Source organism: Bufo gargarizans, chromosome 9 (genome assembly GCF_014858855.1).
Source record: "Bufo gargarizans isolate SCDJY-AF-19 chromosome 9, ASM1485885v1, whole genome shotgun sequence".
Lineage (NCBI taxonomy): Eukaryota > Metazoa > Chordata > Amphibia > Anura > Bufonidae > Bufo > Bufo gargarizans.
The window spans coordinates 120,052,108-120,628,823 of NC_058088.1; the positions used below are offsets into that span (position 1 = coordinate 120,052,108).

Sequence of the window (576,716 nt, forward strand, 5' to 3'; positions counted from 1 at the left end):
TGCTGCATAAAGTGCGGGCCGTCTGTTCGCGCTTCCGGCGTTCACATCCTGCCGCTGCTCGCCTGTCTGCGCTACAGCGTAACTTCGGCCTTCCCGCTCACCGCCTCATATGCGACGTGCCCACCAGGTGGAACTCCACCTTGCACATGCTGGACAGACTGTGCGAGCAGCAGCAGGCCATAGTGGAGTTTCAGCTGCAGCACGCACGGGTCAGTCGCACTGCGGAACAGCACCACTTCACCACCAATGACTGGGCCTCTATGCGAGACCTGTGTGCCCTGTTGCGCTGTTTCGAGTACTCCACCAACATGGCCAGTGGCGATGACGCCGTTATCAGCGTTACAATACCACTTCTATGTCTCCTTGAGAAAACACTTAGGGCGATGATGGAAGAGGAGGTGGCCCAGGAGGAGGAGGAGGAGGAGGAAGAGGGGTCATTTTTAGCACTTTCAGGCCAGTCTCTTCGAAGTGACTCAAAGGGAGGTTTTTTGCAACAGCAGAGGCCAGGTACAAATGTGGCCAGCCAGGGCCCACTACTGGAGGACGAGGAGGACGAGGATGAGGAGGAGGTGGAGGAGGATGAGGATGAAGCATGCTCACAGCGGGGTGGCACCCAACGCAGCTCGGGCCCATCACTGGTGCGTGGCTGGGGGGAAAGGCAGGACGATGACGATACGCCTCCCACAGAGGACAGCTTGTCCTTACCCCTGGGCAGCCTGGCACACATGAGCGACTACATGCTGCAGTGCCTGCGCAATGACAGCAGAGTTGCCCACATTTTAACCTGTGCGGACTACTGGGTTGCCACCCTGCTGGATCCACGCTACAAAGACAATGTGCCCACCTTACTTCCTGCACTGGAGCGTGATAGGAAGATGCGCGAGTACAAGCGCACGTTGGTAGACGCGCTACTGAGAGCATTCCCAAATGTCACAGGGGAACAAGTGGAAGCCCAAGGCCAAGGCAGAGGAGGAGCAAGAGGTCGCCAAGGCAGCTGTGTCACGGCCAGCTCCTCTGAGGGCAGGGTTAGCATGGCAGAGATGTGGAAAACTTTTGTCAACACGCCACAGCTAACTGCACTACCACCTGATACGCAACGTGTTAGCAGGAGGCAACATTTCACTAACATGGTGGAACAGTACTTGTGCACACCCCTCCACGTACTGACTGATGGTTCGGCCCCATTCAACTTCTGGGTCTCTAAATTGTCCACGTGGCCAGAGCTAGCCTTTTATGCCTTGGAGGTGCTGGCCTGCCCGGCGGCCAGCGTTTTGTCTGAACGTGTATTCAGCACGGCAGGGGGCGTCATTACAGACAAACGCAGCCGTCTGTCTACAGCCAATGTGGACAAGCTGACGTTCATAAAAATGAACCAGGCATGGATCCCACAGGACCTGTCCGTCCCTTGTCCAGATTAGACATTAACTACCTCCCCTTAACCATATATTATTGTACTCCAGGGCACTTCCTCATTCAATCCTATTTTTATTTTCATTTTACCATTATATTGCGAGGCTACCCAACGTTGAATGAACCTCTCCTCTGTCTGGGTGTCGGGGCCTAAATATATGCCAATGGACTGTTCCAAAGTTGGGTGACGTGAAGCCTGATTCTCTGCTATGACATGCAGACTGATTCTCTGCTGACATGAAGCCAGATCCTCTGTTACGGGACCTCTCTCCTCTGCCTGGGTGCTGGGCCTAAATTTATGACAATGGACTGTTGCAGTGGTGGCTGACGTGAAGCCTGATTCTCTGCTATGACATGAAGACTGATTCTCTGCTGACATGAAGCCAGATTGTCTGTTACGGGACCTCTCTCCTCTGCCTGGGTGCTGGGCCTAAATTTATGAAAATGGACTCTTACAGTGGTGGGTGACGTGAAGCCTGATTCTCTGCTATGATATGAAGATTGATTCTCTGCTGACATGAAGCCAGATTGTCTGTTACGGGACCTCTCCTCTGCCTGGGTGCTGGGCCTAAATATCTGACAATGGACTGTTGCAGTGGTGGCTGACGTGAAGCCTGATTTTCTGCTATGACATGCAGACTGATTCTCTGCTGACATGAAGCCAGATTGTCTGTTACGGGACCTCTCTCCTCTGCCTGGGTGCTGGGCCTAAATATCTGACAATGGACTGTTGCATTGGTGGCTGACGTGAAGCCTGATTATCTGCTATGACATGCAGACTAATTCTCTGCTGACATGAAGCCAGATTGTCTGTTACGGGACCTCTCTCCTCTGCCTGGGTGCTGGGCCTAAATATATGCCAATGGACTGTTGCAGTGGTGGCTGACGTGAAGCCTGATTCTCTGCTATGACATGAAGACTGATTCTCTACTGACATGAAGCCAGATTGTCTGTTACGAGACCTCTCTCCTCTGCCTGGGTGCTGGGCCTAAATTTATGAAAATGGACTCTTACAGTGGTGGGTGACGTGAAGCCTGATTCTCTGCTATGATATAAAGACTGATTCTCTGCTGACATGAAGCCAGATTGTCTGTTACGGGACCTCTCTCCTCTGCCTGGGTGCTGGGCCTAAATTTATGAAAATGGACTCTTACAGTGGTGGGTGACGTGAAGCCTGATTCTCTGCTTTGATATGAAGACTGATTCTCTGCTGACATGAAGCCAGATTGTCTGTTACGGGACCTCTCTCCTCTGTCTGGGTGCTGGGCCTAAATATCTGACAATGGACTGTTGCAGTGGTGGCTGACGTGAAGCCTGATTTTCTGCTATGACATGCAGACTGATTCTCTGCTGACATGAAGCCAGATTGTCTGTTACGGGACCTCTCTCCTCTGCCTGGGTGCTGGGCCTAAATATCTGACAATGGACTGTTGCATTGGTGGCTGACGTGAAGCCTGATTATCTGCTATGACATGCAGACTAATTCTCTGCTGACATGAAGCCAGATTGTCTGTTACGGGACCTCTCTCCTCTGCCTGGGTGCTGGGCCTAAATTTATGAAAATTGACTCTTACAGTGGTGGGTGACGTGAAGCCTGATTCTCTGCTATGATATGAAGACTGATTCTCTGCTGACATGAAGCCAGATTGTCTGTTACGGGACCTCTCTCCTCTGCCTGGGTGCTGGGCCTAAATATATGCCAATGGACTGTTGCAGTGGTGGCTGACGTGAAGCCTGATTCTCTGCTATGACATGAAGACTGATTCTCTGCTGACATGAAGCCAGATTGTCTGTTACGGGACCTCTCTCCTCTGCCTGGGTGCTGGGCCTAAATTTATGAAAATGGACTCTTACAGTGGTGGGTGACGTGAAGCCTGATTCTCTGCTTTGATATGAAGACTGATTCTCTGCTGACATGAAGCCAGATTGTCTGTTACAGGACCTCTCTCCTCTGCCTGGGTGCTGGGCCTAAATTTATGACAATGGACTGTTGCAGTGGTGGCTGACGTGAAGCCTGATTTTCTGCTATGACATGCAGACTGATTCTCTGCTGACATGAAGCCAGATCCTCTGTTACGGGACCTTTCTCCTCTGCCTGGGTGCTGGGCCTAAATATCTGACAATGGACTGTTGCATTGGTGGCTGACGTGAAGCCTGATTCTCTGCTATGACATGCAGACTAATTCTCTGCTGACATGAAGCCAGATTCTCTGTTACGGGACCTCTCTCCTCTGCCTGGGTGCTGGGCCTAAATATATGCCAATGGACTGTTGCACTGGTGGCTGACGTGAAGCCTGATTCTCTGCTATGACATGAAGACTGATTCTCTGCTGACTTGAAGCCAGATTGTCTGTTACGGGACCTCTCTCCTCTGCCTGGGTGCTGGGCCTAAATTTATGAAAAATGGACTCTTACAGTGGTGGGTGACGTGAAGCCTGATTCTCTGCTATGATATGAAGACTGATTCTCTGCTGACATGAAGCCAGATTGTCTGTTACGGGACCTCTCTCCTCTGCCTGGGTGCTGGGCCTAAATATCTGACAATGGACTGTTGCAGTGGTGGCTGACGTGAAGCCTGATTTTCTGCTATGACATGCAGACTGATTCTCTGCTGACATGAAGCCAGATCCTCTGTTACGGGACCTCTCTCCTCTGCCTGGGTGCTGGGCCTAAATATCTGACAATGGACTGTTGCATTGGTGGCTGACGTGAAGCCTGATTCTCTGCTATGACATGCAGACTAATTCTCTGCTGACATGAAGCCAGATTGTCTGTTACGGGACCTCTCTCCTCTGCCTGGGTGCTGGGCCTAAATTTATGACAATGGACTGTTGCAGTGGTGGCTGACGTGAAGCCTGATTCTCTGCTATGACATGCAGACTGATTCTCTGCTGACATGAAGACAGATTCTCTGTTACGGGACCTCTCTCCTCTGCCTGGGTGCCGGGGCCTAAATATCTGAGAATAGACTGTTCCAGTGGTGGGTGACGTGTAGCCAGATTCTCTGCTATGGGACCTCTCTCCAATTGATTTTGGTTAATTTTTATTTATTTAATTTTTATTTTTATTCATTTCCCTATCCACATTTGTTTGCAGGGGATTTACCTACATGTTGCTGCCTTTTGCAGCCCTCTAGCCCTTTCCTGGGCTGTTTTACAGCCTTTTTAGTACCGAAAAGTTCGGGTCCCCATTGACTTCAATGGGGTTCGGGTTCGGGACGAAGTTCGGATCGGGTTCGGATCCCGAACCTGAACATTTCCGGGAAGTTCGGCCGAACTTCTCGAACCCGAACATCCAGGTGTTCGCTCAACTCTAATCGTGACGCCAGTGCCTGTAACGGTGGCACACCGGTTTGCGGGAGGATTAATGGAGTACACAGTTGGTAAACCAAACGTTGCTTTACTTTAGAAAACAGTCCAACTTTATACAAGCAGTGGCAGTGATGTATAATGCAGTCCTTTATAGTACATATGCACAGCAGGTTTACTTGATAGCACAGCAGGTTTTAATCTTGCAAGATACTTGGAGGGCATACAGTTAATGCTTTGCAGTACAAAGCTGCTCTATCCCCACAGCTATTTTAGCTGGCTGGATCCCAAGGCCCGGATGCCTAATTGCTGGCTTAAATCCTTGGTGTATAAATTCCTTCCTCCAGTATTGGCACTTGCTTTAGATTACAGTACCTTTGTTTATTAGCTGGCTTCTCTGCTGGATTGGAAAGGTGGCTGCAGGTTTCTCCCAAGAGGTTCTCTCCTACTACTGGGGTATCTCAACTGAGCTAGCTTAGCGTCAGGAGCTTCAGGCTGACTAGGTTGCACTTCTAGTCCCCTGGCATTCACTAACGGTAAAGGCTAAATCCCATGACTCGGAGGGACCTTGTGACGTCAAGGAGTCACGTGACATACAGAAATCATGTGACCGCAAAGCGAACGCCTCCTCCTCATTCAGAGTGATGGCGTCTGAAATGAGAGGAGAGCAGAACCAGTGCCTGCCTCTACCACAGGTATTTACACTGGATGCGCTTGACTGATGGTGTCGGAGGGAATCCGTTCTCATCACATATATTCACAGACTTGTATTTCAACTTAGGGAAACACAAAACAGCAGTGATTATAGTGCTGGCGGCGGGAGGAGGGAAGAACTTTGCGGATATGTTTACTGACTGGTATTTACCCTCGTGTTAGGTGGAAGTGAACACGGCGGGAAAGAGGGTGAACATGGCGGGAAAGAGGGTGAACATGGCGGGAAAGAGGGTGAACATGGCGGGAAAGAGGATGAACATGGCGGGAAAATGTGGCGTAGGGTGAACATGCTCTGTGTGGGGGGGCGAACATGTTCTGTGTGGGGGGGGCGAACATGTTCTGTGTGGGGGGGGCGAACATGTTCTGTGTGGGGGGGGCGAACATGTTCTGTGTGTGGGGGGGGCGAACATGTTCTGTGTGTGGGGGGGGCGAACATGCTCTGTGTGTGGGGGGGGGCAAACATGCTCTGTGGGGGGGGCGAACATGCTCTGTGGGGGGGAGGGGGGGGAACATGTTCTGTGTGGGGGGGGGCCAACATGTTCTGTGTGGGGGGGGGCGAACATGTTCTGTGTGGGGGGGGCGAACATGCTCTGTGTGTGGGGGGGCGAACATGCTCTGTGTGTGGGGGGGCGAACATGCTCTGTGGGGGGGGGCGAACATGCTCGGTGGGGGGGCGCGAACATGCTCTGTGGGTGGGGGGGGCGAACATGCTCTGTGTGTGGGGGGGCGAACATGCTCGGTGGGGGGGGCGAACATGCTCTGGGGGGGCGAACATGCTCTGTTGGTGGGGGGGCGAACATGCTCTGTGGGTGGGGGGGGCGAACATGCTCTGTGTGGGGGGGGCGAACATGCTCTGTGTGGGGGGGGCGAACATGTGAAGTGTGTGGGGGGGGCGAACATGCTCTGTGTGGGGGGGGGGGCGAACATGCTCTGTGTGGGGGGGGCAAACATGCTCTGTGTGGGGGGGGGCGAACATGCTCTGTGTGGGGGGGGCGAACATGCTCTGTGGGGGGGTCGAACATGCTCTGTGTGTGGGGGGGCGAACATGCTCTGTGTGGGGGGGGGCGAACATGCTCGGGGGGGGGGCGAACATGCTCTGTGTGGGGGGGGGCGAACATGCTCGGTGGGGGGGAGCGAACATGCTCTGTGTGGGGGGGGGGCGAACATGCTCTGGGGGGGCGAACATGCTCTGGGGGGGCGAACATGCTCTGGGGGGGGCGAACATGCTCTGTGGGGGGGGCGAACATGCTCTGTGTGGGGTGGGGGGGGGCGAACATGCTCTGTGTGGGGGGGAACATGCTCTGTGTGGGGGGGGCGAACATGCTCTGTGTGGGGGGGGGCGAACATGCTGTGTGTGGGGGGGGGCGAACATGCTCTGTGTGAGGGGGGGCGAACATGCTCTGTGTGGGGGGGGCGAACATGCTCTGTGTGGGGGGGGCGAACATGCTCTGTGTGGGGGGGGCGAACATGCTCTGTGTGGGGGGGCGCGAACATGCTCTGTGTGGGGGGGTGAACATGCTCTGTGTGGGGGGCGAACATGCTCTGTTGGTGGGGGGGCGAACATGCTCTGTGTGGGGGGGGCGAACATGCTCTGTGTGGGGGGGGGGCGAACATGCTCTGTGTGTGGGGGGGGCGAACGTGGGGGGGGGCGAACATGTGAAGTGTGTGGGGGGCAAAAAATGAAATGGTGCCACCCCTTCCCACTTGCTGAAAGGGGGGGGTGGGGGCGGGAGTCTTGTGGCTGCCCCGGTGTCCCATACAGTAGAACGGCTCCTTGTGGCCGCCCCCATACAGTAGAACGGCTCCTTGTGGCCGCCCACATACAGTAGAACGGCTCCTTGTGGCCCCAAATGTAATTTTTTTAAATTCTAAATGGGTATTTATTGCAATGAACTTCTTTAAGGGGTTTTCCCATCTTAGATAATGGGGGCATATCGCTAGGCTATGCCCACATTATCTAATAGGTGCGGGTTCCACCGCTGGGACCTGCACCTATATCGAGAACGGCGCCTTCCATTCATTGAGAATAGCTGAGAGCTGGCTTGGCTATTTTCATCGGCCCCATACAAATGAAATGGAGCATTGGCCGTTCATGCGTTCTATTCACATCTGCGCTGAGCAGTGCTTGGTGGTGGACAGACCCCTGGAAATCCACAGCGCTCCCCTCTTTGTTCTCCAGAGGTGGGACCCGCACCTATCAGACAATGGGGGCATATCCTAGCGATATGCTCCCATTGTCTGTGATGGGAAAACCCCTTTAATGTCGTTATCGTGTGATTTTTGATATTGCCCAACCCTAGACCACCATGGTGACTTCTCTCTGCAGAGTTTGTCAAACAGACATCTTAGTTTCCTACTTTTCCATCATCCTCCCACCTTCTCAACACCCCGTCCTGCCACCTCTAATATTTTCTGCTGTGCCCCCCAATACTATACTGCAGAAACAGTTCCCCTGAAAATACTGGTACCACACAGAGTGCGCAAGTACAAAAAATGCCCCCTTAACTTTAAGATCAGACCCCCCCCCCCATATATCAGACCTCAGATGAGACCCCTTTAGGCCTGCATGTCAGAAAACCCTCCATGTATTAGACCTCAGACCAGACCTCTCAGCCCCAATCTCAAGACCCCCTTATATCAGACAACCCCCATTAGACTTCCATATCAACCTCATTACACCTCTGGGCCCCCATTAGACCTACAGACCCCCATATCAGATTTCAGACTAGACTGCCAGACCTCAGACCACACTCTGATTAGCCCCCCCCCCCCCCAAACCAGACCTCAAGAGACCCATATCAGACCACTGTAAGACTTCTAGGACCCCCCCCCCCCCATATTGGACCTCCAGAGGATAGATCATCAGTTTAAACAAAGTACAGAACCCCTTTAAATACTGACCAACGATTCTGCCCTTTTGATCAGTGCTCGTTTGCATTGGCCTTTTACACAGGTGGATGCAAACGATCACAGTCTACTGAGCGATCCTGCCCCCTGCATACTTCTCTATACTGTTGGCAGCGTGCCGTCCTGGTTACATGGTACAACCCACTGCCGACACTATAGAGAACTCTGCAGGGTCCAGATGTTACAGTGCACGGTCAGTGCCTACAGTACATGCACAGCCAGCAACTGTTCGTCAATTGATTGAAGGGCTTCTGACACAGCCCGATTAGCGGTGACCAGCATTCATATAAACACTTGTTGCCCAATAATCCCTCCTTTTAATTCAGCCCTGAGGGTACATTGACACCACAGATTATCTGACTGATTTTATAACCAATTATTGTTCAAATGGCCGTTATCACACATCTTATGTTACACAGGAATTATTTGTCTAATTGGACAGAAATTGGTGACATAATCTGATGGTGTCAGTGCACTTTTCTGACCACTCCTTATCTACTTGTCCATGGTCCACAATGACGGTCTTCAGTCTGAGACCGGGCAGAATGCAGTTTCTGGTAATGGACTCTGGTGACGAGGGGTGACTTGATGGCCTTGGATCTTTTACTCAAAACCACTTGTTTTATCTTTAACGGGCAACAGCCATGCTCTGAAGCAGATGTCACCGCGACGGGAGGGACGGAGGAGGAGCCTGTCTGCGCAGAGGGTTACCAAATGTTATTACATGTTAGATATATTTTGTGTAATTAAATTATTTATAAAAAAAAAATGGTGTATTTTTATTGATTAAAAAAGTAAATTTATTTTTAAAAAAAATAGCACATAGGGACTTTTAGATTTAGTTTACAATAACCAGAGGTCGCAATAACACCTGTACAAGCCTCGCTTGTTCAGGCCATTTTACTACCTGGAAAAAGTCTAAGACGTACCAATACACCTTAGACTTTTCCCTGCTTTTCATCAGCATGGGGCGCTATGAACGGCACAGACAGCGCAGCGATACTGCCTGCAGTAACCAATAGCAAAGCTCAAGACAGAAAAAAGCTTTGCTATTGGTTAGTATGGGCAGGCGCAGGAGCGATACAGGTCCCTGCATCAGGGTAAGCCGGCGGACGCTGGAAGGAGGAGGGGCCGGCTCCCGGGGGATGTTTGAATATGAAGTGCCGGGCGCGCTGCACAAGGACCCTGGCGGCTGTGGAGCTAAAGACTGGGCCCGGACATGAAGGACACAGAACAAGGTGACAGCAGTGTGTAATGTAACGATGTGTGTGATGTATGTAGTGCAGTGTGTGATCATCACATACACATCACATCACACGCTGTACTACATGCATCACACGCTGTACTACATGCATCACACGCTGTACTACATGCATCACACGCTGTACTACATGCATCACACGCTGTACTACATGCATCGCACGCTGTACTACATGCATCGCACGCTGTACTACATGCATCGCACGCTGTACTACATGCATCGCACGCTGTACTACATGCATCGCACGCTGTACTACATGCATCACACGCTGTACTACATGCATCGCACACTGTACTACATGCATCACACGCTGTACTACATGCATCACACGCTGTACTACATGCATCACACGCTGTACTACATGCATCGCACGCTGTACTACATGCATCGCACGCTGTACTACATGCATCGCACGCTGTACTACATGCATCGCACGCTGTACTACATGCATCGCACGCTGTACTACATGCATCACACGCTGTACTACATGCATCGCACACTGTACTACATGCATCACACGCTGTACTACATGCATCGCACACTGTACTACATGCATCACACGCTGGTATGTAGTAAATGCAGACGGGCTATTATAGCTGAGTGGTAAAGTACAGGGAAGATCCGCCATATTGGACTGGACTTTATAACTTTGCTATAATAGCTTGATGTTATTTAGACCAGTAATGATCCGTGTAGGGATGAGCGAATTTCATGTTATGAAATTATTTTGCGCTTCGTTTGGTGGTAAAAGCAGAATTGCCTTATGGATTCTGTTACCACGGACCATAACGCAATTCTATGACTAAATGTCTCTAGAGGCATTCCGTTATTCATTCTGTCAGAATAGAAGTCTAAGGGCTGCATAACGGATCCGTTCCGTTATGCAGGGGAGTCCGCTCCTGCATAACTGAGACAGGACGGATCCGTTATGCAGCCCATAGACTTCTATTCTTACAGAATGAATAACGGAATGCCTCTAAAACAATTGCGTCACAGAATTGCGTTATGGTCCGTGGTAACAGAATCCATAAGGCAATTCTGCTTTTACCACCAAACAAATTTCAAAATATGAAATTCGCTCAGCTCTAGTCCCCTGCATAAATCCCCAGCTCTTAGGCCCCGTTCACATCACCACTATTTATTTCTATTGTTCTGCTCATCTAATGGAGCAGAACAACGAAAATAATGGAAGCGCTAGATCGGGCATGTAAGGGGTTTTGTCGTATGATCAGGACTCTGCAGGATGGGAAAGTGGAGTATAGTTTTTTCCATCTTGCAAAGTCCAACAAAAAACATGTAGGTGTGCAGCATCTGTAGTCAATGGGGACGGAGCGGCGGTCCGCGGGCACGGCGAAATAGCCGCAGGACGGATCCGACATGGTGAACAGCCTGTCGGATCCGTCCTGCCGCAAGTGTGAAACTAGCCTAAGAAAAATCAATTTTTAGGATACACATTCTGCCTAATTCGTTTGCATTGGACGCCTAGAAATAGTAAATTTAAAAGGTGTTTTCCCGTTTATACAAGTGTGCGGCGTACTATGGAGTCACTCTACCATAGGCTTCTTTGGGAGAGCAATCTATCCCATAGAAGTCTATTGGAGAGCGGCTGCAGTACACAGCATCGTAGATGGCGTCTAGTCTAAGGATACTACAAGGTTGACCACATTTCAACGGTATGTCCTGCAGAAGCTCGGTTTGGTTTTTAAATATTTGTTAGAAGAAACAAACGCTGAGTTCATAAAGTGTATCATAGATGGATGGATGTGCTGCTAAGGCTACTTTCACACTAGCGTTTTTCTTTTCCGGCGCTGAGTTCCGTCCTAGGGGCTCAAATCCGGAAAAGAACTGATCAGTTTTATCCCCATACATTCTGAATAGAGAGCAATCCGTTCAGGACGTCTTCAGTTCAGTCTGTTTGACTGATCAGGCTTTTCAGAAAACCGTAGCATGTTTTTTTTTTTCCTCCGGCCAAAAATCCTGAACACTTTAACTGAACGCCGGATCAGGCCTTTTTCCCATTGAATTGCATTAACACCGGATCCGTGTGTTCAGTCAAACCGGATCCGGCTTTTGCATGTTAAACCGAAAAAAAAAAAAAAAAGAGGTAAGTCCATAAATGGCGGATCCGTTTAAAATCCTGATCAGGATTCAAATGTAATCCGTTTTCACACGTTTTGCCGGATCCGGCAGGCAGTTCCGGTGTCGGAATTGAACGCCGGATTTAAACAGCGCTAGTGTGAAAATAGCCTAATGTGTCAGAGGAATCCCGGCCTAACCTCCCATAAAACAATGAAACGGGAAAAGGTCCTTCTGGAGTCCAGGATATAGTCACTTCTATGTAATCTGGCTGTATCCCATCACTCAGAGGGACCTCTCCTACATGTCACCTTCTCAGTATATAATAGATGGAGATGGTTCTTCTGGAGTCTGGGAAATAGTCATTTCTATATGAGCTGGCTAAATCCCATCACTCAGAGGGACCTCTCCTACATGTCACGTTCTCAGTATGTAATAGATAGAAAAGGTCCTTCTGGAGTCCAGGAAATAGTCATTTCTATATCAGCTGGCTAAATCCCATCACTCAGAGGGACCTCTCCTACATGTCACCTTCTCAGTATGTAATAGATGGAGATGGTCCTTCTGGAGTCTGGGAAATAGTCATTTCTATATGAGCCGGCTAAATCCCATGACTCAGAGGGACCTCTCCTACATGACACCTTCTCAGTATGTAATAGATAGAGAAGGTCCTCCTGGAGTCTGGGAAATAGTCATTTCTATATGAGCCGGCTAAATCCCATGACTCAGAGGGACCTCTCCTACATGACACCTTCTCAGTATGTAATAGATAGAGAAGGTCCTCCTGGAGTCTGGGAAATAGTCATTTCTATATCAGCTGGCTAAATCCCATGACTCAGAGGGACCTCTCCTACATGTCACCTTCTCAGTATGTAATAGATAGAAAAGGTCCTTCTGGAGTCCAGGAAATAGTCATTTCTATATCAGCTGGCTAAATCCCATCACTCAGAGGGACCTCTCCTACATGACTCCTTCTCAGTATATAATAGATGGAGATGGTCCTTCTGGAGTCTGGGAAATAGTCATTTCTATATGAGCCAGCTCAATCCCATGACTCAGAGGGACCTCTCCTACATGTCACCTTCTCAGTATGTAATAGATGGAGATGGTCCTTCTGGAGTCTGGGAAATAGTCATTTCTATATGAGCCAGCTCAATCCCATCACTCAGAGGGACCTCTCCTACATGACACTTCTCAGTATATAATAGATGGAGATGGTCCTTCTGGAGTCTGGGAAATAGTCATTTCTATATAAGCCAGCTGAATCCCATCACTCAGAGGGACCTCTCCTACATGACACCTTCTCAGTATGTAATAGATAGAGAAGGTCTTCCTGGAGTCTGGGAAATAGTCATTTCTATAGGAGCTGGCTTAATCCCATGACTCAGAGGGACCTCTCCTACATGTCACCTTCTCAGTATGTAATAGATAGAAAAGGTCCTTCTGGAGTCTGGGAAATAGTCATTTCTATAGGAGCTGGCTTAATCCCATGACTCAGAGGGACCTCTCCTACATGTCACGTTCTCAGTATGTAATAGATAGAAAAGGTCCTTCTGGAGTCCAGGAAATAGTCATTTCTATATCAGCTGGCTAAATCCCATCACTCAGAGGGACCTCTCCTACATGTCACCTTCTCAGTATGTAATAGATGGAGATGGTCCTTCTGGAGTCTGGGAAATAGTCATTTCTATATGAGCCGGCTAAATCCCATGACTCAGAGGGACCTCTCCTACATGACACCTTCTCAGTATGTAATAGATAGAGAAGGTCCTCCTGGAGTCTGGGAAATAGTCATTTCTATATGAGCCGGCTAAATCCCATGACTCAGAGGGACCTCTCCTACATGACACCTTCTCAGTATGTAATAGATAGAGAAGGTCCTCCTGGAGTCTGGGAAATAGTCATTTCTATATCAGCTGGCTAAATCCCATGACTCAGAGGGACCTCTCCTACATGTCACCTTCTCAGTATGTAATAGATAGAAAAGGTACTTCTGGAGTCCAGGAAATAGTCATTTCTATATCAGCTGGCTAAATCCCATCACTCAGAGGGACCTCTCCTACATGACTCCTTCTCAGTATATAATAGATGGAGATGGTCCTTCTGGAGTCTGGGAAATAGTCATTTCTATATGAGCCAGCTCAATCCCATGACTCAGAGGGACCTCTCCTACATGTCACCTTCTCAGTATGTAATAGATGGAGATGGTCCTTCTGGAGTCTGGGAAATAGTCATTTCTATATGAGCCAGCTCAATCCCATCACTCAGAGGGACCTCTCCTACATGACACTTCTCAGTATATAATAGATGGAGATGGTCCTTCTGGAGTCTGGGAAATAGTCATTTCTATATAAGCCAGCTGAATCCCATCACTCAGAGGGACCTCTCCTACATGACACCTTCTCAGTATGTAATAGATAGAGAAGGTCTTCCTGGAGTCTGGGAAATAGTCATTTCTATAGGAGCTGGCTTAATCCCATGACTCAGAGGGACCTCTCCTACATGTCACCTTCTCAGTATGTAATAGATAGAAAAGGTCCTTCTGGAGTCTGGGAAATAGTCATTTCTACAGGAGCTGGCTAAATCCCATGACTCAGAGGGACCTCTCCTACATGACACCTTCTCAGTATGTAATAGATAGAAAAGGTCCTCCTGGAGTCTGGGAAATAGGAAATAACTATAAAGACTTTATTATCCACCGTTCACCTGTGTTACTTTAGTCAATGCTACAAAGTGAAAAAAAATTAAAAATAACAATAATGTCACCGAAGCTTTACCAGAATGGTTCTTGTGGAGAGAATGGGATTTAGCTAATTCACTGTGAAGCTAAATACTATGATAGATCAGGTCCAGGACAATAGGAGAATAAATGGTCCCTGAAGATTATAGGAAATAGACGGCTGCTATAGAGCTGGCCATTAGTGAGGACCAGGTCCTTCTGAGTCATGGGAAATAGCCAATTCACTGTGACATGGCTAAATACTGTATCTATGCAGGACCTCACCACCAGGGGGCAAAAAGGTCCTTACCAGTTATGGGAAATAGACAGCTGCTGCAGAGCCGGCTAAATCCCAAGACTGGGGAGGACCTCACCACTAGGGGGCCAAAAGGTCCTTACCAGTCATGGGAAATAGACAGCTGCTGCAGAGCCGGCTAAATCCCATGACTGGGGAGGACCTCACCACTAGGGGGCCAAAAGGTCTTTACCAGTCATAGGAAATAGACAGCTGCTGCAGAGCCGGCTAAATCCCATGACTGGGGAGGACCAGGTCCCTCCCAGTCATGGGATTTAGTCACAACCATTCACTAACCCTCCCCTGTCTGGGCCATCCTATATAAATCTAGGGCTCTCTAGCTCCCTCTAGTGTCTGGGAGGCTAAACTGCACCCTGACAGGCCTGACACCCAGTTAACACAGGGAAATGCAACACATGACACTAAATGCAATAAACACATTAACCCTTGTGTAGTGCCCACCTTTACCCAGTGGGACACTACATATCCCCCAGAGTAGATACCCCATGTCAGAAGAGCCACGCCAGAGCCATTGACGGTAGGCAACACTATTTTAAATGTCATAGGATACAGCTGTATCCTTCTTAATAGGTTTTTAACCTCTAATACACTGAGCACTTGTATAATCCACATGAGAGAAGACCTTTGGCCCCTTATTGTTTGATGTTAAGGGTAATAGATATCTGTATAGGAAATACTACCTGTATTGTATAACACTGATTGTCTGTATAATCACTAGAAATATGGGTTTTATATTTGACATGCATAAGGCTTTATCACTAGTATTTATTTGGCACTGAGTATCATGTGATGTTACTGCTGGAAATCATGTGACTTTATTGCTAACATGTGAGTTCACTAATTACACTGTGTTTGCACTGAGTTGTGGGTATTTATACCCAGTATTTTGCACTGTTGTGTAGCTTGACAAAGGCCTCATTGAGTAGGCCGAAACGTTGTTGGGAATAAAGCTTTGGGGTCTTCACCCTGCCACCGAAATCTGGAAGTGCTGCCTAGCTCTTTGGAAAGTACATATCGTGGAGGAGAAGCCGACCTCTGTGAGGAATTGCACCCAGTGCACACGGTCTGACTGTGCTGCTGCGGTATTTGCTGTTTTATACAGGGAGTACAGAATTATTAGGCAAATGAGTATTTTGACCACATCATCCTCTTTATGCATGTTGTCTTACTCCAAGCTGTATAGGCTCGAAAGCCTACTACCAATTAAGCATATTAGGTGATGTGCATCTCTGTAATGAGAAGGGGTGTGGTCTAATGACATCAACACCCTATATCAGGTGTGCATAATTATTAGGCAACTTCCTTTCCTTTGGCAAAATGGGACAAAAGAAGGACTTGACAGGCTCAGAAAAGTCAAAAATAGTGAGATATCTTGCAGAGGGATGCAGCACTCTTAAAATTGCAAAGCTTCTGAAGCGTGATCATCGAACAATCAAGCGTTTCATTCAAAATAGTCAACAGGGTCGCAAGAAGCGTGTGGAAAAACCAAGGCGCGAAATAACTGCCCATGAACTGAGAAAAGTCAAGCGTGCAGCTGCCAAGATGCCACTTGCCACCAGTTTGGCCATATTTCAGAGCTGCAACATCACTGGAGTGCCCAAAAGCACAAGGTGTGCAATACTCAGAGACATGGCCAAGGTAAGAAAGGCTGAAAGACGACCACCACTGAACAAGACACACAAGCTGAAACGTCAAGACTGGGCCAAGAAATATCTCAAGACTGATTTTTCAAAGGATTTATGGACTGATGAAATGAGAGTGAGTCTTGATGGGCCAGATGGATGGGCCCGTGGCTGGATTGGTAAAGGGCAGAGAGCTCCAGTCCGACTCAGACGCCAGCAAGGTGGAGGTGGAGTACTGGTTTGGGCTGGTATCATCAAAGATGAGCTTGTGGGGCCTTTTCGGGTTGAGGATGGAGTCAAGCTCAACTCCCAGTCCTACTGCCAGTTTCTGGAAGACACCTTCTTCAAGCAGTGGTACAGGAAGAAGTCTGCATCCTTCAAGAAAAACATGATTTTCATGCAGGACAATGCTCCATCACACGCGTCCAAGTACTCCACAGCGTGGCTGGCAAGAAAGGGTATAAAAGAAGAAAATCTAATGACATGGCCTCCTTGTTCACCTGATCTGAACCCCATTGAGAACCTGTGGTCCATCATCAAATGTGAGATTTACAAGGAGGGAAAACAGTACACCTCTCTGAACAGTGTCTGGGAGGCTGTGGTTGCTGCTGCACGCAATGTTGATGGTGAACAGATCAAAACACTGACAGAATCCATGGATGGCAGGCTTTTGAGTGTCCTTGCAAAGAAAGGTGGCTATATTGGTCACTGATTTGTTTTTGTTTTGTTTTTGAATGTCAGAAATGTATATTTGTGAATGTTGAGATGTTATATTGGTTTCACTAGTAAAAATAAATAATTGAAATGGGTATATATTTGTTTTTTGTTAAGTTGCCTAATAATTATGCACAGTAATAGTCACCTGCACACACAGATATCCCCCTAAAATAGCTAAAACTAAAAACAAACTAAAAACTACTTCCAAAAATATTCAGCTTTGACATTAATGAGTTTTTTGGGTTCATTGAGAACATGGTTGTTGTTCAATAATAAAATTAATCCTCAAAAATACAACTTGCCTAATAATTCTGCACTCCCTGTATATATATATATATATATATATATATATATATATACACACACTCACCTAAAGAATTATTAGGAACACTGGTTCTATTTCTCATTAATGCGATTATCTAGTCAACCAATCACATGGCAGTTGCTTCAATGCATGTAGGGTTGTGGTCCTGGTCAAGACAATCTCCTGAACTCCAAACTGAATGTCAGAATGGGAAAGAAAGGTGATTTAAGCAATTTTGAGTGTGGCATGGTTGTTGGTGCCAGACGGGCCGGTCTGAGTATTTCGCAATCTGCTCAGTTACTGGGATTTTCACGCACAACCATTTCTAGGGTTTACAAAGAATGGTGTAAAAAGGGAAAAACATCCAGTATGCAGCAAAGCATTTGTGAAGCCACAACACGCACAACCTTGAGGCGGATGGGCTACAACAGCAGAAGACCCCACTACAAATAGGAAAAAGAGGCTACAATTTGCACAAGCCCACCAAAATTGGACTGTTAAAGACTGGAAAAATGGTTTCTTGAACATGACAATGAGTTCACTGTACTAAAATGGCCCCCACAGTCACCAAATCTCAACCCAATAGAGCATCTTTGGGATGTGGTGGAACGGGAGCTTCATGCCCTGGATGTACATCCCTCAAATCTCCATCAACTGCAAAATGTTATCCTATCAATATGGGCCAACATTTCTAAAGAATGCTATCAGCACCTTGTTGAATTAATGCCACGTAGAATTAAGGCAGTTCTGAAGGCAAAAGGGGGTCCAACACCGTATTAGTATGGTATTCCTAATAATTCTTTAGGTGAGTGTATATATATATATATATATATATATACAGTACAGACCAAAAGTTTGGACACACCTTCTCATTCAAAGAGTTTTCTGTATTTTCATGACTATGAAAATTGTAGATTCACACTGAAGGCATCAAAACTATGAATTAACACATGTGGAATTATATACATAACAAAAAAGTGTGAAACAACTGAAAATATGTCATATTCTAGGTTCTTCAAAGTAGCCACCTTTTGCTTTGATTACTGCTTTGCACACTCTTGGCATTCTCTTGATGAGGTTCAAGAGGTAGTCATCTGAAATGGTCTTCCAACAGTCTTGAAGGAGTTCCCAGAGATGCTTAGCACTTGTTGGCCCTTTTGCCTTCACTCTGCGGTCCAGCTCACCCCAAACCATCTCGATTGGGTTCAGGTCCGGTGACTGTGGAGGCCAGGTCATCTGGCGCAGCACCCCATCACTCTCCTTCATGGTCAAATAGCCCTTACACAGCCTGGAGGTGTGTTTTGGGTCATTGTCCTGTTGAAAAATAAATGATGGTCCAACTAAACGCAAACCAGACGGAATAGCATGCCGCTGCAAGATTCTGTGGTAGCCATGCTGGTTCAGTATGCCTTCAATTTTGAATAAATCCCCAACAGTGTCACCAGCAAAGCACCCCCACACCATCAAATCTCCTCCTCCATGCTTCACGGTGGGAACCAGGCATGTAGAGTCCATCCGTTCACCTTTTATGCGTCGCACAAAGACACGGTGGTTGGAACCAAAGATCTAAAATTTTGACTCATCAGACCAAAGCACAGATTTCCACTCGTCTAATGTCCATTCCTTGTGTTCTTTAGCCCAAACAAGTCTCTTCTGCTTGTTGCCTGTCCTTAGCAGTGGTTTCCTAGCATATATTCTACCATGGAGGCCTGATTCACACAGTCTCCTCTTAACAGTTGTTCTAGAGATGTGTCTGCTGCTAGAACTCTGTGTGGCATTGACCTGGTCTCTAATCTGAGCTGCTGTTAACCTGCAATTTCTGAGGCTGGTGACTCGGATGAACTTATCCTCTGCAGCAGAGGTGACTCTTGGTCTTACTTTCCTGGGACAGTCTGCATGTGAGCCAGTTTCTTTGTAGCGCTTGATGGTTTTTGTGACTGGACTTGGGGACACTTTCAAAGTTTTCCATTTTTTCGGACAGGCTGACCTTCATTTCTTAAAGTAATGATGGCCACTTGTTTTTCTTTATTTAGCTTCTTTTTTCTTGCCATAATACAAATTCTAACAGTCTATTTAGTAGGACTATCAGCTGTGTATCCACCTGACTTCTCCACAACGCAACTGATGGTCCCAACCTCATTTATAAGGCAAGAAAGTCCACTTATTAAACCTGACAGGGCACACCTGTGAAGTGAAAACCATTTCAGGTGACTACCTCTTGAAGCTCATCAAGAGAATGCCAAGAGTGTGCAAAGCAGTAATCAAAGCAAAAGGTGGCTACTTTGAAGAACCTAGAATATGACAAATTTTCAGTTGTTTCACACTTTTTTGTTATGTATATAATTCCACATGTGTTAATTCATAGTTTTGATGCCTTCAGTGTGAATCTACAATTTTCATAGTCATGAAAATAAAGAGAACTCTTTGAATGAGAAGGTGTGTCCAAACTTTTGGTCTGTACTGTATATATATATATATATATATATATATATACTTTTTGTATCTATGCTGTCTGGTTATGTCTCCTAGGGGAGAGAAAATATTAAAGGGGAACCGTCCCTGAAAAGGAAAAGTGCCATTTGTAAAAAGGCGCTCTCTGGTTCGTCCAAAAAGCCTCTATGCCAGAGATGCTGCAACAAAGTAGTCTCGGAAGAAACCCCTTCCCTGGTTGAGAGCTTAATGACCATAATTATAGTGGAAGTCGGTGCAGCTGTAGAGGCTAAACTATCCGCCCTCCCATCCAGACCCTCCACTTCAGATGTCTCAGTGGTGGAACAGGTTTCTGACATAGATGAAGGTGAAATTTCTTCTGACTCAGATTCCAATATTTCTGAGGATGCCTCGGGAAGACCTTTATGTTCTATTGAGGTGACAGAGTCTCCATTAAGAACCATAAAAGCCACGATCAATTTGGAAGAACCTAAAGAGTCATTATCAGTTCAAGACAAGATGTTCACGGGTCTTGCGGACAGGAAAAGACGCGTATTCCCGGTCCATAATAATATAAAGACCCTGAAATGAATCCAAAATGAATGGGAAGAACCTGAAAAAAGACAGGCCGCTTCCAGAATGTTCAAAAGGAAATACCCATTTGCAGAGGAAGACTCAACTACCTGGGACAAAACCCTTAAAGTCGACGCCCGTGTGGCTAGAATCTCCAAAAAGTCAGCATTACCCTTTGAAGATCTAGGGTTGCTAAAAGACCCCATGGATAAGAAGTATGAGTCGCTCCTTAAAAAAACTTGGGAATCCTCCACTGCCATTTTAAGACCGGGAATATCGGCGACCTTTACAGCCAGGACCTTGTCCTTGTGGTTGGGACAGTTGGAAGAACACATTGAGGCCAGTACTCCCAGGAAAGATATTATGGCTTCCATTCCGATGTTAAAGCAAGCCTCTAAGATGCCTCGGCTGATATGGTAAAGTTGTCGGTGAAAACAGCCACCCCGATCCAACGCATCTCGCGGAGCGATCTGGCTTTCGTCCTAGTCTGGCGATACAGCATCTAAAAATAGGTTATGTTTCTTGCCTTGTGAGGGCGATCGAGTATTTGGCACTGCCCTTGACGATATTCTTGAAAAAGCGTCAGACAGGAAAAAAGGTTTCCCGACGGAAGCTAAATTCTATCATCAAAGGCGCTCCTTTCGTCCCCAGAGACGTAATAGACCTGACCAGAAGAAAAAAGAATCAGGTGATTTATGGCAGACCACTAAAGGAAAAGGAAAGGGTTTCATCTTTAACCCCGACAAGTCTTCCTGCCCCTCTTCCCAATGACGCCAGGGGAGCGGTAAGGGGGAGACTGACACACTTTCACTCAGCCTGGGAAAATATTCAGGCTTCTCCATGGGTACTCACTGTAATAAAAGAAGGGTATCGTCCTCTCATCTCCCTCCAGACAGATACATGGAAAACTCCAGACTAGAAGGAGAAGATCAGAAGGCAATCAACCAGCAGATTTCTCTCCTCCTCAAGAAAGAAGCCATAGTTCCTGGACTGATAGAAGAACAGGGGACTGGTTTTTATTCTCCAATCTTCCTCCCAGGTAACCAAATGGAACCTTCAAGGCAATAATAAATCAGAGAATGTTAAACAAATATATTGTTTATAAAAAATTCAAGATGGAAACGATAAAATCATTCATCAATCTGCTGTCAAAGGACTGTTTTATGATAATGTTAGACCTTACAGATGCTTATTATCATGTCCCTATTCAGAAAGACAACCAGAAATTTGTGAGGATGGCAGTGTGGTTCCAGGGGACCCTCCATTTCCAGTTTCAGGTTCTGCCGTTTGTCCTCAGCCCCAAGGGTCTTTACAAAAATCATGGCAGAAGTGGCAAAGTTTTTTTCATCTGGCAGAAATCCTGTTCATCCCTTATTTGGACAACTTTCTGATTGCAGCTCCTTCACAAGTTCTGCTTCAGTATACTGCTCACCCAAAGACAACGAAATTTGACATTTTTGACAAAAGGCACTCCAGAATTTGGACACAAACTGCACACCCCTGTCAGAAACAATATTTTCCGGGATACCATGCAATCAAACAATTTCTTTCACAAAAATAGACGCCAGGGTTTTGGCATTCGGGAGTTTAGACAGGGGAATGAAATGGACCATCTTGCTAAACCTATCAACCACTACCCAAACTACAGTCTTACCCTCCGCCGGCGGTAGGTCAGTTATAAAGTCCATTGAGATATGGGACCAGGGTCTACTGGGAATGGGTAGGGGTCGTAGGTTACCAGCAGGGCGAGTCCTAGGTGTCTTGGACCTGGCACAAACCTCACAGGCTGACACGTAGAACTGGACATCCCTAGTTAGAGTGGGCCACCAATAAGACCTAGAAACCAGATCCTTAGTGCCCTCAACACCCAGATGTCCACAAAAGGCAGAATCGTGACCCAACAGCTGGAGACGAAATTGTACAGGAACAAACAACTTATCTGTTGGGGTGGATACCGGTGCCAGATGTGACCTAATGCGAGCCGAGATATCCTGGGTTAGAGCTGCTATGAAGATTTTTGCTGGTAGGATGGATTCAGGTGGTACCTCAGTAGGTTGAAAAGCATGTAAGCTCTGAGATAATGCGTCCGCCTTCACATTTTTACTTCCCGGTCTGAACGTAATGGAAAAATCTAAACGAGTAAAAAATAGAGCCCATCTGGCTTGACGGGGATTCAACCTCTTAGCAGACTCGAGAAACATAAGGTTTTTATGGTCAGTGACAACAGTTACACAATGCCTTGCCCCTCCAGAAAATGCCTCCACTCCTCAAATGCCCATTTAATGGCCAGCAGCTCCTTATTCCCTATGTCGTAGTTTCTCTCAGTGGGAGAGAATTTCCTGGAGAAGAAGGCACATGGTCTCAGGTTAGTGAGGCTAGCAGGACCTTGTGAAAGGACTGCTCCTGCGCCGTCCTCGGACGCATCCACCTCCACAATAAAAGGTCTCTCCTGATCAGGCTGGATCAGAATGGGAGCGCTACTGAATGCCTTTTTAAAATTTTCAAATGAAGAAATGGCCTCAGTAGACCAATTCTCCAAATCGGCCCCTTTCTTAGTAAGGTCGGTCAACGGTTTAGCAATTACAGAAAAATTCATAATAAATTTATGATAGTAATTGGCGAAACCTAAGAACCATTGTAAGGCCTTTAAGGATGAAGGTCTTACCCATTCCTTAATTGCTAGTACCTTACCAGAATCCATCTTGAAGGCGTGAGGAGTCAGAACATGCCCTAGAAACAGAATCTCCTGTACACCAAAGACACATTTCTCTTGCTTAGCGGATAGCTGATTCGCCCTCAACACCTCTAATACTTGTTTAACATGAGACACATGGGATTCAAAGTCAGGAGAGAATATCAAAATGTCATCAAGATAGACAATAACAAATTTACCTAAGAACTCCCTAAAAATGTCATTCATGAAGTTTTGGAACACAGCTGGGGCATTGCTGAGTCCAAAAGGCATCACCTGATATTCAAAGTGTCCTGCTGGAGTATTGAACGCCATCTTCCATTCGTCTCCCTCTTTGATTCGGATTAGATTGTATGCCCCTTTCAGGTCAATCTTGGAAAACCAAGTTGCCCCCAGAACCTGGTTAAATAAATCCGGAATCAATGGGAGGGAGTATCTATTCTGGACAGTGATTTTATTTAATCTCCGGTAATCGATACATGGCCTAAGACCACCATCTTTTTTCTTAACGAAGAAAAACCCCGCCCCCATAGGAGAGACAGATGGTCTAATATGCCCTTTACCAAGGCTCTCCTTAATATAATCTTCCATGGCCTTGCATTCGGGCTTAGAAAGATTATAAATTCGCTCCTTAGGAAACTTGGCCCCCTCTACTAGTACAACCATAAGGTCTATGGGGGGGTAGAACCTCCGGGGTTGGTGATGAGAATAAATAAGAATATTCCCTAATAACAGTGGGTAAAGTATCAGACTTTACTGAGACCCCAGCCTGTACCACAGACAAGCACGAGTCACACTTAGGCCCCCATCTCACCAACTCCCCCTTGGATCAATCTATAGTGGGGTTATGTAGTCGAATCCAAGGCAACCCTAGTACCACCTCAACCGGTAGGTTCTCCAGGACAAAAAGGGAACATCTCTCTGAGTGGCACACACCCACGGTTAGAGAAATCTCTGAGGTACATGAGCTCACCGTACCACCAATAAGAGGAATAGCATCAATAGCCATGACATGGATAGGAGTTGGTAAGGCAAACATTGGAATACCCAATCTTACAGCGTACTCAGAGTCATTAAAGCTGGCCGCTGAGCCAGAATTAATAAAGGCCTTACCCGGCCATTTATCTACCCCCTAGAAATCGTAATGGGTACCAAAATCTTACATTTAGAAAAATCAGGGTGTACCTGGTCTTTAGGTTGCCTTGCCTTAGGAGACTTGACAGAAAGGACCTTCTTAGGACACTGGTTGATCCAATGGTCAGGATCCCCACAGTAAAAGCATTCTCCACGTCTGCGGCGAAGATTCCCTCGGGTCATGCCAACCTGCATGGGTTCCTCAGTGGAGACCTCAGCATTGTCTCTGGGATAGGCCTCTGGCTGGACCACCATCTGGGAAGAGAACTGTCGTTCCTGTCGTCTCTCTCTAACTAAGGGTCATCATCTCCTCTAAGGTCTCTGGAAGTTGATAACTGACCAAAAGATCCTTTAAATTATCAGACAGATCTGACCTGAACTGACTCTTCAGGGCTGGTTCGTTCCATCCTGAGGGGACACACCACCTCCTGAATTGGGTGCAATAATCCTCTGCAGGTAGATTGCCCTGAACCAGTGCCTTTAGAGCCGTCTCGGCTACTAGAGCTCTGTCTGGTTCATCATAGAGGGTACCCAGGGCCTGAAAGAACCCCTCCACAGAAGTTAAACAACTGGCGCCAGCAGGTAAAGAGTAGTGATGAGCGGCAGGGGTCATATTCGAATTCTCGATATTTCGCGAATATTTTTTAGAATATTCGTTTAATATTCGAAAATTCGAAAATTTGCGATTTTTTTTTCTTGAAAAAAAATCGGCAAGGTAATTATTGTGTAATATGCGAATTTTCGTAATTCGAATTTTCGGATTCACATTTTTTAGTGCGAATTTTTCAACTTACAACTATTAGTAAATGAAGATTATAGCACTATATTAGCTAAATTGCTCTATATTCGATTTTTTGAATATTCGCTATATTGCTATAACAGTTTTTTTGAATATTCGTAATATATAGCAATATAGCGAATATTCGAAAAAAACGAATATAGAGCAATTTAGCTAATATAGTGCTATAATCTTTTTTTATAGTCGTAATTTTTTCCAATCTGAACTTCAGATGAGAAAAAAATTACAACTATTAGACAAAGAAGATTATAGCACTATATTAGCTAAATTGCTCTATATTTGTTTTTTTCGAATATTCACTATATTGCTATAACTTCGTTTTTTCGAATATTTGTAATATTCTAAAACAAGAATATATAGCAATATAGCGAATATTCGAAAAAAACGAATATAGAGCAATTTAGCTAATACAGTGCTATAATCTTCTTTGTCTAAAAGTTAAAAAATTCGCAATAAAATTCGAATCCGAAAATTCGCATATTACACAATCATTACCTTGCCGATTTTTTCAAGAAAAAAAAATCGTGCATTTTCGAATATGAACCCTGCCGCTCATCACTACTCCTAAAGTCAAGTATATTGCAGCCTTCTTATTGGCCCACAAGCTAGAAGCAGGAAGGGATCATGTGTACAGATTTAAAAAAAAAATAATAATCGGAAAAAAATCGAAAAAAATCGAATATTCGAAATTGCGAATATATATAATTATATTCGAAATATTCGCAATAAAAATTCGAAATTCGAATATTCGTGATCAACACTAGTAAAGAGAACGCCCAGTCCTGGGGATCACCCTGTAGTCGGGAAATGATAATGCCCACGCGTTGACTCTCGGGGCCAGAGGACACGGGCCGCAAACGGAAGTAAAGTCTACAACTCTCCTTAAAAGAGAGAAACTTCTTCTAGTCTCCAGAAAAGGGTTCTGGGAGATTAATCTGGAGCTCAAAATGCGGACTGGAGGCCTGAGGGGTGGAAGAACCTTGCCCTAACTCAAAAGAACTGAGTTTTTCCCCTAGCTCCTGCACCATCTGCGTCAAATTAGAGACATGGTCAGTCAGGGTCACCAGAGGATTCATTATACAGTGGTTATTGGGCCTGTTAATCTGTAACGGTCACGTACACACACACACAGGGGGGAGGATAGTGACCACTGCGCTCCACCCTCACCCCTGGCCCTGCCTACTTGCCTCACGAGTCCTGATGACAGGGGACAACTGGACGGCAGTCCCTAACAACTGCAATGCCAAAACAAGGTTTGGGAATGCCAGATTAAGTGAGTGGGAGAATATATACTTTAAAGTCTCCTGTGGGCACAGATGTTCAAGTAACATCCTCACCAGTGTCTTGATCTCCTCGAGCATAACTTCTCCATCAACTGCTGGGTCAGAGAATTTTAAACACTGGAGCTGTAAGTTAGACAAGTCAGCGGCTTCTTTCTTAATGTCATATAGAAATCCAAACTTATCTGTAAATGTTTGCAAAAAATGTAACCTTATTTCAATTTCACCAAGGACAGTTTCAAGCAGAGGCTTGAAGAATATTTATTCAAATACTTGCCTTGCATCTAAAAACGATGTTCCACTTGCCTGCTGGCATGCTGGCTCTTGACAGTTTTTGTCACTATATTGGTGAGTTTTCTTTCTAACCCTGTGTGTCGGCTATTCAGTAGGTATATCCAGCTTTTCGCAAATACCTGATGCCTTACATTCAGCTTGTTTGAAACCTGACACCTTGTATTCTTTAAAAGCTGTGGTAATAGATTTTACAAGTGGAATAACGCTTGAAACATTAATGTTTTTTGTTTGTACAGCCAGGCTAATTTGGTTGACCTGGAGGAGAATGTCATACAATACACATAAAGAGACAATGTGCATATGGAATCCAATAAAAATCTTTGCTTCACTGTATGTGTCACTGGAATATTGGGTACCATGTAAAAAAAAAACTTCTAAAGCATCAACAAGTTGGAGAAACTGTAACAAAATAGCTTTCACTGATTCAAGGCGAGCACACCATCGTGTCTGAGACAGAGCTTAAAATGTCAGATATGACAAATGCTCTGAAGCCACTTCCCACCTCTTAGTTGCTCCGGAAAAGAACAGATAAATGCGATTCAACAGATGATACAAATGTTTTGCTCGGCTTGAGCTCTCTGCAGTGTGCACTATTACGAGACAGATTCCAGTAATGTGGAGAACATGGTACAAAGAAGGCATGAGGATTTTTTTCTAAAACAATTGCCTGAACTCCTTTGTATTGTCTCTTAATATTAGCACCATTTTCATAGCACTGACCTCGAATGTCCATGTTGTTCTGTCAGTCTTTCCAAAACAACACTTGCAAGACCTTTTCGAGTTGTATTTGTGGCAGCCAGAAATTCCAGAAAGCTTTCCTTGACTTCCACTGTTTTGCTAACATCATCAATGTCCACATATCACAGCACAAGTGACAACTGCTCTTGTTTGGAAATGTCTGGTGTGCAGTCTACAATGCTGCTAAAATATTTAGCTTGTCTCACCTTTTTTATAATTATTTCAATTACAGAAATTTGTTTTGCATATCCTTGCTCATATCATGTGCATTGGTTCCTTCTTTGGCACGTTGCAAGTGTTCCTTCAGAACCAGATCAAATTCAAAGATCAGCTCCAGTAATTGAAGAAAAATACCATTATGTTCTTTGAACACAGTATCTGATGATCCTCTGAATGTCAGATTGTTTTTTGCCATCCAGCAAATCACTTTCAGTGAACGCAACAATACTTTGCACCATCTTTGTTCTTCCAAATGGAGTTGTCTACGCAAATCTTTGTCAATGGTAGTTTCTTTTTTCATGCTAGATTCCAGATCTTTCCATTTTGCTAAATTAGACAGGTGGCCGCTAGATATTTCGTGGGAATGCAAGGATCCCTTACCACTGACATGCTCCCAGTCTCTAAATCCATATGGGCTTGAGAAATTTGATTTAGCTTCATTGTCAAATAGCCTGCAACAAAAGCAATATATGGAATCTCCAAGCACTGAGTGAATGAGTCAATCTCGTGGAACCTTTTTCCCACTACACCGCAATCTGTAATAATGACCAGATGAGAATCTTCTTTTTATACCATCTGGAAAATCTGTAAGTGGAAAATCTTCCAGCTTCACTTGCTTAGGGCCCCTTTTGATAGTTTGGCATCTCAGTAGATCAGTGATTACATCCGGCCATTCTGCTGGATCATCACTAAGCTCTGGAAGAGGTCCAGAATTACAGGACATGGTTTGCTGATCTGAAGTCAGTTCACTGACTTCTTCAATGCTCAAACATGCTTCTTGATAGGTAGTGGCCGTAGTGACACTTGGTTGAAAATCTGATGTAGTGCAAATGGAGGACTCTTCATTTTCCTTAGGTGTACTTTTCCTGAAGAAGCGGTCAATGGAAGCTAGCTTCTTGATTTTGTCTTCCAGTATCTGCTTCTCTTTTTTTATTTTTTTTTGGCTTCCAGACTTGTGCTTCTTGGTGGGAGGTGCTTGTTGACCTGCCAATTCTTAGTCTTGATCCCTATTCATCTTGGCCTAAAAAAATGAATAAAATGAAGGCCATTCTCTTCTGTAGCTGTGTCCATGCAATATCTATTGCAGTCATTCTGTTTCTCCCAAACTTGTGTCTTCGGCTTGTTTCTTCAAGCTTCTTAATGATGTATTCATCCTTTTATCAATTTGTTCAAAATTGGTCAATTTTTCACTTCACATATGAAAAAGTAAGCATATTTGTGATGGGATGTGACCCAATAAATATCAATATGAATGCTGATAGCACTATGCTGCTGCCTGCCCCTATGTCCCCAATGCCCAATAAATATCAATATGATATTTTAATTTGGGGCACAGCAGGGCAGGCTGCAGCAGACTACTATGGCAAAGGCAGAAGTGGACATGCTGAGCCTTAGGTCTCTTTCACACAAACGTGACGGATTGGCTCCGGATGCGTTCAGGGTACTTTCAGTAAAACTCGCACCATTTTGCAAGCATTAGTTAGTATTGTCTGCGATTGCGTTCAGTTGTTCAGTTTTTTCTGCGCAGGTGCAATGTGTTTTCATAAGTTTTTCACGCACGTGATAAAGAACTGAAGGTTTACAAACAACATCTCTTAGCAACCATCAGTGAAAAACGCATTGCATCCGCAGTTGCTTCCAGATGCGATACGTTTTTCACTGAAGCCCCATTCACTTCTATGGGGCCAGGGCTGCGCGAAAAACCCTGAATATAGAGCATGCTGCGATTTTCACACAATGCAGAAGTGATGCGTGAAAAACAACGCTCATGTACACAGCCCCATTGAAATGAATGGGTCCGGATTCAGTGCGGGTGCAATGCGTTCATCTCACGCATTGCACCTGCTCGGAAAACTCGCTTGTGTTAAAAGGGACTTATAGTTCTTTGCCCGCCTTACACTCCTTCCCTGTACTGTCCTCTGGTAATCAGCAATAACAGACTGGACATGCTGAGACTTGTAGACAGGTCTCTGAGAGAACTACAAGTCTCAGCCAGCAGTGAGTCTGTCATTGCTAATATCTGACTGAACCAATGTCTCTCTCTTCCCTCTCACAGCATGTAGTTTCACAGACCCACTGAGAGAGCTGCAGCTGCATCCACCACTTCTACACTTCTCCCTGAATTCAATTTTTTGGGACAGAAGAGACTTCTGACTATTTACAGATTATCTGGGATTTTCAATGTGCCCCATGCCAGTTTTTGGCATTAAAAAAGTCGCAAGATCCTGTTTTTGTGCTATCCTCCCTACTTGGCAGTGGCGGGGACCAAGACATTATCATAAATTAGGTCCTTACTTGCCGGTGTAGGGGGGAAAACAAAGACCAACGTAAATTATCGTCTTTGTAAATTACCCCCTCTGACTTTAGCCTGCAGACTTCTGCTGGTTACTACATCCCACCTCTCCCCGACTCCAGCCTTCTCTCTAGTCCATCTTGCTGTTGTATTTTGGCAGGCAGATACCGGGTCCTAATAATATAATTCCGCTGCACTGCTACACCACTCTAAGGACCCTTGCAGACAAGCGTTCCTCCCGCAGCGAGTCCGCATTGCAGCACATGGCCTGACCTCCCATCACTGACGGGTTCACATAGCATTATATTGATTAATGATGTAACCCTTACAGTCCTGGAATGTATTAGATGACACTAACAGCATTATGCCAGTGTTATCCAATACATTCCAGAACTCTAAGGGTTAGATCATAAATAAATATAATGCTAAGTGACCCCCGACAGCGCTGGGAGGTCAGGCCGGGTGCTGCGATGTGGACTCTCTGCAGGAGGAACGCTAGTCGCTAGTCTGCAAGGGGCCTAAGGGCTGTTTCATACGAGCGGATGCCGTGCGGGTAATCCACTGCGTGAAAGAGTGCCAAGCCCTGTCCCGGATAGCAGAGACATGGAGCATTAACATGATTGATAATGCTCTGTGCCTCTCTGTGATCATTTTACTACAAAATCACGGTGACAACTGTATCTCACTGTGATTTTGTAGTAAAAAGGTCACAGAGAGGCACGGAGCATTATCAATAATGTTACTGCTCCGTGTCTCTGCTGTCCAGAGCGGGGCTTGGCTCTCTTTCACACAGTGGATTACCCGCACGTCATCTGATCGTGTGAAAGAGCCCTTAGGCTCATCCGTTGCGGTCCCCAATGCACGGGCAACGTCCGTGCCGGGAAGGATCCGGACCCATTCAACTTGAATGGGTCCGTTAACCGTCCGCCCCCCGCAAAAAAATAGAATAAGTTATATTTTATTGGGGTGCAGAGGCACGGCCAGAAACACCACAGAAGCACTCCATAGTGCTTCCATGGGGTTCCGATCCATGCGTTCGTTCCGCATCTCTGTGATTGCGGACCCATTCAAGTGAATGGGTCCGCATCTGTGATGCGGAGTGCACATGGGCCGGTACCCGTGTATTGCGTTGCGGACCTGCTTTATGCGGGCCACAATACATACATGGGCACACAACGGCCGTGTCCATGAGGCCTAAAACATAAACGCCTATAAAAAATTAATAATCAATAATACACTTTATTGGCAAAAATTCATAAGAGGAAAATTTTTGCCAATAAACTGTATAATTGATTTCATGCGTTTTATTATTTTCTTATAGGAGTTTATATTGTGTTTTACAGGCATGTGTGCTTATTGAGCTGAGCAAGAGCAACACATGGTAATTGTCCTCTATTCAATTATTGGCTTGAGCCTTTTTATTTTGGTGTTTTGGTGTGTACATAAGATAGCCCCAGGCCCCCATATAACAAACATGTTACTGGTCTGTAGTTCACCTGAATTCTAATAAAAGTCAAGCTTCAGCCAGGTTTCCTCTGGGCTCGGCTATGCTGTCCTGAATCTTCTGCAGCTGCTCCTGCTGATCAGCAGCTCCATGGCTCCGCCCCTGTGTCATCCAAGACAAGTCCCGCTGAGGCTGACAGTCTGTGCGCTGTGCCAAACTGTACTCACGCTGCACGGCGCATACGTGCACAGACGCTCTGCCTGGAGATCCTGTGAGAGAGCAGCAAGCAGCAGCACTGCGCAGCATGAACAGTATGTAAAAATGTTAAAGGGGCCGCGCTGTGGAAACAAGTGGGCCCCCTAACTTACAGTGGGCCCGGCACTTGCCCGGGTATGCCGGGTTCTGACGCCGACCCTGCTACTAGGTACGAACCATGCAAAGTGCCCAAAGTTTTGCTTCAGGCCCTTTTTCTTTTTTGTTATTTTGAAAATGTAATAGATGAAAATTTAAAAAAAAAATGTTTTTGCTTAAAATAAGGGAATTATCTTTAACTTTATGCCTTTTGGAGATCATGTCATCTTCAACTTGTTTAACTGTACACAGTAACAGTAATTTTGACCAGGGGTTCCCAAACTTTTGCATGACACTATATGTTGAAATCAAATAAAATGACAACACCAATATAGCAAAAGAATAATAATAATTATAATGCAGTAACATAAAATAGATATAATAAAACCCCAGGAGACTGTATGATGACCCGGTCTGAAGTACACAGGGTGGATGACCTAGCTGCCAGGCACATCACAGTTCTGGAAAACAGCCTGGCTGCAATGTGCCATGGGGCCAGGTCCACCCACCCAAGCTTGAACATCACAGGATACCCAAAATTTCCATCTGTGAATTCAGACCTCTAGGTCATACTAAAGACCCCACAAGTTTGTTCTTTGTAGCTTTGAAGAAAATCAAGAAAACCTGGGGAGGAGAAGATTGTGATGCGCAAAAGTCACGTTGACAATCTAGATTCATTTTTCAGCACTTTGAACACTTTGATAACTAGAGGTTTGGATTCAGAGATGGAAATTTTTGGTTTCCTGTGATGTTCAAGTTTGGGTGGGTGGATCTGCTCCCACAGCACATTGCTGCCAGGCTGATTTCCAGCTCTGGGACGTGTTCTGTAGCTAGGTTTATCCACAGTCTCGGAATGGCCCACCGGAGAGGCGGGGGATTCCTCGGTGGGTCCCAGTCTCCTGTGCCCGGAGATAAGATGGAGCAGATAATTATTGTAGCCACTAGGTGGCAGTATCGCACAGCGATGCAGCCTTCTACTGGTGTAAATTGTACAGGAGGCCCTGCAGTATCTTCTAAACTTCCCGGCTGCTGGCAGTTAAGGACGAGAGAACATGTCTGGCTATCCCCCTTTCCTCCCTGCTGTCAGAAAACTGGCTGCTGGAGAGGACTCCTCTGCGGTGCTGGGCTGATTTCTCAGGTTTGTGACAGCAGTGAGCTGTAGGAGACTGTAAGGGGGAAATAGGGGATTTGTTTATAGCAGACACAGAGCTATGAATATGTGCTGCTCTCTGCAGAGTTCAGAGTAGCATTGAGGGGACTCTGCACTAGGTCCCCCAATGCCTCTGCTTTAGGTGCACCCTCATAAGTGCCCCAGCTCCAGATGCCCCCCAGATGTGTCCCTGCACAATTTGCCACTAGTAGCACTGATTGGACTCAGACACACCCGATACTCGTAACACCCAGCAGTACATTTACTGCATACTGCTGGCAATTTATTTGTAAACAGTTGGCAAGTTTGTACTATAGATATAATAACTTCTACATGCATACCTCCTCAAAACTACTCACTACATACATAACTTAAAGAGGACCTGTCACCACTTCAGACATGTCTGTTTTATTACCAACTTGCATTCCCCATGTAATAACAATTCTGGAGCATCTATTCTTTTTACTCTATATTGTGCCATTTCTTTATTATTTCTATTAGAAGTTATGAATGAATTGCCAGCAGCTTGCTGTTAAGATACAGGTGGGTTTTACCAGTTGGGGGTGTGTCCCTGCACAATTTCTAGTAGCACTGATTGGACAGCACACTCGATACTCTTAACACCCCGCAGTACCTTTACTGCATACTGCTGGCAATTTATTTGTAAACTTCTAGTTGGAATAATCCAGGAATGGCCAAACATAGAGTCATAAGAATAGATGTTACAGAATTGTTATTTTATGGGGAATACCAGTAGTTAATACAAGAGACATAAAAAGTATCCATACACCTCGCACTTTCCCACATCTTTTCACGTTACATCCACAAACTTAAAGGAGTTTTCTTACTTCTGCAAATGGCATTGATCATGTAGATAAAGTTAATACAAGGCACTTACTAATATATAGTGATTGTCCATATTGTAAACATTACTGGCTTGATTCATTTTTCCATCGCATTATACACTGCTTGTTTCCAGGAGTTACGACCACCCTGCAATCCATCAGTGGTGGTCGTGCTTGTACACTATAGCAAAAGGCGCCGGCCTCTCTGGTGGCTGGCACTGTGAGAGAGCATATGGAACAGCACTTTTTCCTGTAGTGTGCAAGCACGACCACCACTGCTTGATTGCAGGGTGGTCTTAACCCCTTGAAACGAGCAGTGTATAATGAGCGGGAAAAATGAATGAAGCCAGCAAAGGAGGCAATATGGACAATCACAATACTTTAGTAAGTGCCTTGTATTAACTTTGTCCATATGATAAATGTCATTTTCTGAAGTGAGAAAACCTCTTTAAATGTATTTTATTGGGATTTTACGTAATAGAACTACACAAAGTTGTATTTGTGAAGTGAGTCACAGAAAATATTAGTAGGGATATTTTACTGTCTCTATTAAAAATACTATCACTGATATTAATGAGCAGTATTAAAATGAAAATAATACATCTTTATTACCAATCCGATAAAAATTATATGAATCTCTTTAAACAAATAGGATAATTCAAAACTGAAGTTGGTGAGTGTACAGCGTGGATATGGTGTGTGTATATGTATACCACGCAGTGCCGTGTATGAGCTTGGTATTCGCTTATACCACGATATACTGAACTTTTCCCACTTCAGATGTGATGTCACTATATCAGCTGGGGCTGTAGTGTTGTTAAGCCCCAGTAGAGAACACCACAATTAACAACTCACACTAGAGTCCCTATTACTTGTATCACTATGATCAGTTACATCTGCAACTGATGAATTAAGGACCCTATCTGCCGCTAAGTGAAAGTCTGGCTGACAGCCGCTAAACCTACTCGATGCGTTTCTAAAACCCTATTGCGGACTGTTCATCAGAAGCTTGATTGAAATAATAACAGCATTGTAGCCAAACAATCAGAGAGCGCTTGCACGTGGAGCGTGCGACGGTACTGCCGCTGGTATGGCCGTACGCGCCCACGCCTCTCTGCGGTTTGAATCGGGACGGAGGTCAAAAGGGAGGCTCAGCCGAGATGGCCAATCAGCACAAAGGGGTGTGGCTCACCTCAGTGAGCCATCCCGGGAGTTGTGCCGCCTTGTAGTGTGCAGTAGTGCATCCCAGAACGAGATATGAAGATAGAAGGAAGGATTATTAGGCGACCTTAATTACATAAACATTGGACAGTGATGGGGGAATAAGGTAAAACTCAACAGGTGAGACCTGACTGAAAAGAGAGGTAGATCAAGTGCATCAAGTGCATGAATATACATTCACAGATATGATGACCTGTACATTATTTACTTCCCAAGACCGGAAAGTATACAGATATATAGAGGGGATACTAATCTGTAGGGGTGTCGATTTAGTTACAGATCACATAATGGGAGGATGTACATAACTGTAAGTTTCAAAGTGGCATATAATAATTGATGGAGTAGTCTCAATAGGGCTAAATAAAGCATACATACAGTCATGTGAAAAAATTAGGACACCCTTTGAAAGCATGTGGTTTTTTGTAACATTTTTAATAAAAGGTTATTTCATCTCCGTTTCAACAATACAGAGAGATTAAAGTAATCCAACTAAACAAAGAAAACTGAAGAAAAGTCTTTTCAAGATCTTCTGTAAATGTCATTCTACAAAAATGCCTATTCTAACTGAGGAAAAAGATAGGACACCCTTGCCCCTAATAGCGAGTGTTACCTCCTTTGGCTGAAATAACTGCAGTGAGACGGTTCTTGTAGCCATCTACCAGTCTTCGACATCGGTCTGAGGAAATTTTACCCCACTCCTCAATGCAGAACTTTTTCAGCTGTGAGATGTTTGAGGGGTTTCTTGCACGTACAGCCCTTTTCAAGTCACCCCACAGCATCTCAATGGGATTCAAATCTGGACTTTGACTTGGCCATTCCAGGACTCTCCATTTCTTCTTTTTCAGCCAATCTTTGGTTGATTTACTAGTATGTTTTGGGTCATTGTCATGTTGCATGGTCCAGTTCCGCTTCAGCTTTAATTTTCTAACTGATGGTCTCACATGTTCTTCAAGCACCTTCTGATACACAGTAGAATTCATCGTGGATTCTATGATGGTGAGCTGACCAGGTCCTGCTGCAGCAAAGCAGCCCCAAACCATGACACTTCCACCTCCATGCTTCACAGTTGGTATGAGGTTCTTTTCTTGGAATGCTGTGTTTGGTTTACGCCAAACATGTCCTCTGCTGTTGTGTCCAAATAATTCAATTTTGGACTCATCTGTCCAAAGAACATTATTCCAGAAGTCCTGGTCTTTGTCAACTTTATCTCTGGCAAATGTCAGTCTGGCCTTGATGTTTCTCTTGGAAAGCAAAGGTTTCCTCCTTGCACACCTCCCATGCAAGTTAAACTTGTACAGTCTCTTTCTGATTGTAGAGGCATGTACTTCTACATCAACAGTAGCCAGAGCCTGCTGTAGTTCTCGAGATGACACTTTAGGGTTTTTGGAGACCTCTTTTAGCATCTTGCGGTCTGCTCTTGGGGTGAACTTGCTGGGGCGACCAGTCCTGGGCATGTTGGCAGTTGTTTTGAAAGCCCTCCACTTGTAGACTATCTTCCGGACAGTGGAATGGCTGATTTCAAAATCTTTTGAGATCTTTTTAAATCCCTTCCCAGACTCATAGGCTGCTACAATCTTTTTTCTGAAGTCCTCTGACAGCTCTTTTGCTCTCACCATGGTGCTCACTCTCACTTCAACAGTCAGGAGCACACCAAACTAAATGTCTGAGGTTTAAATAGGGCAAGCCTCATTCAACATGCAGAGTAACGATCTACTAATTATGTGCACCTGGTGTGATATACCTGTGTGAGATCTGAGCCAATTTAAGAGGGAATACATGTGAGGGTGTCCTATCTTTTTCCTCAGTTAGAATAGGCATTTTTGTAGAATGACATTTACAGAAGATCTTGAAAAGACTTTTCTTCAGTTTTCTTTGTTTAGTTGGATTACTTTAATCTCTCTGTATTGTTGAAACGGAGATGAAATAACCTTTTATTAAAAATGTTACAAAAAACCACATGCTTTCAAAGGGTGTCCTAATTTTTTCACATGACTGTAACTACTGTGTTCGTTCAGCCCATTCGGCTTTTCTGTCCGTAGCTGAAATATCCATTCAAGTTCCTTCCTTAATAATTTGTTCTACATCACCCCCCCCCCCCCTCGGTGATTGCCTGATTTGCTCAATCCCTTGATCCCACATGTGTATCATGACATGTCTTGCCAGGATGGTATCTCTTTTATTGCAAATATCGCCAACATTCTCACTAATACGGCGCCTGAATTTGCGGATTGGCTTCCCCGCATACTGCAGACCGCAGGAGCAGGTAGCCAGATTACTCCGGTGGTTCTGCAATTGATCAATGTTCTTAAATCATACTGTATGGAAGTGACCGTGCTAGTAAAAATTTTGCCCACTTTTATATATTTACATGCAATACACCCACTGCACCTGTAATTACCTTTGGTACTGCATATTAACCAGGACCGTGCCTGTGAGGGTTGCGTGAAACTATGTACTAGACGTTCTTTCAAATTACAATCACGCCGATACGTGATAGATGGTGTCGATCCTATCAGATCCCCTATATCAGGGTCGGTTTTGAGAATACCCCAGTGGCGGCTGAGTAGGTCCTTCATTAATAGATGTCACGCCTCATAGGTCCCAATGATTCTCTCCCTGGTCTCTGTGTTTAGGGACAAGAAGATCTTTTCTTTCCACACAGCGAGCGTGATAATAAGCATCATTAAGGACCTTCTCTGGTTAACTCCTGTTTTTAAACCTGCGTTTGGGTATCTTTGGTGTACTGTAAAAGCACCAAAGATACCAAAGGCACTAATCCCCTTAAAGGTAGACCCATAGTGTCAGGAATTGGCAGCCTTACACAAAATATAAGCACATATGTGCACAGAATTTTGCGTCCATTTGTGATGTCACTGCCATCATATGTCCGGGACACTATGGATGTCTTATATAACCTGAATGATATAATAATTGAGGAGGATCCATTTTTAGCAAGTCTGGATGTGGAGGCTTTGTATACCTCCATCCCACACACTAAAGGGTTGGAGATCATAGGAAGATACCTGAGTGAACGAGGTAACCACCTCATCTGTCATAATGAATTTGTAGTATGCCTAATGGATTTCATTCTGCAACATATCTTTGTGTTCAATGGCAGAATCTTCTGCCAGCTCAGGGAGGTGGCAATGGGCAGTCATTGTGCCCCTAACTTTTCTAACCTCTACCTGGACTGGTGTGAGAAAGAGGTGGTTTTCAGTGATGCCTGTGAGGAGTGGTCGTCCTGTATTCAGCTTTTGCTCAAATTAATTGACGATGTGCTCATCCTGTGGAAGGGAAGTATACAACAATTTAATTTCTTCACAGCACACCTCAATGTCAATGACTGGGGACTATTTTGTACATCGACAATTGACCACAACTGTATGACCTTTCTTGACCTGAAAATCAGGAGAGGAGTGGACAATCGCATATCCACCACCATCTTTAGAAAACCCACGGCATCAAACAATCTTCTGCAGTGGGGAAGTTGGCATCCCTGGGCGTTAAGCAGAGGGATCCACAAGGGTCAATACCTGAGAGCGAGGCGTAACTGCTCAAACAACACTGAGTTTAAACAGGAGGTGGACGACCTCAAACGCAGGTTTAAAACCAGGGATGCTTATCATCAGGGCCACCCGGGCCCGGTTGTTCCTGGGGGGCCCAAGGCAGCTGCCTCTTGAGCCCTGCTGGCCACTGGTGACGTGGGGGGCGGTGGCAGTGCACAGGGAGATGAGCACTTCCATTGTGGAAGCGCTCATCTCCATAGTCATCTGTATCGCCATCCTAAGGACAGCGATACAGATAGATGTGCTCCGGCAGGGGAGGGGAGGGAGAGGCGTCTCCCTTCCCCGTTTCTCTGATAGGCTGCAGGCACTAGACCTGCAGCCTATCAGAGGCCAGTGCAGGCGCGATTACGTCATTGCGCCTCCTGAGCAGCGTGGAACACAGGCCGGAAGAGGCCTGCATTGCATTGCTGCCAGCCTGATGGAGGTAAGTATAAGTGTTTATTTTTTTTATATTGTACTACTACTGGCACATAATTGGGGGCATCTATGGGGAGCTCCTGTTACTGGCACATAATTGGGGGCATCTATGGGGGCACCTATTACTGGCACATGATTGGTGGGCATCTATGGGGGCACCTGTTACAGGCACATGATTGGGGGGCATCTATGGGGGCACTTGTTACTGGCACATGATTGGGGGCATCTATGGGGCACTTGTTACTGGCACATGATTGGGGGGCATCTATTGAGGCACTTGTTATTGGCACATGATTGGGGGGGCATCTATGGGGGCACCTGTTACTGACACATGATTAGGGAGCATCTATGGGGCACTTGTTACTGGCACATGATTGGGGGCATCTATGGATGTACTTGTTATTGGCACATGATTGGGGGGGCATCTATGGGGGTACTTGTTTCTGGTAAATGTTTGGGGGGCATCTATGGGAGCACTTGTTACTGGCACATGATTGGGGGGCATCTATGGGGCACTTGTTACTGGCACATGATTGGCGGCATCTATGGGGGCACTTGTTACTGGCACATTTTTGGGGGGCATCTATGGGGGCACTTCTTAATGGCACATTATTGGTGGCACTTATTTCTGGCACATTATTAGGTGTCTCTATGGTGCACTTCTTACTGGCATATTATTGAGGGCACCATGGGGGCATCTACTGAGGCCACAAAGAAGGGGTATTTTATATGGGGAAGGGGGAGAGGAACACAATGGGGGCTTCTACTGAGGCCACAAAGAAGGGGTATTTTATATGGGGGGCTCTGTATAGGGGCATGTTATACTGGGGCACATTATGGTGGGTACTATGGGGAAGGGGAGAGAGGAGTACTATGGGCTCATCTATGGGGGGCACTAAGAAGGTTTTTTTTATACTTGCAAATTATGTGGGAGACCGAGAGCATCTACTGGGGCACTATATATGAGGCATTTTATACTGGTACATTATGGTGGGCACTAGGAAGAAGGGGGAGCAATATGGGGGCATTTACTGGGGACACTATATAGGGGTATAATATACTGGCACATTATGGGGGCACTATGGTGACTGACATTAGCTCAACTGGGGGCATTAAAAGGGGGTATTTTTTGCACTAGCACATTATAAGGAGAATTATTACTACTGGGGGCATTATAATGTGATTTATTACTAGTGTTGATCACGGATATTCGAATTGCGAATTTTAATCGCGAATATCGGCACTTCGAGAATTCGCGAATATTTGGAATATCGCAAAATATATTCGTAATTGCGAATATTCGATTTTTGGGAAAATACCAGTTCATGCGAATTTTTATGCGAAAATTTAAATGCAAATTTTATGCGAATTTTCCATGTGTGCTCTAGCAGAGAATTATTCCTATTCGTGGGACTTTTGGGAGCACTATTACTGTGGGGGCACCCTGGCACAGTATCCGCTTACAAGAAAAAAATGAACAGAACTGGTGGGTAACTTCAATTAAGACTTAACTTTTAATACATCATTAAAATACCCAAAAAGGAAGCAGAAGTCACAAATCACTCAGGGGTGAATACAATAATGCTATATTAGTGCCAAGAGAACTAGGAGGGAGCGGAGGGGGGGGGGGGGAATGGGTCTATTCCTCCTGGGAAACCCGCCTCTAGTAGTGCTCCACCAGGGGATCAACAAGCTGACCCTAAACAGGGCAATCCCACTGCGTGTCTACTTCCTCCTAGTATATCCCTAGGTGTCCCTACGCCGCGCCATTTGACTGCCCAGCTTCGTCGAGGAAGGGAGCAAGCGAAGGGAACTAGCACAATAAAGGATACACTGAGAAAAGCTACATAAAGCAATTAAGCAGGTATATATAGTCCTGCCCAAGCATAAACAAATAGATATGTACACAATAGCAAGTAGTATATAGCTATATCCCAGTTCCACTCTGCCCGACGCGATTCATTGGCATGAGGCCAACAAATCAAGGGGCTTAAATTAATAAAAATACAGCAATGAAATAAAAAATAAACAATAGATAAAGTGCAAAAAGCAAGTGAAACTTAGCTTAGCAACAACGGCAGAGGCTCCATCTGGTCAATCTAATGGAGTACTTTGTCCTCATGGCACAGCCCTCTACTTTCTCTGAAGCTGATAGTCATCCAGCCGGACTTGTGGCGGCAGCGTATGGCGTCGGGCAGAGTGGTACTGGGATATGGCTATATACTGCTTGCTATCGTGTTTATATCTATATGTTGTGCTTGGGCAGGACTATATATACCTGCCTAATTGCTTTATGTAGCATTTCTCAGTGTATCTTTTATTGTGCCAGGTGTTAGTTCTCTCACTTGCTCCCTTCCTCGACGAAGCTGGGCAGTCAAATGGCGCCGGCGTAGGGACACCTAGGGATATACTAGGAGATAGTAGACACGCAGTGGGATCGCCCTGTTTAGGGTAAGCTTGTTGCTCCCCAGGTGGAGCACTACTAGAGGACCTCTTAGTTCTCTTGGCACTAATATAGCATTATTGTATTTATTTACCACTGAGTGATTTGTGACAAGTGTGTTGCACCCTGGCGGGTGACCTTCTGCTTTTTTTTTTGGTATTTTAATGATGTATTAAAAGTTAAGTCTTAATTGAGGTTACCCACCAGTTCTGTTCAGTTTTTTCTTGTATTTATAATTGGGTACCCATTTGTAGGTTATTGTTAGTGACCATGATTATTTAAATATGTACAGTATCAGTTTACCACAATTATTTTTGGGGGACGTTATGTTTACAATATTAGTGTCAGGGGCACTATTTGCTGGGCGCAGTTATTTTAGGGCACTGTGTGCCAATAATTATTGAAGGGCACTATCTGCATGGTACTACTAGTATCAGGGGGTTTATCTGTTTCTGCAGTATAGTATTGGGGAGCACAGCGGCACAGTATTGGAGGTTGTAGGATGATTTGTCTAGAAGATGAAAAGATGATGGAAAAGTAAACTAAGATTTTGTTATTCAAACTGCAGAGACGAGAAATGGCTGAAAAATGGTGGTCTGGTCTGAAAGGAGAAGACGAGGAAAGAGTACATCTACATCAAAGAGACCTCACTGGATGTAAGAGGTATGGCGAGCTGTATTACCCTTTATGTAGGGGTGGATGGAGGGATTAGTAGTACAGTACTATCTGCACATTGTAAAAAAAAAAAAAAAGGTAATCTGCTAAATACTATACACTCACCTAAAGAATTATTAGGAACACCTGTTCTATTTCTCATTAATGCGATTATCTAGTCAACCAATCACATGGCAGTTGCTTCAATGCATTTAGGGTTGTGGAACTGGTCAAGACAATCTCCTGAACTCCAAACTGAATGTCAGAATGGGAAAGAAAGGTGATTTAAGCAATTTTGAGCGTGGCATGGTTGTTGGTGCCAGACGGGCCGGTCTGATTATTTCACAATCTGCTCAGTTACTGGTATTTTCACGCACAACCATTTCTAGGGTTTACAAAGAATGGTGTGAAAAGGGAAAAACATCCAGTATGCGGCAGGCCTGTGGGCGAAAATGCCTTGTTGATGCTAGAGGTCAGAGGAGAATGGGCCGACTGATTCAAGCTGATAGAAGAGCAACGTTGACTGAAATAACCACTCGTTACAACCGAGGTATGCAGCAAAGCATTTGTGAAGCCACAACACGCACAACCTTGAGGCGGATGGGCTACAACAGCAGAAGACCCCACTGGGTACCACTCATCTCCACTACAAATAGGAAAAAGAGGCTACAATTTGCATGAGCTCACCAAAATTGGACTGTTGAAGACTGGAAAAATGTTGCCTGGTCTGATGAGTCTCGATTTCTGTTGAGACATTCAAATGGTAGAGTTCCGAATTTGGCATAAACAAAATGAGAACATGTATCCATCATGCCTTGTTACCACTGTGCAGGCTGATGATGGTGGTGTAATGGTGTGGGGGATGTTTTCTGGGCACACTTTAGTCCCCTTAGTGCCATCGTTTAAATGCCACGGGCTACCTGAGCATTGTTTCTGACCATGTCCATCCTTTCATGACCACCATGTACCCCTCCTCTGATGGCTACTTCCAGCAGGATAATGCACCATGTCACAAAGCTCGAATCATTTCAAATTGGTTTCTTGAACATGACAATGAGTTCACTGTACTAAAATGGCCTCCACAGTCACCAGATCTCAACCCAATAGAGCATCTTTGGGATGTGGTGGAACGGGAGCTTCGTGCCCTGGATGTGCATCCCTCAAATCTCCATCAACTGCAAGATGCTATCCTATCAATATGGGCCAACATTTCTAAAGAATGCTATCAGCACCTTGTTGAATCAATGCCATGTAGAATTAAGGAAGTTGTGAAGGCAAAAGGGGGTCCAACACCGTATTAGTATGGTGTTCCTAATAATTCTTTAGGTGAGTATATATTTGTGTCAGAAGTTGTGCTTTTTTAATTTTTAGACTAATGATACAGTCATTTTATTTGATACTTTTGTGCTGATTCTTTTTTTTCCTCTATATTAATGGACACTATAGTCACCAGAACCACAACAGCTAAACGTAGTAGTTCTGGTGTCTATAGCATGTCTGTCCAAGCTTCTTAATGTAAACAATGCCTTTTCAGAAAAACCTCTGGTGGCCACTCATCATTATTAAAGTTTACTATTCTACGAGGTGTGTGTTTTTATTTTTTTATGTGTGTGTGTTGTGTGTGGAGGGCGTGATTGCATGCTAGGGTGTGGGAAGGCGGGATCCAGGGGACCCAAGTAAATTCTTGCCCAGGGTCCAATCAATATTAAAGACTGCCCTGCTTATCATCATGCTTGTTATGTGGAAAGAAAAGATCTTCTTGTTCCTAAACACAGAGACCAGGGAGATGAGAAAATAAGAATCATTGGGACCTATGATACGGGCCATCTATTAATGAAGGACCTACTCAGCCGCCACTGGGGTATTCTCAAAACTGACACTGATATAGGGGATCTGTGTGGCAGGCGCAGCACTATGAAGTGCCTTTTGCGCTGTGGAATTAGAAGAATTTTTATATCTATCAAATTTTTTGTCTAACCAGACTGTCTATTACTCTGTAATTCCTCTAGCGCCATTCAATGGAAGCAGTAGGTTTAAAGAGCACACCAAATGATTTAAATAACTTTATTATTAACTTCAACTTTTCTTCATATATAACAATGCTGCCTCCGCAGCAGATAGTCCATGTACAAAATAAAGTATCATAAAATAGCGGCATGCATAAGATGGTGGTTCAACTGTTCAATCTTGTAGTTCAACTTAAAATGGTGGATATATTTCTCTCTTGAGTATCTGTACTCTCACTTTAAGTTATTTAAGTACTTTATGATCTCTCTGAGAGGTATATCTGAGGTCTAACTAATAGTTCACTTGCTCTACTTGGTTTGCAGTTTGCTCTATACAATTGCTTATGATCTGGTATGAGCAGTTCGCATCTGTATGCAATTTGTTTGATTTGTATGATTGTATGGCTCATTAGTTCGTTTGTATGCAATTTGCATGGTGGAACTGTAAGTAAACACATATATAACTAGTTCAGTATACAGCTTTAATCACTATATTAACAATAGGAAGATTATATAACTGTTTTAAATACCTATTTTGGCCTCTCTGCTTCCATAAAACACAGCTCTTAGTGGAGTGAATGTTTATTCAGCTTCTCTACTCTGGTGTAAGGGGGGGGTCTGTGGATGGCACTGTTATGGGGTGGGGGGGTCTGCGGATGGCACTGTTATGGGGTGGGGGGGGTCTGTGGATGGCACTGTTAAGGGGGGGTCTGTGGATGGCACTGTTATGGGGTGGGGGGGTCTGTGGATGGCACTGTTATGGGGTGGGGGGGTCTGTGGATGGCACTGTTAAGGGGGGGTCTGTGGATGGCACTGTTATGGGGTGGGGGGGTGTCTGTTGGTGGCACTGTTAAGGGGGGGTCTGTGGATGGCACTGTTATGGGGTGGGGGGTCTGTGGATGGCACTGTTATGGGGTGGGGGGGTCTGTGGATGGCACTGTTAAGGGGGGTCAATGGATGGCACTGTTATGGGGTGGGGGGTCTGTGGATGGCACTGTTATGGGGTGGGGGGTCTGTGGATGGCACTCTTATGGGGTGGGGGGGTCTGTGGATGGCACTCTTATCGGGTGGGGGCTCTGTGGATGGCACTGTTAAGGGGGGTCTGTGGATGGCACTGTTATGGGGTGGGGGGGTCTGTGGATGGCACTGTTATGGGGTGGGGGGTCTGTGGATGGCACTGTTAAGGGGGGGTCTGTGGATGGCACTGTTATGGGGTGGGGGGTCTGTGGATGGCACTGTTAAGGGGGGTCTGTGGATGGCACTGTTATGGGGTGGGGGGGTCTGTGGATGGCACTGTTATGGGGTAGGGGGGTCTGTGGATGGCACTGTTAAGGGGGGGTCTGTGGATGGCACTGTTATGGGGTGGGGGGGTCTGTGGATGGCACTGTTAAGGGGGGTCAATGGATGGCACTGTTATGGGGTGGGGGGTCTGTGGATGGCACTGTTATGGGGTGGGGGGTCTGTGGATGGCACTCTTATGGGGTGGGGGGGTCTGTGGATGGCACTCTTATCGGGTGGGGGCTCTGTGGATGGCACTGTTAAGGGGGGTCTGTGGATGGCACTGTTATGGGGTGGGGGGGTCTGTGGATGGCACTGTTATGGGGTGGGGGGTCTGTGGATGGCACTGTTAAGGGGGGGTCTGTGGATGGCACTGTTATGGGGTGGGGGGTCTGTGGATGGCACTGTTAAGGGGGGTCTGTGGATGGCACTGTTATGGGGTGGGGGGGTCTGTGGATGGCACTGTTATGGGGTAGGGGGGTCTGTGGATGGCACTGTTAAGGGGGGGTCTGTGGATGGCACTGTTATGGGGTGGGGGGGTGTCTGTTGGTGGCACTGTTAAGGGGGGGTCTGTGGATGGCACTGTTATGGGGTGGGGGGTCTGTGGATGGCACTGTTATGGGGTGGGGGGGTCTGTGGATGGCACTGTTAAGGGGGGGTCAATGGATGGCACTGTTATGGGGTGGGGGGTCTGTGGATGGCACTCTTATGGGGTGGGGGGTCTGTGGATGGCACTCTTATGGGGTGGGGGCTCTGTGGATGGCACTGTTATGGGGTGGGGGGTCTGTGGATGGCACTGTTATGGGGTGGGGGGGTCTGTGGATGGCACTGTTAAGGGGGGGTCTGTGGATGGCACTGTTATGGGGTGGGGGGGTCTGTGGATGGCACTGTTAAGGGAGGTCTGTGGATGGCACTGTTATGGGGTGGGGGGTCTGTGGGTGGCACTGTTATGGGTTGGGGGGTCTGCGGATGGCACTGTTAAGGGGGGTATGTGGATGGCACTGTTAAGGGGGGTCTGTGGATGGCACTGTTATGGGGTGGGGGGTGTCTGTGGATGGCACTGTTATGGGGTGGGGGGGTCTGTGGATGGCACTGTTATAGAGTGGGGGGTCTGTGGATGGCACTGTTATAGGATGGGGGGTCTGTGGATGGCACTGTTATGGGGTGGGGGGGATGTCTGTGGGTGGAACTGTTATGGGGTGGGGGGTCTGTGGATGGCACTGTTAAGGGGGGGTCTGTGGATGGCACTGTTATGGGGTGGGGGGGTCTGTGGATGGCACTGTTAAGGGGGGTCTGTGGATGGCACTGTTATGGGGTGGGGGGGTCTGTGGATGGCACTGTTATGGGGTAGGGGGGTCTGTGGATGGCACTGTTAAGGGGGGGTCTGTGGATGGCACTGTTATGGGTTGGGGGGGTGTCTGTTGGTGGCACTGTTAAGGGGGGGTCTGTGGATGGCACTGTTATGGGGTGGGGGGTCTGTGGATGGCACTGTTAAGGGGGGGGGTCAATGGATGGCACTGTTATGGGGTGCGGGGTTTGTGGATGGCACTGTTATGGGGTGGGGGGTCTGTGGATGGCACTCTTATGGGGTGGGGGGGTCTGTGGATGGCACTCTTATGGGGTGGGGGCTCTGTGGATGGCACTGTTATGGGGTGGGGGGTCTGTGGATGGCACTGTTATGGGGTGGGGGGGGTCTGTGGATGGCACTGTTAAGGGGGGGTCTGTGGATGGCACTGTTATGGGGTGGGGGGGTCTGTGGATGGCACTGTTAAGGGGGGTCTGTGGATGGCACTGTTATGGGGTTGGGGGTCTGTGGGTGGCACTGTTATGGGTTGGGGGGTCTGCGGATGGCACTGTTAAGGGGGGGTCTGTGGATGGCACTGTTAAGGGGGGTCTGTGGATGGCACTGTTATGGGGTGGGGGGGTGTCTGTGGATGGCACTGTTATGGGGTGGGGGGGTCTGTGGATGGCACTGTTATAGGGTGGGGGTCTGTGGATTGCACTGTTATAGGGTGGGGGGTCTGTGGATGGCACTGTTATAGGATGGGGGGTCTGTGGATGGCACTGTTATGGGGTGGGGGGGTGTCTGTGGATGGAACTGTTATGGGGTGGGGGGGTCTGTGGATGGCACTGTTATGGGGTGGGGGTCTGTGGATGGCATTGTTAAGGGGTGGGTCTGTGGATGGCACTGTTAAGGGGGGTCTGTGGATGGCACTGTTATGGGGTGGAGGGTCTGTGGATGGCACTGTTAAGGGGGGTCTGTGGATGGCACTGTTATGGGGTGGGGGGTCTGTGGATGGAACTGTTATGGGGTGGGGGGTCTGTGGATGGCACTGTTAAGGGGGGTCTGTGGATGGCACTGTTATGGGGTGGGGGGTCTGTGGATGGCACTGTTAAGGGGGGGTCTGTGGATGGAACTGTTATGGGGTGGGGGTCTGTGGATGGCACTCTTATGGGGTGGGGGCTCTGTGGTTGGCACTGTTATGGGGTGGGGGGGTCTGTGGATGGCACTGTTATGGGGTGGGGGGGTCTGTGGATGGCACTGTTAAGGGGGGTCTGTGGATGGCACTGTTATAGGATGGGGGATCTGTGGATGCCATCCCCAGATCCCCATAACAGTGCCATCCCCAGATCCCCCATTAACAGTGCCATCCCCATCTGGGGGGTTTGTTTGCTGGGCTGGACTTTTATAGCCCCCCCAAATTTTACTTGCATCCCTGTTCTCTAAAGGGGCGGTCCTAGGGGTGGGAAGGGCGTGGCCAGGGGAGGGGGGTGAGTTCCACCACCTTTTCTCTGAGAAAAAAAGCCCTGCTCACGCTAATCACTAAGCTAGCTGCATGCACCTTACTAAACTAACTATCGCTAATAACCACACATTACACAGATAGTTACAAATAAAACATAGTATTTATTAATACCAACAATACACTACGCACGCAATACACTAACAATACAGTACTATAAATACAGCACTAAACTACACTACACGGTTCCCAAATTCCACCCACAAAGCTATCTAATACAGTACATTCACACGTGTATTAGCAGCCCACCCCACCTGACTAATTCTATCCCTAAGAGAACGACGAAGGGTTAACGGTGGCACTGCGGGGGTGAATGCAGGCCACAGACATTACAGGAGCAGGGATGCTCCTGTAGGGTTAGGGTATGGGACAGCACTGCAAGGGTTAATATGGATGCCTGCAGAGATGGTATAGGGACAATGGGAGTAGGGTTACGCTAGTGTTATAGATGGGGGTTGTGTAGGGGTTATGGGAGGAGGTATAGGGAATCGTTGGTGGGATAGGGGATATGGGAAATTAGGGGTTAATATAATCGTTGGTGGGATAGGGGATATGGGCAAGTAGGGGTTAATAGGGAATCGTTGGTGGGATAGGGGATATGGGATACTCCAGGGGTATGCCCAACATGCTCGTCTTCCAGGGGGATCCTCTTCAGGGGGTGGTGGCTCGGCTTCTCTAGGGAGTTACGCTCATCCCAGGAGAGATCCTCGCTTGCTAATTTTCCTGGTAATGGCTCTCCCTCATCCATGAGGCTGCATGCACTCCACTTCTGTCCCCTCTCCCAAGAGTCCCTCTCTTTCTCCTCAAATCCCAAGAGCCCTCCCCCCTTAGTCCCAAAATGCTGGAAGTAGGGGGGTGGAGTTTAGCCATGGAGTAGAGGTGTGGGAACAGGTTCATGATGTCTCTGGTTAGAAAGCCCCCTGACAAACAGTGCCAGAGAGTCTGAAATCTCTTTGTCCTGAGGTGACCAGCAAACGAGACCATCCTACTGTTTAGGGCCTGAACAAAAGAGGACTAGATATTGATCAGCTGTTATCCTACAGGCTATCAGCACAAGTGTTATAAGAGTTGATAGGGAATTGAATCTAGGGAATATTCAATACACTTCCCTCTACACATATATATATATATATATATATATATATATATATCCACAGATGCTTGGGACACATCTATAAACATATACACATACTTACATACAAAACCGGGGGCATGAATGGGCAGCAATAAGCCCACATACATACTGTCATGCTGACATAAATGTATATACATAGACATGCATGCAAATACATACACACATCTATATATACACACACACTCGCATATACCTGGGGCATCACATACAGGGGACATACATATGTCCCCACTTGTCATACAGGGCCAATATATACACGGCCATACAGGAAATATATATCCCTATTGGCCATATAAAGGGGCCCATATATATACATATATACACATATCAAAGAAGGGGCAGATACATATATATATATCCATATACATATGCCCACCTGACTTCCCTCTACAGATTCCTTTTTTCTGATTCCCTTTGCCAAACGTTATATTCGAGCTACTATATTTATGACTGTATTCCATTTTGAACATCTGGCTAGTCTTTCAAGTATGTCATCTTGACACTTAGCAGCAGTGTTCAAAGTTTGTACAACTATTACTTATGGATCACCCATAGACAATTCTGTGTAACCTTAACTCGGCGTGATTTCCTTTTCCCAAAGGAACTCTGGGCCTGTGAACCAGTTTGAATTTTTAAATTCAGTTACATTCAGGCCTCTTGAAGCATGATCTGCTAGGTTATGCTTTGTGCAAATGTGATGCAAATGTTCCCGAATTTTCTCAACTCTGTTGGTGACAAAGATATGGAATCTTCGCGCTTCGTTGTTTATGTATCCTAGGACAACTTGTAAGTCTGTCCAAAAATATTCTTCATCTATTTTTAATTCCAATTCTTTTTCAGAAACTTGCTTACTGATGCTGAAACAACAGCTGCTGTCAGATCAAGTCTTGGTATTGTCTGAATACTGGTAGGTGCAACTCTGGCCTTCCCCATAACCAGGGCACAGTGTATCTTTTCTTCTTCTATCACTCTGATGTTGGAGCACTGACCATAACCATAACTAATGGCATCTGAAAAGTGATGAAGTTCTATTTTCTTGTACTTTCCGAAATCATGAGGTACAAAACATCTGGGTATCCGAACCTCTCTCAAGTTTTGCAGGTCTCTTATCCAACTCTCCCACCGTGGCCTCAAATTTTCAGGTATGGGCTCGTCCCATCCCAACTTCTGTCTGCATAAGTCTTGTAGTATTTCTTTTTCTCTGAGGATTACTGGGGCCAAGAATCCCAATGGATCATATATAGAGGCCACTGCTGAAAGAATGGTACGTCTAGTTGAAACTTTCTCTTCAATAGATACTTCAAAGAAGAACTTGTCATTCTCTACATTCCATCCCAATCCAAGTACGTTTTGAACTGGAAAATGATCATAATTGAGATCTACATTCTTCATTATTGATGCACGTTCAGAGTCACTGATGGATTCCAGTACCTTTCTGTTGTTTGAGATGAATTTATGAAGGAGCAGGTTTCCTCTTGTGCATAATTTTCGGCTTTTCTTTCACTAGTTTGAGTGCAGATTCTGTGGACTCTAGACCTATAAGACCATCATCTACATAAAAGTTTTTCTTCAGAAAATTTTCTGCGATGGGCAATCCTTTTCATTCTGATTGGCCAGGTACTTCATACCATAATTGGCGCAACCTGGAGATGATGCTGCTCCAAACAAGTGTACTTTCATTCTGTTTTCTGATGGCTCTGTTTCTTTTATCTCCGTCCTCCCACCATAACAACCTCAGGAAGTCTCTATCTTCATTCTTCACATGAAACTGGTGGAACATCTTTTCAACATCACACATGACTGCTACGGGATTTTTTCTAAATCTACAGAGTACTCTAGGCAGAGTGTTTGTAAGATCTGGTGTTTAGTAGATGATTGTTCAATTCAGTGGTTTCTTTGAGTGGCAGACACCTTGATGTGGGACGTACCACACTTCTCCTTCAGGCTGATTATTAACTTTTTCTGCATGTCCTTCTTCAAGAATGCCTTCCATGAATTTCAAATAATAATTCTTCAGTGTGGGATCTCTTACCATCCTTTTCTTCAAACATTTCAATCTCACTAGGGCAATGTAACGGATCACCTGGCACCCCAACTGAGTACCTCCGTTGCTGGATGCTCCTAGCGTTTCCTGAGGTCTCCAAGTACTCTGGCAGACACCACCATCACCGAACCGAAGAAGCAGATAAATCCTCTTCAAACATATGAATGTTGTAGACAGTGGAATAGGAAACCATACGAATAGGTTTACGCTCCTAGCAGTCAAACTGGAACAGCATACCATAAATCCTCCCCCAAGAATGAGACGACACTTCACTTTGAGGGTTAAAACAGGAACTGACTGTACTTCAAGCAACCAATCGTTCACGCCCCTAGGGGACCAGAAGGGAGACTGCGACACAGGACAGATACAACACATTCCCACAATGCATCATGGTTTCCTCCTCTCTGCCCTGGAGACAACCGAGGAGCAATCCAATTATCTCTCAGGACAAAGGGAAATCGCCAATACACATGTAGGGACAACAGGACAGACATTACCATTTAAACACACAATGGGACAATGGCACAATGGGACAATAGAAACACACCCAGCATATTCCTCCCCTCTGTCTATCCACTCAACTATCCCCCAAGCTGACAAGTTACACTTATTATACATTGTTACAACTTTGTGAGTTTACATTGTCCATACATATAACTTACATCAATTTAACCAGTATAACTTGGGGACAAACCTATCCAAAATTCACTTGAATAGTTTCAGGGGTTTAAAAGTTAGTATGGGCCATAATCCTGGGGCAAGGGGCTGGTAAACAGGCCTCTCCAAAACCCAGTGGCGAGGTTGGTTTCGCCACACATCTCCCCCTCCAAGGGAAGACTAACCAGATACCTGACCTCACGGTCAGTACCTGAGTTAGTCTGCAGTCCAACCACAACCCAATACTGGACCTGTTGAATCTTGGGGCCTGGCTCTGTTCTGTATGTCCCCAGCTGTTGAGTGGGCATCTGCTACTCCTTGCTTCCTTGTGGTTCTCCAGCTCGGAGCTGTAGGTACTTGGTGGGCAGAGGCCGACTGCGCTCTGCCCAGATGCCAGCTCTTCCGCTGGGGATGCCTGTGGGAAGTCAGTCTCTGGACAAGAGGATAGGGGAGGGCAGAGGCCGACTGCGCTCTGCCCTGATGCCAGCTCTTCTGCTGGGGTGAGGGGGGTACAAGCAAGTCCTGTAACAAGGGGGTCGGTGGGGCGGTGGGGCAGAGGCTAGCGGCTCTCTGCCCTGATGCCAGCTCTTCTGCTGGGGTGAGGGGGGTACAAGCCAGTCCTGTAACAATAGGGTCGGCGGAGCAGAGGCTAGCGGCTCTCTGCCCTGATGCCAGCTCTTCCGCTGGGAAGGGATCAGTGGGTATTGCAGGCTCATCCCCTGCCCCCAGAACTCGGTTGGGAAGTAGCTGGGAAGGGGAGGGCTCGCTTACCTCCTCCTCCTGGTATCCCTGCGGAGATGGCTGGAGATCTGGACCAACCGTCCAGCATCCCTGTAGGACTGGCACCAAACCCGCGGTCTTATCTGCGCCCGTGTAGAGGGATTTGTGTTCCCCTTTTCCTGGTATCTCTGGCTGCTGTTGGAAGGTGAGGCCGGTTGCCTCTCCTCCCCAGCACTCTGGTTGCTGTAGGGCAGAGGGACCACGTAGGGCCGGTAGAGAGACCTCGGTCCCATCTCCACCTGCCATCTGTGGGTCCTCCCAGGACCAGTCTGTGAGGTCCCTCAACATTTGCGAGTAAGGACCACCTGGGTCCACACCTGGCAACTCCGGCTGCTGCTGAGGGTCTGGGCCAGCTGCCCAGCATCCCGGTGGAGAGCCCTCGGTTCTGTCTCCACCTGCCTGTTGTGGTTCCTCACAGGACCAGTCTATGAGGTCCCCTACCTCTGTAGCTGGTACTGAAGCAGGGGATACTTCAGTCGGGTCTTCCCAGCTGTAGAGTTGTAGGTCTGGGACTCCCACCCAGCTCTCTGGCAGTGTATATTGGGACCGAATTGAGCTGAAGAGGTATTGGTAGTCCTGCTCCAGCTCCCACTCCTTTATCACTAGAGATGTCAGGTCTTGTCTCACCTCTCTCGCTGTAGTCCAATCATGCATAGCCTCCCTGTAGTCATAGATATACCAGAACCGGGACTCTCCAGCATCTCCGAACTCCGGTTCTGCGAAGGCCTCAAACAACAGGCCAGGGCCATCATAATCCTCACCCTCGGGTCTGTCGTGCTCAGCCATCCAGGGGGAGTGCCGAATCACATACCACCAGAGTGCCTGGTAGGCGTTGTCTAGCCAAAGCTCCTTCCATACCAGGATCTCCAGTTCTGTCACCCACTCATTCAGGGTCTTCTCTCCCAAAAGGGGCATTCGCAGGGCCCCTTGCATCCGCAACTGCTGCTCCTCACTGCGGAGACACTCGCCCCGCCGACGCTGTACATTTTCCAGGGCCTTGTGCCAGACGCCTTTCCGGACTGCATCCCTCCAGTCCGGTTCATCCTCCTCCTCGTAGTGGAACGCTGTTCGAAGACTAGCCGATTTCATCTTGCTGTAGCCAGGGGCGCTGTATGGATACTAGCGTTGCCCTCAATTTTGTAAATCCATGAACGGTGTCTCCGAGCTGCTTCTCCTCTCATTAGGACGCAATCCCACTGCTTGCCACCAATGTAACGGATCACCTGGCACCCCGACTGAGTACCTCCGTTGCTGGATGCTCCTAGTGTTTCCTGAGGTCTCCAAGCACTCTGGCAGACACCACCATCACCGAACCGAAGAAGCAGATAAATCCTCTTCAAACATATGAATGCTGTAGACAGTGGAATAGGAAACCATACGAATAGGTTTACGCTCCTAGCAGTCAAACTGGAACAGCATACCATAAATCCTCCCCCAAGAATGAGACGACACTTCACTTTGAGGGTTAAAACAGGAACTGGCTGTACTTCAAGTACAGCCTCTTTTATTCATAAACCACAAACATAGTACTGCCCACAGGGTTTTGAAATGCAACCAATCAATATATTACAACACACAGAATTTCAGTACAGCAACCAATCGTTCACGCCCCTAGGGGACCAGAAGGGAGACTGCGACACAGGACAGATACAACACATCCCCACAATGCATCATGGTTTCCTCCTCTCTGCCCTGGAGACAACCGAGGAGCAATTCAATTATCTCTCAGGACAAAGGGAAATCGACAATACACATGTGGGGACAACAGGACAGACATCACCATTTAAACACACAATGGGACAATGGCACAATGAGACAATAGAAACACACCCAGCATATTCCTCCCCTCTGTCTATCCACTCAACTATCTCCCAAGCTGACAAGTTATACTTATTATACATTGTTACAACTTTGTGAGTTTACATTGTCCATACATATAACTTACATCAATTTAACCAGTATAACTTGGGGACAAACCTATCCAAAATTCACTTGAATAGTTTCAGGGGTTTAAAAGTTAGTATGGACCATAATCCTGGGGCAAGAGGCTGGTAAACAGGCCTCTCCAAAACCCAGTGGTGAGGTTGGTTTCGCCACAGGCAAGATTTCTGTTATTTGGCAGACAAGGTCGCTCTCTAAAGGCTAAGGGCATTTCAAGATGACCTTGTTGATTCTGCTGAATACTTTCTTCTAGAGTGTATACAAATTTTATGTCTTTTTGGGATACAGTCTTTTCTTTAGAACTTATGTCTGCAAAGTCAGATTCAAGGATCTTGATTACTTTTGCTGGGCTTACAGTTGGTTACTTTTGGACAGATATTTAATGACACAATCCTGTCACCTGTCACACCTGTGACAGGTCTTAGAAGGTCTGAAAGATTAACTGCACATTAGTGATCTGGCAGCCTCTTTTGGTTTCAATTTGTCTGTGTGTTGCTGGTTGTCCACACCTCCTGTTCAGGTGTGGATCATGTGACCCTTACCTATCCCTATTTATGCAACAAAGGATCAGCAACAAGGTGGATGGCAAAGGGAAGGTACCCACACCAAGTATCACACTGTTGACAATAAAAATGTGAGGAAGTGAGCGCCAATCTTAAAAATAACAGGTTAAATATGAATGCAGGTATACTATAGAATAATATCACCCACAGACACAGGGGGATAGCATGTGGGGTTAATTAGTACATTAGAGAGTGAGATAGAGTAAGGTGCATTAAATAAATAGATAAAATGCTGGATAGAACAGAAAATTGAATCAATAAATGAATGAAATATGATAATTTTTGAAATAAGATTAATCTTAATGACTCATTCACTTCACTGGGGGGGTCACCACCAGAATAAACTCCAGACACCTGGGGCAAGTCATCCCCCGGCCGGGATCGCTTGTAGAATGGTTGAGATTGTGTCACCGCCAGACATCTGAGAAGCTCTGACAGAAGTTCTTCAGAACCTCCTGCTTGAGGTTCTTTTGTTTTGCTTTCATTTTGTCATCTCGTTTCCCTCTCTCAGCTGTCATCTAGTTGCACTGATTGCATCCCTTTAAATCCCCTCCCATACTGCATCACTTTGCGGTTTATACAACTTCCTGGAGTGTGTGCATGCTGGATGCTACAACTGATGCTTCTACAGATAAGTCTGTTCATTTATTTGTGTTTTCCTGTTTGCTTGATCCTAGGTGACCCTGACTTCCTCCGTATTAAGTGTAGGGAGCCGGCGGTCGTGTCCCCTCACTATTATAGTGTCACGGCGGGCGTGCACTCAGACTCACAGATAACCCACCAACCAGGCTCTGGGCGAGAGACAGGGGAAGGGTCACTTCCTAGCTAAACCCTGACCTCTTTCCCTGCACTGCTCAGCCCACATGCAGACCTTAAAGGTAGGTATGATGTGTCCCCGTGCCTGGGCTGACAAAACCCTAAATTCCCTGAGATGGTGAAGAGGGGAAATAGGAGCAGCCTGCTCGCACAGAACCTGGATGGGAGAGATGACACAAAACAACCAAACTTGAAATCACACTTATCTTTCTGAGCTGGAACAGACAACCTTCCTTCCTAGCTTTCAAGGCCACAATGATTTGTATAATCCGCTCAGAGCACTGGGATGGTGTGCTATTTAAACTAATGACCCCACCCAGTGCACCTGATGAGAGGCGGATCCAGCACGGCTCCAAAACAAACACTAAACTCGTGCTGCTATCCTGGCCGACCTCCGCACATCGTCAGAGTGGGGCATGACATATAGGGTGTTCAGGTGTCATACAGTCGAGGAACGAGGGTATGCAATTATCTACCATAGAGATTGTTGCATAGGCTGAGCAGTAATGGAGAGAGCTAGGGCTGTTACAGGGCTTACCCTTATGTTCCTTAGTTTTGGATCAAGTCAGTCGGATCTTCATTTGTGTCTTCTAGTTTTCTGTACCACCTTCCGTGACAGGTTGGTGTCAAAGCACTGGATGTGCAGCTCAGATGTAATTCAGCACACAGATCCAAGAATACTTCATCAATCTTCTTTATTAATATATATATATTATGGCTCAACGCATTTCAGGGGTCACAGGAACAGAATGCAGGACAAACATAATACATGAGTTTAAATACATGTGGAGGCGCTAAATTGGCGCCAAATGAATGGTGGGCGGGATTCCCGAAAGTGACATCATCAATTGATTGGAGTAAAACCTATCATAGGGTGGTGACTTATTATAATAAGAGGGTAAAAGGTATATATTGTGTATAGGCCAATATATATAGGCCAAATGCTCTTATAATTAAATATAAAACATAAATATAAAACATTAAATTACAACGTGACAGGAAGTGGCATCCTCGGCCCCTGGAACACAAGGTGCGTACCACCAGATCTACATCCGGAAGAACGTCGCTGGAAGAGGCTAAGTCCGGCAGGTAGTATGCAGTGCAAGCTCACACGCCGCATTGGGTTTTGCATCACCAGAAGTGATGTCGCCTGGGGAGAAGCTTGCTTCTGTGGAACGCATATGACAGGGCACTATGCATTCCACTAGGAAAACTTACAGTAGATGAATAATTTGAAACATGCATAAAAAAAATGAGGTAAGGGAAATCTGTTGCTGTCAACTCTCAAGATGAGATCCAAAGAGCTGTCACCATCAGTGAAGCAAGCCATCATTAGGCTGAAAAAACAAAACATACCCATCAGAGAGAGCAAAAATATTAGGTGTGGCCAAAACAACTGTTTGGAACATTCTTAAAAAGAAGGAACGCACCGGTGAGCTCAGCAACACCAAAAGACCTGGAAGACCATGAAAAACAACTGTGGTGGATAACCGAAGAATTGTTTCCCTGGTGAAGAAAACACCATTCACAACAGTTGGCCAGATCAAGAACACTCTCCAGGAGGTAGGTGTATGTGCGTCAAATTCAACAATCAAGAGAAGACTTGACCAGAGTGAATACAGAGGGTTCACCACAAGATGTAAACCATTGGTGAGCCTCAAAAACAGGAAGGCCAGATTAGAGTTTGCCAAACGACATCTAAAAAAGCCTTCGCAGTTCTGGAACAACATCTTATGGACAGATGAAACCAAGATCAACTTGTACCAGAGTGATGGGAAGAGAAGAGTATGCAGAAGGAAAGGAACTGCTCATGATCCTAAGCATACCACCTCATCAGTGAAGCATGGTAGTGGGAGTGTCATGGCGTGGGCATGTATGGCTGCCAATGGAACTGGGTCTCTTGTATTTATTGATGATATGACTGCTGACAAAAGCAGCAGGATGAATTCTGTTTCGGGCAATATTATCTGCCCATATTCAGCCAAATGCTTCAGAACTCATTGGATGGCACTTCACAGTGCAGATGGACAATGACCCAAAGCATACTGCAAAAGCAGGGAAAGGGAAAGAAGTGGAATGTTATGCAATGGCCAAGTCAATCACCTGACCTGAATCCGATTATGCATGCATTTCACTTGCTGAAGACAAAACTGAAGGGAAAATGCCCCAAGGACAAGCAGGAACTTAAGACAGTTGCAGTAGAGGCCTGGCAGAGCATCACCAGGGATGAAACCCAGCGTCTGGTGATGTCTATGCGTTCCAGACTTCGGGCTGTAATTGACTGCAAAGGATTTTCAACCAAGTATTAAAAAGTGAAAGTTTGATTTATGATAATTATTATGTCCCATTACTTTTGGTCCTTTAACAAGTGGGAGTGAAAATGTGCAAACTGTTATAATTCCTACACCGTGACCTGATTTGGATGTAAATACCCTCAAATTAAAGCGGACAGTCTGCAGTTAAAGCACGTCTTGTTCATTTCATTTCACATCCACTGTGGTGGTGTATAGAGCCAAAAATGTTAGAATTGTGTCAATGTCCCAATATTTATGAATCTGACTGTATATACTGTTTACACTCTATTATAATGGGCTGATATCCAGGATTTCAGTATAGTATTCAGAATATCCAGTATTTCAGTATTTTCCGAATTCACCAGATCTGCATTAGTGATGAGTGGCAGGGGCAATATTCGAATTCACAATATATCATGAATATTTAGGCAAATATTCGCCAAATATTCGTGATTTCGTGATATTCTTTTCGATTGCGCAATTATGCACGAACACACACGCACTATTAGCTACATAAGTGATGAAAATGGTTGGCAGCAACTTTCGAGATAGTGAGGAAGAACTCCTGATCACGGTAAGTAATTGTACATTACAGCACTGTTTTAGATAAAAATTCCATGCATGTCATAACAATAGCCTTATATGCAGATAGAGTTTTTCAAAGTATTTGAGATTGCTCAAATCACCACTATTTGAATATTTTAGCGCAATACATACAAACCTTTAATCATAGAAGTTTCCTACAGAAGTCATACACAGGTAGTCTGGAAAAATGTGAACAGCAACATACACACGGGTTGTCAAAACCACAGTGGGCACTGATCAACCAGGGAGATCTCCTCTTAAACACCTGTTAGCCAATCACAGAGTGCCATGTGTCTATTCCTCATAGGCCATATGATTATCCTAATCTCTGACACTTGTGCGGCCATGGCTGGTCATTGATCACTTAACCTATGCCTGCCCTCTAATCTACTAGAGTTTATGTACAGGTATATTCCCTGTCAGCGGCTGGCGTAGCGAATAAGATGCATGTATGTTTGGCCGCATAACCCTTTGTGAACCTCCTCTCAAGCAGGCACGTGGACGCTCAAGTGGCCCAGCATGGATACGCGATCGCGTCGGCACGGACGCCGGAACCGTGTCTGCCCGCAAAGGAGTCGGAATCAAAGATTCCACAGGCGAATGCGTGACCTGTCCTGCTACTCTAATGGGGTCCCCCGCAGGCCGAGCCCAACGACAATTTCTGGGGGCCCCAGTGGACTTCAAAACAGGAAAGTGTCTTACACTGTATAAAGATAAAAAGAAATATATATCAATTAATCAATCAATGTCCATAAATATAAATAAATATATGGGTTAAAAATATATGTGTAAAAAATAACATAATGAATCATAATGAATCATGCAAAAACAGCCGCTGAGCGCGAGCTAGAACTGTGATGGAAGAAAAGGGATAAAGGGTTATTGGTCAGTATGACAGGAGGTCAGGGGGACGCTTCAGAACATCCAGGGTCAATTTAAAAAAATAAATAAAAAAAAAGGGCAGTATCTCTGCTTCTTAAAAAATGTGGACTGCCATTTTCTTTTCTGGCTGGTCCTTATATACTAGGAGGTGTGTTTTCATTGGTTCCACAAGTCACATGCCCTCCCCTGCCCATTCACATAAATAAATAAAAAAAAGGTTTCATTCACAGAATGCAGCATAGTCAGCCAATTACAGAAATGTTCCCATGGTCATGAAAGCCAATGAGATGAAAGTTCCCAGGTAATTAAAGTTAATTGGTGATGACAGGTTGTCAAAACAAAGTTTCATATTGGTTAACAAGGCAATTGATGCTGTATTCCGTGAATGAAACCAATTTTTTTTATTTTATGTGAATGGGCACGGGAGGGCATGTGACTTGTGGAACCAATGAAAACACACCTCCCCGTATATAAGAACCAGCCAGAAAAGAAAATGTCAGTCCTCATTTTTTATGAAGCAGAGATACTGCCCTTTTTTTTGCTTATTTTTTTTAATTGACCCTGGATGTTCTGAAACGTCCCCCCCCGACCTCCTGTCATACTGACCATTAACCCTTTCACCCCCTTTCTTCCATCAGAGTTCTAGCTCGCATCCGGTGGCTGTGCTGGTCAGCGCTTCTGTTTTTGCATGATTCATTATGTTGATAATCTAGTACATAGATACAATTATTAACATACAATTCTGTGCAGTTAATAATCTAATATAATGCACATCTCTCTCTCTATATATATATATATATGTGGGAATTGCTCAAGCTTGGCCATTCTTATAATCACACAGATAGCTGTTCTTTTGGTGGACAAATATGTATAATGTGCACATATAAATTTTGCAGAAGAAAAGTCTAGCTTCGAAACAGTAGTGGCAACTTTATTGTTTCAGTGCATTAAAAACCAAAAAGACAGTCCATGTCTATGCATTTTGGATCTAGTAGTCCTTATTCATGGCCAGCTGGAAAGAAACAGGTGGCCATAATCAACCGTAGCCACACCTCCATACAAAATTTTACTAAAATACATAGGGCACATAAAAAGCCATAGAGGGAACATGCAATAATAAAACACAAAGAAAATGAAAAGGATCAATAGTGTAATTTTAAGTCATGTTTGTGATTTAAACTATTAGGGATGCAGGAGCTCATACGGAAAATCCAAAAGGACTCCCTGTTTAAAAGCATCTTCCTATAATCTCCACCCCTGACCGGAGGATTAACTCTTTCAAGACCTTGTACTTGCATGCCCCTGATGTTACCTCCGTGAACAGCCACATAATGACTTAATATTACACTATCCGAACCAGCTTGAAGTCAAGGGGGCAGCGGCCTCCTTGTTTCAAGTCAAGGTAACCACGCCCCCTAAGGCCCCTTGCAGACGAGCTTGTCCGGATTAGGTCCGGATGCATTGCGGCAAACCTGCACGAGTAGGTACGCAATTGCAGCCAGTTTTGACTGCGGTTGCATTCCAATGCGTTTTGCACGCGCGTGATAAAAAACTGAATGTGGTACCCAGAACCGAACTTCTTCACTGAAGTTCGGTGTTGTGTAGATGTAATTATTTCATAATAACATGGTTATAAGGGAAAATAATTGCATTCTTTAATACAGAATGCTTAGCACAAGGTCAATTGAGGGTTAAAAAATAAATAAATAAATTAACTCCCCTCCTCCAATTGATCGCGCAGCTGCCGATCTCTTGTTCTTTCTTCAGGACCTGTCAAAGGACCTGTGGTGAAGTCACTGAGCTCATCACATGGTCCAATCACATGGTCCATCACCGGTCCTTTAGCCGGCAGCTCATGATTAAAGAAGTAAGAAGAGATCAGCAACTATGTGATCAAGAGGAGGATGTGAGTTCATTTTTTAACCCTCAATTGACATTCTGTATTAAAGAATGCTATTATTTTCCCTTATAGCCATGTTATAAGGGAAAAAAATACAGTGAATAGACTGTCATCTTAGCCACCATGCGTGACAATCACACCGCATCCACACTTCTATGGGGCCTGCGTTGCGTGGAAAACACACAATATAGAGCATTCTGCGATTTTCAAACAACGCGCAAGTGATGCGTGAAAATCACCGCTCATGTGCACAGCCCCATAGAAATGAATGGGTTTGGATTCAGTGCGGGTGCAATTCGTTCACCTCATGCATTGCACCTGCGCAGAAAAATCGCCCATGTGAAAGGGGCCTAAATGTCCCCCCTTGCCTGAGCGTTACAGCCTGCAGTGTGGCCGCATTCGGGCAACAAGATGAAGCATATGATTATTAACAGGCTGCGGGCTACTATGAGGTACTGCTGGTGGGGGTAGATCCATTTTTGAGGTGACAGGTTCCCTTTAAATTAAAGGAATTAATGGGAGTGAAAGTAAAGTTTATCAAATAACATCATCATTGAATCTGTGAGGTTCCTGTGCTGCTGGTCCAGATCCTTTCTGATTACATAGTATACAGTACTGTAAACAAAAGAAGTTCCAGCACTTGTGATAAAATCCAGTTGCACTTTATTAATTCTTAAAGGGAACCTGTCACCAGTTTTATGGTGTCCTAACTAAGGGCAACATAAATAAGTGACTGATTCTCTTAGCAGAATGCTGGGTCACTTTCTTTAATTGACCCAGTCAAGCTGCCAACATCTTGTATTGAAAAGCTCTAGCTGATAATGATGAGTCATGAATATTTATGAGCTCCTGACTCTCCCTGCCTACTGGCTGCAGATTGTCAGTTTTTTGCCATATGAGTCAGCAGCAGGTGGGCAGGGGAGTGGCTATAGCTCTGAATTAAATAAACACTGGACTCAATGACATCAAGCTGGACTCAAATCAGCTCATTAGCATGTGGCATCTTTGTGTGTATATTATGAGGTAACCATCTGTCACACCAGTAAGTGAATACATCTAAGGTACTTTTTAGTAGTTATTGTTTGTATATAATGAATTAGTTAAATTATAATCAAATATCCACATGACAGGTTCCCTTTAAATTAATAAAGTGCAACTGTATTTTATTACAAGTGCTGGAACTTCTTTTGTTTACAAGTTTTGGGAGCAAATTGCTTGGCTTGTTCCATCCATTGGGACTGGAGGTGAGCTGGATTCCTCTTTATGCATATACAGTACTGTATATGTGTATAGTAGGGGTTCTCCATGTATATTGTATGGGTGCTATATGTGTATAGTAGGGGTGCTGCATGTACAGTCGTGGCCAAAAGTTTTGAGAATTACATAAATATTGGAAATTGGAAAAGTTGCTGCTTAAGTTTTTATAATAGCAATTTGCATATACTCCAGAATGTTATGAAGAGTGATCAGATGAATTGCATAGTCCTTCTTTGCCATGAAAATTAACTTAATCCCCCAAAAAACTTTCCACTGCATTTCATTGCTGTCATTAAAGGACCTGCTGAGATGATTTCAGTAATCGTCTTGTTAACTCAGGTGAGAATGTTGATGAGCACAAGGCTGGAGATCATTATGTCAGGCTGATTGGGTTAAATTGGCAAACTTGACATGTTAAAAGGAGGGTGATGCTTGAAATCATTGTTCTTCCATTGTTAACCATGGTGACCTGCAAAGAAACGTGTGCAGCCATCATTGCGTTGCATAAAAATGGCTTCACAGGCAATGATATTGTGGCTACTAAGATTGCACCTCAATCAACAATTTATAGGATCATCAAGAACTTCAAGGAAAGAGGTTCAATTCTTGTTAAGAAGGCTTCAGGGTGTCCAAGAAAGTTCAGCAAGCGCCAAGATCGTCTCCTAAAGAGGATTCAGCTGCGGGATCGGAGTGCCACCAGTTCAGAGCTTGCTCCGGAATGGCAGCAGGCAGGTGTGAGCGTATCTGCACGCACAGTGAGGCGAAGACTTTTGGAAGATGGCCTGGTGTAAAGAAGGGCAGCAAAGAAGCCACTTCTCTCCAAGAAAAACATCAGGGACAGATTGATCTTCTGCAGAAAATATGGTGAATGGACTGCTGAGGACTGGGTCAAAGTCATATTCTCCGATGAAGCCTCTTTCCGATTGTTTGGGGCATCAGGAAAAAGGCTTGCCCGGAGAAGAAAAGGTGAGCGCTACCATCAGTCCTGTGTCATGCCAACAGTAAAGCATCCTGCGACCATTCATATGTGGGGTTGCTTCTCATCCAAGGGAGTGGGCTCACAATTTTGCCCAAAAACACAGCCATGAATAAAGAATGGTACCAAAACACTCTCCAACAGCAACTTCTTCCAACAACAGTTTGGTGAAGAACAATGCATTTTCCAGCACGATGGAGCACTGTGCCATAAGGCAAAAGTGATAACTAAGTGGCTCGGGGACCAAAACGTTGACTATTTGGGTCCATGGCCTGGAAACTCCCCAGATCTTAATCCCAAGGAGAACTTGTGATCAATCCTCAAGAGGCGGGTGGACAAACAAAAACCCACTAATTCTGACAATCTCCAAGAAGTGATTATGAAAGAATGGGTTGCTATCAGTCAGGAATTGGCCCAGAAGTTGATTGAGAGCATGCCCAGTCGAATTGCAGAGGTCCTGAAAAAGAAGGGCCAACACTGCAAATACTGACTCTTTGCATAAATGTCATGTAATTGTCGATAAAAGCCTTTGAAACGTATGAAGTGCGTGTAATTATATTTCACATCACAGAAACAACTGAAACAAAGATCTAAAAGCAGTTTAGCAGCAAACTTTGTGAAAACTAATATTTGTGTCATTCTCAAAACTTTTGGCCACGACTGTACAGTATATAGTATGGACGCTATACAATATGTGTACTGTAAGGGTGCTTTATATGTATTTATGGGTGTCATATGTGTATAGTAGGGTTGCTGAGTGTACATTGTATGGGTGCTATATGTGCATATTGAATAGATACAATATGTTTAATGGGGGGGGGGGGTCAGTGTACAGTACTAGAGCCAGTGTGCCAGCAAGGGTGTGCCCCCGTTACAGTCTGCATTATGTAGAATCTGCTTCTCTATCGTCCCCATTATGCGGATTGGTGCATTCTATCTGATGATTTACGGTGATATTTTGCTAACATTAACCCTTCCCCCGCTGTCCATGTATTCCTCCTTTGTCATCACATTTGTCAGGCAGTGAACTTTTGTCTCTGTAAATCCCTCAGCTGTCAGATTTCCATCTTCAGGGCTTTTTAAAGACGTCCAGTCGGAGAGGGCGAGCAGTCTGTGCGATGACCCCTGTGGCGGTACCTCTGGCTCCTCATGGTGGATTGACCAGTACTGATAATATAAAATATCACCAGCATCAAAATGTCCAATCACAGCGCTCAGCTCATAGCCTGAGAGGTTTTTTTTTCTCTCAGGCTATGAGCTGAGCGCTGCGATTGGCCAGCGCTCCAGCCTGTGAGAAGGAGACGCCAGCAGGCTCCACCCAGTTGAGCCGAACATATGAAGATACCGGAGCCTATACCGGGAGAACGGAGTGGCGCCCAGGGATAATAGTAAGTGCAGGGAGATCCCTGGGTGCCGCTCTTTATGTCTGTATGCTTAGTTTAGATTTTTTATTGTAGTGAAAGGTCCTCTTTAATTAATGCAGATCAAACAGTGCATAAATAATACTGACATATTTTGATTAAATACCACTGCCATAAAAAAACAAAATCGTGCAAAAAATATCCAAATTCAGTACCGAGCACACTGAACAAACCAACTGTATTGTGTAAAGCAGGGACAAATACTACCGTATACTACGGTTACTACTGCAGTTCCATGCTCCATCTACTGTTTACAAACATAAATTGCACCCTGAATTTTCTCACTACTCTATGTACGCGCTTTGTTACAGGTAGTGAAACAGGATATCGCTCTGCGCTCACGCGATTCCAGTCCGGTAAGGTTTTAGACCAGATCTCATGCTCTCTAGGACGTACCGTTCCAGAGATAATCCCAAAAAATTACCTGCATTAGCCAATACAAGCCTGCAAGTCTTTATCTTCAAATCCCAACTGCCATACACACGGTCACATGTCCCTTATCAGCCAATAGAAACTCGCAGGCCCTTAGTCTCCACATACACACGATTTTACTACAGGTTTCCATAACAACCCAGCCATTTTTCTTCACTGCTGTAGGTCAGCTTTAGGCTAGGGCTACACGACGACATGTGTTGTTTGACAATATGTCTCATGACACATAGGGCACAAGTACACTGACATTAATGTTGCACGAAAGTTTTTATAATGATGGTCTATGGTGTTGCACTGCAATAGTGACATGCTGCGACTGTGAGGCGTCAGTCACAGTAAAATCCATCTTGCATGTCGCAGTGCGACACCATAGCCTATTGTTATAAAAATTGTTGTGCAACATTGGTGCGACAAAATGTTGAGCATATATTACATATATATACTCTACACATGTAGAGGCACTTATATTATTTTTACATTTAGTACTAGACTACTGATTGCCTGCTCTTGACATGTGCATTTTTTGTTTTAATATTAAAATTTAACTTTTATTATTCACTTTTTAAATAAATATTTATTGCTTATTCCTGTCTAACCTACTGCTTTAAAACTATCTACCGAGACTCCTTGTGTGCTGTGCTTGCTAACTTTCTATAGCTATTATTCTGGTAGTGGCGCGCTTGCTCCAGTTTCTGCCTATAATTTTCTCAGTATCTACTTGATGTCACACATAAATAGGGTCTACTGTAGCTTAAAACCTTATACGCTGCCCCCCGACATGTTTCGCCATCTACATGGGGTCCTCAGGGGATCGGGCAGTCTACAATGAGACTAGAGTGGCGAGGTCTATTTAATACCTCCTATTTTGTGACGCGATCAAGTGCTAGCTAATTGCTTTGTTCCTTGTTGGATTACTTTTAGTTACCGATCGCTTGATTCGTTTATTTCTCCGTTAGATCCTCCTTTTTGCATGACGTACCTATTCTCGCGATCTAGTCTCACGTCCCGCGCATGTCACTGCACTTTGAGATTTTTCCAAGTTCCAATTGATAGTTTACCCAAATAGTAACTATCGACTAATCTTACATTTCAGTATTAGCTGAAATGCTTACAATCCCCTTTCAAGATTATTATTTTTTCAGATGACTTTATCTTTTCTTCTCTAATGCCCAGAGACTCATTCTCGCGATAGATGCCTTATTCTCGCACATGTTTTAGCACTTTGCCTGAGAGGTTGCCGGTCTGCTGTTCTGCGAATGTTCTGGCACTTAGATCAATTTTCGGCTAGTGTTGGTCTTTGCTTTTATTCTTTTCTCCCTCTCTATTGCGCATGTTCAGGTACTTAGTTTCTATATCATGCTTTTCTGGCTGATATTTTACTATGCACAGACGTCTTTGCTTATATTTTAGAACCTTTGCAATACTTATATTCTGTTTGGTTTAATGAAAATATTAATATATAGTATATTATTTCTTTTCTTTTCTCTGATGTATTATTGTTATTTTTTATTTTTTATTATTACTTATCTTTTTACTGCTTACTTTTGTTTTTGTCCTATTCAGGATTGGTGGCTTTAATGTATAATCATTATTGTTTTGTTTTTTATTATTGGTTATCTTTTGACTAGTTGCCTTTATTTTTGTCCTGTTCAAGATTAGTAACTATTTTTTATTTTTATATATATATATATATATATATATTATATTTCATAGTATTAATTTCATATTGTATTTATTTCTTTATTTTTCTTTTAGGTTCAACTAGATCTGCTGGAAGGTAAATACTTTTCTTACTTTTTATTACTCTATAACTCGCCACTTGTCTATTGTTTTTTTAAGAAGGTCAGATATTGGATTTTGTCTATTTGTTGATAGAGTAAATTTTTCTATATCTTGGCCACTTTTATAGGAAGGATGCATAAGTGAAACCTTCATTCAGTCCCAAGGATGAGAGACTTTTTAGTCTATATATCCAGCGGGTTTCTTCCTGCTGTAATTTTCTATCTAGATCTCCCTGTCTTGGGCCAGATTTTAGTTTTGTTATCCCCCATATTTTCAAGCTATCACTTTTACCACTATGCTCTGCTTGTATGTGTCTGGATAGTGTTGTGTCAGCTTTAAGATTGATATCACTAAAGTGTTTAGATACTCTTCTTCAAAGTTCCTGTATAGTTTTCCCCACATATAATTTGGGGCAGCCGCATTGGATCGCATACACTACCCCTGTTATTTTACAGTCTGACATCACATCTAAGAGATACCAAAGATGTGCTGTCAAAGTTGCAAAATATACATGTTGAAAAAGGAACGCTATTAGCAAGTCTGGACGTAGAGGCGCTATATACTAGCATACAACATAAAAAAGGTCTAGAGGCAACAAAATACTATCTAGACACAAGAGGGACCCAATACAAGGATCATAATGAGTTTGTATTGTCACTATTACAATTTCTACTCACGCACAATTATTTTATTTTTGACTGTGATTATTATTTGCATATCACTGGTGGTGGGAGGACAGAATAATATTCACGGAAGCACACAGTCAATTCACTAAGTACATCACATATTGGTATCGCTATATTGACGATGTCATAATATTGTGGGAAGGCACAATGAAAGAATTTTTTACGAATTTGTTAAAATTCTTAATATAAACACAATAGGACTAAAATTCACATGCAAAATTTACAAAAGTAAACTAAATTTCCTTGATGTAGCCCTCAGTCTATCAGAAGACAGGACTATATTGACAGAAATGTATAGAAAGCCAACGTCAAGCAATGGCCTCCTCCACTGGTCAAGTTACCACCCAATACCTCTGAAAAGAGGAATTCCATTAGGCCAGTATCTTAGAGCAAGAAGAAATTTCTCAACTGAGGAGGCCTTTGAACGTGAGAGCCAAACACTATATAAAAAATTCTTGAAACGCGGGTACCCAAAAAAAGTGCTACACAAAGCACATCAGAAGGCGAAGGTGAGAGAAAGGAATGACCTATTGCAGGATCGAGAAAAATCAAGTAAAGAAAAAACAGTGCGGTGCATATGGCACATATGATATTAAACATCATGAAGTCAGTAAAATCCTAAAAAAATATTGGAACATCTTGAGACTAGATGAAGACATAAAAAATATTATTACTGAATACCCCACAATAACATATAGAAGAGGACCTAACTTAAGAGAACAGCTTGTACACAGCCATTTTCAGTGGAACCATCAACAAGAAGAAAAGACAACGTGGCTAACCACAAAAGGGTCTTACCCATGTGGAAATTGCCAATTCTGCAGCAAAATGCTAGTATGTAAGGAATTTGAAAACCCAGTTGATAACAAAAAATACAAAATTGCCCACTATATAAACTGTAAAACAACAGTGGTAGTGTATGTGATCCAATGCGGCTGCCCCAAATTATATGTGGGGAAAACTATACAGGAACTTCGAAGAAGAGTATCTAAACACTTCAGTGATATCAATCTTAAAGCTGACACAACACTATCCAGACACATACAAGCAGAGCATAATGGTAAAAGTGATAGCTTGAAAATATGGGGGATAACAAAAATAAAATCTGGCCCAAGACAGGGAGATCTAGATAGAAAATTACAGCAGGAAAAAACCCGCTGGATATATAGACTAAAAAGTCTCTCACCCCTGGGACTGAATGAAGGTTTCACTTATGCATCCTTCCTATAAAAGTGGTCAAGATATAGAAAAATATACTCTATCAACAAATAGACAACAACCAATATCTGACCTTCTTAAAAAAAACAATAGACAAGTGGCGAGTTATAGAGTAATAAAAAGTAAGAAAAGTATTTACCTTCCAGCAGATCCAGTTGAACCTAAAAGAAAAATAAAGAAATAAATACAATATGAAATTAATACTATGAAATATAATAATATATATATATATATATATATATATATATATATAAAAATAAAAAATAGTTACTAATCTTGAACAGGACAAAAATAAAGGCAACTAGTCAAAAGATAACCAATAATAAAAAACAAAACAATAATGATTATACATTAAAGCCACCAATCCTGAATAGGACAAAAACAAAAGTAAGCAGTAAAAAGATAAGTAATAATAAAAAATAAAAAATAACAATCATACATCAGAGAAAAGAAAAGAAATAATATACTATATATTAATATTTTCATTAAACCAAACAGAATATAAGTATTGCAAAGGTTCTAAAATATAAGCAAAGACGTCTGTGCATAGTAAAATATCAGCCAGAAAAGCATGATATAGAAACTAAGTACCTGAACATGCGCAATAGAGAGGGAGAAAAGAATAAAAGCAAAGACCAACACTAGCCGAAAATTGATCTAAGTGCCAGAACATTCGCAGAACAGCAGACCGGCAACCTCTCAGGCAAAGTGCTAAAACATGTGCGAGAATAAGGCATCTATCGCGAGAATGAGTCTCTGGGCATTAGAGAAGAAAAGATAAAGTCATCTGAAAAAATAATAATCTTGAAAGGGGATTGTAAGCATTTCAGCTAATACTGAAATGTAAGATTAGTCGATAGTTACTATTTGGGTAAACTATCAATTGGAACTTGGAAAAATCTCAAAGTGCAGTGACATGCGCGGGACGTGAGACTAGATCGCGAGAATAGGTACGTCATGCAAAAAGGAGGATCTAACGGAGAAATAAACGAATCAAGCGATCGGTAACTAAAAGTAATCCAACAAGGAACAAAGCAATTAGCTAGCACTTGATCGCGTCACAAAATAGGAGGTATTAAATAGACCTCGCCACTCTAGTCTCATTGTAGACTGCCCTGAGGACCCCATGTAGATGGCGAAACATGTCGGGGGGCAGCGTATAAGGTTTTAAGCTACAGTAGACCCTATTTATGTGTGACATCAAGTAGATACTGAGAAAATTATAGGCAGAAACTGGAGCAAGCGCGCCACTACCAGAATAATAGCTATAGAAAGTTAGCAAGCACAGCACACAAGGAGTCTCGGTAGATAGTTTTAAAGCAGTAGGTTAGACAGGAATAAGCAATAAATATTTATTTAAAAAGTGAATAATAAAAGTTAAATTTTAATATTAAAACAAAAAATGCACATGTCAAGAGCAGGCAATCAGTAGTCTAGTACTAAATGTAAAAATAACAAAATGTTTAGCGACACATGTAGTCGTGTAGCCCTAGCGTTAAAGGGGCAGGAAGCTGTGGAAGTCTATGTTAAGGGGCAGGGGCCACTATTAAAGGGGCAGCTGCTGTGGGGGTCACTGTTAAAGGTGCAGGCATTGTGGAGGTCACTGTTAAAGGGGCGTTCACTGTGGATGTTACTGCTAAAGGGCCAGTCTGCTGTGTAGGTCACTGTTAAAGGGGCAGACTGCTGTAGAGGTTACTGTTAAAGGGGCAGGCACTGTGGAGTTCACTGTTAAGGGGACAGGGGACACTATTAAAGGGGCAGCTGCTGTGAAGTTCACTGTTAAGTCAGAAGGGTACTGTGAGGTCACTGTTAAGGGAGCGGGTTACTGTGGAGGTCACTGTTAAGGGAATGGGGGAATGCGGTACTGTGGAGGTCACTGTTAAGAAAACGGGGTACTGTGGCAGTCAATGTTAAAGAGACGGGTGCTGTGGAGGTCTCTGTTAAGGGGGCAGGTAACAGTGGCGGTCACTAGAGATGTCGCGAACATAAAATTTTCCATTGGCGAACGCGAATTTCTGCAAATGTTCGCGATCGGGTGAACCGCCAATGACTTCAATAGGCAGGCAAATTTTAAAACCCACAGGGACTCTTTCTCACCACAGTAATGATGGAAAAGTTGTTTCAAGGGGACTAACACCTGGACTGTGTCATGCCGGAGGGGGATCCATGGCAAAACTCCCATTGAAAATGACGTAGTTGACACAGAGTTGGATTTTAATCCATAAAGGGCATAAATCATCTAACAATCCTAAAATATATTGAACAACGTGGTTTAAAACATCAAGTGTGTGTATACGATCAGGTATGATGTTATATCGATCAGGTAGTGTAAGGGTTACGCCCGCTTCACAGACATTGACAGACAAAACTCCCCTTTTAATGCACCGCAAATAACCGCAAACAGTCCATTTGCCCAACCGCAAACTCCCCATTTGCACAAGGTTGGATACCAAGCTAGCCATGTCCCGTTGATGTCATTGAAGGTTTCTTCCTCCACCCAGCAACGTACAACACCAAGGGTCCCCGAAAGGTGAATTGAATAGATTTTTCGAACGGGGAGATAGTTAAAAAAACGCTGGCTCCCTCCCCTTTGTTTGAATCCACGGTCACTGCGTCTGCGCCGTGCAATTTACTGTCACACCCGATATGAGTGGTATTTTCTGTAGTTCTCTTCTCATCAGTTTAATCCCTGTTGCGTCCCATATCAGGGATTGCCTTTTGAGAAAAAAAATTTAGGCCGGGTACCTTCGACTGCCTGCACAGTGACAAACCAAACTCTGATACACCAAACTGAATTGATTTTAGGAACCGGGAGATGGAAAAAGCAGCTTGGTCTGTCCTCTTACTCCCAAGTTGGGGCACTACGCGTGCACCGAGCAATGTGCTGTGACACCCTATATAAGTGGTGCCTTAACTAGTACTATTCCTATCAGTTTAATCCCTGTTACGTCCCCGGATAGGGGTCGTTTAATCCCTGTCGAATTGATTAACCATTGTCGAATTAACGAAACATTACGACATCCTGCAATAATTTAGTTCTGAGCTCTGTACTTGCTCTGTATTGGAATTGATGGGGATTTTTTAAATTGTCTGCATTATTTCTAATAAACTATTAAGAGACTTTATTATGATTTTTTTTATTTTATGTATTAAAAACCCATACAACTTAAAAAAAATATATAATTCATGTTTTTTCTATGAAAAATTATCCAGCCGATCGCTTTTGGTCTGATCATAATGATGCAACGGCCTTATCATCTGGGGTGTGGCAAGTGATGATCGCTTCATTGTGATACACAAGCCCCTTCACCACAACAAGGTAACGATCACGAAGGGGAATTGACACTTGTATGTGAAATTAGGCATGTACACATGCCTGAAAAATTATGTTATTGTTGCACCTGCTTTTGTAGCAGCGGCCGGAAAAATTGATGTTTTGAGGACAGAAAGGTGACTAAAACATTGCGGCTTGAACCCTAGTTGGTTGAGGAGAATTCACGAAAGTCATCCGGTATGCAGACATAAATACAGCAGCGTGGGGATCATTTTGAGGCCAAGGCATGTCATCAGGCCTTTTGTTAGTTAAACGTATCCCCCACTGTCAGTCCCTTTGGGATCCATGCCTCATTCATCTTAATGAAGGTGAGGTAATCAACACTTTTTTTACTGAGGCAACTTCTTTTGTCAGTGACAATGCCTCCTGCTGACAGGACACTTGAAGCGGGGCAGGCCAGAAGTTCTATCGCAAACTGGGATAGCTCAGGTCACAGGTCAAGCCTGCACACCCAGTAGTCAAGGGGTTCATCGCTCCTCAGAGTGTCGATATCTGCAGTTAAGGCAACCTGTCCGTTGAGTCGTTCTCTGAGGGTGGACCCCGAAGGGCTGTGGCGATGCGTAGGACTTAAAAAGCTCTGCATGTCCTCCATCAGCAACACATCTGTAAAGCGTCCTGTCCTTGCCGCCGTGGTCATGGTAGGAGGAGGATTACTTTCACCTCTTCCCCAGTTAGATTCCCGTTGTGCTGTGACGTCCCCCTTATAAGCTGTGTAAAGCATATTTTTTAGTTTGGTTTTGAACTGCTGCATTCTTTCTGACTGTCGGTAATTTGGTAACATTTCCGCGTCTTTCTGCTTATACCGGGGGTCTAGTAGCGTGGCCACCCAGTACAGGTCGTTCTCCTTCAGCCTTTTTATACAAGGGTCCCTCAACAGACATGACAGCATGAAAGACCCCATTTGCACAAGGTTGGATGCCGAGCTACTTATTTCCCGTTCCTCGTCCTCACTGATGTCATCAAAGGTCTGTTCTTCCCCCCAGCCACGTACAACAACACGGGTCCCAGATAGGTGACAACGAGCACCCTGGGATGCCTGCTGTGGTTGGTCTTCGTCCTCCTCAAAGCCACATTCCTCCTCTGACTCCTCTTCCTCATACTCCTCTTGCAGCGTTGCCGCAGGTCCGGCAAGCGATGATGACAAGGCTGTTTCTGGTGGTGATGGTGACCACAATTCTTCCTCTTCACGCTCATCTACAGCCTGATCCAGCACTCTTCGCAGGGCACGCTCCAGGAAGAAAACAAATGGGATGAGGTCGCTGATGGTGCCTTCGGTGCGATTGACTAGGTTTGTCACCTTCTCAAAAGGATGAATGAGCCTACAGGCATTGCGCATGAGCGTCCAGTAACGTGGCAAAAAAATTCCCAGCTCCGCAGAGGCTGTCCTAGCACCCCAGTCATACAAATACTCGTTGACGGCTTTTTCTTGTTGGAGCAGGTGGTCGAACATTAGGAGTGTTGAATTCCAACGTGTCGGGCTGTCGCAAATCAAGCGCCTCACTGGCATGTTGTTTCGGCGCTGAATGTCTGAAAAGTGCGCCATGGCCTGAAATGGCCACACACCTTCCTATCCTGCTTGAGGACGTCCTGTAAGCCTGGGTACTTAGACACAAAGCATTGTACGATGAGATTCAACACATGTGCCACGCACGGCACATGTGACAACTTGCCCAAATTCAATGCCGCCAACAAATTGCTTCCATTGTCACACACCACTTTGCCGATCTCCAGTTGGTGCGGGGTCAGCCACTGATCCACCTGTGCGTTCAGGGCGGACAGGAGTGCTGGTCCGGTGTGGCTCTCTGCTTTCAGGCAAGTCAACCCCAAGACAGCGTGACACTGTCGTATCCGGGATGTGGAATAGCCCCTGGGGAGCTGGGGGGATTCAGTTGATGTGCAGCCAGACGCCACAGCAGAAGAGGACTCAGCCGAGGAGGTTATCGAAGAGGATGGAGTAAGAGGAGTAGAGGAGGTGGCAGTAGGCCTGCCTGCAAGTCGTGGTGGTGTCACCAACTCCGCTGCAGAGCCACGCATTCCATGCTTGGCAGCCGTCAATGCGCAGTGTAGGTGATATACCTGCCCTGACAGTGCTTTGCAGACCAGGTATCAGTGGTCAGATAGACCCTTGCCCCAACACTGTATGCCAGAGATGCCATGACTTCCTTTTCAATCACTGAGTAGAGGTTTAGGATTGCCTTTTTTGAAGAAAAAAAATTGTCCGGGTACCTTCCACTGTGGTGTCCCAATAGCGACAAATTTTTTGAAGGCCTCAGACTCCACCAGCTGGTATGGTAAAAGCTGGCGGGCTAAGAGTTCCGTCAAGCCAGCTGTCAGACGCCGGGCAAGGGGGTGACTCTGTGACATTGGCTTCTTACGCTCAACCATTTCCTTTACAGACACCTGACTGTGGGCAGATGAGATGGAACTGCTGAAGGTGAGAGGCAGAGTGGCGGGTGGTTGAAAGCGGGCAAGGAGGACAGCAGTGGTTGACGTGGCTGAAGATGCTGGACCAGGAGGAGGATGGTGGCTTTGAGTTTGTGTGCTGCTTGTACTCATGTGTTGATCCCATTGGCGTTTGTGATGTGAGATCATGTGCCTTTGCAAAGCAGTTGTACCGAGGTGGGTGTTGGACTTTCCACGACTCAGTTTCTTTTGGCAAAGGTTGCAAATGGCATTGCTGTTATCAGAGGCAGACACACAAAAAAAATGCCACACTTCTGAGCTTTGCAATGACGGCATTCTGGTGGTGGCAACAGCATGCGTTGATTGGCGTGCTGTCTGGCTGACCCCGGGTGCAGATACATGCTGTCTGACTGTGCCACTAGCTCCTTGCAACGACCTCCCCCTGCTTCCAACTCGTCTTCTCCTTCTCTCTGTCTCTGCTTCTGAACTTTCCTCCTCTTCTTCTTCTCTTCGAGCAGGCACCCACGTGGCATCCACAGACACATCGTCATCATCAACCACTTCACTTATATCTGACACCTCAGAAAAGGAAGCAGCAGCGGGTACAACATCATCATCATCATCACACTGTACGTCCATGTGTGTAATGCTGCCTGACTGAGACATATCCCTGTTATCTACATACTTTGGCAATAATGCACCGCTGAACTGCAAATATGCCCTTATTTTTCCACTTATACACTCCACAAAAAGTTTTAGAACATAAATTGCACAGCTGAACGGCAAATATATTTATCTTTTTTCCACTTATACACTCCACAAAAGGCTTTAGAACATATAACTGGACCGCTAAACGGCAAATCGGCCCTTATTTTTTTACACTTATACATTACACAAAAGGCTTTAAAACATATAACTGCACTGCTGAACGTCAAATATATTTTTCTTTTTTCCAGTTATACACTCCACAAAAGGCTTTAGAACATATAACTGCACCGCTGAAAGGCAAATATATTTTTCTTTTTTCCAGTTATACACTCCACAAAAGGCTTTAGAACATATAACTGCACCGCTGAAAGGCAAATATATTTTTCTTTTTTCCTCTTATGCACTCCACAAAAGGCTTTAGAACATATCACTGTACCGCTAAACGGCACAAATATTTAAATTTTTTCCACTTATACTCTTCACAAAAGGGCTTTAGAACATATAACTGCAATGATCGGCAAATAGGCCCTTATTTTTTTCCACTTGTACACTCCACGAAAAGCTTTAGAACATTTAACTGCACAACTAAACGGCAAAAAATATTTTTCTTTTTTCCACTTATACTCTTCACAAAAGGGCTTTAGAACATATAACTACTGCTGAACAGCAAATATATTTTTATTTTTTCTACTTATACACTCCTCAAAAGGGCTTTAGAACATATAATTGTACTGATGAACAGCAAATTTATTTTTCTCTTTTCTACTCATACACTTCACAATAGGCTTTAGAACATATAACTGCACCACTGAATGGCAAATATAATTTTCTTTTTTCCTTTTATACACTCCACAAAACGCTTTAGAACATATAACTGCACCGCTGAACGGCAACAATATATATTTTTTCCACTTAGGCTACTTTCACACTTGCGTTCAGAGCGGATCCGTCTGAGACGGATCCGCTCATATAATGCAGACGGTGGCTCCGTTCAGTACGGATCCGTCTGCATTATATTGTTAAAAAATTTCTAAGTGTGAAAGTAGCCTCAGACGGATCCGTCCAGACTTTCAATGTAAAGTCAATGGAGTATGGATCCGTTTGAAGATTGAGCCATAGTGTGTCATCTTCAAACGGATCCATCCCCATTGACTTACATTGTAAGTCTGGACGGATCCGCACGCCTCCGCACGGCCAGGCGGACATCCGAACGCTGCAAGCAGCGTTCAGGTGTCCGCCTGCTGAGCGGAGCGGAGGCTGAACGCTGCCAGACTGATGCATTCTGAGCGGATCCGCGTCCACTCAGAATGCATTAGGGCTGGACGGATGCGTTCGGGGCCGCTTGTGAGCCCCTTCAAACGGAGCTCACAAGCGGACACCCGAACGCTAGTGTGAAAGTAGCCTTATACACTTCAAAAAAGGACTTTAGAACATATAACTGCACCGATGAACAGCAAATATATTTTTCTTTTTTCTATTTTTATACTCCACAATAGGCTTTAGAACATATAACTGCACTGCTTAATGGCAAATATATTTTTATTTTTTCTATTTTTATACTCCACAATAGGCTTTAGAACATATAACTGCACTGCTTAATGGCAAATATATTTATATTTTTTCCTTTTATACACTCCACAAAATGCTTTAGAACATATAACTACACCGCTGAATGGCAAATATGATTTTCTTTTTCCATTTATACATTCCACAAAAGGCTTTAGAACATATAACAGCACTGCTGAACGGCAAATATATTTATCTTTTTTCTACTTATACACTCCACAAAAGGGCTTTAGAACATATAATTGCACAGATGAACAGAAAATATATTTTTCTTTTTTCTACTCATACACTCCACAAAAGAGCTTTAGAACATATACACTAATACACGACAAAAAGGGCAGTAATTTTCGCATTTCACCACACAACGGCTGATAAGCTCTTTTTTCCCACTAATACGAGCCAAAAAATGCTTTAGAACTTATGGTTACTTTCACACTCGCGTTTGGTGCGGATCCGTCATGGATCTGCACAGACGGATCCGTTCAGATCATACAAACGTCTGCATCCGTTTAGAATGCATCTGTTTGTATTATGTTTAACATAGCCAAGACGGATCCATCTTGAACACCATTGAAAGTCAATAGAGGATGGATCTGCCCCATTTACTTACATTGTGTGTCAGAACGGATCCTTTTGGCTCAGTTTCATCAGACGGACACCAAAACACTGCAAGCAGCTTTTTGGGGTCCGCCTCCAAAGCTGAATGGAGATGGAACCGAAGCAAACTGATGCATTCTAAGCGGATCATTTTCTATTCAGAATGCATTAGGACATAACTGATCCATTTTGGACTGCTCGTGAGAGCCCTGAACGGATCTCACAAACGGAAAACTAAAACGTCAGTGTGAAAGTAGCAATATAACTGCACCACACAAGGGCAAAAAAGACATATAAATATTTCCTAAACTCTGTTAATGCCTGTATCAAACAACACTTGCATCCCAATAACAAGAACAGTTTGCTGGAAATACAAACAGGGCTGGCTGCTGATTGGCTGCATGCATGGCATTATGGGTGATCCCGTGTTCCCAGAGTTCTTTGCTCCATGTCATCACATGTGCAGCAGCCATTTTAGGAAAAAATGAGATTCGTTACCACAAAGCGTGAGGAAATTCGGATTCGGAGCAAATCGAATTTTTCCTGAAATTCGGTTCAAATTCCACTACGTCAACTTCGATTTGCTCATCTCTAGAGATGACTGTTTTTTTTTTTTTTTTGGGGGTATATACGCCTTTTTGATCGCTTAGTATTACACTTTTTGTGAGGCAAAAAATGGCACAGTTTTTATTTATTTTTATGGCGTTTACCTGGCGGGGTAGATCATGTGATATTTTTATAGAGCCGGTCGATATGGACGTGGCCATACTTAATATGTCTGCTTTTCTTGTATTCTCCTTCTTTTTTTTTTACTTTTTTTATAACTTAATTTTGTAAAAAGGACACTTTTTTAACTTGAAACTTTAAATTTCTTTATTGCTTAATTTTTTTGTCCCACTATGGGACTTTAACTTTTGGAGGTCTGATCCCCTCTACAATGCATTACAATAGATCTGTATTGTAACGCATTGGCTGTAAGTGTATTACACAGTGTGGGCTGGGTCTCACAGGCTTACATGGAAGGCAGCACGATGCCTATGGAGGGCATCAGGCTGCCTTCCCAACCTTTGGGTACCCGTGGGGCCAGCACATGTCGCGTAATGTGCCGGCAGTGGTGTTTTTACAGATGCCAGCACATACAGCAGGGTCACAGCTAACGGAAACAGCTGGACCCCTGCTGCCGATTGGGTGAGCGCAGCTCCTGTTCCTGCCCGACTAGCCCATCGTAGCTGTACGGCGCTGGGATTTAAGGCACCGTCCGCAGCCCCGTAAAGCTACTGCGCTGGTATCCTATGGGTTAATGCCCAAAAGGGTCATCCTAAGGTTTATCAAAGTCATTCTTACTAAATACAACTGTGCAAATTATAATATACAGTCCCTCCTGTAACAAAACCCAGACAGATCAGTAAACCACATAAGAAAATAAAATTTACATCTGTCAATCAATCTCATGGTGAGCCCACGATGATGTCAATTACTCCATTCACCATCTGTAAAAAGAAAAAAAGAAGAAAAAGTATACGCAATAATATAGCATGTGCAATATATGGGCAACGGCCATGGGTCCCTTAAAGCAATTGTTTGTCGTGACGACAGTTGCAGTGAAGCAACAAAGGCACAGGGCCCCTTTTAGTGATATGGTAGTTGGTACCCAGGTGTAGGAATGCCAGAGTGGTGTAGGGTAGCCTATAATGTCCCTTAATGTTGGTGCACATGTCACAGTGCTCCTACCTGGATACGCTGGAACCCAGGTGTTGTCGTCCGAAGCAGAAAAAGGGGTAGTAGTAGTAGAGGATGAAGAAATAAATGGAGTCCAGACCTTGTGATGAAGTTGAACACAGTTTTACTTGAATAAACGTTCATCAGAAACAGTCTTCAAACTTTTTCTTGGTCCCAGCAGGTGTTAGCATGAAAAATACTGTGGCAGGCAAACCCCTCTCTTCTACACCTGTTGCTCTATGGCTCTGCTGTACTGACAGGATAGCTGTATAACTTAGCTTTCTCTTTATGCTATTCTTAACGTGTAGTCTGGTCTGTCTCTAGCTTTGTTCAGGGAAAACTTTCTCCTCCTGGCTTCTGAGGCTCCACACTTTTGCCTCCATGTCTAGCTGAGCTGAAGCTGCTCCAGCTGGTCTAGACAGGGCTCGTCCAACAGGAATGTGCTCCTGCTGCCTAGGAGGGGGTAAGCTGAACTCGACCTCTCCCTTAGAAGGGGTAGGCTAGACTGACTATAACTACACTCCTCCCTCCCTGCAGCAAGTGTGACACGCCCACCACACCACAGAGGGGGGTGTTAGAATGGAAAGGAAGGTTCCATTCTATGTAAGATGGCTCTGCTGTGTTTGCTGCCACCTGCTGGTGAACCAGGCATATTACAATTGAACATAACAGTTACATAGAAAGAGATATGCACATTATACAGGACCTGGAAATGAAAGAAATGCATAGAATGACATTAGGTTAACCATAGAAGACAGTAGAGGAGTGCAGAAGTGGTAATGCACCTCTGGGGCTTTACACATGGACAAAACATTTTTTTGTTTTATAAATTAATAGGGATTCCTTACCACGGACTATAACGCAATTCTATGACGGAATGCATAGCTGAATGCCTTTAGAGACATTCCGTTATTCATTCCGTTATAATAGAAGTCTATGGGCTGCAAAACAGATCCGTCCCATTTCCGTTATGCAGGGGAAAAATTTGCTTTGATCCAAATTTATTTGCGGCGAATCGTGTTAAAAACACCTATTTCCAGGCTGCAGAGAGCCTTTATATGGGTGTAGAACACTGTGCTTTGCAGAGACACGTCTGCTGTGGTAGTGAAACAATACTGTGAGTCAGTATGACAAGCACATGACAGGTGTCGCTCTTAGAATCACTGCACACTTATTTGGGCAGTCACGGGGCCATAACTGACCAAATAACTCATGTATCAACTCAGCCTTAAAGGTAGATGTTAGTGTCAAGATGAAGCGCACTCCTTTTACACCGTCATCAGCTGATTCCACATAGATGTCTACAGAACCTGGTCTATTAAAGGCTTATACAAGTAAAGCCCCTCAACAGAGTGGGGAGGGTGGCAGTAGTAAGTTTGTGTTGATGTCACTGGTTAATTTGCCCTTCCTCTGATTCGTCATAACAATAAGCCCTCAAAAAAGGATCCTGTCTGCTGAGCATTTGCCTTCACGCGGTCAGCATTTGGTCAGTAATCCATCAGTATTGCTAATGCCCCCCAAAACACAGGAGTGGATCTAAAACAAAGATGACATGTGAACCAAATATTTACATGACTTCTGTGTTTTCTACTCACTCCTGCTTTTGGCTACCAATTCATAAACCAATTCTGATGGGACCCTACAGGCCTTAAAGCTGCTACACAGACAGGATCCGTTGTGCGTCTCATTTTACCTTCCTTCTGACAGATAAGAAGAAGTGTCAAATAAATGATGATGTCAGCAAGGCCGAAAGCCAAAGTAGTGGACAAGTCATGAAGTGGGGAAGGGTGGGAACAGCATGAGAAGTCCACAGAGTGGACCTATGACATAGTGGTGAGGTGGAAGCAGCATGAGGAGACTACAGAGAGGCCCAATGACAGGGTCTGGAGGTGGAAGCAGTATGTGGAGGCCACCGAGTGGCACAATGACCGAGTCTAGAGGTGGCAGCAGCATGAGTAGGCCACAGAGTGGCACAACGACCGAGTCTGGAGGTAGCAGCAGCATGAGTAGGCCACAGAGTGGCACAATGACAGAGTCTGGAGGTGGCAGCAGCATCAGGAGGATGCCACAGAGTCTGGAGGTGGCGGCAGTATGAGGAGGCCACCGAGTGGCACAATGACTGAGTCTGGAGGTGGCAGCAGCATGAGTAGGGTACAGAGTGGCACAATGACCGAGTCTGGAGGTGGCAGCAGCATGAGTAGGCTACAGAGTAGCACAATGACAGAGTCTGGAGGTGGCAGCAGCATCAGGAGAAGGCCATAGAGTGGCACAATGACCGAGTCTGGAGGTGGAAGCCGCATGAGTAGGCCACAGAGTGGCACGACAGAGTTTGGAGGTGTCGGCAGCAGTAGCATTAGGAGAAGGCCACTGAGTGGCACAATGACAGAGTCTGGAGGTGGCGGCAGTATGAGGAGGCCACCAAGTGGCACAATGACCGAGTCTTAAGGTGGTAGCAGCATGAGTAGGCCACAGAGTGGCACAATGACCGAGTCTGGAGGTGGCAGCAGTATGAGGAGGCCACCGAGTGGCACAATGACCGAGTCTGGAGGTGGCAGCAGCATGAGTAGGGTACAGAGTGGCACAATGACCGAGTCTGGAGGTGGCAGCAGCATGAGTAGGCTACAGAGTGGCACAATGACAGAGTCAGGCGGTGGCAGCAGCAGCAGCATCAGGAGAAGGCCATAGAGTGGCACAATGACTGAGTCTGGAGGTGGCAGCAGCATGAGTAGGCCACAGAGTGGCAAAATGATCAAGTCTGGAGGTGGCAGCAGCATGAGTAGGCCACAGAGTGGCACAATGACTGAGTCTGGAGTTGGCAGCAGCAGCATAAGGAGAAGGCCACAGAGTGGCACAATGACCGAGTCTGGAGGTGGCAGCAGCATGAGTAGGCCACAGAGTGGCACAATGACCGAGTCTGGAGATGGCAGCAGCATGAGTAGGCCACAGAGTGGCACAATGACCGAGTCTGGAGTTGGTAGCAGTATGGGGAGGCCACCAAGTATCACAATGGCCAAGTCTGGAGGTGGCAGCAGCATCAGGCCACAGAGTGGCACAATGACCAAGTCTGGAGGTGGCGGCAGTATGAGGAGGCCACCGAGAGGCACAATGACTGAGTCTGGAGTTGGCAGCAGTATGAGGAGGCCACTGAGTGGCACAATGACAGAGTCTGGTGGTGGCAGCAGCATGAGTAGGCCACAGAGTGGCACAATGACCGAGTCTGGAGGTGGCAGCAGCATGAGTAGGCCACAGAGTGACACAATGACAGAGTCTGGAGGTGGCAGCATCAGGAGAAGGCCACAGAGTGGCACAATGACCGAGTATGGAGGTGGCAGCAGCATGAGTAGGCCACAGAGTGGCACAATGACCGAGTCTGGAGTTGCCAGCAGTATGAGGAGGCCACCAAGTATCACAATGACAGAGTCTGGAGGTGGCAGCAGCATGAGTAGGCCACAGAGTGGCACAACGACCGAGTCTATAGGTGGCAGAAGCATGAGTAGGCCACCGAGTGGCACAATTACAGAGTTTGTAGGTGGCGGCAGCAGTAGCATTGGGAGAAGGCCACCGAGTGGCACAATGACAGAGTCTGAAGGTGGCGGCAGTATGAGGAGGCCACCGAGTGGCGCAATGACCAAGTCTGGAGGTGGCAGCAGCATGAGTAAGCCACAGAGTGGCACAACGACCGAGTCTGGAGGTGGCAGCAGCATCAGGAGGAGGCCAGAGAGTGGCACAATGACCGAGTCTGGAGGTGGCAGCAGCATGAGGAAGCCACAGAATGGTACAATGATGAGTGTCGATCGACCAAGATACTTCTGGGGAAACCTGCCTGGCATGAACAGGCCTATAGTAGCTACAGACAATGACAAGACAAAGCGTCCTAGATAGCTTTGAGCCTAGAAGAGTCGAGAAGTTCATCAAGATACGTCACTAAAGATTTTACTGCATATAACCGCAGCACTGGCCACAGAATAAATTTTGTTTTTCAACCAAATACTTCAATAAAGATTTTACTGCATATAACCGCAGTGCTGACCACTGAATTAATTTAGTTTTTCGACCGACATACTTCAATAACAATTTTAACACATATTACTACAGCGCTGAACGCTGAAGAATTGTATTTTTCCACCGAAATACATCACAAAAGATTTTACCGCATATTACTACAGCGCTGAACGCTGAATAAGATTTGTTTTTCTACCGAAATACGTCACTAAAGATTTTACCGCATAGAACTGCAGCGCTGAACACTGATTAAAATTTGTTTTTCCCACCGAAATACATCAGTAAAGATTTTACCGCATATAAGCACAGCGCTAAACGCTGAATAAGATTTGTTTTCCACCAAAATACGTCACAAAAGATTTTACCACATATAACTGCAGCGCTGAAGACAATTAGTTTTTCCACTGAAAAAGGTTCCAAAAGGTTTTACCACATATAACAGTGACCGAAATAAGTCAATTACGATTTTACCACATATAACGGCGCATGGAGATGAAGAGGGTGTTCGGATTCCCCCCGCACTATACGGACGTCTCAGAAATGAACTGCTGCTCCCGACAGAAGCACAAATACTGAAGGGTCACGCAGAACGAATTAATGATGTAAAAAGAGAAGATCTACTAAGATCTAAAACTAGAGTTGGTACAAAACAGGATGGTAGAATTCCTTGTGTAACAACCTACTCCACTTGGAGTACCTCCATTAAAAAAATCATATACAAACACTGGCAGATCCTACAAAGGAGTATTCCCAGCATTTTCCATTCCAAACCCCTGATGTCTTACAAACGCCCACCAATAATTCGTGATCAACTAGTGAGATCCGATATTGGGTCCGCAAAAATGGATGCACAACGCACCATCACGGGATCCCCCAACCTGGGCACCTACCCGTGTTTGGGATGTGCGCAGTGTGGCAATGTCACAAAAGGTAACTCCTTTACCCATCCCTCGTCAGGTAAAAGGTACTACATCAAGGGCCACTTTTCATGCATGACAAACTATGTCATTTATTTGATTAAATGCCCTTGTGGCCTGGGATATGTGGGCGAGACCACACAAAAAATAAAAGACAGAATCAGTCAACATAAATCCAATATCCGTACTAACAAAAAGGATGCCCCTTTAGTACACCATTTCCAGGAACACAAGCATACGCCCAGTCAACTACGTTTCCAGGTTATAGATTGGGTCCCGACTCCCAGGAGAGGGGGGAATCGTGATGAAATGCTGCACTTGAGGGAGATGCAATGGATCCGCCGTCTGGGGACATTGGGCTCTGGAGGTTTAAATAAGGATTATAAATATGCGTAAACCAGTTTATCTTCGTGAATGATTAACCCATGTGCCTTTTTCTTTTTCTTTTTAATAGGATCATCACTTACTACAAATCCCCTTGGGGCCCATATAGAACGTCTACTTTAGACCTCCTTAGTCCTTACTTATACATCACTCATTCTGGGTATGGTATGCCTGTAGTTATAGATTGAAATGAAAATGTACATGTTCGATACACAGAGACCTGTGGCACCACAGAAAATCGTGCACCTTAATGATTGTTTTAGGATTACCACATACACCTATGTGAAGTCATAATCCATTAGTGGATCCAGCCCCTTTTATCCTAAATCATATTAGGGAACCTTATGGCAGCGCTTGAAATATGCTATGCCCTCTCCCATTCTAGTGCCAGTAACTAAAATGGCGCGGCGCACACAGGACAACATTGCGCATGCGCCAGGCACCTCCGAACCTGAAGCCTTTTCACTCCTCCCCCCCTGGGGCCGATCTCACTACCTTGGACCCGCCCCTCATGTGCCGGCAATTGCCGGATATCCGCCGGGACCTCTGAATAAAACACACCACGGCGTGCACTGCAGCTACCGCACGCCGTGGAAACATGAGGACCGGTCAATCAGGTATGTAACTCTGCCTCAGAGTACGCCAGCCCCACTCTCACTTACCCTGCGCTGCAGATAGATGACACACATAACTGGTGTTCTTACGGCCTTCGCTTGTGCCACATGTCTCTGCTGTCCCACATTGCATTGCACCTTATTGGATCATGTATGCCCGCCCCTCTCTCCCCTACTGAAGTGCTCATAGGAATATAATGTGTAAGGACACCACCTGCTATCCGACACTGTCATCATGTGTTTAATTATGAATCTAATTAGCCACTATTACTGCCTCCCATGGAACCTTTCTTTGTATATATTCTACCCTAATCATGTACTACCTAAATTGTGCCTCAACCAGGTTGCCGTCGAATCATGTATCACGTGCTGTTGTCCAATCATGTCTTATCTGTTATGAATTATGAACTGTGATTTCTCATGAATTTTGTTATGAATTATGAACTGTGATTTCTCATGAATTTTGCTTGAATCATGCTTGTTTTTGACTCTGATGCACATACGTGCAGGGAATTAACCCCCTCCCCCGCAGCTCCTCTTTATGAATTGATGTATGCGGGCAATTCCCATACAGTTGTTTTATCATGCTAGTAACCTAGTACTTAAATATGAACTATAGTCCTTTGAAGGATATGAATTATGAACGATTCATTGAGAAAATAGTTATATCATGAATGAAATTCCCATCTACTAAAGAGTAATGACACAATATGGTTCAAGTGAATTGAGATGTATGTGTATGTATATATGTATACGTGTGTGTACGTTTATGTATACGTATATATATGTGTATATTAATTCTGAATTATGAAGATATGAATTTTGCTTCCTTTTGTTTTTAATATTGTCTTGTGTTTATTTCTTGCATTTATAGCTTGACAAAGGGCACCAAATGGGCCCGAAACGTTGCAAACAGCAATAAATGTCATGAAATAACTTGAGAATATACCACTTGTAAAATAAAGATTGAATTGCAAACTACATTGGTGTGCTGTCTCTGAAAAACTCATTTAAAGCCAGAAGCTACTGGGAAGGTCATGGAGCGTCCGGTCATCCGACATCTATTCGATCCACTGAAGGATGATTTTGTAAGTGTGTAGAGGCCCCCCACGCTGCAGATTTATTATGGAGATATCATGGAGATTTTACCGCATATAACCTCTGACCACTGAATAAATTTAGTATTTCGACCGTCAGTTTTTCGGCACTGACTAACTGCTACTGCCACTACTTCTGTGAACCCCTGCACCAGTACTTCCCGAGTAGGTAGGCTGCAGTGAAGCAGGTGCTCTACCCTGGGCACGTTTGGCTACTGACCTCCCACTGCTGCCACCCAGCCATGCTTTCAACACATATAACCGCCGACATGAACTGAGAATATATTTATCTTTTTGTACTCAAATAGGCCACTAAACACTTTTAAGACATATAACCGCCGTTGATGTGAACTGCAAATGCAGTTTTCTTTTTGTACTGAAATAGGCCACTAAATGCTTTCAACACATATAACTGCTGCCGACGTGAACTGTGAATGCATTTTTCTGTTTGTACTGAAATAGGCCACTAAACGCTTTCAACACATATGACTGCCGCTGACGTGAACTGAGGATGTATTTTTCTGTTTGTACTGAAATAGGCCACTAAATGCTTTCAAAACATATAACCGCCGCCAACGTGAACTGAGAATGTATTTTTCTTTTTGTATTGAAATACTAAATAACACATATAACCACCACACTGACTGACTGCTACCGCCGCTACTTCCGTGGACCCCTGTACCATTACTTCCCAGGTAGGTAGACTGCTGCGAAGCAGGTGCTCTACCCCGGGCACTTTTGGCTCCCGACCTCCCACTGCTGTCCCTCTGCTTACTCCCAGCCATGCTTTCGACACAAAATATTTTTCTTTTTGTACTGAAATAGGCCACTAAACGCTTTCAACACATATAACCGCCGCCGACGTGAACTGAGAATGCATTTTTCTGTTTGTAATGAAATAGGCTACTAAATGCTTTCAACAAATATAACCGCCGCCGACATGAACTGAGAATGTATTTTTCAGTTTGAACTGAAATAGGCCATTAAACGCTTTCAACACATATAACCGCTATCAACTTGAACTGAGAATGCATTTTTCTGTTTGTACTGAATAAGGCCACTAAACACTTTCAACACATATAACCACCGCCGATGTGAATTGATAATGTATTTTTCTGTTTAAAGTGAAATACTAAATAACACCTATAACCGCCGCACTGACTGACTGCTACCGCCGCTACTTTCATGAACCCTTGCACCATTACTTCCCAGGTAGGTAGGCTGCTGCGAAGCAGGTGCTCTACTCCGGGCACGTTTGGCTCCCGAGAAACATGGTAAATCCTATTGTGAGGAATCCTCAAGCTTCTTCTTCTAATCTTCTGGGTGAGAACTCTTTTTTAGGCGATGTCCTGACTCCACAGAGAAAAAATGACATTGAACCAGACAGAGTGACCATAAACATCGAAGACAGTGGAAAATTGTGCAACAACAAGATCTATCAACCTTTGGGCAAAACCCAGATGTCCAAGAAGAAATCAACATTTTAAAGGGATTCTGTCACCAGTTTTTTGCCCCTCCATTTAAAAATATGGTTATGTTCAGGGAGCTTTAGTGATTCCTAATGTGGTCTTATAACTGAAATCTGTAGGCTCATTTTGTCTAAAAAACGTTATAACTAACCTGTCATTCATCCAACTAAAGTGCCCAAGGGGATGTGCATGTCTTCCAGATGCCACCCGCACCCGCTGCCGTTCGTGCCCTGCTCCTCCTTTTCTGACATCAGCGCTGCCTCAGAATCCTTTGTTACGCCTCCGGCTCTCCCTCACTCCCCCCTCCTTCTTCTCTAACATCTTGCGCGTGCGCACAGGCTGGCGCCGGTGTTCAGGTCATCGGGAGGTTGAGCGAAGTGCCGGCGCATGCGCACTTCGCTCCATGAAGCCGAACGGAGAAGTCCGCACGGGCGCATCAGGCACAGGCCTGTGCGCACGCGCAAGATGTTAGAGAAGAAGGAGGGGGGAGTGAGGGAGAGCCGGAGGCGTAACAAAGGATTCTGAGGCAGCGCTGATGTCAGAAAAGGAGGAGCAGGGCACGAACGGCAGCGGGTGCGGGTGGCATCTGGAAGACATGCACATCCCCTTGGGCACTTTAGTTGGATGAATGACAGGTTAGTTATAACGTTTTTTAGACAAAATGAGCCTACAGATTTCAGTTATAAGACCACATTAGGAATCACTAAAGCTCCCTGAACATAACCATATTTTTAAATGGAGGGGCAAAAAACTGGTGACAGAATCCCTTTAACTAAATCAGTCTCTGAAGCTCAAGTGAGTGTTCTCAGTAAGGGACTTTCTTCTTGCCCTAACAGTCACATTAAATGGTTTGATTTAGATTATGATTTATTTTCTTTTTTTCTTTCCATCAAGTTAAAAGTGTGGTTTAGTGGTAAAATTCGGACTGACCATGCCCAGAATACTGAATTGTTTCTGGGCATGTTTAATCTGACAACAAAGAGCACTTTCAATCCTGTTTTACATGAGCCTGTCATTGATGTTTTCATTTCTGCAGTTAAGACTGATATTGATACTCTCAAACTACCTCACTCTAGCTCATATTTTAAACACCCCAATCTTACTTCTGAAGAGGTTTCTGCACAAATTAAATTAGATTTGATCCTTGCCATAAAGCCCGTCAATAAGGCTGCCACAACCATAGTTATGGACACCCACAAATATATTGCAGAAATAAAAAGGCAACTCAATGACAGTGAAGTATACAGCACTTCTCACTGGACCAGGGCTCCGACCTCCGAGAGGGCCAGGAAGCATTCCTGGGTTCCCCGGCAACCGGATGCTGCTGCCATACAGATGTACTTGAATAGGAAGGGGTCATCCCATTGAAGTGAATGTGACGGTGGAGTTATAATTATGGCTGCTCACCGCTGCAGTTGTGACAGCGAGCCAGTAAACTATGAGGAGAAGGCAGCGCTTGCACGAGCATTGCGGTTTATTCAAACAGCTGACCTGATATTGACCAATCCTTAGGATAGGTCATCAATATAAAAAAATAAAATACTAATACTTTCCTCCATGATTCTGGCAGCAATGCGATGAAGGCCTGTTCCAGCCTGTGTCCCACGCTGTACACTGCCCAACTCAGGAGTCGCAACAATGGTGACATCATGGCACTGCCTGCGTCAACCTCTGATAGGCTTCAGACCTAGTGCCTGTAGCCCAACAGAGTAACAGGTAAAAGGAGACGCCTGTCCTCTGTCTCGCCGTAGCATCCAACTATATTTCTGTCCTGAGGACGGCGATACAGATGTATGTAGAGATGGAAGCGCTCATTTCCCATGGCCCTGCTGCAACCACTACCTTCACCACCCCGCTTACCTCTGGGGCACTTGCCCGGGTATGCCGGGTGTTGAAGCCAGCCCTGCTCAGCAGTCAACTAGGGTAGTCAGGGACGTCATCTCTGCACAGACTGGCGCTGCAGTGATGACGTTTCTGACTACCTCACATGACCACTCAGGCTAGTGATTAGTTGCAGATATGTAAAAATTATATTGCCTTTACAACCCATATGAGATTATCCCTGTGCACGTTTTGTTAATATTTGCAATCTGGATTACATTTTCCTATTTTTGTAACCATATATTAAATCATGCATCATAGTTCTATGCTCAGCGTGACCCCATTTACATTTGAACATTTACTTATACCGTATTTGTTTTTTGCAGGTGTCCAAGACTTGCATCTGCTGCTCTGTTTTAGATCACTCCATGCAAACTGATTGTCAATAAAATGTTTCCTCAAGAAGGAAAGTGCAGATGTGCTTGCACCTTGTTAGCTAAGTGCGCAGAATAGTCCTTTGCCAGAGATCTTACTCTAAACAGCCCAAATTAACAAATAGGTCAGTGAAAGGTTGGGCGAAAATGATATACTGTACATAATTCAGTCATTAAATCACTTATCTTTAAGATCTTGATGGCAGATTTTTGAAAAATGTAAATTAAAGATTATTTAAAGGTTTGTTCTGTTACCCTAACCCAGGCATCCTCAAACTGCGGCCCTCCAGCTGTTGCAAAACTACAACTCCCAGCATGCCCAAACAGCCTACAGGTATCAGCCTACAGCAGGGCATTGTGGGAGTTGTAGTTTTACAACAGCTGGAGGGCCGCAGTTTGAGGATGCCTGCCCTAACCTCATTATGAAAAGTGGACAATCTCTTTATAAGGCCTCTTTCACATGGGCGTCATGTTTTTTGCCTGGAAAAGATGCGGGTGCGTTGCGGTAAAATGCTAAATTTTTCTGCGCGAGTGCAAAACATTGTAAAGCGTTTTGCACGCGCGTGAGAAAAATCGGCATGTTTGGTACCCAAACCCGAACTTCTTCACAGAAGTTCCGGTTTGGGTTAGGGGTTCTGTAGATTGTATTATTTTCCCTTATAACATGGTTATAAGGTTAAATAATAGCATTCTTAATACAGAATGCATAGTATAATAGGGCTGGAGGGGTTAAAAAAAATAAAAAAGTATTTAACTCACCTTAATCCACTTGATCACGCAGCCCGGCTTCTCTTCTGTCTTCTTTCTTCAAGACCTGGGTAAAGGACCTGTGGTGACGTCACTGCGCTCATCACATGGTCCATCACATGATCTTTTCCCATGGTGATGGATCATGTGACAGACCGTGTGATGAGCGCAGTGACGTCATCACAGGTCCTTTACCCAGGTCCTGAAGAAAGAAGACAGAAGAGATGCCGGCTGGATTAAGTGGATTAAGGTGAGTTAAATTATTTATTTATTTTTTTAACCCCTCCAGCCCTATTGTACTATGCATTCTGTATTAAGAATGCTATTATTTTCTCTTATAACCATGTTACAAGGGAAAATAATAATGACTGGGTCTCCATCCCGATCGTCTCCTAGCAACCGTGCGTGAAAATCGCACCGCATCCGCACTTGCTTGCGGATGCTTGCGATTTTCACCCAGTCCCATTCACTTCTATGGGGCCTGTGTTGCGTGAAAAACGCACAAAATAGAGCATGCTGCGATTTTCACGCAACGCACAAGTGATATGTGAAAATCACCGCTCATGTGCACAGCCCCATAGAAATTAATTGGTTCGGATTCAGTGCACACGCGCTGAAAACTCGCCCGCGTAAAAGGGGCCTAATTGTCTCATTAGGACATATTGACATAATAGCGGGACCCTAGGCTCCTTCTTCGGGCCAGTAACAAACAAACTCAGGACTTCTATATTTGAATGCCCACCTTGATGTTTTTCCCGTTTTTGTTGCCTTGCGGCCTGGAATGAAAGATTTTATGTAATGGACCTGACAAAATAGTCAACATTTTTACAGTGAAAAAAAAAATTAAAAAAATTATTTATGTTGGTGGTCGGGACTTTAAAGGTGGCACCCGCTCCGCTCAGCAGGCACCCGTGGTTAATGCCCGCGACCGGCAGTAATGCCGATCGTGGACATTTAACACTTCAGATGCCGTGGTCAATCCTGACCACGGCCATCTAAATGCTAAATGGTGTGCTCCGGCTCCCCCAGGTGGGGATCGGCGGAGCCGGAGTGCATTAGTAGCAGCACCTGTCCTCCTGTGAGACAGGAGGCTGCTGCTTAGTAATTTCTATGGAGCCCCTGTCTGTGGCAGGACTCCATAGAAATACAGTAAAATTGGTCGATTAGTCATTTTTCAGTTGCTTCTCCTCCCAAGTAATCAAACAGTTGTACACACCCCAAAATGGTATCGCTAAAAAGTGCAGATCACCCCACAAAAAAATTGTCTTCAAACAGCTCTGCACACAAATACCAAAAAGTTATAGGGGTCGGAATATGGAGACTAAAAGAAAATTTTTTCAAGGCTTTAATTTTTGCCCACTGGCTCCTGGTATTGCCCATATGGCACAGGTAGGTGAGTGTTAGGTCCTGAGCTACTTGAGAAATCTTGGCGCGGTGCTCGGGCTCAGACATGTCCTACACCGTAATCTAAAATCTCTCAATTTTAAAATCAGTTTGAGGGTTTACTAAGACCGCAGAGTGCACCTGTCTTTGCTATTAGTTTGCTATATTGTTATATTGATTATCACATACACATAATTGCTATCTTGTGTAGGATGTCTATTGTGGTACTTGTGGCTCGCTGCAGGCATCCTCCACTGTATGCATTTTTACTGGGGATCGTCATTAGCAACGGGCCACAAGTGCAGAATTTGCTCCCCTGTATATATATATACACAACTGCATGTGGGTTTCAGCACTTCCTGCTTATTTAATACCACGCCATTCTTTTCCGTTTGTATTAATAGAGATGCCTGGAGGTGTATAAACTCCAGTTTAAATGTGCCTGCTTTCCATCTACAGGCTACATTTAGGTGCACCTGTGAGGCCTGGGCCATACCAGCCAGTCTTGAGTGGGACTCGCAGACTCCTCCCTCCTCCCATTGCTAGCATGGTTACATGCTGGAGGTAACTGGTGAGTTGTTTGTGAGTCGGCCTCATGCTCCGGTAATTTGCCCACTGGCTCCTGGTATTGCCCATATGGCACAGGTAGGTGAGTGTTAGGTCCTGAGCTACTTGAGAAACCTTTGCGCGGTGCTCGGGCTCAGACATGTCCTACACCGTAGGACATGTTGGCTAATCTCTCAATTTTAAAATCAGTTTGAGAGTTTAGTAAGACCGCAGAGTGCACCTGTCTTTGCTATTATTTTGTTTTATCTACAGCTATATCTATAGCTTTAATTTTTTTCCATATAAAAATGCAATTAAAATATACATATGTGGTATTTCCGACTTTGTACTGACCTGGAGAATGAAAGTAACTGGTCAGTTTTATGGTATAGGAAACGCTGTAAAAACAAAACCCCCAAAAAGTTTTTTTCACCACATTTATAATTCTTTTTCCCACTCCCCACCACATTTTATGCAACCATAAATGGTGCCATTAGAAAGGTCATACAGACGAAATAAGCCATCATACAGCTTCGTGAATAAAAAAAATTAAAAAAAGTTATGGCTTTGCGAAGGCTGGGATTAAAAAATTAAAACGAAAAAAACTGAAAATCGCCAGGTCATGAAAGGGTTAAAAAAAAATGTAATGGAAAATTTGTTGGTGTTTATGCATTCACCCCCCTCTGCTATAAAACTCCTAAATAAGGTGTGACCCAACCAATTAAATTCAGACTTCACATAATTAGTTGAATAAGATCACCCAATGTTCAATTAAAGTGTTTCATGATCTGTCACATGAAAATGACCCTAAACATAGTGTTAAAGGGAATCTGTCACCAGTTTTATGGTGTCCTAACTTTGTTTAACCCCCTTCCCGACCGCAATCTGTATATATACGTGATAGCTGCACATCGATCCGATTGGTTAGTCTGTACAGTGTCCTCGTGCCCCCCCGATCCGTGCAGCCCCCCCATCTGTGCAGCACCCCCCGATCTGTGCAGGCCCCCCCGATCTGTGCAGGCCCCCATCTGTGCCCCATCTTGTATCCACAGTGCCCCCTCCTTGAGTCCGCCCCCTCCATTCCTTCTGCTGGCGTGACACCCCCCCCCCTTTCCTTCTGCTGGCGTGACCCCCCCCCTTCCAGCGCTGCCCCCCGCTCTGTCTGCCCCCTGCTGTGTTTGATGGCGACGGCTCCATTCCTGAGCCGCCGCCATCATCATCAGAGTGTCAGCTCTATGCTGACACTCTGCTGTAAGTTCTGTAACCCTATAGATGCCGCGGCAGCGGCATCCATGGGGTTAATAGAGGGAAGGGGCTCCCTCTGTCCACCATCGGGGCTGCTGCGCTGCGACGGCAGCCCCGATGGTTGCCATGGCAACCGGACGCTTTGCAAAAGCGTCCGCTGCTGCCACCTACAGGGCATCTGAATGTATTACACTTTGCAATGCAAAGTATAGTACAGCCCCACTGGATCTTCAAGATCCAAGAGGGACTTGATAAAAAAAAAAAAAGTGAAAAAAATAAAAGTAAAAATAAATAAATACAAATGTAAAATAAAAAAATTAATTGCCTTTTCCTATAAAAAAAAAAACTACACATATTAGGTATCACAGCGTCCTTAACGACCGTCTCTATAAAGATATTACATGATAGACCCCGTCCGATAGACACCTTAAAAAAATAAAATAAAAACTGTAAAAAAAAGCCATTTTTGTCACCTTACATCACAAAAAGTGCAACAGCAAGCGATCAAAAAGGTGTATGACCCCCAAAATAGTACCAATCAAACCATCACCCGCAAAAAATGATACCCTATTTAAGACAATCACCCAAAAAATAAAAAAGCTATGGCTCTCAGACTATAGAGACACTAAAACATAATTTTTTGGGTTTCAGAAATGCTATTATTGTGTAAAACTTAAATAAATAAGAAAAAGTATACATATTAGGTATTGCCACGTCCATAATGATCTTCTCTATAAAACTATCACATGACTTAACTCCTCAGATGAACGCTGTAAAAATAAATTAATGAAAACTGTTCCAAAACAGCACATTTTTGGGTCACCTTGCCCTATAAAGTGTAATAATGAATGTTTAAAAAATCCTACGTACCCAAACATGGTACCAAATAAAACCTCAACACTTTCTGCAAAAAACTAGCCCCTGCACAAGACGATCGGCAGAAAAGTAAAAAACATATGGCGCTCAGAAAACCAATCCAGCACAATCTGCCTTCCAAAAACCATATATGGCATTCCTTTCTTTCTGTGCCCTGCCATGTGCCCATACAGCATTTTAAGACCACATGTGGGGTGTTTATGTAAACCGCGGAATCAGGGTAATAAATATTGAGTTTTGTTTGGCTGTTAACCCTCAATGTGTTAAAGAAAAAAAAAATTATAAAATGGAAAATATGCCAAAAAAGTGAAATTTAGGAATGTAATCTCCATTTTCCTTTAATTCTTGTGGAACGCCTAAGGGGTTATCAAAGTTTGTAAAATCAGTTTTGAGTAACTTGAGGGGTGTAGTTTCTACAATGGGGTCATTTATGGGGGTTTCCACTATGTAAGCCCCACAAAGTGACTTCAGACCTGAACTGGTCCTTAAAAAGTGGGTTTTGGAAATTTTCTTTTAAATTGTAAGAATTGCTTCTAAATTTCTAAGCCTTGTAATGTCCTAAAAAAATAAAATGACATTTCCAAAATGATGCCAACATAAAGTAGACATATGGGGAATGTCAAGTAATAAATATTTTTTTAGGTATGACTTTCTGTTTTAGAAGCAGAGAAATAGAAATTTGGAAAATTGTGAATTTTTCAAAATTTTTGGTAAATTTGGGATTTTTTCATAAATAAAGGTTAAATATATTGACTCAAATATATGGCTATCATGAAGTACAATGTGTCACGAGAAAACAATCTCAGAATGGCGTGGATAAGTAAAAGTGTTCCAAAGCTATTACCACATAAAGTGACGCATGTCAGATTTGTAAATTTTGACCTGGACACTTGGGCATCAATGACCCTTGGTCATGAAAGGGTTAAATGACAGCCATTTTGCTAAAATTTTGTGCTAAACAGCTCAAGCACATGCTGAATGAGTCCCAATATTCGTGAGCTACTGGCTTTCCCCGCCCACCTGCTGCTGATTCATATGGAAAAAAAACTGTCAGGTGGGCAAGGAGAGTCGTGAGCTCATGAATATGGGGATTTATTGGCATACGCTGGAGCTGTTAGAGCCTAGCAGCATAAAACTGCTGACAGATTCCCTTTAAAGGTACCCCTTAACCTCCTATCAGCCCGTGCAATACAAGCTAGTGTCCACACCCAAACATAAATGGACACAGCACAGACACAAACACACAGGAACCCAGATCCATAGGTGCATAAAATATGAAAGCGAAAAGCAACATCAACTAAACATCACATATAACGTTTTTTATGACCACAAGGGTGGCCCTCACTGGCAGATGGTATTAGAGACCAGGAAGGTGCCTCCAGCTTACTACAAGGCTGGAGTACCCCTCAGACATCAGGTCTCAACTGAGGTTAAATGTAGCCACACCCACACAGACACACCCAGTGTTCACACACACAGAAGGGAATTAACCCTTCTCACACCAGGGAAGGGAAGACAGCCACTTAAAGGAGAAAATGCACACATAACTAAAACCCTGTGCACACCAAACACACAAAAGACACACCTAACAAAGATAGGTTGCCAGGTGCAACCGCATGCACATTGCAGCAAGCTGCCTAGCACCAGCTCAGGCTGCTAAACTGCAAAATAACTACATGTTGCCACCGGCAACCACAAGTGAGGCAACATACTAGCGGCCCTCACCTGTGGTTGAACAACCAAACTAGACCGCAGGCAACAGCATGCAGATACAAGCGTCATGACCATGACCATGGTCGTGACATCTCCTCATCCTCCACCTCGTTATCCTCCAGAACTGTGCCCTGGCTGGACAATTGTGTACCTGGCGTTTGTGGGTGCAGGAACCAACTCTCGGATCCACTTGTGAATGACTGTCCGGAAACCCAATCAAATGATCCCTCTTCCATTATCACCAGCAGCGCTTTTTCAAGGAGGCGTAGAAGTGGGATAGTTACGCTGAGAACGGCGTTATCGGCACTGGCCTTGTTGGTGGAGTACTCGAAACAGTGCAACAAGGAAAACAGGTCTCGCATGGAGGCCCAGTCATTGGTGGTGAAGTGGTGCTGTTCCGCAGAGCGACTCACCCGTGCGTGCTGCAGCTGAAACTCCACTATCACCTGCTGCTGCTCGCACAGTCTGGCCAGCATGTGCAAGGTGGAGTTCCACCTTGTGGGCATGTCGCATATGAGGCGGTGAGCGGGAAGGCCGAAGTTACGCTGCAGCGCTGACAGGCGAGCAGCAGCAGGGTAAGAACGCCGAAAGCGCGCACAGACGGCCCGCACTTTATGCAGCAGCTCTGACATATTGGGGTAATTTTTAAGGAATCTCTGCACCACCAAATTCAGCACATGCACCAGGCAAGGGATGTCTGTCAAACCAGCTAGTCCTAGAGCTGCTATGAGATTTAGCCCATTATTACACACCACCAGGCAGGGCTTGAGGCTGACTGGAACAAACCACCCATCAGTCTGTTGTTCAAGGCCCATCCACAGCTCCTGCGCGGTGTGGGGTTTGCCCTCCAAAGAGATATGTTTTAAAACTGTCATGGAACCATGAACCAGACGTACAACAAGAGATAAGTGGAAATAAGAAGGCTTTATTGAAAATCAAGCTGTAAGGCAAAAGTCCAAACCGATGGCTAAACCGAAGCAGGGTCTTGCGAAGCCAGAGGTCAGGAACCAGAAGGGTAGTCAGACGAAGCCAGGATCAGGAACCAGCAGGGTAGTCAGACGAAGCCTGGATCAGGAACCAGCAGGGTAGTCAGACGAAGCCAGGATCAGGAACCAGAAGGGTAGTCAGACGAAGCCAGGATCAGGAACCAGAAGCAGCTGCAGTCTTAGAAGCATGTGAACACAGGAGGACCAAGCAAGGAACTGAAGCCACAGACCTCCTATATATATGAGCTAGGCATCCAGCTCCTCCCAGTGGGAAGGAGAAGCCGCAGGGTGGGAGGCTACAAGAAACCCAGAAACCAAGATGGCCGCCAGCACATATCAAACGAAGGAGAACAGCAAGAAGGTAAGACCATGACAGTACCTCCCCCTCAAGGGCCCCTCCTCCGCGGAGTAAAGAACGGTTTCTGAGGGAAGCGTGCGTGGAAGGCTCGGAGCAAGGCAGGAGCATGGACATCTGCGGAGGGAACCCAGGAACGCTCCTCTGGACCATAACCACGCCAATGGACCAAAAACTGCACCCGACCGCGGACCAGGCGTGAGTCCAGGATATTGCTCACCTCATACTCCTCACGATTGCCCACTTGGACCGGACGAGGCCGAGGAACCGAGGAAGTGAAACGATTACACACCAGTGGCTTCAACAGGGAGACATGGAACACGTTGGAGATCCGCATGCCAGGAGGAAGCGCAAGGGCATAGGCTACCGGGTTTACCCTGTAAAGCACTCGGAAGGGACCAACAAAGCGAGGCGCCAGCTTGGGAGTGGGCACTCGAAGGTTGAGGTTGTGGGTGGACAACCATACGCGGTCTCCGACCTGGTAGGAAGGAGCGGGCGCTCGTCTGCGATCAGCCTGGAGTCTCTGGCGCTGCGCAGAGACCTCAAGGGACCTCTGGATCTGTACCCAAGAAGCACGTAGGACGGAAAGGTGATCCTCCACAGCCGGAATATCCTGGGGAGAGAATACCTCCGGTAACACGGCAGGTTGGAACCCATAATTGGCCATGAAGGGAGACGTCCCAGAGGAAGAGTTCACCGCCGTGTTCCTGGCAAACTCAGCCCAAGGCAGGAGGTCAACCCAATTGTCTTGGTGATCGGAGACATAGCAACGAAGGAATTGCTCCAAGGCCTGATTGGATCGTTCTGCGGCCCCATTGGACTGAGGGTGGTAGGCCGAGGAGAAAGAGAGATGAATCCCCAACTGGGAGCAAAAGGCGCGCCAGAACCTGGACACAAACTGACTCCCCCGATCCGACACAATCTCCTTGGGCAACCCGTGCAACCGGAAGACCTCCCTGGCAAAAATCGAGGCCAACTCTTGTGCAGAGGGTAACTTCTTGAGAGGAACACAGTGGCACATTTTGGAAAACCGATCCACAATCATGAGAATGACCTTATGGCCTCGGGATGCAGGGAGGTCCACAATGAAATCCATCCCCAGGTGTGACCATGGACGCTCCCCGGTGGCTATGGGTTGCAAAAGGCCCAACGGAAGGTGCCGAGGGGACTTACTCTGGGCACAAACGGAGCATGCCGCTACATATGCGGCGATGTCGGAACGTAGAGAAGGCCACCAGAACAGACGTGAAACAGCCCAGGACAGCTGATTCTTTCCAGGATGCCCCGCGGCCTTGGAGTTATGGTAGGTTCGCAACAACCGAGTGCGCAACTCCTCAGGCACAAAACATCTGCCGTTGGGTCTCCCAGAGGGAGCACCAGATTGAGCCGCCAAAATCTGCTCACCCAGGGGAGAGGTCAGGCTGGTACGAATGGCGGCCAGGATCTGATTCGGAGGTATGACCGAAGTCGGAATCGACTCCTCCCCGGACAGCTCGGAGTACTGCCGTGATAAGGCATCTGCTCTGATGTTCTTGGAACCGGGTAGGTAGGAGACCACGTAATTAAAACGTGACAAGAACAGAGCCCATCTGGCCTGACGTGGTGTCAATCTCTTGGCCTCAGAGAGGTAGGTCAGATTCTTGTGGTCCGTCAGGATGAGAACCGGAACCACCGAGCCCTCGAGCAAGTGCCTCCATTCTTTAAGGGCCTGCACGATGGCCAATAACTCCCTGTCACCAATCTGATAGTTGCACTCCGCGGAAGACAGTTTCCGGGAGTAAAACCCACAAGGAAGCAGAGGACCCTCTGGTGTTCTACGCTGAGACAGAAGGGCGCCTACTCCCGTCTCAGACGCGTCCACCTCGAGGACAAAAGGCAACCCAGGGTTGGGATGCGACAGAATCGGAGCCGACACAAAGGCGGACTTTAGAGCCTCAAAAGCTCGGATGGCCTCGAGCGGCCAGACCTGGGGATTACTGCCCTTCCTGGTCAGATCCGTGAGAGGCTTGGCTAGCATGGAAAAGTCCCTGATGAACTTCCGATAATAATTGGCGAAGCCCAAAAAGCGCTGCAGGGCACGAAGACCACTGGGCTGGGGCCACTGTAAGACAGCCGAAACCTTCTCAGGATCCATGGAGAACCCCTCAGCGGAAATGATGTAACCTAAGAAGGTTACCTGGGATCGGTGAAATTCGCATTTCTCAAGCTTACCGAACAGCTTGTTCTCTCGTAACCGTTGCAACACTCGTCTGACATCCAGAATGTGGGCCTCCATGGATTCAGAATATACCAAGATGTCATCCAAATAGACCACCACACACTGCTGCAACAGGTCACGGAAAACATCGTTGATGAATTCCTGGAAGACTGCGGGCGCATTGCACAACCCAAAGGGCATAACCAAGGATTCATAATGACCGGTCCTGGTGTTAAACGCGGTCTTCCACTCATCGCCCGCCTTGATCCTTACCAGGTTATATGCCGCCCTCAGGTCGAGTTTGGTAAAGACCGTGGCCCCTTTGAGGCGATTGAACAGCTCGGAAATCAAGGGTATCGGGTAAGCGTTCTTGATCGTGATGCGATTGAGACCCCTGTAATCGATGCAAGGCCTCAACTCACCGCCCTTCTTTTTCACAAAGAAAAATCCAGCCCCTGCCGGGGACGAGGATTTGCGAATGTGTCCGCGTGAAAGCGCCTCCCTCACGTACTCCTCCATGGCCTCATTCTCCGCTACCGACAGTGGATAGACTTTGCCACGAGGAGGAACGGCACCAGATTGTAACTCTATGACACAATCGTATGGGCGGTGCGGAGGTAGGGCAACCGCACGCACCTTATCGAATACATCCCGGTACTCCTCGTATTCAGGAGGCAACAGAGAGTCCGAGGAAGTACACAGCAACTTGACAGGCCCATGGATGCAACTAGCCCCACACTGCGGTGACCACGAGAGGATCTCGGCCGATCTCCAATCGAAAGTCGGATTATGCTTCTGGAGCCAGGGGTACCCCAAGACCACCGAGTAGTGTGGAGACGAAATAACCTGGAGACAGACCGACTCTCTGTGAACGGCACCAATGGCCATCCCCACTGGAAGGGTCTCCTGAGTCACGTGTGGCGGCAGAAGGGGTCTGCCGTCTATCGCCTCAAGAGCCAGTGGGGAACCTCGAGGCTGCAGAGGAATGGAATTGGCGGCAGCGAACACACTATCAATGAACAAACCACCAGCACCAGAGTCCACCAACGCCTGGGTCGTCACCGAGCCCCCGACCCAGGAGAGGACAACAGTAATCAGTGGTTTGTCAACACGGGAAACCGGGGACGAGGAGACTCCACCCAAGATCTGCCCCCGACAGGATCTCAGGTGCGAGCGTTTCCCGGACGGTTCGGGCATGCCAACCGAAAATGCCCACCGAGACCACAGTACATGCATCGGCCCTCGCGTCTCCGGAGTACCCTCTCCCCCTCGGACAGGCGAGCAAACCCCAGCTGCATGGGTTCACCCCCAGACAAGTCATCCCCAGGAGGCGTGGGAGGAGAGGGAGGCACGGGTGGGACAGCAAACGTAGGCGCCAATCTGTTAGAAGACCTCCGCAGGCTCTCCTTAAAGGAAGGTCTCTCCCTGAGTCTGGTGTCAATCAAAATCAGGAAAGAAATAAGAGACTCGAGCTCCACTGGTAGGTCCTTAGCTGCAACCTCATCCTTCAAGGCATCCGAGAGACCATGAGAGAAAGCAGCGACCAGAGCCTCATTATTCCAGCCCACCTCTGCTGCCAGGGTACGAAACTCAATGGCGTATTCAGCTACGGATCGTGAACCCTGTCTGATGGACATAAGGAGCTTCGCAGCAGAGGCAGCACGAGCCGGCACATCGAATACCTTCCGAAGAGAAGCAACAAAACCGGAAAACTCGGCAACCACCGGATTGTTGTTCTCCCATAAAGGGCTGGCCCAGGCCAAGGCCTTGTCCGAGAGCAGCGAGATCAAGAAGCCCACCTTTGATCTCTCAGTAGGAAAGGCATGTGGCAGCAACTCGAAATAGATGCCCACCTGGTTAAGGAAACCTCGGCACTGAGTTGGCTCTCCCCCAAAGCGCTGTGGAAGGGGGGCAGAACCGGTCATACCCCGAAACACCGCAGGCGCAGCAACAGGTGTCGGGGTAGACTCTGGCGCAACAACCGGAGCGGCAGTAGGAGCAGGCCCAGGAGCGACAACCGACCCATCGGCAACGGAAGCTAAATGAGCCGTGCGTTCAAGCAGGGTTTGCAACGCCACAGCGAACCGACCCAACAGGTGATCCTGCTGATCAAGTCTGGCAACCAGCGTAGGTAGCGAGGATGGCCCTGTACCGTCAGAATTCATGGCTTGGTCCTAATGTCATGGAACCATGAACCAGACGTACAACAAGAGATAAGTGGAAATAAGAAGGCTTTATTGAAAATCAAGCTGTAAGGCAAAAGTCCAAACGGATGGCTAAACCGAAGCAGGGTCTTGCGAAGCCAGAGGTCAGGAACCAGAAGGGTAGTCAGACGAAGCCAGGATCAGGAACCAGCAGGGTAGTCAGACGAAGCCTGGATCAGGAACCAGCAGGGTAGTCAGACGAAGCCAGGATCAGGAACCAGAAGGGTAGTCAGACGAAGCCAGGATCAGGAACCAGAAGCAGCTGCAGTCTTAGAAGCATGTGAACACAGGAGGACCAAGCAAGGAACTGAAGCCACAGACCTCCAAGAAGGTAAGACCATGACAAAAACTGCCTGCTGTTGTTTACCCCTGGCTGTGCTGAAGTTGGTGGTGAAGGTGTTACGCTGACCGGATGAGGAGCCGGTAGAGGATGAGGAAGCGGAGTAGGAGGAGGAAGCAACAGGTGGCAAACTGAAGCGCCCTGCAATCCTCAGTGGATGAAGGACATGCCCCAAACTGCTATCCGTCTCAGGTCCAGCTTCCACTGCATTTACCCAGTGTGCTCTTATGGAGATGTAACATCCCTGACTGTGCTTACTGGTCCACGTATCCGTAGTGAGGTGCACCTTGCCACAGATGGTGTTGCGCAGTGCACACCTGATTTTGTCCCCTACTTGGTTGTGCAGGGAAGGGATGGCTCGCTTGGAAAAGTAGTGGCAGCTGGGCACGACACACTGTGGAACAGCCACCGCCATAAGGCCTTTAAAACTATCTGTCTCCACCAGACGGAATGACAGCATTTCAAAGGCCAGTAATTTAGAAATGCTGGCATTCAGGGCCAGGGATCGCAGGTGGGTTGGGGGGTACTTCCTCTTCCTCTCCAGTGTTTTGGAGATGGAGAGCTGAACGCTTCCGTGGGACATTGTGGAGATGCTTGGTGACCCAGGGTGTTGCTGGAAGATCCTCTGTTTGCGGGGTGGCAGGTGGCACTGTCACTCCAGAGGTGGCTAAAGAGGCCGAGACTACAGCAGAAGAGGAAGCAGGAGGAGCCAGAGACCTTTCTTGGTTTTTGAGGTGTCTACTCCACTGCAGCTTGTGCTTAGTTCCCCTTGCTGTTTTTTGGGGTTGGGCCCTCCGTTTCCTTCCTACTCTCTTCCCTCTATGTGTATTCTTTTCTGCGGGGTTCCCGTTTTCTTTGAATTGGCTGCCTGCTTGTCCTCCATTTTTCTCTCAATTACCTTTATCCCCTGGTGTGGAAAATGTTGTGCATTCACAGTTCCTCTAGTTTGATTATCTTGACATCCCTGTTCTTGAATTCCGTTGGTGTTATTTATATTCCCTCTGTTGTGTTTATAATAGTGAGTCCCATTGAACTCCTGGCCACCATATGTTCTATTCTCAAATTGATAGGTATGGTCTCGATGTCTATTTCCAGTTGGGTGCTGATAACAGTATGTCTGAGGGGGTGGTCGCCAACTTTTATAACGAGAACATTTTTGGTATGGCTGCGAGTATCCCTGATCCCTATTAAATCTGTAATTATTATGGTAGTAAATACGATGTGCATATTCTTGGGGTCGGTAATTTTGTGCTTCCCAGTTCCTTCTTGGGGGTGGGGGATTCTTTCCTTTTGTCTGTAATTTGGGAGTAGTCGGCATATATCTCTGATCGCTAGTGTTAGCACCCTGCATGGATAAACTTGCTCTTTGGTTTTATGACTCAGTTTTATTGGAAGGATATTTCTCTACATTCTTTCCTTTCCACTTGTATACTTTATCATTTGTATAGTCCTCACTCACTTTAAAATATTTTTTCTGTTTTTTATTTTTTACCTCAGTCTTAATTAAGTTGTCCCTGCACTTGTTACTTAGTGCTATATAGCCTTCACTATCCTTAAAAGGCATCAACAATTTCTGCAATTTGTCAATATTGTGTCCAATCTCTCTGAGTTTGTTTTTACGTATACGAATAATGAACTGTACTACTTTCAAACCACACTCATTCATCAGTCTTTCGTATTCAATTAAATCCTCCAAATCATCAGTATTTAATGGTAACTGCTACTTCAAGCCTTCGGGTATTCTATCCTCGGAGAGATATTTCTCTAGGGATATAATATCACATGTGGTCCTAATCTCTTTACCTAAATCCCTTTCTAGTTCTCCAAACATTTTCTCCATGCTGTCATCGTTTTGTTCAATTTTTTTGTTAAGAAATACAGATTGTGCTTCACAGACAAGGCTGGCTCTATAATCAAATAAATCCATCCCACAGCGTATATATGGATGACCCACTCAACAATATAAGAGTTCAACGTAAATTTTTCCAATACGTTGCCTGGATGGTTCTAATTGCAGCGAGTCCCAAAGTGACGTGGATCCTTATCCACAAAAACAGTACATAAAAAAAAAAGGGCCGTGCAAAACTCCAAACCAACAGGACTGATGTACGTCTTCCACCAACTTTCAGCAAGCACACACTAGCTTCGTAAGGTGTTTCTTTCAATTAACATCCTGTGAGATTATAAAGAAGGCACGCACATAGTGAAGCACTGCAACAACCAGCAGTTCCTCCTCTCGATGTTATACTCACAAGCGTATAAGTAGAATATGTGCCTCAATATCTCTAATATATCCTGGCACTCTTTTAACCACCTCAGCTCTAGCTTAAACCCCCTTAATGACCAGACCACTTTTTACAATTCTGCACTGCACTACTTTCACGGTTTATTGCTCGGTCATACAACTTACCACCCAAATGAATTTTACCTCCTTTTCTTCTCACTAATAGAGCTTTCATTTGGTGGTATTTCAATGCTGCTGAAATTTTTACCTTTTTTGTTATTAATCGAAATTGACCTAAATTTTGCAAAAAAATGACATTTTTCACTTTCAGTTGTAAATTTTTTTTAAATAAAACTACATTTCTGTATACATTTTTCTCTAAATTTATTGTTCTACATGTCTTTGATAAAAAATAATGCAATAAGTGTATATTTCTGCAATAAGCTCTGACTTGCTGAGCACCTGTCATGTTTCCTGAGGTTCTACAATGCCCAGACAGTAGAAACACCCCACAAATTACCCCATTTCTGAAAGTAGACACCCTAAGCTATTCTCTGATGGGCATAATGGGCTCATGGAAGTTTTTATTTTTTGTCACAAGTTAGCGGAAAATGATTATTATTATAATTTTTTTCTTACAAAGTCTCATACTCGACTAACTTGGGACAAAAAATAAAATTTTACATGAACTCACCATACTCCTCACGGAATACCTGAGGGTGTCTTCTTTCCAAAATGGGGTCACATGTGGGGTATTTATACTGCCCTGGCATTTTAGCGGCCCTAAAGCGTGAGAAGTAGTTTGGAATCCAAATGTGTAAAAATGCCCTGTGAAATCCTGAATGTACTCATTGGAATTTGGGCCCCTTTGCGCATCTTGACTGCAAAAAAGTGTCACACAATGTGGTATTGCCGTACTCAGGAGAAGTAGGGCAATGTGTTTTGGGGTGTCTTTTTACATATACCCATGCTGTGTGAGAGAAATATCTCTCTATGAGACAACTTTTCGAATTTTCTTTTTATACAAAGTTGTCATTTGACAGAGATATTTCTCTCACCCAGCACATTGCCCTACTTCTCCTGAGTACGGCAATACCACATGTGTGACACTTTTTTGCAGCCAAGATGCGCAAAGGGGCCCAAGTTCCAATGAGTACTTTCAGGATTTCACAGGGCATTTTTACGCATTTGGATTCCAAACTACTTCTCATGCTTAAGGGCCCCTAAAATGCCAGGGCAGTATAAATGCCCCACAAGTGACCCCATTTTGGAAAGAAGACACCCCAAGGTATTCCGTGAGGGGCATGGCGAGTTCCTAGAATATTTTATTTTTTTTGCACAAGTTAGCTGAAAATGATTTTTATTTTATTTTTTCTTACAAAGTCTCATATTCCACTAACTTGTGACAAAAAAATAAAATTTTATATGAACTCACCATGCCCCTCACTAAATACCTTGGGGTGTCTTCTTTCCAAAATGGGGTCACATGTGGGGTATTTATACTGCCCTGGCATTTTAGGGGCCCTAAAGCGAGAGAAGTAGTTTGGAGTCCAAATGCGTAAAAATGCCCTGTGAAATCCTGAAATTACTCATTGGAACTTGGGCCCCTTTGCGCATCTTGGCTGCAAAAAAGTGTCACACATGTGGTATCGCCGTACTCAGGAGAAGTAGGGCAATGTGTTTTGGGGTGTCTTTTTACATATACCCATGCTGGGTGAGAGAAACATCTCTCTATAATTATAAAATTATTAAAAGAGCTTAGTGGTGAGCTGGCAAAACCTTTAACAGATTTATTTAACCAATCATTAGTAACAGGAGTCGTCCCGGAAGATTGGAAATTGGCAAATGTCGTGCCCATTCACAAGAAAGGTAGTAGGGAGGAATCGAGCAACTATAGACCAGTGAGTCTGACATCAATAGTAGGCAAATTAATGGAAACCCTATTAAAGGATAGGATTGTGGAACATCTAAAATCCCATGGATTGCAAGATGAAAAACAACATGGGTTTACTTCAGGGAGATCATGTCAAACAAATCTTATAGATTTTTTTGACTGGGTGACTAAAATAATAGACGGTGGAGGTGCAGTAGACATCGCAAATCTAGATTTTAGTAAGGCTTTTGACACTGTCCCACATAGAAGACTTATCAATAAACTGCAGTCATTGAGCATGGACTCCCATATTGTTGAGTGGATTAGGCAGTGGCTGAATGACAGACAACCGAGGGTTGTAGTCAATGGAGAACATTCAAAACAAGGTCATGTTACCAGTGGGATTCCACAGGGATCTGTACTGGGACCAATTTTGTTTAATATCTTCATAAGTGATATTGCAAAAGGCCTCGATGGTAAGGTTTGTCTTTTTGCTGATGACACAAAGATATGTAACAGGGTTGATGTTCCTGGAGGGAAACGCCAAATGGAAAAGGATTTAGGAAAACTAGAAGAATGGTCAGAACTCTGGCAACTGAAATTTAATGTGGATAAGTGCAAGATAATGCACCTGGGGCGTAAAAACCTAAGGGCAGAATATAGAATATTTGACACAGTCCTGACCTCAGTATCTGAGGAAAGGGATTTAGGAGTAATTATTTCAGAAGACTTAAAGGTGGGAAGACAATGTAATAGAGCAGCACGAAATGCCAGCAGAATGCTTGGATGTATAGGGAGAGGTATAAGCAGTAGAAAGAGTGAAGTGCTTATGCCGCTGTACAGAACACTGGTGAGACCTCACTTGGAGTATTGTGCGCAGTACTGGAGGCCATATCTCCAGAAGGATATAGATACTCTAGAGAGAGTTCAGAGAAGAGCTACTAAACTAGTACATGGATTGCAGGATAAAACTTACCAGGAAAGGTTAAAAGACCTTAATATGTATAGCTTGGAAGAAAGAAGAGACCGAGGGGATATGATAGAAACTTTTAAATACATAAAGGGAATCAACTCGGTAAAGGAGGAGAGCATATTTAAAAGAAGAAAAACTACCACAAGAGGACACAGTTTTAAATTAGAGGGGCAAAGGTTTAAAAGTAATATCAGGAAGTATTACTTTACTGAGAGAGTAGTGGATGCATGGAATAGCCTTCCTGCAGAAGTGGTAGCTGCAAATACAGTGAAGGAGTTTAAGCATGCATGGGATAGGCATAAGGCTATCCTTCATATAAGATAGGGCCAGGGACTATTCATAGGATTCAGATATATTGGGCAGACTAGATGGACCAAATGGTTCTTATCTGCCGACACATTCTATGTTTCTATGTTTAAGACAACTTTTCCCTTTTTTTTATACAAAGTTGTCATTTGACAGAGATATTTCTCTCACCCAGCATGGGTATATGTAAAAATACACCCCAAAACACATTGCCCTACTTCTCCTGAGTAAGGCAATACCACATGTGTGACACTTTTTTGCAGCCAAGATGCGCAAAGGGGCCCAAGTTCCAATGAGTCCTTTAGGATTTCACAGGGCATTTTTACGCATTTGGATTCCAAACTACTTCTCACACTTAAGGGCTCCTAAAATGCCAGGGCAGTATAAATACCCCACAAGTGACCCCATTTTGGAAAGAAGACACCCCAAGGAATTCCGTGAGAGGCATGGCGAGTTCCTAAAATATTTTTTTTTGGCACAAGTTAGCGGAAAATGTTTTGTTTTTTTCTTACAAAATCTCATATTCCACTAACTTGGGACCCTTAAGCGTGAGAAGTAGTTTGGAATCCAAATGCGTAAAAAATGCCCTGTGAAATCCTTAAGATACTCATTGGAATTTGGGCCCCTTTGTGCACCTAGGCTGCAAAAAAGTGTCACACATGTGGTATCGCCGTATTCAGGAGAAGTAGGGCAATGTGTTTTGTGGTATATTTTTACATATACCCATGCTGGGTGAGAGAAATATCTCTGTCAAATGACAACTTTGTATAAAAAAAAATGGGAAAAGTTGACTTTTAGAGAGATATTTCTCTCACCCAGCATGGGTATAAGTAAAAATACACCCACAAACACATTGCCCTACTTCTCCTGAGCACGGCAATACCACATGTGTGACACTTTTTTGCAGCCTAGAGGCGCAAAGGGGCCCAAATTCCAATGAGTACCTTTTAGGAGGGCATTTTTAAACATTTGGATTCCAGACTTCTTCTCACGCTTAAGGGCCCCTAAAATGCCAGGGCAGTATAAATACCCCACATGTGACCCCATTTTGGAAAGAAGACACCCCAAGGTATTCCACAAGGGTCATGGCGAGTTCATAGAAGATTTTTATTTTTTGCACAAGTTAGCGGAAATAGTTTTTTTTTTTCTCACAAAGTCTCCCTTTCCGCTAACTTGGGACAAAAAGTTCAATATTTCATGGACTCAATATGCCCCTTAGCGAATACCTTGGGGTGTCTTCTTTCCAAAATGGGGTCATTTGTGGGGTGTTTGTACTGCCCTGGCATTTGAGGGTCTCCACAATCATTACATGTATGGCCAGCATTAGGAGTTTCTGCTATTCTCCTTATATTGAGCATACAGGTAATGAGATTCTTTTTTTTCCGTTCAGCCTCTGGGCTGAAAGAAAAAATGAATTGCACAGATTTTTTCATTCGCATCGATCAATGTGGATGAAAAAATCTCTGCCCAAAAATGTGCAAAAAAAAAAAATAGGGGAAAGGCGTCTGCCAGGACATAGAAGCTCTGCCCAACATCCAAACCCACTCAGCCCGTATGCCCTGGCAAACCCGATTTCTCCATTCACATCAATCGATGTGGATGAATAAATCATTGGCGGAATTTATTTTTTTTTTTTATATATACAAAGTGTTTGCCAAAGCATATGAACACTGCCCCTCAGCTCATAAGCCTTGGCAAATGTATCTTTTTTACTGCAGAGGAGAAATCTCGTCTTGCAGCGCCGCATACACCGACTTTTGTGTAATCTGACAGCAGCGCAATGCTTCTGTCAGAATGTACATCAGTGCTGCAACTGGTCGATCGGTTGGTCCACCTAGAAGGTAAAAAAACTAAACAAAACAAAAAAAATGTTCGCAACGCAATAAATTTATTAACATTAACTTTATACAACATTTGAAACAGAACATTAACTTTTATAAACTTTATTGAACTTTTGGAACATTAACTTTTTTGCTTACCTTATTTTATTTTTTATTTTTATAGGACAAACCTCTCCTTTCCCATGGGACAATGTGCAAAGCGCAAATAGCCCAGAGATGTGGCGAAGTACATTATGCACTTTGTCCCAGGTGAAAGGAGAGGTTTGCAGCAGCTCTGTGTGAAAGGGCCCTAAGAGCCCTGTGTGCCTGTCCTGTGTACTGCAATCCCTATGCTAAGTGCATAGCGCAGGGTGGTCAGGGCAGTCAGGACAGAAATAGCGGGTGTCACGCCTTATTCCACTCCTGCTACAAACACGACATCTTTTTCGGGGAGAAGCTTGGATTGAGGTACCAGCAACGACATTGGGGAAATGTCGCTCGTGTAGATGGCTCACTACACTGGTGGTTGGGGCCACGGAACCTCCTGGATACAGGAGGTTCTCGATGATCTCTTCCTGAAATTTGAGGAAGGATCGTGTTCTCTCAGCCTTAATGTAGAGAACAAAACTATTATACATCGCCAATTGAATTAGATATACAGACACCTTCTTATACCAGCCTCTGGTCCTGCAGGAAAGTAAATAAGGAGCCAACATCTGGTTATTGAAGTCCACCCCTCCCATGAGCAAATTATAGTTTTGGACACAGAGGGGCTTTTCAATGACACTGGTTGTTCGTTCAATTTGTATTGTGTCTGCGTGAATGGAAGAGAGCATGTAAACTTCACGCTTGTCTCTCCATTTCACCGCAAGCAGTTCTTCGTTACACAAGGCAGCCCTCTCCCCCCTTGCAAGACGGGTGGTAACGAGCCTTTGGGGGAAGCCCCGGCGACTAGGTCGCGCGGTGCAACAGCAGCCAATCTGCTCTAGAAACAAATGCTTGAAGAGGGGCACACTTGTGTAAAAATTGTCCACATAAAGATGGTACCCCTTGCCAAAGAAGGGTGACACCAAGTGTGGCGATGTATCTTTTGTATCACCGCGTAAGCCTACGCCGGTGACAGAGTGCAGATCGATGATCTCTGTGCTCACGCTGGGTACTGCACAGTGGACTTGATTAGCTGCTTGCAGATTCATCTCCTGAAGGTTAGCGCAGGTCTGTCTTTGTGAAATATACTTACGTGAATGCACATTTACCGTTGTTTCTTCTCTTTTATAAGTCCTGAACAGCCGTTATCCATTCGTCCAATCAGGCTCCTTCAATCTTCCTTCTGCCAACTATTGCAGTTACCTTGGAGCTGACCATTTACACCTTTGAAGCAGGTAAATGCAAAATAAAATTGAATGCTTTCTATACAATTAGAGGTGTCATGACATCATGGCTCCCCTCATTGTATACACATTATGTATCGCTCCATTATTTGTTAAAACTTTGAGAGATACAACTTTTGAGGTAGATTAAATCAAAGTGTTAATGAGATGAACTATAGGTCATACACAGGGATCTAAATGAAATTCATGTAGACACATTTCAAGACCATCCAGTAGCAAAAATTAGTTAATGACAATTACCGCATACCTAATAGTGAAGGCTGTATTAAACTGCCACCAGCTATTCTGTGCATGCTTTAGTGAATGATATGCTGGGGAATGCCATCAATCAATTGAGCAGGCCCAGGAGAGGATTATGAGCCAGACTACTAATCTAAAGGCATAGCATTTCCCATAATAGCCAAAAAGTTAAATTTGAGTCTCATCTAACCAGAGAACCATCTTCCATGTATTTGGGAAGCTGTTTGGCAAACTACAAACATGTTTTGTTATGTTTCTCTTTAATCAATGGCTTTTTTCTGTCCTTTTTTCCATAAAGCCCCACTCCTGTGGAGGGGAAGATAGAAGTCTTATGGACAGATACATCCATCTCTGCTGTGTGGATCTTTGAATCTCCTTCTGGGTTATTGTTGGCGCCTGATGCCCTCCTTGCTTGGTCTCTGAGTTTTGGTGGTCGACTTACTTTTGTCAGATTTGTTATTGTGCCATATTCTTTCCATTATGTAAAAACAGATGTAATGGAAATGTTCAAAGTTGTGGATCTATACTTCTTCACAACTTTGTCTTTGACCTGTTTGGAGGGCTCTTTGGTCTTTATGCAGCTTGCTTAGTAGTGTTGGAGACTCAGAAGCCTTTCAGAAAAGATGTATTTATAATCGCATCATGTCATTGTGACACTTTGATTCCACACTGATTGGACTAGAGATGGGCAAACTTCTTGAAATACATTACATGTTGGATTCAGCAAATTTTTCAGAAAATTGTACACAAATCAAACATGCTCCAATTGGCCTTAAATGTGTATATCTTTACATTATCTAATTTCCTTTTTTAATATTTATTTTTTGTTCTCCCCCCCCCCCTTTTCCCCTTTTAGGCTCTTTAATGTAATGACAGCAATAGCAAATAATGCCAGCGTGACAGTGACATATATAGCTATGGGTAAACGCAGGGTTGACGGTGTTAACGAACAGCATGTTTAAAAACACACCGTGTTGTCCCATGTGTTATTCTTTTACATATTATAAAGCTTCCAAAAATGTTTTCTTATTGGGGGCAGATGGTGTTTAAAGACATATAGTGTTATCAGAAAAAAATAGTGGCTTGTTGGGACCAAGCATCCAAAAATTAGGCCGGAATTCCTGCCCATATTTATATACATGCAAGTGGAAGGGGTGTAAGAAGGAGGTTCTGAGGCTGAACAAGCCTGAAAAAATTCTCCCTTTTATTTGGGAGCAGCAGAAGTACATTGTGGATGTAGAAAGGTTAAGGTGTGCAGAGGTAATAGTGGCAATAGTAGTGTCAACAGTAGCAGCACAGCATGGAACAGACAAGGCAGCATCTACGTAGATGTGTGTGGCTGTGTTGGGGTAGTAGTTGTAGTAGAGGTGGCTGTGTTAAAGAAATGACAGTATGGGTAATGGAAATGGCAATAGAGGATTATCAGCAGGGACTAGCAGCCACGGTGGTGGCAGCAGCTATACAGTATGTAACTTGATGGTAGGTAGGTAGACAGCGGCAGTGGCATAATGGGACAATGCCAGCAATTGCAGGTCTATTCATCAAACTCAGATCTAGGTGTGTAAAAATCCTCATGGACCCATGCATTGTTAATTTTGACAAAAGTGATGTGCTAAACACTGGCAGAGGGCAAGTTTGTCTGCTTGGGTATGATGACTCCTCCTGCCATGCCAAAAACCTCTCTGAGATGACACTGGTGGCTGGACAAGACAGTATAGCAAGAGCAAACTGGGCCACTGTCTGGCTGCCCAGAAGTCCATGGGGTCAGAAAACACGGTATGCTCTAGAGACAGGCCAGAGTTGAGGTAGGACTGTCTGTCTTAGTTTGCTTATTTGTGTTTGCCTGGCACAATACATGCAAAAACTGCTCCACCACTGAACTGGCTGCTGCTGTGGCTTCTGCTGCTTGAGGTAGCAGAGATAATAGGAGAGCGGTGACTTGGCAGGGGCAAAGAGGGGCCAACTGGTCAGACATACAGACGGCAGATGTCTGCTTGCTGAATGCTGTGGCAAAGGGGGGGCCTGTATAGTGTGGGTGGCCTGTATAGTGTGGGGGCTGTATACTGTGGGGGCTGTATACTGTGTGGGGGGCTGTATACTGTGTGGGGGCCTGTATACTGTGTGGGGGCTTGTATACTGTGGGGGGCTGTATATTGTGGGGGCCTGTATACTGTGGAGGGCTGTATACTGTGGGGCCTGTATAGTGTGGGGGGGCTGTATAGTGAGGGGGCCTGTATAGTGTGGGGGGCCTGTATAGTGTGGGGGGCTGTATATTCTGGAGTGCTATACTGCTGTACTGTATACTGTGGGGGTCTGTATACTGTGGGTGCTGTATAGTGTGGAGTGCTATACTGCTGTACTCTATAGTGTGGGGGCTGTATACGGTGAGGTGCTATACTGTGAGGTGTTGTATACTGTGGGGTCCTGTATACTGTGGGCTGCTATACTGCTCTACTATATACTGTGGGGTACTGTATAGTGTGGGGTGCTATACTGCATACTGTGTGGTGCTGTATAGTATAGGGTGCTATACTGCATACTGTGGGGTGCTGGGGTGCACTGTAACACTAGGGTGAGCCGAGCCCTGGTCTCCTTCCTGCAGAGCGGTGCCCACTTCCAGCCTGAGCCCAGCTGCCCAGAGCACTGATCTTGAGCCGCTAGAGTCTTCAGAACTAGAAGTATTTACAGTCATTCACTGTACTCTACCAGATGTATGGATTTTTTGTGTGTGTGTTGTGGTGGAGGGCGTGATTGCCTGCAAAGGTGTGGGAAGGCGGGATTCAGGGGGCCCAAGTAAATTTTTGCCCAGGGTCCAATCAATATTAAAGACGGGCCTGCCCAGCTCACTAGCTCCTCAAATCTAAAAAGTTGATCTACCTTATCAGTCCACATTTCCCATGTACTGTATAAGTAAGCGAACAGCTGTGATGAGAATAGTAGGGAGGTTGCTGACTGCTGACATGGACAGTAGGGAGTGGTAATGTCACGGCCTATGGTGTGTTTTGTGACACTTTCCTTCACTTGGTTGCCCGTGGCAACGTGTGGTGTTGTGTGCATGTGGTGGCAGTGTCTCAGCCCTATGGCTGATCCCCAGGACATGGTTGTGGGGGGGCTGTATAGTGTGGGGGGCCTGTATATTCCAGAGTGCTATACTGCTGTACTGTATACTGTGGGGGTCTGTATACTGTGGGTGCTGCAACAGGTGAAGTGTGTGTTTATGTGTGTACTTCCCCTTTAAGTGGCCGTCTTCCCTTGCCTTGTGTTGGAAGGGTTAACTCCCTTCTGTGTGTGTGATCACCTGGTGTGTCTGAGTGTGGGTGTGGCTACTTTGGGCTATAAAGCCTCTGCTGTTTTCAGTTAGCTGAGGGGTTCTTCAGCCATGGTTGCTGGAGACATCCTCCTGTTATACCATCTGCCAGTGGGGGCCACCCTTGTGGTCATAAGCTTTATGTATGGTGTTTAGTAGATGTTTCTTTGGTCTTTATTTATTGCAGCATATGGTTTCCTGTGTGATGTGTGTTGTGTGCTGTGTCTTTTGTGTTGTTGTGGACAGCAGCACTTATACTTGGGTTCCAGGCTCTGTGTCGGTGGCAGGTAGGTGTGGTACTAGTCTTACTTACCTGCCATTGCCATATGTCTGTTTCTGTTTCCCCTGTCTTTATAGCTTGGCCAATGAGACTCCTGTTCCTCCGTGTCTAGGAGGAACAGGTCGTCTTACCCTGCTCCTAGCCCAGGGCCACCCTGAGGGCTAGTAGGAATATCAGGTTCCGGAGTATGAGCCCTCCTACCATCAGGGTCGGCTCATACAGGCTAGGAGACAGGGTCAGAATTAGGGATTGTTTAGGAGGTGACCTGCTCCCTGATCCCTGTCCTGGCCATGCTCTGACCATCCATCTGCTGATACCGCACGGCTGAGGGTTTTCCCCATCCTCAGCCGTGACAGGTAAGGGAGTGAGAGAAGGCATCTAGGAAGTGCTGATTTAGCAATAAGTTGTTCAAGACAGGTCTGTGATTTATGCAGGTCTAAGGGTAGCAACAACCTGCTCATGTCCCTACAGAGGTTTAGGAGGTGAAGAAATGGTGCTGATGTGACCTGTGGAAGCGAGGGGACCTTCTCACATTCGAGTGGGAGAGGTAATCCCTTTCAAAGGGATAGATGCCAAAAGTGATCATACCCCCAAGGAGTCTGTGATATGGGGCTGTGAGTGAGCCTGGAGTAAACTAAGGGGAGTTTCAGGAAGAGAGAATCTGACAGCATCTTAAAATTTTTTAAAGAGAAGACCACACTGCCAGAGTGCGCTTTACTAGCAGAGACTGGTAAGTGGTTGAGGGAGAGAAAGGACATAGGCCCCACAGTATGAGAGTGTCTTTAGACATGTAGAGATGACATTCCAGATCTGAGCACAAGGTCGGGGAAATAGGAGATACAAAGGAAGAGGCTTCTGCACACCTGCACAGCTTTATAGTATAAATGCAGATTAGGGGCCTGAAACCTCCAAACTTCTTCTTCCTGGTGAGTATAGTATATGAGATAGCTAAACAAGCACCCCAGAGAAAGTTAAAAAAGAGCTTGCGTACTTGTGTGAAAAAAGAAAGTGGGAGCTATATTGGCTTTCTTCAGAGGGGATAGGGTAGGTGATGTGAGGGAAGAAAGGAGGTAGGAGTAGTAGCTATGGGTGTGGGTATGCAGTAGAGAGAGGCATAATACCTTTGGAAAGCTTTCATAATATCGACAGTGGATTTGTATATGTGGCCGGTCTCGTCTTTCATAGATGAAGGCATCTTTCTGTACTTTCTTAGTCCAGGTGGACATTAAAGGCTATTATTTTTTATTATTGAATTGTACTCATTCTGAGCTAAAAAAATATTTTTAAATTGCTCTTTATTAAAAATGTAAAGTCCTTTTTTCTGTACAGTGTTGATATGCTCTAGTAGCACCCTTTGGATTTTCTTTCTTTTCCGTCATCTGGAGAGCAAACAGACTTATCTCTGCTCTCTGACCTTCTAAGCACTCATTATAGCATAGTTCTTATCTTACTGATAAGAATGTGGATTAAATAAGTGTTTATAATCTCTTAGTAGTTTAGAGGTAAAGTTTATTAGATGACCGGCATAAAGTAACATAGTAACATAGTATATAAGGCCGAAAAAATACATTTGTCCATCCAGTTCGGCCTGTTATCCTGCAAGTTGATCCAGAGGAAGACAAAAAAAAAAAAACCCTGTGAGGTAGAAGCCAATTTTCCCCACTTTAGGGGAATAAAAAATTCCTTCCCGACTCCAATCAGGCAATCAGAATAACTCCCTGGATCAACGGAGCTATAGTTGGATCTCTAGTAGCTATAGCCTGTAATATTATTACGCTCCAGAAATACATCCAGGCCCTTCTTGAACTCTTTTAGTGAACTCACCATCACCACCTCCTCAGGCAGAGAGTTCCATAGTCTTACTGCTCTTACCGTAAAGAATCCTCTTCTATGTTTGTGTACAAACCTTCTTTCCTCCAGACGCAGAGGATATCCCCTCGTCACAGTCACAGTCCTGGGGATAAATAGATGATGAGATAGATCTCTGTACTGACCCCTGATATATTTATACATATTAATTAGATCTCCCCTCAGTCATCTTGTTTCTTAAGTGAATAACCCTAATTTTGATAATCTTTCAGGGTACTCTAGTTGCCCCATTCCAGTTATTACTTTAGTTGCCCTCCTCTGGACCCTCTCCAGCTCTGCTATGTCTGCCTTGTTCACTGGAGCCCAGAACTGTACACAGTACTTCATGTGTGGTCTGACTAATGATTTGTAAAGTGGTAGGACTATGTTCTCATCACGGGCATCTATGCTCCTTTTGATGCAACAATTATCTTATTGGCCTTGGCAGCAGCTGCCTGACACTGGTTTTTGCAGCTTAGTTTGCTGTTTATTAAAATTCCTAGATCTTTTTCCATGTCAGTGTTACCGAGTGTTTTCCCATTTAGTATGTACGGGTGACTTGCATTATTCCTTCCCATGTGCATAACTTTACATTTGTCAGTGTTAAACCTCATCTGCCACTTATCTGCCCAAGCCTCCAATCTATCCAGATCCCTCTGTAGTAGTATACTGTCCTCTTCAGTGTAAATTACTTTACAGTTTAGTGTTAGCTGCAAAAATTGATACTTTACTATGCAAGCCTTCTACAAGATCATTAATAAATAAAAAAATATATTGAAGAGAATAGGGCCCAATACTGACCCCTGAGGTACCCCACTAGTGACAGTGGCCCAATCTGAGTGTGTACCGTTAATAACCACCCTCTGTTTTCTATCATTGAGCCAGTTACTTACCCACATACAGACATTTTCTCCCAGCCCAAGCATTCTCGTTTTATATACTAACCTTTTATGTGGTACAGTGTCAAGTGCTTTGGAGAAGTCCAGATATACGACGCCGCTGTCAAGTCTAGAACTTACCTCCTCATAGAAACTGATTAAATTAGTTTGCTAATATGGCGTTATTTGCTTATTTCCGTTGAGATGCTCTAAGATAGCATCTCTCAGAAAACGTTCAAACAGTTTACCCACAACAGATGTTAAACTTACCGGCCTATAGTTTCCAGGCTCTGTTTTTGGGCCCTTTTTGAATATTGCCACCACATTTGCCATGCACCAATCCTGTTGGACATTCCCTGTCAGTATAGAGTCCGCAAATATCAGAAATAAGGGTCTGGCTATTGACATTACTTAATTCCCTTAGGATACGGGGGTGTATGCCATCCGGTCCTGTCGATTTGTCTATTTTAATCTTTTTAAGTCTCTGTTGTACTTCTTCCTGGGTCAGACAGGACACTTTTAATGGGGAATTTATTTTTACATTCTGAATGTCATCTGACAGTTTATTTTCCTCAGTGAATACATTGGAGAAAAAAAATATTTAACAGCTTTGCTTTCTCCTCGTCGCTCTCTGCGACTTCCCCCTCATTACTCCTTAAAGGGCCGACACCTTCAGATTTTTACTTTTTAACATTTATATAATTGAAGAACATTTTAGGGTTAGTTTTACTCTCTTTGGCAATTGATCTCTCGGTCTATAGTTTGGCTGCTTTTACTTGTTTTTTACATGTTCTATTTTTTTCCTTATAGTTTTACAGGGCTTCCGTGCTACCCTCCTGTTTTAGTGATTTATATGCTTTCTTTTTGTCATTTATTGCTTTCTTTACAGTTTTATTTAGCCGCATTGGTTTCTTTTTGTTCCTTAACCTTTTATTCCCATACGGTATGTCCCTCTCACACTGAGATTTTAGGATGCTTTTAAAGATATCCCATTTTGTGGCTGTATTTTTATTTGTGAGGACTTTATCCCATTTAGTTAGGCCTATGGCCTCTCTTAGTTGGCTAAATTTAGCTTTTTTGAAGTTTGGTATTTTTGTTCCTCCCTGTAGAAACGCTCTTTTGAATGATAATTGGAAGGTTATTACTTTATGGTTACTATTTCCCAGGTGTCCCCCGACCTGCACGTCTGTTATTCTGTCCGGTCTATTGGTTAATACTAAGTCCAGTATGGCTGTCCCTCTAGTCGGGTCCTGAACCAGTTGGGAGAGGTAATTGTCTTTGGTTATTGGCAAGAACCTGTTTCCTTTATGAGATATACAAGTTTCAGTTTCCCAGTCTATATCTGGGTAGTTGAAGTCCCCCATAATAAGCACCTCATTATGATTTGCCGCCTCGTCTATCTCGTTTAGTAGTAGATTTTCTGTGGAATCTGGTATATTAGGTGGTTTATAGTAAACTCCTATTAGTAATTTATTGTTGTTTTTAGCTCCATGTATCTCTAACCACAGTGACTCCACATGTTCATGTCCCTCACTTATATCTTCACGGAGACTGTAACCTTGTACATTAACTGCCCAGTCATAGCTATCATCCAGCCATGTCTCAGTTATTCCCACTATGTCATAGTCCTCCTGACACATCACTAATTCCAGCTCGCCAGTTTTATTAGCCAGGCTTCTGGCATTAGTATACATACATTTGAGAGGTTTATGTATATTTTTTACCCTACACCTTTCCTTCTGAACTGTTCTAGTCCCTCCTTCCATTCCTCCCCCAGTCCCACTACCTTGCCCCTGGTCTCTATCTGCACTATCTTCCCCTCCTATAGTGTAATTTCCCTCCCCCCCCAATCCCTAGTTTAAACACTCCTCCAGCCTTCTAGCCATCTTTCTCCCCAGCACCGCTGCCCCTTCCTTCCCCATTGAGGTGCAGCCCGTCCCTACGATAGAGCCTGTAGCCGATAGAGAAGTCGGCCCAGTTCTCCAGGAACCCAAACCCCTCCTTCCTACACCAGTTCTTGAGCCACTTGTTAATCTCCCTAATCTCCCACTGCCTTTCTTGTGTGGCTCGTGGTACAGGCAGTATTTCGGAAAATACTACCTTTGAGGTCCTTGCCCTAAGCTTTTGACCTAAATCCCTGAAATCATTTTTAAGGACTCTCCCCCTACCTCTAACTTTGTCATTGGTTCCGATATGGACCATGACCACTGGATCTTCTCCAGCCCCTCCCAGTAATCTGCAAACCGATTTGCGATGTGTCGAACTCTAGCGCCAGGAAGAAAGCACACTGTTCGGCGATCACGGTCTTTGTGACAGATTTCCCTATCTGTTCCCCTAATAATGGAGTCTCACACTACCAGCACCTGTCTGGCCTGCCCTGCTCTCCTAGTTCCCTGTTTACTGGAGCTGACATTCCCCTGACTGGCAGAGGAAGTGTCCGGCTGCAGCAGTGCCGTCCCTGGACTAACATCTCCCTCCTCTGCCAAACGTGCAAACTTGTTGGGGTGTTTCAGATCAGGGCTAGCCTCCCTGGCACTCCTTCCTCTACCCCGCTTTCTAACTGTTACCCAACTAGCTACCTCACTTTCCTCAGCCTCCTCTCTGTCACCCTCCCCCTCATCTACCCCAAAGAGTGCTTGCTCGGTGAGAAGCAAACTCTTTTGCAAATTGTCAATGCCTCTCAGTGTTGCAACTTACTTGTTTAGAGACTCGATTTGCGATTCCAAACAGGTAATTTGCTCACATCTTGAACAAAGATATACACCCTGGAACGGCAGTTCCAGGACTGCATACATCATGCAAGATGTGCACTGGACTGCGTTGGCAATTGTGCAAGACATACTAAATGGGGTTTACAACAGTAAAAAAGCAAAACAGTAAATATGATTTAGAATTAGACCTTGTCTCCTGTAGTTGAAGGACTACCTAGAATTAAGCCAACAACTCACAAGGAAATTATATCCAACCTTAGTTTCCAACTTCTTTTCTTAAACTCCTTTTTTTAACTCCACTTAATAAGAAGCCACTTAGTAGAGCAAGCCTCGGGAAGAGCAAGCTCTAGAGACCCTAGTAGTTCAAGTGAAAGTGAAACTACCAGTCACACAGCTAGAAAACCCTTTGTGACAGAACAGCTCAATATTTTTTAATAAAGGCCCGTTGAAAAAATGATTAACACAAAATCATAATGAAAATTGCCTCCTGTGTGCGTAGGATTTGGATTTAGACCTGAAAAGAAGTTTGGCAGATTTGACATTAAGTAAATTCTTCAGATCTGATTGTAACTTAGCAAGGGATTGAGCGACGGATAGGTCCTTATTCTGTTTATGAGTAATTGCTAATTTAGTTATTTGAGAGATAAGGGAATTTCTCTAAGCTTAGTTCCCATTCCCAAAGCAAATAGTTCTCCCCTGATCACTGATTTATGGGCCTCCCATACCATAGGTGGTGCAACTCAATCTGCTATATTAATACAGAAGTATTCCTCCTATTTAGTTCTTGTGGTATCATGTCTGGCAGGTAACAGATGTGCGGTGCAAAGGGGAGGGAAGGGGAGGGAAGGGGAGTACCTTACCACTAGGGAGAGGGAGGAGTGGCGACCCCTAGCTCACCTAGCACTGGCACCTGGCTGCCCTGACGTCCCTAGATGGGCTGCTAACCGTACGCCAATCACGTACCTCATCCCTGGCTTACCCTGAAATAAGCCCTAGGTAGTCAGTAGGGTGGTGGGAGCACTTTTCCTCACCACTGACACCTAGGGTAACAACAGGGAAAGGAAAAACAACACAAACAATCCCCGAAGGGAGACAACAAACAGGAGAGAACTGGGGATCTGACAGCACCATTTCAAACAGAGCCACAGCAACTCCACCTGAGGTCAGAATAGAAGATCTGGAAAGAAGGTCTATATCTGGCAACAAGGGAAGCAGAAAGAGAAAATATATAGTAGCTGGGAGTGGCTGACAGAGAACAGCTGAAAGGAAAAGCTACAGATCCCTAAATGGGACAAAAAGGATTGCAAATCTAAGCAGGAAAACCTGTACCGGAATCTTTTCCCACCACTAGGTCATGGAGCCATCTCTTAAGAAACCGAGCGAGTAGCCACCCGCTGCGACCTTCTGACCCCAGGCACAACAGGGTCAATGATAGGTTGTGACACCCTCGTGACATGTAGGAGGCATGTGTGGGGTTATCTATGAGGGTTTCATTCAAACACCAGTTCTACACTCTTTGGGGAAGGTCTTTAAGGGTCACTCACTGTCAGGGAGATAAGGGCATAGTCAGAAAGTGTATTATCTCGAAAAATTAGAATATCGTGCGAGAGTTAATTTATTTTAGTAATGCAACTTAAAAGGAGTTGCATTCATGCAACTTAAAATTTGAATATTGTGAAAAGGTTCAATATTCTAGGCTCAAAGTGTCACACTCTATTCAGCTAATTAATCCATACCCCCTGAGCAAAAGGTACCTGAGATTGTGACTTTGGGGTTTTCATAAGCTGTAAGCCATAATCATCCGAATTATAACAAATAAAGGCTTGAAATATCTCACTTTGCATGTAATAAGTCCATCTCATATATTACACTGAACAAAAATATAAACGCAACACTTTCTGTTTTGATCCAATTTTGCATGAGCTGAACTCAAAGATCTTAAATGTTTTCTACATACACGAAAGACCCATTGCTCTCAAATATTGTTCACAAATCTGTCTAAATCTGTGTTATTGAGCACTTCTCCTTTGCAGACATAATCCATCCCACCTCACAGATGTGGCATATCAAAGGTGCTGATTAGACAGCATGAATATTGCACAGGTGTGCCTTAGACTGCCCACAATAAACGTCCACTCTGAAATGTGCAGTTTGATCACACAGCACATTGTCACAGATGTTGCAACACTTGAAGGATCGTGTAATTGGCATGCTGACTGCAGGAATGTCTACCAGAGCTGTTGCCCGTGCAATGAATTTTCATTTCTCTACCATAAGCCGTCTCCAAAGGCGTTTCAGAGAATTTGGCAGTACATCCAACTGGCCTCACAACGCAGACCACCTGTAACCACACCAACCCAGGACCTCCACATTCAGCATGTTCACCTCCTTGATCGTCTGAGACCAGCCACCCAGACCGCTGCAGCAACAGTCGGTTTGCATAACCAAAGAATTTCTGACCAAACTGTCAGAAACCGTCTCAGGGAAGCTCATCTGCATGCTCGTCGTCCTCATCGGGGTCTGGACCTGATTGCAGTTCGTCATCGTAACCAACTTGAGTGGGCAAATGCTCACATTCAATGGTGTCTGGCACGTTGGAGAGGCATTCTGTTCATGGATGAGTCCCAGTATTCACTGTTCAGGGCAGATGGCAGACAGCGTGTGTGGCGTTGTGTGGGTGAGCGGTTTGCTGATGTCAGTGTTATGGATCGAGTGGCCCATGGTGGCAGTGGGGTTAGGGTATGGGCAGGCATATGTTATGGACAACAATCACAGGTGCATTTTATTGATGGCATTTTGAATACACAGAGATACAGTGACGAGATCCTGAGGCCCATTGTTGTGCCATTCATCCACGACCATCACCTCATGTTGCAGCATGATAATGCATGGTCCCATATTGCAAGGATCTGTACACAATTCCTGAAGGCTGAAAATATCCCAGTTCTTGCATGACCAGCATACTCACCGGAAAAGTCACCCATTGAGCATGTTTAGGATGCTCTGGATGGGCGTATACGACAGTGTATTCCAGTTCCTGCCAATAGTCTGCAACTTCGCACAGCTATTGAATAGGAGTGGACCAACATTCCACAGGCCACAATCAACAACCTGATCAACTCTATGCAACGGAGATGTGTTGCACTGCATGAGGCATATGGTGGCCAAACCAGATACTGACTGGTTTTCTGACCCCCCCGCAGCCAGTAAGGCAAAACTGTGCCCATTTCAGAGTGGAATTTTATTGTGGGCAGTCTAAGGCACACATGTGCAGTATTTATGTTGTCTAATCAGCACCTTGATATGCCACACCTGTGAGGTGGGATGGATTATCTCGGCAAAGGAGAAGTGCTCACAAACACAGATTTAGACAGATTTGTGAACAATATTTGAGAGTAATGGGTCTTTTGTGTATGTAGAAAATGTTTCAGATCTTTAAGTTCAGCTCATGCAAAATGGGAGCAAAACCGAAAGTGTTGCGTTTATATTCTTGTTCAGTGTAGTTTCACCTTTTAAGTTGCATTACTGAAATAAATGAACTTTGCATGATATTCTAATTTTTCGAGTTTCACCTGTACTCCCTATGGCTAGAGCAAGTTGTGCAAAGGATAAGAAAAGTCTAGCCTGTGAAAGGAGGTGCAAGTATGAGAAAGGAAAGTATAGTCTAGAGTTGATGGGTGAAGTGTCCTCCACACACCAAAAACCTGAAGGTCCCTCAAGGCTCTCTGGAGCTTACCCAGTAGTCTGTAGGAGATACGTGTGCATTTAGTTGAGGAGTCTAGAGATGGATTTACTGCAAGATTGAAATCTCCTCCCAAAATCAAAATTCCCTCTTTGAATGTGGAGAGCTGCTTAAAGGTCTGAACGAGCAACTGGACCTGCATTGTGTTGGGCGCATATATAATCGCCAAAGTTATTATAGTGCCAGCAATTTTACTCTTTACAAATACAAATAGACCTTTGAGTTAGAAACAGTGGCAATGTGCTGAAATGGTACTTGTTTTCGTAAAACAATACTGACACCTCAGCTATCCAAGGTGTGTGCTGTGAAACCAATAAGCATAGTAGTTAGCAGGAAGGGAGGGTAGTCTACCCATCTTGAAATGAGTCTCTTGAAAAAAGGAGATTTGAGTCTGGTCTTTTCCAAGTAGAAAGAAGATCTGACAGAGTTTCCGTGGCTTGTTCATCCCCATATTTGCAGCAGAGAAATTGAGGCAGTAGAGCACCGGTCTTTTAGTAAAGAGTAGGGTTAAGAAAGGTCACAAGGAAAAGTGAGGTTGACATCAAAACAAGAGATAAAAGAAATGATAATACTTATGACCAAAAAGAACCGGTTGTTAGGGTATCCTCATATCCCAATGGTACAAAAAGAGGAAGTCGAAAAAGCATCTCAGATACACAAAATGACCAAGAGGTGGGGGGGTCATATGGAGACATACAGTCAGGTCCATAAATATTGGGACATCGACACAATTCTAACATTTTTGGCTATATACACCACAATGGATTTAAAAAGGAAACACACAAGATGTGCTTTAACTGCAGACTAACAGCTTTAATTTGAGCGTATTTACATCCAAATCAGGTGAACCTTGTAGGAATTACAACAGTTTGCATCTGTGCCTCCCACTTGTTAAGGGACCAAAAGTAATGAGACAATTGGCTTCTCAGCTGTTCCATGGCCAGGTGTGTTTTATTCCCTCATTATCCCAATTACAATAAGCAGATAAAAGGTCCAGAGTTCATTTCAAGTGTGCTATTTGCATTTGGAATCTGTTGCTGTCAACTCTCAAGATGAGATCCAAAGAGCTGTCACAATCAGTGAAGCAACCCATCATTAGGCTGAAAAAACACAACAAACCCATCAGAGAGATAGCAAAAACATTAGGCGTGGCCATAACAACAGTTTGAAACATTCTTAAAAAGAAGGAATGCACCGGTGAGCTCAGCAACACCAAAAGACCCAGAAGACCACGGAAAACAACTGTGGTGGATGACCAAAGAATTCTTTCCCTGGTGAAGAAAACACCCTTCACAACAGTTGGCCAGATCAAGAGAACTCTCCAGGAGGTAGGTGTATGTGTGTCAAAGTCAACAATCAAGAGAAAACTTCACCAGAGTGAATACAGAGGGTTCACCACAAGATGTAAACCATTGGTGAGCCTCAAAAACAGGAAGGCCAGAATAGAGTTTGCCAAATGACATCTAAAAAAGCCTTCACACTTCTGGAACAACATCCTATGGACAGATGAGACCAAGATCAACTTTTACCAGAATGATGGGAAGAGAAGAGTATGGAGAAGCAAAGGAACTGCCCATGATCCTAAGCATACCACCTTATCAGTGAAGCATGGTGGTGGTAGTGTCATGGCGTGGGCATGTATGGCTGCCAATGGAACTGGTTCTCTTGTATTTATTGATGATGTGACTGCTGACACATCACGGTTCATCCTGAATTCTGAAGTGTTTCGGACAATATTATCTGCTCATATTCAGCCAAATGCTTCAGAACTCATTGGACGGCGCTTCACAGTGCAGATGAACAATGACCCAAAGCATACTACAAAAGCATCCAAAGAGTTTTTTAAGGGAAAGAAGTGGAATGTTATGCAATGGTCAAGTCAATAACCTGACCTGAATCCGATTGAGCATGCATTTCACTTGCTGAAGACAAAACTGAAGGGAAAATGCCCCAAGAACAAACAGGAACTGAAGACAGTTGCAGTAGAGGCCTGGCAGAGCATCACAAGGGATTAAACCCAGCGTCTGGTGATGTCTACGCGTTCCAGACTTCAGGCTGTAATTGACTGCAAAGGATTTGCAACCAAGTATTAAAAAGTGAAAGTTTGATTTATGATTATTATTTTGTCCCATTACTTTTGGTTCCTTAACAAGTGGGACGCACATATGCAAACTGTTGTAATTCCTACACTGTTCACGTGATTTGGATGTAAATACCCTTAAATTAAAGCTGACAGTCTGCAGTTAAAGCACATCTTGTTTGTTTCATTTCAAATCCATTGTGATGGTGTATAGAGCCAAAAATATGAAACAAGGAAGGTAAAGCAGCTCTCACCCACCGTCCACCTGCCTTGAGCACAGATGGCAACCTTCGGACTTGATTGCTGTGAATATTCAAGACCAAGAAAAATCCAGCTTCTCTTAGTAAAACTGAACTGCCTTACTTCAGCTTAGGGATTAGCCTTATCTCTTTTGTTGTTTTGGTTGTTAGTCGCTGCCTGTATTTCTTGACCATTTGATTTTCCGCTGAGTCCAGAGGAAATTTATACTTTCTATCTGATCCCCTTCTGTAAGAGGTACTAGATGGTTTCTCCTCTACCTCCATTGTCTACCACTTATCACCTACAGTCAGGTCCATAAATATTGGGACATCAACACAATTAAAATTTTTTGGCTCTATATTCAAGACCAAGAAAAATCCAGCTTCCAAGATGCAAAAGGTAGAATCTTTATTGTGCGTTTAAAATCCAATACAAGACATCACAGGTTACAGTAACGCGTTTCAGACCACAAGTAAATCAGGGTCCTTCATCATGACAAAAAAATATATTTTTTTCATCCGAAGCATGTAGGTTCAAGTTCCTATGGTATTTAGGTTTTGGATCTCATCTGTGTGTTGTGCTTGTTCTGTGCTGCTTTTCCTGGGTACACCATCTTCCAGGGTCCTTGTTTCGGCAATGGAGGCAGGGGGTCATCTCGGTCCGTGGGCATCCAGGATGGTAGATCTATCGAGTGGATACCCAGTGCAACCCAGGCTGCACTCAGGTCTTGAGGGGAGATGATGGTGACTTGCCTCCCATTCTTCACTGCTAGCTAGGCCAAATGGGTATAGCTAGCGGATGGGAGTGCCGGCGGCCTGCAGTGCTTCCAGAAGAGGATGGAGAACCTGCCGCTAAGCTAATGTCGAGGCAGCTAGGTCTTGGTAGAGAATGATAGGCGCATCTTTATACCTGAGTTGATCTATTTTGCGGAAGCACTTCAAGATTGTTGCTGTGTTCACGAAGCTAAGCAGGCCGCAGATAACGTCTGGTCGTGGTTCTCCGGGCTTCGGCTTGGGGTGTAAGGCTCTATGAATGCTTTCAATGACGACAGTCTTCTCCCTATCAGCTCTGAGTAATGAGGCAAAAATTACCTTTGCTGCTTGTGGCAGAGCTTCTGGGGCCACAGACTCAAGTAGGCCTCAGAGTCTAATGTTGAGTTTGTGGCTCCTATTCTCTTGATCCTCCATCCAGAGAAAAGCATAATTGAGTAGGGCCTTGTGGGTTTGAAGCATTCTTCTGGAGCTCAATTTCAGTTAAATTTTTGCAGTAAAATGTCTTGTCTACATGGTAACTAACATAAGTATAAGAATGCAATTTTTGCAGAATAATGTGTTTGAACTACACTGTCTGTTGTAATAATGCACTCACTGACATGGGTAGAAGAATGCAATTTTTGCAGTAAAATGTCTTTGACCTAAATGGTATGATGCAGTAATGCATTTACTAACATGGACATGATAATTTGCAGTACTGCAGTAAAATGTGTTTGCTGTAATAACCCATTATCTTGCAGTAATGTGTTCAGTAACATCGGTATAACGCAGTTACAAACAGTACATTTTAACTATTTCTTAGAAAAAAATGCTTAAGTGCTCACTGTTTGCAGCAGAATGTACGGTATTGAGGTACTTGCAATAAGATTATAGATTATAGCAAGATTAATAAGATTATGTAGAAACTCTTTGATGAAATACAAAAAAAAAAGATGGCTGCCTGTTCATACAGAAAACATGTCTGTCAGCCTCTGAGCCAATCAGGGCAAGCCTCCCGTGACTACCTCCCAGTGTCATGTGATTCTCTATCTCCTTCCTCCCTTAGGATTTCCCTGCCAATATCCATAATAAAATGTCACTGGGCACTGTTTTTATGTGATTTATCCTAAATGAATCACAGAAAGTTTGGATTAATTTGGAGATTTTTGGGTGAAATTTGTAACTAATCCAACTTGTTTACAATCGATTTTCTCATCTATAGTTTGAACCAGACCTTATTTAGGGGTTTCATAACAAAGAGGGTGAATACATATGCACTTACACAATTTATTTTTATTTTATTTTTTAAACAAGGTATTTTTTCATTCCACTGTAACAATTTGGATAATTTGTCAGGTCTATTACATAAAATCTAAATTAAAATCTATTTTAATTTCAGGATGTAATGTAACAAAATAGGAAAACATCAAGAGCTGAATACTTTCTGGTCTTACTCTTCTGGTGACTTAATATGACTGTGCATTAGGACATATTTGGTGAAAAGAAGAAACTATAAGTGAAAAGCATACATAGTCTGACTATTCCTCCTAAACAATTAGAAACCCTGGACATCATTAAATGGTGTTGGCCTGAATAATGATAACTTTGTATTGAAATTTTTTCAGTTTGCTGGATGTTACTTTACAGTGAAATTAAAAGGGTGTGTTATTTGTGTATGGGATTTAGATGGTATAATGTAATACTTGCAAGTCTGTATTGGCCTTTCTCAAATGTTTTTCTGTGTCTATTACAGATCACTGGCTGCATATACATATACATGCTTTCCTTGGGAGTGAGCTCTTAACTCTGATACATGTGAAATAAAAATCAGAGCATTTTCAAACATTATCATCAATTGGTAACATTTTATTTCTTTACTGGGTTAAACAAGGAGCAGAAATCGTCTGCCCAAAGTACAACAGAACAGAAAGCATTACAGGTACAGATAAGGACTACTGAAACACAGACAGTATTAATATTATATTCTTTTTAATACAACTCAATTATAGCATCTTTTTAAACCATCTCAAAATAAAAAGAGGATCTAGTGCAAAAAGGTTCTATAACATTAAGCACAGTGTATAAAACGGCATAAGAAGGAGGTCCTCACAAAGAGGAGATGTCAGCCTCATCCTTATGACAGAGTCTGAAAATATATTAAAACAAGAGTGAAAGAGGGAAATACAGGTCAAGACCGACAGAGAGAAAAAGGGGCAAAAAGTAGAAAGACCTCATTAACCGCTTCTCAGCTGAATGGGCGTCCTCACTGCATTGTTCTGTCATGTGCTATTAGCCTCTCTCCAGCAGAGAAATGGTTAAAGGCTTAGATCCACATTGTGTTCTCTTTATAATTTTATTTTTCTACTAATATTGTTTTATAACTTCTCACTTTGTGAAAAGTTTTCCCTCTAGTCCGACTTTAATGGACACCTAAAATCCTCACAACATCTTGAGAAGGGTTCAGGCACGAAACAGCCTTAAAGACAGCGCTGGCGATGTGCATTATGCCATGCCCAGATCTACTGAACCACTCTTCCTTTCCACAGTAACCCCTTATCCTTGAGAGAATGAACCATTCAGACTAAAACTGGCATTAGACATAGAAGAACTGTCAAACAATAGCCTGGATGGCTATTATCAATTCAAACATTCATATTCGGTTCATAAAAGCTTCCATGTAATTTTATTAGTAATGGATTAGATAAGTGGCTGCCAAACACTTCTCAAGCCCCTTATCTTCTTGGGAAGAAAAGAATCAGACAGGAAAAGTCCATCCTGTCGAATCCATGTCTTCCCTGACTTTAGGGGAACATCTGGCAGCTCTGTAGATATTTGATTGTCCGTGTCTATGGTCAGTTTTCCCTTTACTTTCCAGATTCATTCCAATTCACATTTTTGGCACCAGGAAGTGTTTTTTCTTTGCCTTATATGAAAAGATTTTGGCAATCGGCAAGATATTTAGCTTTTGTCTTCCTCTGAATTAACATGAGCGTGAATAATCATAGGTGTATTGTGTGCATTGTTTTAATATGCTGCCGGGTAAATGATTCACACATCCTACAAACGGCAACTTGTTAACCTGTTCACTTCCAGCACTGCACATGTCTGGTGGTGAAAAAGTGAAATATGGCATAGCCACAGCAGCATATCTCTGGTCTGGCAGGTGTAAAGTTGGTAAATCATGATTCCAAAGCATATCCACAAAAACATATAGTCTACAACCTTCTTCCAGACACAATGTTAGATATCAGAGCCTGATCCAAGTATGGATCGTACTCAGTATTGCTTCATTAGTCTTCTCAGGAAAAAGGGTGTCTCACTGTTTAGTGAGTCTCTTACCTATACAGAATAGATGCTACCGTTTTGTTGGCTGAAGAGACATCCATACAAAAATCGATAAATTCACCAGTGACATCACTGAGGCATAAGGGACTTTTGGTCGAATACATCAGTGATGACAGATTGGCTACTTGTTCAGCCCACAAAATGGAGGCGCCATTGTGTGCAGGTAACAGGCCCACTCTAGTTATCCTTAAAAATTTGTACCTCTTAGACCTTACCCTGACATTGGCAGGGGACATGGTTACATATGTGCAAAGCCACGTTTACACCAAAATGACTTTGGTTTACTTGGTATATCCTTTGTGCACACTGGTGGCTCCAGAGGCCTTTTTTTGCATACGTAAAAATATATACATTTTATGTTTACTGACAATAGAAGTTGCATCAGTCGTCCTGTTAGTAAATTGCTTTCTTATGTAAACTGATACCAGTGATCAGATACTTCCTAATCATTACGGAGAGTAAATTAGGGAAATATAGCATCATGTCACAATGGCCCAGAATGGGCTGTAGAGAGTACTCTACCAGGTGATATTACCTATGTATCAGATACTGTAATGTACTGAAAAAGCAGCTCCACATTTCAATAATGTTGCTGATGTAGGTTGGGTTTCTTAGATGCCAGCTTGAATGCTGTCTTTCAATGACCATATTCAAGAAGATGGCTAGCCTACGTGTAGTTCTCACTAGTAGCTTTAGATTTAATATCTATTCTGCTTTACAATTTTTTTATAACCAAAAACTGGAAGTGATCCCAGAAGAGGGAAACGTTCCCAAAAGAAAATTTCTGGTTTCCCTGGTTCCCTCTTCTGGAATTTTTTTCCAAACTTTGGCAATAACAAACAAAAATATGAACATATTTTCTTAATTTGCAAATACAGGATTTAAATTATATGTAATTTCTTGTTTCTAAGAAAATTTCAACAAAACATGCACCATGTGGAGACGATGGACACAATACGAACTTGGGATGCAAACACCATGTGCACCACGCACACACATCTTGGACACCATGGGAGGCAATCTTGTAGGCAACATCATTCATCCTGCATCTGTCTGCAGTATGCTGTAGACAGGAGGACATTTTAAATGACTGTTTTACCACAGGGGTTATCCAACCCCTATAATGCCCCCCCCCCCCAAATGCCCACACACCTCATATAGATTAATTTACTCTGCTCCCCGGCACCCATCTCACTCCTGATCCCCGCACGGCCGCTGCTACATCTCTCTGTCACGCAGATCATAAGATATGGCAACCGGGGGGATGTTTTGGGGGAGCAGCCAATATCAGGCCACTATGGGAACCAGCCTCCCTAGCATAGCGGGTGACACTAGGGAGGCTCGTCCTCATCGCGGCCAGCTATTGGCTGCCATTCCCCCCTCCCTGGATGTCTTGATTGAGGTGCAGCAGAGGCTGTGTAGGGATCAGGAATAATGCGGGCACCAGCGAGCAGGGTAAGTATAATATATTTGAGGTGCCCAGGCATGGGGGGGGGGGGTCATTATAGGGGTTGGATAACCACTTTAAGAAAAGCCTGTGAGTCATGTCCCTTACTAAACAGTTCCAGATGAAATGACAGTATATATATATATATATATATATATACATACATGGAAAAGGTCAGGCAGCACTCCTTCAAATGCAGATGTAGTTGTATGGGTGCCCGCGGTGGTCCTTCGATATAGGACGAAATCAGTAGACAAAGAAAATCTGCAGCACTCCTTCAAGTAAAAAAAGTGTGTAATTTATTCACACATGTCAGCAAAGACAACGTTTCGGTCCTCTCACAGGACCTTTATCAACTCACTTGACTTGATAAAGGTCCTGTGAGAGGACTGAAACGTTGTCTTTGCTGACATGTGTGAATAAATTACACACTTTTTTTTACTTGAAGGAGTGCTGCGGATTTTCTTTGTCTATATATATATATATATATATATATATATATACACACACCATGAAGCATTTTTTTTAAATCATATTCATCAAAATTGCATAGGTGACATCTTATGGTAGAACATTTTTACTGAGCTTTTAGACAGTTTAACCTCTGTGATGAGTTTATGTGGATATTTCAATTTGAGAAGATATAATTACCTAATGAAGCACTTTTGCGAGGTAGTAGCATGAAATAAATATTTAAGCATGTGCAGATATTATTTCATATTCCATATTTTTCATGTATTCATCACCTTCTAGTCACTAATAGTATCAATTGCTAATCTACACATCATCTCTTTACCGGGTGTTCTTGTGAAATCTCCCTAGGACCTGATGCGCTAAGGCAATAGATGGCTGATCTCACCTCACCAGTTGTAATTACACAAATATACAGTAGTTAAGATTAAGCAGTTAATGAACATGTTTTGTAAATGTTTGGGAGTGAGCCGTTTGACACAAGAACAAATGGAAGTAGGCTCATGACCAAATTCTTCTCTGTGCGCACTTACTACAACCTACCCACATAAGTTCTAGAGTTCTACAGAACATCACATGTAACAATCAATTGCATGAAAAATATTACAACTAAAAGTATGTAATAAGCCCTTAAGAAATTAGATTGACCTTGCATGCATGAACTTTCAATGGGTATAGATCAGTGATGGCTAACCTCCGCCACTCCAGCTGTGGTAAAACTAGAGAACAGAAAACAGCATGAGAACAGCTAAGCAAGTGTCCATGTTGGGAGTTGTAGTTTTACCACAGCTTGTGTCCCAGGTTAGCCATCACAGGTATAGGTGAATAAGATTCTGCTGAACCACTGTGACTTCAGCCTATCTCCTGTTTGGCACAAAGGGGAAGCCATTTTGTCACTCAACATGCCGGATCATGCCTTTTCCCTGACACATGCACCCCTATACACATTAAATAACCTGCTTATCAAACAAATCTGAAGGTTTATCTGACTTACATTCAATGTGCGTTGGAACCTTTAGCTATATAGGGTGCACCCAGCCCTGCTGCCTAGTGAACCCAGAGGCCACCTGATGGAACTTATTGTGCATTAATGGTCTATTCCTGTGATGGCTAACCTTCGGGAGTCCAGCTACAACTCCCAAAATCCACACTTGTTTGGCTGTTCTCAGCACTCCATAGAAATGAATGGAGCATGCTGGGGGTCGTAGTTTCACTACAGCTGGAGTGCCGGAGGTTAGCCATCACTGGTCTATTCTAAGGCTTAGCCATCAATATAAAATTGCAGAAAAACCCTTAAAGAATAAGTTAATATGTTAAACTGAGTAGGATGTTTGGCATTTGTCAATTACATTTTTTTTAATTCCGTGGCTCCTGATATATTTTTAATGTAAGTACATAGTAGATCTTAAATGTGTATTCTCAACAAACCGCCTTTCATAAGTAAAACATGAGCATGTGGTGAATTTAATGATGCAGACGACGGTCGTCTATGACAGAGGCACATTCTGCATGTCACAGTTTACTGCAACAATATTTTTTTAACCAAAGGCTTGTGTAACTAGATTGTTAGGACTAGTTCAGGTAATCACATCAAATAAATGATTCTACACATAATGGACGTGTTTATTTTATGGGCTGGGCGTCTAATTATTCTATGTTGAACAGGCTGAAACATTCAAGTTCTGCAAACCTCCTTACACGTGGCCCCAGTTTGTTAATTGCCCAATGCATTTAGTCTGCAAGAAGGTCATATTTAACAAACATTGGGACAAGCAGTGTAATTGTAATTAAAACCGTACTTGTGCAATCACTATAGTCATTAATCTAACAGGAGAGATCAAATAAGCTAATAATAACTAGAAAGCAGCTGACGCTTTAATTATGTCTGCAAGACAGTAACAAACCACTAAAATATACCCTGAAATCAGAAACATCTACCAATATCACTGTAAGCAAATCTAACACAAGGCCCTTTTTGACGAATGGCAGCCTAAAGGCATTACCTGGAATAGCTACCTTCTCAGCTCTACGAGATAGACTTTATCATAACATATTAATGATGGCGTTTTCACTTGTATTGAAGAAAAACAATACACCGGCATGATTGAGCACAAAGGACAGACAGCGAAGACTCTAAGTCAGTACATGCAGTTGAGAGAGCATGGAAGTAGGCCAACAGCTGGGTCTGGCTTCTATAAAAGCAGCACACATGAGGCCAGTGTAGACCCATTGCTACTAGTCTTCAATTACCAGTTACAGAATATGGTGTATTCATGGGTCACCATAAAATGCTGCTACATATATCATACTGTAAAAATTAAAGGGCCACTCAATCTAGAGGCAATAAACTTATGAAAGTAAGGCTCCAATCACACTGTGCTTGGGTTCCACAATCAATGCATTTGACTGGACTTGCCCCACAATATATGCCAAAGTGCTGATAGACTTAAAGGGGTTGGCTCATGAACAACATGTATCACCTATCCACTGAATAGGTCATAAACATGTGATCGCTGGGGCTGCCAGTGGTCAAAATATACACTGAACATCTTTTCTGTGGACCACGGGGGTCCCTGAAATCCCTGTGTGTGAATAAGGCTGTAGTGCACAACCATGGCCACCATTTTATTGATGGAGTCAGTCAAACGCTATGCTCAGCAGCCCCCATGGATGCGAATGGAGCAATGGTCACACATGTACACTACCACTCAATTCACACAGGGGACTCAGGGACTCCTGTTCTCATCAATGCTGGGGGTCTCAGGATTAGAAACTCCAACAATCATACAATTATCCAGTGTTTATGGGAAAACCCCTTTAGTAGCCATACTGCTGGATGGCTTAGGTAGTATACATCTACATGGGGTTCCCACAATGCACAGTATGAACAGAGCCTAATGCTTATAAACAGAACACCTAATATCATTCTTACCTATGTACGGTAATGTTTCTGAAAGTTCACCGAACTGAAGCATGGCATATAAATACTGATCATAGAATAGGACAATTCTCTGTCATGCCACTATCATCCTGACTACAATGATTATTGTTTCTTTTTAGAAATAAGAACGGGGGATATCTAAGGTTTTCTGACATCATAAGAACTGATAGGAAAAGATGTAAGAAAGATACTTCCCTATCACCTACATACATATATTGTTATAGAGGACCTTTATGTCACACAATTGACTCAACTAAAAAGTGTCTAATTTTAGTGTTTCTGACGTTCGGCTTCCCTGCATCATACTGTTCATATCTGTGTCCATCTACAAGGCTGTAGGAATGAGCACTGAATGAGCAATACAGACTGAGGGATGACATACAGAACAGCCAACTCATGGCTGGTGGACGGCAGCCACGCTATTGTTTGCTCTTTACATGAGAACAGGCTTTGAATTTCAAGCTATTCTGAAGGATGGCACAAACTTTGCATACACTAATGTGCCAAAGAGGCACAATTGCCAAAATGCTAATTTCTTGATATCTGTCCTTAGTGCTTTTCTCCCATAGTTACACACAAGCATATACATATTTTTAACAGGTTTAGCAAAGTGAGCTTGAAAAACAAATGTGCACACATAATTACATAATGTGATTGCCTTCTTGAGCTGGAAAGTCAATGACCTCTTAAGCTGCCCAAATACAATCAATAGCTACCGGACGAGCGATGGTTCAGCCGACAGCCCTCCCACCCCCACGGCCAGATACTTCTGGAGGTGGTTTATTTCTTGGGTGGAAAAAAAGATCGGGTGAAAATATTCATTGTGTCCTCTAACATCATCTGTCAGGAGAAAGTTGGAAGGTCCCCACACACATCAACATCAACATGTTGGCCAAACCCACCAACAAAGGTATAATGTGTATGGTCAGCTTTAGTGACCATGGACGCAGTTCTCTGTCAGCTTCATGATATGGTAAGGACAAGATGAAGTATCAATATCAGGACAAGATGTTTCCTGTTTAACATACGCAATTAAGGTGAAGAAGTGCCATTAACCCCTTAGTGGCCAACAGTAGGCCTTTATACAGTGGTCCCCAAGGGGCTTTAAACCTACCAATACACCCTTTTACAATGATGCGGGCATTGCATGGGAAGAATATCCCATGCCAGGCAGAGAAGGAACTCCGCTGTCCTTAAAACCTGCTGTTTAATCCTGTAGATGCTGCAGTCAATAGCAACCACAGCATCTTGGTGGTTTCAGAGGAAAGGGGCTTCCCCTGTCACCCTCATTACTCCTACTTCTAAAATGCAACATGATCACAGCGTGCCAGTGGGTCTAGTATACTGCCTGTCAGTATATTTGTAACAAGGATATTACACTGCACTTTGCAGTGTATTATTGTATGTAAGTGATCAAACAGTTGTACTGCCCTATTGCTCTTGTAGGACGAACAAAATGTTTAATGATAAAATTAAGTGTATAATATAAAAATAAAGTGTCAAGAAGTAAAATAACAAGTAAAAAAAAAAAATGTTTTTCTCTTAAAAACTTTTTTTTATGGAAACAGTTTATATTAAAATCACACAACTGATGTTTCCAAATTCATAGTTGTCCAACCTATCACCTCAACGTGTTATTTATCCCACATGATGAATCCATAAAAACAAAATGCCAGAGCTGTGTTTTTTTTCATCTGTCTTCCAAAAAATGAAAGGCAATTGATCACAAAGTCTTATAATCCCCAAAATGTCACAAAGGAAAACTACAACTCACCCGACAAAAATAAGCCCTCATACAGTTCTGCCACCATAATAAAAATGTTACAGCTCTTGGAATTAGGTGGCAGAAAATAACTTGGACAACCTCTTGCAAAGAGATCAACAGGTTGGCCGACCTTGCGCCTTGGTGGATATTGCTAGGATGTGCCACCAATGTCCGATAGGTGAGAGTCCCACATATGGGACTTGCACCTACCTCTAGAACAGGGCCCCAAAGTGAATGATGGCGCACTGCACAAGCACAGCTGCCCTCCATTCACTTCTATGGAAGTGCAGAAAATAGCTGAGTAATGACTTGGCCACTTACGGAACTTCCATCGAATTATACAGGGAAGTGGCCACGCTTGCACAGTGCTTTCTCCATTCACTACTAAGGGAGTTCCAGAAATAGCCAAGTGCACTTGCTCAGCTTTTCTGAATTCCCATAGAAGTGAATAGAGAGCATGCTGTGCATGCACAGTGCTCTCCCCCTTGCTTTGGGGACACCATTCAAGAAATAGGTGCGGGTCTCACCTCTGCTATATGGCACCAAAGTGCGAGATAGGCCTTAAAGGTATTGTCACTAGAGTGTCACTTTTCATTTTGGCTGCTCAACTAAAAATCCACCTTGTATTTCTGCAGCATCAATCTGAGGCTGACGCTCGGATTCCTGCCACAGATTTTCTTAAGTTATGCCGCAATATGTGCCGCAGATCTTCACGAAGGTTCTCCCATTGTCTTCCATCTGTGTTTTAACTGTGATAAGTACTGCTACTTATTTCCACTGTTTATTACAAAAATTCAAACATCCGCGTCTAAATTTTTCGTCACTTGCTTATTGTCGTTGGATTTGACGTAGATTTTGGCATCCAAATCCATGTCAAATCAGACATGTATTATCTGAATTAAACACTCCTATCTGCAACACCAATAGGTATGCATGTAAAGCTGTATTTTTTGGACATTATTGGATTGTGTTTTATCAGACATACTGGTGGTTCCTATCCTTCCATATACTTCCGTAGGTTGTTGTTGTTCTCATTGGCACATAGTAACTACGTTACTTCATCCTACTTCTATCCATAAGGTCTGGAGCTGCTCTGGTTACATGAGACTGTCTGTTGCATCTCTATTAGTCACAGGACATACTGGCTCAGTGTATTTCCCAGATGTTCAGGTCATTTGAAGGCAGCTGTAAGTCAAAGACTTTAAGCTCACTCAGGGAGCACTACGGAGCAGCAAAAATGATATCTGGGAGAGTTTAATGGTTATAAATGTCAGAAGCGAGAGAATGTGCACTAGGAAAGAGGAATTAGACACCAGAGAGATAGGATGCTCAGTTGTTTAAAATACTGAGCCTTGAGGAATTCTATATTGTTTCTTACATTTTCTTTTACTATTTGACGTGCTACTCTCGGGGGCTTGTACTCACTGCCAATAAAATCAGGTGGAACGCACTGGTTAACTTCCAGCATTACATACATTTCTTATGTGTGCTTAGTAATATGCTTTCTAGTATTTTTTTCTCCTGTCCTCTAAATTAATTCCAACCCAAGCCAACTAATAATGAGCAGATGGAAAGGACCTGATATCCCAGATCAGTCATTTTTTTAGGAAGTCATTTTCTCTACAACAGATGACGTATGCCTCATGATTTGTAAAACACTTGCTGTCATAATGTAAAAAGAATGCACACAAATGTTATATATGTTCAGTAACTCCCTGCCAAGATGCCAGCCATTACAAGTGACAAACACTCACGGGCAAAGATATCAAGTGTGCAGTAACTGTGATATACAGTGTGTGAGGGAAAATGAGAGATATATGATTTCAAATTTCCGGATATAATAACATATGTATAACATTCATATGAGTTGTATATGTAGTTGTGTAGTCAACTAGTGTTACGTAAGGGTTCCTCCACATAGGACTAATGCGCTGTGGATTTGCTGCCACATATTTGCAAATGGCAAACCTGCAGCATTTTAAAGTACCAGCAATGTACTGAGAAAGAAATCTCATCTATGTTTTTTCAGAAAAAATAATCCATAGAGTAAATTGAACTGCGGTGGAAATAAATTATGGTGCAAATGTTGACAGTGAATTTTACACTTTGCAATGGAGAAGGTTAAATCTGTTGCAAATCCACAGCAAAATCCGCATTTAACACAGCAGATTTACTGTATTTTACATGTGGACGTGCCCTTTATGGGTTTTTCTGAAACTACAGCAATGATGGCCTATCCTCCATGTTGCCGCTGATTTTCAAATAAAGGGGCTTCTGTTTACGAACCCATACCGTATGGGCACTTTCCTGAAAATTTTTACTTAACAATTTGAAAACAGTCTTTATTTTTCACATCTTTTTCCATAGAATATAATTGACCCACTAATCAGATCCACGTAAAAATGACAAGTATAAGTATTACTTATGTTTAAAACTTTACTAGTGGTAGATATATATGTTAGATATAACATTTTCTATAATTATAAGAGATGTACTTCAAAAAGATGTCTATAAGGCAAAATACTTGTGAAACTCGAAAAATTAGAATATTGTGCAAAGTTCATTTATTTCAGTAATACAACTTAAAAGGTGAAACTAACATATGGGATAGACTCATTACATGCAAAGCGAGATATTTCAAGCATTTATTTGGAATAATGTGGATGATTACGGCTTACAACTTATGAAACCCCAAAGTCCCAATCTCAGGTCCCCTTTGCTCAGGGGGTATGGATTAGTTAGCTGACTACAGTGTGACACTTTGAGCCTAGAATATTGAACCTTTTCACAAAATTCTAATTTTAAAGTTGCATTACTGAAATAAATTAACTCTTGCACAATATTCTAATTTCTTTGAGTTTCACCTGTAACTTGAGTGGTGGCGTGAGTGGGGACACTATAGCACCTACTACTTTGGTTTTAGCAAATCAAAAGTACTGATTCACAAATCATGAACAGACTACTTCACCAGTTCACTGAGTGGATGGCAAAAGGGTGCCACAGACTCTGAAACCTGGTATACAGTACTGCATGGTAACTGCCACTCATTTAACCCACAGCTTACTAGTGGCCTGCAAATGATCTCTTTCCAAGACATAAAGACACTAAACTTCACCTCGTCCATGTCATCAAAATCACAGAAAACTACAGTAATAAAAGAACCTAAAGCCATCTATTTTTCATCTCCATGTAATTCCATAGATCAACTATGTCCAACTCAATTTTTGCCAATTATACAAGCAGTGGGGCCTTTAAATAGTTCCTTCAAATTCCTATAGGAAATCATGTTCATTTTCACTTGTGCATAATTCCCCTAGAAATTAGCACAGATGTGTAATTGCTGGATACATTTAACCTGCCAAGACAGAATAGTCACATTCCTATCTGGTAACAGAGGATACATAAATGATTCTGTATGGTGTTATATTTCAATTCAATGTACAACATATGAGATGGAAACACAGGCCTAATCCTGTTACAGCGGCACAGAGGTGACTATAGGAAGTCAAATTACAGCTATGACTATTGCTTGTGTAAGCACACTCAGCTGTAGGCAAATTGCCTGTCCAACTCTGAAGATGGGTTGTAACTAAGGAGCACATCTATTAAGACTGGTGTTTTAGGTGGTGGTAGTTCCACCGAAGTTATGAAGAGGCGCCGGCCTCTTCATAACTTCGGCGGATCCTCTGCCAGTTCTAAATGTAGGATAGCTTCTGAGCTGTCTTGCATTTCGACCTTTTTCTATGCCTACCAGCCAGTCCCCTACCCTGCCCACACTATGCCCACAATCTGCACCTGAAAGACACCTAATTTAGGAGTATTTCAAATTGATAAATGACCCCTTAAGTTTTTACATAGTGTGAGGAGTATCATTCCTATCTCATCTTTCTAGAGTGGCCTAGACTGGTAACATCCATACCCTATTCACACAAATACACATGTTCTGAAAGCACTAAATAGATATAAGGATCCATCAGCAGCAGCATACTAACTGACGCTTCAATTTGGCACCAAGAGCATTTTCTACGCATCACAAAGTAAAAAGTGAAAAGTGCTGAATAGTTATTAGTTTTTCCATTTTCTCACCACCAATGGAAGCTGAAACCTTACTTTAACAGAAACTATTGTACACGTACTCCAAGGGTCCTTGCACATGGCAAAGCTATGTGTAGGGATCCTGTATGGTGACACATGTCGTTTCGACAGGTTTATACCAGTAGGCAGTCAGGTACAGCAGTATGATGCCATGGTGCCAGATAAACTTTGAGACAAAACCTCTGTGCACCCCCATATTAATGCTGGATTTACACAGCCCGAGGTTCTGGCGGATTATCGGCAATGAATGTTCCTATGAACGCCCATTCACGATAATCGGCCCGTCTGCTTCTTATACACAAGGCAATAGAAACATTTCTGCATAGCAAACATTACTGTGCATAAGAGCCTTAAGGCAAAGGTTTATGTTTAAACATCATTTTACAGTTTACATATAGGTAAGATCTGTGTAAAAAGTTTGGGAACTTTACAAAGTCACAGCTTTTCTTGTCTTATACTAATCCTAAATTACATGATGTCTTAAGTTGGCAATGGACACATAAAGCTGACCATGCACTGAAGATTGTTTGACTAACGGCTATCACTCCTGATGCCCCCATACAAATGCATATGCTCAGCTGGTGCTTGAATCTGCTACCTAGGTATGAATGTAGTTGATCAATTATGATTTATTAGCAGCTTTGCTGGTGTATGAATGTGGAAAAAAGGTGACTCATCGTAATTGTTTTCCAATTTTACTGGCGTTAAACCAACCTGCCCTTAAGTCCCTTCTCACATTCCCTGCAACCCTCTAAGTTCCCTTCCTCCTTTTAACTACACTTCTACCTGCATACTGACATCATTGCACCTTTTGTCACCTCTCTTTTCTACATTTAAAGGGGCATTCCCATCACAATGATCACTGTTTAATCTGTTAATGATGTTCCAGTGATCATTCTTGTTAATATATTGCATTGGCAAATTCCCACTCTTCTTGATAAAATTCTTTCCCTCCTACCTCATTGTTGTCAAATAGTATCCCATAGATACGGCCACCACTCACCTCCCAAATTCATGGGCCTGCTCACTGCAGTCCTGAACGCGCACGCTGCCGCGCATGCACAAGGCTTATTTCTTCAGTGCCGCATCTCCTACTGAGCCGTGCATGCCCTGTATGCAGAATGGCTCTGTATGAGACGCGGCACTAAAGAAGTAAGCTTTTCACATGTGCGGCAGCATGAGCTCTCAGGACTGCAATCAGCGGCCGGCTGGGTGAAAAAAAAATGTCTTCTGTGCAAGCGCGCCGCAGGGATTTGGGAGAGGAGCGGTGGCCATAGGAGACACATGAACGAGCATGCAAGGAGTGTGATGTCAGAAAGAGGCATGGTAGGGCTTCACTCAAACTGCCTAAGCCTGCCCAGCCTTAGAAGCATGAATCCAGGAAGCGAACAGCGATCTGGCTGCAGATGAGGACGAATTAGCAAGATCGGAAAACCCCTTTAACCCTATTAACATTTAAAACATTTTTTTTTTTTAATTGAGCAATCTGTCTGTTTTTACAGACCCTAGCCCTGATAGCCTGTGTCCAGATCGGCTGATAGATGAAAGACTCACTTAAAATAAATACAATTCATATGCAAAGCTTGAGTTGATCATACATGTGGTGAATGGAAATAATGCAATGGACCTGGATAGTTAGGTTTAGGTTCTGATGTTAGCGATAGCAACATGTTCTACTACACACATGATATGATGATACACTCTTAAAGTACAGTTATGGTCCTGGGTTCAATAGGTAAGTATAATTAGGATACTTGGATGCATTGTAGCATTTGACATCTAATTACTTCCTGGTGCACAGGGCATGATGCTATATCACCCTCCAGAAATACCATATATTTTATTTATCTCTATAAATTACTTTATTCATTTTAGCTTTCATTCTCTAATACATTTTTTCTATACTTAATGTAATGTCTTAAAAGATTTATTTAAATTTTTTGCACATTCTGTTAATATTGTGGTTCTGGACTGCTGATTTGCAACTAGCGATTACGGGACTTCTCCTGCAAATAGAAACATCATTAAGACATCTACACAGGATATGACTTTTCACCATATTGCCTTTCTAATTGTAACCCTGGTGTGATGACATTAAAATACAGGTTTTTATTTGTTCACGATACAAATATGGCTGCCATTTGGCCATAAGCTGTTGGTTATTTTGGCCAGCTCTCACTCAGCATGACCAAGAATACATTCAGGGCAGCACTAAAGCACTTAGCATCTATCACAAGTAAGGCTCACCGGTAGTTACCAGCGGGCTCGACCGACTGTTAATTTCTCTAACCATGGAGTGCCATGTTTTACTTGGCCAGGCTTTCTTTCCACTTTTGCACTCTTCATAATGATACTGGACCACCCCAATCTGACTCTGCCTTACGTTGCCTCTGCATAACACAAGCATCATTTCAAGGCCACTGACACAGAACCCTTCTCAAAGTTGTGCCTTAAGGCCCTCTAACCCAAAGGACTCATTTTGTTTTCACCATGCTGTGTCATGGTTAACTGCTGCTGAGGGCAATCTCCCAATGCCTCTGGGTCATAGAAAAGGGCACACCCTTTATAAGAACTTATTCCAATCTTCTGAGTTTTCAGAAAGCACTTCCGCGTTTTCACTCTTCACGTGCTGATGTCTCATCCATGCCAGGCATGGCTTCCAAGCTCATCCCATTTTGCACAGCTGAAAAGGAGGCCATGGTGTGGAGCAACATAAGCACCAGCACGCACAGCTTTAGTCTCGTGTTTCCGAGGCGGGATCCCGCTGAGACCGGCAGCAGAGATGGTTTATGATGATGATGGTAAGGATGCAAGTGATGGTGCCGATGGTGAGGGTGCTGGTGGTGGCGACTGCGGTGTTGGTAATACATGGATTGGGAGTTCAAAGATTTGGTAGATGTGTTGTGGACGCTGCTCCCCAGGGTGTTGCAGGAATGCCATCGGACATCACAGCAAACTGCATCTGTGTTAGACATATGGTTTTCTAGCAAATCTGTTGAAGAAAAAAATATAGTGAAACACATTAGCAGCAGACTTAACAGGTTTAACGTTGTCTACGTGTATTAATATGTGTGTGCGTTTAAGACTGACAGCCTTATAACTAGGTTCACATCATGTTTGGGAGTTAAATATGGTAATACTCGTTGCTGTATGTATGCCCCGGCCAGATCTATGCAACGGAATGGCTCATGGCTGCATACATCTGCCATTGACTCAAAATTCTAGTTCCAGTCCTCTGACACATACTGTCAAATGTATGCCAAAAGAGGGTCTGGATAAGGAGAGTAGAGGGGCTTGAAAGACATATACACGGGTTGGGAGAATTTATGTACGTAGCAGTTAAATGTAAACCTAGCCTAACAGATAAGCAAGAGTATGTAATAAATTGTAACAGTATGTACAGATAAGTCTTTATTTATGCCATTTTACCAAGTTTTCAGATTGAGCTGTAAAGAGAGATTTACTAATGCTATAGATGATATAAAGTAAGGCAGATTGTCTAGGCCTGCACCAGATTTACTGTAAGTTAGCTATTAAAAAACGACTGGTTGGCTTACTTTGATTAAGAATTTTATGCCAGAATTATAGTGCAATTTTGGCAGAAAATGTTGTGTCTTAGGCCACACCCTCTTCCTAGCAAAGCTCAGCCCACTTTCAAGCAAGTCAGAAGAAAGTGCAAAAACCCCAGTTGCACCAATATGTGCTACTAGACGCAGGCATTTGGAGGCAGCTGAGGTGGCCCTACAGTGGAAACTCCCTAAAAGTGACCCTATTCTGGAAACTACACCCCTCAAGGAATATTTTAGTAGTCAACACTTTGACCCCAAAGGAGTTTCATAGAATTAGGAAACACTTGGTCAGTTAAAAGCACAGTACTTATCGGCGGTCTGCAGCTGCAGGACGCACGGACACGTGTATGTGCAGAAACGGTAGTATAAAAATACACTACAGTGTAAAAAAAGTGAACACTGGCTAAAAATGAACTTAGGCCTCTTTCACACTTGCGTTGTCCGGATCCGGAGTGTACTCCACTTGCCGGAATTACACGCCGGATCCGGAAAAACGCAAGTGTACTTAAAGCATTTGAAGACGGATCCGTCTTCAAAATGCTTTCAGTGTTACTATGGCAGCCAGGACGCTATTAAAGTCCTGGTTGCCATAGTAGGAGCAGGGAGCGGGGGAGTGGTATACTTACCATCCGCGCGGCTCCCGGGGCGCTCCAGAATGATGTCAGAGCGCCCCATGCGCATGGATGACGTGCCATGTGATCACGTCACTCTGGAGCGCCCCGGGAGCCGCACGGATGGTAAGTATGCTGCTCCCCCGCTCCCCGCTACACTTTACCATGGCTGCCAGGACTTTAGCGTCCCGGCAGCCATGGTAACCACTCTAAAAAAGCTAAACGTCGTATCCGGCAATGCGCTGAAACGACGTTTAGCTTAAGGCCGGATCCGGATCAATGCCTTTCAATGGGCATTAATTCCGGATCCGGCCTTGCGGCAAGTCTTTTTTTGGCCGGAGCCAAAGCACAGCATGCTGCGATATTTTCTCCGGCCAAAAAACGTTCCGTTCCGGAACTGAAGACATCCTGATGCATCCTGAACGGATTTCACTCCATTCAGAATGCATTAGGATAATCCTGATCAGGATTCTTCCGGCATAGAACCCCGACGACGGAACTCTATGCCGGAAGACAATAACGCAGGTGTGAAAGAGCCCTTACATCTATATATATATAAATATATAAGCTCTCTATATACAGACGTGGACAAAATTGTTGGTACCCTTTGGTCAATGAAAGAAAAAGTCACAATGGTCACAGAAATAACTTTAATCTGACAAAAGTAATAATAAATTAAAATTCTATAAATGTTAACCAATGAAAGTCAGACATTGTTTTTCAACCATGCTTCAACAGAATTATGTAAAAAAATAAACTCATGAAACAGGCATGGACAAAAATGATGGTACCCCTAGAAAACACAGAACATAATGTGACCAAAGGGACATGTTAATTCAAGGTGTGTCCACTAATTAGCATCACAGGTGTCTACAACCTTGTAATCAGCCATTGGGCCTATATATATGGCTCCAGGTAATCACTGTGTTGTTTGGTGATATGGTGTGTACCACACTCGACATGGACCAGAGGAAGCAAAGGAAAGAGCTGTCTCAAGAGATCAGAAAGAAAATTATAGACAAGCATGTTAAAGGTAAAGGCTATAAGACCATCTCCAAGCAACTAGATGTTCCTGTGAGTACAGTTGCACATATTATTCATAAGTTTAAGATCCATGGGACTGTAGCCAACCTCCCTGGACGTGGCCGCAGGAGGAAAATTGATGACAAATCTAAGAGACGGATAATCCGAATGGTAACAAAAGAGCCTAGAAAGACTTCTAAAGAGATTCAAGGTGAACTTCATGCTCAAGGAACATCAGTGTCAGATCGCACCATCCGTCGTTGTTTGAGCCAAAGTGGACTACATGGGAGACGACCAAGGAGGACACCATTGTTGAAAACGAATCATAAAAAAGCAAGACTGGAATATGCCAAACTACATGTTGACAAGCCACAAAGCTTCTGGGAGAATGTCCTGTGGACAGATGAGACAAAAATCGAAGTTTTTGCCAAGGCACATCAGCTGTATGTTCACAGACGAAAAAATGAAGCATATCAAGAAAAGAACACTGTCCCTACTGTGAAACATGGAGGAGGCTCTGTTATGTTCTGGGGCTGCTTTGCTGCGTCTGGCACAGGGTGTCTTGAATCTGTGCAGGGTACAATGAAATCTCAAGACTATCAAGGAATTCTAGAGAGAAATGTACTAGCCAGTGTCAGAAAGCTTGGTCTCAGTCGCAGGTCATGGGTCTTGCAACAGGACAATGACCCAAAACACACCGCTAAAAACACCCAAGAATGGCTAAGAGGAAAAAATTGGACTATTCTAAAGTGGCCTTCTATGAGCCCTGACCTCAATCCTATTGAGCATCTTTGGAAGGAGCTGAAACATGCAGTCTGGAAAAGGCACCCTTCAAACCGGACACAACTGGAGCAGTTTGCTCATGAGGAGTGGGCCAAAATACCTGCTGAGAGGTGCAGATGTCTCATTGACAGTTACAGGAAGCGTTTGATTGCAGTGATTGCCTCAAAAGGTTGCGCAACAAAATATTAAGTTAGGGGTACCATCATTTTTGTCCATGCCTGTTTCATGAGTTTATTTTTTTACATAATTCTGTTGAAGCATGGTTGAAAAACAATGTCTGACTTTCATTGGTTAACATTTATAGAATTTTAATTTATTATTACTTTTGTCAGATTAAAGTTATTTCTGTGACCATTGTGACTTTTTCTTTCATTGACCAAAGGGTACCAACAATTTTGTCCACGTCTGTATGTATATAAAGCGCTAACTACAATTTCTTTTTAAACAAAAAAAAAGGAAAAATATCAGCACAGATGTTAAAAAAAAAAAAAAATGCGCAAAAAATAACTACCAGGTGCTGATCAGGCACGTATACACTGAACAGCTCGTGTGCCGAAAAAGTGGTGCAGAGCTAGAAAAAATAAATTAAAATACGGTGACAAAAAAAGCACCCGAATCAAATGGTGTCCGCAAAAAATGGACAAGTGGGGTGGAAGGGGGAGAAACAGGGATGGGGTCTTAGGGGAATGGTTTAGCAATCTGGAACTGCTGCAAATAATAAAAAAAAAACACTGCAGCAGTTCCAGATGTTGTTCTTCTACAGAAACTGGACAATGGCAGTGATCGGGACTGCAGGGGGGCGGAAATACCTTCATATGCCGTGCAGAGCAGCCATCATACCCTGGTCACCGAGAGATTTCATCTGGGAACCGGGTTTACATTGTACCGTAGCTGTACGTTGCTGGGACTTAAGTCACAGCCCGCAGTGCCGTACAGCTACTGAGCTGGTATCCTACGGTGTTTGGTCAGTGATTTCAATCAGTTATTGTGAGTTAAAACAAGATGTGGGTCAAAACCACAGAACAGGTACAGATCATTATATCTTCTGGTTTTGGCTCACAAATAACTGATCAAAATCACTGACCAAACACTGAAGTGTGAACAATGCCTAATTAAAAATAAGTCCATGTAAACGTTCACATGGATATGAATAAAATTCATAAGAGGACTGGTGGTAACTGTCTTATGATATGGTAAATTGTAAAATCCTCAGAGGAGGAGATGAGGCCAGTCTATGTAAAAGTAACGGTGATTCTATGCACGCTTCAGTGCTGAAACAGATGTTTGACCTTTCGAAATTTGATGACTGGATGTTGGAGGAATCCTGAGCTTAGGACTTAAGCGTTTTTAAAAAAGACAAACAAAAGAAATACCTGGATAAACTTGCAGGTACTATTTGCAGATGTACAGTCGTGGCCAAAAGTTTTGAGAATTACATTAATATTGGAAATTGGAAAAGTTGCTGCTTAAGTTTTTATAATTGTAATTTGCATATACTCCAGAATGTTATGAAGAGTGATCAGATGAATTGCATAGTCCTTCTTTGCCATGAAAATTAACTTAATCCCCAAAAAACCTTTCCACTGCATTTCATTGCTGTCATTAAAGGACCTGCTGAGATCATTTTAGTAATCGTCTTGTTAACTCAGGTGAGAATGTTGACGAGCACAAGGCTGGAGATCATTATGTCAGGCTGATTGGGTTAAAATGGCAAACTTGACCTGTTAAAAGGAGGGTGATGCTTGAAATCATTGTTCTTCCATTGTTAACCATGGTGACCTGCAAAGAAATGCGTGCAGCCATCATTGCGTTGCATAAAAATGGCTTCACAGGCAAGAATATTGTGGCTACTAAGATTGCACCTCAATCAACAATTTATCGGATCATCAAGAACTTCAAGGAAAGAGGTTCAATTCTTGTTAAGAAGGCTTCAGGGTGTCCAAGAAAGTCCAGCAAGCGCCAGGATCGTCTCCTAAAGAGGATTCAGCTGCGGGATCGGAGTGCCACCAGTGCAGAGCTTGCTCAGGAATGGCAGCAGGCAGGTGTGAGCGCATCTGCACACACAGTGAGGCGAAGACTTTTCGAAGATGGCCTGGTGTCAAGAAGGGCAACAAAGAAGCCACTTCTCTCCAAAAAAAACATCAGGGACAGATTGATCTTCTGCAGAAAATATGGTGAGTGGACTGCTGAGGACTGGGGCAAAGTCATATTCTCCGATGAAGCCTCTTTCCGATTGTTTGGGGCATCAGGAAAAAGGCTTGTCCGGAGAAGAAAAGGTGAGCGCTACCATCAGTCCTGTGTCATGCCAACAGTAAAACATCCTGAGACCATTCATGTGTGGGGTTGCTTCTCATTCAAGGGAGTGGGCTCACTCACAATTTTGCCCAAAAACACAGCCATGAATAAAGAATGGTACCAAAACACCCTCCAACAGCAACTTCTTCCAACAATCCAACAACAGTTTGGTGAAGAACAATGCATTTTCCAGCACGATGGAGCACCGTGCCATAAGGCAAAAGTGATAACTAAGTGGCTCGGGGACCAAAACGTTGTCATTTTGGGTCCATGGCCTGGAAAATCCCCAGATCTTAATCCCATGGAGAACGTGGTCAATCCTCAAGAGGCGGGTGGACAAACAAAAACCCACTAATTCTCACAAACTCCAAGAAGTGATTATGAAAGAATGGGTTGCTATCAGTCAGGAATTAGCCCAGAAGTTGATTGAGAGCATGCCCAGTCGAATTGCAGAGGTCCTGAAAAAGAAGGGCCAACACTGCAAATACTGACTCTTTGCATAAATGTCATGTAATTGTCGATAAAAGCCTTTGAAACATGAAGTGCGTATAATTATATTTCACTACATCACAGAAACAACTGAAACAAAGATCTAAAAGCAGTTTAGCAGCAAACTTTGTGAAAACTAATATTTGTGTCATTCTCAAAACTTTTGGCCACGACTGTACAGAGCAGAGAACAGAACAGGAGAGTGAGGCCACCTGCACATTTTGCAGAATAAGTTTTTTTCCATGCGGATTTACGTACAGAAAAAAACGCAGTGTATTACAATACTAGCAAAGTATATGAGATTGCACAAATCTCATATACACTTTGGGGATTTTTTTGGTGCAGAAATTTACCCGCTGCGCGGATTTTAAAATAAATAGCATATCGTCTATGTTTTCAGTTTTCGCTGCTGATTTCAAGAGTAAGATCTGTGGCAAAACCACATCAAATCCACACCAAATACCACTGTTAGACATTGCGGATATTGGTGTGGTTATGCTGTTCAGCCGACAGCTATCTCTCACAATCCCCTCCTTACAAACTCAACTCAGTTTAATGTGTATGGGGGTACCAAAGTGTGAAACCAAATCTACAGGTTACCAAAGGCTACAATAAATTAACTACACTTTATGTATATAGCCATATAGTGGTAGGGTCTTTAAAGAGGGAGCCTAATGTCTGCAATGAGTGATAACGCTAATTGCAGACTATTAACCCCTCAGATGCCGTGGTTAAATGTGAACACATCTGAAAGGTGGCAGCACTGCTTTGGAATATACTGATTTTTGTATCTTAAATGGCTAAAATGTATATATATTTTTTCTTCAAAACATCCCCTTTCTCCAAAATTAAAATGAATATAAAAAAAAAATATTATATTATAGGAATTGCTGTATCCCAAAATTACATACAATTAAAATATAAAAATATTTATCCCATATGGTAAATGGCGTGATGGGAAAAAAAGTTTTTCACAGTTTTTTTCATTGCTTCGTGTTCCCAAACAAATTCAATAAAAGGTGATCAAACAATCATACACACCCTAAATGCTATCAATAAAAACTGCAGATTGTCCTGCAAAAAATAAGGGCCATCAAACAGCTCTATAGGCATAACTATGAAAAATGTATGAGGGTATGAGCTATGTTAATTAAAATAAAAAAATATTTTTTTTCTGTACAAAAACACTAGAAAAACTAGAAAAATGTGGTATCTTTGTAATAGTACCGACACAGAGAATGAAGGGCATGGGTCAGTTTTACCCATAAAGCTGTGGTGGAATTGCATCTTTTTCCAATTCCACCACATTTAGATGCAATATTAAATGGTTCCATTAGAAAGTACAATTTATCCTTGCAAAAAACAAGCCATCATGAAACTATTTAAACAGAAAAATAAAAAAAAGTTATGGCTCAGGAAATGTGGGGAGTGAAAGAACGAAAACACAAAAAAGGAAAAATGCTGGTAATGAAGTGGTGGTTAACAATGACACAAGAGTCACAATGGCAATTAGTCTATAATGTCTCAAATGGAAAAGATCAAGTAATAATAAATATTGTGTGACAGGTTTCATTCTACATCTAGGCCAGGTTTCAGTAAGTCTCATTATATCATGCTAAAGGACTTGGCCAATTTCTAAACAAAATTCCCAAAAGCTCCCAATCTATTTGATGCACAGATTGGAACTTAACCCCTTAAGGGCTGTTTCACACGAGCGTGGCATCCGCTCCGTGAAAGAGTGCCAAGACCCGATGCAGACTGCAGAGGCACGGAGCAGTAACATGATGGCTAATGCTCCGTGCCTCTCTGTGACCTCTTTACTACGAAATCACAGTGAGATACAGTTGTCACTGTGATTTCGTAGTAAAGAGATCACAGAGAGGCACGGAGCATTATCAATCACGTTACTGCTCCGTGCTTCTGCTGTCCGCATCGGGTCTTGGCACTCTTTCACGGAGCAGATGCCACGCACGGCATCTGCTTGTGTGACACAGCCCTAACAGTTTTGCTTGAACTCTGCTGGGGCTTTGAGAAAATTAACAGTTCAGCCCAAGCAGAGCTCGGGCAGCAGGGTAAGAAGGGGAGGGCTGTTTTTATACACCATAGCTTTGGACTGGTAGCAGCTAGAAATAATGTTCCAGTTTAGTTTGAAAGCTGACAGTCTAAGCTTTAAAACAAAACATTGGGAGATATAACTGTTAGAAATCAGGTCAGGAGTGATAGCAGCTGAACGTGAAAGCGGGTTAAGCTGACCCAAGAACAGTTATATCTCCCAATGTAGTGGAAATAATGCTGTGATTTGTTTTAATGCTTAGGCTACTTTCACACTAGCGTTTTGGCTTTCTGTTTGTGAGATCCGTCATGGGCTCTTACAAGCGGTCCAAAACTGATCAGTATTACCCTAATGCATTCTGAATAGAAAAGGATCCGCTCAGAATGCATCAGTTTGCCTCCGATCAGTCACCATTCCGCTCTGCCTGCAGAGTTTTGCTGCCGCTTGACAAACTGAGCCAAACGGATCCGTCCTGGCACACAATGTAAGTCAATGGGGACGGATCCGTTTTTTCTGACACAATCTGGCACAATAGAAAACTGATCCGTCCTCCATTGACTTTCAATGGAGTTCATGACGGATCTGTCTTGGCTATGTTACAGATAATACAAAAGGATCCGTTCATGACGGATGCATGCGGTTATATTATTGTAACGGTAGCGTTTTTGCATATCCATGACGGATCTGCAAAAAACGCTAGTGTGAAAGTAGCCTTAGACTGTCAGTCAAGACCAAAAGCATATTTCTACCTGCTACCAATTCCAAGATATGAGAGGTTAAATCAGCCCCTCCACTTCAGCTTGTTGTGATCTGAGCCAGCCTGGGGGGTGGGGGGAAGTGGGGGAAGCTGACAGATGGCAGGGAAAAGAAAATATAAAAATAATATGTATTTGGCAACATCATAATGGGAGAGTCCCAAAGAATAAAGTTATCCTGTTATTTATACCACATAGTGAATACCGTAATAATACATCCTACAAAATAATGTTAAAATTGCAGGTTTTTTTCTTTTCCCCTAAAAATAAAATAATATAAGTTATTTAATACTGTATATGAACCCCCAAATAGTTGTTTTTTTTTAAAACTATAACCCTTCCTGCAAAATTCAAGGTCTCATACAGCTAAATAGTACAAAAAAATAAAAAAGTTATGACAGCTGATATACAGATATACAGAAGGGGAAAAATGACATTAAGGCTTCTTTCACACGGGCGAGATTTCCGCACGGGTGCAATGCGTGAGGTGAGCGCATTACACCCGCACTGAATCCGAACCCATTCATTTCTATAGGGCTGTGCACATGAGCAGTGATTTTTACGTATCACTTGTGCGTTGCGTGAAAGTCGCAGCATGCTCTATATTGTGCGTTTTTCACGCAACGTAGGCCCCATAGAAGTGAATGCAAGCAAGTGCGGATGCGGTGCGATTTTCACGCATGGTTGCTAGGAGATGATTGGGATGGGGACCCGATCATTATTATTTTCCCTTATAACATGGTTATTAGGGAAAATAATTGCATTCTTAATACAGAATGCTTAGTAAAATAGGGGTGGAGGGGTTAAAAAAACTAAAAACTAATATTTAACTCACCTTATCTACTTGGTTGCGCAGACCGGCTTCTCTTTCTTCAGGACCTGGGTAAAGGACCTTTGATGACATCACTGCACTCATCACATGGTCCATCACATGATCCATCATGTGACAGTTCCCAAATTTGTGCATGATCCACCATGTGACGGACCATGTGATGAGCACAGTGACGTCACCACAGGTCCTTTTCCTCCTGTCATCAAAGAAAAAGACAGAAGAGAAGCTGGGCTGCGCGAACAAGTGGATGAAGTGAGTTAAATTATATATTTTACTAAGCATTCTGCATTAAGAATGCTATTATTTTCCCTTATAACTATGTTATAAGGGAAAATAATAAAATCTACACAACACCTAACCCAAACCCGAACTTCTGTGAAGAAGTGGGGGTTCGGGTCTGGGCATCAAACATGCCGATTTTTTTCACGCGCGTGCAAAACGCATTAAAACGCTTTGCATTCGCGTGGAAAAATCGCACATTTTCCCGCAACGCACTCGCATCTTTTCCCGCACGTCACACGTAACGCCCATGTGAACCCAGCCTAAGGGATTAAAAATGAACTTGTGTCCCCTAAATCTTCAATAGAAAGTGACATTTTTGGAAGGGTTATTCCAATTTTAATGTGATTGTTAAGGGATTAAAGAGGTCCTGGAAAAAATTCTGAAAGCATTCACATGTTGGAGGTCGAGGTCAGGACTAAGAATGAGTGAACCAGTTCAATCTGAAGTTTGCAGTTTTTTGCGCCATTTTAGTGCACATGTTGGCAGGAAAAAAGCACTAGGGAGGAAGAAGAAGGGCTCTGACATGACCCTGAAAAGAAGTGGGGGGTGGCTTGCCCTGATTGGTTCCAGGCTGGCAGACAGAGGTGTAACTGGGGAGTTGCCCTAGCAGAACGTCATTCTGCGCTGGACTGTGAAAGAGGGTGTTTGTCTGTGACAGTATCTGATTAGGAAAATGATCTTAGGGAGTCCGAGAGAGTGAGAAATCAACTAATGACAGTCAGAAATAAAATAACTCAAGCTTATTGCCAGGGGCAGTGAAGCGAAAGGCTAAGATTTCAAAGAAGAATTTGTTTCCCCATTTTCACAGAAATCCTTTTTTTGTGGGATTCAATATAACTAATAGACAGTTTCCACACAGTCGCAATAAAAAGCCTTGGTGGTGATCCTTGGATTCTTTTTCACCTCTCTAACTATCCTCCTGGCCAGCACAGGTGTCACTTTTGGCTTCCGACCACGTCCTCTGAGATTTTCCACAGTGCAGAACATTTTGTATTTTTTGCTCAAATGTAAATAAAAGCCTCTTGTACATTGTCTTATTATCTTTTGGGAGACACCTATGTCATTTCCCGTAAAAAAAAAATACTTGCTGGTTGAATAAAAGTAACTTTGAGTCAAAATTTGCTAGGGGTATGAATAATTATGGACAGCACTGTACAGTCCCTGACAAAAGTCTTGTTGCTTCTCTATTTTGTAGAAACACCTGCTATTAACCTGACTTTTAATTAATCAATTGGGGTTAGAAATAGCTCATATGAAAAGCTAAAGCCCTCCCAAATGATGTTTAATGCATTGAAATAAATTAGTTTCACTGAAAAAAGATTTATCATTTAATCAAGACAGAAAGGTCAAATTTTGGCAAGACAAATGTTTTGTCGCCTATACAGAAATTGAACAACTTTACTGCAAATCCAAAAATATGTCAGCAAATTAAGTAGTGGTGCTGTGAGATCCAAATTTAATATCTTGTATGACTTCTATGAGCTTGAAGGACAGCATCCATGCGGTTTGGCAAGGATTCATATAATTTATTGATGAAGACATCAGGAATAGCAAAGAAAATAGTCTTGCATGCCTCCCAGAGTTCATCAATATTGTTTGGTTTTGTCTTCCATGCTTCCTCTTTCATTCTACACCACATATGCTCAATGATGTTCATGTCTGGTGACTGGGCTGGCCAATCCTGGAGCATTTTGATCTTCTTCACCTTAAGGAACTTTGATGTGGAGATGGAAGTATGCGATGGAGCACCATCCTGCTGCAGAATTTGGCCTTTTTTATGGTTGGGAATATAAGAGGTAGCTAAGATTTCTTGGTATTTTAGACTATTAATGTTGCCTTCCACCCTTCAGATCCCTCGCACACACCCATACTGTATGTGACCCCATACCATGATTTTGCCTCCACCAAACTTCACAGTTTTCTGGGTAAATCTCGGCTCCATGCGGGTTCCAGTAGGCCTCCTGCAATATTTGCGGCGACTGTGGTGAAATTCAACAGAAGATTCATATGAAAAATCCACCTTCTGCCACTTTTCCAGCGTCCATCCTTTTAGCAGGCTGTGGCCCTTGGCAAATGCCACACGGTTTTTCAATTGTCATTTGTTTAGTGCTGGCTTATGGACACTGATTCGACCATGGAGGCCATTTCGAGACAGAATCCGACAAACTGTTCTGGTTGACACAGGGACTTCAGGTGACCAGGTCTCGTGGAGCTCTGCTGCAGTGGAAAATGGGCTGGCCTTGGATTTCCGAGCCAACAAACGGTCCTCTCGAGCAGTTGTCTTGCAGGGTCGGCCTGACCTGGCCTTGTCCAAAACGTCTCCAGTCTCTTCAAATCTAGTGTCTTCAAAAAAAAAATTATCCTCTGAACTTGACGCTGAGACACATTGAAGGTGTCTGCCACATCAGCAGTGGATCTGGTCTTCAGCCTCTTGATAATCAACACTTTAGTCTCCGGGTGAATCTTAGGCATGTTTGCAGAGGTCTAGTTTCCGTTTAAAGTCTAGTGTACTGGGGTTCTTTTATACACACCTCAGACCTAATTGATCCATTATTAGTCACAGGTGAAGCTCATATGACAACACTTATGTCTTGGCAAAAATTGACTCAATGGGTTGTGAATATTAGAATACTTTGTCAGTTTCGTTTGGAATGAAACATTATTACAAAAGCTGTTGCGATTAAAGTGACCCATTTCTTGTAACAAAATCTTGATTAGAAATATATTTTAGCGGCACTTCAGGTCAATTTGTACACAAGCGACAAGATTTTTGTCAGGGACTGTATATGTGATTAATACAAGAAACAAGGTATAGCAGTAATTTGAAGAAGTAAAATCCAGCACCGATAAAATCCAATAGTAGCTTTATTCCATAGTCGTAGCAATACAAGTACAGGGGACACGACACTCTGCACAAACTGTTGACACCTTTTGGACACCTCGGTGTGTTAACGCAACATGACCGGTGTTGCTGGTCGATTTGAATTAGGCTACAGAGCATTAAGCTAATTGCAAAACCTGGACATCAGAACAGCAAAACCCAAATTAGGGAATTACACCTTAGTGAACAAACATGTAAAATACAGTAACTAAACTGCAGTAAATTCCTAGACAGATGATAATACAAAGTTACATTGTATATAATTAATACCTGAGCTATATAGTAATAGAATTTTTTTTTGGGGGGGGGGGGGGGGTTAAATTTCTTTAAGGTGCAGCATAAATGTATGATTACTGTATTAACCCCTTAATGCTATATGACGAATATATTATATTATATTAACCTTAATGACCGGGAAAGTTTCCATAAATTCGATTTGGTTTTTTACTCATAACTAAACGAACTCTGGTTCAATTCCAAGGTACTACCTGGAAGTATCAAGTTCGTTATCAAGGTTTTTTACTGTAATAATTAATTAATTAAGTTATTACATGAAGTCTCGCAAGACTTTGAGAAGCAATAACTTCGGCTCATCGGAGCCAATACATTCTAATACTGTACGGAGCTCCCGCTCCATGCAATATTACCACAAAGTTTTATCCCTCACATTCCCTCATCCCTAACTATAAACTAAATAACAACATGCAACGTCAGTTGGTCTGCCTCTAAGGCCCCTTTAACATGAGCGTGACGGATTAGGTCCAGATGGTTTGAGGGTGCGTTCAGTAAAACTCGCACCATTTTGCAAGCAAGTTCAGTCAGTTTTGTCTGCAATTGCGTTCATTTTTTTTCCATGCGGGTGAAATGAGTTTTGATGCGTTTTTCACGCGAGTGATAAAAAACAGAAGGTTTACAAACAACATCTCTTAGCAACCACTTGCTTGCGGATGCAATGTGTTTTTCACGCAGCCCCATTCACTTTTATAGGCCAGGGCTGCGTGAAAAACGCAGAATATAGAACGTGCGTTTTTTTATGCAACGCAGAACTGATGCGTGAAAAAAAACACTCATGTACTCAGACCCATTGAAATGAACGAGTCAGGATTCAGTGCGGGTGCTATGCGTTCACGTCACGCATCGCACCCACACGGAAAACTCGCTCGTGTGAAAGCGGCCTTAGGCCAACAAACTTCCCTCTTGTATGAAAAGAGGTATGGCCTCACGGGACAGGGATGCAATATTGCACTATACAAAGCTTTGGTACGGCCTCACCTGCAATAAGTGGTTCAGTTCTGGGCACCAGTTCATAAACAGGATGCCCTGGAAATAGAAAAGTGCAAAGGAGAGCAACTAAACTCATAAAGGGCCTGAAAGATCTTAGCTATGATTTTTTTTTTAAATAACTGAATTTGTTTAGTCTTGAAAAAAGACATCTAAGGGGGAGCAAGATTAACCTGTATAAATATATAAATAGACCATACAAAGAATATTGAGAGAACCTATTCTGTGTTAAACCCCCTCAAAAAAGGGGCCACTCCCTACACCTGAAGAAAAATTGATTCAGTCATAAGAGGCAACAAGCATTCTTTACAGTAAGGGCTGTGCATCTCTAGAATAGCCTGCCACAGGAGCTGGTCACAGCAAATACAGTAGATGGCTTCAAAAAAGGTTTAGATTACTTTTTATTTCAAAATAGCATTGCGGCTTAAAGGCAGTCTGTCACCAAATTTGAGCCCTTTAGACCGATCAGATCAGGTTATAGACTCCTTTGCCAACATTACAATGGAACCTTTATTTGTTCTGTCCCTCGCCGAGATCTTGAAATATAGGCTTTTTAAACGTATGCTAATGAGGTTTGACAAGTGCCCAGGGGTGGCATTACTGCCCAGACACCTCTTTCACCCCTCTGGCCTGTCCTTATTTCCTATCATTACCTCCTCCTTTGCCTTCCAGATCTCGTGCCTGCGCCGATCCACACTTGTCCCGCACCTGCTGTACCCATTATGGGCAGAGGAACAGGTATTTGGACTGTGCATGCGCCGGTCTTTAGCGCACAATCCAGCGGGTGGAAATCACCAGTGGTAGTGTTGAGCGCGAATATTCGAATTATGAATATTTATCGCGAATATAGCTACTTCGAGAATTCGCGACAGTTTCAAATATAGTGATATATATTCATTTTTTGAATATTCGTCATTTTTTTTACTCGAAAAATCGGCAAGGTAATATGCGAATAGTACGCAATAAATACAGGCGTGGGTCAAAAACGAATATATAGTGCTATATATTTGTTTTTTGACCGACGCCTGTATTGATCACGTAATATTCGCATATTACGCGATCATAACCTTGCCGATTTTTCAAGTAAAAAAATGTAGAATATAACGAATATTCGAATTCGGTAATATTCAATGAATATTCTACAAAATATTTGCGAAATATAGCAAAATCGAATATGACCTCTGCCGCTCATCACTAACCAGTGGCACCAGAGGACTGCAGTGAAGATAGAGAAGTGTGGAGCGGCACAGGAGCGAGATCTGGGAGGCAGAGGAGGTGGTAATAATATGAAATCGGGGTGGGCAAGAGGGGTGAAAGAGGTGTGTTTTTCTGGGCACATTGCCGAGGGGCCTGGCCACTTGCAGCAGTAACGCCGCCCCTGGGCACTTGCCAAAACTCATTAGCATAAGTTTAAAAAGCCTATTTTTCAAGATCTCGGCGAGGGACAGCACAAATAAAGGTCCCGTGACCCCCCGTGTCGGTGATTGCCGCAAACCGCAGGTCAATTCAGACCTGCGGTTTGTGGCTTTTACCTGGTGCGGTGGCGGTGCCATCGGGTCCCCATGCGGCTGTAGGGGGTACCCGATGGCATGGAAGGCAGCACGATGCTTTCCTGAGGCATCGGCGCTGCCTTCCTGTGACGAGCCTGTGAGATCCAGCCCCCTGGATCTCACAGGCCGGAAGTTGTATGAGTAAAACTCTCTGTATTACTCATGCAGCCAATGCATTCCAATACAGAAGTATTGGAATGCATTGTAAAGGATTAGACCCCCAAAAGTTGAAGTCCCAAAGTGGGACAAAAAATAAAGTGAAAAAAAGTTGAAAAAATGAATTCCCCCCCCCCAAAAAAAATTAAAAGTTTCAAGTAAAAATAAACAAAAATGTCATTTTCTCCAAATAAAGTTTAAAAAAATTGGTAAAAAATAGGGGGAAAAAAAAGACATATAGGTATCGCCTCGTCTGTATCGACCGGCTCTATAAACATATCATATGACCTAACCCCTCAGGTGAACACCGTAAAAAAAACTAACAAAAAAAACTGTGCTAAATAAACTATTTTTTTTGTCACCTTACATCACAAAAAGTACAACAGCAAGCGATCAAAAAGGCGTATGCCCACCAAAATAGTACCAATCTAACCGTCACCTCATCCCGCAAAAAATGAGCCCCTACCTGAGACAATCGCCCAAAAAATAAAAAAACTATGGCTCAGAATATGGAGACACTAAAAGATAAATTTTTTTGTTTTAAAAAGCTGTTATTCTGTAAAATTTACATAAATTAAAAATAAATATACATATTAGGTATCGCTGTCTCCATATCGACTGGCTCTATAAAAATATCACATGACCTAACCCCTCAGATGAACACAGTAAGAAAATAAAAACAGTGCTAAATAAATCATTTTTTGTCAACCTTCCATCACAAAAAGTGTAATAGAAAGCGATCAAAAAGTCATATGCACCCCAAAATAGTGCCAATCAAACCGTCCTCTCATCCCGCAAAAAATGAGACCCTACCTAAGATAATCACCAAAAAACTTAAAACTATGGCTCTCAGAATATGGAGACACTAAAACAAGATTTTTTTTTTGTTTCAAAAATGATATTATTGTGTAAAACTTACATAAATAAAAAAAAAGTATATATATTAGGTATCACCGCGTCCGTATCGACCGACTCTATAAAAATATTACATGACCTAACCCCTCAGGTAAAAACCGTAAAAAATGGGGTGTTTCTGTAAACTTACAGAATCAGAGCCATAAATATTGAGTTTTGTTTGGCTGTTGACCCTTGCTTTGTAACTGGAAAAAAAAATATTAAAATGGAAAATCGGCCAAACAAGGGAAATTTTGAAATTGTATATGTATTTTCCATAAATTCTTGTAGAACACCTAAAGGGTTAAAAAAAAGTTTGTAAAATCAGTTTGGAATACCTTGAGGGGTGTAGTTTCTAGAATGGGGCCATTTTTGGGTGGTTTCTATTATGTAAGCCTCACAAAGTGACTTCAGACCTGAACTGGTCCTTGAAAAGTGGGTTTTAGAAAATTTTTGAAAAATTTCAAGATTTGCTTCTAAACGTCTAAGCCTTGTAACGTCCCCCAAAAAATAAAATGTCATTCCCAAAATGATCCAAACATAAAGTAGACATATGGGTAATGTAAATTAAAAACTATTGTTGTAGGTATTACTATGCATTATAGAAGTAGAGAAATTGAAACTTGGAAGATTGCAAATTTTTCCAAATTTTTGGCAAATTTGGTATTTTTTATAAATACAAATTTTATTTTTTGACTCCATTTTACCAGTGTCATGAAGTACAATATGTGACGAAAAACAATCTCAGAAGGGCCTGGATAAGTCAAAGCGTTTTAAAGTTATCACCACATAAAGTGCCACTGGTCAGATTTGCAAAAAATGGCCTGGTCCTTAAAGAGGACCTTTCACCAGAATAAAACTTCTAAACTAACTATACAGACATGTAGAGCGGCGCCCAGGGACCCCCCTGCACTTACTGTTATACCTGGGCGCCGCTCCGTTCTCCCGTTATTGCCTCCGGTATCTTCATATGTTAGGCTCCACCCAGGGGAACCTGCCGTCGGCTCATTCTCCCATGCTGTAGCGCTGGCCAATCACAGCGCTCAGCTCATAGCCTGAGAGAGAAAAAAGCCTTTCAGGCTATGAGCTGAGCGATGTGATTGGCCAGCGCTGCAGCATGGGAGAAGGAGGCGCCGGCAGGTTCCCCTGGGTGGAGCCTAACTATGAAGATACCGGAGGCAATAACGGGAGAACGGAGCGGCGCCCAGGTATAACAGTAAGTGCAGGGGGGTCCCTGGGCGCCGCTCTACATGCCTGTATAGTTAGTTTAGAGGTTTTATTCTGGTGAAAGGTCCTCTTTAAGGTGAAAATGAGCCCGCTCCCTAAGAAAATGTATAGAAATCATGTTCTACACACCCTTTCCCTTTGGTTTAACCCCTCCTTAAAAGGAAGATGGACATTGATCCAGGGATTTTTTCCGTGGATCAATATAGCAGGATTACAGGTTGGACTTGATGGACTTTTGTCTTTTTCCAACCTTAACAACTATGTAACTATGTAGCTATGGGGTATCAACATAACCGTATTGACCTACAGAATAAAGTTATAATATATACTTTTCTGTTCTGGCATTTGATAAGGAATGAACTGACATAGTTGCAGATGGGGTTAAATGTGCAGCTAGAAGAGCGCCTACCATCTCAAACTATGTTAGTCCAAGCCTATACCAGGAAAAGAAAAAATCACAGCCTGTCTGACTTACAACTAAAGGGAGCTACAGGTGCGGACATCATAGATGCATCTGTTGCACCCATATGTCGATTTCCAATACCTTTGTTTCAGCTTTAAATGGCGGGATTTTTCAAATGAAAACATACCTCAATTTTAACACAAACCTTTGCAGTTTATTTAATTACATGTAAAAAATGCAAAGTGCAATATGTGGGTTGCACCACTAATGCCATCAAAGCCAGAATACGCAAACACATTTCCGATGTGCCCCACCATGGCAGCCGCAATATATCTGCAGCTAGTCTGCATTTTGCTGTCTGCCATGGTGGTGACACATCGGATCTGGTGGTACTGCCCAAAAGAGGAGGAGACCACAGAAGAAAATGATTAAATAGAGAATCCTTTTGGATTTTCGCACTGAACACGCGACAACCTGATGGTCTGAACAAACGTCTAGACTTAATTCTGCAACAATAACCTACTCTATTAGTTTCCCTGCAGCTTCCCAATTTTTATGAAAAAAACTTTCAACTTTATTTTTATTTCCTACAGCCACTATATGTCTCATGCATTTTTGTATAGGCTTTCTAATTGTCTAGTGTATGGTTTCTTTCTTTTTCTCATGAGAAGCTTTGCCCATAGGCGTGGCATTTTTTACAGGGTGTCTGCAGTCATGTGACCACAATTAGTGAAGACAGGTGCAGTCCCTCTATAAATACTGCCACTTTTAATGTCGTATTGTGTCATGAGTAAGGGCTTGAATTGTTTTTGGTAGCCCGAAATGCGTAGACAAGACTTTTGCAATTGTAACTGGATGTGATTTTACCGCAAACAAAATACATTTTCCCTTTACCGAAGTGGAGCTGGATTTCTTGAACCCTATTGCATTGTGTTACCCGGGCCTGACACGGGTCCTCTGTGCTCACAGGTGAAGGTGGGGCAGGTGAGAGCTGCTGAACTTTCCTTTTTTCTATACTGCATAGAGAACCCCATAAAAAATGAAAGAAAAAACAAAAACTCCCTATCTCACCCTCTAAACAAAATGTATAAAAAGGGATAGAAAAAGTCATATGAACCCTAAATTAGTACAAATAAAAACTACAGCTTCTCCTGCAAAAAAACTAGTCCTCACACAGCTCAGTCAACAAAATAAATAAAAAGGTATGGCTCCTAACAACAGTTAAGGCAAATTTCATGGTAGAAAATCCATATGTTTCTATGCAGCCAATAAACATGCAGTGGGGTACTGGCACGCACTGTAATGCCATAGCCATGTTGACTACTGGCATTACAGTGATTGGCTCGCCGGAAGGCATCATCGGGTGCTATAAAGCACCCAATGACACGTGTTTGGCTCAGTGTTAGTCAGGGAGAGCTGAGCATAGGAAGAGAAAAACAGTATAGTGAGTGTTTTCTGAAGATTTTTATTACAAAAACTTTTCAGAGACCCAAAATTTATTTTAGGGTCCATTCACACGTCCGTTGTTTCTTTCCTGATATGTTCCGTTTTTTGCGGAACAGATCTGGACCCATTCATTTTCAATGGGTCCTGAAAAACAAATCGGACATTGTGCTGTCCGATTTTTTTCAGGACCCATTGAAAATGAATGGGTCCAGATCTGGTCCAGATCTGTTCAGCAAAAAACGGAACAGATCAGGAAAGAAACAACGGACGTGTGAATGGACCCTAAAGGACTATTGTGTGTGTGACAGCAGCAATATATGTTTGTAGTGCAACCTGTGCTAAATTGCTCAGTCTTAGGGAGAGCTGTGCATAGGAAGGGACAGAGTGTAGGGACTGTTATTGAAAGATTTTTATTAGAAAAACTTTTCAGAGACCCAAAAGTCCTTCTAAGAACTATTGTGTGTGACAGCAGCAATATATTTTTTTTTTAGCGCATCCTGCGCTAAATAGCATCTAATAGGCTGCTGCGGACTGTAAAATTATCTGCGCCACATCTCCTGTGTAAAGTGTGTGGATCCCTAGAATATCTATGACATCCAGTGTACTTTTTCCATAGACGGTGTCCGCTGCGGAAAGTGACATTAGCTGGCCCACATCTCCAGTGTAAAGTGTGCGAATACCTAAAATATCAGTGACATCCAGTGTACTTTTTCCGTAGACAGTGTCTGCTGCAGACAGTTAAATTTTTCACGCCACATCTCCCGTGTAAAGTGTGCGCATCAAAAAAATATCTGTGACATGCAGTGTACTTTTTCCGTAGACGGTGTCCGCTGTGGACAGTTAAATTATCCGTGCCACATTTCCTGTGTAAAGTGTGCGCATTCCTAAAATATAATCGACATCCAGTGTACTTTTTCCGTAGAGGGTGTCCACTGCGGACAGTGACATTAGCTGCGCCACATCTCCAGTGTAAAGTGTGCGCATCCCTATAATATCATTGACATCCAGTGTACTTTTTCCATAAACGATGTCCGCTGCGGACAGTTAAATTATCCGCGCCACATTTCCATGACTGTGTCCGCTGCGGAAAGTGACATTAGCTGCACAACATTTCCAGTGTGATGTGTGAGCTTCCCCAAAATATCTGTGACATACAGTGTACTGTTTCCGCAGACGGTGTCCGCTGCTGACAGTGACCTTACCAGGGCCACGTCTGCAGTGTAACGTGTGTGCTTCAAAAATGTATCTGTGACATACAGTGTACTGTTTCCGTAGACTGTGTCCGCTGCTGGCAGTGACCTTACCATGTATGTGGATCCGTCTGACAAATGCATTGAAATATCGGATCCGTCTCTCCGGTGTCATCTGGAAAAACGGATCCGGTATTAATATTTTTTTGCATTTTTAGAGGTCTGAGCATACGCAGACTGAAAAGCCGGATCCGTTTTGCCGGAACACTCAATGACGGATCCGGCACTAATACACTTCAATGTAAATTTATGCAGGATCCGGCATTCCAGCAAGTGTTCAGTATTTTTGTCCAGAGATAAAACTGCAGCATGCTGCGGAATTATCTCCGTCCAAAAAACGTAAAAGGGACTGATCTGATGCATTCAGAATGCATTAGGATAAAACTGATACGTTTTTTTCCGGTATTGAGCTCCTGTGATAGAACTCAATACCGGAAAACAAAAACGCTAATGTGAAAGTACCCTTACAGATGAGGACACCATCGGTGCAAATGTTGCCTAAATATTTCTTCCCGGGTCACTAAATTTTCAAGCGATATCACTGGAGAGCAATTCGAAATAAATACTTTCTAAATTCTTCCTCCACTTACGTTATCTATCTATTGAAATGTACACGTGGACTACAGTAAATAGGCCGCAGTACCCTAAACTTGAGGGAAAGAATTAATCGCTGGAACATAACGAATAGCTTCACGAAACATGGAGTATCCAGACAATTTCTTCAAGCTCATAATAATCAAGCTCATAAAAATTTAGACGCAAAGAGATGTTCTGGATCTTCAAGATGCAGACAATAGAACCATACGGCATAAATGAAACCCTTGAGAGCAACTGTTTTTAATTCATCCTTACTATTCATCTACCCCTGATCTTCCATTTTAATATACGTTCCCGCATCAGTTCCACCACCCTTCCACTAGCTCAATTATACCTATACCTTTGTCTCACTCTGACCTTTTCCCTCATCTACACCCATTTCCACTCAGACCAGATTAATAGAACTACCATCATTCCCATCACTTTCAAACCACGCAATACCTTCCCACTATCCACCCGCTCCTATCCGTTCAGGATCATGTCTCTCTAAAGCCTCCACCTAATTCCCCGCCCCGGCCCTCATGTTCTAATAAACCCCACACATCCCGATATTTTCCATTTACATCATGTTCCCTACATCTTACATTCCTTCTCCCCACCGTCACACTCCTTCAGTCCCTCTGCACATTACCTCTCCTAATAAATCATTTGTCCCCATTATTCCACCCCCCCCCATATCCCCTTAGTCATACCCATTTAGTCATCCCACTCGTATGTCCTTTTTTATATGTTCCCCATATCCCATATTCATCACCACAGATATTGTGCTTCCAATTCATTCATTTGTTCACCCCCACATTGTCTCAATTAACATCCATCTCGGACGCCCGACAACCAGTGATTCCATCCCTTCTTGTCCCCTCAGTCCCACACATCACTTTTTGAGTCTCCCCTGTTCCAATACAGACGAGACAGCTGAAGTACTCCGACACCCAGCGCACAGACTGTGTGCGCATGCGGCGATACAACGGACAGCCCCTATCCCTCAGCGCACACACAGTGTGCGCACATAGTATAGTACATGACAGCCCCGATCCTCCGGGTCGGCCGGCTGTCAATCCAAGGCCCCACCCCCTCTCCTCCGGTTCTTGAAGGCGCGCTTTCTCACACATGTGAGAAGCCGCACTGTGTGCACGGATTCCACAGGTACCACCAACGATCGCTTTTTCTCTTATTTAATCATTTATCCAGTTTTTTCCATCACTTAATTTCTTCCTCCAATAGTAGTGTAATGTTTTATTATCATTGCTTTATGCTTCAGCCCTCATCTTTAACAGTTTTATGTCACCACATTCAATCAATTCCTTTCAAAACCACACATGTCATGCTGTCTGCACTCCATAGCCTTGACTTCTCTCAGTCCCACACATTACAGCGGTCGTATCTAAAACACACATAGTGACCTCTATAGGGATCTCTCTCCCCCACATTTCCTCTTGATTCAATCACCCGATCAGTCCCCCCTCATTATATACGGTATATCTAGCCATTTAATCATGCGTCTTCTATATATCTCTATATAATTCCACTTCAGATGAATTATTCTCTTCTCCCATCATCATCATATGCGATTTGTATCAAGCACTAGCTATCCTCTAATTATATATTATCATTATGAACACAAAGGGCGCGTATGAACCATTTTATTTTTTTACTATTGCCCCAGATGCTTTCTGCAGTGTTCATGGTACGTTTGTCTATGAACTATATGTGACTATACCAGCACTTTTTAATCCCTCAAAAAAGTGTTTTTGTACAATTTAGCATATTTTATTATATAGAAAATTTGATGATATTGGAAAAAATTATTTTATATCTCTATCCTCTATCATTATATGTTTTTTATTTATATTTTTTAATTATTTTTTTATATCGTGTTTTTTTTTTACTTGAGAAAGGAGTACATTAAACTAAAACGCATTGTCGCTTACTACTAAAAAATAAAAAATTGTTTCTATATACATCCATCGAGGTCTTGTATTTGTGTCAAGAGGTATCACACTGTGCGTACTATCCTAGTACACATCTCCCTATTGAATTCTTGTTTGAGGGATTTTCATCCATTCTTCCCTGCAAAAGAGGTTTATCCACAGATTTTCAATGATGTTTAGATCTGGGCACTGTGAGGGCCATGGTAAAGCCTTCACCTTGCACCTTTTGAGGTAGTCTATTGTAGATTTTGAGGTGTGCTTAGAATCATTATCCATTTGTAGAAACAATCCTATTTTCAACTTTAGATGTTTTGCAGCAGATAGGTTTGGTTCATTTGCTGAAATTTCATTGAATCCATTCTTCCCTCTACCCTTGAAATGTTTCCTGAGTCACTGGCTGAAAAACATCCCCAAATCATGATTGACCCACCTCAATGCTTAATGGTTGGAGAGTTGTTCTTTTCATTAAATTCTGTGCCCTTTTTTCTTCAAACATGCCTTTGCTCATTGTGGCCAAAGAGTTCTATTTTAACCTCATGCATCAGGCTTGTTTAGATGTTTTCTTCTGATGACTCTTCCATGAAGGCCATATTTGTGCAGCTGTCACTGAACAGTGGAATATTGTACCATAACTCCAGTGTCTGCAAAATTGTCCTGAAGGTCTTTTACAGTCAAGCGGGGATTCAGATTTGCCTTTCTAGCAATCGTACAAGCAGGTTTCTCAGAAAATTTTCTTGGTCTTCCAGACCTTCTCTTGACCTCCACTGTTCCCATTAACTGCCATTTCTTAATGACATTTTGAACTGAGGAAATGGCAAAAAAAACAGCCTTTTCCTGCTTTTTGGGCCTCAAGCATTTTCATTTTCAGAGCGTTAGCAGCTAGTTAGAACAACACATAGCGGCTGTTTTTTGAGACAAGGTTACAGGAGTCTAATGGGGTCATTTATCAAACTAGTGTAAAGTAGAACTGGCTTAGTTGCCCATAACAAACAATTAGATTACACTTTTCATTTTTCAAAGGAGCTGTCAAAAATGAAAGGTGGACTCTACTTTACACCAGTTTGATAAATAACCCCCCAAGTATTTATAAAGCTTTGAAATTTGCAAAACCTGGCCTTTCCTAACGATGATTGTGAACAAGCCTTAACCTTAACAGGCAATTTAAGGGGTGAGACTTCGGTCAAAGTTCTCATACTTTTCCATGTTACTTCTTTCCTTTTTTCACTCTAAAATTGTACAAAATCAAAATAATACATTGATATTGATTAAAATGTTGGTAAGTGATCTTTAAAGTTAGACCTTTTAGAGATGATTTCATCCTATACTGTTCACAGTAACAGTAATTTTGACCAAGAGTGTCCAAACTTTTGCATGCCACTGTATGTTTAAATTATAGATGAGAAAATTTCTTGATTAATTTTATGTCCGATCTGTGAAATATTTTAAAAATATGATTTGTGGCAGAATCAAATCTAAACTTGAGGTCTCCTAGAGTGACACCAAATGCATGGCTGACAGTGTTGGCAAACAGCATGTTTAAAAACACACTGCACCATCGCATTTGTTATGCTTTTTAAGATTAGGGATGTTCAAAAAATTGTCCCTTATTTGGGGCAGAGATGTTTAACCTCTTGACGCATTTGGACATAACTGTACGTCCAAATTGCAAGTGACTTACTGATTTGGACGTACAGTCACGTCCAAACTACCGGGTGTCACAGCCCTGGAGTCTCCACTCTCCCCGAGAGCAGGGACACCAGGGAAGCCGACAAGGGACCAATCAGAATAACAATCGGAGTGCGGCACTGTGAAAATGCAGATTTCAGACTGTTATCTCCACTCTGGAGATTGCAGCCTGAAATAGGGTAAGACCCCCTGTGTGCCCCCAGTGAATTTAGTGCCCCCCAGGGCCTCTGTTAATGCCCCCAGATGCCGCCATTTCCCCTCTTCCCTTTATTCCCCCTGCTCCTCTGTGCTGGTATTGATGGCAGCGGCTCAGGAATGGAGCCGCTGCCATCAGCAGAGAGTGTTTGCTGTAATTTATAGCTGACACTCTGCTGCAATGGCCGAAATCTGTGCTGGCACCGATCTCGGCCGTTTAACCCCATATATGCCGGGGTCAGTAGCCGCCCGAGGCATCCAAGGGGTTAGGAGGGAGGGAGCTCCCTCTATCTTCTATCTGGCCGCTGCTGCTGCAATGGCAGCGGCCCGATGGTTACCATGGCAACCGGACACCTTGCAAAGGCGTCAGGGCTGCCATGTATCTAAGGTCTGATCAGCCTTAGTCTAAATGTAGCACAGACTATACAGTGCATTACAATAGATGACTATTGCAATGCACTGTATAGCCATCAGGCCCACTGGATCTTCAAGATCCAAATGGGTCTTGATTAAAAAAAGTAAAAAAAAAGTGTAAAAAAAATATTAAATAAATAAAATGAAAATACAAATAAAATAAAAATTGTCATCGGTTCATTTATAAGTTATAAAAAAAAATGAAAATCTACACATAATTGGTATCGCCACATCCGTAATGACCTGATCTATAGAAGTATCATGTTAGTAACTACGCACGTTGAACTCCGTAAAAAAATTATGTAAAAACAATGACAATTGCTGTTTTTGTCCCCTCACCTCCATAAAAATATAAATAACAAGTGATCAAAAAGTCATATGTACCCCAAAATGATACCAATAAAACTACAGCTTGCCCCTCAAAAAACAAGCCCTCACACAGCTACACTGGTGAAAAAAATAGTTAGTATATGACGATGTAAAATATAATTTACAAAGGTACATCTAAAAAAGTTGTAAAACATATCAAAACTATATAAATTTGGTATCGCCATGACCATATCAATCCACAGAATAAAATGATCATATATTTATCCCAACGAGAACCCCATAAAAAATATAAATAAAAAACACTTACAGAATTGCCATTTTTACCCACTTCACCTCCACAAAAAATGTTATAAAAAGTAATCAAAAAATCATATGCACCCCAAAATAATACCAATAAAAACTACAGCCTGTCCCACAAAAAACAAGTCGTCAAACAGCTAAATTGGTGAAAAAATTAAAAGGTTATGGACTTTAGTATATGACAATGCAAAATATTTTATTTTTAACACAAAAGTGATTTTATGCTGAAAAAGTAGTAAAACAAAAAAAACTATATAAATTTGGTATCACCAAAAGCATATCAACCCACAGAATAAAATTATCAGTTCATATTTACAGTAAGAGGAACCCCATAAAAAAATTAAATGTACCCCAAAATTAGACCAAATTTCACTTCACTCATAGATTTATTCCTTGAGGGGTGTAGAATCCAAAATGGGTTCACTTTTTGGGGTTTTCTTTCTAGGGGTACCTCAGGTTCTCTTCAAATGTGACATGGTGCCCAAAAACTATTTCAGCAAAATCTGCCCTCTGTTTACAATATGGAGCTCTTTTCATTCTGCGCCCTGCTGTGTGCCCATACAGCAGTTTACAATCACATATGGGGTGTTTCTGTAAACGGCAGCATCAGGGTAATAAATATTGAGGTTTGTTTGGCTGTTAATCCTTTCTGTGCTACAGGAAAAATTTATCAGAATGGAAAATCTGCACAAAAAAATGTAATATTAAAATTTTCCCTCCATTTTGCTTTAATTCTTGTGGAATACCTAAAGGGTTAACAAAGTTTCTAAAATCAGTTTTGAATAACTTGAGGGGTTAGTTTATAAAGTGAGGTCATTTATAGGTGGTTTCTACTATGCAAGCCCCAAAAAGTTACTTCATAACTAAACTGGTCCTTAAGAAATGGGTTTTGGCAAGTTTCTTAAATTTTTTTTTTCCTTTTAAGCCTTCTAACTTCCTGAAAAAAATAAAATGGCATTAAAAAAAATGATGCCAACATAAAGTAGACATATGTAATAACTATTTTATGAAGTATCGCTATCCGTCTTAAAAGCAGAGAAATTCTAATTTAAAAAATAGCAAATTTTCTCCGAATTTTCTGCAAATCTTGTATTTTTTTTATGTATAAAGGTAAAATGTATCAACTAAAATTCACCACTAACATAAAGTATGTTGTGCCACGAGAAAACAGTCTCAGAATGGCTTGGATTAGTAAAAGCGTTCCAAAGTTATTACCAGATAAACTGACACGTCAGATTTGAAAAATGGGGCTCCGGCATTTGGTCCAAACTGACTGTCCCTTGAAGGGGTTAAACACACATGTATCTGTTATCAGAAAAAAAACAGTGGCTTGTTAGGAGCAAGAATCCAAATATTATGCCTTAGGCTACTTTCACACTAGCGCTATTAATTCCGCTATTGAGACCTGTCATAGAAAACGCTTCAGTTTTGTCCCCATTCATTGTCAACGGTGACAATACTGAACTGAACGAAACGGAATGCACCAAAATGCATTCCCTTCCATTTGGTTGTGTCCCCATCGTGGACAGGATAACGCAGAAATGGTGTTCATTACGGATCCGTCATGGTTATATAAGACATAATACAACCGGGTCCATTCATGACGGCAGCATGCAGTTGTATATTCACCCTATCCTGACACTGGGTCACCAGGAATTTTTCCGACACAGTGAATGGCCTGTCTACCTCTTCATACACCTGTATGTCATATCAGAGCAGCAGAAAGTCTCCCAGTCCTCATCTGGGGGCTATGTAAACACCTTCACTCCTTGGCAGCTATGTCCATTGACCGCAAGATAGTGTCAAGTGACGTGATTCACCCATGTCACTGCTTTTTGTGCTGTCCCTGGATCCTCTTCAACGCATGTGCTGAACAGTAAATTAAAATCACACAAGCACAGCAGAGGATTGATCCACGGAAAGCACAGAAAGCAGTGACATGAGTAAGATACGATGTGTCATATAACAAATACTGTATTTTTCGCCCTTTAAGACACACTGGTCCATAAGACACACCTAGGACAATAAGAAAAAATATTTTTCATTAGACCTCAGGTCAGACAGCAATCAGACCCTTAATGTTAATCGGACCTCAGATCACAGCTCCAATCAGATCCCCAATGCAAATAAGACCCCAGTAAGACCTCAGATCAGACCCACAATTAGACCTCAGCTCACACCCCAAAGTAAAAGACCCCCAATCACACCTCAGCCCCCATGCCTCATTTGATTAGCCCCATGCCTCTTTTGATCAGCCTCAGTCTCAAATTAGCCCCCATGCCTCATTTGATCAGTCCCCAGCCTCCTTACAGCCCCCATGCCTCTTTTAATCAACCCCCATTGCCTCAGATGTGCCCCATGCCTCAGATGACATAAAATAAAAAAATCACTTACCTCTCCTTCTCTGGGCACCTCCGCTACACACCCCAGTGCTCTTCTTCCTCCTCCTCCGTCGGCTGTGTTGTGAACCGGCGTGCACAGAGCACCCTCACGCTGTGCGCAGCCACAGCACAGCCAACAGTGGAGGACCAGGAAGCCGTGAGTACAGAGCCCTCACTGTTTCCCAGTCCTCCGGTACTAATGAGCGCTTCCATAATGGAAGCAGTCATTAGTATTCACCCCATAAGAGGCAGGGACACTCCATAAGAGGCAGGGGGATAAAAACTGCATGTCTTATGGGGCGAAAAATACAATAGGTTAGGAGCTATTGTCAAATAATTTCAGAATCTGGCCAACCTCCTCAATATTCAATGCATTAGTCCAGTGCTGATTTTTCTGAGAAACCTTCTTACCTTCAGACGCATATAAGATGGCCCTAAAAAGGCTGCATCCTGTGTAGTTCTACTGGAGAAAATGTAGATCATTGTGGTGCCATATGATGATCTAAGCTCAGTTCAGGAGAACCATGGAAAAGCTATGATGGCATCCAAAATATGGACCCTAAAATGCAGCACAATCAAAAATGGGACTGTGTGATGATATCCTAATTCTTTATAAATTCTAAGTAAAGTAACAGGTTCTGTAAATGTTTCTAATCTTAAAGGCCATGTACACCTTCGGGGGATTTTTTTTATGATTGCATTTTTATCAATTTAGGCAAAAAAAATAATATTTCAATTGGTCTTTATTAAAAAAATTTAGTGGTTCTGTCACAAAGGGTTAACTTTTTTTCGAGCTGTGTGAATGGTACTTTCACTTTGTGCTGGTCATCTAATAAACCTTATCTCTAAATGACTAAAAAGTCATAAACAGTTATTTAAAGCCACATTATTATTAGTAAGATATGAATTGAGCTATAATTAATGTTTATAAGGTCAGAGATCAGAGACAAGAAGCCTGTCAGCTGAGCCGCCTGACAGAACAGAGTGAAAAATCTGATTCTGCTACTAGAGAAACTCAAGACTGCACAAAGACAGTGGTTCACCATTTTTAATAAAGACCTACTGAAAAAAAATATTTTTAGCTCAAAATGAGTACAATACAATAATAAAGAAAAATTGCCCTCAAATGCTTGGTGTTCATTCAGTAATGGTATGTTCACAAGACCACATTTTAAAAATCCAAATTAAATTCATATGAAATCTGTTCTTTATTGATCTCAATGTACGTCCATCTTGGTTATCATGAACCTGCAGATTTTCTCAGTGTAGATTTGTGAGTGCAGATTTGAAACCAATTTTGAGAAGTGACATGTCTTGACACAGATTCCACATAGAAATCTTTGCAGGTTAGCCAAATACAGTGGAGCTATGTAATCTGCCTGTGAAGCCATGGCAGTTCAAACTGCAAATCTATGTCAGAAATACAAAGGTCAGCCTTGGATTTCTACTGCAAACTCTTATTTGGATTTTCTCACATAATTTAATAATCGTGTGAATGTTCAACAAGGCTTACTTAACCATCCAGTGGTTGGTGATCTTACAATGATTGAAAGCTATCTCTGTATATACACCAATACAGGGAAATTTCTTAACCCCTTAACCCACGATGACATACCAGTTTGTTAAAAGCATTATGGAGTTGTAGGGGTTGGACTCACACGTTAAGCTCACTTCAGATGCAGCAGATTCCAGTTGAACAATACAGTAGGCACCCACCAGCAGAGACTCTGTTCAGAGATAAATTCAATCCTGGTCATTTATCCCCTGGAATGCCATGGTCTGCAGCGATTGCAGCATCTATCGGGTTAAACAGAGGGAGAGGGCAATCTCTGCCTTGCAATCGGAGCCCCAGCAGCATTATCGCAAGGCCCTAATTGGCTGCTATGACAGCCTGGGGCCTTGTGAAGGCTACCAGCGCAGTCATAACTAGTTGCCTGAAAAGCTGTGCCCAAGGCATGGCCTGACAGGCAGCCAGTGAAAATACCACAGATCGCAGCAGTATGGTATAAGCGATTAGAAGATTGCGTGTTCAATAACAAAACAAACATTTACATAAAAAATTATAATAATAATAAATAAATAAATAAATAAAAATACACACATATATATATATATATATATATATATATATATATTTGTGGTCGTGGATAAAATACGAACTCGGGCAGCGTGCCCGCCTTGAACCTAAACCGGCTGAGGTGTGCCTGGAGCCGGGTACGAGAGCAGCCTATAAGGAGGCTGCCCTAAAGGAGGAGCCTTAAAATAAGGGGAATGGGTGGGTAGGTCCACGACCGGAACGCCTACCAGGTGAGGGAGAGAGGGGGCTTATAAAGGCTCAAGCCCCTCCCACAAATGCAGGCTGAGCTTCAGCCTTACCAACTTGTGGTCGTGGCTAAAATACAAACTCGGGCAGCGTGCCCGCCTTGAACCTAAACCGGCTGAGGTGTGCCTGGAGCCGGGTACGAGAGCAGCCTATAAGGGGGCAAAAAGGAAACCAAGATAGTTAAATTCAAGACTTTTATTACCTCATAACACTAGAGACTGAAACACTTGCGAAATCTTCACCTGTGGGTTAGGTATATACCTGGCGAAGCAAGACAAGCGCCACCTTCCCATCCTTCGGATGACATGAGCGGGGACCCTGTATCGGGAAGCCGCGGAAGCCGCTCCAATGCGGAAGGAATGGCCGGATATAGATCCGGGGTCAAACCAAAAGCCAGCAGCAATTGTACCGATGTGGCTGATGAATTGCTCTGCGGTGAGAGTGCCATTAAGATGCGGTAGTAGAGGGCTGTGAGGGGGAGCATCATGGATGGCGTGCATGAGCTGGCCAAACACCTGTACCGGGCACAATTCATTGCCAGACGGGAAAAAATTTACCTCAACCGGGGGACCTGTTTGGCTTGTCTTGGTGGAAATTAACTTGAGCATGTAATGGTCCTGGTTCCGCACCAGCTGTTCCTTGTACAGACTGCAACGCCCTGCCGCAGTGCAAGTGAATTCACCTGGCCTAAGGAACCCGCAGAAGCCCAAGTACATAGCAGCTTTAAAGACCAAGCTGGAGAAGGGCCCAAAAGGAGCACCATCCAGGGCTGAAGACAACCTCCAGAACATCTCCCCTGTGACGGCCTGTCTATGGGACGGGGGATTGACCCTACCCTTCTGGACCCCTCGCAAGATGGCCTTGACCGCATGCGCAGAAAAAATGGAGCCCCCCCTGGGTCGCATGGTGTGGTGTTGGACGCCCGCCAGGTATAACTTAATGGTGTTGTATGAGAGATGCAAATGGTGATGACAATGGTCAATGAAGACCATGATGTATGGGATGTCCGCCAGGCCACCCTGCGGGTGCAGATTTGATGACTCCTGGTAGGTTCTTAGGCCTGATAGATAGTTCCTGGCTGTATTGGGGGGCGAGGGACTGCTGCGCCAGGTCTCTTGCAAAGGAGACGAGCATACTTAGCCCATTGTCAGGGAACTGAATGCCGGGGTGGGACATCTGAGTGGATCGGCTTCCGGCATGACTTGAAAAAAGAGGGTGAAATTAAACCGGGATAGCGCGTCAGACGCTATGTTTTGCTGACCCGGAATGTGGCTGCAATGTACATGGAAGTTGTGTGACAGGGCCAGCTATACCAGCTGGCGCAATAGAGCCATGATCTCTGGGGACTTAGCCCTACCCTTGGCTAAGATGTCGACTAGGGCCTGATTGTGCGTGACAAACATCACCGGCAAGTTAGCCCAGAGATGGCCCCATGCCTGAGCAGCTGCGACAATGGGGTATAACTCCAACAGGGAGGAGGTGCGGATGGACTCGCACTCCTCTAGGACGGACATGGGCCAACGGTAAACCAGCCAATGGGGACACCAAAGCAGCATCTGAAAAGATAGTCGGGCAGGAGGGTGACCATGGAGAGACGAAGAGGGAGATGCCGTTCCACTGGAAGAGGAACAACTCCCACATGGCCAGGTCTGCCATTGCCTGGCCGTCCAAATGGATGACGCTGTCCTGTTCGGGTGCCGAGGGAAGAAGCTGGAGTAGCCTCGACACGAATGTCCTTCCCTGGCGCATGATCCTAGAGGCGAAATTAAGCCGGCCCAGAAGAGATTGTAACGCGACTCTAGTGAGGTACCCAGAGGAGGCAGCGTGGGAAATGACCTCTCGGCACTGAGCGAGTTTCTCTTACGGGAGGCTGGCCTGCAGGCTGACAGAATACAGGATGATGCCCAGGAACGAGACCCTCGTGGCGGGACCCTCAGTCTTGGAATGGGCGACCGGAACATCCAGACTGGGGAACATATCCAGGAGGACGGCGAGAATGCCAGATCCGCCCTGCGGGTCCTCCACGACCAGAAAGTCATCTAGGTTGTGGATGACTGGCTGGAGGCCACTGTGACGGACCAAGATCCAATGTAGCGCTTTGGCCAACTGGTCGAATAACCAGGGGCTACTTTTGGATCCGAAGGTAAGTCTGTTGGCAAAATAATACTGGCCGTCCCACTCGATGCCATAGAACCGCCACAACTGAGGTTGGATGGGAAGGAGCTTGAACGCATCGGCGATGTCAACCTTTGCCAACCAAGCGCCCCTGCCATGCAACAGGATGGCTCGAATTGTGTCGTCTATGGAGTACCGCATAGCAAATACCTCCGATGGAATCAGGGAATCGAGGCTGGGAATCGCAGAAACGTGAGGGGCGGACAGGTCATATATCAACCTTTTTTTATTAGTGTTTTTCTTGGACACTAGGCCGATAGGGTTGATGCGCCATGATGCAAAGGGGATGAGCAGGAAAGGGCCTATGAGGAAACCTTTCTCCATCTCAGACTGGAGCAACTCGCTAGTCGCTGGAGGGTCCAGGATGGCTGACAGCAGATTCCTGCCTTCCCAGGGAACCTGTGGCAGTGTAATGAGCCCTGTGTGGAACCCCTGCCAGAAGCCTGCCAACAGAAACGCCAGGAAGTTCTGATCGTGGTGATCCCGAAGGAGAGCCACCAAGAGGTCCACATTAATGTCGGCTAGTCAGGATCCCTTGGCTGCTTTTTTAGGACAGGCGGACCGCGAATGGGCTCTGAAACACAGGGAGCACACATGGAGAGATCTGCAACTGGCATAGGAGTAACCCCTGAGTTAAAATTGTTGCAGACCTGACTTCTTCCCAAGTAGACAATGGGTCGGCCCAGCTTGTCAGTGGAGGGGTTGGACGGCAGAGACCCGGAGGTTCCCAGGAGAGCCCTGTCCGGAGATGGGTGAGCGCTATTTGGGTACCATTCAGACGAGTGAAAAATGGACTGGAACATTGCGCAGGTGGGTGTCCTGAGGCCAGTGAAGTGATGACAGAAGAGCTCTGTGTCAATTGAGGACCAGCTGGTAACATATTGGAACTGCGCCAAAGCTGTAGCCGCCGAGAAGGAACGATGGTAGTCGTAGAAGGCTGAACCACCATACTTGTGACCTAGGTCAGTGACCAGATACAAGTAGCTGTCCAGCTCTTCCCTCCTTTCAGGCTGTGCGGTGCAGACAATGTCTCTGAAGAGGCTAAACGCTAAGACAAACTCAGGAATAGACAATTTGCGATTAAGCCGAGAGTCCTTGGCCCTGAGGACCACAGACACATCTCCACAATTGATCACCCTGTTCTCGGGCACATCCTGAGTGGCAATGAGGATCGATGTCAGGTTAACGTCCTTCCCTGCCAGAATGTCCCTCTTGAGGTTGTCAGGAATGAAATGCGAGGGGGTCACCTGGGGAATGGGCCTGGGCGTATTTTGTGCCAACCAAACCGATGTGGACGGTGCGATCAGCGGGACGGGTGCCGGGGGCGCCATGGGTGGCCGGGATTCCAGCTCTGATACCCTCGCCCGGACGTCAGCTACAGAGTCGACCAACGAGTTCAAGGTAGACTGCAGCTGCACCAGTGATAGCTGGACGGAAGACGTCTCCGGTTGCACCACCGAAGCGCTAGAATTGACCATGAGCAGTTTGTACAGCTCTGCCTTCCTGGCGGTGGCCGGGTGCGGGATGCCTCTCCGGTTAAGCTCTACCAGCAACTTCGGAATGGTCCAACTCCTTAAGGATGATGGACCCGCCTGGCCTGACATGACCGACCCGGAGACAGGCTGTCATCCATATCTGATGCTCGAGACATAGTTGAGCTGTTGAAACAAAACGGCGTGACAGATAAAGAAAAAAAAAAAAGAAGGTGATGAAGTAACGGGATCGAAGAGGTGCAAGATGGAGAAAACACGTACCGGAATTAGAACCCGTAACACGGACTAGCAAAACCTGACCTAGCCGGACAGACAAAGAAACCAATTAAACCGTGAACATTAACCCGAGGGGTCCGCTTACGGAGTCAGTGCGAACTTACCTGTATAGGACTGATAGGAACAGTAAATAGGGAAAATCCTGAAAATAAAAGCAACAGGCGAAATTTGAGAGTGCAGAATAACGGATGACCCCATACCTGTTGGAACCAGGCGAACTGTGGAAAAAAAAATAAAAATATTATATATATATATATATATATATATATATATTTTTTTTTTACATAATGGCCCCCTAAGAGTACTGCAGAACACTGTGGCACCCCACCTGGGACGCTAATACGTTTAGCCCATGCGCCAGTGTAGGTGAACTTAGCCCTGCAACAAGAATGCTATGTTGGATGCTTTGACAGTTTAATCATGCAGGGTTTTGCAGGCAGGAGGAGGAGCCGCTCCCCCAGGACCGCTGCCCGACCAGACCGTTCACTGAAGCCGCAGGGCCATAAAGCCGGACAACCCCCCCCCCCCATTGCCAGCCTGGACGATCATGCGCTCCACGCTGGAACGCACGCCGCCGCCGCAGCCATGGTGACCGGCAAGGGGGAGGGACAAACACGCTGGCAGCACCGGGAGGCGCGTGCGTTCTGCCCTGGAACGCTCGCCGCAGAGTGCCGTCCCCGTGCCACCGCCTGTCCCAGCCATGAGCAGGCCGCGTGTGCTCCACGGTGGAACGCACACCGCCGCAGCGCCGTCTGTTACCATGGAGCATGACTAGCCGGCCGCCAGGTACCGGAAGCGCGTGCGCTCCCCACCGGACCGCGCCTGCCGCTTTGACGAGGAGTGTGTATGCCGGCAGGACCGCCGCTGTCCCTGCTTGGCATGCCTGATCCGAACGAACACTTACCCAGTCGCTGCGGGGCTGTAGCGTGAGCCGGCGGAACGAACAGAAACACACGTCCAAATGTCCAAAACGAACTCCACGACTGGAACGCCTACCAGGTGAGGGAGAGATGGGGCTTATAAAGGCTCATGCCCCTCCCACAAATGCAGGCTGAGCTTCAGCCTTACCAACATATATATATATATATATATATATATATTTATATACACACCCCCTTTCTGAAGTTTACATCTAAGGCTACTTTCACACTTGCGTTCAGAGCGGATCCATCTGGGGTCTGCACAGACGGATCCGCTCCTATAATGCAGACGATGGGATCCGTTCAGAACGGATCCGTCTGCATTATATTTTAGAAAAAGAAAAAAGTGTGAAAGTAGCTCAGACGGATCCGTTCAGACTTTACATTGAAAGTCAATGGGGGACGGATCCGTTTGAAAATTGAGCCATATTGTGTCAACTTCAAACGGATCCGTCCCCATTGACTTACATTGTAAGTCTGGACGGATCCGTTTGCCTCCGCACGGCCAGGCGGACACCCGAACGCTGCAAGCAGCGATCAGGTGTCCGCCTGCTGAGCGGAGCGGAGGCCAAACACTGCCAGGCTGATGCATTCTGAGCGGATCCGCATCCACTCAGAATGCATTAGGGCAGTACGGATGCGTTCGGGGCCGCTTGTGAGAGCCTTCAAACGGAACTCACAAGTGGAGCCCCGAACGCTAATGTGAAAGTAGCCTAAAAATCAACTATAAAAACTATTCTAATATAACAATATTTGTTGTGTGTGTGTGTGTAACAGGCAGTTCCTAAGTATTCACCCGTCTGTGGTATTCATCCTTTAACCCCTGTACATTAGCTGGAACTTGGGTTCGGGAAATGTTTTTTCCCAGTAGAAATCAATTTATGAAGTTATTACGAAAAGTCTTGCGAGACTTCGCAAAGTAATAACTTCGGCTCATCGGAGCCAATACATTCTAATACTGTACGGAGGACTCGCGCCGTACAGTATTGAAATTAAGTTTCATCCGAAGTTGATTCGCTCATCACTAGTAATAACCTGTTTCCACAGATCAGACTGAATTTTCAACGTGCAGAATTGTACAAATATGTGAGCAGTGGGCTCCCCCTATTGGTATATGTTGGTAGTCAATATAACAGCAGTTCCATACTTATCTCCATCCACCATGTGCCCTGCCATTATGTTAGGTATGCTATTTTCATGTCGTGTGACTATGTTTTTATTTCTGATACTATGTTTTTTCGACACAAATGGTTTTCGCTAGCAAAACATCTTCCATTGTTTCTCACCTGTACAGATGAAGCCAGGTAACCCTCCATAGATTAGGTCATCATTGTCAGGTAGTATGAAGGGACAGCGGGTCTGCACCTCCAGGCAGTACTGCTTGCAGGGGATACCATTACGACACTGTCGCTGGGTCACGTTAAAATACTCTGAGCATAGCCAGGCTTTGTAGACGGCCTATGGATGAAACAGAACCATGATAGTTAGAGAAAATGTCAAATGTTCACCAATTTAATCAGTCATAACCATAGTTTACAGATTATAGATGTCATAGATGAAAATATACTGATCGACCATGAGACAGGATAATATAGACATGCAAGCTATAAATGTATATAAAACTGCACCTATTTGACTGCAAAGCAGAATGATGTCTCAATTAACGCTAAACATAGAACTGGCATAATTTTAAACCCCATACTCTTAAGGGGTTAAACCACAAAAAATATTTACCACCTATCCATGGGATGGATAATAAATGTATGATTGCTGGCATAGGACTAAAGTGCTACCGAAAGTGGAATTTAGAAACTTTATCCTGAGGAAACGGATCCTTATTCTATTGCTTTAAAAACAAAGTCAAGAAATGCCACCTAGTGGTAATGATGATAAGTACACGCGATTACCAAACCATAAAATACTGCGATGGAAGTGCACTACATTTTCAGCAGTGGTACTATATGATTTTAGTAAAGCCTCCTGCTTGTAAAGTGAGAGATGCGGGTATTAATAGCATACTCAGTTTTTTGTTGTCTATGCAATGCCCTACAATATTGATGCAGATTCACCAAATACTGCTTATTTCTCTAAAATAATCTACCTCCGTATCAATGTTCAGAAAAGTATTAGGAGCTTTGCTGTTACCTAGGCCCCATGCACATGAGCACGCAAATATAATAAATTAGACACTTAGGTTCTGTGGGGCCTGAGGCATGTTCACTGGATGTTCTCACCATACAGCAGCGCACAGGAATCTAGCAATGCAGTACTCCGAATTTCTGACATATATAAGGGCACTTTCACACTTGAGCTTTTCTTTTCCGGCATAGAGTTCTGTCCTAGGGGTTCTATACCGGAAAATAACTGATCAGTTTAATCCCCCATGCATTCTGAGTTGAGAGCATTCCGTTCAGGATGCACCAGGATGTCTTCAGTCTTTTTTACTGATCAGGCAGCATGCTACGGTTTTATCTCCGACCCAAAAAACGTTGCATCCGGAAATTTTTTCCATAGGAATGTATTAGTGCCGGCATTCAAAATAATTGGAATGCCGGATCCGTCCTTCCGCCGCTGCCTTCTCAAACAGCTGATCGGCAGGGATCCCGGGTGTCGGACCTCCGCCGATCAGATGCTGATCATCTATCCAGAGGATAGATCATCAGTTAAAACAAACTGTAGAACCCCTTTAAGCAGAAGGGGATGGGGCCTCCTCTGCTTGACAATATTATCATAATTTACATAATTAAATTGGCGGAAATTATATTTGAAATCTACTAGCCCGTACCATGGGGTAAACTTCAGTTTTTGACAGAAGAAAAGCCCAACAGGTGTGTGCTTCTTAATAAGTTCAGTGCATTTTATTTTGTGAAATGCTAGTCTTAGGCTACATGCACACAAACGTTGTTTGTTTCCATGTCTGTTCCGTTTTTTTGCGGATAGGATGCGGACCCATTCATTTCAATAGGTCCACAAAAAAACGTGGACAGCACACCGGACAGCATGAGTATGTCCATTCCGTTGCCCCGCAAAAAAATAGTGCATGTCCTATTTTTTTCTAGTTTGCGGACAAGGATAGGCATTATTACAATGGATCCGCAAAAAATATGGATCCGCAAAAAAAAACGGATTCCATACGGAACGTCATACTTTTTTTTGCGGATCCAAAATTTGAGGACCACAAAACACACACGGTCGTGTGCATGTAGCCTTAGTAAGGCTTTATTCACACAGTCTGGCCACATTCACATTTCTGTTTTTCATTGACGTGTGCTGTCCGCATTTTAATATGTCTGTGCACATATCAGTATTTTTTTACTGTGATGTGGACCAAACACGCCCATGGGTCTGTAAAAATCACAGCACAAGGCCTCATGCAGACGACCGTATGTATTTTGCGGTCGGCAAAAAACGGATCAGCAAAAAATACAGATGACATCCGTGTGGATTGCATATTTTGCAGAACGGAACAGCTGGACCCTAATTGAACAGTACTATCCTTTTCCGTAATGTGGACAATAATAGGACATGTTCTACGGACATACGGAAACTGAATGCACACGGAGTACCTTCTGTTTTTTCTGCGGACCCATTGAAATGAATGGTTCCATATAAGGCCCTCAAAAAAAATGGAACGGACATGGAAAGAAAATACGTTCTTGTGCTTGAGCCCCAACACGGATGGCAGACTGACAGGAGATTGATAGGAGATTCTTTGGAAATTAATTTGCACCTGAGCAGCGTCTGTGGATTACAGATGACGCATGGAGGATCGAAACGGACACATGGACCAAAATGGACATTTTTTTTTCATGGATGTGATACTGATATGGAAATCTGAACGAGGCCTCAGTGTTTGGTCAGTGATTTCCATCAGTGATTGTGAGCCAAAAACTGCTGCGGGTCAAAACACAGAACTCGTGCAGATCTTTCCCTTAGGGCTCACGTACACTAAGGCCCCTTTCACACGGGCGAGAATTCCGCGTGGGTGCAATGCGTGAGGTGAGGTTCAATGGGGCTGTGCGTGAAAATCGCAAGCATCCGCAAGCAAGTGTGGATGCGGTGCGATTTTCACGCATGGTTGCTAGGAGATGATCGGGATGGGGACCCGATCATTATTATTTTCCCTTAGAACATCGTTATAAGGGAAAATAATAGCATACTTAATATAGAATGCTAAGTAAATTAGGGATCGGGAGGGGTAAAAAAATATATAAATAAACCCACCTCATCCACTTGTTTGCGCAGCCCGATTTGTCTTCTTTCTTCTTCTTTGAGGACCTGGGAGAAAAGGACCTTTGGTGACGTTGCTGTGCTCATCACATGGTCCATCACCATGGCGATGGACCATATAATGGACCATGTGATGAGCGCGGAGCCATCTCATGGCCCATCACCATGGTGATGGACCATGTGATGAGCACAGTGATGTCACCAAAGGTCCTTTTCCTCTCAGGTCCTCAAAGAAGAAGAATGAAGATGAGCCGAGCTTCGCGAACAAGTGGATGAGGTGAGTTAAATTATTTATTTTTTAACCCCTCCATCTCTCATTTAAGCATTCTGTATTAGCATTCTGTATTAAGAATGCTATTATTTTCCCTTATAACCATGTTATAAGGGAAAATAATAAGATCTGCAACACCGCTCCCAAACCCAAACTTCTGTGAAGAAGTCCGGGTTCGGTTCTGGGTACCAAACATGCCGATTTTTCTCACGCGCGTGCCAAGCGCACTAACACTTTGCACTCACGCTGAAAAATCGCACATTTTCCCGCAACACACCCGCGTCCAATACGGCCCTCACACACGACCTGCAATTTTTGTGGGTCAGATTCAGACCCATTCACTTCAATAGGGCCACATCCACATGTCCCTTCCGTGGCTCCGCAAAAACATAGAACATGTCCTATTAAAGAAAGGACTCTTCTATAGATGGCAGCACATTCCTTTCTGCAAAATGCAGAATGCACACTGTCAGTATCCATGCTTTGCTGGTTCGCGATTTGGGACCGCAAAAACACCAATGGTCATGTGCATGAGCCTTTAAAGTCTTGGAAAACACCTTTAAGGGTGCTTTTACCCACGAATTTGGACATGATATTTTAATTACCAGTATAAAAAAAAAAAAAGAATATGTTCATATGGCTTTTTTTGTAGTTTTTGTGGAGTTTTTTTTCTAAGCGGCTGTGAAATGTGTTTTTTTTTTTTTCAGGCGTTTCCCCTATTGTTAAAGAGATGCAAAAAAACTGTAAAAAAAGGTTGCTACAGCTATAGTGTGCTGCAAATAAGAACAGTAGCGCTGTCCCTAAGGCAATTTCAACCGATTTCCCATCGATCCAAAAGAGTAGTAAACTGTAATATTTTTATTAGTTCCACAGAATTACAATGTGTTTTGAAGGTAGCTCTCCTTCTCCCTCATGAGGAAGAGGATGATCTGCCCTTGAAAGACATCGTTGGGTAGTTAAAGAACTCCCTGAATTTGAGCATGGCACTGTAATAGAAGGTAACCAATGCAACAAGTCAATTAGTGAAATTTCTTTCTTGCTAAATATTCCATTATGAACTGTGTGTGGAAGTGTTTAGGAACCACACAGAGGCAGACCATGTAAAGTTACAGAGTGGAGATGCAGAGTGCATAAAAGTGATCAACACCTCCTCTGGCATTAACCCCAGCCTCACCTTACCATGTATGATGCTAAGCATCAGAGGGTTGTGTAAAGCACAGCATCACTAGACTCTGGAACTATGGAACATGTTCTGTGGAGTGAATCACATTTCTCTGCCAGGAGAACATTACTTGCCTGACTGCATTGTGCCAACTGTAAAGTTTGGTAGGGAAGAAATAAGGGCTCATGTACATGTGCGCCGACCGCATAGTTGCATGGGTACTGGTCATTTTGCACCGTAAAAAAAAAGAACATGTTCCATTTATTTGTGGTGTGGAAGCATGAACTGAAATCCCACAGATGTGCTTCGTAGTGCTTCCATAGACTTCTGCTCCATGTTTCAACCAAGTATCTTGCAGATTGCGGGCCCATTCAAGAACATTGAATGATACGGCTGGTGCCCCTATATTGCGGACCTGCTGTTTGCAGGCCGCAATATGGGCACGGGCTGTACACCTTCATGTGCATAAACCGTAATTGAATGGCTCTTTCTCAGCAGTTGGCCTAGGCCCCTTAGTTCTGGTGAAGGGAAATCCTAATGCTTCAGTATATGAAAACATTTTGGACAATTGCATGCTTCTAACTTTGTGGGAACAGTTTAGGAAAGACCCTTTTCTGCTCCAGAGAACCAAACATGGTCCATAAAGTCACAGTTGGGTGAGTTTGTCGGCCAAAGCTTTAAGATGAGATAGAATAGAAATTACAAGTCAGCCCCTCTTGTCCAACATCAGTGTCTGGCCTGACAAATGCTATTCTGGATGAATGAGCAAACATTCCCTCAGAAACACTCCAAAGTTCACCTAAAAGAGTGGAAGCTGTTTTGTGTCACGGTCCCTCCAGTGACAGAGGGTAGAAGATCTAAGAGACTGGCTGCACGTTAGGTTATCTGACAGCCTATCTGTTTTCACTTGTTGCAGTGTTGTTGTTGGTAATGACCACACCTCTTGTCTCAGCTGTAGCTTGTGGTCCTTACTGCTCCGCTATTTAGTCTGGACTCACACTTCATACCATGCGGTTGATATTCTCTGACTGGAGTTTGAAGAGCTGGTGTGTGGTCCTCATTTGAGTTCCAGCTCATCCATTTTCTATTAAAGATAAGTGTACTTCTCTTGGTATTTTGTTGCTCCCACTTGCTCATTGTTTACTAGGCCTCAGGGCTTTTCAGGGTTACTAGGGCCTAAGTTTACAGTGTATGAATATTCCCACCTTCAGGGTCTATTCATACTGACAGGAGTCAGGGCTAGGTTTAGGGTTTCCTTAAGTGGTCACCATTTCCCCATCCCTAGCCTTGAGGCCAAGTTCCTGGTCATTTTCCTTCTGTTGTCATTCTGGTGTTCCTCCCCTCCCCCTACACTGTGACATTTTGTTTGCTAAAGGAGGGACCAACTCTATATTAATGCCTATGGATTTAGAATGGAATGTTATAAAAGCTTCTGTAGGTGTAATGTGTAGGCATGGCCGGCCTTAGCTATGTGTGACCCTTGCAGTCGCACAGGGCGCCGGCTGCCAGACTGCATAAGGGGCAGCAGAGGGTGAGGTGCAATTATATTTGTGCACCGTTTACTTTCCTGGCTATTGCCCCCACAGTATCATCGATCAGCTGTGTAACTAACTACATATGGAGTCGGTCTAAGGAGTCCTTAGTCTGACTCCATATCCAGTAGCAATTGTGCCATAGGGCCAGCCTGTTTTGCATCTTAGCTGCTGAGACAGACTGGCGGGATGATGTCTGTAGTCACGATGCAAGGAGTGGAGCGGGGCACTGCTGATTTCTTTCTCTGCAATGCAACAATGACAGTTGGGCAGAGAAAAGAGACTGACTGATTCTTTATCATGCTGACAGGCTGCAGCGAGTGGAACAGTGCTCCAGGTCCAGCAGGTTGACAACCATGAAATTCATTTCCTCCTCAGTGCCAATTTGCCATTTATTGCATTTTTAGGCTCTGTTCAAATAATGTTTAAGGGGTTGTCTGGCTTAAAAGCTGACAGTCCCCGTGCTCCTAACATGTGTCCTCTTCCAGTGAATGGCCTCACCGGTCATGGAATAAAGCCATTTTATGGTTCCTTGAGGAGATGGTGGAAACCACAAAACTCTGGAAACAGTAGCAGTGATGGCACAGCAGGACCGGAAAGTTGCACAGGTTAAGTTTGTTATTTCCTAGGCAACCCCTATAACCACTTAACGCAATATAATGTACCTGAACGTCATAAGAGTTAAGGGGAAGTATGGAGTGTGCTGACATGCTGAGCTCTCTCCATACACCCAGGTGCCACCTGTATAATATAGTGGACAGCAGCCTTCGGTAACAGGGATCACAGATGCCTCCAATCCCAGTCATTTAACCACTGAAATGCTGCTGTCAATAGTGATCACATGTGATCATATGTGGCGTTAGACAGAGGGAGAGAGCTCTGGTCAGATCCCCCACTGCGAAATTGCAGGGCTCTGATTGGCTGCTATGACAGCCTGGGGCCTTGTGAAGACCCCCAGGCCTGTCAAAGTGAGCTACCTACTAAGCTGTGTCTGAAGCATAGCTTAGCAGAACGCCTGTCAAAATCCCATAGACTGCAATAGTATTGTATTGTAATCTCTGGTACAATAATCACATATTCAAGTCCCCTAAGGGGACTAAAAATGACAGTAAAAATAGTGAAAGGAATGTTTTCCAAAATATAAAAAAAATATAAAATGACCCCCATTTTTTTAAATAATAATTTGTATCGCTGTGTCTAAAAGTGACAGAACCATTAAAATATAAAAACATTAATCATCTGCAGTGAACAGCGAAGCGTAAATTAGTATGATGCCATTAAAAAATAATGTCATCTTGCAAAAAATAAGCTCTCATATGGCTATAGAAAATTAAAAAAGAAGTTATGGCTCCTGGAAGGTAGGGAGGAAAAAAATGAAAATTGGCTGCATGCTTAAAGAGGTATTCCGATCTCATAAAATGGGGGCATATCACTAGGATATGCCCCCATTGTCTGATAGTTGCGGATCCCACCTCTGGGACTAATTTCTAAACTGAGAACGGCGCCCTCCATTCATTTCATTGGCTCAGCTATTTCCGTCAGCTCCATAGAAATGAACGGGAATGGTGGCCGCGCAAGCACAGTGCGCTCCCATATACTTCTATAGGGAGAGTGCTTGGTGGTCGCCGGACCTAAAAGTGGTGGAGGGCGCACTGCGCATATGCAGCCGCCCTACATTCATTTCTATGGGGCCGCCAAAATAGCCGAGCACTGGCTCGGCTATTTCCATCAGCTGCATAAAAATGAATGGGAGTGGCGGTCGCGCAAGCGCGGTACTCTCCCATTCACTTCTATGGGGAAATAGCTTGGTGGTGGCCGCACCCGGGGTCCTCCAGCCACCACCATCCCTGCTCCTAGCGATATGCCACCATTGTCTGAGATGGGAAAATCCCCTTAAGGATACAAAAGCATTAATTACAGTGGCAGGTACCTGCGTGCACTGGAACAAAAGGTAAATATGGATCTATTAGTATATCCAGTTTCCTCTTCTTTTTCCACATTGCTTGAATGAGGATGGGAGGCACCCATCTCCTCTGTGACAGCCGTGGCCCTGGCTCTGGGTGGGGGGGGGGGGAGAATAAGGGAAGGGGGGGGTGGTTTGGGAATAGGAATAGACTTCTTGTCCACAAGAGAAAATAAGCTGGTACTACTTTGATGGACATCTTATTATTATAGGTTAACAGGTCTTAATAGATGAATGTATTCTATTTATATATTTTGTCCTGTAAATGGATTTTTCTATACTGGGAGATATGGAAGATATATATATTTTGTCTCCTTTTTTCCATATATTTGTATACTGTTTATTATTGGAAAAATAAAACAAATAAAAAAAAAAAAGGATACAAAAGCATAGCACACCACGCGTTTCTATTCTGCAGTGTCTGGTAAAAAATGTATACGTTAACATATACATTTTCTTTTTTACAATGGAACTCTATGGTGAATGGATGACATTGCACGACATTCGACTGAGGCATCCGTTAACATACACATTTTTTTATACGTTTAATCGATGGCAAAAATGTGATGTGAAACCACCCTTTGGTATACCCTTTTTACATTATGGAATAGTATATTCCATAAAAAACTTTCTATCTACAAAGAATTGACTCTACATAGCCACCAGAATAAAAAGGATAACAATCACTATTAAATCAATGCATACAATAAAAAGTGTTATACATGTACTGTACGTCAAGATGATCATGGGTGGCACAGCATTGTAAGCATAGCAGGAGCCGACATACTGACAGCTTGGCTCCCACTATAACACCCAGTATTGAAGATAACTCAGATCCTGGCCATATAACCCTATAGATGCCATGGTCACTGTTGCCTGCTGCATGTAGATATTTTTTTACGGAGGGTGGGGGCTTCCCCTAGCACATTGCAGTGTACACAAGCGATGAATCTATCCTTGAACTGGAAAGGTTAAAAAGGTTGTATAAAATAAAAAATCCCCCTTTTCTCACTTAATATTTAACAAAATAAACACAAAACAACCCCCTCAAAATGATATCACAAGGTCCATAATTAAGTGAAAAGAAGTGGCGCACTGGATTGGTGCTAACAGCTGGAGAGGTGCTCTCAGTAAAAAGGACTCACCCTTCCTTTGATAAAATAGAAAAATATAAAACAGATACTGGGCACTCTCTTAATATAGGAACCTCATAGTTTATTGATAATACCACACATAAACAATTAATACTTCACTATTAAAGATAATAAAACATGCAATAAAAATACAAAAATGTAATACAATAAAAAAGATTCCTTAAATGATTGGTACCGATCACACATAAAGTAAAACAAATAAAATATAGATAAAAATCTATAGAGAAAGTCTCTGGGTGTTTGAGGGGTAAAACAGGATCTCCAATTTGCTGTCCCTCCAACTTAAATTTGGATGTAGGAAAGGTCGTTTATGGGAGTGTTATATAAGTCCTCCACAGACCGAAATAGCAATATAGTTGCAGTGATCTATTAAAGCGGCGTCCCGCAATTACTCACTGTTTCGCTGTACACTTGTGCATCCGCCGCTATATCCGTGTTGTAATTCAGGGATGTTCGCTGATAGTCGCAATCCCTTAGCTGTCTTCCCGGCGCCGCTCCGTAGATCTAAGAGCCGGCACTTGGGTAAGTTTACAGACTCCTTGTACCACGCTGAGCTTGCTGTATAGGTGAGCGTGATAGACTCTTACAGCCTGTCCTCAGAAGTGCGTGTAGGGTCTGCAGTTGAAGACAGGAATGATTTTGATGCGGGCGGTGTAATAGCGCACAAAGTCCAAGTCCATCCAGGGGTCCTAGCACCAAACGCGTTTCGGGGTCTATTGTTACCCCTTCCTCAGTGGTAATGCTACCCCCTTCTGCCTTTCTTTATGTAGTCTTTTGGTAATTGGATAATCATCCTCTGCTGTGTGAATCAGTCTCTTGTTTCAAAACCTGAGGTGGACTTCCCAATCACCCATTTTCCCATACGATTAGTCTATGTTTCTCATATATTGTTTGTCACTATATGCATCCTTTATTCGATCCTCTATATCACAATAATAACTACATTACTTATATAATGGCACACTACTTATATATTACAAATACTCCGATGCCTGCATAAATCCAGTGCAAATCGTCTTTGTGTAATGTTTTATTTACAACATAAACTCAATGTGTCCTGCGGTATGCATGCGGTTTTCGATCCTACTTTTTATTTCTACTGGATTTAAATGTTGTGCTTTTCCCTCCCCACTGACCTATGCCCTATCTGTTACAGATAAACATAAATCAAAAATGTGAATTAGTATTTATACGAAAAAAGTTTCACTTCATTTATTAATATTTTTACAATTTCTTGGGATTTGTCTTTTTTTTTTTATCTATTATTCATTGTGTTTCCACAAGAAATTATTATTTTTTTTTTTTTATTATTTTTTTCACACGACTTTTTCTAACGATTTATTCTCCCCAATCTTCCTATGTGGGCAAAGCGTCTTCTTGCATATAAAGATGTCCTTTTACAATTCCTACTTCCCTTATACATATTTTTCTGGAGTCTGAGGGCGGGTTAATTAAGGTATTCATATAGAGTAAGGGCGCAATTGTGGATCCACAGAATACATGAGGGCTGTGTCGGATATAAGGCTGAATGACCGGTGGAGGTCCGCCGCAGAGGACCGGACCCACCCAGAAATAAAATCACTGGGAAGGATCCCGTCCCCCGCCGCGGCCCCCCCCACCCATCTTAAAGGAATCCGAATAATTCGAACTCCGAGTTCAGTCCTCCCGGCATCAAGGTGTTAAACTCATATATTCGCTGTGTCTCCACCCTCGACATCCTACCTATATGATCCCCCCCCTCCATTCTTTTGTCACCTTATCTATAGCAGCAAATTTCATGCCAGAAGGGTCTTGATTGTGTGTATTTTTAAAATGCTTGGACAGTGCATGTGTCTCCAATCCTTTTTTAATGTTGGCTATATGTTCCGCGACACGCTTTTTTAAAGTTCTTTTAGTCCTACCTACATACTGTTTACCACAGGGGCATTCTAAAATATAAATTACATTTTCGGAACTGCAAGATAAAAAATCCTTTATAACGCGTTTATGTTGATTGACAAATGAGATTACCTCTCCAGTTTTTCGGGGGAATGTTGTCACTTTGCAATTGCTGCATTGCCCACATCTAAAGAATCCCTCCATGTGGATCCAATTTTGTATGGAGGGTTCTATTCTTTTGTCTTTTTTTATAGTCGGTGCCACCAGGTTGGCCAAATTGGGGGCTTTAGTGAAGGTAATGCAAGGTTTTAATGGAATCAGGGAACCTATGGTCTTCTCCTTCTTTAATATGTGCCAGTGTTTTCGTATTATTCCCTGAATTTTTCTGTATTCATTATTAAAAGGTAACATAATCCTAATTTGTTCATTAATACCGTCCTTATCTTCCATCTTTTTATTTTTGAAGAAGTCTTTCCTTTGCATTCCTCTTACTTTATCTAAGGATCCCTTAATCAATTTTTCTGGATATTCCTTTTCCTTAAATGCTTCAGCCATTATTGCTGCTTCCTTCTCAAACTGTTCTTCCGTGGTACAATTACGTTTAATTCGTTGGAATTGTCCCTGTGGAATATTCACCAGCCAGTTAGGGAGATGACAGCTACTGTATAGTATGTAACTGTTTCTAGTGGCCGGTTTGATGTATGTGCAATTCTTAATACAATTATTTTCTACATATATTTTCAAATCTAAAAATTCTAAAACCTCTTGACTGATGGTATGGGTAAATTTCAGGTTAAAATCATTTACATTAATATTTGATAAAAAATCTTCCAAACTGGCTTTCCCCGATTTCCAAATAAAAAACACGTCGTCTATATATCTTTTCCAGAGCACCAGGTCCGTCCCCAGCTGGGGGGCTATGAATAAATCTTCCCAAAATGCCATAAAAAGATTGGCATAGCTGGGGGCGAACCTGGTGCCCATCGCCGTGCCCTGGGTCTGCAGATAAAAGCTTCCTTCATAGTAAAAATAATTATGTGTCAAAATAAAATCAATCCCTCTTAATAAAAATTCAATTTGTTCTTCCTTTAAACTTCCTTCTTTTTTTAAAAGTGTCCTTACTGCCTCCTTGCCTTGTTCGTGTTTAATAATAGTATATAATGAACAAACATCCAGGGAGCCCATCCACCAATCTTCTTGAAATGCCATGTTCTCCACAGTTTTAATTATTTCTGCGGAGTCCTTGGTGTAGGAGGGGATTTTCTTAACTTTAGGTTGTAAAAGTGTGTCAATATACTGGGACAGATTGCATGTTAAAGAGTCTATCCCTGACACTATTGGGCGTCCTGGTGGATTCTTCATGTCTTTGTGAATCTTTGGTATACAATAAAAAATCGGGATTCTCGGATGTTTATTCACGATAAAATTATATTCCTCTTCTTTTAAAATGCCCTTCACTTTACCTTCTTCACATAAGTTAACGAGTTCCTCCAAAAATTCACTAGTGGGGTCTTTCTTTAGTTTCTGATACGTATGCGTGTCTGATAATTGCCTGAGACATTCAGAGTCATATTTTTCTACACTTTGTATGACTATGGATCCTCCTTTGTCTGCAGGACGAATAATAATGCTATTATCTTTCTGAAGTTTCTTTAAATTCATAATTTCCCCTTTCGTCAAATTTTGGCGCTTGTATTTATTAGTGTCTTTTATTTTACGTATATCGTTACCCACATTTTCCCTAAACGTTGCCATTTCCTGACTGATTTCGTTTCTTGGGTATTTTTTTGACCGATTTTTTAGGTCGGTGTGAGTATATTTCTCGTTTTCTATTCTTTTCTCTTGTTCCTTTCCTATCAGGTTTTTAGCGAAATATTTCTTCAGGCATAGGCGTCTAATGAATTTTTCTATCCCAATAAAAGTCATGAATTTATTTAATTTTTCAGTTGGTGCGAACTTCAGGCCTTTATTTAGCAGTTGGCTTTGAGTTTCTGTTAGTGTGATGGAACTTAAGTTAATGATGGCATCGTTATTAATTTTCGTGTCTTTTATCTGTGATAGTGCTCTCTTCCTCCTGCCTCTCCTTGTTCTAACCTTACTTCCTCGTGATACCTCCTGGTTTGTGCATTGTGATTGTGTGAGTTGGGATAGTGTTGGTGTCTCCCTGTTCTCGGTGTTTTGCAATCCTGTTGTGTCCAATGTGAATGAGGCCTGTCCCTCAAATTGTAGTGATGATCTATTGGTGGATTGTGGTGTGTCCTGTGTGTTTTCCTCGGGGGTGATTGGTTTCTCGTGCGTGTGCGGTGATGTGGGGGAGTCCGATCTAAAAAAGACTCCCTCTCTTCCAAAATTTCAAATCTATTGTGAACTGGGATATTGAAGTTAGAGTGTTTATTAGAAACTTTCTTTGTTTTATCTTTAGTGACTGTGCTTGTGTCTATTTGTGTGTTATTCTCATTTTCTATCATTATATGTTCCACATTATGTTCTTTCCTTCCTTTTTTATAGAAGAAGAATTTTTTAATTTTTTTGTCCATTATTTCCCGTTCTATTTTATCTACATTATTACAAATTCTACTTTGTATTAGGTTGGTTTCCTCATTTATTGGGAATTTGTCTATTATAGGTTTTAATTCGGCAATTTTTTGCGTAATTTCGTCCAGGATCTGACACCGTCTGGTGATGATCAAGTGGGTTAGAGCTTTTGATTGCTCATGCAATAATGTGTCCCATTCTTGATTAAAATCTGGGCTACATAGATCCTGGGCTGGGGTTTTGATGTGGCATAACCCTTTGGGGATCCGATCAATATCTATACATCTCTGAAGGGTTTTAATTTCCCATCGTTGTTTCAATTGTCGAACACAAAGACCTTCCAATTCCCTAAATACTGTACCTATATAGATATCATCATCTATATGTTCCCCACTACTGGTGTCTTCAAACAGGAAGTTATCTACCTTTTGTTTTTTTGAGTCTATGTGGTTCCATATATCCATGTTAGCCGCTTTAATAGATCACTGCAACTATATCGCTATTTCGGTCTGTGGAGGACTTATATAACACTCCCATAAACGACCTTTCCTACATCCAAATTTAAGTTGGAGGGACAGCAAATTGGAGATCCTGTTTTACCCCTCAAACACCCAGAGACTTTCTCTATAGATTTTTATCTATATTTTATTTGTTTTACTTTATGTGTGATCGGTACCAATCATTTAAGGAATCTTTTTTATTGTATTACATTTTTGTATTTTTATTGCATGTTTTATTATCTTTAATAGTGAAGTATTAATTGTTTATGTGTGGTATTATCAATAAACTATGAGGTTCCTATATTAAGAGAGTGCCCAGTATCTGTTTTATAAGGTCCATAATTACCTTTATATTAATGCCCTATTCTATAGGCATCACCACTGATCATCTGTTTGGTGCTAGAACTACAAAGCTCTGTCTGATGTGCAGTAGCCAGAGTTAGTAAAAGCAGCGATGTTCCCGATGCTGCCAGTCGAACCCCAGATGATAAGATATTCATGATCTTTCCTAAGGATAGGCCATCAATATAAAATTCTCTGAAAACCCCTTTAACCCACAAGGTGATTGCTTTAAAGAATGAAAAAAAATAAAAAAAATCCAACTTTTAGTGGCCGGCAAACTATGCAAAGACAAAGTCATGGCTGGGAGAAGTTATCATGGTGGTTTAAACTAGATGGAAAATAACCAAATGTAAATGTTTATTGTGCCACTGACTGAGTCTGATCAGTGTAGTAGCATCTCTTTTAAATACATAAAGAGAATCAACAAGGTAAAAGAGGAGAGAATATTTAAAAGAAGCAAAACTGCTCCAAGAGGACATATTTTTAAGGCTCCATTCAGACATTCGTATGTGTTTTACAGATCCATGGATTGGATCCTCAAAACACATACGGACGTCTTTATGGAGCCTTACAGGGGGATGATCAACGACAGGGGGGTGATCAGGGAGTCTATATGGGGTGATCACCCCCCTTTCATTGATCACCCCCCTGTAAGGCTCCATTCAGACGTCCATATGTGTTTTGCGGATCCAATCCATGGATCCGTGGATCCGCAAAACACATACGGACGTCTGAATGGAGCCTTACAGGGGGGTGATCAATGACAGGGGGGTGATCAGATAGTTTATATGGGGTGATCACCCCCCTGTCATTGATCACCCCCCTGTAAGGCTCCATTCAGTCGTCCTTATGTGTTTTGCGGATCCGTGGATCCGCAAAACACGGACACCGCGGATCCGCAAAACACATATGGACGTCTGAATGGAGCCTTACAGGGGGGTGATCAATGACAGGGTGGTGATCACCCCATATAGACTCCCTGATCACCCCCCTGTCATTGATCACCCCCCTGTAAGGCTCCATTTAGACATTTTTTGGGCACAAGTTAGCGGAAATTTTCCACTAACTTGTGTCAAAAAATAAAATCTCACATGAACTCACCATACCCCTCACGGAATCCAAATGCGTAACATTTTTTAGACATTTATATTCCAGACTTCTCACGCTTTAGGGCCCCTAAAATGCCAGGGCAGTATAAATACCCCACATGTGACCCCATTTCGGAAAGAAGACACCCCAAGGTATTCGCTGAGGGGCATATTGAGTCCATGAAAGATTTAACTTTTTATCCCAAGTTAGCGGAAAGTGAGACTTTGTGAGAAAAAAATAAATAAATCAATTTCCGCTAACCTGTGCCCCAAAAGAAAAATCTTCTATGAACTCGCCATGCCCCTCATTAAATACCTTGGGGTGTCTTCTTTGCAAAATGGGGTCACTTGTGTTGGTAGTTATACTGCCCTGGCATTTTAGGGGCCCTAATGCGTGAGAAGTAGTTTGAAATCAAAATGTGTAAAAAATGCCCTGTGAAATCCTAAAGGTGCTCTTTGGAATGTTGGCCCCTTTGCCCACCTAGGCTGCAAAAAAGTGTCACACATGTAGTATCGCCGTACTCAGGAGAAGTAGGGCAATGTGTTTTGGGGTGTCTTTTTACATATACCCATGCTGAGTGAGATAAATATCTCAGTCAAATGCCAACTTTGTATAAAAAAATTGAAAAAGTTGTCTTTTGCAGAGATATTTCTCTAACCCAGCATGGGTATATGTAAAAAGACACCCCAAAACACATTGCCCACCTTCTCCTGAGTACGGCGATACCACATGTGTGACACTTTTTTGCACCCTAGGTGGGCAAAGGGGCACAAATTCCAAAGAGCACCTTTAGGATTTCACAGGGCATTTTTTACACATTTTGATTTCAAACTACTCCTCACGCATTAGGGCCCCTAAAATTCCAGGGCAGTATAACTACCCCACAAGTGACCCCATTTTGGAAAGAAGACACCCCAAGGTATACCGTGAGGGGCATGGTGAGTTCCTAGAATTTTTAATTTTTTGTCACTTCTCACACATTAGGGCCCCTAAATTGCCAGGGCAGTATAACTACCCCACAAGTGACCCCATTTTGGAAAGAAGACACCCCAAGGTATTTCGTGATGGGTATAGTGAGTTCATGGAAGTTTTTATTTTTTGTCACGGGGTCATTTGTGGGGTTTTTCTACTGTCTGGGCATTGTAGAACCTCAGGAAACATGACAGGTGCTCAGAAAGTCAGAGCTGCTTCAAAAAGCGGAAATTCACACTTTTGTACCATAGTTTGTAAACGCTATAACTTTTACCCAAACCATTTTTTTTTTACCCAAACATTTATTTTTATCAGACATGTAGAACAAAAAATTTTGAGAAAAATGTATATATAGATGTCGTTTTTTAAAAAAAATGTTACAACTGAAAGTGAAAAATGACATTTTTTTGCAAAAACTTCTGTAAATTTCAATGAATAACTAAAAAATTAAAAATGTCAGCAGCAATGAAGTACCGCCAAATGAAAGCTCTATTAGTGAGAGGAAAAGGAGGTAAAATTCATTTGGGTGGTAAGTTGCATGACGAGCAATAAACTGTGAAAGTAGTGTAGTGCAGAGTTGTAAAAAGTCGTCTGGTCATTAAGGGTGTTTAAGCTAGGGGGGCTGAGGTGGTTAAATGTGTGTCAGAATGTCTCAGTGGGGTTTGCTCTACTGTTTGCTGCCCAGTGGACCAGATTTGAGCCTGTAGTAAACATTCATAGAACAGGCAAAGTATGCCCAAACACAAAGGAGGGAATTCATGATTTTCTGGTTTAAAAAAGTGGCAAGCCCCATATTTTTTTTTTATGCCATTGCGCCTAAATCTAGGAGTAAGTGGCATTTCTACACCGCCCTCCATACAGCATTAAAATGTATGGGCTCCAGCGAGGCAAATTTCGTTATCACCGAAGTCTCGTGGGTATTCAGTGTATAACTTTGAGATTTGATTTTTCAACTTAAAAAAACATTTCAAAACCTTTAGTACCAAGGTACCAGTCGGTACCGAAGCCAACTTCGGTGTCACAACTGAGAGTGAGGGAAACTCTCAGCCGTGCGATGTAAGAGGATGATGGTCGCTGCAAGGCCAGGACAGGAATCAGGGAGCAGGTCACCTCCTATCACATCCCTAATTCTGACCCTGTCTCCTAGCCGTATGAGCTGACCCTGATGGTAGGAGGGCTCATACTCCAGAACCTAAGATTCCTACTAGCCCTCAGGGTGGCCCTCAACTAGGAGCAGAGTAAGACGACCTGTTCCTCCTAGAAACGGAGGAACAGGAGTCTCACTGGCCAAGCTACATAGAAAGGGGAACATGAACAGCTTATGGCAATGGCAGGTAAATGAAACAGTACAACACCTACCTGCCACAGACACAGAGCCTGGAACCAATGTACAAGTGCTGCTGTCCACAAGAACACAAACGGACACAGCACACACCACACATCACACAGGAACCCAGGACCATAAGCTGCAATAAAAAAAGAGACCAACGAAACATCTTCATAACACCATGTATAACTTAAACTTATGACCACAAGGGTGGCCCTCACTGGTAGATGGTATATAAACAGGAGGATGACTCCAGCTAACCATGGCTGAAGTACCCCTCAGACTACTGATCAATACTGAGGCTAAATAGCCCATGTAGCCACACCCACACAGACACACTCAGTGTTCACACAAAAAAGGGAGTTAACCCTTCCTACACCAGGCAAAGGGAAGACAGCAACTTAAAGGGAAAGTGCACAAACAAATAAACCCCCAAACCCCATGCACACCAAACAGGGAAAGTGCACACATATAACACAAGTTGCCTGAGACAACCGCATGCTATGACAGCGAACAGCCTAGCAACAAGCTCCAGCTGCTCTACTGCCACATACCTTATGTTGCCAGCGGCAACCACAAGTGAGGCAACATACTAGCGGCCCTCACCTGTGGTTGAACAACCAAACCAGACCACAGGCAACAGCTTGCGGTTCAGGAGTCACGACCATGACCATGGTCGTGACATTCGGATACCTGTTTTAAAATGGATCTCAAGTTTCAAAATCAACGTCTTAAGTTATTCACCAATGTCTTACGATAATGAATTTCACCTTGTCGGAGCCCATGCATTTTGATGCTGTATAGAGATGGATCTCCGTACAGCATTAAGATGAAGTAATCCAAAGCTCTCTTCGCTCATCTCTAATGCTGGTCTATGATAAATCTCCCCAAAAGTCTTCTAGCTGCAATCTGGAGAGAACTCTGGATATGTACTGGAGGCAGTATTGGAATAGGGTCCTTCTCTTTTCCCACTTTTCTGCCACATAATAGTAAACAGGCGGCATAATGAATCAAGGTAAAAATTGAAGGCAACCAGAATTTTTTTTTTTTCTGGACAACCTATCCTCAAATTATGGACAGCCAACATTTTTTACAGATAAATTGAAAAACCATAATGAACGCTAAAGATTATAAGTAGTGCATGTCTAGAGCTCAATATACTCATAAGACTTCATTTCCTCCATTTGCTCTGAACTATAAAATGATAATAATTACCACCAAAATAATCTAGCTATGTACCACCAGCCTCCAAAAAATTACGGCCACATCAATTTTTTTCACGGACACAGAAGAAAAGTCACCTATTTTTACAGACTGTCCACAAATTTCTGGACGGTTTGCAACCCTGATGCAAGGCGCTAATCAAAAAACAAATCTAGAACTCACAGAATAGTTCATAATAAAGTTTCAGAGTTTATTTAAAGTGTATGGCATCACAAAAGTTCATAAATAATACATAGAGGAGAAAAAGAAACTGGCTAGATATAAAAGCCAATACAGAAAAATAGATGGGGCATGTAATAAGTATACACATATTAGATAAAAGTTCTTCTAACTAACTCATCATCATAAAAAAAAAAAAAAAAACTAACTCATCCAATCTCCAAACTAGATTATACCCGTTATAACAAATCCAGTTTGACATTTTTTCAGCTGTATTGGCAATTTATTTTTGTTGAGCATTGGTCACTTAACCTATTATGCATATGTCAATTTAACCCGTTCCAGACCTCCACGGAAGAAGTATGATATTTAAAATGGTGCCCATAACTGCTAGGTTTCTGCTGTTTTACATAGTAGGCCCACTGTCTGCGATCGGAGCTAACCCCTCAAATGTTTAAAAATATTTTAAAAAATATATATAAAAATTCCCCATAATAAATAAACAATAAAAAAACATCATGGGCATTGCGGCATCTTAAAATGTCTGTACTATAACAATATAAAAATAATAATAATAATAATATTTATCCCATACAGTGAACGGTGTAACAGAAAAACATCAATGTGGCCAAATTACCATTTTTCCGTCACTTCACTTCCCCCCCAAATTTCATAAAAAGTGATCAAAAGTCATACACACTCCAAAATGGTATCAATAAAAACTACAGACTGTCGTTCAAAAAATAACCCTCATACAGCTCCTAAGATACAACTATAAAAAAGAAAACCATAAATATGTTATTGCTGTAATCCAGGGCTGGCCAACCTGTGGCTCTCCAGCTGTTGCAAAACTGCAACTCCCACCATGCCCTGCTGTAGGCTGATAGCTGTTGGCAGACTGGGCATGCTGGGAGTTGTAGTTTTAACAGTTGGAGAGCCGCAGGTTGGCCATCCCTGCTGTAATCGTACTGACATGGAAAAACTTAACTCGTCAGTTTTACTGCATAGGAAACATCGCAAAACCAAATAAAACTGGCAGAATATTTTTTTTTTTCAATTTCATCCAGTTTGAAATTTTTTTCCCAGCTTCCCACCAAATTTTAGGATATAATAAATGGTGCCATTAAAAAGTACAACTTTTCCTGCAAAAAAACATGGCTATGTGAACAGAAAATTAAAAAAGTTACGGCTCCAGGAAGGCAGGGAGTGAAAGACAAAAATGGAAACTCTGAGGCCTGAAGGGGTTAATAATTAATGTAGCACTCTATCCTGGAGACACATATCTTTTTCCAATTGCTGGGTTGCGGTCTGGCATACGCGGTACGCGCTGTGGCTCCACATCCGGGTTTGTTCTGTGATCCGGGGGTCACCGTGCTGACGTCATGTGAAGTGGCGGATGAGCATGCCCATATAAGCATGGACACAGCACACACAGGGGACTGAAGTCTCTCTTCCCTCAGTCCTTATATATACCCTGTATTTTCTAACCCTAAGTTCACACCTGAGCGTTTTACAGCGCGTTCCTAAGCGCTGTAAAACGCTCAACAAGGAGAAACCGATGCTTCCCTATGGGAATGGTTCTCACCTGGGCGTTTTACAGCGCGTACGATCGCGCTGTAAAACGCCCGATGCTCAAAAAAGTTCTTGAGCTTCTTTGGGGCGTTTTGTTGCGCGTTCCCGTACATAGACTTTCGGGAACGCGCGACAATGGGCGTTCACTTGTCTCTGTATGCGCGATTGCAAATGCCCGTACAATCGCGCATACAGAGCGCTCCTTTCGGAACGCTCAGGTGTGAACCCAGGGTAATGCTATCTCCTCCCAACAAAGCCTCTTGACGTGAAACACACGTCGAGGTGCCAGTGCTTGGAACTGTATATGTCTGTAACTGCTATGTCAAAGGGTTTGTATATCTGACTTATGATTATAATTACTCTTTTTTGGATCTAAGAGAGAGCTATGTATTACTACTCAGGAAAGACTGTGGGTTTCTTACTGTGAAAGGTGCAGCGAATAGAGAGTTAGTACACTGACTTCAAACTCAATTTGTTATAACTGCTATAACCTGGAGATGGGATGTATCAGCTATTTTTCTGTATTACCCTTTCCATCTAGCAGTTTTTTTCTCCTTTATGTATTTTTTTACCGTACAAAATATTTTATTATGAACTATATTGTGAGTTTCATAATTGTTTTTTGATTTGCATCTTGGATGAGTAAACTTGGACTCACACTGTGATCTTGTTTACCGTATTTTTCGCCGTATAAGACGCTCCGGCATATAAGACGCACCCAATTTTAAAGGAGGAAAATCTAGAAAAAAAAGATTCTGAACCAAATACTGTAGTAAAACATTTTATATCAACTGTATATAGTTAACAGCAGTTTAAGAACAATTTTATGTCAACCATGTAACATATTAGCATACGTATCTTTACTCTCATTAACAGTCAGAAAAGTCAGTAAACAGTGAGTAACAAAAATAAGGCTGTAATGTTTTTATTCGAACCCCAAGAATTCCTCTTCTTCGCTGCTATCAGAAATGTGGAAGGACAAATCCATGCAGTCATTGTCATCACCTTCTTCCTCACTGATGTCAAATAAGACGTCGTCTTCTATTCCATCCAAGGCATTACTAATGCCACACTTCTTGAAGGACTTTACAACAATGTCCTCCTTCACGGAGTCCCATGACCTTTTAACCCATTCACACACTTGTGTGATAGTGGGCCTCTTCATCCGCCCAGTGGGCGTCAGATCATGGTTCCCAGCTGACATCCAGGTGTTCCACTCCTCTCGCATCAGAACTTTGAACGGTTTGTTAATGGAAACGTCCAGAGGTTGCAGCTGGCTGGTAAGACCACCAGGAATCACAGCTATTTGGGTCTTAACTTCCTTAAAGTTCTTTTTAGTAGTTTCTGTAATGTGCGCTCTGAACTGGTCAAGCACCAACAAGGAAGATTTCTTCATAAGCCCGCCAGGACGTCTGGACCACACTTTGTCAATCCACAGCCTCATGCCATTTTCATCCATCCACCCTTTATCATGAACGTGCACGACGACTCCCCGTGGAATTTCTTTTGGTAATGTTTTCCTTTTAAATATCAACATCGGAGGCAGTTTGGTACCATCTGCACAGCAGGACAGCACAACTGTGTAGTGGGTTTTCTCATGCCCTGAGGTTTTTACGGTTATGGTTTTGGCTCCTTTGTTATCTACGGTTCTGTTAGATGGCACATCAAACGTTAACGGGACTTCATCCATGTTTCCAATCTGGCTCATTTCAAAGTTATTCTTCTTCCTCGCATCAATAACAAACTTATGAAAAGACAGAATCTTTGATTCATATTCCTTTGGCATTTTTTGCGCAATCCTGGTTTTGGTGCGCATAGAAAGGCCAGATCTCTTCATAAATCTAAAGCACCACGATGGTGATCCGGTGAAATCCTGAATGCCTTTCTCCACAGCAATGCGTTTGGCCTCATAGATTATGATTTTTGTTGAGACAGAAAGTCCATTTTGCCGGTGACATGTGATCCACTCCTTCACTTCTACCTCTAACTCTGGCCACTTTGCAGTTGGTCCACGTAAGGTGTGCTTGCTTTTATCCAACTTTTGGAGCTGATCCTCCTGTTTCCTCCACTCTCTTATCATTTTCTCAGTTGGAGGTGGCCCGAAGTGTCTCTCCGCTGCTCTGTTTCCATGCTCCTTAGCAAATTTGATTACTTCCAGCTTGAAAGCAACTTTATATGCCAGTCTCTTCTGCTTAGACATCTTGAAAAGGATAACGGTACCGTAATTTTCTACAAGAAATCCAGAAATTACCAATATGTTCTTCATTTCCCCTCCCCCTTATATTTCATCTGGTGCTCTCTAACCCCCCATATTACATCTGGTGCTCTCATACCCCCTCATATCTCATCTGGTACTCTCTAACCCCCCATATTGCATCTGGTGGTCTCATACCCCCTCATATTTCATCTGGTGCTCTCTAACCCCCCATATTGCATCTGGTGGTCTCATACCCCCTCATATTTCATCTGGTGCTCTCTAACCCCCGATATTGCATCTGGTGGTCTCATACCCCCTCATATGCCATCTACGGTAGTTTGAGTGAATGCTGCTGGAGAGAATGTTGTGGGATAGTCTGCAGCCTTGGTTTACAGACTGTTACACTGACCATGCAGGAGTCATGGGAACAGCTATTCATCACACTGACAACATATGGGGAGATGGCCAATGGCAAATTTATCATCATATGGGGGCACAGGAACAGCCATACTGCAACTTTTGTCATCAGTAAAATCAGCCAATACTTGGCTTTAAATGTTCATTATGCTCTAAGCTCTCTTATACCCTAGGTGTGTGTGGGTGTGTATGCACATTTTACATTTTATTTACCCTGTAGTTGCTCTGCCTGAACACTTTCTCACACACACCATACACGCTGCCTGTGATCTTTCCAGAAGCAACAGTATGAGGTAGGGAAGGGGGTGTGTCTTCTCCCTGTGATTCAGGGGCGGAGCTTGTGGAGCCATTCTTCTGCCCATCAATCATGGGCATCCAATAGAGTAGTAGGGGGGGCGGAGCAGGAGCAGCAGTATGAGGTAGGGAGGGGTGTGTGTCTTTTCCCTGTGATTCGGGGGCGGAGCTTGTGGGGCCATTCTTCTGCCCATCAATCATGGGCATCCAATAGAGTAGTAGGGGGGGCGGAGCAGGAGCAGCAGTATGAGGTAGGGAGGCCGGTGTCTTCTCCTCGGGATTCGGGGGGCGGAGCTTTGACGTTTGGAGCAGGAGGGGCAGACGTGAAGACATTTCAGCGGGAGATATGCCCAGTGCCCGGGAGATGTCTAGAAGCCGATTGTGCCCACACTGCCCAGCAAGGAGTGAGACTGCGGAGGACATGAGGAGGCACAGCCCACACTGATGGAGGGAAAGGTAAGCTCAGCAGAGCGTTGACATGTCAGAATGTGGTTAGACTGTCGGAGGGGGGGCGGAGCAGGAGCAGCAGTATGAGGTAGGGAGGCCGGTGTCTTCTCCTCGGGATTCGGGGGCGGAGCTTTGGCGTATGGAGCAGGAGGGGCAGACATTTCAGCGGGAGATATGCCCAGTGCCCGGGAGATGTTCTGAAGCCGATTGTGCCCACACTGCCCAGTAAGTAGTGAGACTGCGGAGGACATGAGGAGGCACAGCCCGCACTGATGGAGGGAAAGGTAAGCTCAGCAGAGCGTGACATGTGTGGTTAGACTGTCGGGAGGGGGGGATAAGGCGCGCTATAGGAGGAAGAGGAAGCCCGAACATACACAGCCTGGCCGTGCAGGGAGGGTCAGAGAAGTCTCCACAGCCCGCAGTACAAAGTTAGGGGCAGTTTTAATGCAGGCAAAATGTGTATTCGTCGTATAAGACGCACCAACTTTTCCCCCCCAGTTTTGGGGAAGAAAAAGTGCGTCTTATACGGCGAAAAATACGGTAATTGATGAGGATATTGTAGGTTCTTTAGGCTACCTTCACACTAGCGTTTTGGCTTTCCTTTTCTGAGATCCGTTATGGGTTCCCAGAAGCGGTCCAAAACTGATCAGTTTTGCCCTTATGCATTCTGAATGGAAAAGGATCCGCTCAGAATGCATCAGTTTGCCTCCGTTCAGTCTCCATTCCACTCTGGAGGCGGACACCAAGTGGAGCCAAACCGATCCGTCCTGACACACAATAAGAGTCAATGGGGACAGATCCGTTTTCTCTGACAATAAAAAAACTGATCCGTCCCCTATTAACTTTCAATGGTGTTCAAGACAGATCAGTCATGTCTATAGAAGACATAATACAACCGGATGCGTTCATAACAGATGCATGCCGTTGTATTATTGTAACGGAATTATTTTTGCAGATCCGTGACGGATCCGCAAAAAACGCTAATGTGAAAGCAGCCTTAGCTTTCTAGGCAAGGTCCTGGTGATGCCAATATAACTTCTTGATTTTTTATGTGAAAATATTGATTTGGATTTTATCCACTCCAGTCCAAGCTTCTGTTCTATGGACCAGAATAGTGTATTCCTCCAGGATATTTTCTCCTCTGAGGATACGTTACACAATGTCATAACAACTGTCATGGTTCCAGTAATACCAGAAGCCATCGAACTAATGTGAACAGAGCCTAATATTAATGATGTTCATAACAGTGAATCTTACAATGACAAATAACATCCATTAATCATGCTTACACATAGGGGCAGAGGACCAGACCAGAACAGTGAGAGATCAATCTCACTATTAGGGCTCATGCACACAAACGTATTTTCTTTCTGCTTCTGTTCCGGTTTTTTTGCGGACCGTATGCGGAACCATTCACCTCAATGGGGCTGTAGAAAATACAGAAGTTACTCCGTGTGCATTCCGTTTCCGTTTGTCCGCATGGCCGTTCTGCAAAAAGTACTGCATGTCCTATTACTGTCCGCAAATCACGGTCCGAGGCCCCATTCAAGTCAATGGGTCCTCAAAAAATACGGAACGCACACCGAACACATCCGTATGTTATCTGTATTTCATACGTATTTTGTGGATCCATACTGTAGAAATGCTATGCCCAGCCCATATTGCTAATGTGTTTGGTGATTAATAAGTTACTGTTTCTGTATACGATCCGCAAAAAAAACGGATCAAATACGGAAACCATACTGATATGTTTTGTGCAATAACGGAACGGAAGAGGGCTTAAATCAGAGGAAAAAAAACTCAGATACGGAACAACTAATCAGTGAAAAAAGGAATGCAAAACAACAACAGTCGTGTGCATGAGCCCTTACTCTCAAAAGACTTGAATATATCCAAGCATAAGATGTGTCAAGTGCAGAAGACCAATGGTTCATGGTGGACCTTAAAGAGTTAGTATCCACCATCTACAACGCCTGTCCCAAAAAAATGTCGCCACCTGGATTTAACAAAGCAAATAGTTATGAGCCTCCTCTTGGATAATTACTGCATGGGCGATTATCTTTCAGCTGGCAATAAGTTATTTAACCCCAACTGGTGCAATGAGTTGCTTCTCATTTCTTAAACAACCATGTCGAAAGACACATCTCATGGTCGTGGAAAACATGGTAGTCTGTTTGAGAAGGGTCAAATCATTGGCATGCATCAAGCAGAGAAAACATCTAAAGAGATTGCAGAAACTACTAAAATTGGGTTAAGAACTGGCCAACGCATTATTAAAAACTGGTAGGATATTAGGGACCCATCGTATTCAAGGAAGAAATGTGACGGGAAAAAAATCCTGAATGATCGTGATCGGCGATCACTTAAACGTTTGGTGAAATCAAATCGAAGAAAAACAGTAGAACTCAGGGCTATGTTTAATAGTGAAAGTAAGAGCATTTCCACACACACAATGCAAAGGGAATTGAAGGGATTGGGACTGAACAGCTGTGTAGCCATAAGAAAACCACTAATCAGTGAGGCAAACCAGAAAAATGGCATCAATTTGCTAGGGAGCATAAAGATTGGACTCTGGAGCAATGGAAGAAGGTGATGTGGTCTGATGAGTCCAGATTTAACCTGTTCCAGAGTGATGGGCGCATCAGGGTAAGAAGAGAGGCAGATGAAGTGATGCACCCATCGTGGCTAGTGCCTACTGTACAAGCCTGTGGGGGCAGTGCTGTGATCTGCGGTCGCCGCAGTTGGTCAGGTTTAGGTTCAGCAACAGTATGTGCTCCAAGAATCAGGTCAGCTGACTACCTGAACATACTGAATGACCAGGTTATTCCATAATGGATTTGTTCTTCCCTGATGGCACGGGCATATTCCAAGATGACAATACCAGGATTCATCTGGTTCAAATTGTGAAAGAGTGGTTCAGGGAGCATGAGACATCATTTTCACACATGGATTGGCCACCACATAGTCCAGTCCTTAACCCCATTGAGAATCTTTGGGATGTGCTGGAGAAGGCTTTGCGCAGCAGTCAGACTCTACCATCATCAATGCAAGATCTTGGTGAAAAATGTATGCAACACTGGATGGAAATAAATCTTTTGACATTGCAGAAGCTTATCGAAACAATGCCACAGTGAATGCGTGCCATGATCAAAGCTAAAGGAGGTCCAGCGAAATATTAGAGTGTGTGACCTTTTTTTTTCTGGGTGGCGACTTTTTTTGGAACAGGCAGATTAAATACAAGATTAATGTTATATATCTGCAGATGAGCAACTCTGCACGGATGTACACTCCAGAACCAGGAGACTAGCATGATCCTTTTAGGACAGTATTCCAGGTCAACCATTTTAATATTCAAAAACATAATAACAAAAATGTACTTTTTCACATGGAAAGGACTTTAGAGTACATTTTGTTCTTCTTGTGTATTCGCTGTAGTTCTATTGAACAGGCCTTTGTCTTTTTAAGGAAGTAAGCACAGCAGGAAACCTCTAATGGAAGATGACAAAAGACAATTGCAGGCCAAAATCAGACTAGCTGCAATTTTATCAGTTAAATTCTGTTATGGATGGGAAACCTTTGCATATCCATTTGTGAAGGTTGCAGGATGGCTTTCCGATTTTGATCAGCCAGCGTTTTAATGTTAATGGCCTTTTAGAGATCCATAAAAAATCAGCAGGGGAGACTCTGGTTTGGTGTCAGGTTGGGCAGAAGTGCATCAAAAAGCTCCAAATCATGCTGGAACACTTCCATGTACGTAATGATCCAGGATTAGACTAATTATGATAAAGGTACATTTGCACCCATTACAAGGTAATGTATAATTTCAACACAACTGCAGAGAACAGAGGTGGCTACCAGAGGAACAAGCGAGTGAAGGGCGTTGAGGGGGAGGCAAGGCAGAGATACTGTAATGAACAAAGTGGGAGTATGGGGGGAGAATTTGGATATGATGTGTGACAGAGTGAGCCTGAGTCATACACACTCTAGAATGAATCTTGCAAACCAAAGAGGCAGCCAAAAAAAGATGCGTTAGAAGAGCACGGAGCCGGAAAAGAAGAAAGACTGCAGTGTTGTTTAGGTTCTTCTGTGTACAAACAGAATTCAGTCGTAGCCGACAATAGAAGACGGCAGCGCTGCAGCAACACATTTAGATAGACATCCCACCAAGAGAAATGGCAGAAGTTCCCATACATAACAATTATGCTTCTAAGCATCATTCTGTAAGAGCATGGCTTTAGTAGAATTATATGCATTATTGGGGCTTACAGTACATTTTAGTACTGATTTTCTGACCTAAACGTTACCCCCACTTTCCAAGGAACAACATGTCCATGAAATGTGACCATTTTCTAGAAAAAAGAAGCTTTCTCGTATACTTCTTCTCCTTAGGGCTCATGCATACAAACATGTTGTTGTCTGCATCTGATCTGCATTTTTTGCGGGTCGGATGTAGACCCACTCACTTTAATTGGGCTTCTAAAGGTGTGCTGTGCGCATCCGTATGTACGTTCCACGGCACCTGCAAAAATGTGTCCGTTTTACAGACAAGGATAGGACTGTTCTATAGATAGTAGGAACTTCTGTTCCGCAAAATACAGAACGCACACAGCCAGTATCCATGTTTTGTGGATCCACGAATTTTGGACTGTAAAAACAGCTATGGCCGTGTGCATGAGCCCTAAAGATCCACTGCTGGCCTGGGGACAAATAAAGCACCTGCAAACAAAGCACCAACGTTTTCTGTTTCAGTAGTGTTTCCGGTTCGATTCCTTTTTTCCGTATGGCATATACAGTATACAGTAATTACATAGAAAAAATTGAGATGGGCATAACATTTTCAATAGATGGTTCCGCAAAAACGGAACAGATACGGAAGACATACGGAGTACATTCCGTATGTGTTCCGTTTTTTTGCAGACCCATTGACTTGAATGGAGCCACGGAACGTGATTTGCAGACAATAAGGGCTGGTTCACAAAAAGGTTTTTTGCGTTCCATATATGGGCCGTATACGGAACCATTCATTTCTATGGTTCCGCCCAAAAAAATGGAATGTGCTCCGTACTCCGTATGCATTCCGTTTCCGTTTTTCCGTCCCGTTCAAAGATAGAACATGTCCTATTATTGCCCGCAAATCACGTTCCATGGCTCCATTCAAGTCAATGGGTCCGCAAAAAAAAAAAACAGAACTCATACGGAATGTACGCCCTAATGTCTTCTGTATCCATTTCATTTTTGTGGAAATATCTATTGATAATGTTATGCCCAGCCCAATTTTTTCTATGTAATTAGTGTATATGCAATACGGAAAAACGGAATGGAACCGGAAACACTACTGAAACAAAAAACGGATCCGTTAAAAAACGGCCGGCAAAACACTAAAAAAACCATACGGTCGTGTGAACAACCCCTAATAGGACAAGACTCAAAATGTAGCGGAACGGAAATGCGGACATACGGGAACGGAATGCTCATGGAGTACATTCAGGTTTTTTTAGCGGACCCATAGAAATGAATGGTTCCGTATACAGAGCGCAAAAAACGGCCCGTATACGGAATGCAAAAAGCGTTCGTGTGAATGACCCCTTAGAGAATAGGAACCCTGGCATACTTTAGAGACAGACTGGCCATCTGCAAAGTAACTACACCCCACAGTTAGGTACTTGTAGTGCTGCATTTTGAAAAGAATAGAGATTCAGAGAAATACAGAAAAAGCGACAGCGATATACAGTATGTATTGCACCCCTTTGGCTGAATGGAGAGTGAAAGTACAGATATTGGGAGATTGACTCAGAGAGTAAAGAGCCAGGCCTGTGCACCACCTCTGCGGCCTGTGGAACTGAAAGAATTGGGGAAATTGCAAGACATAAAGATCTGCCAGTCCATGCATAATCTGAACTGTGACTACTGCCATGAATACATATCAGTACAGTTTGCTACCATTATAGCCAGTAAAAGAGTTGTTCATCTGTTAAACCCCACTCAACCAAGGGCACCCGGAGCCACCATCAGGCAGGAGGTCTCCTCAAAACCAGGGTGTGCCCTCCCTTCAATGTACAGCACCCGCCCAGGGAAAGCTGAAGACGGATTGCCACAATAAATACTACAACTACCATCCTCTCCGCTCCACACCTTCCCCAGAGGACTCGTGTGTACATTACAAAGCTGAACCTAAACTTATGAAGTGCAGCTGAAAGTTTAGGTCAGTTTCACACAGGGCAGTTTTTAAAGAGGGTACAGCCACCCTGGACAGACACACTGCAGGTTTGCATAGCCACAGCATTCTACAATGCCAGCAATGTGAAGGGAGATTTGAAGAAATCCCTTCCACAGGCTGTGAATAATTGGCAGCCTAGATTGTCCTATGATGCCAAATTTACCTCAGGCTTTCCTTTATTCTTCACCATCCTTAAATTGCAGTGTAAAAACTATACCGGAAACTGCATCAGAAACTGCGTGTGTGAATTCTTCTCATCTGTGGCTCTACTCCTGGTGCACTACAATGACACCATGTGAACCTGATCTTAGGATTTCACACAGGACAGGAATGGTGCCGTTTCTGATACATTTTTTTCAACCAAAACCAGGAGTGGATCCTACAGAAGGAAAGTCTTCTACCTCTCCACTGCTCTCTTGTATTCATTTCTGTGTTTGGGTCAAAAACCAGAACGCTGTGTGAATCCAGCCTAAGGAAAAAATACATTTTTTTTGAAGCACAAATTTGTGCTTTTAAAAAAACTTTATAAAGTGTACCAAATCTGTTATGTGTGAATTAAAGGGGTATTCTGCTTAGATTATACATGTGCAATATATGTGCACGGCTGTGTGTGCTCCGTATCACGGGGGTGGACCCATTCACTTGAATGGGTCCGCATTCTACAAGATACAGAGCGGCGCGGAGGCATGGAGCGGAACCCCACGGAAGCACTACAGAGCGGACGGAATCATGCAGATCAAATGGTAGGCACACAGCTGCTGCCCGTGCTTTGCGGACCGCTATTTGCAGTCTGCAGCACGGCATGGGGCGCATTTGTGTGCATATGCCCTTATCTACATACCAGGGGTATTTGCTTCCAGGTTACTAGTCATACTCCATAATGCATTCACACAATGAAAACATTCTAATTTATCACAATCCTGCATAATACTTTAATCATTGTTGTTCTATTACACATATTTGCATCATGCTAAGGGGAACCTTTACAATTGTAAATTTAATGGCCTAGAAAAACGTGCTGAGATAACAGGGAGCCATAGATGCCACAAGAATACCTTCTACACAAAGATGCCTGATCATCAATTAGAACCAATATAATACACCAGAAAACCCCCATGGGGAGCCACTGGACTTAGTTTACTAAAAAGGACTGTCACACTCCCTTAATGAAATGATTAGTCTCTATATAAACCATGCACACTTCATTACGAGGACGTGCAGGTAACCTGGCAACAGCATAGCCATCAGATAAAGACTGGGATCAACAGTAGTCCTTCCTGAGCGCCAGTGACGGACACCAGTGTACATATATGTTGATTTAAAATAAATGATTTTTTAAAAATCATGTTTTCCACTACATAAACTGTAATATGCATCGTGGCAATCTCTTTTCCGCTCCAAATTATTGCAAAGGACAAAGGAGGCGATTTACCAAAACAGGCTTAATTGCCCATAGCAACCAATCAGATTTCACTTTTTATTTGTCAGAGCTCCTTTGGAAGTGGAATCTAAGCCAGTTTTCCTTAACACCAGATAAATCTCCCCGTTTTCTACATTGCTTACATTAACAAAGTCAAATTAACGAGCAGTCATTCTTTTACATAGTGTCAAATGACTGCACCTAAATGTTTTCTTTCTCACCAGTAGGGGGCATGCCTTAATAATTGATTGTTTATCCCTTATCCTGGGTTCAGACCTGAGCGTTCTGAAAGGAGCGCTCTGTATGCGCGATTGTACCGGCGTTTACAATCGCGCATACAGAGACAGGCGAACACACATTGTCGCGCGTTCCCGAATATCTATGTACGGGAACGCGCGACAAAACGCCCCAAAAAAGCTCAAGAACTTGTTTGAGCGTCGGGCGTTTTACAACGCGATCGTACGCGCTGTAAAACTCCCAGGTGAGAACCATTCCCATAGGAACGCGCTGTAAAACGCTCAGGTGTGAACTTAGGGTTAAAGGCTACCTAAATCTTTACACTTTTTTTTTAACTGTTAATAATGGCCTAAAACTATTTTTGAAATATATTTGATTTATTATTGTTCTTGTACCAAAACACCTCCCACCCCAGAGTTGGAGTAGAGACTTTCCATAGTACTTCTCATTGCAGTGCATATCAAATCAATACCCTGTAGCCATATAGCCTGTGGACGGATTCTGTGTTCTACAATATGCACTGCAGTGGGCACTGTACTGGCACATCACTGCTCCTGCCTGTGCCTACTCTGCTGACAGGCCTGCATAGCACATCATGCAGGGATGCCCTAGATGCGTCATGCCAGGCTTTAGCAGAATGCAGTGAGGACAGGCAGGAGCTCAGGCATAGCACATTTTTACTCCTGTCCGTCCCTGCGCTCTTTAACCCCTTAAGGACCGGGTTCATTCTCACTTTAAGGACCAGGCATTTTTTGCCAATCTGACTAATGTGTGAATAACTTTAAAACGCTTTTACTTATCCAGGCCATTCTGAGATGGTTTTTTCGACACATATTGTACATCATGACACTGGTAAAATGGAGTAATTTCCAAATATCAATTTCTCTACTTCTATAATACATACTAATAGCTCCAAAAATAGTTATTAATTTACATTCCCCATATGTCTACTTCATGTTTGGATCATTTTGTGAATGCGATTTTATTTTTGAGGGACGTTAGAAGGCTTAGAAGTTTAGAAGCAAATCTTGAAATTTTTCAATTTCTAAAAACCACTTTTTCAGGACCAGTGCAGGTCTGAAGTAACTTTGTGAGGCTTACATAATAGAAACCACCCAAAAATGACCCCATTTTACAAACTAGACCCCTCAAGGTATTCCAAACTTATTTTACAAACTTTGTTAACCCTTTAGGTGTTCCACAAGAATTAATGGAACACCTAAAATTTTCAAAATTACACTTTTTGGGCAGATTTTCCATTTGAATCAATTTTTCCAGTTACAAAGCAAGGGTTAACAGCCAAACAAAACTCAATATTTATGGCCCTGATTCTGTAGTTTATATAAACACCCCATATGTACAGGCACATGGCAGGGCGCAGAAGGAAAGGAATGCTATATGGTGTTTGGAAGGCAAATTTTGCTAGACTGTTTTTTTGACACCATGTCCCATTTGAAGGCACCCTGATGCACCCCTAGAGTAGAAACTCCCAAAAAATGACCCCATTTTGGAAACTATGGGATACGGTGGCAGTTTTGTTGGTACTATTTTAGGGTACATATAATTTTTGGTTGCTCTATATTACACTTTTTGTGAGGCAAGGGGGCATGTTTTTTTTTTGTTATTTACAACATTCATCTGACAGGTTAGATTATGTGGTATTTTTCTAGAGCAGGTTGTCACGGACAAAACAATACAAAATATGACTATTTTGGGGTGCGTATGACTTTTTGATTGCTTGCTATTACACTTTTTGTGATGTAAGGTGACAAAAAATTGCTTTTTTTACACCATTTTTAAAAAAGTTTTTATTTATTATTTATTTATTGTTACGGTATTCACCTGAGGGGTTAGGTCATGTGATATTTTTATAGAGCAGGTTATTGCGGACGCGGCGATATCTAATATGTCTGCTTTTTTATTTATCTAAGATTTACACCATGATTTCATTTTTTAAACAAAAAAATAAAAAACACTGTATAAACAGCCCCTTGGATTGGCATCTTCTGCACATGAACCAGTAACACTATTCTTAAATAACTCACAACAATAATAGAAATGCCCTATTTCTGTTTGTGGATCCACGATGAACAGGACTGGGAGGATAGCATCTCTACCCAGTTACAGCAATACAGATGTATTTCTTCTGAAAGACACAGTTTTATGCAATGTAACAATACAAGCGGGAGATTTTAATGCATGATAACATCCGAGATTCTGCATTGTTTATCTGTGGAGGGCGCCACACGATCATGGGTGTCTTACAATGTTTAATAACGTTTTTCCTTCTTTGTCAGACTTTGTGACTCATTTTAGAAAGAAAGCATGTTCGTCATCCTGAAAGATACACTAAGGGGAAACAGACTTAAATATTGATACTGAATGACTATTCCCATTGATAAAAGAATAATGGGGAGTTTTCAGGCAGATGTCTTATAAGGATATCTTATTGTGTTTACCTTGAGATGTGAACACAACACATGCTATACGTACCTAGGTATAGACGCCGTACTGCACTATTAAAAACATATTTCCCATTCTCACTTTTGGCTAATATGATATGTAAAACAGGCTTAGGTCTCACTCAGACATATGCCCATTGTATGTGTATACAATATGTAACAGTCAGCCCACCTGGTTCTTCTGGACCCAACCTACAGCCCCATGTGTGCATACAATTCCCCAGTCTGAATGAGGCCTAAATGTGGCCATAGATATTGGACAGAAGTTGGATGATGGTTGAACTGAAGTTGAACATTCATCTGAACGATTATTTGGAGAGATAGCCATACACATTTTAGTAAATAAATGTTCAATTAAACCAGGAGATGGATGAAAAAAACTTTCTGGGAACATTCTTTCAAAGAAAAATCTTTCATCCACAAACAATCTTTCAGACTGAAGGACTAAAATTTCAAATGCAGCCAACTTATTTTCAAACGATAGTGGTCTGTCTTCATTTAGCTAAAATAATCAGTTTACTGTTAAATTTTATTTGCTTAACTATTGTTTTGGTTGAAATTGTCCATTTTGATCAACTTTAGACTAATGTGTATAGCCAAGGGGTGTTTGGGTTGGCGCCCCAGGCCTCACATTTCTGCAGGGCCCATCGCCACCCAAAACACCCATTACAACACGGGTGCACAACCTTTTCTGGTTGAGGGCCATGTTTTCAGCCTTAACCAATTCCAAGGACCGAAAATAAAACTTAAAGGGGTCTTACCAACTGAAATACTATATTTATGGCATATTAAACATACAGTATATATCATAAATGTCTACTTACACTTCTAATACTCAAATCTAATGGGAGAATACATGAAAGATACATGTGAGCAACCACAAAACATGCATGTCTACAAGGACCTCTGATGACATCATCATCATGTGACCAGTAACATATCGATGTTACTGGTCACATGGCGATGACCTCATCAAAGGTCCCTTCTCTCTACCAGGACTATTGCTATATATATATTTTTTGTTAAGATTAAATCAGGAAAAGGTGACAGGGGCTGTTATGCTATTATACTGTGAGCTATTGTATACTGTGGAGTGCTGTGCACCTGGGGGTGCTATATTGTTTACTATGGGGTGCTATGCTGCATACTGTGGGGTGCTATACTGTGGGGCTCTGTATACTGTGGGGTGCTATACAGTATACTGTGGAGTTCTGTATACTGTGGGGTGCTATACTGCATACTGTGGGGTTCTATATACTGTGGGGTGCTATACTGCATAATGTAGGGTTCTGTATACTGTGGGGTGCTATACTGCATACTGTGGGGTGCTATACTGGATACTTTAGGGTGCTGTATACTTTGGGGTACTATACAGTATACTATGGGGTGCTATGATGCATATTGTGGGGTTCTGTATACTGTGAGGTGCTGTATGCTGTGGGATTCTGTATACTTTGGATGGTTGTATACTGTGGAGTGCTACACTATATAATGTGGGGTGCTGTGTACTATAGGGTGCTGTATACTTTGGGGTGCTATACTGTATAGTGTAGGGTGCTGTATACTCTGGGTTGCTATACTGCATAGTGTGGGGTGCTATATGCTGTATACTTTAGGGTGTTATACTATGCATACTGTCGGCTACAAAATACTGTGGGGTATCACACTGTATACTGTGTGCGGAGTGTTGTACACTATACAATATCAGGGGCTAGAGGTAGTCCAGATAAATTAAGGGTATTAGGTCCTTTTAAACAAAAACTGGCCACCCTACGGCTGATAGCACCCAAATTACATTTACTACATAAGCTGTAATAATTATTAAACCACGTTTAAAATTACGTTTTCTGTACCACTAAACACTGGCAAGCTATTGTAGTATATAATTCTGCTTGTTCACGCCTGCATGATGGATTATGGCTCTGTGCACTTTCATCACTAGTCCCTTATCTATTGTTTCCTTCTCATTAATAAATCGTATTGATTGTACAGTTTAGCGTCAGCACTGATGATAGCCATCTTCTAAAATAGTGTAATACATTCCCCCCAAAATGTTTGCCAGATCCCTGGCATCCTAAAGGATATATGGGTAATGACACTATATAAATGCCATAGTTTTCTCTACTATTTACCAGAAAAAAAATAAACATGGGGCACAATGTGAGAGAGGGGATGGTCGGGGCAAATGGATGGGGGCCCAAGATGGGTAAACAGCCCTGGGCCTATGATACCCTTAATCTGTCCCTGGGTAAGGTGCTGGGGGAATGGAAAATTACAGGTGCGAGGGATGACAGGAGACAGATGAAACCTGGCAGAGACACAAAAAAAAATATATAATGAAACAGCACTGTGATGAGGGAGAAATAAAAATTAACGAGTGCAAGCCTCCAAAGAGATTTAGGTCAAAATCCCACCAGTTCAAGTCAGAAACCAAAACGAAGCAGAAGTTCCGTGCAGTGTGGTTATGTTTATTCACCCTTTGTTGGCTGAGTCACTAGGCAGGCAGCGGACAGTGAGAAAACACTAAGTGGCAGGACTCTGTGGGAAAGGGAACGGAGAGTGGCAGGGAGGAAAGGTAACATCCTGTACAATAAATCTAAACAGTCTAAAATAAAGACAGAATTGTCTGTTTTATGCATTCTGCTAATAACAAAATATTATAGGGGTAGTCCAATGCCAGGATAAATTCTTGTTTTTAAAATGTAATATAAAGAAACTTACCAATATACTTTGACTCCTTTGTGCACCAAGCTGTAAATGCACAGCGTGGCAGTTATTACCTTATAGTACCATGCTGTAAATTTATGGCATAACGATGACAGCCGTTAACAGCTGGTGTCAGCTGTAACATACAGCTGACACCCTGCTGCAATGTCTGAGATTAGTGCTAGCACAGATCCCAGCCATTTAACCCCTTAGATGCAGTGTTCAGTAGCAACTGCTACATCTAAGGTTTAAAGAGGTAGGGAGATGCCTCTCTCCCCCATCGGGACCCCTTGAATGCAATTGCAGGGTCTCGATGGTTGCTATGGAACTGCTATCAATTTAGTACTGACATGTATGATACACTGCAATAGATATCATTTCAGTGTATTGTACTGGTGATCGGACCTCTGCATGTTCACGATTGAGACTTAAAAAAGAAAAAAATTTCAAGTAAAAAAAAAAATATATCATTTTCCCGTATACGCGATTTATAATTGATAAAAAAATGGGATTTAAAAAAAAAATTAACTACACATAATAGGTATTGCTGTGTCCACAATGACCTAATCTATAAAAGGATCACATTGTTTATCGCGCTCATTGAACATTACAAAAAAAAACTTGACGGAGTTGCACTTATTGCCCACCGTACCTCAAAAAAAAAAAAAAAAATCAAATAAACAGCGATCGAACACCCAAATGTACCCCAAAAGTACAGCTTATCTCACAAAAAAGTAGCACTCACATAGCAAAGTCAACAAAAAACTAAAAAGTTATGGCTCTTAGAGACTATTTCAGCAAATTCCATGTTACAAAATCCAGATGATGCGCCTTCCCTTCTGAGCACATTTCCCCAAACAGCGGTTTATGACCACATTTCAGGTATCTCTGTACTCAAGAGAAAGAGTGTAACAAATTATGTGGAGCTGTTTCTCCTTCTAACCCTTGCAAAAATGAAAATGTGGGTCTAAATCAACATACTATTGAAAAATATATTTTTTTCATTTTCACAGTCTAATGTTAACACCTTCTATGAAAGACCTGTGGTGGCAAAACCATCACTACATACAATTCTTTGGGATTTAATTTCAAAAATTTTTTTTTTTTTTTAGGGGGGGTCCACTGTATTGGTACCTCAGGGGTGTTGCACATTCATCATGACACCCAAACACATTCCAGTAAAATCTGTGCTTCAAAAGCCAAATAGCACTGCTACTTCTCAGAATCCTGCCATGTGCCCGTACAGCAGGTCTATTGAAATTTTGTAACCATTTTTGGAGTGCTTTTTCTCCTGTTGACCCTTGTAAAAATGAAAAATTTTGAGATTAAACTGTTATTGTTAACATGTAGTTTTTTATTTTCACACCCAAATTCTAATAAGGTATTTGAAACATCTGTGGGGTCCAATGCTCACTGCATCCCTTTGTCAATTCCCTGGGCCTTTTGGACCATATGTCTTATCTTCAGGCACCTCATGGCCTCTGCAACCTAGAATGGTGACTAAAAAACTTTCTAACATACATGGAGACCCCAAAATCCAAAAGGTGCTCCTTAAATTCTGAAGTAGGTATTTGAGTCAAGTAGTACTCTAGGGCTACGAATGGGATATTTCTAAAAACTGCAAAATCAGAGTAATATATTTGAAGTATTAGTTCTGTTTTATCACCTGCTGGGTTCCAAAAAAACTAGCTAAATTGTTCCCCCCCAAAAATAGGATTTGGAAATTTTCCTTGAAATTTGTGAAATTGCTGCTAAACCTGGGTTGGTATGTTCAAAAAGCTTTTTGGATGAGGATTTCAGCACAGATTCGGTGCGGAAAACTGGAAGCAATCTGCCTCCCATTGTTTTCAAAGGGAGGCTCCCCTGGAGTTTATGCGGTTGAGGATTTGTGCTGCGCAATTTTCCAGGCCTAGCCAAGCATGTACAGGCCCATCGTTGGTATGGTTACTGAGCGGATCCTTCGCAAAGCTGCAGCGGGAGCCTGCTCACAATTTAGCTCCATGCAAAGGAGCTAAATTGACAGCTGGTCCGCAACATACAAAATGAAAACCCAAAAACCCACAGCAGCAACTGCAGCGGTTTCTGCCAGGGGATACACAGTGGATAACAATTGAACAATAATACCAACAGAAGGTGAACATATGGTAAATATTAATTTTTAACTATTTTGTGAGCTATGACTTTTTTCATACAGAGTTATTCAAATTTGAAGAATTAAATTTTCATAAAATTTAGGATTTAAAAAAAATGTAATTAAACACAAAATATATTGACAGAAATTTACCACTAACATGAAGTACAATGTGTCACAAGAAAACAAACTCAGAAATGTTTGGAAAATTAAAAGCATTCCAATACAGGAAAAAGTTATAGACTATGCGCACTCCTGCGGGCCCAGCCACCACAGAGGTCGTGACTTTTTTCTATAGTGTGCAAGCACAGCCACTGCAGCTGGATTACAAGGTGGTCGTAACCATGGATACGAGCAGTATCTAAATGAGATGGAGAAATGAATGAAGCCAGCAAAGGAGGCAATATGGACAATCACAATACATGAAAAACACCATTTGCTGAAGTGAGACATCCCCTTTAAGTGGTTAAAGGGAATTTATCGACATGAAAATGCAGTGCAATCTGCAGGCAGCATTACATAGAGCGGGAGATGCTGAGCAGATTGATATATAGTTTGTAGAAAAAAGATTCAGTAAATGTTGTAATTTATTCATCTAAACCTCAGCTTTTTCTGGGCTAAGGAGTCATGTGGGCGGTGACTGACAGCCTTTCACTGAGTAAGACCACCCACATGATCAGGGCCGTCTTTAATATTGATTGGACCCTGGGCAAGAATTTACTTGGGTCCCCTGGATCCCGCCTTCCCACACCCTAGCATGCAATCACGCCCTCCACACACAACACACACACATAAAAAAATTAAAACACACACCTCGTAGAATAGTAAACTTTAATAATGATGAGTGGCCACCAGAGGTTTTTCTGAAAAGGCATTGTTTACATTAAGAAGTTTGGAGAGACATGCTATAGACACCAGAACTACTACGTTTAGCTGTTGTGGTTCTGGTGACTATAGTGTCCCTTAATATAGAGAAAAAAAAAAAGAATCAGCACAAAAGTATCAAATAAAATGACTGTATCATTAGTCTAAAAATTAAAAAAGCACAACTTCTGACACAAATATATGGTATTTAGCAGATTACCCTTTTTTTTTTTTTTTTTTTACAGATCTATGTGCAGATAGTACAGTACTACTAATCCCTCCATCCACCCCTACAGCTCGCCATACCTCTTACATCCAGTGAGGTCTCTTTGATGTAGATGTTCTCTTTCCTCATCTTCTCCTTTCAGACCAGACCACCATTTTTCAGCCATTTCTCGTCTCTGCAGTTTGAATAACAAAATCTTAGTTTACTACTTTTCCATCATCTTTCCATCTTCTGGACAAATTATCCTACAACCTCCAATACTGTGCCGCTGTGCTCCCCAATACTATACTGCAGAAACAGATAAACCCCCTGATACTAGTAGTACCATGCAGATAGTGCCCTTCAATAATTATTGGCACACAGTGCCCTAAAATAACTGCGCCCAGCAAATAGTGCCCCTGACACTAATATTGTAAACATAACGTCCCCCAAAAATAATTGTGATGAGCTGATACTGTATATATTTAAATAACCATGGTCACTAACAATAACCTACAAATGGGTACCCAATTATAAATACAAGAAAAAACTGAACAGAACTGGTGGGTAACCTCAATTAAGACTTAACTTTTAATACATCATTAAAATACCAAAAAAGAAGCAGAAGGTCACCCGCCAGGGTGCAACACACTTGTCACAAATCACTCAGTGGTAAATAAATACAATAATGCTATATTAGTGCCAAGAGAACTAAGAGGGAGCGGGGGGTGGAGGGGAAGGAAAAACTGGGTCTATTCCTCCTGGTAAACCCTCCTCTAGCAGTGCTCCACCTGGGGATCAACACGCTGACCCTAAACAGGGCGATCCCACTGCGTGTCTACTATCTCCTAGTATATCCCTAGGTGTCCCTACGCCGCGCCATTTGACTGCCCAGCTTCATCGAGGAAGGGAGCAAGTGAGAGAACTAACACCTGGCACAATAAAAGATACACTGAGAAATGCTACATAAAGCAATTAGGCAGGTATATATAGTCCTGCCCAAGCACAACATATAGATATAAACACGATAGCAAGCAGTATATAGCCATATCCCAGTACCACTCTGCCCGACGCCATACGCTGCCGCCACAAGTCCGGCTGGATGACTATCAGCTTCAGAGAAAGTAGAGGGCTGTGCCATGAGGACAAAGTACTCCATTAGATTGACCAGATGGAGCCTCTGCCGTTGTTGCTAAGCTAAGTTTCACTTGTTTTTTGCACTTTATCTATTGTTTATTTTTTATTTCATTGCTGTATTTTATTAATTTAAGCCCCTTGATGAGTTGGCCTCATGCCAATGAATCGCGTCGGGCAGAGTGGTACTGGGATATAGCTATATACTACTTGCTATTGTGTACATATCTATTTGTTTATGCTTGGGCAGGACTATATATACCTGCTTAATTGCTTTATGTAGCTTTTCTCAGTGTATCCTTTATTGTGCTAGTTCCCTTCGCTTGCTCCCTTCCTCGACGAAGCTGGGCAGTCAAATGGCGCGGCGTAGGGACACCTAGGGATATACTAGGAGGAAGTAGACACGCAGTGGGATTGCCCTGTTTAGGGTCAGCTTGTTGATCCCCAGGTGGAGCACTACTAGAGGAGGGTTTACCAGGAGGAATAGACCCATTCCCCCCCCCCGCTCCCTCCTAGTTCTCTTGGCACTAATATAGCATTATTGTATTCATTCACCCCTGAGTGATTTGTGACAAGTGTGTTGCACCTTCTGCTTCCTTTTTGGGTATTTTAATCATGTATTAAAAGTTAAGTCTTAATTGAAGTTACCCACCAGTTCTGTTCATTTTTTTTTTCTTGTAAGCTGATACTGTGCCAGGGTGCCCCCACAGTAATAGTGCTCCCAAAAGTCCCACGAATAGGAATAATTCTCTGCTAGAGCACACATGGTAGCAATAGTGCCACTACAGTGCCCCCAACATGTCCCCACTGTGCCCAAGAAGTAACAATGCTCACATAGTGCCCATACTAGTAACCATGTTCCCCATAGACCCCCAGTAGTAATAAATCACATCATAATGCCCCCAGTAGTAATAATTCTCCTTATAATGTGCTAGTGCAAAAAATACCCCCTTTTAATGCCCCCAGTTGAGCAAATGTCAGTCACCATAGTGCCCCCATAATGTGCCAGTATATTATAACCCTATATAGTGTCCCCAGTAAATGCCCCCATAGTGCTCCCCCTTCTTCCTAGTGCCCACCATAATGTACCAGTATAATATGCCCCATATATAGTGCCCCAGTAGATGCTCTCGGTGTCCCACATAATTTGCAAGTATAAAAAAAACCTTCTTAGTGCCCCCCATAGATGAGCCCATAGTACTCCTCTCTCCCCTTCCCCATAGTACCCACCATAATGTGCCCCAGTATACCATGCCCCTATACAGAGCCCCCCATATAAAATACCCCTTCTTTGTGGCCTCAGTAGAAGCCCCCATTGTGTTCCTCTCCCCCTTCCCCATATAAAATACCCCTTCTTTGTGGCCTCAGTAGATGCCCCCATAGTGCCCTCAATAATATGCCAGTAAGAAGTGCACCATAGAGACACCTAATAATGTGCCAGAAATAAGTGCCACCAATAATGTGCCATTAAGAAGTGCCCCATAGATGCCTCCCAATAATGTGCCAGTAACAAGTGCCCCATAGATGCCCCCCAATCATGTGCCAGTAACAAGTGCCCCCATAGATGCCCCCCAATCATGTGCCAGTAACAAGTGCTCCCATAGATGCCCCCAAAACATTTACCAGAAACAAGTACCCCCATAGATGCCTCCCCAATCATGTGCCAATAACAAGTACATCCATAGATGCCCCCAATCATGTGCCAGTAACAAGTGCCCCATAGATGCTCCCCAAACATGTGTCAGTAACAGGTGCCCCCATAGATGCCCCCCAATCATGTGCCAATAACAAGTGCCTCCATAGATGCCCCCCAATCATGTGCCAGTAACAAGTGCCCCATAGATGCCCCCAATCATGTGACAGTAACAAGTGCCCCCATAGATGCCCCCCAATCATGTGCCTGTAACAGGTGCCCCCATAGATGCCCCCCAATCATGTGCCAGTAACAGGTGCCGCCATAGATGCCCCCCAATCATGTGCCAGTAACAGGAGCCCCCATAGATGCCCCCAATTATGTGCCAGTAGTAGTACAATATAAAAAAAATAAACACTTATACTTACCTCCATCAGGCTGGCAGCAGTGCAATGCAGGCCTCTTCCGGCCTTTGTCCCACGCTGTACGGCTCAGGAGGCGCACTGACGTAATCGCGCCTGCACTGGCCTCTGATAGGCTGCAGGTCTAGTGCCTGCAGCCTATCAGAGAAACGGGGAAGGGAGACGCCTCTCCCTCCCCTCCCCTGCCGCAGCACATCTATCTGTATCGCTGTCCTTAGGATGGCGATACAGATGACTATGGAGATGAGCGCTTCCACAATGGAAGTGCTCATCTCCCTGTGCACTGCCACCGCCCCCCACGTCACCAGTGGCCAGCAGGGCTCAAGAGGCAGCTGCCTTGGGCCCCCCAGGAGCAACCGGGCCCGGGGCAGCTGCCCCTTTTGCCCCGCGTTAAAGACGGCCCTGCACATGAATCCCAACCGCCAGTATGCAGTTATTCTACTCACTGTAAGGATTTTAGCATAGTCAAGTTTGCGATTGTGGTTAGATAAACACTTTAAAGCGAATCTGTCATCAGAATGCAGTGTCCTAGTGAGAATTTCCTCTGGACTGTTATATTCAGCTTCATTTGACCCCAATGCAGTTTGACCTCATTCACATAGTGACATTTTGTAAAGGCTTTTTTTTTTTCTTTTGCAAAAACAAATGTGTTCAAAAACGGCACCACAACTGCACAAAACATTTGGTTGATTTAACCCCATCCCCGACTGCCCAGTGTATGTCCAAAGCTGCACACAACACTGTACAATGGTCCCTCAAGATTACAATATTAATTGGTTCCAGGCGAACCATTGTATGTTGAAACCATTCTAAGTTGAGTAGTCGGTTCCAAAGCCCCAAAATGTCATCCAAGATAAGAGAAAATGAATATTTAAGAAAAATAAGACAGATAAAACAAGTCCTTACATATAACAGTCAGGAATAGCTGATAACTAGCAACTAATCCAGCTGTTTTACCAGAGAAGTGGCCTTGACTGGTTGGATCTGAGTCTGAGGCATTGTATGTTGAGTCTGGTTTCAACTTACGATGGGTCAGAAAAGGCCATTGTATGTTGAAAATATTGTATCCTGAGGCCATAGTATCTTGAGGGATCCCTGTATATGTATGGTGCTGTGATGGGTGGGCTCAGGAGCTATGCCTGCAACATCACACAGCTGAAGGGCTGCTGTCACTGCCGGGATCAGAGTTAACTCTGATACTTAGGCCCCTTTCACAGAGGGGGAGCCTAATAATGGCCCCAGGCCTGCCATGTACAGACAACAGGTAGGCCCCTGTCTCGGTGGAGCTGTGTGAGGCCCGTATATGCAGGACCAGTGGTAGTTTTCATTGGTGCTATTTGAGGAGATCGAATGAACAATACAATCATGTATAGTTTTTGAATATATATATTCTCACATTAATAAGCATTTTTGTTTGATTTTGTTGCATAGACCATTAATGACTTTTATATCATTAAATACATCAGCATAATTACCTCTCATATTACTGTCTCAGAAAGGTTAATAGTGGGTGACAGGTGTGGCATTTATATGCTGTGCCACCGTACATGGCCTGGTATCAAATGTCAAATCAGGACAGGGTTTCATGTTACTCATTCATTTCCTAATTTGACTGTGCACCGTAAGGTTGTAATCCTTTCATTTGCGAGAGTCAAGAGCCATGTGACAGAAAAAAAAGGCAAAAGCAGCAAACATGAAAGAACACGACTACTGTGGCCTTGCGGTGTACTTAGAGCATATTCTGGATTTGTCAAATGTGTCTCCACTGCCTTCAGGTAACACATAATTACCCTCTGCGAACCTAACATCCAGTGAGGCAAGATTAAAAATGAGGGCTGTATCAGTTGCAACAACGTCCCCTGATTTCGGAATGCTGGCCTGCTCGTATGACTAAGTAGAAATAATATGCTTTGGGATAACACAAGTACAAATGTGCGTGTGTTCAGTCATATCCAGGTAGAAAACAAAAGTATGAGAGAAAAGAATGTAAAGCAAATTCATCTCCACAGCAGATCCAGCATCAAGGCAATAAACCGCGCACTGAGTAATCCGATTTCAATTTCCCATTTGCACACTATCAGGGCGGTACAGGAGGTATTGCCATCAGTGAGCAGGCCAGAAAGATGTCCTGTCACCATCAGGAGAAGCGGCTATAGTATGATATTCTGGCTGCTAGCAAATACCACTAGGGGGAGCTCACTGCTGTATCGCTCCATGTCCAGTGGCCTCCTCCTCATGGGGGCTTCAGGTAGAATTTTACTTTTTTTTTAAGTGTACGGCTATGTGAAGGGAACTACTGAATCTGGAACTCTGTAAGGAGGAAAAGGGACACAAAAAGGAACAGCGTTACAGACAGCCCACATGTTACTGATGGCGGCCCTGTGTGCAGATGAAATGCAATCATGCACTCCCAACATTGTGGACATGCACAGGGCATGGCAGGAGATGAATTGTTCCCACTGGCGGAATCCTGAATGTCACACTTAATGGAGCCCATTTTGAGGAGCCATGCACATGATCATATTAAAGTTGCATCCAAAGTGTCAAATATCCGATCCTATAATATAACGGAAGCTTTTTACCAGTGTTGCAGTCACTTTACTTTCAGGATCAGAGGGCGGTCCCAGCAGTTGGACTGTCACCTCAGCAGTTGGATCTGTAAAAAAAAAAGTATGACATCCGTATGCCATCCGTTTTTTTTGCGGATCCATTGTAACAATGCCTAAAACGGACAAGAATAGGACATGTTCTATTTTTTTTGTGGGGCTACGTAACGGACATACTGATGCAGACAGCACATTGAAATGAATGGGTCCACATCTTATCCGCAAAAAAAACTGAACGGACATGGAAACAAACAACGTTCGTGTGCATGAGGCCTTAGCCTGTTTTTCTTTTCAGGACCCTCTTGACAATGATATGTGACCGCTCAGCCAATACAGCCAGTCATTTCCTGTGTTGAGAGGGATGAGGAGGTAGAGACAAGGGAAGACCTGGGAAGCTTTGGAACAGTAGTGGTGAGGGTTTGGTGCTACATGACTTATTTTGCCTTTTAAAGCCATTTTGACTTTTTTGAAAACAAAAACAAAAAAACTTTACTGGCTGGACAACTCTTTAAAGTTTTTTTTTGTAAGCACAAAGTACAAGTTCTGAGATTAACGTTTATCTTTAAAGGGAGTCTTTCACCTAATCTGAGCGTTTTAGACCGTTTTAGAACTCAGATCAGGTTAAAGACTCTTTGACCCTCATTACAATCATACCTTTCTCTTCTGTGTCCCTCGTCCAGATAATGAAAATAACACTTTTTAAACTTATGCAAATGATCTTCTGAAGGTGCCCAGGGGCGGCATTACTGGGCGATGTGCCCAGAAAAACACACCTCCAGCCGGCGGACGTTGCGAGCGGCACCAGAAGATGGCGGGTTGGGAACTGGCCCGCACCTGCGCACTGCTCTGCCCATTATGAGCAGAGGAACATCCTTTCATATTGTGCATGCGCCGGCCGGCTGTCTTTAGTTGGGAGATTTCAGCCGGACTAACTGAAGATTCAAGGTGTGTGGCTTGAATGAATTAACTGACGTAGCAGAGGGGGCAGTGCCATTAAACTAGGCTGTGGGACGATACTACATAGCGAGGAGGCATGCTTGGGCTCTAAACTAAGGCGGGCTAGGTACTGCAGGGGGGCGTTACTGGGCTCAGAGGGTGAAGAATAACGCCCTTTTGGGCACCTTCAGGGTTCATTTGCATAACACAAAGATCGCTTTTCTCCTCCCCTCCATGATGGCACCTTACTTGGAGATTATCCTCCTCCTCCAGCCAGGCAGGGACAGGAAGGTTCAAAAGGGCCCGCCTCCTCACTCATCTTCAGTGTCTTCCTGTCCCTACCAGGCGGAGGATAGGAGTTATCTCTGCGCTCCGTGCATTGCACCGGCTACGGGCTTACCTTGGGCAAGTAAGTCCGTTCTGTGGAGTGCCTGCCGCGGTTTTTTGTTTGTTAAACGCGAAGTGGCAGGCTGCGGCACCTGGACACTCAAGGGAGCACTTCCGGGTTCTAGGCCGTCGGCTGTCCGAGATTCTCGGGTCCGGCGGGGCCTAATAGGGGTGGCTTGAGGATGCCGGCCTGGATGACGTCGGAGGTCCTGGGGAAACTTCCGGCCATGCGGATTTAAAACTGGCACCCTGGTCAAGACTAATGTCGCCCTCTGACCAGAAAAGTTGCAAGCATTACTGCAGCCTCGGTCATCCACACACATGGATCCGGAGGAAGCTATGGAACAACCTGTTGCAGTGAGTGACATCCAGGTTGTGAGTATGGAATGCAGATTTCACATGCTGCTAATAGGCCTTTCTCATCTCTTCCTTTTGTATGGAAGAGCGACAAGGACATTTCTGCGAAACCTAAAATAGCGCAAAAATCTAAAGTTCTTAGATGTCGCGAATGTTCTGTTAAACTCCCTGAAAATCATGCTAAAAGACTTTGTGAAAAGTGCATTTTAACATTGTCAGGGAGGAAGTCGCGTCTTTAAGACAAAAACTGCAGGGTCTGATTAAGGAAGAAATAAAGTCTGCTTTTTCAGATTTTTCAGCAGCCGCTAGCGTACCATCAACATCAAAACAGGGGTTCAGGGGAAAAAATAAATAAATCGCCCTTAAAAACTTCTACATCTTCTTCTTCCGATGTTTCTTCGGATAGCGATGAGAGAGTAGTAGTAATTCTGACTCTGATGGCGATTTTAAAAATTACTTATTTTTTATTTTACGATAAAAACGATCTATTAATAGCAGTTAGGGATACCATGGAAATTAAAAAAGAAAAAATACATAGACCCGCCCAAGATAGAATGTTTTCAGTATTAGAAACCAAGAAAAAGAGAGTATTTCCGGTTCACAAAAATCTGCAGTCTCTTATTTTGAGGGAGTGGAAAAATCCAGACAGAAAAGTTTTTCTACCCAGAACAATTAGAAAAAGGGGAGAACCTGGGACGCGGCTGCGGCATTATTGAAACCTAATATTGCGGCCACATCTGTAGCTAGATCCCTAAAAAGTTGGCTGGTACAGCTGGAAGCGCTACTAAAATCCAATACCCCATACGAAAACTTTGCAGACTCCTTCCCCCTCTTATTAAAAGCTGTAGATTTTTTGTCAGACACAACAGCGGATTCCGTTAGGCTGACCGCAAGAGCTACGGCCCTAGCTAACAACTCTAGAAGGGCACTTTGGTTAAAAGCTTGGTCTGGAGACACAGGCTCCAAGGCAAAATTCTGCAACATCCCGTTTTATGGTAATCTTCTCTTTGGTCAGATAAGATTCGAGAGAAAGCCTCTGATTCCAAAAAGTGCTTCCCGGAAGATAAAAAGAAAAGGAAAACTAAATTTTTTCGTCCCAAAAAGAAGGGTACTTTTCAAAACAAAAGGAGTAAAACAGAAAACTGGAGATTGTGAAAACAGAAAGGGAAGGGTTTTATGTTCTTTACTCGTTCTGAGGAGTTTTCCCAAAAATGACGCCAGAACCCCAGTGGGGGGGAAGACTGGGGAAATTCGTGGAGTACTAGGAAAAATACTCATGCAGCCGCTGGTTATTAAATACCCTCAACGAAGGGCACAGCATTCCCTTTGTCAAAAGTCCCCTGACTCTATTTGTTCAGACTCCAGTTCAGAGCTCGGAACATCTTCAGCTTTGTCTGGAGCAAGAAATCGAACTACTAGTTCAGATGAACTTGTTCCGGTACCGACGAATCAAGTCGGTCTGGGCTGTTATTCCAGGGCATTTATGGTAAAAAAGCCAAGCGGAAAAGTGCGTCTTATCATAAATATGAAAATGCTGAACAAGTCCATAGAGTACAAATTTCAGCATTAAGCGCCTATTTAGATGAAAAAATAGCATCTAATCCATGGATCATTCGCTTTATGAAGGGAACCGACAGGCTCAGACCCAGAAGTAGACCTCTGGTCGCTTCGTGGGATTTAAACACTGTTCTCTCCGGTCTCACTAAACCCCCTTTTGAACCCTTGGAATAAGCAAATTTCAGATATCTGACCCTTAAAACAGTATTCCTAGTTGCCATTACTTCTGCACGTAGGGTTAATGAGATACAAGCCTTCTCGGTTAAAAAACCCTTCATGATTGTCAGGGATGATAGAATAGTCCTGAGATTTGACGATTCCTTTCTGCCTAAAGTGGTCACGGAGTTCCATAGGATGGAGGAGGTGGTTCTTCCTTCATTTTGTGAAAATCCCAGATCTAAAAAAAACAAGAAGTCCTTCACACTTTGGATGTGAGAAGGTCTGTTCTGATATACAGACGTGGACAAAATTGTTGGTACCCTTTGGTCAATGAAAGAAAAAGTCACAATGGTCACAGAAATAACTTTAATCTGACAAAAGTAATAATAAATTAAAATTCTATAAATGTTAACCAATGAAAGTCAGACATTGTTTTTCAACCATGCTTCAACAGAATTATGTAAAAAAATAAACTCATGAAACAGGCATGGACAAAAATGATGGTACCCCTAGAAAACACAGAACATAATGTGACCAAAGGGACATGTTAATTCAAGGTGTGTCCACTAATTAGCATCACAGGTGTCTACAACCTTGTAATCAGCCATTGGGCCTATATATATGGCTCCAGGTAATCACTGTGTTGTTTGGTGATATGGTGTGTACCACACTCGACATGGACCAGAGGAAGCAAAGGAAAGAGCTGTCTCAAGAGATCAGAAAGAAAATTATAGACAAGCATGTTAAAGGTAAAGGCTATAAGACCATCTCCAAGCAACTAGATGTTCCTGTGAGTACAGTTGCACATATTATTCATAAGTTTAAGATCCATGGGACTGTAGCCAACCTCCCTGGACGTGGCCGCAGGAGGAAAATTGATGACAAATCTAAGAGACGGATAATCCGAATGGTAACAAAAGAGCCTAGAAAGACTTCTAAAGAGATTCAAGGTGAACTTCATGCTCAAGGAACATCAGTGTCAGATCGCACCATCCGTCGTTGTTTGAGCCAAAGTGGACTACATGGGAGACGACCAAGGAGGACACCATTGTTGAAAACGAATCATAAAAAAGCAAGACTGGAATATGCCAAACTACATGTTGACAAGCCACAAAGCTTCTGGGAGAATGTCCTGTGGACAGATGAGACAAAAATCGAAGTTTTTGCCAAGGCACATCAGCTGTATGTTCACAGACGAAAAAATGAAGCATATCAAGAAAAGAACACTGTCCCTACTGTGAAACATGGAGGAGGCTCTGTTATGTTCTGGGGCTGCTTTGCTGCGTCTGGCACAGGGTGTCTTGAATCTGTGCAGGGTACAATGAAATCTCAAGACTATCAAGGAATTCTAGAGAGAAATGTACTAGCCAGTGTCAGAAAGCTTGGTCTCAGTCGCAGGTCATGGGTCTTGCAACAGGACAATGACCCAAAACACACCGCTAAAAACACCCAAGAATGGCTAAGAGGAAAAAATTGGACTATTCTAAAGTGGCCTTCTATGAGCCCTGACCTCAATCCTATTGAGCATCTTTGGAAGGAGCTGAAACATGCAGTCTGGAAAAGGCACCCTTCAAACCGGACACAACTGGAGCAGTTTGCTCATGAGGAGTGGGCCAAAATACCTGCTGAGAGGTGCAGATGTCTCATTGACAGTTACAGGAAGCGTTTGATTGCAGTGATTGCCTCAAAAGGTTGCGCAACAAAATATTAAGTTAGGGGTACCATCATTTTTGTCCATGCCTGTTTCATGAGTTTATTTTTTTACATAATTCTGTTGAAGCATGGTTGAAAAACAATGTCTGACTTTCATTGGTTAACATTTATAGAATTTTAATTTATTATTACTTTTGTCAGATTAAAGTTATTTCTGTGACCATTGTGACTTTTTCTTTCATTGACCAAAGGGTACCAACAATTTTGTCCACGTCTGTATATATCGGAAACTAAAGATTGGAGAAAATCTAATAACCTCTTTATCCAATTCTTAGGCGGTAGGAAAAGATTAAAAGCGTCCAAACCTTCTATTGCACGTTGGCCATCTCAGAAGCCTACATAGCAATGGGAGAACAAACCCCGGTAAATATCAAAGCTCATTCTGCAAGGGCAGTATCGACTTCATGGTCAGAAGAAGCATCCGCTTCTAGAGTCTAGAGTTATATACTGCATATGCGTTTTAATATGTATAATAAAGAATAGCAAAGTCACTGGTTATGAATGAGTGTGTAAGTTTAGGGCCTGTCAAGTCCAGAAGACACTGAAGATGAGTGAGGAGGCGGACCCTTTTTAACCTTCCTGTCCCTGCCTGGCTGGAGAAGGAGGATAAACTCCATATAAGGTGCCGTCATGGAGGATTCGCGAAAAAGTAATTACCGATAAGACTAATTAAACTTTTTTAGCAAAATGAAAGCATGAATATAAGAAAGAAAACCACTGCAGGAGAGAAGGTAATTTATTAAACATGGCAATGGTGAGAGCTTAATATGGTCAAACCAGGGGACAGATTTCCTTTAAGTTACTATTTGTTTGCATTATGTGCTTGCCACTTTATCTGCCTGCTGTTTATTTGCTGTATTTTTCATCACTGCTTCACACTATTTGTCTTGGTATTCACTTACGATTATTCCCTTAGCAATAGCGTGGGAGCCTATTTATTCCTATATCCGAAAACTGACTAAAACCTGGTTTTATTGCCTTTTTCTCACTATCATTGCAGTGTATGAATAATTCTAGCCATTTTTAAAAATTCTAATATTCCATTACTTGTGAAAGCAGTGTGACAACCAATATGGCCACCATTACTTTCCAAACAGCTATCACACAGCTTTCAAACACACAGAAACACTGACTGTAGGAGCACTTAAATAAACTATTTAGCTCAAGAAGCCAAATCACATTACCTGGGGAGTGAACATAACATTTACCTGGTGACCTCCTTTAAATCTTTTCAGCTGCAGATATGCCTATTGCTGGGCTCCTCTTTTCCCATGCAAGATGACTGCACCTCCTATCAGGCTACCTGATGCATTCGGTAGATCAACACACTTCCTATTGCCCTTGAATTAGCCAGCACTACTCACATGAACAGTTCTGGCCAATCTAAGAGTAGGGTTGGACACAGGAGGAAGGGTTGTGGACTACCGAATGCACACTGGGCATCGGACAGCCTGAGAAGCGGTGCGGCTATCTTGGATGACAGGAGAGGAGCTTGGAATCAGCCTGTTAGTGGCTGAAAAGATGAAAAGTAGGTCACTAGGTCAGTTTTTTGCTCATTCCCCATTTAAAGTGATTTTTTCCCCCATTGAATCAGAGGTTTGTTTTAACCATCCCCTCTAGACACAGGATTGGGGCATGGCCTGGGCAGGCATGTGAGCGGACGCAGCGTTGAGAGGCTCCCGTCCTGCTAGTCCTCTGTAAGGACCCGGGCATCTTCCTCATACTGTACGGATCCCTCCCGTGCTGACATGAAACACACCGGCAAGAAGGAGAAGGAGCAAAGAGAGGTCGGGCCTCCAGCAACACCAAGGCAAGATGGTGCCGCAGCGGAGGTGCGGGCTGCGGATGTCATGACCCCGCCTGGGTAGATATGCACGTTCATCATCTATGCCCCTTTCTTCATCTGTGCCCCCGCCGACCCAAGTCCTATATACCCCTTAGGGGAGTCCATACCAGCCCCTGCTGAAAGTGCTGTACAGGCCAATATGGCCTCCAAAATGGCGGAAAAATTTGCTGCACCTGGAGATAAGCCCACTATCAAGGATATCTTTAATGCTGTGAAACACTGTAGCAGCTCACTACATATTCTTAATACCAATATGGGCAGTTTACAGGAAAATGTCTACCTCATCAGGCAGGACCTCAGGCAAGTGAATGAGAAAATTAAAAAGGTGGATGACAGAGTGAACACTATTGAGAATCAGCTACCCCCAAGTGAAGCGAGACCTCGATAGAACTATTCATAATGTGTCTTTATTGATGTCCAAAACCGACTACCTAGAGAATAGGTCGCAAAGAATCAATCTCAGGGTGATTTGGGTCCCTGAAAAGGCTGACGGACCTGACCCAGTGATGTTTTTTGAAGATTGGCTGATCCTTAAATTTGGCAAGGACTCTCTATCACGTGTGTTTGCCATTGAAAGAGCACATAGGGTGCCATTCCGCCACCATGCCCCCCCGCCCCGCCAAATCTTGATGAAGTTATTGTACTTCGGGACAGAGATAAAATTCTCAAAAAAGCCAGAGATCACCCTGATCTTCTAATTAATAGAAATAAAGTATCTATTTTTCAAGACTTTTCCGCTGAGGTTCAGTGCAGAAGAGTGAAGTTCCAGGATGTGAAACTCTGTCTTCGGGACTTAGGCCCCTTTCACACAAGCGAGTTTTTCGTGCGGGTGCAATGTGTGACGTGAAGGCATAGCACCCGCACTGAATCCTGACCCATTCATTTCAATGGGTCTCTGTACGTGAGCGTTTTTTTTCACGCATCAGTACTGCGTTATGCAGCATGTTCTATATGCTGCGTTTTTTTCACGCAGCCCTGGCCCCATAAAAGGGAATGGGGATTCAGTGAAAATCTGCAAGCATATGGAGCCAATCCGTCACGTGTGAAAGAGGCCTAAGGCTGCATTCACACGGGCGTTGCAGGTGACGTGCGGGAACAGATGTGGGTGCGTTGCGGGGAAATGTGCAATTTTCCCCGTGACTGCAAAGCGTTTTAATGCGTTTTGCACGCACGTGAGAAAAGTCTGCATATTTGGTACCCAGACCCGAACCCGGACTTCTTCACAGAAATTCGGGTTTGGGTTAGGTGTTGTGTAGATTTTATTATTTTCCCTTATAACCTTGTTATAAGGGAAAAATAATAGCATTCTTAATACAGAATGCTTAGTAAAATAAGGATGGAGGGGTTAACAAAAACTAATAATTATTTAACTCACCTTAATCCACTTGTTCGCGCAGCCCGGCTTCTCTTCTGTCTTCTTCTTTGATCATCTGTGAGAAAAAGGACCTGTGGTGACGTCACTGCGCTCATCACATGATCCATCACCATGGTGATGGGTCATGTGATGGACCATGTGATGAGCGCAGTGACGTCACCACAGGTCCTTTTCCTCAAAGAAGAGAAGCCGGGCTGCGCGAACAAGTGGATTAAGGTGAGTTAAATTTATTTATTTTTTAACCCCTCCATCCTTAGTTTACTAAGCATTCTGTATTAAGAATGCTATTATTTTTCCCTTATAACCATGTTATAAGGGAAAATAATAAAGATCGGGTCCCCATCCTGATCGTCACCTAGCAACCATGCGTGAAAATCACACCACATCTGCCCTTGCTTGCGGATGCTTGCGATTTTCACACAGCCCCATTCACTTCTATGGGGCCTGCGTTGCGGGAAAAACGCACAATATAGAGCATGCTGCGATTTTCGTGAAATCACCGCTCATGTGCACAGCTCCATAGATGTGAATGGGTCCGGTTTCAGTGCTGGTGCAATGCGTTCACCTCGCGCATTGTACCCGCACAGAAAACTCGCCGTGTGAAAGGAGCCTTAAAGCTTCAGGGAACACGGGCTAAATATCTCCTACCAGTTATCGGGACTCTAGTGGATCCTGTCCGGGTCGAGGGTTGTGCCTGATAAGTGCAATATATTGATTTTGTTTTCTCCTTGTTTTTTCCTGTTTTCTCTTGTCTTATCACTATTGTTTATTTTAGTAATACTATATTTGTATAGAATTGTACCAATACCTATTACTGGTTCGCAAGAGCTAGGACAACTTATCTAGAATATTTATGTTTGCCTTAGTCTATTATGGCCGTAGCTTTGTGGGGCAAGATTTGCATAACCATTGCACACTGCAGACTCTAATGTATAGGAGGCAGGTTAGAGGAGTAACTTAGCTTACTGTTTATTCAAAATATGTTTTTGATAGTTATTTTACTACTACTGGTGCCCGGCTACAGGAAGTTTTTTTGCCCCATGTGTATTTTTTGGGATAAATTTTGTATGTAACACATTTTTGGAAAATTAATATATGTTCATGATGTTTTTGTGGGGTTGGGAATTGGGTGGGATCAGCGGTGGGACAGGCACATTACTAATTAGGCTTCGGGGGGAGGGCGGTCGGAGCATCAGAGTTCACAAGATATTTCTCCTGACATAACTTACTACCATGCAGACTATGGCTAATAAACTTAATAGTAGGATGGAACGTTAGGGGATTGGGTGAGGCAACAAAACGTGCTGTGGTATTCTTGGTGCTGCAGCATTATCAACCTGCTCTGATCTACCTGTCGGAGACACACCTGATCCCCAACTCTACTCATTCACTGCACAAACCATGGGTGGGTCTCTCTTATCACTCAACACTTTCCACTCGTTCCAGGGGGGTAAGTGTTCTTGTGTACAGATCTCTACCATGTATTTGTCACTCGTCACGTATAGATCCTATGGGTAGATATGTGTGCCTGTTATCACTCCTCTTTTGTCCTAGTGGCGGTTTATATTCCTCCCCCCTATAGTGGCGAAGTGTTGAAGGAGATAATGGCTTATTCAACATAAGCCAAGTCCCATCCTAATCGTAGGTGATTTTAATAATTGTTCATCTGCAAAGTTGGACAGGATAGGAGCATCGGGTGCAGATAGAGATACTAATTTTGCCACTGTACTAAGAGAGCTGGATCCCCATGATATATGGTGAGTGAGGAATCTGAATATTCGCTGGTTCTCTTGTTTTTCTAGCTCTCATCATTCACTCTCTAGGATTGACCTGGCTACAGGATCCCCAGATATGTTGTCTTTAGTAGTGAATGCTGCCTACCTGCCGAGAAGCTTGTCCAACCATTCCACTATACAGGTGGTGCTCCAGTTGGGTGCAAGGAGACCTTTTGGAGTTGGAACGTGGAGGCTTAACTCTTTTTGGCTGCAGCTGCAGCTGTTTAGAAGCCCGGTATGGCGTAAAAAACGGGCCAGGATCCGGTTGGAGACTTTACAGAGAGGGAAAGATGCAGGGGGTCTCTCTATTCCTAATCCCTGGTTATATTTTAAATCGTCACAGGGTGCAACAGCTGAGGGGTTGGGGGAGGACTCCTGGAGATAACACATCTGCGCGGATGACAGCACACATCATAGAAAATAACTCCCCTGTAGTCCTATTGGAACATAGTGGTCTCTCTGACAAGTTGATGGGACATCCTACACTTAACTTGATACATAAGGTTTGACATGTGTCATGACTTGCTGTCGATACGGGGCTTCACTCAGGTCACTCCTCTATGGAGAAATCCTCAGTTATCTGAAATATTTTGCCTGAAAGGGTTCTCGCCTTGGGAACGGAAGGGTGTGAGGTTTTTGTATCAGCTGCAAAGAGATGGTGTGTTTAAATCATTTGAGCAATTCAGAGATGAGTTTGCTCTCATACTGACCTTTATACATTTTTGCAGTTACGACACACATTCCAGGTTCTCACTAGTGACTCCTCGAGAGGACTAATATTATCCATATATAGGAACTTATTTGTGAAATCTGTGAAACATGATTCCTTAGTGGTTAAACAAAAATGGGATGGGGAGGTTGGTTCTATCTCAGAGGAATAATGGAAAGCAGTGCTGGCACTGACACTTCAGTTATCATTGTGTGAGGGCCAGCGAATGTCCCAATTGCTTCTTGTTCACGGGTATATCGGACTCCATCCTTTCTATTCAAGATCGGGGTTAGGAACGATGCCTCCTGCCCTAGATGTGGGGAGAGTCCGGCATCCCTGATACACATGTTCTGGAAGTGTACGGAGCGTAGAACAGGCGTGCTCACTTGTATTAAAGACTCATATCAAATTGCGGTCCCGCCTGGCCGAGGGCGTGTGTGTTGGAAATGTTGGACATTAAAACCCGAAATTCACGCCTGGGAGTGCAACATCTGCTCTTCTAGGCCACAAAACGAATTGCTAGATACTGCCTTAGACCCCAGCCCCCATCTGGGGCTGAATTTTTGAACAGAATGGCAGAAATCCTTGGTCTGGAAAAAAGTATACAGTCGTGGCCAAAAGTTTTGAGAATGACACAAATATTAGTTTTCACAAAGTTTGCTGCTAAACTGCTTTTAGATCTTTGTTTCAGTTGTTTCTGTGATGTAGTGAAATATAATTAAACGCACTTCATACGTTTCAAAGGCTTTTATCGATAATTACCTGACATTTATGCAAAGAGACAGTATTTGCAGTGTTGGCCCTTCTTTTTCAGGACCTCTGCAATTCGACTGGGCATGCTCTCAATCAACTTCAGGGCCAATTCCTGACTGATAGCAACCCATTCTTTCATAATCACGTCTTGGAGTTTGTCATAATTAGTGGGTTTTTGTTTGTCCACCCGCCTCTTGAGGATTGACCACAAGTTCTCAATGGGATTAAGATCTGGGGAGTTTTCAGGCCATGGACCCAAAATGGCAACGTTTTGGTCCCCGAGCCACTTAGTTATCACTTTTGCATTATAGCAAGGTGCTCCATCGTGCTGGAAAATGCATTGTTCTTCAGAAAACTGTTGTTGGATTGTTGGAAGAAGTTGCTGTTGGAGGGTGTTTTGGTACCATTCTTTATTCATGGCTGTGTTTTTGGGCAAAATTGTGAGTGATCCCACTCCCTTGGATGAGAAGCAACCGCACACATGAATGGTCTCAGGATGCTTTAGTGTTGGCATGACACAGGACTGATGGTAGCGCTCACCTTTTCTTCTCCGGACAAGCCTTCGTCCTGATGCCCCAAACAATCGGAAAGAGGCTTCATCGGAGAATATGACTTTGACCCAGTCCTCAGCAGTCCATTCACCATATTTTCTGCAGAAGATCAATCTGTCCTTGATGTTTTTTGGGGAGAGAAGTGGCTTCTTTGCTGCCCTTCTTGACACAAGGCCATCTTCCAAAAGTCTTCGCCTCACTGTGTGTGCAGATGCGCTCACACCTGCCTGCTGCCATTCCTGAGCAAGTTCTGCACTGGTGGCACTCCGATCCCGCAGCTGAATCCTCTTTAGGAGACGATCCTGGCGCTTGCTGGACTTTCTTCGACGCCCCGAAGCCTTCTTAACAAGAATTGAACCTCTTTCCTTGAAGTTCCTGATGATCCTATAAATTGTTGATTGAGGTGCAATCTTAGTAGCCACAATATCCTTGCCTGTGAAGCCATTTTTATGCAACGCAATGATGGCTGCACGCGTTTCTTTACAGGTCACCATGGTTAACAATGGAAGAACAATGATTTCAAGCATCACCCTCCTTTTAACAAGTCAAGTCTGCCATTTTAACCTAATCAGCCTGACATAATGATCTCCAGCCTTGTGCTCGTCAACATTCTCACCTGAGTTAACAAGACGATTACCGAAATGATCTCAGCAGGTCCTTTAATGACAGCAATGAAATGCAGTGGAAAGTTTTTTTTTGGGATTAAGTTAATTTTCATGGCAAAGAAGGACTATGCAATTCATCTGATCACTCTTCATAACATTCTGGAGTATATGCAAATTGCTATTATAAAAACTTAAGCAGCAACTTTTCCAATTTCCAATATTTATGTAATTCTCAAAACTTTTGGCCACGACTGTATATACTAAAAGGCAATGCTTGGCCAAGTTTACCAAAATTTGGGACAAATGGGTAGCGTTTAGGACCATAGTAATATAGCTTGATATATGGATCTCTTGGATGTGGTGGGAGGAGTGACCTCAGAGATATGTGTGATTTTGGAACAGGCATACACAAGACTGGAACAGGGATGGGGAATTGGGGTGGGCGAGCCAGAGAGAAGGTACTTAGTGAATAGTTTATATTGCACAGGACGGGTGTGGAACTTATGGGTAGAGAGTTGGCAATACTCTTCTCGGCGCTCTGTCATATTATACCTAAATTGGTGGGGTGGCGCCCATCTCATCGCTGGTTGGGGGGTGGGTGGGAGGGAGTGGGTTGGTTTATGCAATGTGGTTATGTACTACAGATGAAGGGCTATTTTCCTGCATCATGTACTTTGTGTATCAAAAGTTGGATGAGATATATGAAAATGTCTCCATAATTTTCTAAATGTCCAATAGGAATGTATTTTTTCTTTTCTTTAAAAATTATTTGATTTAAAAAAAAACATCCCCTCCAGACTGTATCCTTACACTGTAATCCACTAGCAAATGGTGATTACCAGATTGCCATCTCATAAAAGTTGTGTTGTACAGGGTTGCAGTTCTGTATTAGATGTACTGTGGTTGTGGGTACACAGCTAGACTGAAGTCAGGGGTCACATGTGCGGACATTGTAGCATCCTAGGTGGGGTCAGGTCATAAACAGGAGCAGGTGGAGAGTCTCATGGTCAGTCAGCTAGTGCATGTATAGAAGAATGATGCTAAGCCAAGGTGCACGTGCTCCTAGATAGCAGTAAGAGGATCTGTGGTTGAAGATAAACCTGCTGAGAAAGGTAGAAACCTTGAGATTCATCAGGGCCACTTTGCCTGTGTTGTGGGTACAATAGGCTTGTATGTAAGCCTATTAGGACCAATGTCCCGAGAACCCAATAATCAGTGCCAATACACTATTTGTAAGCAAATATGATCAAAGGTAGAGACCCCAGGCTATAATAAAAGCACGTATATAGAATAGAGAAAGATAGGATGCCTAAGAAAGCATACAATTTAGGTATAAAATCAAGGGTAACCTTAAAAAAGTAGATCACAATTGAGAGGAGATCATAAAATCAAAGATTTACGCAGAAATCATGACAGTGTTTACTCACTTCACGAGGGGAGGCGGTTTATCTGGATAACCCCCCTCGTGAAGCGAGTAAACACTGTCATGATTTCTGCGTAAATCTATGATCTCCTCTCAATTGTGATCTACTTTTTTAAGGTTACTCTTGCAGGGTGAGATAGGCCAGCACTTTTTCCTTTAGTGTTCAACCACGACTACCACTGATGAATTGCAGAGTGGTCATACCCATGGAAATGAGCAGTGTATAATGTGATGGAAAAATGAATCCAGCCAACATAGGAAGAAATATGGACAATCCCAATACATTAGTAAGTACCTTGTATTAACTTTCTCTACATGATAAACACCACTTGCTGAAGTGACAAAACCTCTTTATGTCTTGAAAAACACCTTTAATAATAATTTAAAAAAACTGGATTCTGTGTCTCTTCTTTCCCTTCTTATATCGTTTGTTTAGTATAAGAAAGTAATATGTATTCTGTGACGAAACCAACCTCGCCACTGGGTGGTGGAGAAGCCTGGCTACCAGCCTCTTGCCTCAGGATTATGGCCCATACTAATTTTGAAGGAGAAGACAGAGCGGCCACATAGCTTAAATCTGTGGAACTGTTTTGGGCAGGAAAGCCATGCTTGCGGCCGGCCAAATGTGACTGACATGGAATTCGGGAACCCCTGCTTGGATCTGGGTGATTTTTGGATATGTTGTTCACCCAGATCAGAGCTATCCATGGATGTATACATTATGGGGATATGTGGGGTTTTTAGGTGTTTTCTGTGTTTTGGGAAAAATTTGTGGTTTCTGTCTGTGAGTGATTAAGTTAGCCCATTATGTTGGTAATTGTATTTTGTTGATTGCGTCAAAGACAATGCCAGTGTGTTTGTTAATTGCGTCACAGACAATGCCAGTGTGTTTGTTAATTGAGTCACAGACAATGCCATTGTGTTTGTTGAATAAGGTCAGTTTTGTGTTTAAACTGTACAGGATTGGCTGCTATGTCATGTCCTCAGTATGTAATGTGTATATAAGTCAATGCTGTGTGTCCAATAAAGAGTTCCTGTTTTTACCCTTCATCATGTTGAGGCTGGTGTTTGGGTAACTGATCGACACTTGGAATTGCTATACGCTGAAGATTTGCTATACTCCCCGGGCTATACTATTAGCTCTTGTAAGAGCTGTTCCTGCTCTCTGGATTTAGGAGAGGTTCACCCACTGGAGCTTGGAGCCTTGTTGTAGGTCCAGGGTGGGTAGGAGACTGTGAGACCTCAACCAAGCTTCGGCGGTTCGTGGGGTGTGCAGCGCTTATGGTGTCAAGTGGAGTGCTTGGAGTCCTCCGGAAGCACTAGGAGCATCTATCGACAAAGGTACCCGGTCGGGGTGCCAGGAGATCCGTTACATATTCATTTTAGCATCTTACGGGAAACAACTTACAATAGAGTTGTTTAATGTCAAGATTTCAAGGAAATGGTTAAATAGAGTAAAATGTCTGTCTCCATTTTCTCACAAAATCCCTGCACTGACAGCCCAGCACAAATGTGTGTTTCACCTGGTAATGCAGAATTACACTGGCATTGTGGCATTCCTTGGCAACACTATGCTGGGCATTAATTACCCTGGCAGCAGGGCGCCACAGGAGGATGCATTGCCGGAATGCTCCTCAGGGAGCTACAGATCGCTGACTAATGAGAGAAGGAAGCCCAGACCAAAGCTAACAAACCTTGCTATGTAATTAAAGGCAGCGTTAGCCAGTAATGGTCGCTATGGCAACAGTGGACCAAGTCAGACTTTGCAGGGAAAAAAGATTTCCAAACTGTACCAAGATCATAAGAATAGAGATTATGTGAATGATAACGATACAGTGTGCAGTGCAGTTCTCTGTATCTCCCCTGTTAAACTAAAGCACCAGCCTATATGAGACACAGGGACATGATCATTTTGGCTTCCAGTTAGCTATCAAAGGAAATACCTACTGTAAGTATTTGCATATTACAGTGTATTAGGAGACAGACGTGGCCTTGGCATGTGCAATCTGTTAGGACACCGCCTCCAACTCCCTCTAAGAAGTGAAGAACAGGTGTTATCACATTGTTAACACATCTCCTGTTGGTATACTATTGCGCGGGGGATTTGCTGGTGCTCTTTAACCCCTTCTACCCGGGCCTGTTTTCGCCTTCCTGCCCAGGCCATTTTTTGGAAATCTGACATGTGTCACTTTATGTGGTGCTAACTTTAAAACACTTTTACTTATACAGGCCATTCTGAGATTGTTTTCTCGTCACATATCGTACTTTATGACAGGGGTAAACATGAGTTAAAAAATATTCATTTTTATTCATAAAAAAAATACCAAATTTACCAAAAATTTAGAAAAATTGGCAAATTTCCAAATTTCAATTTCCCTACTTTTATAATAGATAGTAATACCTTCAAAATAGTAATTACTTTACATTCCCCATATGTCTACTTCATGTTTGGATCATTTTGAAAATTACATTTTATTTTTTGGGGACGTTAGAAGGCTTAAAAAATCTCGAAATCTTTTGGAAAATTTCCAAAACCCACTTTTTAAGGACCAGTTCAGGTCTGAAGTCACTTTGTGAGGCTTACATAATAGAAACCACCCAAAAATGACCCCATTTTAGAAACTACAAACCTCAAGGTATACAAAACTGATTTTACAAACTTCGTTAACCCTTTAGGTGTTCCACAAGAATTAATGGAAAATGGAGATGAAATTTCAGAATTTCAATTTTTGGGCAGATTTTACATTTGAATCCAATTTCTCCAGTAGGGTATAAGGGTTAACAGCCAAATAAAATTCAATATTTATTACCCTGATTCTGCGGTTTACAGAAACACCCCACATGTGATCGTAAACTGCTGTACGGGCACATGGCAGGGCGCAGTAGGAAAAGAATGCCATATGGTTTTTGGAAGGCAGATGTAGCTGAACTGGTTTTTAGATGCCATGTCCCATTTGAAGCCCCCTGATGCAAAGTGAACACATTTTGGAAACTACAGGATAAGGTGCCAGTTTTATTGGTACTATTTTGGGGTACATATGATTTTAAATTTATTTAATTATTTTTACAGCGTTTACCTGAGGGATTAGGTCATGTGACTTTTTTATAGAGCAGATCGTTACATACGTGGCAATACCTAATATGTCTACTTTTTCTCTTTTATTTAAGTTTTACACAATAATAGCATTTTTAAAACCAAAATAATGATATTTTAGTGTCTCCATAGTCTGAGAGCCATAGCTTTTTTATTTTTTGACCGATTCTCTTAGGTCTGGTCTGATTTTTTGCGGGATGAGGTGACGGTCTGATTAGTACTACGGCATACGCCTTTTTGATCACTTGCTGTTGCAAATTTTGCGATATAATGTGACAAAAATAGCTTTTATTTTTTTACACTTTTTTTTTTACGGTGTTCGCCTGAGGGGTTAGGTAATGTGATATTTTTATAGAGCTGATTGTTACGGACGTGGAGATACCTAATATATATATTTTTTTTTTCCATGTATTTAACTTTAGCACAATAATAGCAGTTTAAAAAAAAGATGTTTTAGTGTCTCCATGTTCATTTTTTGTGGGGTGAGGTGACGGTTTTATTGATACCATTTTGTGGAACATACACCTTTTTGATCACAAAAATTGCTTTTTTTTTTTACACCGTTTTTATTTATTTATTTTTTATGGTGTTCATCGGACTTTATGACATTCACTTTTGAGGGTCTGATCCCCTCTGCAATGCATTACAATACATCTGTATTGTAATGCATTGCCTGTTAGTGCATGACACTAAGTCATACACTAACAGGTTGCCTAGGAGATCCAGCCTGAGGCTGGATCTCCTCGGCACCCGTAGAAGGCAGTTCCCGATGCCGTGCAAAGCATTAGGCAGCATCTGCACGGCATCGGGCTGCCTTATGTCGCATCAGGTCCCCACCACAGCAGCGCGGGGACTCAGTGCGATCATTCACCCGACACAAACCCCTTCTACAGTGCTGCCCATAATTATTCATACCGCTGGCAAATTTTGACTTAAAGTTACTTTTATTCAACCAACAAGTAATTTTTTGACGGGAAATGACATAGGTGTCTCCCAAAAGATAATAAGACTATGTACAAGAGGCATTATTGTGAAAAAAAAATAAAAAATTCTCAGTTTTTATTTACATTGGAGCAAAAAGTGTCCAGTCCAAAATGATTCATACCCTTCTCAATAATCAATAGAAAAGCCTTTATTGGCTATTACAGCAATCAAACGCTTCCTATAATTGCAGACCAGCTTTTTGCAAGTCTCCACAGTTATTTTTGCCCATTCATCTTTAGCAATGAGCTCCAAATCTTTCAGGTTGAAGGGTCTTCTTGCCATCACCCTGATCTTTAGCTCCCTCCACAGATTCTCAATTGGACTCTGGATGGGCCACTCCAAAACGTTAATGTTGCTGTCTGCTAACCATTTCTTCACCACTTTTGCTGTGTGTTTTGGGTCATTGTCATGCTGAAATGTCCACTGGTGCCCAAGGCCAAGTTTCTCTGCAGACTGCCTCATGTTGTCGTGGAGAATCCTCATGTATTGCTCTTTTTTCATGGTGCCGTTTACTGTTATTAGGTTCCCTGGTCCATTGGCTGAAAAACACTCCCAAAGCATTAGGTTCCCACCACCATGTTTGACAGTGGGGATGGTGTTCTTTGGGGTGAAGGCTTCTCCTTTTTACCCCAAATGAAGGAAACATCATTGTGACCAAACAATTCAATTTTTGTTTCATCTGACCATAACACAGAAGACCAGAAGTCTTCTTCTTTGTCCAGATGAGCTTTTGCAAAGGCCAAGCAAGCTTTTGTGTGCCTTATCTGGAGAAGTGGAACCCAGCAGTCTGCAGTGTCCGTTGACTTGTCTGCCTTGAGACATTGCCACCAGCAGAGTCCAGATTCACCAGGATGGCCTTGGTGGTGATCATTGGATTCTATTTCACCTCTCTAACTATCCTCCTGGCCAGCACAGGTGTCACTTTTGGCTTCCGACCATGTCCTCTGAGATTTTCCACAGTGTGGAACATTTAGTATTTTTGCTCAAATGTAAATAAAAACTGAGAAATGTTTTTTTCCCCACAATAATGCCTCTTGTACATCGTCTTATTATCTTTTGGGAGACACCTATGTCATTTCCCGTCAAAAAATTACTTGCTGGTTGAATAAAAGTAACTTTAAGTCAAAATTTGCCAGGGGTATGAATAATTATGGGCAGCACTGTATGTCGCGGTCAGCGCGGCCCGTGGCATAGAAGGGGTTAATCCACCAGCATCACTACCACGGACTGCTGGGCCCCTGCAGTGATCGCGCGCCCACCGCTCCGGTGCCCGCGCAATCACTATGACGTACTATTACATCAAATTACCGGGTAGTACGTCATAGGTCGGGAAGGGGTTAAGATTTATGAAACTGTCTAAATAAATACTGTCTTTGTTGCTCTTAGCAACTAATCACAACAAAGCTTTCATTTTTCAAGAGCACTGAAAGAAATGAAAGCAGTGCTGTGATTGGTTGCTAAGGGCAAAAAAGACAGTTTCATAAATCTCCTGTGTACGCTGTGTGGAATGTATGGACTCGGAATGTGAAGCACCGAATCGCTTATATGCCTAGGCTCCCAAACACTGTGAAAACTATAACTGAAAAAAAAAGAAAAATCTTCCTGATCTAGACATCTTAAAGGGTTTATTCAGTATATTATTTTTTCCCTAAAGGTAGAGAACGCTTCAAAATAATAAAATAACAATGCTTAATCAAAATGCTGCTGGCCCAGTGCCACCGCTTCAGCCCCATCTGGTATCCATTTACATCTAGACAGTGGCCATGTGTCATCCAAACATGCGACTTCTGAGGTCAATCAATGGTCTAAGCCAGTGATGGCGAACCTATGGCACGGGTGCCAGAGGCGTCACTCAGAGCCCTCTATGTGGGCACCCATGCCCTGGAAAAAGTCTGGCATAGCAATATGCTTTAGACTTTTCCTGCCATTCATCATCCCCAGGACACACTATAAACAGCACAGGCAGCGCATTAAATGTAGGCTATTAATCTATTATAGATAAATGACATGAAAGATATATTATATTAGTATTTAGGTTAAATTGCCGTGTCGGCACTTTGCGATAAATAAGTGGGTATGTGGTTGCAGTTTTGGGCACTCGGTCTCTAAAAGGTTTACCATCACTGGTCTAAGCAGTATCACCACTGAGACTAGTGACTGGCTGCAGCGGTCACGTGCTTAGACAGCCAGTCACTGCTACCTGGAAGTACACTGAGACTGGCAGGGACTGGATTGGCTGTGGTGTTGGGAAGAATGGCTGCTTAAAAGGGTAAGTATTTGTCATTTTATTAAAGGGCTCCCAACTTTTAGGAAAAACCCCTTCAATAAAACCCTTTATTAAAGTTTTGGCTGGATTCACAAATGGCTATTTGTGGCAGTTTTCAGCACTTTTGCACTTGTGGTTTTTGGTGCATTTTTTCGCAGGAAAACAAAACGGCAGCTCTAGATGTTAACTGAAAGTTTATGGGAAGTATGAAATGCAGGACACACAAGTGGTTTTTGACAAGCAGCATTTCTTTCTAATAGTTTTTTGTATCTCCAACAACGCTTTTAAAACTGCAGCATGTTGAAGCAATGGTGTTTTTTCAGTTGATTGTCCATCTCCTTATCTTTCCGTAAAAAAAAAAACAACTGAAAAAAATAATATCCACACATTTATTTTGAAAACCCACCAAAAACACCAGAGCAAATTCATGTGTTTAGGGACCCTTAAAATGTTTCAAGACTCATCAGCAATCTCTCTAAAGGCTAACACACTTCAGCAGGGCACAGTATGATATTGTAGCACAAAGAGTGCATACGGCTTAGGACGAGTTCACATCACAGTTTTTTTTTCCGTTCTTCTAATTCGTCAGAAGTACAGAAATATTTTGGGCATCAGTTATGATCATCTTGTGTCACTTCCGTCATGTGCCCCACAATGCACTAATTATTTCATAGATGATCTAGATGAAAAAATGGTTCCATACATATGTATGGGGTCACTGAAATCCACCATCTAAAACATAACTTTTATTAGTATATTACAATAAGAACTTGTCCCCATATAGACACAAAAAAATAAAAAAATAATGATAAATAAAATTAAAATAGCTATCCCAGAAGGGCAATGAAGTATAGGGTGGGTCGGGTAGACCAATGATGGAAATAAGGGAAGCTGACCCTAGTTTCACCCTATACTAGATGGCCCTACCTATATAAAATAACGGTCTGTGAAAAAGGCCTAAGGTCTCTTTCACACGGGCATGACGGATTGGCTCTGGATGCGTTCAGTGGAACTTGCACCATTTTGCAAGCAAGTTCAGTCAGTTTTGTCTGCAATTGCGTTCAGTTGTTGCAGTTTTTTCCGCGCGGTTGCAATGCGTTTTGATGCATTTTTCACGAGTGTGATAAAAAACTGAAGGTTTACAAACAAAATCTCTTAGCAACCATCAGTGAAAAACGCATCGCATCCGCACTTGCTTCCAGATGCAATGCGTTTTTCACTGACGACCCATTCACTTCTATGGGGCTGGGGCTGCGTGAAAAATGCAGAATATAGAACGCAACGCACAAGTGATGTGTGAAAAACAACGCTCATGTTCACAGCCCAATTGAAATGAATGGGTCAGGATTCAGTGCTGGTGCTATATGTTCACGTCACGCATTGCACCCGCGGGAAAACTCGCTTGTGTGAGAGAGGCCTAATCACTTGTGCGTTGCCTAAAAATCGCAGCATGTTCTATATTCTGCGTTTTTCACGCAGCCCTGGCCCCACAGAAGTGAAAGGGGCTGCGTGAAATACACATTGCATCCGGAAGCAAGTGCGGATGCAATGCGATTTTCACGGATGGTTGCTAGGAGATGATGTTAATAAATAGGGATGAGCCCCGGGACCCCATTAAAGTCAATTTTACTTTATTATTTAATGGAAAATAAAAGCATTCTTTAATACAGAATGCTAAGTAAAATGTCCATTGAGGGTGGTGAGAGCGATGACGTCAGTGCAGGTCCTGCAAGAAGAAGAAAGAAGACAATAATGGCTGCGCAATCAAGTGGATGGGGTGAGTAATGTTTTTATTATTTTTTAACTCTCAATGGACATTTTACTTAGCATTCTGTATTAAAGAATGCTATTATTTTCCCTTACTTTATAACCATGTTATAATGGAAAATATTAAAATCTACAGAACACCGAACACAAACCTGAACTTCAGTGAAGAAGTCCGGGTTCAGGTCTGGGGACCAACATTCAGTTTGTCATCATGCACGTGCAAAACGCATTAAAACGCTTTGCACTCACGCGGAAAAAAATCAACAACGCAATGCAATCGCAGGCATATTGCGTGAGAACTTGCGCGGGTTTCCCTGAACCCGCCTGCAACGCATCCGGACTCAATCCGGCACGCTCGTCTGCAAGGGGCCTAAATGTGTAACTATGATAAACTGCCGCATGCTCTGGTATTGGAGCTATTTCTGGTGTTTTTTGCATAGGCTTATCTATAGGATTTGAGAACTGGCAGAAATAAAACACAATACAAACAAAAAAAATTTAAACAAGCACACTATAAAAATATTTTTATAAAGAGATAAGTGTGTGCGTGATGACGGCCTAAGGGAAAGCTCTACGGTCAGAATTCAGTACTTGTGAAATACTGCAACATGTAACCATGTGAACGTAGCCGCATACTTACAGTATAATGTAGAAACATGGAAAAAGCCAATGACAAATAACAGAATTCTTAACTGTCTGTCATCATGCTGAGATTAGCATTTTAGGAAAACTACTATGAAGGGGTATTCTCATTCATGTGGCTCCAGTGATAGAGGAAGAGACTGTTAAGAAGTAAATACTTGGAGCAATAAACCTGCCACTTCCACGGCGTATATAAATCTGCAGTCTCATGGCAACTATAATATAATAAGAGTCTTTAAATGCACAAAATGGACCAAGGGGAATTGTGCACAAAGCCATCCGGTACAATAGTAATAACGAACAGTTCTATGGGACACAGAGGTGTAATATGTCTTGTTGTAGGGGCTTAGAGGTGTCCATTCTTATGTTAATAAGACAGAATTGTTCTATTACTTCATTTTCAAGATCTCTGATCTCTGCTTCCAGTGAATGAATAAAGTTATTCTGACATTCCGTCATTCTGAAAACCCATTTTGACCTATTGTTTGTTCGCCTCTATAGAATAAAATCTATCAGTGTAGGTAAAGGTGTTAGGCCCCTTTCACACGGGCGAGTTTTCCGCGCGGGTGCAATGCGCAAGTTGAACGCATTGCACCCGCACTGAATCCGGACCCATTCATTTCTATGGGGCTGTGCACATGAGCAGTGATTTTCACGTATCACTTGTGCGTTGCGTGAAAATCACAGCATGCTCTATTTTGTGTGTTTTTCACGCAACACAGGCCCCATAGAAGTGAATGGGGCTGTGTGAAAATCGCAAGCATCCGCAAGCAAGTGCGGATGCGGTGCGATTTTCACGTACTGTTGCTAGGAGACGATCGGGATGGGGACCCGATCTTTATTATTTTCCCTTATAATATGGTTATAAAGGAAAATAATAGCATTCTGAATACAGAATGTATAGTACAATAGGGATGAAGGGGTTAAATTTTTTTAAAAATAATTTAAATCACCTTAATCCACTTGTTCGCGCAGCCGGCATCTCTTCTGTCTTCTTCTGTGAGGAATAGGACCTTTGATGACATCACTACGTTCATCACATGGTCCGTCACATGATCCATCACTATTCCTCACAGAAGAAGACAGAAGAGATGCCGGCTGCGCGAACAAGTGGATTAAGGTGTGTTAAATTTTTTTATTTGTTTTTTAACCCCTCCAGCCCTATTGTACTATGCATTCTGTATTCAGAATGCTATTATTTTCCCTTATAACCATGTTAAATAATACAATCTACAGAACCTTGAACCCAAACCTGAACTTCTGTGAAGAAGTTCGGGTCTGGGTACCACAGTGAGTTTTTTATCACGCGCGTGCAAAACGCATTACACCCGCGCAATAAAAACTGAACTGACTGCAATTGCATACCTACTCGTGTGGGTTTGCCGCAACGCATCCGGACCTCATCTGGACACGCTCGTGTGAAAGAGGGCTTAGAGCAGGAGAGAAGTGTGTGCTGCTGCATGGGTTTTGTGCAGGCTGAAACTCCGCAAAAACTGCCGCTGTTTGAACATTGGGCAGAATCAGGGTGATTTTTCTGTCTCTGAACGTAAGCAATAGGTTACAATAAGGCTACTTTCACACTACTGTTTTGGCTCTCAAAAGCGGTCCAAAATGGATCAGTTTTGCCCTAATGCATTCTGAATAAAAAAAGGATCTGCTCAGAATGCATCAGTTTGCCTCCGTTCTACCATTCTACTCTGGAGGCGGACACCAAAACGCTGCCTTGACGAAACTGAGCCAAACGAATCCGTCCTGGCATGCAATGTAAGTCAATGGGGACGGATCCGTTTCCTCTGACACAATCTGGCACAATAGAAAACTGATCCGTCCCCCATTGACTTTCAATGGTGTTCAAGAGGGATCTGTCATGGCTATAGAAGACATAATACAACCGGATCCATTCATGACGGATGCATGCGGTTGTATTATTGTAAGTGAAGCATTTTTGCAGATCCATGACGAATCCGCAAAAAAACGCTAGTGTGAAAGATGCCTAAGAGGAAAGAAAGGAGACCATGGTAAGCACTACCTGTCTACTTCTGATGGTACCCCATTCCAAGCTGGCAATTTCTCTGCCGGCTCGCCAAGCCCCAATGGTGTCAGACAGTGGCGTAACTACCGGGGAAGCAGCTGCTTCGGGGCCCGGGCTGCCAAGGGCTGCCCCAGCAGCGTGTGAGACAGTTTATTTTCAAGTTAGTTAAATATCGTGTTCAGGGCCCCTTCACAGCCGCTAGTGTGATCTAATTTTACTGTCTGCTAAGCTAAAGTCTCCTGGTCTGGGATTCAAACCCACAACCTCCAATCTATCAGTGAATCAGTGGCAAAGCATTTACCCTCACAGCCATAAAGGCTGCATTACAACTGACTGTAAAAAAAAAAATAAAAATACATCTATACACATGACAGCTGCCCAAACACACCTAGCACTGCTATATCTGTATATGACAGCTGTCCCTGCACACTCAGCTCTGCTATATCTCTATATATGACAGCTGCCCCAGCAAACCCAGCTCTACTTCATCTATACACATGACAGCTGCCAAAACACAGCCAGCTCTGCTACATCTATACACATGACAGCTGCCAAAACACAGCCAGCTCTGCTACATCTATACACATGACAGCTGCCAAAACACAGCCAGCTCTGCTACATCTATACACATGACAGCTGCCCCCAACACACCAGGCACTGCTATATCTCTATATGACAGCTGTCCCAGCACACTCAGCTCTGCTATATCTCTATATATGACAGCTGCCCCAGCAAACCCAGCTCTACTACATCTATACACATGACAGCTGCCGAAACACAGCCAGCTCTGCTACATCATTACACATGACAGCTGCCCCCAACACACCAGCACTGCTATATATCTATATGACAGCTGTCCCAGCACACTCAGCTCTGCTATATCTCTATATATGACAGCTGCCCCAGCAAACCCAGCTCTACTACATCTATACACATGACAGATGCCTAAACACACCCAGCTCTGCTACATCTATACACATGACAGCTGCACCGGCACACTCAGCTCTGCTATATCTCTATATATGACAGCTGTCCCAGCAAACCCAGCTCTACTACATCTATACATGACAGATGCCCAAACACACCCAGCTCTGCTACATCTATACACATGACAGCTGCACCAGCACACTCAGCTCTACTATATCTCTATATATGACAACTGCCCCCAGCAAACCCAGCTCTACTACATCTATACACATGACAGCTGCCGAAACACAGCCAGCACTGCTACATCTATACACATGACAGCTGCCCCAGCACACTCAGCTCTGCTATATCTCTATATATCTATCTACTGTATAGCAATACTTAGAGATATATAGATGTAGCAGGGCTGGTTGTGCTGGAGCAGCTATCATATATAGAGATATAGCAGGGCTGAGTGTGCTGGCACAGCTGTCATATAGAGATATAGCAGTGCTGGGTGTGTTTGGGCAGCTGTCATATGCATAGATGTAGCAGAGCTGGGTTTGCTGGGGCAGCTATCATATATAGAGATATAGCAGAGCTGAGCTGGAACAGCTGTCATATAGAGATATATCTGAGATACTGCTATATCTGTATATGACAGCTGTCTCAGCACATTCAGCTCTGCTACATCTCTATATATGAACAGCTGCCATGTGTATAGATGTACACTTAGCCAGCTATAACAGTAGAAGTCTCATATTTTTTCACTCAGCCTCAAGGCAGCTCCTATGGTCTAGTGGTTAGCTGCTCTGCCTCTGAAGCAGAAGGTCGTAGGTTCGAATCCCAGCAGACTCTTTTCTGAAATACAAGCACTGAGTCCATATAAGGACATACAAGGCGGGACACAGGAAGAGGCTGCATCGCATTGCTGACATGGAGGTAAGTAGAAGTGTTTATTATTATTTTTTTAATACCCGACTGTTACTGCCATGGGGGAGCGGAAGGCACCTGATACTGGCACATGGGGGGAGGGGGGTTGGCACCTGATACTGGCACCTGGGGGGGACGGGGGGTTGGCACCTGATACTGGCACATGGGGGGGGGGAAGAGGCACCTGATACTGGCACATGGGGGGGGGGGGAAGAGGCACCTGATACTGGCACATGGGGGGGAGTGGGGTTGGCACCTGATACTGGCATGGGGGGGGGGGAGGGAGAGAGGCACTTGATACTGGCACTTTTTTTGTGGTGGTGGGGGGGGGGGAGATGGCACTATGATACTGGGACATAGGGGGGGGGGAGGCACCTGATACTGGCACCTGGAGGGGAGAGGGGGGGTTGGCACTTGATACTGGCACATGGGGGGGGGAGGCACCTGATACTGGCACATGGGGAGGGGGGAGGGAGAGAGGCACTTGATATTGGCACTTTTTAGTGGGGGGGGGGAGATGGCACTATGATACTGGGACATGGGGAGGAGAGAGGCACTTGATACTGGCATGTGGGGGGGGGGGGTTGGCACTATGATACTGGCACATGGGGGGGAGAGGCACTTAATACTGGCACTTTTTTGCGGGGGAGATGGCACTATGATACTGGCACATGGGGGGAAGAGAGAGGCACTTGATACTGGCACATGGGGGGTGGGAAGGAGAGAGGCACTTGATACTGGCACATGGGGGGAGATGGCACTATGCTACTGGGACATGTGGGGGGGGGAGAGGCACTTGATACTGGCACATGATGGGGGGCACTTACTGGCACATTATTGGGGGGCATTATGGGGGACACTAGGCCGGCAGCCTATCAGAGGCCGGACACTGAGCGGCATCTACTGGGGCACTATATATGGGGCATTTTATACTGGTACATTTTGGGGGGCACTAGCAGGAAGGGGGGAGAGGAGCACTATGGGGGAATTTACTGGGGGCACTATATAGGGGTATTTTATACTGGCACATTATGGGGGCACTATGGGGACATTAGCTCAACTGGGGGCATTACAAGGGGGTATTTTTTGCACTGTCACATTATAAGGAGAATTATTACTACTGGGGGGGGGGGGGGGGGGGCATTATGGTGGGTTTTATTACTGCCCCATGGTATGACCCCCTAGTAGCAGCACCGGCCTCTCCCTGCTCTGCTATCCCTCTGCCCCTTCTCCAAATCCTTATTATAAAATCTTTCTCATTAGGATAAAACACAACATCAGCTCCGCCGAGCCCCCGGCCAAAGTGTGGAAGTGGCGTCCGAGACCCCCAAGGGCCAAGCCAAGTAACTGTAAGTGTTCATGTGGAGTATGTTTATGTTATGCACATATAGCCTACACTGTGCCCCACAATATACAGTATACCGCTACACTGTGCCACACAATATACAGTATACCTCTATACTGTGCCCCACAATGTACAGTATACCTCTACACTGTGCCTCACAATATACAGTATACTGCTACACTGTGCCACACAATGTACAGTATACCTCTACACTGTGCCTCACAATATACAGTATACTGCTACTGTGCCACACAATATACAGTATACCGCTACACTGTGCCCCACAATATACAGTATACCTCTACACTGTGCCCCACAATATACAGTATACCGCTACACTGTGCCTCACAATATACAGTATACCTCTACACTGTGCCCCACAATATACAGTATACCGCTACACTGTGCCCCACAATATACAGTATACCTCTACACTGTGCCCCACAATATACAGTATACCTCTACACTGTGCCTCACAATATACAGTATACTGCTACTGTGCCACACAATATACAGTATACCTCTACACTGTGCCTCACAATATACCGCTACACTGTGCCACACAATATACAGTATACCGCTACACTGTGCCTCACAATATACCTCTACACTGTGCCACACAATATACAGTATACCGCTACACTGTGCCACACAATATACAGTATACCTCTATACTGTGCCACACAATATACAGTATACCGCTACACTGTGCCAAAGGAGTGGGGTTTACACAGGAGGAGGGAGGTGCGAAGCGTGCTGAGGGGGGCCCTTACAAATATTTGCTGTGGGGCCCAGTCACTTCTAGTTACGCCCCTGGTGTCAGATAAAGGGTTGTCTCACATTAGAAAGCCCCTTTTAGAAATTAGGTTGGCCTTGTACTCATATGATCACAGTAAGACCTCGTTCAGTATTAAGCCTCATTCACACATCAGTGTTTCGGTCAGTGATTTCCATCAGTGATTGTGACCCAAAACCAGGATTGGAGCCTCCAAAGACATAAGGTATAAGGGAAAGATCTGCACCTGATCTGTGTTTAGAGCTGCACCTGGCTTTGGCTCACAGTCACTGATGGAAATCACTGACCAAACACTGACGTGAATGAGGCATTACATTTGTGAAGATGTCCATGAAGCATCCGTGTTTGGTCCGTGTGTCCGTTTTTTGCCCTCCGTGTGTCATCTGTATTTCACGGATGCTGCTCAGCTGAAAATTAATTTCCAGAGCATCTCCAATCAATGGTCAGTGAAAAACATAAGCAATAAGGATGCCATCTGTGTTGTGTCATTGAATTTCCCAAAGTGGTGCATGAATCGGACATGGAAATGTGTGTAAGTCTGGCTTCTGAAACCGTAATCTATCTACATTGAACTGATTCATTTTTGTATCATCTTTCCCATATTCTCTTATTAAGTGTTCCGCACCAGAACGCTATAGCTGCTGTTCTACATGCTGGCGGCTGCCTAGGAAAACCATGAAATTATTGATGACACTAAAATAATTCTCTATGCAAAAGGGGCTGTAGGGCATGCACAGAAGGAACAATCTTTGTATTTTCTCTATGGTCCTGTATATAAAAGAATCATAATAGTAATCTAATGGGCTGCTTCCTTATACCACTATTAGTGATCTGTACATGGGAAATGCAGGGATGCAGAGCTCTCCTAATACTTAGAGCCCCAATGGCGTAAAACAGGGGCAGAACCAACACCGTATCAGTCACAGCAACTGCCATGGGGTCCACAATATCAAGGGGGCTCGGCCATTGGCTGAGACAATAAGATGAGGCAGCGTAGCTTTAACCTTCTGTCTAAGGCTGTATAGCAGCTAGAGATATGAGTCACGTTTTGCTGACAAGACCAGTATCATGATACCAGGCACCATATAGGCAAATATAGTTTTTAGAAACCAGGTCAGGAGTGAGACAACTCTCATTCCCAACCAAATTTTTTTATGTTTTATTGCTGGCTGTATGATAGATAGAACTGCAATCCTGTAGTTAGATTGTCAACTTAAAACAAGATCTGGTTCATTATAGAAAAAAAAGATTGGAGGGCACTCAAGTATCTGGAGGCCACAAAGAGCATCTATCTAATATGGTAAAAAACTATTCTTTAATTATAGAAAACCAAATATACAAAAGACATATAAGACCTATAAAATCACATGCAGAAAAGGGTAGGTAAAATGACAAAATGCATATTTACGTAGTGTCTATTAAATCATAGTTCTATACTCACTCCTATTTGAGGTCCGAAAAAGAGCAGTGATCAACGCAAATAGTATAGATTGGAATGAGATAATGTTGTTGCACCATACACTCAAACCATTACTAAATTGTGTGGATTAATGGTCTGCATCAATTGCCGAATACATCAAGATAAAATAACAATTATAAACAAAGGAAATAAGATAAAAACATAAAAATGCAGCAGTGTTCTGTTTATAAAGCTGTACTTCAATAAGCAATGTTCAAAGTAGAAGAAAATATGCAGGACAAGGAGACACAAGTATCGAATGAAGATCAGATGGGACTCGGGAGTATAATCCTCATCATTTTATGCGGTAAATTGACTAACGTTCCTCATATATTCACATACAGTGCCTTGCAAAAGTATTCAACCCCTTGACTTTTTTTCATATTTTGTCACATCACGGCCTTAAGTTCAATGTTTTTTTAATCTGAATTTTATGTGATGGATCAGAACACAACAGTCTAAGTTGGTGAAGTGAAATTAACAAGTAAGGGACAATGTTGAGAAGTATAAGTCAGGTTTAGGTTATAAAAAAATATCCAAATCTTTGATGATGCACAGGAGCACCATCAAATGTATCATAACCAAATGGAAAGAACATGGCACAACACCAAACCTGCCAAGAGACGGCCACCCACCAAAACTCATGGAGTGGGCAAGAAGGGCATTAATCGGAGAGGCAGCACAAAGACCTAAAGGTAACCCTGGAGGAGCTGCAGAGTTCCACAGCAGAGACTGGAGTATCGGTACATAGGGTTGGGCTTTACGGCAGAGTGGCCAGAAGAAAGCCATTACTTTCAGCTAAAAACAATAAGACACGTTGTGAGTTTGCGAAAAGGCATGTGGGAGACTCCCAAAATGTATGGAGGAAGGTGCGCTGGTCTGATGAGACAAAAATTTAACTTTTCGTGCATCATAGAAAACGCTATGTCTTGAGCAAACCCAACACATCACATCACCCAAAAAACACCATGCCCACAGTGAGACATGGTGGTGGCAGCATTATGCTGTGGGGATGTTTTGCAGCAGCCGGGACTGGGAAACTGGTCAGAGTTGAGGGAAAGATGGATGGTGCCAAATACAGGGATATTCTTCAGCAAAACCTGTACCACTCTGTGTGTGATTCGAAGCTAGGACAGAGGTTCACCTTCCAGTGGGACGATGACCCCGAACACACAGCTAAAGCAACACTTGAGTGGTTTAAGGGGAAACATGCAAATGTGCTGTAATGGGCTAGTCAAAGCCCAGATCTCAATCCAATAAAAAATTCTGTGGTCAGACTTAAAGGTTGCTTTTCACAAGCTCAACCCATCCAACTTGAAGGAGCTGAAGCAGTTTTGCAAGGAGGAAAAGGGCAGAAATCCCAGTGGTAAGATGTGGCAAGCTCATAGAGACTTATCCAAAGCGACTTGGAGCTGTGATTTCTGCAAAAGGTGTCTCTAGAAAGTATTGACTTTAGGGGGGCGAATAGTTATGCACAAAGGTGTCTCTACAAAGTATTGACTTTAGGGGGGTGAATAGTTATGCACATTGACTTTTTCTGTTATTTCGTCCTATTTGTTGTTTGCTTCACAATAAAAAATAAAAAAGAAAAGAAAAGCTATGGATGTGTTCTGTAAATTAAATTATGCAAATCCTCAAACAATCCATGTTAATTCCAGGTTGTGAGGCACCAAAATATGAAAAAAGTCAAGGGGAGGGTGAATACTTTTGCAAGGTACTGTAAGTTAACTTGGAGGACTAGTAGTTGCCACTTTAAATATCACTTGGGTTATCGCCTTCAGGACGGTTATAAGTTCGAAGTCACTTTGTATAGTAATGTACCGTATTTTTCGTCCCATAAGACGCACTCCCCCCCCCCCCCCCCAAAAGTGGGGAAAAAGTGCCCCTGCATCTTATAGGGGGGAATGCTGGCAATTTACATTGCAGACTGCGATGTATTAGTGAGGAGGGAGGAGGGGCTGTAGTAGGCGGGGTGAGAGGAGGAGAGCGCTCGCTGGCCCTGTCAATCAAGTGGAGGAAGGGGCGTTTTTTCAAACAGAGGATGTGGCGGCTACCAGCAAGTACGCCCAACTTGCTGGTAGTGAAGAAATTTACATATTATAAAAGTACGTTTTTTACTGTAATTACTGCACTACCCGAGGTAAAAGGGGCATATTTGGAATCTGCTTACATTAACAAATATAATAAGTCAAAAAATGAAAATTGGGGGTTGGGGGGTGACAGAAGCCCTTTAATGGCATTGACTGCATGTCCTACTGCAGAATACAATTATAGCCAATCAGACACCTCACTGAAAGTACTGTATGATGGATAAGTATCTGCCTGTATCTCTCAGCATTAAGGTCAACAGTCCTGACCAAATCACCAACTCTATTTGCTGAAATGCAGCCCCAGACTTGCAAGAAACCTCCACTATCCTTTATTGTTGCCTGTAGACACTCATTATTGTACCGGTCCCTTCGGCGGACAAACTGCCTACTGTTACAGCCAAATATTTCAAATTTTGACTCAGTCCACAGCACCTGCTGCCATTTTTCTGCACCCCAGTTTCTATGTTTTCATGCACTGCTGACTCATTTAGCCTTGTTTCCACATCAAAGGCATGGTTTTATAGCCACAATTCTTCCATGAAGACGGCTTCTTGACAGACTTCTCCGAATAGTAGATGGGTGTACCTTGGTTCCACTGGTTTCTGCTAGTTGTGAGCTGATGGCACTGCTGAACATCTTTCCATTTTGAAGGGAAGTAAGCACAATGTTTCTGCCATCTGCAGCACTAAGTTTCCTTAGCTGACTACTGTGTGCTTTTTCAAAATAGCTTGAACAGGATCTTGGAACCACAATCTACTTTGAAGTCTTTGCCTGGAGAGACCTTGCTGAGGCAATTAAACTGCCTTGCGTCTAGTTGCTGTGCTCAGTCTTGCCATGGAGAATGACCTGTGATATGAAACTGTCTTCCACAACCTCACCTTTGTAGAAGAGTTTGGCTGTTCTTCACCCAGTTCTTTACCACCCTACACAGCTGTTTCAGTTAATGACTGTGTCTTAACCTACAGTACATATGAAAGGGAGTGTAATTAGCTAATCATACACCTGACTATAATCCTATAATTCCTGACTTTGTGCAATTGTACCTAAAAGAAAATGCTGTTTTAAAGGCAAAGGGTGGTCACACAAAATATTGATTTGATTTAGATTTTTCTTTTGTTCATTCACTTTGCATTTAGAATAAACTATTAACACTTCCATTTTTGACATTTTTTCCACACCTGTCTAAGTCTTTTGCATTATGCTGTACACACACACACATTGATCAGCAATAACATTACAACCATTTGACCGGGGTCAAATATTACAGAGCATGTGAACAAGTGTTTCTTGAACCTTGTATGTGAGAAGCAGGAAAAAACAGGTTGGGTATGGGGCTGTGAACCCCAGACCAGTCATAGTGCCACATGAGTGGCATATAAGCATCAAAATTGTATCATGGTGTAACATAAAAAGGTGACCTGATCAAAAGAATCACATTTTCTTTTACACCAGGTGGATGGCTGGGTGCATGTTTTCATTGACCTGGGGAACAGCTGAAACTAAGATGCAATGTGTGCAGAAAACAAACCTTCAGAGAAGGTGTGATGCTCTTGAAAATGTTCTTCTGGGGAATCTTGGTTCCTGGTATTCATGTGGAAGTTATACTGTGACAAATATAGATACGCTCATGGTAACTGTGTTTCCTAATTGCAGTGGCACCTTTCTGCAAGATAAGGGAGTCCTGCCACACTGAATAATTGTTCAGGAATTATTTGAGGAACGTGACAAGGTGTTCAAGGTGTTGACTTGGCCTTCAAATTCTTCAGACCTCAATCTGATTGACCATCTGTTCTGAAATAACAAGTCCACGGAAGCTTCAACTCATTTTAAAACATGGATCCGAAGTCGGCTTCCGTGCCGACTGGTACCTCGGTACCAAAGCCGACTTTGGAGCCATGTTTAAAATGGTTTTAAAGTTAAAAAATGAATGGCTGAAGTTATTCACCAAAGACTGCTGGAAATTACTCAAAGCTGGTCTGAGTCCTACATCAGACCCCTTCCAGCTTTAACACACATCGGTCTCCTGTAATCGCATTTGCGGGGCGCCGATGGGAGACAGAGGGAGTTCGCTGCCTCTGTCAGCACTTTACATGTGGCGGGCGGCATGTAAAGTGTTAAACAGCCTGGATCAGCACTCCAGCTGATCCGGGCTGTTAGAGCAGGGCCACGGCTCTCATGTAAGAGCCAGGTCCCCGCTCAATGCTCAACGGGGGACCCCTGCAGCGCTTAGACTGGGCCTCCATGAAAAAGTGGCGACCCAGCCTAAGACCCCTTAGTGATTGCCTGTCACGGCTGAGGATGGGGAAAACCCTCAGCCGTCCGATGCCAGAAGATGATGGTCGCTGCAAGGCCAGGACAGGAATCAGGGAGCAGGTCACCTCCTATCACATCCCTAATTCTGATCCTGTCTCCTAGCCGTATGAGCCGACCCTGATGGTTGGATGGCTCATACTCTGGAACCTAAGATTCCTACTAGCCCTCAGGGTGGCCCTGGACTAGGAGCAGAGTAAGACGACTTATTCCTCCTAGAAGCGGACGAACAGGAGTATCACTGGCCAAGCTACAAAGAAAGGGGAACATAAACAGCTTATGGCAATGGCGGGTAAATGAAACAATTACAACACCTACCTGCCACAGACACAAAGCCTGGAACCAATGTATAAGTGCTGCTGTCCACAAGAACACAAACGGACACAGCACACACCACACATACACAGGAACCCAGGACCATAAGCTGCAATAAACAAAGAGACCAAAGGCGCACCTTCATAACACCATGTATAACTTATGACCACAAGGGTGGCCCTCACTGGCAGATGGTATATAACAAGGAGGATGACTCCAGCTAACCATGGCTGAAGTACCCCTCAGATACTGGCATCCAGCAGGAGCTAAATAGCCCCAAGTAGCCACACCCACACACAGACTCACCCAGTGTTCACACACAAAGAAGGGAATTAACCCTTCCAAAACCAGGCAAGGGATGGAAACTACTTAAAGGGGAAAAAGCACAAAGAAGCACACACTTCACCTGTTACCGCGGGCAACGGCATGCATGGCAACCATGTCCTGGGGATTAGACATAGGGCTGAGACACTGCCACCACATGCACACAAAACCACACGTTGCCATGGGCAACCACAAGTGAAGGAAACTGTCACAGTGCACACATAACATAAACCCTGTGCACACCAGACATAGAAAGTGCATACATACAGTACAGACCAAACGTTTGGACACACCTTCTCATTCAAAGAGTTTTCTTTATTTTGATGACTATGAAAATTGTAGATTCACACTGAAGGCATCAAAACTATGAATTAACACATGTGGAATTATATACTTATCAAAAAAGTATGAAACAGCTGAAAATATGTCATATTCTAGGTTCTTCAAAGTAGGCACCTTTTGCTTTGATTACTGCTTTGCACACTCTTGGCATTCTCTTGATGAGCTTCAAGAGGTAGTCACCTGAAATGGTCTTCCAACAGTCTTGAAGGAGTTCCCAGAGACGCTTAGCACTTGTTGGCCCTTTTGCCTTCACTCTGCGGTCCAGCTCACCCCAAACCATCTCGATTGGGTTCAAGTCCGGTCACTGTGGAGGCCAGGTCATCTGGCACAGCACCCCATCACTCTCCTTCATGGTCAAATAGCCCTTACACAGCCTGGAGGTGTGTTTGGGGTCATTGTCCTGTTGAAAAATAAATGATGGTCTAACTAAACGCAAACCGGATGGAATAGCATGCCGCTGCAAGATGCTGTGGTAGCCATGCTGGTTCAGTATGCCTTCAATTTTGAATAAATCCCCAACAGTGTCACCAGCAAAGCACCCCCACACCATCACACCTCCTCCTCCATGCTTCACGGTGGGAACCAGGCATGTAGATTCCATCCGTTCACCTTTTCTGCGTCGCACAAAGACACGGTGGTTGAAACCAAAGATCTCAAATTTGAACTCATCAGACCAAAGCACAGATTTCCACTGGTCTTATGTCCATTCCTTTTGTTCTTTAGCCCAAACAAGTCTCTTCTGCGTGTTGCCTGTCCTTAGCAGTGGTTTCCTAGCAGATATTCTACCATGAAGGCCTGATTCACACAGTCTCCCCTTAACAGTTGTTCTAGAGATGTGTCTGCTGCTAGAACTCTGTGTGGCATTGACCTGGTCTCTAATCTGAGCTGCTGTTAACCTGCGATTTCTGAGGCTGGTGACTCAGATGAACTTATCCTCCGCAGCAGAGGTGACTCTTGGTCTTCCTTTCCTGGGGCGGTCCACATGTGAGCCAGTTTCTTTGTAGTGCTTGATGGTTAATGTGACTGCACTTGGGGACACTTTCAAAGTTTTCCCAATTTTTTGGACTGACTGACCTTCATTTCTTAAAGTAATGATGGCCACTCGTTTTTCTTTACTTAGCTGCTTTTTTCTTGCCATAATACCAATTCTAACAGTCTATTCAGTAGGACTATCAGCTGTGTATCCACCTGACTTCTCCACAATGCAACTGATGGTCCCAACCCCATTTATAAGGCATGAAATCCCACTTATTAAACCTGACAGGGCACACCTATGAAGTGAAAACCATTTCAGGTGACTACCTCTTGAAGCTCATCAAGGGAATGCCAAGAGTGTGCAAAGCAGTAATCAAAGCAAAAGGTGGCTACTTTGAAGAACCTAGAATATTACATATTTTCTGTTGTTTCATACTTTTTTGATAAGTATATAATTCCACATGTGTTAATTCATAGTTTTGATGCCTTCAGTGTGAATCTACAATTTTCATAGTCATGAAAATAAAGAAAACTCTTTGAATGAGAAGGTGTGTCCAAACTTTTTGTCTGTACTGTACATACAACACATAGCCAGAGGCAACCGCACGCATCAATAGTGAGACGCCTAGCAAGAAGCTCAGGCTACTACACTGCCAAATACACCTGTTGTCCGCGGCAACCGCACTTGAGGCAAACAACTAACAGCCCCCAGCTGCGGATGAAAAAACTCCCAGACCACGGGCAACTGCATGCGGCTCCCAAGGAGTCACGACCATGACTTCGCCATAAAAAGGCGTATGGGTGGTCACTAAGGGGTTAAAAAAACTTTTAATAATACCAATTAAACCCCCACATTATTATCATATTTGCTCTAGTTATAACACATGTACAGTCGTGGCCAAAAGTTTTGAGAATTACATAAATATAGAAAATTGGAAAAGTTGCTGCTTATGTTTTTATAATAGCAATTTGCATATATTCCAGAATGGTATGAAGAGTGATCAGATGAATTGCATAGTCCTTCTTTGCCATGAAAATTAACTCAATCCCCAAAAAACCTTTCCACTGCATTTCATTGCTGTCATTAAAGGACCTGCTGAGATCATTTCAGTAATCGTCTTGTTAACTCAGGTGAGAATGTTGACGAGCACAAGGCTAGAGATGATTATGTCAGGCTGATTGGGTTAAAATGGCAGACTTGACCTGTTAAAAGGAGGGTGATGCTTGAAATCATTGTTCTTCCATTGTTAACCACAGTGACCTGCAAAGAAAAGCATGCAGCCATCATTGCGTTGCATAAAAATGGCTTCACAGGCAAGGATATTGTGCCTACTAAGATTGCACCTCAATCAACAATTTATAGGATCATCAAGAACTTCAAGGAAAGAGGATTAATTCTTGTTAAGAAGGCTTCAGGGCATCCAAGAAAGTCCAGCAAGCACCAGGATCATCTCCTAAAGAGGATTCAGCTGCGGGATCGGAGTGCCACCAGTGCAGAGCTTGCTCAGGAATGGCAGCAGGCAGGTGTGAGCGCCTCTTCACGCACAGTGAGGCGAAGACTTTTGGAAGATGGCCTGGTGTCAAGAAGGGCAGCAAAGAAGCCACTTCTCTCAAAAAAAAACATCCGGGACAGATTGATCTTCTGCAGAATATATGGTGAATGGACTGCTGAGGACTGGGGCAAAGTCATATTCTCCGATGAAGCCTCTTTCCGATTGTTTGGGGCATCAAGAAAAAGGCTTGTCCGGAGAAGAAAAGGTGAGCGCTACCATCAGTCCTGTGTCATGCCAACAGTAAAGCATCCTGAGACCATTCATGTGTGGGGTTGTTTCTCATCCAAGGGAGCGGGCTCACTCACAATTTTGCCCCAAAACACAGCCATGAATAAAGAATGGTACCAAAACACCCTCCAACAGCAACTTCTTCCAACAATCCAACAACAGTTTGCTGAAGAACAATGCATTTTCCAGCATGATGGAGCACCGTGCCATAAGGCAAAAGTGATAACTAAGTGGCTCGGGGACCAAAACGTTGACATTTTGGGTCCATGGCCTGGAAACTCCCCAGATCTTGAGAACTTGTGGTCAGTACTCAAGAGGCGGTTGGACAAACAAAAACCCACTAATTCTGACAAACTTCAAGAAGTGATTATGAAAGAATGGGTTGCTATCAGTCAGGAATTGGCCCAGAAGTTAATTGAGAGCATGCCCAGTCGAATTGCAGAGGTCCTGAAAAAGAAGGGTCAACACTGCAAATACTGACTCTTTGCATAAATATCATGTAATTGTCGATAAAAGCCTTTGAAACGTATGAAGTGCGTGTAATTATATTTCACTACATCACAGAAACAATTGAAACAAAGATCTAAAAGCAGTTTGTGGTCATGGCTACGGCCAAGAGGTATCCGAAGAACCCTAGGGAGAAAACAACAGGAACAACCTAACCCAGCTAGGCGTGTCTTAGCTGACCTGACTAAATGGCTTGTTGTGTGCCCTAAGCCATGATCGTGGGTAGGCCTATAAGTGGGCATACCCTGTGGAAATGAGAAGATAAGGAAGGGAGGGTGGGGCACCTGAAAACACACACCTGTGAGTGAGGGTGTGGCTCGTATATGAAGAGCCTCCGCCCCTCCCACAAATGCAGGCTGACTAATCAGCCTTACCAACTTGTGGTCATGGCTACGGCCAAGAGGTATCCGAAGAACCCTAGGGAGAAAACAACAGGAACAACCTAACCCAGCTAGGCGTGTCTTAGCTGACCTGACTAAATGGCTTGTTGTGTGCCCTAAGCCATGATCGTGGGTAGGCCTATAAGTGGGCAAAAACCAAGCCAAGTAGGGTAGAAAAGGAATTTGAATGGCATGTACAAACTAATCCTCAAGCCAACTGCAAGGCATCCGGGATCTAGAGCGAAAATTCGGGGTATGTGAGGCAAGACCAGTAGGAAACCTACAACCCATCTTGTGGATGACAAGGCCAAAGACATGATGCTCAATATTGCGGATACTGCACCAAAGCGGAATGGAGGACCGAGAATACGTTGTGAAATGGATCATAAAAACCAACTGAAACTTGTAAAGTTTGGTTCTAGTGCGAGTACTGGCAATGCCCTAGCATCAGGAGATTGTGGGACCAAAACCTAACTGCCTAGACTATGTAGGAATGAGGGCCAAAATGAACCATGTAGATAGGAAGAGAATCCTTGAATAGTTACCCAGACAACAGCTATCCGCGCTTTGTTCTACTGTACGCCCCTGAGAATTGTTTTTACGCTTGAGACGTGAAGACCGGCCTACTATCTGTATCTTCTACCGTGAGAAAATGCTGGACCTTGTCCAAAATCCGATTCAACGTGGTTGTAGGGAGTCGGAGGTTAGTGCGGCAAGAAGCTATGAAGCCATAATATACAAGATTCTGTCTATGCCCTCCCATGAGTGAGGGAATGCAATGCAATGAAGCTACTGGCGAAAATGAATTCCTGGTCGTGGTAAAAAGGCAAAGACTTTGCGTGGGGACCTGGTTGACAAGATATGATCGACTACAATCTGAGACTAAAATGCTAGAGCGAATTGCCCTACTTGTTCTTCCTCTGGCAGGACCTGAACGAAAGCATGAACAATTAAAGAAAGACGAAATATCTGCGTAAGACATGACAATAATGCTGTAGGGCGAACCGGACCAGTTTTCGGTAAAAACATAAAATGAGAGATCAACATGGATTATTAGGAAATTAGGGAAGCAGGTATGTATGCGATACATAGGGGCCAAATCAGCCTAGAAGCCATGGGGCCGAAGCAGTCGTGGGGCCCCCGAAGCCATGGGGCCGAAGCAGTCATCGGGCCCCGAAGCCATGGGGACGAAGCAGTCGTCGGGCCCCCGAAGCCATGGGGCCGAAGCAGTCGTCGGGCCCCCGAAGCCATGGATCAACATGGAGCGATCAACATGGATTATTAGGAAATTAGGGAAGCAGGTATGTATGTGATACATAGGGGCCAGCCTAGATGCACAGATGGACAACCAACCAGGCAATCAGCCCAGCAGGACTGAAAACAGTCGTCGGGCCCCGAAGCCAAGGGGCCGAAGCAGACGTCGGCCCCCCCGAAGCCATGGGGCCGAAGCAGGTCGTCGGGCCCCCGAAGCCATAGGGCCGAAGCAGGTCGTCGGGCCCCCGAAGCCATAGGGCCGAAGCAGGTTGTCGGGCCCCCGAAGCCATAGGGCCGAAGCAGGTCGTCGGGCCCCCGAAGCCATAGGGCCGAAGCAGGTCGTCGGGCCCCCGAAGCCATAGGGCCGAAGCAGGTCGTCGGGCCCCCGAAGCCATAGGGCCGAAGCAGGTCGTCGGGCCCCCGAAGCCATGGGGCCGAAGCAGGTCGTCGGGCCCCCGAAGCCATGGATCAACATGGATTATTAGTAAATTAGGGAAGCAGGTATGTGTGCGATACATAGGGGCCAAAACAGCCTAGATGCACAGATGGACAACCAACCAGGCAATCAGCCCCGCAGGTTTGAAAACAGTCGTCGGGCCCCCGAAGCCATGGGGCCGAAGCAGTCGTCGGGCCCCCGAAGCAATGGGGCCGAAGCAGTCGTCGGGCCCCCGAAGCCATGGGGCCGAAGCAGTCATGGATCAACATGGAGCGATCAACATGGATTATTAGGAAATTAGGGAAGCAGGTATGTATGCGATACATAGGGGCCAGCCTAGATGCACAGATGGACAACCAACCAGGCAATCAGCCCAGCAGAACTGAAAACAGTCGTCGGGCCCCCGAAGCCAAGGGGCCGAAGCAGACGTCGGCCCCCCCGAAGCCATGGGGCCGAAGCAGTCGTCGGGCACCCGAAGCCATGGGGCCGAGTTTTTTATTTTTTTAAGAATTATAACTATGAAAAGTGACATGAATAAGGTGCACGTGAATTAAACCATGAGCCTGACCGATGTGGCAGGCGATACCCAAGATAAACTACGTGGCCTGAATAACATGCAAGGCGAAATATCGTTAGGAACGAGACCTGACCGACGTGGAAGGTGACCCCAATAGTTCAACTGCATGACCTGAAAAAGACGAAGGGAAACGTGACAGAAAATGGAGATAATAACGGACATTAACTAAAATTAATAACATAAGCTGGCAAGCAGGTAAAGATATGAGTCATTCAAAAGCATAGCTGCACAGGTGGACAGACAACCATTGGTCAGACCCCTGAAGCCATGGGGCTGAAGCAATTAAAACGTAAGCCGGACCTGATGGCATATGAAGCGACTTGAATGATTGGATTGGCTAGAAGGTGGCCTAAGGAACATCACTGCCGACAGGTGTTAAAAATATAGACATTAGTAATCCGAAGCACGTGCGTACATAAAACACTAACCACCGTAAACCATAAACGTAAACATGAAATGCCTGAGGCATTGCAAGTTCGCTAAGAGAAGTCTCATATCGTGACAAACAAATGAACTGCTTGTGAAAACATAGCAGGAAACGTACTCCTATCAGCCCACTGACCTCCGCTGAGGAGCTGTTTGGTGAACTGGGGCAGGAGACCAATCTGAGTGAATACGAACCAGAAGTAAAAGGAGACCAGTCTGAGTGAATATGAACCAGGATTAAACAGAAAGTAGGCCTATGGAATGTGACAGACCACATGAGGAAGGAAACGTAGCCTGAAAAGAACGCAGTTATGTTTGTCAGGAGAGAGGTACCAGAGCGGTGGGTGCAGACTGCCCCGGTGAGATTGAGCAAAACCATGATGTAGCAATAAACAGGAGAATGCAGCTTTGAGTGGGAGCAGAGTACAACACATGATGTAACAACAAATGGGTGAATGCAGCTTTGGATGTGAGTGGTACCTAAAAACATGGTATAGGCGCAGCTCTGAGTATGGGTAGCACATGAAAAGCATGGTATAAAGCAGACGTGTAAATACAACCTGAAAGCGAGCAGAGTATTGACGTGATGCGAAAGCAGACATGTGGATGCAGCTCTAGTAGTGAAAGGAGTATAGGACAAGATGTGAAAAGCAGACATGCGGACGCAGCTTTGGATGTGAACGAAATATTAACTTAATGTGACCGCAGACATGGAAAGCGGCTTTGGTGAGTGGGGTATACGACCTGGTGTAGCAGTAGAAGTGTGAATACAACTTTGGGTATAAGCAGAGCATGAAAATTGGTATAACCGCAGCTCTGGTTGCGAGTGGAGCAAGGTGGGAACACCAGGGTGGTGCGTCCAGAGCATGAAAACGGAGTAACAGTAGCAGCTATGGCTGTAAGCAGAGTATACAACATGTAATAACAGGCATGTAATACGGATCCGGCTGTCGGCTGGGGACGGATTGAGATATAACAGCCAACAGGTGAGTGCAGCTTGAATGTGAGACCAATCTGAGTGAATACGAACCAAGAGTAGAAAAGTGCAGTACAGTAAGGACGTGCGGATGCAGCATAAGACATGAAATAAAAGCCGAAAGTGTAAATGCCGCTCAGGATAACAGCAGAGCATGAAAGTATGAGATTGTGGATAAGCTCTGCCTGTATATTTATGTTTACATTGTATTGGAGCTGTCATTTGGCATTCCGGGCACTAGAGGCCGCTGTTTTGCAGCACAGTCAGCATGCTCCTGGGTGAACCAGTAAGTGTTGATCTGACATGGTGGAAGGATTGTGCTGTGAGGGGCTGAATCCGATTCCATCCTGGCTTGCAGATGTCCGGCAGTGAATGGACACTCAAAGGAAGGAGAGTATCTGCTGTCCCCTGTCAGGATCCAGCGCTTTGAAAGAGAGGTTGTCCCAGGAAGACCAGTTCCAGTGTATGGACAGAAAACCTTAGCATCAAGCAAGGCCGCACGGTTGCTGAGAGCTTGGTGGCCATCCTGGGTAAGCGGCATCCTAGGGCCCAGAACGGATGCAGGTCAGTACACCTGATTACCAATTGTACTTCACTGTTTGGCGCCTAAAGTAACAGAGACTGGCCTAGGCCTTGTATTAGCTAGTTAGATAGGGTTATAGCTTTGTTAGGCCTTACTGTACTGGACTGCAGCGCAGTAATTAACTTGCAGGCTCTGCTGCGTCTGCCACCGGTTAGGTGTGTCTTCTATAGCGGCACAGTACGACTTGTAGGCTCAGCTGTGTACGCCAGCAGGCTAGGCCTGTCCCTCGGACGGGGATGGTGACTGTGGGCCTGGGGTATTACTTATACTGTTTGTACTTGTGTTAATACTGTTTCCAAAGTAAAGTTTATATTCTTGCATATAAAGCTGGTGTCAGTGTTGCTTCCATGTCTGTGACTTTGCTGTATCCTGGGGAGCCCACCCCGGTACACGGCTTACGAAAGTGAATTACATGAAGTTTAAAGATGGTGGTAGCGGGGGGAAAGAGGGGGGGGGAGACACATGGCAAGGAACAGCTACAGCAAAAGGCCTAAACAATAAACACTGTGTCCGATCTCCAAACATGACGTCAGGTGCAGCCCGGGTAACTCTTACTTCAGCCGGATTGCTGTAAAGAAACTTTTCATACGAGACGAACGAAGCAAAGTGAAAACTTGTAAGATTTATAGGAACCAACTCTTATTATCAACAACCAAAAATGAAAAGCAAATGGAAGTATTTAGGCCCAAACGAGCAAACCTGAGGTAGCAGATTCTGAGGCGAAGCCTCCCGTTCGCTAGCAAAGTCGGATCCGACCGGCCTGGAGAGACGGCCCCGACCCAACCTACTTACGTAGTATGATGCGTGCATGCTACGGTAGCAGAGAGCAAAATAACAAGCTCTATTCTGGCTCCATGCTGCAAAGAAAGACTCCTACCACCAGAGAAGCTAGTGTGCTAATGACACCCAGCAGCAGCTGTGCACCTGAAAACACACACCTGTGAGTGAGGCAGTGGCTCGTATATGAAGAGCCTCCGCCGCTCCCACAAATGCAGGCTGACTAATCAGCCTTACCAACTTAGCAGCAAACTTTGTGAAAACTAATATTTGTGTCATTCTCAAAACTTTTGGCCACGACTGTAGATCTGTTACCAGTGTCTCACTTTAGGCTATTATAAATAGCAGGGACTGAGGTGGAGCATAGATATATATCATATCTAGCCCATCCTTACTCACGGTTTGCTCTATATTTCTACATCAGTAGTGGTTCAGTTTGGATGGATATTTTCAGCTCCCACAATCCAATAATTGCTTCCAATTGCCACAAAAGATGTGAGGTCCCCGGTTGTAGGGTTGGTGTCAGGTTGCCTGTCCCTGATTCCTCACTTAACTATCCACACCTACAAGCGGAAACCCGCCCTGAAAGGGGCGACCCCACTTCTTGGTGGCTAACCCCTCACAATCCCTGCAATAACCCTATTGTGGTACCAGACCTCCAACGTGTCTCTTTTGGGGAGAACCTTCAGAGCACTTACCTTACCTTAGGTGCTCATGCATTAATACGTTGCTACAGTATCAAATTGGTCCCTGGACCAGTTTGTTTCTGTTCTACTCCAGACATACAGTATTTGTTCATGTGTGTGTTCACTAAATTAATTCTGTACCTAGAAGACTAAAAGAGGCTGGAGAAAAACGCTTAAAAAGGACACATGCAAAACTAAAATGGGGGAGGATTAATTCTGTAATTGTTTTTATTTGTTTTCCTACTTATGGTCCTATAGTTTTTGGTCCCTTTACTTGGAACAGAGTGTCCGGCCTATATGGAAAAGTCAATCAGACCTAAAGAAATTTAGTAACAATACAAATGGTACTTGAAGCAGTTTTTATCTTAACATGGAAGGCATAAAGCAGATTTCTTTGGAGCTTTCACTGTAGATAACTACTTCTGCATTGCCTGCAAAATACGGTTGTCACAAACATCATTAATCCCTATGACAGCAGCTCGAGGCTCTCCACACTAACTCTGGATATAGATCAGCCTCAGTAAAAGCTGTACACAATCTGTTAGACCATGACTGATGTTAGAACCATGCATTTGGACAACCTGGAACCTTTTGAAAAAGCACCACAGATAGTGCTCTGAGCATGTCTATGGTGGTGGAGAGGTCTATATTGTGTCTAAACCATACAAAGATGATAGGTGTATGTACTGTATGTATAGTAGTCAACACTATGGATAAGTTCAGGAAAGGTGTAGTTGATTAGTTCACAGGCTTTATAGGTAGCTTGGGCTTAGGATTGCATTGTGAAGTGTGGGCCAATTAGGATTTAGTGTCTTTGGACAGGAAGGATAAACCTATTACCATTGTGGGGATTCGCTCTGGTAGGCAGATTAGCGGACGCAGTACAGAGGCAAAAGTCTTTGACTTAAACAGTGCAGTGTTTATTCACACATAAACAAAAATAACAGTTTGTCGTCTCGGTGTTCAGTCACACCATGGCAAGTCCACAGAACAAAAATCATTCACCTTGTCAGCGGTTTTGGCAGTAGCAGTCCCCAACAGGCTTTAGGGCCTGCTTCCCAGCAATGCGGCTCTCAGCCCTTTAGTACGGCACACATCATGCAGATCCCAAAACACAGAGACTCCACAGATTCACTGTGAAATGGAGGATAATCCACACCCAGCTGAGACTGCTGGCTGGGTTGTATATCCCTAACCAAAACCTGGCCTGGAACGTGGGGAACAGCCACCCACCCTGCACTTTGGCTGCTCCCAGTAAGAGCCGGCCCAGATCAGCTTTACAGCCACACTAAATAACCAATAGTGTCAGTCAGGACTAGCTGCCGCTGACACTTAAAATTACCGGCTCTTACCCCACAGAGGCCAGGAACCCCGCAGGGCTCCAGTTGGAGACCAAAATGGTCGCCAAAGCGACTTAGAATTTACAAATGGTGACAATAGTTTTTAGTCTTGTCGCCATTTGCGACTAGACCTGCCGCCACAGCTCTGCAGTTGAATACAGTGGCGGGCATAGGAGATGATAATTCTCTGTCCCGCCGTCAATGTTCTTTTCAGCAGCGCAGAGGAGAAGGAGTCTCTCCCTCCCCCCTGTGCTGCTGCCAATAGGAAGAGAGACAGGAGAAGGAGGGGAGGGGCTGTGGCCACTGCACCACCAATGAAGAAAACTGACCTGCTAATACAAATACAGGAGGCGGGTGCCTGAATCAAATAGCCGGCACCTGACCTCTATGACAGGGAGCTGCGATGCGCTGCAGTTAACCCCTAGATCCTATTCACCCTGATAGAGCTCTATAAGGGTGAATAGGACAAGGTTCTAGCCACTAAGGGGGCTAATAGTAAGTAAAAAAAAAAAAAAAACACAAACACTAAAATATTAAGTTTAAATCCCCCCTTTCCCAATTTTACATATAAAATATATAAACAATAAATAAACATATTACATAGCGCTGCGTCCGAAAAGTCCAAACTATTAAATTATTAAAAAATATCTCCTATGCGGTCCACCTTGTCACCCCCAAAAATACGATAAGACTGTTCTAATATGGGCCGAACGTTTCATAAAATGCGGAATGCACGTGGCTTTTTTGGGTACTTTTTTTCCCCGCGTAGTATTGAGTATCGCAATACTTTTTTATGGTGACGAAAGCGATTGAAAATTTTGGTATCGAAACAACCCTACACCAATCTGATCGGCGTAGCGTTGTCACAATACCAAAATTTTTATTCGGTTTCGATTTGGCGACTAAACATTTTATTTGGCTCCTAAATTTTTCAGTTCAGGAGCCAAAGGCTACTAGGTATTTTTTTTTTGTCTGGAGCACTGCCTCGGTGACACATATCTTCTGTCAATGACGGCCCCTTGCGCTTTTCCTACACCATATAGACATACAATAAAGACATTATCATAAACTGATCAATGTAACTTTACTACAGCAACCTATGCTGGATTTACACTGCCTGACCTGGCAGGCAATCATAACTGCTTGTTTGTCAGTGGAGGTCAAGAGCTGCATTTATACGCAACGATCAAGTCCATTGTATTGCTCATCCTCAGAAACATTCATTATTTATGGGCAGCAGATTGTAGGTAAAGGGGTTTTCCGAGGCTTTAATAATTATGACCTATTCTCTTCATAGGTCATCAGTATCTGATTGGTGAGGGTCCAACACCCAGGAACCAGCTGGTCAGATGTTTGATAAGGCAGCGGCACTAGCGCTGCAGCCTTCTCCAGCTTTTCCTAGGCCATGTGATGACACATTCATCGGTCACATGGCCTAGGCGCAGCTCAGCTCCATAGAAGTGAATGGGACTAGGCTACCATACCAAGCACAGCCGCTATACAATGTAGGCGCTGTGCATGGTGAGCAGGGAGAAGGCTGCGGGGCTCACGGGAGGGCAGATCGACTGGGGTCTAGGGTGTGAGACTCCCACCGATCAGATACTGATAACCTATCCAGAAGACAGGTCAACACTATTAAAATCTCAGACCCTGCTGAATGAAAGATCATCATTCATTGGGTGATGTGTAGCACATTTACATGGGCCTATTATCGGGAATGAGCATCCATAGTAATGTTAATTCACAATAATTGGTCCGACTGTTTGGGTTGTGTAAATCCAGCATTACAATTAAACTGGACCTTAATAATGTACATCATTTAAAGATGTTGTCTACATAGTACATATTTCATTTTAGAGGGGCTTATGGACAATTTTCCTTTTGTATGTCTGAAATTAACCTCAGGCCAATCGGATGCAGCACAGATAGTCCACACAATCAAACGGGCTGTTGTACAATTTGCAGAAAGCTGCATTTTTCTCAATGACTTATAATGTTAGTTACTGGAAAATCACATTTAGTATATAATAAGCATCCAGCAGTGACATCTATATACACATACAGTAGAGGAACATAAACAGCAATATAGACCCAGCAGTGCCACAGATACAATAATGCACACCCAGCGGTGAACTACACATACTGCTACAATGTAAGTCATAATATACACACAGCAGTGGCACATATACAACAATATCTCAACAGCAGTAAAGAAACCTAACAGCACTAAAAATAAACAGTAACAACTCAAACAGTATCATTAAATCAGGCGCATACACAACAGTAAACACACCAAAAGGGTAAATAAGAAACACAGCAATGTAATTGCAGAGGAGGAAACCACATGTAATTAATAACATAAAGGGAAATAAAACATTGTTCGCATAAATGTTTCTCTCATTATTTCTTATTAATAGATTCATGATAATGAAAACAAGTAGCACAATGATTCCATAGAGCCCAAGGTAGGTCACAGACATTAGTTACCACCTCTAACTTCATCACCTACTTTACTTTCTGAACTGAAAAGTTATGAAATCTTCTCTCACAGGTATTGTTTATGACAGCATGTGAAGATAGCTTTAAGAAAGGATTGGAAATCTCCTTTGACACATTATATAAGGTTATTGAAAGTGACATATAATCATCCAGGGATCTTCCTAATCGCCAGCAGGGTTCAGAAAGGATTTTTTCCTCGTGTATGTCAAGTTGGTCTTGGGTTTTGCCTTCTTCTGGATCAGCTGGGATTTGTAAATATAAAAAAGGTGAGCTTGATGGACTTTGAGGATGTCACAAACATGGCAGGATATACAGGATTCCTTTTGTCCAGTTTAGGGTTAACGCTCACTAGTTGGAGATAGATAATGGCTTTAAGAAGTAGTGTAAATCCCAATCCAAGAGAATAGTTAAACAAAGCCAAGGTCAGGTCACAAGTGTAGGTTCAAAGATGGTAAACAGGCCCATGTCAGGGCCACTGACAAGTTAGAAGCCAAGGTCAGCACATGAATATACAATCTCAGGTAGAAATGTTAGCAAGAAGGAGTCAGGGGGCTAATACTACCGGTTGGTGCTTAGAACAAGGCAAACCTATTAGATCAGTGTCACGACGGGGAGAGGGGAAATCCCCCCCATCGCGCAATGTCCTTTGCTACCGGGCTACAAAACAGGGAAAAGGGAGCTGGTCACCTCCTAAAACTTCCCTCAACAGTCCCTAGTCTCCTAGCTGTATGAGCCCTCTTCAAAGGTAAGGGGACTCATACCCACGTGCCTAGAAGTCTAAGTATCCCTGCATTGCCCTACAGCTGGTGACAGGGCAGAGAACACCTGTTCATCCAGGACACGGATGACAGGCGTCTCCAGAGGCCCAGTAGCTGGCAGGGTGCAAGACTATAAAACAGTACGGCAGGTAAATAGCACAACAACACAAATGCTATCAACTCTTACCTGCTGCAGCCGAGATGGAAGGACGGCACCAACGACAACCCGGACCTCCCTGCGGCTACAAGAAACATGGAGGTTCCAGGCTGGGAAGCACACAGTCTTGCATATTGCCTAAACCCCTCCAGTGCAACATACACACACCAAAAGTGACACGTCAAGCAGCCATGCTGGTAATAACACCACAAATACCAGACATAGCACACCACACTAGACGAACAACAAAACCAGAGAGGAAGGGTATAGGAAACAGACACAAATAATTTCACTCGTGTGAAAGGGCCCTTTTGTTTTTGCGTTTTCATTTTTCTTCCCTATCATCCCTGAACCATAACTTTTTTATTTTTCCATTCACATAGCTTTATGAGGGCTTATTTTTTGCAGGACAAGTACTTTCTAATGACACCATTTAACATGACATAAAATGTTATGGGAAGCGAGAAAAAATTCCAAATGGGGTGGAATTAGATAAAAAACGCAATTCCCTCCACAGTTTCAAAACTCACCTGTGCCCTTCATTCTCTGGGTCAGTATGATTACAACGATACCACATATGTATAGGTTTTATGTTTTAAAAAAAAAATATTAGATTTTATTTCTTTTTTTACACCACCATATTCTAACCCCCAGAACTTTTTTATAGTTATGTCTACTGAGCTGTTTGGGAGCTGATTTTTTACAGGAAATTTTGGAGTGTGTGATTTTTTTTCATCACACTTTATTAAATTGTTTGGGGGTAAGAGAAGAGATGAAAAAATTGCAAATTGGCCATTTTGACCTTTTTTCCGTTACGCCAATCGCCGTATTGGAAAAATATTTTCATATTTGAATAGTATGGATGTTTTCGGATGCGGTGATGCCCATGATGTTTATGTTTTTTTGTTTGTTATTTATGTATTTTGTTATTATTATTCTACGGAAAGGGGTATGATTTAAACTTTAAAATATTTTTTAATATTTTGTATACTTTTTAACCTTTTTTTTACTTTTTTATGACTTTGAAGCTCGTATTTGAGCCTACAAAACATTTTTTTTTTTTTTATTCTGAACCCTAATGGGTCTTTTAGACCTATAATTTGTACAGAATTGCCAATTTCTTATGTTGGCCTGTCACCTGCTGGCCAAAATAAGAATTGCAGCATCACTTGAGTCAAGTACATGTACGGTGCTGGTAGCAAACGGGTTAAGGGAGAGGGTCACTGAGGCAGTCATTCTTAAAGGGGGGAGGCACTGTAAAGGTCACTGTTAAGGGAGTGGAGCGCTGTGAAGGTCACTGTTAGGGTCCATTCACACGTCCGTTTTTTCTTTCCTGATCTGTTCCGTTTTTTCAGGAACAGATCAGGACCAGATCTGGACCCATTCATTTTCAATGGGTCCTGGAAAAAATCGGACAGCACAATGTGTGCTGTCCGTTTCCGTTGTTCCGTTCCGCATGTCCGTTTAAATATAAAACATGTCCTATTCTTGTCCTGAAAAATCGGATCCTGGTACAATACAAAGTCAATGGATCCGCAAAAAACGGATGACATTCGGATGTCATTCCGTATGTCATTCGTTTTTTGCGGATTCCGTTCCTGGAAACACATAACAAATTTTTTATTTATTTTTTTTTTTTAATTTTTTTTTCAAAGAAATCCAAACAACTTTATTTGATTATTGAAATGTATACATGTTTCCGTTTTTTGCGGATCCGCAAAAAACGGATGACATACGGATGACATACGGAAACATTTTCAGGTACAACGGATCCGCAAAAAACGGACCGTTTTTCAGGATGAAAAAAAACAGGACGTGTGAATGGACCCTTAATGGGGCAGAGCATTGTGGAGGTCACTGTTAAGATGCATGGGGCGCTGTAGAGGTAACTATAAAGGGGCAGGGTGCTGTGGAGGTCACTGTCATGGGGGGCACTGTAAATGTCACTTATAGGGGAACAGTGGATGTTAATATTATGTGGACACTGTAGATGTTAGGCTGAGTTCACATATATCTCTGGCTTTATTTAAATGCTTGATCATGCTTGCATAATATGCATAATGCTTATACTTTGATTTATGTTTGATTTTCAGCGGACTTAAATTTTTTCACCGCCTTACACTGACTACTATGGTCCATGGTATGCACATCACAGAACCTGTATCGGCCCCCATGTGGGAGGAGCTTTACATCTCATGACGTCAGTTCCTTTACCTTTTGAATGTATATAAGACACAATGATAGTAGTGTAATATATGGTCTGATGAAAGCACGATTTTGTGCTGAAACGCGTCACTATGTGTTAATATGTGACTGAATAAACTACAGCAGTGAAACTTCTATCGCGAGTGCCGGTCCTCTTCTTCATATTAATGCAGGGATGCGTCTGCGGCCGGTCGGTTGTTCCTAGTTGACGCATCGGCGCGTCATCTCGCGAGACGCGAGATGACACGCAAAGCCAGCCCGCACATGCGCAGTGCGGGCTGAGAAAAGTCACAGGAGAAGTATGTCACCAGCCTGCCAGCCAATGATCACTGCTGGCAGGTTGGTGACTTTTAAAAAATCAAATCACAAGCCATTTAACACATTATATTTATAAATATAATGTGTTAAATGGCTTCTGTGCTCTCTGCTGGTTCTTTTTCTTCGGTTGGTCCCAGCAGAGATCACAGATCACTGTGAGTACACCAAGCACAACAAATTTTGCCCCAGATCACACCCCCATCACCCCAATTAACCCCTTGATCACCCCTGTCAATCACCTAGTGAAAGGAAAAAAGTGATCAGTGTAAACTGTCACCTTTTTTTTCCACTGGTATTAACTGTTAGGTTTTAGGTTAGTTTAGGCCCCTTAGTTAGGTAGTTAGCGTTGGTTAGCGCCCAGCCCACCGCACCGCAGTCACTGATTCGCTGATTAGCATATCGCTAATCAGCATTGGTACTTTTATAGTATCTGTAAGTGATCAGAACTGATCACAGTCAGATCTATAATAGTATTAGTGTCACCTTAGCTCGCCCTACACCCAAAACGCAGTGTTTTCCTGATCAGGCCTGATCGGTCGCCCACACGTGCGTTTACCCACGCCCGTCCCGCCGCAGTGGCAAATTTTTTATTTTTTTTTATCACTGCACAATCACTACACAAGCGCTGCAGCGATATTATTTATCAATCGCAGCGGCTTCCTGTACTTCGCTAGCCTCCCATTTGTAAGACAGGCTTGCTTTTTTTCTTGGGTAGTCTCAGGGAATACCCCCTAAATTTAGTTGACCAAATGGCAAGTAAGGGGTATTCTTCTGAAGAGGTCTACAGGCTTCTGACCCAGTCGGATGAGGAATGGGAACCCTCATTTGACGAATCCAGCGGGTCAGAATACGAACCTGTAGAAAGCAGTGGCAGTCTGACCCAAAGTTCAGACGATGAGGTTGAGGTCCCTGATTCCACCAGGCGTACCCGGCCCCGTGTTGCTAGACCACAGGTTGCGCAGGATCCGCTTCAAGGACAGCATAGTGGGGCTGGCGCTGTCGGATTACAAGGTGAGGCATACACCAGCAGCGCAGCCCATCCTGGACCTAGTACCAGCACTGCCGTAGACCATGGTGAAGTGGTGAACACCAGAAGGTCAGTTGAAGCTGGTACAGTGGCACGTGCGGTAGTTCCCCCGTCGCACCGCACAGACAGGCCCGTAGAGCCCCTAGAGTCCCTGAGGTGCTGGCAAACCCTGATTGGCAGCCCCCATCTTCAGCCGCACCAGTAGTTCCCCCTTTCACCGCCCAGTCTGGAGTTCGGGTTGAGACAGCTCAGATCGGATCGGCACAGTTTTTTTTTTAGCTGTTCTTTACTGCGGAGCTCTGTGATTTAGTCATGGCAGAAACAAACCGGTATGCCACTCAATTTATAGCCGCCAACCTGGGAAGCTTTTATGCCCAGTCTTTCCGAATTTAAAACTTTTCTGGGCCTTCTCCTCAACATGGGCCTGACAAAAAAGCATGAATTGCGGTCATATTGGTCCACAAACCCAATTCATCACATGCCCATGTTCTCCGCTGCCATGTCCAGGACATGATTTGAGACCATCCTGTGTTTCCTGCACTTTAGTGACAACAGGACCTCTCGTCCCAGAGGCCACCCAGCTTTTGACCGGCTCCACAAAATTCGTCCCTTCATAGACCACTTTAACACCAAATATGCAGATTTGTATACCCCTGAGCAAAACATCTGTATAGACGAGTCCCTGATACATTTTACCGGGCGCCTTGGCTTCAAACAATACATCCCAAGCAAGCGCGCCCGGTATGGGGTCAAATTGTATAAGCTCTGTGAAAGGGCCACAGGCTATACGCACAAATTTCGTGTCTATGAGGGTAAAGATCAGACCCTGGAGCCGGTCGGTTGCCCTGACTACCTGGGGAGCAGTGGGAAGACAGTCTGGGACTTGGTGTCACCTTTATTTGGCAAAGGGTACCATCTTTATGTGGACAATTTCTACACAAGTGTGCCCCTCTTCAGGCATTTGTTTCTAGAACAGATTGGCTGCTGTGGCACCGCGCAACCTAGTCGCTGGGGCTTCCCTCAATGGCTTGTTACCACCAGTCTTGCAAGGGGGGAGGGGGCTGCCTTGTGTAACGAAGAACTGCTCGCAGTGAAATGGAGAGACAAGTGTGACGTTTACATGCTCTCCTCCATTCACGCAGACACGACAATCCAAATATAACGAGTCATTGAAAAACCCTCTGTGTCCACAACTATAAATTGCTCATGGGAGGGGTGAACTTCAATGACCAGATGTTGGCTCCTTATTTACTCTCCCGCAGGACCAGACGCTGGTATAATAAGGTGTCTTACTGTATACCTAATTCAATTGGCGATGTACAATAGTTTTGTTCTCTACAGTAAGGCTGGGAGAACAGGATCCTTCCTCAAATTTCAGGAACAGATCATCGAGAGCCTCCTGTATCCAGGAGGTTCCGTGGCCTCAACTACCAGTGTAGTGAGCCGCTTACACGAGTGACATTTCCCCAATGTCGTTGCTGGTACCTCAAACCAAAGATGTTGTGTCTGTAGCAGGAGTGGAATAAGGCGTGACACCCGCTATTTCTGTCCTGACTGTCCTAACCACCCTGCCCTATGCTTAGGGGAGTGTTTCCGGAAGTACCACACACAGGTACACTTAGTATAGGGATTGCGTGACACAGAACAGGCACACAGGGGGTCTTAGGGCCCTTTCACACAGAGCTTCTGCAAACCTCTCCTTTCACCTGGGACAAAGTGCATAATGTACTTCGCCACATCTCTGGGCGATTTGCGCTTTGCACATTGTCCCATGGGGAAGGAGAGGTTTGTCCTATAAAAGGTAAAAAATAAAATCACAGGTAAGCAAAAAAGTTCAATAAAAAGTTATATAAAAGTTTATAAAAGTTAATGTTCTGTTTCAAATGTTATATAAAGTTAATGTTAATAAATTTATTGCGTTGCCTTGGGGTGTCTTCTTTCCGAAATGGGGGTCACATGTGGGGTATTTATGCTGCCCTGGCATTTTAGGGGCCCTAAAGCGTGAGAAGAAGTCTGGAATCCAAATGTCTAAAAATGCCCTCCTAAAAGGTACTCTTTGGAATTTGGGCCCCTTTGCGCATCTAGGCTGCAAAAAAGTGTCAAATATGTGGTATTGCCGTACTCAGGAGAAGTAGGGCAATGTGTTTTGGGGTGTCTTTTTACATATACCCATGCTGGGTGAGATAAATATCTCTGTAAAATGACAACTTTGTAGGGGTGGGCGATATAGGCGATATAGGCGATATGCGATATGAATTTGGGCCACGATATGGATTTTCGCCATATCGCCTATATCGCCGGACCGCGATATGATCGCGCGCACCATGTTCTGAGCCGGCCGGCACAGCGGAAGGAGGAGGGAGTCCCTCCCTCCCCACTGTGCGCGGCTGCCGCTGAACACCAATGAGGACCGAGGAGGAGGAGGGGAGGGACTGTGGCCACTGCACTACCAATGAATGTGCCGGCCATATCCCTCAGGGTCCCCCTCCTCCCCCCCATCATTGGTGGCAGTTTGCAGTTCCGATCGGAGCCCCAGCAGTGTAATGCTGGGGCTCCGATCGGTTACCATGGCAGCCAGGAGTCACGCTGCTGAAGTCCTGGCTGCCATGGTATGTTAGTGAGCAGAGAGCAGCGCATTATACTCACGTGCGCTGTGGCCGCCGGTCGCTCCTTCTTCTGTCTGTGCGGCGGATAGCTAATGCTTACAGCATTAGCAATGCGCCGCATAGACCTATGAGAAGGAGCGACCGGCGGCCACAGCGCACGTGAGTATAATGCGCTGCTCTCTGCTCACTAACATACCATGGCAGCCAGGACTTCAGCAGCGTGACTCCTGGCTGCCATGGTAACCGATCGGACCCTGTGGCCACTGCCACCAATGATTAATACTGGCGAGGGAGGGAGGGGGGGTTTGCGTTATCAGAGGGGGCAGATCAGAGGTTGGGGAAGGGAGGCAGATCAGAGGCTGGGGAAGGGGGGCAGATCAGAGGCTGGGGAGAAGATCAGAGGCTGGGGAAGGGGGGCAGATCAGAGGCTGGGGAGAAGATCAGAGGCTGGGGAGAAGATCAGAGGCTGGGGAAGGGGGGCAGATCAGAGGCTGGGGAAGGGGGGCAGATCAGAGGCTGGGGAAGGGGGGCAGATCAGAGGCTGGGGAGAAGATCAGAGGCTGGGGAGAAGATCAGAGGCTGGGGAGAAGATCAGAGGCTGGGGAAGGGGAGAAGATCAGAGGCTGGGGAAGGGGGGCAGATCAGAGGCTGGGGAAGGGGGGCAGATCAGAGGCTGGGGAGAAGATCAGAGGCTGGGGAAGGGGGGCAGATCAGAGGCTGGGGAGAAGATCAGAGGCTGGGGAAGGGGGGCAGATCAGAGGCTGGGGAGAAGATCAGAGGCTGGGGAAGGGGGGCAGATCATAGGCTGGGGAGGGGCGGCAGATCAGAGGCTGGGGAGGGGCAGATCAGAGGCTGGGGAGGGGCAGATCAGAGGCTGGGGAGGGGCAGATCAGAGGCTGGGGAGGGGCAGATCAGAGGCTGGGGAGGGGCAGATCAGAGGCTGGGGAGGGGCAGATCAGAGGCTGGGGAGGGGCAGATCAGAGGCTGCGGGGGGCAGATCAGAGGCTGGGGGGGCAGATCAGAGGCTGGGGGGGGCAGATCAGAGGCTGGGGGAGCACATGAGAGGCTGGGGGAGCACATGAGAGGCTGGCGCCATGGTCAGCTCCCTGCTGTTGTGTGCACTATGCACAGGGCAGCAGGGAGAGTGTAAAGTCCTATTCACCCTAATAGAGCTCTATTAGGGTGAATATGACAAGGGTTCTAGCCCTTAAGGAGGCCAATAGTTAATAAATAAAAAGTAAAAAATAAATAAAATTTAAACACCCCCCCCCCCAATATAGAAAACAATATATCGCAATATATATCGCATATCGCACATGCTTAAAATTATATCGCAATATAGATTTTAGGCCATATCGCCCACCCCTACAACTTTGTATAAAAAACATGGGAAAAGTTGTCTTTTACAGAGATATTTCTCTCACCCAGCATGGGTATATGTAAAAATACACCCCAAAACACATTGCCCTACTTCTTCTGAGTACGACGATACCACATGTGTGACACTTTTTTGCAGCCTAGGTGCGCAAAGGGGCCCAAATTCCAATGAGTACCTTTACAATTTCAAAGGGCATTTTTTTACGCATTGGATTCCAAACTACTTCTCACGCTTTAGGTCCCCTAAAATGCCAGGGCAGTATAAATACCCCACAAGTGACTCCATTTTGGAAAGAAGACACCCCAAGGTATTTTGTGAGGGGCATGGCGAGTTCATGTAAAATTTAATTTTTTTGTCACAAGTTAGTGGAATATGAGACTTTGTAAGGAAAAAAAAAAAATAACCATTTTCCACTAACTTGTGCCAGAAAAAAAATAAAGAGTGAGAAGTAGTTTGGAATCCAAATGCATAAAAAATGCCCTGTGAAATCCTAAAGATACTCATTGGAATTTGGGCCCTTTGTGCACCTAGGCTGCAAAAAAGTGTCACACATGTGGTATCGCCGTACTCAGGAGAAGTAGGGGTGTGTCTGTACATATACCCATGCTGGGTGAGAGAAATATCTCTGTAAAATGACAACTTTGTATAAAAAAATGGGAAAAGTTGTCTTTTAAGTAAGAAAAAAATAAAATAAAATAATTTTCCGCTTGTGACAAAAAATATAAACTTCCATGAACTCACTATGCCCATCAGCGAATACCTTCGGGTGTCTACTTTCCGAACTGGGGTCATTTGTTGGATGTTTCTACTGTTTGGGCATTGTAGAACCTCAGGAAACATGACAGGTGCTCAGAAAGTCAAAGAGCGTAATTTATTTTTTTTGCACCATAGTTTGTAAACGCTATAACTTTTACCCAAACCAATAAATATAGACTTATTGCATTTTTTTTTAATCAAAGACATGTAGAACAATAAATTTAGAGAAAAATGTATATAGAAATGTAGTTTTATTTGAAAAATTTTACAACAGAAAGTGAAAAATTTCATTTTTTTGCCAAAATTTCGGTCAATTTTGATTAAAGGGCTTCTGTCACCCCACTAAACTGATATTTTTTTTGTGTACTTATAATCCCTATCCTGCGATATTGCTATACCTTATGTTATTAATAATTTTCGTTCAGTAGATTTTGCAAAAAACTTACTTATGATATGCTAATTACCTTTCTATCAGCAAGTAGAGCATCTACTTGCTGGTAGCAGCCGCAGAAAAACGCCCCCTCCTCTTGTTGATTGACAGGGCCAGGCGCGATCTCCTCCTCCGGCTGGCCCTGTCAGCATTTCATAAATCGCGCGCCTGTGTTGATTCGGCGCAGGCGCTCTGAGATAAGGAGGCTCGCCTCCTCAGCACTCCCTCAGAGTGCCTGCGCCGAAGACATCTTCTCTTTCGGTGGGGCCTACACTGCTTGATGTTTATGCCATTGCAAGGCCAACAATATGCCAGCACTACTATCCCCATGGTATATGACACTATATAGGAATTGTGACATTAGGAACAGGGCCTAGACAGCCCCACAGGGCCCAACAATCACCTGAGAACCAGTGCTGGCCTATCAAGAAATGTTCATGATCGCCATTAACTCCGAACGCGTACGTAAGCAGTGGGTGCCTGCTGTATGAAACAGCAGAGCGAGTGACATCTTTAAAGACCCGACATAAAAGTAATAGTACGTCACATCCGGAAAGGGTTAAAGGGGTTATCCCATCTTATACAATTGGGGCATATCGCTAGGATATGCCCCCATTGTCTGATTGGTGCGGGTCGCACCTACAAGGAGAGCTAACTTGAGAAAGTTGAGGAGGGCGCACTGCGCATGCGCAGCCGCCCTTCATTCATTTCTATGGAGCTGCCAAAAATAGCCGAGCGCTATCATGCGCTATCATGCACTCACTTCAATGGGAGAGGAGGGGAGCTGGACCTGGGGATGATGATAAAGCCGATTGGCTTCCTTCCCAACAGTTGGCTGCTCGTTGCAATCCCTCGTCCCCATACAGAATCATTGTTTCTGGGCAATAGATCGCTGTTTAGACAGCACGAGCTGCTGCCCAGAAACGATGATTGATGTGTCTGCACAAACGACAGGATTACACGATGATCGGCGTCACATTTAGATGGGCAGATTGTTGGGGAACGAGCATTCGCAGGAACAGTCATTCACGATAATGTGCCCGAAAATTGGGCATTCTAAATTCATCTTTATGTCCACATTACTTGCCGGTACTAGAGGGTCTTACAACTCTCAGCACTGGTAGAAATACTTTATTGACTGTGACACTTGACCAAGAAATCTTGATGCGACTGTAACCAAGCATCCCTAAGACAGACTTTCAGATTTCAGTGTATTTTATTTTCTATGCATAACTACCAACCTTTTCATCATGGAAATATTATGTTTCTGCTTTTCGCAGTCAATTTTCCAATTGTAATAAGCTGTGTTGCATTTGTTAACTAATGCTAAATATGCTTTTAACGCCAAATAACTCAGCCCAAGTCAACCGCTGCCATCAGATTCACGGAATTGAAAATTTAAAGTAATTTATTTTTCTTTTTTAAACATGCTGAATGTAGGAACTTTATATAACTTACTTCTGTTCTACATCAAATTAGGTTTCTACTGAAAGGAGGTGGAAGAGGACAAAGATGAAATGAAAGTGTTTTGTGAGTATTCTTCAGATATTCATTTCAATAAATTCTTTTTTGGAGGCATTACATGTAAATCTAAACATACTTTTTGGGAAAATAAATCTGTGGAATTTGAAAATAATCTAAAGTGCTTATGATAGATCCGCTAAATCTCCCATTGGTGTAGCAGCAAACAAGGATCCACAAAAGACTACTGGGAGGCTGCATGTTTGGTGATAGGATGTTCAGGGATACAGATGGGGCACATACTATTCATGACATCAGTATATTAGTGACATCAGTGCAATGTGAGTGACATCGGTGTGTTAATGATATTGGTAAGAATGACATCACTCCACTATAAGGATAGGTTCACATCAGATAAATGTGGCAGATTTTCTATTTGATAGCAAATCCACAGTGGAATACAGTGGCTGTTAAAAGTGGATTGGATTTTCAAAAAATCTCATTCACATGGTGCAGAAAATTTCCACACGAAAATTGATCTGCAGTGCAGATTTCACATCCACAGCATGTCAATTTTAATGTGAATTTTACTTTTTGCAATATGTAGGGTGAAATCCTCAAACAAATCCATAACAAAATCCTCATCAAAATACACATGGTACACACGGAATGCAATTGCAGTATAATCCAACATGTGTTTTTTTTCTGTTCTGTGTGGACTTGCCCTAAGTCATTAGTGACATTAGAGCAAAGTGAAGCTGTGTTCTGGATTCTGATGATCTTTTTGTAGTGTTAGTCTCACAGGTGAATTGGATACGGTTCTTAAGAGTTGGAGCTCTAGCATGTGCTTCCTCTCCCTTTGCTGTCTACTCAGGAATTCCCCTCCTGGCAGGAAGTAGTACAAGCCCACTCCTACCAACAGTGGAGGAACAGGGTGGTTAGCCCTGTTCCTGCCAACCATTGCCATCCATTACCTCCTCTGCTGGAACAAACAGCCAAAACATGAAAATACATAACATTACATAGTATAACATCGTATAACAATACATAATAAAGATTAACAATTGCAGATACCCCCAGGGCTACTGTTAGTGCACTGGATAGAATAAATCTGTATTTTGTATCATTTACTCATACATTCCCCAAAACACCTAGGATATTCTAACAAGGAAAATGTGGTACTTGTGTAGGCAAAGTCCTGCACCACGGTATAGGGCCCTTCTTTTCTGTAATTTCTACACAACTATTATATTAACATATAAAACCTAAGCACATAGTGTAAAGCTCCTATGGCCCTGTGACGGGGATCTTTAAATAAGAGCAAGAGAAGAGATGTGCCAAAGCTGTGGCACATAGACATTTCAGGTTGTCTCTAGGGTTGACTGCTTCTTAACTGTCATTCACATTCTTCATTTGTGCTTCTCACATTATACTCTCACTGCCTGCTGACCTGCAGATATAACCAGGATGAATATCCCTAAATGTGAAGGAATGTTTGCTATGCACGACTTGAATATGTATGTATGGGCAGCTGTCTAACCACAGGCCTTGCCACCAAAGATGACCACTGATCTACATGCTGGTAGAGTGTATTAATGGTACACTACAACAATTCTGTCTCCAGGATCTCCAGAAGCAGAGGTCTGAATGTTGCGGGCCTGAAAAATGGACTGAACCTATCAGCTCAGTCATCTAAAACACATCAGTCCAACTAGACCAGCACCATGGAAGATGAAACTGCAGTGGATCCAGTGATTGCTGACCAAGGTGAATTCAATGAGACAGGTCTGATTGAGGTTGACTAGTATCATGGCCTCAGGTATTCAATTTCTATCGTAAACACTATATGTGATTTTCTCCCCCATGCAAGCAAACAAGAAGTCATCTTAGGTCAGATTTTCTGAAGTGAGACTTCATTCAACGGAGAGGCTGAAAAGAATTACAAAGAAAGAAGATCCTTAGAAAGACTGGTAATTTGCATACAAATACTCATCCCCTGACGTCAGGTTATAGAACTGGAATTTTCGCATAGTATATGACTCTTTTTTGTACAGTAGTCATATCCATGGATATGAAGAGTTGATTAGATACCATTATTGAAAGCTCCTCAAGTATTATAAAATCCTTCATTACTACTCACTATTGAAGCTGAAAATAGCCAACAATCTATAACGTATGATTTATATATGGCTCGAAATATATGACAAAATGGTAAGATGAAGACTTGCTGCACTAAGTCAAGCTGGTATTGTACATACTGCATGCACTATAGAGACGAAAGAAGCCGGACTGCACTCCAAAATTACTGTGAAATAAATGATTTATTCACCCATAAAAATTGCACAACTTGCGACGTTTCGGCTCACAAGAGCCTTCCTCAAGCCTGCATGCACTAGGGATGACCTGATGTTACCCTCCATGTGGCATTCCTCCACGACTATATACATCTGCAGTTGATACTTTTATGCTTTGATTACACATGCACAATTAATATCCAGCACTGGTAGAGCACTGGTCACCAGTGCAGACTTTCTCTCCTGTGCCTGTGGGATAGTGAGTCACCATGAATCCCAATCACACGCAGCTTTCCTGTGTCAACGGTGTTTCCCTCGTCATCCTGAACCCTGCTCCTCCACTGCAACAAAATGCTCACAGACACAGGTCCGTTACCATGGAAACTCCAGGATATGGTGTCACAACTGCTGTGTCTGAGGGAAACTAGGAGGGTGAGATAAATACTGATAGAAATAACAAATAAGAGGGATACAGAGAGAAGGGTGGAGGGGGAGGAGAGGGCCGAGGAGGTGCGCAAAATAATAGATGTAGGAACGATGAGGATTCTGTGGGACACGTGGAAGAATAAAAGCTGACAAATGAGGGACAAAACTGTCATCTGCGTGACACAACATTGCGATGTGACGTAACCATGGAGCTGCAGGAAGCTGTGGTGCCTTACAAATTGCAGCTGCCCATAACAATGTCATATCAGTAATAAAATTATAGGGGACATTTATCAAACTGATGTAAAGTAGAACTGGCTTAGTTGCCCATAGCAACCAATCAGATTCGACCTTTCATTTTCCAACGGATCTGTCCAAAATGAAAGGTGGGATCTGATTGGTTGCTATGGGCAACTAAGCCAGTTCTACTTTACACCAGTTTGATATATGACCCCCTATATTTTTGTAATGTTTTGCCTTAAAAAGGGGTATGAAGGGTAGAAGGGTAAGGATTCTGCAATGTGCCTGAAAACCACAAAATAAAAAAATACTATTGATCCAACAAAGGTCAACAAAAGCATTGGTTCAGTGTTTGGATATTTAAACAGCGTTGTGGAAGATGCTAAAACTGTAACCGATCACCTTCAGCTCTATTCTAAAGGTGGCCATCCACATTAGGCAGAAGTTCTTTGATGGTTGAACAGCGGTTGAACAAACATCTGGTGACGTTCATTATACAGACATGGCCATACACATTTTAGTCCTTTTGGCCATGTGTGGTCAACAAAACCGAGCAATATACATGTGTGATGTTTTCGGTCAAGGTGAGAAAATCTGGCTCAGAGAAAGGGCTCATGCACACGAACGTATTTTCTTTCTGCTTCCGTTCCGTTTTTTTGGGGACCGTATGTGGAACCCTTCACTTCAATGGGTTCTCAAAAATAATGGAAGGTACTCTGTGTGCATTCCGTTTTCCACAATTTCCATTCCGCAAAAAGGTCCTATTATTGTCTGCAAATCACGGTCCGCAAAAAGTCAATGGGTCCGCAAAAAATATGCAACACACATGGAACACATCCGTATGTCATCCGTATTTCATCCGTATTTTGCGGATCCATACTGTACAAATGCTAGGCCCAGCCCATATTGCTCATGTATTTGGTGATTAATAAGTTACTGTTTCCGTTTCCGATCCGCAAAAAAGCGGATCCCATACGAAAACCATACGGATATGTTTTGTGGAATAACGGAACGGAAGAGGACTTAAATCAGAGATAAAAAAAAACTCAGATACGGAACAACGGATCCGTGAAAAATGGACCTCAAAACAACAACGATCGTGTGCATGGGCCCAAAAGATGAAAAATACCCAGTGAGAAGTCTTCCGATTTTCTTCCACCAATAACAACAGACTTTGATAATGGTCACCTAGACCTAGACCAAAACGTCACACATCTATATGGCCTTGAGTTAATTACAATAAAAGAATCACATCTACTCATTTGTTATGGGTTAGGATTGGTCCCTAACCGAAGCACCCAGCTATTTCTCTTCAGTACCATGACACCTATATCACTGACAACTACAGACATCACCATGAACACAACCTACCACTGGCCACCATGTACTGGACAGTTCCTGTATAAGTGATCATCAGATACTGCACTTAATGTTCCAAATACAGACTAATATCTTCGTACCCAGAACCAGATGCTAAAAGTTCAATTCACCATCAGGTACCGTATATTCCGGTGTATAAGACGACTGGGCGTATAAGACGACCCCCAACTTTTCCAGTTGAAATATAGGGTTTGGGCTATACTCGCCGTATAAGACTACCCCTCCAACAACATTTACTTTGGCATCAAGATCTGCAGGTAATTGTTGTGCAATTTTCGTCTTTTGCCTCAGTACCATACTATGCCTTTCCAAGAATCTAGTACACCAGGATACAGTGGTGGTAAATCTGTTGCTGTGATCTGGGTTAGATTTGACTCACTGAAGTGCAAACAAACGTATTTTATTTTGTGTCACTACATAACCGTTTTGGCGATGCTCATTCACCATGTCTGCTACATGTTTTTCGAGTTCTGGCCAATGTGGGGTGCCTCTCCTTAATGCACACTTACCCCTTGGCATACTCTTTAATGCTTTTAATTTGCTTTCAAGTCGCAAACCATCTTTTCTGTTACTCCATATTGTCTTGCAGCAGTGCAGTTATTATGTTCCATGGCAAAGTTTACAACTTTAAATTTGAAACTGGCTTCATATTTCTTTCTTCTTGCTGGTAGAGCCATGATGGGGTCTTGACTGTTAGCCATTTGTATACTGTACTGTATGTACTGGCGCTATACTGTATGAACTGATGCAGATACTGGTGCTGTACTGTATGAACCGATGCAGATACTGGTGTTGTACTGTATTCACCACCACATGTATCTGCTCCCCAGATAGACTCTGCTTTTTTCACCACAGATAAGATGCACACCAAACTTCATTAGAGATCGCCAACATTAGAATTGGCTGAAGTGCAGATGCTCCTGCTCCCCCCTGCCTTCCCTCAGAATCGCCAATCCAACCCAGTATACAACAACCAGCCAATCACAGCAAGCGATGTACCCGTATTTTCTGTGCACACTGCATACAAAGCCTGCTTGGATTGGGTGGGTCAGCTCTCCCTGCCTGCCCAGCCCTCCCTGTCTTCAAGACGATCTGAGCGGTAGTACGCAATGTGATACTGCCGGCATGAGAAAACCACTGAGAGCAGGAAGAGGGGGCTGCTGCAGGAGCGGCTGGCCAGGATGCAGTGCACGGTGGCTCAGCTAGAGGGCGCCTGTCCCTGAAGCTGGAGAAGGACAGCTTCTCCAGTCTTGCTAGGAAGTAAGTTTCAGCACGCTGTATACCGGCATATGAGACGACACCCGGCGTATAAGACGACCCCCGACTTTTGAGAAGATTTTCATGTGTTAAAAAGTAGTCTTATACGCAGGAATATACAGTACATTGCATCAACCAATTGGAGAAAGCATACAAAATATATCCACAGCATACTGCTGGCCGCCCATGCCTACAGAGGACCACAGTATTATAAATGGTACAGGTACATGGTAAATGAGTGGTCCAGTTACTGGTTGGACCAGTTACTGTACAACTAGGACCGGAAGCTTTAGTTGTCCTCGAGTCATTTATTTATTTTTGGTCCTAAGTAGTCATGTTACAACAGACTACAGTATATAACTTTGGAATTCATTTTTATAAAAAAAAATGCTGTCACCTTTATAATTTTTCACGCTCCTAATGAACATTTAGATGCATCCGTGGCTCAGCCTGAACATGGTTCTCTTTTCCTAACTCTGAAAAAAACTTTTTAATACAAACTGCTACATATCCATGTCTTCAGGATTTTAACCCTGATATAATCCAAGCACAAACACTCCAAAATATCATACTATACATTATGCTACCAGGTAGGTCTCTATACACATTGCATTAATACCTGTATTAACTTTTGGTACTGTTAGTCCTAGCTCATACATAACAGATAAAGAGACATATATTGTATTTTCTTGCCTTCCAATATTATCATTCATTTCATAAAATATCAGTGTCATAGCCACATAAAGCAATACATAGAGGTGAGGTTTTGGCACCCCATTTCTCCCAGATGATAGGAGATGTGCAGTAAAGTCACAGCCGTGGTTTGGTTTTTCCTGAACTATATTTTGCAGAATCTTAGGCTGCGCTCCCATCTATCAGTTGTGTCTGCCCATTTGTTTGAGCAGGGCGCAACTTATGATATTTGTGTACACTTTGTGCACCTGCAGTACCCCAGACCTAGGGGTATCAAATTTTTTTTTACTGTGTATTTTTATGTTATGCATTGTTAGGCCTCATGCACATGACAGTATTTTTTTGCGGTCCGCAAAAAGGGGTTCCGTTGTTCCGTGATCCGTGTCCGTTTTTGTTTCCGTGTGTCTTCTTTTATTTTTGGAGGATCTCCAGCCACGAAGGAAAGTTAAAAAAATAAGTCAAGTTTGCCATGCAAATGATAGGAAAAACACGGACGTGGACGCGCGGACGCGTATGACAATCTTGTGTGCATCCGTGTTTTTTCACGGACCCATTGACTTGAATGGGTCCGCAAACCGTTGTCCGTGAAAAAAATAGGACAGGTCCCTTTTTTTTTTCACGGACTGGAAACACGGATCACACGGATCACGGGGGTAGATGAGAAACGGTGCATTAGCCGAGTTTTCATTCAAAGTCAATGGGTCCACAGAAAATCGCGGAAAACGGAACAACGAACACGGGACACAACAATAGTTGTGTGCATGAGGCCTTAGGCCGTGTGTTCCAGCAAGAGAAGGTATGGTTGGCAGGAACAGATCTAACCATCCTGTTCCTCCCCTGTTGGTAGGAGTGGGCTGGTCTGACTTCATACCAGGTGGGTGGTATAAGTCCAGACAGAGAAGAGATAGGATGCACATGCGAGAACTCCTACTCCAAGAGACCATATACAGTTCTCCTGTGAGACTTTTACTCCAGGAAAATTGCCAGAATCAAGACCACTGATTCCAAGAAGCTTCAGTGTGCCTAGACAGCAGAGTGACTAGCAAGATTCAGCTTCGCAAACCCTGATGCTGGTGAGGTAAACAGGTCAGACACCCATCACCTAGAATATTCACCAGGCCATACTAATGTTAAGCCTGTATCTCACAGTGGATACATAAATCCACAAGTGTCTGCGAGTGCCATTTAATTACCACACAACCAGCCACCATACCATGTCATATTATCCCAGAAACTGTACTCTGTACTTAACACCTGGGTGTGCCACAAGTTATATTTTGCACTAAGTAAAGAGAGACTACATTTACTTCTGGACTGCTGCTTCACCTTTCTACTGTGCTAATCCCAAGGGAGCACTGGCCTGAGGGAGTAGACCATGACACAACACCTCATCAGGGCCACTTCCACTCCCATCCATCACACTGACTCCTCAGGAGCTTGCTGAACACTATTCTGGGATCCATGGTGGGACATAAAAAAAAAATGTTGCATGCTGCGATACAACTGATGCCCCAGAATCCAGAAACAATCCCAAAGAAACCCATAGGATCAGTTCTGACATGAGATTCAGTCCAGTGTTTCTGTACCACAGTGGAGGGAAACTACAATTGACAGCCATTTATAGGGGAACTGAATCTAACAGAAGCAATGTAATTAATACATCGATTCACTTTTCACTCAGTTTCTCACAAAGGAATCAAACTCCATATCAAATTATGAATTTGCTGCTCAATACTTAAATTGGGTACTTTTCAACCACAAGTGTTAAGTGTTGAGTTATAGAGGGGCTCCCAAATCACGGATGAATTTTCACCTAGTACATCAAGAAGGCACACCGCTCTCTATTGTGAGCTGGCACCTGTGGCCGATTCTGCTGCATTCTTCACTTTTAGTAAAACAATATTCTGTAGAGTCTGTGTTCCCCCAGCGATCTCGTTCCTAGAGGATAATTCCTAATTCCTGATATGCGAGTACTGCTTTTAAGCAGTCATTAATCTGAGTAATGATGTTTCCTGAGCACTACACACAGTTTAAGCACTTACCCAGTAGCCTAGTTCACTAATGTTTCGTCCCTGGATTACAGCTCATTTCCTAATGTCCAGGGAAGCTTGTGACAATCACAGAACACCTATGGATGCATATCATTGCACTATGTCCTGTTACAGTGCCTTGCAAAAGTATTCACCGCCTTGACTGTTTTTGTATTTTGGTGCCTCACAACCTGAAATTAACAATGATTGTTTGAGGATTTGCATCACTTAATTTACAGAACATACACACAACTTTGAAGATATTTGTTTTTTTTTATTGTGAAGCAAACAACAAATAGGATAAAATAACATAAAAGTCAATGTGCATAACTATTTATCTCCCTAAAGTGAATACTTTGTAGAGACACCTTTGTGCAGAACTATTCACCCCCCTAAAGTCAATACTTTGTAGAGCCACCTTTTGCAGCAATCACAGCTCCAAGTCACTTTGGATAAGTCTCTATGAGCTTGCCACATCTTACCACTGGGATTTCTGCCCATTCCTCCTTGCAAAACTGCTCCAGCTCCTTCAAGGTGGATGGGTTGAGCTTGTGAACAGCAATCTTTAAGTCTGACCACAGATTTTCTATTGGATTGAGATCTGGGCTTTGACTAGGCCATTCCAATATTTACATGTTACATTTACATGTTACCCCCACTGAAGTGTTGCTTTAGCCGTGTGTTTGGGGTCGTCGTCCCACTGGAAGGTGAACCTCCGTCCTAGCTTCAAATCACACACAGAGTGGTACAGGTTAAGCTCAAGAATATTCCTGTATTTAGCACCAGCCATCTTTCCCTCAACTCTGATCAGTTTCCCACTCCCGGCTGCTGAAAAACATCCCCACAACATGATGCTGCCACCACCATGTCTCACTGTGGGGATGGTGTTCTTTTGGTGATGTGATGTGTTGGGTTTGCGCCAGACATAGCGTTTTCTATGATGCACGAAAAGTTCAATTTTAGTCTCCTCAGACCACAGCACCTTCCTCCATACATTTTGGGAGTCTCCCACATGCCTTTTCACAAACTCACAACGTGCCTTTTGTTTTTTTGCAGAAAGTAATGGCTTTCTTCTGGCCACTATGCCATAAAGCCCAACTCTATGGAGTGTATGGCTTATTGTCGTCCTATGTACAGATACTCCAGTCTCTGGAACTCTGCAGCTCCTCCAGGGTTACCTTAGGTCTCTCTGCTGCCTCTATGATTAATGCTCTCCTTGCCCGGTCCGTGAGTTTTAGTGGGCAGCCGTCTCTTGGCAGGTTTGCTGTTGTGCCATGTTCTTTCCATTTTGTTATGATAGATTTGATGGTGCTCCTGGGCATCATCAAAGATTTGGATATTGTTTTATAACCTAATCCTGACTTATACTTCTCAACAATATTGTCCCTTACTTGTCTGGAGAGTTCCTTGGTCTTCATGGCAGTGTTTTGTTAGTGATACCTCTTGCTTAGGTGTTTCAGCCTTTGGGGCCTTTAAAAAAAGGTGTGTATATGTAATTAGAGATAATGTGACACTTAGATTGCACATAGGTAGACATCATTTCACTAATTATGTGACTTCTGAAGGTAATTAGTTGCACCAGAACTTTTTATGGTCTTCCTAACAAAGGGGGTGAATACATACACACATGCCAATTTTCTGTTTTCTATTTCTAAACAATAGTTTTATTTATAATTTTTCTTATTTCACTTCACCAACTTAGATTATTGTGTTCTGGTCCATCACATAAAATTCAGGGGTCTGATTTGAGGTCTGACTTTGGGGTCTGATCTAATATAGAGGTCTGACATGGGGGGTCTTAACTGGTATAGGGGTCTGATCTAAGGTTTGATATGGGGGACTGAGCTGAGGTTTGATATTGGGGTCTGATCTGAAGTTTGATATTGGGGTCTGATCTGAGGTTTATACAGGGGTCTGATCTAAGGTCTGATATGGGGCTCTAATCTGAAGTCTGATGAAGATTAAAACTTAGGTGCGCCTTATAAAGTGAAAAAATACAGTATCTAGCTAGTCTAATCAAAGCATTATACTGGAGAATTTCTACTTATGCACCTAATGTATCCTTTGAAAGTGCTCACTTCACCTAAAGGCCATTCCTCATATTACTGTTAACAAAGTTATTTTTTATTAAAAAATCTCATATGGCAAATCCATCTATTCAAATACCAAGCAGTTCCTCCAACTAATTATACTGTATGCTAACTCCCAGACCACTGCCATTTCCCTGTTTGCCATCTTATGGTTTAAAATAGGTGTTTAAATTTCACAGCTCCTTGAACGCTGTAAGATTTACTTTACTTTTTGAGTTTGGGCCTAAAGAATCCAGGAATTTTAAAGTTTTATTTTGTTAATTAAAGATCTTACCTTTCCATCAAAGGACAGAACGAATGCAATCATTGGGACCTACTGCAAGCTTCCATGAGGTGCAGCACTGGTTTCCATAGTCTGAATCCATCAGCTAGTTAATCACACTGTTCCACTGACAGCTATTGATGCCATGCAGATCAGTCATCCTTGTCTAAACAGCTGAAAAGTCACTAGCCAGGAGATAGACTCAAAGAATTCAAAAGAAACACTGCTGGACATAAATGAATTCAATAAACAGTCAACCTACTGTACACCAGAAATTGTAATAAAAATAATCTATTACAAAAATGAATGTCTGTTTGTCCATCTGTCCTCTACAGGCATCCAAATGTCTGATCCGTTGGACACCACATTTGTCACATACAGTAGGTATAGCGGGTGTCTGGAAAGGTTTTCCTAAAGGTCTCGACCCACTCACTTACTATTTTTCTCTGTTATCAGCCACCATGTCTGTCCGTCTGTCCTCTAAAGGCATCCAAACACCTGGTCCCTTGGACCTCAAACGCTGCACATACCGTAGGTACATCAGATGTCTGTGAAGGTTGTCCTAAAGGTCCTGATGTACTCGCTCACTGTTGCTCTTTATCAGCCACCATGGTCTGTTTCTCTGTCCTCTATAAGCATCCAAATAGCTGCTCTATTTGACCTCAAATTTGGCACATAGGTACATTGGGTGTCTTGGAAGGTTTTCCTACTGTACTCCTTCACTGTTGTTCTCTGTTATCAGCCACCATATTTGTTTGTCACTCCTCTACAGGCATCCAAACACCTGGACCATTTGACTCTAAATTTGACACATAGGTACACTGGGTGCACCTTTGTGTGTTGCATGTTTTTATCTGGCAGTAGAAGGTAATGCACTTTAGATAATCCTGAATGGGAAGCTACAGTGGAGAGGTTGCCCCTCATAACCAATCAAACTACTACTTTCATTTTCAAGGCGACCTTGGAAAGTTGAGAGCTGAAATCTGAGCTGATTGGTTGCTTTGGGCAACTGCCTCGTTTTTGTCTTACACCAGTTTAGATATTTCAGTCCCCATTTCATCTTATGCTCTTTTGGCACACATTAACCACTTCCCAACCCCCCATTGACTATAAACGTCTTGGGTGGACGGGTTTATCTCTCAATGGACGTTCTGGAACGTCCATTCAGAGATGGCAGCTGCACGCTAATTGTGCAGCTGCCGAGCGGGGGGCCCGCTGTCAGTGACAGCAGGACACCCCAGAGAGAAGGCAGGGACCGTTCCTGGGTATTCCTAGATAATCTAGATCGCTGTGTATACAGATGAGTATACAGATGGTAGTAGCAATAAAAAGTTACCTCATCCTACAAATAATGAGCCCCCGCACAAGACCATAGCCAGAAAAAAATATATGGCTCTAAGAAAATTGCAACAAAAACATGACTTTTTTTTCAAAAAAATGTTCTTATTGTGTAAAACGGAAAAAAAATAAAAACAAAAAGACATATTTGGTCGCCCGTTCATAACAATTGGCTCTACAAAAATATCACATGATCTACCCCATCAAGTGAACGGTGTAAAAAAAATAAAAATTTATGCCAAAACAGCTTTTTTTAGTCACCTCACTTCACAAAAAAACATAATATCAATCAATAAAAAAGTCAGATGTACCCCAAAATGGTAGCAATAATAACGTCACCTCGTCCTGCAAAAAACAAGCCCTTACACAAAACTATAGCCAGAAAAATGGAAAAAATATGGCTCTAGGAAAATGCCAACACAAAAAAAATGTATTTTTCTAAAATGTTTTTATTGTGTAAAACGTAAAAAAACGAGACATATTTGGTATTGTATCTTCCTTAATGACCGGATCTAAAAAAGTATCACATGATCTACCCCATCAAGTAAACGTTATAAAAGAAATTGAAAAATGGCACCAAACTGTTTTTTTGTGCCTTCACCTCCCAAAAAATTAGATAACAAGCAACCAGAAAGCCAAATGCAAACCAAAATGGTGCCAATATAAACTACAGCTTGTCCCACACAAAATAAGCCCTCACGCAGCTCATTCAACAATAAAGTTATCACTCTGACAGAAAATTCCATGGTAGAAAATCCAGTTGCCTCTCCCTCCCTTCTGAGCCCTGCAATATCCCCAAATTTACAACCACATTTGGGGTCTTACCGTATGTAAGAGAAAGTGGGGAGCAAATTGTCGGGGAATATTATCCTGTTATCTTTTGTGAAAAAAAAAAATTTGGGCCTAAAGCACCATTTTCTTGTAAAATAAAAAAAAAAATATTTTCACACCCAAGTATTAAAAATTCTATGAAACACCTGTTGAGTGAAGTGCTCACTACACCCCTTGGGTGTTGTGGTTTACAAAATGTGTTTACTTTTTGGGGGTTTTGACTGCGGGGGTACCTCAGGGTCTCTTTAAATGCAACATGGTGCCCAAAGACCATTCCAGCAAAATCTGCCCTCCAAAAACCATATGGCGCTCCTTGCCTTCTGTGCCCAAACAGCGGTATATGACCACATATGGGGTGTTTCTGCAAACTACAGGATCAGGGTAATAAATATTGAGGTTTGTTTTGTTGTTAACCCTTGTTGTGTTCCAGGAAAAGATAAAAATGGAAAATCTGCAAAAAAAAATTGACATTTTGAAATTCCTTCCTATGGGATACCAAAAGGGCTAACAACATTTCTAAAACCAGCTTTGAATAGTTTAAGGGGCGTCATTTCTAAAATGGGGTCATTTATGTGTTGGTTCTGTTATGCAAGCCCCACAAAGTGACTTCAGAACTGAATTGGTCTTTAAACAAAATTTAAAAAATTGGGGAATGTTAGTTAATTAATATTTTATAAGGCATCACTATCTGTCTTAAAAGCAGAGAGATTCAAATTTAGAAAACAGTGAATTTTTTCAAATTTCTTTTTTTTTTTATAAATAAAGGTAAAATATATTGACTCAAATCTACCATAACATAAAGTACAATGTGTCACGAGAAAACAGTCTCTGAATGACTTGTATAAGTAAAAGCGTTCCAAAGTTATTACCACATAAAGTGACAAATGTCAGATTTGCAATATTAGGCCTGGTCAGGAAAGGGGAAAATGGCCCGGTCTGGAAATGGTTAAAGTTTTCAGCCATAATTCTTGAAGAATGGTGGCATCTGCCAGCTGATTTTCCTGACCTGAGTGCGATCTTTTGACATTACAGTTTCCGGTGAAGCTATCATTTGCAATGATGATAACAATAATTGCAGGTGGCCGGCATAAATCTGGACTCTGCATGTTTCTCGTATGGACAATTGTGTGTTGCCTGCTCCAGAGTTGGATCAGGTAAAAATCTTTTTGGGTCATTTATCAAACTGGTGTAAAGTAGAACTGGCTTAGTTGCCCATAGCAACCAAGCAGATTCCTTCTTTCATTTTCTAAAGGACCTGTCAAAAATGAAAGGTGGGATCTGATTGGTTGCTATGGGCAACTAAGCCAGTTCTACTTTATACCAGTTTGATAAATGCCCCTATTTATGTCTATGCACCTGGCAACAAAACTCACAATGTTGTTTACAACAGGCTTTTCATATGACTCCATCTCCAACCAGTTTAGCAGTGAGGCAGGTGGTTAAAAATAAATAAATAAATGGTGTGAAACTGCCCGGGTATATAGGACTACTAGCAATTTCCCTGTAAAAAAACAAAAACAAAAACGAGTTCATGGATCGGCCTTCTGGACACCCTTGGAACAAATCCAATAAACACACAAACAGATCAACACTTCATATTTGGGCAGTGCTGAGTACTTTTTGTAGTATTTACTGAACTCTAAAGTAGCACTGACCACCATAGACCGGCCAGTGAATGTATCAGTAACTACCAGAAACCATACTAAAATGTACCACGGACCACCAGGGCCAGACAGTGAATGTATCACTGACCAATAGGTATGCAGTACGCTGCCCTGCAGGGTGAGGCGAATAGTGAGGTCACAGGGGTAGTTACTAACCGAGGGTGGTTGTAGTACTCACAGTCTTTTGTATACCCTGGGCAGACGTACAGCAGTGATGGAGAGGCTGGCACAGGGGACCTCTGGGGCACTCTCTGTGTATAGGGACCAGGCCTGATGGTAGATGAGGTGCCCTGGATGTTGCAGGTGTTTAATGTGCTGGTGGCAAGATCCCTTTAAATTCGTGACGCCAGTGCCAGATACTCAGAGGGTTAAACACTTACAGATCAGGTTGCACTTTTCCTCAGAATCCTGTCTGTCTTTATCCCAAGGCCCGTATGCCCTAATGCTGGCTTTATCCTTGGTAGGGGAAACTTCATCAGGTATACATATTCTTGCTTTAGGTAAAATCCTTCTGCCCTCAGGTTGGCTGGAAACACTTTGGCTCTGCTCTGGTTGTGGGAACTTCAGGTTTTTTTCAGGAGGCAACTTCTTCTCCTGGTGGCAACTAGAAGCCTGGGCTGTCTAGCTGCATGTCAGGAGGTGGCCTTCAGCTCCTCTCTGGCTAAAGTGCACACTCTCTTCTGGCTCTACACAGACTCCTGACTCTACAACAACTCTTCTCTGCACAGGACCTGACTATTTATACTAGGGGTTCCCTAGTTCTCTCTACTGTCTAGGAGGAGGAACTACACCCTAATAGGCCTGATACACACATAACAGGGAAAAATACACATAAAAGAATAGCTATATACATTAAAATGGACTGTAAAATACAATGCCACTGTTCCTCAGGAGTAGGAGAACAACGTGGCCCCATTGACCCCTGTGTAGTGCTACTGACTACCAGGGACTAGACATTTATTATACCATGGACAAACAGGCACAAGACAATTAATGTACCACTGCCCACCAGGTACCAGACAATGAATGTACTGTACTACTTAGCACCAGAGTCAAGCCAATGAATGTACCACTGCCCACCAGGTACCAGACAATGAATGTACTGTACTACTTAGCACCAGAGTCAAGCCAATGAATGTACCACTGCCCACCAGGTACCAGACAATGAATGTACCGTTGACCACCAGGGACACTAGACAATGGATGACCACCTGAGACCAGACAATGGTGGAGATTTATCATAGCCGAGTGGTGTATAAATATAATTAATCTGGCTCAATGAATGTACCACTGACAAGCAGGTACCAAACAATGAATATACCATAGACCACGAGGAACCAGATAATTGTACCATTGAACTCTGGGCACCACATGATAAAGTAGAATTAGTCCTCTGATCACCAAGAAACCAGATGCAAAATAATCCTTGATCTCCAAAATTATACACTGAATATTGCCACATTCCAACATTTGTCATGGTGTACTGTGAAACGTACATATTCCATATGACTCATCCAAAGTTGTCACCTCACCAAACCAAATTTCAGACCAGCCTATAAAATTATTATACCTATAAAGATAATTGTCTTTAACCAGTAAAAGAGATGCTGTATGTTACAGTGCTTTTACAGCGTCCTGGACAATGCAGGTCAAGGCCAGCAGAACACCACTGTCTACTCAGGAACACATATTTACCCTGGAACTTTGCTTGTAAGTACATTTTCTGTAATAGCACTGAACCAAGTGCTGTGCTGCAATATCTAAGGGTACTTTCACACTAGCGTTTTTGTTTTCCGGTATTGAGTTCCGTCATAGGAGCTCAATACCGGAAAAGAACTGATCAGTTTTATCCTAATGCATTCTGATTGGAGAACATTCCGTTCAGGATGCATCTGTTCAGTCCCTCTTATGTTTTTGGATGGAGAAAATACCGCAGCATGCTGCAGTTTTCTCTCAAAAATACCGATCACTTGCCGGAAGGCCGGATCCGGCATTAATTTACATTGAAATGCATTAGTGTCAGATCCGGCATTAAGTGTTCCAGCAAAACGGATGTGTCTTTCTGGTCTGCGCATGCAATGCAAAAAAAATAATAATACCGTATCCGTTTTTCCGGATGACACCGGAGAGATAGATCCGGTATTTCAATGCATTTGTCAGATGGATCTGCATCCTGATCCGTCTGACAAACGCCATCAGTTTGCGTTCGGATTGCCGGATCCGTCGGAACTGTCTGCCAGAATCCTCTGCCGCAAGTGTGAAAGTACCCTAAATTTTAAATCTCTTTCCCTTTAAATAATTCAGCTCAACCTGGTCAGGAACATTCTTGAAATGTGGCTTGCTGCAAGCAATCTGTGATTACCCTATGTGCACTCATGCAGGGAATTTTGGTATGTGTTCCAGGTCCATAAGAAACAGATTGAGAGACTTTGTTCTAGATCAGTGGTTTTCAAGCCATTCAAAACACTCACTCCTGCAGCCTGGATTTCATATTCATTTTTGGATACAGTTTGGGTAGTTTTATGATTCTTGTTTCCACATACATAACTAAAATACAGAAGCAGGTTTCATTTTATTTTATCTGATTTATCAAGGTAAAGTATGGAATAGCGAATGACTTATACAGATTTCTTATATTTCTCATCACTGAACCATGAACCTGGTACATCACTTAGGCCTCGTTCACATCTCTGTATGCCCACTCTGAGCCCCAGTTGTTATGCCCCTTCACAGTAGTAATCCCCTCTCTGCGCCCATTCACAGCAGTTATGCTCTCATTGTGCCTCCCTCACAGTAATTATGCCCTCATTGTACCCCCTCATAGTAATTATGCCCTCTCTGTGCCCAGGGGCGGACTGGGCCGGGGGGCAGGGGGGCAATTGCCCCCCGGGCCTCTGTTGCCTCACTGTCCCGGCCGGCCCCGAATCAGACTGTCACAGTCACTAAGGGCAGTGGCGTAACTACCAGGGAAGCGGCTGCTTCGGGGCCCGGGCTGACAAGGGGCCCGGCCCCCGGCAGCGTACCCTGTCTATCCCTGCAGAGCTAAACATATGGGGATCCCTCAGCTCTGCACCCCCATTTCCCAGTATACCAGACATAGGGGCTCTGCGCCCTGCAGCTCAGTGTAGATGCCAGATCCTTCTAGCTACAGGACCTTTGATGATGTCATGACCATGTGACCGGTCATGTGGGTGGGAGGAGCCAGGCTGTGGACTGGTAGCGCTTTTATGATCCTCATCTGCTCCTGACTTTGGCTTGAACTGTTGAACATATGAGGTTAGCACCCTAGCACTTACAATTCCGGGTACTTAGGGGTTAATGCAGGGATGATGTGTATGGCCTCATTCACACATTGCAGATTTAGTCAAATCTGCAAACAAGATGTACAGCGAGATTGTAGCATAGCTGTGTGTGTCTGCCTACCCAGAGCAGCTGTGTGTGGGGTGCATGTAGCAGAGCTGAGGGTGCTTCATGTGTATAATGCAGACAAAGATAGGTGTATAGTGTGAATCCAGCACAGTAGTGTGTGTGGTGTATGTAGCAGAGCTGTATAAGACAGAGGAATGTATAATGTGCACAGCGGAGCTGTGTATGTAAAATGTGCAACACAGTGATATATAATGTGGCACCCAGAGCTGTGTATGTAAAATGTGCAAAAACCCTGATGCTCTCAAAAAGAGCAAGCAATATAAAACATTGTAGTTTGATACCTTTTACCCCTTAAAGACCGGGCCCATTTTCATTTGTACATTAGCCATAACCTTTTTATTTTTCCATTCACAGTTATATGAGGGCTTATTTTGTGTGGGACAAGATGCATTTTTTAAATGCCGCCAATTAGTTTACCATGTCTTGTATCAGAAAGCAGGAAAAAAATATATTTGTGGGTTAAAAAAACAAAAAAAAAACACACACAATTCCGCCAAGGTTTTTGAGGTTTTCACATCACAGCGTTCACTAAAAATGCCGTCTTTATTCTGCGGCTCAGTACGATACTAAACTTGTATGGTTTTTATTTGGTTTAATTACTTAAAAAAATTACTTTTCTATATTTCGGTCTATGTGAGGGCTTGTTTTTGTTTAACGATCAGTAGTTTTCTGGGGGAAGGGGGGGGGGGGCCCATACAAAAATTTGCTGTGGGGCCCAGTCACTTCTAGTTACGCCCCTGACTAAGGGCACTGCCCCCGCTGCCGCTGTTACTGATACTACTTACCTACTGCTGCGGAGGGAGAAGGGGAGGTGTGCTGCCGGCAGCCTATCAGAGAGGCCGCCGGACCGGCGCAGGCGGCGCAATGACGTCATCGCGTCCGCCTGACTAAGCCGCTGCGCTGCCGTAAAGACATCAGCAGAACTGGAGGCGGGACGGGGGTGATTCAGTGAAGGTGCGGTAAGTATAAGTCTGACTGAGACTATTTATTATTTTTTTGTTGTCATTTCTGTCACTGATAGGGGCCCTATCTGGCTACTGGCACATTATAGGGGGGGTTCCTATCTGGCTACTGGCACATAATAGGGGGGGTTTCTATCTGGCTACTGACACATTATAGGGGGGTTCCTATCTGGCTACTGGCACATTATAGGGGGGGGGGGGTTCCTACTGACACATTATAGGGGGGGGGTTCCTATCTGGCTACTGGCACATTATAGGGGGGGTTTCTATCTGGCTACTGACACATTATAGGGGGGGTTCCTATCTGGCTACTGGCACATTATAGGGGGGGTTTCTATCTGGCTACTGACACATTATAGGGGGGGGTTCCTATCTGGCTACTGGCACATTATAGGGGGGGGGTTCCTACTGACACATTATAGGGGGGGTTCCTATCTGGCTACTGGCACATTATAGGGGGGGTTCCTATCTGGCTACTGGCACATTATAGGGGGGGCCTATGGCTACTGGCACATTATAGGGGGGGCCTATGGCTACTGGCACATTATAGGGGGGGGCTATGGCTACTGGCACATTATAGGGGGGGCCTATGGCTACTGGCACATTATAGGGGGGCCTATGGCTACTGGCACATTATAGGGGGGCTATTGGCTACTGGCACATTATAGGGGGCACTATGGGGACATTAGCTCAATTGGGGACATTACAAGGGGGTATTTTTTGCACTATTATAAGGAGAATTATTTCTACTGGGGGTGGGGGCATTATGGTGGGCTTTATTACTCCCCCATGGTATGAGCCCCCTAGTAGCAGCGTCAGCCTCTCCCTGCTCTGCTATCCCTCTGCCCATTCTCCAAATCCTTATTATGAAATCTTTCTCATTAGGATAAAACACATCAGCTCCGCCGAGCCCCCGGCCAAAGTGTGGAGGTGTCCGAGATTCCCAAGGCCCAAGCCAAGAAATATGTTTGTTATACACATATAGCATATACCGTGCCCCACAATATACAGTTTCTTCTGCAAAAGTCATCAAGTGTCATGGGGGGGGGGGGGGGGGCACAGAGCAGCGCCCAGCGGGGTGGAGAGAATACACGGATGCAACACTGTATCAGCCATAAAATGACACTTTCGGCATTATACCAAAAATTCCATTTTCGGGCTGATGTGTTTCGGCGGCCGATATATCGGAGCATACCTAGTTTATTTTGTTTTCCTGTGTTGTAATTTACATGGCTGACGAAAGTGGCAAGGGGGGGGGGGGTCATGGGGAGGCAGGGGAAATGGGAAAGCAGGAGGGGGGCTCAGTGGGCCTCTGGGTGTTACTTGCCCCCTGGGCCAAAAGTTGCCAGTCAGCCCCTGTCTGTGCCCCTTCACAGTAGTAATGCCATCTCTGTGTAATAAAATATTACATATTCCTGATGATCAGATAACCTCAGGCTCTCCCCTGTAGGCACAGACTGGCAGATTCCCGAGCCTGCACGATCCTCCTCCACAGGCCTGCAGCGCAATCTATGCCTTCAATATTGAAGCAGGGAGCGCTCATTGCGCCCAGCAAACCTCTGACAGCTGGCACCCAGGGTGGACCACCCACCCTTGTCATGCCATTGAGCAGCACATATCCTTTTTTTCTAATCTGTTGTTTTCTGATTACAGATTTATTTACTCTTTTTCTTGATTATGGAGGCCGCCATCTTGCCTTGTCTGTTAACAGCAGTTAGAAAGCATAAACAAAACTGCTTCACAACACCCCCATGGTCCATAGACACAATGGTCAGGAAAGGACCTCTTTGACTTCTATTGGAGAGTTTTCTAGGCCTACTCTGTGACCTGTGCAGAGGTCATTGTACAGGGAAATAATAGATAAGCTCTGACAATCACCTATAGTGAATGGTGAATTCTGTCTTATCTATACAGAGAGGTGATATCATTACAGGCAGGATTAGAATGACAGTTAAGCAGGTAACTGCAGTAAAGTGATCTGTACAGTCCAAGAAGCGGTACCTATTATTATTCTTAGTGGCCAGCGTGAAAACTGCAGGATATTTTTTATTTAAATATAGATATTGACATGGAAAGTTAAAAATAACATCACCAATTATTCTTTAGAAATATGCTAAACATAACAATGTGATTTAAAGGGAACCTGTCACCGGGATTTTGTGTATAGAGCTGAGGACATCGGTTTCCAGATGGCCGCTAGCACATCCACAATACCCAGTCCCCATAGCTCTGTGTGCTTTTATTGTGGAGAAAAAGCAATTTGATCCATATGCAAATTACCCTGAGAGGTGTCCTGTATGTGAGATGAGTCGAGTGTGAAGGAGCCCAGCACTGCCCCGCATCCTCAGAATCTCCTCCTTGCTCCCCGACGTCAGACAGCCCGAGCTCCGTAATCTTGCGATGCGCGATCTAGCACATGTGCAGTGTCCTCATAGCAGGGTGGATAAAAAATCAAAGATTTTAAAAAAATAAAAAATCAGATTTTTTTTATTTAAATCTGATTTTTTTTAATAAAATGCTTTTTGAGGAAAATATATTACCATCCAAAGGATATTCCATCATGAAATAAAGATATTTTTTTTTAATTATGTAGAATAAGGCTGTATAGGTAAAATTTTTTGGTAAATAAACTCCATTAATCCATTCACAATGTCATGCTCTTCCAGAGGTTTTTGTAAGATTATTGGGCAGTTTCTCTGCCTACAAGATATTATCACAGATGCTCTGTTTACTTTTGCAGTTCTTAAAACTGAATTTGACTCAGCAGAGATCACATGCCTCTTCTTCACAGCAAAAATGTTATAACATGAACAGAGTTGAGAAAAAGACCTTAATCCTAACTTGTACAAACCTATGAATGCAGAATCAACCTAATCAAACTAATTTGAAAAGTTGTTATTCAAAAAAGCTTCATCTACTTACATATTATAAGTTATACCAGCAAGAATTAGTCTTTATGTAGAAAACTATGATTTAAATCAAGCCTTACTGACTAGTGATTTAAATCATGATTTAAATCAGTTTGATTTAAATCAAATCCACCCTGCCTAATAGTATTCCTTCCCTGTGCTGGCATCAGCCTCAGAGAAGGAACTGCGCATGCGCTAGCTTGCACATCGCAAGATTACGGCGCTCTGGCTGTCTGACGTTGGGGAGCAAGGAGGAGATTCTGAGGATGCAGGGCGGTGCTGGGCTCCTTCACGCTGGACTCATCTCACGTACAGGACACATCTCAGGGTAATTTGCATATGGATCAAATCGCTTTTTTTCCACAATAAAAGCACACAGAGCTATGGGGACTGGGTATTGCAAATGTGCTAGCGGCCATCTAGCAACCCATGTCCTCAGCTCTATACACAAAATCCCGATGACAGGTTCCCTTTAAACATAAGGTCATTTTTCTGATGACACATTCTCTTTATGAGTTCAGACAGTGATAACAATGATGTACTTTTTTTTAATGTTTATTCATTTTTATATGTGAAATAAGGATGAAAGGTGATTTTTTTTTAATGTTAATACCTTAATTTCTATATTTTTTGAAGTTTTTAAACTTTTTTAGCTTCATTTTTAGCCCCCTTGGGAATTTAAAGATGTTTTCTCACTGCAGCAAATGCCATTTATCATGTAGAGAAAGTTAATACAAGGCACTTTCTAATGTATTGTGATTGTCTATATTGCTTCCTTTGCTGGTGTCATTCATTTTTCCATCACATTATACACTGCTCGTATCCAAGGGTTAAGACTACTCTATAATCCAACAGCGGTGGTCGTTCTTGAACACTATAAGAAGAAGCTCCAGCCTCTCTGGTGACTGGCACCGCGGGAGCGCTCATAGACACCCATGTGCAGCAGCGCCTCTCCCGGCCACCTCGTATTTACGCTGCAGCGGTGGCTGTATCCTCTGGAAACTAGCAGTTTATGTAAAAAGGAAGCAATTTGGACAATCACAATACATTAATGCCATCTGCTGAAGTGAGACAACCCCTTTACACATGTGATCATTAGATTGCATCTACCATGCAACAGTTTACCACTGCAGTCTATCAGGAAATTGCTAGGTTCTTACTGAGTTCAATAGGAACTTTACTATAGCAGACCTAAGACAATTTACAAGGCTCCTGTCTGCCATACTAACCAAATGGAATACACAATCTTGACAAGAGGGGGATGGCTCAATCCCCAGGAGCAACCCACTCATGGTAAATAACTGCTCAGATACCGTGGTCGAAAATAACCATGACATCTGAAGCATTAAGTGTCCATTACTTTTTTGAAGACTCGACATCCGTTGTGCATATACAGCGCATATGGGGAAGGGGTTAAAAAAATAAAACAGATATCTGTAAAAACATCTGCAACTTTCACACTTATTACATATGGAAGTATAATGGTTCAGTGGTTAAAGGGGTTGTCCAAGTTATTTATTTATTTTTGTGTATGTTTCTAACTAAGCAAATGTAAGGGGTTTTCAATTCACTTACTTCATCTCCAGTGGCCCCGTTCTCCTAGTTAGGCCTCTTTCACACGACAGTATGTCCATTTCAGTGTTTTGCGGTCCGTTTTTCACGGATCCGTTGTTCCGTTTTTTGCTTCCGTTGTGGTTCCGTTTCCGTTCCGTTGTTCCGTTCCGTTTTTCCGTATGGCAAATACAGTATACAGTAATTTCATATAAAAAATTGGGCTGGGCATAACATTTTCAATAGATGGTTCCGCAAAAAACGGAACGGAAACGGAAGACATACGGATGCATTTCCGTATGCATTCCGTTTTTTTGCGGACCCATAGACTTTAATGGAGCCACGGAACGTGATTTGCGGCCAAATATAGGACATGTTCTATCTTTAAACGGAACGGAAAAACGGAAATACGGAAACGGAATGCACACGGAGTACATTCCGTTTTTTTTGCGGAACCATTGAAATGAATGGTTCCGTATACGGACCGTATACGGACCGCAAAAAACGGCCCGCAAAACGGAAAAAAAAAACGGTCGTGTGAAAGAGGCCTTAGATGAGGGTCACATGACCTGTGATGTCAGCTTCAAAGCAACAAAGCACTACCCCTGCACTGCCCGCTGAGCTGTCTCCCCTCCCACTGCAAAAGTGCATCCCCCTGATCTCTTGCCCCTATCTGGTCAAAAAGCTTACTTAGAGACATTTGTGCAATCAGCTCTGTCCAATAGACAATATTTCCATCACCAGAGCCACTGAAAAACAGCTGATCGGCAAGGGCACCAGAAGATCAAAAAGTGTATGTTTGTACTGCTAGCCCCTAGAAAGTGCTGTCAGCAGTTTAGCATGGTCAAAATTGCTGATAGACTCCCTTTAAGTAGAGTCCAATGGTCCATGGACCATTAAATTGTGGTTATATCATCTACTGTACATAGTACACACCTGTTAGCTGCTGCACTACGTGAATACAATTTATAGGACTATGGGGGGATTAATGCATTCTAGCTATTACCAAGTTTGGCATCGTTTCCCAGGGGTAGGTAAGACACTGGCATACTAATAATTGGATAGGGACCTTGTGAATAAGATCACTGCCTGGATATTAATCCCAATATTCTAAAACTGCAGCTGTGCAACAAGGGAAGTCTGCTGAAAAAGGAAAGATGCAAGAAGGTGTAAATGAAGGTTTGTATGTGACGTTCAGATATCTCGAGATATTTAAACCTACCTTTATCAGCTGACGAATTAGGTGCGATGGAAACACAGCCCACACAACGGCAGGACTACTGACTTACTGCATGACGGACGCAGGGACTCCAGTGGTGTTCTTCCCATTAGGCCTCATGCATACGACTGTATGTATTTTGCTGTCCGCAAAAAACGGATCTGCAAAAAATACAGATGACATCTGTGTACATTCCATATTTTGTGGAACGGAAGAGCCCTAATAGAACAGTTCTATCCTTGTCCATTATGCGGACAATAGGACATGTTCTATTTTTTTGCGGAACGGAAATACGGACGTACGGAAACGGAATGCACATGGAGTAACTTCCGTTATTTTTGCGGACCCGTTGAAATGAGTGGTTCTGTATAGGCTCCGCAAAAAAAAAAAAAAAACGGAACGGACGTGGAAAGAAAATACATTCCTGTGCATGAGGCCTTCCTGTGACACAGTAGAAGTTGGGACTTGTAAAACAAGAATTTGCTATCTAATCCTCTAGTGTCCACTCAAGTTTTTTTTTTAATTCTCAGATGTGTTCCTGCCTCAGTCATCAAAATCCTTCTTTTCCCATCTATTTCTCCACATCTGCACAGCCTTAGTGCCTCAAGTAGCTGAAATCAATTATCGCTCAAAGCAATCTCCTCAAGGTATATTACTTATGTGTCATCAGATTTTATAAGTGGTTTTACAAAGCTATGGCAAATACAATATGGAGAAGCTTGCTGAAGCTCAAGCTTGCCTATAATGTTAAGTACACATTTATACTACACCAATACTTAACCCCTTAGGCTCCTTTCACACGAGAATTCCGCACGGGTGCAATGCGTGAGATGAACGCATTGCACCTGCACTGAATCCGGAAAGAAGATAACCTGGGCTGCGCGAACAAGTGGATGAGGAGAGTTAAATTTTTATTTTTTTAACCCCTCCATCCCTAATTTACTTAGCATTCTGTATTAAGAATGCTATTAATTTCCCTTATAACCATGTTATAAGGGAAAATAATAAAATCTACACACCTAACCCAAACCTGAACTTCTGTGAAGAAGTCCGGATTCGGGTCTGGGTACCAAACATGCCGATTTTTCTCACGACGCGCGTGCAAAGCGCATTAAAACACTTTGCACTCGAGCGGAAAAATTGTGCATTTTCCCGCAACGCACCTGCATCTTGTCCGGCCCTCACACGCGACGCCCGTGTGAAAGAGGCCTTAGTGACTAAGTAATTATTTTTTATTTATTTCATATTTTTGGTCACATTCCAAGAAGTATAACTTTTTCCATCAATGTAGTCTTATGAGAACTTGTTGTAGTCTTAGTACACATAACTTGTTTTTAGGGGGGAAGTTGGGAAAAAAATTGATTTTTCAAATTTTGTGGTCATTTTTTGGCATAAATCACATCATAATTTTATTCTCTGGGTAAGTATGATTACAACAATACCAAACACATATACCTATTTTTCCCCCTTTATAAGACACACCTGATGATAAGACGCACCTAGGTTTTTGAGGAGGAAAATAAGAAAAAAAGTATTTTGAACCAAATGGTGTGCTTTTGGTGGGTTTTGGACTAATGGTGGTCTGTGGATTACACTGTTATGGGGGATCTGTGGATGACACTATTATGGGGGATCTATGGATGACGCACTGTTATGGGGGGATCTGTGGATGACACTATTATGGGTGATCTGTGGATCACACTGTTATGGGAGGGATCTGTGGCTCACACACTGATATGGGGAGATCTGTGGACGATGCACTGTTAGGCTCCGCTCAATTCACACGTCCGTAGTGCATTGCGGATCCGCAATACACCCGGCCGGCATCCCCATAGAAATGCCTATTCTTGACCGCAATTGCGGACAACAATAGAACGTGTTCAATTTTTTTTACGGAGCTACGAACCGGAAGATCGGGGGCGCACTCCGGAAATGCGGATGCGAAGAGCACATAGTGTGCTTTCCGCATCCATTCCACCCCCATAGAGAATGAATGGGTCAGCACCAGTTCCGCAATTTGCGGAACGCATGCGGACCCATTATACGGACGTGTGAATGGAGCCTTATGAGGGGGATCTGTGGATGATGCATTGTTATGGGGGTGATCTGTGGATGACACTGTTATGGGGGGATCTGTTTTTTTTTGTTTTTTTTTTGCTTCGCCACATCCCAAGACCCATAACTTTTTTATTTTTTCTTCTACAGAGCTGTGTGAGGGCTTGATTTTTGCAGGACAATTTGTTTCAATTGGTACCATCTAGGATACATAATACTTTTTAACTGCTTTTTATTCAGGATTTTGGCCACAGTTTTTTTTACAAGGTTCCTTTTACTGGATACATTTCATGATGATTGTGTAATGTGGGTCAGTATCAAATTTGAGGATGGTATTTTATTTTTGCAATATTTTACATTAAAAGGCTTTTATTTCCAATGGAAAAATTGCATATTTTTTAAATTGAAGATTTTTTATTTAATGAAACTTACTTTTTTTAACCATTCACTAGTCCCATAACGGGACTTTACCAGGCAATCTTTTAGTTGCTGTTATAATACACTGTACTGCCGAGGCCTGTTTTACACTGGTGTTAAGGCTTTTCAGTTTTGAGATTCAGCAGAGGATCTTAAACCAGGAATTAAACGGATCCATGCCATTTAATACATACGGATGCATCCATTTTGGGTCCAGTTGTAGTAAATGTAAACTAAACAAACTGGATCCGGTATGAAAATCATTGTAAGTCAATGGGCACCGGATTCGCTAACAAAAAAAAAAAAGGATCTGGTACTGTTTACTAACAATGATTTTCAGGCGGAATCCGGTTTGTTCCGTTTCACAGACCGGACACAAAACCGCAGCTTGCAGCGGTTTTGTGTTCGGTCAAAAAATGCAACAAAATGGAACGGAAGGTGAATGGTGTTCATTCATTTACCTATAGGAATTGAATAAAATGGGATCAAAAAGTCACACACACTCCAAAACGGTATCAATAAAAACTACTGATCGTCACGCAAAAAAATGATCTCCCACACAGCTTGGTAGACATAACTTTAAAAAGTTTTGGGGATCAGAATATGGCGATGTAAAAAAAATAAGTTTTTTTCATTATTAAGACACAAAAAAAAAAACTAAACGTATGTGGTATCGTTGTAATCGTACTGACCCAGAGAATGAAGGTCAGTTTTACTGCATAGGGAACTCTATAAGGACAAAACCCACTGTGGTGGAATTGCAATTTTTTTTCCAATTCCACCCGATTTGGAATTTTTGGCATTAGAAAGTGGCATTAGAAAGTACAACTTGTCCCACAAAAACAAGCCCTTATACGTCTATGTGAATGGAAAAATAAAAAGGTTGGCTCAGTGAAGAAAGGGAAGAAAAATGAAAAGCAAATTTATTTTATAGTTATAGATAGTTTTATAGTTGGGAGCTTAAAGAATATATCTAACCAGATTGCACAGTACGCACTACAGACATTAAATAGATATGTTAGACCTGATGAGGCTGGTGTACTTTAAAAATCCATGCCAGAATGGCTGTATGTATAATAAAACGCAGGCAGCGTTTTGGTGTCCGCCTCCAGAGCAGATGCAGATGTGCTAGTGGCCATCTAGCAGCCCATGTCCTCAGCTCTATACCCAAAATCCCGGTGACAGGTTCCCTTTAAAATTATCCCAATAAAATCTGCCTTCAAAAACCCATATGGTGTTCCTTTCCTTCCGTGCAATGCAGTGGGCCCGTACAGCAGTTTACGACCACACATGGGGTGTTTCTGTAAACTACAGAATCAGGGCAATAAATATTGAGCTTTGTTTGGCTGTTAACCCTTGCTTTGTTACTGGAAAAAGTGGATTAAAATGGAAAATCTGCCAAAAAAGTGAAATTGTGAAATTTCATCTCCTTTTTCAATTAATTCTTGTGAAACAAAATTTCAAGATTTGCTTCTAAACTTCTAAGCCTTCTAACGTCCCCAAAAAATAAAATGGCATTCACAAAATGATCCAAATATTAAGTAGACATAAGGGGAATGTAAAGTATTAACTCATTTTGGAGTTATTACTATTTATTATAAAAGTAGAGAAATTGAAATTTGCTAATTTGCAAATTTTTCAGAATTTAGGGTAAATTTTGTATTTTTTTTTATAAATAATAATGACATTTTTTGACTCAATTTTACCACTGTCATGAAGTACAATATGTCACGAGAAAACAATCTCAGAATGGCCTGGATACGTAAAAGCGTTTTAAAGTTATTACCACATAAAGTGACACGTGCCAGATTTGCTAAAAATGGCTTGGTCCTTAAGGTGAAAAATGGCTGGGTCCTTAAGGGATTAACAATATATGCAGATTGTTCCGTGAAATCTTGTGATGCATCCTCTTTAAATCATAGTTCCCATTGTAAATTAATGTATGTATCTGGTACCAAGATGTTAGCTAGAGATGAACGAATTTCATATTTTGGTGAATTGCTTTTTGGATTCCGTTAACACGGACCATAATGCAATTCTATGACGGAATGCATAGCTGAATGGTTTTAGAGGCTTCCATTATTTATTCTGTCATAATAGAAGTCTATGGGCTGCAAAACGGATCCGTCCCGTTTCCGTTATGCAGGGGATTCCTCTCCGTCATAACATAAACCGGATGGATCCGTTATGCAGGCCATAGACTTCTATTATGATTAGGGATGAGCGAACTCGAACTGTATAGTTCGGGTTCGTACCGAATTTTGGGGTGTCCGTGACACGGACCCGAACCCGGACATTTTCGTAAAAGTCTGGGTTCGGGTTCGGTGTTCGTCGCTTTCTTGGTGCTTTTGTGACGCTTTCTTGGCGCTTTTTGAAAGGCTGCAAAGCAGCCAATCAACAAGCGTCATACTACTTGCCCCAAGAGGCCGTCACAGCCATACCTACTATTGGCATGGCTGTGATTGGCCAGAGCACCATGTGACCCAGCCTCTATTTAAGCTGGAGTCACATAGCGCCGCCCGTCACTCTGCTCTGATTAGCGTAGGGAGAGGTTACGGCTGCGACAGTAGGGCGAGATTAGGCAGATTAACTCCTCCAAAGGACTTGATTAATCGATCGATCTGCAGCTGTGCATCATTGAGCTGCTGAAATTCAATTGCTCACTGTTTTTAGGCTGCCCAGACCGTTTGTCAGTCACTTTTTTCTGGGGTGATCGGCGGCCATTTTGTGTCTTGTGGTGCGCCAGCACAAGCTGCGACCAAGTGCATTTAACCCTCAATGGTGTGGTTGTTTTTTGGCTAAAGCCTACATCAGGGTGAAGCTGTCACACCAAGTGCATTTAACCAGCAATAGTCTGTTTATTTTTTGGCCATATACTACATCAGGGGCAAGCTGCGCCTGTCACCAAGTGCATTTAACCCTCAATGGTGTGGTTGTTTTTTGGCTAAAGCCTACATCAGGGTGAAGCTGTCACACCAAGTGCATTTAACCAGCAATAGTCTGTTTATTTTTTGGCCATATACTACATCAGGGGCAAGCTGCGCCCGTCACCAAGTGCATTTAACCCTCAGTAGTGTAGTTGGTCAAGCTGTCACACCAAGTGCATTTAACCAGCAATAGTCTGTTAATTTTTTGGCCATATACTACATCAGGGGCAAGCTGCGCCCGTCACCAAGTGCATTTAACCCTCAGTAGTGTGGTTGGTCAAGCTGTGACACCAAGTGCATTTAACAAGCAATAGTCTGTTCATTTTTTGGCCATATACTACATCAGGGGCAAGCTGCGCCTGTCACCAAGTGCATTTAACCCTCAATGGTGTGGTTGTTTTTTGGCTAAAGCCTACATCAGGGTGAAGCTGTGACACCAAGTGCATTTAACCAGCAATAGTCTGTTAATTTTTTGGCCATATACCACATCAGGGGCAAGCTGTGCCCGTCACCAAGTGCATTTAACCCTCAGTAGTGTAGTTGGTCAAGCTGTCACACCAAGTGCATTTAACCAGCAATAGTCTGTTAATTTTTTGGCCATATACTACATCAGGGGCAAGCTGCGCCCGTCACCAAGTGCATTTAACCCTCAGTAGTGTGGTTGGTCAAGCTGTCACACCAAGTGCATTTAACCAGCAATAGTCTGTTCATTTTTTGGCCATATACTACATCAGGGGCAAGCTGCGCCCGTCACCAAGTGCATTTAACCCTCAGTAGTGTGGTTGGTCAAGCTGTGACACCAAGTGCATTTAACAAGCAATAGTCTGTTCATTTTTTGGCCATATACTACATCAGGGGCAAGCTGCGCCTGTCACCAAGTGCATTTAACCCTCAATGGTGTGGTTGTTTTTTGGCTAAAGCCTACATCAGGGTGAAGCTGTGACACCAAGTGCATTTAACCAGCAATAGTCTGTTAATTTTTTGGCCATATACTACATCAGGGGCAAGCTGTGCCCGTCACCAAGTGCATTTAACCCTCAGTAGTGTGGTTGGTCAAGCTGTCACACCAAGTGCATTTAACCAGCAATAGTCTGTTCATTTTTTGGCCATATACTACATCAGGGGCAAGTTGCGCCCGTCACCAAGTGCATTTAACCCTCAGTAGTGTGGTTGGTCAAGCTGTCACACCAAGTGCATTTAACCAGCAATAGTCTGTTAATTTTTTGGCCATATACTACATCAGGGGCAAGCTGCGCCCGTCACCAAGTGCATTTAACCCTCAGTAGTGTGGTTGGTCAAGCTGTCACACCAAGTGCATTTAACCAGCAATAGTCTGTTCATTTTTTGGCCATATACTACATCAGGGGCAAGCTGCGCCCGTCACCAAGTGCATTTAACCCTCAGTAGTGTGGTTGGTCAAGCTGTGACACCAAGTGCATTTAACAAGCAATAGTCTGTTCATTTTTTGGCCATATACTACATCAGGGGCAAGCTGCGCCTGTCACCAAGTGCATTTAACCCTCAATGGTGTGGTTGTTTTTTGGCTAAAGCCTACATCAGGGTGAAGCTGTGACACCAAGTGCATTTAACCAGCAATAGTCTGTTAATTTTTTGGCCATATACTACATCAGGGGCAAGCTGTGCCCGTCACCAAGTGCATTTAACCCTCAGTAGTGTGGTTGGTCAAGCTGTCACACCAAGTGCATTTAACCAGCAATAGTCTGTTCATTTTTTGGCCATATACTACATCAGGGGCAAGTTGCGCCCGTCACCAAGTGCATTTAACCCTCAGTAGTGTGGTTGGTCAAGCTGTCACACCAAGTGCATTTAACCAGCAATAGTCTGTTCATTTTTTGGCCATATACTACATCAGGGGCAAGCTGCGCCCGTCACCAAGTGCATTTAACCCTCAGTAGTGTGGTTGGTCAAGCTCTCACACCAAGTGCATTTAACCAGCAATAGTGTGGTTATTTTTTGGCCATATCCCAGTCTAATTCTGTCACTAAATCCATACCGGTCACCCAGCGCCTAAATACTAGGCCTCAAATTTATATCCCGCTAAATCTGTCGTTACCGCTGTACTGTTGTGGCTGGGAAAGTTATTTAGTGTCCGTCAAAGCACATTTTTTGTTCTGGGTTGAAATACAATTCCAAATTTAGCAATTTCATAATTTAGTGGTTTCTGCTATATCAGAGCTATTTGAAATCTATCCCTAAAAGGGTATATAATATTCAAGGTGCACATAGGGTCATTCAGAATAACTTCACACACACGCTACTGTGCATTTCCAAGTCTAATTCTGTTAGTAAATCCATACCGGTCACCCAGCGCCCAAATACTAGGCCTCAAATTTATATCCCGCTAAATCTGTCGTTACCGCTGTACTGTTGTGGCTGGGCAAGTTATTTAGTGTCCGTCAAAGCACATTTTTTGTTCTAAGTTGAAATACAATTCCAAATTTAGCAATTTCATAATTTAGTGGTTTCTGCTATATCAGAGCTATTTGAAATCTATCCCTAAAAGGGTATATAATATTCAAGGTGCACATAGGGTCATTCAGAATAACTTCACACACACGCTACTGTGCATTTCCAAGTCTAATTCTGTCACTAAATCCATACCGGTCACCCAGCGCCTAAATACTAGGCCTCAAATTTATATTCAGCTGAATTTGAATACAATACATTGGGCCAAATAATATTTTTGTTGTTGTGGTGAACCATAACAATGAGGAAAACATCTAGTAAGGGACGCGGACGTGGACATGCCGCCAGAATTTACAGCGATATATGGTGGGGCCCAATGCCGTTCTAAGGATGGTAAGGCCTGAGCAGGTACAGGCATTAGTCAATTGGGTGGCCGACAGTGGATCCAGCACGTTCACATTATCTCCCACCCAGTCTTCTGCAGAAAGCGCACAGATGGCGCCTGAAAACCAACCCCATCAGTCTGTCACATCACCCCCATGCATATCAGGGAAACTGTCTGAGCCTCAAGTTATGCAGCAGTCTCTTATGCTGTTTGAAGACTCTGCTGGCAGGGTTTCCCAAGGGCATCCACCTAGCCCTTCCCCAGCGGTGGAAGACATAGACTGCACTGACGCACAACCACTTATGTTTCCTGATGATGAGGACATGGGAATACCACCTCAGCATGTCTCTGATGATGACGAAACACAGGTGCCAACTGCTGCGTCTTTCTGCAGTGTGCAGACTGAACAGGAGGTCAGGGATCAAGACTGGGTGGAAGACGATGCAGGGGACGATGAGGTCCTAGACCCCACATGGAATGAAGGTCGTGCCACTGACTTTCACAGTTTGGAGGAAGAGGCAGTGGTGAGACCGAGCCAACAGCGTAGCAAAAGAGGGAGCAGTGGGCAAAAGCAGAACACCCGCCGCCAAGAGACTCCGCCTGCTACTGACGCCGCCATCTGGGACCGAGCAACCCAAAGGCAGCTTCAAGGAGTTCCCTGGCATGGCACTTCTTCAAACAATGTGCTGACGACAAGACCCGAGTGGTTTGCTCGCTGTGCCATCAGAGCCTGAAGCGAGGCATTAACGTTCTGAACCTGAGCACAACCTGCATGACCAGGCACCTGCATGCAAAGCATGAACTGCAGTGGAGTAAACACCTTAAAACCAAGGAAGTCACTCAGGCTCCCCCTGCTACCTCTTCTGCTGCTGCCGCCTCGGCCTATTCTGCTGCTGCCGCCTCGGCCTCTTCCTCCGCCTCTGGAGGAACGTTGGCACCTGCCGCCCAGCAAACAGGGGATGTACCACCAACACCACCACCACCTCCGTCACCAAGCGTCTCAACCATGTCACACGGCAGCGTTCAGCTCTCCATCTCACAAACATTTGAGAGAAAGCGTAAATTCCCACCTAGCCACCCTCGATCCCTGGCCCTGAATGCCAGCATTTCTAAACTACTGGCCTATGAAATGCTGTCATTTAGGCTGGTGGACACAGACAGCTTCAAACAGCTCATGTCGCTTGCTGTCCCACAGTATGTTGTTCCCAGCCGCCACTACTTCTCCAAGAGAGCCGTGCCTTCCCTGCACAACCAAGTATCCGATAAAATCAAGTGTGCACTGCGCAACGCCATCTGTAGCAAGGTCCACCTAACCACAGATACGTGGACCAGTAAGCACGGCCAGGGACGCTATATCTCCCTAACTGCACACTGGGTAAATGTAGTGGCAGCTGGGCCCCAGGCGGAGAGCTGTTTAGCGCACGTCCTTCCGCCGCCAAGGATCGCAGGGCAACATTCTTTGCCTCCTGTTGCCACCTCCTCCTTCTCGGCTTCCTCCTCCTCTTCTTCCACCTGCTCATCCAGTCAGCCACACACCTTCACCACCAACTTCAGCACAGCCCGGGGTAAACGTCAGCAGGCCATTCTGAAACTCATATGTTTGAGGGACAGGCCCCACACCGCACAGGAGTTGTGGCGGGGTATAGAACAACAGACCGACGAGTGGTTGCTGCCGGTGAGCCTCAAGCCCGGCCTGGTGGTGTGTGATAATGGGCGAAATCTCGTTGCAGCTCTGGGACTAGCCAATTTGACGCACATCCCTTGCTTGGCGCATGTGCTGAATTTGGTGGTGCAGAAGTTCATTCACAACTACCCCGACATGTCAGAGCTGCTGCATAAAGTGCGGGCCGTCTGTTCGCGCTTCCGGCGTTCACATCCTGCTGCTGCTCGCCTGTCTGCGCTACAGTGTAACTTCGGCCTTCCCGCTCACCGCCTCATATGCGACGTGCCCACCAGGTGGAACTCCACCTTGCACATGTTGGACAGACTGTGCGAGCAGCAGCAGGCCATAGTGGAGTTTCAGCTGCAGCACGCACGGGTCAGTCGCACTACAGAACAGCACCACTTCACCACCAATGACTGGGCCTCCATGCGAGACCTGTGTGCCCTGTTGCTCTGTTTCGAGGGGTCATTTTTAGCACTTTCAGGCCAGTCTCTTCGAAGTGACTCAGAGGGAGGTTTTTGGCAACAGCAGAGGCCAGGTACAAATGTGGCCAGCCAGGGCCCACTACTGGAGGACGAGGAGGACGAGGATGAGGAGGAGGTGGAGGAGGATGAGGATGAAGCATGGTCACAGCGGGGTGGCACCCAACGCAGCTCGGGTCCATCACTGGTGCGTGGCTGGGGGGAAAGGCAGGACGATGACGATACGCCTCCCACAGAGGACAGCTTGTCCTTACCCCTGGGCAGCCTGGCACACATGAGCGACTACATGCTGCAGTGCCTGCGCAACGACAGCAGAGTTGCCCACATTTTAACCTGTGCGGACTACTGGGTTGCCACCCTGCTGGATCCACGCTACAAAGACAATGTGCCCACCTTACTTCCTGCACTGGAGCGTGATAGGAAGATGCGCGAGTACAAGCGCACGTTGGTAGACGCGCTACTGAGAGCATTCCCAAATGTCACAGGGGAACAAGTGGAAGGCCAAGGCAGAGGAGGAGCAAGAGGTCGCCAAGGCAGCTGTGTCACGGCCAGCTCCTCTGAGGGCAGGGTTAGCATGGCAGAGATGTGTAAAACTTTTGTCAACACGCCACAGCTAACTGCACCACCACCTGATACGCAACGTGTTAGCAGGAGGCAACATTTCACTAACATGGTGGAACAGTACATGTGCACACCCCTCCACGTACTGACTGATGGTTCGGCCCCATTCAACTTCTGGGTCTCTAAATTGTCCACGTGGCCAGAGCTAGCCTTTTATGCCTTGGAGGTGCTGGCCTGCCCGGCGGCCAGCATTTTGTCTGAACGTGTATTCAGCACGGCAGGGGGCGTCATTACAGACAAACGCAGCCGCCTGTGTACAGCCAATGTGGACAAGCTGACGTTCATAAAAATGAACCAGGCATGGATCCCACAGGACCTGTCTGTCCCTTGTCCAGATTAGACATTAACTACCTCCCCATAACCATATATTATTGGACTCCAGGGCACTTCCTCATTCAATCCTATTTTTATTTTCATTTTACCATTATATTGCGAGGCTACCCAAAGTTGAATGAACCTTTCCTCTGTCTGGGTGCCGGGGCCTAAATATATGCCAATGGACTGTTCCAATGTTGGGTGACGTGAAGCCTGATTCTCTGCTATGACATGCAGACTGATTCTCTGCTGACATGAAGACAGATTCTCTGTTACGGGACCTCTCTCCTCTGCCTGGGTGCTGGGCCTAAATATATGCCAATGGACTGTTGCAGTGGTGGCTGACGTGAAGCCTGATTCTCTGCTATGACATGCAGACTAATTCTCTGCTGACATGAAGCCAGATTGTCTGTTACGGGACCTCTCTCCTCTGCCTGGGTGCTGGGCCTAAATTAATGAAAATGGACTCTTACAGTGGTGGGTGACGTGAAGCCTGATTCTCTGCTATGACATGAAGACTGATTCTCTGCTGACATGAAGCCAGATTGTCTGTTACGGGACCTCTCTCCTCTGCCTGGGTGCTGGGCCTAAATTTATGAAAATGGACTCTTACAGTGGTGGGTGACGTGAAGCCTGATTCTCTGCTATGACATGAAGACTGATTCTCTGCTATGACATGAAGACTGATTCTCTGCTGACATGAAGCCAGATTGTCTGTTACGGGACCTCTCTCCTCTGCCTGGGTGCTGGGCCTAAATTTATGACAATGGACTGTTGCAGTGGTGGCTGACGTGAAGCCTGATTCTCTGCTATGACATGCAGACTAATTCTCTGCTGACATGAAGCCAGATTGTCTGTTACGGGACCTCTCTCCTCTGCCTGGGTGCTGGGCCTAAATTTATGACAATGGACTGTTGCAGTGGTGGCTGACGTGAAGCCTGATTCTCTGCTATGACATGCAGACTGATTCTCTGCTGACATGAAGACAGATTCTCTGTTACGGGACCTCTCTCCTCTGCCTGGGTGCCGGGGCCTAAATATCTGAGAATGGACTGTTCCAGTGGTGGGTGACGTGAAGCCAGATTCTCTGCTATGGGACCTCTGTCCAATTGATTTTGGTTAATTTTTATTTATTTAATTTTTATTTTAATTCATTTCCCTATCCAAATTTGTTTGCAGGGGATTTACCTACATGTTGCTGCCTTTTGCAGCCCTCTAGCCCTTTCCTGGGCTGTTTTACAGCCTTTTTAGTGCCGAAAAGTTCGGGTCCCCATTGACTTAAATGGGGTTCGGGTTCGGGACGAAGTTCGGATCGGGTTTGGATCCCGAACCCGAACATTTTCGGGAAGTTCGGCCGAACTTCTCGAACCCGAACATCCAGGTGTCCGCTCAACTCTAATTATGATAGACATTCCGTTATGCATTCCGTCATGGAATTGCGTTATGGTCCGTGGTAACGGATTCCATAACACAATTCAGTAAATACCACAACACAAACCCGCACACAAACTTCAAAGTATGACATTCGCTCATCCCTACCACTAAGCTTAAAGGGAACCAGTCATGTGGATATTTGATTATAATCTAACTAATTATATACAATCATTAACTACTATAAAGTGCCTTAGATGTATTCTCTTACTGGTGTGACAGATGGTTACCTCATAATATACACACAAAGATGCCACATGCCGCATGCTAATGAACTGATTTGAGTCCAGCGTGATATCATTGAGTCCAGCGTTTATTTAATTCAGAGCTATAGCCACTCCCCTGCCCACCTGCTGCTGATTCATAGGGAAAAAAACTGTCAATCTGTAGCCGGTAGGCAGGGAGAGTCGGGAGCTCATAAATATTCATGACTGAGCATTATCAGCTGGAGCTTTTCAATACAAGATGTTGGCAGATTGACTGGGTCAATTAAAGAATGTGACCCAGCATTTTGCTAAGAGAATCACTTATTTATGTTGCCCTTAGTTAGGACACCATAAAACTGGTGACAGGTTACCTTTAACTCTGTTACTGTAGATTTGCAGTAAGCTTGGTTCTGGTACTACGTCTATGTAGTAAGTGTGGTTCTGTTTCTATATCTTTGTAGTGAGTTTGTTTCTGGTACTATATCTATGTAGAAAGCTTTGTCCTGTTATTGTATCTATTGACTCACTGACTCATACTGCATTAATGTAGTAGGCTTGGTTCTGTTACTGTAGCTAACCATATATAGGAAGTAAAAATAAGAAACCTTCAAAAGTTTAGTGTGGTGAGGAGAACATAAACTTCAAATAGCCCATGGACCATGGTAGCCTAAATGCGTTTTCCGATTTTTTAAAACAAAGGTGCAAGGGAGATGTTCTAAAAACAATAAAAATATTTACAGTACTGTGAAAAATTTATAGATGGTGTGGGAAATGCTGCAAAGCAGGGTGGATAAAAATCTATTATTTTATTTAAAAAATCTGAATTTTTTTATTTAAATCGGATTTTTTTTATATAAAATGCTTTTTGAGGAAAATATATTACCATCCAACGGTTATTCCATCATGAAATAAAGATTAGTTTTTTAATTATGTAGAATAAGGCTCTATAGGTTTAATTTTTTGGGTAAATAAATTCCATTAATCCATTCACAATGTCATGCTCTTCCAGAGGTTTTTGTAAGATTATTGGGCAGTTTCTCTGCCTACAAGATATTATCAAAGATGCTTGGTTTACTATTGCAGTTCTCAAAACTGAATTTGACTCAGCAGAGATCACATGCCTCTTCTTCACAGCAAAAATTTTATAACATGAACAGAGTTGAGAAAAAGACCTTAATCCTAATCCTTGCAGAATCAACCTAATCAAACTAATATGAAAAGTTGTTATTCTAAAAATCTTCATTTACTTGCATATTATAAGTTATACCAGCAAGAATTAGTCTTTATTTAGAAAACTATGATTTAAATCAAGCCTTACTGACTAGTGATTTAAATTGTGATTTAAATCAGTTTGATTTAAATCAAATCCACCCTGCTGCAACTGCAAAGTAAGAATGCTTTGGCAATTAACAAAATGCAAAGTGAATGAACAAAAGATACATCTAAATCAAATCACTATTTGGCGCAACCTCCCTTTGCCTTCAAAACAGCATCAATTCTTTTAGGAGCACTTGCACATACTTTTTGAAGAAACTCGGCAGGGTGGTTGTTCCAAATACCTTGGAGAATACATGTTCTGTGAATGTAGGCTAGCTCAAATCTTTCTGTCACTTCAGTTAATCCCAGATGGACTTGATGGCGTTGAAATCAGGGCCGTGTGGGGCCCCACGACTCCTTGTTCTTTGTTATGCTGAAGATAGTTCTTACTGGCACTGGCTGCATGCTTCGGGACACTGTCCTGCTGCAGAATACATTTACAGCCAGTCCCTGAAGGTAATGCATGATTGATAAGTATCTGTCTGTCTTTTTCATCACTGAGGACATCAATAATCCTCACCAAATCCCCAAATCTATTAGCTGAAATGCAGCCCCAAATTTGCAAGGAACCTGCACCATGCTTCACTGTAGCCTGCAGATGCTCAGCCATTCGGGGAAAAACCTGCCTTCTGTTATGGCTAAATATTTACATTTTTGACTCATCAGTCCAGAGTACCTCCTGTCATTTTCTGCACCACAGTTCCCATGTTTTCGTGCATAGTTGAGTCACTTGGCCTTGTTTCATGTCAAGGTATGGCTTTTTGACGCAGTTCTTTCATGAAGACCATTTCTGGCCAGACATCTCTGAACAGTAGATGGGTGTACCTAAATCCTACTGGTTTCTGCCAGTTCTGAGCTAATGGCACTGCTGGACATCATTTGATTTCAAATGGAAGTAACCATGATGCTTTTTTTAATATGCTGCACTACATTTCCTTGGCTGACCACCGCATCTACAGCACTTAATGTTACCCATGTTTCTGCTTATTCAGAATTTCTTGAACAACACATCTTGAAAACCCAATCTGATTGGAAATATTTGTCTGGGAAAGACTTTCCAGGTAACCAGGTTGTGTTTAGTGTAGACAGCTTTGATTGCAAAGGTAAAGTTGCGTAAACTTCATATATATTACAGAATTATACTCTAATTGTGGGTATATTGGTTTACAGGCTTCAAATTTAAAGGGGTTGTCCGGGCTGTTACTATTGATAACCTATAGGAGGGGGTCTGACATCTGGCATCCCTGTCGACCATTTGTATGAGGAGACGGCGCGCAGTGTACAAGTGCCATCTCTTGTCTCTCTTGCTGTTCACCACTGCAAAGACCATAGACTGCAGCAGCAGACAGGCAGAGAGAAGGGAGATGGCACTTGTGCACTGCATGTGCCATCTCCCCATACAGCTGATCGGCGGGGTGCTGGGTGTCGGACCCTCGCCAATTTGATATTGATGATCTTTCCTCAGTATAGATCATCAATAGTAAAAGCCAGGATAATCCCTTTAAACTTTATCTTGTACGCCTAGAATAAATGAATGATTCCCCATTTAATAGTATGGATGGTATCCCTTTAACTGCCTCCGGACCACCTAACGCAGGATTGCGTTCTGGAGGCGGCTCACTCAGGCACAGTCACGCATTTATGCGCCATCTCGCGAGACGCGAGATGACGCTCACAGCTGGCCTGCACATACAGCAAAAGTTACAGGACAAGTTCGTCATCAGCCTGCCAGCCAATGATCGTCGCTGGCAGGCTGATGATTTTCAAAAAACGAATCAGAAGCCATCTAACACATTATATTTATAAATATAATGTGTTAAATGGCTGCTGTGTCTGCTGGTCCTTTTCGTCGGTTGGTTCCAGCAGTGGAGCAGACATCACAGTGAGTACACCAAACACCACACTTAGCCCCAGATCACCCTCCATCACCCCAATTAACCCCTTGATCACCCCTGTCAATCACCTAGTGAAGGGAAAAAAGTGATCAGTGTAAACTGTCACTTTTTTTTTCACTGGCATTGACTGGTTTTAGGATAGTTTAGGCCCCTTGGTTAGGTAATTAGCGTCGGTTAGCGCCCAGCCCACCGCACCACAGTCAATGATTTGCTGATTAGCGTATCGCTAATCAGCATTTGTACTGTTATAGTATCTGTAAGTGATCAGAACTGATCACAGTCAGATCTATAAATAGTATTAGTGTCACCTTAGTTCGCCCTCCACCCAAAACGCTGTGTTTGCCCGATCAGGTCTGATCGGTCGCCCACACGTGCGTTCACCCATGCCCGCCCTGCCGCAGTGACAATTTTTTTTTTTTATCACTGCACAATCACTTTACAAGCGCTGCGGCGATAAAAAAATCAGTTTTGATATTTTTTATCAATCGCAGCGGCCTCCGATTTGTAAGACAGGTTTGCTTTTTTTCTTGGGTAGTCTCAGGGAATACCCCCTAAATTTAGTAGTCCAAATGGCAAATAAGGGGTATTCTTCTGAAGAGGCCTACAGGCTTCTGACCTAGTTGGATGAAGAATGGGAACCCTCATCTGACGAATCCAGCGGGTCAGAATACGAACCTGTAGAAAGCAGTGGCAGTCTGACCCAAAGTTCGGACGAGGAGGTTGAGGTCCCTGATACCACCAGGCGTACCCGGCCCCGTGTTGCTAGACCACAGGTTGTGCAGGATCCGCTTCAAGGGCAGCAGAGTGGGGCTGGCGCTGGCGGATTACGTGGTGAGGCATACACCAGCAGCGCAGCCCATCCTGGACCTAGTACCAGCACTGCCGTAGAACATGGTGAAGTGGCGAGCACCAGAAGGGCAGTTGAAGCTGGTACGGTGGCACGTGCAGTAGTTCCCCCGTCGCAGCCACCGCACAGACAGGCCCGTAGAGCCCCTAGAGTCCCTGAGGTGCTGGAAAACCCTGATTGGCAGCCCCCAACTTCAGCTGCACCAGTAGTTCCCCCTTTCACCGCCCAGTCTGGAGTTCGGGTTGAGACAGCTCAGATCGGTTCGGCACTGGGATTTTTTGAGCTGTTCTTGACTGTTCTTGAGCTCTTGGACTCAGTCGTGGCAGAAACAAATCGGTATGCCACTCAATTTATAGCCGCCAACCCGGGAATCTTTTATGCCCAGTCTTTCCGGTGGAAACCCGTCCAAGTTTCTGAAATTAAAATTTTCCTGGGCCTTCTCCTCAACATGGGTCTAACCAAAAAGCATGAATTGCAGTCATATTGGTCCACTAACCCAATTCATCACATGCCCATGTTCTCTGCTGCCATGTCCAGGGCACGATTTGAGGCCATCCTGCGTTTCCTGCACTTTAGCGACAACAGCACCTCCCGTCCCAGAGGCCACCCAGCTTTTGACCGGCTCCAGAAAATTCGGCCCCTCATAGACCACCTTAACACCAAATTTGCAGATTTGTATACCCCTGAGCAAAACATCTGCGTAGACGAGTCCCTTATACATTTTACCGGGCGCCTTGGCTTCAAACAATACATCCCAAGCACGCGCGCCCGGTATTGGGGTCAAATTGTATAAGCTCTGTGAAAGGGCCACAGGCTATACCCACAAATTTGGATCTATGAGGGTAAAGATCAGATCCTGGAGCCGGTCGGTTGCCCTGACTACCTGGGAAGCAGTGGGAAGACAGTCTGGGACTTGGTGTCACCCTTATTTGGCAAAGGGTACCATCTTTATGTGGACAATTTTTACACAAGTGTGCCCCTCTTCAGGCATTTGTTCCTAGAACAGATTGGCTGCTGTGGCACCGCGCGACCTAGTCGCCGGGGCTCCCCCCAACGGCTCGTTACCACCCGTCTTGCAAGGGGGGAGAGGGCTGCCTTGTGTAACAAAGAACTGCTCGCGGTGAAATGGAGAGACAAGCGTGACGTTTACATGCTCTCCTCCATTCAGGCAGACACGACAATACAAATTGAACGAGCAACCAGTGTCATTGAAAAGCCCCTCTTGGTCCACGACTATAATTCGCTCATGGAAAGGGTGGACTTCAATGACCAGATGTTGGCTCCATATTTAGTGTGCCGCCGCACCATACGCTGGTATAAGAAGGTGTCTGAATATTTGATTCAATTGGCTGTATATAAGTTCTCTACAGTAAGGCTGGGAGAACAAGATCCTTCCTCAAATTTCAGGAAGACGCCCCCTCCTCATGTTGATTGACAGGGCCAGGGAACGGGATCGTTCTCTGCTGGCCCTGTTTGCATTCAAAATCTCACCCCTGCTCCGTACCTGTCTTCAATCGGCGCAGGCGCACTGAGAGGCGGCCGCTCGCTCGGCCGCTCTATCCTCAATGCGCTTGCATCGGGTGTAGATGTGACGTCATCGGCACAGGCGCATTGAGGATGGAGCGGCCGAGCGAGCGGCCGCCTCTCAGTGCGCCTGCGCCGACTGAATACCGTTACGGCGCAGGCGCGAGATCTTGATAGCAGACAGGGCCAGCAGAGGACAATCCTGTTCCCTGGCCCTGTCAATCAACATGCGGAGGGGGCGTCTTTAGGATCGGAGGATGCGGCTGCTACCAGCAAGTAGCCGCCCTACTTGCTGGTAGCAAGGTAATTTGCATATTTTAAAAGCACGTTTTTAACACAATCTACTGGACCAAAATGATTAATTAGATTATGTAGGCATAAATCGCAGTATAGGGATTATAAGTGTAAAAAAAAAAAAAAAAGGTTAAGTGGGGTGACAGAAGCCCTTTAAGGGGGTTTAAGCTAGGGGAGCTGAGGTGGTTAAAATGGCTCTGAAATGATGACATGCCTGGAATTCTATCTAAGCAATGCATAACAAACTCCAATATTATCCTTCTTTGACACCAAGAAATGCTCTGCTGAAATAACAACACCATGCATGTCAATGAGCATCAAGTCAACTGCAGCAAGGGCATGAGCAATTGTGTGGCAATGCAACAGGGAAAACAACGGCATCATCCTAGGATTTATTCTAACGCCAACTTTTCACCGCAGTGCATAATGATTCTTACCACGTACACCTGAATATAATTGAAGAGAATATGAGATGCAATCTGTATGGACATAACCACATACATCTGTTTCTAAGGCCTCTTTCACACGAACGTGTCTCCCCCGTGGCTGTGCTGCGAACTGCAAATTGTGGTCCGCAATGCACGGGCACCGACTGTGGGCCAGCCGCATGCGGATCGCGACCATATTCACTTGAATGCGTTCCGCGATCCCTCCGTTCCGCAAAAAGATAGAACAAGTTCTATCTTTTTGGGGAATGGAAGAACGGAACCCTACAGAAGCACTCCGCAGTGCTTCCGTTCTGTGGTTCCGTTCCAGACCGCATCTCTGGAATTCCGGACCCATTTAAGTGAATGCGTCCACATCTGCGATGCGGAATGCACACGGCCGGTGCCCCGTGTATTGCGGACCTGCCATATGCGGGCCGCAATACGGCCATGGGAGGCACGCAGTCGTGTGAAAGAGGCCTAAATGAAATTGTGCTTAACCAGTTCAAAACCGGGCTATTGATCCTCCTTCCTGACCATGAGCATTTTCCCGTTTTTTAGTTACGTTTCTTTGAAAGCCATAACTTTTTTCCATTTGGTTATATAAATAATTTTTGTACCTTTTTTCAGTAATATATGGGACTTATTTTTCGGTCATTTTTAGTTTAGTTTTTTTTTTTGCTTTCATTTTTTTATAACCAGGAAAATCTAAAAAAATAAAAATTGTTTCACTGAGATTTTTAATAATGATGTCCGCTTTCCTGTCCTAATTTCTTTTTAGACTTTATGCCCCTCTATAAGGTCATACAAGACATATGGGGGCATATAACACTATTTAACTATAACATTGTTCATTCGCTTAGCATATTGATAATTGCCAAAATTAAAGTCTTTTTCAAAGCATTCTTACTTTGCAGCATTTCCCACACCCATCTATAACTTTTGCACAGTACTGTACATTCTTTAAAGGGGGTCTGTCACCTCCATATGGCCATATACAGCGCTTAAATGGCTCTGTAGCACACCGATACAGGATTGTAACGGTACCTTTGTTCTTTTCTTTAGACTTGCACCAGCAGGAAAAACTAAGTTTAATTCATATGCAAATGAGCACTCTCAAGTGCCCAAGGGCGGCGTTCACTGTGTAGGTGCCCAGGCTGCTCTGCCTTCTTTTCACTTTACTCCTCCCCAGTCTCTGCCTTTGCCCGCCCTCCAAGTCTCTTGCCTCATCGATAAGTCTGGACTTGGAGGGCGGGCAAAGGCAGAGGATGGGGAGGAGTAAAGTGAAAAGAAGGCAGAGCAGCCTGGGCACTTACACAGTGAACTCCGCCCCAGGGCACTTGCGAGTGCTCATTTGCATATGAATTAAACTTCGTTTTTCCTGCTGGTGCAAATCTAAAGACAAAGACAAAGGTATCATTACAATCCTGTATCGGTGTGCTACAGAGCCATGTAAGCGCTGTATATGGCCATATGGAGTTGACAGACTCCCTTTAATTATTTTAGACCATCTCCCTTGCACCTTTGTGCCACATTTTTAACAAATCGGAAAACCCATTTTAGGCTAGCATGGTCCATGGGCCGTATGAAGTTTATCTGGAGGTGAGGTCCCAGGGATAAAAGATGGGTTTCCTTGGAACTCGCTGTCCTCGGCAGGCCTCTTATTTCCCTGTCTTCTCCCATTCTTAGCATAGACGCCTCTATTAAAGTATAGAAACATTATCCTCTTTGTCCTCACATGAGTAACATGTCCATTAAACTACTTAAATGTTTGGATACCAGATCCGATATTGGATGATCTCTACATTCTTTCAAAACATTATCCCACAAGTACCATATACCTAAAAAAAAATGTCTATACATATCTACATAGTAGACATGCCCTCTCTATACAATTTAGAAAGGCTGTGCAGTCCCCCACCCAAGTCTTTACTTTTTTTTCCCATGACCTGCGCTCTCTATTAAAGGCATTGCTCTATTATATAATATTCTTAACTCTCCTGACACAGCGACGAAACCTTAATTTGTACTTAGATGGGAGGAAGACCTGGTTGTGGTGCACACGGAGGAATGATATAAAGCTTTTCCAATAGTTAAACCAGTATCTAGAGGCGCTACTCACTGGGAAACAGATGGTATCTTATGCCAGTACATATTGCAAAGCTTAATCCGTCCTATTCCTCTTGCTGCTGGAGAAATTGTGGACAAATTGCCACTGATAAACATGTTTGGTGGGAATGCCCCTTAGTTTCTCCTTTCAGAAGGTGGTTTTCCTCTTTCTTCAACGCATAGTTGGATGTGTGATTCCCCCCATCCCCTCCTATGGCTTTCGCCTTTGTAGGCCTATCTGATCTGCCTCCGTGTATAAGAACGATTTGTGTCAGCTAGGACAAAGATTGCCAGATCCTAGAAGTTTGGTTCTCTCTAACTATTAGGGAACTGATCTCTACAGTTCAGTCAAAATATGAGCTGGAGAGGTTATATGCTGTTCGAACCCATTCTCACAAAGGTTTCCAATCTAAAAGGATTGTGTGGGAAAAACTCCCAAAACCTTGATCCTTCTATACTTAGTGGAAGAAAGTCTATAACCAGTGGCGTAGCTATCAGGGAAGCAGGGAAAGCGACTGATTTGGGGCCCCAGCTCAGTAGGGGCCTGGGAGCAGTAGCAGCAGTGTGGCTAGCAGGGCCATATTTCTAATAATTTCATTTTTTTTCATTTATTTTATTTTACATTTCCCGTCTCTCCCTGCCTGGCGAAGGGGCGTTGTGACCCTGCGCAATGAAACAAGAGGAGAGGAGAGGGGACAGAGGGATTCTCCTACCTCTGCGCTGCTGCACTGTGTTATCCGATTTGTGGAGCAGCAGTGAGCGGAAGGTGCTGCTCCACCAATCGTTTCAAGTAATACTTCAGTCACAAACAGGGCCCGCTCCCAGACTCCTAGAAGCTCCATGTGGACCCTGGATGTGACCGTCCACACGCCTGCCAGACTGTCTCTCTCTTACCTGCCCACCCCCACACTTGTAGTGCCAGCTGACCTCCTGCTCAGCTCTCTCGGCATCGCTGAAGCCTGCCTGCCAGCCAATGCTGCTGACCTTCAGATTCACTGCCAGCCTGACCAACAATGGTGAGTCTGTGCCCCCTGCCCTGTACTATGCCCCCTATGCTGTATTCTGCCTCCTGCCCTGTACTATGTCCCCTATGCTGTATTCTGCCCCTATGCTGCACTGTGCCCCCTATGCTGCAATTTGTGTACCCCCCTGCCCTGTACCGTACCTCCTATGCTGTATTGTGTCCTCTGCCCTGTACTATACCCCTATGCTACACTGTACCCCCTATGCTGTATTGTGCCCTCTGCCCTGTACTGTGCCCCCTATGCTGTACTGTGTCCCCCTCTGCCCTGTACTGTATCCCCCATGCTATATTGTGCCCCCCATTCCTATACTGTACCTATGCTGTATTGTGCTCCCTATGCTGTAATGTGCTCCCTATGCTGTACTGTGGCCCCTATGCTGTGCCCCTTATACTGCACTGTGCCCCTTGCCCTGTACTGTGCCCTATACCCTGCTCTATGCCCCATTATAATACCCTGTATGAGGCACATTACAGTAGCAAAAGGGTATACCCCTGTACTATGCCTCTTAACCTCTACTATGCCCTCTTACACCCTATACTGTGCCTACTAACCTGTACTATGCCCTCATACCCTGCATTGTGCCCCCTTACCATAGCCTGTACAGTGCCCCTAATAATACCATGCACTGTGCCCTATAATACTCTATACTGTGCCCCTGGTCACATACTGTACTGTGTACCCTTATACCCTGTTATCCAGTCACTGTATGGTGGAATTATCCAGTCATTGTATGGCGGCGTTATCCAGTCACTGCATAAGCGGTGTTATCCAGTCACTGTATGGTTTTGTTATTCAGTTATCCATTTTTTTACATTGATATAGGTTAAGATGCTGTGCTGGTGGACTGGGGGCCCACCTTTCTCAGGGGCCCACCGGGGGATTTCCCTGTTCCCCTGTGGGCCAGTCCAAGCCTGGCCTATGTTGGTTCTCTTACTCAGTTACACTCTGTTGCTTTCACATAAGCTTTAATATTACATGTACAAGTTTTAACTTCTTTTACTATCCCTTCGTGGACCCATATAACTGAAATATTTGTTTTTGCTAATAAAACCTGGACCACCTTTTCAATAAAAAGTTAAAGGGTTCAGAAATGGCATATAGGAATGTCAGTCAGTTAGCAAAATGTGCCCCAAGAAAAGAAAAACAAACGCCACTCACCTGTTCACAGTCAAGCTGTTCCAGCACATGTGGATGGGATCTACGGAAACAGCGTAGCAAAGCAAGTTGTGTAGTTTCCCTAACTGGAAACGGTGTAGCTTGGTGTGCTATGCTGTTTCTGTAGCTCCCATGCAAAGGGCTGGCCCGCTCCGCTGTTTCCAGGCCACCTGCTGATTGGGACCTCATCTGACCTCGTCTGATCTCCAGATGTTTGCAATGCATAAATATACAAAAAAAAATATTGAGTTTCTATTACATGTGATGTTGGAGGAAGTATTCCGAACAATTTTGGTGTAATTAAACCCTGTAATTTGGCAGCATTAGGTTGGTTACCAAAAAAGGGTTATATGGTAAAAAAAATGTATAAATAGTGGAGTAATGCAGATTATTTTAACTATATCAATGCATTTTCTCCCTTTTTTCTTGCCCCATCTGTAGCTCTTGTCTCTTTACTTTCTGTGCGTAGAGAGCAGCTTGTCCCATGTGGAAATCAAGGCCTTCACACACAGCCCCAGCTATTCCACTAATAAACAGTACTATGGTACTAATGCCCCTCCCCGACACTACACGGTCTATTGAGATATAGCAATCTATTTTTATGAATTTAGAAGTAAGGACGAATGAGTGTCTGGGCTGCTTCACTATGAGATTACCATACAAACATTGAGAGTAGGGAGGGAGCAGCGAAGCTACTAAGCATGTCGTGTCCACCACAGAATGCAAGAGAAAATGGAACAGAATTTTGGGCACAGCAAAAACAGCAGGGGATGTTACCAGAGAGGAAAATGTACCCAATAATACGTCATTGAAATGCCCTATTCATTGCAAGGTAATACACTGTCATGTCACATTACTATAACCACCAGCTGATATCCAGAGTAACTGCCGTGTGCAGCGCTGACAGCAGCTAGACGGGCTGGGGGTGACTCAATAAGGTCCTGGTAGGTTGTCCAAGTTGCTTATTCACAATGGTGCCATTTGTCCACTCACCATACACTTCCACCACAGCAGCACGTGAACAGTTCTCAAACTGCACAGTTTCAGAAATACTGCCACCCTTGGCCCGAAAGCCAATAATCATCCCATTTTGCAATAAATTGCACCTGTTACCCATGAGAGGAATGATGGATATGTGGGCAGACAGACTAACGCACACCTTATATACTTGTAGCTGGCCAGCTAAGACCTGTCCTAGGTTGCTAATATAGCTTATATGTTTATACAGCTAGACCTGCCAATGATATTAATACAGTTCCTATGTGTGTGTTAAAGAAAAAAGCTGAGTTATTTACAGTGACCATGTTTGGATGTCATATAACTGTTATATATTGTGTTCACAGAAGCAGAAAAGACAATATGCCTTTAAAGGGAACCTGTCACCGGGATTTTGTGTATAGCGCTGAAGACATGGGTTGCTAGATGGCCGCTAGCACATCCGCAATATCCAGTACCCATAGCTCTGTGTGCTTTTATTGTGTAATAAAAACAATTTGATACATATGCAAATTAACCTGAGTTGAGTCCCTTCCCTAACTCATCTCAGGTTAATTTGCATATGTATCAAATCGGGTTTTTTTACACCATAAAAGCACACAGAGCTATGGGGACTGGGTATTGCAGATGTGCTAGCGGCCATCTAGCAACCCATGTCCTCAGCTCTATACACAAAATCCTGGTGACAGGTTTCCTTTAAGATTCATTATATAATGTAAGTTAAGCTCAATGACACAGCAGAAACAACAGACAGCATAGATTTAAACTGTTTTGCTGGCAGGAGTCTAGACCAATCACAGCCAGTCTCACACATAGCAGGAGTCTTGGCCAATCACAGCCAGCCTCAAACACAGCCTGTGTGGGAAATTCCCTAGCAGGAACTACTAGAAATTATTATTCAACAGATAGAGAAGCTGAACAGACATTCACTTCACTAAGAGCTGTGTTTTATGGAAGCAGAGAGGCCAAAATAGTTCCACCAAATTCAATTGCAAACTACAAAGTTCAATAATCCAATTCCAAACAATCAAACAAATTGCATACAAATGCCAACTGCTCATGCCAGATCATAAGCAATTGTATAGAGCAAACTGCAAACCAAGTAGAGCAAATGAACTATTAGTTAGACCTCAGATATACCTCTCAGAGAGATCATAAAGTACTTAAATAACTTAAAGTGAGATTACAGATACTCAAAAGAGAAATATATCCACCATTTTATGTTGAATGACAAGATTAAACAGTTTAGTTTTTTTTGGGAGGTGTGATCCTAAACTTTTGATCAGCTGAAAAACAGCCTGTTTCAGTTTATTCGTTGTTTTCATTAAATTGAATGCTCAAAAAATATTTTGTCTCACTCTCATTTCTTCTTGCATGTTGAAGCTCTACTTGGAACCTTGTTAAGATCCAACAATGTAAAATATGATTTTTTGCCATTTTTCAAGTGGTCTTAAACTTTCAGGACTATATGAAGAAAAGTTGAAGTTAAAGGGATTCTGTCATCAGATTTTATCCCTATAACCTAAGGATATCCTCATGTCCGGACTAATAAGAAGAATCCTAAGCTGGCCTTATTAAACCTCACTGAGGCTCTATTTGTCCATAAAACAGGTTTTTATAACCTGCCAATCACTTACTTAAGGTGCCCAAGGGGAGGTCCGTTAATACAGGGTGCCCGTCCGCACCCCTCGCCGTCCGGTGCCCAGCGCCGCCTTCCGTCTTCATCGCCGCCTTCCCTGTCTTCAGCGCCGCCTTCTACAGCTCACCGCCGCCTCTGCAATCCTCCCGTCCCTTTGCCAGATCCCGCGCCTGCGCACTAGGCTCGGCCTGATGCGCCCGTGCGGACTCCTGGCAGCGGCTTCATTGAGCAAAGTGCGCATGCGCTGGCGTGATGTGCACTTCGCTCAAACCCTAATATGACCTGCAGATTGGCTGAGCTTAGTGCGCAGGCGCGGGATCTGGCAGAGGGACGGGGAGGATTGCAGAGGCGGTGCTGAGCTGTAGAAGGCGGAGCTGAAGACAGGGAAGGCGGCAATGAAGACGGAAGGCGGCGCTGGGCACCGGACGTTGAGGGGTGCGGACGGGCACCCTGTATTAACGGACCTCCCCTTGGGCACCTTAAGTAAGTGATTGGCAGGTTACAAAAACCAGTTTTTTGGACAAATAGAGCCTCAGTGAGGTTTAATAAGGCCAGTTTAGGATTCTTCTTCTTAGTCCGGACATGAGGATATCTTTAGGTTATAGGGGTAAAATCTGATGACAGAATCCCTTTAATAAAGAAGTTATTTCAAGCATTTGGTGTGCTCTTTAAACCTACTGTTTCTACAGAACGGCGCTAGAGAAATTACATAGTAATAGACCGTCTGGCTAGACTAAAAGTCATAGATACCAAAATTTTTCTAATGCCACAGCGCAAAAGGCACTTCATAGTGCTGCGCCTGCCACAATATCCACCAGGCCAACTCTTGACACCTGACTTCCTTCTTGAGCTATGCGCTGCTGACAGTGAAAGTAAGAAGTGGTCAGAATAATGTGACTTGACTATGTGTTTTTTTGTGTCATAATCCCTTAAAATTAAACCTGGAAGTCAAACGGGCAATGTTTTTTTTGCTCAAATATTCAAACATTTAACCCTAAACTGAAAAGATCTGTTCTATTAAAAAAAAATAAACAATATCGCTAAAAGGAGACCAGGCGTGAGTATCATCACATTCCCCTCCTTTACTTGGCATCATCAATGGAATACAAACAGGAATTATTCGGCAACCCGTTAGATGGTAGGGAATTGCTTTATAAGCAGTGATGACCCTCTAATAACCCTCAGCACTCCCTTGATTACAAAACTAAGCACCCTCGTCTGCACTATAGCAGCTACACCAAAGGAGCAGAAGATGACAAAATGCAGAAGAGGCAGCTGAGACTTCTGCTCATCATATCCTCGTCTGAGAGTGTCTGAATCTGACTGGACATGTAGACAAATTGTCAGACAAAGAGACTCTGTGAAGGCACACACGCATGGCGGCCTCATCTACTGCAGGTATATTTAGAACTGGACAAACCGCCACTGCAGAGCAGTGATCCGCATACACACAGACATTACTAACCAGAATCATTTCAGATTATTTTGAGAAATCAGGAGACATTATTATGTCCTTTGCAACAGGATTTAGATACACTGACTTGCCAAGATTAATAAGGAAAATAGGCACACACTATTACATAATAATGTTGTGCAAGAACCGCCAGCCTCCTCCAGATTTCTTTTTCTGGGAAGCAGACACACGAGGAGCATTACAGTAATTCTGTGCAAAACCTGCCACTGAGTATACTAACTACACACTGTAATCTGGTCCTCACCTGGTTTTGGAGAGTGTGTCAGACAGAAGTGTAAAGGGCCTTTCAAGTCACCTATCATTGGCCAATGTGCAGAGATCAAACCAAGGAAGATACTTTGCTTGTTTGCTGTTGGTTTGGCAGCAGTACATCCCCACGTGTAACCTGCCTGTTGTTTTTAGAGCAATAGCCTAATCACCAAAATGAAGTAGGCACTAGTGACGAGCGGCAGGGGCAATATTCAAATTTGCGATATTTCACAAATATTTTGTAGAATATTTGTCCTATCACGAATTCGCTATTATTTTCTTGATTGTGAAAATTGGCAATGTAATATTCGAGTAAAGCGTGCGCAATACAGACGTGGGTCACTTTTGCTACATTTTCCAAGCTGCTAGAAGGTTCTTGAGACTGGAGAAAATGGTTGGCCGGCAGAACATTAAAAATGGCTTTATATGCAATATATTCGTGATTGCAATTAATGATGCGCATATTTTGGCGCAATACGTGAAACTTCACATTTTAGCAGGTCTGACTACATATTACTGATTGAAGCACTATGTATTGTTGCACTATGTCTGTAGCATGTATGTTTGGACAGCAGAACCTCTCACACTGCCTAACACACTGTACCGCAACTAGAGTTGTTGCGATACCAAATTTTTGATTCGGTTTCGATACCATGAAAAAGTATTGCGATACTCGATACCATTCGATACCACGCAAAAAAAATAAACAAAAAAAGCCACGTGCATTCCTCATTTTTAAAAATGGCGAATCGCGCAGTTTTTATTTTATTTTTTCTGTTCCGGCATTCACCACCTAGATTTTTTTTTATATTTTAATAGTTTGGACTTTTCTGACGTGGCGACGTAATATGTTTATTATTTATATATTTTATATGTGAAATTGGGAAAAGGGGGTGATTTATACTTCATATTTTAGTGTTTTTTTTTTTTTTTTTTTTACACTTTTTATTTAATAACTATTTCCCCTCCTTAGGGGCTAGAACCTGGGATCTTTCATCCCTTTTCCTATTCAGCCTGATAGATCTCTATCAGGGTGAATAGGACTTCACACTGTCCCTGCTGCTCTGTGCTTTGTGCACACAGCATCAGGGATGTTACCATGGCAACCAGGGCTTCTGTAGCGTCCTGGCTGCCATGGTAACCGATCGGAGCCCCAGCATTACACTGCTGGGGCTCCGATCAGAAGCTGCCACTGCACCACCAATGAGGGGAGGGGAGAGGTCCCTGATTTTAATACTGGGGGGTTGAGATGGGCCGGCGCACTGTGCCACCAATGATTTTAATGGGTTGGGGGGCACACTGCACCACCAATGATAATTACCCCTTTATACAGGAGGCGGGTACTGGCAGATCAGCGGCAGTTAACTGCCGCTGATCGCAGCTCCCTGTCAGTGCAATTCTGCTGCCAGCACCCGCCTCCTGTATGTGTTAAAGACTGACTACTATATGGGACTCCAGACTTTCACTATTAGGCTACACAGAGCGGCGCCCAGCGATGTCTCAGCACTCACCATTAGTCCTGGGCGCCGCTCCGTTCGCCTGCAGTGCTCCATTACTGTCTCCTCTCCTGCTCCACATGCTGCTGATTACTATCGGAGCGATGGGAGGAGACATCAGCTTCACTAGTGGGCGTTCCTTCTCCCTGGCTGTAGCGCTGTCCAATCGCAGCGCAGGGAAAAGGAACGCCCACTAGTGAAGCTGATGTCTCCTCCCATCGCTCCGATAGTAATCAGCAGCATGTGGAGCAGGAGACGAGACAGTAATGGAGCACTGCAGGCGAACGGAGCGGCGCCCAGGACTAATGGTGAGTGCTGAGACATCGCTGGGCGCCGCTCTGTGTGGAAATAAACCTATCATTGGTGGCGCAGTGCGCCCGCCCCTCCTCCGCCCCTCTCTTCTCATTGCCGCCTTTCCTCCGTGGTGCCGCCCCTCCTCCGCCCCTCTCTTCTCATTGCCGCCCCTCTCTTCTCATTGCCGCCCCTCTCTTCTCATTGCCGCCCCTCTCTTCTCATTGCCGCCCCTCCTCCGCCCCTCTCTTCTCATTGGTGGCAGCGGCAGCAGCACAGGGGGGAGGGAGGACAGCTTCCTTCTCCCCGTGCTGCTGAGAGAACATGAGCGCGCCGATAGCAGCGCGCTCATGTTCAGAGATACTAGACTGCGCAGAAGCGCAGCCCAGTATCGAAAAAACGGAAATCCCGGTATCGTATCGATACCGGGACAAAAGTATCGATTGGGTATCGAAATTTCGATACCCGCAACAACCCTAACCGCAACAGCTACACTATATCAGTATATAACCTACACTGACTATCCCCCACTAACTATCTGTATTATATATATATATAAGCTATCTAACTATCCAATGTAGTGTGGAAAGCACAGAGCACAGCAATGACACTGCTCTCTCTCTCAGAACTTTAATAAAACTGCAGAAAATGGCTGCTGGGGCGGTTCTTATATAGTAAGGTGTAGGCAACTTTCCTATTGGTTGCTAGGGATGTTGCTAAGCTCAGACAAAGACATTGCAGCCTTCTCATTGGCCCGCAAGCAAGAAGCAAGGAGGGATCATGAGTTCAGGTAGAAAAAAAATCTAGAATATTCGAAAATACTTCACTATATTCTAAATATTCGTGCCGATATTCGCAATTAATATTCGTTATTCGAATACTCGTGCCCAACACTAGTAGGCACCACCTACTAAATATCAATTATAGTGTGCCTCCATGTACCAGAAAACATAGGGGGTAATTCATCAAACTGGTGTAAAGTAGAACTGGCTTAGTTTCCCATAGCAACCAGATTTCACCTTTCATTTTTTTTAAAGCTCCTTTGAAAAATGAAAGGTGGAATCTGATTGATTGCTATGGACAACTAAGCCAGTTCTTCTTAATACCAGTTTGATAAATGACCTCCATAGTACATTAGCCAACAGAGCACGTAGATGAGGCACATTTCCTCAAAAATCCCAAATTATAAATAATAATACATTAAACATAAAACAAGTATTATTATTATATCATTTTTGTAATCGGTGAGGTATGCCGCCTGTGCGTGCTGTCTTTCTCTTGGTTTATGTTTAAAGGCGGAATGAAAAACGATCGCATGAATGATCATAGTAAGAAAAACCACACAATTCTTGTACAATATAAAAAACAGTCCTGCAAGTCTAATCGATTTGCTATACCTCTGACGGACGCTTGTTAAAGGTAATGCATTTGGCTGTGTAAAAGGATCCTAACGTGAAGCTTCTGCACCCCAACACAACATCTCTAATAGGGTCCACCACCTACCATGCACCATTTATACATACTTCTCTTCTTATGCGGCAGATGGCATTCGGGTCTTGGGGTGACTATTATCTCTGCACTATCTACAGCTACACCCTTGTTGTCAGCATCAGGATGAACTGGAGTCAAAGGATTTTTCTATAGTAACAACCTTTGCGCATAAAGCACTGATATAACCCTCAGCGGAGGTAACCACACAAAAATGACCAATATCGAAGACAACCGATTGGCTGACACGTCTACTAGTAATGAAACAAAAGCAGAGAGCAGCCTGCTCCTTGAGGTTCTCAGTCTTTAAAAATGGCAGCAAGCCCAGGTGGGTAAACAGTTAAATGTGAAGAGCGCGATGGTTAGGGTTATGTATTCTTCATATTATGGGAAAAGACTGCTCTTGTTCTCAGCTGCACAGGTCACCATGCAACATAAAAATGAGAATATAGAGTGACGGGAGGAAGATTTCATGTCAGCAGCAGTATGCGCGCTCGCCTCCCGGGTGTCAGCCTGTATCTGCAGCGCGCTTGCCTTCGTTCTGCATTGTGAAGTTTCCACACTGCAGTATGCGTTCGCCACAGGAATTCTGTCTGTTTGAATTAGGCAGGGGGCACCCAGGTAGTTTCCACAGACGTGCTGCATAGCATCCAATAATGGGGGAGCACCAAGTGGGGGAGGGAACGGTTGTGCTGGCACAGAGATGCGTGGGCATCCCAGACATGAACCATTAGCAGATAAACAGCCTGGAGCGACAGGGGCACAAAGCACAGGCAGCTCAGGAGGAAAACCCAAACGCGAGAATGGCAGCAGGAAAGATGCACTGTGTCTTATTCCCAGGAGACCCTCTCTGCTGCAGGGGAAAAGCCAGAAGGCTCATTCTAACATAAAAGGGGGATTCCACCATACCAACCTGCTGCCACATTATCGGGAATCCCTGCATGTGTTTACAGCCGAGGAGGGAGCTATGTGGCTGGCTTGGAAGCCTCGCATGTTAAACAGGATTATGATAATGATAGATAATGAGAGCGCGGATGGCAATAAAAAAAACACTATGATCGAGATGCGCCATCAAAATACTAATTGCCTCTATTTTCCCCTATGTAATAGTCATGAGTAGAGATGAGCGAATGTTTTCAAAAATTCGATTCGCCGGTTCACCGAATTGTTTGGGAAAAATTCAGTTGGATCCGAATAAATTTGCGGCAAATTAGGTTAGAAAATGGCTATTTCCTGGCTGCAGAGAGCCTTTATAGTGGTGTAGAAGACTCTGCCTTGTAGTAACACACATAGGGAGTCTGCTGTGGTAGTGAAACAATACTGTGAGTCAGTATGACTAGACAGGGCTCCTCCAACAGGAACGTGCTCCTACTGCACACCCAACCCCTAGGAGGGGGTAAGCTGAACTCGACCTCTCCCCTAGTAGGGGTAGGCTAGACTGACTAACTACACTCCTCCCTCCGTGCAGCAAGTGTGACACGCCCACCACACCACAGAGGGGGGTGTTAGAATGGAAAGGAAGGTTCCATTCTATGTAAGATGGCTCTGCCTTGTTTGCTGCCACCTGATGGTGAACCAGACATATTACAATTGAACATAACAGTTACATAGAAAGGCCTCATGCACACGACAGTTTTTTTTCACGGCCCGCAAAAACGGGGTCCGTGGGTCCGTGATCCGTGACCGTTTTTTCGTCCGTGGGTCTTCCTTGATTTTTGGAGGATCCACGGACATCAGTCGTTTTGGCGTCCGCCTGGCCGTGCGGAGCCAAACGGATCGGTCCTGAATTACAATGCAAGTCAATGGGGACGGATCCGTTTGATGTTGACACAATATGGTGCCATTTCAAACGGATCCGTCCCCATTGACTTTCAATGTAAAGTCTGGAGTTCTTTTATACCATCGGATTGGAGTTTTCTCCAATCCGATGGTATATTTTAACTTGAAGCGTCCCCATCACCATGGGAACGCCTCTATGTTAGAATATACTGTCGGATATGAGCTACTTCGTGAACCTCAGATCCGACAGTATATTCTAACACTGAGGCGTTCCCATGGTGATGGGGACGCTTCAGGTTAGAATACACTACAAACTTTGTACAAGACTGCCCCCTGCTGCCTGGCAGCACCCGATCTCTTACTGGGGGATATGATAGCACAATTAACCCCTTTAGGTGCGGCACCTAAAGGGGTTAATTGTACTATCATATTCCCCTGTAAGATATCAGGGCTGCCAGGCAGCAGGGGGCAGACCCCCCCCCCCCCCAGTTTGAATATCGTTGGTGGCACAGTGTGCCAACCACCATCGGCCCCCCTCCCTCCCTCTGTTGTATTAAATCGTTGGTGGCACAGTGTGCCAACCACCATCGGCCCCCCTCCCTCCCTCTATTGTATTAAATCGTTGGTGGCACAGTGTGCCAACCACCATCGCCCCCCCCCTCCCTCTATAGCAGTAACATTGGTGGCAGTGTGCGGTCTCAACAGTAGAAGCATCATACTTACCTGCTTGCTGCTGCGATGTCTGTGTCCGGCCGGGAGCTCCTCCTACTGGTAAGTGAAAGGTCTGTGCGGCGCATTGCTAAAGAACTGTCACTTACCAGTAGGAGGAGCTCCCGGCCGTTCACAGACATCGCAGCAGCAAGCAGGTAAGTATGATGCTTCTACTGTTGAGACCGCACACTGCCACCAATGTTACTGCTATAGAGGGAGGGGGGGGGCGATGGTGATTGGCACACTGTGCCACCAACGATTTAATACAATAGAGGGAGGGAGGGGGGCCGATGGTGGTTGGCACACTGTGCCACCAACGATTTAATACAATAGAGGGAGGGAGGGGGGGGCGATGGTGGTTGGCACACTGTGCCACCAACGATTTAATACAATAGAGGGAGGGAGGGGGGCCGATGGTGGTTGGCACCCTGTGCCACCAACGATATTCAAACTGGGGAGGGGGGGGGGGGGGGTCTGCCCCCTGCTGCCTGGCAGCCCTGATCTCTTACAGGGGAATATGATAGTACAATTAACCCCTTTAGGTGCCGCACCTGAAGGGGTTAATTGTGCTTTCATATCCCCCTGTAAGAGATCGGGTGCTGCCAGGCAGCAGGGGGCAGTCTTGTACAAAGTTTGCAGTGTATTCTAACTAGAAGCGTCCCCATCACCATGGGAACGCTTCTGTGTTAGAATATACTGTCGGAAATGAGTTTTCACGAAGTGAAAACTTAGATCAGAAAAAGCTTTTATGCAGACGGATCTTCGGATCCGTCTGTATGAAAGCAACCTACGGCCACGGATCACGGACACGGATGTCAATCTTGTGTGCATCCGTGTTCTTTCACGGACCCATTGACTTGAATGGGTCCGTGAACCGTTGTCCGTCAAAAAAATAGGACAGGTCTTATTTTTTTGACGGACAGGATACATGGATCACGGCCTCGGCTGCAAAACGGTGCATTTTCCGATTTTTCGGAAACGGAAAACGGCACAACGGCCACGGATGCACACAACGGTCGTGTGCATGAGGCCAAAGAGATATGCATATTATACGGGACCTGGAAAGAAATGCATAGAAAGACATAAGGTTAACCATAGAAGACAGTAGCGGGGTGCAGAAGTGGTAATGCACCTCTGGGGCAAAAAAGAAATGTTGTCTTATCAATTGAAGAGCTACCCACCACAGGAGGAAAGAAGACACATAACTAGAGATGAGCGACTTTCATATTTTAAAATTTGTTTACACTTCGTTTGGTGGTAAAAGCAGAATTGCCATAACGCAATTCTATGAACGAATGCATAACGGCATGCCTTTAGAGGCATTCTGTTATTCATTCCGTCATAATAGAAGTTTATGGGCTGCAAAACGGATCTGTCCCATTTCCATTATGCAGGGGAGTCCTTTCGCCAGTTCGCCGAATTTTTCAGAAATATTTGCTTCGATACGTATTTATTTGCGGCGAATCGCGTTAAAAACACCTATTTCCAGGCTGCAAAGAGCCTTTAGAGGGGTGTAGAACACTGTGCCTTGCAGTAAAACACACAGGGAAAGTGCTGTGGTAGTGAAACAATACTGTGAGTCAGTATGACAAGCACATGACAGGTGTCGCTCTTAGAATCACTGCACACTTTACTTATTTGGGCAGTCACGGGGCCAAAACTGACCAAATAACTCAAGTATGAACTCAGCCTTACAGATCGATGTTAGCGTCAAGAAGAAGCGCACTCCTTTTACACCGTCGTCAGTGGATTCCACATAGATGTCAACAGAACCTATTCTTTAAAAGCTTATAGAAGTAGAGCCCCCCTGACAGAGTGGAGAGGGTAAGTTTGTGTTGACTTCACTGATTAATTGGCCCTTCCTCTGATCCATCAGAACAATAGCCCACAAAAAACGGATCTTGTCTGTGGAGTATCCGCCTTCACTCGGTCAGCATTTGCTCAATAATCCATCATGCCAAAAAAAACTGGAGTAGATCTAAAACAGATGAAATGTGAATGGAATATTTGCATGACTTCTGTGTTTTGTACCCACTCCTGCTTTTGGCTACCAAATTATAAGCCAATTCTGATGGGACCATACAGGCTTTACAGCTGCTACACAGACAGGATCCGTTGTGCGTCTTATTTTTCCTTCCTTCTGAAAGATCAGAAGAATGGTCAAATAAATGATGTCAGCCAGGCTGAAGTGGGGAGGGTGGGAACAGCATAAGAAGTCCAAAAAGTGGACCTATGACATAGTGGTGAGGTGGAAGCAGCATGAGGAGACCACAGAGTGGCCCAATTACAGGGTCTGGAGGTGGAAGCAGTATGAGGAGGCAACCAAGTGGCACAATGACTCAGTCTGGAGTTGGCAGCATCAGGAGAAGGCCACCGAGTGGCACAATGACAGAATCTTGAGGTGGCAGCAATATGAGGAGGCCACCAAGTGGCACAATGACAGAATGTGGAGATGGCAGCATCAGGAGAAGGCCACCGAGTGGCACAATGACAGAGTCTGGAGTTAGAAGCAGTATGAGGAGGCCACAGAGTAGCACAATGACACAGTCTGGAGGTGGCAGCATCAGGAGAAGGCCACCGAGTTGCACAATAACAGAATCTTGAGGTGGAAGCAGTATGAGGAGGCCACCGAGTGGCACAATGACAGAATCTGGAGGTGGCAGCATCAGGAGAAGGCCACCGAGTGGCACAATGACAGAGACTAGAGGTGGCGGAAGCAGCAGCATCGGGAGAAGGCCACCGAGTGTCATGACAGAGTCTGGAGGTGGCAGCAGCTGCAGCAGCATCAGAAGAAGGCCACTGAGTGGCACAATGATAGAGCCTGGAGGTGGGGGCAGCAGTAAAAGAATTAGTAGAAGGCCAACGAATGGCACAATGACAGAGTCTGGAGTTGGCAGTATGAGGAGGCCACCGAGTGGCACAATGACAGAGTCGAGGTGGCAGCAGCATCTGGAGAAGGCAACCGAGCAGCACAATGACAGAGTCTGGAGTTGGCAGCAGTATGAGGAGGCCACTGAGCGGCACAATGACAGAGTCGAGGTGGCAGGAGCGCAGCAGCATCTGGAGAAGGCAACCGAGTGTCATAATGACAGAGCCTGGAGGTGGCGGCAGCAGCAGCAGCATCAGGACAAGGCCAACAAGTGCAACAATGACAGAGTCTGGAGTCTGGAGGTGGCGGCAGCAGCAGCATTAGGAGAAGGCCACCGGTGGCACAATGACAGAGTCTGGAGTTGGCAGCAGTATGAGGAGGCCACTGAGCGGCACAATGACAGAGTCGAGGTGGCAGGAGCGCAGCAGCATCTGGAGAAGGCAACCGAGTGTCATAATGACAGAGCCTGGAGGTGGCGGCAGCAGCAGCAGCATCAGGACAAGGCCAACAAGTGCAACAATGACAGAGTCTGGAGTTGGCAGCAGTATGAGGAGGCCACCGAGTGGCACAATGACAGAGTCTGGAGTTGGCAGCAGTATGAGGAGGCCACTGAGCGGCACAATGACAGAGTCGAGGTGGCAGGAGCGCAGCAGCATCTGGAGAAGGCAACCGAGTGTCATAATGACAGAGCCTGGAGGTGGCGGCAGCAGCAGCAGCATCAGGACAAGGCCAACAAGTGCAACAATGACAGAGTCTGGACGTGGCAGCAGTACAAGGAAATCCAGATCGAATTCCACTTCGTCAGCTTCCATTCGCTCATCTCTAGTCCTGAGTATTGTGACTTCAAATCCTGTATCCATCAGTGTACTATAATATCAATCTAAAATGTAAAAGGTCATGAAATGTAACCTCACACTGGTTCATGTTAGTTGGGGCAGACTATGCATTGAGTAAGGGGTCCCTGCTCTTCATTATGGAGTCATTTTTAGCTTCTGCTTTAAAGAGTCCTGGTACTCTGACAGGATACCACTGTATATTTAACATTTCCAGATTGTCAGGAACTGCAGTATGGGAGGCAGAAAGCTTATGGATTTTCACTGACTAAAAACCTCAATAGTATTCTATAATAAACTAGTATCTAAGATACATCTCTATTTATATCTACCAGTACATTTTTATATATATAGTGACACAATAATGGATTGTGTCTGGCAAGGCAGGCATTTTCCTCCCAGCATGTGCGGCTGGGCTGGTTTCCAGCCAGATGAGGTCAAATATCGGACCAGAGTTTAAGTGCCGTTCCGGGTTTTGGCAGCACCTAGCTGTCCTTAAATAGGCAGCTGGGCTCAACAGAGAGGTCTCTGTTTTGGGGATCTGAGGCTTTGTGCAGTGCTGGAGGGCTGAGAGCTGCAGGCCCCCTAATGCCTGCTGTGGACAACTGGACGCAGAACTGTCAGCAAGGTGTTATATGAACTTTCCATTGTGTGTGAATTAACACCAAGACTGCAAAGTTACGTGCTGTTTTGTTGAATTGCCTCAAGTGTGAATAAACACTGACATTTTGAGTTAAGAACTTGTATTTTGCCACTGTACTATGCCCGCTTACTCTATCTACCAAAGCGAAACCCCACACTATATAAATATATATTTGTGTTAGGCGCTTACGGTAGTACAGTGAAGAGCCCTAGGAAAGCAGGGAATAAGCGCAGTCGGTTGTGGTGTGCCGAAACCGAGGATGAGGTAGGCCTGAGAAAGAAGAGGGCCTACCCAAGGAAAAAGATATGGAAGAAATGAGTGTGAATGAGTGGAGTGGTGGGAGGGCCAAAGCTCAGACCTCAGACGGTGCAGGAGCCAGGTGAGGGGAGTGCCCTAAATAGGCTGGAGGCGGACATCAGCCCCTCCCACAAATCCAGGCAAAATGCCTTAACACTTGTGTTAGGCGCTTACGGTAGTACAGTGAAGAGCCCTAAGAAAGCAGGGAATAAGCGCAGTAGGTTGTGGTGTGCCGAAACCGAGGATGAGGTAGGCCTGAGAAAGAAGAGGGCAAAAATGAAATAACCAGTTTATTGTAGTCAAATATACATGAATAGCTCAACCTGACATGTTTTGGAAAGCATCTCTTAACTCTTGTGTTGGATTGGGAATGTATCGCGAGTAAGCGGATGACTTCCAGCGCCCCAATTTCTTGATGACATGAATAGGGATGTTGGCACTGGAGGCCGTGGACGCGGCTCCAATGCGAAAGGAGTGCCCTGAGTAGTTGGCTGCGTTGAGGCCCAGTTGTGTGAGGGATGACCTGACATGGGTCATGAAGGTGGTGGTGGTGGTGAGTACCAAACCATGTAGTTGAAGTAGCGGTTGAGAGGGTAGAAACTTGTGACGTTGTTTGTAAGCATCCAGAACCCTGACTGGACACCATCTGTTGTGCGTGGGGTAATATGAAATGTTAACGGGTAAGTGGTGACTACTCTTGGAGTGAGGTAAGGTCAGGATGTAATGATCCATGTGTTTCGCCAAGTGGGAGACAAGAAGACAAGGTGTGGCTTGGGTCGTGGAGGTTGCAGTGAATTCCCCAGGCCTCAGGAATCCGTAGAAGGCCAAGTAAATTGCTGTTTTGATGATGGAGTTGGTATCTGCTTCAAAAGGCTTGGCGTCTAGTAAGTCGGATAATGCCTTGAAAACATGATTGTTAATGGGTAGCCTCTGGGCTGGCCGTGCGGGTTCCGTCTTCTGAATACCTCGGAGTATGGTTTTGATCTGGTGCCAGGCCATAAAACTGATGTTGTTGGGGTGTATGATTAGCACATGATGTTGAATGCCGGTGAGATATAGTTTGATGGTGTTGTATGACATTTTGAGTTTAAGGTGGCAGAAAGAAGCAAGCCCCAGAAGAGATGTCATGATAATTGGGTGCGTGATGTTGTGTTCCAACAGGAACCTGTTGAATAGTGTGAACGTTCTGTTGTTTGTCCTGTGTGTGTTGTCTGATAGTGCTAATCGGGACAATGTCTGGCTATGCCGCATGATGATTTCTAATCCAGAATGAGCTGTTGAAATGATGGGGCGATGGAGGCCGTGGGCGTCGCTGACGGGAGAGCCTGATGAAATGCCTGAAATTTGAAGCGAGACAGATTGTCAGCTGCCGTATTGCAGACCCCCGGGACATGGAAGCAGTGTAAGAAGAAATTATTGCAAGCTGCCAACCAAGTAAGTCTCCGCAGGAACCTCATGATTGTGAGGGATTTGGAACGACCTTTGTTGATGATCTGGCAGGTCGCCTGGTTGTCTGAATAGCATCGGACCGACATGTTTGCCCATAAATGACCCCACGCCACGGCAGCCGCCACGATGGGATAGATCTCAAAAAGAGCTGAGGTACTGGAAAATCCTTCCAAATCCCGGACTGCAGAAGGCCAGCTGCCCCACAGCCAATCGTTCCCAAAAATGACCGCGAAGCCTGTGGTAGATGCCGCATCTGACCAGATAGAGGGGGAAGAGTCCGATAGCTGAGGGAGGAACATGCTCCTGACATTCCAGGTGGACAGAAATCTCTTCCACATGACCAGATCTGCCGTAGCGTGGGCATCCAGGGACAACCTGTGCGAGTCGTGTAGGAAAAGAGGGAAGAGGTGCAGAAGCCGTGATATAAACGAGCGACCCTGAGGTATGATACGCATGGCAAAGTTCAGGGAACCCAGCAGGGACTGTAGTTCTTTGCGGTTGCAGGTGCCGAGTTGAAGGTAGTTGTCTATGTGGGCGAGAATGTCCTGAATCTTCCCGATTGGCAAACTGGCTTGCATTGAGGCTGAATCCAACTGAATACCCAAGAAGGTGATGACCGTGTCCGGCCCCTCTGTTTTCTTGGTGGAGATGGGTACCCCAAGTTCCTTGAACAGCTTGATGGTGGCTCTGAGGCTGGAGGGGGGAGGTGTTTTCCTCCACGAGTAGAAAATCATCAAGGCAATGCAATACCATCGGGCACCTTGCTACGTTTAAAAGCAACCAGCATAGTGCTTCTGCAAATGTGTCAAAAATAGCCGGGCTACTCTTGGAACCGAAAGTCAACCGGGAGAAAAAATAATAGTCTCCGGACCACTTGATGCCATGAAGGTGCCACAGTGTAGGGTGAATCGGTAGCAATTTGAATGCGTTGGCGATGTCGGTTTTGCTGAGCCATGCTCCGACCCCTGCTTGCATGATGGCGGTGATGGCATGATCTATGGTGGTGTATTGCAGTGAGAATTCCTCAGAGGGAATGAGGGAGTTGAGACTGGGGTTGGCTGAACCGTGTGGCGCCGACAAGTCGATGATGAGCCTCTGTTTCTGGTAGGATTTCCCAGTGACGATGCCAATGGGGTTGGTGCGCCATGTGGCGAATGGGGGGGGTTTTGAAAGGTCCTAGCACAAAGCCCTCTGTTACTTCCTGGGTTATGAGGGCGTCAATTGCGGTGGGGTTGTGTTGGGCGGATAGAAGATTGGGACATTCCAGGGTGCCAGTTGGCATGTGCAGGATGCCAGTGTGGAAGCCTTCTGTCAACCCTGCAACGAGGAAATCTGTGAGATGCCTGGATGGGTGTTGTGACATGAACGCGGTAAAAACTGGCATATTGATGGTCGTTAGATACGGCTTTGCAAACATTTTATTTGGACACATGGACTTGGCATGTGCCCGGAAACATTTGGTACATATATGCAACAATCTACACCCGCTGTAATTGCAGGACCCCTCATTGAAATTGTTGCAAATCTGGGACTTGCCCAGAAACTTGATTGGCCGCCCCAGCTTGTCCCGGGCCGATTTTTCCGAAACCCCAGAGCTACCGGCCGCTTGAGAGAGGGCCTGTCTGTCCGCAGCGTTTGGGCAGAAATTGGTGGTGTGGGCCGTGGAGGAGCAGTATGCACAGGCTGGTGTCCTCAGGCCTGCAAAGTGCCGGCAAAAAATGACGGTGTCGATCCTTGCCCAGTTGGAGTGGACTCCGTACTGGGAGAAAGCCCCCGCCACTTTCCCCGAAAAAGATCTATGGTAATCATAGAAAGCTGACCCTCCATATTTGTTGCCCAGGTCCACCAGTTTGTGCATGTAGAGGTCGAATTCCTCCCTTCTGTTGGGGTAGACCGCACAGATGACATCCCTATAGATGCCAAAGGCCAAAACAAATTCGGGAATAGTCAGTTTCCTATTAAGGCGGGCATCTCTGGACTTGACCACGACCGAAACATCGTCGTAGGCATAGGTTTTGTTCTCGACCGCATCCTGGGAGGCAATCAGAAGGGAGGCCAGGTTTACATCCTTACCTTCCAGAATATCCCTTTTTAAGTGCTCCGGTATCATGTGCGCCAGACTGACTTCTTGGTCATCCAGGTTAACGGATGGCGTGATCACTGGCAATCCGGATGGTGCCGGTGACGCTGTCGGTGGTGGCCCTGCCAAAGAGAGGGTCGTGGTGACCGACTCCAGCCTCTCCAACCTGGCGTTGACCTTGGACATGGATGTCATTAAAGAGGACAACATGGCATGTATATCCCCAGTGCTGGACTGGCTAGGTCCTTCCCCTGCCTCCACGTTATTGGTTGACGTGCGCAGTAGCCGGAAAAGCTCCGCTTTCCTTGCCGTGGCAGGGAAGGGAATATGCCGTCTCCTTAACTCCGTCGTTATGCGCGGAATTGTCCAGGATCTGATGGATGCTGGACTGGCTAGACCGTCTCCCTGGGTTGAAATGATGGATCTAGCAGGGGTGCCAGGTAGGAAGAAGTTCTCTATCCCTTCCAGAGACATACTAAAACATGGTGACAGATGAGGCCCTGCTAATTGCCAAGCGGCTTGAGAGGCTCTATCTATGAGTTGGCGCGAGGGGTTAATGAGGCCACTTGTCGGGTGGCAGGAGTGTGAGGCCTCTCAGTGACTGTAAGACAGGACTAGGGGAAGGGAGTGACAGGTGAGGCCCTCTCTATGCAACATGCGAGGCGGCTTACTAACGTGTGGCTCGATGGGCGGCTGCCTCCGAACGTTTGAGGCGGGGTGTTGGCCTCGCGGGACCACTAACTGATGGCGAAGCCAAGAGGGGGTGACCTAGTGGGATTATAGAGCCCCTAAAGCCAGCACGCTGACCCTAACGGGATCATCAGAAATGTAAGGAAAACAATCGTTTATGAGCAGGTGTACGTACCTGGTGGCAAGAAAAAGATTCACTGGACACACGTGCAGCGCAAATATGTTTAAGCTTGACCGCCTAAAAGGGGGGTAGACAGAAAGTAGTATGACGAGAGTGGACTGTGGTACGGACGTTAGCGTGACCTGAGAGGATCATGACGTGAGCATGCAGTAGTGCCACGCCTGAGCGGATGGCGTGCGAAATGAGGCCTGTGACGTGGCAGAATTATTTTGCGGAAAGTGTGATCAGCGGACTGTATGGCGTTTTTTTTTTTTGGGGGGGGAACGTGTGGCCATGGACTATATGGCGTTTTTTTGGGGTTTTTTTTGGAACATGTGGCCACGGACTATATGGCGGGTTTCTCTTTTTTTTTTGTGGCCATGGACTATATGGCGGGATTTCCCTTTCTTTTATTTATTTATTTACTTTGGACCATGGGGCACGTGGGTGATGTGGCGGGTTTCTGTTGTGTTTGTGGTGCTGTGACCTGGTGGTGGTGGGGTGTTTTGATATGGAGGGGATGTGAGGGCAACAGGCTGGATGCCCCCCCTGGACTGCGCCGCCTGTGTGGGAGGGGGCATGAAGCAGAACGCCTGGCCCGGAGTTCCACTGGTCAGGCAGGAGGCCGGGCAGACCTGCGGCGGCCCCCCGCATCAGCCGCACCGGCGGACGGCCGCCGGGACACTGCGCACGTGCCGACGGACCGCCGCGCATGCGCAGACCAGGCACTGAGACGCGGGCGGCCGCCATCGGCAGTGCGGCAGGAGGAGCGGCGGGGGGTCGTCTTGCAGCAGCAGCGTGTGCCCAGTGGTGCTGACCATGAAGGGAGAGTGTGTGCAGTGGGGCCTGTGCGCTACGGAAGGCCATGTGAGCGGGTGTGTGACTTGTGGCCATGCTGCTTGACCTGAACGGGGGGGGGGGGGGGGGCACGTATGTGAGTGATGCAGGGTGGTGATGGAAGCGAACTGGAATGGGCGGTGAAGCACAGGAAAGATAACCTGGGCTGGCTTCTGGGTTGGTGACTGGAGTAGGGCTACTGCGCAGTCGTATCCCTATGCATAATCCAAAAAGCATGACAGACATGAAATGGCAAGTGACTTGTAAGCGAGAAAAACCGTGACATGAGTGCAACGATGGTGAAATGAAATGAGTTGGTACAGGGGAGAAACAGTGAGGCCCCGTGCTGTACCGTGTGGATGACTCACAGTTTAACGGGCAAACGCGACCCACAGTGAACCAGGTGAAGCAGGACGGATGGAACCGGAATGCTCCAAATCCAGAACACTGATGGCAACGAAAAACTTCCAGAAACTCAGCAACTCGTAAGTGACTCTCCAGTAACTCCACAAGCGACTCTCTCTCTCAAAGCTCAGACCTCAGACGGTGCAGGAGCCAGGTGAGGGGAGTGCCCTAAATAGGCTGGAGGCGGACCTCAGCCCCTCCCACAAATCCAGGCAAAATGCCTTAACACATATATATATAGTGTACAGAGAGAGAGATATGTATTCTTACCATCGCTATGGGGTCCCGTAATTTTCATGTAGGCCCCTGATCTCACGAACCGTCAACATCAGTGTCAACATAGTCAAATATCATAATATTTTAAGTTTGTGACAAATTACTCAACCTGACACCTGACTGATGTTTGACTATGACATTTAAGTATGTCACAACTGTGCCCAATGAGAAAGGTTGCTGGTGGCATAAATTGCTACCAAGAAGAGGCACTAGTTTCTATGCTGTCCTCTGGGTATGTTCCTGCTGCATTTCAGACAAATCTACAATAAAATGTAGAAAAAGACAGGAACAGGACATAGTATGTACTTCTATTCCCGGTGTCTGAGATTTGTGTCAGAGGGGAGGGCGGCAGACATAAAGCATTGCACACTGCTGTCACTATGATCTCATAAAGAGGGCTATTTTTACTTCATTTGGATGTAATCCATGGACGTCTGCAACGCATGCAGATCACATCAACTAAACACCTGACATTGTCATTGCTATATGTTCTGGGTGAAACCACATCTGGATAATGTATGCTTACTATTGTCACCGACCTGTGATAACAAACACAATAACACCAAAAATGTGTAGCTTAAACACAAATTAACCCCTTCAACCCCGGGCCTGTTTTCAACTTCCTGCCCAGGCCATTTTTTGCAAATCTGATATGCGTGGTGATAACTTTAAAACGCTTTTACTTATCCAGGCCATTCTGAGATTGTTTTCTCATCACACATCGTACTTCATGACAGTGGTAAAAATGAGTAAAAAATAAAATAAAATTTTATTCATAAAAAATAAAAAATTTACCAAAGATTTTGAAAACTTTGCAAATGTCCAAATTTCAATTTCTCTACTTTTATAATAGATAATAATACCTCCAAAAATAGTAATTACTTTACATTCCCCATATGTCTACTTCATGTTTGGATCATTTTGAAAATGACATTTTATTTTTTTGGGGACGTTAGAAGGCTTAGAAGTTTGGAAGCAAATCTTAATTAAGTACTCAATATTTATTACCCTGATTCTGCGGTTTACAGAAACACCCCACATGTGATTGTAAACTGCTGTACGGGCACATGGCAGGGCGCAGTAAGAAAGAAACACCATATGGTTTTTGGAAGGCAAGTTTAGCTGAACTGGTTTTTAGATGCCATGTCTCATTTGAAGCCCCCCTGATGCACCCCTACAGTAGAAACGCAAAAAAGTTACCACATTTTGGAAACTACGGGATAAGGTGCCAATTTTTGTTTGTACTATTTTGGGGGTACATATGATTTTTAATTGCTCTATATTGCGTTTTTTGTTAGGCAAGGTAACCAAAAAATTGATGTTTTGGCACCGTTTTTATTTTTTATTTTTACAGCGTTTACCTGAGGGATTATTTTTTTATAGAGCAGATCGTTACGCACGTAGCTTTTTTATTTTTTGACCGATTCTCTTAGGTAGGGTCTCATTTTTTGAGGGATGAGGTGACAGTCTGTTTGGTACTTTGGGGGGAATACGCCTTTTTGATCACTTGCTATTGCAATTTTTGTGATCTAATGTGATCAAATTTTTTTTACATTTTTTTTTTTTTACGGTGTTCACCTGAGAAGTTAGGTCATGAGATATTTTTATAGAGCTGGTTGTTAAGGACATGGCGATACCTAATATGTTTATTTTTTTAATGTATTTCACTTTAGCACAATAATAGCAGAAACCACAATAACACCAAAATCAAAACAATGATTGGTTTTGGTGTCTCCATGTTCTGAGAGCTATAGTTTTTTTTATTTTTTAGGAGATTGTCTTAGGTAGGGGCTAATTTTTTGCGGGATCAGGTGACGGTTTTATTGATACCATTTTGTGTGACATACGCATTTTTGATTGCTTGGTGTTGCACTTTTTGTGATGTAAGGTGACAAAAATCGCTTTTTTTACATCGTTTTTATTTTTTTATTTTTATGGTGTTTATCGGACAGGGTGGATCATGTGATATATTTATAGAGCCGGTCATTACAGACGCAGCGATACCTAATATGTGTGATTTTCTTCAGTTTTTTATTATAAAATAAGGGGAAAGGGGCGTTTTTTTAAAAATACTTTTTTTACTTTTTTTTCTTCACTTTTTATTTCTGATGTTCACTTTTGGGGGTCTGATTTCCTCTGCAATGCATTACAATACATCTGTGTTGTATTGCATTGTCTGTTAGTGCATGACACTGAGTCATACACTAACAGGTTGCCTAGGAGACCCAGCCTGAGGCTGGATCTCCTCGGCACCCGTAGAAGGCAGTTCCCAATGCCGTGCAAGGCATTAGACAGCCTATGCACGGCATCGGGCTGCCCTGTGTTGCATCGGGTCCCCGCCACAGCAGCGTGGTGACTCGATGCGATCACTCACCCAACACAAACCCCTTCTATGTCGCGGTTACAGCGATGCCGACGGATACAGCAGGGGCCTGGCTATCGTGGACTGCCGGGCCCCTGCAGTGATCACGCGCGCACCGCTCCGATGCCCGCGCGATCACTATGACGTACTATTACGTCAAATTGCGGGAACGCAGTGGTTCCCATGACATAGTAGTACGTCATAGGTCAGGAAGGGGTTAATTTACTTAGGCGAAGAATGAAGCTAAAATGTTGCTTCCATTTACACAGTAAAATGATTGTATGTTTGCAGTGAACACCATTTTGTAAGGGTGGGTTCACACTAGCGTTAGGCCCCTTTCACACGGGCCAGAATTTCGTGCGGGTGCAATGCGTGAGGTGAACGCATTGCACCCACACTGAATCTGGACCCATTCACTCCAATGGGGCTGTTCACATGAGCAGTGATTTTCACACATCACTTGTACATTGCGTGAAAATCACTGCAAGCTCTATATTGTGCGTTTTTTACGCAACGCAGGTCCTATAGACGTGAATGGGGCTGCGTGAAAATCGCAAGCATCCACAAGCAAGTGCGGATGTGGTGCGATTTTCACGCATGGTTTCTAGGTGACGATCGGGATGGGGACCCGATCTGTATTATTTTCCCTTATAACAGGGTTATAAGGGAAAATAATAGCATTCTTAATACAGAATGCATAGTAAAATAGGGATGGTTAAAAAAAATATATAAAAATTTAACTCACCTCATCCACTTGACGTTTGGTGACGTCACTGCGCTCATGACATGGTCCATCACCATGTGATGAGAGCAGTGACGTCACCAAAGGTCCTTTTCTCCCAGGTCCTCAAAGAAGAAGAAAGAAGACAAGCCGAGCTGCGCGAACAAGTGGATTAAGGTGAGTTTAATTTTTATTTTATTTTTTTAACCCCTCCATCCTTATTTTACTAAGCATTCTGTATTAAGAATGCTATTATTTTCCCTTATAACCATGTTACCTAACCCATATCCGAACTTCAGTGAAGAAGTCCGGGATTGGGTCTGGGTACCACATTCAGTTTTTTCTCACGCGCATGCAAAATGCAGAAAAAAAATACAATGCAAACGCGGAAAAAAATACAATACAATAGCATACAAAACTCACCACACTCGCAGGCAAAATCTCACGATTTTCACGCGACGCCCCCGCATCCTATCCGGCCCTCACACGCAACGCCCGTGTGAAAGAGGCCTTAGGGATTCCGTTATGTCTTTCCATTATAACATGGTTATAACATAAAATAACGGAATCCATAAGACGGAAGGACAGATCCGTTCTTCTGGCCATAGACTTGTATTATGACGGAATGCAAAACGGAAGCCTTTAAAAGGCATTCCGTTTGCTCTCCCCCCTAAAAGAAGTCTATATGAATCAAAACTAATCTGTCTGGGTCCCGTTATGCAAGACGGAAAACAAAGTCCTGTCGACAGGACTTTGTTTTCCGTCTTGCATAACGGGACCCAGACAGATCCGTTATGCTTTCCCATAGACTTCTATTAGGATAGAAAGCAAACGGAATGCTGTATAGAAATCAATCTCCTGTGGTAGTGTAAAAGGCCCTTTAACGAGCGCTGATGAACTTCTTATATCATCCACCATCGGCACTGTACTCTTACTATTACAGGACTATCCACCCTTGCATATTGTATACCACTGTACATCATAAATGTCTGTTCTGAGAAGCTCATAAATGGGAGACTCCACAGCAGATGTGAACAAGGCCTAAAGTGCACTATTTCAGAAGGCAAATCATTAAGGCTAGGTCTACACGACGATATTTGTCGCGCAACATTTTGTTGAACCATTTTTATAATGATAGTCTATGGTGTCGCACTGCGACATGCTGTGACTGTGACGCGACAGTCGCAAAAAATCCATTTGAGATGGATTTTTCTGCGACTGTCACGTCGCAGACGCAGCATGTTGCAGTGCGACACCATAGACCAGTGGTCTCTGTGGGCACCCACATCCTGGTGTACCAATATGCCTTACACTTTTCCTGCCATTTATCAGCGCAGGACGCGCTATGAACAGCACAAGCAGTGCGCTGAATGTAGGCCGGCTATTATAGCTAAATGATAAAGTACATAAAATATTAACTATATTGGTATTCAGGTTAAATTGCTATGTTGGCACTTTGCAATAAATAAGTGGGTTTTGGGTTACAGTTTGGGCACTCGGTCTTTAAAAGGTTTGCCATCACTGCCACAGACTACCATTATAAAAATTGTTGCGCGACATTGGTGCGAGAAAATGTTGCGCGACATTGGTGCGAGAAAATGTTGCGCGACAAATGTTGCAGTGTAGTTGTGCCCTATCTGTCGCGCAACATCGTCGTGTAGACCTAGCCTAAAGCAAGCTCTGTGCAGACAATGAGGCAGCACAGAATGCTGCAATTTCAGCTCTGAAGCTCCAGAATTGTGAATGCAGCTCTGGACTTTAATGTAGGTTGTAAATTAGGATCAGTACTTTTCATAAGATACTATAGTTTAGTTACAAAGGTACTCTTTCATGCTTATTTATAGTTACCTTCCTCTACTACAATGTTCTAAACGCTGGTTAACATCATGGTGCCCATGGAGGTTGCCCCCAACCAATCCAGTCAATGGTTCTTCTAACTCCCTAATTTCATGTATTCTGCAGCGCAGTGTAGTGTCATAGAAATTCTCACATTTAACACATTGTCATTCTTGCATTTTATTGATGAACCAAGAAACTTCTTCAGAGAAAAAGAGAAATATGGGGTACTGTGGACGGATGCACACATTTAGCGATTAAACAATACTGCAGCGTCATTCTATCCATGGACAGGTTTGGTCAGATGGCACAGAACCAGGCTCGGACTGGCCCACAGGGGTACAGGTGAAACCCCCGGTGGGCCCCTGAGCAAGTTGGGCCCCTAGTCTCCCACCCCCTGCACAAGTGGCACATAACACAGTAGACTTACTGCACTACATACATATATTCAATATACAGCACCTCAACCAGCCTATGTTTCATATAAAAACTTGTTGAATTATTTATTATATTTGAATGTATCCATACGGTGGGCCCAGAAAATACATTTTACTGGTGGTCCCTAGGTACCCCAGTCCGACACTGCACAGCTTGAATGCATAAGGAAGTCCAAACTGGTCTGGTTGCTAGTGCTACAACCAAATGGACTCAGATCAGCTCATGAAGATCTCGCTGGTGTCCACATCTTACCTTGAGGTTTAATGGTTTGGTACAGATTCAGCAAAGCTGATTTAGTCATTTGCCCGGGAGGCATGTCAGTGCAAACAGCTGCCGGCTGGCAGAGTCACTGTTCAGCTTTGTTCATTTACAGCGAGGCATAGAGGCTCTTAGGTTAGCACTTATTAAGAGATACATTCAGTCCCAGCAGCAACTATGTGAAGGAAGTTTATGGATTTTTCCCATGTTTGGGTTTTCTCTTGTATAGACCATGTATGTTTTTATTGTGTGTCTAAATCTGGCCACATTCATGTTTATTTTTTTGCCCCCATGCAACACTGAGGACAAAATTGGACTGTGCTTAAGGAGCTATCAAGTGCCTCTGCCAAGCTGGAGTACTTGATATCACACAAAGAGACTCCCCAACAAGTTTGCAATTATATAATTTTCCCCTTCTTATTGTAAATGGAAAGGGATTCTCAGAACGGTGTGAGATCTCCAGCAATATTGTGTCACTCATGACATTTCTGTGTGATGAATTCATAGTTAATGGCTTAAGGCTACTTTCACACCCGCGTCTTGGCTTTCTGTTTGTGAGATCCGTTCAGGGCTGTCACAAACGGTCCAAAACCGATCAGTTTTGCCCTAATGCATTCTGAATAAAAAAGGATCCGCTCAGAATGCATCAGTTTGCCTCTGTTCAGTCTCTATTCCGCTCTGGAGGCGGACACCTGCCTGCAAACGGATCCGTCCTGGCACACAATGTAAGTCAATGGGGACGGATCAGTTTTCTTGTCCGTCAAAAAAAAAAGACCTGTCGGACAACGGTTCACGGACCCATTCAAGTCAATGGGTCCGTGAAAAAACACAGAGGCACATAAGATTGCCATCCACGTCCGTGATCCGTGTCCATAGGCTACTTTAGCACAGACGGATCCGCAGACCAGTCTGCAGACAGCTTTCTCAGAGCTGAGTTTTCACATCGTGAAAACTCAGATCCGACAGTATATTCTAACACAGAGGCGTTCCCATAGTGATGGGAACGCTTCAAGATAGAATACACTAAGAACTGTGTACATGACTGCCCCCTGCTGCCTGGCATCATCCGATCTCTTACAGGGGGCTGTGATCCGCACAATTAACCCCTCAGGTGCCGCACCTGAGAGGTTAATTGTGCATATCATAGCCCCCTGTAAGAGATCAGGTGCTGCCAGGCAGCAGGGGGCAGACCCCCCTGCCTCCCCAGTTTTAAATTCATTGGTGGCCAGTGCGGCCCCCCCCCCTCCCCTGTATTAAATTCATTGGTGGCCAGTGCGGCCCCCCCCTGTAATAAATTCATTGGTGGCCAGTGCGGCCCCCCTCCAGCCCCCCTCCCCTGTATTAAATTCATTGGTGGCCAGTGACTCCGATCGGAACTCTCCACTGCCACCAATGATGGGGGGGGATTTTAATTAAGGGGGGGGAGAGGGGAGGCCGCACTGGCCACCAATGAATTTAATACAGGGGAGGGAGGGGGGGGCTGGGGGGCCACACTGGCCACCAATGAATTTAATACAGGGGAGGGAGGGAGGGGGGCCGCACTGGCCACCAATGAATTTAATACAGGGCAGGGCGGGGGGCTGGAGGGGGGTCGCACTGGCCACCAATGAATTTATTACAGGGGAGGGAGGGAGGGGGCCGCACTGGCCACCAATGAATTTAATACAGGGCAGGGCGGGGGGCCGCACTGGCCACCAATTAATTTAATACAGGGGAGGGAGGGAGGGGGGCCGCACTGGCCACCAATGAATTTAATACAGGGGAGGGAGGGAGGGGGGCTGCACTGGCCACCAATGAATTTAATACAGGGGAGGGAGGGAGGGGGGGCCGCACTGGCCACCAATGAATTTAAAACTGGGGAGGGAGGGGGGTCTCTTACAGGGGGCTATGATCTCTTACAGGGGGCTATGATATGCACAATTAACCCCTCAGATGCGGCACCTGAGGGGTTAATTGTGCTGATCACAGCCCCCTGTAAGAGATCGGGTGCTGCCAGGCAGCAGGGGGCAGTCATGTCCACAGTTCTTAGTATATTCTAACTTGAAGCGTCCCCATCTCCATGGGAACGCCTCTGTATTAGAATATACTGTCGGATCTGAGTTTTCACGATGTAACTCAAATCCGATGGTATATTCGAACATAGAGGCGTTCAAATGGTGATGGGGACGCTTCAAGTTAAAATATACCATCAGATTGGAGAAAACTCTGATAGGGACTCCGATGGGGGACGGATCCGTTTGCAATTGCACCATATTGTGTCAACGTCAAACGGATCCGTCCCCATTGACTTGCATTGTAAGTCAGGACGGATCCATTTGGCTTTGCACGGCCAGGCGGACACCAAACTTTCCTTCATGTCTGGTGATCCTCCAAATATCACGGAAGACACACGTAAGAAAAAATGGACACGGATCACGGAACAACGGAACCCTGTGAAAAATACTGTCGTGTGCATGAGGCCTTATTGTAACAGAAGCGTTTTTGTAGATCCATGACTGATCCGCAAAAAACGCTAGTGTGAAAGTAGCCTAAGCTGTTGGTGACGTGCCTGAAGACCAGCTTGATGACTGAATCTGGCAGAATTATACCTTCTGGCCATAAAGTCACATTCAGATGTGGCAGATTTGCTGTAGCTTTCAGATAAAAGTTAACTGAACTGGCCAATTCTCCACAAATCAAGCATTAATCTAATGTATGGGAAGCATGACAGGTAAAGGAGGAACAGAACTGTTGAGCCTTTGTCTTTTTTCTGGCAGCAGTTTATCCCTCTAGTCAATCTGAGTGTGCATGTTTATGGGGGAGTAAGGAGAAGAAGGTTTGGGGAAAGGCTTTCTTGACTTTAAAGGACAAGGTTATGGCCTGTAAGTCAACATAGCCTTCACAGTACACAGTCACGGACTCTGTGTGCTACAGTACGGTGCTATGGTGCTCCATGGGGAAAGCAAAAAAAATGTTTGGGGAGTGTTTTTTTAATGTTTAAAAAGCATCATGCATTTCAAGCTTTTTTAGTGGCATTTTTTTTATTTTGTAAGATTTAAAATATATGTATTTCTTATGGAATTTATCAAGTCATATAAAGAATTGTATGTGGAAAATTACCCATGCTCACAGCATGCCTAGTCGGCTATTTTTGGAACACCCATAGAAGTGATGAGAGAGCCACACATGCATGACCAGTTGACCACCTCTCCATTTACAGCAGCCACGAGATGAGGTTCAGGGGACACTTGTTCTTGAGATAGGTCTGGTCCCATTCTGTAGATACCCCATAAAAAGAAGGCAAAAAGAGAATTTTAGAAATGTTTGCAAATTTATAAAAAAAATAATAATAATAATTCTGCATTGACATAAGTATTCAGACCCTTTGCTATGACACTTGAAATTAAAGGGGTTGGCTACTTTCTGGCTACTTGGGACTAGTGTGTATGTAAGATGACTATATGACACTAGCCAATATAGCTTTTGTCCAGAAGATTGCTGTCCAGAAGATTGCTGCTGATGGAGGGTCATGTCACCAAGCAAAACTAACTCCAGAGTCATCACTCAGCCTTCTCCTCTCAAATACACCACATATGCCATCCTCACTTGCAACAGTGCAGACGCAGTGTATCTGAACGGAAGAGGTTGAATGATTTTCTGCTCACATGACCTTTCATCCACAGCACAAAAGACTCGATCCTAGCTGGCTTACATTTAGACCTTTTTCTACTCCTAAAACAGGCGTAGGAAATGGTAAATGAGACAGGCCTTCCGGCCCATCCCCTTCCACGCCCACACCACTCCCACTTTTTTAGACCTGGCGTGAGGGGGGAAACGACGCAGATTGAGGTGCAAAGGACCTTTGCACTCCAATCTGCACCAGAGCACCAGAAATACACCTAATATAGGCATATCTTGTTTAATAAATGACCCCCTATATTAGTAAGTGCCATATAGTCATCTTACAAACACATTTGTCAAAAGTAGCCAGAAAGTGTCCAACCCCTTTAAGATCCGGGTCCTCTTATTTCTCTTGATCATCTTTAAGATGTTTCAATACCTTCACATGAGTCCACCTGTGGTAAATTCAGTCGACTGGACATAATTTAGAAAGACACACCCCTTGTTATATAACCCAATGGTCACTGTGTCTGAGCTCTAAAGATCCTGTACGAAGATCGGAGAAACTTCCAGAAGATCAAACATCACTGTAGCATTCCACCAATCTGGGCTTTATGGCAGAGTGGCCTGAAAGACAGCTCTCCTCTGATCAGATTCTCTGGTCTGATGAAACCAAGTTTTTGGACTCAATTCTAAGCATCATGGCGAGCCTGGCATTGCCCAATACCATCTCTGCAGTGAAGCATGGCCTTTAAATGAGGCTGTCTCAGGAAGACAATAAGTTCATGTGCTCTATTAGGCCAGGTAACATAAAAGGGTTCCTTGTAGGAGTAGGGTTGTATTACAATCACTGCTATCCATCTAAATGGCCACCATGTAATGCTGGTTTCCTCCAGCATAATCATCTGCTAGTCATGGGTGCTGGGAGCAGGACCATGGTGGTGACAGGTGGCTACATGGGAAAAATGTGCCAATGTGTGTGACATTTTTTAATGGCATTTTTGCATGTTTTTTCCCCCCCGTGCCTCCCCGTCAGGTAATTACAGAAGGTTACATACTTTTCTAAACAGCAGCAGGCTCAGGATAAAATCCAATTTCTTTATTTCTTCATTATGAAATTAATAGGCTGACCAGACAAGCAAGGTCTACGCGTTTCGACTGTACGTCTTAATCATGACCACCATACTTTTCTATTTAAAAATGCAAGACATAAAAAAAAACTCCATAAAAAATGGCAGGGGAGTATTTATCTGAACAAAATAAAAAAATAAATAAATACAAGACGTCAAATATTTTTGGATCCATTTTTTGGGAGTAAAAAAAAACACCACAAGAAAATTATGTGTGGTAGCACCCATAAAGTGGTATACACACACACTATTATTTCATATTTCCAGCTTACAAAATGACCACATCCGTAGACGTTGTCAGTGATACCCGAGCATTTGCCAGACAATATTTCAGCTTTGGAGCAGAGTAAGTTAATGAATAATAATTCCTCCTTCCTCCTGGCTTGTCTGCCAAGCCGCATGAAAAGGTTGATGTTGAGAGAGCAGCAGTCACATTGTTGGGTGTAGATGGAATTAAGCTATGGACCTAGAAAATGAAAGAACTCCTTGAAAAAGGTTGTCTCCTGTAAACAACCCCTGATGAAATTCAATCACATGGACATCATAGAGGGGAGTCTCCCGATCAGGATCCCCTCTGTGAACTAGAATGGAGAGTCTTCTAAAAGAGCAGCTCTCATTCTGGGGGATAAAGTTTTTCATGCATTACCTGGATGGACGTTCATCTGAATAACCAATATGTAATACTATATTCCCCCTGTAATGGCAACTGCATGGAAAATGCCTGAATGGTTGCGACTTCCCGTGGCAAAATCAGCTGTTTACTGGGGGTGCTGGGAGTGACAATGGACCAATGACCTGATTAACCAGATGGACACTTTTTGAAAGAGGTTGTTTCTCATTGGACAACCCTTAACCCACTCTTTGACCTCTCTATGGTGTAGTCACGTTACAATAGCCACACTTACATCTAAAACGTCCACATATATTACTTGGATATTACAAGCACCAGTGATAGACCTGAACGAATTAATTCGAAACAAATCGTATTCTCTACAAATTTCACCCAAAAATGTAATCCAAATGAATCCAAAGTTTTGGCGCTTTACTTTGCACAGCGCTATTTTACTGTCCAAATTGGCAGGGAAAATAACAGGAAGGAAGAATCTGGAGGACCACATGCTCATGAGAGGGCTTGCCCTGATTGATTCAGAGGCTGATAGACAGCTTGATTAGCCAATCAGGGGGCAGTATTCAGCCAGGTCCTTCTGCAGAAAAAGAAAAAAATCCATTCTGCGCTGCATGCAGTTGGGGCTGTGATAGGATGTCTTTTGGCTGTGTAAAAAAAAAACTGGCGACACAAGCCACTAGCTGTATTAGGGACACTATAGTGGAACTATAGGGAGAGAATTTGAGATATAATTGGGTAGATTTTAGACTTTTATCAGGGAATGCTTGGCAGAGTGAGAGTGGGACTGATAACTGCCTCAGTTTCATGAAGCTTGCTAGCAAGTTCTATGTTACAGATTCTTGCAAGAATTTCATATTTTTCGGTATGAACATCCAAATCCTACATAATCTATGGATACCTATGTGCACACACTGTGTTAAAACTCTCCAACACTGCCCCACGACATGCTTCACCAGTTATACTTCAGGGGAATCGGGCAGAGTGGTCTTCTAGCTTAGACTTCTCCTTGTCCTCCACTGCATCGTGAGACATCCACAACTAAATGTGTGGCCATGATAAAACTATTTGCAGCCAGCAATTAGCTTGTGTGCAAGCTGAACTCCCATCCAGCTAATTGTAGTTCCTTCACCTAACCCTAAGTTCACACTTGCGCGTTTTACAGCACGTTCGAACGCGCTGTAAAATACAGAACCGATGCAAACCAATGCTTCCCTATGGGACTGGTTCACATTTTCGCGTTTTACAGCGCGTTCGAACGCGCTGAAAAGCGCCCGACGCATAAACAAGTTCCTGAGCTTTTTTTGGGGCGTTTGTCGCGCGTTTTGGCCCATAGACTTTTTTGCGCGTTTTTGACACAGAAAACGCGCGTTCGAACGTGCGTTTTGCATTTTGCAACATGCTGGAAAAGGCCCAACACCAGGTGCAAAGCACAGTTTTGGAGAGAATCCAGCATGGAGGAGTCTGTGTGTGACACAGAGACCCTGATCAGGCTGGTGCAAGCCAAACGCTGCCTGTATGATACGCAGGATGGCAAGTACAAAAATAGGAGGAGCAGGCAGCAGGCCTGGGAGGATATCGCAAAAAGCATCTGGCCAGAATCTGGCCAGATTGGACAACTTTCAGCAAGACAGTGAAACAGGGAAAAGGTATTTCCATGCGTGTTCTAATGTGAAAAGTAAACTCGTTGTGTGCAGTGGTGTCCCAACTATATGTAATAGCCCTGGCCAGCTCTACCTGCAGCCCTCTAGCTGTTGACAAACGCCAACTCCACAAATGCTGGGCTGTATTTTCCTTGCTGGAGCCTAAGCAGGCATGCATGGAGTTGGATTTTAGCAACAGCTAGAGAAACGCAGCATCACCATCCCTGTTCTCGTATATGGGCACTCAGTGGCCTTAGTTTACAAAGAATGATGTGCACATTACATGTTGTATAGTGTCCCCTCACCCCTTTAGTTTTTAGTACTGTCCTGGTTCACCCTCCCCCACATTCTGGTACAATGCAATGGCCCAGTATGTTCAATTTGCAGTGGTTCCACTGTCTTGTGCCAGACTGCGCTCTTTCAATCCGCAAATGTAGTGGCATTTTGAAATGTAGGCCTAATTTTGGGTTGAGGGATTTGAATCCTAAGTTGTTATTGATATTGTGTACTTTTTCAAATTAGACTGTTTGTGGGCTATGGGTGGGCTGGCATATTTTAGCTGCTTCTGTTTCTAACGTGCCAGTATTGGGCACCTTGATGGGATCCGTTATTTCACCCATATTGGCTTATATTCTACTGGCTGAGTATTGGGCACTTAAATGGGACACATGATTTTGCCCACATTTTTAACCAGTGTTAATGGGCGACTATTGATGGCCACTATAGGGGCATCCACAAGGGGCACTATATAGGTGAAAAAAACGAAATGCACAAAAGATCGTTTAAAATTTAGTAATTTAGGCATAGTAATAAACAACCAAAATGGAAAGTAAAATAATATTGAAACACTCTTTTCAGAAGAAAAATATAAATTAACATAAACTTAGATGGCTTCCAATTGCCAGGGTAACGCCCCATGTGGTGATAAAAAATATGCGGTGAAGTGGTCCCGGACAGCCGCACCGTGTCTGGTCCCACGCACACCGCTCGGATTAGGACTCTCCAAGGAATGGCTGGGGGAATCTTCAAAATTAAAGCCATCCCGTACACGGACAAAATTATGCAGAGCACACGCTGCCTTCACGGCCGAGATGGCGGTCTCCAATTTTAAATGAATAGGAGAATGGAGAAAGCGCCATTTGTTTGCTAAAATGCCGAAGGCGCACTCCACCACCCTGCGTGCCCTTGTCAGCCGGTAATTAAATACCCGCCTGGCAATGGAGAGTCCCCGGCTGGAGTACGGCCTCATCAGATGCTCCCCCAGCGCAAAGGCCTCGTCCCCCACAAAAACAAAGGGCATAGCCGGATAAGTGGTCCCAGGCAGTGTGGTGTTCCCCGGGAGGTCCAGCTCATTATTATTGAGCATTTGCCCAAAGGCAGAATGCCCCAATACAGCTGAGTCTGAGCTGCTACCATAGCATCACACACTGCAAAAAGAACAAACGAAAAATATTTCTTATAATTAAAAAATTGACTCCCGGTCCTGATGGGCTTCTTAACGTGGATGTGCTTGCCGTCTATTGCGCAGACACAGTTCAGGAAATTGCAGGATTGAGAAAAAATGATCCGCAATTTGCAGCCAGTCCTCCTTCTGTGGTTGGGCTATCACAGCAGGATGAAGGACGTCCCAAATTGCCACGCAGGTTTCCCGGACGACCATACTGGCTGTGGACTTCCCGATGAGAAAGGTGAAGTGTAGACTGACCAATGACTGTCCGGTAGCTAAATACCTGAAACAAATGTAAGAAAATAAAGAGACATTAACGGATGTTTTTTTTTTTCTTTTTTCATAGTCAACACTATCAAAGGCAAATGGAAAAGCCTGAAAGACGCCTTTATCCGCCATAGGCGCAAAGAAAGGGAGCAGAGCAGCGGATCGTCCCCAAGCGCACGCTCCAGTTACGTGCATGCCCAACAGATGTCATTTTTCATACCGTGCATGGAAATGCGGAGGTAAGTCAAGGGCATACACATTGAGGAGAGGATGTGGTATGACATGACATACATTCAATTTCATATGGGGAACATACTTACCTATATTTTCCACTTCACAGCACCGATAGTAGCTGGGAACACAGCCAGGCGCAAGCTGATGAGGAAGAGGACGAGGGCACAACCATGGACAGTGAGCCCGGACCATCTATGAGGCCAATGAGTCCTCCAGGCCCCCCACCCACTCCGAGTTTCGTGAGCCCCATGCAGACTGTCCCAGCCGTCCCACAGGCAAGTCGGCAGCCCCGACATAAAAGGAGGAGAACAGAGAGGCATGAGGACAGGCTAATAGGCTGCCTGGATGCCCTGGCACATCCTGTGCCAAAACTTACAAGTGATGCCTATTTTCTCATCAGTCTAGAGGAGAAAATGCTACATGTGCCCAGAAATCTGGTCACACAAGTAAGGGATGAGATGTCTAAGACCATTGATAAATATTGCATCCCTTATGAGATCCCAACGTCTATCAGTGCCCCACAGCAGGCCCCACAGCAGCCAGCACAATATGGGCAACAATATGGCCCACAATATTGCCACCAATATGGGCCACAATATGGCCCCCAATATGGGCCACAATATGGCCCACAATATGGGCCACTACATCCCCAAAATGCACAACAACACCCTCACACATACCCAGCACACACATACACACAAAGTAACATACAACACCCTCTTGACACATGGCAGACACAACACACATCATACCCATATCCCTCTACAAGCACGGGCCCAAGCACCTCCACCACCACCACCACTGAAATGCCACCCGCCAATCAGTCTCACGGAGCCAGAGAGACACGGCGGGATCCCGAGGCAGAGTTTTCAGGGCCGCAATATGAAACCCTTTGAAATATATAAGAGGGAAATTCTCAGGCTCAAGGGTTTTGGAGCCAAAAAGGTCACATATATAGTAAAAGGTTTCTAATATTTTTATGTTATAAAAAAAATGCTCCTTTGTTTGTTAAACAGAGTTAACACATTTTAGTTGGAAATGTACGATGTTAATACATTCACCAAAGATAAAAAAATTGAAGCAAATGTTTGGACTATTTTTTGAAAGTGAGGGGTAAAACATGGCCAAATGTGGATACATGATGCATGTATGGGATATCTATGCCACACGTTGACAACATACACATCACATACCCCCCGCACAAACACTCATATGTCACAAACAACAAGAGAAACACGGCGAAACTCAGATCCTGGCACAACACACTGCAAATGGTTTAAATGGCCACAATAATAGGCTACTTACCGCAAAGTAATGACCAGTCTTTCCACTGGTGGGATGCAGTCCCGCATGAAGGTATCCTGACGCTGCAAATGAAGGGACAACAGCACCAGGAGCTCGTCAAAGCTGGGAAACAATAAAATGTTCATGGTTAACAATACAAAAAGCACAAAACACTTAGCTTAACCATTGAAAAAACATTGCAACAACGTATACGTACTAACCTGTCGATGGACATCCTGGTGTAGTACAAAAACTTGTCCTCATGGGCACGGAGGTTCGCATACAGTGCCCAGAGCTGGCCCCTCTCCTGTCTATTGGCAATGACAGGATGGACCAGAAACGTCGCCCGCTGTCCCGCCTTCTCCTCAAGCGTTCCAGGTCGATAGCTGCAACAAGTGCCGCAACACGTCGCCGTCTATAGCATTCCATGACTTCAAACCACACACTCTACCAACACACATGGAATTTCACACCTACAATGCCCTATGATTGGCCAAACTTCATATAGACAGGGATATTTGCTCATTGGACAAACGCGCGTTTACTATTGCAAAAAACGCACGTGAAACGCGCGACAAATACGCACGTAAAACGCGCGTCTCAGAAACGCTCAGGTGTGAACCCAGGGTAAATGTAAGTCTTCTCTTAAATTGATTTTTTCTCTATTCCATCAGCCCAAGTCTTTGCCATATTCTGTCAGTCAGACTTTTGGTCAGGTGTCCATAGTGGAGCAGTTCCACGCTTTCCCCAAAATTTTATTCTTTCTTAAAATAGATTTTTTTCTCTATGTCATCAGACCCAGTTTTTGCCATATTACATTGATTAAACTCTTGGCCAGGTGTCCGTAGTAATTCCGTACCTTCCCCAAAATTTTATTCTTGTCTAAAATTGGTTTCTTTTGTATGCCATTACTTGGACTTTTTGCCAGGCAGGCATCCGTAAAAATAGTCTTGTCATTATGGAAATGTGGCACAGCTCCATGCCTTCATCAGAATGTAACTCTGCTGTATGATAGTCGCACTTCTGCCCAGCTGTCCATTTTTTTAAATCAAAAACATTGTTTAAAATTGTCTCATTTTCTAAATGACTGTGGCCTTTCTCCAGCACATACCTTGTTACCTGACGTCTTGGAGCTCTAGGGAGGCTGATAGGAACAGTGGCTGCAACTGGTCCAGTTTACTTTCTCTGTACTGTCTTGTCCAGCCTCCAGTGTCATCTCAGAGAGGGTTTTCAGCATGGCAGGTGGTGTCATCACACCTAAACGGACAAACTTGTGCTCCGCCGGTGTAAAAAATACCACTCTTTTCGAAATTAGTCAGGCATGAATTGGTGAGGATTTTCAGACACCCATGGCTGAGACCAATAAATAGAGCAGCCACTGCTGACAGTGAACCATTGTGTCACTGCCGCTGTCTGCTTGCCTACCATCATATAGTTGATACAGTTGAAAAAAGACATTAGTCCATCAAGTTTAACCAAGGGATAGGTGGGGACGCGAATCCCAGAAGGAACTGAGACTCATATTTCTACACGTTTTCATAAGCATTAATGTTGTTTACTTTTAAGAATTCATCTAAACCCTTTTTAAAACTGTCCACTGTTCCTGCTATGACCACGTCCTGAGGAAGTCTATTCCACAGATTCACAGTTCTTACAGTAAAGAAGCTTTGACTCTTCTGGAGACTGAACTTTTTCTTCTCCAGTCAGAGGCAGTGCCCCCTTGTCTTTTGAGGGCATTTAACATGGAACCGTTGTTCACCGTATTTTTTGCATGGCCCATTTATATAATTGCATAGGTTAATCGTGTCCCCCCTTAGATGTTTCTTCTGAAGACTAAATAAATTCAATTCTTTGAATCTTTCTTCATAACTAAGACCCTCCATGCCCCTTATCAGTTTAGTCGCTCTCCTCTGTACTTTCTCCAGCTGCAGTGCATCTTTTCTATGGACTGGTGCCCAGAACTGAACTGCATATTCTAGATGAGGCCAACCTTTTGTAAAGTGGTAATACGCAAGTCCATGCCTCGTTTAATGCATGAAAATATCCTGGTGGCCTTAGAAGCAGCTGATTGACATTGTATGCTGTTATTTATTCTACCATCTACAAGGACACCCAAATCCTTCTCTATAAGTGACTCTCCCAGTGTTACATCACCTAGGACAGTAATGTCGAACCTTTTAGAGACCTAGTGCCCAAACTGCAACCCAAAACCGACTTATTAATCGCAAAGTGCCAACACAGCAATTTAACCTGAATACTACTGTCCATCTTCCATGTACTTTATCATTTAGCTATAATAGCCGGCCTACATTCAGTGCACTGCCTGTGCTGTTCATAGTGCGCCCTGCACTGATGAATGTCAGGAAAAGTCTAAGACATTGGTACAACATAGACTTTTTCCAGGGTGCAGGTGCCCACAGAGAGGGATCTGAGTGCCACCTCTGGCACCCGTGCCATAGGTTCGCCACCACTGACCTAGGACATATGAAGCACGGAGATTATTACTACCAAAATGCATAACTTTACATTTATCCACATGGAACCTCATTTGCCAAGTTGATGCCCAATCACTGGGATGGCCAACCTGAGGCTCTCCAGATGTTGCAAAACTACAACTCCCATCATACCCCTTCTACCCAGTCTACAACTATCAGCTTACAGCAGGGCATGGTGGGAGTTGTAGTTTGACAACAGCTGGAGAGCAGCAGGTTGGCCATGCCTGACTCCGAGTGTTCAAGTCAGCTTGTAGTTTATGGACATCTTCCATAGACTGTACAGTACTACATAGCTTGGTGTCATCTGCAAAAATAGAAACGGTGCTATTAATCCCATTATCGATATCAATAATCGACATTAATAAATACATTAAATAATAGAGGGATAAAACACTGAATCGTGGAGTACACCACTTATAACCTGGGACCATTCGGAATAGGAATCATTGACCACAACTCTCTGGACACGGTCCTTCAACCAGTTTTCAATCTAATTACAAACTATACTTTCCAAGCCTATAGACCTTACTTTACCTATAAATTGTCTATGAGGGACAGTATCAAAAGCTTTTGTAAAATCCAGACACACTACATCCACAGCTGCCCCTCTGTTCAGGCTACTACTCACCTCCTGAGAAAAACAAATCAGGTTAGTCTGACAACTTCTGTCCTTGGTAAACCCATGTTGGTTATCACTTATACTATTATTTACAGTCACATACTCCTGTATATAGTCCCTTAAGAGACGGTGAAACATTTTTCCCACAACAGAAGTTAAACTAACTGGTCTATAATTACCTGTGAAAGACCTAGATCCTTTTTTGAATATAGGCACCACGTTTGCCTTGCACCAATCACTTGGCACTGTATTAGTACCTAGAGAATCTTTAAAAATTATAAACAGGGGCACAGCAATGACTGAACTGAGCTCTTTAAGCACTCTTGGGTGTAATACATCTGGACCCGGAGCCTTGTTCACATTTACCTTATTTAACTTCTCTTTGACCATATCTACAGTTATTTTTGCTAATTTTATTTACTTTTTACAGATTTTATTAAGGCCTTTATAATCTTCAAACGCTACAGGTGACCCCTCAGATTTGTATTTTTTAAATTGCATTTTTTTTGCCTTTTATTGCCTTTTTACAGTAGCTGTAAGCCATGGGGGGTTTAATTTTAGCTGTTTATACTTGTTACCTAAGGAATGCATTTTTTTGTGCAATTACTGAATGTGGATTTAAAGCTCCCTCATTTATCCTCAGTATTATTATGTGACAATAGTAGCCCCCAGTCTATGCCGTGAAATGCTGCCCTCAACCCAGGATAATTAGCCTTTTTAAAATTCAGTGTCTTTGCTCTGCCTGGCAGAGTTGGCTTCTTATAGTTTAGGGAGAATATTATTATATTGTGGTCACTATTACCTAGTGTTTCTCAAACAGTAACATTTCCAACACGCTCTGCATTATTAGAAATTACCAGATCCAACAGAGCTTTGCCCCTAGTGGGGGCTTCTACAAACTGGCCAATGAATTGGTCCTGCAGCAAGTTAAGGAAATTTCTCCTCTTTGCGGTTGAGGCAGAATCATAACACCAATGTCTGGGAAGTTAAAATCTCCCATTATGACCACTGTACCAGCCTGTGCAGCCCACTCTATTTGGTTATACAGTTGTGTTTCTATCTTGTCTGTGATGTTAGTGGGTCTATAGATTACACCAAGTATTATTTTTTTCAGTGTTTATATCCTTTTGAACTTCTACCCATAAGGTTTCCATATGCTCACCATCCTCACCTACAATTGCCTCTTTCACAGTTGTCTTCAGATCAGTCCTCACATACAGGCACACGCCACCACCTTTTCTATTGGCCCTATTTTTTCTAAATAGTGTCAAACCCTAAATATTTACAGCCCAGTCATACGAAGAGTCCAACCATGTCTCAGCCAGACCAACTACATATATGTGTTCTTCTAGTACCATAGCCTCCAGCTCCCCAATTCTGCTAGCTAGACGTCTGGCAATTGTGAAAATACATTTTAAATGACTATTACCTTTAAAGTGAATATCTGGGATTTTTGGGTTACCTTGGCTGATGTTTGTATGTAACAGGTTCTTGTTACCAGCAGTTCTATTTTTATTCGGTGTATAGTTCTGCCCAGCCTACTCCCTACTTTCCTCACTAACCCCAGCCCCCACTAAATATCCACTTTGCCCTCCTATATATCCCACTCTCTATCTACATTATCTACCCCCTTATTTGTATGACCATCCCCCCAGATCTTTAAAATCTCTACCAGCCGTGTGACCATTGTTTCCCTCAGGGCAGTTGCACTCTCCCCATTAAGGTACAGCCCTGTAGAGCCTTCTCCCCATTAAGGTGCAGCCCTGTAGAGCCTGTATCCGACCGAGAAGTCGGCCAAGTTCTTCATGAACCCAAACACTTCCTCCCTGCACCAGCTTCTGAGCCACTTATTTAACTCTGTAAGCTCCCGTTGTCTCTCTGGTGATGCTCGTGGCACTGGTAGTATTTCTGAAAACACTACATTTGAGGTCCTGGACTTGAGCTTCTCTCCTGGTCCCCTAAATCATTTTTAAGGACCTCCCATCTTCTCCTGACTTTGTCATTGGTGCCAATGTGTACCATGACCACCGGGTCTTCCCCAGCCCCACCCAGCAAAAAAGACATTCGTCCATCCAGTTCGTGCAAGTTGATCCAGAGGAAGGCAAAAAAAAAAACAGTGAGGTAGAAGCCAATTTTCCCCACTTTAGGGGAATAAAAAATTCCTTCCCGACTCCCATCAGGCAATCAGAATAACTCCCTGGATCAACGACCCCTCTCTAGTAGCTATAGCCTGTAATATTATTACACTCCAGAAATTCATCCAAGTCCCTCTTGAATAACCCTAATTTTGATAATCTTTCAGGGTACTGTAGTTGCCCCATTCCAGTTATTACTTTAGTTGTCCTCCTCTGGACCTTCTCCAGCTCTGCTATGTCTGCCTTGACTTGTTCCCAGGAGCCCAGAACTGTACACAGTACTCCATGTGTGGTCTGACTAGCGATTTGTAAAGTGGTAGGACTATGTTCTTATCACGGGCATCTATGCCCCTTTTGATGCAACCCATTATCTTATTGGCCTTGGCAGCAGCTGCCTGACACTGGTTTTTGCAGCTTAGTTTGCTGTTTATTAAAATTCCTAGATCCCTTTCCATGTTAGTGTTACAGAGTGTTTTATCATTTAGTATGTACGGGTGACTTGCATTATTCCTTCCCATGTGCATAACTTTACATTTGTCAGTGTAAAACCTCATCTGCCACTTATCTGCCCAAGCCTCCAATCTATCCAGATCCCTCTGTATTAGTACACTGTCCTCCTCAGTGTAAATTACTTTACACAGTTTAGTGTCATCTGTGAAAATCGATACTTTACTATGCAAGCCTTCTACAATATCATTAATAAATATATTGAAGAAAATAGGGCCTAATTCTATTCACCCTCCAATGGCTCTTCAAGGCACGCATACATTGCATAGGACACACGCTATCTGCATCTCTTCCGGCCCCATAGAGAAAGAATGGGTCCGGATTCATTCCACAACGTTGCAGAACGGATCCGGACCCATTCTACGGACGTGTGAATGGACCCTTAGCATTGTCCATGGAGCAAATGTTTAAATGGGGATGAACAGTAAAGAAGGAAAACAGTAAATATGAGTTAGAGTTAGACCCTGTTTGCTGTAGTTGGAGGACTAGCTAGAATCAAGTCAACATGTTTCGTACCATACAGCTGCTGCTCCCTGCTGCTAATCTCCCTACTGCCACTACCATTACCACTACACAGCTACCACTATTACGACTAAGACAGCCGTGAACAGATCTACTTGCTGCCTTGTATTTTTTATGCTGTGCTGCTATGGGTGATGCTACAACTATTGCCATTATTACCCCTGCTGACTATACCCTTTCCACATTCACAGTGTACTGCTGCTCCCAAATAAAAAGGAGTTTTTTTTACAGACTTGTTCAAATTCATTACAAGCTACAGTTTCTTCTGACAAATAATACTTTTTGCACATAGTTTTTGGATGCTTCTGCAGAACAAGCAACTGTTTCTTATGCCATTAATGTGTGTGTATAAACAGGGGCAGGAATCTGCGCCCATCAATGCATCATTTTTGGCCATTTGCTCCTAACAAACCTCTGTTTTTAACACCGTGCGTGTTTAAACACCATCTAACCCCAATAAGAGACAGTTTTTGGAAGTTTTCTAATACGAAAAAGCATAACACATGCGCCGGCACAGTGTGTTTTTATGCACTCCGTTTGTCAACACCAGCAAACATGTTTCACCCTTTAGCTAAAAAGCTAAAATGGAGGGGACGGGAAAAAAAGCACAGATTTGTAAAAACAAAAATGTTAAATAAAAAAAATAAAAAGATATATATAAAAGAAATCTGAGTTTTTTGAGACAATTGGCCAGTTGCAGCATATTTGTTTCACGCTCAATTGATTTGGACATTGATATTAGTGTAAAGAACTAGGACCTGTGCACATGGGAAACACCTATTAATGTAATGCGTGGTTGTGAAGAGATTCGTCGGAGGATATGCCCTGGGTTCTGCGTTGCAGGGGGACCAACAAGTCACTAATGGATCAGGGCAACAAACAGGAGGAAGAAAAGCTCATTTACAGCTCTGGCTCTAACATAGTTCCTTACAGGTATAAATATTAGTGAATTTGCAATGTCCCCGCACTTGCTACGACGCCACCACTCCCCAGTGGTGAGGACGGCATAAAAATGTCTAAGCACCTAAATTTAGTTACACAGGTGTTAAAAAGTCATAAAATGGGGTCTTGCAACTTTATAATGCCAAAAACTGGTATAGGGGAAGATAAATGACCCCCAATGTCTACAAATTATCTGCAGGTAGAATCACTTAAAAGCTAATTTGAAAAGTGGTAAAACCACATTTTGGCTTAGTGTTCATCCTCATCATGGCTACACCTTGGTTGTGCTGTGGCCACTACAAGTTTCTGTACCTGCATACTACCCATTGACTATAAAAACATTCCGGAGGTGCGTGCTTATCTCTACAAAGACATTTCTGAAACTCCTAGCAGAGATGGCAGCTGCACGCTAGTTGTGCAGCTGCTGGAGTAGAAGCCCGCTATCAGTGACAGCAGGACTATCTATAGAGGACAGGGAGTTTTTTTTTACCATCCCTGGCTTCTCCATTGCTGTATACATAGTGCTCAATGAGCGCAGTGTACACAGATCAGGAAATGGCAATGCCACTGGTTCCTGTTCCAGTCCTAGCAATCATGGGCTTGTTGGGGGCAGAGTGTCTGCGTGAGCTGCTGGATCTTAGCAGTCCCAGATCAGCTGTGCAGTGAGGCTTTACTGTAGGTCCTGAATCCTGTATACTGTACCTCCTGAATAGTGTTGAGCGAACTTGCAATTTGCAAGTTCTGCGTTCTGTTTATCTAAAAATTCTGTAATGGATTCCGTTAACACGGACCATACCAGAATTCTATGATGGCATGCACCACAGAAGCCTATAAGAGGCATTCCGTATTGCATTCTTTCATAATAGAAGTCTATGCAAATCGCAAGTTCACTCAATGCTACTCCTGAAACTGCATCTAATATGTCAATCTCAATTACAGCAGAAATGAGCAAAAAAAAATTAAAAGTAATATTATAGTGCCTCAAAGGTCTTGTATGACCTTAATGGGGGGCACAAAGTGTAAAATAATAATAAAAAAAAAAGACAAAAAAAATAAATAAAATTACCACACACCACACCGCAGTTCCCTGGCAACCATAACCCATGATTCCCCTATATCAAATTGTCTATTACGGAAAGCATAATTTAATAAAGAGTTTTAGCTGCACTTTCTGCTAGTAAAAATTAAAAAAACTCTGAAAAACAGACATTTTTTTTATTGGGTATAAAAAATTCAAACAAAATACTAAAATAAAACTAACATAAAACTAAAGCTCCATGTATCACAGAAAAAAGGCACAAAAATGATTGCCATAACTGAGCGGAAAAACATTATGGCTCTCAAAGTCAGAAATCAGAAAATATGGCTGGTCAGGAAGGAGAGGGAGTTAAATCACCCAGTCTTAAATTGGTCAAGATTAAAAAAACAAAACAAAAAAACATGGTCCAGCATCATGTATTTGCTGCTGTACCATTAGTGGGACATATGAACATATCATATCATATGTCATACCCCTGCTGCCATATTTTAACATTGCAGCATAACTCATCAGGCAATAGCTCATGATTTCTTTTAAGGACAAGAGCTTGTTCAGTTTGGTTGAGGGTCAGCCTATAGAGCCTCAGCTTTCCTCCTGTGCCTAAGGGTACAGGACACTAGTTGCAGCCAGGATCTCTGAGTAGCGGTGATTCCATAGAACTGAATGGGATTACAACGTGAGTTGCAAAAAATCCAACACTGCAGAATTTACGCCGCAATCCCATACATTTCTATGGGATTACCGCTACCCTGCGATACTGGTTGCAACAGTGGTCACACGACCAGTATTGCCGTGTAGCTATACGCTAAAGCTGGCCATACACCTGTCAGCAGAATGCTCAGTCTCCTGACATCCCAAAACATGCCCATTAAGAACGCATGCCTATGTCAATAGAGAAGAAGGAAGTGTCCACCAAACCGCAGACGTTGGGCTCTGTTGGTCTGCCCATCTATATTGTTGCCCAAGAATAGCAGACAAGGTGAATCCAATGTCTTGGGAAAGGTTAATTAAGGACGCTTTCTTTATGGCATGAAGTTAGAGAATGCAAAGGTCTACCTCGACCAATGTGTTTGTAAGATGACTATATGGCACTTAATTATATGGCCTTTATTGATGCATGTTCTATATTTTATAAGGTATGCCCCCTGTTGACAAGCTTTGTACTGTCCACATAGAGGTCTTGTCCAAAAAATAGCTGCTGATGGAGGGTCATGTGACAAATTACTCAGCCTCCTTCATTCAAACACACCACCCCTGCGCTCGGCACTTGCACTATTGGGAGTATAGTGCAGGGGCAATGTGTTTGAATGGAGGAGGCTGAGTGATGTCTCGTCATGTGACCCTCCATCAGTGGCCATCTGCTGGCCAGGACTTCTATGTGATCAGCACAGGAGATCTTCCCATAGCTTATGAAATATAGTAAATGGTACAAAATATCAACAAATAATATATTAGTAAGTGCCATATAGTCATCTTACATGCACATGGGTCTACAATAACCAGAAAGTGGCCAACCCCTTTAAGTTATATTTTATGGAATTGCGTTTAACGCACTCAAGGGAAGAGCAGGTGCCACCAATAGATACCCATTACAATGCCAGCATTCTGGTACCAGAACGGAAGGGGCTTGTTGTGGAACCAGACAACATGGGAATGATGGCTGCATAATGTGGTTGATGCAGGGGACAGCTGCCGCGGGGAACTCGAATCCCTTGTCCCGGCTCTCCCCTATTACCAGAATTGCTCTCTCCACTAAAGGAAATGATTTGGATAATCTGAAATGCAATTCCCAGCTATGTGAGGGAAGGTTCACCAGAAGTGAGCGCTCCCTTCAAGGTATTTATAAACCTTCACTGATTCCTCGCTGAACTGACAGCCATGACAATTCGGTTTTACATTTTCAATCAGTACCTAAAATAAAAGTAGCAACAACATAGCTGAAGGGAAGGAAATGTCAAAGACCTCGGGATGTAAGAGGTTAAACAGTGACTCAGTATGAAGAACAATTAACATCCATTATATAAAGGTCTGGAAAGGTGTCCTGTTGGGGGCTCCTCTCTGTGCTGCTCCCCATCTCACCGTTTGCAGGGCTCTCCTGGGATGTCTGTTAGTGAATTAATAATGACAGTGCGCCTGGTTCTGGAGCTGTTACACTGCGCAACCCCTCCCCGTGCAGAGACTGCCGCAGCCGGAAAGGTTCCCTCATCATTTCCATGGGAACAGGCAGGAACTGAGACGCTAGGAGACATCTTGATGGGGACTGAATGAGGCCATCAAGGGCTTTCCTTAACCCATTATTACCCTGCACAAGTGAAATCACTGCATTCTATATGATATCGTAGCACATGAAGGTGCTGTAACCTATGGCAGCCGACACTACCACTTATAGCCTAAGCTCTGTGATCTGACTGCTATAGGTTACACTACATTTTCACCTTACCAAACGAATCATTTTTATTTGTCAATCTTTGTCAATTAATTTTATTAATTAACTATTTACAAATGCAAGATTTTGAATATAAGACTGCTAGACTACATGCTCCCGCCGTTTTCAGAACCATTGCAGTCTATGGGGCTATACACGTGGGTTATTTTTTTTTAATGGCCAGTGAATAGCAGCCATAAAAAAATAGGACATGTCCTATTTTTTGCTGTTTTGGCCGTGCTCCCATCTAACGGCCATTTAAAACATGTCAAAATAACTTTCAAGGGTTAAAAAATATATATATATCTATACTCACCTCATCCGCTTGAAAGCGCTGACACTCACTCTGCCCTAGAAGGACCTGATGCTCACATGATGACAGGGCCTGTCAGGTCCTTCCAGTGCAGAGCGAATGTCAGCGCTCTCATGTGGATAAGGTGAGTATTTTTTTTTGCACCCAGCAAAAGAGTCAGTCATTTATACAGGGCACACTATTGGGGGCATTTTATATACAGGGTGGCACTGCTTGAGGGATTTCTTACATAAGGTGGCATTATTGTGGGGTTTTTTTTATACTGGGGGAACACTATTGGGAAGTATTTAATACTAGGGAACACTATTGGGGTGGACCTTAAATATACTGGGGCTACTATGGGGGGCATTACAGACCCTAGAAGCATTACAAGAGGGATGGGGGGGCATTATAAATACTGACCGCACTATGGGGAGTACAGAGGGCACGGCAAGGGTTAGGATGCTAAAAAAAAAAAAATATCCAATGGAATTCATCCCTTTTTCATGGCCGTTTTTAACAGTCATCTAGAACAGATGCAAAGCGTCCATTAAAAACGTACAGACAGACAGACAGAAAATGAATGCAAAAATGGTTGAAAAATGTCAATGAAAAACTGACAGGGAGTCCATTTTTAATGGCCGTTTTGTGCACGTAGCCTTAGGAGTCATTTCATATGGAGGCAACTACAGCGCATTCAGAAAGCCTTCAGACCCTTTCACCTCTTCTTGTATTGCGGCCTTGTGCTAAATTAAAAAAAGTTCACATTTTCCCCATCAATCGGCACTCAATACTCCATAATGACAAAGTGAAAAAAAATGCTGGAAAGTTTTGCTGATTTATTGAAAAGGAAAAACTAAAAAATTGCACTGACATAAGTATTCAGACCCTTTACTCAGGACTCAGGCTACTTCCACACTAGCGTTTTAGTTTTCCGGTATTGAGATCCATCATTTGTCCCCATTCAATGGTGACAAAACTGAACTGAATAGAATGGAATGCTCCAAAATGCATTCCGTTGCGTTCCCATATCGGAGAGCAAACCGCAACATGTTGTAGTTTGCTTTCTGTCCTGGGATGCGGAGCAAGACGGATCAAATGCAAGTCAATGGGGACGGATCCGTTTTCTCTGCCACAATAGAAAACTGATCCGTCCCCCATTGACTTTGAATGGAGTTCATGACGGATTCGTCTTGGCAATGTTAAAGATAATACAACCGGATCCGTTCATAACGATGGTTGTATTATCAGTAATGGAAGGGTAGTTGCTGAACCCTGCCGGATCCAGTAAAAACGCTAGTGTGAAGGTAGCCTTAGATGAGGCCCCTTTGGCAGTGATTACAGTCCCAATTCTTATTAGGTATGATGCCACAAGGTTGGTACACCTGCCATGAAATACACACAGGATCCATGCTGTACAGATTCCGTAATATGGTACTGTGCGATTTTATACAGAGAAACAAAGAGGTTATATTCTTGTAAATTTTGCGTTAACATCATGGTGTGTTCTACTGCATGCGATATTATCAGAAAACTTAGGGTCTATATACGGCATTAACACGTGGACGCACACGGATGTACTGCACTGACTGTAAATCACCATGGAAGCCTTTAGTGATCTCCATTCAGGACAATCACTTAGGATCCACTTAAGAATAAGGCCCCATATAACCGTATGTATTTTGCACTCTGCAAATTGCGGATCCATGAAACACGGTTACCGTCTGTGTTGCATCAACATTTCTTGGAGACCCATTTTTACAGGTCTTCGGTCGGCATTTTGCGGCAAAGTATAGGACATGTTTTATCTTGCTGCGAAATGGACATACGGAAGCGAAAGGCACAGGGATCATTAGGCTACTTTCACACTTGCGGCAATGTAATCCGGCAAGCAGTTCCGTCGTCGGAACTGCCTGCCGGATCCGCCAATATAGATGTGACTGAAAGTATTTGTGAGACGGATCCGGATGCGGATCTGTCTCACAAATGCATTGCAAGATTGGATCCGTCTCTCCGCTTGTCATGCGGACAGACGGATCCGTCTTGTATCTTTTTTCACATTTTTACTAGTCTGCGCATGCGTAGGCTGGAAGGACGGATCCGGCATTTTGAATGCACTAATACATTCCTATGGGGATCAGGCAAGACTTGAGTTGCCTGGCATTCAGGCAAGACTTGAGTTTTTTTGGCCGGAGATAAAACCGTAGCATGCTACGATTTTATCTTTTGCCTGAACAGTCAAAATGACTGAACTGAAGACATCCTGATGCATCCTGAACGGATTACTCTCCATTCAGAATGCATGGGGATATGCCTGATCAGTTCTTTTACGGTATTGAGCCCCTGTGACGGAACTCTATGCCGGAAAAGAAAAACGCTAGTGTGAAAGTACCCTTAGTGTGCTTTTCGTATCCGTTAGTCCGTTCTGAAAAAAGATAGAATATGTCCCCAAAATGAGGACCACGGACCCATTGACCACGGAAGTCAATGGGTCCGCAATAAAAATGCGGCTGGCAAATGGACTGCATCCTTACTTTGCGGCCTGCGGAGTCATGTGCATACCTTTGTCTAAGGTTTCAAAAATCAGATATGCTTGATATAACCGGATAACTGCTGCAGGAAGATGAGCAAAATTAACCCAATACTTTAAGATGTATCACCTAATACATTTACATCTTATTGTAGGATAACAAATCCGCCTGTGCCCTGCTGGGCATCTTAATTTACCTGCAACCCCATGCATAGCAGGTTACGGCTGCCATGGTAAATGTGTAAGTATTACACACGGAGGTTTGTAGGTTCAATTCCAGCCTCAGACGCCTACACTTCCTTTGGCAAATCCCTTTATCGTCCTCTGCATCTGATTCGTACCAATAGGCTGGTGATAAAAGCAGGTGTTCATGGGATATGATCTGCATATTCTAGTGAATCACTGCAAGACATTCTGGTCATAAGGTAATATGATATTCTGCAGCCCGTTTTGAATACATATTCTAATCAATACACGTCAATGTGACTCTTAACTAGTTGCTATAGAAAGCTGTGATTTAGCATTTCCCTCCCACAATGGGTTAGCACAGTCATTCACACAGATTATCTCCGTCAGGCCAGAGTTCTGGACCACTTCAGTCCATGCATTACAATCAAGGAATAAGGAGCAAAATGTCTTACACGTTATACTTTACTGAGCTGTGACAGGACCAACAGAGCAACGTTAGCAGAGAAGCCAAAGGGAAATGATCCATGTCTGATGCAGAAAGTCTAGTAGACAAAGATAATATATTACCCATCAATCTTTCTGAAAGTACTGGCTGAAACAAATGTCCTTCTTGAAACACAGGAATAGGAAACCAAACCATACACCTTAAAATATACCGTAAAGGAAAGCATAAGCCTCTCAACAAGCCAGAAATGTCTGCTGAGGTTCTCCACGGGAGATAAATGGTGCAGGCTGTGGAGAGGCATTCTCTTGGCAGTCTCACTTCTCTTCAGGAGGATAGGGAAGTCCAAAGGTAGACATTAATTTTCACATAATGCATTTATTATACTAAACATTAGAAGCACAATGTATGTTAATACCCTGCTCTGTACATCAGTCAAAATATGGCACTATGTCAGACCTATTAAGTTCCCAAATCAATAAGTCTCATCTATTAAAGTACTTATTACTGAGCTGAGGAATGCAGTCTTCTTCATTGCAGGTAAACCAATTTCCTCCCACCTGCTGTCAGTCGCACAACTGATTACAAGTGACCGGCTTTGCCACCGACCTCACTGGATCATTTCCATGCACTATTTTTCAGCTCTCAATTAGAATTCCAACCACAACTGACAGAGGAGTAACCTATATGTGACAATACTGCAGGTAACACTCTCAAGCAATGGGAAAGGAAGGCACAGGTCCATGGAGGAACTACTTGGACAATCACTGAGAGGGCATTTGTGGCACTAGTTGTCACGCTTCGGTGTGGGAGGGAAAAACTACACCGAGCATAGGAGGGAAGGGGGGAACAGGGAATTAGGCCTGAGAACTAGGGAAGGAAAATGGAAACCTCCTAGTGAAAACCCTAACCAAAATCCTGACTGACTACCAGTATGAACAGACCCCAAAGGTAAGTGAGTTCATACGCAGGAATACCTAGAGTCCTATTAGGACCCTGGTACTAATGGCAGGAACAAAACTACCTGTTCCTCCAAAAGGAAGGGCGAATAGGGGTCTCCTACAGGTCTAATACATACAATAGGGAAATGCAACACACAGAACCCCAAAAAAATACAAAAGGGAAAGGAAAGACTTAACTTCAAAGGAGCAATGGAAGCACCAGGAACTCAGCCGAGATCAAACCACAATCTATCCAAAGCTCCAAACAGAAGCTTCAAACCACACATCATTGTGGAAGAAGCAACTACTGTATAAAAAGAGCAGGTTAAATGACCCTTATAGCCACACCTGGGGAAAGAAGGTGTAGCAAGCACCAGAAACAACACAGACTTCATTTGATCCAAACGGAAAACATGTCAGATCAAACCACGTGTTGCCAGTAACCTGTCACCTGTTGCGGGAACGTCCGTGACAGTACCCCCCCTTCCCCCGGACACCCAGGACCAACCTTATCCAGGTGAGACCTTTCACCAAACGACTGGGGCATTCACGTCAGATACCGGTACCCACATCCTCTCCTCTGGTCCATAACCCTTCCAGTGAACAAGATACTGAAAAGATCTACGGAGAACTTGAGAGTCAGTTATCTTGGTGATCTGAAATTCCAAACTACCGTCCACCATAACAGGAGTGGGTGGCAAGGAAGACGGCTCCAAATGTTCAACATATCTCTTCAACAAAGATTTATGAAACACATTATGAATTTTCAGATCCTGAGGGAGTTCAAGTTGAAAATCTACAGGGTTAAAAATGCCAGTGATCTTATATGAACCAATAAATCTTGGATCCAACTTCCAAGAAGGTACCTTCAACTTAATGTTTCTTGTGGACAGCCACACAGGATCACCCACTCTTAGGTCCGGACTTTTCATACATTTCCTGTCAGCTACACGTTTATACTTGTTGCCCATATTCATCAAGTTATCTTGAATTTTCCGCCATATAGATTACAATGATGACAAAAAACATTCCTGCTCAGGGAAACCAGAAGTATCTGAACCAGAAAATGTGCCAAACTGCGGGTGAAACCCATATGCCCCCAACAATTGCGACTTCCCAGTGGATTCCTGTCTACGATTATTTATGGCAAACTCTGCCAAAGACAAAAAGGAAGACCACTCCTCCTGATTCTCAGAGACAAAACATCTCAAGTAAGTCTCCGGACTCTGATTAGTGCTCTCCGTCTGTCCGTTCAACTGAGGATGAAAAGCCAAAGAAAAGGACAGTTGTACCCCCAGCCGAGTACAGAATACTTTCCAGAATCTGGAAACAAACTGAGTCCCAGAATCCGTTACCACATCAGAGGGAATGCTATGGAGTTTCGCAATGTTGCCAACAAACACTTGTGCAAGTGTTTTAGCATTAGGTAGACCCAGTAACGCTATAAAATGCACCATTTTACTAAAGCGATCAACTACCGCCAGAATAACTGCATTTCCTGAAGAATTAGGTAGATCAGTGATAAAATCCATGTATAAGTGAGTCCATGGTCTGGACGGATGGGCAACAGAAGTAGAGATCCAGAAGGCCGAGTATGGGTCACCTTAGCGCATGCATAGGTACTACAGGCTGGCACATAGTCCTCAACACACTTACGCAACCCTGGCCACCAAAATCTATGAGATTTTCAAAATCGCCACCTCCAGGAAAACTACGTGACAAGGCATCTTCCTTGACATTCTTAACCCCAGGACGATAGGTGACAGTGAAATTTAATCTGGTGAAAAACAAAGACCATCTGGCCTGCCTCAGGTTCAGTCATTTAGCCGGCTCCAGGTAAGCCAGGTTTTGTGATCTGTGAACACCGTGATCCGATAAATTGCCCCTTCCAACCAATGACGCCACTCCTCAAAATCCAACTTAATAGCCAGTAACTCTCTGTTCCCCACATCATCATTTCTCTCTGCGGAAGACAGTTTTTTAGAGAAAAAGGCACATGGCCGCCATTTACCAGGTGACGGGCCCTGCGATAAAACTGCTCCTACCCCCACCTCAGACGCGTTCACTTTCACAATGAAAGGTTGTGAAACATCCGGCTGCACCAGTATAGGGGCGGAAGAGAAGAATTCCTTAATCGCAGAAAAGGCTTGCAACGCCAAATCAGACCACACTGAAACATCTGTCCCTTTCTTAGTCACGTCAGTTAAGGGTTTTACTATTTTCGAATAGTTCTGAATACATTTTCGGTAATAGTTGGTGAACCCCAAAAACCGCATAAGAGCCTTCAAATTTTCAGGTCGATCCCAGTCCATAACAGCACAGACTTTCTCTGGATCCATTTGAAAACCTGAAGATAAAAGCAGGTAGCCCAAAAACTGCACCTCGTGTACAACAAAAACACTTCTCTAATTTTGCATACAATTTATTATCTCTTTGGATCCATAACATCTGTCTAATGTGAATCTGATGTATCTCCACGCCTGGAGAATAAATTAGAATGTCATACAAATACACGACTACAAACCTCCCCACAAGGTGATGAAAAATATAATTCACAAAATGCTGGAAAACCACAGGAGCATTGGTCAACCCAAAAGGCATGATCAGGTTCTCAAAGTGCCCTTCAGGAGTATTAAAAGCCGTCTTCCATTCAGACCCTTGCTTGATCCTAACCAGATTATATGCCCCCCTTAAGTCCAAATTGGAGAAAACCTTGGCATCAACAATCTGGTTAAACAAATCGGGAATCAAAGGAAGAGGGTAAGGATCACGGACAGTAATCCGATTGAGTTCACGGAAATCCAGACATGGCCGAAGACCAATTTAAAAAAAAAAAAAGAACCCCGCTGCCACTGGAGATTTGGAAGGTCTTATGTGTCCCTCAGCCAAACTCTCAGCAATATACTCTCTCATGGCTAGTCTTTCAGGTCCAGAAAGGTTATACAATCTAGATTTTGGCAACTTAGCTCCAGGAATAAAGTTTATAGGACAATCATATTCCAAATGTGGAGGTAAATCCTGGCATCCACTCTCAGAAAATACATTGACGAAATCAGATATAAAAGAGGGTAATGTCTTAGTAGTTAAAACAGAAAAAAATGTATTCAGACAATTGTCAATGCAATAGTCACCCCAATCCAAAATCTGTCTAGCTTGGCAATCGATGGTTGGATTGTGCTTGCTTAACCACGGTAAACCCAGAACCACCGGAGCAGGGAGAGCCTCCAACACAAAACACAAGATAAATTCTTGATGAAAGTCACTCACTCTTAATCTATCATGTACCACTTGAGATAAACACTTGTTTATCTCATAACACAAAACTGAGTTAGAGGTGCAGACTCACCCCTGCCCCACTGTCAATAAACACCTCAATCCCCACAGTTTTTGACTATAGTGCCATCTCAGAAGTCAGGAGAAATTGGGTACTACCAGTCAAAGACAAAGGCACATTTTCTGACTCTCCTCTCACCCCTCCAATAGTCAGATGGGAATTAAATGTCCCTCTTTTTTCTTTTTGCTGTTAACTGTATGCTTAAAAGTGGATCCAGGAGTAGCTGCCCCAGACATAAACCCAGGAGTAGCTTCACCCAAAGTGTCAGAGGAGGATGATACATGTGATAGTATGTCCTGAGAGTGGCAGCCCCGAGATCTCTCTCTCAGGTGTCTATCAATGTATATAGCAAGAGACATAGCAGCCTCCAGATACACTGGGGTTTCATGAAAGGCCAAGGCATCCTTCAGCCTCTCTGATAACCCTTGACAAAACTAGCTGCAGAGGGCAGAATCGTTCCACTCCGTATCCATAGCCCACCTCCTAAATGTACAGCAATAAATCTCAGTGGCTCAGTGGAACGATCAATCTGACGAAGGCTGTTTCTCATCCTCAGATGAGTGTGGATGTAGCCTAAAATACAGTTTGCACGCCTCCCTAAACAAAATTACATTATCACGTCCCCCAGAAAATCTGTCCAGGAGGGCAATTTTAGGCTCCAGATAGGCCTGGTCTCCACCACTACCACCAGGACCAACAGCCTGTGATCTCTGCATCTGCGAGACGGTCGTGCGGAGGTCAGCTACCTCCAAAGATAGCCCTTGCCGCTGACCTGCCAGTGCAGCAATAGGATCCATGGCTGCACACAAACAAACAAAACATGACAATTTTGGCGGTTTATAATGTCATGCTTCGTTGTGGCAGGGAAACACTACACTGAGCATAGGTGGGAAGGGCAGAACAGGGGATCAGGCCTGAGAACTAGGGAAGGAAACCGGACACCTCTTAGTGAAAACCCTAACCAAAATCCTGACTGACTACCAGTATGAACAGACCCCAAATGTAGGTGAGTTCATATGCAGGAATACCTAGAGACCTATCAAAACCTATAGGACCCTGGTACTAATGGCAGTGATGAGACTACCTGTTCCTCCAAAAGGAGGATGAACAGGAGTTTTCTACAGGCCTAATACAAACAATAGGGAAATGCAACACACAGAACCCAAACACAATGCAAAAGGAAAAGGAAAGACTCAACTTCAAAGGAGCAATGGAAGCACCAGGAATTTAGCCGAGTCCAACCACAATCTATCCAAAGGTCCAAACAGAAGATAGAAACCGCACAGCATTGTGGGAGAAGCAACTATAAATAGAGAAGGTTAAATGAACAAAATGAATAAAAGCACCATAAACAATACAGACGTCATTTGATCCAAACGGAAAACATGTCAGATCAAACCACGTGTTGCCAGTCTCACCGATCTCCTGCGACCTGTAGCGGGAACGTCTGTGACACTATCAACTAACCTACTGATTAGCAGCATTTAACTATTTTAAACTATCATAGCTACATGAACCAGTCATGCTATTTTCCAGAGCAGAATATTAAAATAGTTTCATGACACAGCAGGAAAAAGCTGTAACGCCATGAATTCAATCTTGGATTTAAGGAGGTCAGGTGAAGGGCATTTGTCAACATGCAGAAGTTTACCCAAACTAATGCCAGCAGTGTGGAACAGGAAACTGAAGCAAATGTTGTCTTTAGGCCTCATACACATGGCGGTGTTCCGCGGCCGAGAGCGGTCCGTGGTAACACGGCCTGCATTGCTGTTGAGAGCAGGAGAGCACGGCGTCATTGGTTGCTATGACACCATGAGCTTCACGCCGGCGCTGCACTACAGCGTCACAACACCGCCGTGTGCATGAGGCCTTACTTTGTAAATTGAAGCCTCCTTTGTGCACATTCAAGACTTTTAATGGTTCTGCACATTAAGAGATCTGTGCACTGTGGGCGTCACTGATGCCAACAGTTCCCAAAAGATTTCCTCCTTCAGCCACCCGTCCCCTCCCTTCAAATGTTGCCTGAGTAGGCCAGGGATTAGATACTTCATTTTGTCTGGCCCTGTCTTTTCTCAAACGCGGTGTGATTACACATCGGAGCATGAGCAGTAGAGCTGGGCCACTCTGCTGGGATGAAGTCTACTGCGCATACCGCACTGAAATAATAAAAGTGCTATTTTGGCACAAAGGAGGCATTGATTTACAAAGCAAAGACAGCATTTGCTTCAGGTAAACTAAGGGCTGTATTACACCAACAGATTATCTGACCAATTTCTGTCCAATCAGACCAATAGTTGGTGTATGTGTATAACAAAATATCTGTGTGTGTAACAGGCCATCTGACCAATGATTGGTCAGGAAATCTGTCAGATAATGTGTCGGTGTATTACAGCTCTAATTCTGTCACTGCCTTTGGTTTATTAGAGCTTCTCACGACAGACTCTTTTTAAGTAGAGATCATGGTGGAAGACCCTTTTCTGTAATTCCTGTCAATAATCCCACTGAAGGACCCTATAGTCAGTCTCTACATGCTTATTACTAGGTGCATGCATCTTCTTTTCCGGAAGACGCGCCCGGTGTCCGTGTTTTGCGGATCCACAATTTGTGGACCATAAAACACCCAACAGTCGTGTGCATGAGCCCTAACATAAATATTGATGTTGAGTCCCTGTGGAAGTAATTTAAGTCCCTAATAAGTTGCACTGAGAATGAATTCACACACACACACACACACACATCATTTTGTTGTCGCCTTTTTGTGTTTTTAGGTAAAAAAAAATGTAACCATACATACAGTTTTTGTTGATGGTGTTTTTTGCATGATCAGCAGCATAGTAGCTAAGAAACCTTTAACTCCTTTGGGATCCAGCCAATTATCGTTCCTTTACTCTTTCCTCCCTATCCACCAAGCACCATAACAATTTTTATTTTTCTATTCACATAGACATAGTAGTTTTTTCAGGGACGAGTTGTATTTTTAATACCACCATTTAATTTATTACATCATGAACTAAAAATGGGGAAACACTTTATGTAAGTGAAATTGAACAAAAAAGGCAATTCTGGTTTTATCCTTACAGCATTCACTATGTGCTAAAATAACATGATGAACTTATTTTGTGGGTCATTACAGCAGTAAAGAAGTGATGTAGTTTTTATTATCTTAAAAAAATTCCCATATTCTGAAACTATCTTCAGAGCTGTGAGATTTTTTGTGGGACGGGCTGTAATTTTTGGGGTACATATGACTTTTTCATCACTTTTTTTTTTTTCAATTTTATTGAATGGGGTTTCAATTTTATTGAGTGTCCAAAAATGGTGATTTGGCCATTTAAATTTTTTATGTCGGCAAGCACATTCTACAATACTTTTTGGACATTTTTGGACATGGAGATACCAATTATGTTTATTTTTTATTTATTTAATCTTATATGTAAAATTGGCAAAGCGGGCAAATTAATTTATTTTTTTGTTTAATAAAAAAAAATATTTTTTTTCTTTTAGTCCACTAATGAGACTGGAAGATGTTATCGTTGAATTGATAATAGACTGCAATACTATACTATTGCAGTCTATGGGACTTTAATAAGATCTCTATAAAAGAGCATTAATCCCTATTAATTAGGCAAAATGTCTAGTACACTTGTATATTGACTATTACGGTAATTGTTTACTATATAATCTTTTGGATTACTTACCCGCTTGTCCCATGTTACCTATTTCTATGTGCTATGGCCTAGACAATGTATGATAGTTGTTGTTCTTTTGGGGGGGGGGGAGGGGGGGGGGAAGGTGTCCCACTTACCTTTCCATTTCTGAGTGGACTTTTATTAGTTTTTCCTGGTTTTATGTACTGTTAATGGTCTTAAAGGGGTAATCCCATGTTTAATGTAAAACATGAAAACCTGATATCATGTACTGCATGGCAGTCTGTTTCTAACTAACACAGGACCACATAGAACCTCACATGGATCCAGAGATCTCCCCATTTATTGCTCCATTTGTTTTGCTAGATTTATTTCAAGCTGCCAGAACAGGGGGGTGTCCTTTCTCAGGTGGCGCTGTACAGATAGATTTCAGTGAAATACAGGCAATTACAAAATTATTCAAATCTAGGTGCTGGTTTGAAAAATGTAGAATATTTTTTAATGGGACAACTCTTTTTGATATGTAATAATAAAATTGTGTCCAGCATGTTGGTATTTCTATAGGTGGCATACTAGTGAGAATTCAATCACAATTTCAGAATTTCTAGCATATCTAATATGATTGAATGCTTGACAAATATATATTAATACCACAGTATCTAACTGACATTCTTACATGAACACAAGTGAATCGGTCAAGAAGCAGCACAGATATTTCTACATGATGATGTGTCAGATTAAAATGCATCTGTCACCAACACATGATGGATGTCCTCATTTTACTGATAACCGGAGATACCATTTATTTCAAGTAAGCATTCCAACCCCTTATAAATTTGCTTAAAGAAATGGCCAACATATTCTTACATGTACTGTATACTACCTCATCTGGTAGATCGAGGGTCATGGGACCCTAATTCTGCTGATAGGTGTGGCTCCCAGAGGAAAGACCCCTATCTATCAGACAGAAATTGGGAAAAAAATGCAATTCTACACCGTTTCGTGGGTGTTTTACCTACGGCATTCCCTATGCATTAAAACTAACCTGCGGCCTTCATTCTCTGTGTCAGTACAATTACAGAGATAACACATTTCTATAGGTTTTCTTGTGTTTTAGTACAGAAAAAAAAGTAAACTTTGAAATATTTATTTTATTTTTATCACCATATTCTGACATCCATAATTTTTTTTATAGTTATGTCTACCTAATTTTGTGGAGGCTAATTTTTTTTGCTGGACAGGCTGTAGTTTTTATCACATTTTATTCATCTGTTTTTGGTAAGTGAAACGAAAAATGGCAAATTGGCCATTTAGATTTTTTTTCCGTTACATCGTTACCTGCTGAGCTCACAAACGGGCGCCATATTTAAAGACCTTTATGTGTTAAAGAGAGAACGTCAAACCATACTAGTTAAAGACAGGATAGCACAAACTGTTGATGGTTATATTTGTCATGCACGGCTCAGAAGACGGGTGATTCCAATTATAATTTAGTGCCTCTACTACAGTTACTGGTTACCATTCACCCCTGGTGGTGCAGGATGCTTGAACACTCTTGACCTAGCGCATAATGTTATCAGTGCTACACATAAATAAGCTCTCAGCGAGGCAATATTAACTCCACATAGACATAGTTGCTTCAGACATGGCCATTTCCTCAAAGCCCTTCCTTAACCAACCCATGTTACAACTCCTGGTGAGTCCACTGTGTTACAGGAACTAGCCTTCAAGGCCACACCACAGGCCTCAGGGCAGCCTATCTCTCACTGCAGACTCGTCACCTTTCCTTCCCACGGTGTCACCCACACAGTACCTATCTTAGTGATAGCCTTTTCCAGGTTTGAGACATACTACAAACCAAACTGCATTGGCACTCCTCTGGACTATGAGTCTAACAGCCCTTTACAGCCCCCTGGAACTTACTCCTGCCAAGGGTGAGAACATGACACTTCAGTTACAGTATGCTCTCCCTTTTCAACACTTCACACTTTCTCAGCCCACTACTCTAAGAAGAAACAGGTTCCCTAGGTCAGCTCACAATGTGCTTCTCAATGGTGTTCTCCGTACCTCTCTCCGTGTCTCTCAAAAGCACACTAGGTGACCCACTGCACTGTGTTTCCACAGGCTCTTTGTCAGTCTCCCCCAACTGCAGTTCACAACTTCTCTAATGATGGAAAAGTCCACTCTGGTCTTCAAACCACTCCCTTTTATAAGTTCCTCTTCACTTCTCCTATTAACATCATGGTACTAGATTTCCAGCATTACAATACACACATACATTGCCGTCGGACTCTTCCTGGGCCTACACCTAGATGACAGCCAAGAAACTAGTGGTTGTGGAGGTAGGCCATGCCCATCGCTGTTCCCACTGCTGGTGGGAACGCTCACCCACTCCATAGCTAGTCCCACTAGTGTCCCTATAAAGAAGTTATGTGGGTCAGAATATGGCAATGAAAAGAAGATTTTTTTTTTTTCAAATGTTTTAATTTTTTTCCTCAGTATGAAAACACAAGAAAAACTAAATAAATGTGGTATCATTGTAATCGTACTGACAGAAAATTGCCCGGTCCTGCAGGGGTTAAACCTATTCTACCTAAGAGCGAGAAAATGATTCTTGCTTAGTATTCAATTCACAGATTTGCCATTGCTACGGCATTTGCTGACATACATAGGAATGCATTCTTAAGGCTGTCTGACATAATTTGGTATCCTAAAGGCAGTGACTATATTCTATGTAATATATCATGTGATTTTGTGCAGATTTTGGTAAGATTTAAACTGACAGCAAGGACATTTTTGTGCTCTAGCATTCAATTAGTGTCAGACGCTATGGGCAGAAACTTTGTTCATAAAGATATATTTACACCCTTATGCCAATTTGAAATTCTTTCGGTATGTTTTTGAGGTTTTTTATACGCAGGCAATTATGTTAGGGCTCATTACGGAATAAAATCTAATGATTACTGCACTAATACAATCACTTCAAATCGCAGCAACTTATCCAATGCCATTGTTCCCCAATAGTGTTAGGCCTCATGCACATGACTGTATTTTGTATCTGTGTCCGAGTCATGGACGTTCTGCTAATTTTAGCATAAGTCTTATTCTTGTCCATATAGGGGAACAATAATAGTCCATTCCAGTAATGGGGGTGAGAAAAATGCGGACTGCACATGGAAAGTGTCCGTAGTTTGCGGATCCGTGACTTGCAGACGCAAACCAGACATGGTTGTGTACATGAGGCCTTAGGCCACTTTCACACAGTGTTTGATCAGTGATTTTAATTATTGATAGTAATCTAAAACCAGATCTGGATCAAACAGGTGCAAATCTTTCTTAGGGCTCATCCACATGACCGTTGGATGTTTTGTGGTCCGCAAAACACAGATACCGCCGCCGTGCGCATTCCGCAGCATTTTGCAGAACAGAAGGGACAGCCCCTAAGGCCCCTTTCACACGAGCAAATTTTCTGTGCGGGTGCAATGTGTGATGTGAACGCATAGCACCCGCACTGAATCCGGACCCATTCATGTCAATGTGTCTGTGTACATGAGCGTTTTTCTTCATGCATCCGTTCTGCGTAACGTGAAAAACTCAGCATGTTCTATATTCTGCCTTTTTCACGCAGCCCTGGCCCCACAGAAGTGAATGGGGCTTCAGTGAAAAACGCATTGCATCTGGAAGCAAGTGTGGATGCGATGCGTTCTTCACTGATGTTTGGTAGGAGATGTTGTTATAATAATAATAATACCATTTATTTATATAGCGCCACCATATTCCGCAGTTCATAGGGTTCATATACAAAACAAAAATAACTGGATAATATGCAACTGAAACACTAGGAGTCAGGGCCCTCCTCGCAAGAGCTTACAATCTATGAGAGAGCTTACAATCTATGAGAGCATTGCGTTTTTTATTACACACATGAAAAACGCATCAGAACGCATTGTACCCGACCCGTGCGGAGAAAACGGAACAACTGAACGCAATCGCAGACAAAACTGACTGAACTTGCTTGCAAAATGGTGCGAGTTTCACTGAACGCATCCAGAACGCATCCGGACCTAATCCGTCAAAGGGGCCTAATAGAACAGTCCTATCCTTGTCTGTAATGTGGACAATAATAGGACATATTCTATTTTGAGGACCTGCCATGTAGACATACAGACACGGTAAATCAGCTCAACCTGCGGCCCTCCAGCTGTTGCAAAACTACAACTCCCAGCATGCCTGAACAGCCTACAGCTATCAGTCTACAGCAGGGCATTGTGGGAGTTGTAGTTTTACAACAGCTGGAGGGCCGCAGGTTGAGCATGCCTGAAGTAAATGGTTCCGCATACAGGCCCCCATAAAATAGAACCGACATGCAGAAAAAATAAGTTTGCTTGAGCCCATATTTCTGTGTGGCCTCCACTCCTGTTCATCACTGATGTAAATCACTGACCAAACACTGACTGTGTGAAGGCGTCCTTATATGTCCCTACTGCTATACATTATTAAAGTGCAATTCATACCCAAGGCAGATTCCAAACCTAAATAGCCGAAATCTGACTGCGTCCTAGTGCTTCAGATTCCGCTGTTATCACCTGAGCCACTATGGCAGCTCACCCGAAAAGTTCTACAAATTCATGTCTGACGCAATAGATAACTCTATATTGAACCGTACAGATCCCGACGTAGACACATATTTCTGTGTAATGGTGCCATGTCCCTCCTCCTTCCTGCCTTTCACTTGTACAGCCGTTGGGTTCTTCCTTCTCCTGACTCACTGCCCTTGAGATGACAGCAATGCTGCGTGAGAAGCTCAACTCCCCACAAGAACGTCGCGGGTCAGTCTACCGCGAGAAGCATCCCACATTTGTTTTACACGTGCATGACGACCTACGTATGTTGCACCTTCGGAGTATCTGCACACCATGCGGATGACATTGGGTTTTTCCTCCCGCGGCACAGGACCAGCGGCGACAAATCTCATGTACGCTTTTCTTTTTTTCTTCTCTAAATTGACCTGCTGTGTGGATTTTAAAATCTGCAGCCCGACAATTGTCTGCATACTGTTTTGGCATACTAAGGACGCAGCAGTGGCGTTTGTGTGGACAACTCTGTAAACTATGTGACCAAATAAATAATCTGTATGATGAGAGATTAAGGCCGAATGCACACGGCCGTTTTTCACAGCCGTGAGCGGTCCGTGGAACCACGGGCTGGATTCCTGCTGAGAGCAGGAGCACGTGGCGTCATTGGTTGCTATGACGCGGTTCGCTCCCTGCTGCCGCCACAGTACAGTAATACACTGGTATAGATCATGTGTGCATTCGGCCTAACAGAAACATACTTGGGTAATACACGTCCTTGCAGCCCTGAATGCATACTATTATCCAACCATGCCTGATGCCAAAAGATGTTCCAGTTAAGATATTTCTTTCTTACAATTACATTACTCTAGTAAAGGGGAATTCCAGTTGCGTTATGTTATCCCCTTTCCACAAGATAGGTGATAACTACCGCTGGGACCCCTGCAGCCCCTTCAAATGAACGGAGCAGCCAGTAGAACTTGCTCGTGACCACTCCATTCATTTCTATGGGAGTTCGAGAGATGGTTGAGTACAGCGCCCCCTACAGTGAAGCATGGCAGTAGCAGCATCATGCCGCGCAGGTCATTTTCCACAGATGGGACAGGGAGACTAGTCAGTGTTAGGGTCCATTCACACGTCCATAGCGTATTGTGGATCCGCAGTACACCCGGCCAGCACCCCCATAGAACTGCCTATTCTTGTCCGCAAGTGTGGACAAGAAAAGAACATGTTTTTTTTTTTTCCAGGAGCTGCGGACCAGAAGATCGGGGCCACGCTCCGGAAATGCGGATGCGGACAGCACACTGTATGCTGTTCCGCATCTCTTCCGACCTATAGAGAATGAAATGCAGAACGGATCCAACCTATTCTACGGACCTGTGAATGGACCCTTAAGGGAAAGGTGAAAGGAGAAATGTACAAAGACCTCAAACTGGACTGAAGCTTTACCTTCCAACAAGACAATGGCCCCGAGCACACAGGCCAGACAAGGAGTGGCTGAGGGACAGCTGTGATGTCCTTGAGTGGCCCAGACAGAGCCCTGACTTGAATGCAATTAAACATCTCTGGAGAGATCTGAAAATGGCAGTCCACCAACAGTCCACATCTAAGGCTACTTTCACACTCGCGTCTTGGCTTTCCGTTTGCGAGATCCGTTCAGGTCTCTCACAAGCGGTCCGAAACGGATCAGTTTTGCCCTAATGCATTCTGAATGGAAAAGGATCCGCTGCATCAGTTCAGTCTCCATTCCGCCTTGGAGACGGACACCAAAATGTTGCTTGCAGCGTTTTGGTCTCCGTCTGATGAAACTGAACCAAACAGATCCGTCCTGGCACACAATGTAAGTCAATGGGGACGGATCCGTTTTCTCTAACACAATCTGGCACAATAGAAAACGGATCCGTCCTCCATTGACTTTGAATGGTGTTCAAGACGGATCCGTCTTGGCCATGTTACAGATAATACAAACAGATCCGTTCTGAATGGATGCAGACGGTTGTATTATCTAAACGAATCCATCCATGACGGATCCGCACAAAACGCGATCTTGATGGGATCTGTAGAGAAGAAAGCCAGAAAATCTTTACATCCAGATATGCAAGCCTTGTGACATCATACCCAAGCAGACTGAAGGTCTGAATACTTACAGTAATGCAATATTTCAGTTTTTTTTATTTTTAATAAATTAGCAGAAAGTGAAAGGGTCTGCAGACTTTACAAATGCATTGTGTGCTGTCTGCCCATAAAAGAGCTATTCTGGGGCATCTTTTCTTAGGAATCGGCATTGTCCTCTGTTATTCCTCTTGGATATGTATGAATGCCTTGGCTGTTACTAGTACCAAGGAATGGTAATGGCATTTATTTCCAGGAGCAATAACCTGGGACTTGTCTAACACAAGGAGATGGTTCAGCATGGTAACTCTGGGAAGGGGCATGCCAGTGGAGATGTAGGTCCTCTGTAAACCATGACTTGGGGTGCACTGCTTTCCGAGTCACTGTCCTTAAAGCACTGCTGCTTCCACAAAGACAGGTCCCTAATGAATGAACCGGACAAACAAGCATCCATTATGGTGTTGCAAACTGCATAAGAAGGAAACACCGGTACATTTTCTTCTGATTTTAACCCCCAAATATCTGCATTAATGCGGTTGTCTCATCCCCTGGAGTGCAGCACTGCCCCGCTGCTTCTTTAGTTACCTGCCGATCAGTGATGGTAAATCTGTCCACAATGTGACAAGACAATCCCTTTAATGGATGGCATTTAGAAAATGTTGGAGCCTGTCTGATAAATGTTCAGATTTCTATAAGCCACAAAAGATTGTTAAGGTGGCCATACCGAATGGAAAGAAGTAGCTTGATGGTTGACCAACCATGGAATGAATGATCGCCTAGTGTACGATCATTACACAGATGCAGCCGTACACTTTTTAGTCCATATTAGCAGTTGTAGTCATTGAACCTGGTCATACACTGGCCAAAGAACAAGCAATATTACTGGGAATGTTCTTTCAAAGAAATATTATTCATGGATGATAAATCTTTCTTTCAAATAGTCAGCCAGAATTTCACACATGGGCTTCATTGGTCAAACGATCGGCTGCAGTTAAATTTCGCTATTGTTGAAATCCTGCATTTTTATGCATAAAGTGTGTACAGGTTCATTTAGATCCATGTTCAGTAGATGAATGGAGGCATGTTTGCTGTAAAATAACTTCATCACGTGCACAGGAAAGTAGATTTTGCTGAAAGTCTATGTACACCTTTGGTAGCTTATTTTTTATTATTGTGTTGAACTCATTTTGTGTTGAACTCATTCAATTGGTCTTTATTAACCCTTAGAATCCCAGAGTTTTCTTTTGTTTTCATTTTTCATCTCTATCTTCCTTGAGCCATAACTTTTTTACATTTCCGTTCACATAGATGTATGAGGGCTTAATTTTTCCAGGACAAGTTGTACTCTCTACTGCCACCGTTTATTTCGGCATACAATGTAGTGATAAGCGGGGGGAAAAAAATTCTAAATGGTGTCCAATTGGAAAAAAAACGCAATTCCTCCACCGTTTTATGGGTTTTGTTTTAATTAATACCATTTTGGAGTGTGTGTGACTTTTTGATCACATTTTCGTAAAAAAAAATTGTGCAAGAATAGCATTGAAAATATAGCAAATTGGCCATTTTGACCTTTTTTTCCATTACGCCATTCACTGTTTTGGAAAAATATTTTAATATTTCAATAGTATGGCCGGTTTTGGTCACAGTGATACCCATGATGTTTATGTTTTTTGTTATTTATGTATTTAGTTTTTATTATACGGGAAGGGGGGGTGATTTAAAATTGGATTTTTTTTTTTATTATCTATTTTAACATTTTTTTTTTTTACTTTTTTGTAATGATTTTGAAGTTTATAATTGAGCATGCAAAATGCATTTTTATTTTTTTTTACTTCTGAGCATTCATGGATTTTTTAAATCCAGTTATTGCTCAGGGTTGCTAATTTCTTATGTTGGCCTATTGCAGCTTCAATGCCCTCAGCCTCTTCAGCGAGGCTGAGTGTATTGAAATCAATTACCGGTACCCTCATTGGACACAGAGGATGCTGGTAAGTAGGTTTTTCACCCTTTTTTTCACCCTTTTGATGCCATGATCGCAATAATGCTAATCGCAGTAATTAGGGGAGACCCGCGTGCCATGATGCCCGCTGCACGTGCGAATGGGCACCATGTTTGCCTATAGCTCCAGTGCCATACATGTACGGCGCTAGTAACAAAAGGGTTAAAAATTATGAGCTGTTTTCCCTGCACAGCTTTAAATTTATCTACTAACAGGATCTGTATATTCTTTCTGCTCTGTCAGGCAGAGAGCTGAGAGCTCCTTATCTCTGGCCTTATAAGCACTCATTAACCGCCTCCGGACCGCCTAACGCCCTCCTAAAAGGAATTTGGGCCCCTTTGCGCATCTAGGCTGCAAAAAAGTGTCACACATGTGGTATCGCCGTACTCAGGAGAAGTAGTGCAATGTGTTTTGGGGTGTCATTTTACATATACCCATGCTGGATGAGATAAATATCTTGGTCAAATGCCAACTTTGTATAAAAAAATGGGAAAAGTTGTCTTTTGCCGAGATATTTCTCTCACCCAGCATGGATATATGTAAAAATACACCCCAAAACACATTGCCCAACTTCTCCTGAGTACGGCGATACCACATGTGTGACACTTTTTTGCAGGGGCCCACATTCCAAAGAGCACCTTTAGGATTTCACAGGGCATTTTTTACACATTTTGATTTCAAACTACTTCTCACACATTAGGGCCCCTAAAATGCCAGGGCAGTATAACTACCCCACAAGTGACCCCATTTTGGAAAGAAGACACCCCAAGGTATTTCGTGATGGGCATAGTGAGTTCATGGAAGTTTTTATTTTTTGTCACAAGTTAGTGGATTATGAGACTTTGTAAGGAAAAATAATAAAAAATAATCATCATTTTCCGCTAACTTGTGACAAAAAAAAAAAAGTTCTATGAACTCACTATGCCCATCAGTGAATACCTTAGGGTGTCTACTTACCTTGGGGTTTTTCTACTGTCTGGGCATTGTAGAACCTCAGGAAACATGACAGGTGCTCAGAAAGTCAGAGCTGCTTCAAAAAGCGGAAATTCACATTTTTGTACCATAGTTTGCAAACGCTATAACTTTTACCCAAACCATTTTATTTTTTTACCCAAACATTTTTTTTTTATCGAAGACATGTAGAACAATAAATCTAGAGAATTTTTTTATATAGATATCGTTTTTAAAAAGAAAATTACAACAGAAAGTTAAAAATATCATTTTTTTGCAAAAATTTCAGTAAATTTAGATTAATAACAAAAAAAGTTAAAATGTCAGCAGCAATGAAATACCACCAAATGAAAGCTCTATTAGTGAGAAGAAAAGGAGGTAAAATTCATTTGGGTGGTAAGTTGCATGACCGAGCAATAAACGGTGAAAGTAGTGCAGTGCAGAATTGTAAAAAGTGGTCTGGTCATTAAGGGTGTTTAAGCTAGGGGAGCTGAGGTGGTTAAAGCTCATTTCTTATCTCACTAAAAAGTATGTGGCTTAAAGTGTGTATGACCTTTTAGTAATTTAGAGGCACAAAATGAAAGTGAAAGTACCATTCACACAGCTAGAAAAACAGTTAACCCTTTGTGACAGAACGGCTCAATATTTTTAATAAAGACCAATTGAAAAAAATTATTTTTAGCCTGAAATTAGTAAAAAGCAATCATAAAAAAATTATCCCCTAAGGTGTACATAGCCTTTAACAAATTGCTTTTTCAATGTAATTGAATGTAATACCAGTATGCATTCTTATTTCTGAACATATATCATTGTATACATTAAATTTAGGAAAGCTGCCCAAAAGATGATGGTAGAAGAGATCACAGGCGACGTGAAGTGCAGTCCTTACTACAATGAACAAACTTCACTGGAAAAGGGGCAAGCCTTCATATTAATAGGAAATATTGTGTGCCATATGGGTAATACATTAGTGCTTGTACATATCCTCCCTATACATCCTCTGGACCAAGATGAACACAAGTCTAGAGCCAAGTGCAATGCTATTCGGATTTATCACACTGTAAGAATTTGTCTGAAATGTTGCCAGAGATAGTAACAAGGTGTCAGTACATGAACCTGGAAAGATGTCCTTTGAGTTGCTCTCTTGTGTGAAGTACTTTAATATTCTATCAGGTTCCTGCTGAGTTATCTCAGCCTCGCTAGTTGAGAGCGAGTAATTGCAGTGGCTTGGCATACGTTTTTCTTAAATGCCATATATATCTGGATTATTATTATTTATGTTCTGTAAGAAAGTTGATGAACATTTAAAATCTGTAGGAAGCTGGGTGTAATATCTGAGACCACCAAGGTTCCCATTTGGGTGAGTGGCCAATTGGGACTCCTTTAGAAACTGCAATTCCTTTTGGTGGACTGAGGGTGCCGTCATTTTTTATACAGTGTGCACCCCAAATGAGTGATAAATGGTGCAAAAACACCCTCTGATGTGAACCGATACCTTTCCTAAAGGTGTCTGTCTGGTAACAGATTTGCTTTAAGAGGCCTTTTAGTTTATACCAATAGTGTAAAGTGAAGAGAATCTAAATAATTCAGTGGTGTATCCTTAAAGAGGTTATCTCTCGAAAATGGAACAATAGCACCCAGTCACTTCTATGGGAATGACATAGTGCGGCCTACCTCAGTGTAAAGAAGTGAATGGAGCAGTGGTTCGACATGAACACTACCACTCTAGTCAGAGATGGGACTTGGTGACCCCTCATTATCTGAATTGCTGGGGAACCTAGCATTCGGACTCCCCACTATCCAATATTTATCACCTATCCCATGTATAAGTGCTAAATACCTTTCATAGGATTGCCCCTTTAAAACGCAGTGCAATCTGCAGGCAGCAGGATATACGGAAGGAGGAGCTGAGCAGTTTATGGGATGGTCTTGTTAGAAAGACTGAGACATTTTACTGAATCTTTTCCCACAAAACTACACTACATTCAGATTTTTTTATATTTTGCTATGTTGCGTCTTGTGCTAAAAAAATAAAATAATAATCCCCATCAATCTACACTTATTGAAAAAGTAAAGACAGAATTTTATTAATGTTTGCAAATGTATTTAAAAGGGAAAATGACAATTTTGAATAGACACGTATTCAGCCCCCTTGCTATGACACTTGAAATTTAGCTTTGGAACCCTCTCATTACTTTTAATCATCTGTGAGATATTTCTACACCTTTATTGGAGTTCACCTGTGGTAAATTCAGTTGATTGGACATGATTTGGAAAGACACAACCCTGTCTATATAAGGACTCACGACTAAAAATGCATATCAGAGCAAAAACCAAGCCATGAGGAGTAAAGAACTGCCTTTAGAGCTCAGAGACAAGATTGTGTGGAGGCATAGATCTGGATAAAAAATTCTCACAGATCCTTCATCATTCTTAAATGGAAGAAGCTTAGAACAACCAGGACTCTTCTTAGAGCTGGCCATCCCACCAAACTAAGTAATCAGGGGAGAAGGGCCTTGGTAAAAAGAGGTGACCAAGAACCCAACAGTCACTCTAGCTGAGCTCCAATGATCCGGTGTGCAAATGGAAAACACTTCCAGAAGGTCAATCATCACTTCGACACTACAAAAACGTGGCCAGAAAGAAGCAAAAGACACATGAATGTTTGCATAAAAAGCACCTAAAGGACTGTCAGACTGTAAAAAACAAGGTTATCTGCTCTGATTAAACCAAAATAGAACTTTTTAGACTAAATTCTAAGTGTTTGGAAGAAACCAGGCACTGTTCATCACCTTTCCAATACCATTCCTACAGTGAACCATGGGACAGGGAGTCAGAGTTGAAGAAAAGCTGAATAGAGCAAAGTACTGAGATGTTCTTAAAGGGCATCTGTCAGCAGATTTGTATGAAACTGGCTGACCTGTTGCTTGGCAGCTGAAGGCATCTGTGTTGGTCAAATGTTCATTGCTAAGGAAAATTAAGTTTTAATATATGTAAATAAGTTTCAAGGGGCAACGGGGATGTTTACATTACTCTTATAGCTCTGCTCTCTCTGCAACTGCCACACCCTCTTCACTTTGACAGAGTCAGGCCAGCATGATCATGTATACACTGCCTGGCCCTGTCAATCAAAGTGCAGAGGGGGTGGCAGTTGCAGAGAGAGCAGAGCCTCTAGGTGTAACAGCAACACCTCCTAAAGGCTTATTTGCATATATTCAAACTTTATTCTTCTTAACAGTACGGGCACATATGAACATGGGGCCAACACAGATGTCTTCAGCTGCCACGTACACAAGCAAAAGCTAGCCAGTTTCATAGATACAAATCTGCTGACAGATGCTGTAATGACAACCTGACCCAGAGTGCTCTGGCCGTCAGACTGGGCCAAAGGTTCATCTTCCAAAAAGACAATGACTCTAAACACACAGCCAAGACAACACAGGAGTGGCTTAGGGATAACTCTGTGAATGTCCTTGAGTGGTCCAGACCTGAAAATGGCTGTCCACTGATGGTCCCCATCCAATTTGACCGAGAGTGAGAGGATCTGCCGAGAAGAATTGTAGAAAATCCCCATATCCACATTTGCAAACCTTGTGGCATCATACCCAAGAAGCCTGGAGGCTGTAACAACTGCCAAAGGTGCTCCAACTAAGTACTGAGTAAAAGGTCTGAATACTTATGTCAATGCTAAATGTTTGTTTTTCCCATTCAGTAAATTAGCAAACAATTTCGAATATTCTGTTTTACCTTCTTATTATGGGATATTAAGTTCAGAATGATGGGGAAAACCGTGAACTTTTTTTTATTTTTTTATTTATTTTAGACCAAGGCCACAACTAGGGATGAGTAAATCGACTTCCGATTAAAACTCAGATGAAAATTTAATTTCAAAACTGTACAGAGCAGGAGCTCTGTACAGTATTAGAATGTATTGGCTCAGATGAGCCAAAGTTATTACTTTGCGAAGTCTCGCGAGACTTCGGGTAATAACTTCAAAAATTAATTTCTGCTGTTAAAAACCTTTTTTCCACGTGGAACCAAACCCGAGTTCGGGAAATACATTTTAATACTGTACAGAGAGCTCGCGCCATACAGTATTCCAATGAAGTATTATGCAAATCGACTTCGGATGTTTCATCCGTAGTCGATTCGCTCATCGCTAGCCACAACATCAGAAAATGTAAAAAGGTTTAAAAACTTTCCAAATGCACTGTATATACCCTTGTGCTTAGCTCCTCCTGTTCTATAACATGCTGTCTGTAGTTTGCATTGCATTTTGTGGTGACAGGCTCTTTCATTAATGCAAACACATGTCATTAAAAATTCCAGTAAGTTGACCTCCTGCGAGACCAAAACCCCCATGCTAGGGGCCTTATTTCCACTATACTGTATATGCAGCCCTTAACCATAACTCTTATAGAACACAACTCTCATACAAATGGCTGGCGGACGTAGGCCATACACTCTCTGACACACAATGAAAGCAAATCTGGAAGTCTACACATAAAAGTGCCCAAAATACACTAATGCTAGAAACTTCTTATAAAGTGCTACTCCACTGGTACTTGGTCCCTACCTGTATAGCTCACGTGGTACCGGCTACTCCCCCCCTTCCCCACATGTTTTCAGGTGATGTAAGAGGCTTTGGATACAAGTTTACAACCTCATTCACTCAGTGGCCAGATATACTGTAATATTAGGAAAGACCGCTGGGAAGCACCACAGTACTCAATAAACAGATCCCAAGTATTCCCCCACATCTGCAGTGATTGATATGTTTTTTTCTTTCTAGTCACTAAGCAGATTATAACAGCAGCTCGGAAAAAAACATCCCTGGATTTTTCTGCGATTCATGAGAAACTAACTTCCATTACCAAAGATCGTCATGACCGGTTCTTGGAGATCTGGACTCCTTGATCAGACTATTCTCTCTATTTAAAGAGGACCTTTAATAGGAATTTTCTAGTTTAATTAAACACCTTCCCCCCCCCCCCCCCGTAAAAAAAATACAACTCCTACACCCCACTGTGCCCCCTGCAGGTTTTGCGCTCAGTATGTTAATCCTGAGCATTGGTACAGGGTGGAGGAGACGCCAGGGTTTCTCAATGGGTTTCTCCTGTCCAAACACAGTGGAGAGCGTCACAGCCAGGGACAAAAAACAGCTCATCTTCTCCCTGGATTTGACGCTCTCCTCTTTGATTGGACCGGGGGGCAGGAGACGCCCATTGGGAAACCCTGGCGTCTCCTCCCTGTACCGATGCTCAGGATTAACATACTGAGCGCAAAAACTGCAGGGGGGCACAGCGGGGCGTATTTTTAAAAAACAACCAGGGTGTCAACATCAGCGGGCAAGGAAAGGTATTTAATTAAACTAGAAATTCCCATGAAAGGTCCTCTTTAAGATCCTGTCTCTCAGGGATTGTGTGACTTCCAGTCGGGGCTTTTCTTTGAATTACTCCTAGAACCTGTTCTTTCAACTTAATCAACAACCGCACACCAGTGTATGGAACTTGTGTCCATTTACCTGTGAAAGACCCTTTTCCCTAGTATTTCACTGGTCTGTCTCCCGTTGTGTCTGTTATTTAGGTTTTTAGGCCTAACACGTGACCTGTTGGCTGTGATGGCCTTCTTTATGAATTATCAGAGAAAAGCTGCTTCCTTTGTAAGCCTGGTGTATCACGCTCTTATTATTATTTTTCCTTATTGCATAAACTTTCTTTATTCTTTGCAACATTGACTTATTTGTAGCCATGGTCTGAATTGTTAAAAAATCCTCAATAAAAACTGTTTGTAAAAAATAAATAAAAATCCAGTAAGTTACTCTGTGCCTGGATAAGATAATGCCCAAGTGCTCACACCAGAAAGAGTCCATGGAATAGCTACTGCTGCAGTACTGTCCATACATGTGTGCCAAGAGTTGCCGATACAAAAGTACTAGTTACAAAAGCACCAATACAAAGGTACAAGCCAGTGCACACAGAAATCTGCCAACCGCGGTGCCTCTAAAATACAGCACAGTCCTCTCCAAGGTCCTGCTCAACTAACAGGACCTCACGTGAGCAATCAGCCCCCAACTTACATAGTGGCTCTCCATTCTGGTTCCTGGAGTTCCCCTCAGGAGACATCCTTTTTGATGTCTATATTTAAAGGGATTCTGTCACCAGATTTGGGGCTATAGAGAAACGGACATGCACGGCTAGATCGCCGCTAGCATGTCCGCAATATATGTGTCCTATAGGGCTGTGTGGTTTTATTGTCTTTAAAAAAGGATTTTATAGATATGTAAATGAGTGTTGAATGTGTCCAAGGGGCTGTACGAATCTTACTTGTGCCCAGCCGTGACCGCCTGTGAAGGAGCCCAGCACCGCCTATGTCTCCTCCTTTCATCAACAATAGATAGCCGCATCGCGAGATTACAGCTATCGTTGATGAAAGGAGGAGACATAGGTGGTGCTTAGCTCCTTCACAGGCGGGCGTGGCTGGGCAAGCGGTCCAAAACGGATCAGTTTTTCCCTTAATGCATTCTGAATAGATAAGGATCCGCTCAGAATGCATCAGTTTGGCTCCGTTCTCTCTCCATTCCGCTCTGGAGGCGGAAACCAAAATGCTGCTTGCAGCGTTTGGGTCTCCGTCTGAAGAAACTGAGCCAAACGGATCCGTCCTGGCACACAATGCAAATCAATGGGGACGGAGCAGTTTTCACTGACACAATATGGCACAATAGAAAACGGATCCGTCCCCCATTGACTTTCAATGGTGTTCAAGACGGATCCGTTTTGGCTATGTTAAAGATAATACATACGGATCCGTTCTGAATGGATGCAGACGGTTGTATTATCTGAACGCGAGTGTGAAAGTAGCCTAAGTCAAGTTCATTTTCAGTTTAGCCTGTAGATTTGTAAGTTTTTCAGAGCCTACATGAGTCAGACTATATGTTATTCACAACGTAAGTGAGAATGTGCGTGCATTAGAGCCACGTGTGCCAGACAGACTTGTGTGTATACAGATTTATCAGTGTGACACTGAATGTACTGCGGGCAAGGGGAAAGCTTTAGGCCTAGTTCACATGAACGTATGGCTTTTATATTTTTTTGCGGTCCATTTTTCACAGATCCGTTGTTCCGTTTCTTGAGTTCCGTTCTGTTTTTCGGTTCCGTTTTTCAGTATGGCATATACAGTATACAGTAATTACATAGAAAAAATTGGGCTGGGCGTAACATTTTCTATAGATGGTTCCGCAAAAACTGAACAGATACAGAACACATACAGATGCATTTCCGTATGTGTTCCGTTTTTTTTGCAGACCCATTGACTTGAATGGAGCCAAGGAAGGTGATTTGCGAGCAATAATAGGACATGTTCTATCTTTCAACAGAACAGAAAAACGGAAACGGAATGCTTACGGAACACATTCCGTTTTTAATGCGGAACCGTTGAAATGAATGGTTCCCTATACGGAACACAAAAAAAACGTCCCATACACTCGCAAAAAAAAAGATCGTGTGAACTAGGCCGTAGATGACGCTACCAATACTAACCACAAGCCAGTTATCTCCAGGAAGGTGGTGGAAACATGCCATTCTGGAAGACACGTCCACCTGTATTTGCCGGCAATCCTTGCTGTGTCTGGCTAGATTACAAGCAACTTATCTCTGGACTATTGAGTTGATAACTGGAGTTGGGATGTATGACCTCACTTCTGCCATCTACAGGAAAAGATACCACATCACTACTACTACTGCACTCCTGTATCTTTGGAGAATGTGAATATCTGTGCTGTGAGCGCGCTTATGTTCCCTCAGCAGCACATGGGAGAAGGAAGCAGTCTCTCCCTCCCCCCTGTGCCGCTGCCACCAATGAGGAGAGAGGGGCGGAAGAGGGGCGGGCGCACTGCACCACCAATGATAGGACGACCTTTCATGGGTCCGGACTTAGTTAAGTTAGCAGGCTACATAAAGCGGCGCCCAGGGATCTCCCTGCACCTAATATTATTCCTGGGCGCCGCTCCGTTCGCCCGCTGTGGCCCAGTTATCGTCTTCTGCTCCGTATGCTAATTACTACTATCAGAGCGATGGAGAGGAGACATCAGCTTCTCTCCTGGGAGAAGGAACGCCCAGGAGAGAAGCTGATGTCTCCTCTCCATCGCTCTGATAGTACTAATTAGCATACGGAGCAGGAGAAGGTAACTGGGCCACAGCGGGCAAATGGAGCGGCACCCAGGAATAATATTAGGTGCAGGGAGATCCCTGGGCGCCGCTCTATGTAGCCTGCTAACTTAACTAAGTCCAAACCCACGAAAGGTTGTCTTTAAACTTTAATACAGGAGGCAGGTGCCGGCAGCAGAATCACATTGCCGGCACCCTGCCTCTGACAGGGAACTGCGATCAGTGGCAGTTAACCCCTCAGGTGCGGCACTTGAGGGGTTAACTGCCGCTGATTTGCTGCCAGTCCCCGCCTCCTGTATAAAAGGTTAATTATCATTGGTGGCGCAGTGCGCCCGCCCCCCTCAACCCCCCAGTATAAAAATCATTGGTGGCAGTGACCACAGGGTCCCCTCACCTCCTCTCATTGGTGGTGCAGTGTCAGCTTCTGATCGGAGCCCCAGCATTGTAATCCTAGGGCTCCGATCGGTTACCATGGCAGCCATGGCGCTACTGAAGTAGAGATCTATCAGGGTGAATAGGACAAGGCACCAAAATATTAAGTATAAAATCACCCCCTTTCCCAATTTTATATATAAACAATAAATAAATAAACATATTACATATCGCCATGTCCAAAAAGTCCAAGCTATTAAAATATTTAAAAAATCTATTCAGTGAACGCCGGAACAGAAAAAAAATTAAACTGTGCGATTCGCTATTTTGCGGATTGCACGTGGCTTTTTTGGTTTATTTTTTTCGCGTGGCATCGAATGGTATCGAGTATCGCAATACTTTTTTATGGTATCGAAATTGAATAAAAAATTGGGTATCGCAACAACTCTACTATGAACGTAATACAACACCCCATTAGCACAATGTGAGGTTGCACAGCAGATATTCTGTACCAGGTGAGAGGCGATATGGCAAACCTTGCCTTCACTGCAGGTCACCTCTAGGTTACTGCCACTGAGCTCCTGTCTTTCTTCATGTTTATCGAGCTTTAATTCCACTTTGCCTTTCGGTGAGTTGAGGCTGTTTCTTTTATCTCAATGTCTTGTCTTTTCAAAGACAAATCTTCAGCGCGGATGCAGCCTGATTAATGGCATAAAAGATTTAACCAGCATAGTGGCCTAATATATGCAGACCAAGCACATCACTGTCTACTACATAAAACCGCATGATTGCGACAAAGTATGCACATATATGAATAGTCATGCACATCACCTTCCTGTCAGAATACTATCACAGAAGCAGTTACACCAAATGGTTAGTCAGCCATTAAGGAAATTGCTTGTTTGACTGTGAAATCGCTAGCTAATTATAAAATCTATGTATCACTAACTATGTATGTAGCCATGTCCCACTATTCTGATTTCTATATTCAACTCATCTAGCTGATCGCTCTTCGTTAATTATCTATAATGAGACACTGCTTTACCGCCCCTGTCACATGATGACTCGTACTTGCTAAACCGTATATTATTGGGTTTGGAAAATACCAGGATTCCTATTTGAGAATTCTCAGCTAACAGATGGCGTCTCCGATTACAAATCATCATTGGGTAATGCCTCATTTCAACTTTGACAGTAATGCAGGGAACCACCTCACCTTCTGCTGGGTCCCCCCATAGAATACAGCTCATAACTGGCGTTCCAGCAAAGGGCCACCCCGAGATCCGGATTATTGCCTGGGGAACATTCAAACCAAAAGAATCACCAGCAGTCTGTTCATGCCAGCTCAGCTGCATCCATATACTGGGTACCCTTTCATTTTGTGCAGTTGTGTCATGTGCTGCCCAATCTGACCACCAGTCCTGAGTTGGTTCTACTTTTTAGACAGGATATAAGTCTTTCCTGTGTAGTCGACTTCCTGCAAACTACAGGGTTACATCATCTATCTAAGGCTACTTTCACACTTGCGTTTACATTTTCCGGTATTGAGATCCGTTATAGGATTTCAATACCGGAGAAGAACGCTTCCGTTTTGTCCCCATTCATTGTCAATAGGAACAAAATGTAACTGAACAGAACGGAATGAAATGCATTCCGTTTTGTTTGGTTGCATTCCCATACCGGAGAGCAAACCGCAGTAAGCTGCAGTTTTCTTTCCTTCATGGGCTGCGGAGAAAAAAGGACTCAATACAAACATTGACTTTCAGTGATGTACATGACATCATTGCTATGTTATAGATAATACAACCGGATTCATTCATAACGGATGCAGATGGTTTTATTATCAGTAGAGATAAGCGAACCCGTGAAAGTTTGGGTTCGCCAGATTCAGCCGAACTTCAGGTCCTGAACTTGACCTGAACTTCACCCTGAAACCAAACCCACCCCATTGAAGTCAATAGGGACCTGAACTTCACTTTAATATTTTCCGTTATAACATGGTTATAGCGGAAAATAATAGCATTCTTTAGACAGAATGCAAAAGAATATGGCAATCTATGGGTTAAAAAAAAAAAAAAAAAAAACGACCGCACTTGATTTCACTGCCACAGTGTCCTCTATCTTATTTCAGCAGGACCTGCGATGACGTCACGGCGCTCACCACGTGGTGAGCGCGGTGACGTCATCGCAGATCCTTCTATCTTCTTTCAGCAGGACCTGCCAAAGTACCTGCGATGATGTCACCCCGCTCACCACGTGGTGAAGCAGCGCGATTGAGTGAGTTGTTTTTTTTGTTTATTTTACCCCTAAATTGCCATACTCTTTTGCATTCTGTCTTAAGAGTGCTATTATTTTCCACTAAAACCACGTTATAACGGAAAATAATAAAATTACCCGAACATCGAACCCGGACTTCAGTGAAAAAATCCGGGTTTGGGTCCGGGTAACCAAACTTGCAAAGTTCGGTACCAACTCAAACTTTGCAGTTCAGGTTCGCTCATCCCTAATTATCAGTAATGGAAGCGTTTTTGCTGATTCCTGCCTGTGAAAGTAGCCTAATACCTCCTGGCAGTTTTCAGACATCCTCATCTCCAAAAAGCTATGCTTTCCTTCTTTCTCTGTATCTGTCTTCATATATAGTGCTGCTGAGGATATAACTTCTACCTCATCTAAGAGACCAAGAATGAAGGAATATAATAGGTGAGATCCTTCAATGATTATCTGACTCGCAGTACATGTCTATACTAGCTGTGTGTGCTGTGCGCAGAATCTCCAGTGTATCCTATGAGATGCTGCTTCATACTTTCCTCACTCCTTGTAGGGGCTGGAGAAACCATCACATTATGAGCAGAAGGCGAGGGAGATGGGCTGACACTGAACCATATCACATTACACTGAGACTCTGTATTGTGGGTTAGGGGCAAGAAGTACTAATATATATCACTGATCTATCACTAGCTGCCCTTAGTTAGAACTCAAAGCGTGATGAGACTCCACAACCTGTCTCTACATAGACAAAGGAATGATGGAAATAATAATGGGAAAAGTAGGCTATATTAGGGGAACCATATCGGAGTAGAAGAAAAAAAATCAAGATGTCAGACAACCCATAAAAGGTACAACATCCAAGGCTATGTTCAAACCTGTTCTGTACTTTCTATATCTATTCTGTTATAAGAACAAAAAATGAAATCAAGTGCAGTGCCATATCCACCACATGACTGGCACCAACGCTGCCCGACAGACTGCACTGAATAGAACAGGTACTGTACCTAAGGTTTCCATTGATACTGCACTATTTTGTCCTACACTTTTTATGGAATCTGCAATAAAGGCTGCTCATGGAATGTCCAATGCAGATGGGAACATAGCTGAAAACTGTAATATACTGTACAAGACATACGGTACACAAGAGCCCATACATTATTCTTACAGCCTATGCTGCACTATATACCAAAAAGTCCAAAAATGTTGGATTATATCTTTATGAGGCATCTGTCAGCAGATTTCTACCTATATGAAACTGGCTGACCTGTTACATGTTCGCTTGGCATCGGAAGGCCAAGGAGTTGGTCCAATGTTTATATGTGCCGGCATTGTTGAGAAAAAATATATTTCAATATATGCAAATGAGCCTCTAGGAGCAACGGGGGAGTTGCCATTACACAGGAGGTTCTTTCTGTCCATGTTAAAGTGCAGAGGGCACAGCAGTTGCAGAGAGAGCAGAGAGTTGCAGATATTAAAACATCATTTTTCTCAGTAATGCGGCACATATGAACATGGGACCAACACAGATGCCCTCAGCTGCCAAGCGCACATGTAACAGGTCAGCCGGTATCATAGGTACAGATCTGCTGACAGATGGCCTTCAAGTGTTCTAACTAGGGATGAGCAAATCGACTTCGGATGCTTCAATAAATATTCGATTGAATACTGTTTGGTACAAAGGTTTTTTTTTACAGTAGAAATTAATTTACGAAGTTATTACCCGAAGTCTTTCGAGACTTCACAAAGTTAAACCTTTGACTCATCGGAGCCAATACATTCTAATACTGTACAGTATTTAAACAAAGTTTTATGAGAATAGACTTTGGATGAAGCACCGAAGTCGATTCGCTCATCCCTAGTTCTAAGATAAAACACCTTTGATTAGAGATGGCGCAATTGTCAGCAAGAATAGAGAACAAATCTGGCATTTCGGGTGCAGAGCTTCCCGATTATCTTTCGTGTTTTTACTTCTTTCTTAGGTTCTTAGGCTGAAAAGACTCTCATTCACAGGTACTGTGAATACTATGGCTACTTTCATACTTGCGTTTTTGCCTGATCCAGCAGGGTAATTGTGATAATACAACCGGCTGAATCTGTTATGAATGGATCCGGTTGTATTATCTTCAAAATAGCAATGACGGATCATTCTAAGTCGTTTTGCTCCGCATTCCTTGCCGGACAGTAAAACGCAGCTTGCTATAGGAACGCAACAAAACAGAACTGAATTCATTTTGCAGCATTCCGTTCTGTTTAGTTCAGTTTTATCCACATTGACAATGAATGGGGACAAAACTGATGCGTTTCACTTCAATGGGTCTGCAAATCCGGAGATGTGGAATGGTGCAGAACGGAAGCAGGGAACGGAACCCTACGGAAGCACTACGGAACACGTCCTATCTTTTTGCGGAACGGCCGGATTGCGGACCAATTTAAGGGAATGGATCCACGATCCACTGCGGCTGCCGACAGTGGATGTTCGTGTATTGCGGCCCACAGCACGACCACGGGGCGCACACGTTCGTGTGCAAGAGGCCTAAGTGTACTTTTCATTGGCAGACTGATTTTCTGTTTGTTTGCATGAGATTGCTTGTGTAGACAGTGTATCTGCTTGGCACAGGTAATATATATCGCTGTCTAGTAATATATTTGCTTGTGTCTCATGATGCATTCATCAGACGTCTCTAGATCAAAACATCCACAGATGAACCATATGTTCACACCTAAAGCACACAAAGAAATGCAGATTTACATAAGTCTATGTATATATTTATTGGAGTGTCAACATTTCTGTCAACTCATTAGGAGGAATTCTAAAGCATCATTTATTTTTTTCATTTTCACTTTGCTTCAAAGACATTTCCAAGGTAATAACTCACCGACGACAGACTGTATATACTATTAGAGAATCTAGCCAACCACAGCCAGCAGTAAAAAAAAAGTGTTGGATGTCCAAGAAATGGTAAAAAAAAATAAACTAGCTTATAGTCACCTTTCTGATCCCCTGGCACTGCTGTTCTGATGGTGCTGGGTCCTGCTCCACTCTGGACACAGCAGGACTGGGAACACCCCTCAGCCAATCACTGACTCCAGCAATGACCCCCTACTGATCTGCATTCACAGCCACTCCCTGCCCTGTGGAGAGATGGCATCAATGGCACCACCATGGGATCAATGAAGTTGTTTTTTATAAAGCTATTTTATAGTCAGAATACTCCTATAATTTTCACCAGAATTGAATATTAGGGCTCTTTCACACTTGCGTTCTTTTCTTCCGGCATAGAGTTCCGTCGTCGGGGCTCTATGCCGGAAGAATCCTGATCAGTTTTATCCTAATGCATTCTGAATGGAGTGAAATCCGTTCAGGATGCATCAGGATGTCTTCAGTTCCGGAACGGAACGTTTTTTGGCCGGAGAAAATACCGCAGCATGCTGAGCTTTTTGCTTCGGCCAAAAATCCTGAAGACTTGGCGCAAGGCCGGATCCGGAATTAATGCCCATTGAAAGGCATTGATCCGCATCCGGCCTTAAGCTAAACGTCGTTTCGGTGCATTGCCGGATCCGACGTTTAGCTTTTTTAGAGTGGTTACCATGGCTGCCGGGACGCTAAAATCCTGGCAGCCATGGTAAAGTGTAGCGGGGAGCGGGGGAGCAGCATACTTACCGTCCGTGCGGCTCCCGGGGCACTCCAGAGTGACGTCAGGGCGCCCCAGGCGCATAGATGACGTGATCACATGGCACGTCATCCATGCGCATGGGGCGCTCTGACGTCACTCTGGAGCGCCCCGGGAGCCGTGCGGACCGGACTGTAAGTATACCGCTCCCCCGCTCCTACTATGGCAACCAGGACTTTAATAGCGTCCTGGGTGCCATAGTAACACTGAAAGCATTTTGAAGACGGATCCGTCTTCAAATGCTTTCAGTACACTTGCGTTTTTCTGAATCCGGCGTGTAATTCCGGCAAGTGGAGTACACGCCGGATCTGGACAACGCAAGTGGGAAAGAGGCCTTAGAGATGAGCAAATCAAATACAACTAAGTGGAATTCTATCAGAATTTCAGGATAAATTCGACTTCAATTTAACCTGAAATAGTGGGAAAAACTGTTATATACTGTTATAAACCGATCACACTCTGCTCGGTTATAGGAGATCTGAGAAAGTGCAGATCTCCCACTGGATGTTTCTATTACTGAAACACATACCCTAAAGTTCAGCCCCACTAAAAAGCAACATATGCATTGGGGAGCGGTGTGAACAGCGGTCTGTGTGATCCTGCCTTGCTGATGAGTATGTGTGCTTTTCTTTGCATTTAGCTGTTGGGGGTTATACTTGTTTGCAATACCAGCTATATATACCGTGCAAGTATGTCAGATGTACTAATACTCCCCAGTACATGTCATCATGTGTACTGTTTATATCATTTCATGACTATAATAGAGATATGACTGTGGTTTGAAGCATAAGTGCTGTAAATCTGCAGCTGATGTAAGGACCAGGCAGAAGTACTAAGGTTCAACAAGGAACCATCATCTCTCCTGACATGGAAGTGAAATAACAATTCTAGAAAAGTATAAGTAATATGACAACCGGGTATTACCTGTTAGGGGTGTCTAACACTGTCCAATCCATTTCGACTGTGTAGGGACACATCTTTTTAACTAGCCAAATGATAACACCCAGCTGTCAATGCATTCAACAATCTCAGTATGAATGCTCCTTGTATTCTCGGACAGGAAAAAGCAAGGACCAAGTATGGATATGGAAATGTATGAATAATTGTACTTGTTCCAATAAGTCATATACAACCTATAAAAGATGCAGAACACTCTTACAAAGAAAGTAAAAAAAAGAGTTGGGGGCAGCAAATGGGAGGCCCGCCGCTGGCCTGCTCTCCTTGCGTCACAGGTGACATCACTTGTGACCCAAGGGGGCAGGTTACTGTTGCGGCCTGCTATTAGCTGCACCTCCCCATCGCCGGATGTTGTGATCTGCATGACGGGGAGATGCAGCAGTGGCCATGGAGGGATCCCGGACAAAGACAATGGAGTCCAGGTAAGTATTCTCTGAGGGGCCCAGGCGTTGTGGGAAGGGAGGGGGGGGGGGTTACAGGTTGGATAACCTCTTTAAACATTATTAAAGGGCCCCTGTCAGCAGATTTGTACCTATGACACTGGCTGACCTGTTCCACGTGCACTTGGCAGCTGAAGGCATCTGTGTTGTCCCAAGTTCATATGTGCCGCATTGCTGAGAAAAATGATGTTTTGATATATGCAAATGAGCCTCTAGGAGCAATGGGGGAGTTGTCATTACTCCTAGAGGCTCTGCTCTCTCTGCAACTCCCAACGCCCCTGCACTTAGATGGACAGAGTACATGTGCCCTGGGGCAGGGACGTATCAGCAACTACTGCTGCAGCCTCAGACCTGTAAGCAGCAGCTGATTTAAAGAGGTTTTCCAGGCTTTTAATATTAATGATCTCTCCTCAGGATAGGTCATCAATACCAGATCGGCGGGAGTCCGACATCCCCGCCAATCAGCTGTATGAAGGGAAGGGCCGCGCAGTGTGCACATGCCGTCTCCCGGCTCTGATATTGATGACCTATCCTGAGTACAGGTCATCAATATTAAAAGCCTGGAGAACGCCTTTAATTCAGGGTTCATGGGCATTATAATGGTATCGCTCCCCCCATAAACAGGGATTTTGTGGCATCTCCCTGGCTAAATGAGAGCAAAGGTATGTGGAATGACCCCCAGGGGTGCAGTTACCAGACACTATAAACCTGCAGTGATGTGGAAACTCTGATTGTAACATGCAGGGCTGCAAGAGATTCCCAGGTATGACCAGGAACAGGATTTTACACTTCTATATGGGGATGGATTTGGCCGATTACTGGAATAGGAATGTTTGTGATAGTAACATTATATTAGGGTATTGATTTGATGTAATTTCCTAATATATTATTTAAGGAACCAAATGAGCCGGTGTATGTGAGCCTCTAGGATCCTGTTGTGTGGGTTAGGAAGATGTTCCTTACAAATATTACACAACACTCGCATACGGTGTAAATCATCATCCAAAACTTTCTTTCCTTTCTTTGCTGTCTATCTGTGTGAATGTAATATCACCCCGGACATTGCAGTATACAGACAGAACGAAAAACTGAACAATGTCATTGTCACATTCTGGACAACTTTCTCTCCACTGTAATGAGATGTCCTTCTTTCAGGACATGGAATGCTACGTGTGGTCCCTGGGTAGACTCTAGGGCCACATCTGCTTGGACGGCCATCACTGTATTAGGCTAAGCTAGGGTGGAAGATAGGGAGGACAATGTTTCATTAACTCCATAACAACCCCCCATAAACTGAAAAACTGAAGCAGAGGGCAGCCTCCAGGCTACCTCTCTGTATTGTCCCATTTCTCAATGCCCCCAAATTTTTGTAACTTCCTTTGCAGTGAATGAGAGCAACAGCATAGTCGAACAAGTCGCTTCCGTAACTCCAGGAATTTGACCAAATTACATAAGTGTGAAATAGGCCTGAGCCCTGAGTTATGGAAGCGGTGTAGCTTATTCTACTAAGCTGTTTGAGTAGCTCCTATTCACTACCATAGGAGTTATGGAAACAGTGGAGCACCAGCCCCCTCGGCTGTTTCCAAAAGACTGTCCAGTGCTTAGTCCCATGTCACCATGGAAACGGCAAGATGGGACAACCCCTTTAGGGTCCTCATATACATTAGGGTATTTTCAGCCCAGCAAGCTGTTTCCTTTGGCATGGACCGTCAATCTAATGTGTATGGGGAGCTCCAGCTCTCCCCGACAGATGACATTTGGGATCAGACACATTGAAAATGTGACTTTACCCTCTCTCTACCCTGAAAACACATGCATGTTCAACCAAACTGAACATGTATGAGGATGGGGGAGTAGGGGGGGTAGGTGTTGGCTGAATGAGTGCTTGGCCAACAGCTATTGATGGTGTATGGGCACCTTTAGGCTATAGTATTGAAAAGGAACAACATCCATCCATCTAATCCATGGAGATATCAGCTTCATTTTTAGCCATGTACATAATGTCCTATTCTGGAACTGGATTGAAAAGAGCATAACTATCAAATCTCAAGAAGTACAATCAGAAGAGCAGACTGGAAAAAGAGAGTATCCAAAATGAGACTTCCTGTAATTTAAATACTGTACATAGGGTTACAACCACTATATAAAGTCCCATAACTGAGACCTGGCTAGATTTAGGAGCAGAGGAAATCCTAAATAATGAGCTGCTGATTGTCCTGAACCATTTGGCCCATCTAGTCTGCCCAATATACTGAATACTATGAATAGCCCTTGGCCCTATCTTATATGAAGGGTGACCTTATGCCTATCCCCTGCATGCTTAAACTCCTTCACTGTATTTGCAGCTACCACTTCTGCAGGAAGGCTATTCCATGCATCCACTACTCTCTCAGTAAAGTAATACTTCCTGATATTACTTTTACCTTTGCCCCTCTAATTTAAAACTATGTCCTCTTGTAGCAGTTTTTCTTCTTGTAAATATTCTTTCCTCTTTTACCTTGTTGATTCCCTTTATGTATTTAAAAGTTTCTATCATATCCCCTCTGTCTCGTCTTTCTTCCAAGCTATACATGTTAAAGTCCTTTAATCTTTCCTGGTAAGTTTTATCCTGCAATCCATATACCAGTTTAGTAGCTCTTCTCTGAACTCTCTCCAAAGTAGTAATATCCTTCTGGAGATATGGTCTCCAGTACTGAGCACAATACTCCAAATGAGGTCTCACTAGTGCTCTGTAGATCGGCATGAGCACCTCCCTCTTTCTACTGGTAATGCCTCTCCCTATACACCCAAGCATTCTGCTAGCATTTCCTGCTGCTCTATGACATTGTCTGTCTACCTTTAAGTCTTCTGAAATAATGACCCCTAAATCCCTTTCCTCAGATACTGAGGTTAGGACTGTATTACTGATTTTATATTCTGCTCTTGGGTTTTTACGTTCCAGGTGCATTATTTTACACTTATCCACATTAAATTTTAGTTGCCAGATTTTTGACCATTCCTCTAGTTTTCCTAAATCCTTTTCCATTTGGTGTATCCCTCCAGGAACATCTGTAGTGTCCCACTAGGTAAATGCGGGCACTACACAAGGTTCAATTGGGCCACGTTGTTCTCCACCTCCTGTGGGACAGTAACATTGTATGTAACAGTCCATTTTAATGTACTTTTATATGTTTTATTGTTCATTTCTTCCCTGTGATGTGTGTAGCAGGCCTATTAGGGTGTAGTTCTTCCTCCTAGACACTAGAGGGAGCTAGGGAACCCCCTAGTACATATAGTTAGGCCCAGACAGGGAGAAGGCAATCTGTGTAGTCAGGAGTCTGTGTAGAGACAGAAGTGAGAGTGCACTTTAGCCAGAGAGGAGCTGGAGGCCACCTCCTAACATGCAGCTAGACAGCCCAGGCTTCTAGTTGCCACCAGGAGGCTAGTAGATGCAGTTCAGCCTGCCTGAGGATACTGAGCGAGAGTTAGTTGTCACCAAGAGAAGAGTTTACCTCTTGAGAAACCTGCAGTTCCCATAACCACAGAGCAGAGCAGAAGAGTAGCCAGCCAACCTGAGGGCTGAAGGGCAGAAGGATTATTTACCTAAAGCAAGGGATATATACCTGAGGAAGTTTTCTACCAAGGATAAAGCTAGCATTAGGGCATACAGGCCTTGGGATTGAGACAGACAGGAGTTCTGAGGAATAGAGCACAGGATTTCTGAGGAAAAGGTGCAGCCTGGTCTGTAAGTGTTTTAACCCTCTGAGTATCTTGCAAAGAACATTGTAACTGCCATTCATGTAAAAGCCTGCTTATAATTGCTGCTGCCATGTGGAACTGAACCTAGACTGTACAAAGTTAACTGTTTCCAGTAAAGAAAGTTTGGTTCACCACAACATTGTGTTCCTCACTTATTACTACTATAAATCGTTGTGCCACCGTTACAGGCACTGGCGTCACAAATCTTAAAGGGATCTTGCCCCCGGCACATAAAATATCTGCAACATCCAGGGCACCTCATCTACCATCAGGCAAGGTCCCTATACACCGAGAGTGCCCCAGAGGTCCCCTATGCCAGCCTTTCCATCACTGCTGTACGCCTGCCCAGGGTCTTCCAAGAAACTGTGAGTAACCAAGAGCAACCCTCGTTTGCCTATTAACCGTGACCTCACCATTGCAATACCTTGCAGGGCTGCGTACTGCACATCAACCCTGTTACAAATCTTTGTGTCATCAGCAAAAAGACACACCTTACCATCGAGGCCTTCTGCAATTTCGCTGATAAAGATATTAAACAATATGGGTCCCAGAACAGATCCCTGAGGTATCCCACTGGTAACAAGACCTTGGTCTTAATATACTCCATTGACTACAACCCTCTGTTGCCTGTCCCTCAGCCACTGCCTAATCCATTCAACAATATGGGAGTCCAAGCCCAAAGACTGCAATTTATTGATTAGCCTTCTATGTGGGACAGTATCAAAAGCCTTACTAAAGTCTAGATAAGCGATGTCTACTGCACCTCCTCCATCTATTATTTTAGTCACCCAATCAAAAAAGTCAATAAGATTAGTTTGACATGATCTCCCTGAAGTAAACCCATGCTGTTTTTCAGCTTTCAAGCCATGGGATTTTAGATGTTCCACAATCCTCTCCTTAAGTATGGTTTCCATTAATTTCCCCACTATTGATGTCAGGCTTACTGGCCTATAGTTGCCCGATTCCTCCCTACTACCTTTCTTGTGAATGGGCACAACATTTGCTAATTTACAATCTTCTGGGACGACTCCTGTTACCAGTGATTGGTTATATAAATCTGTTAATGGTTTTGCTAGTTCACTGCTAAGCTCTTTTTATAGCTTTGGGTGTATCCCATCACTGGGACTTTGATGGCAGTCTTGTACGAGCTATGTACAGCAATGACACCCATAGTACAGTAGGTAAGCACTGTCCTCCCTCCACATAGGCACTTTTAGTGTCATAATTCTGCCGCCGCTTTATGTCTGCTCTTAGTACTCGTGGTTTCTTAGTACTCCCTCCATGGGAATTACAATGAATATTTTGCTGTCATAAATGCAAGCTAATGGAAGGATTGAGGGCTGGTGGTAGAATGTACCTACTGATTATGGCTATAGGGTTCACATTATTTCTGCTACCTTCACAATATTTTAGACGTTTATAAATGTACAAAAGGTTTTCACCCCAGGAAGCTCTCTTTCCCCTGTTTCCTTTTCAGCTGCGGTATACATAGATTTGTAAAGGTATAAGAACTCATTAATTCCAAACCGTACCCACAGAGTTCACTTTATTAACACACAATATACATTCATATTGAGGGTTTTGAATTATGTAAACGGTTTTCAAAAACCATAGAGTATGTCTATGTCAAGACTTGGGAACCTGCGTCTAATAACATTAATCTGTAAGTGTCCCCTCTGGCTATTGGTAAGGTAGTAAAGCATATGTGCTGTTCCCTGGCCTGTTGTACAGAGATCATTACTTGGCTACTTGGTGAAGAAGGATGCATGTTTCAATACACTTCTCCGGCTGCTGCCATGCTAGGCTAGACATCCCATATCTCTTTGGCCCTGGACTTATATTGCAGAGGTGGAGACAGAGTGCAAAGCCGCTAGCAAGCAGCACCTGTAACACGGATGGCCATTCATCGGAAAGGGGCCACTGCCGATAGAGAATACCACCACCATAAGCCTGGTCTGCAGCAATGTAGAGGTAGGTAGTTAGGGCCACATGAATGCCAGGACCTAAGGTTTCCCAGCAGAACACTGCCTGACACATCCTGCTGTCTTCACTGGCCTCACTTCATCCCATAGTGCATCCTTGTGCCACCGCTTCCCCAGGTAAGAGAAACACATGGCCATCCACATGGCCAGACCAGATTTCCATTGCTCCATGACCCAGTTTTGATGCTCATATGCCCATTGTAGGCACTTTTTGCAGAGGACAGGGGTCAGCATAGTCACTTTGATGGTCTGCCACTACGCCGCCCCATATGCAGCGAGCTTAAGTGACATTGCCAGCAAATTACACTCTATCAGTTTGTGTTACACCCCACAAGCATAGCTGATTATGGAAATATATTTGACCCTGCACTGCCAACCGCATAGTGAAGTTCCCCAAGCCATGCTGTGATTTATAGGTACAGTAAGTGGACGCCACATAAAATAATCTGCTATAGTAGGGATGGCTCCACTGGAATGCAATAAGTGTATGGGATATGGATCCATAAGCATGAGGCCTATCTGCCAAATGTGTTATTAGGGGCCTGCATCCAAAAAACAAAAGCTACTATTCTTAGCAGAGCCGTCCTCTATAGTAGTGGATTATCCTGTCATCTACCTGATTGTCTAGTAAAGCCGGAATTACACATTTTGTGCATTTTGTCCCACGTCTGCTCTACAGAACATTAACCTGAATCTGATGTGCTCCTACTCCTAGGCCAGTAAGGCTGGAGATCTTGGGATGTAGACCATTACACTATTCTTCAGGTGCCTTGTCTGCCCCATAGGCACTGTCTGCTTTTCTCACTGAATTTTACATCTGGTAGATTTCCCTAATTCTCCATTATGTCCCTCTCTGTCATTGTATCTCCCTATAGATGGATAGATAGAATGAAGAGACCTGCGCTGTCTACGTGACCATTACTGTCACTCCACATATGAATCCGTGCATTATTCTGTTCTGCAAGCCATTTGTGCTGGTGTCTTTCTGTCTCTTCTTTGCTCCCCCCTCCCCCTCTCCGTCCCCCCTCTGGTACAGATAGCAGGCTCTCCTGATTGCAATGCAGGAGTTGGCGTCTGCAATTTCTGGCAGGCGGTTTTAGTTGCCATGGTTTCTGTTGGTTTCTGTTGTAGTAGGCAGCAGCCCGGGTGGCCCATTACAGAAAGAGGCTGGTAAGAGGGGCTAGAGGTCAACCTATCTCAGCGTTTATCACATACCATGTCTGCCTGGCACACGAGCCACGGACTGTGCAAATGTCAACTGAGGATATTAAAGTTTTATTAGCAGAGCTGGGGGTATAACAATTCATTAGAAAGTCCCGGGGTCCTGCCAACACTTCCCCTGCTCCAGCTGTGCACTGATAGCACACAAAATACAGAATACTGACCATTCCAGGTCCATAGACGGAGCATGAGTACTCTGCAGCAAACTAGGAACTGGTCTACACGTCCTCATACAGTAAGTGGACACCCCAGGAGAAGAATGCCCAGTTAACGAGCCTTGGCACTGAAGTGCCCATTAACCTCTGCCTGTTCAGCAGTCATTGTAAATGGCTCATCAGAGTAATTGTTACAATGCTATTATTTCAGCCAAGCATTACAACGTAGGCTAGCCCGGATAGCTGAGAGTTCCTACAGTACGTAGCCCCATTAGAGATATGTGACTTTGTGATAAGCAGCCTGCATTGTGCTGCAGTGCCATTCCGCACGTGGCCATGCTTCCCTTATGTACCGTTCCCATAGATGGCCTGAAAGGAATGTGCATAGGGGATAGACTAATACAGGCGGACGGGCAGAGTGGACGCTCGAGGCACTGCAGTCTAGCAGTCCATGAGGTGCAATGCAGTGTGCACACTCCAAAAGACGGTATGGTCAGCTCCTCCACCTCATCACATTACTGACAAGCTGAGCTGAAGCCAACCAGGAGCAGGAATAATTCCCCATGGCTACACGATGAAGGCATCTGTCCAGGGTTACACATGCCCAGCGCTCCTCCCACTGCTGCCTCAGGACAGCACTGTGCACATCTTAAAGGACCAACCAAAAAATAGAAGGGGCCGTGGTAGTAATTTTTAGAACAACATTAAAAACTGTTGAGGAAATGTTATTTTCTATAGACCTGATGAATCCTGATATTTTCAGGAAAGATCCCTGATATTTAAAGGGAACCTGTCATCAATGTTATGCTGACCTCACTGAGGGTAGCACAAAGTAGTTAAAGAAACAATGATTCCAGCGGTGTGTCACTCATGAGATAAAAGTAAGTGGTTGCCGAGACCCAGCATCATAATCATCGCTGCCTGGGCCTGGAAAAGAGTCATGGATGCCTCAGAAGAGTCATTGTTATTCATGAGTTCCTGCGCTCCTCGACACCTGCTGATTATTGGCAGTCCTTTCCTAAGGAGAAAACTAAGGGGAACACTGTATATCATCAGCAGGTGTCTGATGAATAACCCTGACTCTTCTCAGGATGACTCTTTTCCAGTATCGGGCTGCAATGTTTATGATGCTGGTTCTCGGCAACCACTTACTTTTAGCCCATAAGTGACACACCACAGAAATCAGAGCGCCTGTCACTACTTTATGCTGTCTTCAGTGAGGGCTGCATAAACTTGATGACAGGTTCCCTTTAAGGAAACTGCTACAGCATGGGTTAAGACACAATGCAAAGGGAATGGTATCAGGAAGCAGATGGGGAACTCAAAACTGCTTCCAGCATATGTAGGAATGAGCCTCTCAACCAGAAGTGACCCTGACCATTGACTGTCACTGCCCACCCATGTTCTCATCATCTTGGAACAGTGGTCACCAGCTGTCCATACACCTTGCATACAAGGAGTTCAGATCACATTTGTCATTGCACTCAAGTCTACTTGAACTGTTCACATTTAAGATTTATTTTTTAATGTCACAAAAGAAAAACTGCAAAAGGTGCTTCGAAGTTTGGACATCAATTACCCGAGATGTCCGGCCACGGGTCATACACCTGACCATGGGGCGTTATTGGCTGCTTGGCCCCATTTCTATTATTGTAATAATGTTAGACTTCTGTGAATAATCATTATAGATGAATGTGAAAGGATGGTACAATAGATGAATGGGTGTATATGTCTGTCTGTGTACAGGTGCACGCTGGGAGTTGTAGTCTCAGGCTGCAGAACAGTAAACTCATAATAGTAAAATGGGGTGTATATACACACACCTATATAATACTAGTGTAGTATGAGGCCGCTTTATTTTAACTACCCCTACACTTCTATCAGTAGCATTTAACCCTTCCATCCTATAACTACTACATAAGTGAAGTACTTGTGGAGGCTGAAGGAAATGAAGTATTGATACTGGTGATCCCCTGCTGCTGAAAGTTAGCCAGCACCCAGCGGCTGCACATGAGCAAGGCGATTACTGGGTGGCCCTCATATGGAGCCATCTCCTGCTCCCCTCACATGACCCAGGCCACCTTCAGCGTGGACCTTACCTTGCAGTCCCCCACGCAGGACCTGACAGAGTACTCCCCAGATTGCAGGTACTTCTCCAACACAAAGTCAAACTCCTCGTATTTTTCCTGAGCGTGTTGATCCAGTCTCTGGTAAGCTTGGATACAGTTGCTGCACACCTCGTCGTCAGTGACAGCAGAAGGGGCTGCAGGGGCCCCCATGAAGTCCTCCATCAGGTTCTCCAGGCTGCAGTTCAGGCTGTCCGGGTTAGACATGCCCAGCAGCAGGTCCAGGATGGTGTAAGTATCACAAAAAGACAGAGTGAAATTGTTAAAATAAGCCTTCAAAAAGTTCCTCTTTTGGTTGTAGGAAGTCGAGGAAGGGGAGTAGGATCTTGAGGAGGAGGATTGGGGCGAGGAGGGGGCAGCAGAGCCCCGATGTCTTTGCGAATGCAGTTTGGTGCAGGCAGTATCCAGGTGAGAGGACCTGGCACCAGTGCAATGCGGACTATGAGCAGCAGATTTGGTGGAATTGCTTAGGAGGTTGTCCCAGCACCCCCTGCCCTCCCCTGGGAAGCTCTGGAGGGCCAGCACGCTGGAGTTGGCCTGCTGGTGGCTGGAGGAGAAGTTGCCTCTCGCTTTGGCCCCTGCAGAGACCAGCCAGAGGTGGTTAGACAGCAGGACGGTGAAGAACAGGAGAGAGGCGAGGGACAAGCGCCATCTCTGAGCCCTCTCGGAGTCGGCACACGGTTTGTCGCTGTGTCGGGGTTCCCAGCAGATCTTTAAGACGGCCTCATCTTCCCTTGGATACATCCAAGCCCCCCTGATCATATTTTAGGGGGTGGGAGACGTCGGCGGCCGGGTGCTCTCAGTCTCTCCCCACCCCCTATGTTTGTGGTGGGTGCCCTACCACCAGCACAATGTCACCTGCCTCTAGTGAGGGGGCCTGCAGAGAGGGGCATCGTCAGGAAGGTTGGGGAGGGGGAGGGGTGGACGGTCAGATAATAATGCTGACAGTGGACTAGTGATGACAGGTGGATGGAGGGATGGCAGCTGCCCGGGTCACTCAGGAGCAGGCCATTGCAGGAAATACTGGGAAAGCCAACCGAGAAAAAAAGAACCCCCCTTCCCGTGTAAAGATTCACCCCCGGGGCACAGTCCATCAAGGAGAAGTCCACAGGGGGTGCAGGGGACCACCCATGCAGATCCCCCCACCCTCCCCCTATGGAGCTGAAGCAGGGCCAGGTGAGAGCATCCCCTGTGCCTAGCACCTGCTGCCCATCCTGCTGCGCCCTCCTTATTGTTTTCTCTTCCTCTTCTGGTGGGCACTGTTCTTCTGCCCCCTGGGCATCCTGCTGCTCGGACGGAATATTCCCATGCCTCCAGGCCGAGCTCACCCAGCCGGGTCTCCGGTTATTTCCATTTAGTCTGTCGCCATCTTCAGCTGTGCGGAGAACACCTTGAGAAATTGATCAGAGGGGCGCAGGCACGTCCAGGCGCGACCCCGCACACGTGCACGCGCGCTGCCTCCCCTGCCTTATGCAACTGCCGTCTCCCTTCTACAAGCCGCCCCCTCCTGCGTGTCGCCGACACTCCACCCCTTCCTTCCATTCACTATGTGCTGCTTCTCATTCATCTTCTCTCCCATTCAGCTTCTTGTGTTCTAGCAGCCCTCTCCCCTAATAGTCAGCCTTCACCACCGCCTTTTGCCCGCAGAGCTTGCACTCTGCAAAGGACAATTCAGCTGTCGGAGAGCAACGATCGCACTGGATGATATTAATAGTCCAGGTGTGTGAATGGTTGTGAGAGTGGGGTCTGTGTGAGCGGTGTCCTAGTCTGCAGCAGAATAGCCATTGCCTGGTCACAGCACATGTCAACCCCTGTAAATTTCGGACTGTGTGGACCTGTGGAGAGCTGGCATGGTGTCTGATGGCAGCTGCCCCTCTCACACTGATACCTCAGATGCCATGTATATACCACTGTGACCAGTCCCCGCCAGGTCATTTATTGATTAGCCTATTTGAGAGAAAAGACCTAATCCTCCTGAAACAGTGCTGTGTACGATTAGTGATTTTATGTCTTTTTTCCTTATATTCATTTTTAACTTACCAAACTTACTGCAGGTACATCCATAGGCACACATCGAGTACGAATGCAACAAATGCCACTGCAAGATACAAGGGAAGCACATCTTCTGCCACCCTAGGACCCCAAATCTGCTTCCATTCTGGTATTTCACAGTTTATACAGCACGATTTATAAAAAAAATCATATAAGGCTACTTTCACACTTGCGCCAGAGTGACCCGGCAAGCAGATCCGTCACCAGAACTGCCTGCCAGATCCATCAAAACGTATGCCAACTGATGGCATTTGTAAGACTGATCAGGATCCTGATCAGTATTATGCCTGATCAGTCAGAAAAATGCATTGAAATGCCGGATCCGTCTTTCCGGTGTCATCCGGCAAAACCAATCCGGCATTTCTTTACCTTTTTTTTTTTGGTCTGCACATGCGCAGACCGGAAGGACGGATCCGGCATTCCGGTATTTTTAATGCACTAATACATTCCTATTGCATTCAGGCAAGTCTTCAGTTTTTTCCGCCAGAGATAAAACCGTAGCATGCTATGGTTTTATCTTTTTGACTAATCAGTCAAAACTACTGAACTGAAGACATCCTGATGCATCCTGAACGGATTACTCTCCATTCAGAATGCATGGGGATATGCCTGATCAGTTCTTTTCCAGTATTGAGCCCCTAGGACGGAACTCAGTGTTGGAAAAGAAAACCGCTAGTGTGAAAGTGCCCTGAACAGTCATGAGTAGGATACTGGACAGAACAGCGATGGTGAGGAGCTTCTTAAGTAACTCATTTTACAATATTAGATTCAGCTAGTCCCCAAACTGAAATGTCTTCGTAGGGATAATGATGGTTTGTGTGTGAGGACATAGCAGATGGACATTAGTCCCATCTTCAGTCCAGCAATGAGAGTAAGGACCTAAGGAGCTGTCCTCAGTGAGAGGTGCTGAAGCTTGTTCTTCATCAGATGTCGTCTGCAGCTCAAGCCACAAAGAAATCACTGAAAAGAGGGACAACATCATCACATATCACTGAATATATATAGTGGTAGCTGGTAGGAAGTATCCAGAGCTTACAAGCTTGTCCCGCGTGGCAAAGGATTGGCAATTTTTTTAAACCATCAGGTGCTGTCAGCTGATCCCACCAAAATTGAGTGCTCAGCCAATATTGACCTATCATGACATTGGCGGAGCTTCATCAAAAGTAGTCCAAAGAAGTGGAGTTGTTGCTTATAACACACTCCGACTCCATTTTCAAGTTCCAGCGGCTCTTTGAAAAGTAAAAGTAAAAATAAAGTGAAAAATAAAATCTGATTGCTATAGGAAACTACTCCATATTTTATTTACATTATTTAAAGGTGTTTTCTGGGACTCTGATATTGAAGACACATCCTTCGGATCAGCTCTTGTTCTCCAGCAATGCCATGAGTAATAGTAGGGAAGTCCCGTTCACAGCCGCTGACCAGTGTACGGAGTCATGCACTTCCGATCCCTGATCCGGGCACAACAACCTGATAGGTTGGAGCACTGTGTGTCAGACCCTCCCCCCCCCCCCCCCCCCTCCTCGATGTGATATCAATGACCTAGCTTCATGGAAAACCCCTTTAAAAAGTCCCACCTATTAGATATAAAGGCACAGTAGTGGCTTTAAAGGGAACCTGTCAGTGGATTCATGCCGCCCTAACTGACAGGCTTCACAGTACAAAGAACTACGTTTTACTCTACAGACTGCAGCATCAGGAACAGGTAATGGTGCATGCTGGACGGCTCTCCCATATGAAGACAGGGAACCCCCTTCTAGTCAAGTTAAGCTGAGGGGAGCTACCCAGTGGACACTTCTCCCCGTGTATGTCTCTTTTTAAATTACTGCAAGGTAAAACATAGGTGCAGAAATATTAATCCTGTAGAGAGCATAACATTAAGACCGGCAGTCCACCGATTGGTTGACTTACTTTGCAACAGTATTTTATGTCAAAATCTTGGTGCGATTTTGGCTCAGAATACCACACTGTAGGACCCTTTTCCGCTAAGCCATGCCACTTTCCCACTAAGATACGCTCTTTAACATGCTTGGTACAGTAGACTTTTCTTAAACTAGATGTTACAAATTTTCTCAAATTTTATGACAAGGTGTAGATACAATTCACATTAGTAAATGAGGGCGATAGTTCTTTTTAAAAAAGTGGGAGCCTACCAATATTCTATTCTTCCAGTGGTTAGGGCAGCAGGAATCTACTGACAGGTTCCCATTAACAAACAAGGAACCAAGGAGCTGTCCAGTGAATGAGGTGCTGAAGCTAAATTACTGCTTTGCACACTCTTGGCATTCTCTTGATGAGCTTCAAGAGGTAGTCACCTGAAATGGTATTCCAACAGTCTTGAAGAAGTTCCCAGAGATGCTTAGCACTTGTTGGCCCTTTTGCCTTCACTCTGCGGTCCAGCTCACCCCAAACCATCTCGATTGGGTTCAGGTCCGGTGACTGTGGAGGCCAGGTCATCTGGCGCAGCACCCCATCACTCTCCTTCATGGTCAAATAGCCCTTACACAGCCTGGAGGTGTGTTTGGGGTCATTGTCCTGTTGAAAAATAAATGATGGTCCAACTAAACGCAAACCGGAAGGAATAGCATGCCGCTGCAAGATGCTGTGGTAGCCATACTGGTTCAGTATGCCTTCAATTTTGAATAAATCCCCAACAGTGTCACCAGCAAAGCACCCCCACACCATCACACCTCCTCCTCCATGCTTCACTGTGGGAACCAGGCATGTAGAGTCCATTCGTTCACCTTTTCTGCATTGCACAAAGACACGGTGGTTGGAACCAAAGATCTCAAATTTGGACTCATCAGACCAAAGCACAGATTTCCACTGGTCTAATGTCCATTCCTTGTGATCTTTAACCCAAACAAGTCTCTTCTGCTTGTTGCCTGTCCTGTGGTTTCTTAGCAGATATTCTACCATGACGGCCTGATTCACACAGTCTCCTCTTAACAGTTGTTCTAGAGATGTGTCTGCTGCTAGAACTCTGTGTGGCATTGACCTGGTCTCTAATCTGAGCTGCTGTTAACCTGCGATTTCTGAGGCTGGTGACTCGGATGAACTTATCCTCCGCAGCAGAGGTGACTCTTGGTCTTCTTTTCCTGGGGCGGTCCGCATGTGAGACACTTTCTTTGTAGCGCTTGATGGTTTTTGTGACTGCACTTGGGGGACACTTTCAAAATTTTTCGGACTGACTGACCTTCATTTATTAACGTAATGATGGCCACTCGTTTTTTCTTTACTTAGCTGCTTTTTTCTTGCCATAATACAAATTCTAACAGTCTATTCAGTAGGACTATCAGCTGTGTATCCACCTGACTTCTCCATAACGCAACTGATGGTCCCAACCCCATTTATAAGGCAAGAAATCCCACTTATTAAACCTGACAGGGCACACCTGTGAAGTGAAAACCATTTCAGGTGACTACCTCTTGAAGCTCATCAAGAGAATGCCAAGAGCGTGCAAAGCAGTAATCAAAGCAAAAGGTGGCTACTTTAAAGAACCTAGAATATGACATATTTTCTGTTGTTTCACACTTTTTTGTTATGTATATAATTCCACATGTGTTAATTCATAGTGTTGATGCCTTCAGTGTAAATCTACAATTTTCATAGTCATGAAAATAAAGAAAACTCTTTGAATGAGAAGGTGTGTCCAAACTTTTGGTCTGTACTGTATATATAGATATATATTATTAAATATATATATATATATATATATATATGCTGGGTTTTCTTTCAGTGCCTACAGAGAAAAATAGCATGCAGATAAATTAGATATTACATGTGTGCACTCTAATGAGACACAAGGAACTGAGGACCAGTGAGAGAAGTCTTGCCTATAGAAGTTTCTGCACTGCATATACTGTATATTGCATTAAAGGGTCTGTCTGACTTATATAAAAACCTTCCTGATGCCCGTAAATGTGATAAAATAATAAAAGATCAGTTACTAACCACTTAACCCCCCACCATTTCCAGCACCAATTCTCTGGTCTGTGTCTACAGGCTGCAACAATTTTTGTAATAGGCTTTTATTAAACATTTTGCACCATTTGGTGGCTTCTGCAACTTCTATGTCTTACAGTACATAGCAGTTGCAGAAAGCTATGTGATGCTTCCATCAGAGAGCTCTTCTGATGCTTGCTCTTCTGCCCCTTTGTCCTTTGATGAATTAACCTCTAAGTATATATAGGATCACTTCAAGATTTAGTTATATATCAGCTTAGAATTCAGGTGAGGTCAGAGGGGGGCAGAAGAAGTTCTCAGAAGAGCTCTCAGACAGATGTATTTTAGAACAGCTTTGTGTAGCTGCTATGTATTATGAGCAGAAAACTGCATAAGACAAAAATTTGAGATTGAATTTCTTGAAATTAGCTTTGGGTCTGATTTTTTTAAAGCATTTGTTCTACTCTTTAAAATGACAAAACGTTCCAAACATTGCCCCTTATTGGATGCAGATGGTCAGATGGTGTTTATGTTATCAGAAAAAAATTGTGTCTTCTTCTTAACAAGTGTTTCAAAAATTATGCCTTAACAGGGGCGGATGCTTGTCTGTGTATATAGACAAAAAATGGGTTAAGCAGCACTCCAGGTCCCAATCTGAGGACAGTTGCCAGTAGAAAAATAGATAAGTTGGTGCCCGCGGATGGGGATCCTGGCTGGGGGTCCCATAAGTTAACAAATAAATAGAAAATCCATAGCACTCCTCAGTTCTGGTGAACAAGCCGGTTACTTTATTGGTAACAGCAGCATACGGATAGCAACGTTTCAACCATCTCTGGTCTTTCTCAAGCTATGAAATCATATAGTGACATGTGCCTTTAAATAGTGGCTCAGTGGGTGTGTCTCTTATTAATTAAAGTTCAGCATGTGAAGTGACTAGGTGTAGTTGATTGCATCGTTTATCAATTAATTATGCATAGAGTAGAATAATACTGGTGGGGGAGGGTCCATGTGGAAACCGGCAAAAGCGGATGTCACAGGCGTCCGATTTTTCTATTGGCCGCCTTAGAATCCCCCCCCTAGTGGGTATGGGGACTCAGCGCAGGCGCATATGGACACAGAGTACGCCGGATTTTGGCGCAAACTCACCTCTGGATACAGCGCCGGTTTCCACATGGACCCTCCCCCACCAGTAAGTATTATTCTACTCTATGCATAATTAATTGATAAACGATGCAATCAACTACACCTAGTCACTTCACATGTTGAACTCTGATCACTTAGTCACTTCACATGCTGAACTTTAATTAATAAGAGACACACCCACTAAGCCACTATTTAAAGGCACATGTCACTTTATGATTTCATAGCTTGAGAAAGACCAGAGATGGTTGAAACGTTGCTATCCATATGCTGCTGTTACCAATAAAGTAACCGGCTTGTTCACCAGAACTGAGGAGTGCTGTGGATCTTCTATTTATTTGTTAACTTATGGGACCCCCAGCCAGGATCCCCATCCGCGGGCACCGACTTATCTATTTTTCTACTGGCAACTGTCCCCAGATTGGGACCTGGAGTGCTGCTTAACCCATTTTTTGTCTATCTACGTGGCTTTTTAACCGGGCACACAGAGAAACAGACTTTATTTCCTTTTTTTGGAAACATTTTTTCTAAATTCCCTTCAAAATGACAGCAGCAGGTAGCTCTGTCTACACTAGGGAAGAAGTGGCACGGATATTGGGGAACACTATGGAAGAAACTTCCATTCTAAATACACCAACTACGGATCTCCTAAAACGTAAACTAGAACAAAAGAAGAAATTGAGCATTTCACATGAACTACACCTCTCCACACTCCGGGAATACTATAGAGCTGAATGTATCCCTAGAGGACTCAGATCCCTTCTAAGACCGATTCTACTACTAAACAATAATGACTTCTGTGCCAAATTTGAACTGATATCCAACCGTTACTCGATGGACATTATGCTTCTTAACAAGGAGTATCGACAGATTGAAATCCAGGAAACATAAAATCACTACTACCAAAGGCGGAAGCTACAGCCCTAAAGAATAAACTTGACACCGACCTAATAAAATATCTTAACAACATTGAGACCACCAAAAGACAGAAGTTGCACAGAGACATGGATGTCTACACCAAAGGTGACGTCTACAGAAAACAACCGAACGGACGACAAAGAAGTCAACCAAGAACAAAGTCTAGATCCCGACGACCAAATAGGAGAAGAGATGCAGGGATCACAACCACAGAGTCTTCAGAGGACCTCAGTGATGATATTCCTTTTTTAGGACAAGGGCCAAGCAACATCGACAGAGGAGGGGGGACACAAACACAGGCGATGGAGGAAAAACCAGGATAACCAGATCCAAGAAGCCACCTCTGGGTCAGACCCCTTCTGGACAAGTGAATGTACCGAAGGACTTCTTCCTGAACAAACCATGAGGGACACACTGGTGGTAAATATATTGTCATATACGTTTTCTGACTCAGAATTATCTCTCCTCGAGAAGGGATTGTCATATTTCCCTACCACACAAGTTGATTGGTTGAGCTATGAAGTGGATCTGTTCGCCTTCTTTAGGCGACTTAGACTTAAGGCCCACTTCACAGATCGACTACAGGGGGACACAGTAAAAATGGCTCAACCCACCACCAAAGAAATAATGACACAAAAGAATCTTAATTTATCTACTAAATGTACCTTCAGCCCACCCCCTAACAACCATGTAATCGAGGCATACATATCTTTAGTACAGAAAGATATCGAAAAACTTAGAGTACAAACCCCACAACTTAAATACAAATACAAAATTGACCAAAAAAAGAGAGGGAGACCCTAGAGCAGTGATGGCTAACCTTGGCACTCCAGCTGTGGTGAAACTGTGACTCCCAGCATTCTCCATTTATTTCTACAGAGTTCTGAGAGCAGCCAAGGAAGGGGGGCATTTTGAGAGTTGTAGTTTTACCATAGCTGGAGTGCCAAGGTTAGCCATCACTGCCTAGAGCAATTAAGCTGTATGAAAGACATCACTATCAAACCAGCCGACAAGGGGGGCGCCATAGTAATCATGGATACTGCTAAATATGAGCAAGAGGTCACACGACAGCTGAATGACACGTCAGTATACCACAAGGTCGACCATGATACAAAATTTGAAATCATGCAGTGAATCAAATTACTGGTAGACGACGCGTATGCTGTAGACACCATTGACAAATCACTCCATGACTACCTTATTGCAACACACCCCATCACGCCGGTCCTTTGCATTCTACGAAAAATACATAAAGATAAAACCAACCCACAAGGACGCCTGTTTGTATCAGGGATTAACTCCATCTTCTCCCCGATAGCTGTCTTTCTAGACAAAATCCTACAAGAGTTTGCAACCTCAGCCACTTCTTTCGTCAGAGACACCTCCCATTTTCTCCTTAAATTGAGAGACCTTGACTACACAGAGGGTAATTTACTAGTCTCATTCGACGTAGTAAGCCTGTATACCAGCATAGAACATCACAAAGGACTAGAGGCGGTACAACACAGACTTGACAATTCAAACTGCACACCACAGAGGGTACAATTGATCCTTTCCCTTTTGGAAGTCGTACTGACCTGCAATGATTTTTTGTTCAAAGAAGAGTTCTATGTCCAATGCAGAGGAACCGCAATGGGATCCAATGTGGCCCCGGCCTATGCCAATATGTACATGGCACACTTTGAGGAGGTACATATATATCCATCAAGCTTCTTCCAATATGTGAGAGGCTGGATGAGATATATAGATGATATCTTCTTCATCTGGACAGGAACAGTATCTCAATTGCGGGAATTTGACGACTACCTTAATGGGATCCACCAGGAATTACAATTCACACTCAGCTGAACAATTACAATTCCTGGATTTGTTGGTTTACACAGAAAACAACTCTTTACACACTGACCTATTTCGCAAAGAAACTGACAGAAACAACCTTCTGCGCTTTGATAGCGCACACACATGCGGGATGGTAAAATCACTCCCCTATAGCCAATTCCTACGGGTCAGGAGGGTAGTGAGCAAAGAACAAAACACACAAACTCGACTGGATGAAATGACACAGAAATTCACAGAAAGAGGATATCCACCTAAACTTATTAAAAAACATGAGGACAGAGTACAAAGTATGTCTTGACTAGGATTGATTGAGAAAAGAAAACATAAAGAACAACTCCAAAAAATCCCATTTGTGTCTACATATACCCCTCTCAGCAATAAAATCTCATTGATCATTAAAAAGAACTGGAAACTCCTGACCCAAGCTTTCCCAAAAACTCCTGAGTTCCAGAACCCCCCATTATTCTCATATAAAAGGGGAACCAACCTACAGGATAGACTAGTACATGCCGATTCATACACCCCAAAACAACAAAAGAGCAAAAGAATGGGCAGTTTCCCATGCTTAGGATGTTGCCGCTTCAATAGCATGATGAAGGGCAATACGTTTGTACATCCCCGGACAGGTACTAGATACCGTATCAAACAACTGTACACATGTAACTCCTCATTTGTCATCTACATTTTACAATGCCCATGTGGACTCCTATATGTGGGCGAAACCACACAGGAGATTAAAAAAAGACTCACTCAACACAAGTAAAAAATCTGCAGACATGTTCTAGAACTACCTGTCCCGGAACACTTTGTGAAATCTGGGCACAATATCTCACAGTTGAGGTTTCAGGTCATCGATAGAATTCCACAACTCAGGAAGAGGAGGTGACCGAGAGACTCTCCTAAAGAAATTGGAACTGAAATGGATACATAAACTGGATACGTTGGAACCAAAAGGACTCAATAGGGACTTTAACCTGAGTATATTCCTGCATTGATTTGTTCCCCAAGTTACGTTCTGCTCAATCCCTAAGTATGACTTAGGTATGGACGATTTTAATATAAGTAGAGTGCCCAAAAATAGATGATTGCTGTGTCTGTTTTAATCACAAATGTCACCCTCTTTTTGCATTACAGGGGGCTCTCCATGTGGAACCACATATTACTAGCTTCCTCACAAAAAACCTCTCCAACTGTGCCTACACAGATTACGTTACGACCAAGACCTCTATCTCTTCTGCCATAGTTTTCCAGCAGCTACACAGGAACCGCAGGGGTAAGTTTGATACATAAACTGCCTTTAATAAGTATGTATGATTTAGCAGTATTATTGCCCCTGACCGCCATTGAAACAGTGAGCGACCAGGGGGATACTGTTATGTTACCATACCCCTGTCACAGTGTAAACTTCTGGCCCCTCTCTTAGGGACTGATGGCCAACTTACTGTTGGCCACGCCCCTGTAGGGGCCTTAGCCTATCATGAGGACCCAAATTACAACTGAAATCGCCTAACCAACAATCCCAGCCAGTTAGGATCCTCATCCTCATCCTTTGGCCAACATTATATCATCACCCCGGTCCTCCTTTGGCTTCTGGTACATATGGCATATCTAGTTGCTGCAGAGGGGATGCGATTCTCACTCTTTTGGGGATCGCTCCTTCTTCCTAGCAACAATAGACGTCATCGACGCCTGTGCTCTGGTTGGTGCTATGGACGGAGGACGTTCCCTTTGCCAGGATCTGCCCCCGGCAACAGCGGACGTCACAGGCGCCCGATTTTTCTATTGGCCGCCTTAGAATCCCTCCCCTAGTGGGTGTGGGGACTCGGCGCAGGTGCATATGGACACAGAGTAGGCCGGATTTTGGCGCGAACTTACCTCTGGATACAGCGCCGGTTTCCACATGGACCCTCCCCCACCAGTAAGTATTATTCTACTCTATGCATAATTAATTGATAAACGATGCAATCTACTACACTTAGTCACTTCACATGCTGAACTTTTATTAATAAGAGACACACCCACTGTCACTATATGATTTCATAGCTTGAGAAAGACCAGAGATGGCGAAATGTTGCTATCCATATGCTGCTGTTACCAATAAAGTAACCAGCTTGTTCACCAGAACTAAGGAGTGCTGTGGATTTTCGATTTATTTGTCTGTGTATATACACACACATGGTAGTGTCAGAAGAAGCAGTAGCTTGTTCTGAACAAGCCTCCAAAAACACACATACAGGCTAGTGGCGAAAGACACAGTGGCTTGTTCTGTTCTGAACAAGTGTCCAAAAATAAATGCCCCTGTTTATACACACACAAGTATTAAAAGGGGTTAGGGTCCGAGCTGCAATAAAGGAAAGCTTAGGGGCAACAAAAATCGCTGGTTATTTTTATGCTGCTTCTTCCACTGATTTTTGTACTACCCTTAAGCTTTCCTTTATTGCAGAGCGGACCCCAACCCCTTTTTATAAGTTTTGGACTGAAAGAAGTGGGGACCTACTTCTACAAAGGGACTGCAACTAATATCAGCACACAATCTAATACACAAAACTTTTGTATATACACACACAAGTGTCAGCCAGTACAGGCCCCAAAAATTAGGCATTCACCTTACCTAAAAGGCCTTTTATGCCGCTGTATATGCATAAGGCAAGGACCATTCTTTGTTCTGGGTAGTGGTGGATATGTGTGGGCTGGCATGAGGAAATTCAATTACACGTGGTCATCAGAGGTGTTGAATTCCTTACTCTTGTCATGAGCTAGGATCGTTCACGATCCCCCCTGCTGTGCTGAACGTCCTTTCGGACAGGACACTCAACAAGGGGCAAGCCAAGATTTCCATGGAAAATTGTGCCAGCTCTGACCACAGGTCAAGCCTGCACACCCAATAGTCAAGGGTTTTTCTTCGCTTCTCAGAGTGTCCACATCAGTCATTACCCGATGTAGTCGCACACCTGGCGGTCTAGGTGTTCCCTGAGGCTGCATCCGGACGGCGGCTGTAGATGGGTTGGTTGCAAGAATTATCTCATATCCGAAGTAACCAACACATCTTCAAACCGCTAACTTTTTGCAGGCGCGGTAGGATTGGTACCCGCACCTGTTCTGCTGTGGGTGGAAATTCCTCTGCCAGTGCCCGCAACAGCAGAATGAAGCATCTCTCGCAGAAAGGCCTGGAAATGCAGCATTCTACCAGCCCTCTGTGATGCTGGTAACATGTCTGCCATTTTGTGTTTGCATCGGGGGTCTAAGTCCTTGACCTTTATGCTTTTTATACGGGGGTCCCTCTTCAAACACTGGAGTATGGAGGCCCCCATTTGCACTAAATTGGAAGCGGTGGCACGCCCTGGATCCTGCTCATCGCCCAGGAGAATGTTGTCCTTGGTCTCCTCTCCCCAGCTACGGACAACACCACGGATCCCCGAAAAGTTTAAAGCCTGCTCTTCTTGCTCTTCCTCCCCCTCGCCCCAGCCACTAACTCCTGCTGACTTTTCTCAGATGGAGTAGCTCCCCTGGGAAATCATTCAGCATTGCGACTTCCTCATCTTCCAGCTCCGGCTCCTCGACGGCTTGATCAATGATACGACGCAATGTATGCTCCAGAAAGAAAGCGTAACGTACGATGTCACTGATGGCGCCCTGGCTGCGACTGACAAATTTTGGTGATCTCATCAAATGGCCGCAGAAGTCTGCATGTGTCGCGCATGAGCAGCCACTGGTGCGGCGAAAAAAAAACAAGCTTCCCAGAACCTGTCCTGCCGCAGAGTTCGTACAGGTAGTCGTTAACAGCACATTACTCCTGGAGCAGCCTATCAAGCATATACATGGTGGAGTTCCAGCGTGTCGGCAGTCACAAATCAGACGCCTGACGAGCAAATGGTGTCGCCGCTGGACATCAGAAAGACATGGCCGTGTAAAATCTTCTAAAATGGCCAGAGATTTTCCTGGCCTGCCTCAAGACATCCTGGACCCCAGGGTATTTGGCAACGAATCGCTGCACGACTAAGTTCAGGAAATGTGCCATGCACGGCACATGTGTCATTTTGCCCTTTTTCAGCTTGCTCAGCAGATTGGCACCGTTGTCGCACGGCACTTTACCAACTGTCAAATTGTGCGGGCTTAACCACTGATTTGCCTGTGACTGCAGAACTGAAAGGATTGCAGAACCCGTGTGGCTCTTGGCTTCCAGGCACAACAGCCACAGCACAGCATGGCAACATCTCACCTGGCACATCGAATAGGTTTTGGGGAGCTTGGGGGGTGCAGCGGATGAGGCGGTAGCAGTGAAAAAGGAGGAGTCAGCCAAGGAGGAGACAGAGGATGGAGTAGGAGGAGAAGAAGAGGCAGGCCTGCATGCAATCCGTGGTGGTAACACCAAATCCACACGGGTGCCATGGGTTACATGCTTGACGGCCGTCAGAAGGTTTACCCAGTGGGCAGTAAAAGTTATGTACCTTCCCTGCCCGTGTTTGCTAGACCACGTGTCTGTGGTCAGATGTATCTTGGCACCAACACTGTGTGCCAGAGATACAGTACAGACCAAAAGTTTTGACACACCTTCTCATTCAAAGAGTTTTCTTTATTTTCATGACTATGAAAATTGGAGATTCACACTGAAGGCATCAAAACTATGAATTAACACATGTGGAATTATATACATAACAAAAAAGTGTGAAACAACAGACAATATGTCATATTCTAGGTTCTTCAAAGTAGCCACCTTTTGCTTTGATTACTGCTTTGCACACTCTTGGCATTCTCTTGATGAGCTTCAAGAGGTAGTCACCTGAAATGGTTTTCACTTCACAGGTGTGCCCTGTCAGGCTTAATAAGTGGGATTTCTTGCCTTATAAATGGGGTTGGGACCATCAGTTGCGTTGTGGAGAAGTCAGGTGGATACACAGCTGATAGTCCTACTGAATAGACTGTTAGAATTTGTATTATGGCAAGAAAAAAGCAGCTAAGTAAAGAAAAACGAGTGGCCATCATTACTTTTAGAAATGAAGGTCAGTCAGTCCGAAAGATGGGGAAAACTTTGAAAGTGTCTCCAAGTGCAGTGACAAAAACCATCAAGCGCTACAAAGAAAGTGTCTCAAATGCGGACCGCCCCAGGAAAGGAAGAGCAAGAGTCACCTCTGCTGCGGAGGATAAGTTCATCCGAGTCACCAGCCTCAGAAATCGCAGGTTAACAGCAGCTCAGATTAGAGACTAGGTCAATGCCACACAGAGTTATAGCAGCAGACACATCTCTAGAACAACTGTTAAGAGGAGACTGTGTGAATCAGGCCTTCATGGTAGAATATCTGCTAGGAAACCACTGCTAAGGACAGGCAACACGCATAAGAGACTTGTTTGGGCTAAAGAACACAAGGAATGGACATTAGACCAGTGGAAATCTGTGCTTTGGTCTGATGAGTCCAAATTTTAGATCTTTGGTTCCAACCACCGTGTCTTTGTGCGACGCAGAAAAGGTGAACGGATGGACTCTACATGCCTGGTTCCCACCGTGAAGCATGGAGGAGGAGGTGTGATGGTGTGGGGGTGCTTTGCTGGTACACTGTTGGGGATTTATTCAAAATTGAAGGCATACTGAACCAGCATGGCTACCACAGCATCTTGCAGCGGCATGCTATTCTATGCGGTTTGCGTTTAGTTGGACCATCATTTATTTTTCAACAGGACAGTGACCCTAAACACACCTCCAGGCTGTGTAAGGGCTATTTGACCATGAAGGATAGTGATGGGGTGCTGCGCCAGATGACCTGGCCTCCACAGTCACCGGACCTGAACCCAATCGAGATGGTTTGGGGTGAGCTGGACCGCAGAGTGAAGGCAAAAGGGCCAACAAGTGCTAAGCATCTCTGGGAACTCCTTTAAGACTGTTGGAAGACCATTTCAGGTGACTAACTCTTGAAGCTCATCAAGAGAATGCCAAGAGTGTGCAAAGCAGTAATCAAAGCAAAAGGTGGCTACTTTGAAGAACCTAGAATATGACATTTTTTCAGTTGTTTCACACTTTTTTGTTATGTATATAATTCCACATGTGTTAATTCATAGTTTTGATGCCTTCAGTGTGAATCTACAATTTTCATAGTCCTGAAAATAAAGAAAACTCTTTGAATGAGACGGTGTGTCCAAACTTTTGGTCTGTACTGTATATTAACTTGCCGCTGAACGTGGCCATATAGTTCAGGCATGCCCTTCTGGGAGAAATATTTCCTTCCGGGGACCTTCCATTGCGGTGTGCCAATGGCCACAAATTTTCTAAAGGCTTTTGAGTCCACCAATTTATATGGCAGTAGTTGGTGGGCTAGCAGTTCCGACAAGCCAGCGGTCAGCCGTTGTGCAAGAGGATTATCCAGCATCATAATTTTTTGACGCTCAAACATTTGGGCCACAGAAGCCTGCCTTGCGCCAGATGAACGCGATGACGGCACGGTGGAAGGTGAAGTAGAGGAAAAATGAGAGGAGAAGGAGAAGAGGCAGGACGTGGAGCGCTGGGAGTGTGGCTTTGTGGGTTCTGACGGCGTTGCTCCCACTGGGCTCAGTGATGGGAGCCCAGGTGCCTTCTTAAGTCGTCCCTAGGCGAGCGTTGGCCTTACCGCAACTTATAAGTTGACAGCACAGGCTTCAGATGGCAACACTAGTATCAGCAGCTGACACATAAAAAAAAGCCCACACTGCAGATCCATGTGCCAACGTCCTGGGAGCACAAGATGTGACCATGCATGGTGGATGGCTCGCTCCACCTGTGCACTGCAAGTTCTGCCTGCTTCTCCTCCCTATCTGATGCTCTGTCTCTTCCTATGAAGTCCCCTCCTCTTCCTCTCTTGTGGGCACCCACATGACGTTTTCACCACCACTGATATTAGAGATCTCGGAGTAGGCAGCAACAGCTGGGACCACCCTCATTGGGCTGATTTGGGTACTGTTGTCAGATCGCTGGGTGGCGGCCATTGCTTCCTCCTCTTCCTCATCAGATGCCAAGAATGGCTGCGCATTGGTAAGGTCTGGGAACGGGTGGGAAAATAATTCCTCTGACTCGAGTAGAGGGGCTATGGTGGTGGTGTCTTTGGGTGTGCACACAGCAGAGAGTGAGGAGGGTGCAGAAGCGGAAGGCTGAGTGAGACACTCAACCAACTCTGGTGCTGTCACCGCCAGCTCTGTGAGAAGATCTGGCAGACGTCCTTCTCTACCTGTTGTATGATGTTCTTTGTTTTGGTTTCACTTTCTCATATCTTTTCCTTCTCCCAGCTGTCACCTATTTGCACTGATTGTCTCCCTTTATATTCCCTCCCATACTGCCTCACTTTGCGGTTTATACTTCTTTCTGGATTGTGTTCACTGCTGGAGGCTGCTTCTCCTCATTCCTCAGATAAGTATGTTTCCTTTATTTGTGTTTCCTTCCTGGCTTGATTGTAGGTGACCCTGACTCCGTCCATATTAAGTGCAGGGAGCTGGTGGTCGTGTCACCTCACTATTATAGGGTTTTCAGGTGTCACATAGTAAAAGGTACGAGGGCATGCAATCGTCTACCATTAAGACCTTTGCATGGGCATAGCAGTCAGGGAGAGCTCTAGGGGTTTTATAGGGCTCACCTATATGCTCCTTAGTTTGGGATCAAGCCAGTCGGATGTTTATTTATAAGTTCCAGCTTTCTGCAACAACATCCGTGACAGGTGCGCATGCGCCTTCTCCAACTTTTCACTTAGGCTCTGGCCTGGTGCACCTGCCGACCCCTACCATCCCTGCGGAACGGTCTGCCTCTTCCTCTCAGTATTTGTGGAAGAAGGCATATTGCAGCCCTCAATTATTATTTGGTGGAAGAAGGTATGTAGCAATAGCACCCCTCAATCAGTATTTTGTGGAAGAAGGTATATGGCACCCCTCAATCAGTATTTGGCGGAAACAGGTATATAGCACCCCTCAATCAGTATTTGGCGGAAACAGGTATATGGCACCACTCAATCAGTATTTTGTGGAAGCAGGTGTATCGCAGCCCTCAATCATTATTTGGTGGGAGAAGGTATACAGCAATTGCACCCCTCAATCAGTATTTAGTGGAAGAAGGTAATAGATACCCCTCAATCAGTATTTGGCAGAAACAGGTATACAGCACACCTCAATCAGTATTTGGCGGAAACAGGTATATGGCACCCCTCAATCAGTATTTTGTGGAAGCAGGTGTATTGCAGCGCTCAATTAGTATTTGGTGGAAGATGTATAGCAATAGCACCCCTCAAACAGTATTTGGCGGAAACAGGTATATGTAACCCCTCAATCAGTATTTGGCGGAAACTGGTATATAGCACCCCTTAATTATTATTTGGTGGAAACAGGTATATAGCACCCCTCAATAAGGATTTTGTGGAAGAAGGTATATCGCAGCCCTCAAGCTGTTTTTTTTTGGGCAACAGGTATAGCACACCCATTGCAATTAGTTACTCTAATAGCGTTTGTCGCAGCTGAACCACACACAACTGCTGCACAATACAAATACATTATAATATAATTTATATGTTGGAAAGTATATTATAAGCATATCACACCCCCTATATCACACCTATCGATAGCACACCTATACTAGTCCTTAAAAGGACTTTTGTGGTCCTATTATCTAGCGTTTGGTGTCCCTAACTGTCCCTGATCCAAAATGCAACTTCTCCCTACACTGGCAAAACACATAATGTAAAATGGCTGCCAGATCGGGTTCTGTTATAGGGTTGGGGGGGTGTCCATGTGCTGAAACGTCTTAATTTGCTGTCCTGTCCCACCTGATGGATGTGTCATGGGTCAAAGTTCGGCACTATGCAAAAAAATATGGCACGTGCGAATATCGCCATATGTTCGTTGAAAAGCAAACAACCGCGGGGCGAACCGCAAGGCCATCTCTAGCTGTGACTCTTGGCTCAAAGCCACAGTGTCAGAGAGTGTCAGAGGTGACGCTGACATCATCCTGCTTTGCCTGACAGAATGAGTGAGCCATCCAGTCCACAATGTCACCCTTTTTGTCCTCAGTAATTATGTGGCACCTAACGAAAGTGAGGTAGAATTTTGGACTCCTGCTACTACTACTACTAGTGGCCAGATGGCTGGTGCTACTGCTGCTATTTACACTACTACAGCCCCCCACATTCTGAATTGTGGACAATGAGGCACTGGTCCTTCATTTTCCACTCTGCTGTTTACCAGATAATACATTATGAGAGCTATAAATAGAAAGTCCCAGGTTTGGTACACTGATTGCACAGGTATTTTGATCATTCAGAAACAGAAAGTCTTTCCTCTTCTACGAACACACTTCACACTGGTATTTGCAATGGTACACTGTATATTGATGAAGTCCAATGCATTAAATGTAACTGGTATATTAACACAATAGTATAATGTGTTGAATTTAATTGGTAAATTGATGCAAGAGCATAATGCAGTGAACTGTTTTGTTAACTCAACAGTATAATGCGTTAAATTTAACTGGTTTATACAGTAGTATAATGTGTAGAATGTAACTGCTTCATTAATGCAACAGTATAATGGGTTAAATTTAAAGAGGTTGTCTCATCATGGACAATGGGGGCATATCGCTAGGATATGCCCCCATTGTCTTAAAGGTGCGGATCCCACCACTGGGACCCGCACCTATATTGAGAATGGAGCGCTGTAAGTGAAGGAGGGCACACTGCGCATGCGCAGCCGCCCTCCATTCATCTTTTATGGGGCCAGCGAAAATAGCCGGGCGCTTGCTCAGCTATTTCCGTTGGCCCAATAGACAAATGCACAGTATGCTACCATTCACTTCTATGGGGAGCCTGCTTGGTGGTGGCCGGACCGCGGTACACTCCCATTCACTTCTATGGGAAGCCGGCTTGGTGGTGGCCGGACAGGAGTCCTCCAACCACAACCTTGCGGGCTCCGTTCTTGATATAGGTGCGGGTCCCGCACCTATAAGACAATGGGAGCATATCCTAGCGATATGCCCCCATTGTCAATGATGAGAAAACCCGTTTAACTGGTACATTAACAAAACAGATTGATGCATTAAATCTAAAGTTATGTTAATGCAACAGTATAATGCGTTTAGCTGCTTTATTAAAGCAACAGTATAATGTGTTAAATTGAACTAGTATATTAATGAAACAATAAAATGCGTTGAATTTAACTAGTATATTATCCCAATGGTACAGTACATTCAAAAATTATTAAAATCATTTTACTTTTTTCACATTTTGTTATGTTGCAGCCTTTATAAAAAAAATAAATATATATATATATATATATATATATATATATCTTACCCATGAAAATATGCACTCAATATACCATAGTGAGAAAGTGAAAACAGAGGGGGTAATTTAGCAATCTGAAATACGTCTAAATTAGGCGTATTTCAGGCGCAGATTGTGGTGTTAAGGTTAAATGCACCACAATCTGCGATTTCTCCCTGGCATAGGTGGACAAATGGGACTTGCCGGCAGGCCTGTCTCACTTACCATTTTCTACATTGACACAACTATGGAAATTTGCGTTTTTGTAATGGCCAGCACATGGCATTTTTTAGAGCCAATTGAAGTTATTAGGGCTATTCACATGGCATTTTTTTTATGGCCAGTGAATAGCAGAGATTAAAAAATAGGATGCCATATTTTTCGCTTTATGAGACGCACCTAGAGGAGGGAAATCGGACATCCAATTAAACCCCCATATCAGGACATCACATCAGACCTCCTCATATCAGACCTTAGATCAGCCCTCCATGTCAGAAGCCCATCAACCCTCCATGTCTTACCCCCATCAGACCTCAGATCAGCCCTCAATGTCAGACCCCGAAATCAGCGTTCCTTGCTAGAACACCATCAGATCTCAAATCAGATTAAAATAAAAAATTCCTCTTAGCTCTCCTCCGCCACCCTGTCTTCTCCGGCCCACGCTGCACTGTCACCTGTCTGTGTACAGCGTCAGGTCATGGTGTGTGCACTGCAGGGGTTGGGATTTTAAACAAAAAATCTAATTCCATTAATTCATCTTTAACTTTGCAAAATAGCTGACAGACAGAAAATGGATGCACAAATGGTTGAAAAATTTGTCATTTAAAACTGTCAGTGAGTCTGTTATTTACTGCCTTTGTGAATGTAGCATAAGATTGGCTTGTGTCTGTAATTGCTTTTTGCCAGACACATCTGCAGTGAACCCCTGAGGAGCCAATGCAGAGGATGGGAGTGGTATTGGCCCTAATGAGATGAAGTATCTTAGTGAAATCCCTGAAGATGTTGCTCCCTGGGGATCGGTTCAGTGAAAAAGTGTAATAAGGAATCAGGTCAAAAGGAGAAGAATGAAAGTCTATACTTTATCGCTTTGCAGATGCAACACCTGGGGGGCTGGCGACAGGCTCCTGGAGGAAGCGCGTCAGCAAAATTAGTGGCCCACATAATAAAGTGTAGATCCCATATAGTTGTATTGGAACAGGATGGCCTCCCCGCTCATGCTGCAGGAATGCCTACAATTAACTTAATCAATAGGGTTTGGCACAAGTACTGGGAGCTGCTGTCCATAACGGGTTTCTCCTAGGTTACACCGCTCTGGAACAACCTTCAGCTGCCTGAGATATTGCACCTGGAAGGGTTTTCCCCATGGGAGAAGAAGGGAGTGACATTCTTATATCAGCTGTAGAAAGATTGGGAATTCAAGTACTTTGATCAGTTTAGAGAGTTTTCCCTGCCTCATACTGTCTTCTATGAATTTCTGCAGACACGTTCCAGACACAGACTACATCTATCCCGGTGACCTGTGTGAGGGTTCCACCCTTGCAACAGATCCTTACTAGGTCCTCTATAAAGGGGTTGATCTCTTCAAAATATAGGAATCTTTTTGTAAAGTCCATAGGAGAAGGATCACTCTTGGTTAGGTGGAGGTGGGAGGAGGATGTCGGTCCTATTTCATATGAACAATGAAATAAGATATTGGCTGTGACGCCGCAACTATCGTTATGTGAGGGACATTGCATGTCCCAATTGTTGCTGATCCATCGAGTATACAGAACCCCATCTTTTCTGTTCAAAATTGGGGCTAGAATGGATGCCTCCTGCCACGGGGGCAAGGACCTGCATCTCTAATACACATGTTTTGGGAGTGCGATGAGGTCTCAAGCGTCTGGGCAGGGGTGTTAAAAAGTATTAAAGATGCATACTGACTTGAGGTGCTGGTTACTCCTAGGGCCTGTCTACTGGGGGTGGTGAACATTGCGAATCATGTGGTGCATCTTGGGGTGCAACGCCTATTATTTCAAGCCCAAAAACTTATAGCTCGATACTGGATTCACCCACATCCTCCCTCGGTGGCTGAATTCCTTAACAGGATGAATGAAATTTGCAGCAATATGGGGTAAGTAGTTCTCCGCTGGGGCCTCGTCCTTCTCCACTGGGTCTGTCTAGACTCCACTTGTGCTGGTGGGGGCAGACCGGGATGAGTGACTGGAAATCAGTATTTGTGTAGAAGTCGGATATGACAAGAATTGAACCAGGTTGGACTAATTAGTGATGCCGGAGTCCTGACTAAGTGGTAAGTTATGATTATTGATAGGCCCTACGCACGTACATGGGAGGGATATGCTTTTTACTGACTGTAAAAGGTCCGAAAGGCTCTCTTTACTAAGTGCAAAAGAGAGGTTTTAGTATATCCAGCAGTACCGTAGTTTGTACACAGCGCAATTTCTATCCCCAGGTGATGACGTATGATTGCTGGCAAAGTGGTAGATAATGACACCTCTGGCGATGTGTCTTGGCGATGTCTTGGCTATGTCTCTCCCCTGAACTTCTGGCTAACAGCTGAAACCGGTTCTTGTGTATTGCAGGCTTTTTTGAGTCGACCTGGCTTGGATGTGAGCTAGGATGATGGGTGTCTGAGCTGTTTTCCCTTACCTGAAGCAAAGTCTAGATAGGTTTGGTTGCTGGTCACTCTGCTAACTGTAACATTGTAGCCTTTCAGAATATCTGTAGTTTTGGAAATCTCTCTGGAGTAGTGGTTTTACAGATGAGCTGGTTCTCTGGTCCCTAAGACCCTAGGAGCAGGAAAAATCGGACATGCTTCTATACTCCACACAGTTTTACCTTACACCTTCCTCCACTGGCAAGCAATAGGACCAGCCCACTGCTACCAAGAGGGGATGAATTGGGGGTTAGCCCCGCTCCTGATGCCAACCATTCCTCACCTACTGGTATACAGTGCACATATTAAATAACGTTACTAACAAAACATTTGCAGATACTCCCTGTGCTGGGTACTGCACATCTAACACACCTCCTATCACATTGCAAGCTGTGCTCAGAATGGTGTCTGTGGCTTCTGAGGAAACCCACAAACTCACGGACCTGCCAAAATTTGCCCCATGATTCGTTCACAGTCTCTCTGTCAGCCTCTGAGCTAGTCAGGGCAAGCCACCCTCCCTCCCAGGGTCATGACATCTTCCAACTTCATTCTGCCAGCCCTTTTTCCTGCTACTTTTCATAATTGAATCGCCAAATTTCTGATTCACTTGGCAGCAGAATTTTTGTGACATTCTTAAAGAATCCCAATTGTTTAGAATCAATTTGCTCATCTCTAACAATGTTGATTTAGCCAAATATAAACGAATAATAATAATAATAATATATGGATCAAAACATGTCCATAGTCTTTATATATATAGCAGTATTGTGAACGCTGTGGTTCAAAACGCCAGAGTTTCCTTCCCAGAACATTTATAAGAAGTGACAGGTTGGAAAACATGTGTGCTTGCCTTGATTACACCAATAATGTGAGATGCTTAGACCTGAAGAAGAGACCTGATTAACATAGGAGTCAAGAAGAGTTTTCTTTTTATAGACTGAGTTTGCTGATTAAGTTTTCTCCTGGTGCTGCTTTCTGCTCCTGTTTAAAGAAGCACTGCCACAAAAACTTTTATTCTCTGGCTCGTTAGAAAGGTACTTAATGTAAACTGTATTGAAGGTAATCTTCTTATCTGTAGCTGTATTTCTGTGTTATCCACTCCCTTCTGGTCCGCAGCTGTGTCATATGGCAAATAGTGCTTTGAACACTGTAAAGTTTTTCAATGGTCATCTAAGCAGCAGGCACTCTCCCATAATTTTTTAAATAGTCAGATCACCTGCAGGCCCTCGCATATAATATTTTAGAGGGTCAGCTCGCCTGCAGGCCCTCACATACAATCTTTTAGAGGGTCAGATCACCAGCAGACCCTTACCTACAATCTTTTACAGGGTCAGCTCACCTGCAGGCTCTGAACTAATTATACCTAATAGGTAATTTTGCGTGCATGCTGCCTTGCTTGGATGTGGTAGCAATGACCGTTTCTCAGGCTCCCTCTCTTGAATCGAACACTGATTCCCCCTTACCCATGGTCATCAGGGTTGGCGCTGAAAATAACATTGAAAGTTGATAGGACAGACTTCCGATTGGATTGTCGCCATCACGGGTATGTGCGATCAGCCCCAGGTTATCTGGAGTCACCAAAGCGACTGCAGGTCCTCGCCTATACTGTTTTAGATGGTCAGATCAGCAGGCGCTTGCTCCAAATGTTTTTGAGGGTCACCAGCAGGCCATCAATCATAATTTTTCAAGGCTGTGTATGATGCCCTCCTTTATGTGTAATAAAGGGTGTATTGGAGTGCCGTTTCCTTGTAATTTTTGGCAGCCCTTTCACTTCGTGCATAGGCTTTATGAGTGTAGGATTCCCAATACCTGAACAATTGTACCACAATGTGAATGAGGCCCTTCTTTATGTGATATACAGGTTGTATCGGAGTGCCTCTTCCTTGTAATTTTTGGCAGCACTTGCACTTTATATACAATACAGGAAAGAATGTTTCCTAACAATGTTTCCTCAAAAAATCGATTTATCTTCCGTTTTGTGTGTATTATTATTAGTCTGTAAAAGTGGCGTACTACTCGGACAACATCAGGCCCAGCAGCAACCTGGGAGTCCAAGATGCATCCAGACATTCTCCCACTGCTCTTCCCGAACCATTTCGGTGGTGTTTCCATCAATTTATAACCTTTTCCTATGAACCAGGCACCCTCCCCTCTTCAGAGCAGGGGGTGTCTGGTTTAATGCTCGGGTTCTCCAATTGACTTCCATTATACCGGGGTACTCGGTAGAGCACCCGAACATCCCGATGTGTTCGGCCCGAGCTCCCGAGGACCTTAGCACTATGGTGCTGTCACCACCAGACATCTGAAAAGCTCTGACAGACGTCCTTCAGAACCTCCTCCTTGAGGTTCCTTTTGTTTTGCTTTCATTTTCTCATCTCGTTCGCCTCTCTCAGCTGTCATGTAGTTGCACTGATTGCATCCCTTTAAATCCCTTCCCATACTGCATCACTTTGCGATTTATATTACTTCCTGGAGTGTGTGCATGCTGGATGCTACTACTGAGTCTTCTACAGATAAGTTTTGTTCGTTCATTTGCGTTTTCCTGTTTGCTGGATCCCAGGTGACCCTGACTCCCTCCGTATCATGTGTACGGAGCCGGTGGTCGTGTCCCCTCACTATTATAGGGTGTTCAGGTGTTATACAGTCGAGGTACGAGGATATGCGATCATCTACCATTGGGATTTTCGCATAGGCTGAGAAGTTAGGGAGAGAGCCAGGTCTGTTGCAGGGCTCTCCCTTTTGTTCCTTAGTTTTGGATCCAGTCAGTCGGATCTTCATTTTGTGTCTTCTAGTTTTCTGTACACCTTCCGTGACAGGTGCTCGATCAATACTAATGGCGATACCCTGACTCTCCAACTGAGACAGCGTCTTGAACTGGAAGTAAATTTCTCTATTCAGTCCTATGATAGCCCAGATGTTAGTCTAATAGGATCAATAGAGAAGCTGTATACTGGCACATCACCACTGCAGTTTGTTAAGAGAATGGTGCTGGAGAAAGGGGTGAGTATGAAAATGTTTTATTTTAGAGAATTGCAGGGCTTTTCAGAGATTTTTAATTATGCTCAGACAATCTATTTAACAGACCTCTGTAAACTGTGAGAAGGTAAGGCACTCCATGTGCAGTATAATGGCCTGTGGATATGGATCCACTGTAACAACTAACCGGTTTGACTTTGGGTTTGTCCTAAGGGCAGTATCCTGATGATCCCCTGGTTTTCATCCTTCAACCCCTGACCTTCATTGCAGGCCTGCCGCCACCACTTGGAATAGTCCTGGTGTAGTTATCAGCAGACCAACAGGGGTCAAAGAGGCCAGTGCAAGGCACAAAGGGAACAGGCAATACTCATAGTTAGGAAACATGGTGAGGTCTGGGCTGGCATGTATACATGAAACTGTACCAAGGATAGGGCAAGCAGCAGAGGTACAGTACACAGGCAGACAATCACCTTCACAAGAACACTAGCAAGCTGCGGAACCTAAAGTTTAGGCACCATCCCACTGGGTAAGGAGCCTTAAATACCCAGGAACAGCCTGCCATAGGTTGGAAAACACTTGAACGTGTGTGCGCTGACCTATAACCCCTTAGTGACCAGCCTGTTTTTGGCCTTACTGACTAAGTGTTTTTCATTGTCGCCTTCCAAGAGCTATAACTTTTTTTTTTTTTTTCCGTCTATGTATCTGTATAAGGGCTTGTTTATTGCGGGACAAGTTATAGTTTTTAATGGTGCCATTTTGGCCAATACATTAACCTTTATTGTTTTTGGGAGGGAGTCAGGAAAAAACAGCAATACTGCCACTGAGTTTTTACATTATAAACTTTACAGTATTTTTTGGCATAAATAACAAAATATTTTTATTCTTTGGGTCAGTTCAAATACAGCAATTTTACTACTTTGTGCAATAAAACCCCCTTTTTTTTAAAAGAAAATCTTTTTGCATTGCCGTATCCTAAGACTCATAACTTTATTTTTTTTTTTTTATATGGAGTTGTGTGAGGGCTTTATTTTTGTGGGACAACTTCTAGTTTTCATTATTATAATTTTGGGGTAAATAACACATTCATTTGTAATTACGTTTTTTTCGGTGATGACTAAGAATAAATGAGCAATTCTGGCATTTTTTTTTTTTTTTTTTTTACAGTGTTCACCATAGGGGATAATTTACATGATTTTTGTGTAGTGCAGGTCGTTGCAGACATGGCAAAATCCCAAACATGTGGGGGAGTTTTTATTTCTGCAATCTTTTTAATTGAAAAGAGTATTTTCAGTAGAAAATAATGAAATTTTAATTGGAATTTATTTAATTAAATAAATGTTTTTTTTCCTTTTTTTAAATCGCTTAATGTTTTGATTGCTTCTAAAATACAATGCACTATCCCTATAGTTCATTGCATTTTAATGTCAACACTATACTGACATTGACCAGGCGCAGCCCGCTGGAGAACAGTAGGCTCGTGGCCTACACCAGATCCCAGGCAGGCTATACACACATCAGCATATAGCGGGGTGCCAATGGTAGGAAGAGGGAGTCCGCTTCCTCTGTCACCGATTACATGTGGTGGGCGGCATTGCTTACAGCATGTAAGGGGTTAAACAGCCCAGATCAACACTCTTGCCGCCAGTCTGGACTGTTAGAGCAGGAGTGCGGCTGTTATGTGATTGCTGATCCGTGCTGTGTAACACTTTACATGCCACTGGCAATGGCGCCCGCAGCATTTAAATCGCCATCAGCACCCTGCAAATGCAATCATGGGGTGCCCATGCGTGTAAAGGCTGGCTGGGGTCTGATATAGGCCCCAAACCAGCCTTGAGTATTTTCCAGCAGGCTGTGCTTTCCAATAGAAAAAAAAAGCAAAAAAAAAAAAGCGTGGTATCGCTGCGTCCGTAACAACCCACACTGCATAAATATCATGTAAATTATCCCCTACGGTGAACGCCGTAAAAAAAAAAAAATGTTTTAAAAATTGCAGAATTGCTAATTTATTCATAGTTACCACTGAAAAAACTTAATAACAAGCAATCAAACAGCGTAATTTACTCTCAAGTGATACTAATAAAAACTAAAAGTCAATGATAAGAGAGATATGGCGGCACAGCTGACCGCCTCCTTTTAGTCACACACCGCAGCACCAGATATCCACTGAACCTCTTTGTCCAACATACAGTGTTGCGGTGCTCAAGCCCTCCATAAGTAATATCCAAAACAAGAAGAAATAAATAGGGAGGCACTCACCACTGTGAATCCATTTAAAAGTGCTTCTTTAATGGTACAACACAAGCTTCAGTGTAGCAGACCGGGGCGACAAGCATAACTCCCACACATAGCAATAGCGACGACTGTTTTGCGCTAGCACACACTTCTTCAGGCCACTGACGCTGTCTTTTAAGCATCATGAGGTAAGGTTGCCATGGGTGCACATAATGCCACCGTACCTCATTTAAACAAACAAGTGACAAAACATCATAGTATTTAAAAACATGTAAGCAGTAATTACCTATCGAAAGACACTCAGGTAATTCCTATCGTTCAATCCTAAATGGCCTAACGCTCCAGTGTGGAGGATCCACCTAGCTTCCTTATGTAATAGATGTCAATGCTACTACCGGTGGGCATAGGGGGGCAAAAAATTGATTTTATTCCCCCATAAAATCTCTCATAAGGGGGGTTGCGTCACGACCATGGTCATGGCCGTGACTCCTGGAACCGCAGGCAGTTGCCTGCGGTCTTGTCTTGTTGTTCAATCACAGGTGTGGGCTGATGCAGTTTGCCTCACGTGTGGTTGCCGCTGGCAACATGATCTTATTTGGCAGTATAGCAGCCGGAGCAGTCGCTAGGCAGCTTGCTGTCAAGTGCATGCGGTTGCACCTGGCAACCTGTGTTATATGTGTGCACTTTCCCTGTTTGGTGTGCACAAGGTTTATTTGTTGTGCACTTCCCCTTTAAGTGGCTTCACTACCCTGTCTGTGTTGGAAGGGTTAATTCCCTTTCCAGTGTGTGTCTGTGTGGGTGTGGCTACTTGGGCTATTTAGCCTCAGTTGAGACCTGAAGCTGAGGGGTACTCCAGCCTTGTGGTAAGCTGGAGTCATCCTCCTGGTCTTATATCATATGCCAGTGAGGGCCACCCCTGTGGTCATAAAAGTTATGCGTGATCTTTATTTTATGTTTGTGTGGTGTTTATTATCACTTCAGCTATGGATCTGGTTTCCTGTGTGTTTATGTGTGGGTGCTGTGTCCTTTTTATGTTTGGTGTGGACACTAGCATTTGAGCACGGGATCCAGTCAGTGTGTCTGTAGCAGGTAGGTGTGGAAGTGCTTTCACTCACCTGCCATATCCATAGGCTGTTTATATTTCCCCTTCCTTGCAGTTTGGCCATTTTAGACTCCTGTTCCTCCGTGTCTAGGAGGAACAGGTTGTCATACCCAGCTCCTAGCTCAGGGATCTGCTGAGGGCTAGTAGGGACCTGAGGTTCCTGAGTATGATCCCTCCTACCATCAGGGTTGGCTCATACAGCTAGGAGTCAGGGTCAGATTTAGGGGTGCGATAGGAGGTGACCTGCTCCCTATTCTGTTGTCCTGGTCAAGCAGCTTCCACATACGTGTAACATCGCACGGCTGAGGGTTTCCCACATTCAAAGTCGTGACAGTTTGCTAGAGCCACCGCCTCCATATCTAACTTGGCAGAGAATTTGAAGCCCAAAGGATCGAGAAGCATCGGGGTCTCCCCCAGTCTATTCTGTACTACCTTCTGGGGTACATCTTGGAACATCTTGTGCAAGTACATCTTACACAAGACTTAAATCAATTTCGAAAACCAACAGAGTAGAATTACTCAACGAGGCTGTATCCAAGCCCCCGATTGAGGACTGAGATACAGCCCGGAGGCAACTTGTACCCTGTGAGGTTAACCACAACAATTTCATATTTTTTAATTAACTCAGAATCCATGGATGACTTCACTGTCTCCGTGAGACTTGTTTTCTCCTGCGTGCCTACTTTCTGACCATTCTTTGTCTTTCTCCGGCCCCTTCTGACACTCCTTCTAAAGGGACTGGATCCTGTGCTGCATTGACTGAATTGGTGAAATTTTTCAAATCATCAGACTGACTCGAATCAGAGTCAGTCGTCCAATATTCACTCCTGGTACGACGTTGTTGTTTCTTTTTAAATTGCTTCCTTCTGTTCCAATCAAAGATTCTCCCCATGTCATAGTCCTGTTTGTCCCTCAGGAATTTATCTTTTTTTCTTTCTTTCACTTCCGCCTGAGCAATCACCAACTTTTTGTTCAATTTTTTTTTCCGAAGCTCTATAGTTGATTCTCGGTTAGCCTTGTTTTTAACTCACTCTTAGCTTTATTTAACTCTTTTATTTTTTTGTATTCCACCTCATCTCTTTTCAACACCATCTCTAAAATCTGTAGTGAAAGCATGCAGTTCTTGCACAAAGGTGCTATCATACTGATATTGCATAATCTCTTTATATACTCATAGTCCTCTCGGGACCCTGCCACTCTCTTTGTAAGATCTTAAAGAATTTACTGTCCAAAACAGGTGCACCTCTTTATCTGCAAGTTGCGTGATTTTAACTTCTAAAGCTTTACTGTTATATTGCATGAAGAAAGCGTCCACCCCCTCTCTGCCTTCATTAAGGCTCGGTGCAGTATCTTCAGACGCCATTTTTTTTGTTTGTTTTTTTTAATAAGCTGTTTTATTTTCATTTTCAACATACAAGTTTTTTTTCCATATAACTCATAAGAAAGAACAGATAACATACATATTGACCGAGTAAGGAAAGTTTACAGGCATTTAATATCCATTTCTTCATTAATCCTATCGATAATCTATCCCTATCTTTATTCTGTTTCTTTTCTCATATCAGCAGTATATATCAGAAAACATTTATCATCCCCTCCCTCTCCCACCTCTACCCCTCCCCACTCTCCCTTGGTTGTCCTGTGGGTTTCAATCTAAAGCATTACTTTCCTAATCCAACTTCACTTTTCCTAATATATCCAAGCATTGCTGTCAAAATCTCTAGTGGCACGGAGCCCCCAGTTGATCTGGTAAGCTCCTGAAATACCTGCATAGAGGGACAATATCAGATCAGATGTATAAAATCTGCATTATTCGCCTTACATTTCCAGCATCTGGAGTCCTCTGTTTTATACATTCTACTCAGCACCCACGGGGTGATATAAATTCGGTGAAGGATAAAGAACTGTATCAGCCGGAAATTACTCGATAATGTGCTTCCTTTTATACTTTTGTAAATATATCTCCAATCTAAAGTGTTAGAATCCACCTCCAATGCCCATATTTTCACTATTGAATGTAATCACCCCCCCTAATCCCCTTTGAATTTTTTTATATATCTGTGAGATTGATATTTTCCTACCGATTCTGTAATTACAGAATTCTGCAAATTCTGAGTGTTCAGTAACTAAGTACTCTTTATTCTTAGTTGATTCAAATGCGTGTTTTAATCGGAGATATCTAAACCGTGTGAGGGTATCTAATTCTATACTAAGCCCCATTTCCTCTAATGCCCTAATCTTTCCTTCCACCACAATCTGTGATATGTACTTAATACCATTTTTTCCCCAAAATATATAATCATCTTACCTCTGAAACTCACTTAAATTTAGATTCCCCCATATGGGGGTAATCTTTAGTGAAAAATTTATTCCCAGTAAACTTTTAACTTTAGTCCATACCAAGTGCATCATATTGCTGATTGGACATTTCCTACCCTTCAATTTTATAATCCCAGTCTCCAGAAGACTAATCATGTTATATTGGAGCCCTTCAAACTCACCCATCAGAAAGTGACGTATTCTGTCATCCTCTGTCATTAACCATTGAAGCTGGGATGCATAATAATAACCTCTAAAACAGGGAACCGACAGACCCCCATCTTCTTCATCTAACCATAAATATTTTGGTTTCAACCTAACCCTTTTTTTCCCCCATATAAGGTCATTTATCATTCCTTCCAATGCATTAAAGCAACGATCCCCTATCCACACAGGACATGATGATATAACATAAAGAATCTGTGGTAACAGGACCATCTTAATAATGGCAATTCGGTCCGCCTGCCGAGTCAGTAATTTTTGCCAAGTACTTATTTTATTTTTTACCCTTTTAATCATAGGGGAGATATTAAGTTCTATATACTCCTGGACCCTTGAACTAATTTTTATTCCAAGGTATTCAAATGCTTCTGTGGATTTTAATATCTTCACATTTATATCCGTTTGCTTAATTTCATAACCAACTGGGAGCAGCACCGACTTCATCCAGTTCACCCTGAAACCGGAGATTTGTCCGAACTGGTTCACTATCCCCATCAGGTATGGCAACATTTGTGCCCCCCCCCCCCGTCCAGGAAAAACAGAATGTCATCCGCATATAAGCATATTTTATCTAATGCCCCCCTTCCCCCAAACCCCCTGATCTTATCGTCGGCTCGCACCTTGCATGCCAACGGTTCCACGAATATGGCAAACAATAATGGGGAGAGTGGGCACCCCTGCCTGGTTCCCCTCTGCAACCCAATTGGCTCAGATATCTCCCCGTTTATTTTTATCCTCACCTTCGAATGGTAATACAACAATTGTACCCATCTAATAAATATTTCCCCTAAGTTCAACTCATGCATTATTTTCCAGAGGTATGCCCACTCCACCCTGTCAAACGCCCTTTCCGCGTCCAATTACAGGATGGAGTGGGCACCCTCACCACCCATCTGGATATTTAACAGTGCCCGACGAATGTTCGTTTGAACCTGACGTTTTGGTACAAAACCCGACTGGTCTGGGTGTATTATTTTCCCTATAACTCTTTTTAGACGATTTGCCAGCAGCTTAGCACATATTTTAAAATCAGTGTTGAGAAGAGAGATGGGGCGATATGAGTCCACCCTTCTCTCGTCCTTCCCCTTTTTCCCTATCAGGGTTATTACAGCCTCGAAGTTCACCCCTGTCCATTGCGTCGTTTAGAACCTGCAAGAGAACTGGGAGAATAACGTCTCCGTACCTTCTATAAATCTCGAAAGGGAGACCATCCAGCCCAGGGCTAGTGTTCCCCTTTATAGATTTCAAGGTATCCCGAAGTTCGTCTAATTCTATAGGTCCATTCAATATTTCCCTATACTCCTCCGAGAGTCTGGGGAGCCGCACATCCTTCAAGAAGAATTTTATATCCTCACACCCCCCCACTCCCTCCGAGGAGTAGAGGTCCTTATAATATTCGACAAATTCCTGCTCAATCCCTCCCGGGTCGGATGTTATCCCCCCATCTCTCCTCTCAACACACTTAATTCTATTCTCCCCCTTTTGATTGTGTACAATTGTGGCCAGCAGTCTCCCCGGCTTCCCAGATTCCCTGAAATACCGGGCCCCCTCAAAAAAAACTCTTTGTTGTGCCTTATCTGCCAGATAGTTTTTTAATAGGGTTTTAGCCTCTTCTAACTGAGCCGCCATTTCGGGGGATTTATTTTCCATGAACTCCTCTTCTATTTTCTTTATTTTATCCCCCAGCTCTTTCTCCTTTTTGGCGAATTCAATTTTTAGGCCCTTGATTCTACCCACGAGGATACCCCGTAGGTATGCTTTAAATGCATCCCATACATACCCTATTTGTGTGGACCCTAAATTAATTTGCCAGCACTCCTCTATATCTGCAATTATACCGTCATCTTTATTTATCAAGTTTAACCAGTGCGGATTCAGCCGAAACTCTCTTCTTTTTGGCCTAACATTAGTTTTAAATGTCAAGCTCACCGGGGAGTGGTCTGAGATACTATTAACCTCATACTTCATTTTGGAGATCTGGCCTATCAATTCTGGGCTAACTAATGCCATATCTATTCTTGACATTGTTTTACTCCCATGACTGAAACATGAGTATATTCGCTTGTCATCGTAAAGATATCTCCAAACATCTATCAGTGATAGTTCCTGAGTTATTCTTTTAAGAAGTGTTGACTGACTTATATCATATTTATTGTTTGATGTCACTGAGTATCTATCTAGCTTACTATTCATTACACTATTGAAATCTCCCATTACTAGTATGGGACATTTACCTCTTGAGTCTGCAAACTCCACTAAACGGTGAATAACATAAAGGGAGAATGGTGGTGGTATATACACGAAGGCTAATACACAGACTATGCCATTCCATTGACAGTGGAGGAATACATATCTTCCCCTATCATCAATCTTCTGGTCTAGTGGGAGGTAATCAACTTTATGATGAATATATACACTGACGCCACATGAATAGGTAGAAAAGCATGAATGATATTGATACTTTGCCCATTTCCTCATAAGTAAGTTTATCTTATCCTTTGTATTGTGTGTCTCCGTTAGTCCCACAATGGCCGGGAGATGTCTAGTAACCATATCAAACACCATAACTCTTTTGACTTTATCTCCCAGTCCACGTACGTTCCATGTAATTATCCTACTCATGAGTACCTCCCACCCTTGAATTCTTGTTTTTCATCATCACCAAGCCCCACAGGACAACCGTTCCCTCCCATTACCCATCCTCCTTCCCTCCCTTTCCCTCTCCCTTGCCCCCCCCCCCTTGTCCAATCTCCCCCCATGTGGTCGGTAGAAATAGAGCATTTCTCCCGCCTCTTACAGTCAGCCCCTTCCTGCCCTAACCCTTCCTCCCCATAACCCATCCGGCGCCCTACTTATTCCTTTTCTTTCATGTTCCTATACCTTTGGCGTCTAACCACTCCGCTGCCTCCTCCGGAGTCCCAAAAAAACTAACCTGGTCGTGATATATAACGCAAAGTTTAGTAGGGTATATAAGGGCATATTGTATCTGAGCTGCCGCTAATCTCTTCTTAACTTCTTTGAACTCACGCCTTTTTATCTGTGTTGCTCTGGAATAGTCTGGATATATCTCAACATTATTTCCATTAAACTCAATTTGTTGCATCTTTCTTTTATTTTTCATTATTGCATCTCTGTCCCTGCTGCTTTGTATTCTGGCCAGAATTGCCCTAGGTGGGCTCCCTTTTGGGGGGTCTGCCCGGTATTCTATGTGCTCTTTCTATTACAAACCATTGAGATAAACCCTCATTTTTAAAAGTATCCTGTAGCCACTGATGAATAAACCCTGTTGGGTCTTCTCCCTCCACCCCCTCAGGGAATCCCACTAACCTAATATTTGATCTTCTAGACAAGTCTTCCATTGTAGTAATTCTATCTAGAAGGGTCTTTTTTCCCCATCCATCCTTTCCACTCTTTTCAGACGCCATTGTTTATTTATAAGCGGTGTGACTGAGCTGCTTTTCTACAGCCTGCTCTGCATTTAAGAGATCAGTCCATAGAAAAGTCAATGAGCTGACCAGCTCCTTTTATTTACACACCCCAGCACCAGATATCCACTGCACCTCTTCGTCCAACATACAGTGTTGCGGTGCTCAAGCCCTCCACAAGCAAGTAATATCCAAAACAAGAAGAAATAAATAGGGCGGCACTCACCGCTGTGAATCCATTTAAAAGTGCTTCTTTAATGGTACAACACAAGCTTCAGTGTAGCAGACCGGGGCGGCATGAATAAGGCTACTTTCACACTGGTATTTTGAATTCTGTTTGTGAGATCTGTTTCAGAGATCTCACAAACGGTTCAAAACGGATCAGTTCAGCTCCAATGCATTCTGAATGGATAAGGATCTATTCATAATCCATCAGTTTGGCTCCATTCTGCCTCCATTTCCGCTCTGGTTGCGTCCTGACTTACAATGTAAGTCAACGGGGACGGATCTGTTTTCACTGACACAATATGGTGCAAATGAAAACGGATCCGTCCCCCATTGACTTTCAATGTAAGTCAGGACAGATCCGTTTTGAGATAGACATTTTATAAAAAATAATAATGCACACCGATCCGTTCTGAAAGGATACAACATTTGCATTATAGTGTGTGAAATATTAGGTGTGAAAGTAGCCTAACTCCCATACATAGCAGCAGCGACGGCCGTTTCGCGCTAGCATGCGCTTCTTCAGGCCACTGACGTCAGCTTGTAATCTTGCGCTGTCTTTTAAGCATCACGAGGTAAGGTAAGTCGTCTCACAAAAATCAAGCCCTCACACAACTCCATAGAAATAAAACAAAAAAGTTATGGATCTTGGGAAGCGGTGATGCAAAAAGATTTTCTTCCTTTAAAAAAAAAGGAGTTCTATTGCACAACAGTAGAAAAATATAATAAATAAAGTATTTGGTAAAATAAAGATATTTTATTTATACCTAAAAATGAATGCTGTAAAATGTATAATGTAAAAACGCAGTGGCAGAGAGAGTTAATAAAAGTTAATAAGAAAGTTATGTGTACCCCAAAACTGTGCTATTAAAACTACAGTACAACTTGTCCCACAAAAAACAAGCCCTCTTACAGCTATATAGACGTAAAAATAAAAAAGTTTTAGCTCTTGGAAGGCGACGATGAAAAAAGAAAGAAAAACACTTGGTCAGTAAGGCCCAAAACAGGCTGGTCACTAAAGGGTTAATAAAGGGGATAATGACTAGTGGCGTCGCTAGAGGGGGGCGAGGGGGGGCAATTGCCCCCCCTATGTTGTCCCTTGCCCCCCCGGGTGCCCCCCCGCTGATTCCCCAGAGTGAATACTAATGAGCGCTTCCATTATAGAAGCGCTCATTAGTACCGAAGGACCAGGAAGTGGTGAACGCTCTGTACTCACCACTTCCTGGTCCTCGGCTGTCGGCTGTGCAGGGCTGCGCACAGCGTAAGGTCGCTCTGTGACCTCACGCTGTGCGCGCCAGTTTAGAGCACAGTCGACTGAGGAGAAAATGGCAGGCGGCATCCGTCCAGGAGCAGGAGAGGTAAGTGTTTTTATTTTTTATTTTATAAAAAATGTGGCTGCTGGGGGCATTATGGGGGCTAATAGGAGGCATATGAGGGCTAATTAGAGCCATATGGGGCATTTGGAGGCATATTTGGGGGCTAATTGGAGGCATATGGGGGCTAATAGGAGGCATATGGGGGCATTTGGAGGCATATGGGGGCTAATTGGAGGCATATTTGGGGGCTAATTGGAGGCATATGGGGGCATTTGGAGGCATATGGGGGCTAATTGGAGGCATATTTGGGGCTAATTGGAGGCATATTTGGGGCTAATTGGAGGCATATTTGGGGGCTAATTGGAGGCATATTTGGGGGCTAATTGGAGGCATATTTGGGGCTAATTGGAGGCATATTTGGGGGCTAATTGGAGGCATATTTGGGGCTAATCGGAGGCATATTTGGGGCTAATAGGAGGCATATGGGGCTAATAGGAGGCATATGGGGCTGATAGGAGGCATATGGGGCTGATAGGAGGCATATGGGGGCTAATTGGAGGCATATGGGGGCTAATAGGAGGCATATGGGGGCATATGGGGGCTAATAGGAGGCATATGGGGGCTAATAGGAGGCATATGGGGGCTAATTGGAGGCATATGGGGGCTAATTGGAGGCATATGGGGGCATATGGGGCTAATAGGAGGCATATGGGGGCTAATTGGAGGCATATGGAGGCATATGGGGGCTAATTGGAGGCATATGGGGGCTAATTGGAGGCATATGGGGGCTAATTGGAGGCATATGGGGGCATATGGGGCTAATAGGGGGCATATGGGGGCTAATAGGAGGCATATGGGGGCTAATAGGAGGCATATGGGGCTAATAAGAGGCATAATGGGGCTAATAAGAGGCATAATGGGGGCTAATGAGGCATAAGGGCTGATATGGGGGCTAATGAGGCATAAGGGCTGATATGGGGGCTAATGAGGCATAAGGGCTGATATGGGGGCTGATATGAGAGGCATAATGAGGGCTAATATGGGGGCTGATATGAGAGGCATAATGAGGGCTAATGAGAGGCATAATGTGTCATCCACAGATGCCCCCATAACAGTGTGTCTTCCACAGATCCACCATAACAGTGCGCCTGTGCACTGACGAGAGACAGAAAGAAGGGGAAAGAATCCGTGGAAGCAAGCAGGGGACAGCACAGCAGACGACTGAGTAGCTTCTTTTGTAAGTAAATTGCTTTATTATAACTGTATCCCTGCATACCGCAATTCTCTCGTATTTTGTAATCTTATTGATATATACTTATTTTGTTTGTGCCCCCCCATTTTTGACTGTGGTATCTTTGTGCCCCCCCTATATATTGTTCCTAGAGTCGCCACTGATAATGACCCCTGTCCATATGTCCTTATTACAGAATACAATCCTCATGTAAATGGGACCCCTGCTCAAGAAAAGGAAATCCACAATGAAAACTTGGCAAAATCCACACAAGTTAAGTGCAGATTTATGGATTTTGCTGCAAATTTGCCATGGATTTCACATTATGCTTGAAAAGCAGGTACTTCACAGTGGCAATTGACATGATGGATTTAATATTGGCACCACAGGTAGGTTTACACAACAGATTGGAACTTGCATTCTCTTTACTGGTAATGTAAAATGCTGCCGATTTACTGCACATTAGTGTTGAGCGCGAATATTCGAATTGCAAATTTTTTTCTCGAATATCGTGCAAAATCGAATATTCATTTTTTTTTTTTTTTATTGTTATCTTTTTTTCTTTCCCACTTCCCTAAAGTTGTTCTTACCTGTCCTTTGGATTCCTGGCTTCCTGGCTGCTCCAGTCAGTGCCCGTTGCCGCTTCTGCCGACTTCCGTGCTCATGGAGCGCCCCCATCACCATGGGAACGTCTCCATATACTAGAATGTACTGTCGGATTTGAGAATTACGTTGAAATCGCAATTCGATTAATTCAAGTTATAATAATCGAATTGCGATTTCAACTTAACACTGCTATATTCCATATTCGTTAATTCTAGCCTAATATGGAATACAGCAGTGCTAAGTTGAAATCGCCATGCGATTACTTCGAGTTATATTAATCGCATTGCGATTTCAACTTGGACCTGGTTTACTATGGTTGGCTTGGTAGAATTAGCGAATATGACGAATGTATTAGTTATATTCCACAAAACGAAGATAACAAAGTATTCTCCATCTTCGTTTTAGCTACCTATTCATCAACTTCGCTAATTCTAGCAATCATATAGGAAAGTTGACTATAGAGACAGCTAAGTTTAATTCGCTATTCGATTATATTACTTTGCTTTTTTTTTTATAAATAGAATAATTATAATAATTATCAGGTATTATAATTACGGTATTCTATTTATTTTAAAAAAAGCTAAGTAATATAATCACATAGCGAATTAAACTTAGCTGTCTCTATAGTCAACTTTCCTATTTGATTGCTAGAATTAGTGAAGTTGATTAATAGATAGCTAAAAACGAAGATGGAGAATACGTCGTTATCTTCGTTTTGAGGAATATGACGAATGCATTCGTCATCTTCGCTAATTCTAGATATCAAACCATTGAAACCAATAGGAAAGTACTAGCCTTAAGTTAAAAATCGCAATACGCAATTATTTAAATCACATATTAATCGCGATAAATGAAATAATTACGAATATTCGATTTCGACAAATAGAATACGAATATTCAATTGAACATTCGCGAAATATCGCAAAATCGAATATTGCACCTCCCGCTCATCACTACTGCACATAAATCTGCAGTGGCAAATCTGCAGCATATCCCTACCTTTAAAGGAGTTGTCACATAAAGACAACCTTGTCCATATGACTTATTAGGGCATATAAATATCATAGTGCTCAAGACCCCTATAACATGTATGCCCATTCATTGGTGCTGTGATTGGCCATCGTGTTCATCAGACTTCACATCACAATGGATGACTCGTCACAAGAAGAAGAAGAAGAAGAAAATCCCTTTATTGTCCCTCAGTGGGGAAATTTTGGCATAACAGCAGCAATCTTTTTTTTTTTTTTAACATTTCTTTATTCGGATGTATGAGGCATACAATCATATATTACAGTAGGTATACATCGTATGAGATATACAGTCATATTCCATGTTATCCGCATTCAAATACATCCTTTTACATTTTATTCTCCCCACCCTATCCACCCACCCTCCCTTCTCCCATCCCAACTTCTGCTACTCATGCCAATCTTTCTCGCCTCCTCTCAAATTCACATTTATGAAACTGTTTAGGAGCCTACACTTAGATTTCTAATAAACCAAGAGTACCTTTCAATCTTGCCTCCAGATACCACTTGGTTTGCTCGAATGGGGTTACTAGTTCCTTAATTTCTTCTCTCGTCACGATATGTTCAACCAGTTTTTTCCATTTTTTTAAAAAACTTTGCTACTTCCTTCTCTTTGTTCTTACCTACTTCTAATCTTTATAAATACAGAATTTTTATTATGAGACCCATCACTTCCTCTATGGTAGGAATAACTGGTACCAACCAATGTCGCAACAAACATTTTTTGACTGCCATAAGGGTAATGTGTACACCTGATTCCGCTACCCCTTTACCTAACGAGACATCTTGGCCGACGGGAATATACTGGAACACACATTGTTGCGGATCTGTTCTCACCTCAGTATCCCAGACCTCTTTAACCACCTCCCGACCGCCTAACGCACGGATGCGTCCGGAAGGTGGTTGATCTATTCCTCCTGGACGTATCCGTGCGTCATCTCGCGATAGCCGAGATTTCCTGTGAATGCGCGCACACAGGCGCGCTCGCTCACAGGAACTGAAGGTAAGCGAGTGGATCTCCAGCCTGCCAGCGGCGATCGCTCGCTGGCAGGCTGGAGATGTGATTTTTTTTAACCCCTAACAGGTATATTAGATGCTGTTTTGATAACAGCGTCTAATATACCTGCTACCTGGTCCTCTGGTGGTCCCTTTTGTTTGGATCGACCACCAGAGGACACAGGCAGCTCTGTAAAGTACCACAAAACACTACACTACACTACACCCCCCGTTACTTATTAACCCTTTATGAACCACTGATCACCCCATATAGACTCCCTGATCACCCCCCTGTCATTGATCACCCCCCTGTCATTGATCACCCCCTGTCATTGATCACCCCCCTGTCATTGATCACCCCCCCTGTAAGGCTCCATTCAGAGGTCCGTATGATTTTTACGGATCCACGGATACATGGATCGGATCCGCAAAACACATGCGGACCTCTAAATGGAGCCTTACGGGGGGTGATCAATGACAAGGGGGTGATCACCCATATAGACTCCCTGATCACCTCCGTCATTGATCACCCCCCTGTAAGGCTCCATTCAGACGTCCGTATGATTTTTACGGATCCACTGATACATGGATCAGATCCGCAAAACACATGCGGACGTCTGAATGGAGCCTTACAGGGGGGTGATCAATGACAAGGGGGTGATCACGCATATAGACTTCCTGATCACTTCCCTGTCATTGATCACCCCCCTGTCATTGATCACCCCCCTGTAAGGCTCCATTCAGACGTCCGTATGATTTTTACGGATCCACTGATACATGGATTGGATCCGCAAAACACATGCGGACCTCTGAATGGAGCCTTACAGGGGGGTGATCAATGACAGAGGGGTGATCACCCATATAGACTCCCTGATCACCTCCGTCATTGATCACCCCCCTGTAAGGTTCCATTCAGACGTCCGTATGATTTTTACGGATCCACTGATACATGGATCGGATCCGCAAAACACATGCGGACGTCTGAATGGAGCCTTACAGGGGGGTGATCAATGACAAGGGGGTGATCACGCATATAGACTTCCTGATCACTTCCCTGTCATTGATCACCCCCCTGTAAGGCTCCATTCAGACGTCCGTATGATTTTTACAGATCCACTGATACATGGATCGGATCCACAAAACACATGCGAACATCTGAATGGAGCCTTACAGGGGGGTGATCAATGACAGAGGGGTGATCACCCATAAAGACTCCCTGATCACCTCCGTCATTGATCACCCCCCTGTGAGGCTCCATTCAGACGTCCGTATGATTTTTACGTATCCACTGATACATGGATCGGATCCGCAAAAAAACATGCGGACGTCTGAATGGAGCCTTACAGGGGGGTGATCAATGACAAAGGGGTGATCACGCATATAGACTTCCTGATCACTTCCCTGTCATTGATCACCCCCCTGTCATTGATCACCCCACTGTAAGGCTCCATTCAGACGTCCGTATGATTTTTACGGATCCACTGATACATGGATCGGATCCGCAAAACACATGCGGACGTCTGAATGGAGCCTTACAGGATGGGGGATCACTGACAGAGGGGTGATCACCCATATAGACTCCCTGATCACCTCCGTCATTGATCACCCCCCTGTGAGGCTCCATTCAGACGTCCGTATGATTTTTACGGATCCACTGATACATGGATCGGATCCGCAAAAAAACATGCAGAGGTCTGAATGGAGCCTTACAGGGGGGTGATCAATGATAAGGGGGGTGATCACGCATATAGACTTCCTGATCACCTCCCTGTCATTGATCACCCCCTGTAAGGCTCCATTCAGACATTCGTATGCGTTTTGTGGATCCGATCCATGTATCCGTGGATCCGTAAAAAATCATACGGACGTCTGAATGGAGCCTTACAGGGGGGTGATCAATGACAGGGGGGTGATCAATGACAGGGGGGTGATCACCCCATATAGACTCCCTGATCACCCCCCTGTCATTGATCACCCCCTGTAAGGCTCCATTCAGACATTTTTTTGGGCACAAGTTAGCGGAAATTTTTTGTTTGTTTTTGTTTTTTCTTACAAAGTCTCATATTTCACTAACTTGTGTCAAAAAATAAAATCTCACATGAACTTACCATACCCCTCACGGAATCCAAATGCGTAAAATTTTTTAGACATTTATATTCCAGACTTCTTCTTACGCTTTAGGGCCCCTAAAATGCCAGGGCAGTATAAATACCCCACATGTGACCCCATTTCGGAAAGAAGACACCCCAAGGTATTCCGTAAGGGGCATATTGAGTCCATGAAAGATTGATATTTTTGTCCAAAGTTAGCGGAAAGGGAGACTTTGTGAGAAAAAAAATAAAAAAATCAATTTCCGCTAACTTGTGCCAAAAAAATAAAAATTCTAGGAACTCGCCATGCCCCTCACGAAATACCTTGGGGTGTCTTCTTTCCAAAATGGGGTCACATGTGGGGTATTTACACTGCCCTGGCATGTTAGGGGCCCCAAAGCGTGAGAAGAAGTCTGGGATCCAAATGTCTAAAAATGCCCTCCTAAAAGGAATTTGGGACGCTTTGCGCATCTAGGCTGCAAAAAAGTGTCTCGCATCTGGTATCGCCGTACTCAGGAGAAGTTGGGGAATGTGTTTTGGGGTGTCATTTTACATATACCCATGCTGGGTGAGATAAATATCTTGGTCAAATGCCAACTTTTTATATAAAAAAATGGGAAAAGTTGTCTTTTGCCAAGATATTTCTCTCGCCCAGCATGGGTATATGTAAAATGATACCCCAAAACACATTCCCCAACTTCTCCTGAGTACGGCGATACCACATGAGTGACACTTTATTGCAGCCTATGTGGGCAAAGGGGCACACATTCCAAAGAGCACCTTTCGGATTTCGCAGGCCATTTTTTACACATTTTGATTGCAAAGTACTTCTCACACATATGGGCCCCTAAATTGCCAGGGCAGTATAACTACGCCACAAGTGACCCCATTTTGGAAAGAAGATACCCCAAGGTATTCCGTGAGGAGCATGGCGAGTTCCTAGAATTTTTTATTTTTTGTCGCAAGTTAGTGGAATATAAGACTTTGTAAGGAAAAAAAATATATAAAAAATCATCATTTTCCGCTAACTTGTGACAAAAAAAAAAAAATTCTAGGAACTCGCCATCCCCCTCACGGAATACCTTGGGGTGTCTTCTTTCCAAAATGGGGTCACTTGTGGCGTAGTTATACTGCCCTGGCAATTTAGGGGCCCAAATGTGTGAGAAGTAGTTTGCAATCAAAATGTGTAAAAAATGGCCTGCGAAATCCGAAAGGTGCACTTTGGAATATGTGCCCCTTTGCCCACTTTGGCTGCAAAAAAGTGTGACACATCTGGTATCGCCGTACTCATGAGAAGTTGGTGAATGTGTTTTGGGGTGTCATTTTACATATACCCATGCTGGGTGAGATAAATATCTTGGTCAATGCCAACTTTGTATAAAAAAATGGGAAAAGTTGTCTTTTGCCAAGATATTTCTCTCACCCAACATGGGTATATGTAAAATGACACCCCAAAACACATTCCCCAACTTCTCCTGAGTACGGCGATACCAGATGTGTGACACTTTTTTGCAGCCTAGGTGGGCAAAGGGGCACACATTCCAAAGAGCACCTTTCGGATTTCGCAGGCCATTTTTTACACATTTTGATTGCAAAGTACTTCTCACACATATGGGCCCCTAAATTGCCAGGGCAGTATAACTACGCCACAAGTGATCCCATTTTGGAAAGAAGACACCCCAAGGTATTCCGTGAGGGGCATGGCGAGTTCCTAGAATTTTTTATTTTTTGTCGCAAGTTAGTGGGATATGAGACTTTGTAAGAAAAAAAAAACAAAAAAAAAACATCATTTTCCGCTAACTTGTGACAAAAAAAAAAAAGTTCTATGAACTCACTATGCCCATCAGCGAATACCTTAGGGTGTCTACTTTCCGAAATGGGGTCATTTGTGGGGTGTTTGTACTGTCTGGGCATTGTAGAACCTCAGGAAACATGACAGGTGCTCAGAAAGTCAAAGCTGCTTCAAAAAGCGGAAATTCACATTTTTGTACCATAGTTTGTAAACGCTATAACTATTACCCAAATCATTTTTTTTTATCAAAGACATGTAGAACAATAAATTTAGCGAAAAATTTATATATGGATGTCGTTATTTTTACAAAATTTTACAGCTGAAAGTGAAAAATGTCATTTTTTTGCAAAAAAATCGTTAAATTTCGATTAATAACAAAAAAAGTAAAAATGTCAGCAGGAATAAAATACCACCAAATGAAAGCTCTATTAGTGAGAAGAAAAGGAGGTAAAATTCATTTGGGTGGTAAGTTGCATGACCGAGCAATAAACGGTGAAAGTAGTGTAGTGCAGAAGTGTAAAAAGTGGCCTGGTCATTAAGGGGGTTTTAGCTAGCGGGGTTTAAGTGGTTAATAAGCGAGATCACATCTTCCCACAGTGGTCTAAGCCTTGGCAACTCCACAGCCCATGTAAAAGGTCTGCTTTGGGCAGCGAGCACTTAGGACATTCCCTCAGATAATGTGCTGGGGCATTAGAGTATGAAAGATTGTACGCATATGTCGCTTTATGTAGAATCCTCCATTGCGATTCTCTCCATTGCTCACTGTGAACAGCCCTCCTGATATATTCTAAACCCTCTCTCATTTTAAGGGTCAAATCTTCCACCCCCACATCTTTCCCATTGCGCAAAAACAGATTTCGCTAGGCTCATAAGACTAATATCTCTTAGACGTCTATATGTATCTGCCAAGGAGATCATAACCCCGCTTCTCCCCAGTAGAGCTTCAAACCAGGTCATTCTGTCCACTTCTAAAGAATCCGCTTGGGCTTTACAATAAGCCGAGAGCTGATAAAATGCCAGTGGGTGAGATGTCTCCATCTGATGCCCATTGACAAATTTCTCCCACAACATCAATTTATAGTCTGGTCCAGTTAGTAAGTCATTTAGCTTGTAGATGTTTTTCTCTCTCCACTTCTTATACATTCTATTTTCTCGCCCTTGCGGAAAAAACGGTAAAGACCACAAAGGCATCTGGGGTGATAAGTATATCGGAAGCCTGTATATTTTCCTAATCGCTTTCCACGCCATAATAGTATCTCTAAGAAGAATAGATTGCTTTACCTCCCTTGGAAGATCTTTTAACCGAGTGTGAATAAGGGCAGCCAACTCCCACGGTTTGGCCAGTTCCCGTTCCACCTTCCCCGCAGAGAAATAATTTGTTTTCCAGACCCAGTCTCTCACATGACGAAAAAGGGCAGCTAAGTTATATAGTCTAATGTCGGGCATATTTAAACCCCCCTCCCATTTCAGCAAGCAGAGTTTCTTATAGGCTACAGGTGGCCTCTTTTTATTCCAGAGGAACTTCACAAACGCCGCTTGCAATTTGCTCACATCTGCATGTTTGAGGAGCACGGGATTTGTCTGTAGTGGGTATAGCATTTTCGGGAAGCTTACCATTTTTATTAAACATGCTCTCCCCATTAATGACAATGGTAGATCCTTCCATTTATCAAGCTCCTTGGTGATTTTAGCTATAAGCGGTGGGTAGTTTAATGAATAAATTGAAGATGCATTCTTGCCTATTTTGACCCCCAAATATGTGATATAGTCTTTACGTATCTCAACCCCATTTTGGGAAATTTCCCCCATATCTCTATCCCTTAAAAAAAATAACTGACTTTTGGACACATTAATTTTGTAGCCCGTTACTCCCTCATAGTTCTGGAATATCTCCAGTACCGCCTCTAGGTGTAAGCCCGGTGCATTCATAAAAATTAGCAAATCGTCAACAAAACATGCGAGCTTTAGAACTTCTTTTTCCACCTTAATCCCTTCATACTTATCCAACCCACAGAGGAATAAAGCAAGCGGCTCCAGAGCAATGTCAAACAATAAGGGCGACAAAGGGCACCCCTGCCGTGTCCCTCTGTGAAGCCAAACAGTATCTGACAGAAAGCCCGGAATATGAACCTTTGCCTGAGGATCTGCGTATACTGCTGAAAAATAGTTCCTAAATGCACCTTTTATATCCATTTTGTTCAAGACATCATTTAGCCATTGCCAGCTGACATTGTCAAATGCCTTTTCGACATCAATGGCCAGGAGGGCCTGCGTCGCGTGGGCTCCATTCCGCCGCAAACTGTCTTGCACTGCCAATACTTTCCTGATATTAGTCACCGCCGAGCGGTCTTTGATAAATTGATGTTCCCCAATCAGGTCCGGCATAAGTAATGCCAACCTATTGGCCAGGATCTTTGATGCCAACTGTAGGTCCTGATTAATCAAGGAGATTGGCCTGAAAGATTCTGGTTGTGTCAGATCCTTCCCTGGCTTTGGGATCAGCTTAATATACGCCATATTACCAGATGGAGGAATCCTTCCTCCTCTGAGTACCGATCTAAACAGGGCGGTTAACGTCGAGACTATGTCAGGTCCTAATGCCTTATAAAATTCTGCAGGGAATCCGTCAGGGCCCGGTGACTTCCCATTATGCAAGGCCTTAATTGTCTGCTGTACCTCAGTCTCGTTATATCAGAGTTGAGGCTCTCTAACATTTCTGGCGATAATGTGGGGAGTTTCACTTTGTTTAGAAGTTCCCTCGCTTTCCGCGAGTCATATGTCGCTTGGGAGTACATGATCCTAAAATAATGTTTCATAATGTCCAGTATCTTTCTAGGGTGGGACTGCAAGACTCCCTGATCATCTCGAAGGGGGTATACTTGTGAGCGTCTGACATAAGGGCGCGTAAGATTTGCAAGCAACTTTCCCGCCTTGTTTCCATATCTAAAAAGAGTAGCTTGTCTACAGTCAGCAAACCACTTGACCTTCCATTCCTGATAATAGTCATAGCTGTGCTTAGCCGTGACCCATGCCACCTTATTTTCATCCGTCGGATCACTGCGATATTTTGTGTACGTCAACCTCACGTTATGTATTGCTTGATCATATTTTTTCTGTATATCTTTTCTCTGCCCTATAGAGTACGATATGATTCTCCCCCTTAATACCGCTTTTGCAGTTTCCCAAAACAGCTCAGCATTTTGCTTATGTGCTTCATTATCCTGGGAGTACTCCCACCACCACCCCCTCAGCCTGTCTTTGAAGTCTTCATCCAGCAACAAATGACCTGGCATTCTCCAGATCTGGTCCGTACCTCTGGGGATATTTTCCTCCAGTTCAAACCAAAGTGGAGCATGATCTGAAATCAATATGTCTTCTAATTCCGCCTTATAGACTCTTGGGACCAGATCCGGAGATACCAATACATAATCTATTCTGGACCAAGACCTCTGTGAGAAAGAGTAGTGAGAGTACTCTGTCAGCAGGGTGGTGCCTCCGCCAGATATCTACCAAGTCTACAGCCTCAAGAGATGGCGTAAGGGTATGGGAACCCTCTGGATTTTGCTGACTTCTTTTTTGTCCCGTCTGCTTCCTGTCCTCCACACTGTTTCTTACCCTATTGAAGTCACCTGCCACTATCATGGACGGGCCTTTATCCTGAAGCACTAAATTCTCCAGAGCTTGATAAAAACCTGCTTGGGCCGTGTTAGGAGAATAAATATTATACAAGAGTAGTTGTCTGCCCCCCAAGTTAATCTCAGCTCTCAAACTCCTCCCTTCTTTATCAGTCTCACTCTTATTCAAGGTGTACTGAAGATTTTTGCGAAACAGTATCATTAACCCCGCCCTCCTTCCCATTGATGATGAACCGATCACCTGTCCCACCCAATATTTACACATCCTCCAGAAGTCTTGTTCCTCCAGGTGTGTCTCCTGTAACATGGCCACATCCGCCTTCAGTTTTTTAAGGTGTCTAAGTATCATATTTCGTTTGGTCTGGGAACGTAGACCTTTCACTTTCCATGTCACTATTCTCATAAAATCCTTTCAAACAGGACTATCCCAGGAGACACACCTGGAGGAAAACCAGACTGTCTATACCTGAAAAGAAAGCACAAGTCAGTGATGAGCAGCAATACAAACATTTCCCAACATAACACCCTTCCCCTCCCCTTGAACAATTGAAACATTACTACGCGATATCAGTCTCCTAGCATCGACTTCTCTTTTTTCGCGCATCCTGTGGAACTATCGCAATTCCGCACTCCTACCTTCACACCACCCTAATACTCTCGAAATAGAGAAAGATCAAAAAAATATTGACAAAATCCTACCCCCAAAACCCTCTGTAACATTCTAAACATTGAGGTTCTTCTCCATCTATCATTTACCCTCCACATCAAACAGCATTACTGTTATTTCTCCCCTTTTCTCCCCTCCCTTCTATACCTCCAGACCTCACCGGACCCCAGAGATCAAACTTGTAACTCAGCATCAAAACGTCCCAGGGTCTCTGAAACAATTAAAAGTTTTCGTCCATCATACTTTACACTATGCCCCCGGGTCACTTCACTTGAGCCTTGGGACTCATCCATGGGCTCTCTGAACGTCGGGGATCTCCTGTAATTTTGTCAGTCCTGACGCCTCTCCTTTCTTCGATTATACTGAGCATCCGATATATATCCTCCTCTCTCTTGCCATGCGTCCTCATCTTCTTCGTCTCCTAGTTCCCTCATGGCCTCCCTCGGGTTTAGGTAAGTATCAATGTGTCCATCTTGATGAAAGACCCGCAGTGTGGCGGGAAACAGCAGCGCAAATTTGGTTTTCTTTCTGACCAGAGCTGAACATACTTGTGAGAAGGCTCTCCTCCATTTCGTAACTTCCATCGAGTAGTCGCTGAAAAGGAATATTTTCGAGCCTCTCAACATCACCGGGTGTTGCACGCTTTTATACTTCCTCAGAATCGCCTCCTTGGCGGCATAATTTAAATATTTCGCAATGGCTGCTCTCGGTCTCGCTCTTCCCCCGTTTGCGTCTGCTTGTCTCACTGGACCCAGTCTGTGGGCTCTTTCAACTGTGCATTCGCCTTGGAGCCCCAAGGCTTGAGGGAGTTCTAATGTGAATATTTTAAGCAGTTGCGATTGAGGAATATCTTCTGGCAATCCCACCATCCGAAGATTACTTCTCCTGGAACGATTTTCCAGGTCTTCCAGTTTGTCTTTAAGCGCCTGGTTGTTTGAGAGTACCTCTCTCACTTTTATTTGTGTCTGCTCAAGCTTTTCCTCCACCATAGTAATTCTCTGCTCCAGCTCTGTTATTTGTGTGAAGTGTTGGGACACTTCTGTCTGTATCTGGAGGAGTGCCGCCGAGACTGTGGCCACCAGTGTGGATTTAATATCAGGCGCTAGCAACTTCGCCACTTCCAGCGTCATGGTCCGGCAGGATATCGTAATGTCCTGATCTGGGGTTAAACCAACCTCCGAGCCCTCCGATTCTACATCCGAGCTTCTAGCCGGTGTCTGGGCTGCCGATCGGGTAAGTCTCTGCGTCTTCTCTGTCGCCGCCATTTTGCCTTTCAGCTGGCGCTCCTCACCCTGTGAGGGACGCGTCGGAGTACTCGACATGCCGTCTTTCCTCAGAAATTTCTCCATCCGCTTGTCCTATGGCTCCCACAGAAGGTCGGGGATGTCAGGTTTATCACCCAGGAGTTTTATTTACTGGTTTGCGGGCTTTGGGTATCGGAGCTCCGGTCCTCACTACCCTCTCATGCGCGCGCCGGAACCAGAAGTCAACAGCAGCAATCTTATTCACAACAGGAGCAAAAATAAGAGTAATTAGAAATTAAAGAGTAAAATACAAGAAAAACATAACACAGAATTTACTTTAAAAATTCACTACTGGGTTTCTGGGAACAGTGGATGTTATCCTGCACTGAATCAAGGGGATAACCTAGGACAGAGCTGGCCTTCTTAATGAGCTTATCTAATCTGTCTCTCAGCCACAGATAAGCTGCTCCCCAAACAAACCACACCATAGAATATGGCTGATGCCACCACTGAGTCAAAGAAGGTCTTTAGGAGCATCCCCTGCACGCCAAAGGACCTCACTCTCCTCAACAGATAGAGTCTGCTCTAACCCTTTTTTAAAAGAGCATCAGTGTTATGGCTCCAGTCCAGTTTGTTGTTCAAGTGAACACCCAGGTACTTATGAGTCCACCACCTCAATGTCCATTCCCTATATGTTCACTGGAACCAAAGCAAAGGGCCTGTGCCTGCGGAAATCCACCACCAGCTCCTTGGTTTTGCCTGCGTTGATCTGGAGCTGGTTCCGTTGACACCAGTCCATAAAATCCTGTGTCTCCTGTCTGTCCTCACCTGTGATAAGGCCGACTATGGCAGAGTCATCAGAGAACTTCTGCAGCCAAATGCCAGTGAGATGGCTTGCAGTGGTGAAGGGTAATTTTTCAAAATGACAAGTATTATACAGTACTTGTCCTAAATTTGTCCTAGTGAATTGCTTTTTAAAGATTTACCTTTCAAGGAAAAAGATATCCCCTTCAGGGTACTTATACACAGTGATTTTTTCTACTGCAAATCAAGCTTTGTATTTTGCCACAAATCCATAGTATATCAGCAGAAAAATTTGCATGAAATTTTTCTGCAGTTTTCATTGTGGCTTTTACCTCTGTACATTAAAAGGGAGGACATACATGGTATACCAAAATAACTGACATGTTGCAGATTTAAAATTCTACATCCTAAGTCAATTTGTGTGCAGAAAATTTGTGCAGTGTGTATTGTAGATGACAGTTATTAAAATTCCATTAAGGGTATGGCCACAGTTGTCGGATTATCCACAACTCAATCTCTGCTGCAAATTTTCCTGTGTTTTTTTGGTACAATTTTTTTGCGGCTTTTACCCTATTTAAAATCCACGAGTTGTGACATTTCATAAAGATACGATGTAGATTTTTTTTTACAAATCCACATGGAAATTCCACATGAAATACACTATGCAGATGGACTTAAAGGGGTTCTTTGGACTGGACATTTGATGACCTATCCTTAGTAATAGGTCATCAGTATCAGATTGGTTGGGGACCAACTCCTGGTATTGCGGCTGATCAGCTGCTTACAGAAGATCCAGTGCTACACAGTTGAATAGGAGTTACAGTAACCAGTGTGCAGTGCACGGAGCTTCTGCAAACAGCTGATCGGTGTCCTAAACTCAAATCTCAAAAAATTATGATATATATACATATATATATATATATATATATATATATATATAGAAAAATGGCGGCACTGGCTCAAAGAAAGAGGTACGGGTGCACGTCCCAAGGGGAATGGACTTATTACCCCAATAAATGGATCCAGAAAAAAGAGCGGCACTCCGATAGGTAAAAGCAAGTGAACCCTTTATTCACCCAGGTGGTGCAACGTTTCGGCTCCAAACATGACCCTTCTTCAAGCAAAGATACAACTCAAATAGTGGCAATTATATAAGGAAATCAATTAACATACAAATCATGTGATCACATACCCCCCAATGGGTGTGTTTACAAATCATGACAACATTATAATAAGTAAATACAGTGTCATATAGTGCAAAAATAAGAATACCTATCATGAATAGAGAAGCATGATCATGAATATTGTATATGTCCAAAATATAGTGCACAATGTGCATAGATCGAGTGCAATAAACTTGATCAAAATATATAAACACTGATTATACATAAGTGTGGGTGATACAGAGGGAGGAGCAACGAAGTGGTATCGCAGACATACCCGACCAGCAGGGAGGCTCATTCATGCCGCTATGTTGGCGTTGTGGTCATCTCATTGCGCAGGCGTGAACCAGCACCAATAGCTGACATTAGACAAGCGGGAGAGGCTAACACGTCATCAGAGTAGGCCGGCACTCATACGTCACACGGACGTCTTTCCAGCCAGTCGCGATATATCGCCCCATGCGCATGCCCAGTGAAGAACCATACTGGGAGCGCCATCTTGGTGATTGGAAAATTGCCCATAGGTCATCATCCTGTGTATCGCATCCAACCTAAAGCAAAAACGGGTATTAATGGCATGTAAGAGCACTGAGCTCCCCGTAATTCAGGGTGCCTACATGCCCAACCCAGGCAAAAATCCATTGCATCCACGGAATCCGCAGTGTCTGCAGGGGTCTCGCCAAAGGTACCAAGCCCACATCAAACCCGAGAGGGTTCTCCTCATCTAGCTGCAAGGATGCCACAGGGTGTAGATAACTCATCACATAATGTTTAGAAAATTATAAGAATTGCAACAACAGGGCTGTTGTACCAAATGAACCAATCCCGCGGTGCTTGCCATACCCAGCAAAATCGGGTGTAAGAGATGCCATAATCTGAATGAACAAAATATATAGTATAATTAGGTTACCCCCTCCTGCGGTACACTGCGTACACACCATCCGTGTATTCCATCCCCTGCGCTGCTGAGTGTAGATGATCTAGAAAAAGAGAAAAAAATATTAAAGCAAGAATAAATTGAGCTATATAACTCTCAAAGCGTGTACACAGATAGCTGAACGACATCCAGCTGGACAACGGAGGCAAACCAACCCTCATAAGACATCCCCGAAATTATACTCAACATTTAAGCCATTGGGTTTTAAGCTGTCCAACTTGTGGATCCAGCTAAGTTCTCTACGCTTAAGTATCCTGGACCTGTCACCACCTCGTCTGGGCTGAGGTATGTGATCGAGGATCCAACACCTCAGATCACCTTCCTTGTGCTTGGCCTCAGTGAAATGCTTGGATACCGGCAAATCCAACCGTTTATTCCGGATACTTAAGCGATGATTGTTAAAACGAGTCTTAAGTTCAGTTGTAGTCTCGCCTACATAAAGAAAATTGAAAGGGCAAGAAAGTGCATAGATGACGTAATTAGAATCACAGGTTAAGTGAAATGAGATACCGTAGAATGAACCAGTACTGGGGTGTGTAAAATCTCCTCCCTTTGCGAATATATTTGCAGTTGACGCAATTCAGACAGGGAAAACAGCCCAGGCCGGACTGCGTCAACTTGGTTTGTCTAAGGGATCCCTTAGAGTCAATATCAGCTTTGACCAACTGATCCCGCAAATTTCTGGATCGACGGGAGGATAGCAATGGTGGACATTGAAATTCAGGGATTTCCTTAAAACATGTGCCAAGCAAACCTCAGTGTTTATTGAGGATCTTGTTTATTGACGGGCTGAGTTCGCTGTAAACCGAGACAAACGGAATCCTGTCAATTTTATGGACAGTGCTCTGTTTCGTCAGCAACTCAGTCCTGTCAAGGGTACGAACCCTGTCCATGTGTTCCCTCAGCAGTCGTTTGGGGTAACCCCTATCCTGGAACTTGATGGCCATGGAATCTAGGGTCGCATCTAATTTGGCTTCATCAGACACAACACGTTTGACCCGGAGAAACTGGGAGAAAGGCAACGACTGAATCATTCTCCTAGGGTGGGAGCTATTGTAACACAAAAAAGTGTTGGTGTTGGTGGGTTTTGTGTATAGCTCAGTGTGCAGCACACCCTCTTTGAACAACACTTTGGTGTCCAAAAACTGGATCTCAGTTCTGGAATAGATCAGGGTGAATTGCAGATCCGGGTCATGGTTGTTTAAAAAGCCATGGAAGTCCACCAAGCCAGTCTCAGAACCTGTCCATATGAGGAAGATGTCGTCGATCTATCTCCACCCACATGGCTGAAGTGGTGGGACAAATAGACGACATCCTCCTCATAGCACCGCATGAAAATATTTGCATACGTGGGGGCCACGTGAGACCCCATGGCCACACCACGTTCTTGCAAATAAAATACATCCTTAAAGAGAAAATAGTTATAATGCAGCACAATTCTGAGCAAATCAATTATAAATTCAGAAGCATGAGGAGTATAAGTTGATGAAACAACATTTTCTCAACGGCCTTGATACCCCTTCCATGTACAATTGATGTGTACAGTGAAGTCACATCAAATGATGCAAGTAATGCTGAAGACACCTGGGTCAAATCAACATCCTGAAGTTTGACCAATAAATCTGATGTATCTTGTATATAAGACAATCCCCCTGTAGAGAAATCTCGCAGGACTTTGTCCAAAAAGATGGCTATGCCGCTGAAAATGAAGTCAGAGCCCGAGACAATGGGTCGTCCCGGGGGATCGATGATGGTCTTGTGGATCTTGGACAGCACATAAATCATGGGAGTGACCGGATGTGCTACCTCAAGAAACTCACAAAGACCCCCATCAATGGTGCCAGCGGCCATAGCATCCCTGAGGCATCTGCGGATGATGTCCGCTATCATAAATTTGGGGTCAGAGTCTAAAACCCTGTATACCTGTGGGTCACCTAGTTGTCGCATAATCTCCTGTACATATTTGGTGGTATCCATTACCACGAGCGCACCCCCCTTATCAGCCGGTTTTAAAGTGAGGGTGGGGTCGGATCTAAGAGACTCCAGAGCTTCAATCTCAGTGGTGGTCAGATTAGGGTGTCTAAAGTCCCGGTCTCCCTGGGAGGAAGACCTGAGCTCAGAAATCCCCTGTTGGACAGCACTGATATAAGCACCTACTGAGGGTTTGTTAATGTTCGGTACAAAATTGCTCTTTTGAAATAAATTAAGGGATCCCAGAGAGAATTCACTCATCTGGGGTCTCACAGCTGGATCCTTCTTGTGAAACCATATTTTCAACTTTATGCGGCGGAAAAAAGAAAATAAATTAGATTCTAATTCGAACCAGTTCACTGGTGCACTGGGACAAAATGAAAATCCCCTGGACAGGACACTCACTTGAGTTGAAGTCAATTCTTGGAGGACAAATTAACAACGGTCACTTTTTCTTCCCTGTGGCCGTCTTGGTTGCCATTGATCGAGTCTTGTTGCTGCGTACTCTGCCTGACCTTCTGTGTCTGCACCAGTGAACTGGTTCGAATTAGAATCTAATTTATTTTCTTTTTTCCGCCGCATAAAGTTGAAAATATGGTTTCACAAGAAGGATGCAGATGTGAGACCCCAGATGAGTGAATTCTCTCTGGGACCCCTTAATTTATTTCAAAAGAGCAATTTTGTACCGAACATTAACAAACCTTCAGTAGATGCTTATATCAGTGCTGTCCGACAGGGGATTTCTGAGCTCAGGTCTTCCTCCCAGGGACTTCAGACACGCTAATCTGACCACTACTGAGATTGAAGCTCTGGAGTCTCTTAGATCTGACCCCACCCTCACTTTAAAACCGGCTGATAAGGGGGGAGCGGTCGTGGTAATGACCACCACCAAATATGTACAGGAGATTATGCGACAACTAGGTGACCCACAGGTATACAGGGTTTTAGACTCTGACCCCAAATTTATGATAGCGGACATCATCCGCAGATGCCTCAGGGATGCTATGGCCGCTGGCACCATTGATGGGGGTCTTTGTGAGTTTCTTGAGGTAGCACATCCGGTCACTCCCGTGATTTATGTGCTGTCCAAGATCCACAAGACCATCATCGATCCCCCGGGACGACCCATTGTCTCGGGCTCTGACTTCATTTTTAGCGGCATAGCCATCTTTTTGGACAAAGTCCTGCGAGATTTCTCTACAGGGGGATTGTCTTATATACAAGATACATCAGATTTTTTGGTCAAACTTCAGGATGTTGATTTGACCCAGGTGTCTTCAGCATTACTTGCATCATTTGATGTGACTTCACTGTACACATCAATTGTACATGGAAGGGGTATCAAGGCCGTTGAGAAAATGTTGTTTCATCAACTTATACTCCTCATGCTTCTGAATTTATAATTGATTTGCTCAGAATTGTGCTGCATTATAACTATTTTCTCTTTAAGGATGTATTTTATTTGCAAGAACGTGGTGTGGCCATGGGGTCTCACGTGGCCCCCACGTATGCAAATATTTTTATGCGGTGCTATGAGGAGGATGTCGTCTAATTGTCCCACCACTTCAGCCATGTGGGTGGAGATAGATCGACGACATCTTCCTCATATGGACAGGTTCTGAGACTGGCTTGGTGGACTTCCATGGCTTTTTAAACAACCATGACCCGGATCTGCAATTCACCCTGATCTATTCCAGAACTGAGATCCAGTTTTTGGACACCAAAGTGTTGTTCAAAGAGGGTGTGCTGCACACTGAGCTATACACAAAACCCACCAACACCAACACTTTTTTGTGTTACAATAGCTCCCACCCTAGGAGAATTCAGTCGTTGCCTTTCTCCCAGTTTCTCCGGGTCAAACGTGTTGTGTCTGATGAAGCCAAATTAGATGCGACCCTAGATTCCATGGCCATCAAGTTCCAGGATAGGGGTTACCCCAAACGACTGCTGAGGGAACACATGGACAGGGTTCGTACCCTTGACAGGACTGAGTTGCTGACGAAACAGAGCACTGTCCATAAAATTGACAGGATTCCGTTTGTCTCGGTTTACAGCGAACTCAGCCCGTCAATAAACAAGATCCTCAATAAACACTGAGGTTTGCTTGGCACATGTTTTAAGGAAATCCCTGAATTTCAATGTCCACCATTGCTATCCTCCCGTCGATCCAGAAATTTGCGGGATCAGTTGGTCAAAGCTGATATTGGCTCTAAGGGATCCCTTAGACAAACCAAGTTGACACAGTCCGGCCTGGGCTGTTTTCCCTGTCTGAATTGCGTCAACTGCAAATATATTCGCAAAGGGAGGAGTTTTACACACCCCAGTACTGGTGCATCCTACAGTATCTCATTTCACTTAACCTGTGATTCTAATTACGTCATCTATGCACTATCTTGCCCGTGCAATTTTCTTTATGTAGGCGAGACTACAACTGAACTTAAGACTCGTCTTAACAATCATCGCTTGAGTATCCGGAAAAAACGGTTGGATTTGCCGGTATCCAAGCATTTCACTGAGGCCAAGCACAAGGAAGGTGATCTGAGGTGTTGGATCCTCGATCACATACCTCAGCCCAGACGAGGTGGTGACAGGTCCAGGATACTTAAGCATAGAGAACTTAGCTGGATCCACAAGTTGGACAGCTTAAAACCCAATGGCTTAAATGTTGAGTATAATTTCGGGGATGTCTTATGAGGGTTGGTTTGCCTCCGTTGTCCAGCTGGATGTCGTTCAGCCATCTGTGTACACGCTTTGAGAGTTATATAGCTCAATTTATTCTTGCTTTAATATTTTTTTATCTTTTTCTAGATCACCTACACTCAGCACCGCGGGGGATGGAATACACGGATGGTGTGTACGCAGTGTACCGCAGGAGGGGGTCACCCTATTATGCTATATATTTTGTTCATTCAGATTATGGCATCTCTTACACCCAATTTTGCTGGGTATGGCAAGCACCGCGGGATTGGTTCATTTGGTACAACAGCCCTGTTGTTGCAATTCTTAGAATTTTCTTAACATTATGTGATGAGTTATCTACACCCTGTGGCATCCATGCAGCTAGATGAGGAGAACCCTCTCGGGTTTGATGTGGGCTTGGTACCTTTGGCGAGACCCCTGCAGACACTACGGATTCCGTGGATGCGGTGGATTTTTGCCTGGGTTGGGCATGTAGGCACCCTGAATTACTGGGAGCTCAGTGCCCTTACATGCCACCAATACCCGTTTTTGCTTTAGGTTGGATGCGATACACAGGATGATGACCTATGGGCAATTTTCCAATCACCAAGATGGCGCTCCCAGTATGGTTCTTCACTGGGCATGCGCATGGGGCGATATATCGCGACTGGCTGGAAAGACATCCGTGTGACGTATGAGTGCCGGCCTACTCTGATGACGTGTTAGCCTCTCCCGCTTGTCTAATGTCAGCTATTGGTGCTGGTTCACGCCTGCGCAATGAGATGACCACAACGCCGACATAGCGGCATGAAGGGGTGGGCTGGGGCAGGGGGCAGGGAGGCAATTGCCCCCCAGGCTGCCCTAAAAAAACGGCCACTGGGCCATCTTTAACAAATCTTTTTTTTTTTTTTTTTTTTATTCCTCAGGGCCGCACCGCCGATCACCACAGGCGGCGCGGCCCTGAATGTAATTGCGGCGGCAGCTGTGAGCTGTGGGGCAGGGGAGGGAGAGGCATGTCCCTCCCCTGGTCTTCTGATAGGCCGCAGGCACTAATGCCTGCAGCCTATCAGAGGCCGGCTCAGGCAGCGCGATGACGTCATTATCATCGCGCTGCCTGAGCCGGACAGCACACAGCTGGGACACAGGCCGGAAGAGGCCTGCATCGCTGCTGATGGAGATAAGTATTAGTGTTTTTTTTTTTTCTTAGTGGGGGGAGCTGGCACTATGAGGGGAAGAGGGCTGGCACTATGGAGGGAGCTGGCACTATGGGGGGACTGGCACTATGGGGGACTGGCACTATGGGGGACTGGCACTATGGGGGGGAGCTGTCAATATGGGGGGGCTGGCACTATGGAGGAGCTGGCACTATGGGGGGGGGGTGGCACTATGGGGAGAGCTGGCACTATGGGGGAGCTGGCACGATAGGGGGAAGAGGGCTGGCACTATGGGGGAGCTGGCACTATTGGGGGCTGGCACTATGGGGGGCTGGCACTATGGGGGGAGCTGGCACTATGGGGAGGCTGGCACTATGGATGAGCTGGCACTATGGGGGGAGCTGGCACTATGGGTGGAGCTGGCACTAAGGAGGGGTCTGGCACTAAGGAGGGGTCTGGCACTATGGGGGGAGCTGGCACTATGGGGGGAGCTGGCACTATGGGGTGAGCTGGCACTATAGGGGGGCTGTCACTATGGGGGGAGCTGTCACTATGGGGGGGAGATGGCACTATGGGGGATAGCTAGCACTCTGGGGGCATTTCTTACTGGCACATTATGGGGGGGGCACCATGGGGGAGAGGAGCACTATGGGGGTATATTGGGGCTCTAAAGGGGCTTTTTTTAATTATTGGCACAATATGGGGGCACTATAGGGGTGAGAGGCACCATGGGGCATCTGTTGTCACTATAGGGGCATTATTTGGGGGCACTATGTGGAAGTGGGGGCTCTAAAGGGGCCTTTTTTATTGGCACATTATGGGGGGCACTATGGCATTTGGTGGCACTAAGGGGGCTTTTTTTACTGCCACATTATGGAAGACACTATAGGGGAGAGCGGCACTATGGGGCATTATTTGGGGCATATAGTGGCACTAAAAAGGGGCATTTTTTACTGGCACATTATGGGGGACACTATGGGGAAGGGGGGAAGGGGGAGAAGAGCACTATGAGGGCATTTACTGGGGCACTATATAGGGGTATTTTATACTGGCATACATTTTGGGGACATTAGCTCAACTGTGGGCACTAAGCGGGGGTATTTCATGTACTGTCATATTATAGGGAGAATTATTACTACTAGGGGGTATTATGGGGAGCTTTACTACTACTGGGGGGCTATGAGGAACATGATTACTAGTATGGGCATTATAGGGGCACTATTACTACTAAGTGTGCTCTGGCAGATAATTATTTCTATTGGTGGGATTTTGGGGAGCACTGTTACTTTGGGGGGCACCCTGGCATAGTATCAGCTTAGCACAATTATTTTTGGGGGACATTATCTTTATACTATTAGTGTCTGGGCGCAGTTTTTTTTTAGAGCACTGTGTGCCAATAATTGTTGAAGGGGGAACTATCTGTGTGGTAGTAGTATTTCCAGGGGAACTGTTTCTGCAGCATAGTATTGGGGGCACAGCGGGCACAGTATTGGGGGCACTATCTAGTAGTAGTATTTCCAGGGGGACTGTTTCTGCAGTCTAATATTGGGGTGGCAGGAAAGGGTGTTCAGAAGATGTGAAGATGATGGAAATGTGGGAAACTAATGTCTGTTTGTCAATCTTTGCAGAGACGGGAGATGGCTGAAAAATCATCATGGCGGTCTGGTCTGAATAGAGAAGATAAGAAAAGAGAACGTCTACAACAAAGGTGACATCACTGGATGTAAGAGGTATGGGGCGCTATGTAGGAAAGGAGATGCTCCGGCTCCCCCCCTGCCATTTGCAGAAGGAGGATTCAGAGCTGGGTGAGGACGGCCACGGGCGGGTGGCAGATGGTGGGGGGAACCACAGGCCTTGAGCAGGGTCTAGGGAGGGAGGGAGGAGAGCGGAGGAGCTTCCTGGCTGTAGCCTGCTGTTAATTGTATAATGTGAAGCAGGCAGTGCAGCCAGGACGGGCCTCCCCTCTCCGTATGATGTGTAGAGACAGGCCTCAACTATAGAATGTCAGCTGCACAGTGTTTGTTGGGCAGGGCCTATTGTATATAGGAGGGGCTTTTAATAATGGGTGGGGCTAAAAATGGGCCACTTGACTGGATTTGCCCCCCAGGGCTAAGGCTGACAGCCCTCCCCTGGCGGCATGAATGAGCCTCCCTGCTGGTCGGGTATGTCTGCGATACCACTTCGTTGCTCCTCCCTCTGTATCACCCACACTTATGTATAATCAGTGTTTATATATTTTGATCAAGTTTATTGCACTCGATCTATGCACATTGTGCACTATGTTTTGGACATATACAATATTCATGATCATTGTGCTGTTCCAGCCTTTATTCTTGTATTCTACAATTTGTGTTTGCATTATATTATCATTTACCATGTTGTGTAACGCTGCCACCCTGTGGTTATTCTTATAATACCATTTATAGTGTGTTATGTAAATTTCCATTGCATTGCTCTCCTCCCTCTTTTGTGACATCACATCCTCTGTAAGGTCCTTCGTACTTCCTCTTTGTCGCAGACCTTCAAGATGGTGAGAGCTATTCTTTTTGACCTCTAATATCCTCTAGCATACCCTCATTTCCCTGCATTTGTTTTCAAGACAAATCAATAAATGATCAAAGCTTCACCATTGTATTCTCCTCACTGGATCATCACATGCAACTGGTGCCTATATCTGGAGATATTAGTGAGTTCAGCTATCTACCATTGCTTGTACAGGGGCTATCACTCACAACCAATCAGGGGATAATCTCTAACGTACATCTGTGGCAGAATAGTCAAAAAGAAGCTTAAATCTACAGTCTTGCATGTCTACACACAGTCTGCCTGCGAGCTTAGAGCTGTCCGCCATCTTATACGCACGTGGCTTCATAAGCACAGTGCACAAGCTGGAATACCCTCTTAAAGAGACAGTACCGCTTAAATAGGAATAACATGTCCACAAGAGGCTTAGTGGATCTCTCAGTAACTGAACATACAGAAAGTCACCCTGCTCCCAAAAACTCAAATATGCAGGAAGCAGAGTCCATGTTAACTGAAGAACAATCAGTACGATTTAAACGTGTTATCAAGCCAACACAAAAGATCAGAGAGAACTTTGAGGCGACCAAAGAAGAGTTCAGTGACAATTTAAACGATTTATGGCAGAGAACTGAACACTATATAGCAGCTATTTTACGATATAACAACGACCCAACAAAGTTAACCACAACGTTGAATCGCTTAACTAACTCCTACGTCCGCTATCAGCGACTCTCTGCTAAGTACATCACTTTCCTGAGCGACTCTGATTTTGACGAAGCCTCTGATGAGCTGAGTGAGAGAAAGAATCTCCTTGAAGAGAAGGATGCCCTAGTACAAGATGCTAAGAGCAAGGCAGAACTCCGCATCGCACACTTACAGGAGGCGAGATCCCATCGGTCAACTTCAAGTAAACATACAAAATACACCCTTTCATCTTCCAAAACCTCTCGTTCCGGAAGGTCAGCCTTGCATGACAAGCTTATAGAAGTCCGGGCAGAAGCAGAGGAAGCTAGCGTAAGAAGTTCCTTTGCTAAGAAGGAGGCGGAGATTACGAAGAAGAAAGCAGAAATGGAGGCTAAGAAAGCAGAAATGGAGGCTAAAATGGAGGCTAAGAAAGCAGAAATGGAGGCTAAGAAAGCAGAAATGGAGGCTAAGATGGCAGAAATGGAGGCTGAGACAGAAGCCCAGCTAAAGATCCTCCAGACAGAAAGGGAAGAAGCAGCTACCTTAGCTAAACTAAAGGTCCTCGAGCAAGCATTAAGCCAAGGTACCGACCCAGACTGTTTCGTCCCAGGAGAAGAGGAAGACCCAGCCGACCGTACTGCCAGGTATGTGCTAAGGCAACCATCGCCTACTCCTCCTGTAAAATCGCATGCACCAACGCCACTTCTAACTCACCAACTGGGTGAACCCCCAGAGTACCAGAAATCATCACAGCCCAGTAATAAGGTAATATCTAGCACCAAGCAGGCTGATCATCCAGAGACTAAACCGCAGCTTAATCCTTATGCCACATCATTCCATCCTGATCAATCTCAACCTTATCTGCCAGAGCCCCCACATGCTCTAGAGACACCACAATGCAATACAGCAATATGGAGTGGGAGATCAGACATGTCAGACTTTGCCAGATACATGATGCGCAGGGAGCTGATTAACGTTAGTCTCTCAAGGTTTGATGACCGTGCCGAAAACTACAGGGCCTGGAAATCGACCTTTAAAGCAGTAATCGGTGACATAAACCTCACTGCCATGGAGGAACTTGACTTGCTCATCAAATGGTTAGGCCCAGAATCTGCAGAACGCATAAAGACATTAAGAGTGGTTCATGCAGGCCACTCAGAGGAAGGTCTCGCTGCAGCATGGGAGAGACTTGAACAGACCTATGGCAGTCAGAAGCTATAGAAAGTGCCCTATTCAGGAGACTTCAAGCCTTCCCAAGGATAACTGGCAAAGACAATCGCAAACTCCAGGATCTAAGCGACCTACTAAAAGAACTTGAATTGGCAAAAATGGACCCACGTCTGCCAGGACTGAGTTACCTTGATACCGCCCATGGCGTCAATCCAATAGTGTCGAAACTACCACATGGCATGCAAGAGAAATGGGCAGACCAGGGCTCCAGATACAAGAGAGAACACAATGTGTCTTTTCCCTCTTTCTCTTATTTTACCAGATTCATCAGTGACCAAGCTCGAAAGAAGAATGACCCCAGCTTTGAATCCACTCTACCTGCTTCATCCTCATGTTCAAGGTATGACAACACCACAAATAAACCTAGAGACTTAAGGGGGACAGTATCCGTTAGGAAAACCAATGTCCCACTCATTTCAACCTGCACTACTAGGAAGGAATACCCTGTCCTCAAAGAAAAGGACCCTAACCGCATGTGCCCCATCCATAAAAGACCTCATCCTTTAAAGGAGTGTCGTGGGCTCAGGGCAAAGACCTTGCAAGAACGCAGAGAGATACTCAAAGAGCTTGGAGTGCGTTACAAGTGTTGTGCCTTATCTAATCATATGGCGAAAGACTGTAAGGTTATTATCAAGTGTGCAGAATGCAGCAGTGACAAGCACGTTACAGCAATGCATCCTACCTTGCCTTCAGACAACGCACCATCTCAAGCTGCGACCAATGCCGTCGAACTTCATGGCGGGGAGCCACCGGCTCAAGAATTAGCTACAACTACTATTTCCTCTTCCTGTATGGCGATATGTGGCAAGGAGGCTGATTCTAAGTGCTGTGCAAAGGTGTGTTTGGTCAACGTCTACCCAGAAGGGCAATCTGAAAGAGCCATCAGAATGTACGCAATTATTGATGAACAAAGCAATAGGTCTCTGGCAAAACCTAAATTCTTTGAGATTTTCGGCATAGCAGGAGAAGCAACACCATATACCCTCAACACTTGTTCTGGTCGTGTAGAGACCTATGGCAGAAGAGCCACTGGATACCTTATCTCCTCCATAAAAGGGAACGTTCATATACCCTTGCCAACGTTAATTGAATGCAACCAAATACCAGATGAAAGAGATGAAATTCCTACTCCAGAAGCTGCATACCATCATTCCCACTTGAAACATCTAGCTAGTGAGATTCCCCCTATGGACATGAATGCTGACATCCTACTTCTGCTTGGGAGAGACATTCTGAGGGCCCACAAGGTGCGTCAACAATGCAACGGTCCTGATAATGCCCCATATGCACAGAGACTCGATTTAGGCTGGGTAATCGTGGGCGATGTATGTATAAATAAGAGCCACAAACCATCTCAAGTGAACTCCTTCAAAACCTTTGTGCTCAACAATGGTCGCACATCTCATTTTAAGCCATGTGTTCATCACTATGAGGTGAAGGAAAGGCTTTCTAACCTCTTAAAGACACCAGACATCATTCCTACCCGTTATGACAACTTAGGAAAAACTGTGTTTTGTACAACACCAGACGACGACAAACTGGCCTTGTCCATGGATGACAAAGAGTTTTTTTAAAATAATGGACGATGAATTCTTCAAAGATGCATCTAACCACTGGGTTGCACCTTTACCTTTCCGTGCTGTAAGAGCCAGACTTCCTGACAACCGGGAACAAGCACTCTCCAGATTCATCTCCTTGCAACGTACGTTAAAAAGCAAACCAGAAATGAAAAGTCATTTTGTGGCCTTCATGGAAAAAATATTTCGCAATGATCATGCAGAGCTGGCTCCACCCTTACAAGAGCATGAAGAATGCTGGTACCTTCCATCCTTTGGGGTATATCACCCACGGAAGCCAAACCAAATAAGAGTGGTATTCGATTCAAGTGCCAAACATAATGGCGTATCTCTGAACGACGTCCTTCTCACCGGTCCGAACCTGACCAATAATCTGGTGGGAGTGCTCATGAGATTCAGAAAGGAGCCAGTAGCCATTACTGCTGACATTGAACAAATATTCCATTGCTTTATCGTGCGGCAAGATCATAGAAACTACCTCCGGTTTCTTTGGCATAGAGACAATGACACCAGCAAAGAAATGGTTGAATGCCGCATGAAGGTGCACGTGTTTGGTAACAGTCCTTCACCTGCTGTTGCTACATATGGCCTACGTAGGGCTGCCTTAGATGGTGAATCAGAATTTGGGGAGCATGCCAGAAACTTTGACGTGAGAGACTTCTATGTGGACGATGCACTCAAATCCTTCCCTACAGCGGAGGAGGCCATAGATCTGCTCAAAAGGACACAAGGTATGCTTTCAAAGTCTCGTCTAAGGTTACATAAGATAGCCTCTAACTGTGCTGCCGTAATGAAAGCCTTCCAGCCCAGCGATCATGCCACAGAATTCAGAGATTTGAATCTAGGGATAGACAATCCACCAGTACAGAGAAGTCTGGGCCTGAGGTGGGACTTAGCAAATGACTCCCTTGGATTTCAAGTTAACTGTGCAGATAAACCATTTACTAAACGGGGAGTTCTCTCAGTGGCGAACAGCCTATATGATCCCCTGGGATGTGTGGCACCTTTGACTGTACAAGGCAAATTCCTGTTAAGACAGTTCTCAGAGTCTGTATCTGACTGGGATGCTCCACTGCCCTCTGACAAACAACAAAAGTGGGAGTTGTGGAAGGAATGCTTGCATGCATTAGACAGTATTCACATACCAAGGTGTTACACTCCAACATCCCTTACAGCCACTCGGAGGAGAGAAATCCACATCTTCTCAGATGCGTCTACTGAAGCCATCGCAGCTGTTGCTTATTTAAAGGTAATAGACTATTCCAATCAAGCACATGTTGGATTTCTATTTGGAAAGGCAAAATTAGCTCCAAAACCTGAGCACACCATTCCTAGACTCGAACTTTGTGGGACTGTGCTAGCCGTAGAGATTGCGGACTTTATACAACGTGAGCTGGATATTCAGGTGGATGACATTCAATTTTACACAGACAGTAAGGTTGTCCTGGGTTACATCTACAACCAGTCAAAACGCTTCTACGTTTATGTCAGTAACCGCATCGAAAGAGTTAGAAGATCCTCTAAACCTGAACAGTGGCACTATGTTCCATCTCATCTCAATCCTGCAGATTGCGCCACCAGACCGGCATCTGGAAGAGTCTCTGCAACTTCTTCTTGGTTGACAGGTCCAGAGTTTCTGCTGAACCAGAATGAAGAAACTCCTATCCAAGACGTCTTCAGTCTCCAGGACCCTCATGAAGATCCAGAGATTCGGCCTGAAGTTAGTACCTTCGTCACCAAGTCTGAAAGGAGCGCTGGCTTGGGCTGTCATCGCTTTGAACGCTTCTCTAGATGGTCAAGACTCATTCACATCATTGCAAGGTTAGTCCACATTGTTCATTGTTTTCATGCTGAGAAGCATAACACTGACTGTCGCAGTTGGCACCTGTGCCATAAACCTCTAACGGCAGAAGACATTATTCTAAGTGAATTGCTTGTGATACGTAACGTACAGCAGAGTGCCTTTAAAATGGAACTGAAATGTATACATGACAAGCAAGATATACCAAAAGGCAGCCCCATTGTCAACTTGAAACCAGTAATTGATGATCGTGGCATGCTGAGAGTTGGTGGTCGCTTAAACAAGGCTAAGCTAGAGATTGCAGAAATGAATCCCCTTATTATTCCTGCCAAACACCACGTTACTACACTGTTGATACGGCATTATCATGAAAGAGTCCAGCATCAAGGCCGACATTTCACTGAGGGCGCTTTAAGAGCCGCAGGTCTTTGGATAGTGGGAGCAAAAAGACAGGTTGCTCATATTATTCACCATTGCATTAACTGTCGCAAGGTGAGAGGAAAATTACAACATCAACAAATGTCTGATTTGCCAGTTGATAGGACAAGCACAGAACCACCATTCCCTTATGTTGGTCTGGACGTCTTTGGGCCATGGACAGTCACTGCACGTAAGACCAGAGGTGGTCATGCAGAAAGCAAACGATGGGCAGTGTTGTTTACATGCTTAAGTGTACGTGCTATACACATTGAAGCAATAGAATCCATGGACGCTTCTAGCTTCATCAATGCTTTAAGACGATTCCTCGCCATCAGAGGACCAGTAAAAGCAAATAAGATCTGACTGTGGAACCAACTTCATAGGAGCCTGTCGAGAGTTGCAAATTGACTCTAAACCAGTTCAAGACTACTTAGCCAATAATGGTTGTACATGGATCTTTAACCCCCCACATGCCTCTCATATGGGCGGTTCATGGGAAAGAATGATAGGCATCACCCGCAAAATATTGGACTGTATGCTTATGAACTCAAACTTCTCAAGGCTCACCCATGAGACTTTGCCTACTTTCCTGGCTGAGGTATCTGCTATTGTCAACTCAAGACCTCTTGTACCTGTATCTATGGATCCAGAATCCCCTGCCATTCTTACTCCAGCAACTCTTCTCACTCAGAAGTTTGGATCTGTTCCTAATCCACCTGAAGAGTCTTCTTCTAGTAACATATATCTGAAACAGTGGAAGCACGTTCAACATCTGGCCGACTGTTTCTGGAGCAGGTGGAAAAAGGAGTATTTAACGCTTCTGCAAGCACGTAGAAAGTGGCAACAGGTCAAGCCAAACTTACAGATAGGAGATCTCGTACTCATGAAAGATCAAAAGGTGGAAAGAAACTCCTGGCCCATGGGACTCATCTCAAAGGTCTTCATCAGTGAAGATGGCAAAGTTCACAAGGTGGAAGTGACCATTGCAAAGCAAGGCCATCCCAAATCCTTTATCAGGCCTGCATCATCCTCTCGTGGAGGAATGATTCTTTACTTGAGGAACTTTATTCCTGACAACCAGAAGACTCAAGGCGTTGGACTGTTCCAGTTCACCATTTCCAGTATGTTCCTTTTGTTTGTTTTTTGTCTTTCAGGTTCCAACATTTCATGGACATTTCGGTAGTTGCATATATAGTGAAATCCAAGGATTTCAGACGGGGAGTGTGCTGTTCCAGCCTTTATTCTTGTATTCTACAATTTGTGTTTGCATTATATTATCATTTACCATGTTGTGTAACGCTGCCACCCTGTGGTTATTCTTATAATACCATTTATAGTTTGTTATGTAAATTTCCATTGCATTGCTCTCCTCCCTCTTTTGTGACATCACATCCTCTGTAAGGTCCTTCGTACTTCCTCTTTGTCGCAGACCTTCAAGATGGTGAGAGCTATTCTTTTTGACCTCTAATATCCTCTAGCATAACCTCATTTCCCTGCATTTGTTTTCAAGACAAATCAATAAATGATCAAAGCTTCACCATTGTATTCTCCTCACTGGATCATCACATGCAACTGGTGTCTATATCTGGAAATATTAGTGAGTTCAGCTATCTACCATTGCTTGTACAGGGGCTATCACTCACAATCAATCAGGGGATAATCTCTAACGTACATCTGTGGCAGAATAATCATGCTTCTCTATTCATGATAGGTATTCTTATTTTTGCACTATATGACACTGTATTTACTTATTATAATGTTGTCCTGATTTGTAAACACACCCATTGGGGGGTATGTGATCACATGATTTGTATGTTAATTGATTTCCTTATATAATTGCCACTATTTGAGTTGTATCTTTGCTTGAAGAAGGCTCATGTTTGGAGCCGAAATATTGCACCACCTGGGTGAATAAAGGGTTCACTTGCTTTTACCTACCGGAGTGCCGCTCTTTTTTCTGGATCTATATATATATATATATAAAAACTTTCTGGTGACCATTTTTAGTAACTATTAAAACAGCAGTGTCTACAAATCGTAGCATATAGCATCACACACACTAGAGATTTTGTTTTATACCATTTAAAATATAACTTAATAAAATTGTAAATAAACTGATGCAGTGTTGCTCACTTTGGCATCAGTTGCATTCTGGTTGGATAAGGATATGGATCAAGACCTTCTGTAGAAAATATTTTAACAGATGTTCTCAGGAAAATGTTGAACTTTTCTCATCTCAGAGAAAAATGCCTAACAAGGGTAACCCACTACAATCAGTCTGGAGCTCCTCTGGTTGCTATTCCATTTAGACTGAACACTGTAAGTCAGGCTTCTCTAAATTCCTAACATATTACATGTCTGTGAGTAGCAAAAGTATGGAACCTTTAGGATTAACAGATAATTTAAAGGTGAAATTAGAGTCAGGTGTTTTCAGTCAATGGGCTAACAATCAGGTGTGAGTGGTTGACCTGATTTATTTAACCCTTTCATGACCAAGGGTCATTGATGCCCCAGTGTCCTGGTCAAAATTTACAAATCTGACATGCGTCACTTTATGTGGTAATATCTTTGGAACACTTTTATTTCTCCAAGCAATTCTGAGATTGTTTTCTCTTGACACATTGTACTTCATGATAGTCATAAATTTGAGTCAATATATTTCACCTTTATTTATGAAAAAATCCCAAATTTCAAAAAAAAAATGAAAAATTCACAATTTTCAAAATTTCTATTTCTCTGCTTCTAAAACAGAAAGTCATACCTAATACAATATTTATTACTTAACATTTCCTATATGTCTACTTTATGTTGGCATCATTTTGGAAATGTCATTTTATTTTTTTAGGACGTTAGAAGGCTTAGAAGTTTAGAAGCAATTCTTAAAATTTTTAAGGACATTTCCAAAACCCACTTTTTAAGGACCAGTTCAGGTCTGAAGTCACTTTGTGAGGCTTACATAGTGGAAACCGCCCATAAATTACCCCATTGTAGAAACTACACTCCTCAATTACTCAAAACTGATTTTACAAACTTTGTTAACCCTTTAGGTGTTCCACAAGAATTAAAGGAAAATGGTGATGAGATTTAAAAATTTCACTTTTTTGGCAGATTTTCCATTTTATTACATTTTTTTCTTGAAACATTGAGGGTTAACAGCCAAACAAAACTCAACATTTATTACCCAGATTCTGCGGTTTACAGAAACACCCCATATGTGGTCGTAAACTGATGTAAGGGTGCGCGGCAGGGCGCAGAAGGAAAGAACGCCATATGGTTTTTGGAAGGCAGATTTTGCTAAACTGGTTTTAAATGTCATCTCCCATTTAAAGCCCCCCTGATGCATCCATACAGTAGAAACTCCTAAAAAGTTACCCTATTTTGAAAACTAGGGGATGAGGTGCCAGTTTTATTGGTACTATTTTGGGGTACATATGATTTTTAATTGCTCTATATTAAGTTTTTTGTGAGGCAAGGTAACTGAAAAATTGCTGTTTTGGCAGTTTTTTTTTCTTTTACAAGATTCATCTGACAGGGTAGATCATGTGCTATTTTTATAGAGCAGGTTGTTACGAACGCAAGGATATCAAATATGTCTACTTTCTTTGTTTGTTTGTTTCAGTTTTACATAATAAAGCAATTTTGAAAAATAAATTATGTTTCTGTGTGTCCATTTTCTGAACGCCATATGTTTTTTATTTTTCTGCCGATCGTCTTGTGCAAGGGCTCGTTTTTTGCAGAAAGAGTTGAGGTTTTTATTGGTACCTTTTTGGGTACATAGGATTTTTTGATCATTCATTATTACACTTTATGAAAGAGTTTTTATTTATTTATTTTTGACAGCGTTTATCTGAGGGGTTAGGTCATGTGACAGTTTTATAGAGCAGATCGTACGGACATGGCAATATTTATTAAAGTTTTACACAATAATAGCATTTCTGAAACCAAAAAAAATATGTTTTAGTGTCTCCATAGTCTGAGAGCCATAGCTTTTTTATTTTTTGGGCGATTGTCTTAAATAGGGTATCATTTTTTGAGGGATGAGGTGACGGTTTGATTGGTACTATTTTGGGGGTCATATGCCTTTTTGATCGCTTGCTGTTGCACATTTTATGATGTAAGGTGACAAAAATGGCATTTTTTTACACAGGTTTTATTTTATTTTTTATGGTGTTTATCGGACGGGGTCTATCATGTGATATCTTTATAGAGACGGTCGTTACGGATGCGGTGATAACTAATATGTGTAGGGTTTTTTTTTCATTTTTTTATAGGAAAAGGCAATTAATTTTTTCAATTTTACATTTTTATTTATTTATTTATTTTTAATTTGATTTTTTTTTTTTTTTTTTTTTATCAAGTCCCTCTTGGATCTTGAAGATCCAGTGGGGCTGATGGCTGTACTCAGGGGCGGACTGGGCCGGGGGGCAGGGGGGCAATTGCCCCCCGGGCCTCTGTTGCCTCACTGTCCCGGCCGGCCCCGAATCAGACTGTCACAGTCACTAAGGGCAGTGGCGTAACTACCAGGGAAGCGGCTGCTTCGGGGCCCGGGCTGACAAGGCCTGTCTATCCCTGCAGAGCTAAACATATGGGGATCCCTCAGCTCTGCACCCCCATTTCCCAGTATACCAGACATAGGGGCTCTGCGCCCTGCAGCTCAGTGTAGATGCCAGATCCTTCTAGCTACAGGACCTTTGATGATGTCATGACCATGTGACCGGTCATGTGGGTGGGAGGAGCCAGGCTGTGGACTGGTAGCGCCTTTATGATCCTCATCTGCTCCTGACTTTGGCTTGAACTGTTGAACATATGAGGTTAGCACCCTAGCACTTACAATTCCGGGTACTTAGGGGTTAATGCAGGGATGATGTGTATGGCCTCATTCACACATTGCAGATTTAGTCAAATCTGCAAACAAGATGTACAGCGAGATTGTAGCATAGCTGTGTGTGTCTGCCTACCCAGAGCAGCTGTGTGTGGGGTGCATGTAGCAGAGCTGAGGGTGCTTCATGTGTATAATGCAGACAAAGATAGGTGTATAGTGTGAATCCAGAACAGTAGTGTGTGTGGTGTATGTAGCAGAGCTGTGTGTGTCTGCCTACCCAGAGCAGCTGTGTGTGGGGTGCATGTAGCAGAGCTGAGGGTGCTTCATGTGTATAATGCAGCAAAGATAGGTGTATAGTGTGAATCCAGCACAGTAGTGTGTGTGGTGTATGTAGCAGAGCTGTATAAGACAGAGGAATGTATAATGTGCACAGCGGAGCTGTGTATGTAAAATGTGCAACACAGTGATATATAATGTGGCACCCAGAGCTGTGTATGTAAAATGTGCAAAAACCCTGATGCTCTCAAAAAGAGCAAGCAATATAAAACATTGTAGTTTGATACCTTTTACCCCTTAAAGACCGGGCCCATTTTCATTTGTACATTAGCCATAACCTTTTTATTTTTCCATTCACAGTTATATGAGGGCTTATTTTGTGTGGGACAAGATGCATTTTTTAAATGCCGCCAATTAGTTTACCATGTCTTGTATCAGAAAGCAGGAAAAAAATATATTTGTGGGTTAAAAAAACAAAAAAAACCACACACAATTCCGCCAAGGTTTTTGAGGTTTTCACATCACAGCGTTCACTAAAAATGCCGTCTTTATTCTGCGGCTCAGTACGATACTAAACTTGTATGGTTTTTATTTGGTTTAATTACTTTAAAAAATTACTTTTCTATATTTCGGTCTATGTGAGGGCTTGTTTTTGTTTAACGATCAGTAGTTTTCTGGGGGAAGGGGGGGGGGGCCCATACAAAAATTTGCTGTGGGGCCCAGTCACTTCTAGTTACGCCCCTGACTAAGGGCACTGCCCCCGCCGCCGCTGTTACTGATACTACTTACCTACTGCTGCGGAGGGAGAAGGGGAGGTGTGCTGCCGGCAGCCTATCAGAGAGGCCGCCGGACCGGCGCAGGCGGCGCGATGACGTCATCGCGTCCGCCTGACTAAGCCGCTGCGCTGCCGTAAAGACATCAGCAGAACTGGAGGCGGGACGGGGGTGATTCAGTGAAGGTGCGGTAAGTATAAGTCTGACTGAGACTATTTATTATTTTTTTGTTGTCATTTCTGTCACTGATAGGGGTCCTATCTGGCTACTGGCACATAATAGGGGGGGTTTCTATCTGGCTACTGACACATTATAGGGGGGTTCCTATCTGGCTACTGGCACATTATAGGGGGGGGGGGTTCCTACTGACACATTATAGGGGGGGTTCCTATCTGGCTACTGGCACATTATAGGGGGGGTTTCTATCTGGCTACTGACACATTATAGGGGGGGTTCCTATCTGGCTACTGGCACATTATAGGGGGGGTTTCTATCTGGCTACTGACACATTATAGGGGGGGTTCCTATCTGGCTACTGGCACATTATAGGGGGGGGGGGGTTCCTACTGACACATTATAGGGGGGGTTCCTATCTGGCTACTGGCACATTATAGGGGGGGTTCCTATCTGGCTACTGGCACATTATAGGGGGGGTTCCTATCTGGCTACTGGCACATTATAGGGGGGGTTCCTATCTGGCTACTGGCACATTATAGGGGGGGCCTATGGCTACTGGCACATTATAGGGGGGGCCTATGGCTACTGGCACATTATAGGGGGGCCTATGGCTACTGGCACATTATAGGGGGGGGGCTATGGCTACTGGCACATTATAGGGGGGGCCTATGGCTACTGGCACATTATAGGGGGGCCTATGGCTACTGGCACATTATAGGGGGGCTATTGGCTACTGGCACATTATAGGGGGCACTATGGGGACATTAGCTCAATTGGGGACATTACAAGGGGGTATTTTTTGCACTATTATAAGGAGAATTATTTCTACTGGGGGTGGGGGCATTATGGTGGGCTTTATTACTCCCCCATGGTATGAGCCCCCTAGTAGCAGCGTCAGCCTCTCCCTGCTCTGCTATCCCTCTGCCCATTCTCCAAATCCTTATTATGAAATCTTTCTCATTAGGATAAAACACATCAGCTCCGCCGAGCCAACTCAAAGGACCGTACCACCCTCCTTCAACCAAACCCTAAAAAACCAGACTCTCAGGATCTAATTGGAATCATCGGCACCTTTGACTCAGAATCGAGACAAATTCGAGACATCTTAAATCGATATTGGTCTCTTCTGAAGACCGACCCTGATCTTACACAGGTTCTACCGGATAATCCGGCAATCACCTTTAGACGCGGACGCAATATAGGTGACACCTTGGTCCACAGTCACTTTGAGCCCCCAGAAAAAAAGACATGGCTGTCTAACAGACAAGTGGGCACTTTTAAGTGCGGTAAATGCAAGGCATGCATGTATATAGTCCCCGGTAAAACATTCATGAATAGCCTAGGTGATCAGACATTCTATCCTCGCAGTTTTGCAAATTGTAACACAGCTGGGATAATCTACATGGCTCAATGTGACTGTGGACTTAAATATATAGGCAAGACCAAAAGAATTTTTAAAAAACGGATTCTTGAACATATCGGAGATATCCGAAACAAACGAGACAAACCGATATCCAGACACATGTGGATGAGTCATGCAGGGTCCACTAAAAGTATCCATTTCTTCATGATTGAAGTCCTGAAAATGTCTAAGCGAGGTGGGGATATAGACAAATTATTAAAACAGAAAGAGTCCAGATGGATCTTCAGACTAAACACTGTGGCACCATCTGGACTAAACGAAAACATAGATTATGCGTGCTTTATTTGAGGCCCCCTATCTGATAGGATCAATTTATCTTTTATCTAGTACAACGTATGTTGACTGGGAGATTAACCCCTCCACACCTGATCCTCAAATTATTTATTTAATAGTTGGTCACCCCTTATCAATAGGGATGAGCGAACTCGAACTGTATAGTTCGGGTTCGTACCGAATTTTGGGGTGTCCGTGACACGGACCCGAACCCGGACATTTTCGTAAAAGTCCGGGTTCGGGTTCGGTGTTCGTCGCTTTCTTCGCGCTTTTGTGACGCTTTCTTGGCGCTTTTTGAAAGGCTGCAAAGCAGCCAATCAACAAGCGTCATACTACTTGCCCCAAGAGGCCATCACAGCCATGCCTACTATTGGCATGGCTGTGATTGGCCAGAGCACCATGTGACCCAGCCTCTATTTAAGCTGGAGTCACATAGCGCCGCCCGTCACTCTGCTCTGATTAGCGTAGGGAGAGGTTGCGGCTGCGACAGTAGGGCGAGATTAGGCAGATTAACTCCTCCAAAGGACTTGATTAACTGATCGATCTGCAGCTGTGGATCATTGAGCTGCTGATCCTCAATTGCTCACTGTTTTTAGGCTGCACAGACCGTTTGTCAGTCTCATTTTTCTGGGGTGATCGGCGGCCATTTTGTGTCTTGTGGTGCGCCAGCACAAGCTGCGACCAAGTGCATTTAACCCTCAATGGTGTGGTTGTTTTTTGGCTAAAGCCTACATCAGGGTGAAGCTGTCACACCAAGTGCATTTAACCAGCAATAGTCTGTTCATTTTTTGGCCATATACAAAATCAGGGGCAAGCTGCGCCTGTCACCAAGTGCATTTAACCCTCAATGGTGTGGTTGTTTTTTGGCTAAAGCCTACATCAGGGTGAAGCTGTCACACCAAGTGCATTTAACCAGCAATAGTCTGTTCATTTTTTGGCCATATACAAAATCAGGGGCAAGCTGCGCCTGTCACCAAGTGCATTTAACCCTCAATGGTGTGGTTGTTTTTTGGCTAAAGCCTACATCAGGGTGAAGCTGTCACACCAAGTGCATTTAACCAGCAATAGTCTGTTCATTTTTTGGCCATATACAAAATCAGGGGCAAGCTGCGCCTGTCACCAAGTGCATTTAACCCTCAATGGTGTGGTTGTTTTTTGGCTAAAGCCTACATCAGGGTGAAGCTGTCACACCAAGTGCATTTAACCAGCAATAGTCTGTTCATTTTTTGGCCATATCCCAGTCTAATTCTGTCACTAAATCCATACCGGTCACCCAGCGCCTAAATACTAGGCCTCAAATTTATATCCAGCTAAATCTGTCCCTAGTGCTGTAGCTGGGCGAGTTATTTAGTGTCCGTTCAAGCACATTTCTTGTTCTGGGTTGAAATACAATTCCCAATTTAGCAATTTCATAATTTAGTGGTTCCTGCTATATCAGAGCTCTTTGAAATCTATCCCAAAAAGGGTATATAATATTGAAGGTGCACATAGGGTCATTCAGAGTAACTTCACACACACCCGCTACTGTGTATTTCCAAGTCTAATTCTGTCACTAAATCCATACCGGTGACCCAGCGCCTAAATACTAGGCCTCAAATTTAATTCCCTCTAAATCTCTCGTTACCCACCGCTGTACTGTTGTTGCTGGGCAAGATATTTAGTGTCCGTCAAAGCACATTTTTTGTTCTGGGTTGAAGTACAATTCCCAATTTAGCAATTTCATAATTTAGTGGTTTCTGCTATATCAGAGCTATTTGAAATCTATCCCAAAAAGGGTATATAATATTGAAGGTGCACATAGGGTCATTCAGAATAACTTCACACACACCCGCTACTGTGTATTTCCAAGTCTAATTCTGTCACTAAACCCATACCTGTCACCCAGCGCCTAAATACTAGGCCTCAAATTTAAATCCCTCTAAATCTCTCGTTACCGTTGTCCTGTTGTAGCTGGGAAAGTTATTTAGTGCCCGTCAAAGCACATTTTTTGTTCTGGGTTGAAGTACAATTCCCAATTTAGCAATTTCATAATTTAGTGGTTCCTGCTATATCAGAGCTATTTGAAATCTATCCCAAAAAGGGTATATAATATTGAAGGTGCACATAGGGTCATTCAGAATAACTTCACACACACCCGCTACTGTGTATTTCCAAGTCTAATTCTGTCACTAAATCCATACCGGTGACCCAGCGCCTAAATACTAGGCCTCAAATTTAATTCCCTCTAAATCTCTCGTTACCCACCGCTGTACTGTTGTTGCTGGGCAAGATATTTAGTGTCCGTCAAAGCACATTTTTTGTTCTGGGTTGAAGTACAATTCCCAATTTAGCAATTTCATAATTTAGTGGTTTCTGCTATATCAGAGCTATTTGAAATCTATCCCTAAAAGGGTATATAATATTGAAGGTGCACATAGGGTCATTCAGAATAACTTCACACACACCCGCTACTGTGTATTTCCAAGTCTAATTCTGTCACTAAACCCATACCTGTCACCCAGCGCCTAAATACTAGGCCTCAAATTTATATCCAGCTAAATCTGTCCCTAGTGCTGTAGCTGGGCGAGTTATTTAGTGTCCGTTCAAGCACATTTCTTGTTCTGGGTTGAAATACAATTCTCAATTTAGCAATTTCATAATTTAGTGGTTCCTGCTATATCAGAGCTCTTTGAAATCTATCCCAAAAAGGGTATATAATATTGAAGGTGCACATAGGGTCATTCAGAGTAACTTCACACACACCCGCTACTGTGTATTTCCAAGTCTAATTCTGTCACTAAATCCATACCGGTGACCCAGCGCCTAAATACTAGGCCTCAAATTTAATTCCCTCTAAATCTCTCGTTACCCACCGCTGTACTGTTGTTGCTGGGCAAGATATTTAGTGTCCGTCAAAGCACATTTTTTGTTCTGGGTTGAAGTACAATTCCCAATTTAGCAATTTCATAATTTAGTGGTTTCTGCTATATCAGAGCTATTTGAAATCTATCCCAAAAAGGGTATATAATATTGAAGGTGCACATAGGGTCATTCAGAATAACTTCACACACACCCGCTACTGTGTATTTCCAAGTCTAATTCTGTCACTAAACCCATACCTGTCACCCAGCGCCTAAATACTAGGCCTCAAATTTAAATCCCTCTAAATCTCTCGTTACCGTTGTCCTGTTGTAGCTGGGAAAGTTATTTAGTGCCCGTCAAAGCACATTTTTTGTTCTGGGTTGAAGTACAATTCCCAATTTAGCAATTTCATAATTTAGTGGTTCCTGCTATATCAGAGCTATTTGAAATCTATCCCAAAAAGGGTATATAATATTGAAGGTGCACATAGGGTCATTCAGAATAACTTCACACACACGCTTCTGTGCATTTCCAAGTCTAATTCTGTCACTAAATCCATACCGGTGACCCAGCGCCTAAATACTAGGCCTCAAATTTAATTCCCTCTAAATCTCTCGTTACCCACCGCTGTACTGTTGTTGCTGGGCAAGATATTTAGTGTCCGTCAAAGCACATTTTTTGTTCTGGGTTGAAGTACAATTCCCAATTTAGCAATTTCATAATTTAGTGGTTTCTGCTATATCAGAGCTATTTGAAATCTATCCCTAAAAGGGTATATAATATTGAAGGTGCACATAGGGTCATTCAGAATAACTTCACACACACCCGCTACTGTGTATTTCCAAGTCTAATTCTGTCACTAAATCCATACCGGTGACCCAGCGCCTAAATACTAGGCCTCAAATTTAATTCCCTCTAAATCTCTCGTTACCCACCGGTGTACTGTTGTTGCTGGGCAAGATATTTAGTGTCCGTCAAAGCACATTTTTTGTTCTGGGTTGAAGTACAATTCCCAATTTAGCAATTTCATAATTTAGTGGTTTCTGCTATATCAGAGCTATTTGAAATCTATCCCTAAAAGGGTATATAATATTGAAGGTGCACATAGGGTCATTCAGAATAACTTCACACACACCCGCTACTGTGTATTTCCAAGTCTAATTCTGTCACTAAACCCATACCTGTCACCCAGCGCCTAAATACTAGGCCTCAAATTTAAATCCCTCTAAATCTCTCGTTACCGTTGTCCTGTTGTAGCTGGGAAAGTTATTTAGTGCCCGTCAAAGCACATTTTTTGTTCTGGGTTGAAGTACAATTCCCAATTTAGCAATTTCATAATTTAGTGGTTCCTGCTATATCAGAGCTATTTGAAATCTATCCCAAAAAGGGTATATAATATTGAAGGTGCACATAGGGTCATTCAGAATAACTTCACACACACGCTTCTGTGCATTTCCAAGTCTAATTCTGTCACTAAATCCATACCGGTGACCCAGCGCCTAAATACTAGGCCTCAAATTTAATTCCCTCTAAATCTCTCGTTACCCACCGCTGTACTGTTGTTGCTGGGCAAGATATTTAGTGTCCGTCAAAGCACATTTTTTGTTCTGGGTTGAAGTACAATTCCCAATTTAGCAATTTCATAATTTAGTGGTTTCTGCTATATCAGAGCTATTTGAAATCTATCCCTAAAAGGGTATATAATATTGAAGGTGCACATAGGGTCATTCAGAATAACTTCACACACACCCGCTACTGTGTATTTCCAAGTCTAATTCTGTCACTAAATCCATACCGGTGACCCAGCGCCTAAATACTAGGCCTCAAATTTAATTCCCTCTAAATCTCTCGTTACCCACCGGTGTACTGTTGTTGCTGGGCAAGATATTTAGTGTCCGTCAAAGCACATTTTTTGTTCTGGGTTGAAGTACAATTCCCAATTTAGCAATTTCATAATTTAGTGGTTTCTGCTATATCAGAGCTATTTGAAATCTATCCCTAAAAGGGTATATAATATTGAAGGTGCACATAGGGTCATTCAGAATAACTTCACACACACGCTTCTGTGCATTTCCAAGTCTAATTCTGTCACTAAATCCATACCGGTGACCCAGCGCCTAAATACTAGGCCTCAAATTTAAATCCCTCTAAATCTCTCGTTACCCACCACTGTACTGTTGTTGCTGGGCAAGATATTTAGTGTCCGTCAAAGCACATTTTTGTTCTGGGTTGAAGTACAATTCCCAATTTAGCAATTTCATAATTTAGTGGTTTCTGCTATATCAGAGCTATTTGAAATCTATCCCTAAAAGGGTATATAATATTGAAGGTGCACATAGGGTCATTCAGAATAACTTCACACACACGCTTCTGTGCATTTCCAAGTCTAATTCTGTCACTAAATCCATACCGGTGACCCAGCGCCTAAATACTAGGCCTCAAATTTAAATCCCTCTAAATCTCTCGTTACCCACCGCTGTACTGTTGTTGCTGGGCAAGATATTTAGTGTCCGTCAAAGCACATTTTTTGTTCTGGGTTGAAGTACAATTCCCAATTTAGCAATTTCATAATTTAGTGGTTTCTGCTATATCAGAGCTATTTGAAATCTATCCCTAAAAGGGTATATAATATTGAAGGTGCACATAGGGTCATTCAGAATAACTTCACACACACCCGCTACTGTGTATTTCCAAGTCTAATTCTGTCACTAAATCCATACCGGTGACCCAGCGCCTAAATACTAGGCCTCAAATTTAATTCCCTCTAAATCTCTCGTTACCCACCGGTGTACTGTTGTTGCTGGGCAAGATATTTAGTGTCCGTCAAAGCACATTTTTTGTTCTGGGTTGAAGTACAATTCCCAATTTAGCAATTTCATAATTTAGTGGTTTCTGCTATATCAGAGCTATTTGAAATCTATCCCTAAAAGGGTATATAATATTGAAGGTGCACATAGGGTCATTCAGAATAACTTCACACACACCCGCTACTGTGTATTTCCAAGTCTAATTCTGTCACTAAACCCATACCTGTCACCCAGCGCCTAAATACTAGGCCTCAAATTTAAATCCCTCTAAATCTCTCGTTACCGTTGTCCTGTTGTAGCTGGGAAAGTTATTTAGTGCCCGTCAAAGCACATTTTTTGTTCTGGGTTGAAGTACAATTCCCAATTTAGCAATTTCATAATTTAGTGGTTCCTGCTATATCAGAGCTATTTGAAATCTATCCCAAAAAGGGTATATAATATTGAAGGTGCACATAGGGTCATTCAGAATAACTTCACACACACGCTTCTGTGCATTTCCAAGTCTAATTCTGTCACTAAATCCATACCGGTGACCCAGCGCCTAAATACTAGGCCTCAAATTTAATTCCCTCTAAATCTCTCGTTACCCACCGCTGTACTGTTGTTGCTGGGCAAGATATTTAGTGTCCGTCAAAGCACATTTTTTGTTCTGGGTTGAAGTACAATTCCCAATTTAGCAATTTCATAATTTAGTGGTTTCTGCTATATCAGAGCTATTTGAAATCTATCCCTAAAAGGGTATATAATATTGAAGGTGCACATAGGGTCATTCAGAATAACTTCACACACACCCGCTACTGTGTATTTCCAAGTCTAATTCTGTCACTAAATCCATACCGGTGACCCAGCGCCTAAATACTAGGCCTCAAATTTAATTCCCTCTAAATCTCTCGTTACCCACCGGTGTACTGTTGTTGCTGGGCAAGATATTTAGTGTCCGTCAAAGCACATTTTTTGTTCTGGGTTGAAGTACAATTCCCAATTTAGCAATTTCATAATTTAGTGGTTTCTGCTATATCAGAGCTATTTGAAATCTATCCCTAAAAGGGTATATAATATTGAAGGTGCACATAGGGTCATTCAGAATAACTTCACACACACGCTTCTGTGCATTTCCAAGTCTAATTCTGTCACTAAATCCATACCGGTGACCCAGCGCCTAAATACTAGGCCTCAAATTTAAATCCCTCTAAATCTCTCGTTACCCACCACTGTACTGTTGTTGCTGGGCAAGATATTTAGTGTCCGTCAAAGCACATTTTTTGTTCTGGGTTGAAGTACAATTCCCAATTTAGCAATTTCATAATTTAGTGGTTTCTGCTATATCAGAGCTATTTGAAATCTATCCCTAAAAGGGTATATAATATTGAAGGTGCACATAGGGTCATTCAGAATAACTTCACACACACGCTTCTGTGCATTTCCAAGTCTAATTCTGTCACTAAATCCATACCGGTGACCCAGCGCCTAAATACTAGGCCTCAAATTTAAATCCCTCTAAATCTCTCGTTACCCACCGCTGTACTGTTGTTGCTGGGCAAGATATTTAGTGTCCGTCAAAGCACATTTTTTGTTCTGGGTTGAAGTACAATTCCCAATTTAGCAATTTCATAATTTAGTGGTTTCTGCTATATCAGAGCTATTTGAAATCTATCCCTAAAAGGGTATATAATATTGAAGGTGCACATAGGGTCATTCAGAATAACTTCACACACACGCTTCTGTGCATTTCCAAGTCTAATTCTGTCACTAAATCCATACCGGTGACCCAGCGCCTAAATACTAGGCCTCAAATTTAAATCCCTCTAAATCTCTCGTTACCCACCACTGTACTGTTGTTGCTGGGCAAGATATTTAGTGTCCGTCAAAGCACATTTTTTGTTCTGGGTTGAAGTACAATTCCCAATTTAGCAATTTCATAATTTAGTGGTTTCTGCTATATCAGAGCTATTTGAAATCTATCCCTAAAAGGGTATATAATATTGAAGGTGCACATAGGGTCATTCAGAATAACTTCACACACACGCTTCTGTGCATTTCCAAGTCTAATTCTGTCACTAAATCCATACCGGTGACCCAGCGCCTAAATACTAGGCCTCAAATTTAAATCCCTCTAAATCTCTCGTTACCCACCGCTGTACTGTTGTTGCTGGGCAAGATATTTAGTGTCCGTCAAAGCACATTTTTTGTTCTGGGTTGAAGTACAATTCCCAATTTAGCAATTTCATAATTTAGTGGTTTCTGCTATATCAGAGCTATTTGAAATCTATCCCTAAAAGGGTATATAATATTGAAGGTGCACATAGGGTCATTCAGAATAACTTCACACACACGCTTCTGTGCATTTCCAAGTCTAATTCTGTCACTAAATCCATACCGGTGACCCAGCGCCTAAATACTAGGCCTCAAATTTAAATCCCTCTAAATCTCTCGTTACCCACCGCTGTACTGTTGTTGCTGGGCAAGATATTTAGTGTCCGTCAAAGCACATTTTTTGTTCTGGGTTGAAGTACAATTCCCAATTTAGCAATTTCATAATTTAGTGGTTCCTGCTATATCAGAGCTATTTGAAATCTATCCCAAAAAGGGTATATAATATTGAAGGTGCACATTGGGTCATTCAGAATAACTTCACACACACCCGCTACTGTGTATTTCAAGTCTAATTCTGTCACTAAACCCATACCTGTCACCCAGCGCCTAAATACTAGGCCTCAAATTTAAATCCCTCTAAATCTCTCGTTACCCACCGCTGTACTGTTGTTGCTGGGCAAGATATTTAGTGTCCGTCAAAGCACATTTTTTGTTCTGGGTTGAAGTACAATTCCCAATTTAGCAATTTCATAATTTAGTGGTTTCTGCTATATCAGAGCTATTTGAAATCTATCCCTAAAAGGGTATATAATATTGAAGGTGCACATAGGGTCATTCAGAATAACTTCACACACACGCTTCTGTGCATTTCCAAGTCTAATTCTGTCACTAAATCCATACCGGTGACCCAGCGCCTAAATACTAGGCCTCAAATTTAAATCCCTCTAAATCTCTCGTTACCCACCGCTGTACTGTTGTTGCTGGGCAAGATATTTAGTGTCCGTCAAAGCACATTTTTTGTTCTGGGTTGAAGTACAATTCCCAATTTAGCAATTTCATAATTTAGTGGTTTCTGCTATATCAGAGCTATTTGAAATCTATCCCTAAAAGGGTATATAATATTGAAGGTGCACATAGGGTCATTCAGAATAACTTCACACACACGCTTCTGTGCATTTCCAAGTCTAATTCTGTCACTAAATCCATACCGGTCACCCAGCGCCTAAATACTAGGCCTCAAATTTATATCCCGCTGAATTTGAATACAATACATTGGGCCAAATAATATATTTGTTGTTGTGGTGAACCATAACAATGAGAAAAACATCTAGTAAGGGACGCGGACGTGGACATGGTCGTGGTGGTGTTAGTGGACCCTCTGGTGCTGGGAGAGGACGTGGCCGTTCTGCCACATCCACACGTCCTAGTGTACCAACTACCTCAGGTCCCAGTAGCCGCCAGAATTTACAGCGATATATGGTGGGGCCCAATGCCGTTCTAAGGATGGTAAGGCCTGAGCAGGTACAGGCATTAGTCAATTGGGTGGCCGACAGTGGATCCAGCACGTTCACATTATCTCCCACCCAGTCTTCTGCAGAAAGCGCACAGATGGCGCCTGAAAACCAACCCCATCAGTCTGTCACATCACCCCCATGCATACCAGGGAAACTGTCTCAGCCTCAAGTTATGCAGCAGTCTCTTATGCTGTTTGAAGACTCCGCTGGCAGGGTTTCCCAAGGGCATCCACCTAGCCCTTCCCCAGCGGTGAAAGACATAGAATGCACTGACGCACAACCACTTATGTTTCCTGATGATGAGGACATGGGAATACCACCTCAGCATGTCTCTGATGATGACGAAACACAGGTGCCAACTGCTGCGTCTTTCTGCAGTGTGCAGACTGAACAGGAGGTCAGGGATCAAGACTGGGTGGAAGACGATGCAGGGGACGATGAGGTCCTAGACCCCACATGGAATGAAGGTCGTGCCACTGACTTTCACAGTTCGGAGGAAGAGGCAGTGGTGAGACCGAGCCAACAGCGTAGCAAAAGAGGGAGCAGTGGGCAAAAGCAGAACACCCGCCGCCAAGAGACTCCGCCTGCTACTGACCGCCGCCATCTGGGACCGAGCACCCCAAAGGCAGCTTCAAGGAGTTCCCTGGCATGGCACTTCTTCAAACAATGTGCTGACGACAAGACCCGAGTGGTTTGCACGCTGTGCCATCAGAGCCTGAAGCGAGGCATTAACGTTCTGAACCTGAGCACAACCTGCATGACCAGGCACCTGCATGCAAAGCATGAACTGCAGTGGAGTAAACACCTTAAAACCAAGGAAGTCACTCAGGCTCCCCCTGCTACCTCTTCTGCTGCTGCCGCCTCGGCCTATTCTGCTGCTGCCGCCTCGGCCTCTTCCTCCGCCTCTGGAGGAACGTTGGCACCTGCCGCCCAGCAAACAGGGGATGTACCACCAACACCACCACCACCACCTCCGTCACCAAGCGTCTCAACCATGTCACACGCCAGCGTTCAGCTCTCCATCTCACAAACATTTGATAGAAAGCGTAAATTCCCACCTAGCCACCCTCGATCCCTGGCCCTGAATGCCAGCATTTCTAAACTACTGGCCTATGAAATGCTGTCATTTAGGCTGGTGGACACAGACAGCTTCAAACAGCTCATGTCGCTTGCTGTCCCACAGTATGTTGTTCCCAGCCGGCACTACTTCTCCAAGAGAGCCGTGCCTTCCCTGCACAACCAAGTATCCGATAAAATCAAGTGTGCACTGCGCAACGCCATCTGTAGCAAGGTCCACCTAACCACAGATACGTGGACCAGTAAGCACGGCCAGGGACGCTATATCTCCCTAACTGCACACTGGGTAAATGTAGTGGCAGCTGGGCCCCAGGCGGAGAGCTGTTTGGCGCACGTCCTGCCGCCGCCAAGGATCGCAGGGCAACATTCTTTGCCTCCTGTTGCCACCTCCTCCTTCTCGGCTTCCTCCTCCTCTTCTTCCACCTGCTCATCCAGTCAGCCACACACCTTCACCACCAACTTCAGCACAGCCCGGGGTAAACGTCAGCAGGCCATTCTGAAACTCATATGTTTGGGGGACAGGCCCCACACCGCACAGGAGTTGTGGCGGGGTATTGAACAACAGACCGACGAGTGGTTGCTGCCGGTGAGCCTCAAGCCCGGCCTGGTGGTGTGTGATAATGGGCGAAATCTCGTTGCAGCTCTGGGACTAGCCAATTTGACGCACATCCCTTGCTTGGCGCATGTGCTGAATTTGGTGGTGCAGAAGTTCATTCACAACTACCCCGACATGTCAGAGCTGCTGCATAAAGTGCGGGCCGTCTGTTCGCGCTTCCGGCGTTCACATCCTGCCGCTGCTCGCCTGTCTGCGCTACAGCGTAACTTCGGCCTTCCCGCTCACCGCCTCATATGCGACGTGCCCACCAGGTGGAACTCCACCTTGCACATGCTGGACAGACTGTGCGAGCAGCAGCAGGCCATAGTGGAGTTTCAGCTGCAGCACGCACGGGTCAGTCGCACTACAGAACAGCACCACTTCACCACCAATGACTGGGCCTCCATGCGAGACCTGTGTGCCCTGTTGCGCTGTTTCGAGTACTCCACCAACATGGCCAGTGGCGATGACACCGTTATCAGCGTTACAATACCACTTCTATGTCTCCTTGAGAAAACACTTAGGGCGATGATGGAACAGGAGGTGGCCCAGGAGGAGGAGGAGGAGGATGAGGAAGAGGGGTCATTTTTAGCACTTTCAGGCCAGTCTCTTCGAAGTGACTCAGAGGGAGGTTTTTTGCAACAGCAGAGGCCAGGTACAAATGTGGCCAGCCAGGGCCCACTACTGGAGGACGAGGAGGACGAGGATGAGGAGGAGGTGGAGGAGGATGAGGATGAAGCATGGTCACAGCGGGGTGGCACCCAACGCAGCTCGGGTCCATCACTGGTGCGTGGCTGGGGGGAAAGGCAGGACGATGACGATACGCCTCCCACAGAGGACAGCTTGTCCTTACCCCTGGGCAGCCTGGCACACATGAGCGACTACATGCTGCAGTGCCTGCGCAACGACAGCAGAGTTGCCCACATTTTAACCTGTGCGGACTACTGGGTTGCCACCCTGCTGGATCCACGCTACAAAGACAATGTGCCCACCTTACTTCCTGCACTGGAGCGTGATAGGAAGATGCGCGAGTACAAGCGCACGTTGGTAGACGCGCTACTGAGAGCATTCCCAAATGTCACAGGGGAACAAGTGGAAGCCCAAGGCCAAGGCAGAGGAGGAGCAAGAGGTCGCCAAGGCAGCTGTGTCACGGCCAGCTCCTCTGAGGGCAGGGTTAGCATGGCAGAGATGTGGAAAACTTTTGTCAACACGCCACAGCTAACTGCACCACCACCTGATACGCAACGTGTTAGCAGGAGGCAACATTTCACTAACATGGTGGAACAGTACGTGTGCACACCCCTCCACGTACTGACTGATGGTTCGGCCCCATTCAACTTCTGGGTCTCTAAATTGTCCACGTGGCCAGAGCTAGCCTTTTATGCCTTGGAGGTGCTGGCCTGCCCGGCAGCCAGCGTTTTGTCTGAACGTGTATTCAGCACGGCAGGGGGCGTCATTACAGACAAACGCAGCCGCCTGTCTACAGCCAATGTGGACAAGCTGACGTTCATAAAAATGAACCAGGCATGGATCCCACAGGACCTGTCCGTCCCTTGTCCAGATTAGACATTAACTACCTCCCCATAACCATATATTATTGGACTCCAGGGCACTTCCTCATTCAATCCTATTTTTATTTTCATTTTACCATTATATTGCGATGCTACCCAAAGTTGAATGAACCTCTCCTCTGCCTGTGTGCTAGGCCTAAATATATGCCAATGGACTGTTGCAGTGGTGGCTGACATGAAGCCTGATTCTCTGCTATGACATGCAGACTAATTCTCTGCTGACATGAAGCCAGATTGTCTGTTACGGGACCTCTCTCCTCTGCCTGGGTGCTGGGCCTAAATTTATGACCATGGACTGTTGCAGTGGTGGCTGACGTGAAGCCTGATTCTCTGCTATGACATGCAGACTGATTCTCTGCTGACATGAAGCCAGATCGTCTGTTACGGGACCTCTCTGCTCTGCCTGTGTGCTAGGCCTAAATATATGCCAATGGACTGTTGCAGTGGTGGGTGACGTGAAGCCTCATTCTCTGCTATGACATGCAGACTGATTCTCTGCTGACATGAAGCCAGATTGTCTGTTACGGGACCTCTCTGCTCTGCCTGTGTGCTAGGCCTAAATATATGCCAATGGACTGTTGCAGTGGTGGGTGACGTGAAGCCTCATTCTCTGCTATGACATGCAGACTGATTCTCTGCTGTCATGAAGCCAGATTGTCTGTTACGGGACCTCTCTGCTCTGCCTGTGTGCTAGGCCTAAATATATGCCAATGGACTGTTGCAGTGGTGGGTGACGTGAAGCCTCATTCTCTGCTATGACATGCAGACTGATTCTCTGCTGACATGAAGCCAGATTCTCTGTTACGGGACCTCTCTCCTCTGCCTGTGTGTGTGCTGGGCCTAAATATATGCCAATGGACTGTTGCAGTGGTGGCTGACGTGAAGCCTCATTCTCTGCTATGACATGCAGACTAATTCTCTGCTGACATGAAGACAGATTCTCTGTTACGGGACCTCCCTCCTCTGCCTGGGTGCTGGGCCTAAATATATGCCAATGGACTGTTGCAGTGGTGGCTGACGTGAAGCCTCATTCTCTGCTATGACATGCAGACTGATTCTCTGCTGACATGAAGCCAGATTCTCTGTTACGGGACCTCTCTCCTCTGCCTGTGTGTGTGCTGGGCCTAAATATATGCCAATGGACTGTTGCAGTGGTGGCTGACGTGAAGCCTCATTCTCTGCTATGACATGCAGACTGATTCTCTGCTGACATGAAGCCAGATTCTCTGTTACGGGACCTCTCTCCTCTGCCTGTGTGTGTGCTGGGCCTAAATATATGCCAATGGACTGTTGCAGTGGTGGCTGACGTGAAGCCTCATTCTCTGCTATGACATGCAGACTAATTCTCTGCTGTCATGAAGCCAGATTGTCTGTTACGGGACCTCTCTGCTCTGCCTGTGTGCTAGGCCTAAATATATGCCAATGGACTGTTGCAGTGGTGGGTGACGTGAAGCCTCATTCTCTGCTATGACATGCAGACTGATTCTCTGCTGACATGAAGCCAGATTGTCTGTTACGGGACCTCTCTGCTCTGCCTGTGTGCTAGGCCTAAATATATGCCAATGGACTGTTGCAGTGGTGGGTGACGTGAAGCCTCATTCTCTGCTATGACATGCAGACTGATTCTCTGCTGACATGAAGCCAGATTCTCTGTTACGGGACCTCTCTCCTCTGCCTGTGTGTGTGCTGGGCCTAAATATATGCCAATGGACTGTTGCAGTGGTGGCTGACGTGAAGCCTCATTCTCTGCTATGACATGCAGACTAATTCTCTGCTGACATGAAGACAGATTCTCTGTTACGGGACCTCCCTCCTCTGCCTGGGTGCTGGGCCTAAATATATGCCAATGGACTGTTGCAGTGGTGGCTGACGTGAAGCCTCATTCTCTGCTATGACATGCAGACTGATTCTCTGCTGACATGAAGCCAGATTCTCTGTTACGGGACCTCTCTCCTCTGCCTGTGTGTGTGCTGGGCCTAAATATATGCCAATGGACTGTTGCAGTGGTGGCTGACGTGAAGCCTCATTCTCTGCTATGACATGCAGACTGATTCTCTGCTGACATGAAGCCAGATTCTCTGTTACGGGACCTCTCTCCTCTGCCTGTGTGTGTGCTGGGCCTAAATATATGCCAATGGACTGTTGCAGTGGTGGCTGACGTGAAGCCTCATTCTCTGCTATGACATGCAGACTAATTCTCTGCTGACATGAAGACAGATTCTCTGTTACGGGACCTCCCTCCTCTGCCTGGGTGCTGGGCCTAAATATATGCCAATGGACTGTTGCAGTGGTGGCTGACGTGAAGCCTCATTCTCTGCTATGACATGCAGACTAATTCTCTGCTGACATGAAGACAGATTCTCTGTTACGGGACCTCTCTCCTCTGCCTGGGTGCCGGGGCCTAAATATCTGAGAATGGACTGTTCCAGTGGTGGGTGACGGGAAGCCAGATTCTCTGCTATGGAACCTCTCTCCAATTGATTTTGGTTAATTTTTATTTATTTAATTTTTATTTTAATTCATTTCCCTATCCACATTTGTTTGCAGGGGATTTACCTACATGTTGCTGCCTTTTGCAGCCCTCTAGCTCTTTCCTGGGCTGTTTTACAGCCTTTTTAGTGCCGAAAAGTTCGGGTCCCCATTGACTTCAATGGGGTTCGGGTTCGGGACGAAGTTCGGATCGGGTTCGGATCCCGAACCCGAACATTTCCGGGATGTTCGGCCGAACTTCTCGAACCCGAACATCCAGGTGTTCGCTCAACTCTACTTATCAACTATTCCCTGGCTATCTATTATTAATGTATCCATCCTGGATGCATACACCTATATTTGATACACTTCCAGTATTCTGTGTAATCCGATCCCCGGCTCTCTTTGCCATCATCCCGGGATGAACTTACTCCCCTTAGGATACATTAATTATGTCCCCCACCATCTCCCTTGCCCATACTTCTCCTCAACCCCCTTTATAATATCGAATCCACTCACATTTTGGTACTGTTCATAAATGATGGCCACTGCAATCAGCCATCTCGGCCCCTATGCTCCGCCCACTTCACGTGACCAGTACAGTGACCTCACCAGATCACGTGTTCTCCCGGTCACGTGGGGGCATCTGACGTAGGAGGCCTCGCGTCACACCGATCACGTGGGCGCCCGGCCTCCCTGTTACCCGTCACGTGACCCACACAGTGACCTCACTAGGTCACATGTAGGGCCGCGTCATTCTCCCGGTCACGTGGGGGCATGTTACGCAGCACGCCTCACGTCACATCCATCACGTGGACGCCCGGCCTCCCCGATACCCGGAAGTACTCCATATATAGGCAATCACGTTAGTGTTTCCCTGCTACCTGCCGCACATCACCATCTGAGCGCCACCTCAACATCTCATCTGACTCTGGCTTCCTCATCCATGGACTCAATATGTGGACCCCTAACCTTTTAAGGGAACGCAAGCTTTAATAGCACTATTTGCCTGTTATCTTGCACTGCTATAATCTAAATAGCTACTTTCTGTGGTACCTACTGAACATCGTCTATACCACATCTTGGTCTAATTATCTAATTTTGTCCAGACTCTTAATGTGTGGTGTCCGCTCATATTATAACCAATTTGCAGCTAGTCAGGGGGACCTTTTTATTCGGATTATACATTATATATATAAAATGATATACCGTCACTTAGCCACTCCCTGGAATTCTTGAGATTTGGGGATCTGTAGAGTTCATCAATCCAGACCCCCACCTCTCGATCCACCACCGGCTACTTAGGGATCCCCTGTATCAAATATTCAGTTATCTTACTGACAGGTGTCACTATTCTTATTAGAGCCAGCGGCTTATATTGTTATTATTTTATCTAAAATAGCTCTAAAAATCAAAAATAAATCTTCTTGTACATAATATCACTTTAGTACTTTTTGGTGTCGGTCCTCCATGATCAATTTTGTCCCCTGATGAGCCTGACAACAACCAGGCGAAACGCGTAGGGACGGTATTGGACATTTCTATTACCTTATATATATTCACCTTTTCTTTTGGATTATTGACTGCCACATTTAATCTCCTCGGGTACTTTTTCTATTTATTATTTTGTGTACTTTAGTATAGGTCTTCTATTAAGTTTATTAATTCTTGTGTTCCCTCTCCCGCCAGGGTTCTTTAGGGTTTTTAGGAGGTACGAGAGACGGGATCGTCCTTATCAGGGCGGCTATTCCGTATATAGGCAGGATCATCTACATCAGGGCCAGCATCAGGGACATTTTTCCCTATAGGCCCAACACAACTGCTCTACCACCTCCCTATCAGCATTAGATGGGTTACACCATTAGACCTCACTTTTTGATTTCTTTTTTTTGTATTTACTTATTTTCTAATTTCTGTATAGATAAGGGTGTATTGACTTTTATTTAAATACAATTAAAGGTTATATTTTAGAATGGTGGTAATTCTGTGATTCCCTTATGAAATCTTTCTCATTAGGATAAAACACATCAGCTCCGCCGAGCCCCCGGCCAAAGTGTGGAGGTGTCCGAGATTCCCAAGGCCCAAGCCAAGAAATATGTTTGTTATACACATATAGCATATACCGTGCCCCACAATATACAGTTTCTTCTGCAAAAGTCATCAAGTGTCATGGGGGGGGGGGGGGCACAGAGCAGCGCCCAGCGGGGTGGAGAGAATACACGGATGCAACACTGTATCAGCCATAAAATGACACTTTCGGCATTATACCAAAAATTACATTTTCGGGCTGATGTGTTTCGGCGGCCGATATATCGGAGCATACCTAGTTTATTTTGTTTTCCTGTGTTGTAATTTACATGGCTGACGAAAGTGGCAAGGGGGGGGGGGGGTCATGGGGAGGCAGGGGAAATGGGAAAGCAGGAGGGGGGCTCAGTGGGCCTCTGGGTGTTACTTGCCCCCTGGGCCAAAAGTTGCCAGTCAGCCCCTGGCTGTACTATACTTTGCAATGCTCTTGCATTGCAAAGTGTAATACAATCAGATGCCCTGTAGGTGGCAACAGCGGACGCTTTTGCAAAGCCTCCTGTTGCCATGGTAACCATTGGGGCTGCTATCGCAGCGCGGCAGCCCCGATGGTGGAGAGAGGACACTCTGATGATGGCGGCAGCTCAGGAATGGAGCCGCCGCCATCACACACAGCAGGGGGACCGAGCGGGGGACAGCGCTGGAAGGGAGGGAGGGTGTCACGGCCAGCTTTGAGGGAGTTGGGCAGCAGGAGGAATGTATGGGGCGGGGAGGGGGTGGACTCAAGGAGGGGCACTGTGGACACAAGGTGGGGCGCAGATCGAGGGGGCACAGATGGGGGTGCTGCACAGATCGGGGGGCTGCACAGATCGGGGGGGCTGCACAGATCGGGGGGGGGGGGGATGAGGACACTGTGATTTCAGGCTCTGATCTGCAGAGCGCAGATCAGAGCCTGAAACCAGCATTTTTTCACTGCCGCGATCCGATTGGTTAGTCTGCACAGTCTCCAATCAGAGTGGCCCCTTGCCGGCATTACTGCACTGTATGCTGTCCGTGACAGCAGCAGGGCAGGGGCAGAAGCTTTATTCCAAGCGCTTTGCAGCACTTAAATTAAAGAGCTGCCAGAACGTTTATATACGCGGTAGCTGCACGGGGTATGTGCAGCTATTACGTATATATATGGATTGCGGTCGGGAAGGGGTTAAAGAACAATCTGATCTTCACAACATGTTTGTGGAAATGTATCATGGCATGAACAAATGAGATTTCTGAAGGCATCAGAAGAAGAGTTGATACTCACCAGGCTCGAAAAGATTACAAAAGTTTGGACTTCACTGATTTACAGTCGGACACAGTATTTACCTATGGAGATAATTCAAGACCATTATTACCCTCTACAAGGATGGTCAACCAATTATAGTCAGGAACCTAAGCAAACCTCTAAGCAACTAAAGGCCTTTTTAACAGAAAGGCACTGAACAACAATGATGTGTATGTCAGGATTGCAAGAAGAAAGCTGCTGCTCTCCAAAAAGAACATAGCAAACTGAACATTGCCCATCTTCAGTTTTCTAAAAATCACCTGGACATGCCTAAAGGCTACTGGAACAATGTTTTGTGGGTGGATGAGAACAAAATAGACTTTTTGGTTCAAATGAGATGTGTTACGCTTTCAGAAAGGAAAACACTGCATTCCAGCATAAAAAGGTCATCCAAACAAAAAACAATGGATATTTGGGCCTGTTTTGTGCATCTAGGGAGAGGATACCATGCCATCATTGATGGAACAACGAATTCTGAATTATACCAGCAAATTCAAAAGAAAAATGTCAGGACCATAAGCTGAATTGAGCTGAAATCAAAGAAAATGTGGGTCATGCAGCAACACGAACCTCAGCACACAAGTCGTTCTACCAAAGAAAGGTTAAAGGGGTTGTTCCATCTCATCATTTCTAGGGCAAGATGGGACTAAGCACTGACCATCAGGTAACCAGGAAACAGCGGAGCTGGCCAGCGCTCTTTGCACTGCATGGGAGCACAGCAAGCTATGCTGTTTCCAAGTTATTTTGGAGCTACAGAAGGTGCTACAGAAATAGCAGAGCGCCAGATTTTTCTGCTGTTTCCCAGTCACCTGCTAGTCAGTGTTTTGTCACTCTTGCTGTTTTGCGAGATAAGACACCTTTATTCCCTTCAGGGAACCGGCATTTTTCACCGTAAGGACCAGGCCGTTTTTTGGAAATTTGGCACGTGTCACTTTGTGTGGTAATAACTTTAGAATGCTTTTACTTATCCAAGCCATTCTGAGATTGTTTTATTGTGACACATTGTACTTCATGATAGTGGAAAATTTCTGTCAATATTTTTCATTTTTATAAATAAAAAATACCAAATTTACAAAAAACATCGAAAAAGATTCTACCTTTCAAAATTTAAATTTCTCTGCCTTAAAAACAGATAGGGATACCTCAAATAATAGTTATTACTTTACATTTCCCACATGTCTACTTTATGTTTGGATAATTTAGTGAATGGCAATTAATTTTTTGCGGGCATTAGAAGGCTTAGGAGTTTAGAAGCAAATCTTGAAATTTTTTCAGAAAATTTCCAAAACCCATTTTTTATGGACCAATTAAGGTCTGAAGTCACTTTGTGGGGCTTACATAATAGAAACCACCCATGAATGTCCCAATTTTAGAAACGTTGTTAACCCTTTAAGTGTTCCACAAGAATTAAAGGAATATGTAGATGAAATTTCAGAATTTCACTTTTTGCCAGATCTTCCATTTTAATCCATTTTTTCCAGTTACAAAGCAAGGGTTAACAGCCAAACAAAACTCATTATTTATTACCCTGATTCAGTAGTTTACAGAAACACCCCATATGTGGTTGTAAACTGCTGTCCGTGCGCACAGCAGGGTGCAGAAGGAAGGGATCACCATATGGTTTTTGAATAGGCAGATTTCACTGGGATAATTTTAAGTTGCCATGTCACATTTGAGGCCCCCCTGATGCATCCCTAGAGTAGAAACTCCCAAAAAGTGACCCCATTTTGGAAACTACAGGCTGAGGTGACAGTTTTGTTAGTACTATTTTAGGATACATATGATTTTTGGTTGCTCTATATTACACTTTTTGTGAGGCAAGGTAACAAAAAATAGCTGTTTCGGCACAGTTTTTATTTTTTGTTATTTACAATGCTCATCTGACAGGTTAGATCTAGTGTTGAGTGCGAATATTTTAAAAGCTAATTTTTATCACGAATATCGGCACTTTGCGATTTCGCGAATATTTCGAATATAGTGATATACTCGTAAAAACGAATATTCATTGACGAATAAATGATTGAAGCACAAATTTTCGTAATGCGACTTTATTTGCGCTGCTGAGAATATCGGCACTTATCCCAGAAGAGAGAGGCTTAGCATTCATATAGCATCATATTCGCAAATAGGTAGAATTGCTAAATATTCGCTTTACGAATATTAGTTTTTTTGTTTTGTTTACACTGTATAGATTACAATGATGTGTACTGTGTAAAGTAATGTCATTATCCCCCACTGTTTCTTGATTGTGTCCCAAAAGTCCAAAAGCTCTAATCTTACTCACATTGCCAAGTAAGTGATTGAGGCGCAAATCTTTGTAATGCAAATCTATTTGCTCAGCTGAGAATATCGGCACTTCCTGGGGACACTAATCCCTCCCCTATTTTAGCTTGTGGGCCAATGAGAAGGAGTCAAACAGGTTAGCTACATCCCTAGCAACCAATCAGAAAGTTGCCCACCCCTTACTATATAAGATTTTTTCATGGCAGCCATTTTGTGCAGTTTCATGTGGTGGTGATTGAGAGAGGAGCTTGAAACTGTGCAGTGCTGTTCTTTGTCAAAAGCAAATTACAAATCGATTTTATTATTTAGTGAATCTGATAGTGTTAGATTGGGTAGTTTAGTGTAACTGATAGGTGCAATCTATTCATTTATTTAGGTTAGTGAATAGTTAGCTGATAGTTTCTAGTGCAGGGTGTAGTGTAGGGTATAGTTAGGTGAAATATATGAATTTATTTAGGCTAGTGAATAGTTAGCTAGTTTCTAGTGCAGGGTGTAGGTTACGTATAGTGTAGGCTTTAGATGTTTTTGAGTTTTCTAGTTTGGTGTCTGTAATTTACAAAAAAAAAAGTTTATTAGTTTTAGCTTATTACTGTTTAGTTTGTGTCGGTTCTGCGTTTTTGTCTACGTCTTCTGTTATGAAAAAAAAATATATACTGTATTAGTGTTCATCTTTTACCGTTTAGTTATTATAGTATCTGCGTTATTGTCTGCGTCTTGTGTTTGTTGTTAAATTAAAAAAGGAAAAAAACAAAAAAAAAGTTTATTAGTTTTTGTGTTTGTTTTTCACTGGTTATTAGGTGTATTGTCAGCGTCAGTGTCTGCGTCCTTTGTTAGTTAAAAAAAAAAGGTTATTTTAGTGTTTTTTTTTTCTGTCTAGTTGTTGTAGTGTCTGCGTCAGTGTCATGGTCTTACCTTCTTGCTGTTCTCCTTCGTTTGACATGTGCTGGCGGCCATCTTGGTTTCTGGGTTTCTTGTAGCCTCCCACCCTGCGGCTTCTCCTTCCCACTGGGAGGAGCTGGATGCCTAGCTCATATATATAGGAGGTCTGTGGCTTCAGTTCCTTGCTTGGTCCTCCTGTGTTCACATGCTTCTAAGACTGCTGCTGCTTCTGGTTCCTGATCCTGGCTTCGTCTGACTACCCTGCTGGTTCCTGATCCAGGCTTCGTCTGACTACCCTGCTGGTTCCTGATCCAGGCTTCGTCTGACTACCCTTCTGGTTCCTGACCTCTGGCTTCGCAAGACCCTGCTTTGGTTTAGCCATCCGTTTGGACTTTTGCCTCACAGCTTGATTTTCAATAAAGCCTTCTTATTTCCACTTATCTCTTGTTGTACGTCTGGTTCATGGTTCCATGACATTAGGACCAAGCCATGAATTCTGACGGTACAGGACCATCCTCGCTACCTACGCTGGTTGCCAGACTTGATCAGCAGGATCACCTGTTGGGTCGGTTCGCTGTGGCGTTGCAAACCCTGCTTGAACGCACGGCTCATTTAGCTTCCGTTGCCGATGGGTCGGTTGTCGCTCCTGGGCCCGCTCCTACTGCCGCTCCGGTTGTTGCGCCAGAGTCTACCCCGACACCTGTTGCTGCGCCTGCGGTGTTTCGGGGTATGATCGGTTCTGCCCCCCTTCCACAGCGCTTTGGGGGAGAGCCAACTCAGTGCCGAGGTTTCCTTAACCAGGTGGGCATTTATTTTGAGTTGCTGCCACATGCCTTTCCTACTGAGAGATCAAAGGTGGGCTTCTTGATCTCGCTGCTCTCGGACAAGGCCTTGGCCTGGGCCAGCCCTTTATGGGAGAACAACAATCCGGTGGTTGCCGAGTTTTCCGGTTTTGTTGCTTCTCTTCGGAAGGTATTCGATGTGCCGGCTCGTGCTGCCTCTGCTGCAAAGCTCCTTATGTCCATCAGACAGGGTTCACGATCCGTAGCTGAATACGCCATTGAGTTTCGTACCCTGGCAGCAGAGGTGGGCTGGAATAATGAGGCTCTGGTCGCTGCTTTCTCTCATGGTCTCTCGGATGCCTTGAAGGATGAGGTTGCAGCTAAGGACCTACCAGTGGAGCTCGAGTCTCTTATTTCTTTCCTGATTTTGATTGACACCAGACTCAGGGAGAGACCTTCCTTTAAGGAGAGCCTGCGGAGGTCTTCTAACAGATTGGCGCCTACGTTTGCTGTCCCACCCGTGCCTCCCTCTCCTCCCACGCCTCCTGGGGATGACTTGTCTGGGGGTGAACCCATGCAGCTGGGGTTTGCTCGCCTGTCCGAGGGGGAGAGGGTACTCCGGAGACGCGAGGGCCGATGCATGTACTGTGGTCTCGGTGGGCATTTTCGGTTGGCATGCCCGAACCGTCCGGGAAACGCTCGCACCTGAGATCCTGTCGGGGGCAGATCTTGGGTGGAGTCTCCTCGTCCCCGGTTTCCCGTGTTGACAAACCACTGATTACTGTTGTCCTCTCCTGGGTCGGGGGCTCGGTGACGACCCAGGCGTTGGTGGACTCTGGTGCTGGTGGTTTGTTCATTGATAGTGTGTTCGCTGCCGCCAATTCCATTCCTCTGCAGCCTCGAGGTTCCCCACTGGCTCTTGAGGCGATAGACCACCACACGTGACTCAGGAGACCCTTCCAGTGGGGATGGCCATTGGTGCCGTTCACAGAGAGTCGGTCTGTCTCCAGGTTATTTCGTCTCCACACTACTCGGTGGTCTTGGGGTACCCCTGGCTCCAGAAGCATAATCCGACTTTCGATTGGAGATCGGCCGAGATCCTCTCGTGGTCACCGCAGTGTGGGGCTAGTTGCATCCATGGGCCTGTCAAGTTGCTGTGTACTTCCTCGGACTCTCTGTTGCCTCCTGAATACGAGGAGTACCGGGATGTATTCGATAAGGTGCGTGCGGTTGCCCTACCTCCGCACCGCCCATACGATTGTGCCATAGAGTTACAATCTGGTGCCGTTCCTCCTCGTGGCAAAGTCTATCCACTGTCGGTAGCGGAGAATGAGGCCATGGAGGAGTACGTGAACAGAACAATCCAATCAGGCCTTGGAGCAATTCCTTCGTTGCTATGTCTCCGATCACCAAGACAATTGGGTTGACCTCCTGCCTTGGGCTGAGTTTGCCAGGAACACGGCGGTGAACTCTTCCTCTGGGACGTCTCCCTTCATGGCCAATTATGGGTTCCAACCTGCCGTGTTACCGGAGGTATTCTCTCCCCAGGATATTCCGGCTGTGGAGGATCACCTTTCCATCCTACGTGCTTCTTGGGTACAGATCCAGAGGTCCCTTGAGGTCTCTGCGCAGCGCCAGAGACTCCAGGCTGATCGCAGACGAGCGCCCGCTCCTTCATACCAGGTCGGAGACCGCGTATGGTTGTCCACCCGCAACCTCAACCTTCGAGTGCCCACTCCCAAGCTGGCGCCTCGCTTTGTTGGTCCCTTCCGAGTGCTTCGCAGGGTAAACCCGGTAGCCTATGCCCTTGCGCTTCCTCCTGGCATGCGGATCTCCAACGTGTTTTATGTCTCCCTGTTGAAGCCACTGGTGTGTAATCGTTTCACTTCCTCGGTTCCTCGGCCTCGTCCGGTCCAAGTGGGCAATCGTGAGGAGTATGAGGTGAGCAATATCCTGGACTCACGCCTGGTCCGCGGTCGGGTGCAGTTTTTGGTCCATTGGCGTGGTTATGGTCCAGAGGAGCGTTCCTGGGTTCCCTCCGCAGATGTCCATGCTCCTGCCTTGCTCCGAGCCTTCCACGCACGCTTCCCTCAGAAACCATTCTTTACTCCGCGGAGGAGGGGCCCTTGAGGGGGAGGTACTGTCATGGTCTTACCTTCTTGCTGTTCTCCTTCGTTTGACATGTGCTGGCGGCCATCTTGGTTTCTGGGTTTCTTGTAGCCTCCCACCCTGCGGCTTCTCCTTCCCACTGGGAGGAGCTGGATGCCTAGCTCATATATATAGGAGGTCTGTGGCTTCAGTTCCTTGCTTGGTCCTCCTGTGTTCACATGCTTCTAAGACTGCTGCTGCTTCTGGTTCCTGATCCTGGCTTCGTCTGACTACCCTGCTGGTTCCTGATCCAGGCTTCGTCTGACTACCCTGCTGGTTCCTGATCCAGGCTTCGTCTGACTACCCTTCTGGTTCCTAACCTCTGGCTTCGCAAGACCCTGCTTCGGTTTAGCCATCCGTTTGGACTTTTGCCTTACAGCTTGATTTTCAATAAAGCCTTCTTATTTCCACTTATCTCTTGTTGTACGTCTGGTTCATGGTTCCATGACAGTCAGTGTCTGCGTCTTTTGTTTGTTAAATAATAAAACAAAAAAAGGTTTTAGTTTCAATAATTATAGATAATTTTTGTTTTATTTATTGCACCACAGTCCCCATCCCAATAAAGTTTTTCCCTAATTCCCATTTTATAATATATTTTTTTCTATAACCAAATAAATATGATGTCTTCATGATCGAGCAGCAGTGGTAGGAGAGTAGTTGGTTCCAGTGCTGGACCGCTGCCAGCACGGGGCCGCTCCTCTACACACCGAGGTGTGGACGCAGGTGTCAGGGGCGTCCACCTTATTCAAGATTTTTTGGGCACTGGCAGCAGGCGAATTTCCTCTCAGGATGCCGAGGAAGTAGTGTCTCTCGTGGCACAAGCCAGTGCCACGGAGTCCTCTGCCCCGGCTCCGAGCAACAGCAGCAGTTCGTCTCCTGTAGGACCAACCCCCAGTCCCAAAGAATCGTCCCTGCTCCTGTTTGACAGCGACAGTGAGAGGGACACCTTGGGGGAGGTAATACAGGAGGCTGACTTGCAGTTCAGTTCCACAGGGTCAGGATCTTTTGGAAGGGATGGAGAAGGAGATGGAGGGTGTACCCCAGTGACATCCCTTCCAACAGGTATGGGCGGTTTCAGCCAGTGAAACCCCGCACCTAGTCAGACCAAGGTGTCAGCGAGGGGATAGAGGAGCCAGGTCAGGGGCTCCACATCTGCTGTTTCCCTCAGTCCACCACTGGTTTGCCCTGGGTCTGACATATTGGGGGACAAAGAGGAGGGTGACAGAGAATGGATGCCACCTCCCTTGTCAGGCATCAGCAGCACTGATGAGGAGGAAGGTAGGCACCAGAGGCAAACGATTCGACAGGTTGCCAGTGAGCCCAGCGTCAGGGGCTCCACTGGTAATGGCAGTAGGAGGACGCACCAGCAGCTAGCTCCACCTGTGTGCACCATGCCCGAACAGGTGCAAATCAGCACCACCCCATCTGACAGGAGGTCGTGCTTAAGTCACCTGTTTGGGCTTACTTCACCTTGGCACCAGATGATGCCACAATTGGCATTTGTAAGCTATGCCATGGCAGGGTGAGGAGAGGGAGGTCTGCGGCTTGGCTGGGTACCACTGCCCTCACCCAGCACATGCGAGTCAACCACTGGCAGGAGTGAGAACAGATGCAGGGTGGTCATAGCAGCACTGCCACCAGCAGTGTGCAGGGGACAGCAGCTCCTGCCACTGTCCTGCCACCCTAACCACTTCCAACATGGCGTTCCCACTCTCCTGCTCCCTCTCCTAGAGGTACTGGTACCGGCAGCCAGACCTCTGCCTCCACCGCACCCTCCTCTATGTCCTCCACTGCCGCCCAGCGCCAGCCCACGGTTGCTGACCTTTTTGAACGTACTGCGCCCTACGCCCCCGGGGACCAATGCGTGCGTTCACTCAATGGGCTCCTGGCAAGGGTTATCGCCCAACATCTGCTGCCCTTCAATCTTGTGGACAGCATCCATTCCGGCAGATGTTGGAGCAGGCACAGCCCAGATGGCGTGTCCACAGCTGCCATTTCTTTGCCAGGACTGGCGTCCCTGCCCTACACCAGCAAATTGTGCAGAATGTATCACTGTCGCTGGATCACGCTGTCAGAGACAGGATGCATCTCGCAATGGATGTTTGGACCAGCACGCATGGGCAGGGACACTATATCAGCTTTACTGCTCATTGGGTGTCCCTCTGAGGCGCCGGGGAGGGATCAGCGGCATCTGACTTTGTGGTGCCGCCCCGGGGTGTCCAGGGGAGAACTGCTGCTCTCTCCCACAAGCCACTGTCTTCATGGCAGCTGAGCCCCCCAGCAAATGTCCCCGTAGCTACACAAGTGTGGGGCACGTCCGCTGCCAGGCCATGCTCCACCTTGTGAGCTTAGGGGAACGGAGACACACTGGACCTGATGTTCTGGCCGCACTACAGGCTCAGGTCCAGAAGTGACTGACACCTCGCAGGCTAGAGGCAGGTATGGTTGTCTGTGACAACGGCAGCAACCTACTCACCGCCCTCCATGCTGACAGTCTAACACACGTGCCCTGCATGGCACATGTCCTCAACCTTCTTGTACAGAAATTCCTCTGAACATACGTGGATAGACTTACATTCATTGCCCCCCCTCCAGCGTACTGTCTGAGCTGACATTTAGCGTGGCAGGTGGGGTGGTCATGGACAAGCGAAACCGTCTGTCCACTGACTCCGTGGATAGACTTACTTTCATTAAAATGAACGAGTCCTGGATCGGCAGTGACTTTTTGGCCCCTACAAGCCCCGGCGCATGAGCAGAAGACACGTCAAGACCTTGGCCGAGGACAGCTGGCTCATCAGTGCCTTCTGTGCTCAGACGGGCACAGGATGGATAGGTCATGTCGTGGGCCTGGAGCCCAGCATGTGTGCGGTGAAGATCGTGTATGGGTGTGGAAAGTGGCAGTACCCATTACTCCTCACGGACAAAAGGAGGATGAGATATCCGCTGATAAACACCGCCACTACTAGTGCCCTCTGGCTTGTAGGATTCATCACACAGTTAGGCTAGCTGTGTAGCCGCAGTGTTCTGCTACTGCCACAGTGTTCTGCTATGGACTCAATATGTTCGAAAGAAAAAATTATAGACTACTGATGCATGATGCGTGTCTACTTAATTTATCAATCATTTTTGGTGTGGAAGCAAAATGTTACAATCATATAAATATTCAATTTAAAATGCAAATTAATTGCAATTATTATTCATGTCATCACATTCCTTCAGCACACTGAATACCTACTGCTGTTAGAGGTGTATTTTTTTAAGTTATGGTGTTGCCCTGGTCTGGTGGGTTCCCATTCATGGGTACACATTCCTGCTGCCCACTTTGAACCTGCTGCTGTCTGAAATGTCTTAATTTATGTATGGTGTTGCCCTGTTCTGTTGGGTGCCCATTCTTTCAACCTGCTGCTGTCTGACATGTCTTATTTTATTTATGGTGTTGCCCTGTTCTGGTGGGTTCCCATTCATGGGTACCCATTCCTGCTGCCAACTTTGAACCTGATGCTGCCTGTCCAGATGAGTTATTCAGAGTTATTAAGAGTTATGCCGAGTTATGTGTACGCATTTTACTCAACCCTTTCCATCTTTCGTCCTGTTGATGCTGCAGCGGTCTGTCCTGAACATGCAGAGTTATGTTACTCTTTATACCACAATTTTAACATTAAATTATGATGCTGCCTTTCCTGCAGGGTTAGGCGAGCTTGGTGTAGACCCTTTACTATGGTGTTGCCATTTGCCTGCTTTTGTCTGCACTGATCCTGCAGAGTTTAGTTGAGCAATGTGTGGCCCTTAGACTACAGATTTTCCATTTACATGGTACTTTCTGTCGTTATCTTTTATTGTTTGGGCCTTTGATTTGTATGCCTTTTACTGTTGTGTTACTATTTAACTGCTACTGTCTGGCTTAATGCTGCCAATTAATGTGTCTGAAATATAGTAAAGTATTAAAATGTAACTGTTGAAATTTTGTGTCCAGATCATGCTAAGGATAGCCCTTGTAATATTGAGTATTATATTTCTCGCAAAATGGTGCTCATGTTTAATATTTGCGCATGTACACTATTCATCTTATATTGTCAAGAATTAGATTTTTATATATATTTAATAAAACTTTTTTTGTAACATACATTTATGCGGTGTTACGCTTCATTCACCAAAATAATTTATTTTGTTTTATTTCATTTTATAAGTTTTAATTTTGCTTTAATTGGGTTTTTGGCATCCATGTTGTGGTTCTTACTGTAACAAGGTGGGGTCCGCATTGTCAAAGGTTTTGTGCACTTAACATTGTACAGGACTGATTGATAAACCTAATTAAAAGTTATTTATTTTATTTATTATTTTAATACGGACTTAGGTTCTAACATGGATTGTCTGTTGTCCTGGAAAGGATGCCTGGCTTCCGTGTTGATCTCTATATTTGTTTGGGTGTGACTGGCGTTATACTCCTTCGTGTGGTAATCCGGTTTTGGGAATGGAGCGTTATTGCCACATGTATATATAGATATATACATTTATATTTAATCTTACTTCTTGACAATTATATAATGATTATTTTCACATGTTAATGTAATATAAACCCAGAATTAAATATTTCGGAATAAACTGCTGACAGTATAATATTCTTGAAGCCATGTCACCATTTTGTGAGTGATTCTACTCATTGCATCACAAAGGTAATGTCTTTATTGAGGAAGCTATGCTCCGACATGCCCAGTTTAGCAAACAGGACCCTATATCTGATTCATGCTAGTTAGTTCTTTGCCCACTCCTCAATTGTTTACATTTTTTTAAAAAATACTTATAGTTTTCTGACACATTTGATGTTTACCATATTTGTTAAAACTGTCACTAATATAACAAGCCAATTTTACTATTCAAGATAGTCTTATTGAGGTTGAGAATTTGATCACAGTATGGATAGTTGAATCAAATTTTTTTATATAAGCTACTTTTTTTAAAGTATCATTTTATTTTATGTTAAAATTTGGTTGATAAACTATATATATTTTTTATTTTTAACACATTTTGAATTTAGATTTGTAGTTCGTAATATAAAGGTTTGGTCAATAATACATTAGAAAGGTAATAGTGTCTTCACAAAAAGATTAATTAATGTGCGTTAAACAATTATTTAATATAACTTATGGGGCATTTTTTTTTAAAGGTAAATGATATATTATTCAATGTTATATTGGCCGTTTCAATAAAAAAAAATTATGAACTTTTATTAAAAAAAAGTTAATATAAATGGTTTATTTTAATGGTACAACAGTGTTTATGTAAGCGATGAATAAACATGCGGTAGCTGGGGGTTGTATAATTTTTTTTATAGTTATTTAATCCGTCTTCCGCAGCCCCATTCGTGACAAAATTTGTCAGCTGCAAAATAATAACATGCCATGCTCTATTACAGCTTAGTTATGCCAAACTTTGTGTAGGCCTTAGAATACAACGTTAACTTAACAACTGCATGCTGATCTTGTCCTGATACTACAGAGTTCTGTGTATTCATTATACTCCACCGTTACCAATGACTGCTGCTATTATCCTGATCATTGAGAGTTATGTGTAGGCCGTATAATTCACTGTTAATATCTACCTGATGCTGATTTTGCTGCTGTCTGTCCTGATCTTGGCGAGTTATCATTCGGCCTTTTGACAATCCACATTACCTGCTGCTGCCTGTCCTGATCATGCTGAGTTAGGTCAAGCTAGTTGTTTGTCCTTTGTAGCTATGTGAAGTCCTTATACAACACCGTCAGCTGTCCTGATAAAGGTAAATTGTTAACTTTACCTACTGCTGCTATCCATATCAAGCTGACTTGTAGGCCTCAGAATGCAATGTTAGCTATACCTGCTGCTGTCCTGATCAAGTTGATTTGTTATGTATATGCCTCATTATACAACACTACCTTTACCTGCTGCTGCTGTCACTATCAAGCTGACTTGTAGGCCTCAGAATACACCGTTAGCTCTACCTGCTGCTGTCCTGATCAAGTTGATTTGTTATGTATATGCCTCATAATGCAACGCTACCTTTACCTGCTGCTGCTGTCCATATCAAGCTGAATTGTAGGCCTCAGAATACACCGTTAGCTCTACCTGCTGCTGCTGTCCTGATCAAGTTGATTTGTTATGTATATGCCTCATAATACAACACTACCTTTGCCTGCTGCTGTCCATATCAAGCTGACTTGTAGGCCTCAGAATACACCGTTAGCGCTACCTGCTGCTGCTGTCCTGATCAAGTTGATTTGTTATGTATATGCCTCATAATACAACACGACCTTTACCTGCTGCTGCTGTCCATATCAAGCTGACTTGTAGACCTCAGAATACGTTAGTTCTACCTGCTGCTGCTGTCCTGATCAAGTTGATTTGTTATGTATATGCCTCATAATACAACACTACCTTTACCTGCTGCTGCTGTCCATATCAAGCTGACTTGTAGGCCTCAGAATACAACATTTGCTCTAGCTGCTGCTGCTGTCCTGATCAAGTTGATTTGTTATGTATATGCCTTAGAATAGACCGTTAGCTTTAACTGCTGCTGCTGTTCTCAAAAAGCTTATTTATGTGTAGGCCTTATACTACACTGTTAACATGTACCTACTGCTGTCGTCTGTCCGAACCCTGCTGACTTTGAACCTGGACTAAAGGGTCCTTACTGATAAGTCCGCAGTTAAAATTAGTCAAAAACATAACCTTATTGGAAAAAAAAGAAAGGAAAAAATATAACTGAAAACTAATTTTTTAATAAATAAAAAATGTAAAATAACTTTTTTATTCAAATTTTGCAGTTGTTCCTGCAAGTCTGATAATTCTTGCAGGCCCTCTGTGTATTTATTGTTGAACTCCTGCAGCATTGCTTGTGATTTCCAAATGTGGGCTCGGAATTCTCTGAATGTTTTGCTGTGCCTCTCTGTCACGGATGAAGTTTGTAGATAGCTGGAACTTATAAATAAACGAGTGACTGGCTTGATCCCAAACTAAGGAGCTTATAGGTGAACCCTATAAAACCCTAAGAGCTGTCCCTGACTGCAAGGGTCTCGATGGTAGACGATTGCATGCCCACATACCTAAGTCTGTGTGACACCTGAAAACCCTATAATGGTGAGGGGACACGACCACCAGCTCCCTGCACTTAATACGGACGGAGTCAGGGTCACCTAGAATCAAGCCAGCAAGGAAACACAATAAAGTAAAGGACCTATCTGAGAAAACAGCAGACGCAGCCTCCAGCAATGAACAATTCATCCAGGAAGTAGTATAAACCGCAAAGTGAGGCAGCATGGGAGGGAATATAAAGGAAGAGGATTAGTCTAAATAAGTGGCACCTGGCAGAAGGAAAGGAGATGAGAAAGTGAAACCAAAACAAAGAACATCATACAAGAGGGAGAGAAGAACTTCTGCCAGACCTCACAGAACTGGCGGTGACACTCTCCTTCATGCAAATAATTTTATTTGCCATTTTCTTGATTACTGTTATGAAAACTATCTCACACTATTCAAATACACTGGTAGACATTCCTCAATACTTATAATATCACAGCCTGTGATATTACTGTTATGAAAACACAAAAAATAAATATATCAATTAACAATAAGAGGCAATTATTGAATTTTGTGTAGTATTTGGTTAAGTGCAGAGAATTTAAGTGTCATTTTTAAAGTATACCATATTTAATGTAGTTATATATTAGATTAATTAGTGACAGTTTAGTAGTGTAGAATTGCATTTGTTGTGTTATATAATATTAGTTTATGTAGATTAAAGAGTTATTGTGCATGGCTGTGGTTTTATATTTATGTGGTTTTTGTTGTCCCATTATTGTTGTTACTTTTATATTCTTCATCAACTGCTATATAATTGTAGGGTGCAGCGTTTCCTGATTTTCGAAACTGCACTGTACTATTTGTGCGCCCCAAAAAATCAGGTGCCCTGGACAAAATGGCTCATGAACCGTGGTCCAATAGCTGATCTACTGAGCAGGTAGCCAATTATATTAAATAAGGGCTTTGGCAGTTTTTGGCAAACACCTGCTACCTCGATCTCTCCTATTGGCCAGATTACTAAGACATAAGCATTGCAGCTACGGAGCTGAAGGGGGGAAGGAGGTTTTATGTGGAGGTGACCGATGCTAAACAAGACAGTACGACAGCACCTGTCTCCTCAGAGTTGAGGCAGGGGACACCAGTGTTTTGTTCCCCTGCAAGCGCTGATATTGGCTGTTCCAACTCTACAGCCAATGGCAGCGCTATAGCTGCACAGGGAGAGGCATACATTCACATATGGGGTGGTGTTCAGGTGTATTATCGGTGAAAAGTGGAACTAAATGTGGGGTGCATTTAGTCCTGTTACCACTTGTGAAATAAAAAAATGTGTGTATAATCCTTTATTTTTAATTATTTTTAAATTCAATTACAACAGTTTTTCTAAAAGACAATCGTTGCCTGATTATGTTAAATGGCGGATTGATCTAATTGCTTAGTATATTCATTGAGGGGTGTAGTTGTGTAATTGAGTCACTTTGTTTCGTTTTCAACTCTAGGGTCATGTAAGGGTGAATATGCACAAAGAAAAGTCCAGCTCACCCAATTATTCCACCACCTGCGTGCACGGAAAAGGCCGGCAAGCCCGTATATTCTTGATATGAAAGCACAATGAAATTCCAGCACTCACGATTTTGGTAGCTAAAATCTTCGTCTTTTATTCAGGCAGTAGACATATAAACAGGACATCCACCCACAAGTGCAGCAACCTTGACGCGTTTCGAACAGTAGTTCTTAGTCGTAACAATGAGCAGTGTCTCCTCTGGCACCTTTATACCAGTCTGTACCAAAATGTAATTGCTTTTCCCCTCCACCTGAGGGGTGGGGGAGTGTAGGAGGCAGGGAACACTTTAACCTCTTGTTTTCCAGGTGAGGCACTGCTCATATGTTTCACAATAGAAAATTCATGCATCTATACAAAGTCACTGATTATTACAAAAATTTGTGTTGAAAAATAACCATTGAATAAAAACAGTGAACATATTAAAATTGTCAAAGAATGTCAATTGTCAGGATAGCATCAGAACACCATATTGGTTATATATAGCCAACTTATTTGTATGGATCCACATATATTAGTGCTGTGTTGCTAATTCTGGCATGGATCCCTTTTCTCTATTACTGCTCTTGATTGAATTGAAAAAATGCATGCATACATAGCTATGATGAAAGGAAATGTGAAAGAACAGGAAAGTCATGAGTTAGTAGAAATACATAAGTTCATTTTTCTTATTGAGGCCATTTGGATGTCTGGTATTCAACTTAAAAATCCAAAAAGCCTCTCTGAGTCTCACTAAACGTTTAAAATCTCCTCCTCTGTTAGGTAATTTCACCTGTTCAATTGCAAAGGCTTTGAAATTGCGCACCTGGCTTTCGTGTTTACTAATAAAATGTTTAGCCGCATTGGATGTGTTCACACTATGCGGATTTTTTATGTAGTTGAGGTGCTCCAGAATTCGGACCTTAAATTTTCTAGTGGTACATCCCACATATAACATGTCACAGGCTATACATTTTATGATATATACCACCCCCATAGAATTACAATTAATATAAGATTTGATTGGATATATGTGTGAATTATTCGCATCGTGAAAAGTTTTGGTATTTACTGCGTATGTACAAGTGCGGCAGCGCAAACTTCCGCATTTAGTGAAACCCTTGTATATAAGCCAGGGATCCCGTTTATATTTGTTTCGATGTATATACATGGAGGGTGATAAATCATTCCCTATAGTTCTTGGCCGTCTTGACACAATTCTACAACCTTGTTTTAGCGCACAGTGCAATATTTCGTCATCATGAAGAATAGGTAAATATTTTTTAATAATTTGTTGAATTTTTTCAAATTGTTTACTGTACGTCAAAACAAGTGTAGGTAAATTATCTTTTTCGTTTTTGTTTACATTTATATCTGAACTCTCACTTTTTGATATCTGTTTAGAGATATTTTTATTTTTAGGAGTTGAAAAAAGTAAGGCTTCTCTATTTTTCTTTTTAGTTATAGCTAGGCCTCTGGATATCATCCAGTTTGGATATGCTCTTTGTTTTAATCTATTTATAATAGTTTGAGCCTCTATTTCAAAAGCCGCTGCGGTACTGCAGTTTCTGTAGGCACGTGTGAATTCTCCCACAGGAATTGATTTTATTGTGTGTAGGGGGTGATGGCTATTTGCCCGTAGTAATGTATTTCCTGTTATTTCCTTGCGGTAGGTTTTAGTTTGTATAATCTGGTTCAGTTTTCCTGTAAGTGTTAGATCAAGAAAATTGATACTTTGCGGATGTTCCGTATATGTAAATTTTAAATTATATGTGTTATTTTCCAGATATTGCATGAAGTGTTGTATGGCAGGTACATCACCACTCCAGATAAGGAGCATATCATCGATGTACCTGCCATACCACACCACATGGTCCGCAAATGGATTTTTAATATTATATACATATGCCTCCTCCCAATAGGACATTGTTAGATTGGCCAGGGAGGGTGAGTACTTCGCACCCATTGATACACCAGATATCTGTACATAGTATATAGAGTTGAATGAAAAATAATTGTGAGACATCAGAAATTGAGTAACCTCCAGAGTATAATCTATAAAATCCTCAGAAAAATTGCTGTATTTGTGCAAATGGAATTCAAGTGCTAGCATCGCCACATGATGTGGTATTGATGGATAAAGCGATACCACATCAATGGACAACCATCTGTAGTTTTCAGCCCAGGTCATGTCATAAAAAGATTGCAGAATTGATGTGGTATCTTTAATATACCCTGGGATTCTTTTGACAAGGGGCTGTAAACTACAGTCTAGCCATTCACCCAGCCTCTCTGTTAGGGATCCAATCCCACTGACTATGGGGCGTAGAGGGGGAGGAAATTGGCCCTTGTGGACTTTAGGGAGGGCATGCATTATAGGTGTAACTGTAAATTCTACATTTAAATAATTAAATTGTTTTTGGTTAATGTGATTATATTCCAAACCTTTTCGCAAAATCTCAAGAAATTCCCCTTTATATTTGGGTAAAGGGTCAATATCTAACTTTTGATATACTGAGAGATCAGAGAGCAATTTATTCATTTGTTCACAGTACATGTCACAATCCAGGACGACGACGGAGCCTCCCTTATCGGCCATTTTTATAACAATACGTTCATTATCTGCTAGTTCCTTGATTGCTTTTTTATATTTCATAGGCAGGTTGGTATATCCCCCCTCGTCCTGGATGTGACTATGTATTTCTTTTAGCTCCCTCTCTATGATATCTTGAAAGGTGTCCATATTGGTAGTTCTGGACATAATAGGATAGAAATCCGGATTAGTGATTTTAAATTTCTGAGCATCAACACATCTATCATATTCCAGTGATTCCCCTTGAAGATCGGTGAGACATGTTAGGGCCAATTGTTCTTGGAACGATAAATGAAAATATTCATTTTCAATTCTACTTTCCGAACATGTCTGATCGATATTTCGTATGGGCTCATTCATATCCACATCACTGAAATGTCTAGTCACTGTCAGTTGTCTTATAAATCTATTTATATCTAATAAAGTAGAAAATAAATCAAAATTGACAGAAGGTACAAAATTTAAACCTAATTTGAGAACTTCAATTTGTTCAGTTGAGAGGATTGTGGCAGACAAATTTATAACATCTAATTGTGCACAGTCAGCTATCTTTGTTGGTAGCGTGTTGACCTGGTTTGGGGCGTTTTTGTGTTTACGTCCCGCCCGGCGCACTCGTTTTTTGACGATTTTGTTGCAGTATCCTCCTTTTTATTTTTATTGTTCTCCAGGTTAATATTTTTAGATTTTCTATAGTATGACAGTTTGGGTTTCGCTCCATATTCCATGATTTGCTGAGGGCTTTGTGGTAAATCCTGTGAGCCATCAGAGGTGTCAGCGGTATCCAGTTCAGAGGAAAAACTCACTCTTGGTGATTTATTTTGGGACTTTGATTTATAATTGCGGTTATCTTGCTTTGATTTATTTTTGTTTTTATTTTTCAAAATGGATCTGGGGGTCGAGTAAAGGTTTTCCCTCCTACCCCATTCATATACTTGATCCTGTTTGTAATCATATAGATCTCTCTGGAATTTTTTGTGTTTAATATCCGTGATATATTCTTCCATATGATGTATATTATTCAGCATTTCTGTTTGCAAACTTTCAAAATCTGCCCCAGATTCAAGAGGTTTTAAAGATAATTTACAAAGTTCAATTTCATCTTGTAGTTGTAGCAGCTTTTCACTTTCACACTTTACAATGAGTGACATGAGTTGTAATGAACAATTTGAGAGTAATTGATTCCATTGGGATATAAAATCAGCAGAATAAATCGTTGTAGGTATTTTTTTGATCCTGAGGCCTCTAGGAATCATAGATTTTTGTAGATATTTGACCAGGGTGGTATGATCCCACCATACTCTTGTTTCCTGTAGTAATAACTTTTCCAACTCGGACATCTTGTTTTTCACATCATAGACATCTTGCATCTTTTTATCACTTTCAGAAAATACCAAATCAGCTTTGGACATACGGTCCGGTAATAGAGAAAAGGCCATTGTGAAACAAGTTGCATAACACTTTGCGTGGGTTTAAATCCTCACAGCTATCATGCTGTGTTGCCTGATACGAAGTAGCTTTTCAACCATCAGGTGTATGGGTGAGTCACGGATTACACCAGCGGTGTGAATATGCACAAAGAAAAGTCCAGCTCACCCAATTATTCCACCACCTGCGTGCACGGAAAAGGCCGGCAAGCCCGTATATTCTTGATATGAAAGCACAATGAAATTCCAGCACTCACGATTTTGGTAGCTAAAATCTTCGTCTTTTATTCAGGCAGTAGACATATAAACAGGACATCCACCCACAAGTGCAGCAACCTTGACGCGTTTCGAACAGTAGTTCTTAGTCGTAACAATGAGCAGTGTCTCCTCTGGCACCTTTATACCAGTCTGTACCAAAATGTAATTGCTTTTCCCCTCCACCTGAGGGGTGGGGGAGTGTAGGAGGCAGGGAACACTTTAACCTCTTGTTTTCCAGGTGAGGCACTGCTCATATGTTTCACAATAGAAAATTCATGCATCTATACAAAGTCACTGATTATTACAAAAATTTGTGTTGAAAAATAACCATTGAATAAAAACAGTGAACATATTAAAATTGTCAAAGAATGTCAATTGTCAGGATAGCATCAGAACACCATATTGGTTATATATAGCCAACTTATTTGTATGGATCCACATATATTAGTGCTGTGTTGCTAATTCTGGCATGGATCCCTTTTCTCTATTACTGCTCTTGATTGAATTGAAACGCGTCAAGGTTGCTGCACTTGTGGGTGGATGTCCTGTTTATATGTCTACTGCCTGAATAAAAGACGAAGATTTTAGCTACCAAAATCGTGAGTGCTGGAATTTCATTGTGCTTTCATATCAAGTCATGTAAGGGTGTCTTCTCTTAACATGTTAATGTTCAAAGCTGACCCATCACTACGTGTTGAGACACAGTACTCTAAGCATATTTACAAATGGTCACATGGACCAATAATTGCCTCTTGATTTACATGTGTGGATATTGACCTGTATAAAACAGAATGTTTATTTTCTTTAATAAAATGTTGCTACTCAAGACTAACATTTAAAATCCTCTGCTGTGTCTGTGAACTTGATGCTTCACTTGTGATCACTAGTAATAGAAATAACTTGTCACGGTGCAAGGCTGGCTAAGAGGCTCTCATTTGTTTCCTGCCTAACTGACAGGAAATGAGATTCGGCTCATGCATACCACAATAAAGCTCCCCTCTGTTTATTGCACATTTTCATGGAGTAGGACACAACAGCATTCAAACAACACACATGCTGCTGGCACAGAATTTCTATATTACAGGCATTAAACAGTTAGCAGATTATGTGGGAAGATGTATCACATGTTTGAGGAACAACCCAAACACCAATGTAACCAGATTGATTAAAACCCTAAGTGAAATTGAGGAAAATGTTGCTTGTAAGTCTCCTTGTCTTCCGCAGGAACCAACTCACCCATTCCAAGTGGGAGATAACGTGCTGATAAAGAAATTAAAGAAAGGAAAATTCGCAGGAGACTTCACCTACGGACCACCGACTACAGTGGTAGCTGCGACCCGCACAGCTGTACTTACAGAAGAAGCACCTACTTGGATCCACGCCACCAGAGTGAAACTGATAAAGGAGGCACCCCAAAAGGAGATAATTACGGGGACAGACAGTCCTGACCTCGAAAAAGGACAAAGTAAGGTACTAATGGGAGCAGACAGCTCTGACCTTGAAAAAGGACAAAGTGAGGAACTAACGGGAGCAGACAGCTCTGACCTCCACCAGGATGCACTCCCTCAATTCTGGAAGATGGCACAGATGGTCCACTTGGACTGTGCGATTGCTGATGATCCTAATGACTCTGCCAGAGGATAACAAAGCTGAAGTTGCTATAACTCAGAAAGGTGGAATCACTACCATCTGGTACAATTCCTCCAGTACTCAAGTTGCAACTTACTCCTTCTGTTTATGCAGCATAATGAAGTGCAGTCCTTCCACGAGATGCAGCAACCACTATAAGAATGGACATACCCTCAGAAACAAACAAACAAACCCCCTCAAACACTGTATCTTAACTTTTAACAATATGAGAGCAATATCTGCCCAGCATATGAGGAGGCTCTTGCAGCAGAAACTGGGTTCTCTGATGCCAACCTATGGTTAGAATGGATGAAGTACAGTGCAGCTTCAGTAAATAAAAGTAAATGTTATATATGTGGGACCAGTGGCGTACATACAGGGGTCGCAGGGGTCGCACTTGCGACCGGGCCCGGCACTCCAGGGGGCCCGGCCGCCTGTGGACCCTCCCTGCAGTAGTACTGTGCCTGTATAACCCGAGCGGCTGGCCCGGGGCCCGCCCCCCAGTGTTGAGTTTCTCTGCTGCCAGCCCTACCCTCCCTTGAGTCTCCTCCCCCTAAGTCTCCTCCCTGCAGTAGTGCCGTGCCTGTATAACCCGGGCGGCCGGCCCGGGGCCCGCCCCCCCAGTGTTGAGTTTCCTTGCTGCCAGCCCTACCCTCCCTTGAGTCTCCTCCCCCTGAGCAGTGGCTACCTACCATAAAGGCAGACGGGGCCCGAAGTGGAGGAGAGGCCCCGCCCCCTAATTGCTCCTATTTATCTTTCTAAAGCTAAAGGACCTTTGATGATGTCATCAGAGGTCCTGTAAGGGAACTGCACAGTGTAAAGTGTAGTTCCCAGGTTAGAACAGTGCATCTGCCAGGACCTGTGATGACATCATATTCAACATCACAGGTCCTGCAGAATCTAGCAAAGGAACTGCACCAAAAATGGTGTAGTTCCTAGGTTTCAAAGGTATATCTGCCAGGACCTGTGATGACATCATCCCAGGTCCTTCAACCCCTAACAGCAAGTATTAGCAGTTCACAATCAGCTCTGCGTTAATTCATACAGACTGGACTGGAGTGGTAAGAGGAGGTCCTCCACTTTTCATCATTTACCCCCCCTCCATGCCCTGTTTTTACTCATTGCTCACTCATATATAATACTTCAGACAGTTACAGTGACCACTACCTCATGTACCTCACACACACAGTGACCATAATGTGTAACTGACCACATATATCTGTAAACACTGCAGCTACAGTATTATACCTTCTATGTCTCACATCAATACACTGCTCTGTGTGTGTGTGTGTGTATATATATATATATATATATATATACACACACATACACACTGCATATATTACACAGTATTATACATGCAATATGTACAGATATATAGTATATACCGCAGTGCACTGATATGTGAGGTACAAGGTATAATAGATGCTGTGTGTACAGATATCAGTACACTGCTGTATATACTATATATGTAAGGTACGAGGTATAATAGATGCAGTGTGTACAGATCTATAGTATATACAGCAGTGTACTGATATGTGAGGTATGAGGTGTCAATACACTGCTGTATTTACTATATACCTGTACACACTGCATCTATTATACCTCACATATTACACTACTGTATATACTGTATATGTGAGGTACAAGGTATAATAGATGCAGTGTGTACAGATATATAGTATATACAGCAGTGTACTGATATGTGAGGTATGAGGTGTCAATACACTGCTGTATTTATTATATACCTGTACACACTGCATCTATTATACCTCACATATTACACTACTGTATATACTGTATACACTGCATATATTATACCCCGTACCTCACATATCAGTACACTGATGGCATAAATTATAAAACGCAGCAGCAAGAATAGTTCATGGAACAAAGGGAGGGGCTATAAAAGGGGAATGGGGGCCCAATTTAGATTCCTGCTATGGGGCCCAGTGATTTTTATGTACGCTCCTGCCCCTGAGTCTCCTCCCCGGCCGGCAGTGCGGTGTGCCGGACATGACGTTGAGATGCAGGGACAGGGAGAAGGCGCCGGAAAAGAAAGGGAGAGGGAGAGCGCTGCGCAAAGAAGCCGGTCCGGCTTTCAGAGTGAGGTCTGATGGGGGCTGAGAGTTGGGCAATGTATGTAAAGTTATGACTGGTGACTTGTGCTATGAAGTACCGTATTTTTCGCCGTATAAGACGCACCGGCGTATAAGACGCACCTAGGTTTTTGGGGAGGAAAATAAGAAAAAAAATATTTTGAACTAATTGTGGTCTGTGGGTGATGCACTGTTATGGGGATCTGTGGATGACGCACTGTTATGGGGGATCTGTGGATGACACTTATAGGGGATCCTCTCTGGATGGCGCTGTTATGAGGATCTGTGTATGACAGTTATGGGGGGGATCTGTGGATGACACATATATAGCATCTTATGCTATGTGTCATCCACAGATCCCCTCCATAAGTGTGGGGGTCGCATTTGCTTTTATAATGGGGGTGGGGGTCGCATCTGCATTTATAATGACAGCGGGGCCCGTGCAGTGACTGTATTCTACTACACGGGCCCCGCTTACTGTACAATCATATCCCTAATACCGTAGTTAATTGTTGTGTGCACTGCATGTAAAAGCATAATGAGCGATGATGAGCGCTATTACTTACAATTAGAAGCGCTTGCCGTTCGGAGCAGGGAGGAGGGAGGAGGCAGGAGGCAGGCCGGGAGGACGGGCGCTGGCAGTGTGAGTCATCCGTCATGCGCCCACGCCGCCTGCTTCATTCATGAAGCAGGCGGCGCAGGCGCATGACGTATGACTCACACTGCCAGCGCCCGTCCTCCCGGCCTGCCTCCTCCCTCCTCTCTGCTCCGAACGGCAAGCGCTTCTAATTGTAAGTAATAGCGCTCATCATCGCTCATTATGCTTTTACATGCAGTGCACACAACAATTAACTACGGTATTAGGGATATGATTGTACAGTAAGCGGGGCCCGTGTAGTAGAATACAGTCACTGCACGGGCCCCGCTGTCATTATAAATGCAGATGCCGCCCCCAGCCCCTCCTCCCTCACAGCTGATATACCCGCCGCACGGCATCGCGGCGGGTATATCATTGAAAACTAAGCAAAATCGGCTACATTCGCCGTATAAGACGCACTGCTATTTCCCCCCCACTTTTGGGGGGGAAAAAGTGCGTCTTATACGGCGAAAAATACGGTAATGGGTTTTTTGTTGTCTTGGGATGCAGCTCTTTTGTGTAGGCACTTCTATTGAGCTTCTAGTATATGCTTGGATGTAGCAGAGCTGGTTTTGTCATGCATTTCTTTTGCCTTCATATGGTAAAATACTTCATTGGCCTATCAATGGCTTTATAACTAACTCTGCTATATTTCTGTAGCCTAATGATCTTAAATCATTGCTAGTAGCTCAGAATATCATCCTGTTGTATATAGTAATATATATATATATATATACAGGTCCTTCTCAAAAAATTAGCATATTGTGATAAAGTTCATTATTTTCTGTAATGTACTGATAAACATTAGACTTTCATATATTTTAGATTCATTACACACCAACTGAAGTAGTTCAAGCCTTTTATTGTTTTAATATTGATGATTTTGGCATACAGCTCATGAAAACACAAATTTCCTATCTCAAAAAATTAGCATATTTCATCCGACCAATAAAAGAAAAGTGTTTTTAATACAAAAAAAGTCAACCTTCAAATAATTATGTTCAGTTATGCACTCAATACTTGGTCGGGAATCCTTTTGCAGAAATGACTGCTTCAATGCGGCGTGGCATGGAGGCAATCAGCCGGTGGCACTGCTGAGGTGTTATGGAGGCCCAGGATGCTTCGATAGCGGCCTTAAGCTCATCCAGAGTGTTGGGTCTTGCGTCTCTCAACTTTCTCTTCCCAATATCCCACAGATTCTCTATGGGGTTCAGGTTAGGAGAGTTGGCAGGCCAATTGAGCACAGTAATACCATGGTCAGTAAACCATTTACCAGTGGTTTTGGCACTGTGAGCAGGTGCCAGGTCATGTTGAAAAATGAAATCTTCATCTCCATAAAGCTTTTCAGCAGATGGAAGCATGAAGTGCTCCAAAATCTCCTGATAGCTAGCTGCATTGACCCTGCCCTTGATAAAACACAGTGGACCAACACCAGCAGCTAACATGGCACCCCAGACCATCACTGACTGTGGGTACTTGACACTGGACTTCAGGCATTTTGGCATTTCCCTCTCCCCAGACTTCCTCCAGACTCTGGCACCTTGATTTCCGAATGACATGCAACAGTCCAGTGCTGCTTCTCTGTAGCCCAGGTCAGGCGCTTCTGCCGCTGTTTCTGGTTCAAAAGTGGCTTGACCTGGGGAATGCGGCACCTGTAGCCCATTTCCTGCACACGCCTGTACACGGTGGCTCTGGATGTTTCTACTCCAGACTCAGTCCACTGCTTCCGCAGGTCCCCCAAGGTCTGGAATCGGTCCTTCTCCACAATCTTCCTCAGGGTCCGGTCACCTCTTCTCGTTGTGCAGCGTTTTCTGCCACACTTTTTCCTTCCCACAGACTTCCCACTGAGGTGCCTTGATACAGCACTCTGGGAACAGCCTATTCGTTCAGAAATTTCTTTCTGTGTCTTACCCTCTTGCTTGAGGGTGTCAATGATGGCCTTCTGGACAGCAGTCAGGTCGTCAGTCTTACCCATGATTGCGGTTTTGAGTAATGAACCAGGCTGGGAGTTTTTAAAAGCCTCAGGAATCTTTTGCAGGTGTTTAGAGTTAATTAGTTGATTCAGATGATTAGGTTAATAGCTTGTTTAGAGAACCTTTACATGATATGCTAATTTTTTGAGATAGGAATTTGGGGTTTTCATGAGCTGTATGCCAAAATCATCAATATTAAAACAATAAAAGGCTTGAACTACTTCAGTTGGTGTGTAATGAATCTAAAATATATAAAAGTCTAATGTTTATCAGTACATTACAGAAAATAATGAACTTTATCACAGTATGCTAATTTTTTGAGAAGGACCTGTATATATATATACACACACACATGCATACACGCACGGCAGCGGGTTGGGGGGGGGCCTCGACGGAAGGGGGCCCCATGGATCAGTTTCGCACCGGGGCCCCGTGGATTGTGTGTACGCCACTGTGTGGGACTGCTAAGCCTCACCTAGGTACTGTGCCCTTAATATTGCCCTCTAGTGTTGAGAAATGTTTTTTGCAATTATTCTCAAATTCATCTAGTAACCAGTCTGCATGTGAAGAATGGAAGCAAAAATACCCACTCCTCATAAAAGCTCTCCACCCTGGTGCAGGCATACATATCTATCCTGGTAACTATACCTGCCACAGAGGGGGAGATCAAGGAAGAACCCTGGGTAATTTCACTGAAGGATACTGTGCAACTTACAGTGAAACAGATACCTCCCTCACACAGAATCAAGTAAACTAGATTGGAGATGTATATTGGATCTGTGGGGATGGAAAGATAAGATCTAGACTAGAGGGTTCCTGGAAAGGTGAATGTGCCCTCGCTAAAGTCATCATGAACATACACATGTTCACTAAAAATGAAAAAGACACCAACACACGTATACGCAACCGTCGTTCCCTCCCAAAAGGTAGCTTCGACCCACACGTATATATTGATGCAATCGGGATCCCAAGAGGGGTCCCTGATGAATCAAGGCCAGAGGTCAGATGGCAGCAGGATTTGAATCCATAATTCCCCACTAGAGTTGAGCGAACACCTGGATGTTCGGGTTCGAGAAGTTCGGCCGAACTTCCCGGAAATGTTCGGGTTCAGAATCCGAACCAGATCCGAACTTTGTCCCGAACCCGAACCCCATTGAAGTCAATGGGGACCCGAACTTTTCGGCACTAAAAAGGCTGTAAAACAGCCCAGGAAAGGGCTAGAGGGCTGCAAAAGGCAGCAACATGTAGGTAAATCCCCTGCAAACAAATGTGGATAGGGAAATGAATTAAAATAAAAATTAAATAAATAAAAATTAACCAAAATCAATTGGAGAGAGGTCCCATAGCAGAGAATCTGGCTTCACGTCACCCACCACTGGAACAGTCCATTCTCAGATATTTAGCCCCCGGCACCCAGGCAGAGGAGAGAGGTCCCGTAACAGAGAATCTGGCTTCATGTCAGCAGAGAATCAGTCTTCATGTCATAGCAGAGAATCAGGCTTCACATCACCCACCACTGTAACAGTCCATTTTCATAAATTTAGGCCCAGCACCCAGGCAGAGGAGAGAGGTCCCGTAACAGACAATCTGGCTTCATGTCAGCAGAGAATCAGTCTTCATGTCATAGCAGAGAATCAGGCTTCACGTCACCCACCACTGCAACAGTCCATTTTCATAAATTTAGGCCCAACACCCAGGCAGAGGAGAGAGGTCCCGTAACAGACAATCTGGCTTCATGTCAGCAGAGAATCAGTCTTCATATCATAGCAGAGAATCAGGCTTCACGTCAGCCACCAATGCAACAGTCCATTTTCATAAATTTAGGCCAAGCACCCAGGCAGAGGAGAGAGGTCCCGTAACAGAGGATCTGGCTTCATGTCAGCAGAGAATTAGTCTGCATGTCATAGCAGAGAATCAGGCTTCACGTCACCCAACATTGGAACAGTCCATTGGCATATATTTAGGCCCCGGCACCCAGACAGAAGATAGGTTCATTCAACTTTGGGCAGCCTCGCAATATAATGGTAAAATGAAAATAAAAATAGGATTGAATGAGGAAGTGCCCTGGAGTACAATAATATATGGTTAAGGGGAGGTAGTTGATGTCTAATCTGGACAAGGGACGGACAGGGCCTGTGGGATCCATGCCTGGTTCATTTTTATGAACGTCAGCTTGTCCACATTGGCTGTAGACAGGCGGCTGCGTTTGTCTGTAATGACGCCCCCTGCCGTGCTGAATACACGTTCAGACAAAACGCTGGCCGCCGGGCAGGCCAGCACCTCCAAGGCATAAAAGGCTAGCTCTGGCCACGTGGACAATTTAGAGACCCAGAAGTTGAATGGGGCCGAACCATCAGTCAGTACGTGGAGGGGTGTGCACACGTACTGTTCCACCATGTTAGTGAAATGTTGCCTCCTGCTAACACGTTGCGTATCAGGTGGTGGTGCAGTTAGCTGTGGCGTGTTGACAAAAGTTTTCCACATCTCTGCCATGCGAACCCTGCCCTCAGAGGAGCTGGCCGTGACACAGCTGCCTTGGCGACCTCTTGCTCCTCCTCTACCTTGGCCTTGGGCTTCCACTTGTTCCCCTGTGACATTTGGGAATGCTCTAAGTAGCGCGTCTACCAACGTGCGCTTGTACTCGCGCATCTTCCTATCACGCTCCAGTGCAGGAAGTAAGGTGGGCACATTGTCTTTGTAGCGTGGATCCAGCAGGGTGGCAACCCAGTAGTCCGCACACGTTAAAATGTGGGCAACTCTCCTGTCGTTTGCGCAGGCACTGCAGCATGTAGTCGCTCATGTGTGCCAGGCTGCCCAGGGGTAAGGACAAGCTGTCCTCTGTGGGAGGCGTATCGTCATCGTCCTGCCTTTACACCCAACCACGCACCAGTGATGGGCCCGAGCTGCGTTGGGTGCCACCCCGCTGTGACCATGCTTCATCCTCATCCTCCTCCACCTCCTCCTCATCCTCGTCCTCCTCGTCCTCCAGTAGTGGGCCCTGGCTAGCCACATTTGTACCTGGCCTCTGCTGTTGCAAAAAACCTCCCTCTGAGTCACTTCGAAGTCACCTCTTCCTCCTCCTCCTCCTCCTCCTGGGCCACCTCCTCTTCCATCATCGCCCTAAGTGTTTTCTCAAGGAGACATAGAAGTGGTATTGTAACGCTGATAACGGCGTCATCGCCACTGGCCATGTTGGTGGAGTACTCGAAACAGCGCAACAGGGCACACAGGTCTCGCATGGAGGCCCAGTCATTGGTGGTGAAGTGGTGCTGTTCCGCAGTGCGACTGACCCGTGCGTGCTGCAGCTGAAACTCCACTATGGCCTGCTGCTGCTTGCACAGTCTGTCCAGCATGTGCAAGGTGGAGTTCCACCTGGTGGGCACGTCGCATATGAGGCGGTGAGCGGGAAGGCCGAAGTTACGCTGTAGCGCAGACAGGCGAGCAGCGGCAGGATGTGAACGCCGGAAGCGCGAACAGACGGCCCGCACTTTATGCAGCAGCTCTGACATGTCGGGGTAGTTGTGAATGAACTTCTGCACCACCAAATTCAGCACATGCGCCAGGCAAGGGATGTGCGTCAAACCGGCTAGTCCCAGAGCTGCAACGAGATTTCGCCCATTATCGCACACCACCAGGCCGGGCTTGAGGCTCACCGGCAGCAACCACTCGTCGGTCTGTTGTTCTATACCCCGCCACAACTCCTGTGCGGTGTGGGGCTTGTCCGCCAAACATATGAGTTTCAGAATGGCCTGCTGACGTTTACCCCGGGCTGTGCTGAAGTTGGTGGTGAAGGTGTGTGGCTGACTGGATGAGCAGGTGGAAGAAGAGGAGGAGGAAGCCGAGAAGGAGGAGGTGGCAACAGGAGGCAAAGAATGTTGCCCTGCGATCCTTGGCGGACGTGCGCCAAACAGCTCTCCGCCTGGGGCCCAGCTGCCACTACATTTACCCAGTGTGCAGTTAGGGAGATATAGCGTCCCTGGCCATGCTTACTGGTCCACGTATCTGTGGTTAGGTGGACCTTGCTACAGATGGCGTTGCGCAGTGCACACTTGATTTTATCGGATACTTGGTTGTGCAGGGAAGGCACGGCTCTCTTGGAGAAGTAGTGGCGGCTGGAAACAACATACTGTGGGACAGCAAGCGACATGAGCTGTTTGAAGCTGTCTGTGTCCACCAGCCTAAATGACAGCATTTCATAGGCCAGTAGTTTAGAAATGCTGGCATTCAGGGCCAGGGATCGAGGGTGGCTAGGTGGGAATTTACGCTTTCTCTCAAATGTTTGTGAGATGGAGAGCTGAACGCTGCCGTGTGACATGGTTGAGACGCTTGGTGACGGAGGTGGTGGTGGTGTTGGTGGTACATCCCCTGTTTGCTGGGCGGCAGGTGCCAACGTTCCTCCAGAGGCGGAGGAAGAGGCCGAGGCGGCAGCAGCAGAAGAGGCCGAGGCGGCAGCAGCAGAAGAAGCCGAGGCGGCAGCAGCAGAAGAGGTAGCAGGGGGAGCCTGAGCGACTTCCTTGTTTTTAAGGTGTTTACTCCACTGCAGTTCATGCTTTGCATGCAGGTGCCTGGTCATGCAGGTTGTGCTAAGGTTCAGAACGTTAATTTATATACCCTTTTAGAGATAGATTTCAAATAGCTCTGATACAGCAGAAACCACTAAATTAGGAAATTGCTAAATTGGGAATTGTATTTCAACCCAGAACAAAAAATGTGCTTTGACGGACACTAAATAACTTGCCCAGCCACAACAGTACAGCGGTAACGACAGATTTAGCGGGATATAAATCTGAGGCCTAGTATTTAGGCGCTGGGTGACAGGTATAGATTTACTGACGGAATTAGACTTGGAAATGCACAGTAGCGTGTGTGTGAAGTTATTCAGAATGACCCTATCAGCACCTTGATTCTGATATACCCTTTTAGGGATGTATTTAAAGTAGGCCTGATACAGCAGAAACCACTAAATTAGGAAATTGCTAACGACAGATTTAGCGGGATATAAATTTGAGGCCTAGTATTTAGGCGCTGGGACAGGTATAGATTTACTGACAGAATTAGACTGGGATATGGCCAAAAAATAACCACACTATTGCTGGTTAAATGCACTTGGTGTGACAGCTTGACCAACCACACTACTGAGGGTTAAATGCACTTGGTGACAGGCGCAGCTTGCCCCTGATGTAGTATATGGCCAAAAAATAAACAGACTATTGTTGGTTAAATGCACTTGGTGTGACAGCTTCACCCTGATGTAGGCTTTAGCCAAAAAACAACCACACCATTGAGGGTTAAATGCACTTGGTGACAGGCGCAGCTTGCCCCTGATGTAGTATATGGCCAAAAAATAAACAGACTATTGCTGGTTAAATGCACTTGGTGTGACAGCTTCACCCTGATGTAGGCTTTAGCCAAAAAACAACCACACCATTGAGGGTTAAATGCACTTGGTCGCAGCTTGTGCTGGCGCACCACAAGACACAAAATGGCCGCCGATCACCCCAGAAAAAAGTGACTGACAAACGGTCTGGGCAGCCTAAAAACAGTGAGCAATTGAGTATCAGCAGCTCAATGACCCACAGCTGCAGATCGATCAATAATCAAGTCCTTTGGAGGAGTTAATCTGCCTAATCTCGCCCTACTGTTGCAGCCGCAACCTCTCCCTACGCTAATCAGAGCAGAGTGACGGGCGGCGCTATGTGACTCCAGCTTAAATAGAGGCTGGGTCACATGGTGCTCTGGCCAATCACAGCCATGCCAATAGTAGGCATGGCTGTGATGGCCTCTTGGGGGGCAAGTAGTATGACGCTTGTTGATTGGCTGCTTTGCAGCCTTTCAAAAAGCGCCAAGAAAGCGTCAAAAAGCGCCAAGAAAGCGACGAACACCGAACCCGAACCCGGACTTTTACGAAAATGTCCGGGTTCGGGTCCGTGTCACGGACACCCCAAAATTCGGTACGAACCCGAACTATACAGTTCGAGTTCGCTCATCCCTATTCCCCACATAACAATCAACAAAAATGTAGACTGGATCAACTATATTTACTATAATCAACTAAGGTTTGTAAACTACACCAGGGATGCGTTACAGGGTGTAGCAGAACAGTTACAGGCAGATTCCATTATGACATTTCAAAACCGCATGGTGCTCGATATGATACTTGCAGAAAGAGGTGGTGTCTGTAAGGTATTGACAGAACCCTCATCATGCTGCACGTTCATACCCAACAACACCGGCCCTAATGGTAAGGTCACACTGGCAATAAAGGAACTCAAGGATTTTTCAATCAAGCTCAAAAGAAACTCAGGTATCGATAACCCTTGGGATCAGTATTTTGGCTGGTTCACTACCTGGAAATAGGCACTTGTACAGTTGGGAATCATTATCCTGATAATTATTATAGTAATAGCATTAGTTGCAACATGTATCACCATGTGTACAGAAACTGATAATGAAAGGAGTATCAAATATGTCATTTTATGAGACTCTGCTGCCTAATCCTGAAGACAACTCACATGAAGGATATAGAAAATATCTGGCGGTATACAGGGAAAAGGGCAAGGGTAAGAACCATATTATCTAAGAAACTTGGTTCAAGAGGGGATTGAAGGCTAATGTGACTCCATCTTGTCTTCTCTATGATATACAGAATTGTTATAATATCTCACCTATGCACTTCACATCCCCTGTGAGTTAGGTTCACTTATCTGTCTCAGGACAGATTCTGGGAATCTCCCAGAATTAGAACAAATGTTCTAATTCACTCAGGGTCATTCGGCACAACTGCGTACTTTATTATATATGACTAGAGTTGAGCGAACACCTGGATGTTCGGGTTCGAGAAGTTCGGCCGAACATCCCGGAAATGTTCGGGTTCGGGATCCGAACCCGATCCGAACTTCGTCCCGAACCCGAACCCCATTGAAGTCAATGGGGACCCAAACTTTTCGGCACTAAAAAGGCTGTAAAACAGCCCAGGAAAGAGCTAGAGGGCTGCAAAAGGCAGCAACATGTAGGTAAATCCCCTGCAAACAAATGTGGATAGGGAAATGAATTAAAATAAAAATTAAATAAATAAAAATTAACCAAAATCAATTGGAGAGAGGTCCCATAGCAGAGAATCTGGCTTCACGTCACCCACCACTGTAAGAGTCCATTTTCATAAATTTAGGCCCAGCACCCAGGCAGAGGAGAGAGGTCCCGTAACAGAGAATCTGGCTTCATGTAAGCAGAGAATTAGTCTGCATGTCATAGCAGAGAATGAGGCTTCACGTCAGCCACCACTGCAACAGTCCATTGGCATATATTTAGGCCCAGCACCCAGGCAGAGGAGGGAGGTCCCGTAACAGAGAATCTGTCTTCATGTCAGCAGAGAATTAGTCTGCATGTCATAGCAGAGAATGAGGCTTCACGTCAGCCACCACTGCAACAGTCCATTGGCATATATTTAGGCCCAACACCCAGGCAGAGGAGGGAGGTCCCGTAACAGAGAATCTGTCTTCATGTCAGCAGAGAATCAGTCTGCATGTCATAGCAGAGAATGAGGCTTCACGTCAGCCACCACTGCAACAGTCTATTGGCATATATTTAGGCCCAGCACCCAGGCAGAGGAGGGAGGTCCCGTAACAGAGAATCTGGCTTCATGTCAGCAGAGAATCAGTCTGCATGTCATAGCAGAGAATGAGGCTTCACGTCAGCCACCACTGCAACAGTCCATTGGCATATATTTAGGCCCAGCACACACACAGGCAGAGGAGAGAGGTCCCGTAACAGAGAATCTGTCTTCATGTCAGCAGAGAATTAGTCTGCATGTCATAGCAGAGAATGAGGCTTCACGTCAGCCACCACTGCAACAGTCCATTGGCATATATTTAGGCCCAGCACACACACAGGCAGAGGAGAGAGGTCCCGTAACAAAGAATCTGTCTTCATGTCAGCAGAGAATTAGTCTGCATGTCATAGCAGAGAATGAGGCTTCACGTCAGCCACCACTGCAACAGTCCATTGGCATATATTTAGGCCCAGCACCCAGGCAGAGGAGGGAGGTCCCGTAACAGAGAATCTGTCTTCATGTCAGCAGAGAATCAGTCTGCATGTCATAGCAGAGAATGAGGCTTCACGTCAGCCACCACTGCAACAGTCCATTGGCATATATTTAGGCCCAGCACACACACAGGCAGAGGAGAGAGGTCCCGTAACAGAGAATCTGTCTTCATGTCAGCAGAGAATTAGTCTGCATGTCATAGCAGAGAATGAGGCTTCACGTCAGCCACCACTGCAACAGTCCATTGGCATATATTTAGGCCCAGCACCCAGGCAGAGGAGCGAGGTCCCGTAACAGAGAATCTGGCTTCATGTCAGCAGAGAATCAGTCTGCATGTCATAGCAGAGAATGAGGCTTCACGTCAGCCACCACTGCAACAGTCCATTGGCATATATTTAGGCCCAGCACCCAGGCAGAGGAGAGAGGTCCCGTAACAGACAATCTGGCTTCATGTCAGCAGAGAATCATTCTGCATGTCATAGCAGAGAATCAGGCTTCACGTCACCCAACATTGGAACAGTCCATTGGCATATATTTAGGCCCCGGCACCCAGACAGAGGAGAGGTTCATTCAACTTTGGGTAGCCTCGCAATATAATGGTAAAATGAAAATAAAAATAGGATTGAATGAGGAAGTGCCCTGGAGTCCAATAATATATGGTTAAGGGGAGGTAGTTAATGTCTAATCTGGACAAGGGACGGACAGATCCTGTGGGATCCATGCCTGGTTCATTTTTATGAACGTCAGCTTGTCCACATTGGCTGCAGACAGGCGGCTGCGTTTGTCTTTAATGACGCCCCTCTGCCGTGCTGAATACACGTTCAGACAAAACGCTGGCCGCCGGGCAGGCCAGCACCTCCAAGGCATAAAAGGCTAGCTCTGGCCACGTGGACAATTTAGAGACCCAGAAGTTGAATGGGGCCGAACCATCAGTCAGTACGTGGAGGGGTGTGCACATGTACTGTTCCACCATGTTAGTGAAATGTTGCCTCCTGCTAACACGTTGCGTATCAGGTGGTGGTGCAGTTAGCTGTGGCGTGTTGACAAAAGTTTTCCACATCTCTGCCATGCTAACCCTGCCCTCAAAGGAGCTGGCATTGACACAGCTGCCTTGGCGACCTCTTGCTCCTCCTCTGCCTTGGCCTTGGGCTTCCACTTGTTCCCCTGTGACATTTGGGAATGCTCTCAGTAGCGCGTCTACCAACGTGCGCTTGTACTCGCGCATCTTCCTATCACGCTCCAGTGCAGGAAGTAAGGTGGGCACATTGTCTTTGTAGCGTGGATCCAGCAGGGTGGCAACCCAGTAGTCCGCACAGGTTAAAATGTGGGCAACTCTGCTGTCGTTGCGCAGGCACTGCAGCATGTAGTTGCTCATGTGTGCCAGGCTGCCCAGGGGTAAGGACAAGCTGTCCTCTGTGGGAGGCGTATCGTCATCGTCCTGCCTTTCCCCCCAGCCACGCACCAGTGATGGACCCGAGCTGCGTTGGGTGCCACCCCGCTGTGACCATGCTTCATCCTCATCCTCCTCCACCTCCTCCTCATCCTCGTCCTCCTCGTCCTCCAGTAGTGGGCCCTGTCTAGCCACATTTGTACCTGGCCTCTGCTGTTGCCAAAAACCTCCCTCTGAGTCACTTCGAAGAGACTGGCCTGAAAGTGCTAAAAATGACCCCTCTTCCTCCTCCTCCTCCTCCTGGGCCACCTCCTCTTGCATCATCGCCCTAAGTGTTTTCTCAAGGAGACATAGAAGTGGTATTGTAACGCTGATAACGGCGTCATCGCCACTGGCCATGTTGGTGGAGTACTCGAAACAGCGCAACAGGGCACACAGGTCTCGCATGGAGGCCCAGTCATTGGTGGTGAAGTGGTGCTGTTCTGTAGTGCGACTGACCCGTGCGTGCTGCAGCTGAAACTCCACTATGGCCTGCTGCTGCTCGCACAGTCTGTCCAGCATGTGCAAGGTGGAGTTCCACCTGGTGGGCACGTCGCATATGAGGCGGTGAGCGGGAAGGCCGAAGTTACGCTGTAGCGCAGACAGGCGAGCAGCAGCAGGATGTGAACGCCGGAAGCGCGAACAGACGGCCCGCACTTTATGCAGCAGCTCTGACATGTCGGGGTAGTTGTGAATGAACTTCTGCACCACCAAATTCAGCACATGCGCCAAGCAAGGGATGTGCGTCAAATTGGCTAGTCCCAGAGCTGCAACGAGATTTCGCCCATTATCGCACACCACCAGGCCGGGCTTGAGGCTCACCGGCAGCAACCACTCGTCGGTCTGTTGTTCTATACCCCGCCACAACTCCTGTGCGGTGTGGGGCCTGTCCCCCAAACATATGAGTTTCAGAATGGCCTGCTGACGTTTACCCCGGGCTGTGCTGAAGTTGGTGGTGAAGGTGTGTGGCTGACTGGATGAGCAGGTGGAAGAAGAGAAGGAGGAAGCCGAGAAGGAGGAGGTGGCAACAGGAGGCAAAGAATGTTGCCCTGCGATCCTTGGCGGCGGAAGGACGTGCGCCAAACAGCTCTCCGCCTGGGGCCCAGCTGCCACTACATTTACCCAGTGTGCAGTTAGGGAGATATAGCGTCCCTGGCCGTGCTTACTGGTCCACGTATCTGTGGTTAGGTGGACCTTGCTACAGATGGCGTTGCGCAGTGCACACTTGATTTTATCGGATACTTGGTTGTGCAGGGAAGGCACGGCTCTCTTGGAGAAGTAGTGGCGGCTGGGAACAACATACTGTGGGACAGCAAGCGACATGAGCTGTTTGAAGCTGTCTGTGTCCACCAGCCTAAATGACAGCATTTCATAGGCCAGTAGTTTAGAAATGCTGGCATTCAGGGCCAGGGATCGAGGGTGGCTAGGTGGGAATTTACGCTTTCTCTCAAATGTTTGTGAGATGGAGAGCTGAACGTTGGCGTGTGACATGGTTGAGACGCTTGGTGACGGAGGTGGTGGTGGTGGTGTTGGTGGTACATCCCCTGTTTGCTGGGCGGCAGGTGCCAACGTTCCTCCAGAGGCGGAGGAAGAGGCCGAGGCGGCAGCAGCAGAAGAGGCCGAGGCGGCAGCAGCAGAAGAGGGAGCAGGGGGAGCCTGAGTGACTTCCTTGGTTTTAAGGTGTTTACTCCACTGCAGTTCATGCTTTGCATGCAGGTGCCTGGTCATGCAGGTTGTGCTCAGGTTCAGAACGTTAATGCCTCGCTTCAGGCTCTGATGGCACAGCGTGCAAACCACTCGGGTCTTGTCGTCAGCACATTGTTTGAAGAAGTGCCATGCCAGGGAACTCCTTGAAGCTGCCTTTGGGGTGCTCGGTCCCAGATGGCGGCGGTCAGTAGCAGGCGGAGTCTCTTGGCGGCGGGTGTTCTGCTTTTGCCCACTGCTCCCTCTTTTGCTACGCTGTTGGCTCGGTCTCACCACTGCCTCTTCCTCCGAACTGTGAAAGTCAGTGGCACGACCTTCATTCCATGTGGGGTCTAGGACCTCATCGTCCCCTGCATCGTCTTCCACCCAGTCTTGATCCCTGACCTCCTGTTCGGTCTGCACACTGCAGAAAGACGCAGCAGTTGGCACCTGTGTTTCGTCATCATCAGAGACATGCTGAGGTGGTATTCCCATGTCCTCATCATCAGGAAACATAAGTGGTTGTGTGTCAGTGCATTCTATGTCTTTCACCGCTGGGGAAGGGCTAGGTGGATGCCCTTGGGAAACCCTGCCAGCGGAGTCTTCAAACAGCATAAGAGACTGCTGCATAACTTGAGGCTGAGACAGTTTCCCTGGTATGCATGGGGGTGATGTGACAGACTGATGGGGTTGGTTTTCAGGCGCCATCTGTGCGTTTTCTGCAGAAGACTGGGTGGGAGATAATGTGAACGTGCTGGATCCACTGTCGGCCACCCAATTGACTAATGCCTGTACCTGTTCAGGCCTTACCATCCTTAGAACGGCATTGGGCCCCACCATATATCGCTGTAAATTCTGGCGGCTACTGGGACCTGAGGTAGTTGGTACACTAGGACGTGTGGATGTGGCAGAACGGCCACGTCCTCTCCCAGCACCAGAGGGTCCACTAACACCACCACGACCATGTCCACGTCCGCGTCCCTTACTAGATGTTTTCCTCATTGTTATGGTTCACCACAACAACAAAAATATTATTTGGCCCAATGTATTGTATTCAAATTCAGCGGGATATAAATTTGAGGCCTAGTATTTAGGCGCTGGGTGACCGGTATGGATTTAGTGACAGAATTAGACTGGGATATGCACAGTAGCGTGTGTGTGTGTGAAGTTATTCTGAATGACCCTATGTGCACCTTGAATATTATATACCCTTTTAGGGATAGATTTCAAATAGCTCTGATATAGCAGAAACCACTAAATTATGAAATTGCTAAATTGGGAATTGTATTTCAACCCAGAACAAAAAATGTGCTTTGACGGACACTAAATAACTTTCCCAGCAACAACAGTACAGCGGTAACGAGAGATTTAGCGGGATATAAATTTGAGGCCTAGTATTTAGGCGCTGGGTGACCGGTATGGATTTAGTGACAGAATTAGACTGGGATATGCACAGTAGCGTGTGTGTGTGAAGTTATTCTGAATGACCCTATGTGCACCTTGAATATTATATACCCTTTTAGGGATAGATTTCAAATAGCTCTGATATAGCAGAAACCACTAAATTATGAAATTGCTAAATTGGGAATTGTATTTCAACCCAGAACAAAAAATGTGCTTTGACGGACACTAAATAACTTGCCCAGCAACAACAGTACAGCGGTAACGAGAGATTTAGCGGGATATAAATTTGAGGCCTAGTATTTAGGCGCTGGGTGACAGGTATGGGTTTAGTGACAGAATTAGACTTGGAAATGCACAGTAGCGGGTGTGTGTGAAGTTATTCTGAATGACCCTATGTGCACCTTGAATATTATATACCCTTTTAGGGATAGATTTCAAATAGCTCTGATATAGCAGAAACCACTAAATTATGAAATTGCTAAATTGGGAATTGTATTTCAACCCAGAACAAAAAATTTGCTTTGACAGACACTAAATAACTTTCCCAGCCACAACAGGACAGCGGTAACGAGAGATTTAGCGGGATATAAATTTGAGGCCTAGTATTTAGGCGCTGGGTGACCGGTATGGATTTACTAACAGAATTAGACTTGAAAATGCACAGTAGCGTGTGTGTGAAGTTATTCTGAATGACCCTATGTGCACCTTGAATATTATATACCCTTTTAGGGATAGATTTCAAATAGCTCTGATATAGCAGAAACCACTAAATTATGAAATTGCTAAATTGGGAATTGTATTTCAACCCAGAACCAAAAATGTGCTTTGACGGACGCTAAATAACTTTCCCAGCCACAACAGGACAGCGGTAACGAGAGATTTAGCGGGATATAAATTTGAGGCCTAGTATTTAGGCGCTGGGTGACAGGTATGGGTTTAGTGACAGAATTAGACTTGGAAATGCACAGTAGCGGGTGTGTGTGAAGTTATTCTGAATGACCCTATGTGCACCTTGAATATTATATACCCTTTTAGGGATAGATTTCAAATAGCTCTGATATAGCAGAAACCACTAAATTATGAAATTGCTAAATTGGGAATTGTATTTCAACCCAGAACAAAAAATGTGCTTTGACGGACACTAAATAACTTGCCCAGCAACAACAGTACAGCGGTAACGAGAGATTTAGCGGGATATAAATTTGAGGCCTAGTATTTAGGCGCTGGGTGACCGGTATGGATTTAGTGACCGAATTAGACTGGGATATGGCCAAAAAATAACCACACTATTGCTGGTTAAATGCACTTGGTGACGGGCGCAGCTTGCCCCTGATGTAGTATATGGCCAAAAAATGAACAGACTATTGCTGGTTAAATGCACTTGGTGTCACAGCTTGACCAACCACACTACTGAGGGTTAAATGCACTTGGTGATGGGTGCAGCTTGCCCCTGATGTAGTATATGGCCAAAAAATGAACAGACTATTGCTGGTTAAATGCACTTGGTGTCACAGCTTGACCAACCACACTACTGAGGGTTAAATGCACTTGGTGACGGGCGCAGCTTGCCCCTGATGTAGTATATGGCCAAAAAATGAACAGACTATTGCTGGTTAAATGCACTTGGTGACGGGCGCAGCTTGCCCCTGATTTAGTATATGGCCAAAAAATAAACAGACTATTGCTGGTTAAATGCACTTGGTGTGACAGCTTCACCCTGATGTAGGCTTTAGCCAAAAAACAAACGCACCATTGAGGGTTAAATGCACTTGGTGACAGGCGCAGCTTGCCCCTGATGTAGTATATGGCCAAAAAATAAACAGACTATTGCTGGTTAAATGCACTTGGTGTGACAGCTTTACCCTGATGTAGGCTTTAGCCAAAAAACAAACGCACCATTGAGGGTTAAATGCACTTGGTGACAGGCGCAGCTTGCCCCTGATGTAGTATATGGCCAAAAAATAAACAGACTATTGCTGGTTAAATGCACTTGGTGTGACAGCTTCACCCTGATGTAGGCTTTAGCCAAAAAACAACCACACCATTGAGGGTTAAATGCACTTGGTCGCAGCTTGTGCTGGCGCACCACAAGACACAAAATGTCCGCCGATCACCCCAGAAAAATGTGACTGACAAACGGTCTGGGCAGCCTAAAATCAGTGAGCAATTGAGGATCAGCAGCTCAATGATCCACAGCTGCAGATCGATCAGTTATTCAAGTCCTTTGGAGGAGTTAATCTGCCTAATCTCGCCCTACTGTCGCAGCCGCAACCTCTCCCTACGCTAATCAGAGCAGAGTGACGGGTGGCGCTATGTGACTCCAGCTTAAATAGAGGCTGGGTCACATGGTGCTCTGGCCAATCACAGCCATGCCAATAGTAGGCATGGCTGTGATGGCCTCTTGGGGCAAGTAGTATGACGCTTGTTGATTGGCTGCTTTGCAGCCTTTCAAAAAGCGCCAAGAAAGCGTCACAAAAGCGCCAAGAAAGCGACGAACACCGAACCCGAACCCGAACTTTTACGAAAATGTCCGGGTTCGGGTCCGTGTCACGGACACCCCAAAATTCGGTACGAACCCGAACTATACAGTTCGAGTTCGCTCATCCCTATATATGACGTATTACATACCCATAAAAGGGATGTTCCGGTAATATCTGTGTGGGCGTCAATGTTTATCATTTATGATTGGTTTAACGCTGTTGTTGTGCAAGCTTTTCTGCTGCCTATATGAGGCCAAGCTATAGCATAATAAAATTAGAGTGTTTCTCAGTGACTGCCTGTGTGTGTGTGTGTGTGTGTGTGTGTGTGTGTCTGTTATTGCCAACTGAGAAACATCTCTCTTGACGTCAGTGTCTCAAATCAAGGTTGTCGTAGAGGTCCAGAAAGGTCCAACTCCTTTCACCAGCCTTGCACCGTGACAAGTTAGTGCTATTACTAGTGATCACAACTGAAGCATCAAGTTCACATACACAGCTGAGGATTTTAAATGTTAGTCTTGAGTAGCAACATTTTAATAAAGAAAATAAACGTTATGTTTTATACAGGTCAATATCCTGTCAAGAGACAATTATTAGTCCATGTGACCATTTGTAAATATGCTTCTCTTAACATGCGACATAGCTCCCAATTACCATTAATCTAAATCCTATAGCCTAAACCCATATTGTGCTCCTTGAACTCTGAAGCCTGCTGTGCGACCAAAGATTAGTTTTTGTGCACAACTTTGTTCTTGTTATTTCTTTTTAAAATACATATTCTGGGTAATACGTTTCTGATTTTTTATGATCTTAACACTTGAATGTTTTTAAATAAAATATATAGAAATTTATAATTTGCTCAAATTATTTAGATTTTTAACTTTTCATTAGATTAGCATTGGACAATTAAATCATTAACAGAGTTTATAGAATCAATTTTGATTAGCTAGAGGATGTGTAGTTTCTAAAATTGGGTTATTTATTTGTCATTTACACTATGTATGGCATAAAAAGTGACTTCATAACTGAACTGTTCTTGAAATTATTATTTTTTTTAAACACTATTTAACCACTTCAACCCCCCTAGCTGAAACACCCTTACTGACCAGGCCACTTTTTGCACTTCTGCACTACACTACTTTCACCGTTTATTGCTCGGTCATGCAACTTACCACCCAAATGAATTTTACCTCCTTTTCTTCTCACTAATAGAGCTTTCATTTGGTGGTATTTCATTGCTGCTGACATTTTTACTTTTTTTGGTATTAATTGAAATGTAACCCAATTTGTTTTTAAAAATGACATTTTTCACTTTCAGTTGTAATTTTTTTTTTAAAAAACAACATCCATATATAAATTTTTTGCTAAATTTATTGTTCTACATGTCTTTGATAAAAAAAATGTTTGGATAAAAAAATGGTTTGGGTAAAAGTTATAGCATTTACAAACTATGGTACAAAAATGTGAATTTCCGCTTTTTGAAGCAGCTCTGACGTTCGGAGCATCTGTCATGTTTCCTGAGGTTCTACAATGCCCAGACAGTAGAAAAACCCCACAAATGACCCCATTTCGGAAAGTAGACACCCTAAGGTATTCGCTGATGGGCATAGTGAGTTCATAGAACTTTTTATTTTTTGTCACAAGTTAGAGGAAAATGATGATTTTTTTTCCTTACAAAGTCTCATATTCCATTAACTTGTGACAAAAAATAAAAACTTCCATGAACTCACTATGCCCATCATGAAACACCTTGGGGTGTCTTCTTTCCAAAATGGGGTCACTTGTGGGGTAGTTATACTGCCCTGGCATTTTAGGGGCCCATATGTGTGAGAAGTAGTTTGAAATCAAAATCTGTAAAAAATGCCCTGTGAAATACGAAAGGTGCTCTTTGGAATGTGAGCCCCTGGCTTTTTAGGGGCCCTAAAGCGTGAGAAGAAGTCTGGGATCCAAATGTCTAAAAATGCCCTCCTAAAAGGAATTTGGGCACCTTTGCGCATCTAGGCTGCAAAAAAGTGTCACACATGTGGTATCGCCATACTCAGGAGAAGTTGGGGAATGTGTTTTGGGGTGTCATTTTACATATACCCATGCTGGGTGAGAGAAATATCTTGGCAAAAGACAAACTTTTCCCATTTTTTTATACAAAGGTGGCATTTGACCAAGATATTTATCTCACCCAGCATGGGTATATGTAAAATGACACCCCAAAACACATTCCCCAACTTCTCCTGAGTACGGCGATACCACGTGTGACACTTTTTTGCAGCCTAGATGCGCAAAGGTGCCCAAATTCTTTTTAGGAGGGCATTTTTAGACATTTGGATCCCAGACTTCTTCTCATGCTTTAGGGCTCCTAAAAAGCCAGGGCAGTATAAATACCCCACAAGTGACCCCACTTTGGAAAGAAGACACCCCAAGGTATTCAATGAGGGGCCTGGCGAGTTCATAGAATTATTTTTTTTTGGCATAAGTTAGCGGAAATTGCTTTTTTTTTCTCACAAAGTCTCACTTTCCGCTAACTTGGGACAAAAATTTCAATCTTTCATGGACTCAATATGCCCCTCAGCGAATACCTTGGGGTGTTTTCTTTCCAAAATGGGGTCATTTGTGGGGTGCTTGTACTGCCCTGGCATTTGAGGGTCTCCACAATCATTACATGTATGGCCAGCATTAGGAGTTTCTGCTATTGTCCTTATATTGAGCATACGGGTAATGAGATTTTTTTTTTCCGTTCAGCCTCTGGGCTGAAAGAAAAAAAATGAACGGCACAGATTTCTTCATTCGCATCGATCAATGTGGATGAAAAAAATCTCTGCCCAAAAAAAAAAAAAGGAGGGGAAAAGCGTCTGCCAGGACATAGGAGCTCCACCCAACATCCATACCCACTTAGCTCGTATGCCCTGGCAAACCCGATTTCTCCATTCACATCAATCGATGTGGATGAATAAATCATTGCCGGGATTTATTTTTTATTTTTTTTATATACAAAGTGTTTGCCAAAGCATATGAACACCGCCACCTCCTTAGCTCATATGCCTCGGCAAACGTATCTTTTACTGCAGAGGAAAAATCTCGTCTTGCAGCGCCGCATACACCGACTTTGCTCAGGGGTATACAAATCTGTAAATTTCTGGTTGAAGTGGTCTATGAGGGGCCGAATTTTGTGGAGCCGGTCAAAAGCTGGGTGGCCTCTGGGACGGGAGGTGGTGTTGTCGCTAAAGTGCAGGAAACGCAGGATGGTCTCAAATCGTGTCCTGGACATAGCAGCAGAGAACATGGGCATGTGATGAATTGGGTTAGTGGACCAATATGATCGCAATTCATGCTTTTTGGTTAGACCCATGTTGAGGAGAAGGCCCAGAAAATTTTTAATTTTAAACTCGGAAAGGCTGGGCATAAAAGCTTCCCGGGTTGGCGGATATAAATTGAGTGGCATACCGATTTGTTTCTGCCACAACTAAGTCCAAGAGCTCCAGAGTCAAGAACAGCTAAAAAAATCCCAGGGCCGAACCGATCTGAGCTGTCTCAACCCGAACTCCAGACTGGGCGGTGAAAGGGGGAACTACAGGTGCGGCTGAAGTTGGGGACTGCCAATCAGGGTTTTCCAGCACCTCAGGGATTCTAGGGGCTCTACGGGCCTGTCTGTGCGGTTGCTGCGACGGGGTAACTACTGCACGTGCCACCGTACCAGCTTCAACTGCCCTTCTGGTGCTCGCCACTTCACCATGTTGTACGGCAGTGCTGGTACTAGGTCCAGGATGGGCTGCGCTGCTGGTGTATGCCTCACCACGTAATCCGACAGCGCCAGCCCCACTCTGCTGCCCTTGAAGCAGATCCTGCGCAACCTGTGGTCTAGCGACACAGGGCCGGGTACGCCTTGTGCTATCAGGGACCTCAACCTCCTCGTCCGAACTTTGAGTCAGACTGCCACTGCTTTCTACAGGTTCATATTCTGACCCGCTAGATTCATCAGATGAGGGTTCCTATTCCTCATCCGACTGGGTCAGAAGCCTGTAGGCCTCTTCAGAAGAATACCTCCTGTTTGACATTTGGACTACTAAATTTAGGGGTATTCCCTGAGACTACCCAAGAAAAAAAGCAAGCCTGTCTTACAAATGGGAGGCTAGCGAAGTACCGGAGGCCGCTGCGGTTGATAAAAAATATCAAAACTGATATTTTTATTGCCGCAGCGCTTGTGAAGTGATTGTGCAGTGATTAAAAAATATATATTTTGGTCACTGCGGCGGGGCGGGCGCTGGTGAACGCACGTGTGGGCGACCGATCAGGCCTGATCGGGCAAACACTGCGTTTTGGGTGGAGGGCGAGCTAAGGTGACACTAATACTATTAGTTATCTGACTGATCAGTTCTGATCACTTCCAGATACTATAAAAGTACAAATGCTGATTAGCGATACGCTAATCAGCGAATAAGTGACTGCGGTGTGGTGGGCTGGGTGCTAAACGATCGCTGAACTACCTAACCAAGGGGCTTAAACTATCCCTAAAACCTAACAGTCAATACCAGTGAAAAAAAAAAAGTGACAGTTTACACTGATCACTTTTTTCCCTTTCACTAGTGATTGACAGGGGCAAGAAGGGATGATCAAGGGGTTAATTGGGGTGCAGGGGGGTGATCTGGGGCTATGTGTGGTGTTTGGTGCTACTCACTGTGAAGCCTGCTCCTCTGCTGGAACCAACCGACTAAAAAGGACCAGCAGAGGAGCAGGCAGCCATATAACAGATCATATTTACTAATATAATGTGTTAACATGGCTTCTGATTTGTCATTTTAAAAATCGCCAGCCTGCCAGCCACGATCATTGGCTGGCAGGCTGGTGACGAAATTGTGCTTGTTCTTTTGTCGGCCCGCGATGCTCATGCGCGGGCCGGCTCAGTCCGAAATCTCGCGTCTCGCGAGATGACGCACGGATGCGTCCAGGAGGAATCAATCGACCGCCTCCCGAACGCATCTGTGCGTTACCTGGTCTGGAGGCGGTTAAATAACAGAATAGAACAGCAGTATCTAACGCGTGTATCTCACACTGACAGATGCAGCAAAGGCTGAAAATTAAGTTTTTGGCCCAAAATAGGTGTTTTGTTAAACCCAGAATATTATTGCAGTATTTCTAGCTTGTATGTCACACTAACAAATGCTGAAAAGTCACCAGATGTAGGATATTGCCAAAATTGGGTGTTTTTTTAAACCCAGATTATTATAGCAGTATTTCAAGCTTGGATTTGAATGGCACAAAAGCACATATGCAGTGCTGGTGCACTGAGCTTGCATAAAATGGCAGCCGCCGCCCACCTAACTAACAAATGGATAAAAGTTATTTTTCTGTGTCACCGGGCTCAGGGCAGGGTAAAAAGATTGTGCCCTGCACCCACAAAACTAAATCTAGGTAGATCGCTGAGTTAACAAGCACTTCCGATTAAAGATTCTTTCCTATTCTATCCCTCACAGCAGCAGCATCCTCTCCCTACACTAGTAACAGCAGAGTGACGTGCAGCGCTACGTGACTCCAGCTAATATAGAGGCTGGTTCACATGCTGCACTGGACAATCACAGTTATGCCATTAGTAGGCATGGCTGTGATGGCTTCTAAGGGCACATGAGTTAAACGCTTGTGGATTGGCTGCTCTGCAGCCTTTCAAAAAGCACCATTAACTCGCCGAACACCGAACCCAAGCCCAAACTTTTACTGAAAAGTTCAGGTTCAGGGTCCAAAAATCCTAAAGTTCGGGTTTGCTGCACCCTAGTCACCAGATTTGTCAGTAGGGACAATGACGGCATTTACTATATCACCCCCTTGATGCTTATATTAGAGCAAATGCTCATGCCTATGCAACAAAGGATAGTGGAAGAACAACAGCTGTTGCATCTTGCTTGCCTGACTCCATTGATTTTTCGGGTGGCAGATTAGAACACTGCCCATAACTGTCCCAGTTTGCTATGGGTGTATTGTCTTGACTAGCCCTAGTGTACAGTCATTGGCATATTCAGCGCGTTAGATGTTGTCACAACGTAGTGGAATTTTTTTGGGGGGTCTGGGGTGGAGTGGTTTATTTTGAGGTCTGTATTAATTTTAGGACCAGATCTGGGGTCTATACTAGTTTGGGGCTCTGGTTTGAGGTCAGAATTTAAGTGTTAGTCTGAGGTAAAGGGCTCATGCACACGAATGTGTGAGTCCCGTGCCTGTGCTGCGGGCCACAAATAGCAACATTTAGTCCTGTAAAAAAATTATTCTATTTAAATAAAATATTCTATTTTCTATTTAATTTTTTGCAGTGTGGCGGAACTGACCGAAATCCACTCCAATGCTTCCATTTTGCACCTCTTCTTTTCAGCACTCCAAATATTTCAGATTGAAGACCCATTCAAGTGAGCATGCACAACCGGTGGTGCCTGTATATTCCGGACCACTGTTTGCGGGCTGCAATACGGGCACGAGCCCTTATACTCATTTTGGATTCTGTTATGGGCTCTGTATTTATTTAAGGGTGTGGGCAGAGGTCCTAATTAATTTTGGGGTCCGATCTGTGGTTACATGCCTTCCCTTCACCCATCCTACATTTTTTTACTTTATGTGTCTAGATTTTATTCCTGTCTCAACCCTTGGAACTGCACATCACAGCAGAGACTAAGAGAACAGATGCATTATAGGGACTGACGTTTACCAATTTTTAGACTGAAAATATGTATTAAGACATTGCAACTGCACATTTCTCAAACTGTTATTACTTGTGTCACCTTTTATATTAATTTTCATTTAACCATACAATCTCATGTGACCTTAGAGATCCACATGGAAATACTGCATAATCTGCAGTGGTAAACAAGACAGGAATCTATTGCTTTCTCCTTGGTACTGACGTATTGTGGACTACTTCTATTGATAGGCACCAGAATCTTTTCAAGGCTGTTGTTACATGAGCACCAGTTGGCTTCAGTGCGCATTGCCTAGGAGGAAAAACTGACTCATAACAGAGATCAGAAATAATTAGAATAATCACACATACAACCTCTGATGCATTCTCTTTATTATTATTTATTTCAAAGTGCCATTAATTCCATGCATGAATATATATAACAATGAAAAGAATCAAGTACCGTCTGCTTTATATGTATGTTGCATGGTTTATGTACTTGTATTACCTCTGTCTAAAGCAGTTCATTAACCCTTAATATGATATTTTTGTACAATCTAAAGATTTTTATTCTGCATGTCATCCACAGGGAAACTGGAAAGGACATGGACAAGGAAAGTAGAAAATATACTTTCCGGTCAAAACTATTATCTTACTTTTTATTTCCCATTAGATGAAAGAATTAATTGTAAGAAAATCAAGGCCCTTAAATATAAAGTCCAGCAAATGCACAAAAGCATACCCACCACTCCCTTACTCAGGTGGTTTATTTTCCCAATGCCTCTGGTAACTTGTTTTTAGTGGAGAATACTTCAGCTTCTCTTCATTATTCTCCATCCATTGACTGTAGATACTGAAATTAGAGATGAGCGAAGTTTTCAAAAATTCTATTCGGGCGGTTCACAGAATTTACCCAAAAGATTAGATTTTATCCAAATTTATTCATGACAAATCATGGTAAAAAAACAGCTATTTCCTGGCTGCAGAGAGCCTGTATATTGGTGGAGAACACTGTGCGTTGCAGAAACATGCATAGGGAGTCCACTGTAGTAGTGAAACTCTTAGAATCACTTCACACATCACTTATTTGGTCAGTTACGTGGCCAAAACTGACCAAATAACTCAAGTGTGAATTCAGCCTTACAGGTCAATGTTAGCGTCAGGTATAAAGAATCATGCAGTGGCCCAAGATTGTATAATAGAGTGAAAGAGCGCACTCCTATTACACCGTCAGCTGATTCCACATAGATTTCTACAGAAGCTGTTCTGTTACACGCTGAGCCAAGTAGTGCCTTCATGACACAGTGGAGAGGGTGTCAGCAGTAAGTTTGTGTTGATGTCACTATTTACCTGTATCGCTAAGGCCCCCCAAAAAATGGAGTGGATCCAAAACAGAGATGACACAGATGATTGAAAAGTTTGCATTTCTTCTGTGGTTTGTACCCACTCCTGCTTTTGGCTTCCAAATCATGAGTGCATCCTGATGCAAAATACAGTAGGGACTGTGTAATACATCCATTGTGTTTCTCATTTTTCCATCCTTCTGACATATCAGAAAAAGGGTAAAATAAATGGTGATATCAACAAGGCAAAACAGGGGCAATAGTGGCCTTGTCATAGAGTGGTGAGGAACTGCATAAGGAGTCAACACAATGACCCAGTCACTTAGTGGTGAGGTGGCAACCGCATGAGGCGTCAACACAATGGCCCAGTCACAGAGTGGAGAGGAGGGGGCAACAGCAGTGGCAGTAACAGATGGTGGCTGGCAGTAGCAGAACATGGCAGCAGAGGCAACAGGTGTGTGGCATCAGGCGGGTGGCAGCATCAGAATAGAGGCTTAAGCAGGTGGCCAGAAGAAAAAAAAGTATATTTTTACAAAGTTTGGGTGTGGCACCCAAAATAATCTAGTCTGATGCATAAGGCACTGGTGTGTAAATCCTGGCTGATCTACGCCTGATTCATCTTCACAAAGGTCAGTCTCTCAACATTTTGGGTGGAAAAGTGAGTTCTCCTTGGGGTAACTATGCCCCCCACTGCACTAAACACCAGCTCTGATGCCACACTACTGGCTGGGCAAGAAAGCTTGTCCAGGGCAAACTCTGCCAGTTGCAGCCACAAATCAAGTTTGGCTGCCCAGTAGTTCAGAGGATCTTGGATGTGGGGTGGCAGGGTGCAGTCCAAATATGCCACCACCTGCTGGTTCAGGTTCTTCTCCATTACCTACTGCTGCTGATGGTGGGTGGTTTATTCACGGTATTTGATGAAAAGTGATTGTTAGACGCTCCAGACTTATGTTTATGGAGCTGGTTCTGCTCCTGCCCCCCCCCCCCCCCCCTCAGCAGCCATAGAAACACAGAATGTGTCGGCAGATAAGAACCATTTGGCCCATCTAGTCTGCCCAATATACTGAATACTATGAATAGCCCTTGGCCCCATCTTAGATGAAGGATGGCCTTATGCCTATCCCATGCATGCTTAAACTCCTTCACTGTATTTGCAGCTGCCACTTCTGCAGGAAGGCTATTCCATGCATCCACTACTCTCTTAGTAAAGTAATATTTCTTGATATCACATTTAAACCTTTACCCCTCTAATTTAAAACTATGTCCTCTTGTAGCAGTCTTTATCTCCTCTTTTACCTTGTTGATTCCCTTTATGTATCTAAAAGTTTCTATCATATCCCCTCGGTCTCGTCTGTCTTCCAAGCTATACATGTTAAGGTCATTTAATCTTTCCTGGTAAGTTTTATCCTGCAATCCATGTACCAGTTTAGTAGCTCTTCTCTGAACTCTCTCCAAAGTATCAATATCCTTCTGGAGATATGGTCTCCAGTACTCCAGTGAGAAAAATCGGCATGTTTGGTGCCCAAACCTGAACCCGGACTTCTTCACAGAAATTCGGGTTTGGGTTAGGTGCTGTGTAGATTTTATTATTTTCCCTTATAACATGGTTATAAGGGAAAATAATAGCATTCTTAATACAGAATGCGTAGTATAATAGGGCTGGAGGGGAATAAAAATTATTATTTCTGTTTTTTAACTCACCTTAATCAACTTGTTCGCGCAGCCCGGCTTCTCTTCTGTCTTCTTCTTTGAGGAATAGGACCTTTGATGACGTCACTGCGCTCATCACATGGTCCATCACATGATCTTTTTACCATGGTGATGGATCATGTGACGGACTATGTGATGACCGCAGTGACATCACCACAGGTCCTTTTTCTGTGCACAGCAAAGATGAAGACAGAAGAGAAGCCGGGCTGCGCGAGCAAGTCGATTAAGGAGAGTCAAATTATTTTTTTTTTAATCCCTCCAGGCCTATTGTACTATGCATTCTGTATTAATAACGATATTACTTTCCCTTATAACCAAGTTAAAGGGAAAATAAGAAAGAGCTCGTCTCCTAGCAACCATGCGTGAAAATCGCACCACATCCGCACTTGCTTGCGGATGCTTGCGATTTTCACGCAGCCCCATTCACTTCTATGGGGCCTGCATTGCGTGGAAAACGCACAAAGAGGAGCATGCTGCGATTTTCACGCAATGCACAAGTGATGCGTGAAAATCACTGCTCATGTGCACAGCCCCATAGAAATGAATGGGTCCGGATTCAGTGCGGGTGCAATGCAAAATCTTGCCCGTGTGAAAGGGGCCTAAGTCTTCTGAAATAATGACCCCTAAATCCCTTTCCTCAGATACTGAGGTTAGGACTGTATCACTGATTTTATATTCTGCTCTTGGGTTTTTACGCCCCAGGTGCATTATCTTGAACTTATCAACATTCAATTTTAGTTTCCAGATTTTTGACCATTTCTCTAGTTTTCCGAAATTCTTTTCCATTTGGTGTATCCCTCCAGGAACATCAACCCTGTTACGAATCTTTGTGTCATTAGCAGAAAGACAAACCTTACCATCAAGACCTTCTGCAATTTCGCTGATAAAGATATTAAACAATATGGGTCCCAGAACAGATCCCTGAGGTACCCCACTGGTAACAAGACCTTGGTCTGAATATACTCCATTAACTACAACCGTCTGTTGTCTGTCCCTCAGCCACTGCCTAATCCATTCAACAATATGGGAGTCCACACACAAAGACTGCAATTTATTGATTAGCCTTCTATGTGGGACAGTATCAAAAGCCTTACTAAAGTCCAGATAAGCGATGTCTACTGCACATACGCCATCTATTAGTTTAGTCACCCAATAAAAAATAAGTCACCCAATAAAAAAAAATCTAAGATTAGTTTGACATGATCTCCCTGAAGTAAACCCATGCTGTTTTTTTTTTATCTTTCAATCCATGGGATTTTTAGATGTTCCACAATCCTCTCCTTAAGTATGGTTTCCATTAATTTCCCCACTATTGATGTCAGGCTTACTGGCCTATAGTTGCCCGATTCCTCCCTACTACCTTTCTTGTGAATAGGCACAACATTTGCCAATTTCCAATCTTCTGGGACGACTCCTGTTGCCAGTGATTGGTTAAATAAATCTGTTAATGGTTTTGCTAGTTCGCCGCTGAGCTCTTGTAATAGCTTTGGGTGTATCCCAACAGGCCCCTGTGACTTATTTGTATTTATTTTAGACAGCTGACTTAGAACCTCTTCCTCTGTAAAGACACATGCATCAAAAGATTCATTAGTCTTCCTTCCTAACCGAGGTCCTTCTCCTTCATTTTCCTTTGTAAAAACTGAACAGAAGTATTCATTGAGGCAGTCAGCTAGTTCTTTATCTTCTTCCATATACCTTTCTTAGTAACATAGTAACATAGTACATAAGGCCGAAAAAAGACATTTGTCCATCCAGTTCGGCCTGTCATCCTGCAAGTTGATCCAGAGGAAGGCAAAAAACCCCTGTGAGGTAGAAGCCAATTTTCCTCACTTTAGGGGAATAAAAATTCCTTCCCGACTCCAATCAGGCAATCAGAATAAATCCCTGGATCAACGATCTCTCTCTAGTAGCTATAGCCTGTAATATTATTACACTCCAGAAATACATCCAGGCCCCTCTTGAATTCCTTTATTGTACTCACCATCACCACCTCCTCAGGCAGAGAGTTCCATAGTCTCACTGCTCTTACCGTAAAGAATCCTCTTCTATGTTTGTGTACAAACCTTCTTTCCTTCAGACGCAGAGGATGTCCCCTCGTCACAGTCACCGTCCTGGGAATGAATAGATGATGGGATAGATCTCTGTACTGACCCCTGATATATTTATACATATTAATTAGATCTCCTCTCAGTCGTCTTTTTTCTAAAGTGAATAACCCTAATTTTGATAATCTTTCAGGGTACTGTAGTTGCCCCATTCCAGTTATTACTTTAGTTGCCCTCCTCTGGACCCTCTCCAGCTCTGCTATGTCTGCTTTGTTCACTGGAGCCCAGAACTGTACACAGTACTCCATGTGTGGTCTGACTAATGATTTGTAAAGTGGTAGGACTATGTTCTCATCACGGGCATCTATGCCCCTTTTGATGCAACCCATTATCTTATTGGCCTTGGCAGCAGCTGCCTGTCACTGTTTTTTGCAGCTTAGTTTGCTGTTTATTAAAATTCCTAGATCTTTTTCCATGTCAGTGTTACCGAGTGTTTTACCATTTAATAAGTACGGGTGACTTGCATTATTCCTTCCCATGTGCATAACTTTACATTTGTCAGTGTTAAACCTCATCTGCCACTTATCTGCCCAAGCCTCCAATCTATCCAGATCGCTCTGTAGTAGTATACTGTCCTGTATCAGTGTTAATTACTTTACACAGTTTAGTGTCATCTGCGAAAATTGATATTTTGCTATGCAAGCTTTCTACAAGATCATTAATAAATATATTGAAGAGAATAGGGCCCAATACTGACCCCTGAGGTACTCCACTAGTGACAGTGACCCAATCTGAGTATTTACCATTAATAACCACCCTCTGTTTTCTATCATTGAGCCAGTTACTTACCCACTTACAGACGTTTTCTCCCAGTCCAAGCATTCTCATTTTATATACTAACCTTTTATGTGGTACAGTGTCAAATGCTTTGGAGAAGTCCAGATACACGACATCCATTGATTCGCCGCTGTCAAGTCTAGAACTTACCTCCTCATAGAAACTGATTAAATTTGTTTGACATGACCAATCCCTCACGAAGCCATGCTGATATGGCGTTATTTGCTTTTTTCCGTTAAGATGCTCTAACATAGCATCTCTCAGAAAACCTTCAAACAGTTTACCCACAACAGATGTTAAACTTACCGGCCTATAGTTTCCAGGCTCTGTTTTTGGACCCTTTTTGAATATTGGCACCACATTTGCCATGCGCCAATCCTGTGGGACATTCCCTGTCAATATAGAATCTGCAAATATTAGAAATAAGGGTCTGGCTATGACATTACTTAATTCCTTTAGGATACAGGGGTGTATGCCATCCGGTCCTGGCGATTTGTCTATTTTAATCTTTTTAAGTCGCTGTTGCACTTCTTCCTGGGTCAGGCAGGACACTTTTAATGGGGAATTTCAACATTCGGCATGTCATCTGACAGTTTATTTTCCTCAGTGAATACATTGGAGAAAAAAATATTTAACAGCTTTGCTTTCTCCTCGTCGCTCTCTGTGACTCCCCCCTCATTACTCTTTAACGGGCCGACACCTTCATTTTTATACTTTTTAACATTTATATAATTGAAGAACATTTTAGGGTTAGTTTTACTCTCTTTGGCAATTAATCTCTCGGTCTCTAGTTTGGCCGCTTTTATTTGTTTTTTACATGTTCTATTTTTTTCCTTATAGTTTTTCAGTGCTTCCGTGCTACCTTCCTGTTTTAGTGTTTTATATGCTTTCTTTTTGTCATTTATTGCTTTCTTTACAGTTCTGTTTATCCACATTGGTTTCTTTTTGTTCCTTAACCTTTTATTCCCATACGGTATGTACCTCTCACAATGAGATTTTAGGATGCTTTTAAAGATATCCCATTTTGTGGCTGTATTTTTATTTGTGAGGACTTTATCCCATTTAGTTAGGCCTATGGCCTCTCTTAGTTGGCTAAATTTAGCTTTTTTGAAGTTTGGTATTTTTGTTCCTCCCTGTAGAAACGCTCTTTTGAATGATAATTGGAAGGTTATTACTTTGTGGTCACTATTTCCCAGATGTCCCCCAACCTGCACGTCTGTTGTTCTGTCAGGCCTATTGGTTAATACTAAGTCCAGTATGGCCGTCCATCTAGTCGGGTCCTGAACCAGTTGGGAGAGGTAATTGTTAGGGATGAGCGAACTCGAACTGTATAGTTCGGGTTCGTACCGAATTTTGGGGTGTCCGTGACACGGACCCGAACCCGGACATTTTCGTAAAAGTCCGTGTTCGGGTTCGGTGTTCGTCGCTTTCTTGGCGCTTTTTGAAAGGCTGCAAAGCAGCCAATCAACAAGCGTCATACTACTTGCCCCAAGAGGCCGTCACAGCCATGCCTACTATTGGCATGGCTGTGATTGGCCAGAGCACCATGTGACCCAGCCTCTATTTAAGCTGGAGTCACATAGCGCCGCCCTTCACTCTGCTCTGATT

At 44.0% G+C, this 576,716-nt stretch overlaps 1 protein-coding gene across 1 annotated transcript; it reads right to left on the reverse strand.

Moving 5' to 3' along the window:
• Positions 1-144,294: 144,294 nt before the first annotated feature.
• On the reverse strand, positions 144,295-430,626 carry NALF2 (NALCN channel auxiliary factor 2). The gene is made up of 3 exons (XM_044268681.1): positions 429,253-430,626; positions 181,828-181,999; positions 144,295-144,732 (listed from the first exon to the last, which is right to left on the reverse strand). The coding sequence occupies exons 1-3, from the start codon at positions 430,039-430,041 to the stop codon at positions 144,356-144,358; spliced, it is 1,338 nt and encodes a 445-aa protein (XP_044124616.1). The 5' UTR covers positions 430,042-430,626; the 3' UTR covers positions 144,295-144,355.
• Between the last annotated feature and the right edge of the window lie 146,090 nt (positions 430,627-576,716).

Coding starts and splice junctions, on each gene's coding strand:
- NALF2 (XM_044268681.1), bottom strand. CDS start 430,041: ATGATCAGGGGGGCTTGGATGTATCCAAGGGAAGATGAGGCCGTCTTA. Junction 182,000..429,252: donor CCTGCGTGGGGGACTGCAAG/GTAAGGTCCACG, acceptor TTTCATCCATAG/GCCGTCTACAAAGCCTGGCT. Junction 144,733..181,827: donor ACCTGGCTTCATCTGTACAG/GTGAGAAACAAT, acceptor TTTCTTCAACAG/ATTTGCTAGAAAACCATATG.